General features: G+C 37.7%; 1 protein-coding gene across 1 annotated transcript; it reads left to right on the forward strand.

The window, feature by feature from the left end:
• Positions 1 to 79,108: 79,108 nt before the first annotated feature.
• Positions 79,109 to 370,077, forward strand: side-II (sidestep II). The gene is made up of 21 exons (XM_067769114.1): positions 79,109 to 79,113; positions 82,932 to 83,596; positions 94,789 to 95,037; positions 218,388 to 218,514; positions 240,123 to 240,240; positions 253,744 to 253,837; positions 258,172 to 258,285; positions 258,714 to 258,917; positions 263,362 to 263,507; positions 271,938 to 272,082; positions 275,314 to 275,444; positions 286,596 to 286,755; positions 300,174 to 300,276; positions 306,056 to 306,167; positions 309,175 to 309,256; positions 309,397 to 309,538; positions 345,455 to 345,636; positions 348,498 to 348,685; positions 357,482 to 357,590; positions 363,802 to 363,950; positions 369,115 to 370,077. Exons 1-21 carry the CDS (start codon positions 79,109 to 79,111, stop codon positions 370,075 to 370,077), a joined length of 4,188 nt encoding a protein of 1,395 aa, XP_067625215.1.
• The last annotated feature ends 206,639 nt before the right edge of the window (positions 370,078 to 576,716 follow it).

The raw sequence follows: 576,716 nt of genomic DNA on the forward strand, positions 1-576,716 counted from the left end.
CAGAGTAAGTTTAATTTGTTTTGCTCTCACAAATTATTCGCTCTAAATTTTACGCATACATTCAATACCCACAACTTTCGTCTCAATTTTTGCACACACTTTGCTCAGAAGTATTCAGTTCACCATTTGTAACACTAAATGTTTTGCTCTCACTCTCAATTTTTAATTAACTTGTTCGTCAATACCGTTATGTTGTACTTTACAATAAATTCATGCACTTGTTCTCTCATTTCTTCTAGTCAGCGCTCCATTCTCAGTTAACAAATTCTATTATTTCAGAGTTCGCACTTATTCAACGAATGCAAGCAAACACCTTAGCCGAATGCTAAGGCGTTCGCGTATTTTGACATCGCTTCTACTGCTAAACATCACGATGTCCTTAAATTTCAGTTACTTTAGTGTTTTTTCCAATCAAAATTTAGTTTGTGCTCATCCGTCGGAGTGTTTTGGTGTTCGGTGATGACGCGACCGCATCAAATCGTGTTTTCATTATAATTCGAAACAGCTTCTATAGCGACAGATGGTATGAATGTCGTCTAAATACGTGCGCGTTTTGTAGCAACAAAAAGTTTTCGTGCAAAATAAAGTTAAAAAGACAACCCCTTGGTGTTAAAATATGTGATTGAAGACTTGGGAAAAATTTTGACAATTTTAATCACACCATGTGTGAGCGCATAGATAATACGAGCAAATATGAAAGGCTTACTTAGAACAATAAAGAAAGTAAATATCTCAATTAAAAGAAGATTGATGTGATATGTGTGTAACCTTGTCAGTGTGTGTATACAATTTAATGAAAAGTGTGTTGAATGAAATTTAATTAAATAAAACATGAGTGTATTTGTGTTGTGTCTAAAAAAAATGATTGGCATATATTGTGCGTTTATATAACATAAAAGTATAACAACAAAAACAGGCATAAAGGATATAGATATATGTACAAACAAATATGCTAAGGCTATATGAGTGTTCTTGCTATGCCATCCAGCAAATTAATGAATCAAGTTATCGAAAGTGTCGAAAATTTATTAAAGCAGCAGCTATTAAAACCATTGTAAGCACCATAACGTTAAGGTTAATATATATATTAAAAAAGTTGTATATTCTATATGCGCTTATATTTTTGTGTATTAATTGTTGTTGTCATGAGCAGTTCGTAAGCATATAAACATTTACATATATATTAGTTATTTAATATGCGTATGTAGAATTTTTTTTAAAGTTTTGAAAAGGTTGACAGCTCGATATGACATTGTTGCTTTTCATTCTATGATACAATGACCTGCTGATATTTTGGTATGTATGTGTATAGGCGAAATGGCAAGCTAATATAATAGTTGCAATCTTCCATGGATACCATTTGTGTTTGTTATTTTATGTTTTGGAAGTAGTACCATTTTTTAACGGTTTTATTTAGCTTGATTCTATGTAGCGTTGCTTACAAATTTTATAATTGAAATTTAAGTAGTTTACCGTTAAGCTACAAGCTTGAAGCTTGGAATATAGTTCAGAACCCGATGACAATGCAATAAACAGAAAAAAACTGGCCTATTTTGTTTTGTTGATTTTCCGACAGGGTGGATGTATATTTGAAGGATTTTCCGTCATCACTTGTCAAATTTGATTTCGAGACAAAAAAGTTTGGGCGTTGTGCCACCATCAGTGTCGATTTTCGAAGTCAGAAAAGAACTCCGTTAGGTGGCGCATGTATCGATATATACCGATCTGGCTGTTATTTGGAACAAATATTACATAGAGAAAAAGAAATCGTTTTGTACCAAAAAAAAAAAATTACCGCTAGGTGCCGCAAGGATGGAGATATTCAAAAATCTCGTATTTCTGGTCCGATTTTGCTCATGTTTTGAACAAATATTATATTCTCTCCGGTAGAAATGACATCAAAATACTTTGGCGCACATAAACGTTTTTCGGCAAAATTCAATTAAACTTTGCAAATTTTCTCTAATATAAAAAACAAAAATTAAAAAAATTGAATTACAACAACTATGGCATGACGTGGCTGGATGCGTTTGTAACACTTCAACCATAGTAGGAGTGCGGGTTCAAATCCCACTTTCGGGAGAAAAGGCTTTGAAGAGATTTACAAGGTATAATCGAAATAGCTGTCGCCTTGTCCGTCCTGATGTCACGTTGTTTACATTTTTCCCAAATTTTTAAATAAATCATAAATTAAAAAATGCTTCAAATAAATGTTTTCATACATTTATATCAATAAGGGTAATGTAATCCCCGCTTAAAAAAAACTCATGAAAATAAAATATTTAAAAACCAATTTTTAAGTTAAAAGGTTTTATTGAAAACAATATTTACATTAAGTAACAACAACATTAAAAGCTAGAAAATAATTAGGTAGGTCCTAGGTACTAGTCATCATACTCTTCATCAATCTGGGGCGTTGATCATACAAATAAATGAAAGCGATGAGCGCGTGAAATTTCTAAGAACGTAAGGCAAAGCACAGCCTGATTAAGATTCAGGTGGTCTTACTGATCCATTTAGATCAATAGAAATTTGACGCGGCCCACACTTTTATTTGTTCGTCCGATCAACGCCCTAGATTGATGAGGAGTGTGATAACTAATACCTAGGACCTACCTAATTATTTTCTAGTTTTTAGTATTATTATTACATAATGTTATTGTTTTCAATAAAAGCGTTTAACTTAAACAATTTTTCTTAAATTATTTTATTCTCAAGTTTTTAGTTTTTGCGATTGATATTAGAGAAAATTGCAAAGTTTACATAAGGCGATGGTTGCTAGGACATGTTCCTGAATTTCGCTTCTTCTTCCCCCTAAAAGTTGCTTTCGGGAGGTTTTTACTATTTATATATGTAGATATAGCTGCGGTTAAAATCTTAGTAGTGGGCATACTTAAAAAGTAATGGATTATACATGAATCTGTAATTGAAGTATATTTGAACGATTTTGCGTCATCCCTAGTCAAATTTGATTTCGAGACAAATCAGTTTCGGCGTTGTGCCATCATCAGTGTCGATCTTCGTTCTGATCTGTTGTTGTCGTATGTCTTGTATTTATAGTTCGTAGGTTCGCGAGCAGGTATTGTCAAAATGGATGCTTGTGTATATTCATGTGTATGTGCTTTGATTCATTAATTTCCATCCATATGATTCGCGAGGTTTGGATTCCGCTTTTCTTGTCGTAATCTCTAATGTTTTCTATGAAACTCGTTCTTATTTGCCGTCCTGTTTATGCCATGTAACTCTGTTGGCATCTGTAGGTAGCTTGTATACGCCATTCCTGCTAAACGGATCCTCTGAGTTAGTCTTAGTTCTTAGTTTGCACACAAGATTGTTCAATGTTTTGAACGCTGTGTTAATGTTCTATTCTTTAAAGAAGTTTGCCAATTTATATGTTGCTTTTCCAGTATATGTCATAGTCGTCCAGGTATTATTATTTTCCTTCTCATTATTTCTTTCTGGTTTTCCATGCGTCTTTCTGAGCTTATCTACTAGTGCTTTCTTATATCCATTATTTGCAGCAATGTTATATATTACTTCAAGCTCTCTCTTACAATCTTCTTTTTTAAGAGGTGTTCTTTCAAGTCTAAGGACCAAATGGCTTTGTGCTGCATTTTTATTCTGTTGGGGGTGATTTGTGTTATTATGTATTATTGTGTTGGCTCTCTATATATGTCGTAGTTAAATCTTTTTGGCAAATTTATCAATATTAATCGTGAGGTCTAGAGAGTTGATTTCTCCGTCCTTTTCGGTTTCCATTTTGATTTTTATATTCCCATGCTGCTTGTTGAGATACTCCAGTACATGCTCTTCGTTATTAGTAGTAAAAACCTTGCTTCTAAACAATTCGTTAAACAATTTCAACACTTATTTTATTTTAATAAGATAAACCAATATTTAAAAAATTGCAGCGAATTTCGCCTGGTCAAAAATTTAGTAGTGTGAGAAATTGTAAGTAAAATGTTGTATATAATGGTGATTTTATTTGTTAACATTGGGTGTTGGCTAATATTTAAATTAATACTTAGTTTTTGGCAACTTTAAACCGAAATCGGCTTCCTTGTGCTTTTTACAGCTTCTTATAGTTTCGTATTCGATGCTGGCTTTCGTTGAACTACTGCGTTCTCGACATCAATCCACAAATATTCAATCGGATTAATCTGGATTTCCACAAACCATCGTTTTGCTACTCTGCACGCATATATTGGGTAGCTGCCTTCCTGGAATATCCAAATAAGTAGCATTTCATCTCTGGCATATGGCAACTTGATGCCCTTGAGTATATCAATATATGAAGCGCCAGTAATAATTCCCTAATCCAATGAATGAGTACCACGCCTAGCCAAGAAAAACATACCCAGACTAGCTTTATGGTTTTTGTTGTATACTTCGGATGGTATTCGGTTATAGGTGGCCATCTAATATACTGGTGTGGTCCCTTTCAACCATACATGCCAATATTCGATTCGTCCGACCTCCAGCGGGTTAGGGGCTTAGAATATACCCGATGCATGTATGCCTGTTGTAAGCGGCTACTATAATACCAAACTGATTCATGGTGTTGTGTAGCGCAATCATTTCAAGGGGTTGCCAACGCAATTTAGAGCTCCTCCAACCCAATTTTCAACCCCACTTAGCCGTAGCGAATTCGGTTTCTTTAACAGCCGAGGCTCTGGTGACCCCTTTCCATATTGCAAATTCAATTTTTAAATAGCCCAAAATATTTTCTAACAAAAATAATAATAAAAATTTCTAAAAAAAAAATATTTCCTAACAGAATTAGGGAGGCTCGAAATTCATTTCAGACCTATGGTCCCATGGACAATATTACTCAGTATGACCCATAGATTCAGAAATTAGATGTGCACTTTGCTGGACGGCATGTTGCTCATCACTAAACTCATGTTCAATGGCTACGCAGAGGATTCATCGCCGCAAGCGACCGGCAGCTCACTACTGCTTGAACCGCATGTAAAAGAATCGTTGTTGTCATTCCATGGTGAATGGCGGTCAAAAGGTTTTCGTCACTGGCTTTCATTTCTACACGTGGCTCCACCCTACATACATACATCAGTGCATTAAAAATATGCGCGATTAGAGTTCAAAGGTTTTAAAATTAATTTTATTTAGTAAATTAATAATTCGCATAAGTATTTACTTTTTGAGTAATTATTGTGCTAATTTCATCGAAAGGTTCGCTCAACCGTATAATCTGTGAAAATAAAATAATAACTACAATACTTGCTTCATTAAACCGATTTGAACTTCATTACCACTTTAGTTATTATTAGCTAGTATCTTTATATGTAAATAAATCTACACATTTCCCAGGTGCTTACGAGTCTTTATTTAACTCAACAAATTAGTGCACAAAGCAGAATGTATGCGGTTATTAGAGATGCAAAAATCATACTCAGAGTTTTTGTATGAGATTCAAAGGGTTACTAGGCGGAATTCAGAGCTTCCGCAACATAATTGTAAACCGAGGCGAATATTGTTGCAAATATGACTTTATCATAAACATATTTGGCAGGCGAGGCTCTGGCGACCCAAGTTCCTATGGGCTAGTGGGTTCAATGCGGTCATATTAAATCTTTCCCGAGATGGTCGGGCTGGAACCTAAATTGTTGAAAATGCCGAATATATATACGGCAAAGGACCATCAACGTCGATAACACTCCCCAAAACCTTCGGGGTGTGTCTTTATCGCAATAACAACAACAATAGTATTTATAAAAAGCTAGACAAAAGTCCTCTGCTGTTGTGTAAATCTCACGATGATGACACATTTTCGTACATTTTGACGGAATGTATACGCCTTACTCTTAGAGCAAGTAATGAGAGATTGAAAGAGGATGCATGTAAATTAGTCCCAGCACAAATTTTAATGGTTCTTTTGGAAAAAGTAATTTTGTTTTTTAATTTTTCCTAAATTATTAGGTTAATCCCATTGTCATTATTAGCTAGTCGTTCTCACTGTATTTGTAACCAAAAATAGATTTTTGATGGTTCTTTTGAGGTCAACATTTAATAAAGAACTTTTATTATAAGAGTTAGGAACTGGTACAAAAAGTTCTGCAAACTAAAAATACTCATAAAAATCCGACAGTTATATTGTACTTTTTTTAAACGGTTTTATTTAGCTTGAGTTGACAGGCAGGCCGCACGGCCGTTGTGAACGAATCTTGTAATTGCAATTTAAGTAACTTCCCGATAAGCTACAAGCTTGAAACTTGGAATATAGTTCAGAACCCGATGACAATACAATAATAAGAAAAAAATCGCCGCTAGGTGGCGCAAGGATCGAGATATTCGCAAAATACGGATTTGTGGTCCGATTTGGCTCATATTTGGAACACATAATACACGCAAGAATAGAAATCGACCTGTGAAAAAAAAATCGGCGCTAGGTGGCGCAAGGATCGAGATATTCGCAAAATACGCATTTGTGGTCCGATTTGGCTCATATTTGGAACACATGATACATGCAAGAACAGAAATCGACTTGTAAAAAATCGCCACTAGGTGGTGTATGGATCGAGATATTCACAAAAATCGTATTTGTGGTCCGATTTGGCTCATATTTGGAACACATAATACATGCAAGAATAAAAAGCGACTTATGAAAAAAAATCGCCGCTAGGTGGCGCAAGGATCGAGATATTCACAAAAATCGTATTTGTGGTCCGACTTGGCTCATGCTTGGAACACATAATACATACAAAAATAGAAAGCGACCTATCAAAAAAAAAAAATCGCCGCTAGGTGGCGCAAGGATCGAGATATTCACAAAAATCGTATTTATGGTCCGATTTGATTTGGTCCATATTTGGAACACATAATACATACATGAATAAAAAGCGACCTATGATGCCCGATTTGGCTCATATTTGAAACAAATATTGCATACAGTCCAGTAGAAGTGACATCAAAATATTTTGGAGTTGGAGGAGGGACAAGCATACGTGGCACAGAGTCGAGTAAAGTCTTTGGAAGGATTACGTATTGAGGACTTAGGTTGTAACGAATTGTCAGGAAAGGGTCCTTGTAATAATGAGTCACTAAATGAACTAAATAGAATGAGAAATAATAGGCAATTAAATAAAGACTAAAAACTTGAAAATAAAATAATTAAAAAAAATTTTTTAAGTTAAACGGTTTTATTGAAAATAATACTTACATGAAATAATAATTATACGAAAAGCTAGAAAATAATTAGGTAGGTCCTAGGTACTAGCCATTACACTCCTCATCAATCTAGGGCGTTGATCAGACAATTAAATAAAAGCGTTGGACGCGTCATATTTCTATTTATAGTCATAAGTAAAACCAACTGAACCTTAATCAGGTTATACTACGCCTCACATTTTTAGAAATTTCAATTTGTGTCAATTGAAAGTGAAGACATTTTATCCGTTTCTGTCCGCATGACCGAACTGTTCTGGGTAGATCCGACACCTGCGGTTTGGTCCACTATTACTATCCGCCACTTACCTTTGACTTTTGTAAAGGATTTTGTTGGTTTCCCTATTTTTAAAAGCTTCGCTTTCATCAAAGCCCAATATCTCTAAATTGGGTTTCACTCAGACACGTTGGATGGATTCCATTTTTTTCTAACGTAACTTGAAGTTGCTGAAGTTATTGTGTTAATGGATGAACCGACAGCAGACGAACGGATGGACATGGCAAACCAGTCCATATCTATATCGATCCATTTGTACATGTACAACCAACCGTTATGTTATCAAAGTTAATATAATTTGTGTGCAAAGCACGTTGATTTTTCCAAGCGGGGTCGCCCCTCGGCAGTGTTTTGCAAGCACTCCGAGTGTATTTCTGCCATAAAAAGCTCTCAGTGAAACCTCATCGGCCTTGCAGATTCCGTTCGTAGTCGGCATAAAATAAGTAGATCCCGTCCCGCAAATTTGTAGGAAAAATAAAAAAAAGGAGCACGCCGCAAATTGAAAGAGAAGCTCGGGCTAAAATCTCTTTATCGCGCCTTACATTATTTATTTATGTTTGAACATTGCTTTGTGCCATTCAATATGCTCGACTAACAAATTGTCATCAAGTCCTGTAACGGGAGTTAATTAGGGCTTATCATAAATTGGGCAAATAGGCTCTTCAGATTCTTATGCGTGTCATTTTATAATTTTTAATGTTATAATTATCACTGACAGTTCTTTTGGACACCTTTGTTCTTTGAAATGAATGTATGTTTATTAGGGTTGTCTTTAGTAATAAAAAAAGCGGTCAGATCCTTGAAACGGTAATAACAAAAACGAAAATTACCTACTTACTGACTTAATTGGTGCTTAACTGTTTATAGCCGTCCAACAAGGCTTCTTCGCTCTGCCAATTGTCGCCAATTGGTCACACTAAGGGAGTTTAAATCTTTTAAATCGATTAAAAACTTTCTTAGCCGTAGTGTCATTTTTCATTCGCATAAGATTGGTCTAGTCATCGTAGCCGCTGCGTTTCATTCGCTTTACTATGGTGATGTCTGCGTATAGCTCGTACAGCTCATTATTAAATCATCTTTGGTACTCGCCATCGCCAATGCGTACAACCCAGAGCGAACCCAGAGCCGCTTCGTCTTATGTTGTCCTGGTCCATGCTTCTGCACCCTATAGCAGGACAGGTACGATAAGAGACTTGTAGAATATGGTTTTCATTTGCCGAAAGAGGACTTTACTTTTCAATTACTTACCAAGTCTGAAGTAGCATTTATTTGTAAGAAAACAAAAATATTGCCCATAAATTCAAGTACATATTTTTACATACTGCTTCTTCGAAGTGTGTGCTGATATTGAACTACTGTGAAATACGCCTTAACCGAATCCAATCGGAACCAATTTTTGTATGTGACCAACTGTCATAGTTCCACGATTTTATTAACTCAAAGCGTAAGTCTAACGGATTTCCATCTGCTATGAATTACAACGACCTGACATCAACAACTGCATTGCTGAGGTATTTTCGAACATTTTAAAACAAATTACTATGGTGCCGCCGATTCGTCTGCGGTAGCGCTCAGCTATACATTCCTACTGCTTATGCTCGCCTTTATGCCAATTTCATCCATATCCACTAATGACTTATTAACTCATCTGCTGATATTTTAGAAAAGTGCGTCAAACTTTTTCCAAGTTCCATGTGCTGTAAACTTCAACTATATTGCGATCGAGGGTGGTCTGGGAGTGCCTGACTTCTCTTGCCATTGCATCGAACTATTTTATAATTAAGATTATCTGGCTCATGGGATATAGTGATATCTCGGGTAACTATTGTTGTTGTTGTTGTTGTTGTTGGAGCAGTGCTTCGCCCCACCTAATAGGTGCGACCGATCACAGATTGTCATCAATATCCTCTAACGGGAGTCCAAGGAAACTTGCAGTTTCAACAGGGGTGGACCATAATGAGAGGGGTGTTAGAGGCGTTGGTTCCACATTACAATTAAAAAAGAGATGGTTGGTGTCATGTGGGGACACATTGCAAGCGGGGCATACATTTTGTATGTCGGGGTTGATTCTGGATAGGTAAAAGGTTACAGTGTCCAGAACGAAGTTGAGCTAGAGTGACTCGCGTTTCCCTGGGGAGTATGCGTTCCTCTTTCGATTGAATCGAACTATTTTATAATTAAGATTATCTGACTCCCGAGATATAGTGAAATCCCGGGTAACTGTTGTTGTTGTTGTTGTAGCAGTGCTTCGCCCTACCTAATAGGTGCGACCGATCACAGATTGTCATCAATATCCTCTAACGGGAGTCCAAGGAAACTTTCAGTTTCAACAGGGGTTAACCATAATGAGAGGGGTGTTAGAGGCGTTGGTTCCACATTACAATTAAGGAGATGGTTTGTGTCATGTGGAGACACATTGCAAGCGGGGCATACATTTTGTAGGTCGGGGATGATTTTGGATAGGTAAAAGTTTAGCATGTTACAGTATCCAGAACAAATTTGAGCTAGAGTAACTCGCGTTTCCCTCGGGAGTATGCGTTCCTCTTCCGCAAGTTTTGGGTACTGTTCGTTGAGTACTGGATTCACCGGGCAATTCTTGGCATTAAGGTCCGACGCCTGCTTGTGGAGTTCGCTGAGAACCTGCTTGTGTTTTTTTGCTTCATACGGCTGAGTTCTCAAAATGATCGACATTTGGACGTGTGTAACCCCATTTGTAACCCCGGGTAACTGTCAAGCAGATCTCTTAGCCCGCAGCGGTACAACTGAACCCGATGAAAATGGCTGTAGGGATTTCGGGATTCCACTGGCCACCTGTGATTTGCTCCTCCATAGCTGGGCCTCGAATCAGCTCAGCAATCGTTGGGCGGACACCACCTCTTGCTGGGTAGAAAAATCTTTCTGGTCGAAAGTGGGTGGCAGGAGGTCTTCCGAAATAATTGGGTTCACTAAGGCTCACCTGTCAATGGTCATTGCGGTTTAGAGGTCCGACACCTGTTTGTGGATATCACCGATGATCTGCAAGTGCTTTTTTCCTTCATACGGCTGTTTTCTCAGGTGCCGTATTTCATCATAATGCTTCCGGAGATGACCCCTTAGGCCCCTGGGCAGTGTAGCCTCATCAACCAGATGTCTGTGGGGATACCCAAGTTTATGGGTATTCAACAGAAACTGCTTGGCTAGCATTTCATTTCTCTGCCTAATGGGAGGAATAAGCATTACCCTAATGTGTTTATATTGGTGTAAGTAACATAATAATGCTCGCATGTCATTTTGGTCACTTGGAACTTTTATTTTTAACGTGTCACTACACATCTTAATTCATTTTGTAAGTTAAAGCTCTTAACGTAACATTTAGCTACTTTACAGGTATTAAATTGTCAACTTGACATTCATCGCTTTATAATAAATGTGCGAGCCAGCCATAATGTTCTAATTTACACGCAACATTAGATTGGAAGGAGAAATGACGACATAAATACGTGTACAAATAGTAACAAAACAAAAATTTGTGGAGTGAGTGTGAACATTAATGAAGGTCTCACATTGCGTTAGGCAGTTTGCCCAACTAAAGGCGTAGGCTTGTCATTTATTTATATACAAAAAGATTTCAAAAATATTCAATTGAGAACTAAGCCTATTGACCTATGAAAATCGATATTACAGATTACTGAATATGGAAATCAAAGCATATACGACCTCAATATGAAGTTTTTTTAGTAAATGTCCATTGGCATTCTCAAAATCCATAAACAATGTGGCCAAAGATTAGTGGTGCTCAAATGAAAACTTTTGGTAACAAAAGGGGAAATAAATTTCGGTTGAACTTAGTACATAATAAATATTTTCAGTCAGACAAATTAAAATGTCACATAACTATACGTTTGAAAATTTAATCATAATTTTTAAACCATTCATCGAGATAGGCAATTAATTTAATTTTTTTTTTACTAAATTGAAAACCGTCTCAATTGACTGGCAAATTTTTAAATTTTTTTTGGTTTAAGTTTCAGATATCTTTAAGCAATAAGTTTGGAATCTTAAAATGGGTTTCAATCAAAACCTAAAAAGTTTCAAAAATCGAAATTTAAAAAAAAAGCCGGTTTTAGAACAAAACCAAATGGTTTAAAAATTCTGTGTACTCTTCTGGGTTAAAAAAAAAGACCAAAAGTTTTAAACCGGCTTACTTAAAATTTAAAAATTGCATATTTCGTTTGTGAAAACTGCTGCAAGTCATAAACTCTTTTTCAAAATATCTTGCTATATGTATGTACAATAGTGTGGCCCTTTTTTTCAAAGTATTTCAATGGTCGATCTCACCCCCCTAGAAATATTGCAATAGTTTGAAAATTTGTATGTGCACAATTTAAGGTTAATCAAAAAAGATACAGAGGTTGCGAAAGGAGCTTGAGATCGTAAAAAGGGTAAATTTTTACATATCTTTGCTCCACCCTAATTTATATAATGTGTTAGCGGATTTGTTTTTTACTCGCCCATTTTCAGTATCAATCTATTCTAGGTCCATATTTGCCCGTAAACCGAATTTGGTGAAGATATCTCAATATTTGATGAAGATATCTCAATATCTGGTGAAGATATCTCAAGTTGTCGTGTTAAGGGATATACGGATGGTCGGACGGAAATACCTTATCATTTTTTTCGATACTGATGATTTTGATATATGGAAGTCTTATCGATCTCGATTATAGCTGTACAATCAACCAATCAAAGTTATAATACCCTATGTACAAGTACAGCTGGGTATAAAAAAGACGAACTTTAAGTTTAGTGTCTGTTAAAATGAAGCATATTGAAGAAATTCATCACTGAAAGAAATGGTTTAGCTGCCGGGATATATACGGCTTGAGTATTGATTTATCACTTAGACATGATATTGATATTATTGACGGGACAGGATTATCAATTTTTATTTTATGTATTATCCGTAGATGTGGATGATCCCATCACAGATTTTCTTCAGTGCAGTTATCTGAACAATAAGTTGTATGGGTGATATCGCGAACTACAATCCTCCTAGCCAATCCGGTATACTTTTTTATTAACGTATACCTCCTCCTTCTGGTATTCAAAAACCATCTCATCAAATGAATATATGTAAAATTTAATATTCATCTAAGGTAAACAAATCCTTGACACTTATATTGAATCATTATCTAAATATTTAATTAAGTATTGAACTGATTTTAATTACTGAGTGTAAATTTCATTTGTTAAATGTTTATCTAAATGAATATCCAAGAAATGTACTGAAAATCCGATTTAAATTGTTTTCTAATTACTTCCAGCTTTTTGAAAACTTTGAAATGGTGATATATTTATTTACATAAAAAAATCTAATTTAATATTTTCCCACGAAATTCCAACTTAAATGCATAAGCGGATTTGACGTTTAACTAAACGTATAAGACAATTGATGGTTGAAATTCAAACAATCAAAAGGCCTTAAAGCTAACACACCAACTCTGACCAAATTATTATTTCTAGTTCAGATTTGTTGAATTTGGTATTCTTTCCATACAATTTCGTGTTCGCCTTTTATACCTTCCATGGTATATTAAATTTCACACAAATGTCACCCAACAATAGGTATACCGAATTGATCAAGATGACGATCTGAGTTGACTAAACCATGTCCGTCTGTTTATCTGCCTGTTTGTCAGTATGTTGAATTGGCATGTCAATGAAGACCTTACATAGCCTTGTACCAGAATTTGTTTCACGACCTAACCAAGAACCCCAATCAGGTGCCAAAACTTATGTTAGAGAATAACTCCGTCCTCTTTGCAAATACTATGAGTCTTCTAGGACCTAGCTCAAGATCTGGTAACTCTGCCCCCTTAAAGCAGGTGACTGGACCTGGCCAGCGCAGAACATAAACACAGAACGTGCCCAACCATTTCTTCTCATCTGTTGTCATTGACGAAGTCTAACTTGTAAGCATGTGAACGTGAAAAAATCAGAAACTAGAAGGCAGTGTTCTGTTAGTATGCTCATCGTGAGCCTTAAGTCTTCTCTCCTCAGAGATGTGAGCCGCTTTATGAGTCTGGTATCGTCGAATTTGCACATGATCTTCGAAATTTTGCAGCACCGCGTTTCTTTTCACGCCTTTCCTGCTTGATGGATTACATGCAACTCCTTTCTTCTTTTGATTTCTCCCAAACGGAATGAGAAGTCTACCGTCCACTAAGCTGCATATTCCTTTGCCTATACATCGGCCATTTCGTAACCTTCTATATTTTTATGACCGGGAGCCTAGTATAGATGTATGGTCCAGCCTGCGCGAAGTTTTTTCATTCCTTCTTTGCATTGCAGGACACTTCTTGATGATGAATGCTGCTATCGGGATAGTTTTTGGAGCGCCCGTTATGCTAATCACTGATATTGATAATCTGCATACTCCCTATACATTTTTGATATATGTATGTACTTTTTTGTGTGGCTGTCCAAGGACCCCATAGCAAAGCAAGAGTTTGACAATTGCCATAAATACCCAATGTGAAAGTTTTGGTGATACGCCCCACGTGTATCTTAGCATACTCTTGCATATATACCGTGCCGCGGGTGCTTTCTTCGATCTCTCTTCCACATGGAGCTGTAGTTTCGCACAGCCAAGCCCAATGAAGGCTGTGAAGTTGTTTTTAAAGGTTTCATTCGAATTTTTGCAGCGTTAAGTAAAGTCGCCTCCTGAGTTAATTTCATGTTCTTTACATCAAACCTTTGTATGAATATATGGTAATATGTATGTATAGGAAAATGTTTTGTAAAAATATTACTTTCAAAATTTGTCCCTTTTTTTGTTATGTTCTACTTAAATTGAAAACGTTATATTAAAGGTAACTTTTTTCATACTTCGGGGTAGCAAATGTGTCAACTCATAGTGGCCTAAATCAAACTCATCAACGTAAACAACAACAACACAAGCTTGCTTCTCATTATTATGTTCGTAGCTACTATGACGCGAAAGATCGGAAGTCAGCGCGTAAAAAAATGATTTTCAACAAATACCTACACATACATACATACCTACATACACCCTAAAACAGGCACATAAATTATGTATGTATGTCTATACGTATCTAAAGAAGCAGCATCTTTATTACTACGTTTTATTTTGTTTTTTATTCTTCAAAGCATATTTTCTAAAAAGATGAAAATCATTTAGGGCAGAAATAAAGAAAGCGTAAGTACTCGAATATACCGTTAGGTAGAACAGTGTGAAAGCATACGAAGAAGCAGAAGATAGGAAAAAGTTTTTCACATTTTTCCATCAACAACAAAATTTATATGTTTGTTGCTTGCACCATAACCCGAATTATAATAAGAACAACAACAATGAAAATAACACACATAAATAACAACAGCCAAAAGTACAAGTATAATAAGAAATGAAAATGCGAAAGCTAAACAAAAATAAATTTCAATTTAACCTTCTTCAACCAAAAACTTATTTATATTTATAAATTCAAAATAAGATACACAAAATAAGATGAAATACACGCCAAAACCGTTTGAACAAGTTTGTTTGTGCTGATAAGAGAAGGACTTAGGTGTTGGGATAATATGTATGTATGTAGTAGTGGCGTCATATATTTAGCTGACAGGCGTTACCAGTTAGAACGTTATTATTTTCGGGAATTTCCACTTTTGCTTGTTGTTATTGTATTTTCAATTGAAGGCGACTAATAAAACTTATGGCCACGAGCCTAAACATTAGTTTGAATTTTTGCGTGGGTGGCAATAAAAAATGCGCTAAACAAATACAAACAAGTAACCTGAGATAAGGAAAATCGGTTAAATAAGCGCAAAAAAAAAACATGTAAGGAAGGCTAAGTTCGGGTGTAATCGAACATTACATACTCAGTTGAGAGCCTTGGAGACAAAATAAGGGAAAATTACCATGTAGGAAAATGAACCTAGGGTAACCCTTGAATGGGTTTTGTATGAGATGGGTATCAAATGGAAGGTATTAAAGAGTATTTTAAAAGGGAGTCGGCCATAGTTCTATGGATGGACACCATAAAGGTGGACCAGGGCTGACTCTAGAATTTGTTTGTACGATAGAGGTATCAAATGAAAGGCGTTAATGAGTATTTTAAAAATGTGTGTGCCTTAGTTGTATATGTGAAGGCGTTTTCGAGATATCGCCATAAAGGTGGACCAGGGGTGACTCTAGAATGTGTTTGTAAGATATGGGTATCAAATGAAAGGTGTTACTGAGCATTTTAAGAGGGAGTGGGCCTTAGGTCTATAGGTGAACGCCTTTTCGAGATATCGCCATAAAGGTGGACCTGGGGTGACTAGAATATGTTTGTACGATATGGGTATCAAATGAAAGGTGTTAATGGGTATTTTAAAAGGGAGTGATCCTTAGTTGCATAGGTGGACGCCGTTTCCAGATATCGCCATAAAGGTGGACCAGGGGTGACTCTAGAATGTGTTTGTACGATATAGGAATCAAATGAAAGGTGTTGAAGAAAATTTTAAAAGCGAGTAGGCCTTCGGTGTATAGGTGGACGCCTTTTCGAGATATCGCCATAAAGGTGGACCAAGGGTGACTCTAGAATGTTTGTACGATATGAGTATCAAACGAAAGGTGTTACTGAGCATTTTAAGAGGGAGTGGGCCTTAGGTCTATAGGTGGACGCGTTTTAGAGATATCGCCATTAAGGTGGGCCAGGGGTGACTCTAGAATATGTTTGTACGATATGGGTATGAAATGAATGGTGTTAATGAGTATTTTAAAAGCGAGTGGCCCTTAGATATATATGTGAAGGCGTTTTCGCGATATCGACCAAAATGTGGACCAGGGTGATCCAGAGAATCATCTGTCGGGCACTGCTAATTTATTTATATATGCAATACCACGAACAGTATTCCTGCCAAGATTCCAATGGCTGTTGATTTCGCCCTGCATAACTTTTTCATTTTCTTCTACTTAATATGGTAGGTGTCACACCCATTTTACCAAGTTTTTTCTAAAGTTATATTTTGCCTCAATAAAGCAATCAAATTACCATGTTTCATCCTTTTTTTTCGTATATGGCATAGAATTATGGCATTTTTTTCATTTTTTCCTAATTTTCGATATCGAAAAACTGGGCGTGGTCATAGTCGGATTTCGGCCATTTTTTACACCAATACAAAGTGAGTTCAGATAAGTACGTGAAATGAGTTTATTTAAGATTAATCGATTTTTGCTCAAGTTGTCGTGTTAACGGCCGAGCGGAAGGACAGACGGTCGACTGTGTATAAAAACTGGGCGTGGATTCAACCGATTTCGCCCTTTTTCACAGAAAACAGTTATAGTCCTAGAATCTAAGCTTCTACCAAATTTCACAAGGATTGGTAAATTTTTGTTCGACTTATGGCATTAAAAGTATCCTAGACAAATTAAATGAAAAAGGGCGGAGGCACGCCCATTTTGATATTTTATTTTATTTTTGTATTTTGTTGCAACATATCATTACTGGAGTTGAATGTTGACATAATTTACTTATGTACTGTAAATATATTAACTTTTCTTTTAAAATTTGAATTAAAAAAAATTTTTTTTAAAAAGTGGGCGTGGTCGTTCTCCGATTTTGCTAATTTTTATTAAGCAGACATATAGTAATAAGAGTAACGTTCCTGCCAAATTTCATCATGATATCTTCAACGACTGCCAAATTACAGCTTGCAAAACTTCTAAATTACCTTCTTTTAAAAGTGGGCGGTGGCACGCCCATTGTCCAAAATTTTACTAGTTTTCCATTCTGTGTCATAATTTCAACTCACCTACCACGTCGCTTAATCCGTATTTGGTAATTTATTATCGCACTTTTTCGATTTTTCGAAATTTTCGATATCGAAAAAGTGGGCGTGGTTATTGTCCGATATCGTTCATTTTAAATAGCGATCTGAGATGAGCGCCCAGGAACCTACATACCAAATTTCATCAAGATACCTTAAAATTTACTCAAGTTATCGTGTTAACGGACAGACGGACGGACGGACGGACGGACGGACGGAAGGACGGACATGGCTCAATCGAATTTTTTTTCGATACTGATGATTTTGATATATGGAAGTCTATATCTATCTCGTTTCCTTTATATCTGTACAACCAACCGTTATCCAATCAAAGTTAATATACTCTGTGAGCTCTGCTCAACTGAGTATAAAAATTGCGCCGACAAGCCAGATATATATGTAACAAGATCAGTTAGCTTTCCACTTTTCTGTCGTCTTTCAGCCCGATTTGCACCATCGTTTTTCGTCCATTTCATCCATGATACTTGCATATCGAGATCAGCTTCACTCACCAGGGCAGTCAATTTCGGTACTGTTATACCAGTACATTTAACGCACTCGCCATACCAGCAGTCCATTGAAGGTATATCACACAAGAACTGCAATACAAAACCATTTTCATAATCTGATACGTGGGTAACAAATTTTTGTAAAGCAGAGACGGCATCTATGAAATTAGCATGGTATGAGCATAAGCACATGTTGTGTGGCAATTCTTTTATAAGCTTGACATGATCCGGTCGATGCCTTAGGAAAAAAGTAATTCCACAGGTATCTATATGGAAGGGGAAAGAAATTTTAAACCTAGTTTTTCCTTAACAAAGTGGAGTGGTCTTAAACAGTAAATAAAAATCACAGTACTTACCTTTCCCCGAGTTGCCTTGTTCTTCATTAAATAGTGCACATGCTTCTCTGCAGCTTAGTACCATATGCCTAGTGGGCAACAAGATTTTCTCGCCACTTTCGGACAGATATTCCTTCACATCTCGAATTCTGGGTGAGACTCGCGAAATATCATCACGCTCATAGAAAGATATAATAGCTTTTTTGAGCATTAAGATATTTTGGTGGATCTTTTTTTGGGGCGGTGGTGGTAGAATACTAGTCTCCATGTCCATTTTGTTAGCTTCACGCACGTTACTAAAAATTTTGGTCAGGACAGCTTTCCGCTTAGTTGGTGATTGGGGTCGAATGTTTGTGAACAGTTATACCCTGTTAATTGAGTGTCACTCAAAACTGATCTGCTCCGTTTTTCCCCAGTACGCTTTTAATTCACGAAACTTCTGTATCCTTTGCCGAATGTCCTCACGTCGTTTTTCGAGCACACTACTTATTGTTGTTTGCGGCATTTCATTTTCTTCATTTTTCTTTTTCGCCGGTAAAGTTTCGTACTTGCAGCTCTTTTCTTTTTATACTCCTCAAATTTTCCAGTGCTGTTAAACTTAGCTATGTAATTTTTATTATGCTGAGCTTTACTTACACGAAACTGCGGTTATATAATTAGTATGTTAGAATATACATAGTTAAATTATTAAAAAAATCACTGCCACGTTACACATGATTGGCACATTTTATTCGATGCTACCTAATTTTATTAATGTGATTTCTAATGAGACCGAAAGATCGCGGATTATACTAAGAACACATACCAGTGAATATTAAAAACAGCGGTCAATTTCGGCACAAAAAAAAAATAGTTTTTTGCACTGCGACGTTACATATAATTTGCGACCTAAATATTTTAAGTCAAAAATGCATACCGGAGGTATTTTTTCAATTCGGAGATTAATTTTAAAAGAGTGAGAAATGTCAAATACAGACAATTTTAATTTCTTGAAATATAGTGTTACTAGATATTTTACGAAACAATCTTTCGTATCAAGTAACATTTCATACAGTATTTGTAAAATAAAAAAAAAAAAATCCGGTTTCACTTTTCGCGATTCTGGCCATATGTATTAGACCGCGCAGAGAAAATGAATTTCTTTCTTTCAAAGCAAATGACGCTTTAGGTGTGCTTCTTGTTGTTGTAGTAATGCCTTGAACCATAAAATAGGTGCGATTACTCACAAATTATCATCAATACTCTCTAACGGTAGTCAAAGGAAACTTGCAGATTGAACATGGTTGGTCGAGAAAGAGTGAGAAAGGTGTTAGAGGCGTTGGTGCCACATTTCAATTGAAAAGGTGGTTGGTGTCATGTGTAGGCACGTTGCAAGTAGAACATACATTCCGTACATTTGGGTTGATTGTGGATAGGTCCGAGTTTGACCTGCTACATTATTCAGATCGAAGTTGAGCTGGAGTGACACGCGTTTCGCTAGAGAGATTGCGTTCGCCGGGCAATACCTGGCATAGAGAACCGACGGGTTTTTGTGTATATCACTAAGGACCTTTTTGTGGTTTTCTTCTACATACAATTGAGTTTTAAGGTGCTGTATTTCCTGTTGTTGTTGTTGTAGCGATAAGAACACTTCCCGAAGGCCTTGAAGAGCGTGCCACAATTCCCAAAATAATGGAGATTTCCTGGCGTGAATGTATTACTGCTGCCAAATAGTAACACATTAACGCGATGTAGGGACTGAAATTCGCGAAGGCCTATATAAATAATTTGTGTGCGACATTTTAAAAATACTGGTCCTTCTTTTGTTATTTCAAAAGGAATTTTCGTCCAGAAAAAAGATGTGGTGTGGCAACCGTGATCATGAAATAGTGACCAAGGCTGCCAAATTTCAGCGAAAAGTTGGCAATTCTTTTCTCAAATACCAGAATGGTAAATTTTTTCTGCTGATTTTACCCACAGCGAAACAAATGGAAATTGGAAATGAATATATAGCTAAACTATTCATTTCATAAAATATTTCAACCGAAGTATTATAAATTTCAGATCTTGGGTTGGGGAGGGGGGCGGGTGGAGGCGATTAGGACGATCTTATAGATTATACATACATTTAAGCTAAACATTTTAAAATTTTATATGTAATTAAAACAAACTTTTATAATTTTCATAAGTTCTAAATCAGAGCGGAGGGGGGGGGGGGCGATCGCCCTCCTGAATCCGCCACTGTCGTTGCAATTAATAAAATCTTTGAGTTTTTCAATACGCTCTTTAAAAAATGGAAATATCATTACATTCAAAAAGTAATTGCAATGATTGTATTTCAGGATTTGTGCCATTGCGTGTATTATAAAATCCTGAAATGCTAAGATGCCATTGAGGCCACTGCTTGTGTGTACGAAATTATTATAAAAACGAACCAAAGCTGATGTGTCAGTAAATGGTGTCGCCAAGTTTGTAGAAGAGTAATGCAAAAATATGATCTTGCTAATTTTCACCAACTGGAAGTACATGTAGAAGTGGCATATTTAAAGACTTTAAATGCTGCGCAGGTCCCACGCCGGAAAGTAGTAACAATTTTCGCGTTTCAAGCGCACCAGCAGTGAGTATCAAGTCCTTGCCAACTGTAACGGTTAGCTCAGCTTGATCGCGCAACACAAAAGTAGCTGATTCCAAGTGTTTATTAGTTTTATGAAAATTCAGTTTTTTTACGTTTGCATACTTAATTACATGCAGATTCTTTCTATGCAAAGCCTTCCCAAAATATGTCGTTGCTGTACATTCGCGTCACCCATTATGAATCGCACGCAGCAAACTGGTATATCCTATCCATGTGCCATGTGTGGTATTCCCAATTCTGCAGCTGCCGCTGTAATCGTGCCTATATATTTTTCTTCGGTGCCGTTTATAAAATGGCTAACCTTTAGCAAAACTTTGGGATATATAAGCCGCTCAAAATAGGGCTTTACATCTTGCCAACCCCAATCGGTATTGTCTTGCGCCATCCATATCGTAATCTATTTGTGCGCCTGGTATGTGCAATAAGATGTTTATGTCGTTCGAACCACCAATCATTTTTCCGCGTGCCAATAGCAACTTTTATTTTTTTGCGCTAAACCGGCTTGAGACGTGTCTTCGGTTTAATAGTTCCAGCTAAAATTTTTATGTTGTAGTGCTAGCGCGAGCTCAGGTATCTGTGAATATGAAAGTAAAAAGAATGAGGCATTAAATTCCTGGTAAACAAAAATTCAACTTACAGCTGCCTCCTGCGGTGGATCACCACCCGTTTCTATGAGTAAAATTTTCCACTTAGGATTCTCGCTTACACGTGTAGCTATAACAGAACCTGCAGTACCAGCGCCAACCACAACAAAGTTATAAGTATCCAGACCCTTGCGCAGTGCTGTGTCAGCATAGTCTTCAGGTCAATCATCTTTTGAATAGAGTGAGCACTGTGCCGCAAGCAAAGTTTGTAGTAGAGTATTGACAATTAGGTTGGTCGTACCTACACTCGATGCAGCACACGCCGGATATCCTCCTATATTGATGCACATTTTATTTATTAAAGATATAACACGGAGCTAATAAATTATATATATGACAGTTGTGGAGTATTTCTGTATTTGACTGCATTTTTTTGCGTTCATTAATTTTATAGCTTGTTTGCCTACCAAGTTTAATATTATCTATTTGCGCCATTTCTCCCCATACGAGTTAGCTACACACAAAAAATTTGTTTGTTTATAAAACCAAAATAATGTGAATTTCATCCCGAAGAAGTAACAATCTAAGCAAAACCGAATAAAAAGAAAGAGTTTCGCTGTTGCTTCGGTCGGAAGTTGAACCCCGGATGTCGGTGTAAAAGGCGGATCACGCTACCACAATTGAGCCGGTGAGGTTAATGCCAGGGCGCAGAAATGGCAGAAAATACTATACATGTATATGCGGATGGTTTCCAAGTTAATTAAAAAGGTCGGATCTGCTGTTTACAGCGGCAATCCAGAAATAAGTAGATCCTACAGACTGCCAGAAGCGGAAAAGATGGGTTTGAGGTTGAATGAGAACAAAAAAGTACCTGCTCTCATCAAAGAGTCAGCAAAGAGTCAGCGCATTTGTGCTTTGGAAACCACGCTACTGTTGGCAGCCATAATTTCGAAATAGTAAAATACTTCGTTTGTTTGGGAACCAGCATTAACACAACCAACAACATTAGCTCTGAAATCCAGCGAAAAATCACTCTTGCCAATAAATGCTACTTTGGCCCTCTCTAGGCAAATGAAAACCATGCTCTAGAAGTTACTTAGCGTACCCGCTCTAAATTTGCTATATGATGCAAAAACTTGGACCAATACAACATCAGATATGCTCGTCCTGGGAGTGTTCGAGAGAAAAGTCCAACTAAGGCATGACGTAGCTGAATGCGTTTATAACCATTTCAACTATCGTAGGAGTGCGAGTTCGACTCCCACTCTCGGGAGAAAAGGCTTTGAAGAGATTTACAAGGTATAATCGAAACAGCTGTCGCCTTGTCCGTCCTGATGTCACGTTGTTTACATTTTTCCCAAATTATTTAATAAGTTCTACGAAAGATTTACGGATCTTTACGCGTTTGCTAGAACCGAAGAAGATTTAATAATGAGCTGTACGAGCTTTACGCAAACATCAACATAGTGTAGCGAATTAAAACGGAGCGGCCACGCTGGCGAGGCCATGTTATCCGCCTTTAAGGCGGAAATTATAGGAGCGAATAAAGTAGCAAAAATTCTGGAGAAAGCATGCTAAACTGCAGTCGCGTCAATATAGTTATACATTGATAGTCAGGCGGCAATTAAGGCAATAATCTCACACAGTACTTCATCGAGAAGTGTTCTGGAAAGAATCATTGGAGAAACTTCGCACAGGCTGGACGATACATATTTACTGGGTTCCTGGTCACAAAGAGATAGAAGGTATAGAAAAGGAAAATGAGTTGCCAAATGAGGGTACAACATTCGCTGAAACGACAGAAGACGTCCCAATTGGTTTGGGAGAAGTTAAAGGAAGGCAACAGCTGCATATGATCCATAAATCATGAAAAGCGTGAAAAAGCGCATGGCTGCAAAATTTCTAAGATCATGTGCAAAGCCAACGATATTAGACTCACAAAATGGCTCATGTCTCTGAAGAGAGAACACTTAAGGCTCACGATGGGCACACTTACTGAACACTGCCTTCAGGCGTCACATGCTTTTAAACTTGGTCTAGTCAGTAACAGCAGCTGTAGAAAGTGCGAGCTGCAGAAAGTTTGGTTGAGTTCGTTCTGTGCTCGTGTCCTGCTCCAGCCAGGTCAAGGCTTCGGTTATTAGGAGCCACAGAGTTGCCAGATCTCGAGGCAGCAATTAAGCTTTGTCCTAAAAAAATAATGTTAATACTGCACTTAAATTTTTTTTGTGTATATTATTATACTCAGTTGTTGAGCAGAGCTCATAGAGTATATTAACTTTGATTGGATAACGGTTGGTTGTACAGGTATAAAGGAATCGAGATAGATATAGACTTCCATATATCAAAATTATCAGTATCGAAAAAAAATTTGATTGAGCCATGTCCGTCCGTCCGTCCGTCCTTTCATCTGTCTGCCCGTTAACACGATAACTTGAGTAATTTTTGAATTTAGAAAAATAAAAAAAATCACAATAATTATCATTAGAATTTTGGTCTGGCCTTGAGCTCGAATCGAATATTGAATCATTTATCAATAGGCCGATAAAAACAAAAACAATTGTTAATAAACCATGAGCACTTGGAAATGTCAAACAAAGTAATTGACAATAAACAAAAATTCAGCATTATCAGTGATTTGCACCAGATGGCGCAACACTGAATAAATATAGTTGGTAAAAAGGAATAGAAATAGCAAATTTGCCAGTCAAACAAACCACCGCTGTATAGGTAAATGGTTAGCGCAGCGTGCCAAAAGCGTACTGATGATGAAGGCTTAGCACCCTTCGAAATGGATCTATCTGCGCAGCTATGGCAGGTTGTCTGAAAAAATTTCTACTTACTATTCCAAAAACAAAATAAAAATTTTCAAATTTAGAAAAATTAAGAAATAACAATAATTATCATTAGAAAAAAATTATTGTGCTGGCCTTGAGCTCGAATCGAACCTTGAATTTGGAGGTATCTTGATGAAGTTTGGTATGTACATAGGTTCCCGGGTACTCATCTCAGATCGTATTTAAAATGAACGATATCGGACTATAACCACGCCCACTTTTTCGATATCGAAAATTTCGAAAAACCGAAAAAGTGCGATAATTCATTACCAAAGACGGATAAAGCGATGAAACTTGGTAGGTGAGTTGAACTTATGACGCAGAATGAAAAATTAGTAAAATTTTGGACAATGGGCGTGGAGCCGTCCACTTTTAAAAGAAGGTAATTTAAAAGTTTTGCAAGCTGTAATTTGGCAGTCCTTGAAGATGTCATGATAAAATTTGGCAGGAACGTTACTCCTATTACTATATGTATGCTTAATAAAAATCAGCAAAATCGGAGAATGACCACGCCCACTTAAAAAAAATTTTTTTAAGTCAAATTTTAAAACAAAATTTAATATCTTTACAGTATATAAGTAAATTATGTCAACATTCAACTCCAGTAATGATATGGTGCAATGAAATAGAAAAATAAAAGAAAATTTCAAAATGGGCGCGGCTCCGGCCTTTTTCATTTAACTTGTCTAGGACACTTTTAAAAAAAGTGAAAAAAAGTGAAAAAGGGCGAAATCGGTTGAAGCCACGCCCAGTTGTTATACACAGTCGACCGCCTGTCTTTCCGCTCGGCCGTTAACACGATAACTTGAGCAAAAATAGATATATCTTTACTAAACTCAGTTCACGTACTTACCTGAACTCACTTTGTATTTGTGTAAAAAATGGCCGAAATCCGACTATGACCACGCCCACCTTTTCGATGTCGAAAATTACGAAAAATTAAAAAAATGCCATAATTCTATACCAAATACGAAAAAATGGATGAAACATGGTAATTGGATTGGTTTATTGACGGAAAATATAACTTTAGAAAAAAAATTTGTAAAATGGGTGTGCCACCTACCATATTAAGTAGAAGAAAATGAAAAAGTTCTACAAGGCGAAATCAACAGCCCTTGGAATCTTGGCAGGAATACTGTTAGTGGTATTGCATATATTGCATATATAAATAAATTAGCAGTACCCGACAGATGATTTTCTGGATCACCTGGTCCACATTTTGGTCGATATCGCGAGAACGCCTTCACATATATATCTAAGGGCCACTCGCTTTTAAAACCCTCATTAATACCTTTAATTTGATATCCATATCGTACAAACACATTCTAGAGTCACCCCTGGCCCACCCTAATGGCGATATCTCGAAAAGGCGTCCACCTATAGACCTAATGCCCACTCTCTCTTAAAATGCTCAGTAACACCTTTCGTTATTTACCCATATCGTACAAACATTCTAGAGTCACCCCTGGCCCACCCTAATGGCGATATCTCAAAAAGGCGTCCACCTATAGACCTAATGCCCACTCCCTCTTAAAATACTCAGTAACACCTTTCGTTTGATACCCATATCGTACAAACATTCTAGAGTCACCCCTGGCCCACCCTAATTGTGATATCTCGAAAAGGCGTCCACCTATAGACCTAATGCCCACTCCCTCCTAAAATGCCCAGTAACAACTTTCGTTTGATACTCATATCGTACAAACATTCTAGAGTCACCCCTGGCCCACCCTAATGGCGATATCTGGAAAAGGTGTCCACCTATAGACCTAATGCCCACTCCCTCTTAAAATGCTCAGTAACACCTTTCGTTTGATACCCATATCGTACAAACAATCTAGAGTCACCCCTGGCCCACCCTAATGGCGATATCTCGAAAAGGTGTCCACCTATAGACCTAATGCCCACTCCCTCTTAAAATGCTCAGTAACACCTTTCGTTTGATACCCATATCGTACAAACATTCTAGAGTCACCCCTGGCCCACGCTAATGGCGACATCTCAAAAAGGCGTCCACCTATAGAACTAAGGCCCACTCCCTTTTAAAATACTCATTAGCACCTTTCATTTAATACGCATAACGTACAAACAAATTCTAGAGTCACCCCTGGTCCACCTTTATAACGGTATCTCGAAGAGCCGTCCACCTATAGAACTAAGTCTACGCCGTTTTCAAATACTCATTAACACCTTTCATTGGATACCCATATCGTACAAACAAATTCCAGAGTCAGCCCTGGCCCACCTTTATGGCGATATCCGTAAATGGCGTCCACCTATAGAAATATGGCCCACTCCCTCTTAAAATACTCTTTAATACCTTCATACACATGTCATACAAAGACATTTCAGGGTTACCCTGGGATAATTTTCTTACATATGGTTGCCAGACGTTCCCACTTTCGGGGATTTGTCCCCGATTTCGACGATTTGTCCCAGCGTCCCCGCTTATACTCTAAATGTCCCTGCTTTTACGATTTACCAGCACTCATGTAATTTAACAAATAAATGATGTGCTTTTGTTGCTGACAGCACGACTGCGAATTTCGGAGGTGTCAATCGCAATGGAAAAAATAAACATTTTTCGCAGACCGCAAATATTATAAAAAATTCGGCACATCATGGATTGGAGCAGTTTGTTCTATTTGATATCATTTGTATTAAAATGTACAAATTGTACGAATACTTCTCTATTTACACTGTTCGAACAACGGAATTGAAACCCTTTTGCGAATTCGTTGAGAAAGATTATAAAAATGTGCTCAATTATTGTAAAACGCGCTGGTTAAGCATTTTCCTGCAGTACAGACGATTTTGAAAATGTTTGAGGCCTTGAAATCTTATTTTTTATCTCAAAACAAACCACCTGCAATGATTGAGCGTTTTTTAATAATGACCTCAGCGGAAGTTATCTATTATTCGTGCCGTCATTTATGGCTTTGTTCCATTCCAAAATCGCTTCTATTGAAAAAAAAAAAAACAATAGCATTTTAGATATAATTTCAGTTTATGATGATCTCCTATCAAAAGTGGACGAACGACAAAAATCGAATTATCTTCCATTCCTGTGAGGACGAATTTGGCACTGTGAAGAAAAGATGGAAAGGACCATGCCTGCGACGAATTTTTCGCAAAAATCGATATTGTTTATTGTGAAACATTAGAATATCTGAACCTTAGACGTCAGGATTTTTGGAATTCAGAGTTTTCAAAAGGTTGGATTTCAAAACAGATCAAAACTAGCAATATAGTGAAGTAGAACCATGCCTCTTTTATTTGCTTGAAAAAAAAGTTACCATCAAATGATTCTTTGTTACATAATCAAATAGTAAATTTGAGAAAAAATTTTAAAAACCAAGGCCTATGACCACGATTTTTTTGCACAAAAAATTGTAGGCGCCAAAATGGCTACATTTTGTTCAGCTAATAAAGATCTCGAAGGATATTCGGAAGTGCTCAAAATTGCTTAATTTTTCTATTCGATACCATGTCACAGTGCGAACTGCGAAAGAATTTTCTCCTTAATGAGCTCGCAATGGACAAAAGAAAGATCTCATTTTACTGTTGAAAATGGTAGGCACATCCTTCGAGTGAAATTTAATTTTTCAGATTTTACATGTCTCGAATTCCAAAAAATATTAACCCTTTCTGAGAATGCTGCCCTTTTGAAAAAAATCAGCAATTCCCAGAAATACATATGTCGGGAAGTGCTGACAGAAAAATAGCACCAGATTCTTGAAATTAGAAGTAAGAAAAAAGAATGTGTAAATAATTATCTGTAATAAACAACATGTTTGTGTGAATTGTTAAATTATTTTCAATATTCCCCTAGCCTTTGTAAATTTTTTTTGCAGTTGTATGGGTGCAATTGCCCGTCTTCGACTGCGTTTAAAAGGTTAAACTTGGTCAAACTTTTTGCTATTGAAATTTGATTACCTTTTTTGTTGGAAGTGTCCCCGATTCATATCCCGGGCATCTGGTAACCCTATCTTACATGGTGATTTACCCTTATTTTGTCTCCATAATTCTCAGCTGAGTATGTAATGTTCGGTTACACCCGAGCTTAGCCTTCCTTACTTGTTTTTTATTGATTTTAACTTTGTTTATTTAATGCATTTAAATGAATAAGCAAAGAACAAGATTAAAAGTGATTTGAACAGCTGTTGATACGATATTGTCATACTTACAAAATTAATGTCATTCCCCCTCAGTTAGAGAACAATTTTGCTTGGTCACGTCGACAAAATTACTTTACTAAAATTGAGCTTACGTCATTTTTCAAAACTCATTATATTCTGCATAATTTTTGTTGAGACGAAAAATCCCCTAAATGATTCATTTAGTTGTCAAGAGCATATAAAGAAAGAGATGAAAAGGCCTGATTACATTCACGACGGCGGCTACAAAGCGACGTTTGTTAAATTATCAGATTAACGGCTGAATTAAATAATTCGATCTCATCTCTCTAAGTTTGAGATCCTCCATCAGATTGGCCAATTTGCGAAAAGTCGGAAAAGTTGTCATGGCTTATTATAGATCAACCGAAGTCGCCTAGGTGGTTTAATGAATGGTTATAGGTCATCTGTTTTATATTGTAATATACAAGATTATACAAATATATTTCCCTGCAAAAAATGACCCGAAGGCTATTTTCATAAAAAACGGAGATAATGATATCAGAGTATATTAATGCAATAAACCCACAACATATTAATAATTTATTATACAATACTTAAATACTAAAGTGAAATTGGAAAGATACTCGCAATAAAATGCAAATGCATGTACAGTAGGGTGGGCTTATTTTTATTAAGCGATTTTTTCAACATTTTTCTATAATAAAATCCAGTAGAGCATGGCTGTATAGAAAACTCTAGCCCTATGCAAATTTGAAAGAAATTTGTTGCTGTGCCGCCGGGATACCAAAGACCCGAGCTGAAGTAGCGAACGGCGAGACAATTTGATGCACATTCTCGTGAAACCATTTGCTGCTGTTTTAGTATGGCTAGTCGGCGCTCTGTTCAAACCGATTGGTATGGACGATAAACCTGCTGATATCTTTTACAGAGCATTTAGCTACTTTCTTAAGTTCCGGCAGTATATAGCATCCCATAATTAGAAATTTAATACGTGATAGAGCTACGTTTCTTTGCTGCCCTCCTCGACGCATCTCTTACAAGTGCTGTTAAGAGGGATCCTTATTTATTCAGCATATAGGCTAAGCGGCCAGCGTCCCGTGTTATTGCAGTGTTCTTTCCTTGAACTATTTAGTACGTTATGTGTTCCCCTACTATCGTAATTCGGCAACATTTTCTTGGCTATATTGCAGATGTCCGAGGAGTACCAGTTGGAGACCGCTAACTCCTCGAATCCGCTATGTATGTTTCTTTCGATTGATGTAAATGGGTAATGCCTCTCGACCGCCTCCGCAGCATCCAGCCGTGCCTCTGCCTCTGCAAATTAGTTTACCTTCTTGTTGACCTCAATGATTATGTGACTCGGTACCCATACAAGAGTAAAGTGTTTGCGAAGTTAGCTGCAGTTTGAAGCGAACTCTTGCAGCAGATGACTGCCTCATACGAAATGTTGGGTGAATTAAGCGTCATGAGCGCTGCTGGGATATCTCAGTAAATGCGCACTTGGCGCCCCCTCACTGAGTCCTCTGAGTAGAGCGTACACGCCCTCTATATATGAAAAAAGGGACAAATAAACTGATAAACAACTGATTTTAGAATAAAATTTTAGCCACCCTAATGAACTCATTTATTTGTATGCATAGAATTTCACTTTTTAAACTATGAAAGAGCCATTTGTACGAGTTAATGTGTACATATGTAGTACATATTAATAATATTATAAGTTAGGATAATTCCATACCCAGGTAACATTTCCAAATATAAGTCAACGAAAAATGAGCAGATCTTCCGTCCATTGCATTGATATAAATACTGACTCAACAGAAAATAAGAAATAAGTAGCTATTGGTCATTCGGTAAACTTAAGAACGTCATCCTGGAGTTATGAAGCGTATGTGGTCCAGATTCCAACTCGGTGGAGAAAGTGCTATGTAGAGAAGGAGCTAGCATCGCGACATAGAGAGCACTGCATGTCGACTGACTAACGTTGAGTAAAAAAAACTTCTAACAGTTGGGACTGATCGAGAGAGTAGCTGCCGATCAGCTGCCGACTGTAGATGAGAAAAGTCTCAGCGTTAGTATTGTGCGGAACATAAGTTACAGGTGGCTTACAAAATCAATTCAATTGCAAAGCGATCGACACCAACAGTGCAATTTGAATCGATGGAAAGTTTGCCAAAATCATAGCAGATATGAGGAGGAAGCCGATATTGGGTGATAATAGTTGTTATTGTTGTTACGATAAGGACACTCCCCGAAGGGTTTTTGGGAGTGTTATCGATGTTGATGGTGTTTTTCGGGTGCAGATCCGGTACGTTACGGTAGCAAGCACCATTAAGATAGTAGCCCGACCATCTCGGAAACGATTTTGTATGACCGCATGAAACCTTCTCGCCATACTGCCCGTCCACCCCCTAGATCCATGGGGAACTTTGGGTCGCCAGAGCTTCGGCTGTTAAAGAAACAGGATTCGCTACGGTCAGGTGAGGTTGACAATTGGGATGTAGAGGCTATAAATTGCGCTGGCAGCCCCTTGAATCAGGGGTGATAAAAGTGATAAAGGCAGATAAAATTTTAAGCGCTGGGACACTGCTAGAGGGAGCGGTGGCGGTTGAGGTGTATCACTTAAACCAATCAAAAGAGACATATATAGCAGTCTCCAACTGGTACTCCTCGGACACGCAAGATAACCAACTAAACCTGGGCGAATAACGAGAGTAGAAGAACAGGGGCCCAAATGAACAATTCAAGGAAAGAAATCGTTGGCATCACACCCACACTGACTGTTTGGCTTGCATACAGAGGGAATGGGGATCCCTTTTAACAGAATTTACTAGAGCTGCGAAGAGTAGGGTAGCAAAGAAGCAGTCGCAAACTGCCCATTGTGTAGTTGAAGTAGAGGGGTTGGGGGGTTGCTCACATAATCTTCTTAAAATGGCGCTTAACCGTCTAACCTTTACATGAGACTGGAACCCCAAAACTCTGCTTGTTGTTGCTGTTGCTGTATTAACGACAAAGCCACTCCGCGATGATTTTAGGGAATGTTATCGATGTTGATGGTCCTTTGTCGGATATAGATCCGTCACGTTCCGGTAACAAAGCACCATTAAGGTACTAGCCCGACCAACCCGGGAACGATTAACATGACCACATTACACCCTCTTTGCCATCCCGGGCACCACACCTTAGTTCCGTGAGGAACTTGGGGTCGCTAGCGGGTCGCCTGCTGAATATGTGTATGATGCATTGTAACAGGATTCCCCTCGCGTAGGTGAGGTTGCGGAAGCTTTGAAGCTATAAAGCTTTCTGTTGCGCTTATCAACCCCTTCAATCCTCAAAACTTTGCTATAATATAAAGATAGTAAGCTATGTAATTATTTCTTATGGAAAATTGTAAATGTTTTCAGAGTGCTAGAAACGTTTCAAACTTAAAAAATATATAAAAATTAAATACATACAAACATACGTTTCTCGTCGTTTTGTAATAAGCTACGCCAGCTATCGTTGTATCGCGATGACTTACGCCAATTGAGAGCACCAAAGGAGATCAGGTCTTCCTCCACCTACCTCCCCCAACTCATTGGATGTTTCTCCCTTACTCTGCTTCCAAACAAAGATGTCCACTGAAATACTTTCTCTCCGGCTATTCTTATAACGTGACATTGCCAGCGAATCCTTTGGGTTTTTATTCGTTGCACTATCGTCATATCTGCTTGAAGGCCATATAGCTCATCATTATAACTCCTCGACACACACGACGTTGGCATCACTTGGTGTTTTAACTTGGCTCCGTTGTACCAAATCACTATCATGAGCTTTGCTGAGTTCTGCCAAAATCGCATGTGCTATATTTAACGCCAAACAAGAAAAAGTAAGGAAGTAAGAAGGAGTAGACAATTCTAATTTGTTTCTCTCTCCTAGTGCCAACGAAATGCCACATTCCTTCGGTGACTACTAAAGCCCTCACCTGAAAGCACACCTTTTTTAGCATTTAATTTACTGGGGAGCAATTCTGAATATTAATTTTCATTCTATCACTTCTGGCACTAACTGCCACTCAGCTCTCAAAAAGGAAAGTCAAATATGCGCACTACTGGTTTATGCAGACATATTAGGGTGGGTCGATTTCTATTGACGAAAATTAACCGATATCCTTAGCGGAAATTTTTGGGTCGGAGAGGGTATACATGAAAATTTTGCAATCAAATGAAAATTTTTTTAGTAGGTCATGAAAAGAACTTTAAAAATCAAAGTCGAAAAAAGTCATAGTGGAACCTTTTTTCCTGAGCCCAAATCCTATCGAAAAATCGATGGCGCGATATTGGTTAATAAATCGACCCAGTCTAATACATATACATAAGCACAATTTTCTGTATGTAATTCTGTATACGTTATCCACCAAATGACTGATCCGCAGGCAAAAATTCACAAAGGCTAATAAAGCCATTACTAATGAAAATGCATTTTTTATATGACCGATGTATGTATGTGTGAATATCGCAATAATTCATTGATGGTGAGAAAGAGCTTCTGTGACTTTTGGAATATATTATTATGCTCACCTGAATGCGGTTACTGTTATATAATAGAGATATTTAATTGTATCTATATATGGTTTTGTACGCACACATGAAAATATGAAAATATATGTGTGAAATTGAGAACACTAAAAGGCGAATGATAACCACAAAATCAACCGCAAAAATTTAGAGTGCATACCAAAAGATACACAAATTTATTAAGGTGTGGGTGAGAGTTTACACATACATACACATATACATATGATGCAGTCGAACAGTAAATTAGTCATAAAATATAGATACAGGTTTACATATAATTGGCTTCCCTGACGGATATCCAAATAGGAAAAAGAACAAATGTTTACCAAGAAAAATAGCGAGATAAGCTTAGGTTGAAGTGGTCGGTCAAGAAAAACCTCACATAGAGTGCATGTGTTCATGGTGTTACCCGAAGGTGTTTGACAACCAAACGGACTTTTGTTACAGAATAACTCCGTTCTTTTGGCAAATACTAGAAGTTTTCTAGGATCAAGCTTAATTGCTGCCACCAGATCTAGCAACTATGCGGCCCAAGTGACTGTAGCCTTGACTTCGGGCATGAACACAGAACGTTCTCTTGTAACCGTGTGACGACAGAAGGCAGTCTACAGTTAGTATGCCCATCGTGAGCTTTAAATCATCTCTCTTTAGAGATATGAGCAATTTTATGAATTTAACGTCAAAGTCTATCGTAGTGACTGGACATTGCGCTCTGGCGTCCCTTGTGTTTAAATTAGGGATGGTCAGTGATAACAGATGCAGAAAGTGCGGGTTGGAAGAGCTAAGGATTGAGCACGTTTTGTGCTAGTGCCTTGTGTTTGTCAGGCTAAGTTTATGATCGAGCGTAATCACATCGCGCGATGCGACGAGAATCGCTGTTAGCGATAAATTATATTACTGCATATGGAGATGTTTATGACAAAGCGATTTAGCGTAAAGCGAATTGAGCGATTACAAGCGACAAAAGCGACGAAAATTTGCAACCAAAATATTTTGATTCAGTTTTAGAAATTAGCGAAACAATATGGATACTTTTATTGAAAGGATACGTGACAAGCAGTGCTTGTGGAATTTGCGCCATGCAGATTACCACAATCGCAATATAATTAAAAGAGCGTACATGTAAAAAGGCGTATATGTAAATTATGGAATTCACCACAATATTTTATTTCCTTGTCGGTTGGATGCACTTGGTATTTTTTTTCTTATGTATACTTTTGAAATATTTTTTTCGTAATAAATGCTATTTTCTAATAATAAAATTTTACGAGTTCATGTACGCATATTGCTTTCTCTGCACCGACACAACGTGAATAAAAAGATGTTGAGTTATATTGTTGAGCATTCCATCGCTTGCGATTTCGCTCTACTATAAACACTCAGTCGACAGCGATAACGCTAGCGAAAATGTAACAAGCGATGGAGCGTTTCTCGTCGCATCGCGCGATGCGATTACGCTCGATTAAAAACATATCCTAAGGCTCCAGCAATAAGGAGTGCTAAGGCTGTACAATCTAGAAGCAGCAAACGGCATAGGTCATAGAAAGCTTCTAATATTTGCCAAGAGGACGGAGTTTATTTATAACATAGGTCCTGGTTTTTTGATTGGGGTTTTTTAGTTTAGTCGTTAAGCGAACTTCTGGTAACACTAATGAATCATTCAGTCTCTGTGGGGTCCTCATGAATCAGCCAGTAAAACCTAACCTAAACACACGTCGTAGGATTTGCACATGAGCTTAGAAATTTTCGAGCATTCCACGCTGATTTCCCCCCAATGGTTCGCTTCGTCTACCGTCGAAACAAAGTATTGTAGTAAGCTGAAATGCAAGAACTAAGTACGTATTAGTTCAAGTTTTCTTGTTAAACCCACTAAGGCTGAAATTCACATTTCCAACACAAACTCCACCGTGAAACTATCTCCACTATAGTTAAGCGATCATTGAACTGTAATGATGCAGCTTCGAACAAGGCGGACTCTCTACTTTGTATTAATCGTTCAAATGAAATAGCCTATAGATCTACTCCATAGATAACTCTTCTTTTCAATTTGTTGCTATAAAGACGCTGCCCGAAGGATGTGGAGGGTGTTATCGATGTCAGTAGCCATTTGTCGGATATAGATGCGGCACGTTTTGGTAACAAAGCACCATTAAGGTACACGGCCGACTAACTCAAGAACGATTTAATATGACCACGTTAAACCCTCTAGGTCATAACGATCGCTACAGAATACATTTTTATGGATCAGTGATATGTGTATACATAAGTATGTAATGATCTATAGATGTGAGGCCAATCTTCTGATTTCTTAGTTTGTTGATTTTGCGACAGGATGATTAGTTAACGTACATATATTGGAACAATTTTAGGCATGACGAGTTTGGAATTGTGCCATTATCAGCGCCATTCTAGGGTTTTGTGCAACGTCAGGGAACCTGATGACTCGGAGCCTCAAACTAATAGCGTCCGCGTCAGTGCGACTAGCATCGGAGTCTACCGGAGTTATATCCGCTTAAGTTTTGTCCATGCCCATAATACAACCCTGTACTAATAACAAGGATAGCCCAACGTAGTCTATCAAAAGCTATGCAACTTCTTGCCGGGGTTATGTTACACATCTAATATATAAAATTCTTCTGTCACGGTTTTAGAGGCTGAACTCCTCCGAAACGGCTGAACCGATTCTCATGAAATTTTGTGAGCATATTGGGTAGGTGTGAGAATCGGCCAACGTCTACCTTTTTTTCGCTACGTGTCTGGGGTACCCCTAGAATGTGTTTATACAATATGGATATCAAACGAAAGCTGTTGATGAGTGCTATAGTACAGGATAATTTTCATACCCCTGGGTGACTATGGTCTCGAGATATATGCCAAAACGTGGACCCGGATACATCTAGAATGTGTTTATACAATATGGATGTCAAATGAAAGCTGATTATGAGTGCTATAGTACAGGATAATTTTCATACAACTGGGAGGCTATGGTCTCGATATATAGCCCAAAACGTGGACCCGGGTACCCCTAGAATGTGTTTATACAATAGGGATATCAAATGAAAACTGTTGATGAGTGCTATAGTACAGGATAATTTTCATACAACTGGGAGGCTAGGGTCTCGAGATATAGCCCAAAACGTGGACCCGGGTACCCCTAGAATGTGTTTATACAATATGGATATCAAATTGGAGCTGTTGATGAGTGCTATAGTACATGCTAATTTTCATACAACTGGGAGGCTAGGGTCTCGAGATATAGCCCAAAAAGTGGACCCGGGTACCCCTAGAATGTGCTTATACAATATGGATATCAAATGAAAGCTGTTTATGGGTGCTATAGTACAGGAAAATTTTCATACAACTGGGAGGCTAGGGTCTCGAGATATAGCCCAAAAGGTGGACCCGGGTACCCCTAGAATGTGTTTATACAATATGGATATCAAATGAAAGCTGTTGATGAGTGCTATAGTACAGGATAATTTTCATACAACTGGGAGGATAGGGTCTCGAGATATAGCCCAAAACGTGGACCCGGATACATCTAGAATGTGTTTTTACATTATGGGTATCAAACTGATGTTGTTGATGTGTGCTATAATACAGAGTAGATTTTACACCGCTGAGTAACTAAGCTCTCGAAATATAGGCCAAAACATGGACCCAGATACCGCTAGAATGTGTGTGTATTATGGATATCAAATGAAAGCTGTTGCTGAGAGCTCTGAAGTTCATTGTGATATTCGATTTAGTCGCATCAACCTGGCAAAACTGATAAATATGCATGAGAAGCCGAAATAAATACATGAATTAATAATACCCACATACGTATTTGCATACGTCCTATTCGATTTGCCTGAAATTTCGTATATAAATTTGCCTATATTAATATTTACGATGCTTTTTTCCGGGAAGTATAATAGAGACGGACTGGGACTGGGATTAGGACTAGGACTGGGACTGAGACTGATACTCGGAGTGGGACTGGGACTGAGACTCGCAATGGGACTGGAACAAAATACATACCACCCTCTGGGACTGGCAATATGAGATGAAGAAGAAGGAGAAAAACTTGAGAGAAGAGAAAATAGAGAAGGAGACTGAGAAAGAGATAAAATGAGACGAAGATGGAGATGAACCGAAAAAGACGGAGGGAGGAGTGAATAAAGAGATTAGGAAAATGTGTAGAGGGGTAGGGCAGAGATAGACGGAAAAAGCTTATTAAAATGCATGCAGATAGGCCAAATTTAGGGCAGAACAACGTCTTCCGGGTCTGCTAGTACATATATACATATATGCATTTTGCGTTAAGTTTCGAGCAGTTTTTTATGGCAAAGAAATAATAGATGAATTTATCATATATTTATTAACCAAAGCATGAAAATAATTCAGTTACGTATACATAGGCATTCACATATATAAATGTATTTTAATATTCTATATAAGACCCAGGCTAAAGTGGAAAATATTATATATGGAATACATTCATTATTCATTTTCCTGCGGTTTTATTTCAAAGATAAAAATATATGTTTGTGTGTGAGTTTGTTTCCATACATCATTATTTGTATGTGTATTGGGGTGGTCCTTATTTTTTTCCTTTTCAAAAATTAGCGGCGTACCACGTAAAATCATTCTTCACTCAAAAATACTGATTGCTCATATTTTTTTATTTTTATTTATATTTTTATTTTTATTTTTAAAGAGGTCGCTATGAAGGTTACACTTAAATAAAAATTGTTTTAATAACCCTACCCCAACGTTTTGACTCTGCTCATTTTACAATGAAATAGAATACGAAAAACTAGTGCAGTAGAGGCACCATTCCCTCACTTCTTTTACTTTCTAGCTTCTAGCGAAACCAAAAGGCTGACTTGCTAATTCGGACTACGCACAAAAAAAAAAAAAGTGAACACGAAAACCAGCTTTAAGAGTTTTACGGCTGAATTCTGTATCATCTCAAGTAAGGCGAATTCAGCACCAGGTGTTGTTATCCCAACAGCTGACTGCTTCTTCTTGATAATTTTCCATACCACCCCTTGTACTGCAACACGTCAATGGGTTGTGAACTATATTCCAAATTTCAAGCTTGTAGCTTATCGGGAAGTTACTTAAATTTCAATTACAAAATTCGTGCCGGCCAGCCAGCCAGCCAACCAGCCTGTCAAGTCAAGCTAAATAAAACCGTTTAGAAAACAAAAATTCACTCTACCATTTACAAGTCAAGAAAAACCTAGGTGGCAAGTTTTCGAGCCGACGTGGTCCGAATGACATTAGTGTGCATTAGCCACTGAGTTATCAAATCTGTATAACAAAACATTTAGTAACAGCTTGTATGTATCTTATATATTATTCCTAATTGCTATTTTTAAGGGCAGGTCCCATTTTATTTAGCTTTTATTTGGAATCCAAATCTATAAATAAGGTTTTGGTTGTAAAGATGTGGATTCGTGCTATTCGCGTGGTTTGGGCATTGGAAGTGCTTTTGTTTGCCTATACTTACTTACTTAATTGGCGCTTAACCGTCTAAACGGTTGTTTGCCTATATTTTATTAAAATAATTTGTTAGAAATAAACGATTGTGAGCACACAAAGAAATATATTTGTACTATGGCACTAATGTGAATATTTGATTAGAACTAACACTGCATTACCGGCAGTTGCTAACATTCGCCAGATGGCAGCGCAAGCGCATGTAAGTTTTTATTGTAGAGGATTGATTGATAGAACAGCTGATTTCTGTTGATATATGATATGAGACTTTTATATTTGTTGCGCAAGATGCGCATGGTCCGGCTAGTATCAAAATATTTCGAAAAAGAAACTATGACTTGAAGCATCTTTAATATATGAAATCTTATGTTTTAAATTTTCAGTCACAAGTTAAAACTTATAGGTTTTATTTTAAACCTAGAAGAGTATATATATTTCTACTATGAAATTTTAGAATATTTTTTGGTTTTTTTTAAAACAATTTTGAGATTTTAGATTTAGAAGCAAATTATGTATAAAACTACGAGTTATTTTTTCTCATGTGAACCAAAATTCCTATCATATAAGAGCACTCATTCACTTCAATGTGTGACAGTAAACCTCAATGCCTTTCAAAACTTTTGGTATTACATAGTAGCTGTTATTGTTCAAATCAGTTTAAAATTAAAACCGAATAATATTAAAAAAACACAGTAGTAAACTGAGAGATTTCGAATTTGGTTTTATGTGTACCGGCTCGAGGTCAATATATTTAGTAATAAAAACACCAGTTTTTATTTTATATTCCGATATATTTCGGTTACACATCGGTAAACGTCTTCAAGGGACTATACAAAACAATGTAAAAACAAATTTTCATACATGTAATATGTCATATTTTATAAACATACATACATTTTTGAGTTAAACGTCCGTTCGCGTTGGCGTGGAGTTTTGTACTGTCGATTTTGTTGTAAGTGTCTGTACAAGTGAGCGACGTTGATCGTGTCTGTTTTGAAGTTTAGGCGTATGTCTGGTGGTGTGTGTATTATGTGTAACATTTCCAGTGTTAATCTCTTTCTATAGTGATTTTGTTGTTGTAATACCGACGCTTTCTCAAAGTTCGGACAGTGGCCACTAGATGCACAGTGGGCTGTTAGTGCAGTTTTTTGGTTATTTAAATTATGGCAATGTTTCATGTCCGATTTGTGCTGTGCTATTCTCGTTTTAACTTCGATTTGGTGGTGCCTACGTAAATACTTCTGCATACTTCGTAGTTATTGCCATTGCACGGAATTTTGTAAATGACGTTGCTTTTTTCCATAGGAGGTATTATGGACTTGGTTTTATTGAACATGCTTTTGAGTGTGTTACAGGGTTTATGGGCTATTCTAAATTGTTTATTATTGTAACAGTTGGACTTGATTAGACGCTCTGATAGTTGAGGTACGTAGATTACCGATTTAAACGTTTTTGGTGTTGCGGATTTTTCTAGATTACCTGTACACATCGATCTTCTTATTAATGTTTATATATTTTCAGGAAAATCATCTAGTTTGAGTAGCGAAAAAATTTCTTGTCTAATTTCTTGATGATAGACATCGTCTGATATCTGTAGCATGCGTCGTATACAGCTTATTGCTGTATTCATAATCATACTCTTCGGGTGTTTAGAGTAAAAATTTATTAGTTGCCCTGACGCAGTTGGTTTCTTATACCATATAAGTTTTAACTGGCTATCTCTTTTTATAACCATAGAGTCTAAATAAGGTAGTTTTCCTTCTTCTTCCTGTTCTATGGTGAACTTTATGCTTTTATGAAAAGTGTTCAGTGCGTTCAGGGTATTCTGTATTTCATCATGTTTTACAATTGCGAATAAATCATCCACATATTTTGTCATAATTCTTGGTTTATGCACTAATTTTTCAATCGTATTTTTCAAAAGTTCTTCCATTATAATGTCCGCGATAACTGAAGATGCCGGCGATCCCATGGGCATACCTCTTAATTGTGTATAAACCGTGTCATTGAATTTAATGTATCTGTTTTCTTCGATACAAAACTTTAATATGTCCATAAATAGTTGTTTGGGCATATTAGTGTGTTCTTTTATAATCGTCCATTTATTACGTATGATGGCAAGTGCCATTTGTGTTGGTATACTTGGAAACAATGAAACCATGTCAAAGGAGATGAGTCTTTCATCTTTGCAAATGAAGGTATTATTGATTCTATCTTTAAATTCAAGGGTGTTCTTAACGTTGTATTTGGAGTCAGCCGTGATATTTTTTAAAATATTTATTAGAAATTGGCATAGACCATATGATGGAGAGTTAAAAGCTGAGTAAACCGGCCTGAGAGGAAGTCCTTTCTTGTGGATTTTCAGTAGCCCATAAATCCTGGGCAGTAGTGCCGTCATTGTCGAGAGTTTGCCTTTTTCCGCCTCCGTGATGCATCCCATTCTGTATAGTTTTTCCACTAAATTGTTGTTCTTCGTTTGTAGCCTTGAGGTGGGATCTTTTCTATTCACTCTGTAAGTCGTCAAGTCATTGAGAATCTCGCTCATTTTATTGTTGTAATCGTCTATCTCCATGGCTACGGTTTTGTTTCCTTTGTCAGATGATAAAATTCGTATGTGGTTATTTTTACTAAGAAATTTCCGCGTCCGCTCTACAGTATCTAATATTGCACGGTCTATTGCACTTTCCCTTTTAGCTGCTACATGATTTTTTACCAGTAACGAGAATTTGTGCGCGTTTCTTCTTGCTTTTCTTTGTCAGTAAGAGTTTGTATTAATTCCTCTCCATCAGCAATATATTGGAAAAGAGGGAATCGTTGGCTCTAAATCGGCAGCCCAAACTTCGGTCCCTTTGCTAATAGCGCTTGTATATCTTGCGGAATATCTACCTTTGTCTTGTTGACAAACCAATTCTCGTGGTTGTTGTTGGTAAGTATTTTGTTTCATTTATTTCGAAGCTTTTTATGTCTTAGTTGTTGCCGTTGTTTTAGAGATATTATCAGTTTACCTGCTACATTATCTTCCTTTTCCACAAATTCTTTGAAGTCTTCTGCGCTTAGCCGTTTCTCTATTTGTTTTCGTATTCCTTGAATTTGTTTATCTTTCCTCTTTAATATGTTGTGTTTGTGTTTGATGAGTAGATTTAAGATTTTGATATGGTAAAGATAAGTATGTCTGTCTAAAGTTCTGTCTATGTTTGGATGTATGTCTCGGTCAAATACAAATAATTTATTACACTTAGATGAATTTTTAATAAAATTTGGGATGATTTTTGATTTTCTGCATTTTAACAAGAACTTAATGCTAGACCTAAGTTTTTCCAGTTTTTTTGAAATAGCTTGAAATTTGTTGATCATCGTTTTTGTGTTTATGCTGTTATCCTTTATTTTTGCATACCCCATGTTTGTTGTTGTATGTGTACGGCGTGCCTTACGTTTTTCAAATAATATTCTTTTTTGGCGACCTTTATATTTAAAGAAATTGGTTTTATGTGTACCTGCTCGAGGTTAATATATTTAGTAATAAAAACACCAGTTTTTATTTTATATTCCGATATATTTCGGTTACACATCGGTAACCGTCTTCAAGGGACTATAAAAATCAATGTAAAAACAAATTTTCATACATGTAATATGTAATTTTTTATAAACATACATACATTTTTGAGTTAAACGCCCGTTCGCGTTGGCGTGGAGTTTTGTACTGTCGATTTTGTTGTGAGTAATACATACACCACCAGGCATACGACTAAACTTCAAAACATACACGATCAACGTCGCTCACTTGTACAGACACTTACTCACAACAAAATCGACAGTACAAAACTCCACGCCACAGATGACATGATATGAAACTTCTCGCTCTCTGAGAGCGCGTGAAAATGTGCATTTTTTATAATATTAGCCATAGATACCATCATGCTCAAAATCAAATTTGGGCATTTCAGAATAACTTTGGGGTATTTTACATGGTAAAGGTTTAATTTATAATTTTCACTGAAAACTTACTCAAGATTGTCAAATGGGATATCAAAAAATTCGAATTTTTGTCAGAATTACAAATCCGAAGAAAAAATAACTATTTTTCAACCGTGGAAAATTTATCAGTGACAACACCTTTCATCGAAGGGCTGCACACGAAACGGGTTTTGATAGCAGCTTTCGATTGGAGAAAAAGTCAGCTTCTTAGTCTTCGCATTGATGTAAATGGATGCATAAAGGCCAGGTTTTTGTGGAGCGTTGCAACATTCCACTTTTGACAGCTGAGATAAATTGTAGGTATACGTATAGGTTAACGCAACATGTATAATTAACAGCCTTTTGCGGACGACAACGCAGATACTTCACCAAGTGATCTGATTTCGTAACTTCTTATAAATTTTTTGCGTTTTTTATTGTATGTGGATATACATATGTATGTAAATAAACATTTTGGTCGCATCAAAGTGAAAAAGGGGCTAGCCGTTCATTGTTATCTTATGGCGGTGACAGCGCAACAAAGCAAAGCAACGCAATCGAAATATATTATCTCATATTTTTTCACTTATCTACCACAAAATAATTCTACAAAACTTTGCCTTTTTTATAAATTCTAATAAGTTTTTATCACCTTACTTGCTGATTTTTTTAAAATAATGAAACCGTACGGATTTCTTGGAGTTTTTTTTTTTGGGTAGTTTAGGAAACTCTATAGCCATCTGATGTTCAAGACCCATTCTTGGAAACGAACGAACTTTTGTTTACAATCGAATGAACTTTAAGACCCATTCCTGGAAACGAATTGAGAGAGAATAAAAGTTTCGTATCATGTCATCAGTGCTCCACGCCAACGCGAACGGACGTTTAACTCAAAAATGTATGTATGTTTATAAAAAATGACATATTACATGTATGAAAATTTGTTTTTACATTGTTTTGTATAGTCCCTTGAAGACGGTTACCGATGTGTAACCGAAATATATCGGAATATAAAATAAAAACTGGTGTTTTTATTAATAAATATATTGACCTCGAGCCGGTACACATAAAACCAATTTCTTTAAATATAAAGGTCGCCAAAAAAGAATATTATTTCGAATTTAGTTCGAGAAAGTTGGAAAAAGTGCTTAAATTTTAGCTCAAATTTCTAGCTGTCGTTATAGTTAGTTGCATGCAAATATGAATTTTATGTCTTGTAATATATAAAAAACAAGAAATCAAAGTAACTTTTAAATTCTATAAAAAATGTGAAGAAAAATCAGGTACAATTTTTTCATCCCACTTTACAACATAACTGAACTGATCATTGTAGAGGTTTACAAGTAAGATATTTATTAGCTGTTCGTTCACAGCTGCACTCACCTGACCAAAGTGGTTGTTCTATTTCCTTTTTGGTGGAGGCTTTTCCGCAGAATTGTACTACTTTGGTCTAAAATAGTGTAGTAGTGTGCGGAGAAGCCGTAGTACTGTTTTTCGCTGAAAACCTTTGAACAGATGGAAAAACTTTGCTTCCGTGTTTGGGTTCTTAGCGTTGATATAACTATGTACTATATATTTTATACTAAGTTCGTCTAAAAAAATAATACCATCCCAGCAACCCATATTTGAAATTTCGCTGCTTTTTCGCAAATAAATGCATGCCTGCATCGATTCCGATGGCAGCAACCACGTTAGTTTTGACACTTCGGTCAGTGTCAAACGCTCGTTCCACCAGGATTCACACTGTTTTGACACTTCGGTCAGTGCCAAATGGTAGTGTGTTAGAAAGAGAAGGAAACAAACATATCTTATTTGTAAACCTATACAATGGAATGGTTAAAACAGGCAAAAAACGGAAAATAAACATTTTATGAAGGTTTTCCAAGATGTCTACTTATAACCTTAAATATTATCTAAGTTATTTTGGGACAAAACAATTGTGAAAAGTAACTAGAAGAGGTAAAATAGTACCGTAAATAGACCATGCGCCACACATGGCCATGACCAGTTGAAATTAAATTTTTGGTAGCGACCGCTTAATATACTTCAAAAAATTGAGAAAAATACTGGAATAGTTTCTTAGGATAGAGTACCAATTAAAATTACGCCCAGCCAAAAAATAAAAGATTAACATTTGAACCAGTATAAGGACCACCCTATCTAGTCTATGATATATATTGGCGTATGTACGTGTTTTAGTGTCTTTTATTATTGTCATTTTATTGGCTTTTGCGTTCGTTGTTAAGTTCTCTCTTTTATTTAATACAACAACTTATATTAAAAATTCGCTTTCATTTTTCAGAGCAGAAATTTTATGAAATCCAATTGTTTTCCACAAAATGCTCACTTACCTTTTTTACTCATTTTCACTGCCAAATTCAATTGTGTGAAGTGAGTATGTGTGTGTGCGTGTATGCGATAAATCGCAAAATGATCAAAAAGCCACAATCAGAAAGCCTGAACTGGCGAGCAAATATGCAATTTTGCTGATATTAGACCCACAAAAAAAAAAAAAAAAAAAAAAATCGCGGAGGTTTTTAATTTTAGAAGCTCTAAAATTTCTAGCGTAGTTAGGTTTTTATTACTGGCATATGCTGATGACATTGATATCATCGGCCTAAACACCCGCGCTGTTAGTTCTGCTTACTCCAAGCTGGAAAAAGAAGCGGTAAAGATGGGTTTGATGGTGAATGAGGACAAAACGAAGTACCTGCTGTCATCGAGCAAAGAGTCAGCGCATATGCGCCTTGGCAACCACGCTACTGTTGGCAGCCATAATTTCGAAATAGTAAAAGACTTCGTTTATTTGGGAACCAGCATCAACACTAGCAACAACATCAGCACTGAAATCCAGCGAAGAATCAATCTTGCCAATAAATGCTATTTTGGACTAGGTAGGCAATTGAAAAGTAAAGTCCTCTCTCGGCGAACAAAAATCATACTCTACAAGTCACTTATCGTACCCGTCCTGCTATATGGGGCAGAAGCATGGACCATGACAACAGCAGATGAAGCGGCTTTGGGAGTGTTCGAGAGAAAAGTTCTTCGAAAGATTTATGGACCTCTACGCGTTGGCGATGGCGAGTACCGAAGAAGATTTAATGATGAGCTGTACGAGCTATACGCAGACATCAACATAGTCCAGCGAATTAAAACGCAGCGGCTGCGCTGGCTAGGCCATGTTATGCGAATGAAAGATGATGCTCCGGCCAAGAAAGTGTTTCTATCGGAACCCGCCTATGGAAGCAGAGGTAGAGGGCGGCGCCCACTCCGTTGGAAGGACCAGGTGGAAAACGATTTAAACTCCCTTGGACCAATTGGCGCCGCTTGGCGGAGCGAAGGAGTGACTGGCGCGCCTTGTTGGACGGCCATAACCGTTTAGACGGTTAAGCGCCCATTAAGTAAGTAAGTAAGTTAGGTTTTTAATGTTTTGGGAAGGTCTTCCTACATAATGTGAAGCCGTAGGGAGCATACCTTCCGCAAAATCTTGTATTTCGAAGTGCTTTTATATAAATTGAGTCTACCGCAGAATTTGCGGTTTTGTGAAAATTGGCCCTGTGCGGTATAATAACCAATTAATTAGTTTGTAGACTTCCGCCTTTCCTTAAATGCAATATCATGCAGGCTAGTTCCGCGGATATTGTCATTCTCAATTCGTCAAAGATGAGTTGTGAAACGTATATTACGTTTACAGGGATAAGGATACCGTGTTCATCTTCATATTAGCTATCGAGCATAGTGAAATATTGCTTCCTCAGAAACCTAAACAACGTATGATGTGAGCTCACTGCGCGGTGGTATTTCAGGACGAGGAATCGATTGAGCAGATTTCATGAAAAGCTTCCTGTCGGCAATCTTTCCTTGGGACACTAAGAGCTATTTTTTTGCTGCGCAAAAGCATGTGCGTATTATGGTGGCCAAAAGGTATTAGTTTGAGACGATATTTCAGTGTGAATATTCAGGATTCTTGTGCATTGGGAGCCGTGCTGACCACGACTTGAGGTATTTGAAATCGTGTTCGTCGATGAGGAGGCGTTACAGTCACCATCATCATTGTTCTGATTTTCGTCTCCCTTCTTATGGTCACTGTAATGAACGTCGCGAGGAGCTAATGTCCTTCTGACTGGCACCTTCATTCGATTTTCGTGTATACGAGATCTTTAGCAGAAAGGCAGATTTTATCCGACGGTCCTTTTCCTATTATATATCCGTTACGTTCCGGTAACAAGCATTATTGAAATACTAGCCACCCCATTGTTGCCATGAGAAAATAGGAATCGCCAAAGCCTCGTCTTCTTAGTATGTAAAAGAAACAAAACATATATTTGGAATAGGACTCAATGAAAGCAGTGAAGCTATAAAGCTCTGCATTGCGCTTAACATTCTTTTGGATCCATCTGAAGGCATACTTTTCGGAGGGCTTCCTTATTTAACAACATTTGGAAGATAAAATAACCCTTTTTCTAAAACGGTTTAACATAAGCATACGTAGGTGCATAAAATTTCACTTTTCCGTAACCAAATGTTCACTTAAGTTTTATTTTGACACACTTAAGTGTATTAAAGTGACATAACAAGTCACGCAGTGGCGTCACATGCTTCCAACTTTAAGTCATGTGGCACAGCAGCATATGGATATACATACATATGTACAGGATACATATACAAAGTAAAACTCTTAACAGATTCTCCCCTCTTTTGGCTCCTAGAATGTCAACGAAGACAATGCGTGAATTGCGTACTTTTAATTCTGAATTATTTTCCTTTCTTCAACTTTTCTTGACTTGGTTTGTCATGTTATGATGGATAAGCTGATATGTATTGCGTCATATTGTTGTAAAAAGTTTGTATCTTTATTTAGATATTTTTTTTTCGTTAGATTGGCTTTTTGTTAGCTGTTGTTTCTTTATCTGATATATTTGATTTGCTCATGTCCATTGTATATATGTTTATATATATACAATTAATATATATTATACATATATTTAATTTCTACAATTGCGAATATTAGAATTCTAAATAAGTAATAAATTTGATGTACATAGGAATTCTCGGAGTTTTCTGATAATTATGCACCTTCTACTAACGTTCGGATCGCTGAACTGTCGAATAAATAACTCCTATATTCAGTATTGCAATTTTGTCTTTATTTAGACTATTTTAGGAGTACTTCCCAATTATACTTCACAACTAATAGCGCGTTTAAATCACTGGTTCGTCGTTCCTCAGCTTGCACTACTTTTATACTCTCTGTTGCATCGTCCGCATATTTCTCCTAAGGTCTAGACGTTTCACCTTCTAGAACTGTTGAATCTCCTTCTTGGTAATTTAGCAATATGCGTGTGTATGTGTGAGTAGCAACTTCTGCACTTAGCTGATGACTATATATATGTACATAAGTGTGGCTGCCTGCTGTTTTTGTTGTTGCTATTATTTACTAACAGCTGAGTGATGTCAACATTCGCCACAATATGTATGTACTTATGTGTGCGCAACTTGGTAGTGATTTTCCGGCGGGAGCCTATCTTGGATCATGACTTCGCTATATAAATTGTAACGAATTACCACTGTTGACCCTTAGCCGCTGTGTAAGATATTGTGATTGACACTCTGTTGCTGTTGTTCTACCGTAGCTGGCGCGCTGCCATTGTTTGGGTTGCCACAGTTGGTCGTGTGTGGCCTCGCAGTTCACTGTGATGGCCTAAAGCGTCCAATGGACGGAGCAAACCAACAGCACCCCAATACTGCTCAATTAACGTCTACTCTGAAAAGTGATGTTTCGTATTCAAACCTTTGTATGAACTTTCATCCTTCAGCTTAGATTTGGTTGTTACCACACTTATTTGGTGATCGGAATTGGCTTGGTTGCTAGTTCGTTTGTGTTCCGTCTGCCTGCGCTTGAGTTAGGTCAGTTTTTCAGCGAGAGCGTCGTCTGGCTGCGCTTGAGTTAGCTCAGTTTTTCAGCGAGAGTGTCGCCGTCACCCTATCAATAAGTTAACTCGCTTTAATATTGTACGGTTCATGGTAGAATGTGGCGGAAAGGCGACGCACGACCTTCAGCGTACGACGGAAGGAGAAAACCAATAGTACCCAAGTACTCTACTCTGAATGGTGATGTCTAGCGTTGGTTAAAACCAATGTGAGAGAAATCCCCCTTTAGCTTAGATCCGTTTGCTACCACAGCTCCAAGTTGACTATCTGTTGTCTTGATGTTACGCTGGTGTTATAGCGGATGTGTCTGACGTTACTAGCTAGTATGGTGGTCTTGCTTAGGTTTTTCGTATTGGTTAGGTGTATTCATGTTCGAGTGGGCTGATGTGTGAGGGTAGTGTGTGTATGATGGTGGTGCTACGTTCTCTTGTTTAGCTTGATGTTTTGAGCTATAGCGGCAATGTTGCTATTATTTTTATGCTATTTACAATTATTTATACTGTAGGTGGGTGTTGTGTTAGTGGTGTTTAATATTTGATCCTCACGAAATATGTGGTTTTTTATAAGCACGTATCCGGAATAAGCGATACGCTAAGGTAAGTACCCAGAACAGAACATTTGGAACAGAAAAATAGGGTGACTTTCACTAAGTTTTGTTAGATAGGTGAAGGAGCCATGCATAGTTACACATGGACGATTAGATTGACGAGTTTCGATCAATCTTTGATGGGGATGGAATCGTATCGTAAGTTTTTGCACCATTTTCGGACTACTACGGCACATTTTCGTTAAAAGTTTGGGATGATTTGAAATGCATTTCAAGACTATTTCTGGACCTACTCAGCAGAGTTTAAGGATAACTTCGGGGTTATGTTAGGTATCACTTCGGCAACAACATCACAAAGTTTCATAGATATATTATGTAATAAACTGTTATCATAATAGCTTATAAAAATCAAATGAAAGCGGTTTAAAAGCCGATTTTAAATTTTATGAACAGAAGGAATGAAAGGAAGATAAGAATGCTCCTTTTTAATCTCGAAATAGTCTGAAAATGATTTCAAAGTTAGTCCCGAATCGTGCCGCATAGCATATTTACAAATATCTCAAAACTGGTCCGAAGAGCTGGTGTTGAAGAGCTCCCTAAACGACCAAAAAATGTACGTTACAATTCCATCCCTTTCAAAATTTTATCGAAGTGGGCCAATCTTTTACGCATGGAGAAAGGTGGCACCTAGCTTCACATTCGTTAATATCGCACATCTATATCAAAAGGGAGAAGCTTGGTCTAAAACACTTCGGAGGTTGTCTCGCCTTACATTTATTTTTCATATATCAAAGGGAGCTAAATCAAAAATCTGATGTTTCGAAATTATGAGTACCACCGGGATTCCCAATTCAGCACCTACGGAACTGTTTATTCGATATGTTAATTTTTCCACTTATTTGCGAAAACAGGCTTTTTGAAAAATTTAAATTACGATTTTTGAGTTCATTGCTGTTTTCACCTTGGTGTACTATATATACGCGCAGTTTTATATTCCAACACATTTTATCGGTCAAAGCTAACCCAAGTTATATTTTCTTGTCACGTTCCCGTTTTGTTGTCTAGGAAACATATACATACTTATAATTGTTTTAAAACTATCGTTAGTGACCAAAAACTATCGATAGTGCTTACAATATAAAATTATAGATTGTATAAATATTCAGTCGACTGTCATTCAAATTGCCTCAAGCCTTGGTTGTAATGCAAAAGTTCAATTCCAGTGAAGCTGAGGGGAACCATAAAGCTATTTTGTACGATTTACAGATAAACATTCTTTGATATGTATGTATATTTGTAATAGAAATTTAAGATATTATCTAATTGAATTTTGATAAAAGTGTGTAATAAAAATGGATATCTACTCGATGTTGCGCAATTGTGAATTATCAGCTTTTTTCTAACTCGTCTTAGTGAAGGTTGATGTTTTCATGTTTACTCAGAATTGGAGTTGGGTAACTTTCAGAAATATCCACAAAAATAATTGTAATATATATCCGTTTAACCGCAAAATTGTAGGAAAAAGGTATTTGTTTTTAGGCAGAAAATTGTACAAAAATTGCTCCACCATCTGATGTGGAAAAGCCTGAAATAATAAGATAGCCAAGAAAAAGCAATTTCCTGTTAACGTAAGCAGTAAATGCATATATTAATATGTTTGTATAAAAAGTGCGTATAATATTAAATTAAGCTGAGACTAGCAGATATTGAAATCCCATTATGTAAAGATTAAGACCAAACAAAACGGTTTATGCACTCCAATCACACTCCCCACAATAATATTTATAAGATACACAAATATTTGGTTAGAATCAGGATTGTTTGCTTTGTTTTGATGTTTTTGAGGAGCTGAAATATATGTATGTACTTAGGTAGCACAAAATATGTAGCAACAACGAATGAAAGCTTAAAAAATGAAGAAAAAAAGCAATTTTCTAGCATCCCTAAGGAAAACTGAACCACAAAACAAAAGTATGAGGATTTCCGAATAAAAGGGAAGCATAGATAGCATGGATTAGAAAATGTAATCATAAATATAGCAAAACTGCCAAGGCGACTGCTGTTCGACTGTACCGTAAGTTTAGTTCCAACCCACGTTTTTGACCTGACGTCCTCTTGGCTCTGCGCCATATGTTAGGTTAGGTTAGGTTGAATTGGCCGCCCCAGCTGTCCAAGCGCATACTCACGTATACCATTGTGGCTGGTTGCGATACAACGATGGAGCCCTTGTTTCCCTTCAATCGAACTTGGTTCATACACCGACGAAGCAAAATCAGCACGTTTGCCTAATGTAGCGCAGAATTACGTTTATATTTGCGGATTCTAGCTCCGCGAGGCACCCAAAGAAGTGTCTGTGGAGACATCGGTACCTGGTTTTCGATAAGGCGGGACAATGGCATATATAATATTCTACGCTTTTTATCTCTTCATCGCCCCTGTAGTTGCGGCAGACCTATATGAACATGATGAGCGCCCATAATACCTCTTTATACACCCGCTAATGCACTAATAGAGATACCGATTGCCATCTCTTACCGCTAAGCTTAAACCATATTTGCCTGAACAACTTATATACTGGCTCCATGGCCCATTTCGCGTTAGCTTATTGCATTAACTGGGATCGCAGCCAGTTCTTGCAAGTATTTAGAGAAGGATGCAGCCAGCTAACAGAGGTGATTGGCTAGCTAGCTTAATTGGCGTTTATATGTTTAAACGGTTATGGCCTTCAAACAAGGCGCGCCAGTCTCTTATTCTCTCTGCCAACCGGCGCCAGTTGGTCACACCAAGGAAGTTTAAATCGTTTTCCACCTGGTCCTTCCAGCGGAGTGTAGGAAGCTCTTTACCCCTGCTTTCATAGGCGGGTTCCGATAGGAACACTTTCTTGGCCGGAGCGTCATCTTTCATTCGCATAACATAGCCTATCCAGCACAGCCACTGCATTTTAATTCACTGGACTATGTTGATGTCTGTGTAGAGCTCGTACAGCGCATGTTAAATCTTCTTCGGGACTCGCCGTCGCCAACGCGTAGAGGTCCATAAATCTTTCGAAGAACTTTTTTCTCGAACTCTCACAGAGAAGCTTCATCTGATGTTGTCATGGTCCATGCTTCTGCACCATATAGCAGTACGGGTACGATAAGTGACTTGTAGGGTATGATATTCGTTTGCCGAGAGAGGACTTTACTTTTCAATGGGCTCATGGTGCCTTCCCTTGCTACCTCATAAGCAGCGCAGTTTCCCGAGATGTAACTGTGGCCTGGGACGCATATAATAGTCAGGTTACACTTATCAGCTATCTTTTTTAAAGCTTCCTTGCACTTGAGTGCCACTAGATGTAATACTTAATTGCAGAGATTTTATGGTAGCTTAGCGGTCGGAAAAAATGGAAATAGAGTTAGCCACCGGCAGGTTAATAAGATAGAGAACAGCGTCCCAAATAGCTATAAGCTTAGCATGGAAAACAACAAAGAGCAATTCAAAATGTATATTTCTTTGATTTTCGGCCACGTGAATCCAGCCACTGTCGGCGCCATATCTTTCTGCAATAGAAATTCTACTGATATCCAACTTGAGTCTTTGCGAGCTGAATCAACCAGTCAGCCTTGCTCCTGCTTATTTCTGTACAGTTCAGAGAGTATCGCTATGTCAAATCCTACTACAAATATTGTTTGGGATAAGCGATCTTGAGCCGTTTCACAGTGGTTTAAATTGAGTTGCAACAATCTTATAGGACAACCTAGTTGCTTCCTTCCTGTTGTGGGCATATAACACTGCCAGCCTGGGTTTCATATTCATGTTTTGAATCCATCTCAGGACATGTGGGCTACAGCATACGATTATAGACTTTGTGGCCCTAGTTGAGATGGTGACAAATGTGTTGCTTCAATAGGAGCGTGTTGTCAAAGGTGAATCCCAAGTACTTATAACATATATTGATTAAAAAAAATGTTTTATGCATGTAGTTGTGTGCACAACAAAAAGAGAAAAACTCTAAATATGAAAACTGACCGCAAAAAAATTAACCTTAAATATCACCAAATTACTACCAGCAAAACAAAAATCTTTTATACGACCACTATAACAACAATCAGGCGATATAATTTACTATCGTGCGTGTACTAAATGATCGCCTCAACGACCACAATGGCCATTAGAAACACTGGAGGACCAAAGCTGAATGCACAAACAATAGCCAAATCTGGCCAGAACTAACAATTTTAAGTGGATGAGGTGGAACTGCAGAGAAGTAAATTAGAAAAGAAAAAATTGCTTCCAATATCAAATAACGAAATAGGAATGCGAATGAAGTAAAAATAGCACTGTGATACAGATAATAATAAGTGGATAGAAAAGCTAAAAGAAAATACACCATAGATTGATGTGGATTGATATATACAACTAAGGGATAACGTTCTCCAACGACTGATGCTTATATAGGTGTGTTTGTGTATACATTTGTCTACCATGAAGTGAGTTCATAATAGAAATGGGAATAGTCGTCACAATACATTCAATGTAAGCCAAGCGCTTGAGAAGTAAGTAAGTTAAGATTGAATTGAAAGTGTTGGAAGATACATTGTAATACGTTATGTAGTGACCTACAGTACATCTATATGTATACACCAAAAAAAAAAATAACAAAAACATACAAAAGTCGCGTTGGGAGTTTAGTATTTGATACACCACTACATACGAAAAAATAAATAAAAATAAACACAATTTTGCTTTGATAAATTTAATAGAGTGGGTCAGTTACGGTGCTCAGAATGGTATAGAAAGTAAGTCAATATTTATTTATTGTTAAAGAGTTAAGGTCAAATCGGACGGTTAGTTGCCCAAGATAGCTGTTTTTTTTAATATTAGGTCTTGAATTCGCTGGAAACGCACTAAAACTGTTAAGATAAAAAATTTCCAGAAAATTTAGTAAATTTCGCAATATAAGGCGAAAACTTGTTGCAAATTCCAAAACACGTACATAAATAAAGCACGTGGGGTCCATCACCCAAATTATCTCATTGGCTATTTATGACAATTGTTGAACCCATACATTACTATGAGGTCCTTGTTTGGTGGACAGCCACACAAAAAAGAACGGATACCAAAAAAATTTTTCAGAACAGTTCTAAATATTCTCGCGGAATTTTGTTCTCGCAGATTTTTGTATTCCCGGGGAAAAATTCCTCCAATTATTTTCTCCTAGGGAGAAGAATAATTGGGGAATAGGAATTTCGAATTTTCGAAGTCAGCTGTTTTGTCAATTGAAATTTCGTTGCGCATTTCTTATTTTGTTTAAAAAATTGTAAAGTTTAATTATTGTTGCCAATTTGTTTGAAATTAAGAAATAAGGTATAAACAATGCACATTATTGCATTTCATGTGGTATTTACTGAAATGAGTAATGAATTGGTGCCACAGCAACATCAACAGAGGAGCATAAGAAGAAGATCGGCGGGATAACACAAATCCGCCGGAGTTGCCTGCATTCATTCTGCAAAGCAATTTTCTGGCGGCCAAGTCGAGTTGAGTTCGCCTTTCGCCATATGCTTAGATCTATTTAAGCCTTCTTAAAAACTCCTTGCGCAATTTCTGGATGGCTGCATCAAATATGCGAAGAGCTCTTCCGTTGCTTATGGTATACTTTTGGACTTAAAATAAAGAATATTGTGGTTGTTGTTGTTGTTGTATTAACAGTGAGAATATTGTGGTAGAACGTAAATACATATTTTGGCACAAATTTGTAGAAGTAAGTATTCTTTCTTAAAATAACCAATTTCCTTTAACTATTCTGATGCATTCCCTTTAATTTAACTAGTGAAAAAACTCCTATGAAATGGCAGAGAAATCTCCCTCTCCCTAACATTCATAATACCTACTTTTCTCCCATAACCGGTTTCCGCTTTTTCGAACATTGTTCAGAATAGGAGGAAAGGGAGAAGGGAAAAAACTCGCACGGAATTTCCGTTTAGAATTGGGCTGATTATCAATAATAAGCATAATGGGAGCCCTAAAAACTACCCGAACAGCAGCATTGCATGCAATTCAACACATCCCGCCTGCAAACCTAGTGGCCGCATATATCGCATTAGCGCCTGCAACGAGGCTTAAGACCTCAAGGAAGCTTGTATAGCGCCATCTTATATAGGGCGAACGGAATATATGGTTCCATGCATGAACTTCAAAAGGTATATTGGGACCACAATTGAGCCAGAGAGTTAGTGGCAGGGTGCAGAAATGGCAGAACATACTATTCACGTGTATACCGATGGTTATTAATCAACGGAAGGGATCAGGTCTGCTGTTTATTGTGTCTATCCAGAAATAAGCAGATTTTTCAGGCTGCCAGATTATTGCAGCGTCTTTCAGGCCGAAATTATATTCGTGTAGAAAGCAGAGGAAATTTTGGAGGAACCGTGCTTAAGCTGCAGTTGCGTCAATATATACAGCGATAATCAGACGGCGATTAAGGCAATAATCTCACGCAGTACTTCATCAAAAAATCTTGTGGAATGCAAAGGAGCATAGGAAAAACTCGCTCAGCCCGGACCATACATCTGTACTGGATTCCTGGTCATGAAGTGATAGAAGGTAACAAAGAGGCCGATGTCTTGGCAAAGGAAGAAATTGAATTGACGAATAACAATTATGTCGATGAGTCATCGATATCAAATCGATAACACGCTTTTAACAAATTGATTGAGGTATAAGCAAACAGAGGAAATCTGTAATATTGCAATGTAAAATCGGTAACCTTTTTATAATAAATCGATAACTTTTCGATAAAGAATTGATTAACTTTCGACAGAAAACTGAAAACAATAATGACTTGGTAACGCGCCAAACACAACCGGTAACTTTGCGTTCAATAATCGAAAAATTTTAGTTAGCACATCGATAACTTATAAAAATATGCAACAGCTTTTCGAAAAAAAATCGATATAGCGCCGGTGATTAATTGATAACACTAACAAATCTATAACAAAGGTTTTCTGAAGTTGTATGGATGATGATGGTCCTTTGGCGGATAGTGATCCAGGATATTCGTGAAATTAGCAAAACGTACTAGTTCGACCACTTCGGGAACAAAGTGATCTGACCATATCAAAACAAATAAACCTGCGAATTTAACTCACCTCCTTCGACAGGCATGCCTTCCGCGTGGGGACTTTTTATGGGTCGTATGTATTTACTGACCATATTGAAGGTTGCATAATTTTCGCAAATTTCGCATTTGAGTATAGTAAAAGAGCAAAAAAGAACATTTTAACCCATATTCGCAATTGGCCTTCATATCTATTTCCAGTAGAAAAAGTGCTTATATTTGGTTGGCAATAAATGGCAATTACAAACAATTTCTAAAAGCTTTCAAAGAAGATTAAACAAATCTTGAAGCTACTACACACATCAATTACTGTACGAGAATTGACTTCTGAGGAAAATGTGTACCGCGATAACTTAAATGGATCAAATAAACCTAGATAAATAGAAATGTATAAAGATCTGCAAAAAATTTTTTTTACCAAATATCCGGGAAAAGCAAATTATAAGAAATCCTCCTGCTGCGCTATATATATATATTAATACGCATGAATTTTGTGTAAATACGAGTTATTTTGATGAAAGTAATAAATACGAACGAAAGGCAATAACGAGCATGTGTGCAATAAACTAGTACTCAGCCAACTAGAAATGTATACAACAGCTGTCCAATGGTCATATATCCATCTGAGTTGTACAGGCCGACAGTTGCCTTCACAGACAGTTATTTATACAGGCAGAGGAATTGGTAAACTGAAAAACTTTAACTTGTATGTGCGTGTGTGTGTATTTGGGTGGGTTTACCCATTAAAAAATGTAAATCGTACTTATTTCATTTTAACTAAAAATTCTAAAATTAAAGAGACTGCAAAAATGATTTGTATATTTTGTGACAAAAACTATATCCCTTTTTATATTAAAACCCTATGTGTATGTTTAAGTAGTCTGCTCAACATAATAAAATTTTATTATATACCGGTCTGGTAATTTTTGCAAAATTTCTTCGTATTGTAATGAGTTTCAGGAAATTCTTGTTTGTCTGCGCCTTCTGTTATCATTCAAATGCCTGAACTGTATACAGTATAGCCAATTAATCTTTATTTACAATACTACTATGGCAGCAGTATTTGACAATTAGATTACTCGCGTACTTCACTTACAACGGTTTAAAATCAAACAGACCGACCTTGACTTGGAATACGTTGATTTTATACTCTCAGTTTGCCTCGTTCTCCTATTTTTCCAAGGCTCTAGACTTTTCATTTGCTTATTTATTTTTTGTTTCTGTATATCATATTGGGTTCGTCTATATACATGTACTAGCAGACCCGTCCGACGTTCTTCTGCCTTAAATTTGGTCTTCACTTTTTCTTAATCCTTTTATTCTCTCCTCCCTCCGTCTTTTTCGCTTCATCTATCTCTCTTCGTCTCACTCTCTTCTCAGTCTCCTTCTCCTTCCCTCTTTTCTCTTGTATAAAGTTTTTCCCATTCTTCTTCATCCCTCATTGCCAGTCCCAGAGGGTGGTGTGTATTTTGTTCCAGTCTTATTCCGAGTTCCAGTCCCACTCCGAGTCTCAGTCCTAGTCCTAGTCCTAATCCCAGTCCCAGCCCGTCTCTGGTCTACTTCCCCGATAAAAGGGATCGTAAATATTAACATAGGCAAATTTATATACCAAATTTCAGGCAAATCGAATAGGACGTATATAAATAGGTATGTGGGTATTATTAATTCATGTCTTTATTTCGGCTTCGCATGCATATTTATAAGTTTTGCCAGGTTGATGCGACTAAATCGAATATCACAATGAAAATTACTTTAAAGCTTTCAGTAACAGCTTTCATTTGATATCCATATTACAGACAAATTCTAGGGGTATCCGGGTCCTGGTTTTGGCCTATATCTCGAGACCCTAGTCACCCAGGGGTATAAAGATTACTCTGTACTAAACATCAACAGCTTCAATTTCATACCCATAATGTAAAACCACATCCTAGTGTTTCCCTGGTCCACGGTTTGGCCTATTTCTCGAGACCCTAGTCACAAATACATAGGTATGAAAATTATCATGTACTAAAGCACTCATAAACAGCTTTCTTTTGTTATCCATATTCTATAAACACATTCTAGGGGTACCCGCGTCCACGTTTTGGCCTATATCTCGAAACCCTAGTCACCCACGGGTACTAAAAATACCCCGTATCAAAGTACTCATAAACAGCTTCCATTTGATACCCATATTTGACAAACATATCCCAGGATTACCCAGGTCCACTTTTTGATCTCAAGGCCCTAGCCAGAACGGGATAAAAAGTATCCTATGTCTGTCTCCTGGTTCTAAGCCACCAATTTTCAGCCAAATCTGTTCATCCGTTCTTAAGTTATAAGTAGTGTAACTAACACCAATTTCTTTTACATATATACATCACATTAGAAACTTCAAAAATAACAGCATTTCTCCACTATTTAATGGATTTTATTATACATATAAACCTTCCTCTTCAATCACTCTATCTACTAAAAAAAGCGCATCAAAATCCGTTGCGTAGTTTTAAAGGTTTGAGCGTTCAAAGGGACATAGGGACAAAAAAAGCGACTCTGTTTTATACTACGTAGTTATAGTAATACATCCAAAAATACTAAAAAATAAAACTTTTGTTTAAGAATTTTAAGGAAATGTTCAATATTTTTAACGAAAGAGTATTTTTCCAGAGATGTATGCATTCTTAAACATTTATTATTATTTGTGTATGTACATACATATGTATGTCAAGCTGATATGAAAACACATACATACCTATAAACCTACGGCCGAAGTTAAATAACGCAGCGAATGCTATGTATATACGTATGTGTCGCATCATGCCTCACTCAAAAATAATTTGCTCGCACAGTTGACACCGAACAATCACACACACCAAGTTTTTGGTAAAAATGTTTCTTTTGTTTAAGCAATTAGGCTGATATAAGAAAGGAATCAAGTTTCTTGTTTTGATGCAGAACGAAGGTAAATATTTCAAGGTTTTACATAAAAGTAGAATTTTTCAAATCCATCCTTCCGATTATAAGATATAGCTGTGTAAACAAAAATTTTATGATTTTTTACTACATTTTGGCAATTTGCCACACCCCTATAATATATACCTTCAAATGATATCAACTGTACCATCTCACGTAGCTAGGCTTTCAAATGCAAAAAATCGTTTTAAAATCGGAGCATTCTGTGTGAAGTTATGTGCATACATGGCATTTAGCGACTTAGCGAACAGATTTATAGATATAGATATCAGAAGTTTATGAAAGACCATATGCCCTTTTTGCTGCTGCGTACGTTTGTGTGACATACTCTCTGTAGCCTTTTGATTATGTATGTGTGTGTATATGCCTTGTTGTTAATGTTGTGCAAGATTTATTACTAGCGGCATAAAGACGTATCTAAGTGGGGTCGCTCCTCGACAGTGATTTGACAAACACTTCTAGTGTATATCTTTATTTTATTATATTTTATTTAAATTTATTTTATTTTATTTTATTTTATTTTTACTTTATTTTATTTAATTTAATTTTTTTTTAATTTTATGTTATGTTTTGCTTAATTTAATTTTATTATATTAAGTTAAATTAGTTTCTATTATTTTATTTAATTTAATAAAATTTTATTTTATTTTACTTTTGTGTTATTTTATTTTATTTCATTTCATTTTATTTTATTTTATTTTAGTTTATTTTATTTAATTTTTACTTTCTTTTTGAATTTAATTTAATGTAATTTTGTTTTGTTTTATTTTATTTTATTTTGCTTATTTTATTTTGGTTTAATTTTATTTTATTTTATATTATTCTATTTTACTTTATTTAATGTATTTTTTATTTTATTTCATTTTATTTTGTTTTATTTTATTTTATTTTATTTTGTTTTATTTTATTTCATTTCATTTTATTTTATTTTATTTTATTTTAGTTTATTTTATTTTTACTTTATTTTTGAATTTAATTTAATGTAATTTTGTTTTGTTTTATTTTATTTTGCTTATTTTATTTTGGTTTAATTTTATTTTATTTTATATTATTCTATTTTACTTTATTTAATGTATTTTTTATTTTATTTCATTTTATTTTGTTTTATTTTATTTTATTTTATTTTGTTTTATTTTATTTTATTTTATTTTATTTTATTTATTCTGTCATTATGTATTATTATTTTACTTTTATTTTATTATATTTTATTTTACTCGCATACACTACGCTAATGTTTAAATTCTCTCTCTTTCCATACAGCATACCAAATCCAACATACCAGGCCTGCATTTACATTCTGAATATATCCCATATATAGCATACCACTTACAAAGGCCACTTTGAAACTTACATCCTTAGATTTTACCAATCAAGAAGATCGTAATACGTTACATAGACCACTTTTCTGTTTATTTATTCCTTGTAAAACCCGCTCTAGTCTTAGGTCTACCGCGAAAAAACTTCACTTTTACAATGCATTCGTTCCTTCCTTTTACGCAGCCTCTTGCCTAGCCGTGGTAGCCTTCCTATTAGGCTGAATAACACTCCTATGCTTGCTAAGATTTGCTTCGATAATCGAGGTTAATGTAGAAGTTGAGTCTTTAATTACATGGTAATTTTACGAAGCTGGACTCAAAGCTGGCGCGGAGAGTCAATGATCAGAATACTCCTACACTTTAATCGAGTCGCTCGAGCTCAACGAGGCGATAGAAAACTATACCGCGCTCTCATTTTATAATTTATCGAAACCAACATCATCAACAGTTGATGATTGAACAGAAGAAATCCCCTCCTTGGTGGAGCAGCGAAAACAGGCATAACATCCAGAGCTCAAAAGTAATACAAAGAGTGCTACAAATTGGCACTCAAGAGCTTGACACCATACCCTGTCATTTCAAAACTGCCGCCAGTGAACATCTCGCTAACGTGATATCTTCCAAGGCCCCACTGAACACCCCAATGAAAACTGATTTCCCTGCTTGATATAACCCCAACCTTGTTCCCCGAAGATTTTGGGGAGTTTTATCGATGTCGATGGTCCTTTGACGGGTAAAGATCCGGTATGTTCCTGTAACAAAGTGCTATTAAGGTACTAGCCCGACCAACTCCGGAACGATTAATATCACCACATTAAAACCTCTAGGCCATACCGCAATCTACCCCTTAATTCCATGAGTAACTTGGGGTCGCCAGAACCAAATAAATATATGTATGATACAGTCATATTTGTAACAGGATTTCCCTCGCGTAGGTGAGGTTGACAATTGTGTTGCGGAAGTTTTGAAGCTATAAAGCTTTGTATTGCGCTTATCAACACCCTCAGTGGTAAGTTCTGGACATCACTGGCTTAAATACCATTTTTTGTTGGGAGAAAACATGGAAACACTTAGCTCTCTCACATTTCTGTTTAGCTTTTATTTCACTGATATGCCATTTAAACAAATAGTTACAAGCATACATATGTATGTATGTACATATGTACGTCTCTATCGTTCCATGTTCTGTCAGTTAGCTGCGGAATGTGTGTCAGGAATTCATTCACTCGTTCTGTTATTCAGTCAGTAAAACGTCCATTTAATTTGCATTGCACATTTTCACGAAAGAATTTACGTAGAATGAATGCTAGCAGGGATTTTTTGTAATATAATGGAAATTTCAAGATTTCATAAGCTAATAACAAGCAGTTGTTTTTGTTTAATATTAACAGAAATTTCTGGATTTTCTTGTCAGTGAAGACAAGCGAGCAAGTCATATGACCCTAAATTACCAAATGTTAAAATAAATACATAACAACTGATCTTTCAGAAAAGCTTGGTGTATTATTTATGGCAAAACTACTAAAGGGGTCGAGTTCAAGTCCATTTTTTTTGAACGAAGTGAATTTTGGTGTTCCCTCTCGAACCACGGGACACTACAAACATTACAAACCTCTTTTTCTGAAAAAATATAGAATGAACTTTGAACTCAATGAACCTTTTCGGTGTCTACGCCACGATTGTAACTCTTACTCAAACACATTTGATATCCCGGACTCCCTTCTTTCTATAAAAAAGCCTGTTCTTACCTCACTTCATAATTAATGCAGTATTTACATGTTTCTAATGTTTCTTCTCTATTTATCAAAGTATTACACTCAGCTGATGATATCTCTTCTGTATGTTAGGTTAGGTTAAAGTGGCTGCCTCCGCTGTCCGACCGGAGACTCACGTAGGCCGTCGTGGCCCGTTGTGCTACCACGCGGGGGGCCCCTATTTCCTGTTACCCTACTTTCGAAGAAGAAGAAAGTTTAGACCCCAGTGAAGCTAAACCAGCGCGTTTGCCTAATGACACGCAAGATGTTGTTTGTGTTTATATATTCAAGCTCCGTAAGGCACCCAAAGAAGTGTCTGTGGAGGCATTGGTACCTGGTTTTTGACAGTGCGGGACAGTGGCACGCTTTCTATCTCCTCCTCTTCCCTACAGCAGCGGCAGAAGTCATTTGTCTGCAGGCCCATATAGGCACCGTGAGTGCCCATGAGACAGTGACCTGTAAGAAGGCCCATAGTGGGCTTATAGAGATACGGTTTAACAATGTCAGCGATTGCGATCTCTTTTCATGCAGCTTAGGCCAGATTTGCTTGGATATACTACAAGTATGTTCCTTGGCCCATCTGGCGTTTGCCTGCTCCGTGAAAAGAGATCACAGGCAGTGTTTGCAAGTGTTTAGAGGAGGGTTGGCCCAACCCGCGGAGGTTATTGTTTGCAGGTTGGTGCCTTCCCTAGCTAGCTCATCCGCGGCGCTGTTTCCTGAGATGTCACAGTGGCCAGTTTGTTGAGGGTTTCTCTGCATTTCAATGCCACTAGTGACGAAGTGTTACTGCATTGCAGGGATTTTATGGCAGCTTGGCTGTCAGAGAAAATTGAAATAGAATTGGTCACCTGCAGGATAGCAAGATGGGCTGCTTCCCAGATAACTATGAGTTCAGCCTGAAAAACACTGCAGTGTTCGGGTAAGCGAAAGCTCTCGCTTAGATTGAGCTTCTCCGACAATATTCCGCTGCCGACCGTTGTTTAGTTTAGAGCCATCTGTAAAAACGGAGATTTCGTGAGATCCCAGCTCCACGCCGTTTGCTCACTCGCTCCTTTCTGGGATTCTTGTGGAAAATTTGTTGTCCCAGCAAGGGGACGATGTTGTATGGTCCAATTTCAAGAAGGTTTCGGGGACCTGCTTCAGGATCCGGGTGTGACCAAACCTGCAGTCACTCCATGATACGATAGCGTTGAGCCTTGCCGCGTTGCAGGAGGCACAGTATCTGCCATATAGATCAGTTGGGTGAAGGAATAATATGGTTTCAAGAGCTTTGGTGGGAATGGAGGGAAGGGCACCGCTGGTAAGCATTGCCGCCATCCTCTGCACTCTCGTTACTTTGCTCTTGTTAGATTCGATATCGAGTGCCGTCCACCATACGGTGACGGCGTAGAAGAGTATGGGTCTCACCACTGCCGTGTAGATCGAATGGACTATGCGTGGCTGGAGACCCCACCTTTTACCGATTGCCGACTTACAAGCGTAAAGAGCCATTGCGGCTTTCCTCCTTGTGGATCGTTCCTCCACATTTCGCTTCCAGTCAAGCTTCCTATCTAGAATAACTCCGAGATATTTAACCTAGGTAGAGAGTTTGATTTCCCTCCCATTTAGGGACGGGAGGGTAAATTCCGGTATAATGCGTTTGCGGGTAAAAAGTACCATCTCAGTTTTTTCACTGCTGATGCTGAGTCCGCATTCCCTAGACCAAGGGTTTGTTAGATTAAGAGCATTTTGCAAGAGTTCGCCAAGCACCAGAAGGTGTTTGCCGGTAACTGTCAAGGCTATGTCGTCAGCATATGCAATGACTTGGCATCCGGTGTGCTGTAGTATAGATAACAGAGCGTTCACCGTCAGGTTCCATAGTAGAGGAGAAAGAACGCCCCCCTGGGGGGTTCCTCTGTTGGTATACATTATTAACGATGAGCTGCCCAGCTCAGAGATAATGCTTCTCTTGCTTAGAAGGAGCTCGACGAATTTCACAAGAGGCTCTTCCAGCCCTAGTGAACGTAGAGATTTTGTGACCGCTGCTGGGAGATCGTTGCTGAAGGCTCCTTCCTTGTCGAGAAAGATACCCAGCGTATATTCTTTAAAGGCAAGACCCTTCTCTATCTTAGTAGTGATAGCATGTAGAGCTGTCTCTACGGATTTGCCCTTAGAGTAGGCGTGTTGGTTGTTGGAGATTAGTGCGTTATTTGCCGATCGTCTAATATAGGCGTCCAGCAATCGTTCTAGAACTTTTAGGAGGAAGGAGGTCAGACTTATTGGTCTGAAATCCTTTGTACTCTTGCCCGATATCCTGCCTCCTTTGGGTATGAAGACTACCTTTGCCTTGGTCCATTCCGTGGGGATATATACCAGGTTGAGGCAAGCCTTGTAGATTTTAGCTAGCAGCGGGCTTATAAGATCGCTTGCAGCTTGCAACTCAGCGGGAAATATTCCATCCATTCCCAGAGATTTGAAGGGTTTAAAGGACTTGATTGCCCATATAACTCCTTTTTCGCTAACTATGTGGTCCAGGGGTCGAAACGGCCCTGGAAAGTGAGTGCTGACCAGGGTATCTAGAATTTCCGTACTAGAAGTGGCCCATTCTCCGTTCGCTGTGGGAATGCAGCTGGGAGGTATGGGGTTTTTGGAGAGGACCTTTCGTAGGCGATTGGCCTCTGAGACTTCTTCGATGTCATTGGTGAAGTTCTTCCAGGGGTCCCTTTTGGCCTTCTGGATTGACTTCTTGAAAGATTTTAAAGCGTCCTTATAATGGGACCAGATTCCAGTGCGCTTAGCCTCGTTAAACAGTTTTCTGCTGTTTTTCCTCTGCTCGGAGATTTCTTGGTTCCACCAATAGGGTTTCTTTTTGCCCCTTACCTTAATCTCCGGGCAGGCTGCTGTGAAGGCAGCGTTACAAGATTTGGTGATAAGATCTACTGCTTCTTCTATTTTGGACGATGAGTCTAGCTCACCGAGAGAAGCAGATGTTGTGTCTAAAGGAGGCACTTCATCAGTTCTTAGCGGTAGGCTCGAACTACTGTGAGAAGTGTTTCTTAGGAGAGTAGAGGATGAGACTTTTTATATAGGTTCCAGTCCGTACGTCTCCTATTCCTGTAAGCCACCCTAGGCGGTGTACGCAAAAGTATAGTAAAAGTGATATACATATGATCAGAGCAGGAGTTTTCGTTGGAAAATCTCCAATTTTTGAGAAGGTCAGAGAATGGCCCTGAAACTAGAGTAATATCTAGAACCTCCTTTCTATTTGAGGTGATAAAAGTTGGTTTGTCTCCAGAGTTGCATATACTTAGATTGATGTTAATAAAAGAATCAAAAAGAGACTCACCCCTAGTGTTAATGTCGGTAGAGCCCCAAGCGGTGTGATGTGCATTGGCATCGGCTCCGATTATTATCGGGAACCCTTTGGTGTGGGCCTCCCGTACCGCTTTGCACAGCTGGTCCTGCACAGAAGTTGGGCGATCGTGCGCCAGATAGGCGGACATCAGCCAGAGCGTTCGGTCCTGTAGCTCGAGGCTAATGCAGGTAAAGTCCTCGTAGCTAAAAAGAGATAGCAGAATAAATACTAGAGGTTTCTTTATTAGAATACAAGATCTGATTCTACCTGCCACGGGCGGTGTCACCAGCTGGTAGTCCTTAGAATAGAGCCCACAGACCTTGCTGCCAGCGACCCAAGGCTCCTGGACTAGAATGACGTCCTCATCTCTTATGCTGAGGCGTAAGATTAAGGCAGCCGGGGCTGCCTTAGAGTGGTGCAGGTTTATTTGAAGTACCTGCGCGCCCGTTAAAGGTCGGCTTCAGCATCGACGTCCATCCTCTGCTGATCCGCTACGTCGGACGCCTCCTCTATGATAGTATCGTCGAATTCGGCATCCGACAGGTCGGATTCCAGCAGAAGCTGCTCCTCCACGCCAGTAAAGCACTGGCCCGCAAACTTAGATATCGAGAGTGTATCGCTCTCGGCATCCGGAGTGCTGCGTGCCAGTTTGATATCGGCCCCATGTTAACTCAAGGTGCTGCATGGGTCCCCGAGATTCGTTGTGGCGGTTGCGGATTCGCTCGAGGCGTTATCCCTACACACCTGATCTTCCGGCGCGGAGGTGGCTCCTTCATCAGGGCCAGGGGCAGCAGATCCACTCGGGGTGTTTCCATCTAACTCCTCGCCCTGAGCTACAGGCTCACCTTCGTCCGGTGATTCTTCTTTAGTACCATCCCTTCGAATCTTCAACGTGATGGAGTAGAATCCGTAACTTAAAACTCCTCCACATTCGTCAAGCCAAGAGAGAGAAGCTTCGTTTATGATGAAACCAACATAACGCTGCTTCGCCCTTGTCTCGCAGGCCCGGACTACCCTCCAATCACTCGAAGGTAGCCCATTATTTGATTCTGCGATGGTTGCTAAAATCTCACCAGGATCCGCTATGTCGTCTGGGACCCAGGCCCAAGCTCTCGGTCTGTTCAGAATTTCTTCCAAACCGACCGCATGCAAGCTGGCCCCAGGCCACAGCTGTCCTAGCGAAGCTATGGCGAGTTTGTAGAGCTTGCATGAGCGCTCATCGGCGTAGGAAACAAGCTTGACCATGCCCTGGTGCTAGCCGGCATCACGAATAGTAGGAGCCGGCCCGGATACTTGGTCATGATGTCCTTAAAGATCTTGAGAAGGCCGTTAAGGACATCCTTCCAGTTACCCGGGGTCATGTTCCCATTGGGGTGACCGCGGTTCAAAACCGCCAGCGTCAAGTTGGCTTCTGTAGCTGAGCAGTTATAGATCTCGGTGCACATCAACGACTCCTCAAAAAAAAAAAAAAAAAAAACAAAAAAATTAAAAAAAAGAAAAAAGTTAAAATTATTAATAAATATACATATATAACAATTTCAAAAAAATTGGGCCACTTGAGGGCGGTGCGCTGTCACAGCGTCTACTAAAAACAAAAATAAACAAGTAAAGGTGTCTAAGTTCGGGTGTAATGGAACATTATATACTCAGCGTGAGCTTCAATTGCACATTTCATTTCAGATAAATTACTTTTATACATAACACGTGGCACCGCCTGTCTAAAATAAATGTCTCCACATTTTCTCTTACAATAGAACTTGATAAGTGAAATATCATTGATTCAAAACAATTTTTTGCTAAGTTGTAGCTTATTATTCTAGTCTACGACCCTTTTAGATTTGTTTTATATCTAAGTTGCCGTAGTTTTTTACCGATCCTGTCCATTTTTACTAGACATATTTCCTGTTATAAGGATCCGCTAATATTTCTTCGATTTATGGCTCACGAAACATAGAAAATTGCTTAGTCATAAAAGGTGCGGTGCCACGCCCATTTTTTTAAATTGGAAATTTTTCCTATTTACTGTTTTAAATCCACTTGGGAAATGAAATACCATTGATATAAAGCTCTTTTTTTTTTGCAAAGATACGGCTTCTTTTATTCGTCCACGACCCTTTTAAAAATCTTTTATATAAAAGTTAGCGTGGTCCTTAACCGATTTCATTAGTTTTTCTTCAAAGCATTCTTTATAGTAAAGGCAATCTCTCTGCCAAATTTTGTTACGATAGGTTTAACGATTTTTGATTTATGATTAATAATATTTGTAAAATTGATTTTGTCATAAGTGGGCGGTGCCTCGCCCATTTTAAAAAACATGTTTCCAAATTTTTATCAAGAGTGTCAATATCAGCCCACATGTCAAATTTCAACATTCTAGGAATAGTAGGAGCCGGCCCGGATACTTGGTCATGATGTCCTTAAAGATCTTGAGAAGGCCGTTAAGGACATCCTTCCAGTTACCCGGGGTCATGTTCCCATTGGGGTGACCGCGGTTCAAAACCGCCAGCGTCAAGTTGGCTTCTGTAGCTGAGCAGTTATAGATCTCGGTGCCCATCAACGACTCCTCAAAAAAAAAAAAAAAAAACAAAAAAATAAAAAAATTAAAAAAAAGAAAAAAGTTACTAAATAATCAGTTTTTTGTGTTTTCCAAAATGTTGTATATATAAAAAGTGGGCATGGTTATCATCCGATTTCGCTCATTTTCAATACCAATCTATTATTCTGGGTCCAGATAAGATCGTGTACCAAATTTGGTGAAGATATCTGAATATTTACTCAAGTTATCGTGTTAACGGGCAGACGGACCGACGGACGGACAGACGAACGGACATGGATCAATCAAATTTTTTTTGCGATACTGATTATTTTGAAATATGGAAGTCTATATCTATCTCGATTCCTTTATACCTGTACAACCAACCGTTACGCAATCATAGTTAATATACTCTTTGTGCAAAGCACGCTGATTATAAAAAGAGAAAATGTAGTAGAACGATATTAAAAACAGTTTGCATTTGATTGATCGCGGAATGAGCGACCTGCGATAAGGGAAGTCTGTGCCGCAAACATTTTGCGTGAACTGATGTTATCCCCTTATCTTGTACAGGCCTGCCACGTTTTATAAGTAGGTGACCTCGTCCGCCCACTACTTTTGGTGTGCCATGCGATGGGGCATGAAGGAATCTAGTTTCTACCCCTTTCTCCCTCCTCTCAGACACATGTGTCCAACGCACTGGACCTATGGGCCAGGACATCATATAAATAACTTGGTTATGCATCCACCGATGTAGAGTGAGTGTGAACGGAAATGCGTGCATACATATTTTTCGTGGCTTGTTAATCAACAATTTAACCACCACCACTACGATGATTTTACACTTACTAACACAGCGACTCTACTCAAACTAGTAATACAAATTATTCGTACTTAGCTGAACGTACTGGATCTATATCCGGTAAAGAGCCCAAACATCGCTAAAACTCCCCCATACCTTTGGGGAGTGCTTTTAATGCTACAGCAACATCAACAACAACAACATTAACTGGGCTGTTCTTTTGTCACTCATCAGTATGTTGTTTATGCAAGCAGTTGTATCTATACAAACATTATGTTTTTATGTACCTCGAATTTTTTTTGTATTTAAAGCCGTAATCTGGCAATGTATCCCAGTTAAATATTTTAAATATTTTTTATGAATACCATCACCAACTCTTCTGCATAGTATACTTTTTTATTACAAGTTATTATTAAACTTTTATTTTATTGACACATGTATACAAACGATTTTACATAAAAGTGTACTTCGTGAACCTTTGAGTTTGGTGCCCAGTCACATGCTTACTTCAATTTAAGCACTTTGCAGGCAGCTGAGCAGAACTTTGCTGATCTTTTTCGTTTGTGCATGAAGAAGGCGAGTGTTCTTTCAATTCTCGCCACAATTATGCCATCATTATTTATATTCGAAAATGAAAAAATGAAAATAAAAAAATTAAGGACGGGACTGTCTTCGGCTGTGCCGAAAACTTCATACCTTCCATGAATGGGGCTGAACAATAATCTTGTCCCATTCGTAATATCCTCATAATCGGCGGTATAAGGTATGAAATATATAGTCAAAAGATGTATATCCTAAGCGGTTTTTAAGATAAATATAAAATAAACAAGTAAGGAAGTCTAAGTTCGGTGAAACCGAACATTACAAACCCAGATGTACACTTGAAATGCTGTTGTTGTTTGTTTGTCTGTTTAATAGTATTACCAGGCTGCGCAATAATACACATACATATGATTCTATTACGAACTAATTTTTCTTCGAGTTATGGCTCCCGAAACATAGAAAATTGCTTAGTCATAAAAGGAGCGGTGCCACGCTCATTTTTAAAAATTTGAAGATTTTCCTATTTATTGTTATAAATCCACTTGGGAAATGAAATACCATTGATATAAAGCTCTTTTTTGCAAAGATATATCTTATTTTATTCGGCCAATACCCTTTTAAAAATCTTTTATATAAAAGTGGGCGTGGTCCTTAACCGATTTTGTTAATTTTTCTTCAAAGAATAGCTTATAGTAAAGTCAACGCCTCTGCCGAATTTTGTGACGATAGGTTTAATGATTCTTGATTTATGACTAATATTATTTTTAAAATTGATTTTGACACAAGTGGGCGGTGCCACGCCCATTTAAAGTTTTTTTTTTAATTTTTATCAAGAGTCTCAATATCAATCCACACGTCAAATTTTAACATTTTAGGTGTATTATTTACTAAATAATCAGGTTTTTTTTGTTTTCCAAAATGTTATATAAATAAAAAGTGGGCGTGGTTATCATCCGATTTCAATACCAATCTCTTCTGGGCCCAGATAAGATCGCGTACCAAATTAGGTGAGGATATCTGAATATTTAGTCAAGTTATCGTGTTAACGGGCAGACGGACGGACGGACGGACATGGCTCAATCGAATTTTTTTTTCGATACTGATGATTTTGATATATGGAAGTCTATACCTATCTCGATTCCTTTATACCTGTACAATAGAGCGGGTCAAATTGTATGGATGGATTTTTCCCCATCAGGAGTATAGCAAAAACGTAATCTACAGATAATTCTAACAAAAATTGCTGAAGACACCACAGCTCTAAGTACGATTTCGAGTCCCCGCCTTTTGAAAAATAGACATTTTGCCATATGAATGCAGGGTTTGAATTTTAGTAGAGATATCAGGCTTAAATTATGAGAAATTAGGCTAAAATGAACTTTTAACTATTATGTTATCATTTTTAACATATTTCTTATGGAAACTTTTTTTTCCTTCACAGCTAAAATAAGTTCAGAACATTTCCGACAACTTTCATTTAGACAGTTTTTCTATTTTCGAATTAGTTTTAGTAGAAACAAATTTAAAAAAAACGAGGAAGGAAGGCTAAGTTCGGGTGTAACCGAACATTAAATAATCAGCTGAGAGCTTTGAAGACAAAATAAGGGGAAATCACTATGAAGGAAAATGAACCTAGGGTAACCCTGGATATATTGTGCAAGACCTTTCAGCCCAATTTTGTATCTGGAGGCTCTTGTTGTATCTAAGTACCTCTTCAGGCTTTTTCCTCCATATCACATAGGGATTAAGAGTCCCACCACCTAGGTGGAATAGTCTCTGCCTAGCTAGAGCGACGCATTCGCAGAGAATGTGAACCGGCGTTTCATCATCCAGCTCACATAAACGACAAATTTGGGTATCAGAACAGTATTCCTGACAAGATCCCAAGGGCTTTTGACTTCGTCCTGCAGAATTTTTTCATTTATTTTACTTAATATGGTAGGTGTCACACCCATTTTACAAAGTTTTCTCTAAGGTAACATTTTGCGTCAATAAACCAATCACAGAAAACAGTTATCGTCCTAGAATCTATGCACCTATCAAATTTCTCAAGGATTGGTAAATTTTTGTCCAACTTATGGTATTAAAAGTATTCTAGACAAATTAAATGAAAAAGGGCGGAGCCACACCCATTTTGAATTTTATTTTTATTTTTGTATTTTGTTGCACCATATCATTACTGAAGTTGAATGTTGACATAATTTACTTATATACTGTAAAGATATTAAATTTTTTTTTAAAATTTGAAGTTAAAAAACTTTTTTTTGGAAAAGTGGGAATGTTCTTCTTCCGATTTTGCTAATCTTTATTATCACATATATAGTAATGATAGTAACGTTCCTGCCAAATTTCATCATGATATCTTCAACGACTGTCAAATTACAGCTTGAAAAACATTTAAATTACCTTCTTTTAAAAGTGGGCGGTGCTAGGCGCATTGTCCAAAATTTACTAGCTTTCTATTCTGCGTTATAAAGTTAACCCACCTACCAAGTTTCATCGCTTTATCCGTATTTGGTAATGTATTATCGCATTTTATCCGTTTTTCGAAATATTCGATATCGAAAAAGTGGGCGTGGTTATAGTCTGATATCGTTAATTTTAAATAGCAATCTGAGATGAGTGCCCAAGAACCTGTGTACCAAATTTCATCAAGATCCTCAAAATTTACTCAAGTTATCGTGTTAACGGGCAGACGGGCGGACGATTCCTTTACACCTGTACAACCAAGCGTTATCCAATCAAAGTTAATACACTCTGTGTGCAAAGCACGCTGAGTATAAAAACCTATATTTTCAAGTAATAAGCAAAAAAACACAATTTTTATAATTTTAATGTAATTTATTTAAAAAAAATATTTTTTTACTTAGAATTCACCATTTTAACGTATTTTTCAAAATAAAAGTAAGGTTACGTTATTATTTTTTTAAATCTTTTTTGCTCTCCATTCGTATTTGTTTTTCACGACTTTCTGCTGTAACAGCCATAACACATTCACGTTTTTTTCTATAACACGTTTGGAAACAGATTTTAACAGCTGTACAAATTTTTCTGTTCCTTGTATGTGCTTGGAATATTAGGATCACCTAGTGTTGGCTCATCATAATCTAAGAATTTTACCAAGTGATCTTATGGAATATTTCTAGTGAATGTCGGTTCAGATAGTAAATTATCGTCATTCTGATCAATAATATCAGCATAATCTGAAGCATTAAAATTGATATTAAATTTTTAATATTTTAAAATCCTACATTCATATGGCAAAATGTCTATTTTGGTAAAGGCGGGGACCTGAGATCGGACTTAAAGCTATGGTGTCTTCAGTAATTTTTCTTGGAATCATCTGTAGATTATGTTTTTGCTATACCCCTTGATGGAAAAAAATTTGGCCCGCTCTACTGTACAATAAACCGTTATCCAGTCAAAGTTATAATACCCTGTGTATAAGTACAGCTGGGTATAAAAATAGGAAGGTACTTATCTGAAGAATCGGTAGTATGGGGGATATATGCTATGGTGGTTCGATCTGGCCGGTTCCGACAAATGTCTAATCGGACATCTAAGTATACACGATCTCCAAATTTTATCAAGATATCTCAAAAATTGAGGGACTAATTTGCATACAAACATACAGACGGACATGGCTAAATCAACTCAGCTCTGCATCCTGATCATTTTGTTATACTTATTGGTCGTCCTATCTATTTTCCTTTAAGGACTTACAATTTTGAGATTCGTGACAATGTTAGTATACCATTTCAATTTCATGAAAGGTATAAAAACGGCTCAACACCAAAAAACAGCAGCAGTGAAAATATTTAAAGCAATTTATCCACTTTTCCTGCTGTTCCGTTATTTCTTAGAGAATTTTTAAAATTGATTTTTTTTTTGTATGCACCGCTGTAAAGCAATATTTGAACTGCTACCGCATAATTTCAATAATTCACATTTTTTGGCTGCTTTGTATTTGCTTCTTCATTTTCGGGGTCATCTTCTTTTGCAATTTTGTTTTGATTTCTTTGTGAGCTCTGACTTTATAGATAAAAAAGTTTTGTGTAATAAAATTTGTTGTAATATGTGCTTGTGAATAGGGAATTTAGGTATAAATATAATTCAAAATTTATATAACCGCTTCATTTTTCATTTATTTTGCAGGAAAAAGTGAGCATCATGCTGTAAGAGATTAGATTAATGTGAATAGAGACATTGTACAAGAAACATCTCATAATATTGTGTGCTATTTAAAGTTCTTTATAAAGGCTTTTTGAAATGTAAATGAGCTACAAAATTAAATGCGTTAAGCACTACTCAAACCTTTGGAAAATTTTCTATAGCGCACCCAAAACTTTGAGGTTGCCTCTGGTGGTATTTTGCTTGTTGAAAAAATGAATCGGATTGGCGCGCTGCAAAAAATTTACACAAGAAACAATTTCTTCAAGACGATGAGCAAAGTTCTTACAGAGATTGAAAGTGAAAAATCTGTGGAACATGTCGACGTTTATTTTGACAACAGAAATAAAAATTTAAGCATATTATATAGCACATAAAAGGGTATCATTCAGCTGATACTAAACTTTTTGTGGTTTGCCCAAACTTTGGTCCATCTGCATAACTTTTAAAAAGTTTTTATCTCTTACTCTCCCTCCACCTCTCTCCCCCTTTCCCTTATCCTTTTATACACTCCTTCCTCTACTTTTCTCTCTCTCTCTCTGCGTCTCTTTCTCTCTGTCCTGAATTTCCTCACTTATTTTTTCTCTAGCTAGGGTTTCCCGTTCTCCCTCACCCGCTCTATCTATCCCTATCTCTTTATCTTTGTCTAATTCTATTTCTTTCTGCTTACCTGTCTATGGAACTCTATACCATCAAGTACTAGGACTAAACAAAGGCCACTATAAACAATTACTTTACGCACATTTTGGAAATCAAACTGCAGAGATATAAAAATAATGGCCAGCTACTACTAAAGCTAATACTATTACTATTATCTTCTCTTTGTTTTCCATTTCCTGCTTTCAGTTCTAACTATAGTCTCATATTTTTTTATTCATCAATTTATTTTATTCTTTAATTATGCGCTCCTCTAAATTCGACTATTTTATCCATTTCATACATACATTTGTACTGTATACCTTGCTGTTTTGTCATTGTTTTTTCTCTTTTAATTTAATTATTATAATTAGATTAAGTATTTCTTGACATGCAATTAATTAATTATGTTTACTACCTTTTTAATAATTATTGTTGTACTAGAAATGATCTCAACATCTTATTGTACTAATATATTTTTTAACAAATACAAATACAAATGCAAATACAAATACAAATACCTCTTTTTATACCCAGCTGTAATTGTACACAGGGTACTATAATTTTGATTGGATAGCGGTTGGTTGTACAGGTATAACGAAATCGAGATACATATAGACTTTCATATATCAAAATCATCAGCATCGTTAAAAAAATTGATTAAGCCATGTCCGTCCGCTAACACGATAACTTGAGAAAATATTGAGATATCTTAAACAAATTCGGTATACGGACTTATCTAGAATAGATTGGTATAGAAATTGAGCGAAATCGGACTATAACCACGCCCACTTTTTCGATATCGAAAATTTGGAAAAATGAGATAATTCAAAAACGAGTTGGCTATATGGCAAAAAACGTACATTTCAAAAAATTTTGGAATTTAGGCGTGGCTCCACCCACATTTAGAAGAAGAAAGTTTGGAAGTTTAACAAGCAGTAAACCAAAAGCCGTTTAAGGCATGAAATTTGGCAGTGACACTTACCAAGTTCTGTAGACTGAGTGAAAATTATCAAAATCGGTTTAAGAACACGCCCATTTTCCTTAAAGATCTAATTTTAACAAATTTTGCAATAACTCTATGGTATTTAACTTAATTTGACTGATATTCTACCTCAGTAGTGGCATCGTTGTGATAAGAACAAAACTTAAACAAGTTTTCAAAATGGGCTTGACCCGCCCCTTTTATTTACTTCTCTTTCCAAAATAGTTTTAATGATATAAGTTGAACAAAAACCTCCCAATCCGAACGAAGTTTGGCATAAATATTTTTTTCATATCTACAAATGTTAAACTGCGTTATTACCCCCTGAAGTTCATTAGTGGGAGCCTCTGTATCCTTTTTGCTTCTTTTGAAAGAAAATGAGTTCAGAATAGAACCATATCGTCGCCCGCTTGCGAGAAGCATGAATATGCAAAAATGTAAATTTTGGGAAATCGAGCTTAAAGTTTATTGCTTCCTCAAAATTAGAAGAATTAGTTTCTTGTGTAAAAATATACTTTTATATTATACTAACACTATGCTCATTCAACTGAGATAATTGTTTTGCTAGGATCCCTTCTATTCTCCGAGATTTAGCACATTCATTTTTCTGGCACAACAAAAATTTAAAAATCTGATTTAATTTTTTGTTAACACATCTATACAAGACATTAATAGCAGCGGGATCTGGTAAATTGGCTCATACTTTCTATGCATTTTGATGAGGTGAATCCAAATACGCTATAAGAATTGGCCCAAGTGGTCACGGTATGGCCTTAACCTCAAACACGTAAAAATGTCACTGCAGATTAATTTTTAAATAATGCCAAGCCAAGACCTGCTAGGCCAATTCTGTTGGGGGATTGCGATTCGGAGCATCACAGTACTTGGGAAAACATCCGCGGCTGTGATTTATCGAAAGTAGGTATGTAAATGAAAAAAATAAAAATAAACACATTCAATTCAATTTCAATTATTGGAAACTTAGAACTAGTTCTTATTTTCACCAGACTAAGAATCTTCTGAAATGTTGGGTTCCGGTAAAGCCTTGCCCTTTGGATTTTTATAATAAGAATGACATTCTTGGTATAAAAAGTTTTGCATACATTTTGTCTTTTAGTTTCGGCAAGAGGCAACGGCTTCGAATAAATTGCTTGGCCTTCAATTAAACAACGACCTTTTTTCGAATATTCAGCTTTTAAAAATTCTTCATCGGTATACTTTTTTTGAAAAATACATTATACAGCTCACCTTTTGTGTATCTCAACTAACAGATATATCGCATGGGTAGTTTTATAGTTCCCTGCGTAAAATAATTGTAAATAAAATAAGTAAGGTGTATAAGTTCGGGTGTAACCGAACATTATATACTCAGCGTGAGCTTCAATTGCACATTTAATTTCAGATAAATTACTTTTCTACATAACAATTGACACCGCCCGTTTAAAACAAAATGTCTCCCCATTTCCTCTAACAATAAAACTTGATAATTGAAATATTATTGATTCAAAACTATTTTATGCTAAGTTATAGCTTATTATTGCATTGTATGCCATTTGCACATTCCACCTGTAGACCAGGTAGCAAAGAACAAAGCATTAACGACCGCAACCAGGCTCGGTGCTTCGGGGCAGCTTGAGCGCCGACCATATGACCATACTAGTATAGCGTCATCAATCACAAGACAAACATACTACCTGATTCCCCATCTGCGCTACGAGGGAGATCTTAAGGCCACAATAGAGGTGGACGGTTGGCGCAAGGGTGCGCAAATGGCGGACGAGGCGATAAATGTGTACACGGATGGTTCCAAAGTAGTGGAAGGAGTAGGGTTTGCGGTATACTGCGCTGATCCGGAAATAAGCAGATCCTACAGGCTGCCGGATTACTGTAGCGTTTTCCAAGCGGAAATATTAGCCTTAACCAAAGCAGTAGAAACCCTGGAAGAGAATAGCTTAAGCTACAACCGTGTTAACTTTTATATTGACAGTCAAGCAGCAATTAAGGCAATAATCTCGCAGAGCACAGCATCTAAATGCGTGTTAGAGTGTGAGCAGTCTGTGGAGAGAATCGAAACAGGGAGAAGCATACATCTATATTGGGTCACAGGGCATATGGGAATAGATGGGAATGAAAATGCGGACGAACAAGCTAAAAAGGGCGCATCCCTTGAATCTTGCTCCGTAGACGTCCAAATTAGATTGGGCGAGATTAAGCGAAGGCGATAGGTGCACATAATAGACCAAGCGGGAAAGGCGTAGGTTCAAGCGCGGGGGTGTAAAGTGTCGAAGATTATGTGTAGGTCTTACAACCTTAGACTAACGCAGTTGCTTCTATCATTAAAAAGAGAGGACCGTAAACTCATGACGGGCATTCTGACTGGACAATGCCTTCTGGCGTCACATGCCTTTAAATTAGGCTTGGTCAGTGATAGCAGATGTAGGAAGTGCGGGTTGGAGGAGGAAACGATCGAGCACGTTCTGTGCTCGTGCCCTGCACTTGCCAGGCTAAGACTCCAGCTATTAGGAGTGATACAGCTGTCAGATCTAGAAGCAGCAAGTGGCTTAAGTCCTAGGAAGCTTCTAGTATTTGCCAAGAGGACGGAGTTATTTTATAACATAGGTCCTGGTTTTTGATAGCGTTTTTAAGTTTGGTCGTTAAACCAAATTTCTGGTAACACTACGGACTCAATCACTCTATGTGAGGGCCTCATGGACCGGCCAGTTCCACCTAACCTAACCTAGCTTATTATTCTAATCTACGACCCTTTTAAATTTGTTTTATATCTAAGTTGCCGTGATCTTTAAATGATCCCGTCCATATTTTCTAAAAATATTTTCTACTATAGGGAAAATTTGTGTACCCAATTTTATTACGATCAGTTAATTTTTCTTCCAAGTTATGGCTCCCGAAACATAGAAAATTGCTTAGTCATAAAAGATGCGGTGCCACGGCCATTTTTTTAAAATTTGAAATCTTTCCTATTTATTCTTATAAATCCACTTGGAAAATGAAATACCATTGATATACAGCTCTTTTTTGCAAAGATATTGCTTATTCTATTCGTTCACGACCCTTTTAAAAGTCTTTTATATAAGAGTGGGCGTATTCCTTAACCGGTTTCGTAAATTTTTCTTCAACGCATTCCTTATAGGAAACGCAACCTCTCTGCCGAATTTTGTTACGATAGGTTTAACGATGTTTGATTTATGATTAATAATATTTGTAAAATTGATTTTGTCACAAGTGGGCGGTGCCATGCCCATTTAAAAATTTTTTTCAAATTTTTATCAAGGGTCTCAATATCAGTCCACTTGTCAAATTTCAACATTCTAGGTGTATTATTTACTAAATTATCAGCTTTTTTGTGTTTTGTGTTTTGGTTAAAAGATATTTGGGTTCACCCTAAGTATATTTTTCAAATTCCTTAACGTTTTTGTTTTTTATAAGTTATCACTGTTGCCTACAAAACTGTTCAGCACGCTAAGCTTCTTGCCAATAATAGGCTACAATTTAAAAATTATATGTATCAAATCCGCTTACATTATTGGTTGCTGGAGGTGGAAAGCTTTCAAAAATTGCTCCTGCCACCTGGTATTAATATTACACGTTGCAAATAATCCACGTATTTCGGTTTTGTACTTCTTTGAAGTTACTGAGCTTCAAAACAAAAAAACAAAAATATATATATAGCAATTGTCATACATTTTGAGTAATGTGAAGTGTGGGGGTATACAATTGTAAGAAATATAGGAGGTGGGGGATTATTTCATTTAATTGAGCTATGATGTATGAAACAAAAGCTTTGATCAATTTCCCTACGATACTGCTGTTTAATATAGTCAAAGAATATGTAATTTATTGTAACATTCTATGTCTAATGGGATTCAACCGGTCATAGCAAATTGAAAGAATTTCAGGCAAAACTTCTTTCGCCTTATAAAAAATAATTTTTGAGATCCCTTACTTTACCCAAAATTTCCCAACTTCAGGCTTATAGCGAGCCTTGGTTTAACTAAGGAACAAACTATAACGAAGAGTTTCTAGGAATTCAAATCCAATGGTTACAAATTCATAAACAGGCTAATAAACAAAAAGCAGCGGTTTAGAATGGTATCAGGCTTGAAAGGTTTCTCAAAATTATGATGAGATGGTTTTAGAGGCATGGGTTTGCAGGTAAAGATTTCAGGAGATGGTGATAAAACCGTAACATATTATTATCGACATGGGGTAAGTTTAGTACTCTATGCACGATCACATGAGTCAAATCCAGCAGAATTAACGATAAACCAAACGCTTCGTCCTCATTTTGGTAGCCATGCCACTGTTGACGGACATAAATTCGAGACTCTGAAGGACTTTGTTTGCTTGCGCACCAGTGCAAATCGGGAATACAATGATGAGCTAGAAATGCAATGAAGAAACACTCTTTCAAAACAAATCTTTTTTGCACTGATAGATAATTGGAAAGTAAAGACCTCTTATCTTGATGTTGTGAAAGGTTGGTTTTTGGAGTACTAGAAAAAAATGTGCTCTATAGGACTTATAGTGATCAGATACGCATATTTCATTTCATTGCATTTCATTTATTTAACAAATTTGTACAACTAAGAACTTAAAGTCTTTTATATGTACATCAACTGACATTAAAAACTTATACTAATACACTTTATGTAAATGGGAAGTTCAATAACAATAAAAAAAAAAACAATATAAAATTTAAAGAAAACTAAAATTTACGTACTGACATAAAAGTATGCGTTTATATATGCATTTACTTAAATTAATCTTATAACTATTACAAATTAATCTAGACATATGAATAGCAGAGGTACAGAAACAATGAAAGGAGAAACAAGGAAATTAGGTGACACAAAGTTAATTTTAGAAATAGTATTTTAGTCAAAATATAGAAGAAATATCAACATTAGCGAAGTATTTCAGTATAATGCTTTTGAAGTTGCTATTATTCAGCCCTACTTTAATTGATTCGGGAATTGAGTTCTAAAGTCTAACAGCGCTAATAATAAACAATCTGCTAGACGTTAAGTATTTGAACATTGGAACCACCAATTTACGGTTTCAGTTTGCAGTTTGTCATAAAGATACTTGGGGCCTTACATTCTAATAGTTTAAACATGAACATGCAGTTTCTGGCAGCCAAGTAATTAAATATGTTGCATCCCAAAATTTTATCTCTCCAGGGAGATATGTGATCGTATCGACCTACCCCATACACATACCTGGTAACATTATTGAAGGTTACATTGATCTTGTTGGCGGACTCCGAGTCAAGTTTAGTATACACAAGTTCAAAGTATGTGAAGTGGGGCACAACTAGCTGCATTGCAAGCTTGTGACGAGTTTCCTGTGGTGTGAACAGTGCCGATATGCGTAAGGTTCGCAGTATTACATAAACATTGCGGACTACTTTATTAACTTGGTCGAAAGAAGTTAATTTGTTATTTAATACAAAGCCTAAATTTTTAACTTTGTTATTGGTACTAAGGGCCTGCGATCCGATCTTTAAAGATGGAATACTTTCAGGGTCGATTTCATTTTTGGATATCGGCATAACGTACGATTTTGCAGCGTTCATAAGTCTTGAACGAGGCCAACACGATTAGAAAGGTACAGCTGAATATCATCAGCATATGCGTGGACGTTAACATACTTACACACGGAAAACACATCATTGACAATACACTTAAACTCAAGCGTATTAATAAAAGTATTGACAACTTCAGGCATCCTCTCAGGAAAGACAGAGATGGAGTTGTTGCTGGAACCGATGAAAAAATTATTTAGTATGTCAGGGTCAATACTGCATTCCACCTTATTTCTCCCATGGACCTTTAGGGTTTTAAGATTACGCCATAGCGCTTTTGATGGTCGATTTATTAAACGATATCGCCGAATAGATTTTTGGGTTGGTTGTAAAAACGTTGGCAATAACAGTTTTTAAAAAAAAAAAAAAGAAAAAAATAACAATTCTTTTTTCGAACCTTGAAAAATAAAAATATTTTTTGGGTTTTGGGGAGTGTTTTGGGAGAAAAATTTACCCTTTAGCCATTTTTTTTTCGCAGGCTCGAAAATTATTTTTTTGGGTATGCGTAGTGGAACTTATTTTCCTGAATCCAAATCCTATCGAATCGATGGCGCGATATCGGTTAACTTTCGTCCATACAAATCGACCCAGGTTAACGCACATAGTGTTATGTAAATTGATAAAAGAGTTCGGGCCATGATTTTTGTAGCATAGAAAGAGGGAGATCTCAACTGAGTTAAAGGAAAACTGCTGTAGAAAAATTTGATCTCCCTTGGTGCTCTGAACTGCCGTAAGTTATCGTGAAACAAGAATGGCTGACGTGACTTGCTACAATTACCAACATAAAAGAAGAATCTGTTTTGTGAACTGTTCTCAGATATGCTTTTGCCTATTAATTAGGCCTAGTTCAATTAGGGAACTGCGGTTAGCCATATTTGCAGGTAAAATTTGGATAAATAGGAATGTGCTGAACAAATCTACTGAAGGTTTGCAATAGAAATGAAGCGAAGTCGAGAGATGGACATGATCGACCAAGCGGAAAAGGCGTGGGTTTAGGCGCGGGGCTGTAAAGTGTCAAAGAGTATGTGTTGGTCTTACAAGCTTAGACTAACAAAAATGCTTCTATCATTAAAAAGAGAGGACTGTAGACTCATGACGGGTATTCTGACTGGACACTGCCTTCTGGCGTCACATGCCCTTGAATAAGGCTTGTCCAGTGTTATCATATATAGGAGTTGCAGGTTGGAGCAGGAAACGATCGAGCACGTTCTGTGCTCGTGCCCTGCGCTTGCCAGGATAAGACGCCAGCTATTAGGAGTGATAGAGCTGTCAGATCTAGAGGAAGCAAGTAGCTTAAGTCCTACGAAGCTTCTAGTATTTGCCAAGAGACGGAGTTATTTTATAACATAGTTCCTGGTTTTTGATAGGGCTTTTCAGTTTGGTCATTAAAACAAACTTCTGGTAACACTACGGATTGATTAAGTCTATTTGAGGTCCTCATGGACCGGCCAGTTCAACCTAACCTAACCTTGCAATAGAAAACAAAAAGGTAATTATTCTATTTTAGGTGGAATGACCCAATATCTGTGTATTCATTGAACTAAGCCGCGTATTGGCTTTTGTTTGATTCTTTAAATGAACATCTTTGCAATCAACTTTATAATAAAACAATACAAAACAAAAACAAGTAAGGAAGGCTAAATAAGGGAAAATCACCATGTAGGAAAATAAACCTAGGTTAACCTTGGAATGTGTTTTTATGACATGGGTATCAAATGGAAGGTATTAATGATTATTTAAAACGTAGTGGGCCATAGTTCTATAGGTGGACGCTGTTTCGGGATATTGCCATAAACGTGGACCAGCGGTGACTCTAGAATATGTTTGTACGATATGGGTATCAAATGAAATGTGGTAATGAGTATTTTAAAAGGGAGTGGGCACTAGCTCTATAGGTGTACGCCTTTTAGAGATATCGCCATAACGGTGGACCAGGGGTGACTCTAGAACGTGTTTGCAAGATATGGGTATCAAATGAAAGGTGTTAATGAGTATTTTAAAAGGGAGTGGGTCTTAGTTCTATAGGTGGACACCTTTTCGAGATATCGCCATAAAGGTGGACGACGGGTGACTCTAGAATGTGTTTGCAAGATATGGGTATGCGTTGCTGTTCGTAACAAGTGGGTACATTTGTCTTCGTTTGCGCCTAGTGTTACAGCTGATAATATTAAAAGTTATGTAGCAAAACATGCCAACATCGACACTAATGCTATCCATTGTTTTGCGCTGCTCAAAAAAGGTGACCCAGTAGGCAAGCATAGGCGTGTGAATTTTAAATTGGGTATTCCCTCAATTAACCTCCAAAGTATCCTACAACCATCTCTTTGGCCGGCTAATGTGAAAGTGAAGCCGTTTCATTCTTTTCGGAAACAAGCCGTTCAAAACCACGAAACGTGAGGCTAGATAAGAGTGTTTCTCGTGATTTTAACAATGCCCTCAGTATCTACTTTCATAATATATCTGGTTTACGTACTAAGTCCAACACAATTTATCAATTCAGTACAGAAGAGTTGTTCGATATAATTGTCATAGTTGGAACATGGCTAAACTCTGATTTCTACGACAGTGAGTTTTTCGATACGCAACTTTACGACGTGTTTCGTAAAGACCGTAACGCTGTCAAGACGGGTTGCTTAAGAGGTGGAGGTGTTCTAATTGCGGTGAGAAGAGTATTTCGCGCATATTCCAATAATGACTCACTGCTTGATCAATTATGTGTATGCATTAACGGAGCTGAGACAAACGGTTGCTTGTTTCTGATTGCCTCGTATATACCACCAGGGAGTAACGTGGATTTATATAAAGCGCATGTGGATAATGTGACTAGTCTAGCTTTAGATAATTTGGGCGACAACCACTTATGCGTTTTGGGCGATTTTAATCTTAGCAATATTATCTGGAATGGTGATTCTGCAAATTCAAACCTTTTAGCTAACAATATAACTACTCACCACGAATCATATTTTATTGATAGTATTCTGAGTATAAATTTGAAGCAAATTAATGGGATTTTTAATCAACTTAATAAACTCTTAGATCATATCTTTGTTTCCGAGAATGTGAATTCTGTCGTATCTAAGTGCATGTCTCCTATATCGGATGAAAGTATTCATCATGCCGCTCTTGAAATTAAGATACTTTTTACGAATTTTTACCGTTATCTCATACTGACACAGTAGCTTTTAATTTCACCTCGTGTGATTATCTAAATTTAAACAATTCTCTTCTAGAATTCGACTGGGCGGAGCTACTCTCTGGTCTTGACGTTAACAATTCTTTCTCTAAGTTCAAACTAATAATGAATGAATTTTGTCTCAATAATATATCTTTAAAGAGGAAGCGATGTTACAAATCACCACGGGGTAACACGCACCTGAAATGATTAAAAAATCTCAAAAACAAGTTTCTTATGACATATAAGGCATTTCGTATATCAGCATATTTTGTTAAATACCGCCATTTTCAGAAGAAATTCAAGTCTCTGAATAACAAGCTGTATAAAATCTATTTGGGTAGTATGGAGAGAAATATTAAATCTAATCCGAAGAAATTTTGGAACTTCGTGAAATACAAAAAGGCGGCCTCAAGTATTCCCACGTCGGTTGAGTACGATAATAATTTCGCTACTACCCCATATGAAGCAGCAAATCTGTTTGCTGACTTTTTTAAGTCAAATTACGTGTCTGATGTTGGAGAGTCTCCTGATTTCTCTGGCGATATTCCGTCATTTCTTAATTTTGGTGCGCTTCAAATTACCGCTAACGATATTACGGAGGGTTTAGTTTGTCTAAAGTTTTCTTCTCAGACAGATTGTGATGGACTATCAGCAATGCTCCTCAAAAGCTGTCCAGCATTAGTTACTCCATTGGAGATTATATTCCATAAATTCCTTTCTTCAGGGACGTTTCTGAACGATTGGAAACTAGCTACAATAACACCTCTTTTCAAAAGTGGAAGAAAAAGCGACGTTCGGAACTACCGGCCCATATCCAAGCCCTCAAGCATCTCGAAGTTGCTTCAATGGATTGTTAAAGAAAAAATATATTTTACTGACAAGGCTATGATAAATCCCAATCAACATGGATTTGTGCAGGGTCGTTCAACGGCCTCTAATTTAGCGGTCTTTACCGAATTCTCTATTTCTTCGTTTTCGTCAGGACTCCAGGTTGATTGTATTTACACGGATTTTTCAAAGGCGTTTGACAAAGTATCTCATACGATTCTATTACATAAATTGGTATGCCTTGGATTCCATTCATCTTTTTTATTATGGCTCAAATCATACCTAACCGGTAGAAGTTGCGTAGTTACCATTGATGGTGCACTCTCGAACCCTTTTGTTGCCATTTCAAGGAAGCATTCTAGGTCCGCTCCTTTTTATAATTTTTATTAATGACATCAGTCAATGCTTTTCGCACTCAAAATTTTTGCTCTATGCTCCCCTTAACATAAAGAAATTTTTCCATTTGACATATTGCAGGCGTCTAAGCATCCTCGATACATCGTATCGGATTGCTAATGATGTGCTGCAAAATGTAACAGAGTTTAAGGACTTGGGCGTGGTATTTGATGTTAAGCTTACTTTCAACGGCCACATGAACTTAATACTCTCAAAATCGTATTCCGTTCTCGGTTTCGTTCGTCGCAACTCCACGGAGTTTTCTGATCCCTATACGTTTAAGCAACTATTTACCTCTCTTGCTCGATCACATTTAGAGTATGCTGTTTTCTTTTAGAGACCATATGATCAACTCTCGATAAGTAGAATTGAAAGAGTTCAAAAGGTCTTTCTAAAACACGCTCTACGTTGCTTAAGGTTTGAGGAGCCTGTCCCGCCCTACGATTCTCGGCGTTTGCTAATTAATTTGGATTCGCTGGAAAACCGAAGGAAAATTCTCTCGCTTTCTTTTGCTTTCAATGTTATTAATGGCATTATCGATTGCCCAATGTTACTTGAGCGGATTAGTTTTAATATTCCTCAGAGAAATCTTCGTAAGTTCTACCCTTTTTATTTGGAAAACTTTAGAACAACATATGCTAGCAATGCGCCTATTGCTCGGGCACTAAGAGAATTAAATGCTCTGTTCTCTTCATCAACTAAGCTTGAATTTGCACTATAAAAATCGGATTTTGTAAGAATTCTAAATTCAATTTGTCTATAAGTTATAACAATCAATTACAATACATACTTCTTCTCATTTGCGCGAGATTATTTTACATTATTCTAGTCTGTAAGGTATCCTGTACTGTAGACTTAATTTAAATAAATAAATAAATAAATACAAAATGAATGGTGTTAATGAGTATTTTAAAAGGCAGTGAGCCTTAGGTCTATAGGTGGACGCCTTTTGGAGATATCGCCATAAAGGTGGACGAGGGGTGACTCTAGAATGTGTTTGTACGATATGGGTATGAAATGAATGGTGTTAACGAGTATTTTAAAAGGGAGTGGGCCTTAGTTCTATAGGTGGACGCCTCTTCCAGATATCGCCATAAAGGTGGACGAGGGGTGACTCTAGAATGTGTTTGTACGATATGGGTATGAAATGAATGGTGTTAACGAGTATTTTAAAAAGGAGTGGGCCTTAGTTCTATATGTGGATGCCTTTTCGAGATATCGCCATAAAGGTGGACGAGGGGTGACTCTAAAATACGTTTGTATGATATGGGTATCAAATGAAAGGTGTTAATGAGTATTTTAAAAGGGAGTGGGCCTTAGGTCTATAGGTGGACGCCTTTTGGAGATATCGCCATAACGGTGGACCAGGGGTGACTCTAGAATGTGTTTGCAAGATATGGGTATAAAATGAAAGGTGTTAATGAGTATTTTAAAAGGCAGTGGGCCTTAGGTCTATAGGTGGACGCCCTTTCGAGATATCGCCATAACGGTGGACCAGGATTGACTCTAGAATGTGTTTGCAAGATATGGATATCAAATGAAAGGTGTTAATGAGTATTTTAAAAGGGAGTGGGCCCTAGTTCTATAGGTGGACGGCTCTTCCAGATATCGCCATAAAGGTGGACCAGGGGTGACTCTAGAATGTGTTTGCAAGATATGGGTATCAAATGAAAGGCGTTAATGAGTATTTTAAAAGGGAGTGGGTCTTAGTTCTATACGTGGACGCCTTTTCGAGATATCGCCATAAAGGTGGACCAGGGGTGACTCTAGAATGTGTTTGCAAGATATGGGTATCAAATGAAAGGTGTTAATGATTATTTTAAAAGGGAGTGGGCCTTAGTTCTATAGGTGGACGCCTCTTCCAGATATCGCCATAAAGGTGGACGAGGGGTGACTCTAGAATGTGTTTGTACGATATGGGTATGAAATGAATGGTGTTAACGAGTATTTTAAAAAGGAGTGGGCCTTAGTTCTATATGTGGACGCCTTTTCGAGATATCGCCATAAAGGTGGACGAGGGGTGACTCTAGAATGCGTTTGTATGATATGGGTATCAAATTAAAGGTATTAATGGGGGTTTTAAAAGGGAGTGGCCCTTAGTTGTATATGTGAAGGCGTTTTCGAGATATCGAACAAATATGGACCAGGGTGACCCAGAACATCATCTGTCGGGTACCGCTAATTTATTTATATATGTAATACCAGGAACAGTATTCCTGCCAAGATTCCAAGGGCTATTGAGTAAAGTGAGTTCAAGTAAGTACGTGGACTAAGTTTAGCAAAGATATATCGGTTTTTGCTCAAGTTATCGTGTTAACGGCCGAGCAAAAGGACAGACGGTCGACTGTGTATAAAAACTGGGCTTGGCTTCACCCGATTTCGCCCATTTTCACAGAAAATAGTTACCGTCATAGAGTCTATGCCCCTACCAAATTTCACAAGGATTGGTAAATTTGTTCGACTTATGATATTAAAAGTATTCTAGATAAACTAAATGAAAAAGGGCAGAGCCACGCCCATTTTGAAAATTTATTTTAGTTTTGTATTTTGTTGCACCATATCATTACTGGAGTTGAATTTTGACATAATTTACTTATATGCTGTAAAGATATTGAATTATATAAAATTTGACTTAAACATTTTTTTTTAAAGTGGGCGTGTTCGTTATCCGATTTTGCTAATTTTTATTTAGGACACATATAGTAATTGGAGTAGCGTCCCTGCCGAATTTCATCATAATATCTTCAACGAATGCCAAATTACAGCTTGCAAAACTTTTAAATTACCTTCTTTTAAAAGTGGGCGGTGCCCCGCCCATTGTCCAAAATTTTACTAGTTTTCTATTCCTCGTCGGAAGGTCAAACCACCTACCAAGTTTTACCGCTTTATCCGTCTTTGGTAATGAATTATCGCATTTTTTCTGTTTTTCGATTTCTTCGATATCGAAAAAGTGGGCGGGGTTATAGTCCGATATCGTTCATTTCAAATAGCGATCTGAGATGAGTGGCCAGGAACCTACATACCAAATTTCATCAAGATACCTCAAAATTTACACAAGTTAACGTGTTAACGGACAGACGGACGGACATGGCTCTATCAAATTTTTTTTCGATACTGATGATTTTGATATATGGAAGTCTATATCTATCTCGATTCCTTTATACCTGTACAACCAACCGTTTTCCAACAAGGTTAATATACTCTGTATACAAAGCACGCTGAGTATAAATATAACTTTATTTTACTGATATACACAACACAAAAAGAATTAAGGTCCAGCCTGTCTTCGGATTTTTTTTCATAGGTCACTTTCTATTCTTGTATGTATTATGTGTTCCAAATATGAGCCAAATCGGACTACAAATACGATTTTTTTTGAATATCTCGATCCTTGTAATGGGGAATTGATTCCTTAAGTACTCACTACTACCCAGCACTGCTAGGATAGCAATTATTTTTCAATATTTTATAAATTTGTAACCGTGGTTATATAATAAATTTATAAGTCAATATATTTCATTTCATCAATATTTGCTAAGGCTTGGTTTCCTCGAAAAGCGGTGTCGTTTAATTACGTCCGCTAAAGAATGGTCGTTATACTGTTGTTGTTGTTGTTGTAGCAATGCTCGCCCCACCTAATAGCCGCGACCGATCACAAATTGTCATCAATATCCTCTAACGGGAGTACAAGGAAACTTGCCGTTTCAACAGGGGTGGACAATAAGGAAAGGGGTGTTAAAGGCGTTGGTTCCACATTACAATTAAAGAGATGGTTGGTGTCATGTGGGGACACAATGCAAGCGGGGCATACATTTTGTATGTCGGGGTTGATTCTGGATAGGTAAGAGTTTAACCTGTTACAGTATCCAGAACGAAGTTGAGCAAGAGTGACACGCGTTTCCCTGGGGAGTATGCGTTCCTCTTCCGCGAGTTCTGGATATTTTTCTTCAAGTACTGGATTCACCGGGCAATTCCCGACATAAAGGTCCGACGCCTGTCTATGGAGTTCACCAAGGACCTGCTTGTGTTTTTTCGCTTCATACGGCTGTGTTTTTTCGCTTCAAAATGCTTACGGAGATGACTCCTTAGGCCCCTAGGCGGTGCTAGTTCGTCAATCAGATGTCTGTTGGGATGCTCAGGTTTCTGGATATTCAACAGAAACTGTTTGGTCAGCATCTCATTTCTCTCCCTGATGGGGAGTATTCTCGCCTCATTATGCAGATGGTGTTCTGGGGACATAAGAAGACAGCCCGTGGCGTTTCGGCATGGATATACCGTCTGGGCCCACTGCTTTGGATGGTTTAGCGCGACCAATGGCGTCCTCAACCTCTCTAGCGTGGCAGGCCTGTAGTTTCTTCCAGTGCGTAGTTTTTAGGCTTGGCGACCATATGGGTGACGCGACGCACGTAATCGGCTGGCTAATTGCTTTGTATGTGGTCATGAGCGTTTCTTTATCTTTTCCCCAGGTACTGCCAGCAAGGGATTTGAGGATTTTATTACGGCTCTGAATTCTCGGAACAATTGCGGTTGCGTGCGCACCAAAATGTAGATCCTGATCAAACGTCACACCCAAGATTTTGGGGTGTAGGACAGTCGGTAGCGTAGTGCCATCGACGTGGATGTTCAATATGGTCGACATTTGGGGCGTCCATGTTGTAAATAAGGTCGCGGAAGATTTAGTCGGTGACAATGCCAGGTTTCGCGAGGCGAAAAAACTGGAGAAATCGGGGAGGTAGCCGTTTATTTTATTGCATAGCTCATCGATCTCTGGGCCTGGGCCTGTGGCCATTATTGTGCAGTCATCGGCGTAGGAAACGATTGTGACTCCTTCCGGTGGTGAAGGCAGCTTGGATATGTAGAAATTAAACAAAAGCGGGGATAGGACACCACCATGTGGCACCCCTTGTTTAATTCTCCTTGGTTTTGATGTTTCGTTTCTGAATTGCACCGATGCCTGCCGACCACCCAGATAATTTGCGGTCCACCTTTTAAGACACGGGGGAAGGGTAGACCCTTCCAAGTCTTGCAGTAACGAGCCATGGTTGACCGTATCAAAGGCTTTTGATAGGTCTAGCGCTACGAGTACTGTTCTATGGTGGGGGTATTGATTCAAACCGCAATTTATCTGGGTGCCAATGACATTTAGCGCGGAGGTAGTGCTATGGAGTTTTTTGAAGCCATGCTGATGAGGGACTAGCTGCAAATGTGCTTGGAAATAAGGGAGCAAAATTGCTTCAAGCGTCTTTGCCACTGGCGATAGGAGAGATATCGGACGATATGACTCACCTATGTTAGCTGGTTTCCCAGGCTTTAGTAGCGGGACCACCTTGGCCATTTTCCATTTCTCGGGTATGACAAACGTGGAAGGAGACAGGTTGAAGACATGCGCTAAATATTTGAAACCCTATTTCCCTAGGTTTTTAAGCATCGGCATGGATATGCCGTCTGGGCCCACTGCTTTGGATGGTTTAGCGCGACCAATGGCGTCCCCAACCTTTCTAGTGGTGATGGTGATTGGTGACGCGCTGAATTTGTGTTTATGTGCGTGTCTATTTGCTCTCCGTCTATCTTTGTCAACCGTAGGATGCATTATATATTGTCGGCAGAAAGCGCTAGCGCATTTTGTCGCATCCGACAGCACCTTATCGCCAAATGCGATGGAAACTTTGTCTTTGTGCTTAGTCGGATTCGATAGGGGCTTTACGGTGGACCAAAGTTTACCTACACCGGTAGAGAGGTTACAACCTCTTAGGTGCTCTTCCCATTTCGCCCGCTTGTGTTCGTCCACAAGCAATCTGATGCGTTGGTATATATCCCTTATTTGGGGGTCGCCTGGATCAAGCTGTCTTATAAGGTCGCGTTCCCTCGCTAAGCTCGCGGCCTCCGCTGGGAAATGGGGCCGGATTTCGGGAATTCTCCTGGCGGGAATGAAATGTGCCGAGGCCGATTCAATGACCTTACGGAAGGCACGCTCCCCTTGGCGGGCATCAGTCGGGATAGGGAGGGCAGCAAAGCTGCTGTCTGTTGCAGATTTATATTCTTCCCACTTTCCTTTTTTGAAGTTTATGAAAGTGCGTTTTTCGGTGAAGATGAAGTCGGCGGTACGCTCGAACGAAATAAGTATGGGCAGGTGGTCGGATGCCAATGTTACCATCGGCTGCCAGTTGACGCAGTTTACGAGTTCTGCGCTCACGATTGAGATATCTGGCGAGCTATGACAGCTTCCTACCATACGTGTGGGGGCGTCTCCGTTTATTGTGCAGAACGTCGTTTCTTCTATTTGATCCGCCAACATCTCACCCCTACTGTCCGCCCGCAAGTTTGAATGCCATAGGTCGTGATGGGCATTGAAATCGCCTAAGATAATGCGATTGTTGCCAGTGAGTAAGGCCTCGATATTAGGGCGGTATCCACTGGGGCAACAGGTGACAGGAGGGATGTAGATGTTGATGATTTCTAGATTTGCATCGCCTGACCGAACAGATAGGCCTTGACGTTCTAAGACATTGTCCCTGCGGTCGATGCCAGGATCAAATATACAATATTGCACAGAGTGGTGTAAAATAAACGCGAGGCCGCCTCCATTTCCGCTCTCGCGGTCTTTCCTGTGGACATTATACCCAGGGCAGGTCTGCAATGCAGATCTTGCTGTGAGTTTAGTCTCTTGAATCGCAGCAATGCGGATGTTGTGCCGCTTCATGAAATCGACTATCTCCGTAATCTTCCCAGTTAGTCCATTTCAGTTTAACTGCAGAATTCTGAAGTGCATGAGGGGTGACGCCGCCACTCTAGGAGTAAGTGACGGGTGACTACGCCTAGGTTGTGGAAGGCCAGGACGCAATTGCTGTTGTGTCCTTGGGACTGGGCGCCCTTGGGCAAGCATTGGGGTACCCGGATAATTTGGGTTTGCGACCTGGCAACATGGCGCGATGAAACCCGTCTAGGGGTTGCCGTCGCGGAGACCAGAACATCTAGGAAAGTGGCACCACCCAAGGCAGGATCTGCATTGAGCGGATGTCGCAAACCTATATATTCTGTGCTGGCAGACGGTGCAAACGGAGGTAGGGACTAAGAGTCTATTTCCCTGACCTGCACGATTGCTGCCAGAAAATAGGGGTGAGAAGAAGACGGGGGCAGGGGCTGATGCTCAGCATTAATACCAGCTCTACAACGAAGGTAGTAGTTATGAGTGGTATCAGCTATTTGAGTTGTTGGCGCCGTGGGGCGCGAGCAGCAGTGCGTACTTGTTGTGGCTTGCTGAGCAGCGAGGCTGCTGGAAGGTAGTGGGGGGGGGGGGGCGCTTAGGCGTAGACTACGGGACGCCCTTGGGCGTGAGCAGCAAGGAGCCACAAAAGATTTATAAAAGTTACGTGGACGTCAGGTTTTGGCATCAAGCCCAGAACAACCTGTCCGATGCAACCATCCCTTGCACGAGACACACTGAACAGAGTATGACCGTCCTAAAAAGATTCTTTTCTGGCAAATGCAGCGAAACCATTTCTCAGGACCGGGGTCAGGAGACGGACCCGGATTGGGTTCGATACCTTCCCGGAGTAAGAGAATATGTAGCAGTCCTGCTGCAAGGAGCTGCTGGGAGGATGACAATTTGTGGGAGGGACGAAACAAATTAAATGGGGTCACACTGAGATGACAGTCCTTGGTCGGGAAAAATCCCGAGTCGCTCCGGTACATAGAACCGACTGCCTTGGGAAGCGTGGTCGTTATACTCACCGCCATTAGCCGCACCGCTTTTTTGTAAAGCTGAAAGCCGACTTCATTGATGACATGTTGAAACTTTCATTGAAAAACCGGATATAAAACAAACATGTGTTATACATATAAAGTAAAAAGGTTTACAGTCACACTTGGAAGTGATCGTGATACTCTTAAATTTGTTTCAGTTCCTTAAAATTCATTGAAATATTCATCTGCTTTGTTGATTTGTCGCTGAGAGTCGGGAGAAAAACATATGCTCTTCTAATATATAATAACAAATTTAATCAGAAGATCTCCCAAAAACCCTTGACAGTCGAACTAATGTTGTATTACTAATGTTACCAAGTATTTATTTACCAAAAGATATCAGGCGATAGACTAGCCCAGCGGCAGTAGGCCTAGAACCAGAAGATTCTGATCAGAAGCGAGCTGGATTAATATATTCTAAATTACAATCCTTAAGTGTAACATTCCTCTCATTTTAGTGGTCTGATTTTTAAAGCAAAAAGCAACAGTGAGTTTGAATTTTTTTGTATATTTAAAAAACCACTGTTCAGGCAAAGTTTTTTCAAAACAAGATATAATATGATAATTTTTGTGTTCTTATAAGAAAGAGAAAAACATTCTTGGAAAGTCTTCGGTAGCACTGTACAGGGGCAGATTCTTTATTGAATATGACGTGAATGCAAATAGTGTATTTTAACAAAGACCGGTTTCAATTATCTTGGGAACAAATTAAACATATATAATGATAATTTCAAAAACATGGACGTATTAGTTTAGCACGGCCTTACTTATGGCCAATGACATCCAAATGATGAGTTTCTGTAATTAAATCCAGTAGAGTTCCATCAATATGAATTTAATAGTTTATGTGAAAAAAGTACTAAAAGTGGCATATTTTACTCCTGAAAAATGCAAAAAGCACACTTTTTCGGGACAGTGTTGGTGAAAATTTTTCAAATAGCCGGATGACATAACAAAGAGAAATTTAGAGCGAGACAATTGACGGCTTACTTCAGCTGGTTACGCCACCATGAGATTTTTAAAAATAAAATCGAGGTCTGCATTTTTTGTTTGTTTTTCAGACATTTGAAAAATGTTCACCACTTTCAGTATATAGGTGAGAAAAAACGTTCATGAACGAGTTTCTGGCGTCATTATTGCGCTGCCGCCATATTACGTCACCGTCTTCTTAGTTTCCACATAATTACTTTTACAATGTATGTTTTTGACATCGTACTCTACCGCTATGTAACGGCCGCTATATAGGAATACCGCTTTCGAGAAAACCAAGCCTTTAGTGAGCTTAGTAGTTTTTGATATCGAAAATTTTGACGTGGTTGTAATCCGATTTTTCGCACTTCAAAACCAATCTATTCTGGATCAAAACAGGTTCGTGTACGAAAAATGTTAAATATCTCTTAGGGCCATATTATGTATGACGCCATGACACTTTGCGTCGCAGTCACTCATATTCACAGTCACCACTACATAATACCAAAAATTTCATAAAGGCATTTTACTGTCACTCACTGAAGTGAATAACTGCTCTTATATGATAGGAATTCCGGTTCATACGAAAAATAATGACTCGATCCGTTATACATAATTTTTGTTGACGCCCATAGGCACACACACACATACACCTGGGTATAAAAATAAATACATAAATCGTTATGATGAATTCCCTTGCGCTATCAAACAGCACTTGGGCCATGGCGTATACGTAATCTCCATGGTAATAGACATAGATAGATGAAATTAATTCTGATGCTTAGCAGCAGCATCAAAATGTTAGAATTTAAGAAGAATTTTGTTATACTGTAATTCAATACAAAAAAAAAAGCTTCTTAAGTACATTTTAAGTAACAACCATAATCATTTTTATTCTTCTCTTGCAGGATAATGTGCAGAATACACAAGTCAAATAAATTTCATATATAAACAAGCTAACGAAACACGAAATTAATCAAAGGTGCTTTAATACTAATTAATAAAATAAAATCAAAACAATTTCTTGCGCCAACACTTGCGATATTTAACACATTTGTGAAGGTATTACAACTTTAGCTGATAAAGTTTTCTTGCGACGCACACTTCCACTAAAATTAGCTGCCGTCATCAAGCGTGTCATTGCGCTTATATTGCAGCTGTGATTATTTTTGTTGTCATTATATAGCTGTGGCGCTAAAGTGTCATCATCCTCAAAAAAGTGTAATCATAATGTTCACAATGTGGAAAATTTTTATTGCATTTACTTTGGTGTCGTTGCCGACTGCAACTTTTGTATTGGCGCGTCTACATTCTTCCAGCAGTTTAGCAATGCATAGCAAAGGCAATGGAGGTGGTGGTGGAGCTGGTGTTATTGGTGGTAGCGGTCTCATTGGTGGTCTTGTTGGTGGCTCGTTATCAAACAAGGAAGCACACGGTAAGTTTAAAACAATTTTCAAATTCAATTAAATATGTTTTTTTTTTCATATTACTACGCGCTCTTACTTAAGTTTGGAAACTTTCAATTATTTATATGGTAGCTTTTTAAAGTGCTCACAAAGCGAAGTATTGTTTCTACTCATTTCAGTGCTTAAATAATGACGGTCCATTTGCTTTTATATGCTTTTGTAATAGAATTTTTATACTATACCGTATTCAGCTCACAATGTCTTGAATACAAGCGTGAGCAATTCAGAGATTAGCCTTAAAAGTTAAGCCACTCTCAGGAAATTTCACAGAGACCTTCAGAAATTCTACGTTAAAATGCGTTTTCTGCTGTTACTCTGCTATATATGAGTGTAAGGTGTATGTGTGTACTTACATTCAGTCTTTTCTGATTGATACACCAGCTGGACCGGGAGAGGACATGATGAATAACGCCCATATTAACAAAAAGTAATACTTTAAGCAGGGAAATTGAGAAACTACCCAATAAGATATTCTATATGTACTTAGTCCAAAACAGAAGACAATGTGAATCATACATACAACTTCTTCTACCTTGTACTCGTCTCTGAAAGTGCTGCAGAACTCATTCGTTTAGCTAACCAGCTATCAACTTAATGATAATATACAATCATACTGTTAATACTACGCTACCATCTCCAGCTCAGCCCCCAAGTTGCAGCCGCTGAAGAGTACTGAAGATAGAGTGACTAACTAGCTTATATCTAGCGATATCTATCGGGTAGAAATTCAGTTCTGCGTTATGCGCAAATGTGGCTATTCTGCGAAAGGCCCCATTTATTCTAACCATCGCCGTTCACTGCACTGTTTTCAACCTTTTGACCGGAGTGGAAGTTTCTAGTGCTGACCACCAGGCGAGCACCTAATAGAAAATAATTCGCTTGACCACTATTTAATCCAGCCAATGTATTTACGTTCCTTGATAGGAGCCCACAGCATTCAAGGGATTGATAAGCGCAGTACTAAGTGTTATAGCTTCACAGCTACCTTATAATTGAGAAGCTGTGATACTACAACCTACCCGAAATTAGAATATATCATAAACATGTTTAGCAGGGGATGTTCCTGCCACCTCGTGTTCCTTATGTAACTAGTGGGTAGGAGTAGAAGGCAGAATGAGAAAGAAGGTATAATTTGGTCATGCTTAATCCATGCTACCGAGACAATCAACTCGATAACACTCCTCATGGCCCTCGGGGAGTGTCCTTATTGCTCCAACAACAATAACAACAACAACAAAAAGAATAAGCTCCACTTTGCTCTGGCTGACAGGTAGTCCCCCTTTATATATACCACTTGGTCACGAAACAGAGATTCGCTTGAAAGAGGACCTTCGTTATATTCAGAAACTTTCCTCAGACAAGGATTATTGCCCTCCCACGTTATCTTCTAAGCCTTAGGCAGGTTGTTCACAGCCACCAGTGTAGAAGAGAAAATAAACCTTCATCTTGCGAACCCCTCAAACTTTTCTCTGAGCCGTCGCCGATGTAAAGAAAGGCGCCCAGCGCTACACCTTTGCTTTTGTTTTATTACCTCTATCAGGCCTATTAGAATAATCGTATTGAGATGTTAAACCCCATTCTCGAAGAATCCGCACTACGCACAAAAAAGCAAATATCAAGCGGCGGCACATTCGTCCAACCTTGTTACTTCTTGTGGCCCTTGACGAAGCATCTCTGCTAGACTGTCGAAAAATCGTGCGTTAAAAAAAATGAGTCATCTTGTTTGTAGTCCTCGATCAGCTTCTTTTCTATCCAAACATTACCGTAAGAACATTAAGATCTCGCATTCAACCCGGTTCAATTTCCTCAGGCAGTAAACCAATGGCGGTAGTGCGAAACTTTTTGCTTCCATCGTTGTGTGTATATTAGAACCTTTCTTTGCGATCTAATCTGCAAGTTCATTCCCCGCAACATTGGTGTGTCCAGGGTACCAAACAAATGAGACAAAGGGATGCTTTATGGATGCCAGCAAGGCTCGACATCTCTACACATTATTCGACTTTGCCACGCTGGATTCTTATCCTTTTAAGGTGACCTGGCTATTGAAAAAAATGGATGCATTGCTGTTTGGGACTTTATTATCCTGGAGCCGTCGGTCTGTTCTTTATATGATATAAACTTCACTTGGCGGACACTGCATGAATCAGGAAACCGGCACGATTGATTTGCCTGCAGGTGATTTGAGCATTTTCCAACTCTAGCTCCTTTTTCATTTGTGTAGATTGGTTTAGGGCCACCTTTCATTCCTTCTCTGAGGGATATCTTATGCTCTAGCCTGGAAGTCAAAAACCGTAAATGAAACGGCCTATTATTTGAATGAAATGAGTTCTGTACAGAGAAAACCTGATTTTTAGTGTTATGAGGAAATATTAGTCAGCGGTATTAAATTCCATATAGCCAGTTGGCTATATAGTTCGGAATTTCGCACGCACTTAGTCATTTATAATTCTTCTGTAATATTTTTGTTTTGTTTTTTTTTTTGTTTTATTTAATGCTTTTTGCAAATCAGAAGTTTGTCCAACGATGTGGCGCATAACATCCATTAGCATTAGTTAGTCGATGGTGCATGACAGCCGTTGCACGATGTGAAACAGAAAGCCAGCGCATATGCTATATACAAGCATTGGTCTGCCGGGTCATAAGTCTGAATGGACATTAATGGCTACCTGAATTCCGGTTCAGTGCGATTTTTGCTGATTGTATGTACGTTGTGCTACGTTTATACAGAGCATTAAGGAAAGCGGCAGATTATGCTCGTAGCAGCTCGTTTGGCGCTCGTCATGACTGGCTAAGGTGTCTTAGCGGTGACAAGTGTAAAAAATTCGTGCTGATATTTAATTTAAGTACGGCTGTGATAGCAATTCTAAGTGAATGGATAAAGTTTCATGGAATTTTTAATTTACAATCCATAAAATATTTTCAAATATAATATCATTAAAATTTAAGTTTGTAGCTTTATCAACACGGAAATTATTATTGAGATATACATTTATGTTTTATATAAATTTTCATGTGTATAAATTTAAAATTGCAATTGCAATATATCCGCATATGTGCTGACATTGCAGTTTATGGCCATACAGCTGAAGCTATTGAAATAAGTACTTTTTAATTGCAGACCATTAGATACAATTAAAAGAAGTAAGTAATACTGTAAATAAAGTTTCAAATTCATTTTTAGTGGACTGTTCAAACGACAATTCGATTTACGAGTGCATATTTGAAAAATAAAATATATTTTAATATTCATAGTTGACAAGTAAGATAGTCTAAGTTCTAGTGAAAACGAACATTAAATACCAAGCTGTGCACTTGAAATGCTATTGCTGTTTGCTTTGTGGGGTTAATAGGGCTTTAAGGCTGCTCAATGATACATTCATATCAGGTTCCCTGTCCCATGTATCTATATGATTCTTGTTAGCAATTTTGTACCGTTTTCGATACGCTCGTGTATCATATCTGAGCAACCTTAGATAAACCTTATACTATGGAAATTACTTTAACGTGGTGAGCTGTTTCTATTTTTCGTATGGGACGTAGCTGTTTAGACTTTGTAAACTGTAAACTAAATTAAAACTAAAAAAAAGAAAATTAGGTGATTTTCAAGTACCTCGTAAAAATTCGTTAAAATTCGTAAACTCTTGTTTTATTGTTTTTGTATATATTTTTTTTACTATTATCTTATACCTTAAACATTTGTTCCAACGTAATTACGAATCTTGAAAAAAATCGTTGAGCGTGGAGCACTTCACGGATATTGTTATATGGGACAAGGAACCTGATATAGTTGCATCCTAAACTTATTTTCGCCCAAACGAATCAAAAAGGATACAAAAGCTACCACTATTGAACATGAGGGGGTAAAAATGCAACTTATCATTTGTAGCAATGAAAAAAATGTTTATGCCAAATATCGTTCCGATTGGAAGATTTTTGTTCGACTTATGGCATTAAAAGTAGTTTGGAAAGAGTAAGAAAACAGGGGCGGGTCACGCCCATTTAAACATTTTTTTTTAATTTTTTCTTAACTCAACCATACCACTACTGAGTTATTATATCTGTCAAATGTAGTTAAATACCATAGAGTTATTGCAAACTTGGTTAAGGCTAGGCCTTTGGGAAAAGTGGCCGTGGTATTTAACAAATTGTCTCTGTCAAATTCCAATGTAATATCTTTAATACTATTCATTTACGGCTTGTTAAATTCTAACTTTTCTTCTTCTATACGTGGATGTTGCGACGCCCTTGTTCCGACATTTTTTTTCAATTCATGTTTCGCGTCATAAAACCAATCCTCCTATCATATTTCGTTAACTTAGCGGCATTCGTTTTTGAATAATCTCATTATTTCCATTTTTCTAAATATTCGATATCGAAAAAGTGGGCGTGGTTATCCCCAGATTTTGCTAATTTAAATACCAATCTCTTCTGGGTCAAGATAAGCCCATATTTTTTTCGATACTGTTGATTTTGATATATGGAAGTCTATATCTATCTCGATTCCTTTATACCTGTACAACCAACCGTTATCCAATCAAAGTTAAAATATCCTGTGTGCAAGTACAGCTGGGTATAAATAACTAACATGTCGTTCTGTTGTAAGTGGGCCCAAGTGTTTTGATTTTTGAGTAATTTTCGCTATCAAAAAGTGGCTTTGGTTGTAATCCGATTTTTATAAATTTTGTATGCCCTAAAACAAGCCTGAGTACGAAAACGGTAAAGTGTTAAGGAGTAGACGATGGACATGTTTTAGTCGAATTTGTTTTAAACGCTAATATACGATTGTAGCTATAATACCAATACAGTTGTCTTATCAAATACTGCTTGTGCCATGGCGTATACGTAATCTCTATGGCAGTAGACGGCGTTTTATTGGAGAAAATGAGGAAGTTTATTCCGATGCCTAGCAGCAACATCGCAGGATTGTTCTATGTTTTATTGGAAAGCGTTTTCACGAGGCAAATCTCGAGGCTGGCGCAAAACCCACGAACGGGATTTGGATTTAAGTCGCCTTTTACGACAGGCATACATACCGCGGGTGTATTCTAAGCCCCATAACATTGATTGTGCATGTTATGTAGTAGTTAACCCCAGTATCTCTCTGAACGATTCCATTGGGCCTGCAAATTTCATATATAATTGGAAGTGACATTATCAAAGGTAATATCTTTGACCAAAAAATGCCCAGGATGATTTTTTTCATTTTAATGGCCGCACCAATTTGATGCACTGCAGTTTTATAAATCCATATAACAAGAATTTTTGATCTGAAAGTCATGCTTATGCGGAAACAGGGCGTGTAATGGAAATGCCTCTATGTGGATACCACTAAATCACGGCGACCGCCATGAAAAATAAATTAAATAAGTACAAATGCATACTTATCAATATAAAAATAGCAATAACAAGCTGCTGCATACAGTGCTGGCCATCTTTGTACGACCAGCTAAAAAGCTAATGTAAGTGATGCTTTGGAAAAGTTTGTCCGCGTCATCATAATTTACTCATAATTCTCTTGGGATATAATATGACCACAAAATTGGTAAAACCTTGTTTTTGTTGTGTGGGAATTCAATGTGTACCCATTGCCTGATTTGCTGGAAGGGATTCGGGATCCGTTTGACTTATTAAACCATTCAAGCCTAGCTGATTAGTCTGACTCCAGACTTAGAGGTTAAATATCTAAAGATTTAAATTAGATCCTCTTGCAACATATTTTATAATAAAATAGCATTTCAGTTTAAGACCAATTTTAGCGCCATAAACTAAACAATTTTATTCTCTTTCAACCAACCCATTAGTACTTAAGTCGAAAAAAAGATTCACTGGTTTAAGAATATCTTTTTTTTTCATTCTACTTCCTTGAATTCAAATATGCTTTACTTAAGTGTGAATTTTTATATGGCCGTAAATATTTTGCTTAACCCTCCAATTGGCGATGAAAAAATTCAACACGTCTTAGTGTTGTCGTCTAGCCAGACGAAATTTTACACTTTGAACTTTATCGACAAATATTTGAATTTTTATTTAAATTTTGAGAAAACTCGTGGCACACTGTGACTACCCAGAAATAAGTTTGCATTTTTATTGATAAATTTTGAAATGAATACGGACTATGAGGTCTTATAGGCCATGTTCGTCTAGCCAGACGACAACGCTAAAATGTGACATAAACAACTTTGGTACAAAAAAACAGATAAAATAAAAAGAAAACAAGTAAAGGTGTCTAAGTTCGGGTGTAACCGAATATTATATACTCAGCGTGAGTTTCAATTGTACATTTCATTTCAGATAAATTACTTTTATACATAACACGTGGTAACGCCCGTCTAAAAAAAAATGTCTCCCCATTTCCTCTTACAATAAAACTTGATAAGTGAAATATCATGATTCAAAACTATTTTTTGCTAAGTTATGGCTTATTATTCTAGTCTACGAGCCTTTTAAATTTGTTTTATACCTAAGTTGCCGTGGTCTTTAACTGATCCCGTCAATTTTTACTAGAAATATTTTATGCTATAAGGAAAATATATGTACACAATTTCATTACGATATGTTAATTTTTCTTCGAGTCTCCCGAAACATAGAAAATTGCTTTGTCATAAAAGGGGCGGTGCCACACTCATTTTCAAAAATTTTAGTGTTTTCCAATTTAATGTTATAATTCAATTTAGAAAGTAAAATTGTATTGATACAAAGCTCTTTTTCGCTAAGATATAGCTTATTATTTTCGTCCACTACCCTTTTAAAAATCTTTTATATAAAAGTGTACGCGGTTCTTAACCGATTTCGTTAATTTTTCTTCAAAGCATTCCTTATAGTAAAGGCAACCTCTCTGCCGAATTTTGGTACGATATATTTAACGATTTTTGATTTATGATTAATAATATTTGTAAAATTGATTTTATCACAAGCGGGCGGTGCCACGCCCATTTTAAACTTTTTTTTTAATTTTTATCAAGAGTCTCAATATCAGTCCACACGTCAAATTTCAACATTCTAGGTGTATTATTTCCTAAATAATCAGGTTTTTTGTGTATTCCAAAATGTTATATATATAAAAAGTGGGCGTGGTTATCATCCGATTTCGCTCATTTTCAACACCAATCTCTTCTGGGTCCAGATAAGCCAGTGTACGAAATTTGAAGAACATATATCAATATTTACTCAAGTTATCGTGCTAACGGACGGACGGACGGACATGGCTCAATCAAATTTTCTTTCGATACTGATAATTTTGATATATGGAAGTTTATATTTATCTCGATTCCTTTATACCTGTACAACCAACCATTATCCAAATAAAGTTAATATACTCTGTGTGCAAAGCACTCTGAGTATAAAAATATCGATTTCGGAATTATTATAAAGAACGCCTCTCAACTTAAAAACTCACTAAAACTTTTCATGATCGGGTGTGTAGCAGTAAAGTTATTCAAGAAAATAAAGCCTTCTCGTCTGGCCAGACGCCACAATCTATCGGAGGGTTAAACTTATAGAACTAGGACTCACAAGTCACAACATTCCAATATGTTGTTGAGTCCTGTTGCATACGTTAGTTCTCACAGAATTGTCTGCATTAATCAAAGGAAATGCGCGTGCGAATCTTTACATTCATGTCCATTGCGATTTGGTTGAGATGGTAAAGAAACCATGACATAAGAATACATACATGAATAAGAAAATATGTATGTTTATACATATGTGCGATTGTATATTTCATTTGTCGTGTTCACTGCCATGTTGCGAGTATGTGATAAAACTTGTATTTCTCAAGTATTAAAATATTCATTACTCATAAGCACAAACACTTTATCTTGCGGAAATACATGAAAATATGTAAAAATTTCTGTACTTATGCACTGAGCAGGTAAATTTCGTGTACATCTGTATGCATGTACATATGTATGTATGACGTGCATACCCCTAACCATAAAGATTTTATGACTGTTGGGGTTGAAAAATGTTTAAAACAGAAAACAGACATATGAGTGCGCTATACATATATACACTCACAAGCATATAAAACATGCACCTTAAATTACTTAAAATTTAAGATCTTGCAGTAGCAATAAACATTTAAAACTGGATATGTGGTATACGGTACAAATCTGAGCTCGGCGAAGCAACTTGACAGGAGCAGCACAGTACAAAATACTCCAGAAGATGGCAGTAACGAGGGCGAAGATAGCTTCCGCAGTACTGTATACATGCAAAAGGATGGGAGGAGGGGTATTTACGGCAATTGTCAATCATCAGGGTCTTTCTTTGGTAGGCAGTAACAAAATTTTTTTCCATATTGTAACGAATTTAGTGCTATTCCCCTTATTTGCAATCTTCTCTGCTAAAGTTTGAATCGCTAAACTATTGAATAAATAACTCCACTTTTCAATAATGCAAAATGGCCTTTATTAAAGTACTTCACAATAACGTACTTCACAATAACACTGCTATTGCTCGCCAGGTGGCTTCTTAAATCAAACTGATTGTCGCGCCTCTACTGTTGCTTCCTTTTATACTCAGTGATTTCCTCGTTGAATCTTCTAGGCCATTCCAGAATTTACTTAGTTACTGCTACAAAATTATAACTACAGATGCACGTGTATAGCTTCTCATATGCGCGTGTATTTGTGAGCGACACTTCCACAATTATAATTGCATACTTTTGTGCGTCTCTTCTCCCGTGCGTGTACGTACATATGTGTAGACATAATGATTGATCTATTGATGTGCATACAAGTCACTGCTTATCATCGCTTAGAGATGACAGTACCCCTTAGTGTTGCTAATATTCGTAACACTGCCCTCCACCTAAGTCTGATCGTCCCGATCAGACAAATCTCTCGATCTAACCGCTGCTAGCCTCTCCAAATGAACCACCCTTCTATTTCGTGGTTTCCTAATTGTTTGTGTGCGGTAGATGACATCACTGATCCTCTTCACAACTCTGTACGGGCCTTCCCAACTGCACAGATATTTGGATGGTACACCTTTCCGCCGGTGAGGGTTGTATAGCAGTACCAAATTTCCCTCCAAGAAACCTTCCGAATTCAAGTTCTTGTCATGCCATTGTTTCATCTTACTACTCATTATCCTGGGCCGTTCCTCACACTATGTTCTTTGGCCGATGAAGAACTACTTCGCAGAGCTTGATCTTGATGGATTGACTTTGTATCATCAGTATCGCGTTGACGTTTCACAACAGTAGTGCGCCCCGGCTTGAAAATATCCTCGCATTCTTCCTGGAAAATTCGTTCCTTCGCTTTTGTGCGTCCATTTGTTTTTGTCAATGCCAGCGTTTCTCTCGCAGGTACTTTTGATTTCGCTTTATTTGGTCCATTCGATCCATCAGCCTTTGCCTTTGACTTTCGTGGTCTTTGTCGAGTGTTCTCCACCAGTACTCGATTACTACTGAACCCTTTCGCCAAACTGAAGTTAAATGGTACACCCTGGTTCTTGTAACGCATAATCCTTCCCTGCCTGTCGATCCTGATATCATGGTCAACTAAGAAGTCCACTCCCAATATGACTTCATCAATAATCTAAAACGAATTTGTGTAGGACCATAACCTCCCCAATTAAGACTTCACATACTACTTCTCCCTGGACTTGGTTACACTCGCCAGTAATCGTACGCAATCTTGCTCCAGGTAATGGCTTTACTCTCCTGTTGACCAAATAAATTCGGATCAAGGAATGAGATGCGCCCATATCGACAGTCAGTACACGTTCTTTGCCATCCACATTTCCTCTGATGTTAAGACTATTCAATTTTTTTCCAATCAGCGAGACAGATATCATAGGACATTCAACAGCTGGAGCTAGCTCTCGATTTTTACCTCTGGCCCGCTGTTGCTCATCTCCTCCCGCTTTGCCTTTACGGCCACCCAAGTTGGAACTACCAGGACCGGTGCTGCAATGACGTGCAATGTGACTTGGGTTACCACACTTGAAACACTTCATAACTCCGGCATTTTTCTGTTGTAACCCCTTCAGTGCTTCCAAAATTGTGCCTACCCAGTCTGCTCTTTCCACTACCAATTGATGAGCTTTGTACGCTGGCCTACTCAAAAGTGAGACTGTTTCCTGAGTCAGTGCATGCGATACCGTTTTAGCAAATGTTAGTTTTGGATTCGCATATGTAGCTCGTTTCGCTTCCGCATCTCGTATGCAATTTATAAAGCTCTGGGTTTTTTCCCTCTCGGTGTATTACACGGGTGCGTCCGCATTTGCTAGATGGGCCAGTCTTTCGACATCCGACGCAAACTCCTGCAAAGTCTCATTCGCTTTTTGGTAGCGATTTTGCAACTCAATTTGATATATCTGTTTCGGGTACTCGCATCCGTTACGTCTCTCTAGAGCGCTCACGTTTCATAGTTGTTCCGTACGTACTCTGTAATTGTCTGTAAGATTTCAGCTGTAGGCCCTTTCAATGCCACGAACAGTGCAGCCACTTTATCTTCAGCATTCCAGTTGTTCACTGCTGACGTCTTCTCAAACTGAAGCTTCAATACCTGGAAAGGAACAGAACCGTCAAAATGGAGTTTTTACCTTCGGATTGCTCGCTGGAACAGCTGGGCGATTTAGTTGTAACTGTTGCATAAGACCTTTCAACGCTGCTATCTCGGCACAAATTTTGTCCTCGAGATGTAAAATTGTTGCATCCTGCTCTTCCAGTTTTGCAAAGAGGTGCGATGATACCTGTTCCGAAATTTGTGTCGACATTCCAGATATACGTGCCTCTTGCGAATCCAGTTGAGATGAAATATATGTTCTTCCAATTGAGATGACATTTGCGACGCAATTTCTGAAATGCGTTCCTCCTGTGACTCCAGCTGAGATGCCATTGTCGATGTTTGTGCAGATATTGTGCTCGTCACTGTCTGCGGTGTTTCGTTTTTTTCATCCATTTTTGTTGTTGTTTTTGCGCTATCAAAATGAAAAGCATACTCCTCAGCATTGATTCCTTCAAATACAATAGCTACACTTAGTCGTCTTTGTAGCTGGGATTTATGGCCAAAAGTAGCCAATCCACAGACTTCCAACTCCTCTTTCAGTTGCTGGATCGTCAATTCACTCAACTTTGCTATGCCCAAGTTGTATTCCCAATCTTCGGAATTTATTCAACAATTCCTCTTCTGACACCAATTGTAACGAATTTAGTGCAATACCCCTTATTTGCGATCTCCTTTGCTAACGTTCGAATCGCTAAACTGTTGAATAAATAACTCCACTTTTCAATAATGCAAAATGGCCTTTATTAAAGTACTTCACAATAACACTGCTATTGCTCGCCAGGTGGCTTCTTAAATTAAACTGATTGTCGCGCCTCTACTGTTGCTGCCCTTTATACTCTGTGATTTCCTCGTTGCATCTTCTAGGCACTTCCAGAATTTACTTAGTTACTGCTATAAAATTATAACTACAGACGCACGTGTATAGCTTCTCATATGCGCGTGTATTTGTGAGCGACACTTCCACAATTATAATTGCTTACTTTTGGGGGCATCTCAGATAAGATATCTGCATGTGTTTGTGCGTTTCTTCTCCGCTGCGTGTACGCAAATATGTGTAGATATAATGATTGATCTGTTGATGTGCATACAAGTCACTGCTTAGCATCGCTTAGAGATGACAGTACCCCCTAGTGTTGCTAATATTCGTAACAATATTAAAAATGTCAAAATATAGCGCGGGGGATAGCCTAGAAGGTTAAATGTGGTCATTTGAAATCATTACCGAGATAGTCTGACTTGCACATTAATGGCTAACAGCAAAGAACCAGCACTCTCCAAAAGCTTCGAAGATAATCTTTATCTTTGCAACAACAGCAAAAATATGGGGTGAATAAAATCCTACCCGTGTCTGAGCTGAGAGTGTGGAAATGGCCATATATAGATTGTTTATGGTTCTTAACTAACGAAAGGTGTTGGGTCTGCTGTTAATGTGTCGATGCGTTAATAAGAAGGCGCTATATGCTGTCATATCGCTTTAGTGTCTTTCAGGTGGTTGGTTATTTTTGCTCTGAAGAAAGCAGCAGAAATTTTAAGGTAACAACAGATGTACAAATATGCATAAAAGCGAAGCGTCCAGACCCTGATAGAAATAATGACAAGGTAACTCAAGCGCATATAAGCGGTGCAGTTTAAGCGATAGACAATCAGTTAATTTTAACACGTTTGTTAGAGGAGTACGCGAACACATTAAAGAGCGAAGCTCTGTTTTGGTGTATATGGAGCTTGTTTTTGGAAGGAGTTTTTGAGTGTTTTGACAACCAGTCCAAATAGTTTAAAGTTTATTCATTTTTTAATAATCTGATCTCAGGGTGCTGCAGTAGCATTTTTCGTCCAGAGCCCTTCTGTGAACTCACAAAGGCACACCCTAGGGAACCAATACTGCATTAAATGCCGAGGACAAAGGCAAGCAAAACTGCTCATGCTCCCTGTTACAAGAGCATAAGTCTCCAGTAGGTTTAGAGGCTCACAATATACCCGCGCCGGGTGTTCCTGTCGCAACAGGCGACTACAACACACAATGGTTCAAAGGATTGTATAGCCCAACCCTTTAAAGGTGTTACCAGCATTATTTAAAGCTTCTATCACCCAATTTTCAACCTCACCTACCCGTGATAAATCTTGTTTCTTTAACACCCGAAGTTATGGCGACCCCAAGTTCCTCATGGAACTAGGGAGCAGAGGCGCGATGACTTTGAAAGTTTGATGTGACCATATCAAATACTTCTCGAGAAGGTCGAGCTTGTACATTAATGGTGCTTGTTATCGGAACGTACCGCACTTATATTTGGCAAAGCACCATTAAGATTGAAATCATTCCGCAAAACTTTCGGCGAGTGTCTTGATCGCTACAATAACAACTTCAACAACAACAACAGAGTCCTTTCCAAACTCATAAATGTAAGCAGAGAGGACCTACGAACTATAACTTAGTACTATACTCAACCATGTAGCCTATAATGTCAACTTAGTAAGTTAGGTCAATAAATCAAGGTAACGTAAAGGCCGACGATTTGAAATAGACGGGTGCAGACTCCATGAATCTATGGTAAGCGTCCTAATACGCTTGATAGAAATCAAAAGCAGACAGCAGTTGGATATAAAGCATCAAGCAGGAAAGGCATGGATAGATGCGCGGGGCTGTAAAATTTATAAGTCATGCGCAAATCTTACGATATTACATTCAGAATGTTAATCATATATCTAAAGAGAGAAGGTTTAAGGATCATTATGGGTTTAATATTGACACACTGCCACGTCACATGCTTACAAATTTCATTTCGTCAAGTGCAGTAGATGAAGGAAATGCGCACTGCAGGAATAATTGGTTGAGCACGTGTCGTATTTGGTCTATAAATGACCTTCTCCGTGTTGGCGTCCAACCCGATATTAGATACGAATATATATTTGTATGTCCGGAAGCACGCGATCCTTCAAAGAGCTAAATGTTGTGTTTATCAAACAGGAGACAGTCTAGAAATGTGGTGCATATTGCTACGCTGGAATCTGGTACTGCAGATGAGTAACTTTTTCAAGAAATTTTTTCGACTGTAGGAGCAAGGAAACCTTCGTTACCAAAATTGTGGTTAAAGTTGATTTTTTTTATCATTACGGGTCCCTCCCGCCGGTTAAAGGCTTAGAATATACACAGGAAAGATACGCCGGCCGTATAAGTCGGTCATGGCGATAAAGCCAGCAAAGCTTTGATGCGTGTACCTATTGCGCGGCCACCATGGTCGATAAGAACTGGTTCCATATGCAGCAAGAGCCCAAAAGAAAACTGTATGTATATGTTTACAGGTTTCGGTCTTTTGTATATTGGGATCAGCCTTTTTAGGGAGATTCGCGCTGGTTTTGGTTGCTTCATATGCGAGGGAGTAACGTAATGAAGTAAGCAGGCGAATAAGGTTGCTAAATGTTAAGCAAAGTTGTTTGAGTGGAAACAATGTAGTGTACAAATTATTATTGGTCGTTTACATACTTTAATTGTGATAGATAAATACATATCGCACAGTGCTTACTAATTTAATCAGATAGTGTGGTAATATAAATCAATAAGAGAGATAGCGGGACAAGCTGTTGTTGTTGTTGTTGTAGCGGTACAATTTCAAAGCTTCCGGTGGGTTTGCCAAGCAACCAGGTGTTATTATCCATAAAACGGGAAAGGTTTTCCGACTTGAACACCGATTACACTACTCAACAAATTTTGATCAACTTTTGTCTCCAAGAATAAAAAGGCCTTTCCTAAAGTGAAATTTTCTCCTGACTCCGAATATGACTTCCATTTTCCTGTGGCAGATCTAGTTTCCGAGATATCGGAGATGGTCGAAGCCTTGTTGAAAAACTACAGTGCTATGAAATGCAACATGTCCCTCAAAATGCATTTTTTGCATCCACATTTGGATATTTTTCCCGCAAACCTAGGTGCTGAAAGTGATGAACAGGGTGAAAGGTTTCACCAAGACCTCATGATTTTTGAAAAGCGTTACCAAGGTTTTTGGAATGAAAAAATGATGGGAGATTATTGCTGGACAATAATACGGGAGACAAACCCAGAAAATTATAAACGGGCAGTTAAACGTACCCACGTCCCTCGCTATTGACCACCACGATAAAATCCCTCAATTTGACTTTTTTAGATGTAGATATGTATGTATTTAATGTTGTTGTCGTTGTTGTTTTTTACTGAATTGCTGATTTATACTCATATTACTCAATTGAATACAGTTTAACGTGCAAACATATGTCTATAATAAAACGTTATAAAAAAATAAAACGTAGTTTGAATTAAAATTGTCTCTATAAAAAATTGTAGGATAGACGCTTGCAAGTTAACGAGGCTATAGTCTCAACGGCACGTCCGATTGTTGTACTGGTATGCTTAAAATTTTCGTAGTTAAATTAGCTACAACATAGGAGTGCTAACTTTTTTTTGTTCATAGAATTTTTCCGATTTTAAAGTGGTTAAATCTGAAATTTTTTAAAAAATTTCTTTTTTACTCAAAATTTTTTCAACGTTTTTTGGCATAGTGGCCAAACTACTGAAGATACTGAAAGGCGGTGAAGACAAGAAATTTTTATATAATTCAGCAGTTTAAAACTACAAATTTTTGCCCAACCTATATGAAGTAGTGTTCTGCAAAAATGGGAATTTTCATATTTTCGCCGATATCTCGGAAACTAGATCTGCCACAGCAAAATGGAAGTCACATTCGGAGAAAATTTTACTTTATGAAAGGCCTATTTTATTTTTGGAGATTTTTTTTGTCGAGTAGTGTTATCGATCCAACAATGTTGCGCTGGTGACAAAAAAACTACAACTAACTCCACAGCGTTCACAGCCGCGAAGTACAGTTGTTGAAGGCGAATTTTCTTTAACACCACAAAACCTACACGATTCCTCTGAGTTCTGTTTATTTTCTCACGATCACTGCAGTCAGCCTCACTATATCCTATTGTCGTTCCGCTTTTGCACTTGCGGTGATGTTAGGTTTTGCCTTCGTGTTGTCATCAATCTGCTGGGCATCTTTACATTGCATCATAAGGGTTCAGACATTCCAGAAAATTCAGAAAATTCCCTCAAATCGCTATTGCGTGAGTACTATGTGCTCCTGAAGCTCCTTGTGTAAACATGAAGGTATAGGTATTGAAAAATTATGTCTTTAAATTTACTGGAGCTCCCCGGGGGTTGAAGTTAAACAGAGGCAACGTAACCAGAAAAAAATAAATTTGGTAACAACCGATATGTGCAAGTAATTCGTATTATTATCTCCGAACTATCGATTTGTTATTACTTCGTTATAGCCGAGCCATATACTTCTTTTCGGTTTATTACTGGTTTGGTTACTGAATGGTTCACAGAAACTTCATCGATTCTATCGATATCTATCATAAACATCCGATGAATCGTTGTTAGTAAATCGGTATCACGAAAATAACAAATTGGTAACACTCCGAAAAGAAATCGAAAATTTTCGATTAAAATTGACTGATGATGAAGGCTTAGCCACCTTCGAGATGGATCTATCTGCGCAGCTATGGCAGGTGTCTGAAAAACATTTCTACCTTCTATTCCAAAATAAAAAAATTATTAAAAAAAAAAAGAAAAATTAAAAAAAAAAAACAGTTATCAAAAAAATTATTGTTATAATCCTTGAACTCGAATGGAACCTGGAGTCCCTTATCAATAGGCCGATAATGCAAAAACAAAAGATAAAAATTTAATAAAAAAGCAGCAACTTTCCGATAACCAATTGCTAACACACATATTACAAATCGATACATTTTTGAAAGCAAATCGATAGCTTGTCGATAACAAATCGACAACCTTTTGAGAAAAAAAAAATGGACAACTTTTTGAAAGAAAATCGACTTTTCCATTATAAATCGATAAAAAATCAATAACACGCTGATATCAATATGATTAAATGCCGATAAAAAACCGATAATTTTTCGACAGAAATTCGAAAACATGCTCATAATAAATTGGTAATACATCAATAACAAATTGATAGCGTTTCAATCACAACTCGATAACCTTCCGATAAAAATTGATACATACATATTTGATAACATACCGAAGATTTTTCGTTAAACAGCCGGAAAATTTTCGAAAATAAATCGGTAACACATCAATCGGTAATACATCAATAACAAATTGATAGCGTTTCAATCACAACTCGATAACCTTCCGATAAAAATTGATACATACATATTTGATAACATACCGAAGATTTTTCGTTAAACAGCCGGAAAATTTTCGAAAATAAATCGGTAACATTTTGATAACAAACCGACAACTTTGTAACAACATATCGTAATTTTTTTAATTAGCTTTTGATAAGATATCGATAACTTTTTGAAAAATAATCGATTACTTTTTGATAACATATCGATTGCTCATCGACAACTTCGATAGCTTCTTATGCGTGGCTCATAACACGGTTTTGAAAAACTCCAGCTAAGGACACATTGATTTACACAACACTACTTGCATGTATTCTGTATGAACCCATTCACACCAAGCAGCACTACGCGGCGAGGACATGAGCGGCAATAATGATCAAATAGGCAAAAAGGGGTAGCGCTGCGGCCGCTTCATGCCGCGCAGCTTAGTGTACACTCACTTTTACCTTGCCTTGCATTGTTCCTACATTTAGTTTGCAAGAGTGTAGTGACTCAACTCAACTTAAAATTTTCTACTCCCTCATAGAGATCAAGGGTTGATAAGGGTAATGCAAAGCTTTATAGCTTCAGAGCTTCCGCGAAGGGAATCCTGTTACGAATATAAATGAAGTATACACATACTTAGTAGGCGCGGTTCTGGCGATCTCAGTTTCCTCATGGAACAAGAGAGTGGGGATGGCCAGAGGGTTTAATTTGGTTATATTAATTATTCCCACGATGGTCGGTCTACTTAATTGTGCTTGTTACCGGAACGTACCGGATATATATCCAGCTAAGAACTATCAACATCGATAATACTACCCCCAATCTTTTGGAGTGTCTTTATCCTGAATTCAATAACAACACCCCCATACAGCATACCAATACCACAATCTGTGCCTACATATTACTCTATACTACATAATGTATTTCACCATATAGCATACCACTTCCCAAGACACCGCTTACGCTTACACTACGCTTACACACACTTTATGGATTTCTCCATACAGTGAGAAATATCTTTGGAGGCTTAAGTGGTGACGGTTTTAAGGTAGTGCTTCTCATTTGTATTTTGGATTCGTTTCACGACACATCTGCCTTCCCGCTGGTATGTATATTCTTAGCCTCAATTATCTGCTGGGGTAAGAGAATTGTAATATTATATTCAACATCAACCAATCCACTGTTACGTTTTCGTATAGTTCATATAAGTTAAAATTTTTGCAATAACTACGCTTCCTTTTAATCAAATATTTTTCTTTGGCTTCCTTTTTGAAAACTATAAAAAAAGATTTTCTTGTCCTTTTGCTTAGCAGCATGCTTACATAGCTTACAATTTTTACTTTACTTACTTGTACAACTAAGTTTCTTATTCATAGACTTGTAGAGCTTTCTTACAACCTGTTCACCTTTTTTAATAAACTTTTTCTTTATAAAAAGATGAAAGTACTAGCTGTGTGTGAAGGAAAATGATGATATTTTTTGCTTTGTTTACATTTTCAGTTTTATTTACTTTTACTCAACCCATACACGTGTATATATGATGTGTACGAGTATGTGTATGTGTAAGCAATAGTTAGATATGAACCCCTTCTTATTGCTGTTCTCATTCTTGTACCTTTCATTACTCTTGTCGGCGGCTGGTTTTTTATTCATGTGAGCACTGGCATACACATTTTTTATAGTAGAACTATTGTATCAAAACGAAAGACGTGGTACATCGACGAAATCACGGATTGTAGGGAAATGCTCTGCTCGATTTATTGCAGTGTACCGTAGCGTTACAATAGTACGACCCCCACTGTAACCCTTTTTCTCCTACGTCTGAGAGAATACATACATAGTACATTAACAGGTAGCCAACGGCAGAAGCTACATACCAATGCATGCGAATAGCATTTGGCGATAACAATAATATGCACACAGTACGCCAACTCACAGTAAATGGCAAACTGAAGTACCCAATTAGCGGTTCATTTCTCACTCGCATAATAGCAGAAGCAATATAAAAGAGATTGAATTTGCTGTTGTCACTTCATTCCTCGCAGGTTAGTCAGATGAAGTGGTTGCTTTATTAAGCAACCCAGTCACTCCTCCTGACTAGCTGAGTTGAAGGGGTGCTGCCTTGGCACTGGTCACCCTTTGCTTGGGGGGACAACGGGTTGTCGCCTTTATGGTTTTCTCGCCCTGTGTCCCAGCTAAGTAAGGGGGGCCCGCCGCCTTAGGGCTACCCCGCCCCTTCCTATCAGCTAAGGCTCCAGCCGACCCGGTTCGGCAGCTGCGTAGCGTGGTGCCTTCGGGCCCAGTTTCTCCTCGCAGCCTACGAACCGGCAAGGACAGAGCTGGTGCACCGCCCCCGGCACCTTACCTTAGTGTCCAACCACGGGGTGAGCGATGTCCAGCGAACGAGCCAATCCCACCTCCAGAGGGAAAGGGGTTGCCGCCACGGTTCTGGTCACCCCTTGCTTGCGGGGACAACGGGTTGTCGCCTTTATGGTTTTCTCGCTCGTGTCCCAGCTAAGTAAGGGGGGGGGGGCTCGCCGCCGTTCGGCCAACAGATTCCTTCCCCTCAGTCCTGGCTCAGGCAGTAGAGCGACCCGTCGGCTAAAGGGGCTACCGCTGTTCCGTCAAGGCGCACTTCCCCTCAGCCCACGGATCGACCTACAAAGTTCCGGCTGGTACAACTCCGCGTCCACCCCTGCCATCGTGCAAGCATGGAGGCGGTGGTGTCCAGCTAGCGAGCCAGCACTAAAAGCTAGTGAGCCAACCACACCACGGAGTGGAAAGGGGCGCTGTCAGGGAACGGGTCACCCCTACTTGCGGGGACAACGGGTTGTCGCCTTTATGGTTTTCTCGCCCGTGTCCCAGCTAAGTGTGGGGGGGGGGGGTCTCGCCGCCTTATGACCATCGGGCCCTTTTCACCTCCGCCCCGGCTCCGGCCGTAGACCGGTCCAGCAGCTAAAGGGGCTACCGCTGTGTCGAAAGGTGCACTTCCCCTCAGCCCACGGATCGGCCTACGGAGTTCCGGCGGGTAGAACTCCGCGTCCAGCTCTGCCATCGTGCGGGCATGGAGTCAGTGGCGTCCAGCTGGGGGACCGGCACTAACCACAATTCTTTTAATTCCTCGCAGGTCCCCCCGCCGCCGCCACTGGGAGAGCGTCATCACGGGAAGCCGCTACCCGCAACCGCCGCTAATGGTAACCCCCCGAAAAGGTAACCAAGTAGAACGTTTGCACCGCCACCTCGCCTTGGCCACGCCACTGGTACGCGCTCCGTCGCCCTGTTGTTGCCGTCGCTATCTTACCGCCGTTGCGCCGCTGCTACCACGACCGTAAGCCACTGCTACCTCACCACCGTCCAACCAGCCCGCTGGTACCGTCACGTCCTCCATACCACTACATCCATCCGTCCGCTAATACTGTCCGCCGTCCAGCCGCCGTGCTAATCCCGCCACTGCATACCGCTATACCAATCTGTCCGCTAATACTGTCCGCCGTCCGGCTCCCGTGCTGATCCCGTCGTACCGACCCCTCTGCTATTACAATGACCGTTAGCCGCCGCTCGCCTCCCTCCCCCGCCGTCTTTGCACGGAAAGCTGCTGCCCACGGAAAGCTCACTACCCGTCAAGCCGTGTGTGTGCGTGTATTCGTCATTAGCACATAACAACTGTGTTCTTATTAAGTGGGGGTTTGTGGGACCTCTACTTGACCTTGGATTGACTGAGTACTACCTCAGCCTTCGACAAAACCCACCTCACAGCAGGTTGCTTCCGGGAATTTGAACGCGTTTCCAATGCATTGAATATAATTTTGTAGTGTTGAAATTATTGTGATTTTTGTTTGAATTTTGTTCTCAAAGCTGAAAATTATTGTATAATTTTTTTAAATATTATTAAAGTGAAAGGACTAAGCTCTTTTATGTCTGTCCACAATGTTCTGGGCAAATTACCATACATTTATCGACTCTGTATCAAAAGATTATGGATAGGTTGTCGATAAGTTAGTGAAAATGATCGATATGTTTACAAAAAGCTATGGACTTGGTATCGGTTCATTATCGAAAAGTTACCGGGCCTTTATCAAAAAGTCATAGATATGTTCTCAAGAATCCATCGATTTTTTATCTAAAAGTTAAAGGTTTGCTATCGAATAGTTAATGATTTGTTAACGATGTGCTACAAGTTCTTTATCCGCATGTTATTTATTTTTTATCGCAAAGTTATAATTTGGTTATTAGCGGAGTATCGATTTGAAATCCCAAAATAATCGATACGTGTTCAAAAAGTTGTCGATTTGTCATCCAAACGTTATCGAGTTAATACCAAAATTTATCGAGTTGTTATCGAAATGTTATCAATATATTAGTGTGTTACCAATTTACTAACAACTTGACATGGAACCAATAAGAAGTCGATGACTTGGTGGTAACAAGCTGATAACAAGCCGATAAATCGATGATAATCATTCTCTTTGGATAATACACCAATAATAGAAGAATAGCTTTAAAGGTATCGGTCTCATGGAAACTTTTTTTTCGAGCATCGGGTGTAACAGCGTGTTTGAGGAAGGTTCTAGCTAGAGGAAATAAAATCCAGGAACTACTTAAATAAGAGAATAGAAAAATTTCGCGTAGTAGCGAATAGTTTCTTGAGGCGCTTTTTGACACACATTCCACTTAGAGAGATATTGCAGAAGATCTTGGGTGAGCTTCGAACATGGAGAGTCTAGTAGCGGGCTTGGTGATTAATACTACTATCGAATGTGACGTAAAAATTGTGTTCTAGCTTAAATCCTTGCCATGATAGAAAAGTTGAGTAGAGCGATCATGGAACGACTTACAATGATATGTGACATGTAGTGAAAACTGAGTCATGTAACCCACTCTTGGAAAATTGCTCGTGTCGTTTTCCCACCAAAGGCGGGGAAGATCAGTCATTTGCATTCCAAACAAAACGAGACCATTGGCTGAACAATTTTCTCCTCAATACAAAATACGTACAACGAAGGCAAATCGGAAGACGCGGCATTGCATAGATGGTGGGGCTTAAAATTATTGTAGTATGTCCGCTCTTAACGAAATGGATCAAATGCATGCTTAGCCGCAGAGAATTAACGTCGCAATGAAATCTTTACGAGGGCACAAAGTCTGTAAACACAGGGCTGGGCGGAGTATAATCACGTATACTGTGGACATTGGTTATCAACCAACTGCTCAGCAGGTTTGACGAGGGAACCGCCAGACTCACGACGTATGCAAATTATATTGAAATTTTCATAAGTAGAAAACACCTTACAACAATCAGATCTTTCATGATTAGAACGCTTGGAAATATACATTCCTGGACATCAAATGTCGGGTTGATCGCCAATGCAGCGAAGGCAGATATGGTCTTGTATACAAAGAGGTATAAGTTCCCGAATTGAATTAGACCTAAGCTACGAGGAATGACCCTGCATGAGAAAACTGATACAAAGTAAATATGAATCATTCTAGACAGTAATATAATATCACTGGCCTAAGTGTGCCCTCGGGCAGCCACCTAAACCTAACCTAACCTAAGTTGTCATGATAGGCCTCGGCGGAACTTAATGTATGTAAACGAATGTTAGGACTGACGTGGAGCCTAACACTCTCTCGCTCTTCTTCTGTATTAACAGATATTGTTAAGCCCATTTTATACCATGGGGTACTTGGTCTGTGTAGAGTGGTGGTGGAAAAACATTGTTGTTTACGCACATAGATTTTAATATATTTTTTTGGGGAAAACATCAATGCATCAATCTTTTAATTGTCGAATTTTTCAGAGCTTTTCTAGCATCAAAACCACGAAAATGTAAAGAATCTCGGCTCGAGCCCTGTCGTGAAGAATGACACTTATCAACCAGAGATCAATCAATCGACCTCACTCGCTACAGTTGGCTTCATTAAACAGGCAAAGAACTAGAAGGCTAGGGTACCGAATCGTAGACTAAATAGTCAGATTTGGACCAGCAAATCGACTTTTTCTCAACCTCTTGTTGCGAATATTAAGAGGGTACTCTTTAGTAGGGATATTTCAATAACAAATGACTTCTGACCTTAAATCCTATATCAATACAGCCAATAAATTCGCTAGCATTTGGAATATTTCTTATGTTTGTAAATACACCAAGTAAGGAAGGCTAAGTTTGGGTATAACCGAACATTACATACTCAGTTGAGAGCTTTGGAGACAAAACAAGGGAAAACCACCATGTAGGAAAATGAACAAAGGGTAACCCTGGAATGTGTTTGTATGGCATGTGTATCAAATGTAAGGCATTAAAGAGTAATTTATGAGGGTGTGGGCCATAGCTCTATAGGTGGACGCCATTTAGGGATATCGCCATAAAGGTGGATCAGGGTTGATTCTAGAATTAGATTGTACGATATGGGTATCAAATGAAAGGTGTTAATGAATATTTTAAAAGGGAGTGGGCCCTAGTTCTATAGGTGGACGCCTCTTCCAGATATCGCCACAAAGGTGGACCAGAGGTGACTCTGGAATGTGTTTGTACGATATGGGTATCAAAAAAAAAACCTGTTAAAAGGGAGAGGGCCTTAGTTCTATAGGTGGACGCCTTTTCGAGATAACGTCGTAAAGGTGGACCAGGGGTGACTCTATAATATGTTTGTACAATACATGGGTATCAAATTAAAGGTATTAATAAGGGGTTTAAAAGGGAGTGGCCCTTAGTTGTATATGTGAAGGCGTTTTCGAGATATCGAACCAAATGTGGACCAGGGTGACCCAGAACATTATCTCTCGGTTACCGCTAATTTGGTAATACCACGAACAGTATTCCTGCCAAGATTTCAAGGGCTTTTGATTTCACCCTGTAGAACTTTTTCATTTTCTTCTACTTAATATGGGAAGTATCACACCCATTTTACAAAGTTTTTTCTAAAGTTATATTTTGCGTCAATGAACCGATCCAATTACCATGTTTGATCCCTTTTTTCATGTTTGGTATAGAATTATGGAATTTTTTTCATTTTTCGTAATTTTCGATATCGAAAAAGTGGGCGTGGTCATAATCGGATTTCAGCCTTTTTTATACCAATTCAAAGTGAGTTCGGATAAGTACGTGAACTGAGTTTAGTAAAGATATATCGATTTTTGCTCAAGTTATCGTGTTAACGGCCGAGCGGAAGGACAGACCGTCGACTGTGTATAAAAACTGGGCGTGGCTTCAACCGATTTCGCCCGTTTTCACAGAAAAGAGTTATCGTCCTAGAATATAAGCCCCTACCAAATTTCACAAGGATTGGTAAATTTTTATTCGACTTATGACATTAAAAGTATCCTAGACAAATTAAATGAAAAAGGGTGGAGCCACGCCCATTTTGAAATTTTCTTTTATTTTTGTATTTTGTTGCACCACATCATTACTGGAGTGGAATGTTGACATAATTTACTTATATGCTGTAAAGATATTAAATTTTTTGTTAAAATTTTACTTAAAAAAATTTTTTTTTAAAGTGGGCGTGGTCGTTCTCCGATCTTGCTAATTTTTATTAAGCATACATATAGTAACAGGAGTAAAGTTCCTGCCAAATTTCATCATGATATCTTCTACGACTGCCAAATGACAGCTTGCAAAACTTTTAAATTACCTTCTTTTAAAAGTGGGCGGTGCCACGCCCATTGTCCAAAATTTTACTAATTTTCCGTTCTGCGTCATAAGTTCAACACACCTACCAAGTTCCATCGCTTTATCCGCCTTTCTTTTCGATATCGAAAAAGTACGCGTGGTTATAGTCCGATATCGTTCATTTTAAATAGCGATATGAGATGAGTGCACTTTTCTATACGATTGCCAAATCGATCACGGAACTAACGAATCGAGCCCAATAATTTCACTTGAATAAGTGTCGAAAGAGATTTACTGTGCTTTTGTATTTATGATTATTAAAATATTAGTGAACAAAATTTTCTCGACCCCTTTTTACGGTTTTTGGTACAGGAAACCGATCACCGGGTACTGAACAAATAACACTGGTGATCAAAACTAAAACTAAAGCAGAATATCGAAAATAGATTATAATCAAAGTTAATGGCAAGGTTATTGCACCTTCTAGAAACTCAGCCTTCAAAGTGTTTAAAAATTTGGTTTTTGGAGTTTTGTTATTCCAATCTTAAATTATTGGAATTTCTTCAATTTATATTTATCTTCATGACATAAAATTTGCTGTTGTGTCAAAGCTAAGAAAAAGTTAGTGGTTTACCAAGCACAACTTCTTCGTGCTTATAGTAAACGTTTGACCAGTACTTTATTATTATCTTTGCCTGTCTTAATTTTAACACGTTAAAATTGTTCTTAGTTTTAACTTACTTGTTTACAATTTTTCTTGGATTCTTTATTTTAAACTTTTCCTTGAATCATTAAACGAGTAAAGCCATACGAAAAAGTTTTTAAAGTTAGGAAACTTAAAAAAACAAATATATGTGTATTTGCAAGTGGCCATTACTATGGGCAGCGTATATGTCTACATATATATTTTTGCATACATTGTTTGTTTGTAATTTAACGTTGAAACTTTCCACTTTCTTCTATTAAACTTAAAAACAAAACTGCAAAGCTACTCTTAAAATATTTACAAAGACATGAAACGTGCGACTGGAAATTTAGATTGGAAGAGGTAAAAGAAAAGGTGAACAGAACTACATACATTTTTATAAATACATACGAGGGGGGATCCAATAATATCTAAAATTGGTTATTTCTACTACTCTCATAAATCTAAACGAATTGACCTTCACTTGCTTAGGTATCCATGACTTCACGAAAATAAATTTCATAAAATAGCACAACTCCCGAGACCAATATGCATTGCAATACGGAAGCCCTAAAAGTGAATTTCGTGATACGTTAAAAAAAATCACGTATCCCTGGTCTCGCCCCATTCAATGGCTGCGACCACTCACAAATTATCATCAAAGTCTTCTTACGCGAGTCCAAGGAAACTAGCAGTGTCAAGCAACAGGCGGCGACCATAGGCATGTTGGTGTTAGGGGCGAAGATTCCAAACTTCAATTGATATGATGGTTACTGTGAGGACACATCGCATGCAGAACGTTCATACTGTACGTATAATAGGGTTTGCCGAGTGCATCGTGACAAAAGCGTTAACCGATTCTGAGTGGATTTGGCCTAGGGACTTCTCATGCTCTTCTGGATCAAACAGCTGTGTTGGCAGGTGACGGATCATATCATAGATATTTGGTTAACCCTCTTGAAGGCGGGGCTTTTCTTGTTGGTTAACCATTAGTAGTTCGTAAGGATATGCGTAGGAGCTGGGGAGTTATCTATTTTAACCGTAGCTTACCCACTGAATGATTTTGTATGTAGGCACAAATTGGATAAAAAACGAAATAATTTACTTCCTTCACCATCATGTCAAGTGCTGTCAGATGCAGTAAATTAACTAATAAAGGGTTCACCGCCTTTCCAGTTTCAAGCTCCCATCTTATTCTTTTTTCATGGGTTCTTTAGTATTTCATTGAATAGAATAAATTGTGTAACTGGAGGGCCCCACACTAACGATTGTGTATGATGCCCACTGTGTAAAGTCATAGCATAAGCTTTGGCTTTAAGCCCCAGTTCCTGATATCTATGCTCCTGAACGAACACTATGCACTGAACATATGCCTTCTCTGCTTTTGTTTATCAATATTGACATTCTAACTTAGCTTGTTGTCTACTACGATGCAAATTTGCAAATGTGGGTATTAACTGTGGCTCTTTTGAGGGATTTGAAAATAGCGTTGATTTAAATGTTGTCCAAAGCTCCCTCTTTACTTAAGAAAGCACAAGGGTATTCTATTTGATTTGAAGTCATAGACTGATCACTTTTTGAACCAATGAGTTCATTAAGGGCAATTTCAGTTGACCTACACTTCATGTAAGCGTGCTGCGTCTTTGAAATGCTGGGTGCTCTGTGAGTCATGATAGTTCGTTAACAGAACAAAGATGTACTCAAGAGATTATACATCCTTGCGTAACCTCTATGAACCGATCCACTGACCGTATTTCCGTCTATGCTTGTATTAGTATTTTTATGAGTAAGTTGTTTTGTGATGACTGCCCCTACTCATTTGTCGAAAGGAAGTATTGTGGCGGTAGAGGGAAAAACAATAACAAATACTTTTAAACTGGGTTTTTTTTTAGCGCGACTGCTCCTCGGCAGTAGTTTGGTAGACAATACTAATATATTTGTGTCATTGTAAGGAAAGCGCGGCATCTGATGATATTCTAATGCACAACACTGTAATAATACGCATATGTTAAAGTATTTGTATGTAATGGCCGAGACACAATGAATTTGATCATTAATATGGATGTGCTCAACGCAAATTTATGCATGCCAGTAAAATCGCCACAATCACCTAAGATGTTGCGTTTGTAAATATGAAGGAACTTCAGACTTGGAAATTGAAGTTTATTTCGTCTTGCCCATGCACATACAAAATTTCGTGAAGCACTCCTATATTTTTACACTATACAAGAAAAATACTTGTTAACATATTTTGTATTTTATTCATTTATCAAATTGCAGTTTTTAACTGTGAAAATGTTAGAAAAGTACCAACAAGTGGGAAAAGTAATTTGACCTGCAAAATGTGCCAATCAAATATCAAATTCTTCTTCTTATGCTTTGCTTGCAACAAAAGTTGAAAAATTTCTACTTTTTCATGTCAGATGGCGCCAGTGTCACTTAATCTACCGTTATTTATAAAAATACGTGCAATCTACTCATAATGCATAAGATTCAGTTAAACGCATCTACATGAAAAACTGCTTATGTAACGGGGCTTTAAGTATGAATAGCACTAGTGAGTGAATGAGTATCGCGTCCTTCCGTATAACGCTTTTCGTGCTCAGAATTTTTTTAGTCTTGTACGCTCCATAGCTAAAGTTAGTTGCGGCTTTTCGTTGCTTTACACATTGACTGAATATTGTCCTCCAACATGTTGCCACGTTTGCACATTGCCACGGCACGTTGCTATCCAAGTTGCGTGCAGTTCCTTCATTTATTGCCATAGAACACTGCATGTCGTCAGCGCTGCGCGCACACTCCTCTCGCCTATGCAATGATACTTATGCTCGCAAATTGCAACAATTGCTGTGAAAATTTTATTTTTTTTCGTTTCTTCGTTATATTGCTGTAGGCGGATATGCTCGGCTATCGGAGCGACAATTGCATTAACACACATTTTCTGATGCTGCTGCTGCTGCTACTACTGTTTCTTGCCGCCACTATTGCTCCTACTTCAACCTCAGCGCAGCAGGGCACTTCCACCGCACCGCGCATTCACTTTCTGCAACGATAAAAATAAAAAATTTTTTTTGGTAGTTAGCTCAATAGCTGAAATATTTTCTTTGATAAGCTCAAAAAAACAAATAAAAAAAAAAAAATACATAAAAAAGGACAAATGAAAGAGTGTAAAGCAAACTAGAAACAAGAAAATAATAATATATCTTAAGCGAATGCAATTCAACGCTTGTGGAAATAAAGTCAAACCAACAACGAGCACTCGTATCCTTGAATCCTTGAAAACGTACACTCGGAAGTTTGCGCATGTAATTAGTGCTTTAATTGTGACAGTCATTTTGCGTGAGATAAAAAAGAGAAGATTTTTAAATGAAGAAGGATGTTTAAAACAAAATTAGTAAATTTTGAAGCATCGTTGCGATGTTACCAGAATTTAATTGCGCAAGAATTGTAGAATGCTGTAGATTTTCGTGCGCATTTGTCTTAGCAGCTATGTAGAGAATGTCGTAAAAGTGGTATAAGTATTTAATTTTTAAGACGCTTATATACATACGTACATATGTAATAACTGCTCTGGAAACAAATTGCAGAAATTTTATGTCTATGAGACTATTTCAATAAATTAAAGCAGCATGATGTTTGCAAAATTTTGTAGTTGTATTTTTATGGCTCAAATATTTTGACCCCAATTGGGAACAATTTTTTCTTATCTTTAATTCATAACATTTATAGATCTGATGGGAAAGTTCATGAAATTTATTAGAAAGTTTTTAATTTTTTTTGAAGTGAATTTAGAATATTTTTCAATGCGCAGAATTATAAGCCATACAATTTTGTTTAAAACTACAAGGTAGTGTGAATGTATGGAGATTTCGGCAGCTGGCACCAACAGTTATAAAAAAAAAAAAAAGAAGGTACGAGGACCAAAAATATCAAGATGGAGTGCACACTGCCGAACTTAGGTAAAGATTATATCGAAAGCCTATATATTGCACTCAACCTTCATATTTTTGTTACTCATAAAAATTTTTTGTTATAGTGGTTATGTTAAAATCTAAATATCAAACTCCAACAAGATTATCTCTTTGTTTAAAGGACATTTCTCATTTCTTTTGGTTCATTTATGTAAAGGATGTCCTTAAAACTTTGCATCTTTTCTTTATTTTCTATTTTTGTCGCATTGTCAATGTGACCTGAACTATGCGTAAGGTTTCATTTTTGTAGCTGAGTGAAAAGTTACTTGAAATTTGAACGCAAGATTCCAGAATTTTAAATGTACTGTTTATACCTTTAATTTTTGATCCCTATCCAATCTAGAAAAATTTTTATCAATATCTATATCTATATTTATATCTATCTATAACTATTTTCTATATCTATATCTATATCTTTTTTTTTCACCATAATTGCTGCCGTCGCAGCAACCGTGTGTCCGTAGACTAAAAAACAGCCCCGTTCTGGAACTGTCGCCCACCCCGGCGCCACTTTCGCATTACTTCAGGGTGCCGTTCCATATTTCTCATTTTTTAAGAGCCTACTGTTGTCCCTGCGTCCGGGTTCCCGCTATTTGCTCTGAGTGTTCATTTAATCGCCACTGCTTCGCATGCACATTTCTCTGCGCTCCCTCTCAGCATCCATCAGGCGTGTCATTACTATAACTGCCATCTTGCTCACTGCAGTCCAGCACTCTTTACTGTTGCACATATGTGAAACTAAATTTCTCGTGGTAGGTTCCTCCCTAAGGACTCCATGCAAGGTGAGTCTTTCTTCGTGGAAACGGGGGCAGTAGAACATGACGTGTTCTGCGTTTTCGAACTCTGTGGTACACATTGGGCAATGAGGATCTTCCTCTATCCTACGCTTCCATAAATACGCTTTGAAACCGCCATGTCCACTCATTATCTGCGTGATATGGTAGTTCAGTTCGCCGTGCTTCCGCTCATTCCATTGAGCTACGTTCCAAACTAGTGTGAAAGTCCAACGCCCTTTACTCGAGGCCTCCCACCGTTCTTGCCACGTAGCTATTGTTTGTGTCCTTGCTCTTTTCTTTTCTTCTTCAGATGCTCGCTCGATATTAGAGTTATGCAGATCGGCCATTTCGCTTGCCAGTAAGTCCACTGGGATTTTACGGGTTAGAACCAGGATCGCGTCGTCGGACACCGTCCGATAAGCACTTGCTATTCTTAAAGAAGCAAGTCGGTACGCTGCTAATATATATTTTTGATGGGTCTGTTTAGATCCATACCACACTGGTGCTGCGTATAGTATTATTGAGCTGGTTACTGTGGACATTAGCTGACGTATAGCTTCGCTCGGACCACCAATGTTAGGCATTATTCGCATAAGCGATCCATTAACTTTGGTAATTTTCTCCCCCACCGCTCGGAAGTGCTCTTTGAAAGTTAACTTAGAGTCAATGTGCACTCCAAAGTATTTTAAGGAATCCTTTAAGGTGATTTGATGATCCCCGAGAGTTAAGACTAACTCGTTCGCCGACCGTTTGGAGCTTACTAATACCACTTCCGTCTTTTGGCTAGCCAACTCCAGTCCTGTATTGGCAGGCATTCCTTTATTCTTGCTACGGCGTCATTACATAATGCTTGAAGCAGGTCCAGTTTCTTGGCCACTACTACCACTGCAGCATATCCCACAATTTGCGTGTTTTCTGGTAGATCAATCTTTAGCACCCCGTCATACATTATATTCCAAAGCGTTGGACCGAGAACAGATCCCTGTGGGACGCCTCCTGTGATTTTGTACTCTTTTGCTCCTTGATCCGTGTCAAAAAGAAGTACTCTGTCTTTAAGATAGCTACCTATAATTCTGCGTAAGTAAGCTGGAGTGCCGAAGCTTTGCAGCGCTGCCATTATCTGCATCCAGTTCGCAGTGTTAAAAGCATTCTTGATGTCCAACATAATCAGTGCACAGAACTTCCTTTTATTTTGGCCTCCAGAGATAGCTTCTCTAGCTATATTGACGACTGTTTGTATTGCATCTACGGTGGATCTTGATTTGCGAAATCCATATTGACTATTCGATAAGCCACCTGGTCTTTCTAGAGTCAGCTGTAGGCGCTCACTAATTATACGCTCGAAAATCTTCCCTAGGGTATCCAGCATACAAAGTGGCCTATATGAGGATGGTTGGTCCGGCTGTTTACCACGGTTCAGCAATAGGACAAGTCTTTGTCGTTTCCACGGGCGAGGGAACACGCCTTCTTGCAGGTAAATAATGTAGCCCTAGTTGTAATCGCGGCTTTAAGGGCTATGTTTGGTACTTCGTCGGGTCCTGGGGATTTGTTATCAGCAACTCCTTTTGCAGCGTCCAGCACCTCTTGCTCTGTAATTTGCGGAATTTCCGTACTTTCTAGATCCTCGCTTGGATAAGTCCAGCGATCTTGCGCTGGGAAAAGTGTTTCAACAATAATTGATGTGATATCGATCCTTTAACTTTGGCCATCACAGTTCTGTAGGCTGATCCCCAAGGATCTAGGTCGACATTATCCAGCAGTTCCCTAAAGCATAACTTCTTGCTCTTTTTTATGACATTTTTAAGTGCCTTTCTTTGTGCGACATAGGTGCTGTGCAGCTCTGCATATCGTGGTGATGAGCGTGCCCTCTGCGCTATTGCTCGTGCTTTGTGACATTTTCTACACTCTTCCGCAATTTCGTCATTCCACCAATATACCGGAGTGCGCTGTGCTTTTCCGCGACTTCTGGGCATGGCAGCATCACATGCCATACATAGCAACGTAGTGATTTGAACCGACCGGTCTTCCGCGTGCGATTCTCGTACTATGGCGTCCTTCCAGATAATGTCAAATATTTGTGGGTCGAAAAGGTGCTGTTTCCATTTCCTACTTTGTCGATGTCTTGCTGCTACCGTTCGTGGAGTTTCGAGCAGCTCTACGCTAATAGATTTATGGTCGCTGTGTATGTAGACTTTGCTTATCGACCATTTTGCTCGTCTTGCTATTTCGCTGCTAGCGAAGGTGAGATCTATAATGGATCGTCTGGTACCTGTATCGAAGGTATATATCCCTGGTTCATTTAGGAGTTCTAGCCTCAAAGAAGTAAGGCTTTCGAGGAGAACTCTCCCTCCTCGTGCTTCAATGGTGATCCCGTATATCATGTCTTCGAACTCGGCGATGGTCATGCTCGGAGGGGCATAGCAACTGAAGACGTATATACCGTTGATTTTTGCCCACGTGAATCCTGCTACCGTTGGCGTCATAATTTCCTGTGGGAGAAATTTCCCTGGTGCCCAAATTGAGGCTTTCCCTGCTGAATCTGAGAGCCAACCCTGCTCCTGGCGATTTTTGTATTGTTCAGAGAGTACCACTATGTCATATCCTCCTTCATAGACTGTTTGGGATAATAGCTCTTGGGCTGCCTCGCAATGGCTTAAATTGAGCTGCAATACCCTCATGAGACAGTCATTTTGCTGCCCTCCCGTTGTGGGCATTTAAAACTGCCTGCTGAATGTTGTCCCCCACATAGCGCGCATTTCGGTGCATTTTCGCAACTTGCAGCCTTATGACCTTCCTGGCCGCATTTCCTGTATAGGCTAGACCTATCTACAGTCTCCTTACATTTCTGAGCTATATGCCCGTAGCCCCAGCACCTATAACAGCGTTTTTCTTGCTTGAGCTCTCTAATTCGGCAGGAAACCCATTCTACCCGGAATCTTTGCGTATTAAGAACCGCCTTGGCATCATCCGCTGCAAGGTTTATAAATGCCGACTTCATGCCACTCTGGAAGTTTGATGTTGCATTGCTGGTGGAGGGCGTTGCAAATCTCCTCGGGCGTAGTAATCTCATCGAGATCTCTGCACTGTAGCGTGACCATTTGGGACTTTGTTATAACTTTAGCCGAGTCCTTTAGTACCGCTTCAATTTCTGCTTGGTACGCGCTTGTTTTCCCATCTTGCGATTTTTTCAGCTCTAGTAACAGCTCTTCTTTCGCCGTTCTTCTAAACGTTTTGACGTCATCACCCAGGGATTTTAATTCGTCGCATCCTCCGCCTTGGAAATGATGATTGCATCCGGCCTAGCCTTAAGTGATTTTTTCTTGCTCTTCTTTTTGGCTAACTGCCACTCTCCCGTCTTTTGGGTTGCAGTTTCCTCTTTCCGCTCCGTCTTCTCTTGCGTTTCTTGCCGTCGTTTGTGACCACCCACGTGCCCTGGTAAGACATCTTTTAGTGTAGTAGTGGGTTTTACCACGTTGTTCTCCTTGGTTGAGTACGAATTATTCCTCGGTCGCTTTCCTGGAAGCGATGGACTTCTATCCTTGGCGCATTGACTTGCACGCAATTTATGTTCTAAATTCTTTACCTCTAGGGCCGACCCGATGTACAGCACTTTTATTACGGAGGCCAAGCGCTTGATTTCCGCGTGTATATTATTACGCCCTATGAAGAACTGCATCAAGTCCTCAATCGCCTTGCCTAGCTTGGTCATCTTTTTTTCTCCAGGGGGGTTTTGCTGATTTAACGCAGCTGACGCCTGCTTAATTAGCTCACTTAATAATGGTGTGCCCGTTTGAGCCTTGTTGTCGGAGTTCTTTTTGCAAAGCTTCGGTGTAGCACCCGGCGACAACGCTCCTTGCTTGCTTTCGGCCTCCGCTCCTTTGGGTTTCGTTACCACTTGCGACGAAATGTTAAGGCCCCCAGCCGATGGGCCACGCCCTTCTGGAGAGCGAGCTAACTTCCTTCCTACAAATGGATTGAACGCCATTTCATTCTCCTGTGTTTGGTTTTTATACTCTGTTGAGCAGAGCTCACAGAGTATATTAAGTTTGATTGGATAACGGTTGGTTGTACATATATAAAGGAATCGAGATAGATATAGAATTCCATATATCAAAATAATCAGGATCGAAAAAAAATTTGATTGAGCCATGTCCGTCCGTCCGTCCGTCCGTTAACACGATAACTTGAGTAAATTTTGAGGTATCTTGATGAAATTTGGTATGTATGCACTCATCTCAGATCGCTATTTAAAATGAACGATATCGGATTATAACCACGCTCACTTTTTAGATATCGAAAATTTCGAAAAACCGAAAAAGTGCGATAATTCATTACAAAAGACAGATAAAGCGACGAAACTTGGTAGATGAGTTGAACTTACGACGCAGAATAGAAAATTAGTAAAATTTTGGACAATGGGCGTGGCACCGCCCACTTTTAAAAGAAGGTAATTTAAAACTTTTGCAAGCTGTAATTTGGCAGTCGTTGAAGATATCATGATGAAATTTGGCAAGAACGTTACTCCTATTACTGTATGTACGCTTAATAAAAATTAGCAAAATCGGAGAAGGACCACGCCCACTTTTAAAAAAAAAATTTTTTCAAAGTAAAATTTGAACAAAAAATTTAATATCTTTACAATATATAAGTAAATTATGTCAACATTCAACTCCAGTAATGATGTGGTGCAACAAAATACAAAAATAAAAGAAAATTTCAAAATGGGCGTCGCTCCGCCCTTTTTCATTTAATTTCTCTAGGATACTTTTAACGCCATAAGTCGAACAAAAATTAACCAATCCTTTTGAAATTTGGTAGGGGCATAGATTTTATGACGTTAACTGTTTTCTGTGAAAATGGGCGGAATCGGTTGATGCCACGCCCAGGTTTTATACACAGTCGTCCGTCTGTCCTTCCGCATGGCCGTTAACACGATAACTTGAGCAAAAATCGACATATCTTTAATGAACTTAGCTCACGTCCTTACTTGAACTCACTTTATCTTGGTGTGAAAAATGAACGAAATCCGACTATGACCACGCCCACTTTTTCGATATCGAAAATTACGAAAATGAAAAAAATGCCATAATTCTATACCAAATACGAAAAAAAGGATGAAACATGGTAAGGTAATTGGATTGTTTTATTGACGCGAAATATAACTTTAGAAAAAACTTTATAAAATGGTTGTGACACCTACCATATTATGTAGAAGAAAATGAAAAAGTTCTTCTGGGCGAAATAAAAAACCCTTAAAATCTTGGCAGGTATTACATATATAAATAAATTAGCGGTATCCAACAGATAATGTTCTGGGTCACCCTGGTCCACATTTTGGTCGATATCTGGAAAACGCCTTCACATATACAACTACCACCACTCCCTTTTAAAACTCCATTAATGCCTTTAATTTGATACCCATATCGTACAAACTCATTCTAGAGTCACCCCTGGTCCACCTTTATGGCGATATCTCGAAACGGCGTCCACCTATGGAACTAAGGATTACTCCCTTTTAAAATACTCATTAACACCTTTCTTTTGATACCCATATTGTACAAACAAATTCTAGGGCACCCCTGGTCCACCTTTATGGCGATATCTCGAAAATGCGACCACCTATACAACAACCACCACTCCCTTTTAAAACCCTCATTAATACCTTTAATTTGATTCCCATATCATACAAACACATTCTAGAGTCACCCCTGGTCCACCTTTGTGGCGATATTTCGAAACGGCGTCCACCTATAGAACTAAGGCCCACTCCCTTTTAAAATACTCATTAACACCTTTCGTTTGATGCCCATATTGTACAAACATATTCTAGGGTCACCCCTGGTCCACCTTTATGGCGATATCTCGAAACGGCGTCCACCTATGGAACTAAGGATTACTCCCTTTTAAAATACTCATTAACACCTTTCTTTTGATACCCATATTGTACAAACAAATTCTAGGTTCACCCCTGGTCCACCTTTATGGCGATATCTCGAAACGGCATCCACCTATGGAACCAAGGATTACTCCCTTTTAAAATACTCATTAACACCTTTCATTTGATACCCATATCGTACAAACGCATTCTAGAGTCACCCCTGGCCACCTTTATGGCGATATCTCGAAAAGGCGACCACCTATACAACAACCACCACTCCCTTTTAAAACCCTCATTAATACCTTTAATTTGATACCCACATCGTACAAGCACATTCTAGAGTCACCCCTGGTCCACTTTTATGGCGATATTTCGAAACGGCATCCACCTATGGAACTAAGGATTACTCCCTTTTAAAATACTCATTAACACCTTTCATTTGATACCCATATCGTACAAACAAATTCTAGAGTCAACCCTTATCCACCTTTATGGCTATATCCCTAAATGGCGTCCACCTATAGAACTATGGCCCGCTCCCTCATAAAATACTCTTTAATGCCTTTCATTTGATACGCATGTCATGCAAACACATTCCAGGGTTTCCCTCGGTTCATTTTCCTACATGATGATTTTCCCTTGTGTTGTCACCATAGCTCTCAACTGAGTATGTAATGTTCGGTTACACCCGAACTTTACCTTCCTTACTTGTTTATTTTAGTATTGTTGATGCTCATCATTTATTTAATTGGGTCCCCACTTGAGGCCGCTATCTTGGTCCGGGTGTGCAGTTACCTATATAGATATGCGAAGGCAGGGAGGTGAAGGTTGACGCAGTCCCTCATGAAGACCGCGTTCAGAGCCAGGTCAGTATTAATCGGGAGGATCTTAACCGAACCTGCACCACCAACTTAATGATGACGGACTTTGAACGTACCCCAAGGCCTGCCATATCTATATCTATATCTATATCTATATCTATATCTATATCTATATCTATATCTATATCTATATCTATATCTATATCTATATCTATATCTATATCTATATCTATATCTATATCTATATCTATATCTATATCTATATCTATATCTATATCTATATCTATATCCATATCTGTATCTATATCTATATCTATCTATATATATATCTATATCTATACTAATATATATTTTGAAAGCCGTTTTTTTCTGGACCGCAAAGCTCGAGAACGGCTGAACCGATTGAGATGCAATTTTGAGCATAGATTTGGTGGTGGCTCGAGATGGTTATGGGCTAAAAAAACTGCAAAGATTTATAAACCTTTTTGAGATATCGACCGCAATGTGGACCGAGGTAACCCTAAAATGTGGTCATGCGATATGGGTATAAAACGATAGGTATCGACGAGGGTTTTAATGTAGAGTTGATTTCATTTCAATATCCAACTTAGTTTGCGAGATATCAACCAAAATGTTTACCAGAATAACTCTATAATATGCATATAAAGGAAAGTGGTGTTAGTTACACTATTTATAACACAACAACGGATGAACCGATTTGTCTGAAAATTGGTGGAAAGGTAGCTTAGAACCAGAAAACGGACATAGGATACTTTTTATCCCTTGTTGAGATCAAAACGTTGACCTGGGTAATCCTGGGATGTGTTGGTTTAATATGGGTATCAAATGTAAGCTGTTTATGAGTACTTTAATACGGGGTATTTTTCGTACCCCTGGTTGACTATGGTCTCGATATATAGGCCAAAACATGGGCCCAGGTACCCCTTGAATAGGTTTATAGAATATCGATAAGAAATGAAAGCCTTTGATGAGTGCTTTAGTAGAGGGTAATTTTCATACCCCTGGGTGACCATGGTCACGAGATATAGTCCAAAACGTGGGCCCGTGTATCCCTAGACAGAGTTTATAAAATGTGGATAATGAGTGCTTTATTACAGGGTAATGTTCATACCTATTTATATTTATATTTATATTTATTTGTGACTAGAGTCTGGAGATATAGGCCAAAACATGGATCCGGGTAACACTAGGATGTGTTTTTACATTGTGGGTATCAGATTGAAGCTGTTGATGAGTGCTTTAGTACAGGATAGTTTTCATACCTATTGGTGGCTAGGGTCTTGATAAATAGCCCAAAACGTGGATCAGAGTAACACTAGGATGTGTTTTTATATTATGGGTATTAAATTGAGACTGTTGATGTGTGCTTTAGTACAGTGTAGATTTTTATACCGGCGGGTGACTAGGGTCTCGAGATATAGGCCAAAACGTGGACCCGGATACCCCTAGAATGTGTGTGTAATATGAATATCAAGTGCAAGCTGTCGCTTTTATTTATTTTTATTTACATACCTATTTACATACGTTTTCCGGGAAAAAGACAAGAGACGGACTGGGAATGGGATTAGGACTAGTTCTGGGATTGAGACTCGTAGTGGGAGTGGGACCCGGAATGGGACTGGAACAAAATATATACCACCCTCTGGGACTGGCAATAAGGGATGAAGAAGAATGCGAACTTGAGAGAAGAGAAGGGAGGGGAGGAGAAGGAGACTGAGAAAGAGATAGAGTGAGAAGATAGAGATATATGAAGCGAAAAGAACGGAGGGAGGAGTGAATAAAAGGATTAAGAAAAAGTTAAGAGGGGTAGGGCAGAGTTAGACGGAAAAAGCTTATTTAAATGTAGGCAGATAGACCAAATTTAGGGCAGCACAACGTCTGCCGGGTATGCTAGTCCTAAATATATAGCAACTTTATCAAGCTCGAAGTTTCGTCCGAAGTTTCAGATCTCTGAGTTATTGGGAAGTTCCTTACAACTGGAAAGCAAAATTTCCAAGTTCGGAATATCTTTTAAATTTTCACAATACCTGGACCACCTGCGGGAATTTATTCAAATAGCGGTCGGAAGTTTCCAGTTGTAAATAGACTATTTTATTCTAAATATTATAACCTAATAGAGCTCGACGCTTCTTTAAATTTGTCTTAAACTTGGCTTCTTTAAAACTAGAAAGCAAAATTTCCAAGTTCGAACGATTTTTTGAATTTTCCCGATCCCTCGACTACCTGGCTCATTTTTTTTGCCTAATGTTGCATTGTCATATGGTTCTGATTTGTGGTTTTAGTTTCAAGCAATTAGCCTCTACGGAAGCTACTCAAACAGCGATTGAAAGATTCCGCATGTTGCAAATATACTTTCAAAATATCCCTAAATATCTCGATCCTTGTCCAACCTTGAAAACTTGTTTATCCTAAGTACTACAACCCAATAGAATTCAAAGCTATGTTCAAAGTTTCAGGTTACTGGGTTATCGCGAAGTTCCGTACAACTCGAGCGCAAAATGTCCAATCTCCGAAGGTTTTTGGATTTTCACGATTCCTGGACCACCTAGCAAAAAATTTATTTCCTTATGTTGCATTGTCGTCGTGTTCTAAAGTAAGTTTTTAGTTTCAAGAAAATAGCTCTACGAGAACTTACTCAAGTAGCGGCCGCAAAATTCCACATTTTGTAAGTGGACTTTCTAAATTTCTCGATACCTGTCTAATCTAGAAAATATTTTTGTGCCAAATATTATAATCTTTTGAAGCCCAAATCTTCATTCAAAATTTCAGATCTCTGAGTTCCTTAAAAATCGAATGCACAATTTACAAGTTCGGATGTTTTTAAGAACTTTCACGATGCCTGAACCACCTAGCAAATTGTTTTTTCCCTCACGCTAGACTGTCACTGAACTCCGACGGGTGCTCCATGTGTAAGACTCTAGCCCTCCGATAAGTCACTCAAAAACTGATTGCAAGAGTCTCCAATTTTGTATGGAAATGGGCGGAAAAACATCAAACGAAACTAATATAATGAAAGCAAAGAGGCTAGTGATAGTGGAGCTACCACTTCTTCTTGTACAGCGCCCCATAAAATAGCTGCGATCACTTACACATTGTCGTCGATATCCATCTGCAGCTTCAATAGAGTTGAACCAATGAGACATGGGTGTTAGAGGTGTTGCTCCACATTGAATTTGAAAAGATGGTTAGTATCTTGTAGAGGCACATTACATGCAGGACATAGATTGCTTATTTCGGGGTTGGTTCTGTATAGGTAAGAGTTGAACCTTTTAGAGTATTCAAATCGAAGTTGTATCAGAGTAACGCTTGTCTGCCTGGAAAGTCTGTTTTCGTCAACAGCGAGTTTCAAGTGTTGAACTTTGGTATTAATCGGCATAAGACTTTGCCAACTCTTTGTCTATGAAATTGAGGGCCTAATTATGCTCATTTGGTTAAAGCGGCTGAAGTATTATGTACCGAATTTCTTCAGAGTATCGATGAGTCTTGTCTTTGTTCCAAGGTCTGCCAGCGACGGGCTTGAGCATTTTGTTACGGCCATGCATTTTAGGTGCAATTTCGGCTGCATTCTTGCCCAAATGCCAGTCATTATCGAACGTCATATCCCAGATGAATCCTTAAAAAACGTCTGTTGTTGGCATGTTTTCTTGTGTGAAGGTTGATTGGCAAACCTTCTCTTGGCCTGAAGGTGATAGGGAGAGCTCTTTTATGCAGGTTAAAAAGTGATTTGGGTATGTCGAAATTCCAGGTTGAATGAATGATGGACAATGATAGTAATAAGGGCAGAGTGAATGTTTCACGTTTCTTTTTATTTTCATTTTTATTTTGCTAGGCCGCGCGCACAGAGAAGGTGTATACTAAAATGGAAGTAACTTTGGCTGCGAAAGTCTGACCAAAGACTTTAAAGTTGGTACCACGCACATAAAATAAGCTGTCGTAGCTTGGTTTAGTTTTGCTTGTTTTAGATTGGCCTTTCGGGAGCAACGTTGTGGCTCTGGTTGATATTCAAATGTAGAAGATTTGTTTAACTAAAACGTTGGAATTGCATTGCAATAGGGTGCCATTACCCATAGATTGAAAGAGGTGTGAGATAGGCCTCAAACCCGACCAAGGTAATAGTATGTCTTGGGCGCTGAGCAAACTTTGGTTTGACCCATGTGCAATGCTGTATCGTGAGGTTGGACGAAGCTTTCTAATGGAAAATCTTTTTCTTAAATGTTGATGTTATTTACCCTGGAACTTGAAGGAAAGGCCTTCCGTATGATGGATGGAGTACGCTTCCATCAAACCATTGCAGTCACGGTCCTTTTAGCATCTTTGAACTTACACTTCATTGGATTCTAACCATTTAAACGGTTATGGCTCTCCAACAAGGTCTGCTTGTCGCTTTTTTGTTGCACTAACCGGCGCTAATTGGTAACACTAGGGAAATTTAAATCAATTTCTTGATCTTTACAGTGAAGTGGAGGTCGCCCTCTTCCTGTGCTTACATAGGCGGGATCCGATTTGAATACTTTTTTTAAACGGAGCATCATCTATCACTCGCAAAACATAGCATAGCCGGTGTAGCCGCTGTCTTCCAGTTCACTGGACTATATTGGTGTCAGCATAAAAAGGCCTAGCTGCCCTGCCAATTTGCGCCTTGCTCCTTTTAATGTTTACTACAAATTGGCAGGACAGGACCTACTTGTTTTATGCCGACTCTGAACGGTATCTGCAAGGCAGATGTGTTTTCACTGAAAGCTTTTCATGTCAAAAAATACTCGGAGTGTTTGTAAAAACTCTGCCACGGTGTCAGCATAAAGGTTATTGCCCAGATCCGTCTCACCTGATGTTGTCACGGTCCATGTTTTTGCACCACAGAGCTTTACGGGTACGATAAGTGTATTGTGGAGCATAATTTTCGTTAGCCGGGAGAGGGGTTTACTTTTAAATTGCCCAGCCAGATCAAAGTGGCATTTGTTGGCAAGTGTGATTCTACGCTTGATTTCTAGACTGACGTTGTTGTTTGCGTAATTGCTGGCTCCTGAATAAAGGAAGTCCTTTACTAATTCGAAATTGTGGCCACCAACAGCCACGTGGTTGGTAAGATGATACTGATGACAGCAGGTTTTTAATTTCGTTTTGTTTTTATTGGTATTTTGTGTTAACATGAGCAACGGGTATATTAAGAAATGAGGGCACCTTCATCCACCTTTTTTGATCGTAGTGATGAAATATGCATATTCACCACCCTTCAAATGCTGGAAAACTTTTCCTGGCTTTGGCCATAGCCACAACTATCTCCAAACTCCCCAAATAATCGTACCCTGCATATAGGCTACTCAGAAGACACAAACTCCTTAAAAACTGCTCTCCGAAGTATCGAAGTTTAAATTAGTGTTCACGTATTTCAATTTTTACTACCCTTTATGCAATTCCAACATACTTAGGATTTGATATAAAAGCTTTTATTTGACTTACCTCGGGTATATGCTGTCCGGAGGATCTGATTTGTATTCCCCAGCGGGATTGGGGGTTAGAATATACCCGCGGTAGGTATGCCTGTCGTAAGAGGCGACTAAAATAGCAAATAGATTCAAGGGGTTATGTAGCGCAATCCTTTCAGGTTGCCAGCGCAATATATGTATATCTTCCTCAAACCCAATTGTCAACCTCACCTATCCATGGCAAATCTTGCTTCATCAACAGCAGAGGATCTGGCGACCCCGAACACCTCATGGATGTAGGGGTAGGGGGCGGGATGGCCTAGAAAGTCCCATGTGGTTATAACAAATCGTTCCCGAGATGGAAGGGCTTGGTACCGCAACGTACCGGATCTACATCCCGCAAAAGACCATCAACATCGATAACACTCCCCAAGGCCTTCGGGGAGTGACCTTATCGCTACAACGACAACTACAACAACATCTGCTTCTTATGTAGGACTGGTAGGGTAATGGAGCTCAGAGCTATTTTACTTACTTACTAGGTGACCTCAGTTTTCAATTCTCTGCTTCTTTTGGGCATATCTTTTTCACACACAAAAAATTAAGCTATTCTGATTTAGAGCAATCGCTCAGAACTAATTTAAATGTACCTTAGCCTAACCTATAACAAATTGAGCCGGCTTAATAACTTCCATAAAATTTTATTTTGTGGATAAAGCTGCATTAATGTATGTACGTATGCATGCATGTATATGTATATATTTCATGCTTTTGTCAAATGTAGAGTGCGGCAAGTGCACAAATCTGCTGCAGGCTGAGGTCTGACGACTTGCTGCATAGATGGAATGGAATTTTAAATATGCCTTGACTTGACTCAATAGGTCACATGAGGGCAGTGTGTTACCATAACGTCCAAAATATAAATCTATTGAATTCTACAATCGACCTACATTGAAAAATACTGCTTTAGTCTACCATTTTACTGCACACATACTTACATACATAGCTATATATTGTTCAAGCACAATTAGTTTCTACAAATAAAATTGTAGTGGCATAACCAACTGTGGTATTCCCATTGGCTGCTCTCTTCCCTTTGCCAATGCTATTGACAAAATTTTGTGTGCAAATATTTTGTACTTCCCCTCCTACCAATTGCAAAGTGTAGTAAACCAAAGATTTGTATGCGTATGTGTGCTGCGCAATTGAATGTGCATTTCCATTTATATATATGTATGCCATTCTTTTGTGATTCTAACAATAAGCAGAGATCTACTGATAATGCATCACATATTTAGCACAGATTCCAAAATTCCATTCAATGTATTGTCCTCAAAAATGACACGGATTCCACAATAACTAAGAGAGACCACATAAAGAGAACTCGGTGATACTACAAAGAAATTGCCTTCTAGTTTAATCGTGTCATGTACGCTTGAGAATGCTTAAATAGACACACTAATATACGTAAAAATACATATATGCAGTATACATGTATGCAAGTGTATATGTTTAGCTACCCAGCAAAAAATCTGAATCTGACAAAAGGCATATTTCATATGGTATCAGGCCTTAATCCCATACTATAACTACGAGGCGTAATTTCCCCTAAGCTCAGAATATCACGGAAAGTTGAAGTGTCCATTGTTGACAGAACCCACTGGGAAACAGGGAATCCTTATAATGATCCTGAATCAGAGGTCTGGTTCACGGATGGATCGAAATTCGATGACGGAAGAACGGGAGCTGGCATGTAACGGCCGAACTTCAAGAAATTGATACCAATGGAATGCTACCCCACCATATTTCAAGCAGAAATCCATGCATAGAAGTTTGGGGTACAGAATGAGAGGCTGAGAGAGAGGCTCATCCTCGAAGAGCATCTACGTTATGTCGGATAGTTAGGCGGCCCTACGTACCTTGTAATCCTACGCAATTACATCTACTACATCAGCATTTTATGGTCAAGAGCCCTCCTATGGACTGACAAAAGCACATGCTAGGGAAATCATAAGTAACTGAGAAACAAAACACTTCAGTCTGCCACACACTGTTTATACTCTCGACAACGAAAGTATCAGCCAAACTCATTAATCTAAGCAGGAAGCACCTACAAACTCTCACTGTGTACTATACTGGACGTTGTAGTCTACGATTCATCTAAGTAAGTTAAATCTATCCAATACTCAAATTTTTCATTTCTGTGAGCTGAAGGATGAAAAATCGGTTCACATTCTCTGCGAAGGCGTTGCTCTGGCAAGGCAGATACTCTTCCATCTATGTGGCGTGACTCTTAATCAATATGTGATATGGAGTAAAAAGCCTTAAGAGGTACTTAAACAGGTACCGGAACGTGCCGGATCTGCATCCGGCTAAAGACCACGAACATCGATAACACTCTCCAAGGCCTTCGGGGAGTGTGCTTATCGCTACAACAACAGGTACTTAAATACAATAAAAGCCTCCACATACAAAATAAGGCTGCAAGGTAATGCACAATAGATCTACACAAAGATCGCAGTGCTTTCAGACCTGATAATAAGTAAATAAAGACGTCAGGCCTCAGTTCTAAAAGGAATGTTAGTTGTATGGCGTATTCCTTATAATACTCCTTATTTTTCTGTAGTTATATCACATCAGGCATAGTTATTATCTGAAAGATAACGTTGGGTATAACGCTTTTAGACTATACAAATTAAGGCCTATAACATTTATGGCATAAGGCCTACATAAGGAATTGTTAAAAGCCTTTAGAAAGAATATAATAAAGTTATTAAAAAGCTTATGGATCAAATTAAATAAGACTTATATTAAGCCTAACTTTAAGCTACTGCTTGCTGTATTAGAACCTTTTATAAACGACTTTTAACTCCCTAAAAATCGGTCTTACATAAGGCGGTATAAGGTAGCATAAGGAATAAAAAAATAAAAGAAAACCTAGTTTCTTTAGCCCTAGTTCGGCCGACGATTTTTATACTCAGTTGAGCAGAGCTCACAGAGTATATAAACTTTGATTGGATAATGGTTGGTTGTACAGGTATAAAAGAATCGAGATAGATATAGACTTCCATATATCAAAATCATCAGTATCGAAAAAAAATTTGATTGAGCCATGTCCGTCCGTCCGTCCGTCCGTCTGTCCGTTAACACGATAACTTGAGTAAATTTTGAGGTATCTTTATGAAATTTGGTATGTAGATTCCTGGGCACTCATCTCAGATCGCTATTTAAAATGAACGATATCGGACTATAACCACGCCCATTATTTCGATATCGAAAATTTCGAAAAACCGAAAAAATGCGATAATTCATTACCTAAGGCGGATAAAGTGATGAAACTTGGTAGATGGGTTGACGTTGTGACGCAGAATAGAAAATTAGTAAGATTTTGGACAATAGGCGTGGCACGGCCCACTTTTACAAGAAGGTAATTTAAAAGTTTTGCAAGCTGTAATTTGGCAGTCGTTGAAGATATCATGATGAAATTTGGCAGGAACGTTACTACTATTACTGTATATGTGCTAAATAAAAATTAGCAAAATTGGATGAAGAACACGCCCACTTTTTAAAAAAAATTTTTTTTAAATTCAAATTTTAACAAAAAATTTAATATCTTTACTGTATATAAGTAAATTAAGTCAAAATTCAACTCCAGTAATGATATGATGCAAAAAAATACAAAAATAAAAGAAAATTTCAAAATGGGCGTGGCTCTGCCCATTTTCATTTAGTTTGTATAGAATACTTTTAATGCCATAAGTAGAACAAAAATTTACCAATCCTTCTTAAATTTGGTAGGGGCATAGATTCTATGACGGTAACTGTTTTCTGTGAAAATGGGCGAAATCGGTAGAAGGCACGCCCAGTTTATATACACAGTCCACCGTCTGGCCTTCCGCTCGGCCGTTAACACAATAACTTGAGCAAAAACCAACATATCTTTACTAAACTTAGTCCACGTACTTATCTGAACTCACTTTATCTTGGTATAAAAAATGGCCGAAATCCGACCATAACCACGCCCACTTTATCGATATCGAAAATTACGAAAAATGAAAAAAATGTCATAATTCTATACCAAATACGAAAAAATGGATGAAACATGGTAACTGGATTGGCTTATTGACGCAAAATATAACTTTGGAAAAAACTTTGTAAAATGGGTGTGACACCTACCATATTAAGAATAAAATGAAAAAGTTCTACAGGGCGAAATCAACAGCCCTTGGAATCTTGGCAGGAATACTGTTCGTGGTATTGCATATATAACTAAATTAGCAGTACCCGACAGATGATTTTCTGGATCACCTGGTCCACATTTTGGTCGATATCGCGAAAACGCCTTCACATATACATCTAAGGGCCACTCGCTTTTAAAACCCTCATTAATACCTTTAATTTGATATCCATATCGTACAAACACATTCTAGAGTCACCCCTGGCCCACTCTAATGGTGATATCTCGAAAAGGCGTCCACCTATAGACCTAATGCCCACTCCCTCCTAAAATGCCCAGTAACACCTTTCGTTTGATAACCATATCGTACAAACATTCTAGAGTCACCCCTGGCCCACCCTAATGGCGATATCTCGAAAAGGTGTCCACCTATAGACCTAATGCCCACTCCCTCTTAAAATGCTTAGTAACACCTTTCGTTATTTACCCATATCGTACAAACATTGTAGAGTCACCCCTGGCCCACCCTAATAGCGATATCTCAAAAAGGCGTCCACCTAGAGACCAATGCCCACTCCCTCTTAAAATGCTCAGTAACACCTTTCGTTTGATACCCATATCGTACAAACATTCTAGAGTCACCCCTGGCCCACTCTAATGGTGATATCTCGAAAAGGCGTCCACCTATAGACCCAATGCCCACTCCCTCCTAAAATGCCCAGTAACACCTTTCGTTTGATACCCATATCGTACAAACATTCTAGAGCCACCCCTGGCCCACCCTAATGGCGATATCTCGAAAAGGTGTCCACCTATAGACCTAATGCCCACTCCCTCTTAAAATGCTTAGTAACACCTTTCGTTTGATACCCATATCGTACAAACATTCTAGAGTCACCCCTGGCCCACTCTAATGGTGATATCTCGAAAAGGCGTCCACCTATAGACCCAATGCCCACTCCCTCCTAAAATGCCCAGTAACACCTTTCGTTTGATACCCATATCGTACAAACATTCTAGAGCCACCCCTGGCCCACCCTAATGGCGATATCTCGAAAAGGTGTCCACCTATAGACCTAATGCCCACTCCCTCTTAAAATGCTTAGTAACACCTTTCGTTTGATACCCATATCGTACAAACATTCTAGAGTCACCCTTGGTCCACCTTTATGGCGATATCTCGAAAAGGCTTCCACCTATAGAACTAAGGATTACTCCCTTTTAAAATGCTCAGTAACACCTTTCGTTTGATACCCATATCGTACAAACATTCTAGAGTCACCCCTGGCCCACTCTAATGGTGATATCTCGAAAAGGCGTCCACCTATAGACCCAATGCCCACTCCCTCCTAAAATGCCCAGTAACACCTTTCGTTTGATACCCATATCGTACAAACATTCTAGAGCCACCCCTGGCCCACCCTAATGGCGATATCTCGAAAAGGTGTCCACCTATAGACCTAATGCCCACTCCCTCTTAAATGCTCAGTAACACCTTTCGTTTGATATCCATATCGTACAAACATTCTAGAGTCACCCTTGGTCCACCTTTATGGCGATATCTCGAAAAGGCGTCCACCTATAGAACTAAGGATTACTCCCTTTTAAAATACTCATTACCACCTTTCATCTGATACCCATATCGTACAAACACATTCTAGAGTCACCCTGGCCCACCTTAATGGCGATATCTCGAAAAGGCGTCCACCTATAGACCTAATGCCCACTCCCTCTTAAAATGCTCAGTAACACCTTTCATTTGATTCCCATATCGTACAAACAAATTATAGAGTCAGCCCTGGTCCACCTTTATGGCGATATCCCTAAATGGCGTCCATCCATAGAACTATGGCCTACTCTCTCTTAAAATACTCTTTAACACCTTCCATTTGATACACATGTCATACAACCACATTCCAGGGTTACCCTAGGTTCATTTTCCTACGTGGTGGTTTTCCTTATTTTGTCTCCATAACTCTCAACTGAGTATGTAATGTTGGGTTACACCCGAACTTAGCCTTCCTTACTTGTTGCACCTAGTTTTAGCCGACGCAGTCACCCCGGTGACTGCCATAAAAGAATAAAAGTGTTCAAACCGTTACAGTTGTCTATGACTAAAGTTATAAAACCGTATTTTGTATTTTTTCTACATAAAATTCGTAAAATTAAGAGGTTATGGAAAATGAGTTAAAAAGTTTATTAAAAATGTGTTTTTTGAGGGGAGAATATGAAAAAGTCACCCCGTTGACTCGTCGGCCGAACTAGGGTTAAAAATATAACGAAAATGTATCGACTATAGCTTTTATTTATCATGTACGGTTTAGGCAACATTTTTTTTTGCTGTTTCCTTTACCAGATGTCTGGTACACGGATGGATCGAAATTCCATGACGGAAGAACGAGAGCTGGCACCTATGGGCCGAACTTCAAGAAATCGATACCAATGAGATGCTACCCCACCATATTTCGGAAAGCCAGGCGGCCCTGCGTGCCTTGCAATCCTACACAGTTACATCTAGGCTAGCGGATGAATGCACTGAAATCCTTAATGCCCTGGGAGCCAAAAACAAGGTTTTGTTAGGATGGATTCCTGGACATCAGGGACATGAAGGTAATGAACATGAAGATTATCTAGCAAAGCAGGGTTCCACAGCAGCATTCTATGGTCCAAAGCACTTTTGTGGACTTACAAAAGCACACACCAGGGAAACTGTAAGTAACTGGGAAACTAAACAATTCAGACGTTACTGCCCAGGGCAAAGGCAGGCCAAATTGTTTATACTTCCGTCAACGAATGTATCAGCCAAACTCATTAATCTAAGCAGAGAGTACCAAAGAACTCTCACTCGGTACTCTACGGGACACTGTGGTCTATGATATCCCCTAAGTAAATTAAATCTATCCGATACCGAAATTTGTTGTTTCTGTGAGCTGGATGATTAAACGCCGGTTCACATTCTCTGCGAATGCATCGCTGTAGCTAGGCAGAGACTATCCCATCTAGGTGGTGGGGCTCTTAATCCCTATGTGATATGGAGTAAAAAACTGAAGGGGAACTTAGATACATCAAAAGCCTCCAGATACAAAATTGGGATGTAAGGTCTTGCACAAAAGATCTGAATAAAGTTCCCAGTGCTTCCAGACTTATAAATAATAATGATACTATTTGGATAAGGCTTATTTATAGCCTAAATAAGCCTAAAATAAGGGGCGTGGGATGCACTCTTTTAACCATATTGTCAGGTTTATCTGTCAGAAGTGATACCAGTATTCCTTATTGCTCACCACCGCCTATGTCAAATTTTTCTGGCATATATGCAATATATCTGTGTAGGTATGTGTGTTTTTTTAAGTTTTAAACCTTTTGTTGACATGATTTTCATGCAGTTCTTCTGTTGAATATTTGCTATATTAGCAGTGCTGCTTTTTCGTTTCCCTTTTGCGTGAAAACTCGTGTATATGTGTAGGTATAACAAACAACCGTTGAGCTGTTTTTGTTTGCCTGACACTCAATATGAACCGATGGCTTTTGATGTACATTCCAATGCAATTCCAGCAATTGCATTTGCCAATTGAGGCAAACAGCTGCAATTCATTGACCAGCTGCCCATTGTAAGTAGCAAATCTAAAATTGCACTTAGCTTCAAGTAGAATTCTATGAATAACAAAGAAACATTTTTAAAGTGACAAAGGTACGAGTGTTAAAATATACACATATATGTTTGTTGCAGTAAAATTGAACCTTATATATGTATATGTGATACTTACATAAATACATATTTCATATACAGAGTTCAGCACAAAAGGGCACCTAATAGAATTGAGCAAACTATGTAAACAGAAAATGGCAAAGGACATTCGGTGGTCCTTAATAAGTTGAGCAAATCTATGTTGGCCAAACTGAAAAGCATACCCGATTACACGCCGACTACACCTATATTATATGTAAAATGGCCCTGCAACAAAAAACTCTTTTAACTTACATAATATACATATCTACGTTCTTTAAAAATTCGTATTTTATTAAACTAGATGCAGGAACGTTTTAGATACAAGTTTCAGAAACGGTTTTGGCATTATTTGGTCCACATATTTGTTAGGAAAAATGGATGGAAATCTAAAACTGAATGTCTTAGTTGGTATAAGCGTAATTAGATAAACGATAAAACACTCAGTGAGTTAATATAAACCAAACAGTTATTTATTTACTTAATTGGCGCTTACCCATTTAAACGGTTATGGCCGTCCAACAAGGCGAGCCAGTCGCTTCTTCTCTTTGCTAACTGGCGCCAATTGGTCAGATCAAGTAAATTTAAGACGTTTTCCAACTGGTTATTACAGCGGAGTGAGAGTCACCCTCTTCATTTGCTTCCAAAGGCGGGTTCCGTTAAAAATACTTTCTTGGCCGGAGCATCATATTTCATTCGCATGGCCAAGCCAGCATTGCCGCTGCTTTTAAATTCGCTGAACTCTTTTGATATCTGCGTAAAGATCGCACAGCTAATCATTACATCTTATTCGATAATCGTCGTCGCCAGTGCGTAGAGGTTCGTATATCTTTCGGCTACACCTGCGGTCGGCTACCGTAAAAGTAATCTTCGAAGCCGTCCCTTAGCAATGCATATGAAGAAGATCGGAGTCAGAAGCTATCAACACAACTGAGATTGCTGAGCCCTTTCAGGTCAATAAATCGAACATGACTCAGATGCTTTTGATTAAGTTTTCGTTAATTTTGTTTTCAATTATTTAAAGTTTTTTAAACAACTATGAATAGTTTTAGTATATGCACGATCAAGCATTCAGTTATTTCGAAAGAATTTTGAGGCGCGGAAACTGCTTTTTAATTGCTGGCTGGGAGCGTTTTCCACCTGTCTAGATTTCTGTGTCCATCACATACCAATAAGCAAGCAAAAAGTCGTGCGAGTAATCTTTAAAGAGCTTCTTTGCAATTAGTCTTTTCAATCTATATTGGGGTTTAATTGATCTCTCAGTCCCTTTTGTTTGCAGCTGGGATAAACAGCTGGAAATTGATCCCAAGAATACGCATAGCATTTTCATGGTGAATGATGCACCCTTTTTACTTTTTTCAAAAAAATCCACTAATAAAAGTTAAATTGGGTTTATTATTTCTAAAGGACAAAATATAATTCCGGCCCATAACTAACGAAGCTCATCTTAGTCAAATTAGTTTTTTGCCAGTAAATTTTTCTTAATATCTGGATTTGAAATCTCTAGGGACACTATAAGATTTTTGTTTCCTATGCCAGAAATTTGTCATCGAAAAATTTTAACCCACTCTTATAGTACCACACTTATGCTTCTCCATAATGATGAGCCGTTCTAGTTGTAGTTATTTTCAAAAAATAAAAGTCTGGATTAAGTAATGTCTATGGGACTAAAAAATTAAAAGTCTGGAAATAACTTTTTCTGAAGGACCTTTATTAAAAAAGAAATAACAGTTTGGGTCATGTTAACAACAGTACTCTTAAGGGAGTGGGAACTTTTCCTATACGACAGTACTTGTAGGGTTATGAAGAGGGTCAATCCCATACTGCCCATTAAGGCACAAAAGAGTACAATTGGTTTCTCAATAAGACATGCTTAAACAAAAGATATCACTCCAACCAATATAAAGAGATAAAAGCTGGCTACAGTCACATACTCCTTTGCAACCTATCTCAGGCTCAGCCTTGAGCAATCGCATTTTTGCAAGGTAAGAACTCTAGGAGTGTGGGTATCTATAGGTGTATTTGCTCTTAGCGCATAAATAATGTGTTTTCTTTTAAGTGTTTGTTGTTGGGTCTTCCATTTGACCCTGTATTGAAAGAGTGCAGCATCAGCTCTACTCGGTTTTTTAAGTCCTTTTACCAGAAGCACAATGTCTTCAGGTACAATCATTTTTGAGTTTATTTATAACCCCAATTTTATATAGCGACATTTTGCTAAGTCATGCCAGTTTTTGTTTAGTGGGTTGTATTCGTACTAAGTTTTTATTTATTTTACAGCTTGTTCGAAATACGCCCCTTACTTGGCATATTATTGCAAGACGATTGCTTGAAGCGCATTCCTCTACTGCCAACATAAAGAATTCTATGTGTAGTAACAATGCAAGAAAATGAGTTTGTTTCATGCAGGCGCTCACAAACTTGCACACTCATACAAGAAGAACAAATGTTCTGATGCTGTAATAGTTTGTACGCTGTGTGCTTGAATATGTCATTTTATAACAGGAAAATAGAGAAAACAATCAAAAATGCATTAAAAAGAAAGCAAATAAAATCAATGTATACTACAAATGTGCGTGTTTTCCTAGCGTCTTAAAGTAGATTCGTGCTTTCACATATACTTACGTTAACGCTATATAAAGAAAACATAAATGCTTTCACTGCATATTCTCTGCTTTCATCATATCATGCTTTTACGTCATTTGCCATTGCTTGTGCAGCTAAAGAAAAAATATTATTTTTATTACAATACAAAGAAAGCTTAAGCAAATGTTGCGTATACGCCCCGTATGTACACATAGCATCTGCCATTCAAATGCAACTGCTGCATGTTGGCATCACTGAACGTAATGTTGATATGCACACCACACATGCAAACAAACATACAACATATGTACATGCATACAGAGGTAGAGTATCAAGTTTAGAGCAAAAGAAATTCATTTAATTTTATATTTTTTTTGTTTTGCAAAAATAAAACCTAAAAACTTATTCATAAGCATAACAATACGTTCATCAACTCTTTCCACTTTCACCTGACTGCTGGCAGTTTCTTTACGCTTACTCACCTGCAGCGTTATAATTATGCAACTGCGCATGCACTAAATGTTTCACTATATTTTATTTTTTTTTAAGAAAACTATGCAGTTTGTATTTGTACAACAATAACAAGTGTTCACAAAGCGCGTAAAGAATAAATCTCATTTGGAGTGGAAAATGCGTAAATTCAAAACGAACATAGCGACGAAATTAATTTTTGGTTATATAAATATGGCAATAGCGCATAACAAAAGATAAAATATATACTCATATGTGGAAAATTAAAGGCAACTTTTGCAAAAGTAAGTCTGTAGAACCCTGCAAAAAATTATATGACTACGTAACAAAAACTGCCAAAAAACTTTACTCCTGACAGATGAACCTCAGAATACGGTTGAAAAAGTATGTTGTAGTCCTTCTAGTTATGCTTATTTTGGACTTATTTAAGCTACTAATGAGTTTTATCCCTAAGGTAAACCAAACAAATTAAGACGGGACTGTCCTCGGCTGTGCCGAAGACTTCATACCTTTCAAGAATGGAGCTGAGCAATAATCCCATCCCATTCGTAATATCTGAATAATCAGCTGTATAACTTATATAGTATATAGAGAACAGATGTACATACTTAAGCGTAATTTTCGATCAACATAATATAAACAAGTAAGGACGGGACCGATGTCTATGATTTTTTCAGACAACAATATATGCTATATACGTAAGCACATGGTGAAATTTGAAGCTTCTAGCTGATAAAATTAGGCAGAAATTGCGAAAAGCTTCTTATCCGAACAATGGGGGGACATATGCTATATATACGACCGATCTCATCCATTTTTTCAGACAATTATATATGCAATATACGAAAATATGTGGTAAAGTTTGAAGCTTCAATCTGATAAATTAAAGAAAATATGATCAAAATCCTCTTTCCTGATAAATCGGTTATATGGGGGATATATGCTATAGTGGTCCGATCTGGTCAGTTCTGACAAATGTCTATTAGGACACCGCTCGCCAAATTTTATCAAGATATCTCCAAAACTGAGGGACTAGTTTGCATACGAACAGACAGACGGACAAACGGACATGGCTAAATCAACTCAGCTCTTCATCCTGATAATTTTGGTGTACGTAATGGTGGGTTTATCTATTTTCCTTTCAGGACTTACAATTTTGAGATTCATGACGTATTTAATATACCATTTCATTTTCATGAAAGATATAAAAATAGATCGGTACTTTGTGTGAGTCCCAACGGTAAGCGTCTCTAGAGGAAAAATAATTTGTTGGCCAGTGGCAATATAAAAACCTCTAAGCTGGTATTACGAAACCAATAATTGGACAAGGAATAAATGGCTATTATTCCTATTCTCTTATGAAGGTAACACAATAAATTTTACACAGTTAAGGTTCGCGTTATGTAGTATATCACAAAATTACTGAAGGATTGGATCACACTTGCGTTAAGATAGCTGTGAAGGATTGTCCGTATGTAAGAAAAACCATAGGAGTTGCTCTAGCGTCTACATTGGCTGCATTAAAGATCGCCTTTCACCAAATATACGGGGGATAATCCAGCACAGTAATCTCGTCTATCGGCGAAAGAATGAGATTATATTTTTCATGTTTATACTCTCTCTCAATTCTGCAGAAGTTTTTGGGGCAGTTTGAATGTATTCAGAAGAACTATCTTGACGCTATACCAATCAACGCGTTTAGTATCCTTTTTTTATGTATTTCGTGGAAGGAGGAAATGCTTTATGCACTGACCGGGCTATATAAGCCTCAATGCGAGACTCTCCGAGTGTAGCACACCCTTCTTCCAGGGCTACCCACTAAAACCTAACCCTCGGCCCGCGCAAATGCCCGTACCTGGGACGGCATTTAGCATTATTTCGGGTACGGGTGCGCGCTACGTGAGCTTTATGGCTACTCTCGGGCTAATGGGCTAGGCATCCATCTTCTTGTTTACTGATAAGTATATGCCTCCCATATGTGCTGACCGTATCCCAACTGTCTCTTCGGCAGGTCATATTATTGATGACACTGCCCGGGGATATGTCGCCAAGTACCTCTTCTACCCTCCTTCGCTGATCGGATAAGTGTCCGCATTCCAAGAAGCGTACATCTTCTATTTTCCCACAGTACAGGCAGCTCGGGTTATCAACCTGACCCATTCTGTGTAGGTATTTGCAGAAGTAACCGTGTCCAGTTAGAAAGTGGGTCAGGTAAAAATCTACCTCTCCCTGTGGTCGCTTCAACTGTGGATTCAGTTCAGGGATTATTTCCCTAGTCCACTGTCCTACGAAGCTATTGCTCCACTCTTCTTGTCAGCATCGAATCGATTCTTCTCGCGCCTGTATGGGAACAGCAGCTCTACTCGCTTGCGGTCACAGGCTCCTCGCATGTGATCCGAGAAGGTGGGTTTGCTGTCTAACCTCTCTCCGAGATATTTCGTTGAAGTGAATGTTTCTATTGGCTGGTCCGCAACCGTTATATTCCCGGTAGTGGGAATCCGTCTCTTTGTGAGGATGACAATCTCCGTTTTTGCTGTTGCTAGCTAGAGACCGTGCTCAGCCATCCACCTATTTACATTACACATGACCTTGTTTAATTTTAGCTGTACCAGCTCGAAACTTGGTGCTGTTATCACAGCGGTCACGTCGTCTGAAAAAGCAACGAGGAAGGCGCTTTCTGGCATGTGGCTGTCTACTTCAATAACCCGGGGATAAAGACACCTATTCAATATATTTCGTCCAGAATCTTCTTGGGTATAATTCATTGTAATGTACTCCACCTACGGATAGACATTTTTGTTCTTTTTTCTTCTTTCTTAATTTTATGTAATATATGAAGGTGCTTTAACGAAAACTGCTGGGGACTTTCTAACTTTCTCCTCTTAAGTTACCACCCAATCAGTTAAAGAATTATCAATGTTAATCACAACAACTAAAAAATTTTGTTTCTTAGCTGTAGTGAGGGTAGAAGGGCCGTAATAGCGAAATAATTTTCGTCGGTCTTTCTTTTTACCGTATGTGTATATATCTAAGTTTAATCTAATCTCTTGCATATTTCATATATCCAATTACTATTTTTGAGAATGGTCACAAAACACTCATTTTTCGCACACATTTTTTCTGGCGTTCAATTTATTCGTTCTAGATTTCCCTCGCGTAATATTAAAATGTATATTAGTAAGTGTTTACTTATACATCATTAAGTATAATGTTTTCTTTTCAATATTTTTTTCCTCCATTTGCACTATAAATTCACTATTATAAGTAAATAAATATATATTTTCATTAAGACTTACAGACCGACGTAGTTTTTTGTGCCCCCTTAATTACCTTTTTAATTAAAAATATAGCGATTTCTACAAAGGTATTTTTATTTTCCAACTTACTCCACTGTGTAGTATGCGGGGGTGAGGGAGTAAATGTATAAGCACGCGCTACTTCAATTTATGACTTTTCTCATCTTTTTTGTTGATTTACTTTCATAAATATTTTATACATAAACTACTTAATATGCAAATATTACGCCATTTAATTTATTTCGTTTTAGATATTCATGAAAACTCGCACATATATTTATTGTGAACTTTTTGCTTTTCTTTCTTTTATAAAAAGTAATCACACCCTCATTTGGGGTTTTGCGCGAAGCGTCAACTTAAAATGACATAATTAATTTATTTTCAAAAATGAAGTAAATATTTGCTTTTGGAAATGAGTAAAATCTAGTTACATACATACATGTAGATATACCTACAAAGTTATTTGTACTCTCTTGCTGATGCTGTGTTTTAAAGGCTGATGGTGGGGGCGGAATGGCCTAGATGGTTCAATGTGCTCATATCAAATCGTTCCCGAAATGGTCGGGCAAACCTTAATAGTGCGTGTTACCTAGGACCTACCTAATTTTTATCTAGCTATTAGTATTATTATTACTTAATGTAAGTAATTGTTTTCGGCGGCCACCGTGGTGTGATGGTAGCGTGCTACGCCTACCACACGGAATGCCCTGGGTTCACACCCCGGGCAAAGCAATATCAAAATTTTAGAAATAAGGTTTTTCAATTAGAAGTAAATTTTTCTAAGCGGGGTCGCCCATCGGCAGTGTTTGGCAAGCGCTCCGGGTGTATTTCTGCCATGAAAAGCTCTCAGTGAAAACTCATCTGCCTCGCAGATGCCGTTCGGAGTCTGCATAAAACAAGTAGGTCCCATCCCGCCAATTTGTAGGAAAATTTAAAAAAGGAGCACGACGCAAATTGGAAGAGAAGCTCGGCCTAAAATTTGTTCGAAGGTTATCGCGCCTTACATTTATTTTTTATATTAATTTTTTTCGACAAAACCGTCTATCTTAATTTTTTTAAAATTAATTTATTTACTTGAATTTCACTAACAGAATTTGAAAGTATTTTGACGTCACTTCTTCCGGACTGTATGTAATCTTTGTTCAATGAGCCAAATTGATCTCGATTCTTGCGCCACCTGGCGGCGATTTTTTTTTCGTATGTCGCTTTCTATTCATGTATGTAATATGTGTTCGAAATATGAACCTGACCGGAGCACAAATAAGATTTTTTGAAATATCTCGATCCATGCGCCACCTAGCTGAGGTTTCTTCTATAGCATTCTTTTTATAGCATTGTCATCGGGTTCTAAACTATATTCCAAGTTTCAACCTTGTAGCTTATCGGGAAGTAAACAACGCTACACAGAGTCAAGCTAAATAAAACTGTATAAAATTAACAACAACATCTCATGCATGAGTACCCAGTAAATATTTTGAAGCTTGATGTGTAAAACTGTTTTTGTATAGCCGTGATAGGAGCCTCAATCATATTAGTAACTAAGACGCTAAATGTAACCGTAACCTTAAATGCAACCGTTAATGTAACAGCTACAGAGGCCATAGCCTAATATTTACAGCGAACGCTACCGCGAAATTAACTGTAATGGTTCCCCTATGGAGTGTTGAAGGCTGGGGTAGAACTCAGCCAATCATGTGTCGAGGAGGGGTCCCACTCACCCCCACTTGCGCTAAGAACAAATGCACACATACACACATAGCTTGAAGGCGAAGGATGACGGTAGATTTCCATACCAAGACAGTGTTTATAGAAAAAGGGATGGCCTGACATAGCAGAATGCGACGAACGGAGTAGGTGAGGATGGCCGTGTCGATTTTAACACAGTCAACCACGGTAGGCTATTCCAAGACGTAGAAGGCTCACAACTTCCCCCTTCTCTAAAACGATGTACTGTAAACTATCTGAATGGTCGGCAAGCGTCGGTTGAATTTAGGAACGAAATCTCAAAGCCTAGGAGAAGTAAACAGGTACTTCCACAAGCTTGCGTCCTATCCACGCCTCTGTTTGATTTCTACATATCAAAGGACCCTTCCCTACCAGAAGCAGTTACAATCATTAATTAATCCGACAACTGCACGGTTTTGGCAACCGGACCTGGCCCTTCGATAGGTGAATTTATTTCTAAAATAAACAGCTATCTCCACGGTGTTTCTAGTTTCTTTACATGGCGCAACTTGGCATTATCACGGACAAAATCCACTACCACTCTGTTTACGACGTGGAAGGAACAGACGACGCAAATATTAGACGACCACGTCGATGGTGTCATCCTACCGACTGCCAGTTACCCAATGATCGTAGGGGAACATTCGATAGTAATCTCACGTACGGCGCATGCCACTGAAATTGTATCTAAAGTACAAAGATGCTTCAAAATCCCAGAGTCACTTGCCGGCAGCAGCACCTGGGGAAAAGATAACAAATGTTGCTAACCACATGCAAAGCAATCGGCCGCTCATGTGCTACGCGCCACCAGTTTGGTCGTCTGATCTTAAAAACACATACTGAAAATGGCTAAGGGCATGTCAAAGTGCTCGAATAAGAACTGTCAAAGGATGTCACGTTATGACTCCTGAACATCACTTATATAGTGAGACCAAAGGGCTCAACATTAAAGAAGACAATGAAATGCTGAACAGGCAGTTTTCGAAAACGAGGATACAATAGTAAACAACTGCTTGATCTAACGCCTCCGCGGGGGTTGAAATAACATCTCCATAAGCACTATCATGAGATCCTGCACCTGCATACAAAGCCATTTAAGACAGACAAGCATAATGAAGCCCTAAGTAAAATCTAAATGGAATCAGTAAACGCCTTTTCCAGGATGCGCCCGGTAAACCCTGTTATCGATATACAATTCCAACTTCGTTGTGGACACTGTAACAGGTTAAACTGTTACCTATCCACAATCAGCCCCAACATACGTAATCTATATCCTGCATGTGATGAGTCGTCACATGATACCAGACATATTTTCAACTGTAATGTGGAACCTACGCCTCTAACACCGCTCTCACTATGGTCCCCCCTATTGAAACTGCCAGTTTCTTTGGGGTCCCATTAGAGGACTTTGATGACAACACCTTGAGTCATGATTTGTGCTCGGCTCTCATTTTCGCCTTGATACCATCTATATCCTCGTTATCATCATTTGCATAAGCACACCCATCTCTCCCCATTTTTATCTTCTATCTAAAATTTTTGTTTCCCGTTTTTCTATTTTGCTACAGATTAAGATTTAGCTGGTGAAAAGTCCGAAAGTTTGTTAGTTCGTTTTACGTCTTAAAATAAAGATTTTAGAAAAAATAGATTACTCGATAAATAGCATATACCCTAAAACACATGCACACATCATAACGCACCTTAAAATAAATAGCGTTTATCTAATATTTATGCGCTACCAAATTAGCTATCATGTAGAACTTAATTGTTGTAATTGTTTTTTCTCTTTAGGTCCTACTTTCTTATTAATACAGAATAAAAAAATCGAAAAAAGTGAAAATCTTCCAATTGCCATTTAACAGGCTCATGATTTGAGGCAGTTAATTACGTTATAATGGTGGCCAGGCACGAAATTCCTACGTTTATACTGAATTAGTTCTGTGTATGAGTTTGTTGCTTTATAATAAGAAAGCCTTTTCGTTTATGCCTTTATTTAGTTGAGTCTTTTCCAAAGAGAGTGTATTGAAAAATTAGCTTAAATGATGTAATAAAATTTCAAAAGTATGCTTATTAGTGTGACACACTTTTACGCCACTTAAGTGGTTATTGAGATTCGAAGGATAAGTGCAAACGATTGAAAGTCATAATTTCGCACAAAACCTGAGCCCGCAAAGTGATATCCACTTAATATCTTTAACATTTGATAGCTATACAGACAAACACTCATAAACACAAAAGCTTGTATATACATATTTCTCTGATTGTCTAAATGCTCTTATAAAAAAACTGCACTGAGTGAAAGGTGAAGGTCTAAAAAATGCGTGAATACCAAGCACTCTTGAAGTTCGATGTATAAACACACAGATAATGAACGTCTTTAAGTTAGATGAGGTTACTTTATAAGAAGCGGCTTCTTATTGTTAAGTTATAAGCTTCTTATTAGTTTCTTAACGTCTTGTTGAAGGTCAGGTTGCGGATGTGCTGTCGTTTTCATATTGATGTTTAATCGGTTTCTGTTTCGTTACAAACCGGTGAGTAGTCGATAATAACATAATAGCACGCCGATAAGAAATTGTTAAAGCTACGACAAGAAATCAATAATTCTTCAATATCAAATCGATAACTTTCCGCTAACAAACCGATAAATATCTGATCTATATCGATCACATTTCAATAGCAAATCGATATTGTTCAGGCAAAGATTCGATAACTTTTTGATAGGTTAGGTTATGTTAAATTGGCTTCCCAAAGCAGTTTGAGGCGCACTCTAAGGCCGTCTGTCCCATTGTGATATAACTATGTGGGCTATAGCCGTTCCTCCTTTAGATGTATAAGAATTTGAACCAATTTGTAGTTCTGATGTAGCGTAGAATGTTTTCGATTTCCGCCAGCCAAGTTCTGCTAGGCCGTCGATGAAATGCTTATTCACGCATTTGTACCTACCAGAGCAGGGCATCTACAGACATTTCCCGACGCTTTCTATCTCCTTTTTATCCCTGAATGGTTGGTTCGAACTACCATGCGTTCACCCTGTATTCTCAACAGGCAGTGGCCTGTTAGTATCCCGATCAGTGGACCAAGTTCTTTTATGGTCTGTCCGAATTCTATTTTTATTGTTTCGATGAAGTGTTATTGCCTTGGAGGGCTTTTATTGTAGCTTGACTGTCAGAGTAAATTGCCACGAATGTGGGATTCTTAGATAACAGCCAATGGGCGGCCTCCATTATTGCAGTTAATTCTGATGCTACAGAGGCTAGGAAGCACTATGCTTTGGGAAAGTGAATGATCCCCTTAATATATTCCATTACCTCCGTTACCATTTAGCTCGGAGCCATCCGTGAATATGATCGTGCAATGTGGGCCTAGGTTAGTGGCGTTATCCTATAATTTTTGATAACATATCGTGACTTTTTGATAACAAATTGTTAAAATATGGATAACATATTAATAAATTTTCAATAACTTTTCGATAAAAATACGATAACTCGTCTTTAATAAAACCTTCATTAGCGATAGCAAATTCATAACACTTCTTCAATAAATCGATAAAAATCGGTATCTCTGCCTCTAGGGTAACAAACCTAGTATACCAAATCGATAACTTGTCTTTAGCATTCGATTTGAAATTTTTGTTCGTTTGTAAATTGAATTTCGCTATTCGAATATTCGATTTATTTTGATTATTCGAATAATCGTAACTCAACTTTGCACACAGAGTATATTAACTTTTATTGGATAACGGTTGGTTGTATAGGTATAAAGGCATCGAGATAGATATAGACTTCCATATATCGAAATCATCAGTATCGAAAAAAAATTTGATTGAGCCATGTCCGTCCGTCTGTCCGTTAAATCGATAACTTGAGTAAATTTTGAGGTATCTTGATGAAATCGGTATGTGGGTCCCTGGGCACCCTTCTCAGATCGCTATTTAAAATTAACGATATCGGACTATAGCCACGCCCACTTTTTCGATATCGAAAATTTTGAAACACCGAAAAAGTGCCATAATTCATTACCAGAGACGGATAAAGCGATGAAACTTGGTAGGTGGGTTGAACTTATGACGCAGAAGAGAAAATTATTAAAATTTTGGACAATGGGGGTGGCACCGCCCACTTTTAAAATAAGGTAATTAATAAGTTATGTAATTGTAAGCTGTAATTTGGCAGTCGTTGAAGATATCATGATGAAATTTTGCAGGAACGTTACTCCTATTACTATATGTAATAAAAATTAGGAAAATAGGATGAAGATCAAGCCCACTTTAAAAAAAAAAATATTTTTAAAGTCAAATTTTAACAAAAAATTGAATATCTTTACAGTATATAAGTAAATTGTGTCAACATTCAACTCCAGTATTGATATGGTGCAACAAAATACAAAAAAAAAAAAAAAAAAATGGGCGTGGTTCGCCCTTTTTCATTTAATTTGTCTAGAATAATTGTAATGCCATAAGTCGAACAAAAATTTACCTATCCTTGTGAAATTTGGTAGGGGCATAGATCCTATGACGATAACTGTTTTCTGCAAAAATGGGCGAAATCGGTTGAAGCCACACCCAGTTCTTATACACAGTCGACCGTCTATCCTTCCGCTCGGCTCTTAACACGATAACTTGAGCAAAAACCGATATATCTTTACTAAACTTAGTCCACGTACTTATTTCAACTGACTTCATCTTGGTATAAAAAATGGCCGAAATCCGACTATAACCACGCCCACTTTTTCGATATCAAATTTACAAAAAATTAAAAAAGATTTCATAATTCTATACCAAATACGAAAAAAAAGGATGAAACATGGTAATTTTTTGGTTTATTGACGCAAAATATAACTATAGAAAAAACTTTGTAACATGGGTGTGACACTTACAATATTAAGTAGCAGCAAATGAGAAAGTTCTGCAGGGTGAAATCAAAAGCCCTTGGAATTTTGGCGGGAATACTGTTCGTGGTATTACATATATAAATAAATTAGCGGTACCCGAAAGATGCTGTTCTGGGTCACCTGATCCATATTTTGGTCGATATCTCGTAAACGCCTTCAAATATACAACTAAGGGCCACTCCCTTTTAAAACCCTCATTAATATCTTTCATTTGATACCCATATCGTACAAACACATTCTAGAGTCACCCCTGGTCCACCTTTATGGTGATATCCCGAAATGGCGTCCACCTGTAGAACTATTGTCCTCTCCCTTTTAAAATACTCTTTAATACCTTCCATTTGATACCCATGTCATACAAACACATTCAAGGTTTACCCTAGGTTCATTTTCCTACATGGTGATTTTCCCCTATTTTGTCTCCAAAGCTCTCAGGTGAGTATGTAATGTTCGGTTATACCTGAACTTACCCTTCCTTACTTGTTAAATCAAGGTTTGATTTAACACAGAAATAATATTGCTGTAGAATAGAGTTTATACATATTTACTTTGAACAGAGCGACATACATACCTCAACATAGATAGCGAAACATTTAATTAATTTATATTAATTTATTTTTCTATTCACTTAATGTACGAAAGTAAGCATATAACACCTCCTTGGATTGCGTTCACTGATGCCACTGTGGATTTGTGGAGGCGTTTAAAGGAGGCGTCTGTACTTCTCCAATGTTTCGTACCTCTCGTACATACCAACGGCGTTTTTTACCAGATATTTTCGGCAATATTTGGGACTTTTGTTGCGATATTAATTATAAAAATTTTGAAACTATTTCATCTCCACTAATCCCTAAATTTTTTTTTATTACGAAACAACCAAAAATATATTCCGAATTGACCCGGGAAGAGCCTCGAAGTAGTATTAAAACCATCTTAAAATTATGGGGAAACTAGCCTTGCAGTTACTCTGAAATGGTCTCCAAGATTATTATGCAATGATCACAAATTGCTTCCGAAATGACCTTAGAAGAGCGGCAAAATATTCTCCAAAACCATTTCGTAGTAAATTAGGAGCGATCTCTTAATGACCTCGGGAAAATCCTGAAAGAGTCCCTAAGGACTCTGTCCCTCACTGGAGTAGGCAGCTTGTCGCTGGTGTGAGGGTTTAGCCGATCTCCATAGCGCCTGGCTATGTTTCGGAGCTGTTTAGGACTGGCATCTACGCCGTTTCGACTCATAGGAGGGCGGCGGGATGTGCCCCCCCCCCCTCCCCGTTAATCCAGGGTGTTATGCGGACCGTGGCTATTGGACGATTTGCAGACAGGGAATACATTCGGCTGTATTCGAACGGAGCCTTCCCGATACCGTGCCACTTCGGGAAGTATTGATGGCCTTACCACAGTCCGGCGGAAGGCAACAAGCCTACTTTCAAGAGGCAGAAAGGACACATTCCTAGAGCCGCGAGGCAGGGCAATCGCATAGACAAGACAAGTAGGCCCGAAGCTTTAACACAGTTGGGACCCAATAGCGACGTAGCAACTACCTCGAAAGCTGCGAGTCAGAGGGAAGTTCCAACTACGGAAGTAGGAGATAAGCCAAAGGGAGATAACGCTAAGACCCCCGCTTTCTCGGAGGTACTAAAGGGAGTTAAACTAAGACTCCGGCTTTCTCGGACGTGCCAAAAGGAGTTATAAATTGTAGGAAGATTACATCGCAATTGGGATTGTACGAGGCCACGAAATCAGTGGACAGGTGAACGCCGCAGGGAGGGGTGCTATCACCTTTACTGTGGACGCTGGTCATCAAAAGGAGTTATAAATTGTAGGAAGATTACATCACAATTGGGATTGTACGAGGCCACGAAATCAGTGGACAGGTGAACGCCGCAGGGAGGGGTGCTATCACCTCTACTGTGGACGCTGGTCATCAACCATCTGCTCAGGTGATTTGATGAGGGACCCGTAAAACTTACGGCTTACGCGGATGATGTTGCAATTGTCATAATTGGAAAGTGCTTTGCAACGATTAGCTCTTTGATGGATCGGGCGCTTTATGATATTCATACCTGGACACCAAATGTCGTTGAAAATCAACGCGGATAAGACGGATATGGTCTTGTTTACAAAGAGGTACAATGTCCCAAATCGAATCAGACCTAAGTTAGGAGGGGTGACCCTACAGGAGAAACCTTGCACAAAGTATCTAGGAATCATCCTAGACAGTAAGCTCTCATGGAAGCTCAACGTGGAGGAGAGGGTGAAGAAGGCTTCAACGGTACTTTATGCATGTAAAAGAATGCTGGGGTGTACGTGGAGCTTATCGCCCTCTCTTTCTCATTGGGTTTTTACAACGATTGTAAGCCCCATCCTATACTATGGAGTTCTTGTTTGGTGGAAAGCCACGCAAAAAGTAACCTACCTCAAAAAAGTAGAGGGGGTATGCAGACTATCAATGCTTAGCATTACGGGAGCCCTGAAAATTACCCCGACAGCTGCACTGTATGCCATTCTGCACATTCCACCTTTAGATCTGGTAGCAAAGAACATAGCGTTAACAACTGCAACCAGGTTCGGTGCCTTGGGGCAGCTTGAGCGCCGACCATACGGCCATAGTATTATATCGTCATCAATCACAGAATCTTTAATGGTAATGTGGAACCAGCGCCTTTAACACCCCTTTCATTATGGTCCACCCCTGTTGAAACAGCAAATTTCCTTGGACTCCCGTTAGAGGATATTGAAGACAATTTGTGATCGGTCGAAGCTTTTAGGTGGGGTGAAGCACTGCTACAACAACAACAACAAAAACAACCTAATTATTTTCTATCTTTTAGTATTATTGCCGCGATTTTTTTTTCATAGGTCGCTTTCTATTCATGTGTGTATTATGTGTTCCAAATATGAGCTAAATCGGACCACAAATACGATCTTTGTGAATATATCCATTTATGCGCCACATAGCGGCGATTTTTTCTTATTATTGCATTGTCATCGGGTACTGAACTATATACCAAGTTTCAAGCTTGTAGCTTATCGGGAAGTTACTTAAATTTTAATTACACAATTCGTGCTGGCCGGCCAGCAGTGCAGCCTGTCAAGTCAACCTAAATAAAACCGTTTAAAAAGGGCGATTCATTTGTTCACGTGGAAAACTAGCACGACTCAAAATTTACTCCTCAAATATTGCAGGTAGATCTTCTACTTGGTAGCAATATAAACCAATGACTCCTGCTTGTTTTTCTCAAATATTAGAGATCGCTGTGTTTTGAAAAAGTTTATATATTTCGTTTGCTCGAGTTTGAGTTTTTTATACTAATTTAATTTCCCTCTAGAAAATCTAGTCGTAACTAATATTTTATTGAGTACGTTAGAGTTTCGCTGCAGGGCATTTATGTATACAACAATATATGTACGGATGTTTCAGATTTTTGCTATTTATGTAATTTCCTCATTCAAGCGGCAAAAGTTTTAATATCTCCAAGTTTGTTGCCGTAGCAACGCTCCAGTTTCTAGTTGCCGTTGGCACTCGAGCAATAATGCTAAGCTTAGCCTGTAGCGGAATGTGTACTTTGGGCATTTCCTAAGCTTGTTGTAATGTTCATGGCTAAGTTTGTCGGTGTGAGAAATTGACGCATTTTGGCAATTTAAAGCTGGTGAAAATATTTGAATTTTATGTTGACTTTTATTGCATTATAATAGCTGTTGATGGTAATGATGTTGGTTGTAGCAAACTAAAGCTAAAGTTCTTGAATAGTAAATCAAAGTGTAGAAAAGTTAGGCCAAGGTGTTAAGGCTTTCGTTAATGAAGCGTCCAATGTGTTACAATGTTACACACTAAAATATTTTGCAATATTTAATATTGTTGTTATGAACGTTGTTGTTGTGTTTGGAGATAGAGGTGTTGTTTACTAAAGCTGCTGTTGGTATTGATGCTAAAGTTGATCATGCCACAAGCGTATGCAATTATTTCATGGCTTTTTAAGCACTTAACAAAATATTGAAGTTTTTTAATTATGTTTATATATGTACATAGAGCAAATTAGAAGTGAATTTTTAGGAAGAGCATAAGCTGAAATTTCAACTCGTTAAGAAACATTAAAATTAAAATTTTCCTTTAGTAGCAAATAAGGAGAATTGCAAATGGGGTCATAAGGTACGCTATTGTGCACTTGAATGTTTTTATGTGTGAGTATGTTCATGGGCATATGTTTGTATGTATCTGCCCTTGCCAGCAATTGTTGTGGCTTCTACGCTTGGTTCTGTTTTATATATAAATACAAAAAACAAGTAAAGGTGTCTAAGTTGGGGTGTAACCGAACATTATATACTCAGCGTGAGCTTCAATTGTACATTTAATTTCAGATAAATTACTTTTCTATATAACACGTGGCCTGCCCGTTTAAAAAGAAAATGTCTCCCCATTTCCTCATACAATAAAACTTGATAAGTGAAATATCATTGATTCAAAACTATTTTTTGCTAAGCTATAGCTTATTGTTGTAGCCTACGACCCTTTTAAACTTGTTTTATATCTAAGTTTCCGTGGTCTTTAACCGATCCCGTCCATTTTTACTAGAAATATTTTCGGCTATAATGAAAAGTACCTGGGCGACCTAGCTTCGGCAACGTTTCGTTGTGCTGGCAACGTTTCTTTTTTTTAATTTCGAATAGGTGGTAACCTTAAATCGCAACCCTACTCAAAAATGTCCCTATTGTAATGCGGAGTGAAATACCTACCGTTTGATACACATATCGGCATATCTTATGCAAGTTTTTATACTCAGTTGAGCAGAGCTCACAGAGTATATTATGTTTGATTGGACAACGGTTGGTTGTACAGGTATAAAGGAATCGAGATAGATATAGATTTCAATATATCAAAATCATCAGGATCGAAAAAAAATTTTATTGACTTGAATAAATTTTAAGGTATCTTGATGAAATTTGGTATGTAGGTTCCTGAGCACTCATCTCAGATCGCCATTTAAAATGAACGATATCGGACTATAACCACGCCCACTTTTTCGATATCGAAAATTTCGAAAAACCGAAAAAGTGCAATAATTCATTACCAAAGACAGATAAAATGATGAAACTCGGTAGGTCAGTTGAGCTTATGACGAAGAATAGAAAATTAGTAAAATTTTGGACAATGGGCGTGGCACCGCCCACTTTTAAAAGAAGTTAATTTAAAAGTTTTGCAAGCTGTAATTTGGCAGTCGTTGAAGATATCATGATGAAATTTTGCAAGAACGTTACTCCTATTACTATATGTACGCTTAATAAAAATTAGCAAAATCGGAGAAGGACCACGCCCACTTTAAAATTTTATTTTTTTTAAAGTAAAATTTTAACAAAAAATTTAATATCTTTAGAGAATATAAGTAAATGATGTCAACATTCAAGTCTAGTAATGATATGGTGCAACAAAATACAAAAAATAAAGAAAATTTCAAAATGGGTGTGGCTCCGCCCTTTTTCATTTAGTTTGTCTAGGATACTTTTAATGCCATAAGTCGAACAAAAATTTCCCAATCCTTTTGAAATTTGGTGGGGGCATAGATTCTATGACGGTGACTGTTTTCTGTGAAGATGGGCGAAATCGGTTGAAGCCACGCCCAGTTTTTATAAACAGTCGTCCGTCTGTCCTCCCGCATGGCCATTAACACGATAACTTGAGCAAAAATCGACATATCTTTACTGAACTTTATCCACGTACTTATCTGAACTCACTTTATCTTGGTATAAAAAATGAACCTAATCCGACTATGACCACGCCCACTTTTTCGATATCGAAAATTACGAAAAATTAAAAAAAATGCCATAATTCTATACCAAATACGAAAAAAGGGATGAAACATGGTAATTGGATTGGCTTATTGACGCGAAATATAACTTTAGAAAAAACTTTGTAAAATGGGTGTGACATCTACCATAATAAGTAGAAGAAAATGAAAAAGTTCTGCAGGGCGAAATAAAACACCCTTGAAATCTTGGCAGGTATTACATATATAAATAAATTAGCGGTATCCAACAGATGATGTTCTGGGTCACCCTGGTCCACATTTTGGTCGATATCTGGAAAACGACTTCACATATACAACTACCACCACTCCCTTTTAAAACTCTCATTAATACCTTTAATTTGATACCATTATCGTACAAACACATTCTAGAGCCACCCCTGGTCCACCTTTATGGCGATATCTCAAAAAGGCGATCACCTATACAACTACCACCACTCCCTTTTAAAACCCTCATTAATACCTTAATTTTGATACCCATATCGTACAAACACATTCTAGGGTCACCCCTTGGCCACCTTTATGGAGATATCTCGAAACGGCGTCCACCTATGGAACTAAGGATTACTCCCTTTTAAAATACTCATTAACACCTTTCATTTGATACCCATATCGTACAAACAAATTCTCGAGTCAACCCTGATCCACCTTTATGGCGATATCCCGAAATGGCGTCCACCTATAGAACTATGGCCCACTCCCTCATAAAATACTCTTTAATGCCTTTCATTTGATACACATATCATACAAACACATTCCAGGGTTTCCCTCAGTTCATTTTCCTACATGGTTATTTTCCCTTATGTTGTCACCATAGCACTCAACTGAGTATGTAATGTTCGGTTACACCCGAACTTAACCTTCCTTACTTGTTTTAATTTCGAATAAGTGGTAACCCCAAAAACAACCCTAATCAAAAGTATCCCTATTGAAATGCGGAGTGAAATGCCTTTCATTTGATACCCATATCGACATATCCCATGCAATTTTTTTTTAAATTTCGAATTGGTGGCAACCCTATATGGCAACCCTACTCAAAAATGTCCCTATTGTAATGCGGAGTGATACCCACATCGGCACATCTCATGCAATTTTTTTAAATTTCGAATAGGTGGCAACCTTGTGAAACATTCTGAGTTGCAACACCTAGGTAGAAAATCTTAGAAGGTGATACATTACCTCTGTGCCAAATTTCATTTAAATCGGTTGAGCCGTTCCCGAGATCGTTCGGCTATACAAACAAACAAGAATTGCTCGTTTAAAGTTACAAGATATGTGCAGGGTCACGGAGAGAGGGGGGGGGGGCAGCCAGGGCAATTGCCTTTGGGGCCCGGACGGTTTTTGGGGGCCCGCATTGGGGGCAAGGGAAAGCAGTATAGACAGTACTCTAACTAGGATTTCATAGATACATACATATTTTGTTGCTACAAAAAATTGTTTTAAAATTGAAAATGACAACTAAAATCTTAAGCATCCGATCAAATACTATGGGACATAGTCATAGTCAAAATAAAATGTGATTTTAAGTTAGATAAACGTTTTTGGCACAATTTTATAAGCGCTATCTGTCAAAAATGCTTCGACTAACTTAAAATCACATTTTATTTCGACTTCCCAACGACTTAAGTGGTCGCCATTTCCTTCATTACTCTAAAAAAAACGGAGAAAAGGTAAAGCGTGATTGGCTCGTTAGGAGTGCAAGAAAAGAAGCCCTTTTTTGTTTTCCATGCCGGCTTTTCAGCAAAATTTCCGAAAATACCCGATCAGCTTTGACAAAATATTCAGGTTATTCTAAAGAAAAAGGTTGGAAGAGGTTACACGACAAAATTGCTGAACATGAAAATAGTCAAAATCATAAAACTTGCTATAAAGAGTGGCGCCAATATGAAATGAGAATTCGAAATGCAAGTTCAATGGATTTTCTCTTAGCGGAAACCCTTAAAAATGAAGCAGCTCGCTAAAGATAGATACTTCGCAGAACTCTTGATGTTGTTTTATTTCTTGTAGAAAAAGGATTGGCATTTAGAGGGGATAATTCATTGATCGGAAATCCAAAAAATGGAAACGTTCTTGGTATTTTGGAACTGATAAACAATTATCACCCCCTATTGCATGAACATTTGGAGAAGGTGAGGGAATCTCAAACGAAAAAGAATCGTCTCCAAGCACATTATTTGCCTGATGGAATACAAAATGAGTTCATAGAAATCTGTGCAAGTCAAGTAATTAGAAAAATAGAAGGCGAGAGAAAGTCCGTCAAGTATTACACAGTAATAGTGGATGCAAACCTGATTCGGCGCATATTGAGCAGACTGGTTTTATATTGCGTTATGTTTTATTATACAGGGACTCTGGAAAATGGAAAATCCAAGAACGCTTTTTAGAGTTTTTCGATTGTAACACAAAAACAGGAGAAGCTATCGTTGAGCTGAGTCACAGCACTATAAAAAGTATAACATTCCACTGGATGACGTGGGCAAGGGTATGATAATGGCAGTAATATGAGCGGTCATTACAAAGGAGCGTATACTGAGAGATAACTCCCTGGCAATATTTGCACCTCGTGCTTGTCATAGTTTAAATTTATGTGGAGTGCAAGCTGCTGAATGTCGTGCAGAGGTCATAACAATTTTCGGTATTATGCAGAAATTGTATAATATATTTAGAGCAAACCCTCAGAGATGGGAAATTCTCTAGGAAAAAACTAATTGCTCCTTACATAGCATGTCACAAACACGATGATCTGCTCGTGTGGATAGAGTGAAACCTTTCGCAACTCACATTCCCCAAATATTGAAAGCTATTGATGAAATCAAGCGTTTGAATCTGAGTTCAGAAACAGTAACGGATTTGAAAGGTATTGAAGCATATATGGGGAAATTTGAGTGTATTATCTTAGCCTCCATTTGGCTCAAAGTGTTGACGGTAATCAACCATCGAAATCTGGTACTGCAACCTAGAAATGCCGCACTGGACGTGGAAACAGAAAATATACGTAGCCTGATTGATGAGTTGAAGAAGTCTAGAGATCAATGGTCGATCATACTTCAAGAATGTAAGGTTCTGGCAGGGAGTATAGCAGTTGTGAATACCTTCGCAGAGAAAAGAAGGAAGATAAGAAAGCGTCAGTTCGATAAATTACGTGGAGAATCACCTGAATGTGATTCCGAAACTCAATTCAAACAGCAAGGTTTTTACGTTCTTTTGGACTGCTTGATTGTTAACATGACAAGACGTTTCGATGCCGTAAATTACATTGCGATTAGATTTAGTTTTTTGTGGAAGTATCAGGATATGACGGAAGAAGAGCTCAGAGAAAAGCAGCGGCATTCTGCCCGATTTATGGTATCGATATTTCTACGGACCTAATACATGAAATCATTCACCTCAAAGCCATCCACTTAGCAAATTTGGGATGTGATTCGCTGCCACCATTTCAACTTCTGAACAAATTTCATGACTTGAAGATGGAAGTATTATTTCCGAACATCTGCATAGCATTAAGAATATTTTGCACACTTCCAGTCAGTGTGGCTGAAGGGGAGCGTTTTTTTAGTCTTTTGTCTCGCGTGAAAAATTTGTTACGTTCTACTATGAGCCAAAATCGCTTGACAAGCCTTGGAACATTGGCGTTGGAGTCCAGCCTTGCTCGCAGCATTAGTTTTGAATCGGTAATTTCCATATTCGCAGACCAAAAAGCACGGAAGGTTTTCCTTGGCTAATTCAAGCTCTTAAAATGTACATATTTAGAAAAAGTTAATGTAAGCAAATCAAACAATGAAATCTAACATTTCATTTTTGTAAGTGCTACAGTAAATCTTATTTTATATGAAATAAACGTGAATTGAAAAATTTATGTTTGTTATGTTATTTTTTTTACTGGATTGAGTTTATTTTTTAGGGGGCCCGCAAACGCGAACTCTCCCAGGGGCCCGGCTCGGCTATCTGCGGCCCTGGATATGTGTACACAACTTCATTACGATATGTTACTTTTCCTTCGAGTTATGGCTCCCGAAACATAGAAAATTGCTTACTCATAAAAAAGGCGGCTCAGTGCCCATTTTTTAAAATTTTTGTGTTTTCGAATTTAATGTTAAAATTCAATTTAGAAAGTAAAATTCTGTTGATACAAAGCCCTTTTTCGCTAAGATATAGCTTAGTTTATTCGTCCACGACTCTTTTAAAAATCTTTTATATAAAAGTGGGAGTGGTCCTTAACCAGTTTCGTTAATTTTTCTTCAAAGCATTCCTTATATTAAAGGCAACCCCTCTGCCGAATTTTGTTATGATATATTTAACGATTTTTGATTTATGATTAATAATATTTGTAATTTAAATTTTTCCTAATTTTTATCAAGTCTCAGTGTCAGTCCACGTATCAAATTTCAATATTCTAGGTGTTTTATTTACTAAATTATCAGGTTTTTTGTGTTTTCCAAAATTTTATATATATAAAAAGTGAGCGTAGTTATCATCCGATTTCGCTCATTTTCAATACCAATCTCTTCTGGGTCCAGATAAGCCAGTGTACAAAATTTGTTGAAGATATCTTAATATTTACTGAAGTTATCGTGCTAACGGACGGACGGACGGACATGGCTCAATAAAATTTTTTTTCGATATTGATAATTTTGATATATGGAAGTCTATATCTATCTCGATTCCTTTATACCTGTACAACCAACCGTTATCCAATCAAAGTTAATATACTCTGTGTACAAAGCACGCTGAGTATAAAAAAAAAAATACAGAAATTATTGCTAACTACACCATAAATTACCCAACGGCTTTGTCGCAATTAACTGTTGCCTAGTTTTAAGGTCAGCAGGCGTTTAGGCTGAACTCGAGCAAACTGCTGCGCATTCTAAATTGCCTCAAGCTACTCATTCTCATGTTTGATGGGCCAATTTATACAAATTGCCAAATTCCTAAGCAAAATGTAGAGCCAAATTTTAGGAAAACTGCTAAACTTTTTTTTGTATCATTGCCTTGAGGCCTAACGGGTATTACATATACAGCAGCGGTTCCATACCTTTATAACTACAATCCATATTTTTATAATGAGATATAATTCCGGCATTAAAAAAATCCATCAAATTATTAGCAGAAAATTTAATTAGACATCGCTTTAGGCAAATGCTGCTCTAGAGCAACGTAAAGTTTCACTTCAAGTGCAAAGTCAAATTGTACTCCAAAAAATATGCAATAACTTTCTGCGTGTTTAGATATGCATGTTTTTTTCTAGGAGCTTAACATTTTTTATACCCAGATGTACGGTGTATTATAACGGTTGGTTGTACGGGTATAAAGAAGTCGAGCTAGATATAGACTTCCATTTATCAAAATCATCAGTATCGAAACAAAATTGATCAAGCCATGTCCGTTCGTCTGTCCGTCGGCCCGTCTGAACGCCTGTCCGTCCGTTAACACGATAACTTGAGCAATTATTGAGATATCTTCACCGGTATACATGCTCACCTAGACCCAGAATAGATTTATTGAAAATGAGCGCAATCGGACGATAACCACGCCCACTTTTTCGATATTGAAAATTTCTAAAAATGAAAAAAAAAAAATGAGATAATTCGAAAAGGAATACAGCTAAGCTAATGAAAGTTGGTAGGTGGATTGGTTTTGTGGTGCTCACAACCCACATTTAGAGAAGAAAACTTTTGACAAGCCGTAAATCCAAAGCCGTTGAAGGTATTACATTGAAATTTGGCAGAGACACTATTCTTGCCAAATTATATAAACTGAGTGAAGATAATCAAAATCGGTTAAAGACCACGCCCACTTTTCCCAAGGGTCCATCCTTAACAAAGTGAGCAACAACTCTATTGTTATACTCAGTATATTAACTTTGATTGGATAACGGTTGGCTGTACAGGTATAAAGGAATCGAGATAGATATAGACTTCCATATATCAAAATCATCAGTATCGAAAAAAAAAATTGATTTAGCCATGTCCGCCCGTCTGTCCATTAACTTGAGTAAATTTTGAGATATCTTGATGAAATTTGGTGCGTAGATTCCTGGGCACTCATCTCAGATCGACATTTAAAATGAACGATATCGGACTATAACCACGCCCACTTTTTCGATATCGAAAATTTCGAAAAATCGAAAAAATGTGATAATTCATTGCCAAAGGGGGATAAAGCGATGAAACTTGGTAGATGGGTTGAACTTAGTACCCAGAATAGAAAATTAGTAAGCTTTTGGACAATGGGCGTGGCACCGCCCACTTTTAAAAGAAGGTAATTAAAAAGTTTTGCAAGCTGTAATTTGGCAGTCGTTGAAGATATCATGATGAAATTTGGCAGGAACGTTACTACTATTACTATATATGTGCTAAATAAAAATTAACAAAATCGGATGAAGAACACGCCCACTTTTAAATAAAAATTTTTTTTAAAGTCAAATTTTAACAAAAAATTTAATATCTTTGCTGTATATAAGTAAATTAAGTCAGAATTCAACTCCAGTTATGATATGATGCAAAAAAATACAAAAATAAAAGAAAATTTCAAAATGGGCATGGCTCCGCCTGTTTTCATTTAGTTTGTCTAGAATACTTTTAATGCCATAAGTCGAACAAAAATTTACCAATCCTTCTCAAATTTGGTAGGGGCACAGATTCTATGACGGTGACTGTTTTCTGTGAAAATGGGCGGAATCGGTTGAAATTACGCCCAGTTTTTATACACAGTCCACCGTCTGTCCTTCTGCTCGGCCGTTAACACGATAACATGAGGAAAAAACCGATGTAACTTTACTAAACTTAGTCCACGTACTTATCTGAGCTCACTTTATCTTGGTATAAAAAATGGCCGAAATCCGACTATAACCACGCCCTCTTTTTCGATATCGAAAATTACGAAAAATGAAAAAATTGCCATAATTCTATACCAAATATGAAAAAAGGGATGAAACATGGTAATTTGATTGGTTTATTGACGCAAAATATAACTTTAGAAAAAACTTTGTAAAATGGGTGTGACACCTACCATATTAAGTAGAATAAAATGAAAAAGTTCTACAGGGCGAAGTCAACAGCCCTTGGAATCTTGGCAGGAATACTGTTCGTGGTATTGCATATATAAATAAATTAGCGGTACCCGACAGACGATTTTATGGATCACCCTGGTCCATGTTTTGGTCGATATCGCGAAAACGCCTTCACATATACATCTAAGGGCCTCTCGCTTTTAAAACCCTCATTAACACCTTTAATTTGATACCCATATCGTACAAACACATTCGAGAGTCACCCCTGGTCCACGTTTATGGCGATATCTCGAAAAGGTGTCCACATATAGAACTAAGGCCCACTCCTTTTTAAAATACTAATTAACACCTTTCATTTGATACCCATATAGTAAAAACAAATTCTAGAGTCACCCCTGGTCCACGTTTATGGCGATATCTCGAAAAGGCGTCCACCTATAGAACTAAGGATTACTCCATTTTAAAATACTCATTACCACCTTTCATTTGATACCCATATCGTACAAACACATTCTAGAGTCACCCCTGGCCCACCCCTGGCCCACCTTAATGGCGATATCTCGAAAAGGCGTCCACCTATTGAACTAGGGCCCACTCCCTCTTAAAATGCTCAGCAACACCTTTCATTTGAAAATCATATCGTACAAACATTCTAGAGTCACCCATGGTCCACCTTTACGGCGATATCTCGAAAAGGCATCCACCTATGGAACTATGGATCACTCCCTATTAAAATACTCATTAACACCTTTCATTTGATCCCCATATCGTAAAAACATATTCTAGAGTCACCCCTGGTCCACCTTTATGGCGATATCTCGAAAAGGCGTTCACCTATAGAACTAAAGCCCATTCCCTTTTAAAATACTCATTAACACCTTTCATTTGATACCGATATCGTACAAGCACATTCTAGAGTCACCTCTGGCCCACCTTTATGGCGATATCTTGAAACGGCGTCCACCTATGGAACTATGGATCACTCCCTATTAAAATACTCATTAACACCTTTCATTTGATCCCCATATCGTAAAAACATATTCTAGAGTCACCCCTGGTCCACCTTTATGGCGATATCTCGAAAAGGCGTTCACCTATAGAACTAAAGCCCATTCCCTTTTAAAATACTCATTAACACCTTTCATTTGATACCGATATCGTACAAGCACATTCTAGAGTCACCTCTGGCCCACCTTTATGGCGATATCTCGAAAAGGCGTTCACTTATAGACCTAAGGCCCACTCCCTCTTAAAATGCTCAGTAACACCTTTCATTTGATTCCCTTATCGTACAAACAAATCTCAGAGTCAGCCCTGGTCCACCTTTATGGCGATATCCCTAAATGGCGTCCATCCATAGAACTATGGCCTACTCTCTCTTAAAATACTCTTTAATACCTTCCATTTGATACACATGTCATACAAACACATTCCAGGGTTACCCTAGGTTCTTTTCCTACATGGTGATTTTCCCTTATTTTGTCTCCATATCTCTCAACTGAGTATATAATGTTCGGTTACACCCGAACTTAGCCTTCCTTACTTGTTTTTAGCTACATTCGATTGATATTCTACCTCATTAGTGGTATAGTTTAGGTAAGAAAATTTGAATTTTGAATTTGAGCGTGATCCGCCGCTTTTTTATTACACTTTCCAAAATACTTTTAATGCCATAAGTCGAACAACAGTGTTTCAAGTGCATAGCTGGGTAAGTAATGTTGGGTTTCTTATTTTTACATCATGTTAACTGCCACAGCATCATAAAAAGGGCTATCTGCATATATACCAAATATCACGCAAATCGAATAGAGAATAGAATTTCATCGAATAGAGGTACCGACCTGGCCCAGATTACGAAAAGAAAGGAAGTCCTTCAAAGAGGTACTACTGTACTTATTTTAAATCCAAGAAAAGTTTCTTAAATAAAGTGGTAGTCGCGGGAGTATCCCTTTACCAAATTTCAATAAAATCGCATAATACATTATTTTTTTTTAGAATAGGTCTGCCCCTGGTCCCCTTCCCTGAATGATATAATCTTTGTTAAAGTGATACCCATGTACGAAATTTAAAGCGAATCGCATCATAAATAAGATAATATGGAATTGGTCGGCCTTGATCCAATTCCCGCACCAAACTGTGAATCTAAAGCATACTCGAACACACACACAAAATTTTATCGAAATCGGTCCTGCCGTTTAGGAGGAGTTCAGGTACAAACACACGTACAGAAGAAATATATATACGACTAGCAGACCCGGTAGAGGTTGTTCTGCCATAAATTGGGTCTAACTGCCTACATTTTAATAAGCTTTTTTCCGTCTTGCACGGAGTTTATGCGTTTGAACTCGGACATTTCGTTTCAGACGTATCTACATAGGTATTATCAATTTATGTCTATATTTCCGGTTTGCATACATATATGTCCGTTTTGTCAGGTTGATGTAACTAAACCGAATATCACTATAAAAATTACCTTACTCTAAAGCTCTCAACAATAGCTTTCATTTGATATCCATAGTGTACAAACACATTCTAGGGTTACCCGGGTCTATGTTTTTTGGTCTATATATCAAGAACTTAGCAAAACAAAAGTATGCTTAGGGACTTTCGTGGGGGAAGCTACATAAGCATTTTCTTCTAATTGAATAACTTGTTTCTAAAATTTTGATGTTGCTTCTCCCGGGGCGTGAGCCCAGGATCTTCGGTTTGGAAGGCGGAGCACGCTACCATCACACAACGGCGGCCGGCAATTCATATTTATAGATATATATATATATATAGATAGATTAAATCTCTTTAGTGCAAAAACATTAGTATATATATGTACATAAAACATACATAGATGTACTATTTTTATTTTGCTGGTAGCCTTTCTTCGAATACATACACACATTCATATTACTACATCCCACTCAAAGCAAGTTTGCTCTTACAATTCAAAGCGAACATACATGCGAACTGCACTTTAAACCTGTGACTTTTGTGCAACATTTTTTAAAATTTCACTCCCATCAGCTTTTCATAGCGCGCCTAAAGAAGTATTACTTTAAAAATCTTTACCTGGCAGAATATATAGTGACAATCAAGGATAATCTAATGAAAGTCCACCTCAATGGTTCAATAAATAGGCATATGTTTGTATATCTGCGAGAGTGAATAAAATAATCTGCTACACAATGTTGAGTCAGCAGACGGTTTGTAAGTGTTTCTCTACTGTTCTTTTTACATGTTTTTACTCAAATATTCAATGCAAGAATGCGAAAATAACGGACAACCGAATTTCCCAAAGTGACGTCCTAGAGAATTGTATTGATAAGTGGTGGATGGAAACCTCAAGGAAACAAAAGGTGTGCGAACATTGTAAAACAGTTCACAAACACATTTTAAAGAGTACTTACTTACTTAATAAATTGGCCCTTAGTCGTTAAAATGGTTATGGCCGTCCAACAAGTCGCGCCAGTCGCTTCTTCTCTCTGCCAACCGGCGCCAATTGGTCCAACCAAGGGAGTTTAAATCGTTTTCCAACTGGTCCTTTCAGCGGAGTGGGGGCCGCCCTCTTCCTCTGCTTCCATAGGCAGGTTCCGACAGAAACACTTTCTTGGCCGGACCGTCATCTCTCATTCGCTCTGAAAGAGTACCACGATTTCACGCGCCCGACGCTTTTATTTATTTGTCTGATCAAAGCCCTAGATTGATAAGGAGTGTGATGACTAGTAACTGGAACCTACCTAATTATTTTCTAGCGCTTAGTAGTATTACTAATTAATGTAAGTATTCTTTTCAATAAAACCGTTTAACTTAAACATTTTTTTAATTATTTTATTTTCAAATTTAATTGCCTATTATTTCTCATTCTATTTAGTTCATTTAGTGCTTCATTTTTTCTAATTTTCCAGTCAAACAAAGCACCGCTGTATAGGTAAATGGTTAGCGCAGCGTGCCTAAAGCGAACTGATGATGAAAGCTTAGAACCCTTCGAAATGGATCTATCTGCGCAGCTATGGCAGGTTGTCTGACAAATTTTCTACTTACTATTCCAAAAATTTCATACAATTTTTCAAATTTAGAAAAATTTAAGAATAACAATAATTATCATTAGAGAAAAAATTATTGTTCTGGCCTTGAGCTCGAATCGAACCTTGAATCATTTTTAGTTTTTTATTTAATTGCCTATTATTTCTCATTCTATTTAGTTCATTTAGTGCTACATTATTACAAGGACTCTTTCCTGACAATTTGTTACAATCTAAGTCTTCAATACATAATCCTTCCAAAGACTTTACTCGACTCCGCGCCTTGTCTCTCTCTAACTCCAAAGTATTTTAATGCCACTTCTACCGGACTGTATGTATTATTTGTTCCAAATATGAGCCATATTGAACCTAAAATAAGATTGTTTTAAGTATGTCGATCCATGCGCCACCTAGCGGAGTTTTTTCTCCTTTTTATTGCATTGTCATCGGATTCTGAACTATATTTCAAGTTTAAAGCTTGTAGCTTAACGGGAAGTTAAATTTCAATTACAAAATTCGTAAACAACTCGATTGCCTACTGAAAGCATTCAAATGAATTAGAGTAAATTTTTTTCGGGCCCACTTCTTATGTGCAAGGATAAAAACATTTCTTCTTTTACTAAAATTAAAATAATTTATTTTCCAAGATACCCTTGAGGCTGCAATAAAAGTTTGCCAATTCAATCGCAAAAAATATAATGACTTTTTAATTTGCTTATCATTCATTTTGTGGCGTTTGTTTACGCCTAATTCAAACATACGTTTGAAAAGCTATAATTGGGTACGTATTAAATGCGAATTAACATTCAACTAAAATTTGCTGACATCAAACGAAACGCATACAGAAAATATACGAAAACGAAATGTGACTTAGCAATTTCACACTTCAGCCATTTTGTTTAACTAATTGAATGGTTAACCCGGCAATCGACCCCCAACTCTACAAAACTATCTTTCCAACTGCTTAACTAGCTATTTGTTTGTAAAAAAACTAACTGTAAGTAACTATTTTAATAACCGGTGAGCTGTTGACCGACCAAATAACCAACGAGCAATGGTCACTAACCGTAAGTTCACTTTTGTTCCATCTTAACTTTTATGCAACGTCATTCATCCTGCAAGTACGTGCATCTGTGTCGTATAACATCTGACCATATTTTGCTTATATAATTTTTTTTTCATAATAACTATTGTTAGTGTGTGGCATTAATATTAAAAAAGTTTATACGAAAAAACTTTTATTTCAGATGTGTCCTCTTTTATGTTGGTCTACACTCACACGCACACAAACCCAAATTTGGTCGGCAGTTAACACTTGGTCTCAGAATTCTCACATTTTGAGTTGAGTTTGTATCGTAGCATTGTTTCTCTGTTGCTTGGCGTTGCTAACTTAGTTGGCTTGATAGTTTTTATTTTAACAGCCGAGCTCATGAAATGCTGGTCAAGTGTTTTGCTTGTTTTTGAACAATTAAAGTTCGGTTTGACCATTGTCTGGAAACTGTTTCAAATTTTATGTAATATGCCATATGGATCAAAATATTTATCTGCGTATATGTCTATGAATTTCGAGTACTATACATTTATATAACGGCGTCCTAAATGTATTGAACTATCATAACAAAATTTAAGACATCTAATAGATAGTCCAGAGCTAAAACAATTTCAGTCCAGATCCAAGTCTTACTCCCAATTACACTCCAATACCCTTTCCCAAGCCCAGTCCACTCCAACTGCCTCTCCCGTTCATACTCCCAGTACAGACCTACTCTAACTCCCAGTTCTACTCCAATTTCGTTTCCAAATTGCAATCTTACTTCATCTCCCCATACCATTCCAATTGCCACTTCGAGTCCACTCCCACTCCCACCACATTGCCTTACCCAATTCCACTCCCATTCCCACTCCTATTTCAAATCAACCTCCAACTCCCAATTCTACTCTCACTCCAACTCCCACCCCCTTTACAGTCTTCACTCACTATACCATTATCTTATATTTTATCTGCCAATTTGCTTCTAATTTTTCGCAAGACTTTTTTCCATTTATCTCCGTCCGACCCCAAAACTTCTTTACCTTTACACTCCCGCTACCACGCCCCCTCTCACTCCCTCTCTCACACCGAATTCCACTCCCACTCCCTCTCTATATTGAATACCTGTTTCAAATAATTGCGGGGATGAAGAAAATTTGAATTCTTTCTTAATAGAGGGCGTGGCACGTAAAATTTTGTATCCCGAGCCGTCCGTTTACCAAAACGAATGAAACAAAAAAATTATCGGAGTCGGCCAAGCCGTTTTTGGGATTTAGCGAGACTAACGCTCCGCAATATAATTAAGTCCGCCAAAGCCAAAGTTCGAGCAACGATAATTCTGCCGCTACCTATGCTAATCGCTGTATCAGAACCATTGCCCTCGGCTTTGAGTGAAGTGCTAGAAGAGGCACTTGGAAGGCTTCACGCCTGGAAAGCCAGAAGCAGACTCAACGTAAATCTTAATAAAACGAAGCTTTAAACTGCGCTCTCTAAATGGTTCTGGCCTTACACTCTTCAGTATAGTCTAGTATCTATATCAGCGTCGAGATAGACAGGAGGGTTAGATGAAAATGAAAATTGAGTTTTGAGTCGAAAAGATTAACATAGCCTTCTACATGTGAAAAAGAATCGTAAGCAGAAAACTTGGGTCTAAGGCCCAAAGTCATGATGTGGCTGTCTAATAGACAGTGTCTATATAAATGCCGACGTCAGACCCATTCTAACATGATGGCTAGTCAATAAAATATTTAAAGGATATATAGAATATAGGGAGCAGTTTTCCGTTGTGACTCTTTCATCAGATTGTTACACGGTTACACCATCGCTACATTTTGACAAGTGTCATAAAGTCACGTTCCCTTCATGGGAGGATAGGAAAGGGTACGTTGTGGAAGCAATTTAGTTTTACACGATCGGGTCAGAAATGGACTGCATCGTTTGACCTGGTGCTCCCTCTGACCAATACGGAGTGTTTCCATTACCTTGTATTCCCGGCTAGTATTCAAAGCGAAAGTTCTGGGTACACAGAAGGTGTTCACGCTCCTGTCGTACGACTGGCTGAGAATTACTCTGTGTCGCATATAAGCAGGAATAGCGGCTGGCTGGGACGGAGAAGCTTGGTTTAACACTGCTTCTATCCACAGCCATTTGAAATTTTATATACACATGTATGTAGTAGAGGTTTATGCAGGTGCTTCGAGGGAAAAGCTTAAAAAGTCGGGCAATTGTACAGCACTGCAATACGTGGCCACTATCTCTACAGCGGCGCAAGTAGCAAGCAAACTTAAAAAAATATCGATAATTGTACTCATTTAAAAAAATCAAATGAAATCATGGGTCCATATCGTATTATACGATCACGTATCAAAAACCAGTTTCACTCAAATGATAAATATAAATCTGTCAAGCTTTTCGTAAAAATGATAACACATTATGGATCTATTAATTACTTGTAGCCCATATTGCACGTATAAACTGATTCCCAATCACCATTTCAGTGCTATTGCGATTTAAAAAGTTCAAATCGAAAACGATCGTATAATACGATTCAGGCTTTGGTTTTTTCTAATGATATCGTATACTTTAAATTGAGTGATAAATAAGAAAGGAAGTTTTAGGGTATGCCTCAATATGCTGGAAATTCCACCCTGCTGAAGCTGTTTGGAAGATGATGAGGTGGAATCATGGAGTGACGTTATGCTTGAGTGCTCAGCTTTTGGCAAGCCTAGGCGGTCTCGACTCACTTAGATCTTCGGTGGATTAATTCAATGTTGAGATAGGGTTTGTTCGAAATTATATCATTGCTACACAATGACTACCTGAGTAGCTACAGCTTACGTCACCGTTATTTTATGTGATATCACAACGGACCTTCATGCTATCCAAATGAGCTTCCCCTACCATGGTAGCTCCACCTAAAGTATTCTAACCTAACGTAAAGAAATATAAGTTTGGTCGACACCAAAAATTATATCCAGCTGTGAGCACTCATATATGGGGCTTTATACGTGTTTCCACTCGATAAACTTGATATCTATAAAATTGATAAAAGTTAGTGAAAATATTGTCATTGTAGGGTACATTTCCTGTGTGTGAAAGAAGTGAAGGAAATATGAAAGAATTGTGGTGACAGAGGATGTTGAAAATTACCTTTTCTTTTCTTCCTTTTTGTTTTTTTCAATGAATATTTAAGAGCATATTATGTGTAACGCAATGATTCGTATTTTCCCATATGAAACAGAATTCGTTAGATGTAAGAATATTCATTCTCCTCAGTGAGTGAAAGTAAACCTCATTACCTTTGTGAAATATTTGGTATTATATAGTAAGGCCTAGTGATTGTGATGCAAATTGTCACGGCGTTATACATAATATGGCCCTAATGCTATTAAATTTCAATGTACAAAAAATGTTGGTGATTGTTGCAGAATTTTTTCCGATGTCAAAATATATTGAATTATGGAATGGAAAAATTTTACCTTTTATTTAGTAACTTTGCTTTTGAAGTTGTTGTAACAGTTTTTCAACCTGTTGACTAAAGATTTCATATCAAAATTCTTTAAAAAATTTCTAAGGGAGCCAGCAGTTTGACCAGGGTTGGGGTATAGAGAACAGTGGTTAAAATATCTTGATCGAAACTCATTGTATGTACCGGAGGGAGGCGGTTTTTTGTTTGGAACAAACGATTGTCAATTCAGTATAATCCTAGTAGCGCTTAATAAAAGTTTCCATCTTCTTCTATAAGTTCATAATACAATTTCAACTGAAAAATGGCTGCTTTAATTAATGTTATAATATTTGTTTTATCTACAACTATGTAAATATGTTCATATTTTATATACAGCTTGTTGATTTACTTACTTGGAAAGGTGTTGCTCTGCATACTTTTAGGCTTCTTGACTTGTATTTTCGTTTTACTTGTCAACGGTTGAAAAGAAATGAGTAAAAGACTCAATCTCTTGAAGCAGCGCTAAAAATATCCAGTTGTTTGTCGCAGAAATGCATACATATACATATACATATGTACATAAAAATGTACAATAGGTTGTTCCCTAAAACTAAAACGAATGATTTTTTCTAGTATTTCCCCTAATACCACGTCTAAAGATATTGCATTTGCTGTCGATTGGAGACGGTAAAGTCTTTTTATGAAGGGTGGGTAAAAATTCCAAATACCTTATAAATATACACTGCTACCGTCTTAATACCTTCGGCTTTAGTAATTTTGAATTCAGTTATTTGAATAAAAACCAGTAGTTCAATGTATTTAATTCTTCAAAGGGTAGCCTTAATTTCAACTCCTAAGTGACATACCTCAGCGTGATGTATTTTATTTAATTTATTTATTTACTATAATACTATAAATTTTTTGTATCAGATAAAAAACAATAGAGTTTTTTTTTAACCCTTTGGGGATGTTTGACATCTGTTCGGTATGTCTCAACCTTCTCCAGTCGGGGGCAAAATTTTTACTTTACATCTTTAACAGCGTTGTTTGAAGGGCAAGAATACCACATGTCACTCATTTTATGTTTTAGTACCTGGTGTGGCACAAAAGCCTTTTTTAATGCCCTTCGATAAAATGAAAGGTACGATTTTAAATTTGGAATATTAAATTTATTTATTACTAAAAGTCGCGGTTATATACGTGTAACCATATCAAGAGTTGGACTGTAATTGTACAAAAGGTAAAGAATGTGAGTAGGAAGAAGAAATTAGTTGTTTGTACACTTGTGAGTATGTACATATGCATGTATATATGTAGAAACGTAGCCAGCTATAACTTTCAAGTTGACCTAGCGGGACATTATTAGTAAATGTAAGTGATTGCTGTTGGGCCCGAATGGCATGATTTTTATTTTTTTATGTGGTGGCGAGGTGGATGTCACCCGCAAGAGTGTGTTGTGGGTGCATTTGACGGTGGCGATGAAAGAGTGCGATTGGAACTCCATTCCAAGAGAGTGAGTGCGAGATAATAACGAATATGCGAGAATTTGTAGGTGATGGTGTAGATGGTCGACCAACGATGAAAATGGGTGTGACAATAGCGACGACATTAAAGTGTGAAAATTGTAGCGATTATACCATGTGGCAAATTATATTATTTTATTACGAAAAACCTTGCGCTCGAACAGTACCACCCTTATGTACACACACACTTGTATATTCTTTATAAAAACGCTTTTCAAAACTGACATCCAAAATCAAAATACATACAAAAACATGTTGTGTTTACTTTGCTGTAAAAATACGAGAAAAAAAATTAGTTTATTTTGTATTTACCTTTCTCTGCATTTGAGGGGAGTCCTCTCTCTTCATACTTTGAGTTTTTATCATAATATTTCTTCAGGTTTATCAGTGAATTATACGAGGTCCTATTTGATGAATGAGTTTTTGTTGCTCGTACACATATATACCTGCGTATATATATATATGTATATTAAGAAGTTTGGGAGGGAATAAATTTGTTTACAAGCGGCTAAATACCTTTTGGGTAAAATAATATGCAGCTTTCAAGAAAGTTTGAGCATCAAATGGTTTTCTGAAGAATAAATTATAAAAAATTTATTTAAAGTTTTTTGCTTTTATTTACTTATTCTATTATAACTTAATTTAAGAAGGAAATTTGCCTTAAAGGCTACCGTATTTTCTCTATTTTCTCTATGTTGAGGTTTTCACTTTTAGCAATTAAATTGTATCTTACAATGTGGCAACTACATTTCGTTTCCTGTATGTCATAATTAAAAATATGGCGGATTCTGTAATTCTTCTTCCGTTTTTGTTATCTCTCTCTCTAAAAGATCTCGTTAAGGTGAACACGTTTCTTTTTGATACGTCTTGTATATTTCATAAATTGTAATCAATACTCATCTATTAACTACTTGAATTAAATCATTTGCCACATAGCACAAACCTTTGTCGTTATTACTTGGTCTGTTCTACGTTATTATTTTGGGTGATCCTGGAAAAATCTTCATTATCTTAAAAGGTTATGGGCCCAGGATCCTAACTGCACAAAACGCATAACATTTTCATATGGAAAGTAAAGAACCATCTTCCCATATAGATTCTGCGATTGGAACGGAGCTTACAGAGAGTTTAACCGACGGTGATAGGTCTATTCAAGCCGAGGGTGAAGACATTACTGAGACAAAGATGAGTGAATCGAAGGTGTATCACATACATCGTTTTAATGGGCAGAACTACCAACTATGGCGTAGACAAATGGAAATATACATGGCTGAAAATAAGCTAAAGAAACATATCCTGGGAGCGGGAAAGCGAACGTACTCAAATGCCACAAAATGGGACGAAAAGGATGCAGAAGCGCAAGCCTTCATCATGAGAGGTATCGAGCTTGAACAATTAAAATATCTTACAGAATGCTCTACAGCAGCCGAAATGTGGTCTAAATTAAAAGCTGTCCATGCCGAAAAACGCAAACAATCAGCACAGGTTCTCTTAGAAAAATTTATGAGTGCTAAAATGAGCGATGAGCAGCCAATTGTCGATTACGTCGCAGATATTACATCCGTAGCACAACGACTTAAAGATATGGAGTTAGAGCAGAAGGAGCCTATGGTAATTGCAAAAATCTTAAGCAGTTTGCCAACTAGATTTGATCATGTACGCACAGCCTGGTATGCAGTTCCACGTGAAAGCCAAAATATTGAGCGGTTAACAGAGCATCTAGTAAACGAAGAAAGTCTCATGAATTCCCGATCAAATGTAGACACCAACAATGTGAGCAATTCGGTTTACTCAGCAAGTAAATTTAGAGGCAACAACAACAACTATTCAGGAAACAAAGGTAAGAACAACAATAATGCAAAGCGAAAAGGCAATTGCAACTATTGTCATAAGCCTGGCCATTGGGTTCGCGAATGTCGAAAACGTCAAAAACATCAACAAAACGTAATAGAGAAGAAAAATGAGTCTCAAAATCTATTACTTGAAAGTAAAACAAATGACAGGTAGGTAGGTAGGTTGAACTGGCCGGTCCATGAGGACCTCACATAGACTGATTGAGTCCGTAGTGTTACCAGAAGTTTGTTTTAACGACCAAACTGAAAAACCCTATCAAAAACCTGGACCTATGTTATAAAATAACTCCGTCCTCTTGGCAAATACTAGAAGCTTCCTAGGACTTAAGCCACTTGCTGCTTCTAGATCTGACAGCTGTATCACTCCTAATAGCTGGAGTCTTAGCCTGGCAAGTGCAGGGCACGAGCACAGAACGTGCTCGATCGTTTCCTCCTCCAACCCGCACTTCCTACACCTGCTATCACTGACCAAGCCTAATTTAAAGGCATGTGACGCCAGAGGGCAGTGTCCAGTCAGAATACCCGTCATGAGTCTACAGTCCTCTCTTTTTAATGATAGAAGCAACTGTGTTAGTCTAAGGTTGTAAGACCTACACATAATCTTCGACACTTTACAGCCCCGCGCTTGAACCCACACCTTTTCTGCTTGGTCGATCATGTGCACCTCTCGCCTTCGCTTAATCTCGCCCAATCTAATTGGGACGTCTACGGAGCAAGCTTCAAGGGATGCGCCCTTTTTAGCTAATTCGTCCGCTTTTTCATTCCCATCTATTCCAAATGACAGGAAAGGGCAAACAAAAGAAACAGCTGAACGTCAAAGCTCATATTTATTTATTTTGAGCGCATCAAAAAATGCAAATAAAGTTGAGAATGTTTTCTATGCAGATTCTGGTGCAACAGATCACATGTCATTTCAGAAAGAACTCTTAACGAATTTTAATAACAAAGTGAGCAACGTATATGTAAAAGTTGGCGACGGCAGGCGTCTCAAAGCTGAAGGTAAAGGCGATATCGAGGTACGTAGCTACATGAACTGCTTGCACATAATCAAGGACGTTTTACTAGTTCCAGATTTAGACAAAAATTTCATTTTAATATCTAAAGCAACCAGAGGTGGTGCAAGTGTAGTATTCGAATCTGGTGGTAAACACGTTTACTTTATGAATGAAAGTAATGTAATTGAGAGCGGCTTGTATCGTATGGACTTGAAACCAGAGGTGGCATCAGCTGCAAATATTCTAACATCTGAGACTGCAATGGTATGGCATGAGAGATTGGGTCACGTGAACTTTAATACACTTCAAAAAATGTGTGAGAGGAGTGTGGTAGATGGGCTGAATCTAACCGATATACAAACAACCAATGTATTTTGTGAAGGCTGCGCATACGGAAAACAGCACAGACAATCTTTACCAAAAAGCGGTGCGAAACGTGCCCAAGTACCCGGAGAAGTTTTTCACATGGACCTATGTGGAAAGATGAGTATTCCATCGGCTGGTGGGTCCAATTATTTTCTTCTTTTGAAAGATGACTACTCGCGTTATTGTTTTGTTTATTTTTTGAAAAATAAAACAGATGTTTATAAAAAACTTTTGCAGTTCTTGGTAGACGTTCGAGCAGACGGACATTCTGTACAGGGCTACGTTCAGATGGTGGTTTAGAGTTTTGTAATGAACACATTAATCAATTGGTCCTGAAAAACAGCATAAAACACGAAGTTACTACCCCAAGAGCGCCCTAACAAAATGGTTTTATTGAAAGGCAACACAGAGCCATAGTTGAAAGTGCAAAATCAGTGCTTCACAGTAGGCAGCTACCTTTGCATTTGTGGGCTGATGCTACACATGCAGTAGTTTATTTAAAAAATAGAACAGCTTCGAGCGTTATTGGTTGGCGTACCCCATATGAATTGTGGTTTGGTGAGAAACCGTCAGTGACACATCTTCGGGTTTTTGGTGTGACGTGTATGTTCACATACCGAAAGAACTGCGTACAAAATGGGAGAGAAATGCTTTTAAGGGTATTTTAGTTGGCTACAATGAAGAGAGCAAAGCATATAGAGTATATGATCCTGAGACCAGAAGGGTCCTAATCCGGCGCGATTTTATTTTTAATGAAATACCTACAACAAGCAACGAGGTATGTGAAAAGAAAATGGATGATAGTACAGTGTCAGAGGGAGTGGGCACAAAACCCACAGTATCATCCACATCACTTGAACGAAGAAACTCGCTAGAAAACGAAAAGCAACAAACATTAATGAGAAGTCCATATAATACGAGAAGTGTAACAAAGACTAAAAAGCAAACTGCTAACACAGTGGTTGCTGAATTATGCATAGCATCTATATAACCTTCATCATTAGAAGAGGCTTTGTCAAGTGAAGACTGCGACAAATGGACTGAAGCGATCCAAAGTGAAATTCAATTTTTGAGAGCAAATAATACATGGATTTTGGTACCACGTACGAGTGATATGCACGTTATTACAAATCGTTGGGGTTTTAAAAAAAAGTTTAAAAGCAATGGAGAGATAGACAAGTTTAAGGCTCGATTAGTGGTAAGAGGATGCTCTCAAAAATATGGCGTCGACTATGAAGAGGTTTTTGCTCCCGTTGTCAGACATACGTCAGTGAGAATGGTTATAGCCGTTGCAGCAGCTCGTGGTTTGGATATGGTTCAATTCGACGTCAAAACTGCTTTTCTACATGGGAATTTAGACGAAGGCATATACATGGAACAACCGTGTGGTTTTGTCACAGATGATCGAGTTTGCTTATTAAAAAAAAGCTTGTATGGCCTCAAGCAAGCTTCAAGGCAATGGAACAAATGCATTGCAAAGTTTTTACTGAAGTTTGGGTTTAATCAGTCATGGGTTGATCCATGTGTATTCATCTACCAAACCGAAAAGGACATCATGTTCCTATTACTCTACGTTGACGACGGGCTAATATGTGGCAGAGATAAAGAAATAATGGAGAAGTTGTTACATAAACTACATCTTGAGTTCGAGATAACATACAACGAGGCAGATTTTTTTGGTACTGGAAAAAGAAAAGGTACTGGAATGTTTTAATCATATGCAATGTTATCCTGTGTCAACACCAGCTGAAGTTGGAAGATATTTTTCAAAGGATAATGCAACTGAACAGAACCCTAAAATACCATACCGTGAAGCCATCGGGTCACTAATGTACTTAATGGCGTGTACCAGACCAGACATTGCTTACAGCGTGGGTGTGTTAAGCAGATATCTCGAGAGGCCTTCCGAAACGCATTGGCAAGGCGTAAAAAGATTTTTAAAATATTTGAAAGACCATGGCATATGTTTTAATTTGTATTCTGAGCATTTGCAGTTGACGATGTATTCTGACGCTGATTGGGGGGTGACTTAGACACAAGGCGATCTATTTCTGGATGGGCTGCTTTCTTAAATGGTGGTCCAATTGCATGGAGCTCACGAAAACAAACAAACAAACACTGCTACGTCAACTACAGAGGCCGAGTTCGTTTCTTTATGTGCAGCAGCAAAAGCATCGAAGTGGCTTAGGGAGCTTATGTATGAGTGTGGGCATGAACAGCAATCACCTACAATATTGTATTCAGACAATCAACATGCTATAACTTTGGTTAAAAGTCCCTCGTCGGCAAGGCGAACAAAACACATTGACATTCAATATTTTTATACATGTGACATGCAAGTTCAGGGCGAAATCGATGTTCAGTATATGGAAACAAAGGAACAACTAGCCGACATATTCACCAAGCCACTAAGCAAAGAAAAATTTCTTCATCTTGTCAATAAGTTTGTTCTATCCTAACATACGTTTAATTGTAAAAGCGAGAGGGAGTGTTGAGGTTTTCACTTTTAGCAATTAAATTGTATCTTACAATGTGGCAACTACATTTCGTTTCCTGTATGTCATAATTAAAAATATGGCGGATTCTTTAATTCTTCTTCCGTTTTTGTTATCTCTCTCTCTAAAAGATCTCGCTAAGGTGAACACGTTTCTTTTTGATACGTCTTGTATATTTCATAAATTGTAATCAATACTCATCTATTAACTACTTGAATTAAATCATTTACCACATAGCACAAACCTTTGTCGTTATTATTTGGTCTGTTCTACGTTTTTATTTTGGATTATATCTTAAAAGTAAATATGTTAATGCTGCAGACTTGTTTAATGCAGCTCTTTTAATGTTTATGACGTTCTTCGGCCAAATTCAAAGAGTAATTTTGCCATTTTTATACTCAGCTGAGCAGAGCTCACAGAGTATATTAACTTTGTTCGCATAACGGTAATCCGTAACGGCATAAACTAATCGAGATAGATAAAGACTTCTATATATCAAAATGATCTGGGTGAAAAATGAAATTCTTTTAGCCATGTCCGTCCGTCCGTCCGTCCGTCTGTCCGCCCGTCTGTAAACACGATAACTTGAGTAAATTTTGAGGTGTCGTGATAAAATTTGGTATGTAGGTTCCTGGGCGCTCATCTCAGATCGCTATTTAAAATGAACGGAATCAGACTACAACCACGCCCACTTTTTCGATATCGAAAATTTCGAAAAACCGAAAAACATTAACGAAAGACAAGAGTAAAATGGAAATGTTTGAATAAATATTAAAGCTTAAATTAGCAAACTTTTTTTCCCCCAAGGAATCAGCAATAAATTTTTATTTTCCCTTGAATTACCTCTCTCAAATCGAAATGGCCTGGTGGACAAAGATAGCACACGGCATAATGATAGCATTGGCCGGTTATGAATTAGGGAAAGAAAACTCAGAAAATTCAGGAACAGAGAATAGAATTGCAAAATATGAGCCACCAGACCAACTAGACACAAAAATTACCCCAAAAATTCCAGATGTTTGGCTAGGCGCAATGATTTGCGTAGTCGGGCTATTAGTCATCGTAATAGCCACTATAATAAAAAACTGTATGAACATTAAATTTAGGCAGTTGAAAAATGCTCAAGCACGCATTTAATATTCAAAGTACTTTAAACTTTCTACCCTAAATCCCTTTTAAAACCTAACCCAAAGCTGAGGAAGAGCAACAAATAAGTAAAATAATAACTCTGAAGATTTCCCAATCAACAGTAAAGGCAGACTCATTAACCCTGCCAAAATTTAATAGCAAATAAAAATTTGCATAATTCGTTTGAATGTTCATGAAGCAATAAGAACTGCTAGGACAGTGGAAATAAGCAAAATCTAATAACAAAAAACAAAAAAAATACAAAAATTTTTCAAGCAACCAATATCAACAGCAAAAATGAAGAAAAGTCACAAAGAGAATATATATATATGTTAAAGCGCTATGTAAATTTTCAGCAATAAGACATGTCACGCTCCTAAAAATGGTAGCGTAGGAAATCCAAGAAACCTGATTGTAGATGATAAAATTGACTTAGGACAATTACTTATCAGGCTGTACACACGTTGTACAAATGCCGCCAATACAGGACTTGGTATTTATAAGGAAAACACAGTTGTCCTGAGGGACAAATTGGTGGAAAATGATTGATTATTTACTCGAGTAGGCGAATCTATACTATAATAAATCTCTAGAAAATCGTGTCTGTACATCCAAGATTTCTAAAAAAAAAATGAGTGTACTTGACGTTTGGAAAATCGTAGATTCCACCGGCACCACTTTTTTCTGTTTGTCTGTTTGTCTGTATGATATTGATAATCTCGGAAACTAGCGAATGGATTTTTATGAGAATTTCACAGATGGAAAGCCTGTAATCCATAAGGGAATCTAGAACTTATTTCATTAAAATCGCGTGAGAAACAAAAAGATATAGTTGTTTAAGCTATAATTAAGCTACTTTTAAGGATTTTTTTTTGAAAAACGAAGGAAAATGCACTTAGTTTCCAAACAAATATCAAAGAATGCCTTTGCAAAGTTTTTTTCAATTTCATATAAATTAAAAATCAAATTCATGAATAGATACAGTGGCGTACCAAAAAAAATTATTTTACGCTGCCATATTACGATAATCGGTTAAAATGAGGTTACCTATAACTTCTAAATATGCGTACAATATGGGCATCACACAATAGAGGAAGATCACAGGTTTCATTTGAATTTTGTGATATTTCGATAAACGAATCGATAACTGAGTTATCGGTCAAAATGTATTTGCTCCAAAATCTACAAATTTACCTACAATATATCTATCTATCTTCTATCTATCTATACTATAATAAATCTCTAGAAAATCGTGTCTGTATATCCAAGATTTCTAAAAAAAAATGATTGTACTTGACGTTTGGAATGTCGTAGAATCCATCGGCACCTCCTTTTTCTGTTTGTCTGTACTTTTAGCTAAGATTCAGGGACTCAAACCTTTTGGTGCAATTCGGTTTATCTATTCGCTGACAGGTGGCGCAAAATTTTCGTGTGTACTGCGATGCTTTGGTAGGTGTGCGATTGGTTGTCGTACACATACACTAAATAAAATAAAAAAAAAAAAAATAAGGGCCACTTTAATATAAATACTCATCCCGAACAACGTCGGGTACCCTGCTAGTTTAAAATAATAATTGATAGTTCTCTAAGGTCAAATAATTGCATTAACCAAAGAGGTTGTGCAAGTGACAATCCCGGTATAAAAATAAAAAAAAAATTCTTCATAAAAGTCATGACGATTATGTCTTGGTGGCCGCCGCAGAAATCGCATGACAAATAAGATCAAAGATGTTGCTGGAAAATAGAAAAATAGGGAAAATAAGAAAAATAAATCAAAATATATCAGAATTTTTGCATCCACTGTACCTTACTTTTACCCTCCTACCAATACATAGCTACCCCGCTTTTCCGTCAGCAACCCCTCATTTGTATATGTAATTAGTTACAGATTTAACTAAATAATATGAAAATAAAATAAATACAAACATTTATTGGCCCGGGTTCACCCAGGAAAACCTCGCTTATTAAAGAGGTCATAATTTTATATAATAGGAAAAACATTTTTTCTTTAACCCCCGGTGGAATAGAAAATATTAGTAGGAAAATATTTTTACTCTAACCCTGGGTAGAATAGGAGACTTAACTAATACAGGAAATAATAGTCCATAAGAATAGGCTTAAACATATTTAAGATATCTCTTGATAACTTAAAGGAAATAATCTTAAAATAAACATTCCAATTTACTCGGTTATTTAATAATAATATGTATCTAAGCAAATTGAAAACATGACATAAATTACAACTGAATGCAAAAAATTTTTTTTATTTGGTAACACCAAGCAAGTTGACTGGGTCATTCAACGAAAATGAAATAACATGGCAGACTTATCACAGTGACATTGGAGTGACCGTCTATAATCAAGCATAAAATTATATACGCTCACTTAAAAGGCCGATGGTGTAGTATCGCGTGGAATTCACCCCATTTCAAACACGCTTAACATTACAAACGCTCTTTCATAGACCCAGGTAACTACAATAAGTTCATTGGCTTTCACTAAGTCACCTAATGCATTAATACGTCATACCCAAATTGCTCAAGTAGGAATCATATTGACAATATGTAGGTCAATATAATAATTCGCTGATAAAGCATTTTTTACTATTGAGTCATGCACCTCTTGTATGTAATTATTAATGTAAGAATGTATATATGTATAGGCTAAGAACTTTTGTATAAAATAGGAAGTATTCACAAATAAACGGAATTCTGTTGTCTGCGCTGAGCATTAGTGCTACTGAACTTATACTTTTGTTTAACTTTACTATCAACTTATTACAATGAGTACCCAGGAACCTACATACCAAATTTCATCAAGATACCTCAAAATTTACTCAAGTTTTCATGTTAACGGACGGACGGACTTGGCTCAATCAAATTTTATTTGATACTGATGATTTGGTATATCGTTAGATTAGTGTGAAAATGTGCTAAGTCACTTTTTACGAATTTAACATTAGACGAAAAAAACTGAATAATTTTTGAAATAACCTTTTTTTTCAAAACAGTGAATGAGGATAACTTATATGCAATACTTTTGAGTATAGAAGCTTTGAAAAAGATAAATAAAAATCACGTATGCTAACCCAGAAGCTATTTTATGACTTAGCACAATTTCCTCACTCAAAACAAATTTTTTCTCCTGACTAAGCACTTTTTACTCAATATGTTTCCCTATCACTCCTCCTCTTTAATGATTGAAATATAACACTAAAACTATATATTTCACAAAAAATACTATTTATTTGTCAAACTATTTCTAACTATTGGCGACCACCGTGGAGTGATGGTAGCGTCCCCCGCCTACCACACCGAATGCCCTGGGTTCACACCCCGGGCAAAGCAACATCAAAATTTTAGAAATACGGTTTTTCAATTAGAATAAAATTTTTGTAAGCGGGATCGCCCCTCGGCAGTGTTTGGCAAGCACTCCGAGTGTATTTCTGCTATGAAAAGCTCTCGGTGAAAACTGATCTGCCCCGCAGACACCGTTCGGAGTCGGCATAAAATAAGTAAGTTCCGTCCCGCCAATTTGTAGGAAAAATTAAAAAAAGGAACACGACGTAAATTGAAAGAGAAGCTCGGCCTAAAATCTCTTCGGAGGTTGTCTCGCCTTACACTTATTTATTTATTTTATTTCTAACGTTTCTGATCTGGACTCTTTTGCCGGATGGTGCGCAGACAATAACTTATTTTTAAATTCAAACAAATGCTGTGTTGTGTCTTATTCCATAAAGGCAACTGCCACATACTTTGTTTACAAACTAAATGCTAAATATCTTCATCGTTGTCAAGAGAGTAAAGACTTGAGTGTAATTTTTAACTCCAAACTCTCTCTAGTACCATTGACTTCGTTGTTTAAAAATTTGTTGGAATGGTTGTGTTCAGTAGACTTAACACCAGTGATTTTAAGGACCCTATAACGTGAGGGCACTTTATATCTCCTTGGTCAGAAGTCGCCTTGAATATTGTTCAATAATATGGAATCCTTTTTATGAATCTAACTCCTATAAAATTGAGAGAGTTCAAAAAATGTTTACAAAAATTGCTTTACGTATGCTTCACTGGCCAGACGGCCTCCCATCATATACCAGAAGGCACAAATTGCTTGGTCTTCAGGCTTTGCATGACAGAAGAACTTTAGTCTCACTCATGCTTGACTTTAGCACGAATTACTCTGATTTCTTTATCTAAATAACTAATAAAACTAATTATGCTATGAATGAACCTATAACTAGGACTATACATCTAGCAAATCGATTCAGTAGTGTTCTTCATTTTAATAACAGCTTATATAAGTTTAAGCTTGAATTGTTTTCTATTTTTAACTAGTCTGTAAGCAAGTATGTAGTTATCGACATGTAAGAATTGAACTAGATTATGGTCAGCGCAAAGCATTTATCAAACACCAAAGTTATGTCTCAATTGGGTGTATCCAATTTCAAGGGGTTTTGTAGGCAACCCCCCAAAGGGTTGCTAGCGCAATATATAGCTTGTCGAACCCAATTGCCAACCTCGCCTACACGTGGACAATTCTGTTTCATTGACAGCCGAGACTCTGGCAACCCAAAGTTCTTCTTGGGACTAGGGGGTGTGGAGGACGGGATGGCCTAGAAGGTTTAATGTGGTCATATAAATTGTTCCCGAGATGGTCGGATTAGTAGTTTAATAATGCTTTGTTACCGGAATGTACCGGATCTATATGCGGCAAAGGACCATCAACATCGGCCCAAAGCCTTCGGGGCGTGTCTTTATCGTTAATACAACAACAACAACAAAGTATGTACTTTTAGACTGAATGAATTAAATAAATAAATAAAATGAGCGCACAAGAAATGACCAGTTATTCAGATTGATATTATTGACAGGTTGAACTAGCACATTTTTTTTAACGGCTGACGACTTAGCACATTTACACATCATTGCAAACAGCACGTTAAAATTAAAATATTTTTTTCTTGTGATCGATGTATTTTGAATTCAGTTTTAAAACTGCATTAAAACCAGGGATGCACCTTAACGTTAAGCTAATCGTTTATCAAAAAATTTCCACCGTTTCCGTTGAAACACTTCGAAATATTATCGATAAAGAAATTATCAAGATAAATTGTATCTCGTTTTTAACCGAAACGAAAAGCTTTCGTTAACGTTAAAAACGTTAACGAAAACGTGATACTTTATGTTTGAATTATGCTGGCAATGCTATAGCCATGGTGAAGCTGTAAGGTGGCAACAACGAGCGCACATACACACACAAACTCTATGTAATTTGTTTGTGTAATTCGTTGGTGGTAATGTCAAAAATACTCTGAGAAATGTTCGTACTGTCAAAATTCATGAGAAAAGTTGCAATCAGCTTGGATAATGCTTTCACCTTTATTGACTCCGCCATCAATCAGCTTTGCCAGCATAGTTTGAAATTAATAATCAACATAAACGATTTGATTTCGTTTTGATATGGCAGAAAACGAAACGAAATCATTTCGTTAATTTGACGATCTTAACGTTAATAAACGAAACGAAATGACTTCGTTTCGTTTATTAACGTTGATTATCGTAACGAAATGATATCGTTTCGTTGGTTAAGCATGCCTGATTAAAACACAATTTTGAAAAAAAAGTGACTTAGCACATTTTCACATTAAGCTAACGTTATGCTTGTCTCTCCTCCAACTCCAAAATATTTTGATGTCACTTCTACCGAACTGTATGTAATAGTTGTTCCAAATATGGACGAAATCGGACCACAAATACGATTCTTTTGAATATCTCGATATTTGCGCCACCTAGCGGCGATTTTGTTCATACGTCGCTTTCTATTCTTGTATGTATTATGTGTTCCAAATATGAGCCAAATCGGACCACAAATACGATTTTTGTGAATATCTCGATCCTTGCGCCACCTAGCCACGATTTTTTCGTATTATTGCATTGTCATCGGGTTCTGAACTATATTCCTAGTTTCAAGCTTGTAGCTTATCGGGAAGTTACTTAAATTTTAATTACAAAATTCGTTCACAACGGCCGGCCGTGCAGACGTGCAGCCTGTCAAGTCAACCTATTTAAACCGTTTAAAAAGGTGCGAGCTGCAGGAAGAAATGGTTTTGCAAGTTTTGTATTCGTATTCTGTGCTCGCGAGCAATTGAGCTAGGTCCTAGAAAGGTTGTGGTATTTGCCAAGAAAACGGAGTTATTTTACACATAAATCCTGTTACCTTATTGGGGGTTTCCGCTTGTTTGTACCAAATTTTTGATAACACTGTGTTCACAATCAGTCGAACTGTAATTTTTATTCGCCTGCTAATTCAAGCAGGCCCAATCTACTTTACTTCAAATAACAATTCCGGCCTTGAAAACTTAATTTATTGTTCGTCATTTAAAATTAATTATGAAACACCTTAATATATATACATATTGTTTTGTTGTGCGTGTGTATCATTAATTTTGTTTACTTGTTATTTTGTGTCTCCTTCCATTCGCTTTGATTCATTTATTTTATGTTCCTGCAGTTGTTTTCATGAGCCGCCTTTTCCACGGGTGTCGAAACACAAATACGTCAAATATTTCAGATTTTAGGTTCACTACCAATACAAATGAATTACGAAGCCCAAATTCCTTTCACTCCACAACATTACATGTTTTCAGTGTTTTTCCTTTAGGCAAAAATTAATCAGCACCCAACGTGTGGAAGAAGACCAGGAGTTGCAATAGCGGAAGAATGCTAATAAAGTATGCAAATAGAATATGAATATTATATATATACAAACGTATCTAAGTAGATATTCGGATCGATATGCCGGTTTTGCTTTCTTCTATTTTACTTGAAATATGTTTACACGTCTTATGACACTAATGAGGCAATACTTTTATACATTTTATTTATTTACCTGCAGTTGTTGACTCTTTTGTTTTCCACTTTGTGTAATTCTATTTGCCAACCTAAAAAGTAATGATTTTTCCTTTCATAAATAATAAAGGCTCATTTCAATATTAAGGGAAGACATATATACAGTACAGTCGGAAAATATTATAATAATAATATTAGAACAAGATAAAAAAAATGTTGTTGTCAGTTTAGTCTCAGAATTGTATTTTTCCAGATTGAAAATGGTCAAGCGAACGGAAATATCTGTCGAAATTTGCAAAAAACAGAGAAAAGCAAGCTATCGAGAAATAGCCAAACTTTTGAAAATATCTCTGTGTTCAGTTCATACGGCCCTTGGGAGATATCCGGAAACTGGACAAAATCCATAGGGCTTAATATGTTCGAGAAACGTCAATGAAAGATTCAAATCAGATTGCTTTGTGCCACCTGCGAAACAAGGCGGTGGCGCAGTGATGGCTTGGGGCTGTTTGGCGTTGGTCAACTAAAAAAATTGAAGGAATTATGAAAAAAGAGCAGTATCACAGTATACTCTAACGCCATGCAATACCATCTGACATTAATTTGATTGGCAATGGATTAACAACAAGATAACGATCCGAGGCATACATCAAAAATGTGTACTTCTTATTTAGAACGAAAAAAAGTCACAGGTGGCCTTGATACAATGGATTGGCCACCACAATCCCCCGATGTAAATCCCATCGAGCTATTGTGGGAAGAATTGGATCGACGTGTGAGAGATCTAAAGCCAACAAGCCTTCTTGACCTCTGGGATTGTTTGAGAGAAGCGTGGAGTAATATCCCACACAACATCAAACACTTAAAAAAATCATCGAAAGAATGCGGAAATTGTGCGCTGCAGTCACCAAACCAAAATGTGGCCATTTTCAAGAAAATCGCTTAAAGTAACATACTCATCGTTTTCTTATAAATTTTGTTGGAAGTTTCAGAAAAATTCATTGAAAATGTCTTCGGATCATAAAACTACGTCGAATGTACTGTAACAGAACTACTGCGAATATGTAAATAATATTTTAATAAATAATGCGATAAACTGACAAAAACCAATTTTTTCATCTTGTTCCAATATTTTCCGACTGTACTGTACATATACCTGTTTACTTGATTATTGCTAAAGAAAATTGCACATTTTTCTTAAGAAAGCAAATTTTCCGTAGTGTTAATTTACTAATTTTACGTTGCTGATTTTAGTCATATTGCCATAATTCATTAAGCGAATTTGATTAAGTATACAAATTTTTCTTTTACGGTTTAGTGGATACGTGGGCAGGCTGGAAATTAAGCAAGAAAGGTTTTTCATATATTTTTCACATACATATACATACTTGTATACAAAGAGTCTTATCATGACCTGCTGTCTGAAAAACTTATATATTTATTAGACGGGTTGGTCCCCATAACAAAGATAAAAGTTGTGAAAGTACGAGAGGGTTTCGGAATTTTTTTTCTTAATGACGTATTTATATCAAAAATCGGATAACCAAGTTACAATAAAGAAACAATTTCGGCTGTATTTAGAATGATCAAAAAATTTTTTTCCGAAACTTTCTCTATATAAACTTTAAATTTAGCGGCGCACTTTTAGAACTTCTTTTGCGCCCCAGTCTAATCTTATATATTATTTCTAATTGCTGTTTTTATGTACAGATATCTTTTTCGCTCTTTTTTGGAATCCAAATCTATAAATAAAGTTTTGGATGTAAAGATGGGGATTCGTGCTATTAGCGAGCTTTGGGCATTATTTGTCGTAGTGCTTTTGTTTAGCTATATTTTATTAAAATAATTTGTTAAAAATAAACGATTGTGAGAACACAAAGAAATCTATTTGTATTAGGCATTATTGTGAATATTTGATTAGAACTAGCACTGCATTGCTGGCAGTTGTTAACATTCGCCAGATGGTAGCGCAAGCGCATATAAGTTTAAAGATGTTTGATTGATAGCACAGCTGATTTCTGTTGATATTTGATATGAGACTACTATAATAGTTGCGAAAGATGCGCACTGGTCCGGCTCGTATATGTGTATTTATTTTTATATTAAATACCCGGAAGGCCTTGTTCTGCAAGAAAATTGGCTTACCTATTGTTGTTTGTACTTGTTTTTTATATACTTGTAATTTTATGTTATAGCAATCACATATCAGTTTGTTAAATATGTCAGACATTTTGTGAAAATTAAATTAATTCTTTTCTGAACTTTGTATCGAACACAATTATAACTAAATAAATTTCACTGCGATTATATATAATTACAAAACCTATATTTAAAAAATGAGCCTCGCTCATATGTGAAACTATCTTTTCCTTTTTCTTCTATTTTTGTCAATACTTTAATCCATTTATCACCCTTCCACTCATAAACATATTCACAGTGCCACTCACATAGGCATTCCCATTCTCACCCCCACTCCCCTACTTCTACGACTACGATTCTACCGACAACTCTCATGTTTATTCCCACTCCCATTACAAATCCCACTTCCACTTCCATTTCTACTTTTACACTCACTTATACTCCCGCTAAACTTCCCATTCCCATTCTTACTCTTCCACTACCATTCTCCCATTTCTATACCAAATTTCGAATACCTGAAAAAACGGTTCACCTTAACGACCGATTTCAGTATCGGTTTTTCTATAAACCACTATGAAACCATAAAGGTAGCTGATTTCCCCGCAAACCAGTTTCTATTGTTTTAGCAATAACAACACTCGCCGAATGTTTTGAGGAGTGTTATCGAAGTTGGTGGTACGTTCTTTTAATAAGTACCATTGACGTGCAAGCCCGACGATCTCGAGATCGATTTAATATGACCGCACTAAACCTTCCAGGCCATCCCGCCCCTGAGAGGGCACTAGACCATGCGTACACACCAACATTTTTTTTTGTTCATATACCCCCATTTTGTCCCCCTTCACTCTCACCTTCACACTGAACTACCACGATATCTTGCTGTCTAGAACAGTTCCTAGATATTTTTGGCAAGGCTTTTGCTGTCGATTAACCCATGCTAGCTTAGACCTGGACCTTGAATGTCTTAGTAAACAAGACCATATCAGTCCTCTTTTCATTGGCGTTAAATCCGACATTAGATGTCGAGGCACGTATTCCCCGAAGCGCCAGATCCATGAAAGGGCTAGTTTTTTGTGCCCCCTTGTCCGCTGATTTCGTGACCTCATACAATCCCCATTGTGAAGTAATCTTCCTTCAATTTTACATGTTTCCGATCTATCTTGATCAATGTCTAAGAAGACACCTAACTCTTTTGTAGTGACCGATGTCTTCCGACATGTCCTTTGGCGTAAGCATATCGTGTTGTGTAGAACAGCTTTTGATCCAGGTTCGACTTAATGTCCACATATAGCAATTCAAAGATGGAACCATAATCGTGATCAAGGAACTTATTTTGAAATGAATGCTCCAGTTTTTAAAATCCAATTCACTTTACCTAGTAAGATTGTATTTTTAAACAAACAAGTAAGAAAGTCTAAGTTAGGGTTAAACCGAACATAACATATACAGTTAGGCACTTGAAAACACTGTTGTTGTTTGCTTTGTGTGGCTAAAAGTGTTAAAAGGCTTCTATTCTAAACTTATTTCCTTTCAAAAAAAGAAAAAAACATAATGAGGCTACCACTAACGAACTTTAGCGAATAGCGAGTGCAGTTTAACAGTTGTAGCTATGAAAAAAATGTTTATGCCAAATTTCCTTCGGCTTGGAAAGTTTTCGTTCGACTTATGACATTAAAATTATTTTGGACAGAGTAACAAAAAAGGGCGGATTACACCCATTTTCAAAATTTGCTTAAGTTTTGTTCTTAGCTCAACCATACCTCTACTGAGGTAAAATGTCCAATGTACCATAGAGTTATTGCAAACTTTTTTAAGCTTAGACCTTTGGGATATCTCAATGAAATTTGGCACAGGGATGCGTTTTTGTATTATATTAGACATTTTTCGGATCCGGTAGGATCGGACCACTATAACATATATCTCCCATACATCCGATCGTTCAGATAGAAAGATTTTTGGCCACTTCTCCCTTAATTTAGAAAGTATATATAAACGTGAAACTCGGTGGTATATATATTAATATATCATAGAAGATTTTCTGAAAAAATCACTTTGATCGGAGCTGTATATAGTATATATCCCATACAACCGATCGTTCAGATAGAAAGATTTTTGGCAATTTCTCCCTTAATTTCCAGTATATAAAAACGTTAAACTTGGTGATATTTATTCTAATATATCATAGAAGATTTCATGAACAAATCATTTCGTTCGGAGCTATATATAATATATATCCCATACAACCGATCGTTCAGATAGAAAAATTTTTGGCCATTTCTCCCTAAGTTTCCAATAAAAAAACGTGAAACTTGGTGATATATATTCTAATATACCATAGAAGATTTCCTGTAAAAATCATTTCGATCCCATACAACCGATCCTTCCGATAAGGAGTTTTTTTGCCATTTTTTTATATTTATCTTAAAATCGTTTAGGTATATATATCTGTTAACTATATATTTCTTATCTTATACAGCGCGTTATTTGGAGATTACGAATAGGATAAGATTATTGTCCAGCCCCATTCATGAAAGGTATGAAGTCTTCGGCAGAGTCCCGCCCTTACTTGTTTTAATTTACATTTTTTGTCATAAAACCAATTAACCTACCAAATTTCATTAACTTGGCGCTATTCGTTTTTGAATTATCTAATTTTTTCCATTTTTCAAAATTTTAGATATAGAAAAAGTGGACGTGGTTAACGTCCGATTTCGCTCATTTTCAATACCAATCTAATTTAAGTCCAGATAAGCCCGTATACCGAATTCGGTGAAGGTATCTCAATACCTGCTCAAGTTTTCATGTTAACTGACGGACAGATACTGACGATTTTGATATATTGAAGTCTATATCTATCGCGATTCTTTTATACCTGTACAACCAACCATTATCAAAAGTTATAATACCCTTTGTACAAGTACAGCTGGGTACAAAAACAAAGTAATTTATAATTTATTAAATAATTCGGGAAAAATTTAAACAACGTGACATCAGGACGGACAAAGTAATTTATAATTGATATTAGAGTAAAATTGTAAGTTTACAAACGGCGATGGTTACTAGGACATGTTTCTGAATTTCACTTCTTCATCAGCTAGCTTTTCGGGAGCTGAGCGTTGAACTCGAATCTCCAACATTCATATCAGTGCAAAGGTAGATGCCTTTAGCTGCTGAGTTCAACGCTCAGCTCACGAAAAGTTAGCTGATGAAGAAGTGAAATTCAGAAACTGTCCTAGTAACCATCGCCGTTTGTAAACTTACAATTTTTCTCTAATATCAATTACAACAAGTAAGAACGGGACTGTCTTCGGCTGTGCCGAAGACTTCATACCTTTCATGAATGGGGCTGAACAATAATCTTATCCCGTTCGTAATCTCCGAAAAATCGGATGTATAAGATAAGAAATATATAGTGAACAGATCTACATACCTTAACGATTTTTAAGATAAATATAAAATAAAAAACGGGTAGGTACTTTGTGTGAGGATGCAAAGTTTCAGGTTTTTTGTGGTCTGCGTGTAAAAACTATGACTACGAATCACGTATTTCAAAAATATATGACGAAAACGTAACTATTTGATGAAATTTGATGAATTTTGAAGATTCTAGCCGTAAAAAAGGGGTCAAAATGACAGTTTATATGAAGTATATAATATATATACGACCGATCTCTATGATTTTTTCAGACAACAATATATGCTATATACGTAAGCATTTTGTGAAATTTGAAGCTTCTAACTGTTAAAACGGGGCAGAAATTGCGCAAAGTTTCTTATCTGAACAATCGGTTGTATGAGATATATATTATGTGTACCACCGATCTCAATGATTTTTTAAACATCAATATATGCTGTACACGTAAGCAGTTGGTGAAATTTGAAGCTTCTAGCTGTTAAAATGGGGCCGAAATCGTAAAAAAAATATATATATACTATATATATATACTATATATACCATCATATATATATTATATATATCACCGATCTCTATGATTTTTTGACACAACAATACATACTATATACGTAAGCAATCGGTGAAATTTGAAGCTTATAACTGTTAAAATGGGGAAGAAATTGCGCAAAGTTTCTTATCTGAACAATCGGTTGTATGGGATATATACTATATATACCACCGGTATCTATGATTTTCTCAGACAACAATATATGCTATACACGTAAGCATTTGGTGAAATTTGAACATATCTAAACGATTTTTAAGATAAATATAAAATAAAAAATAGGTAGGTAATCTGTGTGAGGATGCAAAGCTTCACGTTTTTTGTGGTCTGCATGTAAAAACTATGGCTACGAATCACGTATTTCAAAAATATATGACGTAAACGTAACTTTTTGATGAAATTTGATGAATCTTGAAGCTTCTAGCCGTAAAAAAGGGGTCAATATGACAGTTTATATGAAGTATATAATATATATACCACCGATCTCTATGATTTTTTCAGACAACAATATATGCTATATACGAAAGCATTTTGTGAAATTTGAAGCTTCTAACTGTTAAAACGGGGCAGAAATTGCACAAAGTTTCTTATCTGAACAATCGGTTGTATGAGATATATACTATGTATATCACCGATCTCAATGATTTTTTCAGACAACAATATATGCTATATACGTAAGCAATCAGTGAAATTTGAAGCTTATAGCTGTTAAAATGGGGTAGAAATTGCGAAAAGTTTCTTATCTGAACAATCGGTTGTATGAGATATATACTATATATACAACCGATCTCTATGATTTTTTCAGACAACAATATATGCTATATACGTAAGCAATCGGTGAAATTTGAAGCTTATAGCTGTTAAAATGGGGTAGAAATTGCGAAAAGTTTCTTATCTGAACAATCGGTTGTATGAGATATATACTATATATACAACCGATCTCTATGATTTTTTCAGACAACAATATATGCTATATAAGTAAATACTCGGTGAAATTTGAAGCTTCTAGCTGTTAAAATGGGGCTAAAATTTGCGAAAATATATATATATATACTATATATATATACTATATATACCACCATATATATACTATATATACCACCGATCTTTATGATTTTTTCAGACAACAATATATGCTATATACGTAAGCATTCGCTGAAATTTGAAGCCTCTAGCTCTTAAAATAGGGCAGTAATTACGAAAAGTTCCTTATCTGAACAATCGGTTGTGGGGGATATATACTATATATACGACCGATCTCATAAATTTTTTCAGGCAACAATATGTTCAATATACGAAAGTATATGGTAAAGTTTGAAGCTTCAATCTGTTAAATTGGGTAAGATATTACAAAAATCCTCTTTTTCTGAAAAATCGGTTGTATGGAGGATATATGCTATAGTGGTCCGATCCGGTCGGTTCCGACAAATGTCTAATCGGACACCCAAATACACCTGCTCACCAAATTTTATCAAGATATCTCAAAAATTGAGGGACTAGTTTGCATACAAACAGACAGACGGACAGACGGACAGACGGACAGACGGACAGACGGACATGGCTAAAACAACTCAGCTCTTCAACCTGATTATTTCGGTATACTTAATGGTGGGTCTATCTATTTTCCTTTAAGGACTTACAATTTTCGGTTTCGTGACGAAATTAATATACCATTTCATTTTCATGAAAGGTATAAAAATAGGTAGGTAATCTGTGTGAGGATGCAAAGCTTCACGTTTTTTGTGGTCTGCATGTAAAAACTATGGCTACGAATCACGTATTTCAAAAATATATGACGTAAACGTAACTTTTTGATGAAATTTGATGAATCTTGAAGCTTCTAGCCGTAAAAAAGGGGTCAATATGACAGTTTATATGAAGTATATAATATATATACCACCGATCTCTATGATTTTTTCAGACAACAATATATGCTATATACGAAAGCATTTTGTGAAATTTGAAGCTTCTAACTGTTAAAACGGGGCAGAAATTGCGCAAAGTTTCTTATCTGAACAATCGGTTGTATGAGATATATACTATGTATATCACCGATCTCAATGATTTTTTCAGACATCAATATATGCTATACACGTAAGCAGTTGGTGAAATTTGAAGCTTCTAGCTGTTGAAATGGGGTAGAAATTGCGAAAAGTTTCTTATCTGAACAATCGGTTGTATGAGATATATACTATATATAGAACCGATCTCTATAATTTTTTCAGACAACAATATATGCTATATACGTAAGCAATCAGTGAAATTTGAAGCTTATAGCTGTTAAAATGGGGTAGAAATTGCGAAAAGTTTCTTATCTGAACAATCGGTTGTATGAGATATATACTATATATACAACCGATCTCTATGATTTTTTCAGACAACAATATATGCTATATACGTAAGCAATCGGTGAAATTTGAAGCTTATAGCTGTTAAAATGGGGTAGAAATTGCGAAAAGTTTCTTATCTGAACAATCGGTTGTATGAGATATATACTATATATACAACCGATCTCTATGATTTTTTCAGACAACAATATATGCTATATAAGTAAATATTCGGTGAAATTTGAAGCTTCTAGCTGTTAAAATGGGGCTAAAATTTGCGAAAATATATATATATATACTATATATATATACTATATATACCACCATATATATACTATATATACCACCGATCTTTATGATTTTTTCAGACAACAATATATGCTATATACGTAAGCATTCGCTGAAATTTGAAGCCTCTAGCTCTTAAAATAGGGCAGTAATTACGAAAAGTTCCTTATCTGAACAATCGGTTGTGGGGGATATATACTATATATACGACCGATCTCATAAATTTTTTCAGGCAACAATATGTTCAATATACGAAAGTATATGGTGAAGTTTGAAGCTTCAATCTGTTAAATTGGGTAAGATATTACAAAAATCCTCTTTTTCTGAAAAATCGGTTGTATGGAGGATATATGCTATAGTGGTCCGATCCGGTCGGTTCCGACAAATGTCTAATCGGACACCCAAATACACCTGCTCACCAAATTTTATCAAGATATCTCAAAAATTGAGGGACTAGTTTGCATACAAACAGACAGACGGACAGACGGACAGACGGACAGACGGACAGACGGACATGGCTAAAACAACTCAGCTCTTCAACCTGATTATTTCGGTATACTTAATGGTGGGTCTATCTATTTTCCTTTAAGGACTTACAATTTTCGGTTTCGTGACGAAATTAATATACCATTTCATTTTCATGAAAGGTATAAAAACCATTGTATAAAGCAATATGTGCAAAGCTCGCTAATTAAATACAAGTAATTTATAGTTTGCAAAAATAAATATATATTTTTTCACTTAGCTGTGTAATAATGACAAGACTCTGACAAGCTTGGGGTTGCTGTTAGCATTCCTACTAGCACTTGCTCATGTAAATCAGCTCAACTCGTCAGACGCTGTAATTACCCAAACTGTAGTAAGATTAGCCTTAATAGTTTTATTAACCTTCGTATGACTAGAATTAGTACAAGAAATAATTATGCTGACAAAAATAATTTAACCCACACACGCACACTCAAAATCTTTAGTGGAATATTCCTGAAAGTGTTACTGAAATGTGATTAGGGTGGACATAAAAAAATATTTATCACATAATTAAACCGATGCGCTGCAGCAATGCCATGGCCAATGACAGAAAGGATCATTAATGTATACATATATACTTATGTGAATGTATGTAGTTGGTACGAATATGCATAAAATTTATACATAGTATATTAGGGTGTCCCAAGACATAAGGAATTTTTTTACAAGTGAAATTAAATACGCATACCCTCTATTTTTTCTATTTGATCTCAAAAGCTCACATAATAAATTGTTTTGTATACGGATATGGATAACCCGTGCCGACTTGACTCGAAACATAAGATATAAAAATTTGGGATCTTTTAGTATAAAGTAGTTAGTATAAATTAGTAAATATGTCCAACTAACAATTTTTTTATTTAAGTTTTTTTTTTTTTTATATATTATTTGTAAATTTTCTTTTCAAGGTTTGCTTTTTACAGCCGGTGTAAATCTTGCGATGCTCCTGTACACAACGTAATAAAAATTGTTTCTGTTCCTCCTGAACCGTGATCAAACCATCAAAACCTTGCATTAGCTTGACCGCTCTTTTTGCTGAATCGTTAACCGCCCTAATCATTGAAACTTTCTTTTTGGCATCTTGAAATGGGGAATTATTTGGCCACTTAGTAGGAGATTCGTGGAGAAAACTTGCATCAATCTTAAAACGTTCGAAAAAGGACATGCTTTTGACCGATATAAAGTCCGATATGTGTTTTTCTGGAACAAAAAAGAAAAGTTAGTGAAAAAATTGTAATATCTACTGAAAATGAAAGAAAAACTTCTATATTTACTCATTAAACTCACCGTATAAAGGCCCACAAAGTTCTTCTTGCGATGGAAAGTAACGTTTGCCATAGGATGATACACTTTCATTGTTTAAATTTGCAGCCATTTTTGCTTTGGTTAGTAGGTCCACAGCATCGTCAAACAATGCCAAGATTGGTATTTCATCAGTCAAATAGCATAAATGCAGGCTGAACTTCTGTAGAGCTACCTTTGAGATGCTTTTATCAGTGTTCTCGCAAGTCTTTATTGACTTTAAAAAGCATAAATCTTGCTAAGGTGCTTTTATTGCCAAAACGCATTTATTCAAAGGCTTGACGTAGGACGTCACCATAAACAGTGACACGCTTTGCAGTGCGGATTTATCCTTGCTGGTAATTTTGAATTGGTCACTAAATAATACCATTTTCAGGGAACAAATTGCTCTTGCCATGCATGGTGCATTGCATCTGGAGGTCGAACTTTTAATTTTCTTTCTGGATCTCCTCCTAGAAATTTCACTGGAAGCTCAACCAGCTCCCGGTAGTCACCTCTGGTAACTACTCTAGTAATTTCTATTGTATAAAAGTCAATTAAGTTACCAATTTCGGAAACGGTGAGACCCGAATGAGGTTCTTTTCTATAGCACTGTATTTTATCAGGGTCGACACTTTTCCAATTATCTCGCAGCTTTTTGAAGAACGGACCATCGGAACTGGTGGCAGGTGACTGAACTTCGCTTCGAATACACTTTTTAAGACCAATTCATAGACATGATGACGGCAAGCATAAACTAACACCTCTTTATTATGTTTTTGCTCAAGAAGCACACAGGCACAATTGATACGACCTGTATTTGAAGCTGTGGCGTTACAGCAAAGAACTTGCGTTTTGTCTTCGAGGTGTCAGTACACAATCGCGTTCCAAACAGCTTGTGCCTGTTCACTTCCCGAAAAGTTTTCTAACCTCGGAACTGCAATAGCCTGCTTTTTATATCCATAAGAAATTACTATAAGAAGACGTTCTTCTTTCGAACTTCGGGTATCTAAAGAAGGTAACAGTTTTACGTCCCAGTGAACTGTTACAACATCTGGTACGTCGTTTTGAAAATCGACTTTTATAGCTTCAGCACGTTCTTTTCTCTTTTCGACACGAATCCTTTGAATTGAGGACTTACTAACTGGAAGTTCATCGGTGTTATGTCGAAGTGCCTCAATAACAGCTTCCAGAATAAACACAGACTTTCTTCTACTTAACTGACACCTATCAAGTGCTGCTACTAGTTTTTTTGTAGTAATGAAATTCGTTCGATGCACTTTACTTGTTCCCGGTTGAGTGTCTTCGCTCAGTGTAGGCAAACCTGTTTCCATATCTATATCTGAAATTGAATCAGAAAATGTATCATTTTGAAGTGGTTCAGATGGTAGTGCCAAAGCAATTTTCGTGCTGATATATTTCGACTGTCTTTTTTTCTCCTCAACAGCTCTAAGGCCCACGGTTTCTTCTTTATCAGAGAGTTTTTTGCCCACTCCAGCTAGGTGACCAGGTCAACCTTTCTCTCTTTGGCGTTCCAAAAATGCTCTATCTTCCCTTATTTCAATTAACCGAAGCGCGTCAGCGTGAGAAATATCAAAAAATTATCTAAACTATTTACGAACTCTTGCCGGCGCTGTTCAAATACGTTTGGCTTCTATTGAGTATTTTTTTGCAAGTCCCTCCAAACTTGATATAAATTCACAAGTTTTTATATACAATTCGGCAAAGATTTTGTAGGTATTCGCGTATATTTTTCCCAAAATATGATGCACTCGCGAATAGTGAGGTATGCACTCTCGCTAACAGCTAAGTTTACTTCACGAATATAATAAAATAGAACCGACAGAACTTGTCCATTTGAAGAAAGTTTTGAACCCGTTGTTTGATGCATTACATCTCCTATTAAATAAACATTTTTTTAGAGTTGCGCAATACCACTGACATGCCGACTAATGGATAACAATGTTCTAACTGAAAAAATAGCAAGAATTTGCAAGCACACTAGCATGTCAGCATTCGCTTTAAATTGCAAGTACTGTTATGTTTCGCTGGAAGTCGGCACGGCTTGCCGTTGCTCTATGTGGATGAAATTAAATCTAGAGCTCTATTGCAATCGTACAAAAAAATTAAGAGGGTATGCATTCCAAAAAATAGACATTGATATTTTTGGGACACCCTATAGTATACTTATATGCATATTATTAATTATTTTTCTTCTATGTGCCCTGTAAGAAAAGTTCATAGTTGTTTTTGTTGTTGTAGCGATAAGGTTGCTCCCCGAAGGCTTTGGGGAGTGTTGTCGATGTGATGGTCCTTTGCCGGATACAGATCCGTTACGCTCCGATAACAAAGCACCATTAAGGTGCTATTTATGTGGCCACATTAAACCTTCAGGACACCCCTCCCTTCGCACCAAAAATTCAATGAGTAGCTTGAGGTCACCAAAGCCTCGTCTGCTAGTGAAATGGGATTCGCCACGGATAGGTGAGGTTGACAATTGGGTTTGGAGAAGCTATATATTGCGCTGACAACCTTAATCTGGTATTTTAGTCGCATCTTACGACAGGCATACATACCGCGGGTATATTCTAACCCCTAATCCGCTGGGGGAAAATTGCACAGTCTAAATCTCTGTTGAAGTTTATGATTTCCGGCATATTAAAAAATTGCTGCGTTTAGTTATGTCGAGTGTGAGAAGTTATATTATTTTGGCATTAAGAAATTGTTTTTAATTGCATGCAAATAGCTAAATACAATAAATTAATAGAAGGACTAGAAAAATGTAGCCAACAAAATCAATAAAGTTCAAAATTTGACTTGATCGAAAAGATCTGTCCCTGATTCACTTCCCATAAGTAACTTCACAGGAATCCAGAGAGTGCCTGCACAATAAATACGATTTATTACAAAAGATCAGATTTACTTTCCGAAGAGAAAGGAAGTGCCCTGTACTTCTTCCTTTCTTTTCGGAAAGTAAATCTGATCTTTTGTTAAAGGAAGTATCCCTGTACTTCCCTATATTTCGAACGAATCGCAGTATAACCTGTTTCATGAACAAAAGCTTGAGCCCTGGTTCACTTCCCCGAATGGAAAGTTTCTCAAATATTATCTTTATTAAGGAGGTACCCCTATAATGAATTTAAGGCGAATGGTACCATATGCTACTTTGTTTATAATAGGTCGGCCCCTGTTCCACTTCCCGGAATGAAAAGTTTGTCAAATCTTATATTTGTCAAAGTGGTAACCTTGTACCGAGTTTCCATCGAATCGCACCATAAATAAGATTATTTGAAATATGCCGCTTGGTCCACTTCCCGAACCAAATTGTAAATTTAAAGCATCCTCAAACCCCCTAGAACACACACAAAAAACTTAATCAAAATGGGTCCAGTCGTTTAGAAGGTGTTCAGTGCAAACACATGTACAGAAGAAATATATATTGTGAATGTTGACAGTTTCAATGCGTCACTATAATAAATAAGGTCGAGCTTCTCTTCCAATTTGCGTTGTGCTCCCCTTGATTTTCCCTACAAATTGGCCGGACGGACCTACATGTTTTATGCCGACTCCGAACGGCATCTGCAAGGCAGATGACTTTTCAGTGAGAGCTTTTCATGGCAGAAATACACCCGGAGCGCTTGCAAAAGACTGCAGGGGCGACCCCGCTTAGAAAAATTTTCTCTAATTAAAAAACCTTATTTCCAAAATTTTTGATGTACCTTGCCCGTGTTGTGAACGCAGTGCATACGGTGTGGTAGGCGGAGCACGCTACCATCACACCACGGTGGCCGCCGATGCGTCACTATGCTGCTATTAAATAGACGCCATATACACACATACATAGAACGAAGAATATTTCGCATAAATAACTAGCAGCTTGAAGCGAAGAGATTATTTCACACACATATAACCAGCATCTAATAGCGGAGAGAATATTCCACACACATAGACGGCAATAAAGCATGTGACCTTACATAAGCTACAGATATACATGTTTATAGCTAAATAACCAACTATGATATACAAATGTTCCAGAAGGCATGTTCGTGAAAAGTCGAGACCTGAGCAGAAATGAGCGAACGGGTAACCGAAAGTATAAAAGCAGCGCAAACTGAGGAATCAGGATTCAGTTTGATTTTAGCACGCTATACGTAAAGAACGCTTTAATTGTAATTGTGAAGTACTAAATAAAAACCATTTTGCCATACTAAATATTGGAATTATTTATTCGATAGTTCAGAGATTCGAACTATACAAGAAAGTACAGAATAATCAGGAGTTTCCCAAAATTCGTTACAAGATATATAAAATATATTAAATCTCCTTATAACATATATGCATACATACAAACCAAAAATTGAGGCGCAAAGACCCCCACTCAAAGCAAATTTGCTCGAACAACTCACAGCTAACATACACACGAACTACATTTTCAACCTGTGACTTTTGTGTCACATTTTTTTAAATTAGCTCTCACCAGTTTTTTATAATGCGCCTAAAGAAGTATAACTTCAAAAAATGAAGACGAAAATAACATACATAGGTATGGTTGTGTTATAGAATTAGTTTGTATAGTTTATTTGCCTTTATCTTATTGCACAATATTTGTTATTAATCCAGTGACAATTATGTCATATGATAGCATCAGTTGCCAACTATACAATTGACTTAGTAGCCAAAGTTTTCCATGAAGGCATTCTATCACATATACACTCACATACATATATTAGCACATACATGGCTTTATACCAACTTGCGTTATGTCAGTCACATCATCATCGTCGTTCTCACCATCATCACCGTTTTTTAGCAACGTAGAGGACTTACTTGTCCCATGCTTATTATTCATTTTATACTCATTAGTGTCGTAAATAACGGCGTCAGCTAAAAAGTTGGCCAAACAGCAAGGGGAGTGCAATGACAAGCTGACATGATAGTCAACCAAATATGAAGCTATTCCAGCCTTCTAACAAATACGAAGAAGATATATGAATGTGTATGCATGTAGATATATGTATGTATGTGAATAGAAATGCGCTTCAAGTAAAGAAAGTTAATGAGGCATGCGCCATTAAGTATGCGCGACAAGCGATTCTTCTTGCATAAACAATCTTACACAGCTGAATATAAGCACACATCCTTTAATCACATAGTAAATCATATATGCACACACACACACACACACACATACGAGTATACGTATATCAAAGTATACATCCCGTTAAACATTTCTGGAGCATTTCTTATAGAAGAGTCTGAATTGAGTCTGAAATATGTGAAAAATAGATATAAGATCATATAGGAGCCTTTTATGACTCGGATATGATGAAAAATTGGAGCCTTATGCTAAGAGTGCTTCGTAAACAAAGCAACTTTGTAAAACGCTTTTTCTTTCATGGACACTTTGCCTAATAATTTATCAGTTATCAGCATATTAACAATGTTTTTAGTATTTTGGACTTTTTTGATTGCAACAACAAATTCAATCCACGGTGTACCTTGGTTGGTGTGTAGAACTTTCGTATGTCTTAGATAAGCACAGACGTCGGTATGCTCTACATTTGGGGGGTTATATTTCAAATATCCTACATACCAACAAGGACGTTCCAATATTCTACCCGTTTTTTAATGCATAACATCAACAAAAGTGTTGAATGGGGCAATCCCGGACACTTATACACTGCATAAAAACTACTCAGCAAAGTGTCATATAAAAAGTAAGTTATAAGCATAATTGGAGTCTGATTGAACTCCAATTTAAGCCCACATAATGTGCGAAATAAGGCTCATATCAGAAGACTCCGAAAAGAATCATATAAGAACGAAATTATGAGCTATTTATGAGCACAGGAGGACTCTGTTTGGACTCTTATTTAGGCTCGCATGCTGCATGGTAACAGGCTGTTATCGGAAGAACATTGTAAGCAGGGAAATACATTCATTTGGAGCTCTTCAGTGAGCTCATAATGAGTATTAACGCTCCGATTTAGCCGTCTTTCGTGACCCGTTTGGACTTTAAATGTTTGCTGGGATATATTTACAAAAATTGCTTGTAGCTAATATAATGCACATGGAGAGGAGGAGCGTTAATGTATATGTATATGACTTAATATTTTGTCATATGGCTCATCTATTGTTGTTGCAAAATATACATTCACTGCACAATTTTTGGGTGATGTACCTTTTCAATTGGAAAATTAGTATTTCTCACGTTTCAGCATGAATATTATTTTTAAATGGTTCGTTAGTTGTAAACGACGTGAATTTATATATACTGAAATTGTGAAATGACATTAAAAAAATTGATTGATAGCCAATGACTTTATATTGTTATTGAACGATTATTATTGATAGAAGATTATTTTCACTGCAATAATAGACTTTATAATCTGCGCACTAAAATATTAATGACGCTGCCTACAGGGCTACGTTAAAAGCGAGCGCGACAAGAGGAGTGTGTGAACGCTATCGTGAGTTGAAAAGGGAAGCGAGACGCCTTTTCAGGAAGAAAAAAGCAGAAGCAGAAAGGCGTGAGTGCGAGGAGCTTGAGCTGCTAGCCACCAGGAATAACGCCCGAAAATTCTACCAAAAAATACGGCGACAGACGGAAGGTTTTAAGACCGGGGCAAACTCCTGTAGGAATGAAAACGGCGACCTTGTAACTGATGTCCAGAGAGTGCTTAGATTATGGAGGGAACACTTCTCTGCTCTCCTAAATGGAGGCAGCAATTCACCGCGCAGAGATGAAGAACCCGATCCCGCAATCGATGATGATGGAATATATGTCCCCCCGCCCGATTATGACGAAGTTAGAATAGCAATAACCAGATTGAAAAACAACAAGGCCGTGGGCGCTGATGGATTGCCTGCGGAGCTATTCAAGTTCGGCGGCGAGGAGTTGGTAAGGCGCATGCAGCAGCTTCTTAGCAAAATATGGGCGGACGAAAGCATGCCCGACGGTTGGAATCTAAGTGTTCTTTGCCCAGTCCACAAGAAGGGGGATACTGCAAAATGCACCAACTATCGTGGAATCAGCCTTCTTAATATCGCATATAAGGTCCTTTCAAGTGTATTGTGCGAAAGATTGAAGCCCACCGTGAACCGGCTGATTGGACCTTATCAGTGCGGCTTCAGACCTGGTAAATCTACCATCGACCAGATTTTCACAATGCGCCAAATCTTGGAAAAAACCCGTGAAAAGAGAATCGACACACATCACCTCTTCGTCGACTTTAAAGCCGCCTTCGACAGCACGAAAAGGAGCTGCCTATATGCCGCTATGTCTGAATTTGGTTTCCCCGCAAAACTTATACGGCTGTGCAAAATGACGTTGAGCAACACCATCAGCTCAGTCAGAATTGGGAAGGACCTCTCCGAGCCGTTCGAAACTAAACGAGGTTTCAGACAGGGTGACCCCCTATCGTGCGATTTCTTTAATTTGATGCTGGAGAAAATTATACTAGCTGCAGAACTTAACCGCACGCAGCGGCTGCGCTGGCTAGGCCATGTTATGCGAATGAAAGATGATGCTCCGGCCAAGAAAGTGTTTCTATCGGAACCCGCCTATGGAAGCAGAGGTAGAGGGCGGCCCCCACTCCGTTGGAAGGACCAGGTGGAAAACGATTTAAACTCCCTTGGTGTGACCAATTGGCGCCGGTTGGCGGAGCGAAGGAGCGACTGGCGCGCCTTGTTGGACGGCCATAACCGTTTAGACGGTTAAGCGCCAATTAAGTAAGTAAGTAAAATATTAATGAAGTTCTTATTCAGACCTATAACGTTCTGATGCATTAAAGGGGCTTAACATTTAAGAAAGAAACGTCCCCTGTTTATGCCCACATTCTTAGGTGTATACATTTGCTTCCTTCAGAATTTCAGCTGTTTTATTCACGGCCTGAAAGACACTGTAGTGATCTGGTCGCCTGTACTTATTTTTGGATCGAAATAGTGAGCAGCAGACACCACCCCATCCGATAAACGCCGCCGCCTCCGCCGACTAGGGTCGTTTTTCGCACGCGCCGCCGAATGTCAAAAATATCGGCGCGGCGGCGTCCGGCGCGTTACTATATTTTCTACTCGTTTAAGACTGTTTAGGCCATTTATTGTTCATGTCGGATATGGTCGAAAGTGGTATCAACAGATGCGCCTCACTGCCAGTTATAAGAAACTAATTGCGAAATTAAACTCTTTCTAACTGTTCAAAAGTTATTTAAAAAAACAAGCGTTTTCGATGTCAGCTTAACACGGACTTTGCATCACCCATTTCACCAAGTTATTAAAACAAAATACTAAAAGAAAAGTTATATAATAAACTAGCAGAGTACCCAACGTCGTTCGGGTATAAATAAAAGCAGCACTATATAGACTAATATATTAAACTAATCCCAACCCCCATTTGTATGGGAGATGCCACGCCCCTTTTCGCTATCCCCAATTTTTCCCCAGGGGGTAGGGATTAGTCTTATATACCTCCTCACCTTATTTCAGTCGTCTGGCTTTAATACTTTCATATATATTGACAACGAAAAATTCCAGTTGTATGGGAGGTGCTACGCCCCTTTTTCGTTATACCCAGTTTTTCTGGAGGGGGTAGGGATTGGTCTCATATAACCACTCACCTAATTTCAGTCGTCTAGCCTTAATACTTTCAGATATATTGACTACGAAAAATTTCAGTTGTATGGGAGGTGCAACGCCCTCTTCCGAAAACTTTTTTTATATAGCCTACCATAGATTGACGCACTTAGGGGATGTCATGGCAAAATTTCGTTCGATTCCATTCTGCGGTTTAGGCTGCAAGTTCAAACATACATACAGACATACTTTCACAAATATATAGTAGAGAGTTGTATGCCCACTTTGCATATTTTTTTTTCAAAAAATTAAAAATGAACAATGAATTCAAATAAAATGACCAAAGGCGTTTCAAATTGTTTTCAAATTGCCCTCAGGTTGTTAAAAAAGCAAAAAAGGTGCCGATTTTAAAAAAAAATTGTATATTGCGATTGGCTGAAAGAATAAGCCAAATCAGTGATGAAAAATTCTTTAGTAGGTTCTAGGGGCATAAACACTCCTTTGAACTGATTCTTACCTCATACTTAAGTTGAGGATACATGTACGAATGAGAAGGTTTTGAAAAATCATTTGGGTTTACATTCAAAAATCTATCGTATATTTGCGAAACTATACAATAGCGGCTGAAATGCTAATTTTTATTTTCACACTTCATCCTTCAACACCCAGTTTGATATACAGTTGGCGGCCCTATCCACTCCTAGTCCCTTGGAGTGAATCACATTGATTATAGCCTATCAACCAAGTTTAAATATCACCTACACGTTACGGCTCCTTTTACAAATGTGTCGAACTAGTCTGAAAACTGAAGCTTCGCGGTCATCCATAATGAGCTCTTATATCATAAGGCCGGAAAACAGCAGTAAACATCTTTCAACTTAAATTCGGTCGACTTTCATTCTAAAATATCGTTTTGATTTAACGAAGACTATTGAAATAAATGATGTGAACACAAACGTCTGCAAACATTTGTCTACATTTTAAAAATTTTATCCAGGGTCCTTGTAAAATTTTAATTATGTAAATGCGCCGAGTGTTTTACGATTTTCACCGATTACGCAATGACTTCTACATAGATTGCTTATGATTTCGAAGGCGGCGTCCTTGGCCGAATAGTCACTCCCCAATGTTTCAAGGTGTTTCTCTGGTGTAGCTCGGCAGCATAGCGCTATAAAAGCATCCGTTGGAAAGTCTTCGGAGCTACACTTAGAGCTTCTAGGAAAGTGACGTCGACGAAGGTATGAATTCGAAGTCGCAGTCCTATAGCTGGCATATGATGTGTGGGTCAGGAGGCGTGGTAGCGACTGGTGGTCGGGATTGCTCTTGTTCGCACATCGGGAATTGTAGCTCTTAAAAACAGCCGAAAAACCGGGTGCGCCCTATGTCACGGGAGTCATGAGTATTAATAGACCATTAATAGCAACCGTCTTTGTGCGTGACCGCAAAGGAGCCAGAAATGATTTTAAGAAATATTGTTCGGGACGATTATTAGGAGTTAACCCTAGGCGAAACTACGCTTTGCACGAGATATGCAAACAAATTGTGGCTATTTTATGTATCTCTATTTCTTTTTAGCAGACGCAGCACTACCAATTCGAAAGACCGGGGTTAGGTTCGAAGCCTCTCTGGAGTAAGTGAAGGAGCGCAATCCCTCCGCAAGGAGCTACTCCTGAAAATTTTTGAACGGTCTGCGAGATCTTGAGGCAAAAACCCCGGATCTTTCCGAAATGGCCAACACGTTGATTTCATTAAATACATACAAACAAAACCTTTCCTAAATACTATTTTTTTAAATAGAAAAATCAAGCTTTTTAAAGTAAGAATACCGGCGTACGCCGGCGCGCCGTCCACGCCGCCGCCGCCGGTATATAATAGAGCCTACGCCGCCGCCGCCGATAAAGTGAACGGCGTAAACCTCTAGTACACATGTGGGGGCTGTATAGCATAAAAGGTTCAACGGAGTCGTATTTAATAGTTCCCGAGATGGCCGGGCAAGTGCCTTAATGGTGCTTGTTACCGTATCTATATCTCTCAAAGGACTATTAACATCGAAAACACTCCCCAAAAACTTTGGGAAGTGTCCTTATCGCTACAACCAAAAAAACATCTAGAAAGATAAACAAAAAATATGGGTCTGATGGCTAATGAGGACAAAACGAAATACCTGCTGTCATTGAGTCAGCATTGGCAGCAAAGTAGGAAACTGAAGAGGAAATTTGTCTCTCGGAAATGAAAATTATTTTTTTCAAGTCACTTATTGTACCAATTCTGCTATTTGGTACAGAAGCAAGATCGCAAGCAATATATACGGCTCTAGGAGCTATCAAGAGAAAAGCTTTTCAATAAAGTAAATTACCTCTACGCTTTGTCAACGTATAAAATTTTGAAAAATTAATCTATCCATTATTTAAACCGTTAATAAGCATTGTTATCATTTTTATATATCTGACTCCCTCGTCCTAGTTAAAAAGTATATTCTTATTGCTTTACGTAATTAAAAACTATTCTTGGGTTTAGTGTCTTTTGCACCAACCGTCCACCTCTATCGTGGTCTTAAGATCGCCCTCGAAGCGCAGATAGGAAATCAGGTAGTCTGTTCGTCTTGTGATTGATGACGCTATACTACTGTATCCGTATGGTCGGCGCTGAAGCTGCCTCGAGGCACCGAGCCTGGTTGCAGTTGTTAACGCAATGTTCTTTGCTACCAGGCCTACAGCTGGAATGTGCAGAACGGCATACAGTAGAGCTGTCGGGGTTATTTTCAGGGCTCCCGTAATGCTAAGCATTGATAGTCTGCATACTCCCTCTAATTTTTTGAGGTAGGTTGCTTTTTGTGTGGCTTTCCACCAAACAAGAACTCCATAGTATAAGATAGGGCTTACAATCGCTGTAAAAACCCAATGAGAAAGACAGGGCGATAAGCCCCACGTACACCCTAGCATTCTTTTACATACATAAAGTGCCGTTGAAGCCTTCTTCATCCTCTCCTCCACGTTGAGCATTCATGACAGCTTGCTGTCTAGGATGATTCCTAGATACTTTGTGCAAAGTTTCTCCTGTAGGGTCACCCCTCCTAACTTCGGCCTGATCAAATTTGGGACCTTGTACCTCATTGTAAACAAGAGCTTATCCGTCTTATCCGCGTTGGCTTTCAACCCGACATTTCATGCCCAAGTATGAATATCCCGAAACGCCCGATCCATCAAAGAGCTAATCGTTGTAAGGCGCTTTCCACTTATGACAATTGCAACGTCATCCGCGTAAGCCGTAAGTTTTACGGGTCCCTCATCAAATCGCCTGAGCAGTTGGTTGATGACCAGCGTTCACAGCAGATATGATAGCACCCCTCCCTGCGGCGTTCCCCTGCCCCTGATTTCGTGGCCACGTACAATCCCCATTGTGATGTAATTTTCCTGCAATTTAACATGCAGCCTATCCATCTGGTTAAGGCTGGATGTACTTTAATGTAATTAAGACCATCCATAATCGCCCATTTAGAGACATTATTGAAAGCCACGGCAATATCTAAGAAGACTCCTAGAGCATATTCCTTATATTCCAGGGCTTTCTCTACGCTTATTACCACCCTATGCAATGCGGTGTCTACCGACTTGCCTTTGGTGTACGCATGTTGTGTTGTGGAGAGCAGCTTTTCATCCACGTTGGATTTTATGTACACATCTATCAGCCTCTCAAAGGTTTTGAGCAGAAATGATGTTAAGCTAATGGGTTTATAATCTTTGGCGTACACGTGACCGATCTTTCTGAACAATAATCTTATCCCATTCGTAATATCCAAATAATCGGCTGTATAAGATATGAAATATATAGTGAACAGATGTACATACCTAAGCGATTTTTAAGATAAATATAAAATAAACTAGTTTGCATACAAATAGAGACACAGACAAACGAACATGGCTCAATCAACTCTGCTCTTCATCCTGATCTTTCCGGTATACTCATTGGTGGGTCTATCTATTTTCGTCTAAGGTATAAAAGTATATAATAATGAATTTATCTTTTTTTGGTGTCTTTGCCAGGCTTCAAGCATTTTGTTAGACTTGGATTGAATCATATGAAGGGCCAGTAAAAATAGTAAAAAATTTTAAAAACAATTACAATGCTAATAATTTTACACTTCGAAGTATTTTCTTATAAGTTCTCGTATATTGACTTTTTTAAATTTTTATTAATTTATGTGATATTTAATTTATGTGTCAATTCTTAGGGTATATGACGAAATATTAATACATTGTTTGTCCCTTAATTTAATATCTAAAATTTCAGTATTTATTATCAAACCTAAAATGTCAATTACTGCTAATTTATCTTCTATTGGTGATACATGTATTGGAGACACATATATATTTTTTTTCTGCAATTAAATTTTGTTACGTTTTCACCCAAATATCACTGTTAATTTATAATGATAATTTATGAAATATTCTTCTACAAATATAAAATTTCAGTTTACTTGCCATGTTGATATATTGCACAAACTTAATTGAACATACTTACTAACATGTTTTTCATATTTTCTCTTTCTACTTCTCTTTGCATGCACAACGCCATAACGATGAAACCATGAATAACCGCACGCCACTAATCCGTAATGATTAACAACGAAATGGACATTTGGTATTTTAAATCAAAATATACGACAAAAACAACAACAAATGCTATTGTCAATAATGAAATGAAACTTTTCCACTGCACACTTGTCATCTCCACTTTCACCTTTTCAACGTGCAATACCGCGCTCACGAACACCATGTCGTATACGTAACAATTTTTCTTTTCTTATGCATTGCTTCAAAAACACCCGCACATGTTCGTATGTGTATGTGTGTGTGCCTGCAATTGATTGACATTTCATGGCAACCACTACCGTTTTATATTGCGTATTATCGACAATGCAAACATTATTAATTATAACAACAACAATAAATACACCAAATCTGGCTATATAATAGTGAAAACAAAAGACATTGATGCCGTTGAAGGCAAATCCGTTTCATTGCCCTGCCCGATCAGTGCACCGTTGAGTGACGTTTATATGGTTTTATGGTTTCGCGATAATGCTGGTATACCATTATACAGGTAAGCTAAAGAAAATTACTTGCTCTGTACGGAATATGAATAACACGTTTTCTTTTTGTTATTTCTATGTAATTTCCTTTGCTTTTAATTCCTTTTGTTTGCACCTACATTTATAAGGCGTGAAAGGGTTATCACCTACAACTCACTACCTTTGCGACTTTTGGAGTTCCTTTGCTGTGCATTTACAGCTTTTGTTGTTAATTATGATTTAGCTTTCTTTGGCCCTGTCAAAGATTTAATTGCGGTTTGGCTATTATATACTAAACTACAAAAATATTTGTTGTTTAATAATGCGTATTTACAGCAAAAGTGAGAAAGTTTGTACACGCAAGGCTAATGTCATACCAATTTTACTTTGTTCAGTAGGGTGGGTTGAGATAACTATTATATGAACTAAAATTTTGCATGTTCAGGGAAATGTCGTAGCTGAGAGCAGTACTTATTTTGGTTTAAAAAATTCTTCGGTTCACAAGATAGTGGAAGTCAACTTTAAGCTATGTGGAAGTTAAGTATAAGCTAATCTAAATAATGTGTAACATATAGTTTCTAAAATTTAGGAAATCTAATCCGTAATATACAAATTTTTTTTCCACTGTAAAGAAAATCTTTCGATAGTCAGGCAGGTAAGTAGGTGCGGCCACTTCTCCCATCAGCGAAGGAGGGTAAAAGAGGTATTTCGCGGCCTATCCCCGGGCAGTGTCATCAATAACATGACCTGCCGAAGGGACAAATGGGATACGGTCAGCACCTATGTGAGGCATATAATTATCAGTAAACGAGAACATGGATGCCTAGCCCATTAGCGTGAGAGAAGCCATAGAGCTTAAGTAGCGCGCACCCGTACTTGGGGTAATGCTAAACGCGGCCTCGGGTATGGGGATTTGCGCGTGCCGTGGGAGGTTAGGTTTTAGTGTGTAGCCCTTCATGGAAGTAAGCAGTCCTACACATGGAAAGTCTCGCAAAAAAAGTAAGTAGGTATAATGGCTGCACCCATAAATTTTATCCACCTACCTCTTTTAACTCAGTGGAAGCCTTCTCCTTCATCTGCTTCTGCGGTGTCAATCAAGATACTTTCTTAGCTGTAGCGGTTTCATTCATAATATGAGAGATTCGAGGGGTTGGTAAGCGCATTACAAAGCTTTCTAGCCTCAAAGCTTTCGCAACCCAATTGTCAACCTCACATACGCGAGGGGAATCCTGTTACAAATATGAATGTGTCATACACATATTTAGTAGCCGAGGCTCTGGCGATCAAGTTCCTCATTGATCTAGGGGGTGGGGAACGTGATGGCCTAGAAAGTTTAATATGATCATACAAATCGTTACCGAGATGGTGGAGCTAGTAACTTAATGGTGCTTTGTTACTGGAACGTACCGGATCTATATCAGGCAAAGGACCAGCAACATCGATAGTACTCCCCAAAACCTTTGGAGAGTGTCTTTGTTCCTAAAACAAAAACAACAACAGAATAATCTGATCTGCCTGGCAAAGTCTTTCATTCGCTGCTCTATCTTCCGTAGAGTAAGGCTCATATAACTCATCCTTAAACATCTTTTGGCATTCACTGTCGGCATTACGGATGGGACTATAAACTTCGGGAGAACTTTTCCGAACACTCCGCAAGCCATATCATCTTCTTTATTATGTTATTTCGGCCAATTTATAAATGATTGGTTTGCTGAAATGAGCATTTGTGGCCATAAATTGAAACAGAGTATATTTGTTGTTCCCGACGCGTTTCGACGTTTACCTTACGTCTAGTAGACAAATGCTCATTTTAGCAAACATATCATCTTCTTTCGACACCATGATTCCGAACACGATGCGGTTGCCAAAGCGCGAATGGGTTTTATTTATTGGATGACAGCAAGTAAATCGTCTTATCCTCATTTATCGCCAGACCCTCATTTTTGCTTTTTACGTAGTCCGGAAAAGGCGGAACTTACGGCGCATTTGTTAAAACCAATGCTTTAAGCATCATCAGCATATGACAGCTAATATGCATGCTTACAAAAAATTTTGCCATCACGGTTCTTCAGCATTAGGTTAAATAATTATTATGAATGTGATATGCCTTGTCCAAAGGCTTGTTTGATTTCAAAGGGCTCGGCATGGTGCTTCCCAATTCTTACGGAGTAATTTGCGTTTCTCAAGATCGGAGTAATTTGTGTTTCTCAAGCCTCATTTAAACGTAGCAGCATACATGTTGATGCCACTAAGATACATAGTCTAGCATTTCATAAAATCTAGTGGAGCGTAAATTGCGTATGTTATAAGCCGCACTGAGTAGGTCCAATCAGTTTTTGAATTTAGGTTTCACTCTTTCGCACTGTATTGTTAATGAAACCTTATGTGCGATATTAGGCTGATCATGCGGGAACGCCTTTCTTATGGATTGGGCAGGGCATACCAAAATTTTAATATATAGTCATTAGGCCGGGTCGATTTGTGGGGAGGCAAAAAAATCGCCCATTGCTCTGTGAAAATCATATTCTAGGGATCAAAATAAGAAACTTTTCCGAAGGAACCATATCTCTAAAACGAATTCTGATGTTTAAATTAATTTAACTTAGTAATAGAAAAGAAATTTAAAAAAATTATTAGAAATTTGCGTTATTAGAAATTGCGTTTTTTTTTAAGCCACCACAAGACACAGCAGGTAGAATTGAAATTGCCCCTACCCAAAAGTACGACCCAATGGGGGGGGGGGGGGGGGGGGACATCAGAATTCGCTTTAGAGGTATGGTTCCTTCGGCAAAGTTTCTTATTTTGATCCCTAGAATACGATTTTCAAAGAGCAATGAGCGATTTTTAAATCGACCCGCCCTAGTAGTCATACACTCGTTCGAACATATTTTGCCTAGGAGTTGATGCATGCTCTTTACCAACTCTGTGTCTCCGTATTTGCGCTTTATTATTCTTCAGGCGGGATATTGTCATTATTACATCGCTATAGTGGAGTGCTGAAACGTGCTCCCCGTCATTGGCAATTAGGATATCGTGTTTATATTCCCCCTCGCTTGCTTACAAAGTTCTCCCATACAACACACAATCTGTATGCTAATTACCAGGTCGCCATTCTGGTTATGGTATGCATGATATCTTTTTTATACCTAACTGTTGTGGTAGAATTTTTTGGGCATTACTCCTTAATTTTAAGTCCTGGAGTAAATAGCAACAACTTATTAAAAATTTGTAAAGTTTGTTTGATTTTTTGGCACAAAAAAAGAGCCAAGTTAAAAATCTGACGCGATTTTCAGACCAAGCCAAAAACCTTCAGGAAAGTATAGACGAATTTCTGGATCTAAAATTGTTTGTTCTGTGTAATTTGGGAACCAGTCAAACAACTCCACCCGTTGTCGATTATCGATTTATCGTTCTCCGCTTCGTTCCACTAGTGATTTGAGTACCCAATAGCGGTTCATTATTCATTATGTGAACTGGTAGTTTTCGCACTCTGCACAGAACTTGGCATTACTTAATTGTTCCTCATCACCTGAAACCGTAAACTTGCTAGTCCATCTGCCATCTGGCTCTAACCGCACTGCGTTTACACGGAACTTGAAGATCTTTATATCCAATCGTTCTGATATACTGGTAATATTTCACCTAGGGCTGAAATTAACTTTGAAAGAATATAATGTTCAAACCACCCTAATATTTTTTGGCATTGCACTCCTTATTGTGTCGAATTTCGTTGCTTTAATAATATTTACACGGCAGCGTGTTGTTGCTATAAAGTTCATATATATTTTTTTTTGTCCAGCAGGTGATTTATTGCCTGACTTACAACCAACTAAAAGTCTTTTTTCCATAAGTAAAATTTCTTAATGCTTGTTTGACTATTACATACACATACACACGCATATACTAAACACTTTAAATTTGTACAGTTGTGTTGCTAGCCTATATGTGTTATTTATACACGCAATTCATGCTTATTTCTTGTTGTTGTTGTACCGCAACACTCTGCATGTGGCATGCCACAAATTTTGTCGTATTTTTTGTTTTTTCTGTACATCAACTAAGTTGAAATCAAGAAAATATTTATTATATCGTCACATTACTGCGGAAGATGCCAAGGAAATTGCACTTCGCCAGTTGTAGATGAGTGGAAATGTTAACGCCCTGAGGTAGTGAGGGCGTCAAGCAGTGTGTACAACAACGAATTAAGCGATGCAACATTTGAAGTGCAGCAGCAGCACTCAGCCATGTCTGCATGCATGAATGGCACACTATGAAATACATGGAGAGAAATTTCGTAATTCGATTAATTTAAATGTACAAACATTTGGAAATGTATTATGAATCCGATACACCACAAATCAATGCGCATGACTCTTTTAATATCAGGAAGGTGAACAGAAGGTTTGTTGGTGAGGACTGGGAGTAGGTAAGGTAACGGCTGTCGTGATATACTGTGTTTGACATTTGACTTCTATACCGAAGGTCTGTGGGGTGTCTTCGCGTTGCTGCTTACATTAAAAGAGAAAGGTTTTTATAACTCTTTGCATACTCACCCAGGACCATTAAAGCTTTAGGGGAATATTATCGATGTTGATGGTCCTTTGCCGGATGCATATCCGGTACGTTCCGGTAACAAGCACCATAAGGGTACTAGGTCGACCATCTCGGGAACTATTTGGTATGCCCGCATGCAACCTTCTAGGCCATCCCGACCTCCAACTCCCTAGATCAACCAGGAGTTCAGGGTGGCCAGAGCCTTGGCTGTTAATTAAACATGATTCGTCACGGGTAGGTGAGGTTGTCAATTGGGTTGGAGAAGCTATATATGGCGCTGGCAACACCTTGAGATGGGTCGGACGATTGCGTGCGCGGCTCTTGGAATCTATGCATTATTTGTCGAGTCCACAATAAAAGGGATCCTGGAAACGGGGCAACTATTTAAGAATCAGCCTCCTTGTTATCACATATAAGGTTCTGTCAAGTGCATTGCGCGAAGGTTGAAGCCTCCCTTGAATCGGCTGATTGGGTATTATCAAAGCGGCTTCAGACCTGGTAAATCTACAGTCGAACAAATGTTTATAATGTGCCAAATCTTGTTTGGTTTGACCAAGTGGCGCCAGTTGGCAAAGCGAAGAAGCGACTTGCGCGCCTTGTTGGACGGCCATGAGCATTCAAAACGTTAGGCGTCAATTTAGTAAGTAAGTACGTAAGATCAAACATGGAATAAAAATTGTATGCCCCATTACTGTGTGCTATCTTGCAATTTTGTTCACGGTAGATTTTTAGTTTCTTGCTACGCGTGGGAGAAAAATGGAACCTAACTACTGCTCGATATGCGCAAGAGAAATTCAGAGAACAGCAGCGTCTGCATATTGGAAAATTCTTTGACAATAACTCCAATAGATATTTATACAAAGTGGACGCGCAGACGAATGCAGATAAGTATTTAAGCCTGAAGCTTAGTTCAGGAGCGCAGTGAGATTGTTAATGTTAAACAAATTTCGTTGTCTATATGGAAAATATTGAGAATATTTTTACTAGGACTGAGGTGCTTCCAAAGTGATTGAACGCCTAACGTGGTGGAGCCTGCGAATGTGCATTATTACGATTATCTTCGAAAACATGCAGATGTGACTACTTCATCTAGTACGTTTGTTTACTTAAAGATATTTGTTACAGAATTGAACACGTTAGACTTAAAGTGTAAGTGGGACAGCGAACTTCTAAACCAAGAACGTTAAATAAAGAGAATTACCGGCTTACATCTATGTTTAAAACATATGGATTTCTTATGAGCTGACGGAAATTCCATATTAGGGCAACCAGTGGTAGAGAGAAGAAAACCCGCAATATATTACAGCGAAAAAACTTAACAATAAAATGCGCTCCAGCTGGTTAGAGAGATTAGATTATACCCGCGGTAGGTATGCCTGTCGTAAGAGGCGACTAAAGTACCAAATTGATGCAAAGTTTGTGTAGCGCAACTCTTTCAAGGGGTAGCCAGCGAAATATAACCTTACCTATCCGTGGTGGCCACCGTGGTGTGATGGTAGCGTGCTCCGCCTACCATACCGACAATCCTGGGTTCACGCCCCGGGCAAAGCAACATCAAAATCTTAGAAAAAATTTTTTCAATTAAAAGAATATTTTTTTAAGCCGGATCGCCCCTCGGCAGTGTTTAGCAAGCACTCCGAGTGTATTTGTGCTATGAAAAGCTCTCAGTGAAAACTCATCTGCCTTGCAGATGCCGCTCGGAGTCGGCATAAAACAAGTAGGTCCCGTGCGGCCAATTTGTAGGAAAAATTAAAAGAAGAACGGCGCAAATTGGAAGCGAAGTGCGGCCTAAGATCTCTTCGGAGGATCTAGATAATAGGAGGGCGAGATGGACTAGCGGGTATCATGTGGTTATACCAGGTCATTCCCGAGATGGTCGGGCTAGTACCTTAATGGTGCTTGTTACCGCAACTTACCGGATCTGCATACGGAAAAGGACCATCAACATCGATAACACTCCCCAATGCCTTCGGGGAGCTTCCTTATCGGTACAACAACAACAGCTACAACAACGATAAGATGCCAGCATAAATACCGGGAGACGACCGATTCACTATACGTAAAACATGTGAGAAAAAGCTAAACAAATTGCATTATTGACACAAAAAGCAGCAGTAAAATGACAGAGAGCTTAACATTGGTATGCCGTTGGTAGGAGTAAAATGAAGATAGCAATGTAAAAGAGTGGGTGACTACCAACGGTATTGCGGGGATCACTTCTGCAGTGATAGCCGCATATACAGAAACTGATAGCATTGATTGACTTTGAAGCGGCTATGTATAGGTGAAAGAGATTTTGATCTTGAAGTCGTTTGGTATTGGTGGGCTACAATTTTTTGTTGGCGTAACTTATAAGAGTTACATCGGACGTAGCATTATTTTCATCTATTATTACTTCTCGAATTTTCAATTATTTGGGGTTCTAATACTAAATACGGAATTCTTCGATATGCGCAATAAAGCTTCTGTAGTATCTCTGTCGTAAATAATATTGGCTTATAGCTGCTGTGTATTAATTTTTATTGTTTTCATTAGCCAGTGCACCGTGATTATACTCACTCTATCGATGCACAGATTTTCCAGTTCGTCCATTATCTCATTGTCGTCAAAGACTCTGGGGACAGGAGTTCACGTCAGCATGATAGTCGCTTTGGCTGACAGCTATATGATAAGGGTGAGCGGAGCTAAACAGACGGGCTATATGCATACTTCGCGTTTTCCAAAACCATCTTACAATCGACATATATCTAAAGACGCTCTAGATTCCTAATACTTTAGCAAGAAAAACGCCAATAGCATCAGTAAAACGACCTAAGGTTGAAACTGTAGTACAATTGCACCAAACTTTGGTATGAAATGATTCCTTCAACCTTCTGGTAGTTTCTGAAGGAAAATCTCAATTCAAGTAAAAGTTCTCATTGGCTTTGAACCAGACGGACAGATTTTAAAAACGAGCCTCTTCTCGAAACGAAATTTAATATATTGTTCATTTATTATTTATTTATCTGGGTCTATTGATTTAAAAATCGTATACCGATTTCGCACAGAGGGCCAGTGAACTATTCATTGAATTCGATATCTTTTACAAAATAAAAGAAATTCTTGCATATTTCATTACTACTTCAATTAGTGCCCAATCGAGTCAAGAAGCTTGATTCTACGGATTTTATGGTCAATGTTTTATCGAGCGTTTTCCTTTAAAATAGTTTCCAGCGCAATTTATAGCTTCATAATCCCAACTGGAAACCCCATCTAAGTGACGCAATCTGTTTAGCAAGACCCAAAGCTCCTTCAAGAGTGTGTTGGTAGCAAGAACTAGAAGTTTCAATATGGTGACATGAAATGGTTCCCGAGATTGTCAAACCATTGTGCGAAACATAAAAATAAAACGCAAGGCGCACTAACCTTCGTAGAGATTTAAGGTTGAGCTTATCTTCTAGTTTTCGTGGTGTTTCTTTTAACTTTTCGTACAAATTGAAGGGACGTGACCTTCATATTTTATGCCGACTCCAAAAGGCATCTACACTCAAAAAAAATTATCATCAAGGCGATGCCATCTAGGCATCAATGTGCAATTTTTGCTTATCTTATTTTCGTCATCAATGATCTTATGTAATCGATATTTTCGAAATATTCGTTTGATACTTGTATTTGTCAAGTTAATAGACTACATACAAATGTAATGCGTTTTATAATCAATCTAGTATTAAATGTTATCATAATGAAACTAGGAAATTTATATAGGTATCATTTTGATATATTTTAAGGGCGAAACAAATATTTTCCATGGGCAAATCAATAGTCAAGATGCAAAATTGATACTTTTAATTATATTTTTATAATATTTATCGTTGCATTGATACCACGAATAAAACTTGTTTCTAAATTTTTAATATTTCTTTGGCCGCGAGTTGAATCCAGGACCTTCGGTGTAGTAGGTGGACCACGCTACCATCATACCACGGCGGCCACCGGTTTCGATAAAACACATGCAATAAATTTCATTTGTTAATAGAATTTTCAACTCTATGAAATTATATTTCCTTTTTTGTTCAATTAACCCAATACAAACCACTACGGAGCATACATCATCTCATTTCATATGTAGCATAAGCTACTGCCGTGCACAATTTTCGGTAAATTTTGTCCTTAGTCGCCTACTAACTTCGCAAGTCTAAACCATTGCCACGTTTTAGGACTCCAGCTGCAAAATTTCATATCAGATTTGCATTAAAAATGTGCATTCATTCACCGTGTACAAGTAGTAACGACTTTGGCACGACTCACTCGAAAATCTTACGGCTCTCTGAGTTCGGTGGCGCTTCACTGCCTGCTTAAGCGCCATAAACTATGCAATGCTGGCTGACTTGATGGCTCACTGCCGTAATGTTTTAGCGTAGCTAAAGAACGAACATATGCAAATGCTTGTGTGTATGTGGCGATGAACATTTAACGGGCCGAAAAACGAATGGCTTAAGGCCCTTCGAGGTTGACCGGCAGGCGAAAACAGTAGACGAATGCGTGGAAAACAGGGAAATAATCAATTCAGTTTAGTGCAACATACATCGGAATATAACTCAACCAAGCATGCAGTCATTGAAGCAACAATGTGTATAAAATCGTTCAAGTGAATGGCGGGCAAATACGAAATATGTTTGTGCTTATGTACGGGTTAAGAACAGAGCATAGGCTTTTGGTTTAAGGCGATGCACAGTGGGGCGAGAGCAAAACAAGTTAAAACTAAGTAAATATTAAAAATGGGTTTATCTTAGCTTTTCTTTCGGAAAAATTGCAGAAGTTTTTCTATTAATGGTAGTATAAACTTCTTTCTAAATGGTGCTAATTAAATTTAATTTAAGATTTGTTAAAAAAAGACGGCCGAAAAAGTGCACTTAGGCTTATTTTAGGCTTTTTGTGATGTAATGAATGATTTTTAGCCTTTACTGTATCAGTAAAGGTGGATTGAGCCACTTATTCGATAAATAAATTCATCTGTCATCCTTATTTCGACGTGTTTGCAGTGGAAAGTGTTTTAGTGCGTCTTGTATCACAGCAAAGCCAAACCAGCCTTGATGACTCGCGCTTGAGCACAATTACCCTGTTTAAAGTGTTAGTTTCGGCATTTTACTTATCGGATCATTTTCTTGAAGGGGTGGGTGGTCGTACCCCTTCTAGCTAGCTCATCAGCTTCAGAGAATAGGCAAACTACCTAGCAAAGCAGAGTGTTATAGCAGCATTCAGTAGTCCAGATCCCTTCTCAAGACTCAAAAAATCACAAACTTGGGGAAAAAATAAGTAATAAGAAAATAAAGCAGCTCTGATAACACTGACTTAAATTACCAGGGCAAAGTTAGATTGAACTATTTGTACTCTTAGCAAGGAGGGTATCATCAGAACTCATTTATATGAGCAGATAGGCTACGAACTCCTCCTGGGTACTATAACGGACACTGTAGTCTACAATATCACTCAAATAAGTTAAACCTGTCCGATACACAAATATGTCGCCTTTGTAACCTGGATGAAACGCCTTTTTACTTTCCCAGCATATGCGTCGTTCTGGTGGGGCAGAGTCTCTCACATCCAGGTGGATTCTTAATCCCTTCGTGATATCGACCAAAAACTTTATGAGGTACTTTAATATATCGAAAGTTTCCTTATACCGTAATAGACCAAAACGTCAAGCATAATATATCCAAATAAATCTCACAGCGCCTCAAGGCTTAATATAAGTAACTATCCGCTACAGAGTTAACTTCAATATTCCTAATCCCAGAAAACCATGTAAGGCTGATATCGAAATAATGTGCCATCTCATTGAAAGATCTGCGAAGATCGACTTTTTTTCGAAGAGAGAAAGGGAGCACTTATTCCCATCTTTGGGCACAGGCGCAAAACAATTCACATTTGTGCTTGATATATTTTATTGTGAAAGGAGATCTCTAGCCTCAAGTTCGCTGAAAAAATATTACCCTCAACCATTCCATCTAGCTTTGAGCCATCGGTAAACATTTCGACGGTACCCTGATTAATTTTCTGGCTAACAGAGAAGGAATATATGTCTTACGAAGACATTGCAGTTGAGTTATTTAAAAGCCATTACAACTTCCATCGAAACTATTCATGAGTCGAAGTCAGACATGAGCTAAGATATAGGAAGAGATGTACATAGTGTGATCTTTGTTTGCTCTTCTGAAAAAGCTGCGCAAGCAAGCAAGCAAGAGTAAATCTTCATTGAATATCTAGGCAAAAATTGCTTTCGCCGGCACACTGGTTGTCTAGAAGAGAGTTAGTTCAGAGTTTCAAGATCAATATCATCGGCATAACCTAGAAAATGCATCCTATTATATTATTTTATACTTTCGAAGATTAAATCTGGCTGAATTATGTTCTCTTACATAACTTGGTGCTGCTCAACTTCACTTAGCGTAGCCTGTAAGGTTTTCAAGCAACGTAATTAAGGAACAAAATCAGGTCCTTTTCGCAATGGCAAACGCTGCTCGATCAACAATAAGATGAAAAGTGCTGATTTCAGGGTCACCTTTGGGGTTTTACAGGGTTTTCGCGTATAATAAAAAGCTTTCAGGTTTTAACAATACCAAGGTCTTTGTCGTTGGCAATAAGAAATATTTAATTTGTTGAAGCTCCTCTCTACCGCAACAAGGGAGAGATGTTTCGGAAGTGCACTAATAGAAATTCCTGTAGTCTGGAATGCTAGACCATAATTGCATTTGTTCTACAGACGCTAGTTCCACATTACAAATTAAAATATGGTTGGAGTTATGTGAGACGTATTACAAGAAGGGCAGGCACGATCCTAGATAAGTAAGTGTGCTTTATTTACTGCAGGAATTGGGCCTCTAACTGAAAGAATGGGGAACGATTGTGTGTGTGTACGGGACCTCCTAATGATCTCCTCTCACTTACTAGGATACGACTCCAGCTATTAAGAGTGATGCAGTTATCAGATCTAGATGCATGGGCTCTAGAGAGCTTATAGTGTTTACAAAGAGGACGGAGATATTTTACAATATAGATGCTGGTTTTTGATAGGTTTTAGGTTTGGTCGTTAAATAAATTAGTTCAACTTAGCTTAACTTCTCAAAGTAGTTCCGAGGTGTTCCTGAAATGAATAAGAAATGGTCACTCATTTGTTCCTTGTTTTGCTAACGCCGGTCCCTGGCATAATTTTATCAGGCTGCTTACATCCCTGCAAAAAATCGTGCGATTAATCCCTAAAGTGATTCGTCTCCGATTGATCTCTTTTGTCTACATTTGGGCATAATTGATCTTCTTAGAAATATGAAAAAAAAACGGCAACGAAGTGAGTAAAATAAAAAAGATTAGAGGTGATTGAATCGAATTATTTAAGAAAAGCGTGGAACCCTATACCCAACCTAAATTACTAGGACTTAACGACTACGCCGGAGTTAGGGTTAAATTTTGGATGCTATTTTTATTACTTTTTGACAAACAACTTTCAGCTTATAGACTTGGTGGCTTGACAAACCCTTCAGTTGTGTTTCTTCTATGAACAATGCGACCTCTATCTATTTGAGTCCTTATTGAACCGAAAAGGGAGTGGTCTTCCTATGTTCTATCCATATGCGAACATTGGTCCTATCGATCCCTTTCGTGTATAAATGGGTATTAGTGTCTTTACAGGACATGCTCAAACAAACGGGGTCAGAACAACTCATACAAAGAGATCAAAACTGGCATTGGTCGCATTCTCCTTTGCTACTCATCCCGGATTCATCTTATAACAGAAATTTGGCATCAGTGATTTTTAACAATGCTTTTACATTTTGAGCCACTGTGCGCGTCTGCTACGGATAAAATAGTCTGTATATTTGCTTGTAGATTGCTGCATATGTGCGCATGTGTGTGTGGGCGTAACGCCTATAGCATGATCGTAATATTGCATTTTGGTATTGTTGTGCTTAGGCTGTTGCTATTCGCGCTACTTCTCGTTGCAGTCAGGCATTTGTTTGCACCGTTTGCTATTGTGTGTTGTTGTTTGTTGACGTTGTTGTTACAATTAATGTTGCTATTGCTTTTGCTGTTGAATTTTGCGTTGAGTGTGTAACAACTTAATTGCATGTAAATCCTAAGTTGTTAACCCAATTCGCTACTTCCACCCGGCCTATGAAAGCGTTTGTTGCCTTTTGTTGCAACAATAATAAGAAAATAAAAGTTGATAAAATAACAACAAAAAAATAGTTGTATACATGCAAGGGCAACAATAACAATAGTCACAAGTTTAATAAAAACAAACAACAAAAACAAACATTTTACATTAACTTAATAATAGTTCTTAGAAGACAAAGTCGTTTGCCTCCAATGCCGGCCTTAAGTTCAAATTGTTGAGCATAAATATTTGTTTGGTTGTTTGTATGCATGTAGTTTTGTATGTACACAGTATATACGTGCATTATAACATTTCGGTTTGCTTTCTAATCCATCGGATTTGTGCCAAGGCATTTTCATAACACTGCCTACCAATGCAGCTCATAAATGTATATAGAAGGGCCTAGGAATGCGTAGATTGAATGAAGAAAAAATTCTAAGTACGAGATAGATATGTAAATATTGTGGTGGATTGGTTCTTAAATTCGACTTTTTTTCAAAGAAAATTTTGATACTTTGATGCGTTTTAAAATAAAAATAAGGGTGATACATACAGTACACGGTATCTCCAAAAATAAATAAAACGATATATGTACCCGATAAACTCCGAAACTTCTCTACCCAATTTGATCAAATTGTTTGTGCTTGTATATTTTTCCACCTTAAGGGAATACCCTTCTCAATAATAGCTCTCAGCCGGTCAGATATAGGTGAACGGGTTTTTACAGTATTTGCAATTGCTACTCCAGGCTAGCAATAGCAGCAGAAAATATGTATTGCTACAGCTCCGGCTCTGAACATGAACAGAGGATAGAGCAGAGCTGTAGCATAAAAAAGTGAAAGCATTTCTTATGCTCGACTACGAAGTACATCGTGTTTTAGAGCGGAGTGAATAACAGAATGAAAACTTAAAAGGAAATTTGTAATGGAGCGAGACCAAAAAAACATAATTTAATGGTATTTGCTCTGTTAGGAATTGTTGTGCAGAACTTTATCTTTGCTCCTGTTTTTGTTGTTGGATCTGATGTAGCTTTGTGATTTTGTTGTTTTGATCATTGTGGTTTTATGCGACGATCCTTAATTTGTTGTTGTTTCTTTTTTTCGTTACTATCGTTATTATATAGAGACACTCACCTCTGTCTCCATGTTGCATTCTAAGTTGTTGTGGATAAGTAGTAACACGAGAAAAGTCAAAGTTCTGATAAAAATACGCAAGTGAGCAAATTACAAAAAATATTACTTTTTGCTCCCCCTGCTAAAAATAGCATTTCGTTTCGAGTTTCTATTCAGCTATTTGCTCCGATTTAAATCAGGACGTAGCTCATAGCCGGCTCGGTCCACTATAGCATATATCCCCCATACAACCGTTTTTTCAGAAAAGAGGATTTTTGTCATATTTTTTATAAGATTGAATCTTCAAACTTCACCATATGGATGAGATTGTTCGTATATATAGCATATATACCGGGTATTGAAATAAGAAGCTTTTCGTAATTACTGTCCCATTTTAACAACTAGAAGCTTCAAATTTCATAAAATGCTTATGTATATAGCATATATTTTTGTCTGAAATAAAATAATAAAAACAATTTTTTAAGTTAAACAGTTTTATTGAAAACAATGCTTACATGAAGTAATAATAATACTAAAAGCTAGAAAATAATTAGGTAGGTCCTAGGTACTAGTCACCACACTCCTCACCAATCTAGGGCGTTCATCAGACAATTAAATAAAAGCGTTGGGCGCGTGAAGTTTTTAATAATGTGAGGCGTGGCATAACCTGATTAAGGTTCAGTTGGTCTTATATATGACTATCAATAGAAATTTTACGCGTCCAACGCTTTTATTTAATTGCCTGATCAACGCCCTAGATTGATGAGGGGTATGGTGATTAGTACCTAGGATCTATCTAATTATTTTCTAGCTTTTAGTATTATTATTACTTCATGTAAGTATTGTTTTCAATAAAACCGTTTAACTTAACATTTTTTAAATTTATTTTATTTTCAAGTTTTTATCTTTATTTAATAGTCTATTATTTCTCGTTCTATTTAGTTCATTTAGTGACTCATTATTACAAGGACTCTTTCCTGACAATTTGTTACAATCTACATAAGTTCTCAATACATAATCCTTACAAAGACTTTACTCGACTATGCGCCACGTATGCTTGTCCTTCCTCGAACTCCAAAATATTTTGATGTCACTTCTATCGGACTGTATGTAATATTTGTTCCAATTATGAGCCAAATCGACGTCATGGTCGCTTTCTATTCATGTATGTATTATGTGTTCCAAATATGAGCCAAATCGGACCACAAATACGAATTTTTGAAATATCTCGATCCTTGCGCCACCTAGCGGCGATTTTTTATAGGTCTCTTTCTATCTTAATATATAAAAAACACGTGTCACAGGTTTGAGGCCAATGGACTCCTAAACTACTAAACCGATTTTGAATTTGTTTTGTACCCCGTGTATAGTTTGATCTAACTTGAAATATAGGATAAGTTATATCTCAGTTTATTGTCGCAATATTATTTTATTGGAATTTTTTTATTTGTTTATACGTAATATTAAAATGTTACGTATACGCAGTGGCACTCATATTTTCAGGTGGTGCGGATATACTTCCGTGTAATTGCTTGGCGTTTAATTAAACAACCTGCTTATCAATGTGCAATTTTTACGCCGAATTTCAAAAGCAACGAATATCTGCATTTCGTTTTAATATTATAGTGAAGTGTGAAAAATAAAAATCTATATATTGTTACGAATATTAGCAAAACTAAGGGGTGCTGCCATCTCTAGGCCTATGCTAAGCAGTGACGTGATTGCACATCAATAATTCAATCATTATGTATCTACATAAACGAAACAATAATTGCGTCTACACATATGTACGATGTACGTATACGAGCAGCGGAGAATCAATGCACAAACACATGCATATATCTGAAATACTCCTGAAAGTATGCAATGAGAGAAGCTATAAAATCGTGCATTTGTAGTTACAGCTGAGAAGTTTGAGAGCTGATGGTAACTAGTAGATTCTGGAAATGGAAGCTCCTAGAAGATGCGAACGTTGAAATCTGACAATATAAAAGGCAGCAAATGTAGAGGCGTTGAAATTCAGTTTGATTTGAGATATCAAGCAGTTTCGATTAAGACGCTATCTAGCGAGCCATAGCAGTATTATTTTGAAAGTCAGTTTCATTTAAGCTGTCAGTTTGGATATTAAGCCAGCTAGTTGCAAAGTATAAGTGTTATTGTGAAGTACTTTAATAAAGGCCATTTTTCCATTATTCAATATTAAAGTTATTTATTCAACAGTTTAGTGATACGAATTTAGCAAAAGGGCAAATAAGAGGATTTTCAAGTAAACTCAAAGGCCAAAATGTGTGTTAGTTGCTCGCCAGTGTTTGAAGAGATGCGTCGGTCGATTTTGTTCAAACTTTCAGAAAAGTTGCGTGAACCTCATGCGGTGGTTACTACAGGTACAGGGTCTCCAGATATAGGCCAAAATGTGAGCCAGTGAATGCCTAGACAGTGTTTATACAATATGGATATCAAATGAAAGCTGTTGATGAGTGCTTTGGTGTAGAGTAATATATTATCCAGAGACGGACTGGGACTGAGACTCGGAGTGGGACTGGGACTGAGACTCGGAGTGGGACTGGACTGGGACTGAAATAAAATACATACCACCCTCTGGGACAGGCAATAAGGGATGCAGAAGAATGAGAAGGAATTGAGGGAAAGGAAAATAGAGAAGGAGATTGAGAAAGAGATAGAATGAGACGAAGATGGTGATAGATGAAGGGAAAAAGACGGAGGGAGGAGTGAATAAAAGGATTAGGAAAAGTGATGAGGTGGGGAGGGCAGAGTCAGACGGAAAAAGCTTATTAAAATGTAGTCCACGTAAGTGGGGAAAGCTTCTGACCGCCATTCACCTGGGAATGGCCAGAGCGATTCTTTTGCTTGCGGTTCAAGCAGCTCACTACTGCCGGTCGCTTGCGGCCAAGTATCCTCTGGATAGCCGCTAAACACCCGTTTAGCGGTGAGCTAATGTGAGAAGGCGACAACCTGGCTAGGCCACTCTGACATAATCGGTTTAAGGGCTAGCCGGGGGAGATCTCATCGGCAGCGTCTGTACACTTCTAGGTGCAGCTGCAAGCGGGCGTCTGTCTTGGAGCAAGCGGCTCGCTATATAAACGTGCCAAGTAATATTTTCACCCCCGCTGAGCGGGTTGTGCGTTGGGCTTGGGATCCGCCACGTAAAACCATACTCCAATGAAATATAACAACAAGCCTCGGATAAATACACTCTCTATTGATGATGACCATGGCAAACGTTTGAAGGACAATGAATTGAGGGCATGCACCTGGAACGTCCGCTCCCTGAATGGGATTGGTGCAGATGCCCGGCTGGTTGATGTCCTCGTCAAAGCAAAATCTGACATCACCGCCATCCAAGAAATGCGTTGGACGAAGCAAGGAAGAAAGAAGATCAAAAATTGTGACATCTATCGGAGTGGCCATGCGAATAAGCGCAGTTTCGGCGTCGGATTCGTGGTGGGAGAGAGACTTTGTCGCCAAGTGCTGGCGTTCACGCCTGTGGACGAGCGTCTCGCCGCTATCCGAATAAAAGCAAATTTGTTTAATATATCATTCATCTGCGACCATGCGCCGGCAGAGGAGAAAGACGATGAGGTGAAAGACACTTTTTATGAACAATTAGAACGCACATACGAGCGCTGCCCCCGTCATGATATAAAAGTCGTGCTTGGCGACTTTAACGCCAGGGTGGGCAAAGAAGGTGTTTTTGGCCCTACAGTCGGAAAGTTCAGCCTACACAATGAAACTTCTCCTAACGGACTGAGTCTGATTGACTTTGCCGGTGCTCGAAACATGGTCATATCCAGCACGAGGTTCATCCATAAAAAGATACATCAAGCTACATGGCGGTCTCCTGATCGAAATACTCGCAATCAGATCGATCACGTTGTGATAGACGGACGGCATGCCTCCAGTGTTTTAGATGTGCGCACGATCCGAGGACCTAAGATCGATTCGGACCATTATCTCGTTGTAGCCAAAATACGCACCCGCCTCAACGCGGCTAAAAACAAGGAACAAAAAAGACAAGGAAAGCTAGACGTCGAAAAGCTTCAATCACAACAGACTGCCAATGATTTCGCAACTGGACTCTCACACCTGCTCTCTGAGGGCACAACTCATCCTGAAGGAATACAGGCGCAGTGGGAGCATATCTCCAAAGCACTTCGTACTGCCACCGAGGGAAAAATTGGTTACCGGCGGCCACGAAAACACAACTGGTACGATGAAGAATGCCGCGTTGCAACCGGAAGAAAAGACGCTGCCTACAGGGCTACGTTAAAAGCGAGCGCGACAAGAGGAGTGTGTGAACGCTATCGTGGGTTGAAAAGGGAAGCCAGACGCCTTTTCAGGAAGAAAAAAGCAGAAGCAGAAAGGCGTGAGTGCGAGGAGCTTGAGCTGCTAGCCACCATGAATAACGCCCGAAAATTCTAGCAAAAAATACGGCGACAGACGGAAGGTTTTAAGACCTGGGCAAACTCCTGTAGGAATGAAAACGGCGACCTTATAACTGATGTCCAGAGAGTGCTTAGATTATGGAGCGAATACTTCTCTGCTCTCCTAAATGGAGGCAGCAATTCACCGCGCAGAGATGAAGAACCCGATCCCGCAATCGATGATGATGGAATATATGTCCCCCCGCTGGATTATGACGAAGTTAGAATAGCAATAACCAGATTGAAAAACAACAAGGCCGTGGGCGCTGATGGATTGCCTGCGGAGCTATTCAAGTTCGGCGGCGAGGAGTTGGTAAGGCGCATGCAGCAGCTTCTTAGCAAAATATGGGCGGACGAAAGCATGCCCGACGGTTGGAATCTAAGTGTTCTTTGCCCAGTCAACAAGAAGGGGGATACTGCAAAATGCACCAACTATCGTGGAATCGGCTTTCTTAATATCGCATATAAGGTCCTTTCAAGTATATTGTGCGAAAGATTGAAGCCCACCGTGAACCGGCTGATTGGACCTTATCAGTGCGGCTTCAGACGTGGTAAATCTACCATCGACCAGATTTTCACAATGCGCCAAATCTTGGAAAAAACCCGTGAAAAGACAATTGACACACATCACCTCTTCGTCGACTTTAAAGCCGCCTTCGACAGAACGAAAAGGAGCTGCCTATATGCCGCTATGTCTGAATTTGGTTTCCCCGCAAAACTTATACGGCTGTGCAAAATGACGTTGAGCAACACCATAAGCTCAGTCAGAATTGGGAAGGACCTCTCCGAGCCGTTCGAAACAAAACGAGTTTTCAGAGAGGGTGACGCCCTATCGTGCGATTTCTTTAATTTGATACTGGAGATAATTATACTAGCTGCAGAACTTAACCGCACTGGAACAATATACTATAAAAGCGTGCAATTACTGGCATATGCTGATGACATTGATATCATCGGCCTAAACATCCGCGCTGTTAGCTCTGCTTACTCCAAACTGAAAAAAGAAGCGGTAAAAATGGGTTTGATGGTAAATGAGGACAAAACGAAATACTTGCTGTCATCCAGCAAAGATTCAGCGCATACGCGCCTCGGCAACCACGCTACTGTTGGCAGCCATAATTTCGAAATAGTAAAAGACTTCGTTTATTTGGGAACCAGCATCAACACTAGCAACAACATCAGCACTGAAATCCAGCGAAGAATCAATCTTGCCAATAAATGCTACTTTGGACTAGGTAGGCAATTGAAAAATAAAGTCCTCTCTCGGCGAACGAAAATCATACTCTACAAGTCACTTATCGTACCCATCCTGCTATATGGGGCAGAAGCATGGACCATGACAACAGCAGATGAAGCGGCTTTGGGAGTATTTGAGAGAAAAGTTCTTCGAAAGATTTATGGACCTCTGCGCGTTGGCGATGGCGAGTACCGAAGAAGATTTAATGATGAGCTGTACGAGCTATACGCAGACATCAACATAGTCCAGCGAATTAAAACGCAGCGGCTGCGCTGGCTAGGCCATGTTATGCGAATGAAGGATGATGCTCCGGCCAAGAAAGTGTTTCTATCGGAACCCGCCTATAGAAGCAGAGGTAGAGGGCGTCCCCCACTCCGTTGGAAGGACCAGGTGGAAAACGATTTAAACTCACTTGGTGTGACCAATTGGCGCCGTTTGGCGGAGCGTAGGAGCGACTGGCGCGCCTTGCTGGACGGCCATAACCGTTTAGACGGTTAAGCGCCAATTAAGTAAGTAAGTAAGATAGGCCAAATTTAGGGCAGGACAACGTCTGCCGGGTCTTCTAGTTACTGTATATATTGTGTGCTCCAAATATGAGCCAAATCGGACCACCAATACGAATTTTTGAAATATCTCGATCCATGCGCCATCTAGCGGCGACTTTTTCCATAGGTCGCTTTCTATTCTTGTATGTATTATGTGTTCCAAATATGAACCAAATCGGACCACAAATACGATTTTTTTAAATACTTCGATCCATGCGCTACCTATCGTAGTTTTTGTCTTATTATTGCATTGTCATCGGGTTCCAAACTATATTCCAAGTGTCAAGCGTGTAGCTTATCGGGAAGATACTTGAATTTCAATTACAAAAAAGTGCTGTCCAATCCGCCTGTCAAGTCAACCTAAATAAAACCGTTTAATAATAAAAATCATAGAGACCGGTCGTATACATGGTATGTATTTCATACAACCGACTGTTCAGATAAGAAAATTTTCGTGATTTCTGCCCCATTTTAACGTCCAGGAGCTTCAAATTTTACCAAATACTTACGAATATAGCAAATATTGTTGTCTGAATCGAAGAGATCGGTCGTATAAATAGCATATGTCGCCTACAACCTATTGTTCAGATAAGAATGTTTTCGCAATTTCTACACCATTTTAACAGCTAGAAGCTTAAAATTTCACCAAATGCTTAGATATATAGCATATATTGTTGTCTGAAAAAATTCTAGAGATCGGTGGTATATGTAGTATATACCGACTTCTGCCCCTTTTTTAACGGCTGGAAGCTTAAAATTTCATGAAATACTTACGCCTATGTCATAAATTGTTAAGTCTACCTATTTGTCTTATTTTTCTTAAAACTCGCTTAGGTATGTACGTACATCAGTTCACTATATATTTTCTTTCTTATACAGCCGATTATTTGGATATTACGAATGGGATACGATTATTGTTCAGCCCCATTCATAAAAGGTATGAAGTCTTCGGAACAGCAGAAGACAATCCCGTCCTTACTTGTTATAATAGCGGTCGTCACAGGCAGCGGTTTGGAAAACACTTTTGTAGCACTGAAAAGCTTCTCCCCAAACTCTGTATATGTCTGGCAGCTGTCAGCTAGTGATAGTCCATCTACTTTGTATTTGGGGGCTTGAAACTCTTGCACAGGAACTTATTGTTTCTTCTTGTGAATTGCCTTAGTAGAATCATGTTTTACTCCAAAATATAGTGTCAATAAAAATATTATTGATTTAAACTGGTAACCCTGAGAAGTTAGTATGAAGTAAATTTTTTTTGGTATTACTAGTTTGTCATAAATATTTCTGTAGCTAACCTCTAAAGAGAATTACGTTTCTCAACGCATTAATATTTTATTATTTATGAAAAAGGTAAAAGCGTAAAATTTGACAAATTTTATTTTCAAATGGTATATTTGGGTTTGTGAAGGGAATCACGTTTTAACTATTGCGCGCATCCCTGGTGTGTAGTAAAAGTAAATACTCATTCGCCACTTCCTTTTAGTCTGGAATTTTTTTTTTTCATAAATCGCAAACACTTTATTTTTTTCATTTCATCTTACACACCAACACTGCATATTCCCCACATTTCGTTATTTATTTTTATTAATGCTCTGTTTGTATTTTTACTTTATTTGCAGCTTTGATGTACGCGGTAAAGTGAATAACGACCAACCGCGGCATTGGTCAGCGCCGGAGGTGTTCGGTTCTCGTGCCAAATTTAACTTCGATTCACAGCCGGCGACATTGGAGATTAAGGTAGGTTGGTTGGTTGTTTGGTGTTGGACGCTAGTTTAGTTTGCCGCATATATCAATGGCTTGTCACTTTTTAAATAAATGAGTGATAATAAATATTTTGCGAAGCCGAATGCTGAATTTGTGCTGAATGTGCGAAAGCCTATCTACATACATACTTATTTATGTACACACAAACGTACAAACGAAACCGATGACAGAAGACAAAAGGAACGAGAATCCGCATAGAGACCAGTAGAGCTGAGTTGGCTGTGAACGAGTTACTGGATTTATTTTGGTTTTTTTTTTGTTGTTGTACGAGTAAAGGTTGTAAGACTAAGCGTTTTACACTGTACAATTTGGGTTGTTTGGTTGGAGTAGTGCAAGTGAAATATGTTCGGTAATTTTTTGTTTATGGGGTTAATTTTGAATGTCGTAATAAAACGCCTGCCCCAATGGGGATTAAGTATTCCATGCTTAAAGTATTTGTTGTAGTGCGGTGTGAGAGAGTGATTAAAATACGCCTATACTCGAAAATGCTTACAAATTGCTTTGGCCTGTGCGGAAAATGAATTCAACTGCTGGCGCGGCGTTCAGTGAAGTATGCGCGACGTGTTCAAATAATTCCTCTAAATCTTGTTTATTTATTAGGCGTTGAATTAAAGCTGAAAAGGTTGAGCATATAAACTGCTTTAAGATTAAATATGTTTTTATTTACAGCAAATGATTTAAAAGCAAGCGACTTAAATAAAGCTTTGTAAAATTAATCTGTAATAGGTTACTTTGGCAAATACTACACGTTTTTAGAACCTAGCTTAATTTTTGCCTCGAGACTTGGGAACTTTGTCGCTCCGTATAACTGGAGCCTAGACCTAGCGAGCGCAGGGCACAAACACAGAACGTGCATCTCTCACTTCTTACACCTGCTGTAACTAATGAGACCTAAATTATATGCATGTAACGACAGAAGGCAATGTCCAGTTAGTATGTCCATCGTGAGCCTTAAGTCTTCTCTCTTCAGAGATATGAGCCACTTTTTTGAGTCTAATATCGTAGAATTTGCACATGATGCTGGAAAGTTGGCAGCCCCGCGCTTCTGTCCACGCCTTTTCTGCTTGATGCATCCTATGCAACTCCTGTCTCCTTCAAAATTCTATCAAACAGATTGAGACGGTTGCTGTCGATACGGCGAGTGCTACAAACTATCTTGCCAATTCATCGGCATTTTCGTTACCTTCTATCCCTTTATGACCGGAAATCCAGTACTGATATATGGTTCAGCATGAGTGAAGTTTTCCAATGCTTCTTAGTATTCCAGTACACTTCTTGATGAAGTACTCTGTGTGAGATTATTGCCTTAGTCGCCGCCTGACTATCAAAATATATATTGACGCAACTGCAGCTTCCCAGAAAATTATCTTGGAATGGCCCACCAATGACCGGAAGTGACTCCCAAATGACCCTATGAGGACGCCTGGAGAGACCCCAAAACTATCCCGAAATAGTCCCCGAAATTATCCCAAAATATCCCCAAAGTGATGCCCTAATGACCCGGAGAGTCCCCTAAGTCATTCCAAAATTACCTCTAAACTTACCCCGGGAGATCTCGAAGAGTTCGAAAATCACCCCCGAATGACCCCGGGAGGACCGCAAGAGAGTCCCCAAAAGCATCCCGATATGACGTACAAATGACCGCGGGAGAGCCCCAAAATTCTCGCAAAAGGTTCCACAAACGACCTCGGCAGGGACCGGAGGGAGTCCAAAAGTCATCCTGAAATGACTTGGGGAAGGTTCCAAGAGAGGTCCCAAAATCATTCCAAAATTAGCCCCAAATAACCCCAGGAGGACAACGAGGAAGTCACCAAAACTCCAAACGACCTTGGGAAGACCATGGAGGTGTAAGCAAGGAAGTAAGCATGTAGGTGTGAATTATAAAATGTACATTTTTTCTTCATATAATGTACATTTTAAAACTCGAACTTACCATGTACAGCCCCTGGATAGTCCCCAAAATCATCTTAAAATGGGCCCCAAGTGAGCCTCAAATAAACGCAGGAGCACCCTGGCTTATCACCGGGTCGGGTGGGAACAGAATCGCACAGTCGTATTCACAAGGCAACCCGTGCTACACCGTCCACAGTACTGCATAAAGATTATTATATGGCAGTCACCGTGAGGTGGACATATCAGCTAACAAAAATTACACATTTACTCTTATTTCCTGATTCTCGCGTTATACCCGGACACAAGGTCCATTGATCTTATGACCACTTCAAATAGCCATAGAATAATTTGAAAGTTTTTGGTATGTATAAAGAACCGATAACAACAAATTAATTTGATGGTGAGATGGCTTAAACTCAACGGATATAAGGTCAATTAACCTCATGAATATCTCTAATGGCATTAAGGTCAGTCGAAACTTTAAACATATAACAAGGACCAATGAAAGTGCAATAATTTAGTGCCGGAGTGATATTAGGGGAACGGGCATAAGATCACTTGCCCTTATTACCACTTAAAAATGCCACAAGGTCAAATGAACGTTTGCACAGGTATCAAGGATCGAGCAATAATTTGACGGTGGGGTCAATGGCACATAAGGCCAATAAAGCTTATGGGTATATGAATTGGTCATAAGGTCAATTGGCCATTTAAAGTGGCCTTAAGGTCAACTGACTTTGTGACATGTCAAAATTTGGTGAATTGGCCATTTAGAAATTTTTTTTTGTACATGTGTCTATTTCGGGGAAAAGGCTATAACCATATTTTTAATAATTTTCGAAATACGCTTGAAACAATAATGATTTGAATATTTAAATTCAGGAAGCTTTTTAAATTCTGAGTAAAAAGCGTGGGGTTCGTTTTACTTTATCATGTTATACGATTCGTGATTGAAATTAATTTTCTAAATCGCAATAACTTCGAAATGGTTAATCGGATTAAGGAAATAAATGAAGTAGAGGGTCGTAGAGCTCATGAGTTGCATAGTTAATTATAATTTTTACGAACAGTTTGAAGAGGAAAATATTGCTGAAACTTGCAGAGTGTATTGACTTTATGATGTAGCATGGAAGATTATTAAAATTATGGAAAATGGGCATGGCGCCGTCCGCTTTTTGAATAAGAAAATTTTAAAGTTTTACAAGCCATAGAAAGTTTGTCCTTACTACTGTTTACACACTTAGTGAAAACTCTCAAAATTGGTTGACGACACGCCCATTTTAAAATTTTCTAATGAAACCTCCAAATTTTGGAAAAAAGCTCTTAACTTCCATTTTGCTTTAGTTTTTCTCTAGAACACACCAGTTTGGATGGGTTCCTCTACTCTAAATTGTTTCGCTCTTTTATAAAAAACAAAAATTCCAAAGATCGTTTGCATAAACAAAATGCTATAAATAAATTTAAACTGAAAGCATTACTTTAACTGATCGGTTTGGTTAAGTTAAGACATTAATTCCATCACTTAGTCCTGATTAAACCAAAAGGGCTTAACTTCAAATAAAAAATGAGTATCATTAAAATATGCTACTATGCTTTTCTTTGAACTTTTTTCACAATTTAACAATTTAACAACTTCCGAAAAGTTGTTTTCTCCTTGCCCTCCAAGCATCAATTGGGCTATGGTATGCGGTTGGGTTGCGGCTTGGAGAATTTCTGTGTATTTATACGCTTTCTTGGGTTAACGTTGTTAATTTCGTAACATGTGCACTCGTGTGTATGTGTGTGTGTGTGTATATGTGTGTGTGTGTGTGTGTGTGTGTGAATTTGTTTATATCTATGAACTAAAGTGTGTTCACATCATAATAAACAAATGAAAACAACAATAATACATTTTTGGAAATAAACTTGTTAAATTGTTTAACTCACGCGAAAACTAGATTAGCCGCACTCCAAAAGGAACGAGAAATGGTAAAGTGAGTTTGTGCTTTGTTTGTGTTTCTGGATTTAGGAATGCCATGGCTAAATTTGGCACAATGCCTCCGAGACAAAAATACACCCTGCAGTTAAAACGGTTGACAGTCCGGCAAAGCATCAGTTTCGCACTGCAGATTTAAGGACTGTTTTCGAACTGATGGAAAACGGATGCAGAGTAGGACAGTTGGCAGCCGCACTTCTACGAACAGCGCTTAAATCTGAGTTATATATATTTAAGTTAATTAAGCAAAGGCTGCGATTCTCTTCCGCAACTCAACACAGTACCACCAAAAAAGATAACACTCCCGACAACTTTCGAGGAGCATCTTTATTTCTACAATAACAACAACAACACAATCGCAGAACTACCTAAGACCGGACCAGTTGAGAACGGGTTAATTCGGTCCGCAAAGAGGGACAATCGTAGGACATCACCATAGTCAGAACTAGTACTGTATCTTAATGAAATAATTTTGTGTTAGTTCGGAAATAGTCCGATAGCTATTTTTATCGATATGAAAGGATGTATTTCAGTAAAATTTAAACGATATTTTAAATTATCCTATAATAAACCAAGGTAAATAATTTGAGATGTTGGTTCATGGAAACAGTGCCCGGTATAAAATAAAATAGCTGTACTAATAAATCCTGTGGTCGATTGCTTTAAGGAATTGGGAGTACTGGTATTGATACACAATAATAAAGCGCCTGGAAATATCCATCCAAATACCAACAATCCTGTCAAGAAAAAGATGTTGTTGTGGAGGGGGGGGAAAGGAAGGAAGAAAATAAAGGTAGTTGGAGCGGCAAAAATGTCTAGGTTTTTGTTTGTAATTGTTGTGATTTGAAAATACGGTCTTCAAACATGGACCATATAGCACGATTTTTTAGCATGTTTTCCATAAAATCATTGTCACTTTACATTTTTATACCATACAGCTGATTGCATTTCTAATCGAGCAGCTTTCCTTTCTGAACGAATGCAGTACCCTGGTTAATGACGCAAACGCTTGACCTACATAAGTAATTATTATGCCTTTGGATCGTACACCATTAATCTGAAATTGGTCCAAATCACCAGTCATGTAATATTGTTGTTGTTGTTTTAACTGAAAGCTTAGGGAGTATTATATAAATGGGCATCTCTTTGCCGAACTGAATGCGCTCCGATACTGTCATCTTATAGTAATAGCTAGACTGCCCCTGTAGTAGTTCTTTGACCACAAAGACCTTCGGGTGTGTTGATCTGCGTTGCCCGCCACGACTGTACACACCAAGTCAAAGGGTCAAGTAAATTCCTGACGATTGAAATCTTAGTATCTTTTGACCAGTCCCCAAAAGGTGACCCTGGAAACTGCGCACAATGGTCTTACCTAAGATATTATAAGAAAGATTAGAGCTCACCCTTAATCAGCTGATTGGCCCTCAACAGAGCGTTTTTTAAACCTGATAAATTTACCATCGATTAGATTTTTACTATCCGGTACATCGTGAAAAAAATTGCGAAAAAATAATGGACCTGTATCACCTCCTTATTGGTTTTAAAGCAGCGTTCGGCAGCACGGAGCTACTTATATGACGTTTATCTGAACTTGATTTCCTCAAACTATGGTAGTTATAAGGTGTGGTTGATTATAAATTGGGACGAAACTTAGTACTTTTTTCACCAAGCAAGGAGTCCGCGTACTTGCTTATTGGTAACTACGCCACGGAGCAGGTGAAAATCTATTAAAATTCCCTGATGCTGTCAGCTGGCGACAGTTAGCACACCGATACATCGACTGGCGCTACTTGTTGGACGGCCAAAACCATTTGTACGGTTGAGCGTCAATTAGGGAAGTTAGTGGACCAGTGGGAAAGAAGTATTAAAGTGATATCATGGAATTGCCATAACTTTTATTATTGCTTAGCGGCCGCAGCGCAAGTACTTATTTCCCATTTATCCCATATTGCAAGACCGAAGTACTTAGGGCCAAGGAAGTAAGAATACTTCAAAGACTATCGATTTTTTTTGAAATTTTTCTACCACAAATTTAGAGCTCGCGTCGTTAGCATTTTATCCGACCACGTTTCTTTGCCTGGCTTGCCATTTTTCATCTTGCAGCGTCTTGTCTTCAAAGATACCATTGCTCCTGTGACTTTCCACTAAGAAATTTTCATAGCGCCTGACTAGCATGTTTTCGAAATCACACGTACCTACAAAATGCCACGCAATCTCTGGCATTCGCCAACAACAAAAGTCGATTAAATATTTGATTTTTGGCTAACATTCGACTCAACTGTTGTCTGTGAGGCTGATTTGGGCGTTTCGTGACTGTTTGTTATCCAAATTTATGTGGCGTAGAGAAAGGAGGCTTTGAGAATTTGATGAGTGAATCGATAAGTAGCAAAGAGTTATTACAACTGACTATGGTCAGAGTCCAAAAGCAAATAAATGCGCTCAAAATGCGATACTTACTTACAAGTTAAAATAATAGATTTCGTGTCCGTGATGCGTGTTTGTGGCGCAAATTCTTGGAATGTTTACTTTTACTAGTTGAGTAAAAGATTTGGCTGAATCTTTTTTTCTTTTTTTGGCATGCTAAAACTTTGGTGTCTCTATCGGCTTTTTTCAGCGACCTTGCGTTGTCTATGTGTGCGTGCATGGCTATTTATGGCTATTGTCCTTTGCCTCAGTTTTGTTAATAAATTTATCTATTAATGTTTGTAACGAATACTTACATAGTTATGTGCGTGCTGTTTTTGTTGCCCACATTCGCATGCAATTCGAGAGATTTCTATGATTTTATGGGATAATAATAACGTTTGTGACGGTCATTAGTTAACTTAATGCATTGTACGTGCTTACCTGCTTTAACTTATCTTTCACATAAGTTTTTCTCTCTTTAGCTGATTACTCTGCTTATCATCTACATATAAGCAGTGTATAATTGGTGCCCATAATAAAATATTAATTAGATGTATAACTAATATTGACTATATTTAACTGAATGAATTAAGCAACATGAAGCTTTGGTTATAATATATTGCTCATCGACTTACGTGCCTTCTACTGAGAACTAATTACCTTGATAACACAAGTTCGGGAGTATTTGGTTTCCGTTTGGCAATGTATAATTGTATACATACTTACACGTATTAGACATGGTCGGTTACCTTGTGATGAAAAAAAGTTGGAAACGTCATTACCAGTAAGTGAAAACTACCATGAGTTGAATGGCAATACGAAAACAAGCGTGAATATCTACGTTGAACTTTGAGAAGAAATTTAAGATGAGGATAACCTGCAGTACAGATTATTAAGCCGACATGTTACATAAGGAAGGTGGATCTCATCATTCACTGAAGGTTCAAGTGAACGCGGTGTTGGTGCAGGGGTATTCTACTAATAGCTAGAAGTCGCACTCTCAATCCGTTTTCCAAACGCAGCAAGTATCTTGCAAGCAGCGCTACTAAGGATAGGGAAGGCCTGCTGCTTTTTATACTCAGCGCGCTTTGCACACAGGGTATATTTACTTTGATTGGATAACGGTTGGTTGTACAGGTTTAAAGGAATCGAGATAGATATAGACTTCCATATATCAAAATCATCAGTATCGAAAAAAAATTTGATTGTGCCATGTCTGTCCGTCTGTCCGGTAACACGATAAATTGAGTAATTATTGATATATCTTCACCAAATTTGGTACACGATCTTATCTGGACCCAGAATAGATTGGTATTGAAAATGAACGAAATCGGATGATAACCACGCCCACTTTTTATGTATATAACATTTTGGAAACACAAAAAACCTGATTATTTAGTGATTAATACACCTAGAATGTTGAAATTTGACACGTGGACTGATAATGAGACTCTTGATAAAAATTTGAAAACATTTTTTAAAACGGGCGTGGCACCGCTCACTTGTGATAAAATGAATTTTGCAAATATTATTAATCATAAATCAAAAATCGTTAAACCTATCGTAACAAAGTTCGGCAGAGAGGTTGCCTTTAATATAAGCAATGCTTTGAAGAAGAATTAACGAAATCGGTTAGGGACCACGCCCGCTTTTATATGAAGGATTTTTAAAAGGGTCGTGGACGAATAAAATAAGGTATATCTTTGCAAAAAAGAGCTTTATATCAATGGTATTTCATTTCCCAAGTGGATTTATAACAATAAATAGGAAAGACTTCAAATTTAAAAAAATGGGCGTAGAACCGCCACTTTTATGACTAAGCAATTTTCTATATTTCGTGAGCCATAACTCGAAGAAAAATTTACATATCGTACACATATATTTCTTATGGCACGAAATATTTCTAGAAGAAATGGAAGAGATCGGTTGAGGATCACGCCCACTTTTATATAAAAGATTTTTAAAAGGCTTGTAGACGAAAATAATAAGCTATATTTTAGCAATAAAGAGCTTTGTATCAATAGAATTTTACTTTCTAAATAAATTATAACATTAACTGCAAATTAGATATAAAAAAAAAAAAACAAGTTTAAAAGGGTCGTAGACTAGAATAATAAGTTATAGCTTAGAAAAAAAATAGTTTTAAATCAATGAAAGGGGAGACATTTTTTTTTTAAACGGGCGGTGCGACGTGTTATGTAGAAAAGTAATTTATCTTAAATGAAATGTACGATTGAAGCTCACGCTGAGTATATAATGTTCGGTTACAGAACTTAGACACCTTTACTTGTTTTGCATAACTCTGTAAAAGGTCGTGAGGTTTAAATATTCTCAGGTAGCCAAGCAGCGCTCATCGCGCTGAAATCACCACTTATGTCCTATTAGGATATCTATATCTGTAGGAAGGTGCTTTGCAATGTAGATCACTCAGTGACCATTACCCTCACATAGGCATCAGATCAGAGGAATATAGACCGCATTAAGAAAGCGGATGTACTGTCAAAGGCCGGTTCATCGTTGGACATCGCTGTATAACCAACGCTTACGTCAATAAAAATATAAATCCTTATCCATTTCCAGCAAACCGATACTAAAAATTGCTATTATAGGGACTCATGCGGTATCACAAAAAGAATTTGGATGAACAAGCAAAAAAAAAAAAGAAATAGGAATAGAATAAGTCACAATTATAGGACACTGCCCTTTTGGCCCATAAACAGCAAGAATGGGAACCCCTTTCAAAGATATATGCTGGAGGTGTAACCTTGTAGGTTGTAAGGAAATGGTCAAGCATTACATCTGCGAGTGTTCAGCCGTACAAAAAATTAATTACCGAACTCTTGGCGGTTTCGTGCTGTTCGATCTAAGTCAGGTATCAAAATGCTCTATAAATGACATCAACAGGATTACTAAACTAAAAAAATGGTTCGAGTAAAAACAAGCTCACTGAATAGTAATTTAATATAGCTAATTGGTTCCAGGAGAAAGTGCATAAAAATAGCGCCTAAAGCGCTAGAGCAACCAACCAAACAACCAAGTATTAGTAAACTTTGATGTATGAAAATACGGGTATACGTCTATTTTTTTATTTTGACACATTTTTTTAAGATCGAATCTTAGATAAGCAATGCCCATCATATATATTCAGTATATTGTAACGTATTTTGTGGAATTCCTGATTACTAAGCATCTTGTGATACGTTCAAATTGCTGTCGAATAAATAACTCAAGTATTCAGTATAGCAAAATGTTATTTATTTACAACAATCTGGTAGTAATACTTCAAAATTCAAATACTCGCGTACTAACTAATCACTAATAGCGTGTTCAAATCAAACTGATTGATCATTCGTGAGCTTGCGCTGCTTTTATACTCTCTGTTGCCTCGTTTGCAACGAAAAACCTTCTCGAACAGCTGCTTATTTATTTCCCCTCTATGTTCACTATTGTCTTGTAGTTATATGCGTGTGTATGTGTGAGTAATAACTTCTGCTCTTAGGTGATGACTACATGTGTGTATATGAAATAATCTCTTCGCTCTTAGGTTCTTTGTTTGTATGCATGTGTGGCTGCTTGCTTCGATGTTTACTTACACATATGTGTGGCTGCTTACTTTGCTGTTGTTGTCTATTTATTTACTAGCAGCACAGTGACTCATCGAAATCGCTAACATTCGCCACAATATTATCAAGTTTCAGCAACTTTCTATTCGATCCACTCTAATGTATTTACATGACGCACTTTAGTGTACATATATCTTTGGAAACGGACTTGCATTTATTAAAATGCTGCTTTCTCTTGCTGTACTTTTAGAAGTTTTTGTTTTCGTGCATTTATTAAAATACGATTAGATTGTATTACGTCGAAATATTGCAAGTTCTTCGTAGTATTTATTATAAGACTACTTATTCAATAAGTTTTGTGAAACCAGCAAGATTTACTAATCCAAATTAGCTTACAAATTATTATAGCTCCAATAGGCCAGAGGTGGATTGGAACGGCATTTATAACTGTATTTGATTTAAGTTTTCTATACACAATTTTCGGGTGGATTAACGAATCGAATGAGCCATGACTCAACAGTCAATTGCCCTGTCAGCAGACATTGAAAGATGTTGGCTCAGTAATTTTGAAAATGAGTGGCTTCAGACAATAACTGCACATTGTTCAAATTTTTGAAAAATTAAAAAAAAAAAAAACGAATGACTCATTAATCAATATCCACTAACTGACGTTTTTGGTTGACTCTAAGTTTAAAGTGTTGTATATATTAACTTCAAGCAAGTGTTTTTTGTGAAAAAAAGGACTCGCTTATATCATACGACAACAAGTCTTAGAGAGCACCCCATTGGAAAGTTCAAGCATGAGCCAGTAATAAGCGTCAAAGTATTTGAAAAGAATGTAAAAAAAAACGATGCAAAATGAATTGGAGTCAACGGGTTGATAAGCGCAGTTCATTGCTTTCGAAGCCCAATTCTCAAACTCACCTAAGCGAGGTGAATCCTGTTACAAATATGCATGTATCATACACATATTTAGCAAAGGAGGCTCTGGGGACTCCAAGTTCCCCATGGAAGAGGGTTGTGGGGGTCGAAAGGGCCTAAAAGGTTAAATATGGTCATACTAAATCATTCCCGAGATGGTCGGGCTAGTACTTTATTGATGCTTGCTATCAGGACGTACTGGATCTATATGCAGCAAAGGACCATCAACATCGATAGCACCCACAAAACCTTCGGGGAGTATCCTTATCGCTACAACAACTCAAGAAATGATGAGAAACACTTGTCTTATTGTATCGTGAGCGAACTGAGAGGATATAAAGGAATATCGTTGAAGTACTGTTACATTTTCCTTTCCTCTGGATTTATCTCAAGCGGTTTGGGACAAGTACCGTTGATTAATCGAAAGCTGCTCACTATCTTGCCAACTTATCAACCTTTTCTTTGTCTTTATCTCTTTATGACCGGATGCCCACTGTGTATGTATGGTCTAGCCTGAGCGAAGTCTATCCAAAGATTTTTTGCATTCCAGGACACTTCTTGATGATGTTTGATTGTTGTGATCGCCTTCTGATTATAAATATATAAATTGACGCGAATGCAGCTTAACACGCTTCTTCCAGAACTTCTGCTGCTTTCTTCACGGCTTCAGTTTCCATTTAAAAGACACTGCATTGACCTGGCAGACTTCAGGATCTGCTTATTATTGGATCGACTTAGATAATAGCAGACCCTACCTCTTCCGTGAGATTGAAACAATAGTCTATATTATGTTCTGCCACTTCCCCACACCTTCGCCTAATCTCAGGCTCTACAGGCTACAGCCCGATATTTATTTCGAAGCTCAGGCACGGAACCACGTTGTCCGTTATATTTGATGCTGCTATACTACTATGGCTATACGACCTGCACTGAAGCTTCCCCGAGGACTTAAGCCTTGCTGCATTTGCTAGCACCATATTTTTCCATTAGGTCTTGGGAACGGCATGCAATTTTTGTAACTCCCGTTATGCTAAATTGATTATTTGCATATCACCTCAAGTTTTTTGGTGTACGTACTTTTGTATGGCTGTCCACCAAAATAGGATCCCATACTAAAGTATGGGCCTGACAATTGCAGTTAATTCCCAAATGAGAGAGTTAGGGCGATAGACTCTATGTGGATCCTACTATCATTTTTGCATGCATGCGTGTTCCTACGTGGCTTTCTTTGCTCTCCCTTCCAAACGGAGTTTCCACGACAACTTTCTTGTGTAATTCATACATATCTTGTGCTGTGCTTTTCTTGATTTGTGAAACGTCATCTAATATGCTAAGAATTTTGCTGGTCCTCTGTCAAACCGCCAAGGAAATTGTTTGATGAACCATACCCACAGCATTGGTGATATTACCTCACCCTACCCTATTCTTATTGCTGATTTGTTCAGCTTGAGAAGGAAGCTAATTGCTTTCATATCCAAACATGGCCATAAGGGCCTTAAGACCTCGCTTATCTCAAAACCATCATAAGTTGGCGCTTAATCACTTAAGCGGTTTGGCCGTTTCGTAACAAGTCTTTCCAGCTTTCCCTGTTTCGCAATAGCTGGAGCTAATTGGAAGCACCAATTTAGGACAAGTCTTCTTCCACATGCCTCTGTCAACTAGGAGGAGGGGTTCCTCTTCCTCTGCTTCTAAACAACGGTCTCGACTAAAATACTTTCATGGCGCGTTTCCGTTCATTCGCACAACATGACCTAGCTATCAGCCAAAACCCGTATCTCATATTTCTCGATTTTCGTCAGGGGTGGGTTGGTTGTACGGAGCCTTCCACCTCACTTATGTTAATTTTTGCACCTTTCCTCGCCGTCTTATCGGCATATTTGATCCTTTCAATATGGCCGTGCTCTAGGACCCAGAAAAAGAAGGCTCGACACCTCCGCACGATATTCGACTTTATCACGTTGGATACTTATGCCTTAAAGGAGCCTGGCTGTCTACAAATATCGTTACAGTGATGTTTATCCTTGAGCAGTCAGGCTGCTCTCTTTATGACATGGACCTTTGCCTGGAAGACACTGCACGAGTCAGGTATATGGTACGATTGATTTAACTGCATATGATTTGAGAACATTTCAGCTCCAGTTCCATTGTCCGGGCCTTCCAACAATTCCTTCCTTGAAGGATATCTTATGTTTTGCACCGTTTAATCATCCCCTTGTCATGTCATCCAATATCGTCGCGTTATCGTATTCGGTTGATTTCCACTTGTTGGACTCTCCTAGTCGTATAACCCCTTCCGCGACCAATCGCTGCTCGAACACTTGTATAGGCATCAAGTGAAAGATTACGTTTAACCTTTCCTGAGGTGCACTGCTTACTACACCTGACATACCCAGGCATGCTAGCCTTTGCACCTTCCCAATCTCATGTAGATTGCTCTTCTTGTCTAAGATGAAAGTCTCAAGTTCCTCTCGAAAAGTCTTTTGTAATTCTAGTATGCTGCTAGAACTTTCTTTGATGTCACCTCAAGGTTCCTTTCCCTTTTGAACTCATGTAAGTTTAAATGACATTTTGGAGACTTTTTCAGTTGTGATTTACTTACTGTGCAAATGCAAGAGACTATGAGACTATACCGTATATAGACACTCAATAAACGTCCACATAAACAGTGAAATAATTCGTACTATATAATAAATAAAAAACCGTTTTTTTTATTTGCAGGATATCAAACGCCATGATCAAGGTGTCTACCGCTGTCGAATCGACTTCCGTACTAGTCAAACACAAAGCTTCCGCTTTAACCTCACTGTCATAAGTAAGTTTAGAAAATCATTATTTGCAATTAATTTAGACAGACAGTTTGTCATCTCTTATTGTACATATTTAAGGTTATGAGGGTTGCAAATAATATGAGGGCTACTATTTAACGCGAATAAACTAAATTTGTCAATGTCGTTATAAAGTTTTCTATTTCGAAATTTTTTATTATTTGACATGAAGGTTAATACAATTTCTAACCCACAAACAAAATGTGGCTTTCTGCTTCTTCGAACTCAATGGCTAACACATTTCGTTATAAAAAATAAATAAATGTAAGGCGCGATATACTCCGAAGAGATTTTAGGCCGAGCTTCTCTTCCAATTTGCGTCGTGCTCCTTTTTTAATTTTTCTTACAAATTGGCGGGACGGAGCCTATTTGTTTTATGCCGACTCCGAACAGCATCTGCAAGGCAGGTGAGTTTTCGCTGCGAGCTTTTTATGGCAGAAGCACACTGCCGAGGCAGACCCCGTTAAAAAACAAAACGAGGCACCAAGTAATAAACGAAAAGTTGATTTATTTGATGGCATTAAAATAACAAAATTTATAATTGCACAAATTTCAAAGTCACAAAAAAAAAGAAAAACAAAGCATTTTATTTTTAACTCAAGCTCAGTGCAAAGGCAAGAGGGGACAACGACCTTTCATATATTTAGATATGCTGTAACCTAAAAAACCACATCCTTAAGTATAAAGATCTGCCACTATTCAGTTAACTCGGGTGTAAAATCACAAGGTCGTATGGTCATACCATTGTAAGATACATGTTATATCTTAACCCTTTTCCCCTTTATGGATAATGACATACGAACGAAGAGACCGAATTACCTCAAAAAGGATGTTTTATTTTTAACTTAAGCGGAGAAGACACTGTAAGCCTCCAGTGAGTATGCTTTCTTGTCAACTTCCTCAAAAGTTAACTCCCTCGTATGCAAGGTGAAACCACTGTGCGCACGCTACGTCCACTATGGCTACCTCCACAAAGGCAGGTACTGAGACTAGTACACAAGTGTCTTTTTTTTCCTGCACGTTAGGGCAGCACACTGCCCTCAAGTGGCACAATAAAACCAGGCTTATCCTGCTCATGTGCCCTGGCATAACATCACGGGAAAGGCGATTTAGTCGCCACTGCTTCTCATGTGCATACCTCTGCACTCACTTTCGGCATGCATCAATCGCGTCATCTCTAGAAACGCCATTTTATTCACCGCAGTCCATCATTATATGTCTCTGCACATTAGCGGAACCTAATGGAAGGCTCCTCTCAACAAAACTCTGTGTACAGAGAGTTTTTCGTGGTGAAAACGAGGGCAATGAAACATAACGTGTTCTACGTTTTCCAATTTGGTGGGACAGTGTGGACAGAAAGGATCCTCCTCTATATTACGCTTATGCATATACTCCTTGAAAGCGCCGTGCCCACTCAATATCTGCGTGAGGTGGTATTTTAGTTCGCCGTGCTTCCGCTAGTACCATTATAGTATATCCAGAACTAGCATAAAGGTTCAGCGATTCTTCCCACCTTGCCACCTAACTAATGTTCGTGATCTTGCGCTATTCTTGGCATCTTTAGATGGTCGGCCGATTACAATGCCATACATATTGGTAATTTCACGTGACAGTAAATCTTCTGGAACTTTCGAGATAAAACCAGGATGGCGTCGTCGGGCACCGTCCAATAAACAGATACTATTCTTTGGTGGATCACTTTAGATCCGTGCCTTACTAGTGCTTCATTTAATAAAAAGTGTCTAAGACACAGTATTTGTAGATCACAACCGCATTCCTTTGCTCCCATCGGGTACCGTTTTTAATAACGATAGCAAAAGTGATACACACTACTCATGGATTGAGTAACCTTTAACGACAGGTATGACCGGACTGCGGCATATTCTAAGCAATTTACCCGCAGGGGAATTAATTTGAAGGCAGTCAATTTATGACTGGAGTAATCTGAATATAATTTGACCAAGACTGTCACTCGCACATAAATATGCTTAGTCAGTCAGCTGCATCTGCCACCCTACCTTACATGAACAGCTCTTGTCTTAGAACCAACTCGCCTTATTGTGGGGTAGTCGCAACCCTCTAAGTATATTCAACACAGGAAGTTATGGAAGTTATAAGATTGTGTGAACTTCCTTCCCTCCTCTTGACGGAGATCTTCCCGCATGTTGCTACATTTGTCGAGCCAACTTTATAAGTATGTAACGAAGAGGAAAAATGTTTAAAACTGTGCGAAGCAATCTGAGAATTAGCTTTGTCTCCTGGATTGCGAAAAAGAAATACCTTGAAAGCTCATGACGTTGGGTATCAAAAATGCTATTGATAGCCACTGACATTCGTTTAGTGGTGAACTAATGTAAAAAGGCGAAAATATGGCTGCGCCACTCCGACATAAACGGTTTAGAGGCTAGCTGGGTGATTTCGTCGGCAGCGTCTGACCAATATAAGGTGCGGTTGCAAATGGGCGTCTGCCTCGGTTCAAGCGGATCACTATATTAAGATGCAAGTAATACTTTCATTCCCGCTGAGCGCATTGTGCTCTGGTCTTGGGACCCGTCACCTAGTACCACACTCCGTTGAAAACATAAAAACCCCTTACAGATTACGACTATTGCAAACTTCTAAATGACTATGATTTGAGGACATGGACCAGGAATATCTGTTACTTTAAATGAATTGGTGCAGATGCACGGCTTATTCGTCGTGAAGATAAAAGCTGACATCATCACTATCCGGGAAATGCAATGTATCAAACATGGCAAGAAAAACCATCAAAAAATGTGACATTTATCTGCATAAAAGTGATTTTTTTTAATATTTCATCAATCTGCGCATAGATGGAAGAGAAGGACGATAATGTGGAACACGCTTTGTATGAACGCTTAGAATGCACATTAGGGCGGGTCGATTTAAAAATCGCTCATTGCTCTGTGAAAATCGTATTCTAGGGATCAAAATAAGAAACTTTGCCGAAGGAACCATACCTCTAAAACGAAGTGGGGGTCGGTCATACATTTGGACTCGATTGGAGCACTCTAAATGGGTCAAAGTGGGATTTTTCAAAATTTGCCCCTACCCGAAAGTTCGACCCAAATTGGGGGACATCAGAGTTCGTTTTAGAGGTATGATTCCTTCGGCAAAGTTTCTTATTTTGATCCCTAGAATATGATTTTCACAGAGCAATGGGCGATTTTTTTGCCTCCCCACAAATCGACCCGACCTAATGCACATACAAGCGCTCCCGCCATGATTTATTAGTGGGGCTTAGTGACTTTAAAGCGAGGGTAGGCAAAGAAAGTTCTTTTGGCCATTCGATCGGAAATGAGGTCTCTTCTAATGGACTGAGGCTGATCGAGTTCACCGTTGCTTGAAACATGTTCTTATCCGAAGTACATGCAAAAATATTCATCAAGCTACATGGCTGTCCTCCGATCAAAACACGCGATTAAATAGACCATGTTAACATAAACGGACAGAATGACTTCAGTGTTTTAGAGGTGCGCATGATTCGATGGCCTAACATCGACTCATATCATTATTTCAAAAAGCACAAGGGATGCTAGACGTCGAAAGGCTATAATCGCAACAGACTGCCAATGATTTTGTAACTACTCTCACACCTGCACTCTGAGAGCACAAGTCGACCCAACGGACTGCAGGAGCGGTGGAAGCATATCTCCAAAGCATTTTGTAGCGCCGCCGAGGGAAAAATTGGTAACTGACTACCACGGAAAAATAACGGCGAAAGCTTTCGATAGCGCGAAAATTATGTGCCTATGTGCTGCTATGTGTAAATTTGGTTTCTCTTCAAAACTTGCTAATGTTTGCAAAATTATTTTGACCGTCAGCTCAGTCAGAATTGGGAAGCATCCCTCCATCTTGCGATTTCTTTAATTCGATGCGGGGAAAAATGGCAAAAACTGCAGAAATTGACCGCTCTGGAAAAATATCCTATATAAGCATGCAATAGCTGGCGTATGCTGGCGATGTTGACAGCATTGGCCTGAATAGCAACGCCGTAAGTTCTTATGGGTTTGGTGGTGAATGAGGAAAAGAAGAATTAGCGAAGGTGGCTTTCGTGAGAATGAGCTTTTTTAATGTCTATGTGCGGCTGTATGTAAGAAAGCTCAAAAAAGCTTTGACACGCGTGTAATAGTTTGCTCATCTATATTTCATATCATCAACTTCTTTACGTGACCTCTGTCCAAAATTTCTATCACAGCTTACAAATTTTGCTATATTTTTTTTTTTTCAATTTCACATCAAACTAACAATATTTTTTAAACTCTAAAAGCTGATTATTTTTATATTTACTTATTTACAGTTCTTCCTGAGCAACCAATTATATTGGATCGTTGGGGGCGACAACTAAATGGTACTTTGCTTGGACCAAAGCAGGAGGGTGATGATATCGTCATCACGTGTCGCGTTGTGGGAGGTGAGTGGATGCAAATTTTCGAAAAAAGAATTGATTTTACTGCAGCTGTTTATCGCTTTAATTTGCAATTTTTTTAATCTTATTACATTTTAAATCAAAATTCAATTTCCTGTACTTTTTTAAGAAACAAGGAGATTAGCTTTTACTGAGAAAAACTATGTGCAAAAGCAAAATATTTTTTCCCTCACCAAGCTAATTTATTTGGGCTTGTTTTCGTGCGTACCAATATCAATTTCATGTTTGCTTTGTCTTTTTCTACTTTTCATGTCTAATAAAATTTCGACTGCTGCAACCAAAACGTAACAATGATCTACAATAAAAAAAAAAATAAATAACAAAAAAATACTACGGCTAATGCTACTATTATAACAAAAAAAAAAAAAAAAATCACATCCTTGCTTGCCCACTTTATTCGCAACCCTCTGCAGGACGCCCACAACCACAAGTACGCTGGCTCGTAAATGGACTACTTGTCGACAATCAATATGAACACAATTCCGGCGATGTTATCGAGAATAGGCTACTTTGGCCGTCGGTTCAACGGACTGATTTAAATTCCGTTTTCACTTGTCAAGCATTGAATACACAATTAGATAAGCCTAAGGAGAAAAGCTTTTTGCTTGATATGCATTGTAAGTATATTTGTTTTTTTTTTTATTTTTTTAGTTTGTACGAATACATAAAGTGACTTAGAAAAAACCGAAAAAACAAAAAATACTAAAAAACAAACAAAAAGTACAAACCCAAATCTAAGACAGCTTGCCACTAAACTAACTAGCAACATAGGGCTGTAGTCGAAGCATAAAAGCTTCCCAGAGGCCAACGAATGTCCATGGAATGAAACGATTTTTATTTTTTTTTGAAAGAGCAGCTCAAACTGTGTGGGATGGTTACGTATGCTAGTCTATACCCTACCGAATTAGAATATACAAACGAATGCACACATACACTTATAAATTGTACGCCACAAAAGCACGTTCTATGTACACCTAAAAGTATGTTAACATATTTTGATGTTCTAATTAGGCAAATGTACATACGTGGCTAACTACGTAGCATATGCAGATATTTATTTGTAACATAGCTCAAAAATAACTCCTCTCCAATACCAATTTAGGGCCGTTTTCAACTAACTTCAGTTAATGCTAAATGCTACTTTGTTTGACCGAAGTCATTTGATGATCTGTCAGATAAAAGCCAATAAGCGTGAACTGGATATGATGAAAACGGCCCTTAGAGTGCTTCATAGCAATCAGAAAATAACTGTTAAAATTTACAAAAACTGTTTTCGGTTTCCTTGATTTCGGAACTCGTATTTTTTAAACAGAGAGATATGAAGGAGGGGTAAAAATCTTATGTAATAATAATGTGGCGAATATTACCAAATTCGATTTCGCACTATGCCGTTTGTTATAAATGCTACACCACGGCAGAAAAAAGTCAAGCAGATGAAATAAAAACATCTAAATAGTAGCTAAGAGCGCATACGGCATAGAGTCATATGTATTAGACAGGGTGGATTTATTAACCGATATGCCGCCAACGATTTTTCGATAGGATTTGGGATCAGAAAAAAAAAAGTTCCACTACGCATACAAAAAACTAATTTTCGAGCCTGCGATTTTTTTTTTTTGTTTTTTTTTTTTTTTTGGTTTTTGATTATTTAGGTATACATGAAAATTTTTTTAGTAGGTCATGTCAAAAACCTCAAAAATCAAAAACAAAAAAAAAAAAAAAAAAAAAACAAAAAAAAAAACCATAAAGAATAAAATAAATAAAAATTCGCATGCTGGAAAATTATTTTTTTGGATATGCATAACGAAACTTTTTTTCCTGAGCCCAAATTCTATCGAAAAATCGATGGCGCGATATCGGTTAACTTCCGTCCATACAAACCAAGGTTAATATGTATACAGCAATAAAGAGCGCATATTTCCTTAATCAAATACAGATATATTACATACATGTATACAGTACATTAGACTGGGTCGAAAAAAACAGTTGCTAATCTCCGCCCCTAAATTTAAAGATTATGTAGGGTTTGGGAAAAGCTTTTTAATTTTTTTTTGATCCTTCAAAATACAGCCGAAAAGGTTTTTTCGTTGTAACTTGGTTATTTGACGTCCGATTTTTAAAATTGATATGTCATCATTTTGGCCTTCAGAAGATTCACATTTCCGTTTAATGTCCTTTTAAGGTATGAGGTCGTTTTCACATGACCCCCCCCATAATGTATCGCTTTTTCCTTACCAAACGAAAGTACTTAAAAATTCAAGAAAATATTGCTTTGAAATCATATTACTAAAATAATAAACAAAGAAGTTATAGCATTTTCAATATTTATTGCAACTGTTATTTTACCTGATTCTTATTATACTTAGACCTGAAACTCAAGATATTTTTGGAGGAAAAATTATTATTAGGGTTTACATTGAAAAGTTAATAAAGATATGCCAAACATCATGAATAGGGAAAGTCAAAGTAAATGAGTCAAACCTGTTGTTTCGTATTTATAATAATAACACCATGCCACAAAATCAACTTTTTTTCTGGGTATTGGACAAAACCCACTTTTTTTAGAGATTGAGGCTTAAGTAAACAAAGTACTATCTCCGATTTTCGAACTTAGTCTCCAAAAAATAGATATCGGCTTTCGAAGTTCGAAATTCTACATTTCGAAATTTTATTTTTTTTGTAAACGCGTTCAGAAGTCAGAGTCTGAATTTTTACCTCGTATAACAGTTCTTATACCAAATTTCTCAAAAAAAGAATTCCCTCCTTCAAATAACGGAAAAGAGCGGACCACGACCACATTTTTATTTTTTCAATTTCTGAACGCGTTAACAAAAAAAAAAAAATTTTTCGATATGTAGAAATTCGAACTTCGAACTTCGTAAGCCGATATCTGTTTTTTGGAGGTTAAGTTGGAAAGACGCATATATTACTTTGTTTATTTAAGCCTCAGTCTCTACAAAAAGTGGGTTTTGTCCAATACCCAGAAACAAAGTTGATTTTGTCGCACAGTCGAATTATTATAAATACGAAACAACAGGTTTGAATCACTTATTTACTTTGTATTCCCCTATTCATGATATTTGGCATATCTTTATTAACTTTTCAGTTATTAACTTTTTAAATGCTTTCATTTGGTAAGGAAAAAAGATACATTAGGGGGGTACAACTTTTTAGCTAACCTAAACATGTGAAAACGACGAATAGCTTAAAAAGACATTAAACGGAAATGTGAAGCTTCTGAAGGCCAAAATAATGACATATTAATTTTAAAAATCGGACGTCAAATAACCGAGTTAGAACGAAAAAACCTTTTCGGCTGTATTTCGAAGGATAAAAAAAAAAAAAATAAAAATAAATATATCCGAAACCCTCTCAACATAATCTTTAAATTTAGGGGCGGATATTAGCAACTTTTTTTTTTTTTTGTATGAGGACCAACCCAGTCTACAGTACATATGAGACACAGCAAATGAGAGAAGTAAATAAACAACAATTCGAGAAGGCTGTTTGCGAAAAGTTTACACTCTGGGAGAAATAGGCGAACTGGTAAACTGAGAGTATACGAGTGACGCAGTCTTAGTGATAGGGAATCAATTTGAATTTAAAGTGCTATAAGTGAAATACGGAATATATTTAATTGCGAAGATATACTACCATGTAAGTGCTGAGCATTTGCGTTTATTTAGGTCCACATGCAGAACGGCAAGTTAACATTTTAACTCAGATTTAACCTAATATGAAGGGTTAAACTCATAAATGAAAAAAAAGTTTTTAAGTTAACTCTGCGTTAAAAAGACAACTTGCCGTTCTGCAAATGGGTCTTATTCGACTGCTCAGTGATTCGAAAGGTAATAGAAGGCTCACGGTTATCGAGAATAAATAGTAGATATAAGTAGAGCAATCATAACCTTTTCTGTGAATGTCTGCTTGTCATTGGGTTGTCATCTACAGCGTGTGGAACAGGCCACTGCAGCGGAAGGCAAAAAAGAAGCCTTTAGAGCAGAAAAAATGCACTTGCTTATCTACAATCTGTATAATTTAATATGTTTTAGTCGTACTCATCCAGACTGAGTCTTTATATATGGCCCGAATGTTGAAAGTCCCTGCGAACATGAAACAAGAATTTCATATATGAAGTGAAAAAATTGAGTTTGATACCGTGCTTTATTGAGAACTTCCGCTAGATTCTCTCTTTGATAGATCCCCTATAAGTGAATGGCTCATTGTATCTTAAAATGACAGAACGGCAGACAACACTTTGAATAATTTTATTTTGTGGTTATAACACAGTATATTATCCTGGACATTGAGCTGATCAAAGTTTCCAATATATAGGGTCCATCAAGTTCTTTCAAAATACCTTAAAAAGCCAGGTACTGGAAAGTAGAGGGATTGTAAACCAAATTTCTATTCAAAATACCCAAAATACAAGATCCGTCTGATTTTCTGTTTTCATTGCGAAACAATTAGCGCGCCGCCATGGTGTGATGGTAGCGTGCTCCTCCTACCACACCAAAGGTCCTGGGTTCAACTTGCTTCCGAGAAAAGTAAAATCCAAATTAGAAAAAATTTGATTTGGAAAACACTCCAAGTGTATTTCGGTCATGAAAATCTTCTCAGTGAAAACTCGTCTGCCTTGCAGATGCCGTTCGGAGTAAATTACAGAGAAAAAGTGTTACAGATTAAATAATAAAAACACCTGTTTTGTTGAAACTACATGTATGTGTTCGTGTGTATGTGACGTACGGTACAACGCTGCACCATTTAAAAGGTTTTCAGGCCACATGACCTTATTTCCTGCAGCACTCCTCAGCCTTTGTACACGTTTTGGCTTCCGCCTTACGAATTACTGCATATTTGTATACCGTTTGCTGTTATCATATCAAATTTGCGTTTGTATTTGGTTAGCTAGTTAGTGTTGTGCCATGCTATGTTAACTATGCTACATAGCTCAATAAACAACACCGACAATCGTATAACTTTTTGGAACTATCTCGTATCCTACTATTTTTGTTTCTGCAATGATGTCTTTGTTTGTTTCCTTTTTGTCTTTTTTCACAGTGAAACCGCTGACGGTGAAAATAATTGAACCACCAAATTCGATGGTTGCAGACCGTCGTTACGAAGTTATATGTGAATCAACTGGTTCACGTCCGAATGCCATCATCACGTGGTACAAAGGAAAGCGGCAGTTGCGACGCACAAAGGTGTGTATATGAGTTTAATTTAAAAGTCATACTACGAAAAATTCATTTACTTTGCACAGTTGTAGTTTGATGTACGTTTTGTAGGTTATAGCGAACAACGGGACATTCATAAGACTTAGCAGCTAAAGGCATCTTTGCACTGATATGAATGTTGGAGATTCGAGTTCAACGCTCAGCTCCCGAAAAGCTAGCTGATGAAGAAGTGAAATTCAGAAACATGTCCTAGTAACCATCGCCGTTTGTAAACTTACAATTTTTCTCTAATATCAATTACTAAATCACTAAGGTTTATTGCAAATAGAAAGTTACCTTTTTAACTAAGAGTTAGATCCAAGCCCTACTATACAGTTAATGAAATGCTTGTTCATGTATTCCACAAGTATTCTGCCCAAAACAGGAAATCTGCAAAGGAAGTGTTCAACACTTTCAATCTTTTCCTCATCTCTACAGCTCAACAGAAAACAATGGTTGGTATTTTCATACGCCAACGTCTTCTCTCATGAAACGTTGCGCTCTTAGTATCTCAATAAGTCGAAAGAAGAGGCCATTAAAAACAAGTACCTAGTTCATTTCGTTTGAAGTGACCATCTGGAATAAGCTTTCTAAATGAAATCCAGAACGAGTCAATATTTACTTAAAGAAAGAGGAAGAGCGATGTTAATTAACTGGTCTGAGTTGACTTATTTAAACGCGACTACAGGTTAGAGTAGTCAAAATGAAATCTTTCCTGAGGTAGTCCAGCTAGGAACATAATGTGCTAGTATTCTTCCACATCCGTAACGCTCCTACGCTTTTATGGTTACAAAAACAACAACAAAAGAATTTTTTTCCGCGCGTAACTTGACGCTTGCATAGACCACGTCTTCGGCGAACTTATTTATGACATGAGCGAAGCAAATTTCAGTACTATTCGACATTCACGTCGATGGTATTACGCTACCGACTGTGAGATTCCCAAAATGTCTGTGTGGGATATTCCATAGTGATCCACACTTTCATGTAAATGCAGCCGCAATTGCATTTAAGTTACAGAGCCGCCTTAAAATCTTTAAGTCTGTCGCATTCAGCTATTGTGACAAAGGCAAAGAAAAGCTGTTTGCTTCTTTAAAGAAATTAGTCAGCCGCTTATATTTTACGTGTCTAGCGCATGGCGTTAGACCTTACAAAAACTGGAGTAGGCAGCCTGTAAATACAACGCACGCAGAACATGAGAGCATAAAAAGTCCCTTAGGTGCATCTTAGCTCGGTCAATATAGTCTTATGCTGATAAATGCTCGTCGAATAACGTTCTCTGAGTCCAATACTCAAGATTGGCAGTAGAGTAAATCATACTTCTCAGGGAACGAACGTCCCCCTCGCACAATTTAAATCTGGCAATTGCAACAGGTTAAACTCTTATTTATCCAGAATCAACCGCAACATACGCAATATATGTCCTGCATGTATGATATTAATGACAACGACCTTTTTATCATTTGTAATGGGGAAATAACGATCTTACTAACCTATAATTCGTTCGTTCAACACTATTGAAATTTCAAGTTTCCGAGGACTTTCGTTATAGGTGTTCGATTTCATTCGTGGGTGATCACACATACTGGATGTGGTGAAGCACTGCTACAAGAACAAGATGAAGTAACCATCAAGCAGCCTTCTTAATGGCTACTAGTTCCCCTCGAAAGGCAGTGAGAAGGCTTAGCAAATATAAACTTAAAAAGGCAAAGTCATTGACATTGCGTTCGCAGCCATTCCTGAACACGGTTGTTGACTCTGACCTTAGAATACAGATACCGTGCATTTATACCTATCTGTGATACTAATGAAGCACTTTGATCTTTGGAAACACGTTCGGGGTAATATAGTCTAGTTGGTTGATGGATTGCGGTGTTGCCAGGCCGGCGAACCTAAGCAATGCTATTTTGACTCACTTTCTTCTGGAACCAATAAATTGTCATGTATATTAGCCACTGTACTCGAATAATTTTGTCGGTTCAATAAACCTCTTGAAGTGTGTTGAATGCTCACATTCAGGGAACTGTGTATTCATGAGTGTGTTCAAAGAGTCCAGTGCCGAGTCCATCCATACCCAGTCCTAATTTCTTACGAAGTGGTCATTGTTATACATTATTTCTCTCAGTCTCGAGGACTCTCGAGTATGATATCATACTCACCACTGTTGTTTAAGAAATGTGTCATGTCTGGAGGCGAGACCATCATTTCATGAACCATGTAGGCCGAGATCACGAAATGGCTTGATTAGGTTCGCCTTTACCACTGTTCTGTGCTGTAATTTGAACGTAAAAGAGCATTTACACTTTTTTTTTTGTTAAAATGCACGCTCTTGGTTTACCCACATCTGCTTTGTCAAACAGATTGTGTGTATTGTTGTTTACCCGCATAATCTTTTCATTTTTGAACCAGAGACCTTCGACAAAACTGGTGTAGAAATCCTCCTCGCAGAGTAAGATATTATGGTTATTTGTATGACTTCGAGAGTACTGCAGATTAATCACTTGCACTTTCTGGGTCATCCCGCCCCTACTCCCTAGTTCCATGAGGAACTTGGGATAACGAGAGCATCGCCTGTTAAAGAAAAAGTATTCGCCATGGGTAGGTGAGGTTGACAATTGGGTTGGAGAAGCTATAAATTGCACTGGCAATCCCTTGAAGGGTTGTGCTATAAAATATTTCGAATCATTTTCATTTTACGACAGGCATACCTGCCGCGGATATTTTAAAGCCCCCTTACCCGCTGGGGGATAAGATTCGTCGTCATCTGGGGCTAGTTATGTCACTGCGAAAGACGTTATATTATCCAGCGCCTCCAACGAATCTTCGAATAGAGTTTATTTGACATACATTTTCGAGAATGGTTCCCAAGAGGGAGAGAGAGAAATGTCTGAAAGAAATCAGATGAAAAGTAAAGGAACAGAAGTGTAAGGGCAAGAGTCCGCAGCAAAATATATTGTAGATAGAGGGAGAGATAGAGACAATCAAAGGAAAATACATTGCAATGAGTTTGATTACTTTTCAATTACTTATATAGTGGAAAACAGTGTTACACTAAGGCCCAGTTTTGCACTAGTTGGTTAAGCTAAGCTTAAACTAAGTTTGCTTAAACTCCAGTCAAACTAGTGAGCAATTTTCCAGTCACAGTTTAAGGCCGCCTTTGGAGTAGGCTTTATTGTACGGCAACATTAGTTTTTTATTATCTAGATAATTTATAGATACGACAACAGCTGGATTTTGCTTACCCAACAAACATTTAAAAGATAATTGTGCAGCAAAATATTAATCCGGAGGTGATATCCAACATCATTTTCTAGTTATTCTTAAACAGATAGTTCTCAAGTTGATATACAACTTCATTCTCCAACCATTATCCAGCCTTTGAGAAATTTTGTAAAATTTATAGTTGAGGTGAAGTTGAAAAAAAGCTCCAAGATGGTACCACCAAAGCGAACAGCTATTTATTGTGAGAAATAAACACCTGATTGATAGCAGTAATGAAGCGTAATTAATAAAAAATAAATTATACATATTTTATTTTATTTTCGTGAAAACACTGAAATATTGGGATCTCACACTTGATTCCAGTTAAAGAACCACATGTTGAGAGCTAACATTTTTCAACTTAAGTAGTAGCATTTTTCGCTGTATAAAAAATTCCCTCTTATGCTGAGTACGCTATAATTCTCGAGTTGAGCCACTGTTTCGAAACAACTCTTGAGATTTTAGAAGTATGCCTAGTTATCAACATTAGCTCTAACGGTACTCAAGCCCAAATGCTTGTTGCGTATATTCGACGCCATTTCGAACTAACGCAAATAACTGATAGGTTAACTAGAGTTCAACTCTGCCAGATCGGCCGGTTAAGCTCAGCTTAAACTTCAGTTAAAGTGGACTGAAAAACTGCATAATAAGGTTAAGCGTAGGTTAACTGTCAAACTGAGTTGAACTTGTACTGAAAAACCGGGCGTAAAGCAATGCATTGTGGGCTAATGAAGATACATACATACATATGAAATTTAAAGTGGATACATTACGGCGCGTAATTTTATTCATTGGACTTAAATACAGTTAGATTACAAATTAGCTTTCAGACCTCGTATACCCTATTCATACCCTATAGATACAGAATACACCCACTAACTTTATTATTCTTATTCAACATTCAACATTGAGTATTGTTCTCGCATGCATTGTATCGATGTACTGAATATATTATGTGTGTATGAGAAAGACACGAACACGACAAAACTGCGGCATGACCATCTTCAACAATTTTGTTTTCATTGTGCTATTAATCCCATGCAATACTAAATGCATTTTGTTGTTTATGCTGCCATGTTTTTGGTTCAACTCCGCCATTGATTGTTGTCCCGTGCTGTGACGCCCTGCATATGCATACATATGTACACACATATTTAGTATATATGCTTTTGAGTGTTTTTTTTTTTAAAGTAATCCATGTGTATTGGGTGGGTCGGTTGAAATGAGTTGGTACGCGTGAATGTATTGCTTGTATTTCTTGTGTGATAATATTAGCGTACTTGCTATGTAATTTGAAATAAGTAATTTAAAAACGGAAATGAAAATTTCACTACAAAATGTATTGCACAATATTTGATTAAGTGCTTGAATAAATAAAGAGATGTACACTGGGTCGGATTATTTATAAGGTAGTTTAGAGGCGCCGTATTCGATAACACCCCGGTGCTGAACACACATTTTAAAGCATCTTGTGTCTTATTAACCCTTCTGTTACATTAAGGTCATTTCGTGAACTTTTTTGCTTTATTTTTCTGATATCTCTTGATAGGAGAAAAATTTCGGTATTTCCTTTGATGATTTTGTGTGTTAAGCAAAATTTATCCTAAAAAGCAAGACTTAGCTTAATCCAATAACTGACAATAAGTCATTCCGTGACCAGAGCTATTGTTCTCAGCATAAAAAGAAGTCGTCGCATAAAAAAAAAAAATACGAGTGATAATAACTGGATACCACAAATCTTTTAGAACATTTGGGCGACTTTTTATTTTTTCAATTAGTGATACGAGGCTACTATTTTCCTAAAGATTTATGGATACCTACATTTTCTATGCCGATTTCAAATGATAACCGCTTAAAGAGTGGTATTATATTTTGGGAAGCTTTTCATCACAGAATACACTCCTGAGGTATCACAGATCACTTCGGAGAGTTGACCCGCTTAAAAACCGTTTTTGTAATGTTTTGATCTTAATTCTTCCATTAGCGGAACTAAGGACCTTCGATTTGGTAGACCAGCAACGTATAAACCACGTCTACCATATCGCAAAAAAACCTATACATAATCAATTAAACCAATAAATCTTAACAGCTGCATCAGATATTAACAAACATTTTACCGATAAGCTTAACAAATAACAACAAGTGACCTTAACAACACATGTGTAAGTTTTTATTAACATAACAGAGGGATTAAACCAGTGATTGATATTAACATAAGAGATGTGTAAGTAAATTTTCTGCGGATGCACTTAGTGTCATAGTGGGAATACCCTTCTTCCTTACACTAATAGGGAACTAAATTACACTTAGAACTGACTGACCTTTAGAGGAATCCATCATAGACTAATTCATTGGTTTAGTACACGGAAGGCTACAAAAAGATGCTCTAAACTGTTATCTATAAACCGAACTTCAAGAAAGTGACACCAATAGAAAGCTACCACTTTATCTCGGGTGGAGCTCTATGTATCCCTGTGCATAATGTAGGGAATGCCTTAAAAGAAGACTAGTATTGAGGCAGATCTATGTAAAATTTGTTTGAAGGTTGGGTTAGGTAAGGTTGAGCTGGCCGATTCTTGTGGACTGAATGAGTACATAGCGTTACCAGAAGTTTTCTATTGTTGTTGTAGCGATAAGGACACTCTCCGAAGGCCTTGGGAATACAGAATCCGGTACGTTACGGTAACAAGCACCATTAAGATACTAGTCCGACCATTTCGGGAACTATTTTGTACGACCGTATGAAACTTTCTATGCCATTTGCCGCCTACCATCCCCTAGATCCATGAGAAGTCTGGGGCCGCCAGACCCTCGGCAGTCAAAGAAACAGGATCCGCCACGGATAGGTGAGGTTGACAATTGGGTTTTAAAAGCTATAAATTGCGCTAGAAAGCCCTTGAAAGGGTTGTGCTACAAAACCCCTTGAATTCCTCAATGACCAAATTGAAAAACGCTTTTAGAAATCAGGACGCATGAGATAAACATCAACTTCCTCTTAGCAAAAACTATACGCTTTATAGAATCTTTGCTAGTAGCTGCTTCAAAATCTGGTAAATAAATAAAAAATAAATAACCATAGTCTTAGCCTGGCTCGACACGGCACAAAATGTGCTCGGTCGTTTGCTCCTCCAACCCGCATTTCCCACATATGCTGTCACTGACTAGGCCTAATTTAAAAACGTGTGGCGTCAGAAGGCAGTATCCATTATTATTAAAATTTGCAGCCTCGCGCATGCTTTCACTCCTTTATTGTTTGATCTTTCATTTGCTACTCTCCCACCCTTTTATTCTCGCTCAGTCTGAGTGGGACGTCCAGGGTACAAACTTTGCAGGATGCACTCTATTTAGCTAGCCTAAAATAGATAAATCCCTTTCCCTATCCCGATTCTTGCAGGGATTGAGTACACTCCCACACAATTTTGTTGTGATATTGATGTTGATGTTGTTGATTAAAGCGCCCTTGCCCCAACTTTCCTTCGCTATTGTTGCTCTAACATCCTCGACGAAGCTAAGAGAATCTGTTCGTTTTGCTGTACCACTCGACGCCTGCATGGTACTCTCTTCGCGCTGTGAAACTAGCGAGGAGAGTATGTTTGTAGATAACAATTTAAGCGTGCTCTGCCCAAACGATCGGTAATATCCAAAAGAAATATTTGACCTCAAAATAAGAAACTGCTTCTCTCGTCTGATTTGAGTTTCCTTGAAAGGCCTACTCGGATTTCACTTTGAACAACAACATATAAATTTGAAAGGATCTCTCCATGTCAATCAAAACAAAGGAAGCCTCAAAAACCTCGTTCGCTACCGTTATAAGCGACAAAAATGCTCAGCTCATAAATCGAAATACGAATCACTCTTGACCTGAATAGGCGATTGAAATGTAAAGTCTAATCTCGACGTAAAATAATTACGCTTCACAAGTCTCTCTCATAGCTGTCCTAAAAAATTTCATGGAACCATGAAATGTTTCGAGCGCAAGTGAAACGCCGTTATGAGTAGGCGAGAGAGAAGTACTCCGTAAGTTTTATGGTCTCCTTCGTGACGCCGGCGACATGTTAGAAGGAAGTTTAATGGTGAGCTATATGCAGATATGAACAAAGTATAACGAAAAGCTTCGACGGCTAAGTCATATTGTGTGAATGGATGAAAATGCTCAGTCCCAGAAAGTATTAGTCTCTACATCCACAATTTGTAGCAGGGAGGTAAGAGAGAAACTTTCGGGAATTGGGGGGGAAGCTAGTTGGTTGGATGTTATCCCGATCGGCCGGCTAAAGTCTACGTTTTAACACACTTCCCCCTGAAAACAATTACATTGATGTACCTTGAACGTCCTTCTACTGAAACCATTTAATTAAATTAATACACCTGCCAGTGCCTTTCATGTAACATATTGATACTGCCCCTAGTTCTGTGCATTAAAAGAGAAAACGAGTGTCTGTTTCCTTACATCCCTCTTGGGTACAGCTGCCATACTTGTCGGTAAAGAGATTCCCACCCTTTCCGTACGTAGGCCTAATGGCCTGTGTACTTTTATTGTGACTTTCTAATTTTTAACTTCGGTTTTATTGAGAATGGTCTATCTCCTTTGTTGGAGGAAGACTAAATCTCCCTTGGTGCTCGGAATCAGCGTCTCTTGTCGCCGAACTGGCACAACTGATATAAATACTTAATTTTTTAAATTGTGGTTTTCAGTAACTTTTCCTTAGTTGAGTTGTAATAGTAACAAGGCACTACAGAAGATGCAAAAGCGTGAGCGCCTTAAATTACTCATTGCTAATCCGCACCTGTGTGTATGTATGTACATTTTACCGACTGTTCCTAGAAGGTAGCGCATACATTTCTATCTAATAATAAAAAATACATCCCTGTGTAAGTAAACAAGTAGAACTTGTACATAGGCAATATGTAGTAATAAATATATTTTCCACAAGCCTCCTGCAAAATGTTATGGGTGTGTTTTGCTTACGTTCACCACTATTGAAACATAAATTTGCTGCCAAAGTGTTGAAATATATAAATCAAATGCCGTTAAATAACATGTCTAACTTGTTTGTCGGTAAATTACAGTAAAAAGCAGTACAAAACAAAACTTACCCCATTCTACGGCCTTTTCAATTTAAATTTGCATTTTACTTTTTTGTTATCTTTTCTTGCCAGGATGATATTTCAAAGAATGTAACACGCTCAGAGTTGAGTTTTGTGCCCACCACAGATGATGATGGCAAATCAATAACATGCCGCGCTGAGAATCCTAACGTTAATGGACTCTACTTGGAAACAATGTGGAAATTAAATGTCGTATGTAAGTAAAGTCATAAATAATTAAATGCTTATGTTCCTCAGAACAAAAGTTGTATAGTTTGTTTTGGGCACTCTATCCAACCTCCGAATTAGCACAAAAACTACCAAAACGTAAAGCCGTGGTGAATAGCTGAATTGTAATGAGTTGTGTAGCTTTGAATTATGTTAAAATCTCACTGAAATGAGTGGATCCAGAAAACTATCAGGATCACAACATTGTTTTTGCATTTGTATTTAAAGCAGAGCCGGCCAAAAGTTGCACATTGTGCAATTTGAGTTCGAATTTAACACAGACACTAACGATGTGCGATCACGATCGTTTGCTTTCGCTTTTCACTCACTAAAATCAACAGTGAATGCAAAAGGAAAAGTCCATGCTACTTTTTGGGCACATAATAAAAACAATATGCTGCAAGGTTAAAGTGACTTTTAATACGTTTTAGTTAGTAATATTAAGTTCCTTTGAACATATATATTAATATTGACAATTTAGATATTAATAATTAATCATAATTAATTAATTATTAATAAATATTGACAATTTAATATAAGTAAGTTTTTATACGTTCTACTTAGTTTTATTATTTTTTATACAGTTTTTGTTATTGAATAACTTTATGTTTTGAAAATATACATTTCTATCTTTACATTTACTTTGTTTTATAGTTCTTTCTTAATGAAAAAGTGATTTTAAGTAAATTTTGCATTGAAGAAACACCATACCTTCTTTTATAAAAAGTTGTATCTGGCTAGCTCGACCTCCGCGTTCTTAGTTATATGAATATAAGTAAATATTGTTAGGATTAGCTTGAAATCGAATAACCAGAGTCCTTTTTAATTTCGACATTCACAGTCCACATTTTCTTTTAGCACACTGTGGGGAGTTGTCACTCAATTTTTACACACACTTATGCAATTGTTTTAGTATTTGTGTGGCCGGCTCTGATTTAAGGTTTCTTTTGGGATATGGTTCAGTGTTCATTGGAACTCAGCTAATATCAAAATTAGGTAGTAGCTTTCTTAAATTGATATATTACTTGAAAACAAACAGATGAAGTTAAATCGTGCTTTTTGCTACATAGAAAATGCTTTACGGTCTCTTTTGCAGTTAGGTCCTTATAACTTCTGCAGCGGTCGATATGCGGAATATCCATTTTTCCGCATTGTGCCCAAAGCCCACTGAACGGCGAAGACCGCTTTAAGTAAAAAGTTGTCGTTGTTGCTGTTGTTGTATTAACGACAAAGACACTCCCTGAAGTTTTGGGGAGTGTTATCGATGTTCATAGTCCTTCGCTGGACATAGATCCGGTACGTTTCGGTAACAAAGCTCCATTAAGGTACTAGCCCGACCATATCGGGAACGATTAATATGACCATATTAAAACTTCTAGGCCATACCCTCCCCCATCCCCTAGTTCCATTAGTAACTTGGGTCACCAGAGCCTCGCCTGCTAAATATGTGTATGATACATTCTATTTGTAACAGGATTCCCCTCGCGTAGGTGAGTTGACAATTAGGTTGCAGAAGCTTTGAAGCTATAAAGCTTCGTATTGCGCTTGATCTACCCAGTGCACTTCCTGACCTCCTTTCATTTTATTCTAGCAATTTCATTTTTACTGAGCGTAAAAACTCCGAGTTTGTCTACGTTCTTTCCATGATTTCATTCATCCTAAAGAGATAGTCGCCAAATCGTTAGCGTACGCCAAATGCTATAAAGCTTCGTATTGCGCTTGATCTACCCAGTGCACTTCCTGACCTCCTTTCATTTTATTCTAGCAATTTCATTTTTACTGAGCGTAAAAACTCCGAGTTTGTCTACGTTCTTTCCATGATTTCATTCATCCTAAAGAGAGAGTCGCCAAATCGTTAGCGTACGCCAAATGCTAGGATATCCTTTGTAGTAATGAGGCACGAAAGAGGTGAGAGCGCTCCACCTTATGATGTGTTGCTACATATCTGCTTACTAATTCTCGCTCCCCCATGCTCAGCTGTTATATCGCAGTTAAAGAGAAGTAACGATATCCAATTCCTCACTGGTTCTTCCAAGCCTGTCCTACCGAGGGCTGATTTTATAGAGTCAGCTTTTGTGTTGTTATAAGCAACTTCCAAATCAGCAAACTCAACCAGAGTAAGTTTTTTATGCATAAACGGTTTCTGCACTGTACGCATAATCTCGTGAAGCGCTGTTTCTATGGATTTTCCCTCAGGTACGCATATGGTGCCGTGGTTCCCTTATGTGTATATAAAGCAATCTCTCTCCGGTATTTTTAGCACAAAAGATGTAGTATTTATTGGTCTGAAATCTTTGGTCAGCTCTTGTCCCTTTCTTCCCGACTTTGATATGAGAACCACCCTTGTTTCCCTACAAGTTCAAGATAGGTATGTATATGAGGTCATTAAATTTGTGTTGTTAAACCACCGACTTCACTTGGCTGGTTTACTGGGTTTACTGCATGATGGACATAAAATACTTTTCCTCATATAAAAAGAGAGAAAATTTGAAGAAGATTTTGGACAAGGAATTTTTTAAAAATTCAAGAAGACTTTAAACTTCTGGGCTAAAATGTAATGGGCTTCAAAACTGTTTTACCGGGTTTTTGTTTATTTTGAAAAATTTCGAAACGTTTTTGAACTTATACATATATAATGGACACGTAGCTAATAATTTAGCTTTATATTACTCGTCTTCGTGGGTGGGACCAGTCAGTGATTGAGAATGCTATATTACCCTGGAGTTTTTTTTTGCTATTGCTCTGGCTCTAAACATGAACAGAGCATAGAGCAGAGCCGTAGCTTAGAAAACTTATATAATTCCTTATGCTCTGCTAAGAGCTCTAACAAAAACAAGAGAAATAACAAAGCTCTACATAAATATGCGCAATAGCGGAAAAAGCAATAGATCTTGTTTTTTTTTTTTCGTTGGGAGTTTCTATGCTGCTATTTGCTCCGCTCCAAAACACGACGTAGCTCGTAGCAGAGCATAAGAATGCTATCACTTTTTTACGCTCTGCTCTATGCTCTGTTCATTTTCAGAGTCTTGGCAGTGGCAGATCAGATTTTTTGCTGCTACTCTGGAGTAGAAAATGCAAACACTGCGACTAATTTAAGAATCTGCATATGTATTTACAATAATTTTTATTTCCTTAATATGTAACTTTGTATAAAAATTACTTATATATTTTTTTTTGTTTTTTGTAACAATTTTCTCTTCCATCATTTAACGATGCTAAGATCCACCATTGGTAACGCTGCGACTCGGTTCTACGCTCACACCGGATGATATTAAAGAAGGTGACGATGTATATTTCGAGTGTCACGTACAATCGAATCCTCAATGGCGGAAGCTCTTGTGGTTACATAATGTAAGTAATTTGTTATATGAGCGCCGTAAATCTTGTGGTATATGTGGGTTAGAATATCTAGTATGTAGTATGTATGCACTTAAGCGCACAATTAAACTACTGTCGGTATGTATTTGTCTAAAATACTAACAAATACATTAGGGCGGGTCGATTTAAAAAGCGCTCATTTCTCTGTCAAAATCGTATTCTAGGGATCAAAATAAGAAACTTTGCCGAAGGAACCATACCTCTAAAACGAATTCTGATGTCCCCCAATTTGGGTCGAACTTTTGGGTAGGGGAAAATTTTGAAAAATCCCACTTTGACCCATTTAGAGTGCTCCAATCGAGTCCAAATGTATGACCGACCCCCAATAACTTTGGAGGACCGACCCACCGATGCCAGTGGCACACCTCCTGGAACCCCCCTGGGGGTTCACCGTACAAACATTTCAAAAAATCGCCGGTTTTGCACTTTACATGAAAAAATCAGCGAAATGCCTATGTTTTTTCTTTTTGGAGTTTATTTTTCTCTTTAGAAATTTATTTAGTCAGAACATATGTAAATTAAAAAATGAATTTAACTTAGTAATAGAAAAGAAGTTAAAAAAAATTATTAGAAATTAGCGTTTTTACAACCCTTTTAAAACCAAGGCATTACTTTGATGCATTTGCATGTCGTAAAATTGCTTGTGTTGTTTTTTTAAGCCACCACAAGACACAGCAGGTAGAACTGAAATTACCATTTCATTCTTATTACCTCGTCTCTTAGACCATATATAACGCAACAGTTTTTCTGAATGCATTAAGTCGTTGTGAAGAACTCAAAGTGTGAAGTGCAAATTTTAGATAAAAAAATATTTCAAAAAAAAATAATAACTACATCAACAACTATCGAAAACCGAATGAGTCATATACCCAAGCATGATGTTACTGTTTTTGGTGTGTCTACTGATTTAACTGATCTTAATTTACCAGCCCATCTAGATATCTTGAGATATTATTTTTACTTAAGCGAATGTGCTAACAGAACAAAAAAAGTTTTCCCATAAATCATTCACTATTCAAGTACAAAATAAGTTGATTCGAATTTGGGAAAAACTTGGTATGGAAATAATGTTGAAAAAAGTGTATTTAATAAATTGAATAAATTGCCTGACAAGTATCAAGAGCAAATCAAGGGAAGAAACAACACCCAACAATTTACAGAGTATGTAAAATCTCTGGAAACAATTTTTTACATTGAAACATGTAAATGTGATTGGAAGGCAGCTCCATGTGCATGCGGCTGGGTTCCCGAACGCATCAAAGAGTTCATGCACGATCAACATAATCAGAGAAGACTAACAATGGATGCATTCGTTCGCGAAGCATTCCGTACGATACATTGAAAGAATATTTAAATCAAGATGATCCACCGTTTAATGATCCAAAAATTCCATCACACATTCAAGGAACGGAACGACATGTTCAATTGCTAGCTATCATTTCCAAACTGGTTATACCGGAAAATGTAGAGGCTGTTATGGCGACGACATTAGAGAGCCGTGCGAAATTGCCCAGACTTGAAAGTAAAAAATACTTCAAACAATATTTTTTTTAGTTTGTTTTCTATAACTCACTTAAATTAATTTTTTCATTTACATATGTTCTGACTAAATAAATTTCTTAAGAGAAAAAATAGATATTATTATAATAAATAATAAATATTATTATAAATAAATAAATAAAAATTAAGAAAAAACTCAAAATTACTGCGTTCTTCCTTGTCCAGTTGTTTTGTATAGGAAGAACGCAGTAATTTTGAGCCCTGAAGAAGACCAAAATAAAAGGTCGAAACGTTGACGAGAAAATAAAAAAGGCGTTTTTCTGATTTATTGGACTGTAAACCCGAAACCAAAAAACAAATTTACAATAAATAAAGAAAACAGTCGGTAGTACAAAAAATATAAAGAAAAAACATAGCCATTTAGCTGATTTTTTCATGTAAGGTGCAAAACCGGCGATTTTTTGAAATGTTTGTATGGTGAACCCCCAGGGGGTTCCAGGGGTGTGCCACTGGCATCGGTGGGTCGGGCCTCCAAAGTTAGTGGGGGTCGGTGATTCATTTGGACTCGATTGGAGCACTCTAAATGGGTCAAAGTGGGATTTTTCAAAATTTGCCCCTACCCAAAAGTTCGACCCAAATTGGGGGACATCAGAATTCGTTTTAGAGGTATGGTTCCTTCGGCAAAGTTTCTTATTTTGATCCCTAGAATATGATTTTCACAGAGCAATGGGCAAATCGACCCGGCCTAATATACATACATACGTAAGTAACGTAGTTATGGAAATAGAACAGTTGCTGAGAGACAGTGTAGTTAACGGTTATATCAGACCTTAGCCAAAGTTGGTTTCAGCTTTTGATGAAATTTTGAAGGGCTGGAATGGTAAAGGGGGTAGGTGAACTACCGCAAGACTTGAGGGGCGACTTGCATGTTGTTGCATGCATTTACACTACTCATATACTTATGTTAAACTATGTAGGTATTTAGCAATACGACAAGCGTACTTTCTGCATTGCTTTGCACTGTATAACGATGTGTATGTATGTATGGCAACTGGTGTAGTACATTGTGTGTACATGAGTTACCGGATGTCGGTTTGCTGCAATCGGGAAAATACTCAAACCACTAAACATTTCTGCAAATATTACGCTTAGTAAAGCACTTTTAGTAAATGAAAATTTTCCGTAGATATCAGCAAATAACTCAAATACATAAATACATAGACTATGTACGTTGTAATTATCAGGTGCGGTAAAAAGTTGTTCATTATTTGGTGTGAATTGAAAAGTTTATTTATTTAGTATTGCTAAATTGATTGAGTTAGGTTTTATATATAATCTTTAATGGTTTCAAATGATTGCAACTGCTGGTTGCTTCAAGTATCCCCCTATCTTTCTTCAACTATTGACAGCACAGTTATACAAGGCAGTACTTTCACACTTCTTAAGCGGCATTTGTGTATCTTCTCGCTTTAAATTCAGTATTCACGCCGATGTTATTTACACTGATTTTAGGAAAACATTTGATTAAGTTTCCCACTCCTTGCTTATCCACAAGATGTATGCGGAACTTAATTACAACCTTCATATTATGACTACTGTCAATAAGGCTACAGGTCGATGGTCTAAAGAATTTAGTGACCCATATGTAACTAAAGCCCTTTTTACTATATTAGTTAGACCGATACTAGAATACGGATCAATAGTCTTGAGTCCGCGATATCAAGTTCATGCAGATAGACTAAAGTCAATACAGAAGCAATTTATACTTTTCTCTTTAAGGAATTTTCATTGGGACTCTGCGTTAATCTTCCACCTTATACTAGTCGGTTATAGCTTATCAATCTTCTAACTCTCGCAAGTCGTAGAAAAATGCTAGGCGTGTTATTTATGGCTAAACTACTGAATGGACTGATTTCTAGCCCCTATCTTTTGAAGGAAGTGAACTTCAATGTCCTATCACGAGCGTCAAGACATTACAAACCTCTTCTTTTGAAGCAGTCCAGAAATAATTTCGAATTAAATGAACCTTCAATTAAATTCCTTTTAGATTTTTCACTTCCATGTAACGGTACGGTTTTTACACGAGTAAGCCATAAAAGAAAATCAAAGCAAGTGGCTTTCGAAACTTTTAAAAGCTGTATTCCTGAGTGTGGAAAGAGTTTAAACAAAATGAACAGTAGAAAGTAGTTTTTTTAATTAGAACAAGTAAGGAAGGTTAAGTTCGGGTGTAACAGAACATTACATAACATAAGGGAAAATACCCATGTAGAAAATGAACAGAGGGTAACCCTGGAATGTGTTTGTATGACATGTATATCAAACGAAAGGTATTAAAGAGTATTTTATGAGGGAGTGGGCCATAGTTCTAAAGGTGGAGGCCATTTAGGGATATCGCCATAAAGGTGGATCAGGGTTGACTCTAGAATTTGTTTGTACGATATGGGTATCAAATGAAAGGTGTTAATGAGTATTATAAAAGGGGTGATCCTTAGTTCCATAGGTGGACACCGTTTCGAGATATCGCCATAAAGGTAGACCAGGGGTGACCCTAGAATTTGTTTGTACGATATGGGTATCAAACGAAAGGTTAATGAGTATTTCAAAAGGGCGTGTGTTTTAGTTCCTTAGGTGGACGCCTTTTCGAGATATCGCCATTAAGGTGGACCAGGGGTGACTCTAGAATGTGTTTGTACGATATGGGTATCAAACTAAAGGTATTAATGAGGCTTTTAAAAGGGAGTGGTGGTAGTTGTATATGTGAAGGCGTTTCCAGATATCGATGAAAATGTGGACCAGGGTGACCCAGAACATCATCTGTTGGATACCGCTAATTTATTTATATATATAATACCACGAACAGTATTCCTGGTTTTTTATTTCATTTCATACTACTTAATATGGTAGGTGTCACACCCATTTTACAAAGTTTTTTTCTAAAGTTATATTTAGCGTCAATAAACCAATCCAAATACCATGTTTCATCCCTTTTTTAGTACTTGGTATAGAATTATGGCAATTTTTTCGTTTTTGGTAATTTTCGATATCGAAAAAGTGGGCGTGGTCATAGTCGGATTTCGGTCATTTTTTATACCAATACAAAGTTAGTTCAGATAAGTACGTGAACTGAGTTTAGTAAAGATATATCGATTTTTGCTCAAGTTATCGTGTTAACGGCCGAGCGGAAGGACAGACGGTCGACTGTGTATAAAAACTGGGCGTGGCTTCAACCGATTTGGCCCTTATTCACAGAAATAAGTTATCGTCCCAGAATTTAAGCCCCTACCAAATTTCACAATGATTGGTAAATTTTTGTTCGACTTATGGCATTAAAAGTATCCTAGACAAATAAAATGAAAAAGGGTAGAGCCACGTCCATTTTGAAATTTTCTTTTATTTTTGCATTTTGTTGCACCACATCATTACTGAAGTTGAATGCTGACATAATTTACTTATATACTGTAAAGATATTAAATTTTTTGTTAAAATTTGACTTAAAAAAAAAATTTTATTAAAAGTGGGCGTGGTCGTTCTCCGATTTTGCTAATTTTTATTAAGCATACATATAGTAATAGGAGTAACGTTCCTGCCAAATTTCATCATGATGTCTTGAACGACTGCCAAATTAAGGATTGCAAAACTTCTAAATTACCTTCTTTTAAAAGTGGGCGGTGCCACGCCCTTTGTCCAAAATTTTACTAATTTTCTATTCTGCGTCATCAGTTCAACTCATTTACCAAGTTTCATCGCTTTATCCGTATTTGGTAATGAATTATTGCACTTTTTCGGTTTTTCGAAATTTTCGATATCGAAAAAGTGGGCGTGGTTATAGTCCGATATTGTTCATTTTAAATAGAGATCTGAGATGAGTGCTCATAAACCTACATACCAAATTTCATCAAGACACCTCAAAATTTACTCAAGTTATCGTGTTAACGGACTAACGGACGGACGGACGGACGGACGGACGGACGGACATGGCTCAATCAAATTTTTTTTTGATCCTGATAATTTTGATATATGGTAGTCTATATCTATCTCGATTCCTTTATACCTGTACAACCAACCGTTATCCAATCAAAGTTAATATACTCTATGAGCTCTGCTCAACTGAGTATAAAAAAAGTTTTTTCTAATCAGTGTCTTCCCTCGAAAGTGATTGACATACACTGCGAGTGTATTTCTGCAATGAAAAGCCTCTGAGTGAAAACTCATCTGCCTTGCAGAAGCCGTTTGGATATTGGCATAAAACATGTAGGTCCCGTCTCGCCAATTTGTAGGGAAAATTAAAACAAGCACGACGCAAGTTGGAGCTAAATCTCGCCAAGTATTTTTTTGTTCCATGTGATAATGGTAATGTGATATAACATCATCTCAACATGGGTCCAAACGTTACCGACCTGAGCTCGAAATGCAAGTTTTATTTGTCCCAAAGGATCCTAAATAGGCTAAATTTTTTGTAGAATAGACCCTTTTTGCGAGCTACTAACCTACACATTTTATGAAAGCTCACATACTTGAACCCAAGATGTCTCTAACACCAATATTAAAAGGAACAATTTTGGAGCTATCTTGGTCACATTTCTGTTTATATCTTCCAAACACATATAAGATATTAAATTTCATGTAGCACGTCATGGTGATTCTAAAGGAAGTTTAAGATGAACCACTATATCATAGAAAACGCTTTATACCATATGGTAAAACGTGACGTGCTGTGCCAGGTTATTTCCTTACTTGCTGCTTGGCTGTCAATATAAATGATGAGGCTGCTGCAGTTTCAGTTAATTTTTTCAATGTTTCTACTGCTTTGGTTACGGCTACTACTGCCACCTGAAAAACGCTTCAGTGATCTGGCAGATTGAATCTAAGTCAAAATTGAAAAATTGTAAGCATTTTCATTTATATAAATGGCCAAAACTCAGCGAAAAATATTCTTATTAAACTTTGATTTTTTTAATTTTGACATAGAAATTGTAAAAATATTGAGAGAAATAAAAATAGAACAAGTAAGAACGGGACTGTCTTCGGCTGTGCCGAAGACTTCATACCTTTCATGAATGGGGCTGAACAATAATCTTATCCCGTTCGTAATCTCCGAATAATCGGATGTATAAGATAAGAAATATATAGTGAACAGATCTACATACCTTAACGATTTTTAAGATAAATATAAAATAAAAAACAGGTAGGTACTTTGTGTGAGGATGCAAAGTTTCAGGTTTTTTGTGCTCTGCGTGTAAAAACTGTGACTACGAATCACGTATTTCAACAATATATGACGTAAACGTAACTATTTGGTGAAATTTGATGAATTTTGAAGCTTGTAGCCGTAAAAAGGGGGCAAAAATTAGAGTTTATATGGGATATATAATATATATACCACCGATCTCTATGATTTTTTCAGACAATAATATATGCTATATACGTAAGGATATGGTGAAATTTGAAGCGTCTAGCTGTTAAAATGGGGAAGAAATTGCGCAAAGTTTCTTATCTGAACAATCGGTTGTATGAGATATATACTATATATACCACCGGTATCTATGATTTTCTCAGACAACAATATATGCTATACACGTAAGCATTTAGTGAAATTTGAACATATCTAAACGATTTTTAAGATAAATATAAAATAAAAAATAGGTAAGTAATCTGTGTGAGGATGCAAAGCTTCACGTTTTTTGTGGTCTGTATGTAAAAAATATGACTACGAATCACGTATTTCAAAAATATATGACGTAGACGTAACTATTTGATGAAATTTGATGAATTTTGAAGCTTCTAGCCGTAAAAAAGGGGCAAAAATGACAGTTTATATGAAGTATATAATATATATACCACCGATCTCAATGATTTTTTCAGACATCAGTATATGCTATACACGTAAGCATTTGGTGAAATTTGAAGCTTATAGCTGTTAAAATGGGGTAGAAATTGCGAAAAGTTTCTTATCCGAACAATCGGTTGTATGAGATATATACTATATATACAACCGATCTCTATGATTTTTTCAGACAACAATATATGCTATATACGTAAGCAATCCGTGAAATTTGAAGCTTATAGCTGTTAAAATGGGGTAGAAATTGCGAAAAGTTTCTTATCTGAACAATCGGTTGTATGAGATATATACTATATATACAACCGATCTCTATGATTTTTTCAGACAACAATATATGCTATATACGTAAGCAATCGGTGAGACTTGAAGCTTATAGCTGTTAAAATGGGGTAGAAATTGCGAAAAGTTTCTTATCTGAACAATCGGTTGTATGAGATATATACACTATATACAACCGATCTCTATGATTTTTTCAGACAACAATATATGCTATATACGTAAGAAATTGGTGAAATTTGAAGCTTATAGCTGTTAAAATGGGGCAGAAATTGCGAAAAGTTTCTTATCTGAACAATTGGTTGTATGAGATATATTCTATATATACAACCGATCTCTATGATTTTTTCAGATAACAATATATGCTATATACGTAAGTATTCGGTGAAACTTGAAGCTTCTAGCTGTTAAAATGGGGCTAAAATTTGCGAAAATATATATATATATATATATACTATATATATATATACTATATATACCACCATATATATACTATATATACCACCGATCTTTATGATTTTTTCAGACAACAATATATGCTATATACGTAAGCATTCGTTGAAATTTGAAGCCTCTAGCTCTTAAAATAGGGCAGTAACTACGAAAAGTTCCTTATCTGAACAATCGGTTGTGGGGGATATATACTATATATACGACCGATCTCATCAATTTTTTCAGGCAAAAATATGTGCAATATACGAAAGTACATGGTGCAGTTTGAAGCTTCAATCCGTTAAATTGGGTAAGATATTACAAAAATCCTCTTTTTCTGAAAAATCGGTTGTATGGAGGATATATGCTATAGTGGTCCGATCCGGTCGGTTCCGACAAATGTCTAATCGGACACCCAAATACACCCGCTCACCAAATTTTATCAAGATATCTCAAAAATTGAGGGACTAGTTTGCATACAAACAGACAGACGGACAGACGGACAGACGGACATGGCTAAATCAACTCAGCTCTTCAACCTGATTATTTCGGTATACTTAATGGTGGGTCTATCTATTTTCCTTTAAGGACTTACAATTTTCGGTTTCGTGACGAAATTAATATACCATTTCATTTTCATGAAAGGTATAAAAATGGACCGCACATTACCTGGATTGGAAAGTTGGCAGAAAAGTAGTCAATTAATTGGCTCCACCTTTATATGTTTCTTTCTCATAAATATTTGCACAATTTCTATGTCAAAATTTTAAAATCAAAATTCAGCAAGAATGTGTCTTTACATAGGGGCACATTTTTCTCTAATTTTTGACCATTTATATAAAGGAAACGCTTAAAGTTTTTGTATTTTTTTTTTATTTTTTCCTTTTGTTCCTTTGTCACGGTGTCTTAACCTATCTGTGAAGTTTCACGTTTGTAGCTCAATGAGAAGGTACTTAAAAATCGATTGCAAGATTTGTACTGAAAATGCGGACAAACATTCAACTGACCTAATATAAAGGAAATAAAATAACATACGATTATTAAAAAAATGATTAATATCATATTCATACTACACCAAATACGTCATTTCGGCCGAAAAATTCGATATGCGGCGCATTTCCTCATAAAAATCACATTTCCGAAATTACTAATTTGAGTGCACTTTTTCGCATTCGGTCTGCAAATGCAATCCACACAATCGATCCACACACTCTCTTGACATTGAACAGTAATGGTTAAAGGACGTGTCATGATCTTAGTGCAGTACTAGAGTAATAAATAACATTAGCCACTAGATTTTTAAAGCCTAACTTTCTACCGGATACAGCTTTTTTTTATCGTAATATTGTTTAATCAATTACGTCAGTGCATTTACTTGCTAAGTATTTGTGTCCTCTCCGTTGACTCTTGCAGGGAAGGTTAAGCAAGATGCGAATGAGGCTAATGTAAATGCTTTCAAATGACTCATTTGAAAAAACGAATTTGAGATCTGTGTTAATGTAAGATAATTTAACGAATTTAGTGCAGTACCGCTTATTTGCTACCTTCTACTAACGTTCGAATCACTAAACTGTTGAATAAATAACTACAATATTCAATAATGCAAATTGGCCTTTATTCAAGTACTTCACAATACTATTACTTCTCGACAGATAGCGTGCTTAAATCAAACTCATTCTCTGATTGGTCAGATTGCGCTCTTTATTCTCTTCGATTTCCTCGTTCCATACTTCTAGACGTTTCCAGAATTTACTTAGTTACCAGCTATAAAATTATAACTACAGATGCACGTGTATAGCTTCTCATATGCGCGTGTATATGTGAATGATACTTGCACAAATAATTGCCTACTTTTGGGAGTATCTCAGATATATGCATGTGTTTGTGCGTTGCTCTCCGCTGCTTGTATGGACATATGTGTAGACATAATGATTTATTTGTTGATTTGCATACAAGTCACTGCTTAGTATTGGCTTACAGATGATATTATCCCTTAGCGTTGCTAATATTCGTCACAATAAGTTTCATTTTTGTGCTATTTTTTTGAGGTCGTAAACAAAGTGTTAAAACTTAAAAACGTTAGGTAAAACTAAATTAAATTATAAAGTTAATGGAAGGCAAACAAAATTTTTTATAAAAATAAGCGTTAGAAGGTTTACTTCGAGTTTAGCAAGGGTAAGCAGTTTTGCTTCTTTGGATACTCTGTAACAATATCATGGTCAGTTGAAATGAAGTCAGCATAATTTTCGTTCGAAATTGTCGCAGATGTACAATCTCGAGTAGTTCCTGAACAATCGAATTTTACTGCCTCAAAATCACTGCCATTTTTATTTTCCTTGAGTCATTTTGCTATTATTTTTATTGCAGTATGCTCATAGGGTTCACATTTTCACATTTCCTACGTTCAGCAGACATATTCCAACAACACCATAGTTTAGTAAAAAAAATTTATAAAATTTTGCAACGATGAGTCCCCGGGACTCATACTCATCATATTCTTATCATTTCAAGATTCTCCTGCTAATATGCGCTCTCCACTCGGCTGTATTAAGATATACGAGCGTGTGGTGATTAAGGTGAAAAAATGTATTTGTTATAAAACGTTAAAATATTGAGTGATTCGAGGGTAGTTAGGGTATGCAATTACGGGCTTTTATTTAAATGGTAACAATGCACCCCCCCCAGTGGTAATCCTACTTAAAAATATTTCGATTGCAATACAAAGTCAAACCGCTTTCGTTTCAAAACCATATCGGCAAATATCGTGTAGTTCTAAAAATTTTCAAAAAAGTGACCAAGTTATAAATGTCCTCTTTAGTGGAAACTCGGACAAGTTTCTAAAAATAAAAATAAATACTTAAATAAAAAATTTCAGCAAAATTACTTCAGTAGTTTAAGCGTTATGCTCTTGCATGCATTCTAACAAACTTTCACATTTGTTATATAAGTAAGATATCTGTATAAGTCAAGTACATACATATATACATACATATACCTATCTAGTTCAACATTTTCAAATGTAAAGAGAATAATTAATTTTATATTAACTTAAATTCATTTTTATTGATTTTCAGAATATTCACCTCGAGCACAACACTTCCGCGCGCGTAATACGCTCAAATCAAAGTTTGGTTTTACAAAAAATCACCAAACACTATGCGGGAAATTATGCTTGCAGCGCCATCAACGATGAGGGTGAAACTGTCAGCAACCAACTACCGTTACGTGTTAAATGTAAGTGTTGCGTATTTATATATGTAAATATACTTATTAATAGCATAGAAATGCTAAAGGCGCAACGCCTCCCATCCATAACTTTCCAAATCGAAAATAAAACAAGTGTTTACAAAGATTTAATTTTCCTGACTGCAGTCAACAGCAAAGGAACTTGTTGCTTGAAATATTTATTTACCATTTTCTTTTAATAAAACTCTTGTAATAATTTTGTATGCTTATATGCATACTAAGGTTGTGACATAGCTTCGATTCCAATTCTGATACGTCGGAAGTTCCGCCTAATTTATACTTCCGATTCCGATGCATAATGGAATTCGATCGGTCAAAGCATTTAATTTGCAAGCATCAGAAAGATCGAGAATAGTTTAGTAATTTTCTTTTTTTATTATTTTTAGTTAATTGTTTTACTAAGTGAAAAGCTACCGATTGGCATGCGCTAGGCTGTTTTGAATTGACCCTTCTTTAAGCAGCTTACAGAATTTGATCATTTATTTCTCTATCACTGACGAAGCTGAATTCATTAGAATGTGATGCCAGTAGGCAGTGCCCTATAAACAGCTTATATTTCTCTCATTTTATTGATAAGACTCATCAGTCTCTCTGGTGACATCGTTGACGAAGGTTGTTTCGCTCTCTGCTACCGTTTCGTTTAATTCAACGCGCTTTAATATAAGCTTACATTAAAATAAACTGTATGCGCGAGTGCATACCAAGTTAAAAGTACAATTTATTCTATACCTATACATAGTAAAAAAATTCCCAAACGCGGTGTCGATTCGTGTGATGAAGACCACGGGTCTTCATCGAAAACGCGGAAAGCCATGGCGAAAGATACACCTAGACATAACTACTGGGCTCCTCTACAAATGATAGATGATGAAGGTCAAGATATTGAACTGGATTCACAAGCTGAAAACATCATTGAAAAGAAAAGAGTATTCGTGCCACCAATAAAAGTGTTAACTCAAAATAGTGCATCAGTTCTTAAACTGCTTGAAGAAAAAATAATTACGAACTATGTTGTTAAGAAAATCTCGTTGGGACTAAAAATCATCTGCGAATCAATTGAAGTATATAACCTGACCAGGGATAAGCTTAAAGAAGGAGAATTCCAATTTTTTTCCCATGATCAAAAAGAAAAGCGCCCCTTTAAAGTAATTCTCAGTGGTCTCGACTGCAGAACAAATGACGATATTAAATTCGAACTCATTGCACGTGGTCTTAAATGTCAAGAAGTAAAGGCCGTCACAAGAGTTTACAACAATTACACTGATACTATTTATGTTATTAGTTTCGAGAATGGTTCCGTTAAGCTCAACGAGCTTCGGACAAAAGCCAAATCTCTCTTTCGTACAATAGTTAAGTGGGAATTTCAGAGAAAACTGAAGAATAAACCAGTTCAATACCGAAACTGTCAAATGTTTGGCCACGGAGAGAAGAACTGTAATGTTAAATCAAACTGTTCGAACTGCGCTGGAAAGCATAAAACGTCTGAATGTCTCACTCCAAATATTGTACGCTGCGCAAACTGCAATGGCAGCCATAAATCGACTGACGTATCTTGTCCAAATCGTGATGCTTATCTCAAAATAAGAGAAAGAGCAAATCCCAAAAACAATCGAAAAGGGAGCACTCACAAAACAAATCATACACATGTTTTCAATGCTCAGTCGTTCCCACTGCTTACGACACACGTTAACAAACATTCAACACCTAAAGAGAGAGATCCAGTACCTCCAATATGGTCGCATCGTACATTATCTGAGAAGCAATCACAAAGCGGCTTGTTTACAGAGGAAGAGATAACTAGCCTTACTTTAGATATACTCTCTAAATTAAAGTTATGTAAATCTAAAGAGGACCAATTTCATGTTATTACACAGTTAGCTGTGAAATATCTGTATAAAAATTCTGTTTAATGGTTGTTGTTTCACCTCTAAATGTTATAACGTGGAACTGTAGAAGTATCCGAAATAAAATAACCGAGTTTTTTGATTTTCTTGTAAGGAACAAAATTGACATTTGCTTACTGTCCGAAACCTGGCTGAAAAGTAATGATAAACTTTATCACTCCCATTATTACTGCTTGCGTAACGACCGGGAAAAAAGATGGTGGTGGCGTAGCCATTATAATACATAAATCTGTTAAGTGTACTTTGTTACCGAAAATACAAACTACAGTGATCGAAAATATTGGTATAGAAATTTCATTTACAAATAATACAAAGGTATGTTTTTTTAGTGTGTATTTTCCTGGGGGATCAAGAGCAAGTGATGTCGGTCGCAGATTTAAAGCAGATTTGAGAAAATTGTTTAACCAGAATACAAAATTTGTTGTCTGCGGCGATTTTAATAGTAGACACCGTGACTGGGGTTGTTTGAGGGCAAATTCTTGGGGAAATATCCTACACGAAATGAGCATAACTCTACCTATTTCCATTTTATACACACAAGAGCCCACATACATTCCTGCTGCTGCAAGATCAAATCCGTCAACTCTTGATCTTGTGGTCTCAAATATACCCCATATCATAACTGCACCTACAGCGGTAAACAGCTTAAGCTCTGATCATCTTCCGGTTATGTTTAAGATAAATGATTCCACGAGCCCGTCTCCTCCCATACAATTTGATTTTAAAAACGCAAATTGGAAGCTATACACTAAAGTACTACATAAATCGCTGCGAGATGTGTCATTAGATCTAGATTCCATTAACGACAAATCCCAAATCGATAACAATGTCGCTTTTTTGTCAGACAAAATTTTAAATGCGGTCAGATTGGCAGTTCCCAAAGTGCCATGTAAAAAACATCATGTCAGCTTACCACCACATATATTACAACTTATTAGGACAAGAAATTATTACCGCCGTCAATGGGGTCGATACAGAGTTCCAATCGACCTTGAAATGATGAAAAGATACACCCGTTTAGTCAACTTAGAAATTTTGTATCACAGAAATAACTCATGGTCAGAAAAATTGAGTGAACTTGAACATGGATCTAAACCCTTCTGGAATTTAACAAAGGTCCTAAGGAAAAAGTCCGTAGGAATTCCACAACTAGTCTCTGAAAGCGAAATTATTTATACAAATGAGAGAAAAGCGGCATTGTTCTCTGATAACTTTTGCGAGTATCACAAAATTGCGGAAAACTTAGGTACGCAAAGCAATGCTAATTTGGTCACCTCTGCTATAAGTGACTTCGATCGTCTTGTCATAAATACCCCTACTTCTAACTATGTAGATTTTAAAACGGTATTATATATCATTGGTCAGCTGCATACAAGAAAGGCATCTGGAATTGATGACATCAAAAACGTGATGATTAAGTACTTTTCTAAAAGTACAATCGATTATTTAACCTTTTTAATTAATTCGTGCCTTAAAATACAATACTTTCCTGACACTTGGAAAGTCGCAAACGTTATTCCTATTCACAAAGCAGGTAAACCAAAAAATCTTGTTACTAGCTATCGACCAATCAGCCTATTAAGTAGCCTCAGCAAGATACTAGAACAGGTCTTGAAATGTAAAATTTGGGAGGTTCTATCTTCCAACGACATCCTACCAGACGAACAGTTTGGTTTTCGACAATTTCATAGTACTACTCATCAACTTAAAAGACTATGGAAGCATATAAAACTAAACTTTAATGCAAAAAAATCAACTGCCCTCGTATCCTTAGATATTGAGAAGGCCTTTGATACTATGTGGCATGATGGTTTAATTTATAAGTTAGTTAACTACGGTTTTCCGCCGCATTTGATCGCAACTATTAGAAGCTTTTTAACTAATCGATATTTTTGTGTACAAGTTGGCAATGAGTTTAGTGACCTTAAACTAATTCCTGCTGGCGTTCCTCAAGGATCAGTTATTGGCCCCATCCTCTATATTATCTATTGCTCAGATATACCAGCATTACCTGATTGTAACTACGCAATGTATGCAGATGACATTGCTATTTTTAATTCCCATGAGTTTGGTCAAAAGTCTGTAGAAATACTACAGTATTCTCTAAACATTATCATCGACTATTTGTGTAAATGGAGAGTTAAAGTCAACGTTAACAAATCTCAAGCCCTCTTTTTCACAAGAAAAAGAAGTTCTTGTTACTATCCCAATTCTAAACCAAATATATGCAATACTGAGGTGCAGTGGTCGACCAATATCAAATATCTTGGAATTGTACTTGACCCAAAATTACGCTTTAGAGATCACACCCAATATAATCAAACTAAATTTAGTATAGCTCTAAAACTTCTGTATCCGTTAATAAACCGAAAATCTAAGCTCAGTAATGAAAATAAGGCCACAATTGCTAAAGTTATTTTTCAATCTATAATTTTATACGGGTGCCCAGTCTGGGGTAAATGTGCCAAAACGCACATTGAAAAAATACAAGTTAAACAAAATAAGTTGTTGAAAATTATGTTTGATTTGCCGTGGCATTTTTCAACTACAAAGTTGCACACACAAAACAAAATCAGTCTCGTTTCGGACCGTATTGAAAAAATAACTGACAAATTTGAACGCCTCTGTGATATATCTACAAATCCACTAATTTACAATCTAAATTACTCTTAGTTTATCATATAATTAAACTGCGTACTATATTTATGAATAGTGTTTATAGGTAGTATTAACTTTAATGCAAAATATAATTTCCAATGTTTTTTTCTAAGCTAAATCCTAACTCTCCTAAGCTAGATTTTTTCCCTTATATCAACTTTAAGTTTTAGTAATCGATATATTTTAAACTCACTTATAATACTATAGTTGTAAGGTTTATTTAAGAAGCCATATCATCTAAAACCGTGTATTTAAAAAGTTTAAATAAATTGAATTGAATTGAATTGAATATTGATAAGACTAACACTTTAAGTCTAATATCGTAAGATCTTCGATAATTTGCAGATAGGGCTGGCTGTAAAATTTTTTATCTCGTTAAATCTGATTAGGATTTTCTTGAAGGGCTACGAGCTCCTTTGCTAGCATATAAGCTCTTTAATTGGGATTGTATATATTTATTAGGGATGTTCGCCTTGATAGCCACCTGAGTTCATGTTCTTCGTCGCTTTCCATCAAACAAGGACTTCATGGTAAAGAATAGGCTTCATAATCGCTCCAATTACCCGATGCGATTAAGGATGCCGTGGATGAAATGCTATCCAGTGGTATTACGATTAGGGAATTTAACATCTACAAGGATAGTCCATCGGCCGTCAAAGATTTGTTTTCAACTATAGTGTGATCGAGGGAGGTCTCGGAGTGCCTGACCTCGCTTGCGATTGCATCGAACTATTTTAGGATTAACATTATCTTGGGTCCTGGTCATAGTGATATCCCGGGACACTGTCAAGGGGACAATTGATTCGGGTGAAGATGGCTGTAGAGATTCCAAGGTTGCCACTTATGGTCTGCTCCTGCATAAATGGGCCTCAAGTCAGCTCAGCAAGCGTTGGTCGGATACCACATTTTGCAAGAACGCTAGTTACTTTTGGCCCTAAGTGGATGACAATAGGCCTGGCGAAAGGATTGGGATCACTAAGGCTCACATCTATCAATGGTAGTTGGGGTTTTGAAAGGACACTCTCCAATGGGATTTTGTATGGTACGTCTCAATATACTGGAAACCCCCATCCTGCTGCAGCTGTATGAAGGATGATGAGCTGAGATCATTTAATTACTTTATGCTTTATTGCGCTACTTTCGTCAGAGCAAGGCAAAAGTATTTCGGTCGCAACTCACTTGGCTCTCCGGACGATCTATTCAAGGTTGAGATCGGTATCATTAAAAACTGTATCGTTGCTAAGTAGTTATACGTCACCGTTATTTTATGTGGTATTACAATGGACCTTCATGCGGTCCATGTGAGCTTCTCTAACCAGGGCAACTACCAAACCCGATAACAGAGAGAGGGGACTGCCAAAACACTGCCCCCAGGACCGCTACGGGTTGTCTTATGTCCCATTAGGGAGAGAAATAAAATTCCGAACAAATGGTTTCTGTTGAATATCCAGAAACCCGGGCAACCCAACAGACATCTGATTGATGAAACCACACCTCCCAGGGGACTAAGGGGTCATCTCCGTAAGCATTATGAGGAATTACGGCACCTGAGAACACAGCCGTTTGAAGGAAAAAATCACAAACAGGTCCTCAGTGATATCCACAAATAGGCGTCGGACTTCTATGTCAGGAATTGCCCGTCGAATCAATTTCTTTAAGAAAAATACCCTGAACTCGCAGAAGGGGAACGCACTCTCCCTAGGGAAAGCACGTTGCTCTAGCTTAACACCCCTCTCACTATGGTCCACCCCTGTTGAAACTGTAAGTTTCATTGGATTTCCGTTAGAGGAAATTTATGAAAATTTGTGATCGGTCACACCTATTGGATGGGGCGAAGCATTGCTACAACAATAACAAACACAGAGAGGGGGATAGACTTGACATAAACCCCAGCGTTCTCTTGCAAACACACAATGCCGTTTCTTCTCTCTTTCCTCCACATGAGCTTACACTGTCTCTCCCCTGTAGTTTTGCCAATTCGCAACTCTATACATCCAATGAAACAATGGTTCACGGTTTCTTCGCATTGGCGCCAATCCGATACCGGATATCAAGGCATGTAAATCCGGCAGTGCCTAATCCATCAGAGTGCTTATTATTAGTAGGCATTCGCCATTTAGCATCGTTTTAGCACTGCAAAGGTGATAGAAACTTACCTTGTGTCCGTGGTAACTGATATCGTTGATTTATATAGTGATATTTGAGCATTGAAAGAGAGCAATAACAGCGAAAATCTGCAAGATGTGCGGTGGTGTATCGAATGGAGTTTGCAACGTTTTTCGCTTCAACCATTCATATTTCATTCATGTTTTATATATATTTTTTGAAAATGTTATCCTTTACAATTAAAAAGATATCAGTTTTTTGGTACTCCACCGCACTTTCGATTCTGGCTCTGATTTCTATTACGGTTTCAGTAAAGAAAACTTGCACCGTCCGATTTTGATTTCGGTTGCGGTAAATCTACATCCGTTACATGCCTAATGATTACACCCATAATATAAATATTTGAACATACATACAAAGTATTTATTTCTTACACTTTTCTTGGTTGGCTTTTGTTTGTAATATTCTATTAATGTTAGCTGTGGGCCGCCTACTGTGCATCTGGTAGATATTCTTAATCAAGATCTGTCCGAAACTTTGTTGCGTAGATTGAAAACATCAGAAACAACGCAAGCAATTTTTCCAACGCCCAACATCATTTAATTTCCTTTTGCTATTACTCTTAACTTTGTTTCCTTGCATTAGTTTTAAATCAATTATTTACATATTGGCCAGAGTTGTTTAGTACGCGTGCCACGTATTTTGCTTATTATTTTAAGTGAAACAAAAAAATGAAAAAATCCTTTTTTATATAAGTTTTAATAGGTGCTGAGACATTGTTGTAAATGTATTGAGAGTTTTGTAAGTTTATCTTATTTTCTTGCATAATTTAGTAAAGACATGTGTTGTATAGCAAATTAAGTAAGTTTGATAAAATGTTTAGTTGTTGTAAAAAGGTTAAGTGGACACAAAAAGCTTTCCAAGTTGATCGTATTTGATTTCTTTCTTAATTTATCTTCACGAAAATTGTCCAACTTTGTGAAACATTAACGTCACATTATGTTTTAGATGAGATAATTTAATTTATCTGTTTTTTCTTATGTGCTGTTTGAGACTTTCAAGAAGCTGTTTGAACACCCAGCATGATGAGCTATTTATGCAATTGAAAAGTGCTACTTATTTATAGGCAGATATCTTTGCTGAAGGTTTAGGAAAAGCTAAATCAAAGTACTTAAAAGAAGGCGTGAGTACTGATAGAACGATACGAGTCCTGTGTGAGTAGCATAGATACTTTTCCAAAAAAATTTCGAGTATTGCGTACCCGATGCTTCTATCCAAGTATTGAGTAAAATATCGATACTTTACCTCGATATTTTCACCGATACTTTGCCAAGTGCCGATGGTCTACATCATTAAGATCAAAAAACTTCAGTCCATTAATACCATAACTTGAGCATAAACTGAGATCATCGACGATGCGATAAGAGCTCTGCACTTAGCTTAAACCGACTTTATGATAATGGTGGAAGGCGAGACGATTTCTACATGTGGAGGTAAAAGAAAAGTATGTGTTTATAGTCTAGAACCACCAACTCCAACAATATTAGGAAAAGCTGCTTACTCCACAAAATGTCAACCCATTTTAACTTGTCATGCAATAGAGCTTTTTCATTCTACTGTGAAATTTTGGTGGATAGAGTTAGCAGCTTTACAGCATCGTTGACGAAAATGGTCGAAAATTTTGCAAGCCGTAAACCAAAAGCCGTTAATATCACTTTGCAATTTGACGGAAGTATGGTCCTTGATATTTATACATATTTTATTTCATTTATTCAAGGTTTTACAATTAGTACAATAAGATATCAGAATCTTTTATGGCACAACAAACAATTACTGCATCTGAAATTATAATATATATTGGGGCGAATGTTAGCATAACTATGCTGCTACTAGATAAATGCACAAAAAAAATGAAGCAAGCAGCCACACTTCTGTACATGAACACATCATCAACACACAGCCACTTACACATATAATAGAAGGCGACGAAGAATATTTCACACACATAACCAGCAGCTTAAAGCAAAGAAATTATCTCACATACACATATGTAGTCATTAGCTAAGAGACGAAGTTGTTACTCATTCATACACACGCATATAGCTAAATAACCAAGCTTGCGATGCAACTGTTCCATGTTCGTGAAAAGTCTAGACTTTAGGAGAAATATGCGAACGAAGCAACAGAGAGTATAAAAGCACGGCAAACTGAGGAATAATTAAGCAGTTTGATTTAAACACGCATTTGTGAAGTACGTGATAGCGCAGTATAATTGTACTACTTCCAAGTAGTCTAAAAATAGACCATTTTGCAATACTGAATATTGGAGTTATTTATTCGACAGTTCAGCGATTCGAATGTCAGCAGAAGGTGCATAATAACCCATTAGTGCATAAAGTTTATCCATATACTTATAATAAGTTTCAGTGAAAATTACGGGTTGTGGAGATCACATTTATCAAGTAGTGAGAGAAAAGTTACACATTTGTCTGTAATTTGTTGTAAACGACCCGTCCGATTTATCGAACGCTATGCACTCCGGCACCTTGAGCTACCTCATGAGAAATAAAAAAGTGTTAAGGCTTCTAGCAAAATTTATTTAAAATATTACTGAAAATAAGGAAATATAAGTACAAGAATGTTATATAAACATATATTTATTTATTATGATACTCCATAAGACACTTCGGATGGAGATCTACTTCACATCTGAGGCACTTGTATTTCGACTTCCCTTCACACTTATTTGCAAGCCGGCGTTCTGAATATATTGAAACAATCCAATAGTTCAAGCAATCAAACCGTGTAGTGGATAATGGTGTAGCTGGTTTTCGTCCTTGATGTGGTGGAATTCCGTGCGTGACGAGCAGAGTTTGAGCTAAATGCCTCCTAAATGCAAACAGGGAATCCGTGTATTTATTGCAGCCAACTTTTTTCGCAAGTAATACTTCGTCGGCCGCCCTGTAATCGGTGTAGCCTCGGTCTTCTCCTTTAAACATTTTTACATATTTCAGAGGACAATTTTCTGTGCGATTAGCTCGTAAAGTACCAGTTGCATAAAATCCTATTTCTCGGAGGTGCTTCATCAAACTTAGAGATGTAAAGAAATTGTCAAAGTATATTTTTATCCCATTATTAGATGGTAACTTTATTTCTCAGCACTTCTTCCAGTGTACAAATTAAAGGCAACCATATATCCAGTGCTTGCAAACAAAGCCCAATTTTTAAATCCAAATCTAATGGAATTTCCCCTTATAAATTGTTTAGCGTAGTGCTTTCCGTAATACGGAATAATGCTTTCATCGAAACTGTAATGTTCGTCTATGCCGTGGTGCTTTTGGAAAGAATTCCCTAGGCTATCTAGTAATGGACGCAATTTATACAGTCTGTCAGAAGATGAGCCTATTTGGCTATTATCATTGAGGTGCATGTTTTGGAGTATTGATTCGAACCTGTTACATCTTATATTTTCGGAAAGCAGTTTTGGAACATCGTTGTCTCTGGAAAAATAAAGTCGTTTATTTGGTAACTTGGCGTATCCTGATAGTAGCCTTCCTCCCAAAATGACATAAATTTCATCTTCAGTAACCATTAACTGTTTATTCCTCTGCCCAGCGTAAATATTGGTTTTCTCCACAATTTGTTTGATCAAATCTTAATTAAAAATAATTTAGAAAATCTACAGGAGTTTTACAATTACAAGCCTCTTCTGATGATGTTTGTGGGCTCAATTCTGTACAAGTAAAATTTGGAATTTCTCTCTTCCATAAGTCAACCCTTCTTTTCTTTGCTGGCTGTAGCCGTGTCTTCAAGGTCGAGAGTCGTTCATCCTCCTCGCATTCCCTGCTCGAGGAGGCCTCGTGCAAACGATAATCTTGATTAGATCCTTTATTTGTACGAAAACGACGGAGTTCGTACTTAGTTCGCATAAATTATTGCGTTTTCCCAAGTGGTTCAAATTACCATTGTGCTCTTCATCCGATTTGTCACTGTCTTCGTCCGTAGCTTGACCTTCAAGTTTGATTGGTGGCTCTACATAAATAATGTTTCCATTGTCAGTATTTTCATTATCACGCTCCAAAAGGCTCAAAATTTCATCTACTGTCAATCTAAAAAAAGCAACAAACCAATAAACTTATAGCCTGCTATGCATAACGTTCGATATATCGGACATCACAACTAAATACTACAGAAAATGTTTCCTAATAACGCAAACTTCGTAATTTTTCATGTTTTGCTTAGTAACACACCCATACACTAATAAGCACTTGTCATTAAAAAAATTTTCTGAAAATATGCCAAAAAATATAACAAAATATTTTAACCTTTGCGTGAAAAAGTCTGCTTGCAATCCGCCATTCTGAAAAATGTAAAATAACGGGAACTTTTTATGACAGATCGATAAACGAAGGTTTGCCATTGTTGAAGAAATAGTTTCTTTTCGACTACACCGTTTAAGCCTCCACACATCACAAATTTGATGCATACAAATTTAATTTTATTAATGTCCGATATATCGAACGTTATGCTGTAATGGGTTAATCGGAACTCCCCAAAATTCGGTACAATATAATAATGGAAGGATATATTTAAACAGACTACTATAAATAATTTTAGGAAAAAATACAAAATAGATGAGGTAAAGGATAAAGAAAAAGATAAAAAAAGTTAACATAAAAGTAGTTATGATATTATATTTAATGGTCAGTCCAGTTTTACAAATTAGAAAATTGCTAAAAATAAGACGCCTTAGTTATATAGATCCGATCAAAAGCGAACAAAGACCACACCTAGTTTAAAAGACACGGTTATAGTTTTAATCTTAACAAAGTTTCCAATATATACATATATGGTACGTAACAATGCTACCAGTAGAGACAGAAGAGATATGGTAGAGCAAAGTACAAAAGCTATAAAAAAGAAAGTCGTTCTGATCCCCCTCTATTTAGTTAATCTCTCCACAAAACGTTTAATGGCATAAAATATACTTGACTTGAATTACCTCCGCCGAGTTTGGACCGAGTTCTCTTCCAATTTGCGTCGTTCTATTTTAAATTTAAAAGTTTCTTGACTTTTGGTAAAAACTCCGAAATACTCACTTGGATCGAGTATACTCGATACCTTTTACTGAGTATGAGTACTAGCATCGATACTTTGATCCGGGTAATTTATATGAGTACCGGTATCGATACTTTTTCTAAAAGTTCTATCACTAGGTATTAGTGCAAAGTACTTCTGATGTATGTGGTACAAGAGCGAGTCTAGAAAACTACAACAAATAAACTAGAGCTCGCACAGTGGTTGAAGTTAAACCATTACAGTAGTTAGTGTGTCTGAACTAAATATCCAGATTCAAAGAATGTGAAGCAAATCATTTGTTCAGTTTTGTAGAATTTATGAAAAAAAAAAATCTTCACATCGATGTTATTTATACTGCTTTCAGTAAAGTAATTGACAAAGTATCCCACTCCATACTTATTTACAAGCTGGATCGGATTGGCTTCCAACCTGGTATTAATGAATGATATCTGTACCAATATAAAACATTCCAAAATCTTAATGTACGCTGATGATGTAAAACTTTTTAGGTCTTATGTGTCTATCGGAGAACGTCCTTTCCTTTAAGCGGATTTAAACTACCTAATTACTTGGTACAACGTAAATTCAATGCCGCTGAACCTCAATAAATGCAAATTCGTATGCTCTCTCGGAGATCTTTGCCAGCAGCTTCTTACGTAATCGATAGATTATAAATTTAGTTTCAGCCTTCATATTAATGCTACTGTCAATAAGGCTGGAGGTGTTCTTTCATTCGTGAAACGATGGTCCAAATAATTTAGTGACACTTCTATAACTATAGCCCTTTTTACCATATTAGTATGATCGATACTAGAATCAGGCGCGGATCTACGGGGGAGGAAATATTGGGCAACAAGAAACGCCAATTTCGTCTTCGCTGTGTTAACTGGCGCGAATTAGTCACTTCAAGGGAATTTTCGTTTTCGTTCGTTTTCCCCTTTGGTTCTTCCAGCGGAGTGCGGACTGCCCTCTTACTCTGCATCCATTGGTGGGTTCCGATAAAAACACTTTCTTAGCCGAAGAATAATACTTCATAGGCATAGCCTGCGTTTTAATTTGCTGAGCTATGCTGATGTCTGCGTAAAGCTCATCATTAAACCTTCTTCGGTATTCGCCATCGCCAACGCGTAGAGGACCGTAAATCTTTCGAAGAACTTTTATCTCGAACACTCCAAGAGCCGTCTTATTTCCTGATGTCATAGTCCATACTTCTGCATCATATACCAATAATTTGTAGAGCATGGTTTTCGTTTGCCTGGGCAGGACCTCACAGTTCACAGAAGCATATCATAAGTTATCATTACTTTCCAGAAAATTATTGAAAATTCATCGATTCAATTGACGCGATTTGCTTCTATACGAAAACTGTGTTATCGCTAATCAATACTTTTCAAGGCCTTCAATATTCTAATTATCCTAAATTATATTTACATTTAAAATTTAGCTATTTTCAAGACTACCAAAAAGTTCTTATCTTCTCCAAAATTGTTAAAATTTTCTTTTAATACAACTTAATTACAAATATTTGTTGAGCAGCTCAGCAATCTTAAATTCTGAAACATTCTCCAACTAAATAATTACATATAAACACAAGACATCGCTAATTGAGTTTAACTTTTGTTTAACTTTTTTTCTTTGATTTCCTTATTACCACCTTAGATACACCCGTTTGTAAGCATATGGATCGTGTCATACTAATTGGAGCCTCAAAGGATGAAACTGTCGAAGTCACGTGCGAAATACAAGCTGATCCACCCCCTAGGTAAGTATAAATATCATACAGACAGACAATGCTATAATCAAGTACATAATGTGTAACTCGTTCATCAATGTCGGTTTAGCTAAACTTTGAGTTAAATGATATAACAGGTACCAATAGAAGAGAAGAAGAAGAGTGAACCAAATAGTTAGGCAGAACAATCATGGAAATTAGCAAAAACTTTATGCGTGCACAAATGTAGTGTCTTTCAAATGCCTTACAGGTAAATAATTACAAAACCCGGCAGTGAATTACACTTGTCCGGAATAACCGCAGCACTAACGTTTAAAATATGGCACTGGTCTATTACTTTTCTCTCGCAGTGCTTCCAAATAAACCTTTTAACATTGCTTTGTGCTACGAAATAGAATTTATCCCCTTTGCCGTAATATCGAACGCGTTTAGACTTGTTCAGTCGTAGGTGGCTCTGAGGCAGTCATTGTTGTGATTGCTTCATTTAGGCCCGGTTTTTCAGTAGTTGGTTAAGCTAAGCTTAAACAAAGTTTGCTTAAACTCTAGTCAAATTTAAACTCCAGTTAAACTACTGAGCAGTTTTTCAGTCACAGTTTAAGGCCGCCTTTGTAGATACGGCAACAGCTGGATTTTGTTTACCCAACAAACATGGAAAATATTTTTCCAGCGAAATATATATCTAGTTCCGGAGGTGATATACAACATCATTATTTAATTATTCTTAGACCATATAGTCCTCGAGTTGATATCCAACTTCATTCTCCAATAACTCTCCAACCTTTGAGAAGTTTTGTAAAATTTAGAGTTCTCGAGTTTATTATCATTATCAAATTATTATACAACCTTTGAGAAATTTTGGTATATCGAGTTGAGGTGGAGTTGAAAAAAAAATCCCCAAGGTGGTACCACCAAAACCAGCAGCTGTTTATTGTGAGAATTAAACACCTGGTTGATAGCAGTAATGAAGCATAATTAATAAAAAATATATAAAACATATTTTATTATATTTTCGTGAAAATACTGCAGAATGGAATCTTACATTTGAGTGCAGTTAGAGAACCACAAGGTGGGAATTAAATTTTTTTAACTTACCCTTTTTGCTGAGTAAGCTATAATTCTCGAGCTGAGCCACTGCTTCGAAACAACTCTTGAGATTTTAGAAGTATACCTAGTAGGGCGGGTCGATTTAAAAATCGCTCATTACTCTAAGAAAATCGTAATCTAGGGATCAAAATAAGAAACTTTGCCGAAGGAACCATACCTCTAAAACGAATTCTGATGTCCCCCCCTTTGGGTCTAACTTTTGGGTAGGGGTAATTTCAATTCTACCTGCTGTGTCTTGTGGTGGCTTAAAAAAAACAACACAAGCAATTTTATGATCTGCAATTGTGTCACAGTGATACCTTCATTTTTTAAAACGGTTGAATAAAAAACCCACACAACTATGTTTACGAAATGCAAATGCATCACAGTGATGCCTTGGTTTTAAAAGGGGGTTGTAAAAACGCTAATTTCTAATAATTTTTTTAATTTCTTTTCTGTTTCTAAGTTAAATTCATTTTCTCATTTACATATGTTCTGACTAAATAAATTTCTAAAAAGAAAAATAAACTCCAAAAAGAAAAAACATAGGCATTTCAAAGTGGGATTTTTCAAAATTTGCCCCTACGACGCAAAGGGGGGGGACATCAGAATTCGTTTTAGAGGTATGGTTCCGTCGGCAAAGTTTCTTATTTTGATCCCTAGAATATGATTTTCACAGAGCAATGGGCGATTTTTTTGCCTCCCCACAAATCGACCCGGCCTAATGCCTAGTTATCAACATGAGCTCTAATGTTACTCAAGCCCAAATGTTTGTTGGGTATATTCGAAGTCATTTCGAACGAACGCAAATAACTGATAGGTTAATTTGAGGTTAACCCTGCCAGATCGGCCACTTAAGCTTAGATTAAACTTCCAGTTAAAGTAGACTGAAAAACTGCAGAATAAGTTTTTAACTAACAAACTGAGTTGAACTTATATTGAAAACCCGGGCCTTAAATACATAAATATAGCTCTGGTCTAAGCGATTTTGATACAAGTGTGGTTGCCTTACAAGCGTCTTGATGCACATGCGATTAGCATCAGTTCAGAAGTAGTCAAAGAGCCTGTACTGCAAAATTGTCGCTTTGCTTGACTTTCAACTATTTACTCTGCAGGGAAGTTACAAGAGTGGTGAGGGAGGAGTTATAGTGACAACGGAAGATGTAGCAATCACACCTGAGTTTATTGTGTTGAGTGTAAAACTTTTACTTCCTGTTTGTAACTATAACAAAACAACGAACAACTTTGGCTCATTAACGACGTCACATCTGTATACACAATATATGTATGTACATAAGTGTATACAGCTACAAAAAAGAAGTTACATACTTATAACACAATGGGTATATGAGCATATCCTGGCATCTGATATGCTCCGGGTTGTTATCACAAATGCATAAAGCCTGGGAGATGTAATAGCCGGAGGCAAATAGTAATTAATTTTCACTGTCCAATTTCTAAACCGCACACAAATAAAAGTGGTAACCTGGTGAATGCACCAACCCAATATATAACTAATGCGTACAAACCCAGTAGAGAGTTTCAAGAAACGAGCTTGAAACTTGTGCAGTTAGTTGAGACTTTTAATCATTGAAGAATATGGGAAAGCTGAAAGCTTGTAAACAGATATTTAGTATTACGTAACTTTTCACTTTTTTTCTAGCTGGCTTGAGGTCTGAGTTGAAATAAAAACACAAGGGTTTTTTTTTTTTTTTTTATATATATTACCAATATATTTCGATTACACACGGTAATCGTCTTCAGGGTGAACAATTTTTTACACGTGTGTATCACTTGACGTGGAGTTTATCACTGACCCTTTGGCATTGGCCTTAACACCCGCGCCGATAGTTTTGCTTACTCCAAATAGGAAAAAGAAGCGGTAAAGGTGGGTTTGAGGGTGAATGAGGACACAACAAAGTACCTGCTGTCATCGAACAAAGAGTAGGCGCATATGCGCCTTGGCAACCACGCTACTGTTGGCAGCCATAATTTCGAAGTAGTAAAATACTTCGTTTATTTGGGAACCAGCATCAACACTAGCAACAACATCAGCTCTGAAATCCAGCGAAGAATAACTCTTGCCAATAGGTGCTACTTTGGACTAAGTAGGCAATTGAAAATTAAAGTCCTCTCTCGGCAAACGAAAATCATAACTTACAAGTCACGTATCGTTCCCGTCCTGCTATATGAGGCAGAAGCATGGACCATGACAACAGCAGATGAAGCGGCTTCGGGAGTGTTCGAGAGAAAAGTTGTTCGAAAGATTTATGGACCTCTACGCGTTGGCGATGGCGAGTACCGAAGAAGATTTAATGATGAGCTGTACGAGCTATACGCAGACATAAACATAGTCCAGCGAATTAAAACGCAGCGGCTGCGCTGGCTAGGCGATGTTATGCGAATGAAAGATAAAGCTCCGGCCAAGAAAGTGTTTCTATCGGAACCCGCCTTTGGAAGCAGAGGTAGAGGGCGGCCCCCACTCCGTCGGAAGGACCAGGTGGAAAACGATTTAAACTCCCTTGGTGTGACCAATTGTCGCCGGTTGGCGAAGCGAAGGAGCGACTGGCGCGCCTTGTTGGACGGCCATAACCGTTTAGACAGTTAAGCGCCAATTAAGTAAGTAAGTAATATGACCCTCGAGAGTTGGGAGCACCAAAGGAGGTCAAGCTTTCCTCCTCCTGCCTTCCCCTTCCTTTGCTTCAAAACTGCGGTGTCGACTGAAATATTATATTTCCATAATATAACTCGCCGTCGGTATCACGGACAGGATCATAAATCTTACGGAGGGCTTTTCTCTGGAACACTACTTACTTACTAATTTAATTGGCACTTAACCGTTTAAACGGTTATGGCCGTAAAACAAGGCACGCCAGTCGTCAACCGGTGCCAATTGGTCACACCAAGGGAGTTTAAATCGTTTTCAACCTGGTCCTTCCAGCGGAGTGGGGGCCACCCTCTACCTCTGCTTCCATAGGCGGGTTCCGGTAGAAACACATTCTTGGCCGGATCGTCATCTTTCATTCGCATAACATGCCCTAGCGAGCGCATCCGTGCGTTTTAAATCGCTGGACTTTGATGTATAAAGCGTATAGCTCGAACAGCTCATCGTTAAATCTTCTGATGTTGTCATGGTCCATGCTTCTGCACCATATAGCAGGACGGGAACGATACGTGACTTGTAAGTTATGATTTTCGTTTGCCGAGAGAGGACTTTAATTTTCAATTGCCTACTTAGTCCAAAGTAGCACCTATTGGCAAGAGTTATTCTTCGCTGGATTTCAGAGTTGTTGTTGTTGCTAGTGTTGATGCTGGTTCCCAAATAAACGAAGTCTTTTACTATTTCGAAATTATGGCTGCCAACAGTAGCGTGGTTGCCAAGGTGCATATGCGCTGACTCTTCGCTCGATGACAGCAGGTACTTCGTTTTGTCCTCATTCACCATCAAACCCATCTTTACCGCTTCTTTTTCCAGTTTGGAGTAAGCAGAACTAACAGCGCGGGTGTTTAGGCCAATGATATCAATGCCATCAGTATATGCCAGTAATTGCACACTTTTATAGAATATTGTTCCAGAGCGGTCAAGTTCTGCAGCTAGTATAATTTTCTCCATCATCAAATTAAAGAACACTACAAGAGCCCTCTCATCTTCTCTCGACACCGTCCATGATTACAAATGATAAGAGACTTGTAGAGCGTGATTTTTGTTCATTGAGAGAGCACTATACTTTTCGGTTGCCTACTCAGTCCAAAGTAGCACTTGTCGGCATTGTTCATGCTGTTAATGCTGGTTGTCAAATAGACGAAATCCTTCACAGTCTCCAATTTATATTCGTCAAAAGTGACGCGACTACCAAGACGCGAATGCGCCGATTCGTTCTTAGACGACAGCAAGTACTTTGTCTTGGCGTCATTTACTACAAGACTCCTTTTTTGCTTTTTTATCTAATCCAATGTTACTACTGAGTTCACTTTTTTCACCCAGATCTCCAGTATTCCTTCTTTTACCCACTGGGTGTAAGTAGTTGCACACATACTAAAATAGTTCAGTTGTTATTAAAGCAGTCTTGTTGCGTGCTAGTGGCAACAAGGATAAGGAAGTTGTAGAATTCATTCATCATTTGTAATTGGGTGCAAAGACTCAATACGGTTTGTTGGTGTGTATGTGTGTAAGTTTGTATCCTCAACAGCAAAATGTAATAAATGATACTTTACTTATATTTGTACTTGAGGTAATTCGTCAAAATTTCCATTGAGCGTAAAAGGTATTTAAATGTGGGAGTAGATGGGCCAAAATATGTAGTGGTTGTAATAAAGGAGTATCAAGGCATATTGTAGTTATATTTCATCACACTCAGTTACTTATAAGTAGATGCATACAAACTGCTAACTTAGGTGGAATATGTAACTCATGAAAGCTTTTTTCATGCCTATTTAGGAATAATAATTAATAGCAAACAATCCATTGCTTTCTAGTGGTTTATAAATTAACGTTAGTTATATTTAGCTTATGTCATAAATTAATTAGTGGAAGTGTTACTGTGACATTGAGTGGAAGTTGTACGGTCCTTAAAAAAACAACTTGAAAAACTACATGTAGCCATCAATTTAAATTGTTAGGATTTTTTGTTAGGAATATTAATCACGCAATAAATATGTCAAATTTTACATAATGAAGTAACGGTGTGTTTAATATTAACCTTGTATATTTTTTTATTTCTGGTAGAACATTTCGTTGGAAATTCAATAATTCTGGCGAGACTTTAGATGTTGGTAGTGAACGCTTTAGCGTGAATGACAGCAGAAGTATTCTCAAATATACGCCGGTATCGGATCAGGTGAGTTATAGAAGCAAATATTTGCATTATATTAATACTGGGAGAGACCTTATTTACCGAATAAGCAAGTTGCTATATTTAAAACCAACCAGTTACAAGCACACATCTTCTTACCAGCTGTAAACACTGGTACCGCTGCGTAAACGTAACCTTTTTTTCTTACTTGGTATAGGAGCGGGTTACATACATTTGAGATATACGCCGCCGATACACGTCGCCGCCTCCGCCGATTTTTGTCCTATTTCGCATACCGCCGCCGAATATCAAAAATATCGGCACGGCGGCGACCGGTGTCTAGGCTCATATGGTCGAAAGGGGAACACTACCAGTTGTAAGAATCCAAATGCGAAACTTAACTTTTTATAACCATTCAAAATTTATTTAAAAAGACAGGCGCTTTCAATGCCAGCTTGATATGAATAATTAAACAATGGGTACCATCCTATCCCCACTTCTGTTTAAGTTCTACATATCGAAGCTACCTTCACCAACAGAAGGAGTCATTATCGTTTCATACGCCGCAAAATAGTGCCCACAAACCCAGGCCCACATATCGATGAGATTTGTAATAAAACAAACAGCTATCTTCTTGATATCTCCAGTTTTATCGCCTCGCGAAATCTGACATTGTCATCGACCAAATCATCGGCGACCTTATTTACAACATATTGAACATCCACGTCGATGGCATTATGCTACCGACTCTCTTACACCCAAAAATCTTGGGTGTGACGTTCGATCAGAATCTAAATTTTGGAGAGGATGCAACCTCAATTGTTCCTAAAATCCAGGGCCGTAATAAAATCCTCTAATCACTTGTAGGCAGTATTTGGGGTAAAGACAAAGATACGCTCATTACCACTTACAAAGCAATTGGCCGGCCGATTGCATGCTATGCGTCCCCGATTGCATGCTATGCGTCCCCGATATGGTCGCCAAGCCTAAAGGTTACTCACTGGAAAAAAATACAGGCCTGCTGAAATACTGCCCTCAGAACCGCAACGGGCTGTCTTGTGTTCTCAGAATACCACCTACACAATGAGGTACAGAAACCTGGACATCCCAACAGACATCTGATTGATGAGGCTATACCTCCAAGGGGCTTAAGGAGTCATCTCCGTAAGCATTATGAGGAAATAGGGCACCTGAGAACACATCCGTATGAAGCAAAAAAGCACAAACTGGTCCTCAGCGGTATCCACAAACAGGCGTCGGATATCTATGGCGGGAATTGCCCGTCGAATCCAGTTCTTAAAAACAAAACAGAACTCGCAGAAGAGGAACGCACTCTCCCTAGGGAAAAGCACGCCACTCTAGCTCAACTTCGATGTAGGTACTGTAATAGGCTAAACTCTTACCTATCCAGAATCAACCCCGACATACAAAATGTATATCCTGCTTGCAATATGTCTCCACATGATACCAACCATCTCTTCAATTTTAATGTGGAACCAACGTCCACCCCTGTTGAAACTGCAAGTTACCTTGGACTCCCGTTAGAGGACATTGATGACAATTTGTGATCGATCGCATCTATTGGATGGTGCGAAGCACTGCTACAACAACAACAACCACAACGAATTTTGCATCACCGAGTTCAATAAGTATCCGAGTCGGACATGTTTTAAAATGGTCTTTAAGTTAATTAAAATAAGCGAAATCGGTGATGCAAAATCCTTCAGTAGGTTCCAGATGTTTAAATACTCCTGAAATGATTCTCACCTCATACTTAAGTTGAAGATATACATACGTACGTATGAGAAGGCTTTTAAAAATCACTAGGCTTTATATTCAAACCTCACACTTCACCATTCAACTCCCTTGGAGTGGATCACATTAATTATATCCTATTAACCGATTTTTAATATCACCTACACGCTACGGCTCCTATTACAAATGTGAATACATGAACACACAAGTATATTTACTAGGTGGGGCCTTATCTTTCCCAGGAAGACCAAAAATGGTAAAGCAAAGGCTTTCCTAAAACAATTGAACAAATGACAACTGAACAAGTCTGAAAACTGAATGCTTGTATCAAAAGGCCGAAAAATGAACATTTTGGACTGAACACATACAACATTAACATCTTTCAATTTAAAATCGGTCGACTTTCATTCTAAAATGCCGTTTTTTTTCAACTTTCGAACACAAACGGTTTAAATTTTGGCCTAAATCCAGTGCCCTTGTAAAATTTGAATCATCATGTAGAATTGCATGGAATGTTGCTTTGGGGTTAGTTTTTAGGGCTCCCGTTTTACTTATCATTGATAATCTGCATATCCCTTTTAGTCTTTTGGTTTACGTAATTTTTTTTGTGGCTCTCCATCCAACAAGGACCCAATAGTAAAGTATGGGTTTGACAATATGGCCGTCCAAGCTTAGGCTTTGTTCAAATGGGAGTTTTATATTTCCTAGTAAATAATACTAGATAGGTTGTTTCCGCTTTGGCGGTTAACCCAACTTCAAATGCCCAAGCATGTTCATCTGGAAGTGCCTGATCCATCAGAGAGCTGATTGTTGTTAGGCATCTGCAGTTTATGATGACTGAAACGTTATCTGCGTATTCCGCAAATTTGACAGGTCCTTATTCGAGCCGCTTAAGCAATTGATTGATAACCAGCGTCCACAGCACCGGTGGTAAAACCCGACCCAGCTATGTATGTTAAGGGAGCAGTATTCTTCTATGATACCAAAGTTGTAATTCTTGCAAATCTCTTACAACTTTACGGAATACACCTTATCATCCCTTAATATTTCAATGCGAATAAAAAATAGCTTAAAAGTGCTGGAGTCAAAATGAGCTATACAAAGTCTGTTTTTATGAAGTATATCATGGTTAGTCTATTGCAAGAAGTTCAAATTGTATGTGCTGTATTATTGCGCTTTGACCATAGAGCCAGTACATAGATTGTTGGTTGCTTATTCAGTGTTTTTAAAATAACAATGTTAAAAATCTCGCGAAACTGTACCTACACTTAACTGTAATATGAACTTTCGTTTTTAGGATTATGGCACACTATCGTGTTGGGCAGCAAATGAAGTTGGAACTCAAAGTCAGCCATGTCTTTTTCAAGTTGTATTAGCTGGTGAGTAAATAATATGAAAAAGGAATCGATCAAATAGTTCATAATATTAAGACATATATTTTTTTAAACTATTTTAAAGTATAAACGGATAAAGTAATAACATGTGCGTAACCCTTACATTGCTTAACTTTCCTTTTCAGCTCTTCCTAATGCCGTCACAAATTGCTCTATTGTTAATCGTACAGACGTGAGTGTTGATATTCAGTGCATACCCGGCTATGATGGTGGACTACCACAGATTTTCGTACTTGAAATGTTTTCGGCACGTACTGGACTCACAAGGTAATTTAAATATTATTTTATTGAAAATTATTTGCAATTGAATAAAAATTCAATTAAACGAACATATTTGTCAGTCTCTCACACATGAAAATGCACAGAAAGTGTGAGAAGTTATTGGGTTTTTTATGGAGACCTACCTAGATCAGTCGTCGAACGGCAATACCCCCTTTCTGTCTTAGTTCGAGCTACTTATGAGGGTTAAGCTCATAAAACTATGAAAAATTTAAACATGAATTCTGTGCTTAAAATTTTTGCAAGTGGGCTTTAGAGAGCCTAACTTTTATTTTTCTAATGCGACTTTTTTTTTAAATAGCCTTATAGGTCCAAAAAAGAAGTTCTTATCATAAGTTAGGATCCTTTCGATTTCAAGGGTATTTTTTCTGTAAATCCTTATACAATTACTATCTGTCAACATGACATGACAAGTACACGTACTATGACGTATTCTCTTTCACTGTAAGACCCTCTTTTTCACCTCTTCCTGTCAGCAAAGGCAGAACTTAAGTTGCGTTTTTATGACAAATGATAGCATCATCACATGATAGTAATTTAACATGCTTGTAATTGTACCTTATTATCATCTTCAGCATCATGTTTCGAATGAAAAGCTTTTCTCAATTATAACAAAGTCAGACTTGTTAATGAAAGCCGTATAAGCCTCTTAGCTTTACAGGAAACTTTTATCGTTTGTTACTTAGAAAAATGTTGCACCGTTGCAGTGGCGTAGCTGGGGGTAACAAGGACTGCCATCTTGCCCCTTTTTATTATAACTGATTTTTTGAAAATTTTTTTCCAATTTGATGCCAGTGTAATATTGTAGCGAATTTTAGGAATTCTTGAAAACCCTGCATCTTCTATTACAAACATGAAAAAGATAATATCATTAGTTCACCGCTACTTGAGGTAAAACACTCGTCCCCCCTCTAACCTGGTACTGCAAAAAAAAACTGGCATCGGAACGACTGGTCATATTCTCTGATTGGCGCAAAATAAATATATTCAATTAAGACTTGAAATGCGTGGTAAGCCCCAAAAATTCGAAAATATGGATTCACAGCCACGTTCAGATTAGTGTGCTCAATTAGCACCCCAATACTTGGTGAAAGACCATCTTTAATGCAGCCAATGTGGGCGGTGGAGTGAGCGTAAATCTCCGTTATCAAAATCTAAGCAACTCACACGGTTTTTATAGCGTGCCACACTATTACATGCGGAGAATCTATCACAGTTACCTTAACGCAGTTGTGACTCAATCTTCCTGTTTTTTTGGAACATACTACGCATCGCGAAGCTTAACTGAGTAAAATTTATTTTGCTCTCTCTCTAAGAGAATATGAACAAAAACCATTTGTTTTCTGTCCAATTGATGTATTCGTAATACCAGCTTATTGTGCGTGATCGCCGTTTTTTGGTAAGAGGCGGTTTTTTTCTTGCCATGTGCTTTCAAATTATTTTCCTCAAGAGACGCTGTACCGTTGGGTCTATTAATTTCATGTTTTTAATGTTTATACTATCCTTCAACTCCATGGCGATTTCTGCAGCGGTTTTAAATGTGTTCAGAAGAGCTATTTTGATGATATCCTTATCATCGCGTTCCGTGACCTTTCGTTCTCACCTGCTTTCAGAACGAGGAGATTTAGTCAGCGATTCCATATATTTTATCCAGAATATCCAAAGAGATGATTCATTGCAACGTACGTCGTTTGTAGACAATTATGTTAATTTTTTCCTTAAAGATATCACCATTACTTTTAGTAAATGCGGTTGCCTTTACGAAAACTGCTAACTAACTTTTTCGTTCTAACATACCATCCAATGAGGGATTACCAATGTTCACCACAAGAACTAAAAACTTTCGTAATTGATATATATGCCTCTGCCTTTATCTACACATAGGGCTTTTAAACATCCAGGTTGGTATAGAGCGAATGATACTTTAAAATGCTTGGAGCTTGAAGTTGACACGGAGTTAGCAATTTAATCCTTCAAAAATGCTGGGTTGAATATTTAACTATTCAACTATGGTTTAACTGCTAACTCATAGGTATGCAAGACAATTTATTTAACATTTTAACTCCCAATGAAAGGTTAACTCAGAGTAAAAAAGATAACTCGCCGCTCTGGAAGTGGGCCTTGTAACGTGTACTCACATGACACTAAACATCTTTTCAATTGCAATGTTGAACCAACGTCTTTCACACCCTTATCTCTTTGGCTCAACTCTGGTGACACAGCGAGTATCCTCGGGCTCCCGTTAAACCATATTGATGAAAATTTTTAAGAGGTCACACGCATTAGATGGGGCGAAGCACTGGTACAACAACAACAAGTGAACGGATAAGGATGTAAGGGTCATATGGCCGACGCTTTTTAGAAATAAATCCTACTTACATATGTAAAAATTTTGAAATTATTACTTTTCGTATGGCACGTCGATATTTTGTAGGTGATATATAATTTATTTTATCTGCCACTAATCTCGCCACAAAATTTAAAGGAATTGTAATATGTTCGCGTAACAGTTTGAAGTCTCACTGAATGGTTGAATATTATTGTGTGCTTTATACATTTATATGAAAAATTCTCTTAGCTTATTTATTTTTATTGCAATAAAATCAACCTATCTTATATGTTATTTAGGTTTTGCGTATTTTTGGTTTTGTTGTGTATATGAATGTGGAATTTCATTTTAAAGATGTTGTTGTTTTATCTATGCGCATATTTGACTTAGGCATTTTATAGGAGTCATACAAGTGAAATCATAAAAATCCTCCAACCACAATAAAACGTAGAAAACAATGTTATAAAATTTTATGTTTTTTTTTAGATCAGAGTTGATCGCTGTGGCAAAAGGGTTTGCATTCTTTCCCCTAAAATTTGTATATTTATTCAGGCTAAGCAAAGTGCTTTTTCCGTAGTTGATATGTACATATGAAGGGAGGGGACTTAAGTGCAAAGAATTTCATGTTTGCGTATAAATTTGAATTTCTCACCCTTCATTGCAAAATTTTTTTGTTTGTACTTCGAAGAAACTTAATTTATTGTAGATTAAGCCTTAAGCATAGATATATGTATATATATAAAATAAATGTAAATGGTAACATTTGCTAGACCTTCATATATGAAAAAAACCTAAATAATTTGAATTTTATTTTAAAACAGCATCTCTGAGAGATATTATCTTGCTCGAAAATCTAAAATATTCGAGGATGAATAAGAGGTCAGCAAAGGAAATAGGAAGAGAGTAACGAAACGGGAAAGGCTACCAAAATATTGTAACGAATTTAAGGAAACTCTGGTTATTATGCACCTTCTGCGAACGTTTGTATCACTGAACTGTCGAATAAATGACTCCAATAATCAGTATAAAATATGGTCTTTATTTAGTCTACTTTGGGAGTAGTACAGTTATACTTCAATAACACGTACTTCACAAAAGTGTGTTTAAATCAAACTGATTACTGATTCCTCAGCTTGCGCTGCTTTTTTTAATCTCAGTTATGCCCATTTCACTTAAAGTATAGTCATTTCGCGAACAATTCGAGAACAATTGTATGTCGTGCTTGGTTACCAGCTATATACATGTATATTTATAGTTTATGCCTTTCTACTAGCCATATGCATGTGTATGTGTGAGTAAAAATTTCGGCTAATGACATGTGTGTATGTGAGATATCTCTTCACTTCGAGCTGCTAGTTAAGTGTATGCATGTACATAAGTTTGACTGCTTACTGTATTTGTTGTTGTGATTATTTACTAACAGCATAGTGATGCTAATATTCGCCACAATATATAATCTTTGGTCGGCCTTTGCTCTTAATTTCTTCCAGCATCTTTCCTTTGCTGGCTTCTTAGTCATCCTCGTACATTTTCGTTCTATTGCATCTGTTGTGAACCTCTCTGATCTAATGGAGGTTCTGAAGTTCTGAGGTTCTGGATAAAGACTGTGGTTTTCTGGTTTCTTTTTGTGATGAATTTTAGCTCAAAGATCTGCATTTTGCCAAAATCACGAAGTTTAGGGATACGCACGAACTTTCTCAGTCTTCCGCATCACTCGATGATTGATTGCGTCTGCTCAAAATGCTACTATTTTACAATTTTCTAATATAAGAAAGCCGTAAGTAGTGCAACAAGTTATGAGGTGGGTTTTGTCAAAGGCTGAGGTATGCTCAAGTCAATCCAGAGTCGGATGGAGGTCCCACTTCCCCCCACCAATATAAATACACAGTAAATTTGTGTTGTGATTTCGAGCACACACACCCGCGGCTCTCAGGCTAGAATATCCACAACCTTGAATTCAGTAGGGAGAGAGAGAGAGAGATGTTTTCTAGTTGGTGTCACTGAGGATATTACGATCCAAGGACGGCGGTTCTCCGCAGAGAGAGAGAGTACTAGCTAGCGGTGGCTCAGATGGTGAAGACGACGGTGAATGACGGTGGCTCTCGCCAAGGGGTGATAACGGCGGTAGTTATGATCACGCCCGAAGAGAGAGAGTATTGAATGACGGTGGCTCTCGCCAAGGGGTGATAACGGCGATATTGATGATCACGGCCGAAGAGGGAGTATTGAATAACGGTATTTCCTACCAAATAGCTATGACGACGGTGGTGGCTAGACTCCGGGATGGGATGTCAAGGATCGGGATGGCGATGACGGTTGTACCTAAGGCGAAGTGTATTTATTAGTAAGAGTCTACTGTCTAGTTTGACTAACTACAATATATTGGCTCGGGTATTCGGATAGGGTAGTAGGGGAGTTAGTCCCACCGCAGGCGTTGGGACGTGTTCCCCTCTTACCTGAGCCGAGCCGTATATCCGTGCATTACCCTCCCTCTGAGTAATAGGGGGGTTAAATCCCATCATACTCAGAAGAGGTGATGACCAAAATATTAGGGCTTCCGATAGACAGGGGGAGCGTACTGTCGGCGGAAACGACCTTGTAACCACCCCCTCTGAACCAAAGGGTACCCCATGCCGACTGCCCATGGCAGCCGGCATGCACTATACTCAGCTAAAGCGAAGTGTGCCTGGTGTGATTTGAAAAAGAATTTTATTCATAAGTGTCTATGAACACACTGGGATGACGTCAGTCTTTTGACGTCTATCTTGAGAAAACCATTTGCTTCATCGAAAGGCATATTTGCTGAGCTGTGCTACAGTGGAATGAGTGCGGAAAGGTACAATAAACCAGAATTTTACAGTTAACTAAAATTTTGGAGGCGTTTGAAAAATTTCTTACCCCGATAGGGTTTTTTTTACACGAAGTCTACCAGAAAAGAGCATAACTAAATAAAAACAAGTAAGGAAGTCTAAGTTCGGGTGAAACCGAATATTACATACCCAGCTGTCCACTTAAAACGCTGTTGTTGTTTGTTTTGTGTGCTTAATAGTGTTACAAGGCTGCGCAAAAATACATGTACATATGGTCCTATTCTGAACTAACTTTCTTTTAAAAGACGCAAAAAGTATACAGATGCTAACATCAATGACCTTGAGCGGGTAAAAATGCAGTTTTCCTTCAGATATGGGGATTTCCCTACTGTTTATTTTAAAATGAAGGTATAACGGAACAATAAACATAAACACACAAGTGCCATTGTACTAAAAACTGTTATTACAAAAAAAAGGGCAGGGTTATTAACGAAATTTTCCAACTTTTACTAGAAATAGCTTATTACCTGCATCTACGCACTTTTACAACATCTTTTCATGTCTTTCTTTTATATAAACGCGATTTAACCAATTTAGTCCATTTTTACTGAAAATATTTCCTGTTAAACACCAAATTGTTCATCGAGTTATGGCTCCAAAAACGTTGGGAAATGCATTGTAAGAAAGGGGCAGTGCCACGCCCATTTTTCAAGATTTGAATTTTTTATCATTTCTTGTTATAACGGCACAAAATACGATTGGTACAAAACTATTTTTCGCTAAGATCTAACTTATTATTTTTGCCTACGACCCTTTTTAAAGTCATTTGTATAAAAGTGGGCGTTGTCTTCAACCAACCTTATCCATTTATTTCCTGCTATAAGGAAAATATGTGTACCCAATTTTGTTAATATATGTAAGTTTTTCTTCGAGTTATGGTTCCCGAAATATTGAAAATTGCTTAGACAAAAAAGGGGCGGTGCCACACCCATTTTCAAAAATTTTAGTGTTTTCCAATTTAATGTTACTAGTATCGCCTGAGGTCGAAATTCGACCAACGTGTTTTTTTTTCAACTCAATCTATGCATCAAGTGTTGGAAATATAGCAAACTGGTCTAACTTACTTAAATTTTTCATTAAAATTTTGAATTTGATCTAAAACGTTGTACTTTTTGATTGTATTTTCTTAAACTTTCTACAAACTTTTCACATGTAATTATAACGTTTTGGTATGGTGCTCCTTAAAAAAAAATATGAAAATTATGTAAAATCAAATTAAATTGGCATAGAATTATGGTGAATTTACTTGAAATTGAATTGAAAAAAAAAAAGAAAAGATTTTCACGAAGTTAGTTTCGGGTGCTCGGTTCCCCAGTAGGCCTACATCACCCATATACATATATCGCGCATTTACTTCAATAGTGTCATAATTCAAAAAACACGAACTTTTAGTTAAAAACGAAGAAATGTGCTAAAGGAAATTAGCCTATTTCGCGCCACCCGTTTAATTTTGAATAAATACATATGTAATATGTAAGTGTGACAAAACAAAAATTTCGAGCAGAATAGAGGATACCTTCATAAAAAATAATATAAAAATATAAAAAAACAAGTAAGGAAGGTTAAGTTCGGGCGTAACCGAACATTACATACTCAGTTGAGAGCTATGGTGACAACATAAAGGAAAATAACCATGTAGGAAAATGAACCGAGGGTAACCCTGGAATGTGTTTGTATTGCATGAAAAAGGGATTAAAGAGTATTTTATGAGAGAGTGGGCCATAGTTCTATAGGTGGGCGCCATTTAGGGATATCGCCATAAAGGTGGATCGGGGTTGCCTCTAGCATTTGTTTGTACGATATGGGTATCAAATGAAAGGTGTTAATGAGTATTTCAAAAGGGAGTGATCCTCAGGTCCGTTGGTGGACGCCGTTTCGAGATATCGCCATAAAGGTGGACCAGGGGTGACTCTAGACTTTGTTTGTACGATATGGGCATCAAATGAAAGGTGTTAATGAGTATTTTAAAAGGGCGTGGGGCTTAGTTCTATAGGTGGATGCCTTTTCGAGATATCGCCATAAAGGTTGACCAGGGGTGACTCTAGAATGTGTTTGTACGATATGGGTATCAAATTAAAGGTATTAATGAGGGTTTTAAAATGGGGCGGTGGTAGTTGTATAGGTGCTTGCCTTTTCGAGATATCGCCATAAAGGTGGACCAGGGGTGACTCTAGACTTTGTTTGTACGATATGGGCATCAAATGAAAGGTGTTAATGAGTATTTTAAAAGGGCGTGGGGCTTAGTTCTACAGGTGGATGCCTTTTCGAGATATCGCCATAAAGGTGGACCAGGGGTGACTTTAGAATGTGTTTGTACGATATGGGTATCAAATTAAAGGTATTAATGAGGGTTTTAAAAGGGAGTGGTGGTAGTTGTATATGTGAAGGCGTTTTCCGGATATCGAACAAAATGTGGACCAGGGTGACCCAGAACTTCATATGGTGGATACCGCTAACTTATTTATATATATAATACCACGAACAGTATTCCTGCCAAGATTCCAAGGGCTTTTGATTTCGCCCTGCAGAACTTTTTCATTTTCTTCTTCTTAATATGGTAGGTGTCACACCCATTTTACAAAGTTTTGTTCTAAAGTTATATTTTGCGTCAATAAACCAATCCAATTACCATGTTTCATCCCTTTTTTCGTATTTGGTATAGAATTATGGCAATTTTTTTCATTTTTCGTAATTTTCGATATCGAAAAAGTGGGCGTGGTCATAGTCGGATTTCAGCCATTTTTTATGCCAACTCAAAGTGAGTTCGGATAAGTACATGAACTGAGTTTAGTAAAGATACATCGATTTTTGCTCAAGTTATCGTGTTAACGGCCGATCGGAAGGACAGACGGTCGACTGTGTATAAAAACTGGGCATGGCTTCAACCGATTTCGCCCTTTTTCACAGAAATAAGTTATCGTCCTAGAGTCTAAGCTTCTACCAAATTTCACAAGGATTGGTAAATTTTTGTTAGACTTACAGCATTAAAAGTATCCAAGATAAATTAAATGAAAATGGGCGGGGCCACGCCCATTTTGAAATTTTCTTTTATTTTTGTATTTTGTTGCACCATAGCATTACTGGAGTTGAATGTTGACATTATTTACTTATATACTGTAAATATATTATATTTTTTGTTAAAATTTTACTTAAAAATTTTTTTTTTCAAAAATGGGCCTGGTCGTTCTACGACTTTGCTAATTTTTATTAAGCATACATATAGTAATAGGAGTAACGTTCCTGCCAAATTTCATCATATCTTCAACGACTGCAAAATACAGCTTGCAAAATTTTAGATTATCTTCTTTTAAAAGTAGGCGGCGCCACGCCCATTGTCCAAAATTTTACTAATTTTCTATTCTGCATCATAAGTTCAACTACCAGGTTTCATCGCTTTATCCGTCTTTGGTAATGAATTATCGCACTTTTTCGGTTTTTCGAAATTTTCGATATCGAAAAAGTGGGCGTAGTTATAGTCCGATATCGTTCATTTCAAATAGCGATCTGAGATGAGTGCTCAGGAACCTACACACCAAATTTCATCAATTTACCTCAAAATTTACTCAAGTTATCGTGTTAACGGACGGACGGACATGGCTCAATCAAATATTTTTTCGATCCTGATGATTTTGATATATGGAAGTCTATATCTATCTCGATTCCTTTATACCTGTACTGGTTGGTTGTACAGTCGAGTTGTACAATCAAAGTTAATATACCCTGTGAGCTCTGCTCAACTGAGTATAAAATTTATGTAATAAGAAAGAAGGGATAGTTTACTAAAAAAATGTTTAATGAGAGAAAAAAAAATAAAGTACTTAAATTGCGAAAAAAATAAGTGAAATGAATAAACAGTTCCATATAAAAACGCAATGAGTGCACTTAGACTTTTTTCCGGGTTTTAATGTGATCATTGTGGAAATATGAAGATTCTACTATTCGGATATTTAATGTTGGGATTCCCATTGAGATCTATGTACGGAATTAATTTGTATAAAATTTGCAAACACTCCATTTCATGAATATATGACCATATCTACCATAAAACATCGTCTGCGAACGATATAACAAAGCAGAATAAATTAGAAAGAAAAGAAAAACAAACAAAAACATTGAAATTATTCACGTAAACATACTTACCAAAATGAAATTAATTTCATAACTTTAAGCGACATAAACAAATTAGGGTTATGGGATCTAAGCATCCGATTAATGGATATATAATATAATTAAATATAGTGGGTAATAGACTGCCTACGAAATACGGCCGCCATGATGCCGGTTGTCGTTTTCACCTACAACCAAGGGACGTTTTTTTTTTTTTTTGTTTATCAAGTTGCATTTAAATAATAATAAACCAATTTAAAATTTTTATTTTTTTTTTTCAATAAAATAAGAAATAAAATAATTTAGCATAAAAGGCAATATAAAAAATTTAATGTTATATTTTTGTAACTTTTTTTTTTTGTTCAGTATAAGACGTACTTTATCTAAAATGATGTTTAAATCTGAAAATTCAAAAACATTTTCGGGAAAATTTGCCATTAATTGTTATAAAAAAATTTAGTTAGTTTCAACAAAAGTTAACTCATTATTTGTGATTCCATGTGTTTTTGAAAACAACTAAAATAAAAAAACAAAGAATCTGGTAAATAAAGACCTATGTATTTACGTGTAAGTGAAATTTGCCACAAAAAATGGGCCGGCCAAAAATTAATTATATTTAAGTTTTTTGGTACGCTACAAATTATTTTGGAACAAGTTTTTAGGATTTTTTTAGAGGCTATTATGGGTAAGTGGCAACAATGGGAAACCATGTTTTAATCTTTCACCGTCTAGCGCTTATGCTTATGTAGGTTTGTGTCTTGGAGCACTTACATAATTGGTCCACAGATGGCGCGCTTTTGTGCAGGAAAGGAAATATCGATATTTGGAGATATTGTTGAATTTACAAAAAACTTTTTCTATTAATTATAAACAAATATAGTAATCTTTGTTAACAAAAATAGGCCTATGCACTGCGGCTGATCCATTCGAATCGATTCATATAACTTTTATATGATTTTACGTATGCTAGCTATGCGAAACAGCCTGTGAATTTATTGTATGGAAATTTTGTTAGCGTAGTAATATATAGATAATACAATTTAGAAAGTAAAATTTTATTGATACAAAACCCTTTTCGCTAAGATATACTTATTACTTTCATCTACGACCCTTTTAAAAATCTTTTATATAAAAGTGGGCGTGGTCTTTAACCGATCTCGTCCATTTTCTCTAGAAATATTTCCTGCTATGGGGAAACTTTGTGTACCCAATTTCATTACGATCCGTCAAATTTTCTTCGAGTTATGACTCCCGAAACATAGAAAATTGCTTAGTCTTAAAAGGGGCGGTATCACGCCCATTTTTTTTAATTTGAAGTTTCTCCTATTTATTGTTATAAATCCACTTGCGAAATGCAATACCATTGATATAAAGCTCTTTTTTGCAAAGATATAGCTTATTTTATTCGTCAACCACCCTTTTAAAAATTTAAAGTGGGCGTGGCCCTTAATCGATTTCATTAAATTTTTTTCAAAGCATTCCTTATAGTAAGGGAAACCTCTCTGCCGAATTTTGTTACGATAGGTTTAACCATTTTTCATTTATGATTAATAATATTTGTAAAATTTACATTTGGCGGCCACCGTGGTGTGATGGTAGCGTGCTCCGCCTATCACACCGTATGCCCTGGGTTCAACTCCCGGGCAAAGCAACATCAAAATTTTAGAAATAAGATTTTTCAATTGGAAGAAAATTTTTCTAAGCGGGGTCGCCCCTCGGCAGTGTCTGGCAAGCGCTCCGATTGTATTTCTGCCATGAAAAGCTCTCAGTGAAAAACTCATCTGCCTTGCAGATGCCGTTCGGAGTCGGCATAAAACATGTAGGTCCCGTCCGGCCAATTTGTAGGGAAAAATCAAGAGGAGCACGACGCAAATTGGAAGAGAAGCTCGGCCTTAGATCTCTTCGGAGGTTATCGCGCCTTACATTTATTTTTTATTTTTTAAAATTTACATCACACCGTGGTGTGATGGTAGCGTGCCCCGCCTATCACACCGTATGCCCTGGGTTCAACTCCCGGGCAAAGCAACATCCAAATTTTAGAAATAAAGTATTTCAAATAGAAGAAAATTTTTCTATGCGGGGTCGCCCCTCGGCAGTGACTGGCAAGCGCTCCGAGTGTCCATATTTCTGCCATGAAAAGCTCTCAGTGAAAACTCATCTGCCTTGCAGATGCCGTTCGGAATCGGCATACAATATGTAGGTCCCGTCCGGCCAATTTTTGGGGAAAATCAAGAGGAGCACGACGCAAATTGGAAGAGAAGCTCGGCCTTAGATCTCTTCGAAGGTTATCGCGCCTTACCTTTATTTTTATTTTTTTAAATTTATTTTATCAGAAGTGGGAGGTGACACGCCCATTTTAAAAAATATTTCAAATTTTTATCAAGAGTCTCAATATCAGTCCACATGTCAAATGTCAACGTTCTAGGTGTATTATTTACTAAATAATTAGGTTTTTTGTGTTTTCCAAAAATTTATATATATAAAAAGTGGGTGTGGTTATCATTCGATTTCGCAAATTTTCAATACCAATGTATTCTGTGTCCAGATAAGCACGTGTACGCAATTTGGTGAAGATATTTCTATATTTACTCAAGTTATCGTGTTAACAGGCAGACGGACGGACGGGCGGACATGGCTCAAACATATTTAGCTTCTCTTTCAATTTGATTCCTGCTTTTTTTTCTGTGTAATGCCGACTTTGGATGTCATCAACTTTGGACGTCAAATGAATTTTCATTGAACAGTTTTTAATGGCAGGAATATACTCGGAATATTTGCCAAACCACTGCCGAGGGCCGACAAGATTCAAAACGAATTTTTCTAAATATTTTGATGTTGTTTTTCCCTTGAACCTTGGTACTTCGTTGTGGTGGCCGAGCACGATACCACCACAACCACCACGGCGACCGACAGTCACACCCTAAGCCTGTTGGGGTGAATTTAATACTTGCAGGTTGTCTTTTTTCAAAGATAAATATATTGTAACGAATTTTGGGGATTTCCTGATAATTATGCACTTTCTACTAACGTTCAAATCGCAGAATTGTCGAATAAATAACTCCAATATTCAGTAGTGCAAAATGGTCTTTATTTAGACTACTTTGGGAGTCGTACTTCACAATTATACTTCACAACTAATAACATGTTGAACTAAAGCTGATAAGTTATTCCTCAGCTTGCGCTGCTTTTATACTCTCAGTTGTTTGATTCGCATATTTCTCCTAAGGTCTAGCCTTTCACGAACATGAAACTGTTTTATCGTGTACTTCGTTATTTAGCTATATGCGTGTGTATGTACGTGTAAAAACTCTAGCTCTTAGCTGGTGACTACTGGTTATGTGTGTGAAATATTCTTCGTCGCCTTCTGTGTAAGTGATGCTGCTTTCTTTAATGTGGACATGTACATAAGTGTGGCTGCTTGCTATTTTTGTTGTTGTGATTATTCACTAACAGCATAGTGATGCTAATATTCGCCACAATATCTAGCCTTTTCTCTAATGTGCCCTTTCAAAGAAGCTTTCCAAGACCTATGCCACTTCCTGCTTCTAGATGTGACACTGGCTATCTTAATAACGGGAGTGTTAGCATTGGAAATGCAGTGCATGAGCACAGAACGTACTCGATCGTTGTCGCCTCCAACTCACACTTTGTACATCTAAAATAACTGGCCAGACCTTATTTAAAACATGTGATGCCAGAAGACAGTGTCCAGTCAGAATATTACTCATTAGTCTACAGTCCTCTCAATTTAATGATAGGAGTAAGTAACTTTGTTAGGCTTAGGTTGTTAGACCTACACACGATCTTCGAAACTTTAAAGCCGCGCGCTTGCGTCCATGGCTGTATTTGAGTACAATGGGTGAAGAATTGAACTGAAACTACTTATATTTACCTAAATTGGTTTTCGATACCTTTTTATTTGGTTATGACTGTTGCCTTGCGGTTGTGAGCATTTAAGCTTTTGATACTTACACGAGCAGTCAAACCCACTAACACACCTTTGTATTTCTTTGCATTTAAATTACAGTTAATTCGGTTTAAATTTATGTATATGAGTCACTTGTATAAGAAAATGTTTAAATCTGTTGTTTTTGTTTACTTCCATTGAAATTGCGTTGATGGTAGAACATACACTTAAGATAAGATAAGCTTTTCTCTAGAAAGATATCATGGTTGATTAACTCGCTATTTGTATGATAGGTTTTTCATTCGAACTTATTGAAAGCTGTTTTCACTTATGTTTTTTTTGTTTGTTTGTAAAATATGGGTTATGACCGAGTGATGCGAGAAATACGAAATTTGATAGATGTTTAAGAATGACAGCTTTAAGTAGGCCTCCAATGTAACTCCTTCTTGTGCTTGAAGTGGAAAAGAACTACTCTTCTCAGTAGTAAGGCTGAGCTAACGTGAATTGAGACGTAAGCACTACAGTTCCTTTTAAATTTTCCGAGTAAATTCTTACTACGACTTTATTTTCGTGATAATTCAATGCAGAGTAATCTGAATACACTAATTAATGAAAAAACAAGTAAAGAAATCCAGGTTCGGGCGACCGCAAATTAAGATGTAAAGATGGTAACAAAATTATATGATACTAGCAGACCCGGCAGACGTTGTTCTGCTCTAAATTTGGCCTATCTGCATACATTTTAATAAGCTTTTTCCGTCTAACCCTGCCCTACCCCTCTACACTTTTTCCTAATCTTTTTAATCACTCCTCCCTCCGTCATCTCCATCTTCGTCTCATTCTATCTTTTTTCAGTCTCCTTCTCTGTTTTCTCTTCTCTCAAGTTTTTCAACTTCTTCTTCATCTCTTATTGCCAGTCCCAGAGGGTGGTATGTATTTTGTTCCAGTCCCATTCCGAGTCTCAGTCCCAGTCCCACCCCAAGTCTCAGTCTCAGTCCCAGTCCTAGTCCTAATCCCACTCCCAGTCCGTCTCTGGTATACTTCCCGGAAAAAAGCATTGTAAATACTAATATAGGCAAATTTATATACGAAATTTCAGGCAAATCGAATAGGACGTATGTAGATAGGTATGTGGGTATTATTAATTCTTGTCTTTATTTCGGCTTCGCATGCATATTTATCTGTTTTGCCTGGTTGATGCAACTAAATCGAATATCACAATGAACTTCAGAGCTCTCAGCAACAGCTTTCATTTGATATCCATAATACACACACATTCTAGGGGTATTAGATATCCATATTGTTTTGGCCTATATCTCGAGACCCTAGTCACCCAGCGGCGTAAAACTTACTCTGTATTATAGCACACATCAACAGCTTCAATTTGATACGCATAATATAAAAACACATTCTAGGTGTATCCGGGTCCATGTGTTGGCCTTTATCTCGATACCCTAGTCCCCCAGCGGCATATAACTTACTCTGTATTATAGCACACATCAACAGCTTCAATTTGATACCCATAATTTAAAAACACATTCTAGGTGTATCCGGGTCCATGTCTTGGCCTATATCTCGATACCGTAGTCACCCAGCGGTGTAAAACTTACTCTGTACTAAAGCATATATCAACAGCTTCAATTTGATACCCATAATGTAAAAACACATTCTAGTTGTATCTGTGTTTTGGGCTATATCTCGAGACCCTCGCCTCCTAGTTGTATGAAAATTATCCTGTATTATAGCACTCATCAACAGCTTTAATTTGATATCCATATTGTATAAGCACATTCTAGAGGCACCCGGGTCCACCTTTTGGGCTATATCTCGAGATCCTAGCCTCCCAGTTGTATGAAAATTATCCTGTACTATAGCACTCATCAACAGATTTCATTTGATATCTATATTGTATAAACACATTCTAGGGGCACCCGGGTCCACGTTTTGGGCTATATCTCGAGAGCCTAGCCTCCCAGTTGTATGAAAATTATCCTGTACTATAGCACTCATCAACAGATTTCATTTGATATCCATATTGTATAAACACATTCTAGGGGCACCCGAGTCCACGTTTTGGGCTATATCTCGAGAGCCTAGCCTCCCAGTTGTATGAAAATTATCCTGTACTATAGCACTCATCAACAGCTTTCAGTTGATATCCACATTCTAGGGGTACCCGGGTCCACATTTTTGGTTATATCTCGAGACCCTAGCCTCCCAGTTGTATGGAAATTATCCTGTACTATAGCACTCATCAACAGCTTTCATTTGTTATCCATATTGTATAAACACATTCTAGGGGTACCCGGCTCTACGTTTTGGCCCATATCTCGAGACCCTAGTCACCCAGGGGTATGAAAATTATCCTGTGCTATAGCACTCATCAACAGCTTTAATTTGATATCCATATTGCATAAACACATTCTAGAGGTACCCGGGTCCACGTTTTGGCCTATATCTCGAGACCGTAGTCACCCAGGGGTATGAAAATTAGCCTGTACTATAGCACTCATCAACAGGTTTAATTTGATGTCCATATCGTATAAACACATTCTAGGGGTACCCGGGTCCACGTTTTGATCTCAAGACCCTAGGCACGTAGCGAAAAAAAGGTAGACGTTGGCCGATTCTCAGACCTACCCAATATGCTCACAATATTTTATGAGAATCCGCTTAGCCGTTTCGGAGGAGTTCAGCGTCTAAAACCGTGACAGAAAAATTTTATATATTAGACTAGCAGACCCGGCAGACGTTGTCCTGTCCTAAATTTGGCCTATCTGCATATATTATAATAAGGTTTTTCTGCCTAACTCTGCCCTACCCCTTTTTCCTAATCTTTTTATTCACTCCTCCCTCCGTCTTTTTCGCTTCATCTCCATCTTCGTCTCATACTATCTCTTTCTCAGTCTCCTTCTCTCTTTTCTCTTCTCTCCAGTTTTTCTCCTTCTCCTTCATCTCTTATTGCCAGTGCCGGAGGGTGGTATGTATTTTGTTCCAGTCCCATTCCGAGTCTCAGTCCCAGTCCCACTCCCAGTCTCAGTCTCAGTCCCAGTTCTAATCCCAGTCCATGTCCGTCTCTGGTATACTTTCCGGCAAAAAGCATAGTAAATACTAATATAGGCAAATTTATATAGGAAATTTCAGGCAAATCGAATAGGACGTATGTAAAGAGGTATGTGGGTATTATTAATTCTTGTTTTTATTTCGGCTTCGCATGCATATTTATCAGCTTTGCCAGGTTGATGCGACTAAATCGAATATCACAATGCACTTTAGAGCTCTCAGCAACAGCTTTGATTTGATATCCATAATACACACACATTCTAGGGGTATCCGGGTCCACGTTTTGGCCTACATATATCTCGAGACCCTAGTTACTCAGCGGTGTAAAACTTACCCTGTATTATAGCACACATCAACAGCTTCAATTTGATACCCATAATATAAAAACAAATTCTAGGTGTACTCGGGTCCACGTTTTGGGCTATATCTCGAGACCCTAGCCTCCCAGTTGTATGAAAATTATCCTGTACTATATCACTCATCAACAGTTTTCATTTAATATCCATATTATATAAACACATTCCAGGGGTGCCCGGGTCCACGTTTTGGGCTATATCTCGAGACCCTAGCCTCCCAGTGGTATGCAAATTATCCTGTACTATAGCACTCATCAACAGCTTTCATTTGCTATCCATATTGTAAAAACACATTGTAGGGGTACCCGGATCCACGTTTGGGGTATATCTCGAGAGCCTAGCCTCCCAGTTGCAGGAAAATTATCCTGTACTATAGCACTCATCAACAGCTTTCATTTGATATCCATATTGTATAAACACATTCTAGGGGTCCCGGGTCCACGTTTTGGACTATATCTCGAGACCCTAGCCTCCAACTTGTATGAAAATTATCCTGTACTATAGCACTCATCAACAGCTTTCATTTGATATCCATATTGTGTAAACACATTCTAGGGGTGCCCAGGTCCACGTTTTTGGCTATACCTCGAGACCCTAGCCTCCCAGTTGTATGAAAACTATCGTGTACTATAGCACTCATCAACAGCTTTCATTTGATATCCATATTGTATTGATATCCATAGGTTTATCCGGGTCCACGTTTTGGGCTATATCTCGAGACCCTAGCCTCCCAGTTGTATGAAAATTATCTTGTACTATAGCACTCATCAACGGCTTTCATTCGATATCCATATTGTATAAACACATTCTAGGTGTATCCGGGTCCACGTTTTGGGCTATATCTCGAGACCCTAGCCTCCCAGTTGTATGAAAATTATCCTGTACTATAACACTTATCAACAGCTTTCATTTGATATCCATATTGTATAAATACATTCTAGGGGTGCCGGGTCCAACTTTTGGCCTATATCTCGAGACCATAGCCTCCCAGTTGTATGAAAATTACCCTGTACTATAGCATTCATCAACAGCTTTCATTTGATATCTACATTGTTTAAACACATTCTAGGGGTATCCGGGCCCAAGTTTTGACATATATCTCGAGACCCTAGTCGGGTCCACGTTTTGGGCTATATCTCGAGACCATAGCCTCCCAGTTGTATGAAAATTATCCTGTACTATAGCACTCATCAACAGCTTTCATTTGATATCCATATTGTATAAACACATTCTATGGTACCCGGGTCCACGTTTTGATCTCAAGACCCTAGACACGTAGCGAAAAAAAGGGTAGACGTTGGCCGATTCTCAGACCTACCCAATATGCTCACAAAATTTCATGAGAATCGGTTTAGCCGTTTCGGAGGAGTTCATCCTCTAAAACCGTGACAGAAGAATTTTATATATTAGATATGGAGTATTCCATCCCATTTCGACCAATTTTGAACCCGACCCCTTTAGAATTGGCTGAAAGTTTTTCTTATTTTTCTAGCTTACGAAAGTCGTTTTTCAGAATTTTTTCAAATTTTTTCATCCAACTCAAAAAAAGTTATGAATTTAAAAAAAAAACACGGTTTTGGTTTTCAGAATGTTATAACTTTTTCAAAAATTTACCGTTTGGGATCTTTTTTTTTAAATTTGTTTTTAAATGTACTTTTCGGAAGAAATACAAAAAAATGTTAAAAGTTGTTTTTTTTGTAATTTTTCAGTTTTTCGAGATTTTTCGAATTTCGCCATTTTTTTCTCATAAAAAACTTCAATCAATTCTGCAATCATCCCCACTAATCCCGGAGTGGGCCGATTATTATTTTTTATACTCAGTTGAGCAGAGCTCACAGAGTATATTAAGTTTGATTGGATAACGGTTGGTTGTACATATATAAAGGAATCGAGATAGATATAGACTTCCATATATCAAAATAATCAGGATCGAAAAAAAATTTGATTGAGCCATGTCCGTCCGTCCGTCCGTCCGTCCGTCCGTCCGTTAACACGATAACTTGAGTAAATTTTGAGGTATCTTGATGAAATTTGGTATGTAGATTCCTGGGCACTCATCTCAGATCGCTATTTAAAATGAACGATATCGGACTATAACCACGCCCACTTTTTCGATATCGAAAATTTCGAAAAACCGAAAAAATGCGATAATTCATTGCCAAAGGCGGTTAAAGCGATGAAACTTGGCAGATGGGTTAACGTTATGACACAGAATAGAAAATTAGTAAGATTTTGGACAATGGGCGTGGCACCGCCCACTTTTACAAGAAGGTAATTTAAAAGTTTTGCAAGCTGTAATTTGGCAGTCGTTGAAGATATCATGATGAATTTTGGCAAGAACGCTACTACTATTACTATATATGTGCTAAATAAAAATTAGCAAAATTGGATGAAGAACACGCCCACTTTTTAAAAAAAATTTTTTTTAAATTCAAATTTTAACAAAAAATTTAATATCTTTACTGTATATAAGTAAATTAAGTCAAAATTCAACTCCTGTAATGATATGATGCAACAAAATACAAAAATAAAAGAAAATTTCAAAATGGGCGTGGCTCCGCCCAGTTTCATTTAGTTTGTCTAGAATACTTTTAATGCCATAAGTCGAACAAAAATTTACCAATCCTTCTCAAATTTGGTAGGGACATAGACTCTATGACGGTAACTGTTCTCTGTGAAAATGGGCGAAATCGGTGGAAGCCACGCCCAGTTTTTATACACAGTCCACCGTATGTCCTTCCGCTCGGCCATTGTCACAATAACAACGATATATTTTTAATAAACTTAGCCCACCTACTTACCTGAACTCACTTTATCTTGGTATAAAAAATGGCCGAAATCCGACCATAACCACGCCCACTTTATCGATATCGAAAATTACGAAAAATGAAAAAAATGCCATAATTCTATACCAAATACGAAAAAAGGGATGAAAAATGGTAACTGGATTGGTTTATTGACGCAAAATATAACTTTGGAAAAAACTTTGTAAAATGGGTGTGACACCTACCATATTAAGTAGAAGAAAATGAAAAAGTTCTACAAGGCGAAATCAAAAGCCCTTGGAATCTTGGCAGGAATACTGTTAGTGGTATTGCATATATAAATAAATTAGCAGTACCCGACAGATGATTTTCTGGATCACCTGGTCCACATTTTGGTCGATATCGCGAGAACACCTTCACATATACATCTAAGGGCCACTCGCTTTTAAAACCCTCATTAATACCTTTAATTTGATATCCATATCGTAAAAACACATTCTAGAGTCACCCCTGGCCCACCCTAATGGCGATATCTCGAAAAGGCGTCCACCTATAGACCTAATGCCCACTCCCTCTTAAAATGCTCAGTAACACCTTTCGTTTGATACCAATATCGTACAAACATTCTAGAGTCACCTCTGGCCCACCCTAATGGCAATATCTCGAAAAGGCGTCCACCTATAGACCTAATGTCCACTCCCTCTTAAAATGCTCAGTAACACCTTTCGTTTGATACCCATATCGTACAAACATTCTGGAGTCACCCCTGGCCCACCCTATTGGCGATGTCTCGAAAAGGCCTCCACCTTAAGACCTAATGCCCACTCCCTCTTAAAATGCTCAGTAACACATTTCGTTTGATACCCATATCGTACAAATATTCTAGAGTCACCCCTGGCCCACCCTAATGGCTATATCTCGAAAAGGCGTCCACCTATAGACCTAATGCCCACTCCCTCTTAAAATGCTCAGTAACACCTTTCGTTTGATACCCATATCGTACAAACATTCTAGAGTCACCCTTGGTCCACCTTTATGGCGATATCTCGAAAAGGCGTCCACCTATAGAACTAAGGATTACTCCCTTTTAAAATACTCATTACCACCTTTCATTTAATACCCATATCGTACAAACACATTCTAGAGTCACCCTGGCCCACCCTAATGGCGATATCTCTAAAAGGCGTCCACCTATAGACCTAATGCCCACTCCCTCTTAAAATGCTCAGTAACACCTTTCGTTTGATACCCATATCGTACAAACATTCTAGAGTCACCCTTGGTCCACCTTTATGGCGATATCTCGAAATGGCGTCCACATATAGAACTAAGGATTACTCCCTTTTAAAATACTCATTACCACCTTTCATTTGATACCCATATCGTACAAACACATTCTAGAGTCACCCCTGGCCCACCCTAATGGCGATATCTCGAAAAGGCGTCCACCTATAGACCTAATGCCCACTCACTCTTAAAATGCTCAGTAACACCTTTCGTTTGATACCCATATCGTACAAACACATTCTAGATTCACCCCTGGCCCACCCTAATGACGATATCTCGAAAAGGCGTCCACTTATAGACCTAATGCCCACTCCCTCTTAAAATGCTCAGTAACACCTTTCGTTTGATACCCATATCGTACAAACACATTCTAGAGTCACCCCTGGCCCACCCTAATGACGATATCTCGAAAAGGCGTCCACTTATAGACCTAATGCCCACTCCCTCTTAAAATGCTCAGTAACACCTTTCGTTTGATACCCATATCGTACAAACATTCTAGAGTCACCCTTGGTCCACCTTTATGGCGATATCTCGAAAAGGCGTCCACCTATAGAACTAAGGATTACTCCCTTTTAAAATACTCATTACCATCTTTCATTTAATACCCATATCGTACAAACACATTCTAGAGTCACCCCTGGCCCACCCTAATGACGATATCTCGAAAAGGCGTCCACTTATAGACCTAATGCCCACTCCCTCTTAAAATGCTCAGTAACACCTTTCGTTTGATACCCATATCGTACAAACACATTCTAGATTCACCCCTGGCCCACCCTAATGACGATATCTCGAAAAGGCGTCCACTTATAGACCTATTGCCCACTCCCTCTTAAAATGCTCAGTAACACTTTTCGTTTGATACCCATATCGTACAAACAAATTCTAGAGTCAGCCCTGGTCCACCTTTATGGCGATATCCCTAAATGGCGTCCATCCATAGAACTATGGCCTACTCTCTCTTAGAATACTCTTTAATACCTTCCATTTGATACACATGTCATACAACCACATTCCAGGGTTCCCTAGGTTCATTTTCCTACATGGTGATTTTCCTTATTTTGTCTCCATAGCTCTCAACTGAGTATGTAATGTTCGGTTGCACCCGAACTTAGCCTTCCCTACTTGTTTATTTATTTAATTGAAAAAAAAAACTTTAAACATTTTTTTGTATTTTTTCCGAAAAGTACATTTAAAAACAAATTTAAAAAAAAAAGATCCCAAACGGTAAATTTTTGAAAAAGTTATAGCATTTTGAAAACAAAAACGGTGTTTTTTTTTTTAAATTCATAACTTTTTTTGAGTTGGATGAAAAAATTCTGAAAAACGACATTCGTAAGCTAGAAAAAGAAGAAAAACATTCAGCCAATTCTAAAGGGGTCGGGTTCAAAATTGGTCGAAATGGGATGGAACACTCCATATATATATATATATATATATATATATATATATATATATATATATATATATATATATATATATATATATGACGCAGGATGCGAAGTCATTATCAAAAGTCTAAGAGGAATTGACGCGCTCGCACTTCCAATCAATAATAATTTTACTCTGCCTCATATTTTTTTACTACTCAAATATTTTCATTAATGTTTTTCTCGCCTACTAATTTTTAGTATGTAAACTTACAACAAGTGTTTTATGAAACAGTGCGCGTCACTTCATCAAAGTATGTCCCAATACTCTAAACCTATTGACAGATCCGACACGGCCATACTGACAAGTCACACGTCCCCGTGTGATATACTTCAAAGAGTTTACCACTCGGCCATTACTGACTCAAAGTCTTACCTTCAGTTTTTCTTTTATTCATTTTATAATAACTACAATTTACCTTCAACATAAATAAACAAATTTAAATTTATTACAAATATCGCTCCGCTAAGCCATGTTATCATTTTCCTCCACTTACACCAGTGGTTATATCTCCAATCTTACCACTTACAGTGTACCTATCTCCATCCAAAACTTCAATAATTTTAAAAGGTCCTTTATATTTAAGATCAAGCTTTGTCTGGTTGCGTTCTTCATTTTGCAGCAAAACAAAATCTCCTACCGAGAACCTATTTACAGGAGCTTTATTCTTATCAAACCTCCTTTTATTGTATTTAGCATTTTTGTCAATATTTTCCAAGGCGTTTTGCCTCACATTATCGATGTCAATGTTCAATTCGGTTTCATCAAAACGAATCAGTTCAAGTGGTCTTGTAATAATTCCGGAGGGCTGTATTTAGTCGCTTTGCTAACCGTACAATTTAAAGCCCACTGTACATCGGGAAGGGCATCTTGCCACGAACGACCCTTGCTTGTCTCTACAGGAGTAAACATATTCTTAAGAGAACTCATTATTCGTTCTACCTGACCATTCCCTTGCGAGCTGCCAGTAGCAATAAGATGCAATTGAATGCCATTAGATTTGCAAAAATCTCGAAACTCAGAACTAGAAAAACATTTACCCTGATCAGCAATTATGCGTTTAGGAGCACCAAAAAGTGATAAACTAAATTTTACTGCCTGAATACTATTCTCTGAATCAGTATTTAAGGTAGCACCATACAATTACAAATTTTGTGAATGCGTCTATTACTACAAAAACATATTCCTTTTGGTCACACTTACCGCTAAGCTTACCGGTTGCATCAATATGCACTGTGTGCCACGGAGTCGAGATCTTTGGAATGGAATGTAGCTCTGCCTGAACTTTACCAGAATGAGATTTAGAAACTTTTCATGTAATACATTTGTCTATAAATTTCTTGACATACTTTGCCATATTCTCAAACCAGTACATATCATAAAGTTTTTCGAGAGTCTTTTCCCATCCGAGATGAGTTAAAGATTCATGAACGCAATTTATAACCGACCATCTTAGGGTGCGAGGAAGGATTGGCAAACACTTCGTTCGGCCGTTGCGTTGTATAATGCGATATAGTACACCTGACCGCAGCTCATAAGTTTTGGATAAATTGTCGCTAAGTTTACCATTTTTTAAATCAGAAACTATTTTCTGAATTTCCTCATCGCGACGCTGTTCAGCAATTAGCCAGTTTCCGGAAATATCCGCAATGTTAACTTCTTTTCTTTCTACTTTATCTACGTGATTGTTTAAAGTGCGTTGTGGGTTTCTTGAAAAAAAATCAACGTGGGCCATACGATCGCCACTCCTATGTATAATATCAAAATTAAATGACTGCAGAAATGCCCACCATCTGTGTACCCTAGGTGTCAAGTCCAGCTTGCTACGTGCTGATTTCAGGGAATTACAGTCTGTAATTACAATAAATTTGCGACCATATACAAAATGCCTAAGGTGCTTCACAGCATTTACAACTGCGAGAATATCCAGTTCATAAGAATGGTACTTTGCTTCTACAGGTGTGGTGCTCTTACTAAAATATGCCACAACACGAAGATTTTAGTCACTTCTCTGCATAACGATTGCACCATATCCTAAAGCGCTTGCATCAGTATGCAATTCAGTAGGAAAATTTGGATCAAATATAGTAAGAACAATATAGCAATTCAGTAGGAAAATTTGGATCAAATATAGTAAGAACAGGAGATTCGGTTAACACTGCTATAATTTTTTGTCTAATATTTTCATGTAATGTCCTCCAAATAAGATTTCCTTTACTTATACTCGTTAGGGCATATAAGGGCGACATTACTTGGGAACATTTTGGAACGAATTGCCGAAAATGAAGATAAACCAATGAATTGGCGTAGTTGAGTCACCATTTTGGTGGAGGAAGAGTTACCAAAGCTTCTATTTTTTTTTTTTTTTTTGGATTGGGTCTAATTTGACCATCACTCACTTCATACCCAAGGTATTCTACCTTTAGCTTCAAAAATATACACTTCTTAATATTAAGCGAAAATCTAGCGTCGGCAAGTATTTGTAAAACAATGCCAATCCTGTTTATACTTTGCTCAACATCTTCTGTTCCTAATACCAAAATGTCATCCATGTAAACTACCACATAAGAATGAACTAGCTCCCCAAGAACTTTCATAACAGCCCGTTGAAAGACTGCTGAAGCGTTTCGCAATCCAAAGGCATGGCCAGGTACTCAAAGTGATATTCTGGTGTTATGAAAGCCATTTTTTCTACAGAATCTGAATGCACCGGTATTTAATGATAACTGCTAACCATATCCAAAGTAGTAAAATAATAGCTTCCACGAAGTCTATTAATTTGGTCTGATATTAAAGGCAAAGGAAATCTATCAGGAATAGTATTATCATTTAATTGGCGATAATCTACACAAATGCGATCTGAACCATCTTTCTTTTTGACCCATAAAATGGGGCTAGCAAAAGGAGAGCAGCTGGGCCGAATTACTCCCACCCTTAATAGTTCATTAATATTTTCGCGAACAATACCCTGTTCTTCAAAACTTAGTCTATAAGGCCGTCTACAAACAGTCTTATTCGGATATTTAAGGCATATTTGCATAGGAGTAACAGCAGTAGAGGTACAAGGCGTGGCTTCCGTAAAACTTTCTTTGAACCTGTTCAAAATATTCACCAATTTCGATTCAAATTGCAATGGAATATCAATATTAAGATCTTTAATACTGAAGATTTTTATTTGCTTCTTACAATTATTTACTGAAATTTCGACTTTACTAAAAACTAATTCCTTACAACTCATTTTGACGCACACGCCTGGTTTAAAATCTCACGACCTCTCATGATATTGTATGACAAATATTCATCTGCACATTGTTAAAACGCTTACCGCAAAACTTTGAACCTATAGATTCTTTCATAAGTGAACACTCCGCTCCAGAATCGTAAAAAAAAGTGTATTGCTCACCTGACTCTCGTAAAATTTCGGTTGCATTTGGACATCGGGAGGCGTAATGCCCCAAACCCTGACAACGATAACACTTGACTGATGCCTTGTTTGGATTAAAAGAACTTCTATTTGGTAATTCCTTCTTGGGTGTTAATTGTGTGGCTTTATCTAATTTATATTTGCACATCATCGCTTTATGTCCCGGTTTACCACAGATGAAACATTTGACAGCATATTTAAGTGGGGAATGCTTCTGACGTTTGGTATCAATTCGTTCACATCCACTGCTCATTGATGAAATTTTCCTCTTGATAAACGACATCGAATTTAGTTCTTGCTGTAAAAGCTTTCTTGTTCCGACGTTTGATGTGAAAGCCAATCGATGAATACGAGGGTCGAACTGAGCCACATGTGCCAGCACTGTTGAAATGACTATCTCTTCCGTGGACAAATTTTTCGATTTGGTCGATAATGACGTCATTATTGTTGCTGCATAAGATGCAAGGCACTCATCTTCTTTTGGTTTTTTATTGCTTAAATTGATAAGGAAAGCAGTATTTGTCTCCGAAAAGTCGAATCTTGAAACGAAAACATCTCTGAACTCATTCCAAGTCATATCGAGGTACGAAATGTCTGTTAGCCAATTTGCAGCTTGTCCTTTTAAAGCACGACTAAGAACCAACATTAAAGGTGCACCCTTTAAGGGCTTCTCTGCCATGTACATATCTGCGGTGGCTATCCAGGCTCGTGCACTTACATTAAATCTATCTGGATCAAATTCCGGTAGCTGCACATCACTATTTGGACTGGGAGTCGAACCAAGTGTTTTTAACAGCGAAAAAAACTCTTTATTTTGTTGTTCGTATAATTTTTTCCATACACTATTTTCACTATTTAACTCTTCTGGCTCATTGCCTACTTCTGATGACGCAGGATGCGAAGTCATTATCAAAAGTCTAAGAGGAATTGACGCGCACGCACTTCCAATCAATAATAATTTTACTCTGCCTCATATTTTTTTACTACTCAAATATTTTCATTAATGTTTTTCTCGCCTACTAATTTTTAGTATGTAAACTTACAACAAGTGTTTTATGAAACAGTGCGCGTCACTTCATCAAAGTATGTCCCAATACTCTAAACTTATTAACAGATCCGACATATAAGTCTTTAAAAAGAAGCAGCAGACTAGAATGGAAATTGAATATTGATAGAAGAATAGAGATGGCGTACATTGCCTACTACTCGTGTAAAAGAATAGTTAGCAGAAACTGAGGCCTAAGAACAAAACCCACCATGCGGCTGTACACAGATGTCATAAGACCCATTCTTTCGTACGGAGCGATAGTGTGATGGCCTGCCATTGGCAAGCAATATAACATTAAAAACCCAAAAAGAATACAACGTGCAGTTTATGCAGGGGTAAAAGGAGCATTTAGGTCATTTGTTAACGTTAACCAGCTACTAGTCGACCTACACGTACGACTTAAAGCGACTACCCTTGCCATAAGAATCACGTAGTCTTGCTACTAAAATAAGAAGCTGTATGGCCACAGGGGCATCCTAAAATGGGTACCCGATGTAGGTTCGGCAACAAACAATCTTTCGCCTAAATTGAAAATTGAAATGAAATTTGATGTGAGGATTTCCTCGAGAACGGTTCGGTCAGCCGGTGTGGTATGGTGTCACCTCATTATTTACTGACGGGTCCAGAATCGATTGCGGTGTTGATGCAGGAGACTTCTCCGAACTGTTAGAAGTTTTACTCCCAATCTGCCATCCAAACCCAGCTATTACCTTTCAAGCAGAACTACTAGGAACAGGAATGCTTCCTGTTGGAGAACTCATTATTCGGTTGAGTGGTATGCATATTCTAAGATAACCAAGCAGCTCTCTTCGTGTTGGGCTCATCACTTACACCGTCGATAATTGTTAGAAGGTGCTGTGCATCAAAAACAGCGACCATTTCTCTAACATGGGTACCAGGTCACAGGTATATAGACGGCAATGTATAAGCAGATGAACTTACAAAGGCCAGTGCATCGTTAGGCAGGTGTTTACTGTGAGTATCTTAAGGTGTCGCCGTTTGTTCGTTTTCCCAAATTTGTTTGGATTTTGCAAGCGGAAGTCCTGGGACAAGAGAGAGCGTGCACATTCCTGTCGGATGACTCGGTGAGCCGACGGGAGGTGTGCTTTTACCAATATTGCTAAGTATGCCTCATCGCACTTAACTCCCCTGTCACTTCTCTCACAGCTGCAGCTTACTTAGCAAACATAACCTTTGTATGGATTCTTGAACACACTACCTAAAAAACAAGGAGATGGCAGGTGAACTTTTAAACACAAGGGCCCTACTGAATCTTGCAGAGGCGATCGTGACGGGTCACCCACTTACATAAATAAAAACGATTCAAGGCAGATTTAAGTAGTTAGAGGTCTCCAACTGGCACTCCTCGAATACATAATAGATAACCAAGCAAACCTGACCGATTTCAGATGGACGAAGAACAGAGGACCTACTAAATAGGTCAAAGAATCAAATCTTTAGCATCATACGAATACATTCAAAGCGTTCGATTTCGGTAATAGGCTGAAATGTCACGCACAATAGATCTAAATAAAGGTCGCATTGCACCTAGACCTAGAAATAATAAAAATATTATAAGAACCATCCTAATATATCGCACACCTAGATCAAAATAGAGACCAACTCAAAAAATATAGTTATTAGTTTTCATTTTATTGCCTATTATTTCTCATTCTATTTAGTTCATTTAGTGCCTCATTATTACAAGGACTCCTTCCTGACTATTTGTTGCAATCTAACTCCTCAATATATAATCCTTCCAAAGACTTCACAAGACCCAGCGTCTCATATGCTTGTCCCTCCAAACAATTTTGAGCCTAAAAACACAACGGCGTGGTTAACCGTGTTGTCTTGCATTTTGTGGAGAGTGGAAGCAGTCAGCCGTCCCATAATTGAATTACGCCGGAAACTGTATGGCCTTAGGGTGAATAATATGTAAGTCGTCTCCTCCAAAGTCGATCTGAGCTGACGATTCATCTGTTTGATGCATTTGTGTTCGACGAAACTAAGGCCAAACAATTTCAGTTACAAAATTTAAGCTTTTGTGCTCCAAAGTATTTTGAAGTCATTTCTACCGGGACTTGAATTTTTTACTGAAATTTCTCTTACAAAATTTGAACTTATGTGCTCTTTTGATGCCACTTCTATCGGACTCTATTTAATATTTGTTCCAAATATGATTGAAATTGGACCACGAATATGAGTTTTTTGAAATTTTTCGATACTTGCGGTACCTAGTGGGATTTTTTTTTCATAAAGCGATTTCTATTTCTGTATGCCAGCGGTCGTCACCCCATAAGCGCTCACACGCAATTGTTTCTATAATTCTTTAATTCCTTAATTTTGAAAGCTACCAAGTCCGACTTGGTATGTGTACGTGCCAGCGCCGTCTCTGCTAGCTGATTTGTTGTCGTTATTTTTTTGAGAAATCAAAATGAAGAATAGAAATGCATGGACAAAAATTTAATAGAATACAATAAATAATATAATAAAGCTTGCTTAAGCGTTGATTGCTTTATCGTATTTTTTATTAGTGCGTAAATGCGCAGAACGTAAACTATTTCGTCCCTCTGTTGGCCAAATGCTGTAACGTACATGCGCAGACCGCATTTTTTGAATTTTGAAGTAATGAAATAAACATTGAATATTTCTAAAAAATAAAATATATTTTAAAATTTTTTTACAGTGTACTTTTTACTAGGTCGGTCGCCATTTTTTTTATTTTTGGATATCAATATTGTTTCAAAGTAGGTGTGGTCACGCTTCCATTAGAAGTTTCTGGCGATCGCTGCTGTATGCAGTATGTAGTCCAGATATTAGCTAAATCGGGCTAAAATACGTTTTTTTAATATCTCGATCCTTGCGCCACCTGTCGGAAAATTTTCTTCATAGGTCGATTTCTATTCTTATACGTAATATGTGATCCAAATAGCCAAATCGGACGACAAATAGATACGATTTTTTTAATATCTCAATACTTGCGCCACCTAACGGCGATTATAAGCCAAATCGGACCAGAAATACGATTTTTTGAATATCTCGATCCTTGCGCCACCTGGTGGCAATTTTTGTCCTATTATTGCATTTTCATCGGGATCTGATCTATATTCCCAGTTTCAAGCTAATGTCTTATCGGGAAGTTACTTAAATTTCAATTACAAAATTCGTAAACAACGCTACACAGAGTCAAGCTAAATAAACCCTTTTAAACGTCATGTTCAGAAAAATCTTCTCCCGTATGCGGCAATGCAATCTTAATTTTTTCAAACTTCTTTTCTCGCTGGTTAATGGAGGTATTAGTAAATCGAGTATACAGTTCGGTAGCTATCAAATTGGAAAGCTCGGAGACACCCTAAACATCAAAATTTTACATTTTTGAGTAAGCTCCCTATTGATATAGGTGTCCCATTTGTACATAGATATATACATCTATATGCTTTTGAAATTGTTTGGATTTCCCCTTAATGCATAGCAGAGGAAATCTGATTCGTTTTAGAAATAAGTTCATTTGAATAGTCACATATACATCTACAAATACACAGCTGTATATGTGCATGTGTTCGTTATAACAAAAATGGCAAACATTGAAAATTTTAGGAAAAAAGGGCGCAATTTTATAGAAACTACCAAAATTGAATTGGAAAGCTACAAAACGTTTAAGGCAAAATGTCGATGCGAAAACAAACATTTAATGCGTCATAAATGTGGGTCTCTAAACAGGAGCACGAAAAAAGGAATATGCATAAACCTGTCTGGGCAAATTTACTGAAAGAATTTTGAAGAGGTTTTAGTTGTTAATATATAAAAAAACATACTTAAACTAACAAAGGTCAATGTGTATGTGTTTGTACATCTCTATGCTCTTACTGATCTGGTACGCTTATTTTTTAGGCAATTCAAGTGACATTTATTCAAATGACTTTCTAACATTTCAAAAATGTGCCACAAAAAAAAGTGCGAAATAATGGAAATGTGTATAAAAGGAATTCAATGGGCTTATATATATATGTATGTGTGTGTATGTGCATTATATAGCAGGAAACTATCCCATAGTTTGACGTCAACCTAGTCGACCCAACAAGATCGAAAAATGACTACACGCTTACTAACTAAAAAAAAACGATGACTATAAAGCTATAACGGCATGAACAGGAACAACATATTTTCTTATGCAAAAAGATTAAGCGCTCTTGCGGTTTCGATGTATAAACATTGTTGGAGGAATATGGAAGTGGTATGTTACTTGCTTAACTGGCACTTAACCTATTAAACCGTTTTAGCCTTCAAACAATGCGCGCCAAAACGCTTCCTCTAATGCGATGTGTTCCCACAAAACACCAACCATCTTTTCAATTGTAATGTGGAACCTACGCCTCTAACACCAATCTCCCTATGGTCCGATCCAACCAGTTTCCTTGGACTCCCGTTAGAGGACTTTGATAACAATTTGTGATCAGCGCGCCTATTGGATGGGGCGACTGCTACAATAAAAACAACATTAGGTTAGGTGATAGCTACTTTGGTAAGGGAAGCTCACTTGGATAACATGACGGACCGCTGTGATGCCAAATAAAATAAGTTTACCGTAATGTAGCTTGAGTTACATAGAGACTCGTTGCGTAGCACGGATATAATTGCGATCGAGGCCGATCTCAACCTTGAATATTTTTCTGCAGATCCAAGTGAGTCACGACCAGAATACTTTCGCCTAGTTCTGGCGAAACATACAGCTCCATCAGAATGGGGTTTCCAGTATATTGAATCGTACTGCATGGGTTCCCATTGGACAGGGCTTTGTCAAAACCCCAATGATAGATGAGCCTTAGTGAACCCGATTACTTCGACAGACCTCCTACCATCCACTTCCGAGCAGAAAGATCTTGCTACCCTGCAAGATGTGGCGTCCGACCAATGCTTGCTAAGCTGGCTCGAGGCCCATCTATGCAGGAGGAAACCTAAAGTCGCCATCGGAATCCCGAAACTTCTACATCCATCTACATCCACAGTCAACCCGACCAAAGGTGGTGTTTGTCGGAAATCGGTAGAAATCAGTCCAAAATGGAATCCTAAAACAACTCATCACGTTTACACCCTCACTAGGGATCTAATTTTTATACTTGTAGGAGTAATAACTGGCCACTGCATTATAGGTGGGCATACAGAAACGTTAGGAGCGCCTCATCATCTTTGCTGTATGAGTTGTAAAGAGCAAAAAGAGGCGGGAACGGTACCTCAGCCGGTTAATGGGCTTAGATATACGCGCGGCAGGCATGCCTGGCGTAAGAGACGACTAAAATACCAAGTTGATTCGAGGGGTTCTGTAGAGCGACACTTTCAAGGGATTTCCAGCGCAATAAATAGCTACCCCATCCAAATTGTCAACCTCATCTACCGGTGGAGAATCCTGTTTCTTTAACAGCAGAGGCTCTTGCGACCACAAGTGCTTTATGGAACTAGGGAACGGTGTTTACCTCATTTGGAACTTCTCTGCGTTAAGTGGCGCACAGAAACGCTTTCTTGGTGCTTCATTTCTAGATAATCTGCACCAGATCACAGAGAATGATATCAAAAACTTTCTAGCCTTTATCGGGTCCTCAAGATGGTTCGAAGAGGAATGATAATGGTGTATTTTCGTTGTATCACAAAGGGCCTAATGTCACTGGTCTAAGTTTGCCTCGCGCAGCCAATTAAACCTAACCTAACCTTATATGGCGACCGATAACTGCCAATGTAGTAGTAGTAGTGATTTATTTATTTTCTTTCGACTAGTAGTTACAAAAGTAAAGTAAAGTGAATTAAATTATAAATATATGAAAGTAAAAATAAATAAAGATTCCAGACAATAACAATAAAAGTTGTGTGTCTTAATACCACTTATAACTAAACAACTCATTTAGGAAAATTCGTTGACAATAAGTTCTCTATACTTAAGGCACTTTCTTATATAAACAAAGAGTGAATTTTAGTTATAACCCGTAAGGATATTTACCATCTTCTGCAGATCTAAAAATTTCTCACCAAAACAATTAAACCGTATGTATTTATATATAGGACATATTTCAATGAAGTGATAGTTGTCTTCAGCTACACATAAATTGCACATAGAACAGTTTTTGGAAAAAAACAATTTTAAAACATCGAGCATTAAGATTTAGCAAGCCACCCCTTGCTCGGAAAATCAGACTTATGGCGTACGCAGAATACTCATCGTTAAAATAGGTAGAGGACATAGGGAGCAAGTCGGAGTAAAGATCATGTGACGACTGAAAATAACTATCAGCATTGCCTGCAAACTCTTTTTGAATCAATTTCTCTAGTAAAATTGGTATGCTCGTATTAAGCGATGCGGATGAAAAGTCAGACAGAGGCATCATGTCGACACTTTCATAAACGTTTCTCCACTTTTTGACCCAGTACGACCCTTGTCTCCTCTGCTACAACTCGGGGCAGTCTATTTGCTGGCAAACTTAAACAGCGCGCAATATAAAGCATGTGAATACGTAAGGTGTGACTGAATAGCGACGATAAACCTGATTCAAGGTGTAACATATAGTTTGGTGTATTAGCTCGTAAAAAATTAACTTTTTTAAAAAGAAGCGAAGAAGTTTCTCTACGCATTCAAAACTTATCAACACCCCAGAATTGCGCAACATAAAACATAATGGACCTGAATGCTGCCTCGAAAATTTTCATCTTATTTGAGGTACAAATGCGAGGGTTATTTATGTATTTTGACCAGGTAGCATATATCGCTGTTTTAATCTATGCTAGTTTTGCCTCGAGGTGCTTTGTAAAGAATAGTTTGTAATTCAAGAGAACTCCCAGATACTTGTAGTCACTTATAATCTCAATAATCTTGCAACCATAAGACCGACGAAAAGAAGGAAATCTACTGCATTCTCTGAACAGTAATATTTTAGATTTGGAAAGGTTAACTCTCAAATCCCACTGCGTACACGTAAAGCTCATTTGTCATTTTCTGTAAGACAGTGGCAGAGTCGGCTAAAAGAACGATATCGTCGGCGTACATAAGTACTTTTACTGTTGTGTCAGCAACCTTTACACCGCCGGAGAGACTGCCACTTAAATCGCTGATGTATAATGAGAACAGAGTTGGACTCAGCAAACAACTTTGCCGTACACCGTGATTAACAGTAAACGGATCTGAAAGCACTCCATCCATCCATACCTGACTGGCTGTTTCTTCATAAATGGAGCGCAAATCCTCTGTAATGTGCCTGGAGAGGCCGAGCTGGGCTAACTTATAGAAAGGTATATTCCGTGGAACTGTGTCAAAAGCACATGAAAAATCTACAAAAAAGGCGAAAGTTTTCTTCTTCGCACCAAAGTTTAACTGCACTATATTAGTTAAATTAAATAAATTGTTTATTGTAGAATAGCCTTTATGGAAACCCGCCTGGAATTCAGAAATTATATTGTTACAATCAAGCCAAGCATTGATACGGCTCAGAAGCAAACCAAATTTTGTATATTGAATCAAGCAATGATAGCCCCCTTGTAATTGGATGGAAGATCGGGATCCTCTTTTTTGAAAAGGGCAACTATGATAGAGTTACGAAACGATTGAGGGATTTGCTTCTTTAAAAATACATATTATGCTGAACAAAGCAAGAAGTTAAGAGACACTCTGGTGCGTACTTGTAAAACTCATAACAGATACGATCTTGACCGGGAGCCTTGTTGTCTTTTAAACCTTTGAGAACCAGCTGCAGCTCACGGGGCTCAAAAAGAGCATCGAGAAAAGGGTCGACCACCGAAGACAACGCCCAAGTGCATGCAAGGAACTTTATTTGTATCCGACAACAGTATCTGAAAATAGTTGTAAAAATTGCTCAACGCCAAATTGCCAGTCACACTTAGAGGACGGTTTTTTAACGAGTTAGCAACCCGAGTTTCTGACTGTATTTAATAAGTCAATTTCCTTACATTTATATGATAACTTTTTCTTAGCGCAGAGCTTGAAGTAATTAGAACGTAGTGCAATATATAACTCACGAGTCTCTTCAGTACCACTTTACCAAAGTTCATCTAAGTGCTTCAAAATCTTTTTGCGTGCCTTAAAACATTGGCTGTCAAACCATACCTGCTCCGGAATAAATTTGGATTTCAACACAACAATCTGCTGCAGCAGTTTTCTTGTTAAAGTATTTACCATAACGTCAATTTCATCATCTGTATTAGCAAAATCACTGCCAATATAATCGTATTCAGTTTTATATTTTAACGAATTTACTTGCAATTCCTCTTATTTCAAATACTTAAAAATCATTTTCTTACATTTTTTTGTTAAATAAATAAAATTGATAAAAGAAATTTTATTTTTGAAAATTTTTTCTTCCATTAAATAAAAAAAAATATAAAAAAAATCGGCCCACTCCGGGATTAGTGGGGATAATTGCAGAATTGATTGAAGTTTTTTATGAGAAAAAAAAAAAATGGCGAAATTCGAAAAATTTCGAAAAACCGAAAAATTTAAAAAAAAAACCTTAAAATTTTTTTTTGTATTTTTTCCGAAAAGTACATTTAAAAACAAATTTTTTTGAAAAAAAAAGATCCCAAACGGTCAATTTTTGAAAAAGTTATAGCATTTTGAAAACAAAAACGGTGTTTTTTTTTTAAATTCATAACTTTTTTTGAGTTGGATGAAAAAATTTGAAAAAATTCTGAAAAGCGCCTTTCTTAAGCTAGAAAAAGAAGAAAAACTTTCAGCCAATTCTAAAGGGGTCGGGTTCAAAATTGGTCGAAAAGGGATGGAATACCCCATTTACATATCAAAATACATGGCTAATATATGACTACTTCGAGTTTAGCATCTACTTTAGGATATGTCCTCCTATCCATGTGCTTTCTAATAAATGTGTGCGAGTAACTTTATTTGCTAAATCGTGTCTGCGTACTGGTATATTTTGTTTCGATACTTCCAATCAACGATATACTTCAAAATATTTTCTATTCACATCCTTATTGCGCATTCATCTAAGTTGTGAGTTATTTTGCAGCTAGTTGGTTTGACTGCAGGGTTGAAGAATATGGATTTGTTGAGCTTTCGTATAAATTGCGATTAGCTGTTGAGCCAGCCGTAAGCATTTAGTTAACAATAGTTCTTTGTACTTTCCATTTTCATACGCAGGCGTTTTTCTTTAAATACGGTTGTATGTATGCATATTTCATCCAAATCAGAAACCTTATCCAAATCTTAATGTTTATTTAAAAAGGATATTTACATATTTATATATTTACGTGCATATCCAAAAAGTATATCTGATTATATTTTTTTTCTCAATTTTTTTTAGATTCAATTTAACAAACGTTGAGGAGCCACAATTTTCTTTAGAGAATCTCAATACACTGACATCTCTAATGACACAGGAGAACAACTCATTGAAGTTACGTATTTATGCATACAATCAGAAAGGTCGAAGTTCTTCGTATCTTTTGCCAGAAGTTATTATTGGATCATCAGCATATAAAACAGGTTAGTAAGAAACATGAATACATTTACATTCAAATAATTACATTATACAAACACATATACATTTGTGTATAAGTGTAATAGACGTGCTTAGTATCGAAGAACTTAAAATTGTGGAAAGCTACCTACATTCAGTTACGGATTGCTTTCAAGAAAGCTCTCAAAAGGCAATTTGATCCCTCATTAGGCGCAAATATTGCAACTCAAACCTAATTTATTACTCGGAAACTTAAGCAAAAGTAAACACAAGGTGCCATAACCTTCAAAGAGATTTTAGGCCTAGCTTATTTTCCGATTTGCGTCGTGCTCCTTTCCATTTTTCCTAGAAAATGGCCGGACGGGACCTACATGTTCTACGCCGACTCCGAACGGCATCTGCAAGGCAGGTGAGCTTTCACTGAGAAGCTTTTCATTGTAGAAATACACTCGCAGCGTTTGCCGAATCACTGCCGAGAAGCGGCTCCTGTTGAAAATAATTTTTTCTAATTGAAAAAACTTGTTTCTAAATTTTTGATGTTGCTTTGTCCGGAAATTGAATTCAGAGTCTTCGGTGTGGTAGGCAGTGCACGGCACCACTATTTCACGGCGTTTCGAAACTTTAGTGGAGCTTAAAACTATTGTTATGCAAAACGTGAAGTAATTGGGCAGGGTACGTAAATTTGAAGGGACGTAGCGTACCGACAAATGACTGACCAACATTCCCGGAAATTATCGGGTATAATTTTTTTCGGCTAGAATAGACAACGGAAACTTTAGCCACAGAATTTCTCTGCGGACTCGAGTTATTCAATGGTCTACTTCGTAATTGCATTCGGACTGTTTTGCATATTCGCCATCAAACTTTTCGTGTTGTGTTAACAGTCCTTCGCCCCATTCAAAATATACGAACATTCACAAATTTCCATCAAAGTCCTCATAGAGGAGTCCAACGAAATGAGCAGATTTAGCAGTGGTATACCATAGCGGAGTTGGTGATAAAGGCGTAGGTGTAATTGAAAAGATGGTTGGTGTCATGTGGGGACACATCGCATGTAGGACAGATAGTCCGTAAGTCGGGGTTGATTCTGTACTATTTTTGACAATTTTGCAAACACTTGTATGTTCAGCTTTTCGTTATGCTCCTTAACGTTGAGGTTGTTTCTACTTCATACGGCTGTGTTCTTAGGTGTCGTACTTACTTATAATGTTTACGGAGATGATATCTTAAGTCCCTGGGAGGTGTGGTCTCATCAATCAGATGTCTGTTGGGATAACCAGGTTTCTGGGTATTCAACAGAAACTTTTTTCTCAGCATTTCATTTCTCTCCCTTATGGGGAGTTCTCTCGCCTCTATGTGGAGGTGGTGTTCTGGGGACATAAGAAGACAGCCCGTAGCGGTTCTGAGGGCAGTGTTTTGGCAGGCCTGTATTTTCTTTCAGTGATTAACCCTTAGGCTTGGCGACCATATCGGGGACGCGTAGCATGCAATCGGCCGGTCAATTGCCTTGTAAGTGGTAATGAGCGCTTCTTTGCCTTTATCCCAAGTGCTGCCGGCAAGAGACTTGATGATTTTATTACCGCTCTGGGTTTTTGGGTACAATTAAGGTTGCATGCTCTCCAAAATATAGATCCTGATCGAACGTCACACCCAAGATTTTTTGGTGTAAGACATTCGGTAGGGTAATGCCATCGACGTGGATGTCCAAAATGGTCGACATTTGACGTGTCCATGTTGTAAATAAGGTCGCCGATGATTTGATCGGTGACAATGTCAGGTTTCGCGAGGCGAAAAACTGGGGAGAACCGGGAGATAGCTGTTTATTTTATTACAAAACTCATCTATGTGTAGGCCTGGGCCTGTAGCTATTATTGCGCAGTCATCGGCGTATGAAACGATAGTGACTACTTCGGGTGGTGAATGCAGCTTCGATATGTAGAAGTTAAACAGAAGTGGTGATAGCACACCACCCTGTGGTGCCCCTTGTTTAATTCTTTTTGTAACCACCGAACTCGCCAACGGCTGCCATTCGACTCAGTTTATGAGCGCAGCGCTAACGATGGAAATATGTGCCGATCTGTGACAGTCTCCTGCGATTGTCAAGGTCGATAGTAAAATTTTTCCTATAGCTGAATTTTTTTGATTGCTACAACGTGTATATATATATTCCAATTTGTAAAATGTATATAATAAACACTTGAAATAATAAATCAATTTTAATATTCATGTTGCATTTTCCATTTAATTTTTTTCATGCTTCCTCTTCTTTCACCTGTGTTTAAATCAACGATGTAATAAAAAATTCATAAATATATCAACTGGATTTCCGTGAATTTCTGCAAAATGTACGTGACATGCTTGACGCATTAATAACCATAACATTACCATAATATGAATTATTTTTTCTGTCAAAAAAAAAAAACCGTAAACAAATTAAAAAATATTTAATGACTAACCAAAAAAAAATAATCATTTTAATACAAATGATTCAAAACATAACAAAAATTTCAAACTTGTATTCATTGTGTTTATTTTGAAATATCCGCAAAACGTGCAATACAAAATATTTAAAACTACTTATAAATATAAAAATGTATGAACAAAACAAAAAACAAAAAAATCAATTTCGTTTCACTATTTATTTGTTATTCGATTCCGCACCTTTATTGCATGCAAAAACAAATAAATAAATAAATTTGAATGTTGACAAAATGTAAATCCAATAATATTTGAAAAACTATACCAATCACTATGCACAAAAAATATAACAAAAAAATCAACAATAACTACGACAAATCCAAATCGCTGGGGTGCATGCAAACATAAACTACGAAAATCTTCATCTCTCAACGCATTGCCAACGCCAATGACATTTTCTGCATTCTAGACGATGAAGTATCTATTACGCTTTCACCGGTGTTGGTTGGTAGTGGTCTTACAGTTGTCATCATTAGTTTGGCCATTATTGTGCGCATATTCATTGTAACATTTTTGCATAATTTGCGGCGAAATCAGCAGCATGGCAGCAAACCATTGACGACCGGTGTAGTAGCACAAGCTAACGATGTATTGAAGGTAAGTGTGGGAAGAGAAGTTTCAATTTTGCATACAAACTTCCGCAGTTATTTGTGTATACAGTGATGTTCAACAACATAGAGCCAGGTACTTTAAAAAGTATATAGGTACGTTAATTGGACCCCTTAAGTTTAAACCGAAAGAAAATGTCCTCTTGAACCCTTTTGAGGACCTGATAAAGCCTACGAGGTGCTTAACATCATGCCCCATGACCTGGCGTAGATTATCGGGAAATGCAGCACCCAGGAAGGGCCACCGCGCGCCACTTAGCGCCGGACAATTGCAGATGAGGTGAACCACCTCTTCATTCACTTCAAAATGCCTGCAGCATCGACGATAAGGCGCTACTAGCCTTTTTGCATTCCTACCTATAAGACACGGCCCAATTGGTGCCTCTACAAGTATGGAAATTGTATCCCTACTGAGGTTGTAAATATGACGGGATCTTCAAGGACACCATTTTGCCTAGGTTTTCTTCGATGTCCGACACCCTGGTGTTTAAAGCCATCCTTCGTCGGATTGACGGTGCATGTGCTATTTTAGCATTAACTTGCATGTCGCATGGGGCATACGTAAGCGTTTTTGTTTTCTGGCTGGTCATACCCTGCCTTGCTGATAGACTTTTCCTCCAACTTTGACGTTTAGCTTAGAACCGTCGTTGTATATGGAAATGCTGCCATCAACAGTAAGATACCTATCCGACCTCCGCCCAATCTTTCCTACTAGGAATGTTTACCTTAAAGTTTATTTCCGTCAGGCATGCTTTCCGTAAATGCTGTGGTCGCACAACGATCCGTGCTAGGAGGAGAAAACTGTATTCGTTTAGTATACTAGAATGTCCTATGGTTTTACTGTATTCGTTTAGTATACTCGAATGTCCTATGGTTTTATTGTTTCCGCTGGACAACTCCTATAAGCGCAGGTCGCCGCCGCTCGATAACCACAAAGATCCAATGGAAAAATGTCAAAACTGAAGATCATCGCAAGGTGTTGTCCTAAGAACACCACGTTTTCTAATCATTATAGATCTATGGACTTTACACAAAAAGTTAAGGTTTGATGCTTTGCTAAAGGCTGACCACCATACGACTTTTCCATACAGTAGTATGAGTCGGATAATTGAAGTCCATTAAATCTAATCCCAAGTGTAATTAATTGCGTCTCTCTCGTTACCGAGCAACGTTTTCAAAGTTTGTTTGGGAACGTTCATGTCGGGCGGGACCCTTTTACGAAACTAGCACTCAGTCGGCTTTGGGGGGATTCTTTCTACTAATAACTATTACAAATATTTAATATGAGGGTCCCTAAATTACCCTTTTGTCAGGAATAAAACCAAGAAAAAAGGAAAACGAGTAACTACAAAATTTAAGTTGAGAGCAAGCAAAATGTACAGCATGGTCATTTGAAAGTCGGAAAAGAGAGTATCTCCGGATGTGGGGCAGATAAAAGGTGCGAAATCTTAACCCTCCCTACCTTTGATTTTTGGGGGCACCCTCTTTTACCCAAAAATCCCTAGCGCAACTCTATGACCCGACTTACCACATTACCTCAGGAAATAACGTGAGCTTTTACAATTCCATAGAAGTTCCTTTAATTCATGTAAAAATTAAAATTTTCTTAACGCTGAGTACATCAAATGCGAAAACTTGCATTTCTTAAACCCGCTACATAGGTTAAGCTACTTTAATTATAGTGATCTTGAGCTCACATTATTATTTCTCTTTTTCTTTTTCTTTTTTTTTTTCCAATTCAAATACAAAAATCTTAATTTAACTAGGCATTTTCAAACTTAAATGCTAGATAAATATATAAGTATGTGTGTATATGAAAGGAATATTTAGAGCAGGGATCGCCACAAGCTTCTTATGGAAGCGTGACCACAACTACTTTGAAATCCAAAAATAAAAAAATGGCGACGCAGCTAGTAAAAAGTACATAGTAAAAGCATCGAAAATTCTTAAAATGATATTATTTTAGAAAGACAATTATACATTTTGTAATCCTGATAGAAGGTAAATTCATTAGATATTTATATTTTTTTATATTTTTAGGCTTTTTTTGTTTTGTCTTGTTTTTTAGAAACAAAATAATATAAATAATAATAATTTTGTAAAACAGATAAAAAAGAAATTCATTCATTTATTTTATTTCATCTTTTATATTTTTTTGTTTTTATTTTTTGTATATTTTTTTTTCATTTTTTTTTGTTTTGTTTTAAATTTTTTTTATTTAATAGTATTTCGGAAAGAAGGATTAAAGTAAGATGAAACTGGAGATATTAACCTACTATAAATTGTCCGCAACTAATTTTTCTATATCTATTTTGATGTTTGTGGTTGATATTTCAGAAGCGCTTCTAAATGCTGATTTGTAACTCTATTTCTGTTATTTGTTTTTATTTGCTTAAGGAATGAAAAGGAGCTTTCACAAATGTACGTACAACCAAATATTGAATACAATTTTAAAATTTCTTGACGCAGTAAGGGTATTTCTCCTTACTTACAACTTTCCAAAAATCAATGCCTTTTAAATCTAGTAACTGTAGTTCAGAGTCGCATTGTAAGTCGCATAGCTCCATTTGGAGTTCTGGGCTCTGCTCAGTTGCATCGCATGTCATGGGTACAAAAAAAATTGGTAACATTTTCCTGATAAATTCAAAGTCTTGGAATCTTTTAGAAAAGTTATTTTTCAAGTCAGCGAGACAAGTTATAAAAAAGTGAAATTGTATGTTGAAATATTATACTCATTTAGAACCAACTTTAATGAAGGAAAATGATAAAGTTTTTCTATGTTCGGATCAGTTAAAAGCACTCCAATTTTTTTACAAACCATTCAAAAATCGTTTTATTAAATTCTTGTGACTTAATTTCTTTTAAAATATCATCAAAGCCTTTCACTTCAGTTTCTATAAATACAGCAATTTCTTTCCTCAATTCAAAAAATCGTTGCAGACATTTTCCCCTAAAAAATAAATATGTATATTAACATTCTAAAAATTTGTTTAAATAACTGCCAATAAAATTTTCATTTTGAAACAACAAAATCTAATAAATAAAATTCTTCTGTCACGGTTTTAGAGGCTGAACTCCTCCGAAACGGCTGAACCGATTCTCATGAAATTTTTTGAACATATTGGGTAGGTCTGAGAATCGGCCAACGTCTACCTTTTTTTCGCTACGTGTCTAGGGTCTTGAGATCAAAACGTGGACCCGGGTACCCCTAGAATGTGTTTATACAATATGGATATCAAATGAAAGCTGTTGATGAGTGCTATAGTACAGGATAATTTTCATACCCCTGGGTGAATGTGGTCTCGAGATATAGGCCAAAACGTGGACCCGGGTACACCTAGAATGTGTTTATACAATATGGATATCAAATGAAAACTGTTGATGAGTGCTATAGTACAGGATAATTTTCATACAACTAGGAGGCTAGGTTCTCGAGATATAGCCCAAAACGTGGACCCGGGTACCCCTGGAATGTGTTTATACAATATGGATATCAAATGAAAGCTGTTGATGAGTGCTGTAGTACAGGATAATTTGCATACCCCTGTGTGACTAGGGTCTCGAGATATAGGCCAAAACGTGGACCCGGGTACCCCTAGAATGTGTTTATACAATATGGATATCAAATGAAAACTGTTGATGAGTGCTATAGTACAGAATAATTTCCGTACCCCTGGGTGACTAGGGTCTCGAGATATAGGCCAAAACATGCACCCGGATACACCTAGAACAAAATACATACAACCCTCTGGGACTGGCAATAAGGGATGAAGAAGAAGGAGAAAAACTTGAGAGAAGAGAAAAGAGATAAGGAGACTGAGAAAGAGATAAAATGAGACGAAGATGGAGATGAAGCGAAAAAGACCGAGGGAGGAGTGAATAAAAAGATTAGGAAAAGGTGTAGAGGGGTAGGGCACAGCTAGACGGAAAAAGCTTATTAAAATGTATGCAGGTAGGCCAAATTTAGAGCAGAACAACGTCTGCCGGGTCTGCTAGTAATATAATATAATAAAGTAAAATAATTCAAAAATAATTTTCAAAAATAAAGTAGGTATGTATATTTAACTCAAGTAGATAACCCTACAACAATAATAAGAAACAAGTAAGGAAGGTTAAGTTCGGGTGTAACCGAACATTACATACTCAGTTGAGAGCTATGGTGACAACATAAGGGAAAATAACCATGTAGGAAAATGAACCGAGGGAAACCCTGGAATGTGTTTGTATGACATGTCTATCAAATGAAAGGCACTAAAGAGTATTTTATGAGGGAGTGGGCCATAGTTCTATAGGTGGACGCCTTTCGAGATATCGCCATAAAGGTGGATCAGGGTTGACTCTAGAATTTGTTTGTACGATATGGGTATCAAATGAAAGGTGTTAATGAGTATTTTAAAAGGTCGTCGGCCTTAGTTCTACAGGTGGACGCCTTTTCGAGATATAGCCATAAAGGTGGACAAGGGGTGACGCTAGAATTTGTTTGTACGATATGGGTATCAAATGAAAGGTGTTAATGAGTATTTTAAAAGGGCGTGGGCCTTAGTTCTATATGTGGAGGCCTTTTCGAGATATCGTAATAAAGGTGGACCAGCGGTGACTCTAGAATTTGTTTGTACAATATGGGTATCAAATGAAAGGTGTTAATGAGTATTTTAAAAGGGCGTGGGGCTTAGTTCTATAGGTGGACGCCTTTCGAGATATCGCCATAAAGGTGGACCAGGGGTGACTTTAGAATATGTTGGTACGATATGGGTATCAAATGAAAGGTGTTAATGAGTATTTTAAAAGAGAGGGGCCTTAGTTCCATAGGTGGACGCCGTTTCGAGATATCGCCATAAAGGTGGACCAGGAGTAACCCTAGGATTTGTTTGTACGATACTGGTATCAAATTAAAGGTATTAATGAGAGTTTTAAAAGGGAGTGGTGGTAGTTGTATATGTGAAGGCGATTTCCAGATATCGACCAAAATGTGGACCAGGGTGACCCAGAACACCATCTGTTGGATACCGCTAATTTATTTTTATATGTAATACCTGCCAAAATTTGAAGGGTTTTTTATTTCGCCCTGCAGAACTTTTTCATTTTCTTCTACTTAATATGGTAGGTGTCACAACCATTTTACAAAGTTTTTTCCAAAATTATATTTCGCGTCAATAAGCCAATCCAATTACCACGTTTCATCCCTTTTTTCGTATTTGGTATAGAATTATGGCATTTTTTTAATTTTTTGTAATTTTCAATATCGATAAAGTGGGCGTGGTCATAGTCGGATTTCGTTCATTTTTTATACCAAGATAAAGTGCGTTCTGATAAGTACGTGAACTAAGTTCGGTAAAGATATGTCGATTTTTGCTCTAGTTATCGTGTTAAAGGCTATGCGGAAGGACAGACGGATGACTGTGTATAAAAACCGGGCGTGGCTTCAAACGATTCCGCCCATTTTCACAGAAAACAGTTAACGCCATAAAATCTATGCCCCTACCAAATTTTAAAAGGATTGGTAAATTGTTGTTCGACTTATGGCATTAGAAGTATCCTAGACAAATTAAATGAAAAAGATCGGAGCCACGCCCATTTTGAAATTTTCTTTTATTTTTGTATTTTGTTGTACCATGTCATTACTAGAGTTGAATGTTGACATAATTTACTTATATACTGTAAGGATATTAAAATTATTGTTAAAATTTTACTTTAAAAAAAAATTTTTTTTTAAAGTGGGCGTGGTCCTTCTCCGATTTTGCTAATTTTTATTAAGCGTACATATAGTAATAGGAGTACCGTTCCTGCCAAATTTCATCATGATATCTTCAACGACTTCCAAATTACAACTTGCATAAATTTTAAATTACCTTCTTTTAAAAGTGGGCGCTACCGCGCCCGTTGTCCAAAATTTTACAAATTTTCTATTCTGCGTCAAAAGTTCAACTCACCTACCAAGATTCATCGCTTTATCCGTCTTTTGTAATGAATTATCGCACTTTTTCGGTTTTTCGAAATTTTCGATATCGAAAAAATGGGCGTGGTTATAGTCCGATATCGTTCATTTTAAATAGCGATCTGAGATTAGTGCTCAGGAACCTACACACCAAATTTCATCAAGATACCTCAAAATTTACTCAAGTTATCGTGTTAACGAACGGACGGACGGACGGACATGGCTCAATAAAATTTTTTTTCGAAACTGATGATTTTGATATATGGAAGTCTACATCTATCTCGATTCCTTTATACCTGTACAACCAACAATTATCCAATCAAAGTTAATATACTCTGTGAGCTCTGCTCAACTGAGTATAAAAAGAATGTATGCAAAAACAATTAAAAGCACTTTTTAGTTTTCGTCTCGATCGATGACGTCAGGCGCCTGGTGACATGGTCGTGGACGAAGAGGTTGTTTATCTCTCTTAAGCTGTTGAAAATAAATATCACATTCTTTTTGTGTTTTGTTTTTTTCTCACTAAAACAAATACTTGAACCCACTCCTACGATGTACATTTATATGTACTATTTTACGTTATTCCAATTAGATTTTACTCTGTATACCGGTTGGTTTTACGCTGCCAGTGGCGTAGTGAAATTTATATATAAGGGGGAAGCATTGGATATTTGTAAAAAGGAAAGATGTACAAATATCTAAAAGCTTTTGCACTATGTGGATTCTTACTAGTAGGTACAGCATTTTCTAATTGTCTTGGTGAACCGATTAGGCGCCGACTGCTACCGGGTTTATTGGGGGCTTCCATAAAATATTTAATTTCTTCAGATGTATTGATAGGGAGACTTTGCAAATTTACTTCCTTCATCTCGTTACTAATTGCTCTACCTGTCGCTTTTTTTCCCTTCTGCATTTTCTATTAGCAAAATATTTTTTTTTATTTCTCAGCAGTTTTGTTTCATGTGCCAGTGTTTTGTATAGCCTGATCGATTTCATTTTGTATGCGCTCCACTTCAATATCATTCCTTAACAAACGAATTTTGTTCTTGCACTGCAACAATTCAGTTTCACAATTGGACACTTTAGAACGTAATAAAGCAATTTCTGATTTTAAAGTTTTCTCTTGTTGTTTTACCAACTCATTTTCTTCTTCTACATACTGCACGACTGTGGCTGCTCACTGCCTTGTCGAAAAACCTGATCTGCTTTGGTTATTTCTGGAGATATAGTTTCAAACTCTTGCGCTAGATCATGTTCCTTACTTTCTAGATAACTATTTACGCATCGTACTTATTTAACCCTATCTGCGGCGCTGAAATTTTCTCCCTTTGAAATTTTATTAATGTCAACAAATCAATATAGTGGATTGCCTGAAATATGCATTTTCGCTTTTTTTGTTTTTGCTTCTTGGTTATATGTATGTTAAATTACGATAAGATAGTTTTTGTGTCACTTGCATTTCCTACCGCTTTACACTGCGTTAATTAGTTTTTCACAAACCGATCCGCTTCCACGCTAACTTAAAAAGCAAAGGACTCTCGCCAGCGGAAGTGTGAGGTTGCACTTTTTTGTGCAGGTGGTTTGACATCTCTCCACTGTCAAATTGACAAAATTCACAATTAATGCAGTATCTTTATTAGAGTTGACATCAAATGCATAGAATAATACTAAGATTTAGAGTAGACTTTTACGGTTTCATAAGCTGCGCTCAAAAATTAGGTCTGTCTGTAAGTATTACACAGAAGGACCTGAGAAAGGCGATGAGTTTAGCAAGGCTATATATCGTTTGCCTGGAATGTGCCAATCACCTTCCTCTACCATGCTAATATTTCCAATTCAACTCATATGAGTCTTATTGACTCCCTAAATCTACTGTTACACAACTTACCTTAAATTGGTTGCATACCGGTCTGTGAGAGCCACTCAACCCTCTAGTCGAAAATTTTTTTTTATAGAATACCCGTCTAAGACCGAAAATATTTTAAGTAACTTTGTGGTGACACGTCTTTCAGAACCTCACATAGACTAAACTTGTTGATAATGTAACTAAAATTTTCTTGGGCGACCAAAATGAAAAATCTTATTCAAAACTGGGATTAATATGAATCTGCCATCTTGGAAAATACAGGGAGCTTCTAGAAGCGCTCCTTATTGTTGCTGAGAACTCTGAGAGCTATGTTTTGTATCTGTCTGGAACTTTAATTTAGCGAGCGCAATCCGAATACAGGGCCCGCATTGTATTATACGAACGTGCTCAATCGCTCCGCCTATCGCTGAAGAGTCTGAAATCATAAAAATGTACCGCTTGTAGGCAGTGCCTTAGGTTTCGACTAGGGGCGCATTCCTGCAGCAACTAGAGGAATATGGGATTTTTTTTATAGCTCAGCAGTCAGCAATAATAATGAACACCCAACCAAGTATTGCGCCCAAATAAAGTGCCTTACATCAACATCTATTCGCAGTTCAGTGGACACGACTAAAGGTAAGAGACTTTTCTTCTGGATCTATTTTAGTGTCACAACCATAATAAGACAGTGCAACTGAAGGAATGACTTTTGACTTTATGAATTGTTTTGATGTATCAATGTGAAGCTTAAAAATATATCTTTTCTACCTATAAATAAAAAGTCTTGTAATCCACAAGTTCATTATTTATACGATTTTGAAAATGTGTGGCTCTATTTCATGGAACATTACTGTATCTATATATTGCACAGTTACCGATGGTGCTTTACTTTTAATGATATTCAATTCACTTATATTTTTTTGACTCGTTCCATTTATGTATTTGGTCTAAAGTATTTTCTTGTTTTTTTTTTTTTGTTCTTTCGCAAATATTTCAATATGAAGTGCGGTGGCATAGAAAAACCACGTTGGCAGCATACGGACATTAAAACGAAATCATCTGAAGATCTAGTTGAGGATGAACGAGATCCGGATGTTATACCTTCTCAATATGGTAAGTGAAAATTAAAGGGAAATAAAATTACAGTAAATCTATAAAAACTAAATAAATAATACAAAGTTCAAAAAAGTTCACGTAAAAAAATACTTGAAAAAACATGCAGCCATAATCTTAGCATAAAAGGAACACATTTTGAAATAGGCTTCAGTTTCAATTCAAGCTTGCTTTAAATTGGGCCTACCTTTAACGAACGGAAGGAGGTTGAAGTAGTTGAATTAAAGCTGTTCTAAATCAAATCATCTACTTAGTAGCATTTTAAATGTGTAAGTATTGGTGAGAACGAGATCGTGAGTATCCGTGGGAAATATCGACCAAAATTTCAACTTATTTGGCTGGAATAAAAGATTTTAAAGTTGTTTGACTTTCAGTTAATAGTCCCTCACTAGGGTGGACACCTTGACGTTGGTGTGTGAACTACATAGCGCCCGAATATGGAGACCTTTCACATACCGGCTACGTCTGATGCATGGGGTCCAGCTGTTGCGAACGGGTTTTTATCCCCACATTTAACATTAGACTGCTAAGCCCTCCTTGGATAGAAGGTGGTCGTACGATCGATATGAACTCATAAATTTCAACACCAAGGAAGTATGACAAAAAGCGATGGCGTCACAAGCCCGGCGGAGGAAAACACCATTACCGATGATTCGAACGCACTCGGAAATGGATCGTTCTGCCAACTCGGAGAAGGGAACCACGAAAGAGAGCGTTTGGTATGGGTTTGTGAGACAGTAAGCAAATGGCAAAGATAGTTCACTGACGAAGACTTTGGCACAAGCAGTCCTCAATTTTTCAACCACATCTAATTTCGCTCTCCGTGTCCGATGCATCGCTCTCAGCGGTTTTGTCCTTCCTCGCTTGCAACGCTACTTCCGCCTCCCCTCTTTTTATCAACAAAAAATATCGGGAAGGTTGATTTAAATACAGACGGGTATATTCCCTTTGGCAAATCATACGATGACACAGTTTTTGGTCATTGAAACTCCACCGCCTTCAAATAAGTTAGAACGGCGTTGTTGGAATAACCCTTAGGCTCTCCCTCAGACACATAGCCGGGAGCTATTGAGTTCGGATAAGCCATCACAACATCGTCAAGGCTTTCCCTAGCGAAAGCCTTGAATAAGCTGGTAACAACAATTAAATGTTGGACAATCTGAATTCAACAATATGATAAAACTTTTCATATATTTTATATAACGTCTACAAATTAAGACTATCTGAGGGATACTGTTTATTTAAATAAGTTCGGGAGGTCAGTTAAATAATCATTTGACGTGGCGCTGATCCCGGAGCCGTGGCTCTCATCTAGAGGAAAGTTCTCTGGGCTAAGAGTGCGAAGATTTACAATGCGCAATCGGAAGAAAAGGTTTGAGCTGCAGTCATGGTAAGGATACAGCTGAATTCATATATATTTCTTAATAATACTACTGGGGACCTAGCGGTGGTAGCAGTCAAGCAGCAGTTATTCTACTTAATGGCCCATACTGCGGAGGCATTTACAAAAATTACCAAAAAATGCATCCACCGAGGAAGTGGAATGGACTAGTATCTACAAGAGGAAGCGCGCAAAGGGCGGTTGGTCTTAAGCGCGAATGTAAATGCACACCACCCTGCGTGGGGAGGAGAAGATAAGAATGATAGAGGCAAGTCTCTATGTTGTTACATATTGCAAACCAATTTACAGACAGCCAAAAGGGAAAGGGTCGCTACATAAGCTGGATGAACTTTCAGCAATGTTCTTGATATTAAATGCATGATTCGATGGTCTTGCTAAACCACCGTTCTCCAACTATGCATATATCAGCTTCAGCATCCCCTATTAAAAGGGTAGAGAAGTAAGAAACTTTTAGAAACCTTGGATTAAAGTACTGGGTGGAATTCCAGAAATTTGTAAAAACAAAACTGATACAACCCAAAGGGGTTGCCAATGTGGAGGAACTGGAGGAGTCCTAAAATTTCCCAACATAGACGCGTAAGCAGAGTTTGTCTTATAAGGAGATTCGGATGATAAGCAAAGCCGCCATGGTGGATCAATAAGCTAAGTCTTCTTAGAAGACAGCTAAAAGAAGTGTTGAAACTGGCAAAGGTCGCGGAAAGTGAAGCGTACGGGACGAGTACAGGGATCGATTGAGAATCTACAAGCGTGAAACTTTCAGGGCGAGGAGTGCCTCATGAAAAAATAGATCGCGATTTAAAGTAACTCTTAAATGTTGGTAAAATGAATGCAATATAGGTAAAGTTAACTGGTCGGTCAATAAATACCTCACATTTACTGAATGTGTCCATAGGTTAGGTTAGGTTGGGTGGTAGCTTCCCTGATAGGGGAAGCTCACTTGGACAACATGACGGTCCGTTGTGATACCACATATAATAAACTAAACTAACGGTGACGTAGATATAACTACTTAGAGAATCGTTGGGTAACAACGATAAAGTTCCGAATGATCCCGATCTCAACATGGATAGCTCCTCGTGAGATCCAAGTGAGTCACGACCGAAATACTTTCGCCTAGTTCTGGCAAAAACTGGGCAGTCAAGCGTAAAGTGATTTGGCTATTCCACCTCATCATCCTCCATACAGCTGCAGCAGGATGGAGTTTCCAATATATTGAGACGTACCGCATGGATACCTATGGGAAAGTGCCGTGTCAAAACCCAAATGATCATTGATAGGTGAGCCTTAGTGAACCCAATTATTTCAGCAGACCTTGCTACCCCGCAAGACGTGGTGTTCACCCAATGTTTGCTGAGCTGACTCGAGGCCCAGCTATGGAGGAGCAATCCACAGGTGGCCAGTGGAATCCCGAAATCCTTACAGCCATCTTCATCCGGTTCAGTTGTACCGACGTGGGCTAAGAGATCCGCTTGACAGTTACCCGGGATATCACTATGGCCCTGGACCCAGATAATCTTAATTGTAAAATAATTCGATGCAATCGCAAGCGAGGTCAAGCACTCCCAGACCACCCCCGATCGCACTGTAGTTGAGCTCAATGTCTTGATGGCTGCTTGGCTATCAGAGTAGATGTTAAATTGCCTAACCGTAGTTGCACTGGATAGCATTCCATCCACCGCTTCCTTAATCGCAGCAACTTCCGCTTGGAATACACTGCAGTGATCAGCCAACTTAAACTTGCGGCTTACATTTAGCTCTTGACAATTCAGCTCCGTCCTTAATCCAGAAATTTTTCCGCCGTTACTACTCAGCCACGGCTCTTGGACAAGGACTATATCCACTCCGCCTTTCTCAAGACAGAGCAACAAGTTTGCGGAAGCCGCCTTAGAATGCTGAAGATTGATTTGACGGATTTCCATCAACACCACCCTTCTTCTTCTGCACCCCATCCTTGGCGGCTTAGCCCTCGGAGACTAGGAGATCATATAGGCCGCTGATATGGCGCTGGCGACCCACGGCCACTCCTCTCGGGAGATGGCACCATCCTCCCTACTCCCAGGACCCCGAGGGTGATGGAGCCCGCTCGTTTAGCGATTTCGCTAAACGAAATTGCGTCCCCACCTCCTCGGGCCCTTTTTGTCGTTGAGGCATTCCGCTCATCCAACGTCTGCCGCTTCATAGCCCCCAAACCCTGCTGCTCACCCGCATCGTTCGACACCGTGTGTGGTCGTCGCAAGCCACGACGCTCCAGGCCCACTCCAGCGTCCGGGAATGCTTCTCAGAAATCTGAGCTGCATCCTTTCCGCCGTAGCGCTCCAAGATCTTCTCAGCTAGGCGCCGATCACCCAGAGCTTTCCTACGCGGCGTCGATTGCCTACCTTTCCCGGCAGGCTTCGACCCCAGGGCTCCCGTTGGGAAATCTCCTCGCGACAGGGCTTCCTTACTAGTACTGGGCTGGTCCGTCGCATTCGCCGGACCTCTACCTTTCCCTGCCACAGCCCCATATGGGCCTGCATTGGGTGTCGGTTTCGACACCCCTCCACTACCCGAACTACCCATACCTAGGTGGTTTGAAGCCAAACCCCTGCGCCGATCCGTCTGATCAGCCCTTTTGACCCGCCGGGAGATGTCCCGGCTGGCAGCGACCTGCTTCGGAGCGCTCTCCGCACCTGTCGCGTCCCTCGAACCATGACGACCTTCGCCGTCACTCCAACCCTCCTTTTTGTTAGTTTTCGTGTCCATTCTAAGAAGTCCCCCCTCAAGGCCGCTATCCGGAGCCGATTGTGTAGTGCCCTTCAACGGTCCCGTGGTTATCTATGCTGCGCAGGGAGGCCACGCGAGGGTTGACTCATTACCTTATGGGTAATGCGTTCAGAGCCAAACCGGACGCAAAGCGGGAACATCTTCAACCGCACTTACACCACCAACTTAACGGCGACGGAGCCGGAACGTACCTTGAGGCCCGCCACGGTTTTAACGGGACGTGGCCAGGTGCAGCATTAGCCTACCAGCCATTTCGATAGGGTTTCACCCCGACCTACTAAGGTGGCAGAATACTGCACCTACCAGCCCAAAGTCACCAATTCCTAAACATAGTCAAAATAAAGTCCCTAACAATCCAGTTCGTCACCGTTGAGTACCGATCTTGGCCCTTAACAGGGTCCTCCCTCCCCTGAGCTCGGCACAATGACTCAGGGGTGCGGGTTTTATCGAGTTGTCCTCTCTAGATCCGCCATTATCAGTAGAAGCAGGGGCATCCCGTGCAGGACGTGACAACCAATCACGTGTGACAATTCGTCACTATGGCCGGTCTAAGACTGATACCAGTCCCTGATCCAGAGCCTGGAACCACGTATGATATCCAAGCCAAGTATCTTAACCCCAAATGAATGTGTCCATAGTTTTACCAGAATTTGTTTGACCACCGAACGGACGAACCGCAATCAAGTACCAGGACTTATGTTATAGAATAGCACCGTCCCCTTGCCAAATACTAGATGTTTTCTTGGATCTAGCTCAATTTCCGCCTCGCGATGTGGCAACTATGCCGGCGTTAATGGGTTGAGCCTTGAACTGGCGAGCGCAGGACACGAACACAGAACGTGCTCAACCGTTTCTTCTTGCAGCTCGCACTTCCGTCACCTGCTGTTATTGACGAGGTCCTATGCAATATAACTCTTGGTTGGATTTTATTAAAATTCTATGTCATGCGAAATGTTCTAAAATAATTAAAAATTTTCGTATCAAAAAAGAACTTTTACAATAATAGAATCACTCGTGCATTATATGTATATAAATACTAGGACGGGTCGATTTAAAAATCGCTCATTGCTCTGTGAAAATCGTATTCTATGGATCAAAATAAGAAACTTTGCCTAAGGAACCAGACCTCTAAAACGAATTCTGATGTCCCCCCTTTTGGGTAGAACTTTTGGGTTGGGGCAATTTCAATTCCACCTGCTGTGTCTTGTGGTGGCTTAAAAAAAAACAACACAAGCAATTTTACGATCTGCAATTATGTATGTCACAGTGATACCTTCATTTTTTAAAACGGTTGAATAAAAAACCCTCACAACTATGTTTACGACATTCAAATGCATCACAGTGATGCCTTGGTTTTAAAAGGGGGTTGTAAAAACGCTAATTTCTAATAATTTTTTTTAATTTCTTTTCTTTGACTAAGTTAAATTCATTTTTTCATTTACATATGTTCTGACTAAATAAATTTCTAAAGAGAAAAATAAACTCCAAAAAGAAAAAAACATAGGCACTTCAAAGTGGGATTTTTCAAAATTTGCCCGTACGACCCAAAAGGGGGACATCAGAATTCGTTTTACAGGTATGGTTCCTTCGGCAAAGTTTCTTATTTTGATCCCTAGAATCTGATTTTCACAGAGCAATGGGCGATTTTTTTGCCTCCCCACAAATCGACCCGGCCTTATTTATTTATTTATTAAATACTCTAGTATGTACAATTGCATATAACATGAAACTCTCCTTGAAATTTCATTTAAAACTAATAATTTATTTTTCTATTTTTTTCTTCTCTTTATTTCAACCCTTTGATGCTTAATAAATTGCAATGACAAAAACTACAAATAAATTGCAATATTCAACACACAACCAAATGTTTGGAATGGCAAACAATCCACAAAACCAACGGGCGAACAACTCTCAAACTAACAAACGGTTACGAACGCCACTTTATTCTCAATGACCACCCGCCTAACCAACTGGCCACTTCGTTCGTTCAAAATAACGACCAACAACAAATAAATGAATAAATGTCAATAAATTGCCATCAAATAGTCACAGCTGGCAATAGCAATAGCATTGGTGGTGGTGGCAGTAACGGTGGTTGTGTTAATGGTGGAGGTGGGAGCGGAAGTGGCAACGCTGGCGGTTCAGAGCTTCACTTCACACCAATAGCAGCCACAAAGTGGTCACCAAATTCCAAAGTGAGTAAGAAATTAAAAAAATATATATGTATGCTATATTTGTATTAATACATATCTACACACATATATACACAGACAAAGTTTTTTGCTAGGTAGATAGAACATACCCCGTAGGAATATCGCTTGCCAAGAATTTACTTATGTACATACATATGTAAAAATTAGCTAAGCACTAAAAAATATTGGTAGTTAGTTTGGTTGAATTTTTAAGTGCACACTTACTCCATTGGCGCTCTACCGTTCAAACCGTTATGACCGTACAAAAAGGTGCGCCAGTCGTTTCTTCGTTGTGTTAACTGGCGCCAATTGCTCTTACCAAGGGAACTTAAATCGATTTCCACGTGGTGCTTCCAGCGCAGTTTTTAGCTCTACTCATCCTCTGTTTCCGGAGGTGGCTTACGATGAAAATGCTTTCTAGCCGGAGCGTCATCTTTCATTCGCTTAAGATGGCCTAGCCAGCGTACCTGCTGTGTTTCAGTGCGCTAGACTATGCTGATGTCTGCGCTCGAAGGGCGCATCATTAAATCTTTTTCGTCACTCGCCGTCGCCAATGCGTAGAGGTTCGTAAATCCTTTGAAAAACTTTTATCTTGCACACTTCCTGAACCGCCTCATCTGATGATGTCATGGTCCATGCTTCTGCACTAAAGCGTACCTTGCTTTTCGATTGCTTACCTTGTTTAAAGTTGCATTTATTGGCAAAAGTGATTCTTCGCTGGATTTCAAAGCTAATGTTGTTGTTTGTGTTAATGCTGATTCGCAAATAAACGAAATTCTTTACTTACTTACTTACTTATTTAATTGGCGCTTAACCGTTTAAGCGGTTATGGCCGTCCAATAAGGAGCGCCAGTCGCTTCTTCTCTCTGCAAACCGGCGCCAATTGGTCACACCAAGGGAGTTCAAATCGTTTTCTACCTGGTCCTTCCAGCGGAGCGTCATCTTTTGTTCGCATAACATGGCCTAGCCAGCGCAGCCGCTGCGTTTTAGTTCGCTAGACTTTGTTAATGTCTACGTAGAGCTCGTACAGCTCATCGTTAAATGTTCTTCGGTACTCGCCATCGCCAACGCGTAGAGGTCCATAAATCTTTCGAAGAACTTTTCTCTTGAACACTCCCAGAGCCGCTTCATCTGATGTTGTCATGGCCCATGCTTGTGCACCATATAGCAGCACGGGTACGAAAAGATCAAACTCATCTTTTCCGCTTCTTTTTCCAGTTTGGAGTAATCAGAACTTACCGACGATATCAAGGTCGTGAGCCTACGCCAAAAATGTTACACTTTAAAGAACATTTTTCCAAAGGGATTAGGTTCTGGAACTTGTTTTATTTTCGCTCGCATAAAATTAAAGGAATCGCACTACAGAAGGTCGCCCTGTCTGAAACCTCGTTAAGTTTCAAATGACTCGGATAGGTTCTTTCCAACTCTGACTGAGCTTATGGTGTTGCTCAAGATCCTTTTGCATAGCCGTATACATTTTGGGGAAAAACCAATTTCATTTCTAGCAGCATATAGGAAGCTTATTTTCATGCTGTCGAAGGCGTCTTTAAAATCGACGAAGAGGTGATATATTTCAATACTTTTTCGCATATTTTTTTCAAGATTTTGAAAACCTGGTCGAAAGCAGATTTACTACTTCTGAACCCGCACTGATAAGGTCAAATCAGCGCATTAACGGTGTGCTTTAATTGTTCGCATAAAGGTCTCAAAGGAACTTATACGCGATGCATGATAACCTTTCTTGTGAATTGGCCAAAAGGACACTAAGACTCCAATCATTCGGCATACGCTCATGCACTCGTTTGACCATATTTTACATAGTCGTTAATGCATTTGCATTAAAATCTCTTCGATTCCGTGTTTGAAAAACTTTCTAGGCAATCTATCAGCGTCCGCAGCCTTGTTGTTTATTAATCTGCTTACAGCTATTATCTCTTCATAGTAGAGTGGAGAAACATTTTTAAATGGTTTTATTTACCTTGACTTGACAGGCTGGTTGGTTGGCTGGTTGGCTGGCTGGCAAGAATTTTGTAATTGAAATTTAAGTAACTTCCCGATAAGCTACAAGCTTGAAACTTGGAATATAGTTCAGAACCCGATGACAATGCAATAATAAGAAAAAAAACTGCGATAGGTGGCGCATGGATCGAAATATTTGAAAAAATCGTATTTGTGGTCCAAGTTGGTTCATATTTGGAACACATAATACATACATGAATAGAAAGCGACCTATGATGACCGATTTGGCTCATATTTGGAACAAATATTACATATAGTCCGGTAGAAGTGACCTAAAAATATTTTGGTGTTCGTGGAGGGACAAGCATACGTGGCGCAGATTCGAGTAAAGTCTTTGGAAGGATTATGTATTGAGGACTTAGCTTGTACCAAATTGGGACTTAGATTGTAACAATTGGAGTCAGTGTAATAATGAGTCATTAAATGAACTAAATAGAATGAGAAATAATAGGCAATTAAATAAAGACTAAAAACTTGAAAATAAAATAATTAAAAAAAAAAAATTTTAGTTAAACGGTTTTATTGAAAACAATACTTATGTACATGAAGTAATAATAATACTAAAAGCTAGAAACTAATTAGGTAGGTCCTATCTACTAGTCAGCACACTCCGCATCAATCTAGGGCGTTGATCAGACAATTAAATAAAAGCGTTGGACGCACAAAACTTTGTATATGAATATGTTTTTAGATATAAATTCATTATTACTGCTTGAGTACACACATGTATGAGCTTTAATATTTTGTTCAAGCCACAGAATTATTAGGGGAAATTAGGTTGGAAATACGACCACAAATCAACGTGTATTGTCTGATAATTCAAAACCCCAGAAAAGCCAAACATTACTTATTTCGTTATATATAAAATGTGTCACAAAGTGTAGTACGAAAGGTTAATATGAAGGTATGTATACCTGCTATGTGGGCCAGTGAGTCAGTTTATCGGTAATAAGGTCAAAGGTCGTTAAATCCAATGTTTGGCAAATATCGTCCTATCTAAGGTTGAAGACCATGATTTTTTTAACTAATCTTGTCCACTACAATTCATTTGGCCGTATGATCACTTTAAATAACATACAACACCGTTGCTTTATAGCCATTTTATATTCAGCGTGTACTTGTTCTCAAGTGTATTAACATTGATTGGATAAAAGTAGTACGGAATGGCATAAAGTAATCGAGATATATATATTATTCCTTATATAAAAATAATCTGCATTGAAAACAATTTTTGACTGAGCCATGTCCGTCGGTCCGATAACAGAATAACTTCAGTAAAAATTGAGATATCTTTGCTGCCTTATGTGGTTCCAAAAGTTAAATGGTCAAACGATCACTCGATATCAAATATTTTGTGGTGCTAACCTTTCTCCGCAAGCCGAGATGCAGTAAGTACCTTCTTGTCCTGTGTCGGTTTATTCAAGCACTGACTTTGCCGAAGTTGCAGCATATCCTCCGACTTCATCACACATGATATACGTACTTTAACTTTTGGTACCATAGGGATTGGTGCAATATATTCCAACACAAACCAGGCGTTTGTGCTTTGTCTTTAAAGGTTTGGAATAACTTCCTCCAGCCACCTCAAGCTCGCGATATTGTAGCACACTATTATCCTCGTGCACCTCGATTTTGGGGACCATCAGTCTTACAAGTTTAGACCCACTTATGTTCTCTTTACGTAGCGGCATTGGGACTTGGTCGTTTTTGCATCTTTAAAACAGTCTTGTCGCGCTCCGTGGAATGTTGTCTCGTCATTCTGCCTTTCAAGAATATTTCCCCCTCACACCTGTTGCAGTGTCGAGGACTTCTCACAGCAAACCTTTTGATTTGACTTCTACCGCCTCACGGGCTCACTCCAAGCGCTTGCCTTCCAGTTATGTTGGGTGGACTACTGTTTCCAACCGTTCGACAGTGCTTACTGCTGCATGGTACTGCCTGGGAGCTCTCTTACTTCCTCTGATCCGTTTTCTTCTGCACTCTACTTCTCCGTTTACATTTGTATGCCTTTAGGTCACGGAGATCGTTGACTCTAAACTACTTTCGCTCCCACTCCGTTCTCCCTCTCTCATCCTCCTTATTAAAATAACATCTTTAGTAGCTCATCTCGATCGCACGACCACCTGCGCAAAAAGGGGATTTCAGTGGTCGCCTCCTCCGTGATACATGACACTTATTTATTAGGAAGTCTCACAAATGTCCATTCTTAAACTTGTACAGACGGGAGAGGTCATGGTTTTTAAAAGGTTTTTTGAGTTTGATTGAACAATAACACTATAGCCATTTGCCATGTTGTCCTTCTTTCGAACCAATCAGTTCAAGGCATTGTCTTTCCTTTAACACTATTTAAGCCATTTCGGAAGAATACTCTAAATATTTGTATATTGAAATGAGCTCTTTTAAGTATAACTACGTAAAAAACATGACATGAATGTCAAGAAAAAGTAAAATTAGATCAAAGCAAGAGGTTGGAAAGTGCCATTATTTGCGTCGAGTAGAATGATTGTCGGCTAATATTAAACACTTTGTACTTTTTCACAGACAAACAATTAGCTATGATCTATTGTCGATTTGATTGAATTTAAGTGGCCCCATTCAACTTTGCTTACTAAACACATTTTCCATTTCTTCTCTTTTCTTCTCCCTTTTTTCATTTTATTGCATTTGGGTGTTGCTGTTGCCGCTTTCGATGGATGCTGCTTGTTGGATGATTAAATGACAATCTATTTGCTGCTTGAAATCTACTCACGTTGAACGTATTGCATTGTTCAAAAACAAATTTACGTATACATAACGACTAACTGATGCCCATTTCCGCTATCGTGTAAATCAAACGCATACATAAACACACACATATACACCTTAATATACGAATTTTCATGTATATATTTACACTTACGCTGAAATAATTTCCTGTCTACTTCCACTATTTCATTGAAACATTTGACGTACAAACTCACGCACGCACGCACACACACACACATACAAATGCAAATCTATCAATTTATCTCTACGAATATACGGCACTATCCATTTGCCTACGGCTGCTAACTACTTTGCCTCATGCGTCCTGCATTTGTTATCTACGCCGTTTTTGTTCTTTGTTACGTATGCTGCTTCGTTCTTGTTGTCTTGCCTATCATAGCAGCATCTTCCAACAACAGCCGCGTGTGACAATATTACGCAACTCGTCGCTACTAATCAAATCAGCTCACGTACTCATCTACTATCGGGCACGACAACAACAGACTTCAACGGTTGCACCGGCAGCAGCAGCAGTACGAACATATTGAATGCAGTGGACACCAGCTTACTGAATCATCATCGCAACAACAATGCGGGTAATACAAAAGCAACAGCAGTAGATAATGTGACAATAACATCGTCAACGAATGACCTAAGCGAATCAGTTATAGGTTCGCCTACATCTTTACTCAATGCAACGGTAGTCCATTTGCAGCAACAACTACATGGTACTGGTAGCGCTAGCGATAGGGGAGGTGGTAGTACGTTACCTCCCGGTTTGGGTAGTGGTAGTGGGTATATACTCAACAGTCTCATCAACAACAGTAATGAGAGTTGCAATACAAATGGCAGCAGCAGCATAAGCGGCAGCAGCAGTTGTGGATTACATCAGCAAAATGTTGGTGGTATTATCGGCCGTGCTGCATTGCTGCAACAGCAACAACCACAACAACAGCAACATCAACATCATGCGCTACCACCACCCCTGTCACATCCACTAGCATACAATACACTTGCCAGCACAACGGTGCTGGGTGGTGGCGTAAATGTAGGTGGACGTCATCATCATCATCATCATCATCACCACAACACTGCTACAATGCCATCGATGTTACTCACCTCACAGACCTCAGCATCGCTAAGTGGGATAGGTCTGCTACTGAATGCTAGTAATAATAATAGTAGTAGCAGTGGTGGTGCAAGCGGCCTGGGACTGAGTATGACCACTGGGGGTGCGACAACAGCATCTGCAGCCTCAACAGCATCAACGTCCTGCAATTCGTCTACGGACTTGGATGACAACATAAATATCAATGCCATAAAGGATTGCTTAATGACACAGCGTGTGCCCGAGAGTTGCGTTTGAGCTGGTAATTTATGCACTCTGAGTACTATAAAGACAAGGGCGGCAAGCAAGTCAAAGTATGAAGCAAATATATTCGTAGTACGGGTACTTATAGCGAAATGGAAGTTAAGTAAAGTGCTGTGTTGTAAAATGGTATATTTGTATGTATGTATTATAAAAAAGAAGAGTAGCAGCAAGAAATATGTAGTAGGTATGTGGGAGAGTGCAATAAAACCTTTTGTGATGTGCAGTAGAGTAGATTGTAAAGAGGTAGTGAATGAAGATTATAAAAAAACTGAGATATGTATGTATGTACATACACCCAGTGACAAAACTATAGCTTCAGGCTTTAAACAAAATTTAGGTTTAATTAACTCATGTTTTGTTACATCGTATAGTTATTAGTAGAGCTATAAAAATTTACAATAATTTTGTTTAACAATCTACTGCTTATTTGATTTGAATTAAATTTGATTGCCTTTTTTGATTGTAAAATTTACAATCTACAATCAACTAATGCAATAAAGTTTGCAAGCTTTTTTTGACTGTAAAACTTACAATCTGCAATCTACTTGCTTAAAAGCGCTTCGTTTGCAATCGACCTGATTGCAATGATCTCAAAGATGCAATCAAATGCTATGATTGCAATCATCCAACATGTAATAATTTGGAATTTGGATACATCTTCTGCACATTAGTTAGTTTGTATGTATTTCTTTGGAAGCTAACGATTATTTAAGCTTAAAATACGACTTGATATGCGTTTACTTGTTTATATTACAAAATTGTTATAACTGAAGGCCAATAGCTGTTTGCAAGTAAGCCTGTGATTCAGGGTGCTCTTACAGCTATTCTGTTACCGTATTAATTAAAATAAGTTTTACAAAAATTAGTAGAATGATTGTTTTTTGAAACTGATTGCATCAAGAATTGTTATACAATCAGTGATTGTAGCTGAGACATACTTGATTTTTGAAAAATCACGTTCATAAAAATGATTGTGGATTGTAACTTTCATACAACTAATAACTGTACAGTCAACGGTTGTAATATGTGATTGCAATCAGACACCCAGAAGTGATTGTAAATTGTAGTTTTTAAAATCATAAAAAATATAAACTAGTGTTATTACAAAATTTATTTTTGCTTTGCGTTTGCAATCAAATTTTATTGCAATATTTTACAGGTCTGAGTACTGTATATATGAAAGAGTAACAAAATTTGTCAAATGTTTAAAATGCAAACAAAAATCTTGTTAGTCGATTGTAGGTTGTGGTTTTTACAATCATAAAAAATAAAGCTAATGTGATTGCAAAATTTATTTTTACTTTGTGATTGCAATCAAATTTGAATGCAATACTTTACAGCTCGGAGTACTGGATATATGGAAGAGTAACAAAATTTGTCAAATGTTACAAATATGAACAAAAATCTTGTAAACGTCGGGATTTTAGAATATGTAACTTAATGGTACACAAATTCTGTTAGGGTGCTCCCAAAGCTTTCGTTTTTTGGTTTGGTACCTCAACTGAGAAGTTCGGGACACTCCCAGTAAATTGTGCATGTTTATGCCAGATATTTTTTGATGATTCATATATTGTGCTTGGGAGCTAAACTGCTTTTCAAGGAGGGCGAATCATATGCTGAAAGTTTTATAAAAGTTGATAAGCTACGCCTTATACTAAATGAATATCTCCAAGGTTTGTGCAATTTTCGTGTGATGTTTGCTGAAGTCACAAGCTTCCCAATAAATATTCATTTCCAATTATAAACTCGTAAACATTCTAAGTCAAATGAATGCGTTCCCTGGCACAATAACTTTTAGGTTCTAAAAAAAAAACGGCCTTTTTTCACATTCCAGTGCACAGGTAAGGGTTAAGGGGCCTTAAGCATCCCTATTGAGATATGAAAGTTTTTAGGTGTGCTGTTGATGTTAAAAGCCCATTTCCGGGTACAGATCTAGAAAGCACTGCTACAAACACGAAAAATTGTAATGCATAGTTTTTGGTAATGCAATTTTTTTTACTGTGATGCACCTGTGGCCATGCATCGTCTCCGCCCCCATAAAATGCATAGTATAACCACCGCCCTAAACGTAATAAGGTCTGAGATGAGCTCAGAATAAGCGCCATCTCCACGAACAAGTGTCGGAATTATCTTGGCATTTCATTCTTATAAGTCTTTTGACACAGTCAGGCTGAAATTCTTGAACAATCCGAACGTCAACCAAATTAGAATCGAGATCAGTGTGATTTTTGATCTTTGAAATTTTCTCTTCCAGCGGTAGGAGTCACCATAATGTAACACATAGATGATGGCTCAACTTAAAATTTATTAGCACGTTTTGGCTCCACATGAAAAGTTGTAATAGATTGCTACTTTCCCGAACAAGACATTTCTTTTGAACAATTGTGGTACCTTTCTCGACCACAAAGCATCAAACTTCTTGGTATCATCTCTTTTCGGCACTTGAAATTATAAAAGTAACGAAAGAGAGTAACGGTTTTTAATGCAGTTTTTAAATTTAATGCAATATTAATTGCGTCTAAATTCATTTAAATTTAATAAAAATGCTAATCAAAAATCCATTTGCATAACTTTTTTTTGAAATTTAAAGCTATGAAGTTTTACATTAACAGAAAGGCAGTTCAGAGTTTTGTGCATTTGATATTAGAAACTTTGCAATAGCAAATATAAGCTACGAACTGTGAACAACTTTTTTCATTTAAAAATTTTTCTTTTCACATTTTGTTTTTCTTGGACAATTGTTGATTTAAAATAAACTTTTTTGCCATTACGTAGCAAATGCATAGCGGACTAGTTTGTTAGTGTATTGTGTAAATATGCTACACATGTTTGCAAATGCAATGATGCTAGACCAATTGCACAAAATCCTGAACTCCCCTACTAGGGGAGTAAGTTTTCCAAATTTGTGCATTGAATTTTTTCTTTTACATTAATTCTGGAAATACAGAGCATTCGTTTTTAAACGATTTTATTTAGCTTGACTTGACAGGCCGGCCGACACGAATTTTGTAATTAAAATTTGAGTAGCTTCCCGATAAGCTACAAGCTTGAAACTTGGAATATCGTTCAGAACCCGATGACAATGCATGGTGCATGGATCGAAATATTTCAAAAAATCGTATTTGTGGTCCGATTTGGCTCATATTTGGAACACACAGTACAAACAGGAATAGAAAGCGACATATGAAAAAATTCTCCGCTAGCTGGGGCAAGGATCGATATATTTGGAAAAAGTATTACATGCAGTCCGGTAGAAATGACATCAAAATACTTTGAAGTTCGATGACTTAGAATGTAACAAATTGTCAGGAAAGAGTCCCTGTAATAATGAGTCATTAATTGAACTAAAAAGAATGAGAAATAAAGGCAATTAAGACCAAAAACTTGAAAATGAAATAATAAAAAAAAAAAAAAAATTAAGTTAAACGGTTTTGTTGAAAACAATACTGACATTAAATAATAGTAATACGAAAAGCTAGAAAGTAATTAGATATGTACTAGGTACTAGTCATCACACTCGTCATCAATCTAGGGCGTTGATCAGACAATTAAATAAAAGCATTGGACGCGTCACTAGTGCCGTTCGGCGCGTTACAATCTTTTCTACTCTTTTAAGACTGTCTAGGCCATTTATTGTTCATCTCGAAAATTGGTCCGATATGGTCGAGAGGGGTATCAAAGGATGCGCATCACTGCCAGTTATAAAAATCCAATTGCGAAATTTAACACTTTCTAACCGTTCAAAAGTTATTTGAGAAAACAGGCGCTTTCAAAGCCAGCTTAACACGGATTTTGCATCACCGAATTCACCAAGTTATTAAAATAAAACACTAAAAGAACAGTTATATATTAAGATTTAAATGCTCACTTCGCATATTTTTTTTTCAAAAAATTAATAAAGCGCAATGAATTTAAATAAAGTGACCCCAGTCGAAAATGTTTTCAAATTGTCCTCAAGTTGTTAAAAAAAAAGCAAATCACCCGAAAAAGGTGGCGCTTTTTAATAAAAATTTACGTTGCGATTGGCTGAAGGAATAAGAGAAATCAGTGATGCAAAAGCCTTTAGTAGGTTCTAGGGGCATAAACACTCCTTTGAAATGATTCTTACCTCATACTTAAGTTGCATGTATCGTATCTTCAGCCTTATTTGCTGAACTATAAAATAGCGTCTGAAATCTTAATTTTGATTTTCACACTTCATCATTCAACACCCAAGTCTCCCGGTTTGACATTTCATAAAGTTGGCGGCCCTATCCCCAACTAGTCCCTTGGAGTGAATCACATTGAATATAGCCTATCAAGCATATTTAAATATGACCAACACGCGACGGCTCCTGTTACAAATGTGAATACGTAGGCACATTTATAACCAGGTTAGGATTTGTCCTTCGCAAGAACCTTCAAGGTGGTGAAGCAAAAGCTTTTTCAAGACAGTCGAACAAGATAGTCTCAGGATAGACGAACTAGTCTGAAAACTGAAGGCGGTCAAAATTTGAGTCGCCCTTTGGCGTGATCAACAGTAAGCCAGCATTGATGCTAATCGTTAAAACTGTGCCACGAGAGTCATGACTATTAGTAAATAATTGGTAGCAACCGTAAATCGCACTTGTGCGTGACCAGCATGTAGCCACAAATGATTTAAAGGAATCGTGCCGACGACGGATATTAGAGTTAGCCCAGAACATCTCCTTCGGTGAAACTACGCTAAAAAGTGTGACCATTTAAAGTATTTCTCCCTCTATTTTGAGGCAAACCCGCGGATCTTTCCGAAATGGCCTAATGTCGATTTACTTAAATACATATAAACAAAATCTTTCCCAATATTATTTTTTAAAATTTTCGCTTTACAAGCCTCCCAGATCTTCATCTACAAGTTAATGATATTGTTCTAGATCGTCAAATATACCATTGACGTCAGCAGTATGTTTCCATATTCATTAGTTGTGGACAATGTGATATTTTGAAGTCCAGCGATTCAATTCAGAGGTTTACTCCGATCACTTTGTCGGCGCGCCGGCCACGCCGCCGCTGCTGATTAAGTGACTGGCGTAAACCTCTAGTACCTAGGACCTACCTAATTATTTTCTAGCTTTTCGTATTACTATTACTTAATGTAAGTATTGTTTTTAATAAAACCGTTTAACTTAAAATATTTTTTTAATTATTTTATTTAGATTAGCATTAAAATGAAAATGCAATAAAAACTTAATACACTGAATCTTAGGTCTATGTGAGGTAGTGAATTAAAATTTATTTAGACAGCCAAATTCCTATTAACTGCAAGCAATGTTGCAAATATACTATAGTATTATAAACTTCTGTATTTTTTCAAAATTTCGTAAACTGTGCCATAATATTGAAAGTTTCCTTTATACTTTGGATATTGTGTAGCTATTATGTTGTCGCTGAGTGTATGCTGTGCGTAGCAATGTACTAGAATGTATGCTGTACTCCGTTGTAAACAAAATGACTTACACTAGATATACTATATATGTAAATATATATACCCTTGTATGTATGTATACAGTATCACAGTTAGCTAAGTGATGCATGACTGCGTTTCAACTCGGTACATCCTTTTACAAATTGTGTTAGCATTAAGTGCAGTTAGATTGATGATCGCAAAAATCTCTTTTAGTGTAATTAGCGCAAGTGCTCGGTCATGATGCTCATTCATATTCAGAGAGTTGCAGGTATTTGAGTATCTGCTCATAAAATTAGTCAAACTTTCATGTCATAATGGTGACACTTTTGTTGCTACAGATTTTTGCTTTCAAGGCTGAATGGCAGTGTAGTAATTAATGCAATATTTTATTCACTTTAAAGGCTTTAATTTTTTTAAAAAATATTACCAAAATAAATTTTTATAAAGTTAAATAAAGAAAAGTTGTCTTTCTCTATAAAGACTTCGGTGAAGACTCATACTCACATTGAAAATGCTCTTTGAATACAAAACTTGCCGTTTTACTGTAAAAAAGCTATCAATTGATCACAACTTAAAGCCTGTGCCTATGATCATATCGCATGTCTAGATCTGAACGACGATTCACTAAAGGAACATCCCTGGAGGCAAAGTCTGTAGATAAAAACTGGTACGTTTGGTATATAGAAAGGCAAAATACCTCAGCACGAAAGAGCATAACGAAATGCTAAACAGATAGTTTTTGCTTAACTGTCACAAATCTGGACGATCTAGCAAACAACTGCTTGAACTAGCACCGCCTCCAAAAGTAATAAGGGAACATCTCCGTAAGCATAATGAGGATATCCGGGATCTGCCACAACAGCCGTTTTAATCAGACAATCATAAGAAGGCCACCGTGGTGTGATGTTAGCGTGCTCCGCCTACCACACCGAAAATCCTAGGTTCACGTCCCACGCAAAGCAACATCAATATATTAGAAACAAGATTTTTCAATTAGAAGAATTTGTTTCTAAGCGGGCCGTCCCTCGGCAGTGTTTGCCATGAAAAGCTTCTCAGATAAAATTCGTCTACCTTGCAGATGCTGATCGGAGTCGGCATAAAACGAGTAGGTTCCTTCCCGCCAATTTCTAAGAAAAATTTGAATACAAAAATTGCCGTTTTACTCTAAAAAAGCTATTAATTGATCAAAATTTAAAGCCTTTGCCTATGGTCATATCGCATGTCTAGATCTGAACAGCGATTCAATAAAGGATCATCCCTGTAGGCGAAGTCTGTAGATCAAAACTGGTACGTTTCTTGGTACGCATTCGGTACAACTACCCCCTCTCTTTTACATGTCGAATTCAACATGACATTTTCCTAGGCGCTTGCAATTATTCCCCACTAAATTATCTTTTCTTGAGTGTCGAGCTATTCGATTTTTAAACTAATAAATATCTAACAACTATCGAACTTGTTCTTATTTCGTGCTTAAGGTCTAGTTTTGAAACAGAAATCTTTATCTCTATTTACTGAAATTTTGACAGGGATATTCTTATCAAATCTTCTATCGATCAACAAAAACAGCGAATATGCTTTCGATTGTACAGATCGGTCGGTAATACGTTAAGGATCCCAAACATATAAGGAACTACTATCATTTCCTAAGCCGACAACTGCACGATATTGGCAACGGGACCTGACCCTACAATACTTGACTTAGTTTATAGATTAAACAGCTATCTCCACAGTCTTTATAGTTTTTTCACCTTGCGTTACCTGGTACTATCACCGACCAAATCCACGGCTACTCTGTTTTTACGAAGGGGGGAAGAGATAAAGAAACATTGGTAATCGCTTTCAACGCAATTGGCCGGCTGCTCATGTGTTACGCGTCCCCAGTTTGTTCGCCTGGTTTAAAGAACAAACACTGGAAGAATGCCAAAATGTTGTGCTCAGAACTGCCACAGGATGTCTTCTTCAGATCCCTGCACAACATCTACATAGTAAGGCAAAATACCTCAGCACGAAAGAGCATAACGAAATGCTGAACAGATAGTTTTTGCTTAACTGTCACAAATCTGGACGAATATTTTAGAAACAAGATTTTTCAATTAGAAATAATTGTTACTATACGGGGCGTCCCTCGGCAGTGTTTGTCATGAAAACCTTCTCAGATAGAATTCATCTGCCTTGCAGATGCCGTTCGGAGACGGCATAAAACGAATAGGTCCCGTCCCGCCGATTTGTAGGAAAAATTGAAAAGGAGCACGACGCATATAGGTAAAGAAGCTCGGCCTAAAATCTCTTCGGAAGTTGTCGCGCCTTACATTTATTTTTATTTATTTATAAGGAGGCAAACCAAAATTCTCCCTGAATCGGTAAACGCCTTTGCTAGCTCGCGCCTGGTAAACCGAATTATTAATAAACACTCCCCTAGCCTTGCAGAAAAAGAAGGCATTTTACCAAGGAAACATAAGTCAAACTGGCCAAACTTCATTTTGGATAGGGTAACAGACTACTTGTCCAGAAGCAAACCCAACATGCGAAATTAATGTTCTGACTACGATGTGTCTCCACATGACACCCTCACTTCAATTGCACTGTGGAAACTTTGCCCCTAACAGCAACATTGAAATATTACAGAACATATAGTCGGTCCAATGGAAGGCTAACACGTTTCATCAATCGCGTGGAAACATAGCACAGTTAGGCTTTTGTGTTTCTGAAAATAATGTCGACCTTTCAGTTTTTCTGAACTCTCTCGTAAGTTTGTATGTTCCCTTCACTGATTAAGAAAACTGAGCAATTTTTCATAGCGCCAGGTAAACTAGATCGTAAACATGGGGGTAAACTTTTTTACAGAGTACAAAATTTCGTAAGTGATTTGATTGGAACACTAGCATAGTCTTGGTCGTGGTAGCGCACTCCGCCCACCTCACCGAAGGTCTTGGGTTCAACTCCCGGGCAAAGTAACATCAGAAAAGGAACCTATACGCAGACCCTCAGTAAGAGGCTTCATACACCAGCAGATCAAAATATTATGATGAAGACAATGTATCTGAACGTCATGCTGAACATATACCCAGTAGATATTGCGGGAAAGGTGACCGTGGCAAGGTTGTTGGTCAGGCTTCGTGATATGGGATATGGACTTTCTGATCGCGGACACTCTATCCTTCTTACCAGTTTCGACTTTATCCCGGAAAGAACGAACTATTGTATGCCGATAACTGCTTCCTATACAAGCTTCACTCCAGTCATTCCATAGAGAGAGGAGTGGGGAGGAGGAATTATCTGGGGCATGGGACCGGTTAACTTCTTCACGGATGGGTCGAAGCTGTATGGAAAGGTTGGTGGGGGGTCTTTTATCAAGAGCTAAATTTAAACCGCAAGTTTAAGTTGGCTGATCACTGCAGTGTATTCCAAGAGGAAGTTTCTGCGATTAAGGATGCGGTGGATGGAATGCTATCCAGTGCTACTACGGTTAGGGAATTTAACATCTACTCTGATAGCCAAGCGGCTATCAAGGCCTTGAGCTCAACTACAGTGCGATCGAGGGTGGTCTGGGAGTGCTTGACCTCGCTTGCGATTGCATCGAATTATTTTACAATTAAGATTATCTGGGTCCCGGGCCATAGTGATATCCCGGGTAACTGTCAAGCGGATCTCTTAGCCAGCATCGGTACAACTGAACCGGATGAAGATGGCTGTAGGGATTTCGGGATTCCGCTGGCCACCTGTGGATTGCTCCTCCATAGCTGGGCCGCGAGTCAGCTAAGCAAACGTTGGGCGGACACTACGTCTTGCAGGGTAGCAAGATCTTTCTGGTCGAAAGTGGATGACAGGAGATCTGCTGAAATAATTGGGTTCACTAAGACTCACCTATCAATGGTCATTGGGGTTTTGACACGGCACTGTCCCATGGGTATCCATGCGGTACGTCTCAATACACTGGAAACCCCATCCTGCTGCAGCTGTATGGAGGATGATGAGGTGGAATCACCAAATCACTTTATGCTTGATTGCCCAGCTTTTGCCAGAACTAGACGAAAGTACTTCGGTCGCGACACACTTGGATCTTCCGAGGATTTATCCAAAGTTGAGATCGGTATCATTCGGAGCATTATCGTTGCTACCCAACGATTCCCTAAGTAGCTAGATCTAAGTCACCGTTCTTTTTGGTGTATGTGGTATCACAACGGACCTTCGGGTTGTCCAAGTGAGCTATCCTTATCAGGGCAGCTACCACCTAACCTATCCTATCCTAAGGTATCTGATCACTATGGGTCAAAATTTGCAATATACTTGCAGGCAGATACAGATATTCCGAAAGATTACGAACAATTTAATTTCTGGGGTATATTCAAATTACGTCAGGTAGAGACACTGCCCTGTCTGATGTATAGGCTTAAACTACTAATTCTATGCTATTAAGTAAATGCATTAGAACAATCATCGGAATACGTTGGATTCTCGCGAAAGAGGGACAGAACGGTAATAAGCAATTAGACCACATGATGTTACAGGAAGAATTTGTAGTTCAGAAGCTTAATATCTCAACTAAATTGTATTGACTGCCTTTGGTAAAGATAAGCCACATACATAAATTGGCTTCCTTGTAAAAGAGTATCAATGAAAGCCATTAATGCAGCAAAAGTGAACTCAGAGTTTCGCTGGATACCAAATAAGTAATTGACCTCATTTTATCCAACACGCATCGATTTAGCGAGACGAAGACCGTGTTTTTTAATCCGTTCATGGTAATATGTAAAAAGCTTGAAAACAGGCTTAAACGCAAGAGAAGAAACCCAAACTAATAAATAGCTTCCGGAAACAGTACTTAGCTGAACCGTAAACCACGATAAACTTAACTTTGGAATATTGTTTACTGCGTGTTATATGTAAAAACACTTATCATAAAATATGTATTCATATCATAATCTTCAAATTTATGACCTCTGGTTCATATGATAAACTCTTAACCTTCTGTATATTGGTTAGCAGACACATTTTGATGTTTTTGTTTAAAGTCAAATTATCCAAGTTTTTAAAGAACTGTGACAGAGACATATCTATAACAATTTATATTTATTTAATTTTGTAAATGGACTTACATATCTGAAACGATTTGACTGCTTTACGCAAGTATGTGTATGAACATATCTTCTTATTTTTTTATAACCATAAAATATGTATCTGCGGTCAAATGACTTGTGTTAAATTTAAATAACTAAAACCTGATGCAAAACCAATTTGATTGCATTTATGAAAAGAAAATAAACTTTAATAAACATCTTGCATTTTCAAGTCTAATTTGCGTTATACAATCTCATGGCATACTTGTGGTTTTATGCAAACAAAAAAATTAAAATATTTATAACAAAGTCGTACGTTCTAAAACATGGCAGAAATTATTTGGGGAAGTCCACGTATATAGATAGCAAGATAGTTCTTGAGGAGGGCAGTGAAACTATTCGTCTATTTTGCACGCATCTGCTTCATAGCACCTCATCCAAGCCGACTACCAAAATGAAGCCCTGGCTTAAGGATTTGTATGTGGAAATACTCAGGCCATGGGGAGCCCGAAAATTTAGCCATACATCTTGAGATTCTGTTGTATTCCAAAAGGATATTTGCCGCCGCCCCCGCTGAACGATCACAAAATCAGCTGTTGTCATTCGATTGTATGGCCAATTTCTGCATATGGCCATTGGCTCTAAAATGTCCTGTAAGAATAGGTGTTATTTTTCAAAAAGCCAGTGAATACCCAATAGTGATTAGTACTACAACCTCCTTACCGTAACTAAGATTGTCTTAAACTTGGCGCATTGCGCCAGTCCCTTATCCTTCTTTCTTTCTAATCTAACAATAAATTTCCTATAATTTGCTATGTTCAAACTGGCAGAATCAGATTCGGACCAATGGAATGTGCAGTAGCTAACTGCCTTTGCAAGGATGTTCGTCAGATCATTATCCTCCATTCATATGTGGCTTGGACCCATTGTGTGTTCCTAGTTGGCCTAGCTTTTTCTAGCACTAATGTTGACTTTATTTCGTACACCGATATTGCCTTGTGTACGGCTTGACTGTCACTGAATATGGCAATTATTACGTTGAAGTATCCGCCTTTAAGGTTCAGCTCAGCAAATTGACATAGCGCGTTTATTTCCGCTGGATATGCTCCTGTGCACTCCCAGAGGCACTGATATTTTGGCTCTGGGTCCAAACACTCCAGCTCTAATCGGCTCTGGTGTTTTCGAGCCATCTGTGTACTATACAATCTTGTTCAGGCATTGAATCCTCTCTGTGTAATCTTGTCTCCTTATTTCAATTTATATCTTTTCTAAAAGCCTACTTATAACTTAATAAATAAATGGAAGGCGCGATAACCTCCGAAGAGATTTTAGGCCGAGCTTCTTTTCCAATTTGCGTCGTGCTCCTTTTAATTTTTCCTACAAATTTGCGGGACAGGACCTACTTGTTTTATGCCGACTCCGAACGACATCTGTAATGCAGATGAATTTTCACTGGAAAGCTTTCATGGCAGAAATACAACACACTGCTGCTGGGCGACGTGCTTAGAAAAATTTCCTTCTAATTGAAAAAACTTGTTTCTAAAATTTTGATGTTGCTTTGTTCGGGGCGTGAACCCACGATCTTCGGTGTGGTAGGCGGAGCACGCTATCACACACGGCGGCCGCCTAAGTATATCACTTCTAGGGGAGTAGACAGATTATATATAGAGACACATTCAGTGTATGTGAAGTCTTTATAAACCGGGCAGTTCAATCTAATCCAAACTAGCAAGTGAGGCACAAGTTCTTCACGGAAGAATGGGGTTGGGTGAAGTAGTGGGGTTCAAAGTGGCCATATCAACCCGTTCCCGAGATGGTCGACCTAGTATCATAATGGTGCAATTTTCCGGAACGTTCCCGATTTGTATTCGGCAAAGAACCGCCAACATAGATAAAACTCATCAAACCTGCGGGGAATTCACTTATGGCTACAAGAAGAAGAAGCAAATGCGTGCTTCATCATAACATTTTTCTTCTTTGTGATAATAACAAAGTTTCGTGGATTTACCCAAATATATATACAAACATTTCTTAAAGCTTCACTTTGCTAATTGATACTCTATCAGTTATGAAAATTTAAATATATTCTATACAAATTTTAACTCTACCAATCTACATTCATATTTCAACCGAGTAAATATTTGATTAATCGTGTTTTGCTTTTAGTTTTTCAACTTAATAAACACACAACATATTTACAGGCATATAAAGAGCTTCACACATACACATACATATACATACATGCATACATACATACTCACATAGAACCTCTTAAAAGACTTGAAAATAATGTAGGCTAAAATTTCTTTACCGCAGATTAATCTATGTAAAATAAATAATAAACAAAATAAAAATACAAACATTTTACTTTAAAGCTCTAATATAAATATTTAACCACTTTTTATAGCAAAGGTGAATATGTTCATACAAAAAAAAAAACACAAAATATATCTACTATATCGCGTGTTAAGCATGTTATTAATGTAAAACATGCAAAGTTCATGGCGTGAAATATCTATGCAAATATTTGGACGAAAATTTTATATTTTACAAATAAAAGCAACGACAATTGAATGAATTGCTAAAATAACGGAAATATTACGAAAGTAAACAAAAAAATTTTAAATTTCGAAACAAGTTATAATAGCGTATAACTGAATGATGAACATGTAAGCTGAAAAAAAATTAAGTAGAATAAATAAAGTAGCTAAATTATAAACAAATATAGATAAAAAAATATTGTATTTTAAACATGCTACTTATTAAATATAAAAAAAAAAATAGCAAAAAAATAGAACGAAAACATGTAAACAAACCAGACTTAATAAGATTATCCAAAATAAACACATACCTTGTATATTGAAATATATGTACAGTGATGTTCCAAGAAAAAGAGCCACCCACGCACAATAAAAATCGTAATAGAAAAACTAAGGAATGACTCAAATTTTTTTTACTAATAGGTAATAAATGTATGTCTGTAGGCTTTACATCAAGTGTCGGCAAAAATGTTGTGTGGATGTATTAGTGAGAGCGCTTTGATCGCACGAACCAATTGATTCACTGATCATTCGCTTGTAAAACTGCAACGGCTAAGCACGCAATAAATAATAAATTATTGATGCGCACAATGGCAAGCGAATATTTTATTTTGAACAACGCCTTTGGACAAATTCAATGGGGTTTATGCTACAAAACATTTTCAGCGACGTATGTAAATAACATCAAACGACATTTTGAAAGTTCGCATAAAAACTTAAATAAGTTGAATGCAACAAAAAAATTAAAACTTTTTGAGGAGAGTTGCATTTTTTCATATTAAATTAGTTAAATTAATTCATATTAATAAAATGTATTTACGTAAATACGTGCATACATTTTTCGCTGCACAACTAGCGATACCAACACTCGATGTCGGCACGCCAACTGCTCATTGCAGACTGAACCATTCACTAAACAAAGAGTGCAGGTTATCTGTGTGAGCTGCTCACCATCTTAAGATGTATGAAACGCCGATGCCTGCTTTACATTACCGCAATTCAACTCATAAGATCTAAAGGCTCCATTACTGATACTTAGCATAGACTTGACTTGACTTGGCGTAAACTTGGCAACTTAGCCACGATTATACTCCACTTGGTGCATAAAATCTGGCATCATAATCAGCGTTGAAATTTATTTTTAAATAAATGTCAATTTGTATGACAAAATGTCAAAATGAAATGGAAACAAACAAATGGCATCTCAAAATGTAAACGTCACTTAGAACTTACATAGAAAATCAAAATTCAACAGACTTCTAAGTCAAGTTAAGTTTTGAGTAATCAGTAACATGCAATGTTAATTTAACAGAACTATAAGTGACAGTTCGCAAGCCAAGTCAAGTCTATGCTAAGTATCAGTAATGGAGCCTTAAGCCATTGCCACAGAAATAAAAAAAAATTTGCAGTTTCCTAAATTAGTGTGGCTTAAAATAGAGCCAGCAGATTTGTCTTAGCTAGAGTCGTGTCCATTTATGTGACTGCTTGAAACTGTGAATGGAAATTGATTTAAGGCACTTGCTTTGAGCGCAATAATTGGTAAGGTGGCAATCCCCTAACTGCTGACAGGAATTGGCGGGGATGCTTTTAATTGCGCAAATATCTAAATGTGAAAGTGACTTTTATAACTACACATCCATTTAATATAAAATTGAGGTCTGGAAACTGTGGCGATCAGCTCAAACATGTTATTATTTTTTTTAGTTCATTGCTCGTTTTTCTTGTTTGCTCTTGAGTTTGATCTAGTTATCCAGCTGATACATTCATAGAAGGCGGCCACCGCTTACCACACCGAATGCCCTGGGTTCACACCGCGGGCAAAGCAACATAAAAATGTTAGAAATAAGGTGTTTCAATTAGAAGAAAATTTTTTTAAGGGGGGTCGCCCATCGGCAGTGTTTGGCAAGCACTCCGAGTGTATTACTGCCATGAAAAGTTCTCAGTGTAAACTCAGCTGCCTCGCAGATGCCGTTCGGAGTCAGTATAAAAGCAAGTAGGTCCCGTCCCGCCAATTTGTAGGAAAAATTAAAAAAAGGAGCACGACGCAAATTGGAAGAGAAGCTCGGCCTAAAATCTCTTCGGAGGTTATCGTGCCTTAAATTTTATTTTTTTTACATTCATAGAAGCGCCATGGTTAATTTTGAATATCAAAGCGTGGTTCCACCATTATGTATCTATCGCTAAGTCTGGTTATTTTTAAAATATTGTTACAAATCTTGCGAAATTCTTGTCTATATTGCACCTTCTGTTATCATTCGAATCGCTTAATCGTCGAATAAAAAAAAACAAAAATACTCAGTATAGCATAATGTCCTTTATTTATAACTTACGTAGTAGAGTAATACATGAAAATACGATTACTCGCGTACTACAATTACAAATTTTTAAAACCAAACTGATCGCCCATCACTTGGGTTGCGCTGGTTATATTTACCCATTTCTATACTTTTCACGAGCAGCCTTCTCAAAAATTTGCTTATTTATTATTCGCTTCTGTATCTCATATTGAATAATACCTTCTATATATATGCGCTCTTTATTGTTGTGTTTATCTCTGCTTCTCATATGCACTATTGCCTTCTATGTGTGTATATGTCTGAGTAATATCCCTGCAAAAAATCAAGCGAGTAATCCCTAAAGAGATTGATCTCTTTTGTCTACATTTCGGCATAAATGATCCTCTTTAGTACCTTTCGAGTAAGTTGGAATTAGTTAGTTTGAAATATATGTAGCCCATTTTAAGAAATATTAAAAAATTGGAACGAAGTGAGTAAAATAAAAAATATTGCAGATGAATGAATCGAATTATTTAAGAAAAATGCCAAGCCCTATACCAAACCTAAATTACTAGAACTAAACAACTACGACGGAGTTAGGGTTAAATTTTTGGAGAATATTTGTTATTCGTTTTTGAAAAGCGGGCGAACAACTTATATGAAATAGATTTAGTGGCTTGGAAAATCCTTCGATTCTGTTTCTGCTATAAAAAACGCGACTGTGCCCTATTTGAATCATTATTGAACGGAAAAGGGCCTAGTCCTCATATGTTCCCAAATGAATACAAAGGGGATTGGCCCTATGGGCCATTTATACGGGTATAAATGGGTACAATTATGGGGTTTTTTTCCGAAATAAATTGCTGCCAAAGTAAATGGTAAAGCTTTAATAGAGTTACTCCTACTCCAGAAAATTTTGAACATTTATAGTGCATGCAAAGAACATAAATTATATTTTTGCTTCTAATAAATATTTTTGCAATTTCTATACCAAAATTTAAAAATCAAAGTTTAGCAAGAATATTTCTTTATATAAGGAGACATTTTCCGCTGATTTTTGTCCATTTATATAAAGGAAGTGCTTAAAATTTTTTATTTTTTTTATTTTCTTTCTCATCTGCTTGACTTGCTGTTGTTGTTGTATAACATGTATTGCAAGCGGCATAGGACGTATCAAACTACTAATATTTGCCACAGTATACTTAAGAAAGAGTACCGAATTGGAGGAGCTCCGCTTTGATTTCGTCTCACCAAAAATAACGATTCGCTTGATTACTGGTCAATCAGTTAGATTCAGAAATGTAACCCTGTACTTATAAAAATTATTATGGAATATTCCTTTTAGAGGTTTTGCGGAATACTTTGCAACGCAATAGGCCTTTGAGTGAAACTATACTGTGTTTCGCGAAGGAAGTTGCTTCAAATAAATTAATAAGAGTAACCTGAAAAGGAAAAAAACTACGCTTCCTTGACAAAACCTACCTAAAATTGTGGATTGGTGGTCTATGCATTGATCCGAAGTGAGCAAAAATAACGGATAATCGAATATGCACCATTATATTTCATCTATTGCTGATGAGATTTTCATGAAAACTCAAAGACTTATGTCACACGGCACGACTTGGGTTAAGATATTGCACACCGATCTTTCTTATCTCCTAGCGACATCAATGAGTTTTGAAATCTGACGATGACGGTTCAAGCTTTATGTATTCAATTTACGTATCAGTATTGAACCCATAAATATGCCTTGCCCAGGTGTAAATAAGAAAAAATTTATCTAACGCTTGCTGAGATTTTTTCATTTAGATTGTATTTAAAGTACATGCCTCTATTTCATTGAATATCACTGTATCTACATAATAATGCGATAATTTATAAGTAAACCATAATGGAGCACAGTGCACTAAATTTTCAGTGCAGTAAGTATAAAAAGTGGTTGAAAGATATTTCCTAATTTGTTTTCTATTCTTCACTTAAACATTTAGTGACAGTGGTAAATTTTTTCATGGAAATATAAATTTAGTGCACTGTTCCGAGCTTTGAGTGACATAATAAAGAAACCAAAATTTACCTCACTATTATCTTTGCAATGACCACCGTGCGTCTTTACTTACTTACTTACTTAATTGGCGCTTAACCGTCTAAACGGTTATGGCCGTCCAACAAGGCGCGTCAGTCGCTCCTTCGCTCCGCCAACCGGCGCCAGTTGGTCACACCAAGGGAGCTTAAATCATTTTCCACCTGGTCCTTCCAACGGAGTGGGGACCGCCCTCTACCTCTGCTTCCATAGGCGGGTTCCGATAGAAACACTTTCTTGGCCGGAGCATCATCATTCATTCGCATAACATTGCCTAGCCAGCGCAGCCGCTGCGTTTAATTCGCTGGACTATGTTGATGTCGTGCGTCTTTAATTAGTATTAAACGCAATGGCTAATGTGATACACGGTAAAAAGTTGGCTATAAGTAATCTTAAACTTTGTTAACAATTTGTCATAACAAGGTCATTTCGTTGACTTTGGTCTTTACCCCTAGCAGGCTGATTTCGTGGTAATTAGCGCCTTTCCTTAGAAATTGAGATTTTTCTATGTTACCTAGAAATGAGGTCACGATCGTTGAAGAAGCGTGTTTTTGAGTGAAGTTTTTAAAAAATACATATTCATACTTGATAAAAAAATCTTGAATAAGTTCTTTACAGTTTTGACAAAAGATGAAGGGAACATTGTTTCAATATACAAAGTCTCAATGGTTTCCTGAGATAAGGCAGATTTTAAAAGCATCGACAGGATGTCTAATTGATTTTTAATTTTTTTCCTCAAAGGTAAAATGTTCTCTGATGAAGTAGCGAAACAGCATAAAAACGCGTGTAAGATAAAAAATTACTTTTTCTTTACACAAAAACCTATCGTTAAGCTTAATGAATATACCGTTACCGTCTTCTTATATTAATCGCACATGACAACAAAGGTTAGTTTGAAAAATTGCATTTTTCTTCCCATTACGAAAACCTGTGAAATTAATTCAAGTTTTGTTCCCTCACAGTGCCCTAAACTCAACTTTAGCGATGTTCAGAAATAGCAAGTGCACTCCTTTGCAGACATTTTGAACGCGTTCTTAACCGGGTTTTTCTTTGGCTGTTCTTAAAAAGACTTAGACTTTGATTAATTCATTTGAATCAGAGATAAGCAACTCCTTACACGAATGTGAGAGCTTTATTGAGCTTTCTCACATACTGCTTCACAGAGACATTAGAAAAGCTCGTTTGCACACTTTATACGCTTATTCGAATAATATTTCAGTTGAAGTTCAGCATCCGAGACAGAACGTTGGTTGCTGCTGGTTGAATCGCTGAAGAGTTTGATTGTGTGAGCGCTGCCTTCTAATAGGGACACCTTTCTCTGTACTGTTTTCGACTAGAGCATAATCTTTCATATGCATTACATTGCCTACCCAGTATTGCCGCTGTGTTTTAATTTCCGGCACTATGTTGATGTTTGCATAGAGCTCGTACAGCTTATAATTCAAGCTTCTCAGCCGTCGCCGACGCATAGTTTGCCAAACAATTTGATTTTCCTAAAATTTAGCTACTGAAAACCACAACAATTTCCCCTGTGGTGTCATTGTATATGTAGGAGTAGGGTTGCAATTAGGAACTTGTGTGAAAGTACTGATAAAAAAATTAATAGTTTGCCGTGCATAATAATGTAGATATAAACAATAGAATTAACTTAAAGCATAGCATAGTATAGTTTAAAAAACTCTTAGACATAGACTCTAATTACTATAGATGATAAAAATATTATGAATTTTATTAAGTTTTAGCGCCAATGCAAAATAAATAAAAAATAAATATTTTTATTGATATCTCTTTGGTTTTTGTAAATAAGCATTTTATGTAAATTATGAAAATAAAAAAGATCTGGCAAAATAACTGAAAAAGTATAGATATGTCAAGCGAGATAAAAACTGTTAGCGTAATAAAGAGGTTACAATAAAATTACCTAAATAAACAAAATGCTAATATTAAAAATTAACATAAACAAAATTGTTATATTTCTTTTTGGTAGCAAAAAAAATTTGGTAAGTAAATTAAATATACATATTTATGTCGCATTTACATTCATATATTATCAAAAAATGTTTATATTTCAAGAAAAATAAAAATAAATTAAAAGATTATGGTGATTCAAACCTGATTTATTTATATTAGCCCCTTCCTCGTCAAAACTAGATTCTTTCTTTACAAACCTTGATATATTTGATTTATTCAAATGGCATCGTAAACTACTTTTTTTAAATGACATAAGTAGTAATGGGCTAAAAGACATTGAACAGCTTTTCCTGTTTTGAGATAACTGATGTCAAGCAAAATCCAGTCTTTCTCTACCTGCCTCCCCCAGCATAGTGAAAATTTCCTTTTTTTGCTTTTATATGAGGTGTCAATAGAAATACTTTTTTGGCCGTAGCGCCTTCGTCCTTTTCCAACAAATCACCTAGCTAACGATGCATTTGGTCTATGACTCGTTACACTATCTTTATGTCAGCATAAAGCTCATCATTATATCACCTTCGGTACTCATCGTCGACTTTTCCCTCCAGATGGCAATGTCATCTTCTCTGTACGCCAGCGATAACCATAATTGAAACTGTGACTGTTTTTGTGTTGGTATCATCATCGTAGGGGTAGTGGTTTAGTTGTTCATTAACGAGCAACAAGGCAATACATATACACGAATATTTGTAACTCTCAACACAAACAAACAATATCCTCCCACCATCGTAATGTGACCTTATTGCAGTGGTCGGCAAAAATTAAAATGTAAGTAATTAGTGAAAGCGAGAGCATGAGCATCCCAGTAAGAAATCAGAAATTACAACATGCAGAAGATGCAGTTATAACAAAAATTTTGGAAAGTTTCAACTTTGATTCCGAAATAGTTGGAAATATTCTGAAGTCCTTCAAATATCACAAAAATAGAGGTAATCACTCGCTTACAAAATCATACCTTCGAAACTCATACATTTGCCACAACCGAAGGAATACAAATTGTTTAAAATATATGTAGCTGACTGAAAAAATGCAAGCCTAAAGATACATTCATATCAATTTTTCTACTATTTCGCTAAGTTTTTTAAACATTCTATAGTAGTTTTTTGAGGTGTTACTACTTTTATTTAAATTTAAAAAACTCATATTTTAGTGAAAAGTTATTTAATATATCATACTCAAAAAGGTAAAAACCCAAAACTAAACATGTTTGGAAGATGAGCTACATATGGAAAGGCTGTCATGCCCGCTGCGTTTCCCCATCGTGATATTTCTCACAAGTAACCTTGACATTTTTTCGACAGCAGTGCGCAGTGATTATTCGTTGCTGTCTCTCTAACAACCGATGATGCAGAGTAAGAATAAGTCTGGCTCAACTGAGCTATGGGCGCCGACTACTGGCCTTATTGTGTGATTTGTGTTCTTCGAAATAAGTTTTTGCTATTAATGCCGGAAGAATAAGAAATACATATTTGACGATCCCCATACAAACACATGCAGTCAACTCATCTGTCAGCGAATGATGCTGCAGTTGACTGCATGTGTTTGTATGGGGATCGTCAAATAGGTTATTATTATGTGCTCGGGCCTTTAGGGTTTTAATTGCTATGCATTAAGGGCCCATTACTGATACTTAGCATAGATTTGACTTGGCGCAAACTTGGCAACTTAGCCATGATTATACTCCACTTAGTGCATACAATATGGCATCATAATCAATAAATGTCAATTTTTATGACAAAATGTCAAAATGAAATGGAAACAGACATATGGCATCTCAAAATGTAAACGTCACTTAGAACTTACATAGAATATCTAAATTCAACAGACTTCTAAGTCAAGTTAAGTGTTGCTAAGTTTTGAGTAATCAGTAACATGCAATGTCCATTTAACAGAACTGTAACTTACAGTTCTCAAGCCAAGTCAAGTCTATGCTAAGTATCAGTAATGGGCCCTTTAGTGCTCATTGGTAAAATGTTTTTTTTAGATTACAACTTTTAGTGTTGGACTGCTATGTATTTTCCAAGTTGCGTGTACGCTGAACTTATCTCCTTTCTACACTCATCTGAGTTCTTTCACTTCTTTATTCTGATCCTCTTTTTGCCCTCTTTTCAGATAAATGAACCAGATTAAAGAAAAATTTTGCAAAATTTAGTTTCAAAATTAATTACTTTCGAAAAATCCATAGAGTTTTTCTAACTAACCTTATTAAGACCGACAAAGGTATGATATTCTATTACATTTGGAACTCGAGATTTTAATATATTTTTGAATATTTAATGGCTGATCCAGTGATCTCAGAACCGACAAAAACGCATATTTATGCTTACGATAAGTGAGCCAAGGTGATTTAATCGTCTGTGACTGAGATATCTGTCATGAGTTTTTTCTTATTTAACGATGGCTAAAAGAATTTCCTGCTTAATTTGAATATACTTTTGGCTACGGTGGGTTCATTCTTATTTGTGCCGCCTGGACATCAGAGGTAAGCCCAAGTTGTGCACGAGGCGCTATTTTGATGCAAAGTTCTCTTGGGACCAATCGCTGATGTTTTATTATGCCTAGCCGGTACTAGTCGTCCTACGTGCGGACGATGAACCTGCTGATATCTTTTACAGAGCATTTAGCTACATTCTTAAGTTCTGGTAGCATATAACTGCATACAGTTAGTTAGAAATGTAGGGTGCGCTGGGCATTTACGAGAGATAGTGCGCAACTGTTTTGGCTGCCCTCTTCGCCGCAGCTCCTGCAAGTGCTGTTAGAAGAAATCCTCATTCTCCAACCCAATTGTCAACCTCACCTACCCATGGCGAATCCTGTTTCTTTAACAGCAGAGGCTCTAGTGACCCCAAGTTCCTTATACATCTAGGGGGTGGGAGGACGGTATAGCCTAGAAGGTTTCATGTGGTCATACCAAATCGTAAATCGAGATGGTCGGCTAGTACCTTAATGGTGCTTGCTACCGGAAGGTATCGGATCTGAATCCGGCAAAAGACCATCAGCATCGATAACACTTCCCAAGGCCTCGGGTAGTGTACCCATCGCTTCAACAACAACAGCAACAACAACAAAAATCTACCCATTCTCTCGGCATGCAGGCCAAGAGGTCCTTTGTTATCCTACTATTGTAATTCGGCCAGGTTTGCTTAGTTATCTTGCAGGTGTCCGATAATTACTAGTTGGAGACTGCTAACTTCTTGAAATCGGCTTTGTATATTTCATTTCATTAATATAAGATAATGCTTCTGCCATGCTGCCTTACCAGTTCTACTGCCTTCTCGCTGCCTTCGACTCCCTGTGACTAGGTACTTACATAAGCTATGTGTTTGCGAAGTTAGCTACAGCTGCTGACGGCCGTAGACGAAGTGATGGCTGAGTTTAGTGCCATAGTCAATACTTGGCTATCTGATTACACGCACACTTTGAACCCCCTCCTCCCACTGACAACGGATTACATATTGTTTTCTAGCAACCTATTATTTAAATATGCTGGTAATTGTTGGCTACTGACTTTTCATTTCTTTAGTGGTATTAAAAAACGATAAATATACTTTAGCTAATTCACATTAGAGAAGAGGCCTGAAATAATATATCTTATATCGCCATTTTTTATGCGGCTACCATCCTTACAACTTTAAATAAGTAGATGACATAAAGCCAAACATGCAATCCTTGTCGAACTGTCGAAAACCTCGGAAGTGACCGTTAGATGATGGTGAAAGATGTCACTCGTCCCTTTGGTCTGTAAGTAAGTAAGTAAGTCTGTAAGTAACGCTAGTAATTCGTTTGCTAATTTTTCATCTCAGGCCCAGACGATGCAGTTTTTTGCGCCAAAGTTATATGCATAGCGGCTTCGATCTTATTATTGTAATACGCCTGCAGCAAATATGGCAGACAGTCACGCAAAGTAAAAGTTTTGCGCTACAGGCTTATTGAGAACGTCCCGATCAATGTTGCCAGAACTATTTCAGAAAAAAAGCAAAATGACCACGAAAAAGCTAAAAAAAACCCAAAAAACATTTTCTTAGTTGAAAAAAGCTTAAAGTTTGTGGCGAATATTTCAATATCACATCGTAAACAATTTTAGTTTATTTTCTTAACCTAACAAAGCTTACTGCTGATATTAAGCATTTTTATACTACTTTTGAAACCGCTAAATAGTTTTGAGCAACTTCTAATATATTTTTTGGTTTTAGTTTTAGTCCAGACACTTGAAAAAAATATATATGTTTCCATGAAAAGTTTAAAATTGAAACCAAAAATGTTTACCCTTACCGCGTTTTTAAACTTTTTTCGTCTACATTATAAACTATGAGAAGACAACCCCAATTTTTAATATTTATCTGAACTAAAATTTAAACCAAATTATTTCTATACAAAACCAGCCTTATGAGTTAGTTTCGTTTTAAACTTTGCAAGGTCTGTGTTTGAAACAAAAAAAATTTAGTTATGTATGTAGACCAAAAAGTTTAAGAATTAAACCAAACTTCTGAACCGTACACGGTGTTCTTTATCATCTGATGAGTCGCAATAGATATTTGAGCTGTTATTTGGTTCAAGGAGATCGTTTGTTGCAATAAAGTCATGGCAGTACTTCAATTCCTTCTTTAGTCTGTATCTTTTACATATAAAATTAAATTTCACATATTTGAATGAATTATGCTTCTTTTTACATTGTTTTGCGTATTTAGCTTAGTTCACAAAGGCCCTTAGCACGTTGTTTTATTAAAAACCAACCAATTCCACCTTAGCGTATCCCCGTAACATCTGAAGGCTGCCGGTGCGTATACGTGACATTTTCTTTTTTTAGTGTTTGAAACAGTTAGTTAAAGTTTGAAACAACAGATTAAAATGTATTTTGGCTGGGAGTGTGGAACCTCCCTCTTTATTTATTTTAATCTTAAATATATATAGCCTATCATGTACCCTGTGACCGGTCGCCTTAATTGTACGCCCATAAATCGCACCTACACAAACATATAAAGTGAGTATAAGTCTCCAAAATTGTAATTCTTTTACTCTAAGAGGTAGATAGTACAAAACAATTTAATACTTTCGATACCGAAAGGGAAAAAAACATCTCGACATGGTTCGAGGTAGTTTCAAAAATGTCCCAAAATAATTCCGAAAAGGCTCCGAGGTAGACTCGCGATGACCTCGCAGATATCCAAACGAATCCCTATTTAGTGTCATCATTATAAGAAATAGGTTGAGAATTTCTTACAGAAAGCAGAAAAAAAAGTTTCAAAAAAATACCAATTAATTGAAAAACAAGTAAGGACGTCTACGCTCGGGTGAAACTGAACATTACATACCTATCTGTACAAATGAAATGCTGTTTTGTGTTTAGTGTACTTAATAGTGTTAAAAGGCTGCGCAATAATACACATACATATGGTCCTATTCTGAACTAATTTGTCTAAGAGTTATGGCTCCCGAAACATAGAAAATGCCTTTTAATAAAAGGGGCGGTGCCACGCCCATTTTTTTATTTTGAGGTTTTTCCTATTTATTGCTATAAATTCACTTGGGAAATGAAATACCATTGATAAAAAGCTCTTTTTTGCAAAATATTCGTCCACAACCTTTTAAAAATCTTTTATATAAAAGTGGGCGTGATCCTTAACCGATTTCGTTAATTTTTCTTCAAAGTATTCCTTATAGTAAAGGCTACCTCTCTACCTAATTTTGTTAGGATAGGTTTAACGATTTTTGATTTATGATTAGCAATATTTGCAAAATTGATTTTATAATAAGTGGTCGGTGCCACGCCCATTTTAGAAAAATTTTAAAATTTTTATCAAGAGTCTCAGTATCAGTCCACACGTAAAATTTCAACATTCTAGGTGTATTATTTACTAACTAATCAGTTTTTTGTGTTTTCCAAAATGCTATATATACAAGTAAGGAAGGCTAAGTTCGGGTGTAACCGAACATTACATACTCAGTTGAGAGCTATGGAGACAAAATAAGGAAAATCACCATGTAGGAAAATGAACCTAGGGTAACCCTGGAATGTGGTTGTATGACATGTGTATCAAATGGAAGGTATTAAAGAGTATTTTAAGAGAGAGTAGGCCATAGTTCTATGGATGGACGCCATTTAGGGATATCATAAAGGTGGACCAGGGCTGACTCTAGAATTTGTTTGTACGATATGGGTATCAAATGAAAGGTGTTACTGTGCATTTTAAGAGGGAGTGGGCCTTAGATCTATCGGTGGACGCCTTTTCGAGATATCGCCATTAGGGTGGGCCAGGGGTGACTCTAGAATGTTTGTACGATATGGGTATCAAATGAAAGCTGTTAATGAGTATTTTGAAAAGGAGTGATCCTTAGTTCCATAGGTGGACGCCGTTTCGAGATATCGCCATAAAGGTGGGCCAGGGGTGAATCTAGAATGTGTTTGTACGATATGAGAATCAAATGAAAGGTGTTACTGGGCATTTTAAGAGGGAGTGGGCATTAGGTCTATAGGTGGACGCCTTTTCGAGATATCGCCATTAGGGTGGGCCAAGGGTGACTCTAGAATGTGTTTGTACGATATGGGTATCAAATGAAAGCTGTTAATGAGTATTTTGAAAAGGAGTGATCCTTAGTTCCATAGGTGGACGCCGTTTCGAGATATCGCCATAAAGGTGGACCAGGGGTGTCTCTAGAATGTGTTTGTACGATATGAGAATCAAATGAAAGGTGTTACTGGGCATTTTAAGAGGGAGTGGGCATTAGGTCTATAGGTGGACGCCTTTTCGAGATATCGCCATTAGGGTGGGCCAACGGTGACTCTAGAATGTTTGTACGATATGGGTATCAAACGAAAAGTGTTACTGAGCATATTAAGAGGGAGTGGGCATTAGGTCTATAGGTGGATGCCTTTTCGAAATGTCGACATTAGGGTGGGCCAGGGGTGACTCTAGAATGTGTTTGCATGATATGGGTATCAAATGAAAGATGGTAATGAGTATTTTAAAAGGGAATGGGCTTTAGTTCTATAGGTGAACGCCTTTTCGAGAAATCGCCATTAGGGTGGGCCAGGGGTGACTCTAGAATGTTTGTACGATATGGGTATCAAACGAAAGGTGTTACTGAGCATTTTAAGAGGGAGTGGGCATTAGGTCTATAGGTGGATGCCTTTTCGAAATGTCGACATTAGGGTGGGCCAGGGGTGACTCTAGAATGTGTTTGTATGATATGGGTATCAAATGAAAGATGGTAATGAGTATTTTAAAAGGGAATGGGCTTTAGTTCTATAGGTGAACGCCTTTTCGAGAAATCGCCATTAGGGTGGGCCAGGGGTGACTCTAGAATGTGTTTGTATGATATGGGTATCAAATGAAAGATGGTAATGAGTATTTTAAAAGGGAATGGGCTTTAGTTCTATAGGTGGACGCCTTTTCGAGATATCGCCATTAGGGTGGGCCAGGGGTGACTCTAGAATGTTTGTACGATATGGGTATCAAATGAAAGATGGTAATGAGTATTTTAAAAGGGAATGGGCTTTAGTTCTATAGGTGGACGCCTTTTCGAGATATCGCCATTAGGGTGGGCCAGGGGTGACTCTAGAATGTTTGTACGATATGGGTATCAAATGAAAGCTGTTAATGAGTATTTTGAAAAGGAGTGATCCTTAGTTCCATAGGTGGACGCCGTTTCGAGATATCGCCATAAAGGTGGGCCAGGGGTGACTATAGAATGTGTTTGTACGATATGGATATCAAATGAAAGATGGTAATGAGGGTTTTAAAAGCGAGTAATCCTTAGTTCTATAGGTGGACGCCTTTTCGAGATATCGCCATAAAGGTGGACCAAGGGTGACTCTAGAATGTTTGTACGATGTGGGTATCAAAAGAAAGGTGTTACTGAGCATTTTAAGAGGGAGTGGGCATTAGGTCTATAGGTGGACGCCTTTTCGAGATATCGCCATTAGGGTGGGCCAGGGGTGACTCTAGAATGTTTGTACGATGTGGGTATCAAAAGAAAGGTGTTACTGAGCATTTTAAGAGGGAGTGGGCATTAGGTCTATAGGTGGACGCCTTTTCGAGATATCGCCATTAGGGTGGGCCAGGGGTGACTCTAGAATGTTTGTACGATATGGGTATCAAACGAAAGGTGTTACTGAGCCTTTTAAGAGGGAGTGGGCTAAAGGTCTATAGGTGGACGCCTTTTCGAGATATCGCCATTAGGGTGGGCCAGGGGTGACTCTAGAATGTTTGTACGATATGGGTATCAAACGAAAGGTGTTACTGAGCATTTTAAGAGGGAGTGGACGTTAGGTCTATAGGTGGACGCCTTTTCGAGATATCGCCATTAGGGTGGGCCAGGTGTGATTCTAGAATGTTTGTACGATATGGGTATCAAACGAAAGGTGTTACTGAGCATTTTAAGAGGGAGTGGGCATTAGGTCTATAGGTGGACGCCTTTTCGAGATATCGCCATTAGGGTGGGCCAGGGAGACTCTAGAATGTGTTTGTACGATATGGATATCAAATTAAAGGTATTAATGAGGGTTTTAAAAGCGAGTGGCCCTTAGATGTATATGTGAAGGCGTTCTTGCGGTATCGACCAAAATGTGGACCAGGTGATCCAGAAAATCATCTGTCGGGTACTGCTAATTTATTTATATATGCAATACCACTAACAGTATTCCTGCCAAGATTCCAAGGGCTGTTGATTTCGCCTTGTAGAATTTTTCATTTTCTTCTACTTAATATGGTAGGTGTCACACCCATTTTACAAATTTTTCCAAAGTTATATTTTGCGTTTGTTTCATTCCTTTTTTCGTATTTGGTATAGAATTATGGCATTTTTTTCATTTTTCGTAATATTCGATATCGATAAAGTGGGCGTGGTTATGGTCGGATTTCGGCCATTTTTTATACCAAGATAAAGTGAGTTCAGATAAGTACGTGGGCTAAGTTTAGTAAAGATATATCGGTTTTTGCTCAAGTTATTATGTTAACGGCCGAGCGGAAGGACAGACGGTGGACTGTGTATAAAAACTGGGCGTAGCTTCCACCGATTTCGCCCATTTTCACAGAGAACAGTTACCGTCATAGAATCTATGCCCCTACCAAATTTGAGAAGGATTGGTAAATTTTTGTTCGACTTATGGCATTAAAAGTATTCTAGACAAACTAAATGAAAATGGGCGGAGCCACGCCCATTTTGAAATTTTCTTTTATTTTTGTATTTTGTTGCATCATATCATTACTGGAATTGAATTTTGACTTAATTTACTTATATACAGTAAAGATATTAAATTTTTTGTTAAAATTTGAATTAAAAAAATTTTTTTTTAAAAAGTGGGCGCCTTCTTCTTCCAATTTTGCTAATTTTTATGCAGCACATATATAGTAATAGTAGTAACGTTCCTGCAAAATTTCATAATGATATCTTCAACTACTGCCAAATTACAGCTTGCAAAACTTTTAAATTACCTTCTTATAAAAGTGGGCGGTGCCACGCCCATTGTCCAAAATCTTACTAATTTTCCATTCTGCGTCATAACTACAACCCATCTACCAAGTTTCATAGCTTTAACCGCCTTTGGCAATGAATTATCGCATTTTTTCGGTTTTTAGAAATTTTCGATTCGAAAAAGTGGGCGTGGTTATAGTCCGATATCGTTCATTTTAAATAGCGACCTGAAATGAGTGCCCAGGAATCTACATACCAAATTTCATCAAGATACCTCAAAATTTACTCAAGTTATCGTGTTAACGGGCAGACGGACGGACGGACGGACATGGCTCAATCAAATTTTTTTTCGATACTGATGATATTGATATATGGAAGTCTATATCTATCTCGATTCCTTTATACCTGTACAACCAACCGTTATCCAATCAAAGTTAATATAGGCTGTGAGCTCTGCTCAACTGAGTATAATAAAGAGTGGCCGTGCTTATCATCCGATTTTGCTTATTTTCAACACAAATCTATTCTGGGTCCAGATAAGCTCGTTTACCAAATTTGGTGAAGATATCTCAATATCCACTCAATTTATCGTGTTAACGGACAGACGGACGGACGGACCGACGGACGGACATGGCTCAACCAAATTTTATTTTTGATACTGATGATTTTGATATATGGAAGTATATATCTATCTCCATTCCTTTATATCTGTACAACCGGTACAGCCGATGGTGTTTGAAAGCATTTATAGAGCCACTTTAGAGGGGGAAGTGCTTTAAGACTGGCGATCCTTAAAATATCGTCTTTCTAATAGGCCTACAAAAAGCAGCTACATACATAGATGGTCGATACTAAACACTACAGCGTAAATATCTGCATAGACCCCTACCTGCTTAGAAATTTCTCATCAAACTTGGTGCAAAAGAAGTATGTAACAATCTATGCCAATACTACGAAATAAGCAGCGCAAAAAGTCTGTTTGCTGGTGGATAGAAGAAAAAACAGAGAGAAGGGGAAAGTTCCCACACCCAAGGCGAGTAAGGAGGGGGATCAGACGCCAGACGATAAGCAGTGGCTAAGAAAAATGAGAAAAGGTAGGGGCCCTAAAAATATGTGGGCTAGGACGTTGACAACTGTGATAGACAAAGCCCCAATGCAAATCATAGTAAACATTCTTTACACAACTAATGAAATAAAAAAAGAAAACTGAACGGAAAATCTCTCCAGATAAGCTCGTGTACCAAATTTGGTGAAGTTATCTCAATATTTTCTTTTGGGCTAGAGCTCAAGTGCAGCAGAGTGCTGGAATAAAGTCATTTGGATGAATTCATGTGCCACTTGTACATAGGTCCTGATGGATCTAGGGGATGGGAGGGCGGTAATGGACCAGGAAGTTTCATCTGGTCATACCAAATCCTTCCCGAGATGGTCGGGCTTGTACCATTATGGTGGTTGCTACCGGAACGTACCGGATCTGCATCCGGCAAAGGATCATCATTATCGCTAAAACAACTACAACAGAGTTGCATGAAGTAATTAGAAAGCTCACTAAAATTGCCTGAGCTCAGAGCTATAAAAATAATGCGATGTTCATATTTTACATACTCAAAATACTTTTGTGCTTGCGCTAGCTACAGTTTTTTAAAACAATTCATAACAGGCAAATTTGTTAAAAATTTTTATGGAAAAAATTTGTTTAACTCATTTAAGTTCAACATTATTTAAAACAAAATGAATAATATTAAGTCGGTTTGAGGTTTTTCCTAGGCCTGCTGGCTATCTACACTTAATTTGCATTTTTTGCTTTTCCTTATTGCAAGCGCGCGTCATAAATTTTCCATTCGATGTCAAATTAAAAGGCAATCGGCAGGTGGGAGACCAAAATGCACAGCTTACACACACACACACACACAGATGTCGTTATCTTTTTGCTTGGGCCTATCCAAATATTGTTTATGACCATTTCGAACTACTTTGGGCATACGCACACACTCCAACATACATAGTCAGCACTAGCTCAAATACAATTATTTTCCAATTCAACGCGTGGCCTTTGAAGTTGTCGTTTATACTTAAATACGCACCCGCATACAACGAAATTTGTACAAATATTCAATATCTATGAGAAACCATACGTAGAGCAAAATTACTGAAGCCAAAACATCCTTATTGGCCACTGGAGATCAACAAAGGTATTAGAATAATATTGTTTTTGTGTGTTGGGTCTTTGTTTACATGGGCGCAGACAGAATTTGCCTGCGAATGTCGTGAGGTTTTGTCTTTTGAAATGACCACGAATATGTTAAAATAGTCTCTCATTTTAGCTTCGATTACTTTGAAAATAAGTTAACGCATGGGCGGCCGCGATACCCCTTCTTCCCATAGAATCCATATGTCTTTAGGAAAGATGGACCTTGGCGTTCCGTTTGTTTGCATCAGGCCACTATTTTTTCCTTGTGACATTGAGTACCATAACGCACAATCATTGCCCTACTCAAGGTGAGAAACAGCAAATATTTATTGCTTCTTCAATCTAATTGTCAACCTCACCTACCCTTGACGAATCCCGCTTCTGTAGGCAAGGCTCTGGTGACCCAAGTTTCCTTATCGAGCTAGGCAGTGGGCGCAGGAAGACTTGAAAGTTCAATAAGCTCAGATCAAATCGTTCCGGAGATGGTTGGGCTTGCGCCTTAATGGCGCTTGTTGTCTGAACGTACCGGAAAAGATCCAGAATCCAGAAAAGAACCTTCAACATCACCAAAATCTTAAAGGAATGTCTATCGCTATAACGAGAGCAACAATAATACACTACAAAGCTTACATGACGGCCATCGTGGTGGTAGTGTGCTTCGACTATCTCACCGAAGATCCTGGGTTCAAGTTCCTAACAAAGATACATCAAAAATTAAAGAAAGAGTTCTTTTACAAACAAGTATCTAAGAACGGGACTGTCTTTGGCGTAGTTGCCAAGGCGCAAATATGCTGACTCTTTGCTTAATGGCAGCAGGTACCTCGTTTTGTCGTCACTAAATATCAGTTTCATTAGTTCCGCTTCTTTTTCCTAGTTCAAAGTAAGCAGAACTTATAGCGCGGGTGTTTAACCCGATAATATGTGTGTCGGTAGAATACTCCCGAAATCGCACTAAGGGCGGTTGGGGGGGGATCATCTTGTCTGAAACCTCGTTTAGTTAAAAACGGCACGGAGAATTCGAATTCTGACATAGCCGAAGTTGTTACTAAAGCCGCATAAGTTTTGCGGGGAGACCAAACTCAGACAAAGCGGCATACAGGCAGCTCCTGTTCGTACTGTCGAAGGTTGCTATAAAATCCACGAAGAGGTGATGTGCGTCAATTGTTTTTTTCGGATTTTTTCCCAAGCTTTGGCGCATAATGAAAATATGGTCGATGGTAGGTTAACCAAGTCTGAAGCCATATTATAAGGTACAATTAGCCGATTCACTGGGAGCTTCAATAATTGGCACAATACGCTTGACGGAACCTTATATGCGATACTAGAAAGACTAATTCCATGATAGTTGGTAGCGCCATTTGCAGGATCCTTCTCCGTGTGAACTGGAAAAGAACAGATCGTTCCAAATAATTATGCTAAATCCAGTGCGCGCCGCTACGTTTATGTGCATCCACTATGTGACCGGTACCTACATCCCCCACTCTACCTGCGCCTTTTGTATGCTTGCGTATATTTGCATAGGCCGTATTTTGTTTGCATGAAAATATGTACAGACATATAAATATATAAATTCCCCACTGTTGTGCAATTAGGACAGTACTGTTATCATCTATGAATATTATTTATGCATTTTTATTTTTACGTACACGAAAGTGAGTTCATGTGTTTATCTCAAATATTTAGCATTTGCCGTTTACAGTTGATCATATAATAAATTCATAAACGCATTTGTATTAGCAATCGAAGTAAAATATGCTGCGACGTTTTGGACAGTTCAACAGACACGCAATGCCTTACGGTAAATTGCTTATGTTTGCATGTTTGTTTACTTACAAACAAACGTTTGTTTATACGACTGCATGCTTTAGTTTTAATATACGCAAATACATACATACGTTGATTCGTAAATAATTTACTTAGTTTAAAAGCGTTATTGCATAAAACCAACAAAACGCTTTTGATGCTCCCTAATAAGTGGTTGTTGTTGTTGTAGCGATAAGGTTGTTCCCCGAAGGCTTTGGGGAGTGTTATCGATGTGATGGTCCTTTGACGGATACAGATCCGGTACGCTTCGGTACCACAGCACCATTAAGGTGCTAGCCCGACCATCTCGGGAACGATTTATGTGGCCACACTAAACCTTCAGGCCATTTCCTCCCTCCCCAACCCCAAGTTCCATGAGGAGCTTGGGGTCGCCAGAGCCTCGTCTGTTAGTGAAACAGGATTCGCCACGGATAGGTGAGGTTGACAATTGGGTTTGGAGAAGCTGTATATTGCGTTGGCAACCTGAAGGGTTGCGCTACACAGCCCCTTGAATCTGGTATTTTAGTCGCCTTACGACAGCCATACCTACCGCGGGTATAATCTGACCCCCTTACCCGCTGGGGACCTAATAAGTGGTCGTTGGTGCGTATGAGCAATTCAAATTGATTGATGGTATTAAAATTACGTTTGCCTATGAATTAAAAGAATTATTACTTATCTGAATAACCCTCTACAACCAATCCATATAAAGGTTATTTTGTTTGTTAATATTAAATAGCGTCTGCTTCTTCTCTCTATTCTTAGTATACACAATATTGTGGTGAATGTTGACATCACTATTCTGTTATTAAATAATCGCAACAACAAAACACAGCATGCAGCGCCACTTATGTACAAGGCAACGAAGAAATATCTCATACACACACATGTAGTCATCAGCCGAAGTAGTTACTCACACATAAACACGCATATGGCTAATAGAAAACATAAATATACATACATGTAGCTGGTAACCAAGCATGAGATACAACTTCTCGCGAAATTTCTAGACCTTGAGAGAAATGGGTGAACGAGAAAATCGATAGTATAAAAGCAGCGCAAGCTGAGGAACGACTAATCAGTTTGATTTAAACGCGCATTAGTTGTGAAGTACGTGATATTGAAGTATAATTGTACTACTCCCAAAGTAGACTAAATAAAGACCATATTACAATACTGAATATTAGAGTTATTGATTCGACAGTTCAGCGATAAGAACGTTAGAAGAAGGTGCAAAATAACCAGGATTTCCCCAGAACTCGTTACAATAGCTATATAGTATATACCCTCCACCAGAAGATATAAGAAATGATAGACAGTGACAGTGAAATCGGCACTGTGTTGTCCTAAAGAGAAATGTTTGATCTATCTTTGAAGTGTGGCATCTTTCCTTCAATGTGGAAAGAATCTTTTCTCATTCCTCTTCATAAGAACAGGAGGAGGTCTCTCATTGCAAACTACCCCGCCATAGCTAGGCTCTCCGATTTTCAAAAATTATTCGAATCTATTGTTACCAGCCAGCTCAAATTTCCGATCTCTGCGTCAATTGCCAGTTACCAACACGGATATTGGCAGGGAAAATCCACAATTACCAACTTGCTTGAATTCACAACTCATTGCTCAAATGGGTTTCGAGAATACATGCACACGGTGTTGTATACACAGATTTAGTAAAGCGTTTGACATAGTCACTCGCTACTTATTCATATACTGGATATTCTGGGCTTTCAACCAGGTCTCACGCAATGGATAGAACTCAAAGAGTGATCTTTAAAAATGCTTTGTACGTTGTCATTGATGTAACTTCTGGGGTTCCTCAGGGAAGTCATCTTGGCGCAATACTGTTATTGCTATTTATAGACGATATTTCTGCAACTATAAAATTTTCTAATATTTTGATGTACGTTGATGATGTAAATATTTTTTTATCCTATGCGTCAAGCGAAGAAAGGTCTCTTTTACAATCAGATCTGGACACTTGCTCAATTGTTGCACCATCAACTATATGCCACTTAATCTTAAACAAATGCAAATTTATTTGCTTTTCTCGTAGGTTACTTCAGCCAGCTTCCTACACTCTTAACAATTATAATCTTGCACAGGTATACAGTTGTATAGACCTTGGTGTTAATATGGAAAGTAAAATTGACTTCAACCTTATTACTGCAACTGTTAATAAGGCTAGAGGTATTCTGGCGTTTGTAAAGCGATGGGTAAAGAATTTAGCGACCCGTGCGTTACTAAATCTCTTTATACAACATTAGTCAGGCCGATATTGGAATACGGTGCAATAATTTGGAAACCGAGCTACCTTTCTCCTTAAGAGATTTCCGTTGGGATTCTGCGAATAATCTGTCACTTTATACTAATTGCCTGAAACTTATTAATCTTCTCACCCTTGCTAGTCGTAGGAAAATTCTTGAAATTGTATTTATGATTAAATTACTAAATGGTTCGGTCTGTAGTTCATTTCTGTTGAGCGAAGTAAACTTTATTGCCTTTTCCCGGCCTTCAAGACATTTTCAACCTCTCTGCCTAAAACATTTTAGAACAAATTTTGAATTGAATGAGCCCTTCCGCTGTTTATGTCAGAATTACAACTCCCACTCTAGCACATTTGATGTTTCAAACTCGCTTTTTTGCATTAAAAAATCTGTTCTTTCCTCTCTTAATAGAAACTAACTGTATCCATTAACACATTGGATTCAACTTCTACTAATTCTATCCACTATATGTATATATATTAATTACTAATATTTATTTTACTTAGCTGACGACTTTAAATGAAAGTAATTTAAAAGTTTTGCAAGCTGTAATTTGGCAGCTGAGTATGTAATGTTCGGTTACACCCGAATTTAGCCTTCCTTACTTGTTATGTTCTACAAATTAGCATGCCTATATTTTTTATGACGACTCCGAGATTTTTAGGAAGAAATTTGAAAAAAAGGGCTGGCTCCTCCCACAGCCGACATTCAAAAAGAAAAAAAAATTTTACATTAGTTGTATTGGATTCTTAGCAGAAAAACTTTTTTGCGATATTAAATATTACTTTTTTGAAGAGTATTGCTATTAGTTTTTTCGCAATATATACTAATTCAACATAGTTGATTTCATATTGGTCAAGTCCACCAAAAATTACACCACCGATAAAAAACTTGAATAAAATTATCATCTTTTAATGCGTGAAAAAAGTAAGGCAGATATACGATTTTGTGTATATATATCGAAGCAGTTAACTTAAATCACGCATTATATACTTCGCTCAGGCCGGAATATACGTTTTTACTAAGTTCCCGTTCTTAAAGGAATGGAAGGTAACGAAAAGGCCGATAAGTTATAAAAGCAGGGTGTAGCACTCGATGAGTCAATGGTAGACGTCGCAATCCATATGGGAGAAATCAGAAGGTGACAGGAGTTAGATAAGATCTATCAAAGCAAGACTAATGGCTCAAGATGGGCATACTAACTGGACACTGCTCTCTGGTGTTACATGTTTATAAGTTAGGTCTCATTGGCAACAGCAAATGTAGAAAGTGTGTGCTGCAGGAAGAAACAGATGAGCACGATTTGTGTTCGGCTCCTGTGCTCACGAAGTCAAAGCTGCAGCTAATATGAGCGGCATAGTTTCTAGATCTCGATGCAGCAATTAAACTTGGTTCTTGAAAACTTCTAGTATTTTAGTTATTCAATAACATGGCTGGCGCAAATCATTGGGCTGAACCCTCCCAGAGGGTGCCGGCTGGTAATATGCACAACAGTTTCCCCTTCCAGGGGAGTGCTAGCTAAGTTTAGGAATCATCTCCATTTGTGCCCCAGCTCGTTAATAGCTTAGGCATATGGAAATGGTTTTTAAACGTGGCCTCAAGGTGGGAACTGGACCACGCCCAGTTGAAAAGGTGGTCCACCCCTAATCCAGGGTGTTATGCGATTCCGTGCCCATTGGATGGTTTGCAGTCAGGGGCATCCGACATCCGACTGTATTCTTACGGAGCCTCCCGGATACCGGTCCACCTCCGGGAGTAACGGCGACTTGCTGCGGTATGGGGCTCTACCGCAGTCGACCGCATTGTTTCCCCTATCCCTTTAACTTCAGGCTGCCGAAAGATCTCACCTTAGTAGGCAGATAAAGAACAAGATTTGAATGAGTAACAAAAACCTGGCCTCGGATCCCTGAACGGGTATAGATGCCGCCCTTGGACTAGGCATTAAAAAAGTCCACAATTCGTCGTGAACCGCACTGACGGCGCCGACCAGGCCTTCACGGCAACAGAAAAATCTTCGGCAACCTGTGCAAGCTAGCGGAAGAACTAAACCCCTTGAGGGCAAGTCCAATACCGCAGCAGCCGGCAAAGCTAGCCCCAAGGAGGTAAAGCAACGTCCGACTGAGCAAGCACAGGAGGCCAGTCCCACGCCCGTACCGGGCACCTCTTGTCAGCAGGTGGCTGGTAACAGCACTAAATCCTCCACGGACAAAAGTACTGCCTCCACCGCTGCAAAGTTACCTCGCAAGCCGGCTGAACCTCTTGAGGGTTCCAAGGCAAATAAGCGAATCCCGACTTCGGTCCGCAACCAGCGGAACATTCGCAATGCCGTCAAAATCGTTGAGAAACTTGGCAACTCTCCCAGCGACAAGTTGACGGCAGAGCAAAAGAGTTCTCTGGCCTGGGCCAGGAAGATTATTGCTGCCAAGAAGAGCAGCAACAACAACCCCACCCCTTCCTCTTCTGCCACCAAACTAACTTCTGACCCGAAGATGCCGGCCCTTAAGAGACAAAGGTCTATGGGAAATGCCTCGAGCGATCCCAAAAGGCACCGGCCTTCGGCCTCTACTCCCCCTGCCCTGACCAAAACCTTCAGCGAGGCGGCTAAGGCCAACTTTACGCTGGCGGTTTTGAACCGCGGTCACCCGGAACATGACCCCGGATAACTGGAAGGATGTCCTTAATGGCCTTCTCAAGATTTTCATGACCAAGCATCCGGGGCCGGCTCCCACTATCCGTGATGCCGGCTGGTACCAGGGTAGGGTCAAGCTTGTTTCCTGAGCCGATGAGCGCTCGTGCAAGCTCTACAAACTCGCCATAGCTTCGTTAGGACAGCTGTGGCCTGGGGCCAGGTTGGATGCGGTCGGTGTGGAAGTAATTACGAACAGACCGAGAGCCTGGGCCTGGGTCCCAGACGGCATAGCGGATTCTGGCGAGATCCTTGATACCATCGCGGAGTCGAATCCGGGGCTACCTTTGAGCGATTGGAGGATAGTCCGGGTCGGCGAGACAAGGGCGAAGCAGCGTTATGTTGGTTTCATCATAAACGAGGCCTCTTTCCTTTGGCTTGACGAATGTGGTGGAGTATTAAGCTACGGCTTCTACTCCAACACGTTGAAAATTCGACGGGATGGTGCGAAGGAGGAAACACCGGACGGGGGTGAGCCTGTACCGCAGGGCGAGGAGTCAGACAGAAACTCCCCGAGTGGATCTGCTGCCCATGGCACTGGGGAAGGGACCGCCACCACGCCGGAGTATCTGGTGATCGGGGATACCGCCTCGAGCGAATCCGCAACCACCACAATCAATCTCACGGACCCATGCAACACCTTGAGTGGACATGGGGCCGGTATCGAACTGGCACGCAGCACTCCGGATGCCGAGAGCGATACACTCTCGGTATCTGAGTTTGCGGGCCAGTTCTTTACGGGCATGGACGAGCAGCTTTTGCTGGAATCCGACCCGTCGTATGCCGAATTCGACGATACTATCGTAGAGGCGGCATCCGACGATGCGGATCAGCAGAGGATGGACGTCGACGCCACAAACGAATCGTAACGGGCGCGCAGGTACTACAGATAAACCTGCACCATTCTAAGGCAGCCTCGCCTGCCCTAATATTACGCCTCAGCACTACGTATGAGGACGTCGTTCTAGTCCAGGAGCCTTGGGTCGTTGGCAGCAAGGTCTGTGGACTCTTTTAGAAGAATCAGATCTTGTATTCTAGTAAAGAAAAATCTAGTATTTATTTTACTATCTCTTTTTAGCGACGAGGACTTTACCTGTATTAGCCTCGAGCTACAGGGGCAAACAATCTGGATGATGTCCGCACATCTATCGCACGATCGCCCAACTTCTGTGCAGGACCGGCTCTGCAAAGCGGTACGGGAGGCCCACAGTAAAGGGTTCCCGATAATAATTGGGGCCGATGCCAATGCACATCACACTGCTTGGGGCTCTACCGACATAAACAGTAGGGGTGAGTCTATTTTTGATTCTATTATAAGTAACAATCTAAGTATATGCAAATCTGGAGACAAACCAACTTTCATCACCTCAAATAGGAAGGAGGTTCTAGATGTTACTCTAGTTTCTGGGGCATTCTCTGACCTTGTCAAAAATTGGAGAGTTTCCAACGAAAACTCCTACTCTGATCATATGTATATCATTTTCACTCTGCTCTTGCGTACACCGCCTAGGGTGGCTTAGAGGAATAGGAGACGTACGGACTGTAACCTTTATAAAAAAGTCCTATCCTCTACTCTCCTAAAGAACGCTTCTCACGGTAGGCCGAGCCTACCGCTAACAACTGATGAAGCGCCTCCTTCAGACACAACATTTGCTGCTCTCGGTGAGCTAGACTCATCGTCAAAAATAGAAGAAGCAGCAGATCTTATCACCAAATCTTGTAACGCTGCCTTCAAAGTAGCCTGCAGAAGAAAACTCTTTAACGAGGCTAAGCGCGCGGGAATCTGGTCCCATTATAGGGACGCCTTAAAATCTTTTAAGAAGTTAATCCAGAAGGCCAAAAGGGACTCCTGGAAGAACTTCACTAATGACATCGAAGAAGTCTCAGAGGCCAATCGCCTACGAAAGGTCCTCTCCAAAAACCCCATATCTCCAAGCTGCATTTGCACAACGACCGGAGAATGGGCCACTTCTAGCACGGAAATTCTCGAAACCCTGATCAGCACTCACTTTCCGGGCTGCAGTTCTCAACCATACATCTTAAACACGCAATCTAACCCAGGGCCATTTCAACCCCTGGACCACATTATAAGTGAAAAACGAGTTATCTGGGCAATCAAGTATTTTAAACCCTTCAAATCTCCGGGAACGGATGGAATATTTCCCGCTGAATTGCAAGCTGCAAGCGATCTTGTAAGCCCGCTGCTAGCTAAAATCTACAAGGCTTGCCTCAACCTGGTCTATATCCCCGCGGAATGGACCAAGGCAAAGGTAGTCTTCATACCCAAAGGAGGCAGGATATCGGGCAACAGTCCAAAGGATTTCAGACCAATAAGTCTGACCTCCTTCCTCCTAAAAGTTCTAGAACGATTGCTGGATGCCTACATTAGACGATCGGCAAATAAGGCACTCATCTCCAACAACCAACACTCCTACTCTAAGGGCAAATCCGTAGAGACAGCTCTACATGCTATTACTACTAAGATAGAGAAGGGTCTTGCCTTTAAAGAATTTACGCTGGATATCTTTCTCGACATAGAAGGAGCCTTCAACAACGTTCTCCCAGCAGCGGTCACAAAATCTCTACGTTCTTTAGGGGTGGAAGAGACTCTTGTGAAATGCGTCGAGCTCCTTCTAAACAGGAGAATCATTATCTCTGAGCTGGGTAGCTCATCGTTAATAAGGTATACCAACAGAGGAACCCCCCAGGGGGGTGTTCTTTCTCCTCTACTATGGAACCTGACGGTGAACGCTCTGTTATCTATACTACAGCCCACCGGATGCCAAGTCATTGCATATGCCGACGACATAGCCTTGAAAGTTACCGGCAAACACCTTCCGGTGCTTGGCGAACTCCTGCAAAATGCCCTTACAACAAACACATGGTCTATGGAATGCGGACTCAGCATCAGCAGTAAAAAAAACTGAGATGGTGCTTTTTACCCGCAAACGCAGTATACCGGAATTTACCCTCCCATCCCTAAACGGGAAGGAAATCAAACTCTCTACCGAGGTTAAATATCTCGGAGTTATTCTAGACAGAAAGCTTGACTGGAAGCGAAATGTGGAGGAACGATCCAGGAAAGCCACAATGGCTCTCTACGATTGCAAGTCGGCAATCGGAAAAAGGTGGGGTCTCCAGCCACGCATAGTCCATTGGATCTATACGGCAGGAGTAAAGTAACGAGAGTGCAGAGGATGGCGGCAACGCTCACCAGCGGTGCCCTTCCCTCCACTCCCACCAAAGCTCTTGAAACCATATTATTCCTTCTCCCAACTGATCTATATGGTAGATACTGTGCCTCCTGCAACGCGGCGAGGCTCAACGCTATCGAACCATGGAGGGATTGCAGGTTTGGCCACACCCGGATCCTGAAGCAAGTCCCTGAAACCTTCTTGAAATTGGACCATACAACATCGCCCCCTTGCTGGGACAACAAATTTTCCACAAGAATCCCAGAGAGGAACGAGTGGGCAAACGGCGTGGAGCCGGGATCACTCGAAATCTCCGTTTTTACAGATGGCTCTAAACTAAACAACAGAGTCGGCAGCGGGATATTCTCGGAGAAGCTCAATCTAAGCGAGAGCTTTCGCCTACCTGATCACTGCAGTGTTTTTCAGGCTGAACTCATAGCTATCTGGGAAGCAGCCCGCTATCTTGCTAACCTGCAGATAACCAATTCTATTTCAATTTTCTCTGACAGCCAAGCTGCCATAAAATCCCTGCAATGCAGTAACACCTCGTCACTAGTGGCATTGAAGTGCAGAGAAACCCTCAACAAACTAGCTGAAAATTGCAACCTAAGCATAATATGGGTTCCTGGCCACTGTGACATCTCAGGAAACTGCGCTGCGTATGAGCTAGCTATGGAAGGCACCAACTTGAAAACAACAACCTCCGCTGATTTGGCCAGCCCTCCTCTAAACACTTGCAAATACCACCTGCGATCGCTTTTCACAGATCAGGCAAACGCCAGATGGGCGAGGGAACCTACATGTAGTATATCCAAGCAAATCTGGCCTAAGCTGGATGAAAAGAGATCGCGATCGGTGATATTGTTAAACCGTATCTCTATAAGCCCACTAGTGGGCCTTCTTACAGGTCACTGTCTCATGGGCACTCACGGTGCCTATATGGGCCTGCAGACAAATGACTTCTGCCGCAGCTGTAGGGACGAGGAGGAGATAGAAAGCGTTGAGCACTTTCTGTGCCACTGTCCCGCACTGTCAAAAACCAGGTACCAATGCCTCCACAGACACTCTTTTGGGTGCCTTGCGGAGCTTGAATCTATAAACCCAAACGATATCTTGCGTTTCATTAGGCAAACGCGCTGGTTTAGCCTCACTGGGTCTAAACTCTCCTCTTCTTCGAAAGTAGGGTAATAGGAAATAGGGGCCCCCGCGTGGTAGCACAACGGGCCACAACGGCCTACGTGAGTCTCCGCTCGGACAGCGGAAGCAGCCACTCTAACCTAACCTAACCTATTCAATAACATAAGTATTGGTGCCTAATTGGGGTTTTCTCTTTGGTAGGTAAGCAAACTTTGGTAACACTTTGGACACATGCACTCAATGTAAGGTCTTTATTGATCGGCCAGTTCAACCTTACCTACCATGTGCTCCCAATTAAACTTGTCCCACCCGTCACAAACTGAATTAAGTTTCTATTATTTCTTTGTTAAGCACACAAACGATGTTAAGGTACAAATTGGTTCTTAGTTTATCCTGCAAACATACGATAGAGCCAATTTCGAAAAGATTGTAAACGACTGTCTGAAATTGGAAGGTGAATTCATACACTTACTTAGGCGAGGGATTTCGTTGTCTCAGCAATCACTTCTATAAACTGGTAATTTGTATGTATAAATTACATATCCAAGCTTCCTATTTCATTAGCTCCTTATAAAATGAGTATTCGTTTTGGAGAGAACTTCTAAAGATAAAATGTTTAAAGTTTGACTCAACAGCCATTCAAAATGTCCCACCCATCAGTTTGGAATGCCTCTATTCTGCTTTGTTTTAAATTTCTCTCAAGTCCGTGTGCACAAAATAATTGGATTTACTCAGGTGTCACTGAATATAAAATGAAATTGTACGTTTCCGTAGAAGTGGGAACGTCAACGGCTTTACACGTGGCTATGAAATATGAAGTGCTTATTATTTCTATGAACGACGTTGCCATCTGCGGATAATTTTTTTGCACGCAACAATTCCCAGTTTTAATTATATTTTAATTACTTAGAACAAAATGCATAATTATTTTTACGAATTTTTTTTATGATTTTAAAGGCAAACAGGTCATGAAAAGTCTACGCACAATCTTATACATCAAAGTGAATGTGTGTTTGTCTGGAACCTATGGGTATCTGCAGTCAAGTCAACTAGTTGTATGCTAGAACAAGCAAAGAAGGGTAAGTTCGGGTGTAACCGAACATTACATACTCAGCTGCTAAATTGCAGTTTGCAAAAATGTTAAATTACCTTCTTTTAAAGGTGGGCTGTCCCACGCCCATTGTCCAAAATTTTACTAATTTTCTATTCTGCGTCATAACGTCAACCCACTTTCTAAGTTTCATCTCTTTATCCGTCTTTGGTATCGAATTAACGCAGTTTTTCAGTTTTTCGAAATTTAGAAGACTATATCTATCTCGATTAGTTTCCGTTACCCGTTATGCGAGCAAAATTAATATACCCTGTGAGCTCTGCTCATCTGAGTATAAAAATACTACATTGCCAAAATTCCCAACCAATGGGTTCTCTCCATATCAGCAGTTGATATTTTTAACCCGGCGATGTCGTACAAAATATCAATTGTCAGCCTCTACATTATTATCATACCATTTGACAAACTAGTTATTACATACATTTGAATTGTACCAGATGCCATACTAGTCAGTATATCCATCATGTTCATACCAATTGACAAACTTATCAGACTCTGCTACAGCATTACGCCAGATGGCATATACCCGCGGCAGGTGTGGCTGTCATAAGAAGTGACTAAAAAACCAGACTGTTTTAAGTTGTGTAGCGCAACCCTTTCAAGGGATTTCCAGCCCAATTTATAGCTTATCTAACCCTATGTTGTTGGCGGCCACCGTGGTGTGATGGTAGCGTGCTCCGCCTACCACACCGGATGCCCTGGGTTCAAACCCCGGGCAAAGCAACATCAAAAATTTTAGAAATAAGGTTTTTCAATTAGAATAAAATTTTTCTAAGCGGGGTCGCCCCTCGGCAGTGTTTGGCAAGCGCTCCGGGTGTATTTCTGCCATGAAAAGCTCTCAGTGAAAACTCATCTGCCTTGCAGATGCCGTTCGGAGTCGGCATAAAATCCTGTAGGTCCCGTCCGGCCAATTTGTAGGGAAAATCAAGAGGAGCACGACGCAAATTGGAAGAGAAGCTCGGCCTTAGATCTCTTCGGAGGTTATCGCGCCTTATATTTATTTTTTTTTTAACCCTATGTTAACCTCACCTAACCGTGACGAATACTCTTTCTTAAGCAGCTGAGGCTCTGGCAACCCCAAGTTCCTCATTGATCTAGGTGGTGAGACAGCGCTATGGCCAAAAAAGTTCGTTCCCGAGATGGTCGGGCTAGTAACTTAATGGTTCTTGTGACCGGAAAGTACCTCTATATCCGGCAAAGGATCATCAAGATCGTTAATTCTAAATAGAACCATCGGAGAGTGTCCTTACCGCTATAAAAACAACAATCAGGTGGCATACTAGTTTTTTAACTTACATTTTACGCCCCTATTTCGATCAAGCAATACACAAAATTTCTAGAGCCTAAAAAATCGCTTGTATCAAAATTGGAAAAAGTAGGTTATCTGAAATGAACTGTACAAGCTCACGCTGAATATATAATGCTCGATTACACCCAAGCTTAGAAATTCTTACTTCCTTTTGCTGGTTTCTCATCCATGTTTTCAAAGCTTATGTAGTTCGACTGGAAGTTCTTTCAAATCGAAAGCGTTTTTCCACAATTTCACACTTAAATTTATACCTCTTTACATGAAATCGACCTCATATATATGTTAATGTGGTAAACATGTACTAAATTTTTAATATGTTACTATTCAGTTTTTTTTTATCATTTCAAATATGTTCATGTATGAATACTCGCTGATGCAACATTAATGGAAAAATCACGTTTTCTGTCAGCACTTTTGGTTTTTAGGGTAAAACCGCATTATAGCGCTTTACAACCAACACACTTACGCATACATACAAGCGAATATAAACTAACAAACTTGGCCTCCCTTTCCCTTTGAAATTTAATAAATAAATCATTTCAGTTGGAAGCCACAAAAAACCGATTCAAATCAGATGCCGCAACACTTAACGTGTATTTATGCAAAATATACAAAAATCTAAAATAGCATAACATTACCAGAACAAATACAATGAACACAAACAAACATACATATTCGTATGTACATACGTTGAATTATGGGAAAATTTCGAAAAACAGTTTAATTACCACAAATTTGATATGAAAATTCAATGTGTATTTTATTGGTTTCAAATGCTATTTCGAGCAGCGGCTGCCGCCTGGTGAATCTTTGTTTGCAACTAATCGCATGGGAAGCTTTGTAGTTAATTGAGTTGTCACTGTTTGACATAACGGATGCAACTGTGAAACTTCACTATCTCCATTTTAACTGCTTGCACTTATTTATTATGAGTTCTTTGAAAATGGCAACAAATTGTATGTACAATCAGCAATAATTATACCCGCATATAAAAAGTATGATGCATGTAAGTAGGAACATTATGGAGTATGAATTTATATGAATCGTTTTTTTCTTGTCATCGTTGCGAGCTAGGAATCAGCTAGCATAGGTATCCGGCGTTGCTCGGATTTGGTAGATATTAATCAAAATAAGAAGATGCATTTTAACGCATTCCTTCCCGTTACTCAAAGTTAAGCAATCGGTATATACGATTTTATTTATCTCATTCTTACCCTTTACAATTTCCTTATCTCTGCCTCTTCTTTTGTTACACCCTCTACCCCTCTCCTTATTTTTTCTTAGATCCATCATTCCTCTAATTTATCATTCTTTGCTTTATTTTTCAAATTTGATTTTTTCACACACAATTCATACTCAAAATCTCATAACTTAATCAAAATATTTTAGCTGCACAATTTTTGTCTATCATCTCATATACACAGCTATTTTAAAAATGGAATGCTTAAATTTAATAAAAACTTTTAAATCACTCAATGCAATCGCTTTAACTTTTTGTGAATTCAATGCTATGATGAAACAAAAGTTCTGCACTTTAGTACGTAAATGGCGTATGAGTAACTTTTGCTGGCATACAAAATTTGTCGCACCACCCAGTAGCGCACGTGAAATTGAAAAAAAAAAAAATTTAAAGAGCTTAAAGGCCGTGGTTAAATAAAAGACAATGTTTAAAATTTCATTGGTTTTTTTAACCGATTTCCAGAATGTTACTATATTGGACATAGAGAAACAATATAATAAGCGCTTCACCATGGAAATGCTCCACATTATGAACACGCCTAATGATAAGAGAATTAATTTTAAAAGTGACACAGACCAATGCGCATCTGCATATCGCAATTTATTGCTTAAGCAACAACACAAAATGCAAGTCTCACGGCGAACATGAAAGAAATCAGCGTACAGAAATTATTCCGCTAGCAGCATATTTGGGATCAACAAATCATAATGTTGGATGACGACATATTCGTTGTTCTATTGTTTGTATCCCTATATATTTGTTTGTGCATATTTTAGTTTACACTTACTTTACTTTAAAATTGTGTACATTTTTGATGTTTATTTTACTTTTGTTTTCCGAACATATGATCAGTCGATAAAGAATAACCACAAGTGTAAGTTGTGTCTCGTTTATATGTATACCTAGTTGCATAACGTAAATGACCATATATCTGAAATGACTGTCCCCTTTTTATACATTTGTGTTTACTTACAGTCCTGAAGATGGCTTCAGACTGAAGCCGAAATATTGACAAATTAAAAACACCAATGAAATTTTAAACATTGTGTTTTATTTAACCACGGCCTTTAAGGTCATTATTATTAACATAACGTAAACGCATAAGGCTATAAAAATTACCAAAAAGAATTTAAATTTAAAATTCTTATTTCTGAAATATGAATTGATCGCCTCTAAATTGGTGGTGATTGAAGCATTGGAAATACGTTTCCATATGGAACACACACAGGATTTGATTTTTATATATATAGATTGTGATATACGTACCTATTAGAATATTGAGGTCAAGCTTCTAACATTTTGTATTTTTCCAAGGCTGTACAGCTAAATATTGGTGGTATGTTTTTCAAAGACTGCAGTCCCAATTAGCTTAATATAATTTCTGCTCAAAACCTTAAAATTTGTTTGAGTATCATAAAGTGACAGTAAACCTGAAAGCTTTTGTGTGATTTTTAGAACTATATAGCTGTGAATCGGAACGTGAGTGACAAACGCAAAGTGTCACGGCGTCATACATAATCTGTTCTATAAAGTCCGACATGGATGAAAAGCTGTTCTCCACAAAAAGTCGAAAGAAATGGTACTGCATAAAGTGTATATTAAAATAGAGAAAGTCTTGAAATATAAAGAATACTCCTTAGAAATATTCTTGGACATTACCGGTACTTTCAGCAATGTTTCAAAACGGACGATCATGGAAGGCCTTAGTATATTGAAGTACAGCCATTACTTCGAGTGTGTGCTGGAAGAAGCACAAATGCTGTGAACGCTGGTCATCAAGCAACTGCTCAGACAATCCGATGTGCTGTCGTCAAACTCAGCTATTTTATGGATCGGAATATCCATATCTGCGCATCCGGCATTGAAGAGAGCGTGAACGGTTAGAAGACGGATGTGGCCTTGTTCATTAGGAGGTATACGGTTTGGTTACTAGAAGGAATTGGTCGTAGCACCCTACAGGAGAAACCTTACATAAAATATGTGGGAATAATGTTTGACAATAAGTTTTCGTAGAAGCTCAATGTGCCGGAGAGAGTGAAAAAGACCTAAACGGAAATTTTTGCATACATAAGATTGATGCAGTGCACGTGAGGACTATTACCTCTATATCTCTTACTGGATATTTTTAGCGATTTGTAACCTCATCCCGTACTAGGGAGTCTTTGTTTTTTCGACGTCAATTCAAATTAGGACGTACCTCAAAAAATTATGTAAGTTATCAGTACGTAGCATAACGGGAACACTAAAAAAACTCTGACGGCTGCACTGTGAGCTATTTTGCATATTCTACTTTTAGAACGGGAGTAAAATTCCTTAAATTGCCGCCGCTTCAGTTGACATTAACAGCAAAAGCAGGAATTAAGGCATTCATATCTTAAAGCGCAACATCTTAAAGTGTGTAAGAGTGCAAGCAAAGAAAGAAAGAATTTGGTAGGGAGAAATATTCAACTATAGTGGCTCCTTGGACATACGGGAAAAGATGGATATGAAAAAAACGAATGAACTAGCTAATGTGCCCTGTATTGCTTGAAGCTTATACCTTAGACGTTCCAATGGAATTGGGTGAGAACTAGAGAAGGCGAGAGCTGCACATGATTAACCAAGCCGGAAGAGCGTTGAGTTGTAAAGTGTCGAAGAGCGAGTGCTTGTCATAGATTAAGAAAGTTACTATGATAATTGAAAAGAGGGAACTTTAGGCTCATGATGCGCATTCTGACTAAACCTTGCCTTCTGGCGTCATATGATTTTAAATTTGGCGATGTATGCGATAACAGATGTAGGAAGTGTGGGTTGGAGGATGATAAGATCCAGAAAGTTTTGTGCTAGTGTCCTGTGTTAGAGAGGTTATAACTACAGCTATAATAATGGCTAAGCGATCGGATCAGGAAGCAAAAAGTAGAATAGGTCCTAGAAAGCTTAAAGTATTTGCCAAGAGGACGGTGTCATCTTGTAAAATAATTCACTGTTTCTGAAACGGTTTTTCAGTGTGATCGTTGGACAAATGTTTGAATTAATTGTGTGTATGTGGGGTCTTCACGGATCAGCCCGTTCTAGCTACCTTAACCCATGAAAAGTACGCCCCTTTCGGGAATATGCTAAGCCCTTGACCCAATCCCTTTTAACGTGTGAAAACATCTGAAAAAAATCCTACCCTTAAGCTCATATCTAAATATACATATGCAAATATATACGTTATAAGAAATTAAATTCACTTTCCGTTGCGCAAGTTATAAATATCCATTATATATACAAAATATTTAACACACACATTAAACGCATACTTGTAACAATTTGCAATAAATAAAACGCTGTTATCGTACACGATTTGTGTACCTTTCATGAAAAGCAAATGGTATATAAATTTTGATATGAACCTGAAAATTGTAAGGCCTTAAAGGAGAAGAAATAGACCCACCCTTAAATATACCGAAATGACCAGGATGATGAACTGAGTTGATTTAGCCATGCCCCTGTGTCTATTTGAATGCAAACTAGTCTCTCAAGTTTTGCGATATCCGATAAGACATTTATCGGATCTGACTGGATCTGGCCTTTAGATCACGTATCCCCAACACAACCAGTTTTGCAGAAAAGAGGATTTTTGTCATATCTTTCTCCATTTATCAGATTGAAGCTTTAAACTTCACCAAATGCTTTCATACTTATATTGCACATATTAATTATTGTATGGAAAAATCGTTGAGATCGGTCGTTTATAGCATCTATCCAATACGACCGATTGTTCCCATTAGGAGCTTTCAGTAATTTCTGCCCCATTTCAATAGCTAAGAGTTACTGTCAGTATTTGTTATTGTATTGTACCATTTTTCAAGACTTTGGCGTGATTATTACTGTTGTTGAAATTTTTCAGTACAACTATGTTTTTGAATTCAGATAAGCCCGTGCACTGAATTTGGTGAAGATATAAAAAATTGTTTTCTCATCGTTTTACCAGAAAACGGGAGTAAAAACCTACGGTATTAGAACCAGGCAGAATTGAAAACCTATTTCGTACATTTTTACAAGAATTAGATTTTACCATAAAAACAGTCCTTATACCAAAAATTTTAGACATTTGTCAGAATTTGCAGAAAAAAAAGGATTTTTGTCATATCTTCCTCAGTTTATCAGATTGCAGCTGCAAATTTCACCGCCTTCGTATAAAGCACATATTCTTCTCTGAAAAGTTGAACAGATTGGTCGTTTCTATAGCATATATCCCCTACAACCGATTGTTCAGATAAGAAGCTTTTTGTTATTTCTGCCCCATTTTGTTGTTGTATGAATCTCTCCTCAAAAAGCCCAAAACTAATTGATTCTGGTAAAGTTACCTCTGTGGTGGTTTTACTTCAACCCTTGGGCGAGATCTACTGAATTTGGGGAAATAAATTTTCGAAAATAAATACACAAATGAAAGAATATTCTCCTAATAAGAGTCCGTGACTGCCAGACCTTCGTCATTTAATAAAAATTGAAATTTCGTCAGTGCATACTTCCAAATGAAGCAGAATCGTTGGTCTATTATAAAACTTGAGTCATAGTGGATTTAAATGATGTCATGCAAAAATTTTGCAGAAAAATATACCTTTCTTTCGTCATTTTATAAAGACTGATTTGCATATATGGTCATCGTCATGATATAAGAAGCCACTAGTCTCATTGCCAGACAATTTCCATAGTGGCTTTGGTTAGCCAGACACTTTTAATCCTTCTAAACTTCAAAGAACGTCGAAGCAATTTTATACTGAAATCCGAATAAAAAATCTTAAAAAAAAACTTTTGAAATTTTGTTTGCGGTCAAAAACTTTCAGCTTATGAAAAAGTATTTAGCTTTATGAAAAAGTACAGTTTTGCATTATAAAAAGTGTCTGGCTGGACAAAGCCACTATGGAAAGTTACTGGAAATGAGGCTAGTGGATTCTTATATCGTGACGAAGACCATATATGAAAATCTGTCTTTATAAAATGACGAAAGAAAGGTCTATTTTTCTGCAAAATTTTTGCACGACATCTGTTAAAGCCACTATGACTTAAGTTTTATAATAGGCCAACGATTCTGCTTCAGTTGCAAGTAGGCGAAATTTCAACTTTAATAAAATGACGAAAGTCTTGCAGTCGTGGGCTCTTAGACTTAAATATTTAATGATTAAAAAACACTACTACTCGGTTTTCAAATGTACCCCTTAATGAATTCCTGATGGATTTTTTGGAGGATACGAAAGCCATATAATATCGAAAAAATACAAGCGACCTTACTTTTATTACGGAAGTCAGCCGAAAAGAAATGATTTTCTTAAATATTTTGTGATTTTAAAAATTATTCCGGTGGCCTCTATTGGTGGTCTTACCACTCAACGGTGTTACACCCGCTAATACCCTCCTTCCATTTGGTACCTTTCTCGTAAGAAACACTTTCGGCGGGTGCCATGATATACATTTTAGCCTATATCTCGGAAACCGTTTGAGATAACTCAAAAATTTAAAAAACTTTCGAAGCACACCTCAGCTACTTTCATCTGTGAAGCGATACGTAAAGCCATAGAAGATTAAAATTTATTCTGAACGGTAAGTTAAATCAACAGTGAATGTTTAACTCAATTCTATGTAGTGGTTTCTGAGTGATGCGGGTACAAATATACAGAAAGACGGACAGTTCTTCCAAAAACTGTTGATTTGGTTTCAGGGGGTCTAATAAGGACCACTTCTATCATATTTTCTTAAATATCTTCAATGTAACGACATCGGCCTGTTATTTATATTATATGTATAGATGATTTCACTCGACATTCATCAATCAAAAACTCATTTGTATTTTATTTGAGATGCTGAGCTATGCCTGTTGTTGTACAGCAATGTGTTGTGAGGCTGGCATTCAAAAGAAACAATAAAATAAAATAAAATAAAATGAAAAAAACATATACATTAGTATACTTATATTTAAGTCCTTAAGGGCTGCCAAATTTCCCTTTGCTTCCTACCATCTTCCAAATGTTTTCTTTAAGGTAAATGCACAGATTTTTTTGCTGCAAAAAGTGCTTGGCGGCAAATGTGCATCCAACCAAATATTTTCAAATTAAAGAGCTTAAAAATTGATCTGTGTAGTAGATACAATACTTTGCAAAACTTGGAATTATCACCAGCCAAATCCTTGGCGAGCTTATTCACAACGTGGAAATAGCAAATTTCGGCCACATTGGATATGCACATTGATGGCATTAGCCTATCGACTGTCGCATGTCCAAAAAAGTGGATGCAACGGCCGATCAGGACCAACATTCTGCCAGGTAAGCAGCCGCAGGTGTACCTTGAGTTCAGAGCCGTCAAGAGTCCCCAAATCTACGGGATGTCTTTTTCTGTTTCTAGAATATCATCGACGGAGTGAGTTGAGAGTGCTCGCCGAAAAGTAGAGAAAGGAAATGCTGAACGAACAGTTCTGATCACCGCGAAACCTGTGTATCCCAACAAACATATGACTGAACAGACCCGGTACTTAAGAAGGCAGCCTTATGAAGAAAAGGAGCACGAAAAAGACTGCAAAGACAGCCACAAAAGTTGTCGGACTATTGTGCCAACAATTTTTCGGTGAACCCCGTTGTTAAAGACAGTTATCCCAATCTCGGAGTTGAGGAAAGCAACCCTCCGCAGGAAGACACGTGTCACTGTAACTCAATGCCGATCTGGATATATTAATAGGCTAAACCCTTGCTTATCAGCTTATCAAGAATCAAGGTCGACATACTTTATGCACGTTCTGCTTGTTACGTGCCCCCAATTGATCCAAACCGAAATGGTCGAGCTTGTACCTTAATGGTGCTTGTTACCAGAATGTGCTGGATCTGCATCCGAAAATGGACCACCAACATCAATAACACTCCTCAAAACTTTCGGAGAGTGTCGTTATCGCTACCCCAGCAACAACACAAACCATATTTTTAATTGCAATGTGGAGCTAGTTCCTCTAACACCCCCATCTCTCTGGTCCAACCTTGATGAAATAGCAAATTCAATCGGCCTCCCGTTTGAGGATATTGATGACGAGTGATCGCACCAACTAGTGCGTGCACTGCTATAACAACAATAACGCAATACCACAACTTTAACGCTTTTCCTTTTGCGCGGCAAAGTACTATTTAAAAGAGAAAAAATATAGTAATTTTACTGCAGAAAATAAAAAATTCCCTTCTAATCTTTTTTTAAATCATATTATAAGTAACATAAAGAACTAAAGTATCATCTGAGTATTTTAACACCCTAGTTTTTGTACGCAAAATCTAACACAAAAAATGCACCAACTCTGGGTGGTTTGACTGAATATGAGTTTCATTAAAATTTATATCACAAATCAGAAATGCTATCACCGCCATCAACAACAAACGTTGATCACGACCACAATAGCACGATTTGCAGGAAAGGCGTATGGGATTACATATACACACACACGTATGTACATGTATATATTGTCGACCACATTCCAATGTGTTCAATCAAAAATTTTGAAGTCTTATTTTGAAACAAGCAATAGTTGGCAACATAGCATTTTAAATAAGGCGGTGAGGAGATATAGTTTTAGTTGAACGCAAACATTATATACCCAAATGTAAAATGAACAAATTTTATTTATAAACTATACATTTGTGTCATAAATAAATATCGATTTTTTAATCAACATATTAAGTAAGTTACTAAAAGCACATTAACATTAAATAGTAATAGAAAACAACTTTGAATACCTATAAATGAACAAGGTATCACAAGCTACTTTTTTCGCATGTAACTTTGAATTTTGGTATTGGGTTTTTTAAACCAATTATGTATGCATTACAGACCTGCTAAATAGTAACTAAAAATTTTTATGATTATAAATTATATTGATTAACCTTGAACCAATTGTTTAATGACTAACTTCCAGCAGATATGCCTTAATTAATGTCAAACAAAAATTAATTAATTATTTCTTTTAAATTTCATAATATATTTTATTATATGATTATTTTAATTAATTTTTATTACTTTTAAATACAAAGAACTTGTATTTGATTAAAGCTAATTAGTTGTGATTATTTATTTTTTTTAGTGATTATTTTTAATAATAACTGAAAGTCTCCTAATACCGTAACATATTTAACCCATTTGTTTATGAACAGATTTGGCACGCTAGAAAAGTACGGACTTCCTTTTTATTTTTAAAGCGATAGCCACGAATAGAATGTCAAAAATTTTAGAAGGATTTTTGACCATTTGTTAATATTCTTACCAAAATACAGATTGTTTTTTTTTTTAGCGGAAACGGAAAGTTAAGAAAATTTTACTTTACGTCGCCATTTCTGAGACATACCATTCTATAATTTCAATATATAACAAATATTAATACATGGCGTATACGTAATTATGCTCAGCGGTCTTTGCATACAAAGTATATTAATTTTGATTCGACAGGTATAAAGTAATCGAGATAGATATAGACTTCCATATATCAAAAGCAACAGTATCGAAAAAAAATTTTATTAAGCCATGTCCGTCCGGTAATACGATAACTTGAGCAAATATTGAGATATATTCACCAAATTCTGTATACGGGCTTATATGGACATAGAACCGATTGCAATTGAGAATGAGTGAAATCGGACGATAACCACGCCCACTTTTTATATATATAACATTTTGAAAATCACAATAAAACTGATTATGAAGTAAATAATACACCTAGAATGTTGAACTTTTATGATTTTACTGATATAAAGACGCTTGATAAAAATTTGAAAAACTTTTTGAAAATGGGTGTGGCACCGCCTACATTTGATAAAATCAATTTTACAAATATTATTCATCATAAATATAAAACTGCTAAACCTTTCGTAACACAATTTGTAATAGAGTTTGCCTTTACTATAAAGAATGCTTCGAAGAAAAATTAACGAAATCTGGGCAGAAATACGCCCACTTTTATATAAAATATTTTTAAAAGGGTCGTGGAAGAATAAAATAAGCTATATCTTTGCAAACAAGAGCATTATGTCAAGGGTGTTTCAATTCCCAAATGAAATTATAACAAGAAAGAATTCAAATTTTTGAAAACGGGTGTGGCACCGCCTCCTTTTTGACTAAGAAATTATCTATGTTTAGGAAGCCATAACTCGAAGAAATATTAACGGATCGTAATAAGAATGGGCGAATATATTTCCTATTATTATCCTGCTATAAAGAGGAAATATTTCTAGTATAAATGGACGGGATGGGTTAAAGACCACCACCAATTTTATATACATAGAAAGAATGTTTGAAAGGGTCATAGGCTAGAATAATAAGCTCTATCTTATCGACAAATAGTTTTGTATCAATGATATTTCACTTACCATATTTTATTGTAAGAGCAAATCGGGAGACCTTTTTGTTTAATGGGCGGTATCACGCCGCTATTCCGATCAAAAATTCGATTAATAAACAAAAATCTTAAGCCGAATAGTCGATTTATTCAGATATATAGATAACACGACTCTACAAAAAAATTTGCTCTTTATCCTAACGTTTATTTCATGATTTTCTGTTTTATTATAAACGAAAACGAAAAGAATATAAATTTTTTCGGTATAAAGTTTGCTTTCGTAATAGTTATATTAACAATACTCATGGCGCTAGAGTGATAACTAAACAACGATCAGGTGTTTTGTACAAATCTAGAATAACCTAAAATGTCGTCGCGAAAGTGTGAATATGAAGCTGGTCCTTTTTGTTATATATGTGAGCAATTTATTAAAGTTCGAGATATAAAATATGAATTAAATACATCCCTCGAAGTGCCACCGTGGTGTGATGGTAGCATGCTCCGCCTACCACACCGAATGCCCTGGGTTCACACCCCGGGCAAAGCAACATCAAAATTTTAGAGGTTTTTCAATTAGAAGACAATTTTTCTAAGCGGAGTTGTCCCTCGGCAGTGTTTGGCAAGCACTCCGAGCGTATTTCTGCCATGAAAAGCTCTCAATGAAAACTCATCTGCCTCGGAGATGCCTTTCGGGGTCGGCATAAAACAAGTAGGTCCCGTCCCGCCAATTTGTAGGAAAAATTAAAAAGAAGTACGACGGAAATTGGAAGAGAAGCTCGGCCCTAGATCCCTTCGGAGGTTATCGCGCCTTACATTTTTTATTTATTTAAATATATCTCTCATATTCTGTGAAGCCTACGAAGCATATTTTGGCTGTCCTGTTTGGAATCAAGACAAGACATGGGCTTCACATGTTGCTTGTATTTATTGTAAAAGATGTTTGGAAGGTAAGCAAATTTTATTTAAATAGTAAATTAAATAAAGTAGACATATTGATTTCTCTTTCTATATTTTAGGTTATTATCGAGGTGAGAAAAGATCTGTGAAATTTGCAACACCAAGAATATGGCAAGAACCAAAAATCACATTAAAGACTGCTACTTTTGCATTTTGAATCCGAGTAAAAGACATAGAGGTAAAAATGCAAAACCTATCGAATATCCTTATCTTGAATCTTCTTCTGCTCCAGTCGAACACGATCTGACACGACCAGTACCAGAGCCACCGAAAAAATTAACACAGAGAAATGGCTCACCTTATAAAAGCAATGCCGATAAGGAGTTTTGGCGACCCCAGAACAACCAAAATATCATCTCATCACTACATAAGATTTTAATGACTTGTTAGAGATTTAAATTTACCAAAAAGTAAAGTAAAGCTTTTAGGCTCTTCTTCGAACAACGTTATTAACGCCAATATAATGAAAACATATTGGGAGACTATATTTAGGGTTTATTGGGGGATAGTACCCATGAACGTAAAAGAAAAAGTAAAAGTGTACACTTACAAATCTTTTTTCCCTTTTTTGAATTGCTTCATTTTCAAGTAAAAATAAAGACCACAGATTTTGAAAAATTTCGTTTAAGCGGTCTCCTAAATAGGAAAGTCAATTTTTTTTCGTCAATTTACTAACTAAGGAATTGAAATCTAATGCTTTGAAGTCAAAGTAAGATTTTATGTTACACGGTTCAGCCATCAATCACCAAGTATGAGCTGTACGAGCTATACGCAGACATCAACATAGTCCAGCGAATTAAAACGCAGCGGCTGCGCTGGCTAGGCCATGTTATGCGAATGAAAGATGATGCTCCGGCCAAGAAAGTGTTTCTATCGGAACCCGCCTATGGAAGCAGAGGTAGAGGGCGGCCCTCACTCCTTTGGAAGGACCAGGTGGAAAACGATTTAAACTCCCTTGGTGTGACCAATTGGCGCCGGTTGGCGGAGCGAAGGAGCGACTGGCGCGCCTTGTTGGACGGCCATAACCGTTTAGACGGTTAAGCGCCAATTAAGTAAGTAAGTAAGGTTCAGCCATCCATAAAATGCTCGAAATCTTGCAGACTACCTAACTATAGTTTAGTTTAAAACTTCACTAAGTCGTCGTTTGAATTTAGACTTATTAGGAGCAAAATCTATATCCAAAGAATTTGAGAACAAATTAAACTCACGCATTTTGAGGAGGCAAAGCAGCAGGTAATATTATTAGTAAAGAGAACAAAAACAAGGGATCCCAAGACGCTGCATTGAGGGACGCCTGAGGAGGCAATGGAAGTAACGGACGCACAATCATCAACAACAAAACACACACTAACGGAGCGAAAGATAGGATTTAGCTCAGGACAACAAGCTGAGTGAAAGCAAATACTGACCAACTTGCTTATTAGAATTGAATGGCTTACTTTGTCAAAGGCTTTTGAAAATTCTTTTTTTACTGTGTCAACCTTAAGCCGATCATTGACATACAGTAATCAGAGAAGACCGCCAGGTTAGAGGCAGTGGATCATCCGAACACAAAACCATGTTGGTTGTATAAGAAAAGTTAGCCGCATTTGCTTTATTACCCGACTAAACGAATTATTTGAATATTTTTAGAGCCCTGGTACGAAGATAGTTCACAGTTCTTCGCGAAAGCTCTTTTACAGGAAAAATACACTAGCGTCGACGTATTTGAACTCACTTCTGTTATCGTCTCCACCTTAGGTATACATAGAATTTTAAAGCAGATGCTTGGTTTGGAAGGGAATATAACTTTGTTTGCCGTACGCTTTCGGAAAACTGTTTGGTAAGATGTTGGGCTTGGCGCTTTGTCAGGAGTTATATTTAGTAGTTTCATCACAGAAAAAAAGGGTATACCCAAGGTACTTGCACAGCTGGGTATAATTACCAGAAAGCGCAATGATAAAATAAAAGTGTAGGTAGGAGAGAAACTTTCACATTTAACCAAAAATATCACCTGAATAATAATAACTACAAAAGTGTATGCTGGTGTCCTTTTCATTGTCATACATTTTGCGGTTCCCGGTAAATACAACACTTTGGTCGAGTCGGTGGCTTGTATACACATGTATGTGTAAGGGTATGTGCAAACTTTTATCGCTGAGCGCTGTTTTTTAATTAATATGTAATTTTTGTTTCGCGTAACGCAAACATAAATTAATTACTACCAATATAAGCTTGGCGCCAATCAAAATTTATTGCTACATACAGAATGTATGAGTAACTTGGGCAACGATGGGTTCCATTAAAATTGGCCATCATTTAGTTTGTTTAATTGATCAATAGACCATTTAACAGTCAAGATAATTTTTCGTACTTTTAACAATTATGATATATTCTCTCTTTATTGTTGTGTTCTGTTTTGATAAATTTCTTTGCAAAACTTCGTAAGACTATTACGTTGTCTTTCAGTTACCTTTTTTTTTTTGTCGCAACTCGTAAAATCACAAATGTTTAAAGTATGACTGCGGCACAAGCAGTGAATCCTTGTGAGTACACAGTTAGGTTGTTACATATACATTCGCAGCCAGGGCTCCAAAATAAAAGTGGAAAAACACTTCGAACGAATTTTTTAAAGAAGATGTTGCCCTTACGCAGTTATTGAACCGCCCTCAGAGTGCATTTCTACAACAACAAGTTTCTCAATTATGTGCTTCAGCAGATATAGCAAGGAGCCGAATCAAGGCTTATATCCTGACAAATTGTCCGGAGATTAAAATAGGCACGCCGCCAATTGAGATGACCGCGACAGAATACATTTGGCTATGCTCTGATCAGAGAGCATGTAGCCAAATTGGCACAGAATACTTTCCTTTGCCTTGCGATTCTACAAGGCTGCAAAAAATAGTATTATGCCACATAGAAATTTTTATACTCAGCTGAGTAGAGCTCACAGAGTATTTTAATTTTGTTCGCATAACGGTACCCCGTAACGGCATAAACTAATCGAGATAGATATGGACTTCGATATATCAAAATGATCTGAACGAAAAAAGAAATTCATTTAGCCATGTCCGTCCGTCCGTCCGTCTGCCCGTAAACACGATAATTTGAGTAAATTTTGAGGTATATTAATGAAATTTGGTATGTATGTTTCTGGGCACTTATCTCAGATCAATATTTAAAATGAACGAAATCGGACTATAACCACGCCCACTTTTTCGATATCTAAAATTTCGGAAAACCGAAAAAATGCGATAATTCATTACCAAAGACCGATACACTGATGAAACTTGGTAAGTGGGTTGACCTTAATGCGCAGAATAGAAAATTAGTAAAATTTTGGACAATGGTTGTGGCACCGCCCACTTTTAAAAGAAGGTAATTTAAAAGTTTTGGAAGCTATAGTTTGGCAGCTGTTTATGTAATGTTCGGTTACACCCGAACTTATCCTTCCTTACTTCTTTTGGCGAGAATCTGCTCATAATTGATGACAAACAGAAAGGTGGCGTTTTTTACTCGTAACCAACACCTGCTTACTGAGAGAAATCTTGTATATAATAATGTTACTATAAATATAAATATATATCCGGGGTATCATAGGCTTTCGTGGATGCCATAAGAATTTTAGGATGAAAAGTGCTGCGTCGCAATGCTCAATAAGGTTGCAGCAACGCTAAATGTATGTGATTATTATGGCAACACGAGGGAAGCCTACTTAAAAGAAGATAAAAGGGAAATGGAACTGTTCGAGCACGAGGATCTTCGGAAAGGTTTCATGACCTGGGAATATTAATACCGACCTAGTAAGCGACGTTTTGAGCGTACATAAGCTGGGTATGGGTTACCAGAAGTATTCCCAACTACCAAATCCCAACGCCTGCTGACGAAAAATTCGTTCCGCCATTCGACTGTGACAAACAAAGCAATATCTTGGCCTACATATTGAAGGCAAAAAGTGCTCTACCTGATCCCAATATAGCTGATACCACAAACCGCTCGTACAGCTTATCATGACAAATCCATCGATATTTGTCGTCTGCATCACGGACAGGACCATACGTCTTCCCGACAGCCTTTCTCTAAAATATTCCAAGAGCCATTTCACCTTTTCTCCACACATTTCATGATTCCGAGGTACATATTAAGACAGAAATGTTATTCGACTTGTGATTTTTGTTCGTCGAGAAAGGACATTTCTTTTCAATTGCCTACTTTATACAAAGTATCACTTGTTGGCTAGAGTAGTCCCGCGTTTGATGTCTGAGCTGAATTTTTTTCACTGTTAATGCTATTTTCCAGAGGGACGAAGTCTTTCGCAGCCTCGAAAATATGTCCGTCAACAATCAAGTGGCTGACACGGCACAAAAGATCAGATTCACGCTTTCAGCTTCTCAAACTCAATTTTCAATCTCACCCACCCGCGCGAATCCTGTTTTTTTTAACAGCCGAAACTCTATGCTTCTCGCCGGAGGAGAGGTTTTAATGTCCCAGTAGGTTCAACGTCATTATATGAAATCGTTCTCTAGATGAACGTGCTAGTAATTTAATGGTGATTTTTACCGAAACGTGCCCATTAATTGGAAGAGGTGCTCGGCCTTGGTACGCCAAGTGTTTTTGTCTTTACTTTTTACATCCTAAACCTTCGGAGTATCTCCTTATGGCTACAAGAAGAGGAGGAGGTCCAGGCGTTCGTGATATACAGGATATTTGAAACTAGGTACGATGGGAATCCACAAACACCATATTTTCTCCATCAAATTAATATGTACTGCATTTTTATTTAGTCTGGATTGGAACTAAAAAATCTAGATTTTTTGTGAATATTATCACAGCCTTCAGAAATTTATAGTTACTTGTCGGTGAGCAGAGGTGGCAAAGGGACGTGAATTTTGCAACAAAATCAAAGTGGGAATTTTATACCTCAATAAAATATATTTTGTGTTATTTTGTGTTAAATAAATACATTAAATACATTAATGTCTACTTTAGCGAATGAAAATGAAATGTAATCAAATGTAACGGTATTTATAGTTTATTGGCTTATTTGCATATGTACCATATATGGTACTTCATGCATATAAGCCAAATAAAAAATTGCACTTTGTAAGTACTTTTATTTCAGTCAAGAATGAACGTATAATTGGAGGAAAGAGGTAAAATGCAGATGAAGTGGCAAATATGCTATGTGATGATTTCGCAGATCAGTTAGGATCAGATATACCCAAAAATGGAAATGTGCCTTTTGATGAAGATGGGCACGAAGATGCATTCCATGATCTAATGGATGAAACACCAGGACCAAAGCGAATTAGAAATCAAGCCGAAACCGACTATGAATTGTTGGATGAAGATTCGATTAGTGATTCATTAAAAAAAAAAAATGAACGATGACGATGTGAACGTCATTTTATGAAGCAATATCTCCCCAACAAACCCAAGAAATGGGGGTTCAAGCTCATTGGCCCTTGTGACGTATCTGCTTTTATATACAAATTTGAAATTTATACTCGCTAAGCTCATTGTTTACTATCTGGAGAACCAGATTTGAAGGCCTCGTCTAATATTCTTGTGCGCATGACTCGTGGGGTTCCCCGTTTCCAAAATTATATCATTTACATGGATAATTATTATACCTCCATACCGTTATTGATTTATTTACGAACCCAAGGTATACACAGTATTGGGACCATCAACCGAAATAGGATCAAAAATTGCAAACTTCCAGAGACAGAGAATAAGATGAAAATGAATCGAGGAGTATCAGCAGAGTTTTTAAACACAATACATGGTATACCAATAATATCTATATCAGGGAAGGATAATCGGGTAGTTAACCTTGTTTCCACTATCGTTGGGATGAAACCGGTGTTAAATCCCCATACTGATAATGTTGTAGAACAGACTGTTTAGTGGTGGGATAAGAAAGAGAAGAAAGTGATTAATATCTCTTGCCCCATATAATTAAAGAGTATAATATGCATATGGGAGGTGTGAATCTTATGGATTCCCACCTTGGTCGCTTAAAAATTGTGTTGAAAGCCGAAAAGGGTATCTTAGAATATTTTATCACCTATTGGATATATGCATGGTAAATGCTTGGCTAATTTTTAAAAGACCAAATCCTAGTACTCCAATGACTCAAAAGGCGTTATGTCTGGAAATATCTTACATGCTGACGAATATGGGAACAAACCAAAGTCTCTCGTGCGCAAGATGAACGGGGACCCCCAAAAAATTTACGTTTCGACGGCATCCATCATTATCCCGTAGTTGAAGATGCACAAACTAGACGTGTAATATTGGTGATAAGAACGTGAATAATAGATCAATATTCAAATGTGAAAAGTGTAACGTACATCTCTGGCTGAATGATAAACGTAAATGTTTTGTTGCTTATCATAAAAAATAAAAAAAAAATAACTATACGAATTATATTTAAAAGTATTTTCACTAATTGACTTTATTTATGTAAATACGTACACATATTTAATTTGATTTGAATACACTGAAATATAATTTGCCTATACAAAATATTCACCATTTTTCACTCACAATGCATAGCATACCATATAAGGTACAAATAACAAAAAGCACATTTTCCGCTTTTTCTGGAAAACGGCTCATTCATTTTTAAAATAGTGATCCATTTCGTGTCAGCTTCAGACATTGTGAGTCTCTACCACGCCGTCTCCTTAACTTGTCGAGGGAAATGGTATTGCTAGCTGCATATTTAAATGTAAAGACCGACGTGACAAAAAATTCCTATTATGAAGGGCAGACAAAAAACCGATTTAGTATACATAAACTTGCAAGCCTTTCTGAAAATCAGTAGAACAAAAGGAGTGTATGAGTTCCCAGTTGCAATTTCTTACGTATATTTTAGAAGAATTTTTATTTTTATCGCACTGAAGTATTATCTTCTCCGTCAGAAACCTTCATTTTGAGAGAAAAAAATTCCCAATATCATTAATCTTAAACTTGTTTTAAAAACTTCAAGAACTATATTTTGAGCAAAATTGATCACACGTTCACAGTATGTCATTGGACAGAGATGAAGACAGTTATCCAGTAGCTCTGTCTACAAAAGAGGCAGCAATAACCGCCTTTCTAACATTTTCGTGGTTTCGGATATCCTGCTACTTTGTAAGTATCAATGTTTTGAAAATAGCTTCTTCTTTGCGCGAAAATTTATTTCGCTTTATTTTCGAAACACGTACGTCCGTCATAAAATACAACTCATATCTCGTACGCGATGTGTGGCTAACTGCGAATAAACGTTAACTTGTACTTGCACATATACACACGAGCATAAAATAAGTAAAAATTTAAACAAATGTACATTACACATAGGCAATTTCACAAAAAAGGGTTAAAGTAGAGAGAGAGAGAAGAAAAGAGAGGGTATTTGGTAGTCAGAATCAAACTCTTATGCCACCATTAACGCGAAGCCCTGGACCTTTAGACCACCACTACGCCATATTCGAAAATCGATCGAATACAAACCGCGGCAAAAATTCGTCTACTAATTGCACTTCCTTACCGACATTTTCCAGTGATTTGGGTTTTTATATATGTAAGCAGCACTTTAGGCGAACTCGCACTCAGCGAGATTAAGCGCCAATCATTAATTTCATCAATGTCGGTTTGTTATCCATTTGTTATCGGCGAGGTATATACGAGTTACTTATTTATTATCTAACAGTTATAAATTTGATATCGATAGCAAATGATATCGATGACTTATTGGTTTGTTGTCGAAAATTTATCTAAAAAATAATAAAATTATCCTAAAAACCGAAAGGCTTCGCTGGCTATGTCATGCTATGTGAATGGATGAAAATGCTCCGGCCAAGAAAGAATTTCAGTCAACACGCAGTTTGGAAGCAGAGAAAAGGGGAGACCTTTACTAAGTTGAGAGAGGCAGGTGAAGGAAGACCTGAGTGTGGTGGTACGTCTTTTATTTTACCACTTATATATATGTTATATAAAAAATAAATTATGTTCAATATATTTTCTTTAAATTTCAGTTCAGCTAAAAAAACTCAATCAACATAAATAGATCTTAAAATTCAGCATAAATAGAAAAGGCCACACTAATCTCCCTTGGTGGCATCAGTTATCGCGAAACAGGGATAGCTGTGGTGACTTGATACGAAACGATCAAAATTGCTTAAGGGATTAAAGGCTAATTAATTAATGAATCTAAAAAATATCGGTTTAAAAAAAAATCAATTTGTTGACAAAAAAATATCGATTGGTTTTCGAGAAGTTATCGATTTGTTATCGAAAAAATGTTGTTTTTTATAGAAAATTTATCGATTTAATCGTCCTATTGCTCATAGATGTATAATCAATTAAAGTTTTATCGGTTTCTGTTTTGTAACAAATCGATGAATCATCGATCAAATATCGATAACACGACGATTGAAAATTAAGTATAATCCGATTAAAAATCGTTATTTTTCAAAAACAAACTTCTCCTCCAACTTGCGTCGTGCCCCTTCTAATTTTCCCCACAAATTGGCGGGACGATACCTCTATGTTTTATGCCGACTCTGAGTGGCATCTCCAAGGCAAATGAATTCTCACTGAGAATCTTTTCAGAAATACACCCGGAGTGTTTGCGAATCATTTTGGAGGGGCGACCACGATTAGAAGATTTTTTTATTGAAACAACTTTTCTTAATTTTGATTTTTCTTTGTCTGGGAGTTGAATCCAAGACCCTCAATGCGGTAGGCGAAGCACGCTACCACCACATCACGGTGGCCGCCAGTAGCACATCGATATTTCACCAATAATATACCGATAACGCTTGGTCAAAAGTGCTTATCGATAACAATAATAATAGCCGGATAACTTTTCGTGTTTGTAAATGAATTTTTGCGAACCCTGCTATATGATTCCAAAATAGTCCCAAAATGATATCGAAATTACTGCTGAATAGTCTCAAGGTGATTCCATAACGATCTCAAAATAGCCCCAACAGTTATTATCACAAAAATTTTTGTCATACGCTTTGAGCTCGAATTCGAACTTGGAGTTCCAACATAATCGGGAAATAATCCCGAAATAGACGTGCAAATAATCCCGAAATGTTCCTTATCAACTTCCCAAAACATATCTCGAAATACTACATGAATCAACTTCGAAAATTTAAAAATTAGATTATTTCGAAGCAGTCCCGGGATAATGCAATTATTACCTACTAAAAAAAATGCTCGATATGATACTAAAATTATCTTCGAATTATCCAGCAATTATTTCAAACTGGTCCTGGAAATAGTCCCTGCATGGCCCCAAAAATATACTTTCGGGACATAGTAAAATTTTTTTGGTTTAAATATTGAGGAATAAGAATTATGTGGAGGCCTTAACAATATCATAATGTTTAGTTTACATGTGTTAATTCTAACAGGGCAGGCGAAACATCTCTTTCGATCGCAAAATAACTGTTTAGAAAAAAAACCGTATGCCATAATACATACTAAGCTTTCTCGGTGATAGTGGGAAACCATTTGAAAATACAAATTAATCACTGCAAAGACCAAAAAATTAAAAAGCACTGAGAAAGCCCTTTTTTGTTCTATCCTCGGCTGTTAACCGTTACAAACCGAATTGCTTTATTTTGGTTAACCGTTAAAGTCAATCTATGCAATTGAGCGATTAGTAGTGATGGTGCGCCACTGCGTATGAGTAACTTTTAATCTTATATATTAGCCATCATCCGGTGGCAAAAGCCTGAGCCAGATAAATAATTTTGCATGTAAATGCAACAACAACGATTTGAGCCAGATAAATCCAGATAGAAGTCTGGTTCAATTTGTGAGCCAGATAATTTGTTATTTACTTGTCTTTAGTTTGGCAACGCTGCCTTTAATAAACCTACTTTTTCAAAAATAGATGTCGCTGCTTAGCCTTTCGCCGTATAAGTTAAATGAAAAACAGCGACGACATCTGCTTATCACATTTCACGTGTGCGAAAATATCACGACATCTGCTTCTCAAATCTCTCAATGATCCAGAGCATTCCAGTGAGAATTGAGCGTGAGCCGGAGCTGTAAAACTCACTGGAAGACGGCAATTATTTCTACTTCTGTGGACGTTTGAAAGAACTACTTAAGTCTAAAACTCAAATTTTACAGAACGAAAAACACCTTTAGCTGCGTACAGAATCGTTGTTAAAAAATGAATAAATTTAAGGTGCGATAACCTCCGAAGAGATCAAAAGCCGAGCTTCTCTTCAAATTTGCGTCGTGCTCCTCTTGATTTTCCCTACAAATTGGCCGGACGGGATCTACATGTTTTATGCCGACTCCGAACGGCATCTGCAAGGCAGATGAGTTTTCACTGAGAGCTTTTCATGGCAGAAATACACACTTGACAAACACTACCGAGGGGCGACCCCGCTTAGAAAAATTGTATTCTAATTGAAAAACCTTATTTATAAAATGTTGATGATACTTTGCCCAGGGTGGAACCCAGGGCATACGGTGAGGTAGGCGGAGCACGCTACCATCACACCACGGTGGCCAAAAGCGTTGTTGGTAGTTATAAAAAAGAAATAAAGCCATTATATAATGAAAACATGATCTGCCGTACCTCTTTTAGTTAAATTTCTTCTCTATACGTAACGGTTTCTTTTTAAACAAATTTCAAAAAAATTAAGTTCTTTCGCCAAATTGATTTTAGAAAAAAAATATCAACTTAAGTCACATAAGAGGTTTTACCAAAATCACTTCTTATAATTTTTGTTTTTTAATTTGGTTACGTCAGATGACTTAGGTTACTTTTGCAAACAGAATATTGGAAGAAAATCGACTTAAGTGAAGAATCTAAAATTCATTTTTAGTAGTAGTAGACAAAATAAACCAAAAAAAAAAAATCAAAAAACGCATATATGACGTATAATAGGAAAGAAAATAAAATGATTTAATCCAATAATCTTGAAATATACATGAATATAATAATACATTGATAATTGTTTTAATTTCCATTGATTCAACTGTAAGTTGTTTTCTTCAAATTCATCCAAATCTGAATCTATTTCAACTTCGTGTTGTCCTTCTACTTTAATATTTTGGTAAAAACTATGCAGCTCTGGTTTGACCAATGGCAACATATCAAGTATATCGCGCTTCTTGTTTACAGAAATCGGAAGAGGACCTGCATAACATTTTAGGAGTTCGGTGTTTTGCTTTCTTTTGCATCGTGCACTTATGTTCAACTCCCTGAATGAATCGTCCATGTCAAGAGAATATTTGTACCGTATCAGTCCAGGTTCCTTTTTTGCATACCGCAGCCACCCTAACAGCTTCCACTCAAACTTATCGCCTAAAAATACAAATAATGATTATATAAATACAAGTATAAAATAGTATAAAATACAAACCATTGGTTGCTTCTTCAGGTATATTTGTCTTTCATCAATGCATGAAAATTGTAGAAATCCTCCTGTTTCATGTCCTGAGTAATATACATTTTGTTTGTGTCAGCAATTAAATAAGACCAGTCATGGGCATGCTGAACAGAAACATAAGTTCCTTTTCTTCTTTTCTATTTGTGTGTGAACTGTATCACACTCTAGATGAGTATGACCAACAACAAGAAATGTGTGATCAATCATTTCAATTGTAGGATGATCTTCCAATACCTTTCCGAATATAGCACAAATAAATGAGTTACGGTTCTGAACAGTACTGGAATCGCTGTACAAAATGACATGCTTTGTATTATTGGGTAAGCCTAGAAGACATTTATAAATGCACAGCTTTATCTTGAAGGGAAAGTTCTCTGTCCATTTTCTTAATCTCAACTTTTCCCTCTATATTCTATGTGTTTTTAAATTTTTCTTTTAATATCTCGCATTGAGTACATAAGTCAAGCTGGGGCTTTTTAAATTTAATATCTAGAGTTTTATATATCTTTTGAAATTTAGTTTCTGATACCGGATTAGAAATCTTTTTTTATATAATCTATAAAGTGATGCCAGATTAAGGCCTCGTTGGAAATAGAGCTTGGTAGTTTGACATCAGCTGTAACGACTTTCATATTTTGGAATTCTGTTTATGAAGTTTAAAACTTCATTGTGCTTCTCAATTGTTAGTTTGTTGATAGAGACACGCTGTCCCCAGCGGTCATCGGAAATGACTCCACCATATTTCTTTTGTACTTTGTATTTATAAACAGTTTTGATTTTCTGTTCAGTTTCACCATACAATAGAAGAAAGCGTTTTTGCAAACTTTTGTTTTTTCGCCGTTAATTTCAAAATGACAAATATAAACGTACTCCCGTTTATTAGGATTTTTTAGGGTTGCTGTTTTTTATGTTGAACTTTAATTAAGTTTTAAAATATTTGCCGACGTGAACTATAGTCGCCTATACTATAATAACTTCTTAAAAGGCTGGCTTGTTGTTCGACGCTAATTTTGTTTTACATTTCATTCTACATTCCCCCAGTGCGCGTACATTTATGTCAGTGACGCAGTTACTTATAAATTTTTTGTACTCCTTGTTAATATTTCTACCAGGTGTTTTACTTCGTTTTACTAATCAGTTCGAATAGAAAAAATGGCCTCATTCAAACCGGGTGAGTCGAAATTATTAATGTTTGACTCTAATGCTTTTCCCATAATCTGTATGCTTTCAGTGGTGAGGTTTTGCCCCGAAACACCACGTGAAGGGATAAAATCTGAATCAAAAAAATCAGTTTCATGAAAGGCGTGCTCTTCCAACTCGGTTTCACTTATAAATCCATCAGAAACCTTAGATTGTATAGGTTCAGATGGAGACAGTGAAGCTGTTCTTACTGCAAACCCACATGACGTGCTAGCTTCAAAACAAAGGGGTGCTAAATACGAGAGTGTACCTTGACTTGGCTGATCTTGCAACAAACTACTTTATTAGAAGCTCCTAAGCGTTTTTACTCAAAAAATGTTCAGAGCATACTCTTACGTCTTGCTGTAAGTTGTGTTGACACGACGAGAGTTGATTTATTAATAATTTTGAAATGAACCAAACTCCTTTTATGTTTGTATTATTTCATATTCTGCACGCGGAAAAGCCCTTACACGGGATCAGGTTGCTTTTCCAAAAGCGAATTAAACAAAACAAGTAAGGAAGGCTAAGTTCGGGTGTAACCGAACATTACATACTCCGTTGAGAGCTGTGGAGACAAAGTAAGGGAAAATTACCATGTTGTAAAAAGAACCTAAGGCAACCCTGGAATGTGTTTATATGACATGTGTATCAAATGGAAGGTATTAAAGAGTATTTTAAGAGGGCGTGGACCTTAGTTCTATATGTGGATGCCTTTTCGAGATATCGCCATAAAGGTGGACCAGGGGTTACTCTAGAATTTGTTTGTACTATATGGGTATCAAATGAAATGTGTTAATGAGTATTTTAAAACGGAGTGGGCCTTAGTTCTATAGGTGGACGCCTTTTCAGAATATCGTTATAAAAGTTTTTCGTAATTTTCGATATCGAAAAACTGGGCGTGGTCATAGTCGGATTTCGGCCAATACAAAGTGAGTTCCGATAAGTACGTGAACTGAGTTTAGTAAAGATATATCGATTTTTGCTCAAGTTATAGTGTTAACGGCCGAGCGGAAGGACAGACGGCCGACTGTGTATAAAAACTGGGAGTGGCTTCAACCGATTTCGCCCTTTTTCACAGAAAACAGTTACCGTCCTAGAATCTAAGCCTCTACCAAATTTCACAAGGATTGGTATATTTTTGTTCGACTTATGGCATTAAAAGTATCCTAGACAAATTAAATGGAAAAGGGCGGAGCCACGCCCATTTTGAAATTTTATTTTATTTTTGTATTTTGTTGCACCATATCATTACTGGAGTTGAATGTTGACATAATTTACTTATATACTGTAAAGATATTAACTTTTATTTTAAAATTTGAATTTAAAAAAAAAATTTTTTTTAAAGTGGTGTTCGTTCTCCGATTTTGCTAATTTTTACTAAGCAGACATATAGTACTAAAAGTAACGTTCCTGCCGAATTTCATCATGATATCCTCAAAGTCTGCCAAATTACAGCTTGCAAAACTTCTAAATTACCTTCTTTTAAAAGTGGGCGGTGCCACGCCCATTTTCCAAAATTTTACTAGTTTTCTATTCTGCGTCATAAGTTCAACTCACCTACCCAGCTTCATCGCTTAATCCGTATTTGGTAATGAATTATCACACTTTATCGATTTTTCGAAATTTTCGATATCGAAAAAGTGGGCGTGGTTATTGCCCGATATCGTTCATTTTAAATAGCGATCTGAGATGAGTGCCGAGGAACCTACATACAAAATTTCATCAAGATGCCTCAAAATTTACTCAAGCTATTGTGTTAACGGATAGACGGACGGACGGACATGGCTCAATCGAATTTTTTTTCGATACTGATGATTTTGATATATGGAAGTCTATATCTATCTCGATTCCTTTATACCTGTACAACCAACCGTTATCCAATTAAAGTTAATATACTCTGTGAGCTCTGCTCAACTAAAAAGGGAGCAACCTGAATTTAGTTAAATTGCTTTACCCAGCGGTAGTTAGAAACTTATTTCGAATATTTTTTACCTTTTCTATCTTATGTGACTTAAGTTGTTTTAGCAAATGCATTTGTGACAAATATTGAGTTAAGATGCTTTTACAGATTTCATGTCTCCGTAAGTAGCCATGATATTATTACGGCGATTAGACAGAAATGACCGTCCTAAAAGAGTTTATTTATTATTAAAAAACTGGGAAATTTACTTACCTCGACTTAGGTTGTTCTTTCAAATGTCCACAGAATTGCTGTTTTTATGTGCCGGTCCCTTTTTCGCTGTTATTTGGAATCCTCATCTATAAATAAGTTTTGGTTGTAAAGACGGAGATTCGTGCTATGGGCATTATTGGTCATAGTGCTTTTGTTTAGCTATATTTTGTTAAAATAATTTGTTAAAAACAAACAATTGTGAGCACACAAAGAAATCTATTTGTACTACGGCACTATTGTAACACTACATTACCGGCAGTTGCTAACATTCGCCAGATGGCAGCGCAAGCACATGTAAGTTTTTGTTGATAGATGATTGATTGATAGAACAGCTGATTTCTGTTGATATTTGATATGAGATTTTTATATTTTTTGCGCAAGATGCGCACAAGTCCGCTTAGTATGTCTATACTTTTATACTCAGATGAGCAGAGCTCACAGGGTATATTAACTTTGATTGGATAACGGTTGGTTGTACAGGTAGAAAGGATAACACGATGACTTGAGTAAATTTTGAGGTATCTTGATGAAATTTGTTATGTAGATCCTGGGTACTCATCTCAGATCGTTATATAAAATGATAGATAACCACGGCCACTTTTTCGAAATCGAAAATTTCGAAAAAACCGAAAAATTGCGATAATTCATTACCAAGGACGGATAAAGTGATGAAACTTGGTAGGTGAGTTGAACTTATGACGCAGAATAGAAAATTAGTAAAATTTTGGATAATGGGCGTTTCACCGCCCTCCAAATTAAGGTAATTTACAAGTTAAGTTTAAGATATCATGATGAAATTTGGCAGGAAAGTTACTTCTATTACTATATGTATGCTGAATAAAAACTAGCAAAATCGGAGAACGATCACGCCCACTTTAAAAAAAAAATTTTAAAGTTAAATTTTAACAAAAAATTTAATATATTTACAGTATATATGAAGGGATGAAACATGGTAGGTGGATTGGGTTATTGACGCAAAATATAATTTAAGAAAAAAACTTTGTAAAATGGGTGTGGCACCTACCATATTAAGCAGAAGAAAATGAAAAAGTTCTGCAGGGAGAAATAAAAAGCCCTTGAAATCTTGGCAGGAATACTGTTCGTGATATTACATATATAAATAAATTAACGGTACCCGACAGATGATGTTCTGAGTCACCCTGGTCCACATTTTGGTCGATATCTCGAAAACGCCCTCACATATACAACTACCACCACCCCTTTTAAAACCCTTATTAATACCTTTAATTTGATACCCATATCGTACAAGTACAATATAGAGTCACCCCTGGTCCACCTATATGGCGATATCTGGAAAAGGCGTCCACCTATAGAACTAAGGCCAAATCCCTTTTAAAATACTCATTAACGAAAGGTGACATTTGGTACCCATATTGTACAAACGCTTTCTAGAATCAGCCCTGGTCCACCTTAATAACGATATCTCGAAACGGCATCCACCTATGGAACCAAGGCCCACTCCCTTTTAAAAGATTCATTAACACCTTTCATTTGATACCCATATCGTACAAACAAATTCTAGAGTCATCCCTGGTCCACCTTTATGACGATATCCTGAAATTGCGTCGACCTATAGAACTAAGGCCCACCCCTTTTAATCTACTCTTTAATACCTTCCATTTGCAACCTATGTCATACAAACACATTCCAGGGTTACCCTAGGTTCATTTTGCTAAATGGTGATTTGCCCTCATTTTGTCTCCATAGCTCTCAGCTGAGTATGTATTGTTCGGTTACACCCGAACTTAGCCTTCCTTACTTGTTGTATATAAGTAGTTCCTAAAATTTATTCAGTTCGAATCTTTATAAAACTACTGCCTTATCTTCTAGTCACTGCAAAGTCAAATCAACTCTTTTATTTTGGAACATCTCGTATTTTTAACGTGTTTACAAGCTCATGAAGTATGTCCTTGGCTGAGTTCTTACCGCAAAGAGCATTTGGTCTGCATGCAACTTTTGTGTTCATTATGAGTAAAAATTTGCTCAGAATACATGCATATTTCTGTATGTATACAATATTACTGCGTATACGATATGATGTGAATATATGTGAAAATAAGTAATACAATTTGGGGTCTGTGTGCCTAAAAATGAGCACATACAACTGAAAGCATCAGACGTGTTGCACCAATTTGCGTATTTAAGAATACAATCGCATATTAAAATTCAGAGATAAGCTTGAGTCGTCTTTGCTTTTAAGTAGCTCTTAGAATTTTTGTTAAATTTGGCTTTTGTGGCATTGTAGCACTAACAAAGATTTCTTACATTTTGTTTAAAACTTTTGATAGCAATAAGACCTTCTCACCCTTGAAGCTTGCTACGTAGCCGTCTCGATTAGACTGGGCGAGATTAAGCGAAGGCGAGAGGTGCACATGATCGACCAAACGGGAAAGGCGTGGGTTCAAGTGCGGGGCTTTAAAGTGTCGAAGGTTATGTGTAGGTCTTACAACCTTAGACTGACAAAGTTGCGTCTATCATTAAAAAGAGCGGACTGTATACTCATGACGGGTATTCTGACTGGAAAATACCTTCGGGCGTCACATTCCTTTAAATTTGGCTTGGTCAGTGATAGCAGATGTAGGTAGTGTGGGTTGAAGGAGGAAACGGTCGATCACCTTCTGTGCTCGTGCCCTGCACTTGCCAGGCTAAGACTTCAGCTGTTAGGAGTGGCACAACTATCAGATCTGGAAGCAGCAAGCGGCTTAAGTCCTAGGAAGCTTCTAGTATTTGCCAAGAGGACGGATTAATTTTATAACATAGGTCCTGGTTTTTGATAGGGTTTTTCAGTTTGGTAGTTAAAACAAACTTCTGGTAACACTACGAACTCAATCAGTATACGTGAGGTCCTCATGGACCGGCCAGTTCAACCTAATCTAACCTAAGACCTTCTCACATCTCAATATACTGGAAACGCCATTCTGCTGCAGCCGTATGTAGGATGATGGGGTGGAATCATTGAGTCACTTTATGCTTTTGACAAAACTAGGCCTAGTTATTTCGGTTCGTACTCACTAGGTTCTCCAGAGGATTTATCCAAGGTTGAGGTTGACCTCATTTGAAACTATATGGTTGCCATGAAATGTCTCCCTAAGGAGCTTTAGCTTACGTATCTTTATATTTATTTATTTATTTATTTATATAGTAAAGAATGGTTGTATCGTTAAGACATAGTCTTTTATAGTACATCAACTTATAGGTAAATACAGGAATTATAAAAAATAATAACTTAAAAATATTTATATATAACTAATTGCGTATGTTTATATTAGAATGTATGAGAATTAAATATGGTATTTGTTGGAGAAAATAAGATTTTACGTCAAAGAAGTAAGGACTTAGAATAGCACACTGAGATAGAAATAGAAATAGGATGGAGCTGAACCGCAGTTACATTTACCCATTAGTTCCAAAGTAATTCTGTATAACGATCTTATAGTTACCTCGATTTATGATTGCCTTAATAGATTCAGGAATGGAGTTCCATAGTCTCACAGCATGAACAAAGAACAACCGCGAAGAAGAGAAGTAGGAGTACTTAGGGAGAATTAAATTATGATGCCTATTAGATCTTGGGAATTTTAGCTTCTTGTAAAGATAGCTAGGAGTTTTGAATTCAATAAGCTTATACAGGAATATACAGTTCCTAGCTGCAAGATAATCTAAGATACTGTATCCCAGAAGTTTATTCTTCCACAAGGAGATGTGGTCATATCGCTTTAAGCCGTAGACGTAGCGGGTAACATTATTGAACAGCACTAGAATTTTATGAGAAGAGACAGAGTCCAGCTTACTATATACAAGATCGGAATAAGTAATATGAGGTAGAATTAATTGCACAGCTAATTTTTTTCTTATGTCTAACGGTGTAAACGAGGCTGACATACTTAGCCTGCGCAAAACAGTGTACACGTTGCTTACAACTTTGTTTATATGGTTCGAACAGCTCAGCGAAGAATTCATAATAAAACCCAAATTTTTTATCTTGTCAGTAAACATGAGACAGTTATTACCAACAAAAAGCTTGGGAATATCTTCAACATGGACAGTACTATTACTGATGGGTGACACATACGACTTGGACGCGTTTAGACGGAGACAATTTTTCCGGGCCCATTCGGAAATGGCTAGCAGATCACAGTTTATTTTAAAGCACAAATCCTCGACAAGACCAATTCGACCTGACAAATACAACTGAATGTCATCAGCATAGGCATGCACACTGACATACTGGCACATAGAGAACACATCATTATCAAAAAGACTAAACAAGAGCGGACCAAGTATAGACCCCTGTGGAACTCCGGATCCAACACCACTTGACAACGAAGACCCAGCTCTACCCTTTACCCTTTGAGATCTTCCTGTAAGATAGCTGGCCATAAGTTTAACGGCACTATTTGAAAATGCAAAGTAGTATTTCAGCTTTTTACAAAGTAGATCATGGCTTACCAAGTCAAATGCCTTAGAAAAATCCAAAAGGCAAAGAAGGGTCAGATCTCCATCATCAAATTTTATACGAATGTCGTCCATTATTTTCATCATAGCTGTAGCACAGCTATGCTTAGGTCTAAAACCTGACTGTAAAGGAGACAAAGATTATGTCTTTGTATGAACGACAATATTTGAGAGGCCATTAAAGACTCACACACTTTGGGAAAGGTCAGAAAAATACTTATCGGCCTGTAATCAGAAGGGTTAGTGGGAGTATTCTTCTTCACAACAGGGATTATGATAGCCATTTTCCATGCAGAAGGAAAAGATGAGACAGTGAAAATATGATTAATTACATGTGTTAGCGTTCCCAGGATGAAAGGCAATACCAGCTTGACGAATTTTAAGGAAATTCCGTCCTCTCCAACTGCATTGGACTTAATGGCCATGACTGAAGTAACAACTTCTGTCTCAGTGACACCAATATGGTATGAATTATCACAACAAGAGAGCTTCGCTTACCAGAACAGCTATCAATCAACATAACTTAGACCTACATCTTCTTTATATTCTTCGCAAGCGCGAAAGTCGTAGTCCCTTCTCTATCGACGCTTTAAATTGCTGAACTGTCAGTACTGTAGCATCGGCTTGCTTTGAAGTCCCCAAAATATGGTGGGTTCATTATCTTATCTTGGGATATCTTTCTGCTGTCGAAGTTGTTTTAAATAGAGCCCTCAAACCTCGAAAACGAATATGTGCAGTTTTTTCAGTTATGAATTTGGTACGCAACTTCTTACCCTATTAGACATCGAGTTGTAAGGCATGTGTCCTATCTATGATATGCGTGTCCTGAAAATATGGTTGACTGTATTTTTATTAAGTTATAAATTCATTGACACTGATCTTCCTTCAGTGTTTTGCACAGAAAAGTACACTGATATGCTATTCAGAAGACTTTTTGTATGACAGCAGGGTGAATCGCGAGATAGACAATGTACGTTTCACAGTGATGCTATTCAGTCCCTCGTTACTTTGTTGTAACTATACAACTCTCAACCCGTGCGTTGCTTGTCGGTATACAGCCCGTTGAAACCCCAAAATGTTCGCAGTTATGGTAATGAAATGTGCATACATTAACCCAGTTGAAACACTGTGTCGAATATTGCTTCCAATGATCAGATGTGAGAGCCTAGAGAAAAATGATGGGCTGCCTGTTTCGTGAGCTTTAAGCTCAGCAGGAAGATCATTTCACAATGGGGGTTGGATGAGCCCACGAAATCAGTGCAGAGTTCCATGCCACAGGGAGGGGGGGGGGGGGGGCACGTGAAGTAGAGAGTGAAGAAAGCCCCCATGGCACTTTATGCATGTAAAAGAAAGCTGGGGTTAGATAGGGTCTATCACCCTCTCCCTCATTTTGTTTTAACAGTTAAGCCTATGTAGTCACTGTTTGGTGGACAGCTACACAAGAAAGAACCTACCTCAAAAAAATAAGGGATATATTTGGGCTACTACCAATGCTTAGCATTACGGAAGCCCTGACTGTTTTACTGTATACCGTTCTACACATTCCACCTGTAGATTTGGTGGTAAAGAACATAAAGCAACTTTAGCGTGGACCGTAGTAGTACAACACCATCAGCTACAGAACAAACAGACTACCTGATTCGTTATCTGCACTAAAAGGTGTTCTCAGAGCCACAATGGAGGTGGATGGTTGCCACAAGAGTGCCCAAATGGCCAACGAGGCGATAATGGAAAAGGAGTACGGTTGGTGGCGGTACACATTAGAAGCATATCCTACAAGCTGTTAGATCACTGCAGTGTTTTACAGGCTGATGTAGTAGCCGAAGCCAAAGCAGTAGAAACACTGGAAGAAACTTGCTTAAAATGCAGCTGCGTCAACTTCTATATTGACAGCAAAGCTGCAAACAAGGCAATAATCTAGCACTTAACGAAATATGTGTTAGAGTGTTAGTGTCCTGGAAAGAATCGCGATGAGGAAAACCGTATTCCAGGGCATATGGGAATAGATAGCCAATGCTTTTTAGACTACCCAATTAGATGGGACGAGATGGAGAAAATTGCGCATTATCGACCAAGCGGGAAATGCGTGGACCCAAGGGCGGTATTGATAAGTGTCGAAGATAATGTGTAGGTCTTACAACCTTAGACTAACAAAGTTACCCACGACGAGCATTCGGAATGAACACTTTGGCGTCACATGTCTTTAAATTCGTCAGTGATAGCAGATGAAACGATCGGGCGCATTTTGTGCTCGTGCTCTGTGCTTGCCAGGCTAAGATTTCAAATTTAGGAGTGATACAGCTATCAGATATAGAAGCAGTAAGTGGCTTAGGTCCAAGAAAGGTTCTAGTATTTGCAAGAGGAGGGAGTTGTTTAATAACTTAGGACCTGGTTTTTGATATTGTTTTTCCGTTTGGTCGTTAAACAAACTTCTGATAACAATTTGGACTCCTTCCGTTTATGTAAGGTCTTCATGGACCGGCCAGTTTAACATAGCCTTACCTTAGTTCAGCTTTATTCGTGATATGCATAAGGCCTTCCATTAGGGGAAGGGGAGGAAAAATATTTATATTTCGATTTAAAATAATTATTTGCAATTTCTTTCGCACGGATGTTTATTAGCATTTCAAAATCATTCATGTACATGAAAAATCATGTAAATTACGTACATATGAGTTATATAAACATTAGAGCGGGTCAAAATTTTTGCCCATCAGGAGTATAGCAAAAACGTAATCTACAGGTGATTCTAAGAAAAGTTGCTGAATAATACTCTAATAAGTCCGACTTCGAGGTCCCCACTTTTGCAAAATAGATATTTTGCATTTGAATGTAGGGTTTGGCCAAAAAATCTTCATAGCTTCTGATATAATTATAGGAAAAATATCATATTAGGCTTACTTTAAAGGTATTTTGCGTACATTTCAAAATCTGTATTAATATCTATATTGTGATTTTGAATTTTAGTAGAGATATCAGGCTTAAATTATGAGAAATTAGTCCAAAATGAACTTTTAACTATTATATTATCATTTTTAACAAATTTCTTATGGAAATTTTTTTCTTTACAGCTAAAATAAGTTCAGAACATTTCCAACAACTTTCATGCAGACAGTTTTTCTTTTTTCGAATTCGTTTTAGTAGAAAAAAAAATTTGCTTATTACTTGAATATATAGGTTTTTTTGAAATTTTTTTTCTACTAAAACGAATTCGAAAAAAGAAAAACTGTCTGAATGAAAGCTGTTGGAAATGTTCTCAATTTATTTCAGCTGTGAAGAAAAAAAAAGTATCCATAAGAAATTTGTTCAAAATGATAATATAATAGTTAAAGGTTCATTTTAGGCTAATTTCTCATAATTTAAGCCTGCTATCTCTGCTAAAAGTCAAAAACACTATTGAGATTAATACAGATTCTGAAATGTACTTAAAATACCTTTATACTAGGCCAAATGTGATATTTTTCCTATAATTCTATCAGAAGCTATGAAGATTTTTTGGCCAAACCCTACATTCAAATGCAAAATCATTCAAGGTTCGAATCGAGCTCAAGGCCAGAAAAATAATTTTTTTCTAATGATAATTATTGTTATTTTTTAATTTTTCTAAATTTGAAAAATTGTATTTTGTTTTTGGAATAGTAAGTAGAAAATTTTTCAGACAACCTGCCATAGCTGCGCAGATAGATCCATTTCGAAGGGTGCTAAGGCTTCATCATCAGTACGCTTTAGGCATGCTGCGCTAACCATTTAGCTATACAGCCGTGGTTTGTTTGACTGGCAAATTTGCTACTTCTATTCCTTTTTACCAACTATATTAATTCAGTGTTGCGCCATCTGGTGCAAATCACTGATAATGCTGGATTTTTGTTTATTGTCAATTACTTTGTTTGACATTCCCAAGTGCTCATGGTTTATTAACAATTGTTTTTGTTTTTAGCGGCCTATTAATAAATCATTCAAGGTTCGAATCGAGCTCAAGGCCAGAACAATAATTTTTTTCTAATGATAATTATTGTTATTTTTTAATTTTTCTAAATTTGAAAAATTGTATTTTGTTTTTGGAATAGTAAGTAGAAAATTTTTTCAGACAACCTGCCATAGCTGCGCAGATAGATCCATTTCGAAGGGTGCTAAGCCTTCATCATCAATACGCTTTAGGTATGCTGCGCTAACCATTTAGCTATACAGCCGTGGTTTGTTTGACTGGCCAATTTGCTACTTCTATTCCTTTTTACCAACTATATTTATTCAGTGTTGCGCCATCTGGTGCAAATCACTGATAATGCTGGATTTTTGTTTATTGTCAATTACTTTGTTTGACATTCCCAAGTGCTCATGGTTTATTAACAATTGTTTTTGTTTTTATCGGCCTATTAATAAATCATTCAAGATTCGAATCGAGCTCAAGGCCAGAACAATAATTTTTTTCTAATGATAATTATTGTTATTTTTTAATTTTTCTAAATTTGAAAAATTGTATTTTGTTTTTGGAATAGTAAGTAGAAAATTTTTCAGACAACTTGTCATAGCTGCGCAGATATATCCATTTCGAAGGGTGCTAAGCCTTCATCATCAGTACGCTTTAGGCATGCTGCGCTAACCATTTAGCTATACAGCGGTGGTTTGTTTAACTGGCAAATTTGCTACTTCTATTCCTTTTTACCAACTATATTTATTTAGTGTTGCGCCATCTGGTGCAAATCACTGATAATGCTAGATTTCGAAATGGATCTATCTAGCAGGTTGTCTGAAAAATTTTCTACTTACTATTCCAAAAACAAAATACAATTTTTCAAATTTAGAAAAATTAAAAAATAACAATTATTATCATTAGAAAAAAATTATTGTTCTGGCCTTGAGCTCGATTCGAACCTTGAATGATTTATCAATAGGCCGATAAAAAAAAACAATTCTTAATAAACCATGAGCACTTGGGAATGTCAAACAAAGGAATTGACAATAAACAAAAATCCAGCATTATCAGTGATTTGCACCAGATGGCGCAACACTGAATAAATATAGTTGGTAAAAAGGAATAGAAGTAGCAAATTTGCCAGTTAAACAAACCACGGCTGTATAGCTAAATGGTTAGCGCAGCATGCCTAAAGCGTACTGATGATGAAGGCTTAGCACCCTTCGAAATCAATCTATCTGCGCAGCTATGGCAGGTTGTCTGAAAAATTTTCTACTTACTATTCCAAAAACAAAATACAATTTTTCAAATTTAGAAAAATTATTATTCTGGCCTTGAGCTCGATTCGAACCTTGAATGATTTATCAATAGGCCGATAAAAACAAAAACAATTGTTAATAAACCATGAGCACTTGGGAATGTCAAACAAAGTAATTGACAATAAACAAAAATCCAGCATTATCAGTGATTTGCACCAGATGGCGCAACACTGAATAAATATAGTTGGTAAAAAGGAATAGAAGTAGCAAATTTGCCAGTTAAACAAACCACGGCTGTATAGCTAAATGGTTAGCGCAGCATGCCTAAAGCGTACTGATGATGAAGGCTTAGCACCCTTCGAAATGGATCTATCTGCGCAGCTATGGCAGGTTGTCTGAAAAATTAGCAAATTTGCCAGTCAAACAAACCACCGCTGTATAGCTAAATGGTTAGCGCAGCATGCCTAAAGCGTACTGATTATGAAGGCTTAGCACCGTTCGAAATGGATCTATCTGCGCAGCTATGGCAGGTTGTCTGAAAAATTTTCTACTTACTATTCCAAAAACAAAATACAATTTTTCAAATTTAGAAAAATTAAAAAATAACAATAATTATCATTAGAAAAAAATTATTGTTCTGGCCTTGAGCTCGATTCGAACCTTGAATGATTTATCAATAGGCCGATAAAAACAAAAACAATTGCAAATGCAAAATATCCAAAGTATGTTTGAGCTCTAGGCCAATATATACATATGTTTATTAAAATACAGCAAATGTGTTTAAACAATGTATATTTATTTGTCGAATGGTTTGTCTTGCCAATACTTCGACTTCAATCTGAAGTCATCTTCAGGACTGAAAAAAAAAAAAAAAAAAAAAAGAAAAACATTTATAGAGACATTGGTACATACATACATAATTATACAATTGTCGCAAGTGCCAACTTACACTTATGACTGCACCTGGTCAACTAACTTTATATTTTATATTTTAACAAACAAGGGTAAAAGAACATTAAAAAACATAAACAATAAAATACAGTAATCGTAAACAAATTTTTATACAAACAACAATACATTAATTCTCCAACCGTAAGTGACGCTCACATCAGCAGCAGGTGAACAATTGTGCAAACGAAGTCACACTCTTATTATAAGCCTTTTTTGTTGTTGTTGATAAGTTCTCTATAGGCGTGGGCGCAATGGTCTGTGTCTGATTTGAAATTTATGCGTTTGTCACTTGGTGTATTTATTATGTGTAACATTTCAAGTATATAGCGTTTATTGCTGTTTCTCTCATGCTGCATTATTGTTACATTTTCCAAGTCGGGAGAGTGTCCAGTGGTTCTACAGTGCTGAGTTAAAGCTGTCTTATTGTCATTAGGGTTGTCACGATTTTTGATATTTGATTTATGTCCGGAAATCCTCGTCTTCAAATTCGATTTAGTTGTCCCCACATATACTTTGTCGCATACGTGGGACCCGTCGCCATTACAATTAATTTTATATATAACGTCCGATTTATCAAATTTCTCTATTCTGCTTTTCGTATTGCTAAAAATCCTCCGTTGCAACGTATTGTTGTATGTGAAAGCTAATTTAAATTTCTCTCTGTCATATATGTTTGAATATTTTATTCTATTAGACAGACCAGATACAAATGTGGTCGATTTATACATTTTCTTTGTATCATTAGTTGGTTTATTTGTATTTAATTTTACGAAATAATCTTTTATATAGCTCTGTATTATATGTGTTGGAAACTCATTATTCTCTAATATGTTTTTTATTGCTTTTATATTCTCCTCGTGGTAGACTTCATCACTAATGGAGAGAACTCTTCTGACAAAATTCTTGGCTGTGTTGACTATCGTTGCCTTGTCATGATTCGAGTTATAATTGATTAGCCTACCCGATGCAGTGGGCTTCTTGTACCAATCAAATGAAAGTAGGTTATTCCTTCTTATTATTAAGGTATCTAAAAATGACAGCTGTCCATCAGTTTCGACTTCAACAGTAAACTTGATGCTCCTATTGTATCCATTCAAAATATTAAGCATATCTTCCACGGCATCCGTTTTTACGATGGCGAACAAATCGTCCACATATTTCGTTAATAAACGTGGCTTGTGATGTGAATCTTCTTCGAATTTCTGTAACAAGTCTTCCATCACAATATCCGCTATTACAGGAGATGCTGGTGACCCCATAGGCATTCCTGACCGTTGCTCATAAATTTTATTGTTGAAACTAAAATATCTATTATCTCTTATGCAGAACCGAACCATATTCATAAAAAGTTCCTTCGTGAGATTTGTATGGTTCTTTATATCATCCCACTTGGAAGCTATAATTTCCAAGGCATGATCTACCGGGATGCTTGGAAATAATGAGACAACATCAAAGGAAACGAGACTCTCGTCGTCAAAGATGTAGGTATCTTTAATTTTGTTCTTAAAGGCGATAGTGTCTTTTACGTTATATTTAGATGTTTTAGTTATATTTTCAAGGACATTGACAACATATTTACATAACTTGTATGATGGGGAATTGACAGACGAACAAATGGGTCTCAATGGTAATCCTTCTTTATGGATTTTAGGTAAGCCATACAGTCTTGGCGCGATGGCCGTTTTGGTTATTAATTGGTATTTCCCTTTCGTATCGATCATTTTATGTTTAAATAGTTTCTCTACAATTTCATTATTTTTTTTCTTGAAGCTTATTAGTGGGGTCTCGTTTTAGTAATCTGTAAGTGGAAATGTCGTTAACCATCTGTTGTAACTTCTTTTCATACTCATCCTTATACATTAAAACCGTAACATTGCCTTTATCGGCATTCAGAACAAGTACATTTTTTTTGTATGTACCAATGTCTCTATAAATGTTTTTCGTTTTTTTTTTTTTTTTTTTTTTTTTTTTTTCAGTCCTGAAGATGACTTCAGATTGAAGTCGAAATATTGGCAAGACAAACCATTCGACAAATAAATATACATTGTTTAAACACATTTGCTGTATTTTAATAAACATATGTATATATTGGCCTAGAGCTCAAACATACTTTGAATATATTAACTAAAAGGCCGGAATACAAGAAATTAATAATGCAAAATATCTATTTTGCAAATGTGGGGACCTCGAAATCGGACTTAAAGCTGTAATGTCTTCAGCAATTTTTCCTAGAATCATCTGTAGATTACGTTTTTCCTATACTCCTAATGGGAAAAAATCCATCCATACAATTTGACCCGGTCTAATATATATAAAAAGTTAAATTAATGTGGCATTCTTGTAAATTTTTTCGCACCTCTTTAACATAACGTTTTTAAATTTATATTTTCATTTATTAGTTAATATTAAAGAGAATTAAAAATAAATTTACCATTGCAATTGAGTCGGGCTTTGATTGTAATAAAAATTAAAAAAATTGCGGTCCTTATGTGCATTATTAAAAATAAATAATTGTAATCCTATTAATGAAAGTTGTTGCTACAATTGTAATATTTAAAATTCTTTTATTGTACTTTTTCTTGGCTTATGTTTATGATTTTGTTTTTGTTTTTGAAACATTCGTACACTTATTATTATTGTCGCCACAAAGGACATCATTGATGTGCTTCAAACTCTAACTTAATTTACTTTGTTTCCATAAAAAATAAATTAATAACAGTTGCAATAATAACAGGTAATACTGAAAATTTGACCACAACAGACAAATGTAATTGAATAAAGGTGAACTGAACACTAATGAAGCAAAGCAATTATCACATTTTTAGCAACTTTTGTCTACTAAATGTAAGTAAATGAAGCAGAGTTTTTAGAAACACCAAAGTTCTTGCGCTAAGGAGCTTTTCTTTGAAAATTTATTTCGTTTAGAAAAAAAGAAATATAGCTACTGATTTTAGCGCTTAAATCATAGTGCTGCACAAGCTGTTGGTTGCTAGGCTGCCTTTTCTAGTTACCAATTTTTCAGCAGCTAGGTTTTTGAATACCGCAAAGCGTACTTGAATACCTTTATCAATCGCAACAGCCACCAGACGCTTCATCCAATCAGCTGCGCCTAGTTAATTTATTTTTCTAACATATAAACGCTGTTGATTTTACGCGCTATTGAAACACACAAAACAGGGATTCAGGATTTAGCACATCTTTAAAACCCAGTCAGTTATAGATTTACTAATATGGAAATATCATTGCTAAAACCCTGCTTTAGTATAGCACACTAAACCAGATTGAGACTCATAAATGTATTGAACAGCTGATCTTTCTGTAATTTTCATAATCGGCCTAACCAGGTTTCTTGTGGTTTGGACAGAGCACAACTAAATTCTAAACTGCTGGCAAACGCTCGCCCTAACATATTGTAGCGAATATTGGCATCACTATGCTGTTAGTAAATAATCACAACAACTAAAAAGCAAGCAACCACTCTTATGTATATGCACACATTAAGGCAAGCAACACTTACTTACATAGAAGGCGACGAGGAATATCTCACATACACATATGTAGTCATCAGCTAAGAGAAGAAGTTAATACTCACATATACATACGCATATGGCTAGTAGAAAAGCATAATCTACAAATATACATGTATATAGGTGGTAACCAAGCATGAGATACAATTGTTATCTCACACACACCTATGTATTCATCAGCTAAGAGCAGAAGTTGATACTCACACATACATACGCATATGGCTAGTAGAAAAGCATAAACTACAAATATACAAGTATATAGTTGGTAACAAAGCATGAGATACAATTGTTTTCGAATATATTTTCCATAAGTGACTAGAACTTAGGAGATATGGGTGAACGAGAGTATAAAAGCAGCGCAAGCTGAGGAATCAGTAATCAGTTTTCATAAGAATACGCTTTTGTGTAGTACGCGATATTGAAGTATAATTGTACTACTCCCAAATGCTCTAATAAAGACCATTTTGCAATACTGAATATTGGAGTTATTTATTCGACAATTCAGCGATTCGAGCCCTAGCAAAAGGTGCATAATAACCAGGATTCCCCTAAATTCTTTACAATATTTTACATAAGTGTTGATGCATGATTTCTGCTTTTTGCGTCCGCAGCTTGATCAGTAGGGCAGCGATATCCGGAGCCTTACAATTTTTTAATCAGGATAATGCTATTCTCTTTTCAGGGGTTGTCGTTCCAGACTCATCTTCTTCCTTGATATTTAGAAAGCAACTAAATTGCAGCTTTGTTTTTACTTAAATTAAATATGTCCTCCATAAATGACTGCGGAGCTCAAAAAGTGACTGGAAAAAGATGAGACAACAAAAGAATTTATTGGCATGTAGACACCCGTTTCATTAAACTTAGAATTGTCAGTATTGATAAAAGCTTTGGAACACTCTAGTCTGTACATATCCTCCCTCTTAGTAATATACGTCGTAAAATAGCTTTCCCAAAAACTCATTAATACATAAGATCTTCAGTTATAGGCCAAAAGTTTAACTTTTTTGGATTACTTAGATCCCGATAGAGTTAGTGTCTTTTTAGCTGAACAGTGGAAATTACTGTTATACCTTGTAACCTCTTCAAAGCTTTTTCTCCCTTCGAGATTGAACACACCCGCCCAAAGCCACACCATGTATGATGGTTGTTGGTTCTCAGCGATGAATGCCCTTTATTGCTTAACTTATGAAAACATTTTTGAAGTATGAAAGTATAATTATATTGACGATAAGGCAATTGAGAAAAATTTGTAGAAACAGATCGACCGTCACAGGAATGAGGATTAAGTTTTCACTCCTTTGGGAAAAGATTTCAAGGTATAATTGAAAGAGTGATCGCCTTGTTCGTGTACTGATATCGCGTTGTTTAAGTTTTTCCAAAATATCGTAAAAATTTTAATAAAAAAATTGTTAAAACAGGGTTCGGAACGGTTATAACCTTTAAAATAAAACTCAAAATTTTAATTTTATTATAAAAGTCAAACATAACAGATAAAAGTTAACTTTTATTATTATTCAAAAATAAATGTTCCATGTTCACGTTTATCATAAAAGTCAAAAATAAGTAATACGATTTTTTACTTTTTCTTTAGTTGGAACAACTGAATCAAGAGACATAACCCGTTATATTTCACGCCTATGACCTCCACTATGCCCACTTACAAAAAAAAATGTTGTGAAAGTCCGTCCCTAAATTTGAAGCTAATATCGAAAATACTTCCAAGTTCATCATATTGATGCTTTTGAGCCGTTTCCCTTAGTTAGCAAACAAAGAAGTTACAGCGCTTTTACGCCCCTATTCTAGTGTGGTAATAACATTCTTCACCACGGTAATGAAATCATGTGGCAACTTTTACACCCTTTTGGTATTCTACCCGCGAAAATAGCCGGATAATTTTTTACACACAAAAGTAGGTGGTTACATCGGAATAACCACACAACAGCTGTTGTTTAGAAAAAGGCAAAACTGAAAAATAAAGAATTGTAAGCGCAAAAAAGTAAAGATAATAGTAAACAAGTAAGGAAGGTTAAGTTCGGGTGTAACCGAACATTACATACTCAGTTGAGAGCTATGGTGACAAGATAAGGGAAAATAACCATGTAGGAAAATGAACCGAGGGAAACCCTGGAATGTGTTTGTATGACATGTGTATCAAATGAAAGGCATTAAAGAGTATTTTATGAGGGAGTGGGCCATAGTTCTATAGGTGGACGCCATTTAGGGATATAGCCATAAAGGTGGATCAGGGTTGACTCTAGAATGCGTTTGTATGTTATGGGTATCAAATGAAAGGTGTTAATGAGTATTTTAAAAGGGAGTAATCCTTAGTTCCATAGGTGGACGCCGTTTCGAGATATCGCCACAAAGGTGGACCAGGGGTGACCCTAGAATTTGTTTGTACAATATGGGCATCAAACGAATGGTGTTAATGAGTATTTTAAAAGGGAGTGGGCCTTAGTTCTATAGGTGGATGCCGTTTCGAAATATCGCCATAAAGGTGGACCAGTGGTGACTCTAGAATGTGTTTGTACGATATGGGTATCAAATTAAAGATATTAATGAGGGTTTTAAAAGGGAGTTGTTGTATAGGTGGTCGCATTTTCGAGATATCGCCATAAAGGTGGACCATAGGTGACCCTAGAATTTGTTTGTATAATATGGGTATCAAAAGAAAGGTGTTAATGAGTGTTTTAAAAGGGAGTAATCCTTAGTTCCATAGGTGGACGCCGTTTCGAGATATCGCCATAAAGGTGGAGCAGGGGTGGCCCTAGAATTTGTTTGTACAATATGAGTATCAAAATAAAGGTGTTAATGAGTATTTTAAAAGGGAGTAATCCATAGTTCAATAGGTGGACGCCGTTTCGAGATGGGCCAGGGGTGACTCTAGAATTCGTTTGTGCAATATGGGTATCAAACGAAATGAGTTAATGAGTATTTTAAAAGGGAGTGGGCCTTAGTTCTATAGGTGGACGCCTTTTCGAGGTATCGCAATAGAGGTGGACCAGGGGTGACTCTAGACTTTGTTTGTACGATAGGGGTATCAAATGAAAGGTGCTAATGAGTATTTTTAAAAGGGAGTGGGCCTTCATTCTATAGGTGTTCGCCTTTTCGAGATATCGCCATAAAGGTGGACCAGGGGTGACTCTAGAATATGTTTGTACGATATGGGTATCAAATGAAAGGTGTTAATGAGTATTTTAAAAGGGCGTGGGGCTTAGTTCTATAGGTGGCCGCCTTTTCGAGATATCGCCATAAAGGTGGACCAGGGGTGACTCTAGAATGTGTTTGTACGATATGGGTATCAAATTAAAGGTATCAATGAGAGTTTTAAAAGGGAGTGGTGGGAAGGCGTTTTCCAGAAATCGACCAAAATGTGGACCAGGGTGACCCAGAACATCATCTGTTGGATACCGCTAATTTATTTATATATGTAATACCTGCCAAGATTTTAAGGGTTTTTTATTTCGCCCTGCAGAAATTTTTCATTTTCTTCTACTTAATATGGTAGGTGTTACAACCATTTTATAAAGTTTTTTCTAAAGTTATATTTCGCTTCAATAAAACAATCCAATTGCCTTACCATGTTTCATCCCTTTTTTCGTATTTAGTATAGAATTATGGAATTTTTTTCATTTTTCGTAATTTTCGATATCGAAAAAGTGGGCGTGGTGATAGTCGGATTTCGTTCGTTTTTCATACCAAGATAAAGTGAGTTCAAGTAAGCACGTGAACTAAGTTCATTAAAGATATGTCGATTTTTGCTCAAGTTATCGTGTTGGCGGCCATGTTCCGCATGGACAGACGGACGACTGTGTATAAAAACTGGGCGTGGCATCAACCGATTTCGCCCATTTTCACAGAAAACAGTTAACGTCATAAAATCTATGCCCCTACCAAATTTCAAAAGGATTGGTTAATGTTTGTTCGACTTATGGCGTTAAAAGTATCCTAGACAAATTAAATGAAAAAGAGCGGAGCCACGCCCATTTTGAAAATTTCTTTTATTTTTGTATTTTGTTGCACCATATCATTACTGGAGTTGAATGTTGACATAATTTACTTATATACTGTAAAGATATAAAATTTTTTGTTAAAATTTGACTTTCAAAAAAATTTTTTTTTAAAAGTGGGCGTGGTCCTTCTCCGATTTTGCTACAGCTTGCAGAACTTCTAAATTACCTTCTTTTAAAAGTGGGCGGTGCCACGCCCATTGTCCAAAATTTTACTAATTTTCTTTTCTGCGTCATAAGTTCAACTCATCTACCAAGTTTCGTCGCTTTAGCTGTCTTTTGTAATGAATTATCGCACTTTTTCGGTTTTTCGAAATTTTCGATATCGAAAAATTGGGCGTGGTTATAGTCCGATATCGTTCATTTTTAATAGCGATCTGAGATGAGTGCTCAGGAACCTACATACCAAATTTCATCAAGATACCTCAAAATTTACTCAAGTTATCGTGTTAACGGACGGACGGACGGACATGGCTCAATCAAATTTTTTTTCGATCCTGATTATTTTGATATATGGAAGTCTATATCTATCTCGATTCCTTTATATATGTACAACCAACCGTTATCCAATCAAACTTAATATACTCTGTGAGCTCTGCTCAACTGAGTATAAAAAGTGTTGCCTCTTGCTATACATATTTGTTTACATTATGTACTTTCACAGATTAAATTACAATATACCTATGTAAAAACTTATCATGCATAATATGCATATACACATCGTCCCGTTTATTCGTTAACCTCGTATCTACAAGTGAGACATTTTCGGTAAAACGAACACGGTTGCCACACCATGTTTTCATTTGGGACCAAAATTCATCGAAAAAGAACCAAATTTTTGTTTTATTTTATTATTATAAAATACAAAATTTTAGGATGTTTCCATATAAAATTTTACTAAACATATTGAAGACTTTCATTTAGTTCAGCTGAACAAACAAATATATATGCGTGGAACCAAAAATGGTACTATATTTTGACACAGGATAAGTCTATGTCTTTCACCAACCAAGCGTTGTGAACCTAGTCACAAAGCTCTTGGTTCTAGTTCAAAATTTGCGCTCTGGTGTTGCCGAATTATGTATGTGGAAAACTCAGTAGATCATAAATGAAACTAGGCAATTTTGTTAGTGCTATTTTTAGAGACGCTTACTTTTTCCCTTAACGTTTAAACTTCATATCAGAGCCTAGATTAAGTAAGATTGAGTTTTGATCCCAGGCCTCAGGTTTTCTGCTAGCACCTACGGGAATAATTTTATACAAAACATTTCTTCCGAAATCAAATCACTTTTACATTTGCTTCCTTCTGTCTTCGAGGTAAAATATTTCTTGCGTCAATATACTTAGTTTTCAATTACCTTGCTTGGTTTAACACCACAATAGTCCTGGAATTCCTTGAACACATTGAGCTGGATGAGAAATATCAACGTGCCAAAGGAGAAGTAATGCATAGAATTTCTTTGTATAAGTTTTGAAAGTGTTAGACTCACGGCAGAGTGCTCGCTATGAGCTATGCAAGGCGAGAAGCAATTTTTATTTGCAGATATTTTACATAGTGTTGTATAACCGATCGAAATATCTAGCCGTTATTAATATTACTATAAAAATAAAGTTTTTTTTTGATTAGTCGGCTATTTCATCAACAACTAAAGACAATGTGTTTGTCAACACTTTTCTTTTTAATGCCTGGCATAAATTATATCCTAGGTGAAATGTTATTGTTTTGGTACATTTTATTGACTGAGCAATTTTTTATGGTGAGAGTTCCATTGAAGTAAATTCAAAATTATATGGGGGCTAACGAAAATGTGGCGAATTTTCGGGCAATATTGTGAATTTTTTCCTGAGTGAAAAAGAAAGAATAGTACCAATCGTGGCTACTGCCTAAAAAGGACTAAAATTGAAGAAAAGGGAGCAGCGGACCAAATGGGGTTGGAAGGGACCATTTTCGGTCCAAATGGACCAAAGTGGCAACCATGAAAGCGAAAAAAACTACCTTTCAAATTTCCCCACAGACACTGCAGAGTTTTTCGGTGATGACAGCGTTACCACTTGGACCAGAATCGTGGATAAAAGAACTGGTAACAATATTCGGTTACATAATGTTCCGAGTACTATTTTACCGGTAACGCTCAGAATCGGGGCGTTAATGTTACTTATAACTACTGATCAGCCTGACACTTATTACATGCTATTCAGTATTTAAAAATAATATAATAAATAAAAAAACGTATTATGCATTTACATGTATTTTTGAGATATTCTTGTATGTATATGGCTCATTTGCAGCATCGACAAATCCAAAAGATTACTTATACGACTAGTAGGTGATCTTCAACTTCGCAGGATCAAAATAAATTGGAAAATTTCTTCATATTTAGGGGCGGACTTTTACAACTTTTTTTTTGCGACCCGGTCAATTTAATCCACCCAATGATCGGGATCTGAAAGGGTTATATTATGTAATAAAAGTATATTCGCCCTTTGAGCAAACAAGATTACAAGGTATAATTGCAACAACTTCAAAATGATCTCGAAAAAATCCTATCCTAGAATGGTCCTGCAGTAATTTCGAAATAAAAACCCGAAATGACCCCTAAAAAATCCCGAAATTATTCGAAAATAATACTGCATCAATATGGAAATAATTCTGAAAACAATCTGGGACCTGGGGGTCAATTCACGTTCTATGAAGTTGTGAAGAGAAAACATTTTTCACCACCTCAGCTGATACGCGATTCAGTTTGAAAAAAAAGTGATATTTACTGTCGAATTTTTTTCATTTAACGAATATTTTTTCACCGTTGAATTTGCCCGTGAAAAATCTATATATATAAAGAAAGTGGTTTTATAACTCAAGAACGGATAGACCGATTTGGCTGAAAATTGGTGCGAGAGCTAGCTTAGAACCAGGAGAGGGACATAGGATACTTTTAATCCCGTATGGATGGTTTTCGGGATCCGTCCGGGATCCCGTCGGGGTCATTTCGGGACTTTTTCGGGATCATTTTGGGACTTACCCGGGATCAACTCTGTATAGTTTTCGGGATCCGTCCGGGATCCCGTCGGGGTTATTTTGGGGCTTTTTCGGGACTATGTCAGGGTCATTTGGGGATCCTTCTGGGACCCCTTCGGGATCATTTCTGAATGGTTTTCGGGACTCATCAGCGATACCGTCGGGGTTACTTCGGGACATTCTCGGTATCCTTCCGGGATCATTTCTGGAAAACGTCAGGTAATTTCGAGACTATTTCGGGATCACTTGGGGACCCTTCCAGCATCATTTGTGGATAGTTTTCGGGATCCCGCGAGGGTTATTTCGGGACTTTTTCGAGGGTATTCCGGGATCATTTCTGGATGGTTTTCGGGATCCCGTCGGGGTCATTTCATGACTTTTTCTGGACTATTTCAAGATCATTTGGAGACCCTGCTGAGATCATTTCAGAATCCGTTCGGGATCCCGTCATGGTCATTTCGGAAAATTTTGGCACTATTTCGGGATCATTTGCGGACTCTTCTGGCATCATTTCTGGATGGTTTTTGGCGATCCTTCCGGGATCCGGTAAGGGTAATTTCGGGCCGGAACTGCATTGTATCAGATGTCCAGTATGGATTGTGTTCGGGATCCCATCGGGGTCATTTCGGGACTTTTTCGGGATCATTTTGTGACTTATCCGGGACCAACTCTGCATAGTTTTCGGGATCCCGTCGGGGTTATTTTGGGGTTTTTTCGGGACTATGTAAGGGACATTTGGGGATCCTTCCGGGACCCCTCCGGGATCATTTCTGAATGGTTTTCGGGACTCATCGGCGATACCATCTGGGTTATTTCGGTATCCTTCCGGTATCATTTCTGGCACCCGTCAGGGTCATTTCGAGACTATTTCGGGATCACTTGGGGACCCTTCCGGCATCATTTCTGGATAGTTTTTGGGATCCCGTGAGGGTTATTTCGGCACTTTTTATGCAGTATTCTGGGATACCTCCGGGATCATTTATGGATGGTTTTCGGGATCCCGTCCTGGTCATTTCGTGACTTTTTCTGGACTATTTCAAGATCATTTGGATACCCTTCAGAGATCGTTTCAGGATCCTTTCGGGATCCCGTCAGGGTCATTTCGGAACATTTTGGGACTATTTCGGGATCATTTGCGGAATCTTCTAGCATCATTTCTGGATGGTTTTCGCGATCCTTCCGGGATCCGGTCAGGGTCATTTCGGGACAGAAACTGCATTGTATCAGCTGTCAACAGAAATCCAAAGTGCGTTTGAATGCGAGGAGCTTGCGCTATGCGCATTTTTGAACATAGATTGGGCATTCGTCAACACGGCCCACGAGAGTGTGAATGGGGCACTCGAGAGAAGGGAGATACAACGTTCGATCCGTATGTGGATAAACGCCCTACTGCGTACGAGGATTAACGAAACTTCGAGTGGGGACGGTACAGTAGAGATAAAGACAATGAAGGGATGTCCACAAGGGGGCGTCCTGTCACCCCTGCTGTGGAGCCTGGTAGTAGATGAACTTCTACAGAGGCTCTGACAAAACGGAATCCGATTTTAGGGGTACGCGGATGATATTGTTATGATAGTAAGAGGCAGATTTGAGAGCACCCCTTCCGACGTGATGCAAAGGGCATTGCGAACATGCCCGACTGCGGCAATAGAGGTGCTGCTTATGTCAACGCCTCTACACATAATAATTGAGCAGTCAGCCAGGAGTACTTTAGTAAACATAGGTAAAGAGGGATACGGAAGAGGCAAAGTGATACAGTCACGGAACATGGAGAAGCTGAAGGAGCAGATTATACTCATCCAACTTCCCAGTGATGACACGAAGAAGCTAATTAAGTTTGAGAAGCGCTTCAAAATAGAGCTGGGGATAAAGTGTACGTGGAACATCTCCAGAAGTGAAGCGCTTCACCAAGAACGCACTATAATATGGTACACCGATGGCTCGAAGACACCGAAGGGCATAGGAGTGGGGATCTTCGGCCCCCGAACCAAAATTGTGCTACCACTCGGAAAATATCCGAGCATCTTCCAAGCCGAAGTTTTCCCCATAAGTCGGTGTGCAGAGATAAATTTACAAACGAGGGAATCGTTATACTAATCGACAGTAAGGCTGCGCTCAAGGCACGCTCTTCAGTTGAGGTTAAATAATCAACAAACCTTGAGTGCGTAGAGAGGTTAAACAGTCTAGGGGCCGATAACACCATCCGTTTAGCCTGAGTACCTGGACACAGAGGAGTGCATGGTAGCGAGCTTGGTAGGCTGGCGGCGGATGAAAAGCCAATACGACCCGAGCCCATCGTGCCGATAGGGTCACACACAATAAGGGAAGAATTCAGGCAAAATAAATGTGCCTCAGAGAACAACAATATCGCGAAAGTCCAGGATAGGAGGGTACAACTCAAAGCGTTATAAAGCTATGATTAACCTCACAAAAAGCAGCCTTAGAATTTTAAAAGGCATACCCATAGGTCACTGCAGGTTAAAGAGCCACATGCATAAACTAGGTATATCGTGTAGTAGCCTCTGTCGGGAATGCGATGCAATCGCGAGAGGAAGACTTAGGATCCTAGGGTCACCAAAATTAGAAAGTAGTCACATACCCTCTTTGAAGCATAGAACCATTCTGGATTTTCTCAGAGAATTCGGTTTGGAAGAGGTGTTGTGGAGAGAAGGAGGGCACAATAAACCAATAGGTCGCAGTACTTAACCTCATAACATATTGTTATGAATATTAGCAACACTAATGGGTACTGCCATCTCTAAGCCCATGCTAAGCAGTGACTGTATGCACATCCATAAATCAATCATGTATCTACATAAACGAATCAATCATTATGTCTACAGATATGTACGTACACGCAGCGGAGAAGAGATGCACAAAAACATGCAGACATCTTATCTGAGATGCTCCCAAAAGTATGCAACTGTAATTGTGGAAGTGTCGCTCAAAAACACGCGCATATGATAGCTATAGACGTACGTCAGCAGTTATAATTACAACAGATAACCACCTAGTAAATTCTAGAAATGGAAGCGCCTAGAAGATGCAACGAGGAAATCGAAGAGTATAAAAGGCAACCACGGTAGAGGCGCTGGAAGCAGTTTCGATTAAGTACGCTATCTGTCGGGCAATAGTAGAGTTATTTATTGTGAAGTACTTGAATAAAGGCCATTTTGCATTATTAAATATTGGAGTTATTTATTCAACTGTTTAGTGACTCGAACTTAGCAGAAGGTTGCAAATAAGAGGAATTGCAGTAAATTCGTTACGATTGGTGTCAGAAGAGGAATTGTTGAATAAATTCCGACGATTGCGAATACAACTTGGACATGGCAAAGTGGCGTGAATTGAAGATCCAGCAACTGAAGAAGGAGTTGGACAGTCGTGGATTGAATACAACCGGCAATAAACTCGAACTTCAGGCACGACTACGAGAGGCAATAGAATTAGAGGGAATTAACGTGGAAGAGTATGTCTTTCATCTTGATGGCTAGGAGACAACAAAAATTTAAGAGAAAAACGAAACATCGCAGACAGTTACCAGCACAGACTTGAACATGATATTGGCTGCAATATCTGCACAAACATCGACAATAACATCAAGGTCGTCGCAAATGTCATCTCAACTGGAAGGACAGAAGACATATATGGCATCTCAACTAGAATCCCAGGAGGACCGTATAACATCCAAGATGGAATCCCAAGCGACACAGATTACATCTAAGTTGGAAACACAGTTAGAAGAACAGAAGACATATATGGCTGAGCAGTTGAAAGTACAAGAAACTCGCATATCGTCGCAACTGTCAGAACAGGAAGCAAGGGTATCATCAAACTGGAAGCGCAGGATGCAAAAATCGCTCAATTTCAGACAGAAGTCGATTGTTTGAAGGGTCGTATGGAGCAGTTACAACTAAATCACCCAGCTGTTTCACCGAGTAATCCAAAGGTAAAAACACCATCCTTTTACAGTTCTGTTCCTTTCCAGGTGTTTAAGATTCAGTTTGAGAAGGCCGCAACAGTGAACAACTGGAGTGCTGAAGATAAAATTGCTGCACTATTCGTGGCATTGAAAGGATCTGCTGCTAAATTCCTACAGACTATTCCCGAGGGAGAGCGGAACAACTACAAAACATTGATGAGCACTCTAGAGAGGCGATACGGAAGCGAACACAGGAAGCAGATACACCAAATAGAGTTGCAAAACCGCTACCAAAAAGCTAATGAGACTTTGCAGGAGTTTGCGTCAGAGGTCGAAAGGCTTGCACATTTGGCGAATGCCCACGCATCCGTGGAATACACTGAAGGAGTAAAAATTCAGAGCTTTATAAATGTCATACGGGACGTCGAAACGAAGCGAGTCATATACGCAAACCCAAAGCCAACATTTGCAGAAACGGTATAACATGCATTGACTCAGGAAACTGCCTCACTATTGAGTAAACCAGCATACAAAGCTCATCGTGTGGAAGTGGAAAGACAAGATGGGTAGACGAAATATAGGAGGCGCTGAAAGGATCGCAAAGGCGGAGTGAGAGAGTTATCAAATGCTTCAAATGCGGGAAGCCCGGTCACATTGCACGTCATTGCGATCTTGATCCTTGTGGTTGCAACAGCATGAGTGGTCTTAATAACAAAGCTGGAGAGGATGAGCAAGAGCGAGTAAGATGTAGAGATCGAGAATGCCCTGTGATATCTGTGTCGCAGATTGGTAGAAAATCGAGCAGTCTTACCGTCAGAGGGAATGTGGATGGTAAAGAACGTGTACTGACTGTAGATGCGGGCGCATCTCATTCTTTGATTCGATCTGATTTGTTCAACAGGAGAGTAAAGTCATTACCTGGAGCAAGGTTGCGTACGGTCACTGGCGAGTATAACCAAGTCCGGGGAGAAGTGGTCTGTGAAGTCTTAATTGGGAAGGTCCTGGTTTTACACAAATTCGTTGTGGCGGAGATTGTTGATGAAGTTATATTGGGAGTGGATTTCTTGGTTGACCATGATCGATATGCAGAGAAGGATTATGCAGTATATCAACCAAGATGTGCCACTTAACTTCAGTTTGGAAAAAGGGTTCATCCGTAAGCTAGTGCTGGTGGAGGAGATTCGACAGAGACCACGAAAGTCAAGGAAAGTAGATCGAGCAAAGGTTGATGGAACAAATGGGACAAACAAATCAAAACCGAAGGTACCTGTGAGAGAAACACTGACATTGAAAAGCCCTAACGGACGCACTAAAACGAAGGAAAGAATTTCGCAGAAAGAATGCGAGGGTGGTTTCAAGCCAGGACACACTACTGTTGTGAAGCGTCGGAACGATACTGATTATGCAAAGCAAATCCGTCAAGCGCAAGCTCAACGAAGTACTTCATTGGCCAAAAAACATAGTGTGAAGGAACGAACCAGGGTAATGAGTAGTACGATGAAACACAGGTACGATGAGAACAATAATTCGGAAGGTTTCTTGGCGGGAGATTTGGTACTGTTATACAACCCTCACCGGCACAAAGGTGTTACATCCAAATATCGGTGCAGTTGGGAAGGCCCGTACAGAGTTGTGAAGAGGAACAGTGACGTCATCTACCACATACAAACAATTGGAAAACCACGAAGTAGAAGAGTGGTACATTTGGAGATGCTAGCGGCGTTTAGATCGAGATATTTGTCTGATCGGGACGATCAGATTTAGGTGGAGGGCAGTGTTACGAATATTAGCAACAATAATGGGTACTGCCATCTCTAAGCCGATGCTGCGCAGTGACTCTATGTACATCCATAAATCACTCATGTATCTACATAAACGAATCAATCATTATGTCCACATGTACACGCAGCGGAGAAGAGATGAACAAACACATGCAGATATCTTATCTGAGATGCTCCCAAAAGTATGCAATAGTAATTGTGGAAGTGTCGCTCACAAACACACGCGCATACGATAGCTATACACGTACATGGTAAGCACGATATCTGTCGGGCAATAGTAGAGTTATTTATTGTGAAGTACTTGAATAAAGGTCATTTTGCATTATTAAATATTGGAGTTATTTATTCAACAGTTTAGTGATTTGAATTTAGCAGGAGGTTGCAAATAAGAGGATTTGCAGTAAATTCGTTACAATATCTATGTATCTATCTTCGGAAGTGTCTTCTCCCTCTTCTCTTCTCTCTATTTTCCTTCCCCTGTTCGTTTTCTTCTCCTTTTCCTTCTTTTCCACTCCTCTCTATCCTCTTTCCTCCCACTATTGTACATTTAAATAATAAGTTGCAATAAATGCACTTATCTTTGATATTCTGAATGAGAATTCAAAGAAATCAAAAGGCGAATATTGGGCATTTTCTTTTTTTCTTATTTAAAAGTTGAAAACATTTACTACTTTTATTAATTAATTTTTTTTTTAAACAGAAAATATCATTTTTTTTTCTCACCACAGTGCTCATTATTAGATTTTCACAACGAGTATTTCAAAGAACACGAATCACCTAACATGAAAAAGTGATGTGATAAAATGAAAAAATAAATTTCACAGCGAGCATGAATTTTTTTTGCACTTCATCACTTAATCGAACGTTAATTGAACCCCTGGAATGAACACAAAATAGTTCTAATAAGTAAGGAAATCTATGTTCGGGTGAAACCGAACATTACATACCCAGCTGTACACTTGAAATGCTGTTGTTGTTTGTTTTGTGTGCTTAATAGTGTTACAAGGATGCGCAATAATACATATACATATGGTTCTATTCTGAACTAAGTTTTCTTCGAGTTATGGCTCCCGAAACATAGAAAATAGCTTAGACATAAAAGGGGCGGTGCCACACCCATTTTCAAAAATTTTAGTGTTTTCCAATTTATTGTTATAATTCACGCCCATTTTTTAAAATTTGAACTTTTTCCTATTTATTGTTGAAAACTTGAGCTGGCGGATTCCAGACTAGTTTCTCTCGATGGAGGTAAGGAAGGAAAGGCAGTGATTAATATTAAAATTTCAATAGACTTTATTTCATAAAATACGAAGTGGAAATTAACAGAGAGAGAGTTTAAAGGAGCAAGCATGCAATTGCTACAATGTTACCTTTAATATATTCAGGAACTCTACTTTCTGGCGGTGTGACGTTTGATGTGTCTAAAACTTGCGGCTTCAAGACGTTCGAGCGTACGTAAACTGCTGCGGTTTTAATCTAAGTGACCGAATTCCATTCCACGCATTCCGTTTACCCCCCAAAACTAACAGGCCTTTGGCGGGGTAACTTAACGAAACGTCAATTTTGCTTTTAGTATATGTGCTAACGGCCGTAATAAATAAGCGGTTCTGTATTAAATTGCATTAGGGTGGCCGGCCCTTGATTTTCCTTTGGGGTTAGCCTGCTGGCCTAAACATGCCGGCCCCTTGCGGTACACAACCTCGCCTTGCCCTGCTGCTAGAATAGACAATATCTAGAGGGAGAAGGTTGAGAAATTTGTGGATGGACAGACTGTACGCATGAGTTCAAAGTATAACATATTCTTTATTACAAAATTCATAATTTAAAGGCAAATTCAAAATTCAATTTTTTTTGGATATTTATCTGCGACCCTTTAGGCTCTGGATACTCCAGAGAGCATGAAGCCGAATATCGTGCTTTGCGCCAAGAGCGGGCCGAATGACGCTGGCAGAACTTGATTTAGCATAATGTCGGCATATACGTCTGCCCCGAGAACTAGGCGTACTGGCGACGCGACGTAGAATTTGGATCGGCGAGACAGATGTGTGTATACATAGCGGCGATGGCTGGATCCAGGCTGTGACTATGCGCCACTCGGTGGAAATGTGGTGTGACGACGGCATGGGTCGCAATGCGTTTGTTGTCGCCGTGCTTCCCCCGCAGACACACCACACAGCCTGTCTGGCTACCCACTCGAGTTTCGTCCAGCCGCAGATCCCGGACCAAGTCGGCCGATATGACGGTTAACGGCGAACAAACATCGATTAGCGCTCGAACCAGGTGAAGTCGTCAAGGGCCATGATCCACTTGGGAATTGAAAAACCATTGATATAAAGCTCTTTTTTTGCAAAGATACAGCTTCTTTTATTTGTCCACGACCCTTTTAAAAATCTTTTATATAAAAGTGGGCGTGGTCCTTAAGCGATTTCGTTGATTTTTCTTCAAAGCATTCCTTATAGTAAAGGTAACCTCTCTGCCGAATCTTGTTACGATAGGTTTAACGATTTTTGAATTATGATTAATATATGTATTTGTAAAATTGATTTTATCACAAGTGGGCGGTGCCACGCCCAAATAAACATTTTTTTTCAAATTTTTATCAATAGTCTTAATATCAGTCCACACATCAAATTTCAACATTCTTGGTGTATAATTTACTAAATAATCAGGTTTTTTGTGTTTTCCAAAATTTTATATATTGTAACGAATTTATTGCAAATTCTCTAATTTGCAACCTTCTGCTAAGTTCGTATCGCTAAACTGTTGAATAGATAACACCACTATTTAGTAATGCAAAATGGTCTTTATTAAAGTAGTTCACAATAAATAACTCTACTATTGCTCGCTAGATAGCGTGCTTAATCAAAACTGAAAACCTCTACCGTGTTTGCCTTTTATACTCTTTGATTTCCTCGTTGCATCTTCTAGGCGCTTCCATTTCTAGAATTTACTAGTTGGTTATCTGTTATAATTATAATTACAGATGTACGTGTATAGCTCTCATATGCGCGTGTGTTTGTGAGCGACACTTCCACAATTATAATTGCATATCTCAGATAAGATATCTGCATGTGTTTGTACGTTGCTTCTCTGCTGCGTGTACGTACAATGTGTAGACATAATGATTGATTCGTTTATGTAGATACATAATGATTGATTTATGGATGTGCATACAAGGCGCTGCTTAGCATCGGCTTAGAGATGGCGGTACCCCTTAGTGTTGCTAATATTCGTACCAATATATAAAAAGTGGCCGTGGTTATCATCCGATTTCTCTCATTTTCAATGGCAATCTATTCTGGGTCCAGATAAGCTCGTTTCCAAATTTGGTGAAGATATCTCAATATTTACTCAAGTTATCGTGTTAACAGACGAACGGACGGACGGGCATGACTGAATACAATTTTTTTTCGATACTGATGATTTTGATATTTGGAAGTCTATATCTATCTCGATTCCTTTATACCTGTACAACCAACCATTATCCAATCAAAGTTATAATACCCAGTGTACAAGACCAGCTGCTTATAAAAAAGTTCCTGAATAGTTGTGGCATGACTCCAAAATAGTGCCGAAATGAACCTGGAAACATTCTCGAAACAGTTCTGGAATGACCTCGAAATAGTACGGAAAACAATACCAGCATGGTCTTGAGGTGATACAGAAATATTGTCAAAGTCATCATAATTCGCTCACGAATTGATTCTAAAATAGCCCTGAATCGCTGCTGAAATGGTCATGAATTGATCTTAAGACAGTCCCAAAATGAGTCTTAAAATATTGCAAAATAGTCCCTTACCGATTAAGAAAAAAATTTCGAATATGATATAGATAAATCTGGAAGTGGTCCCGAAATCATCTGAAAATTATCGCAAAATTACTCAAATATGGTACCAAGTACAATCTGGAAATTATCACTAAATAACCCTGTAGTAATCACAAAATAGTTCTGGAATAACTCTAAAATAAACTCGAGACTTTCCATAAATGATGCTTAAACTAATCGCAAAATGAACCCCAAACAGTTGCGAAAACAATTCCAAATAGATAGCAAAATGAAAATGTCTGGTTAAAATTTCTTCATACATTTAGAAATAAAGGGCATCTCCAGCTCAGCAACAAAAAATTAAATGCATGATTAGTTATTGTGCTTCCAAAAATAGAAGATCGATGTATTGTAATTCTACTTGTACGAGTTTTTTTCCAGGTGTGTCAAAATTAAACGTTCAAGATTTATTCGCATGTATTTTACTAATACTCACTTTTCCTTACAAATTAGCAAAATCGCCTTTTCCAGGACAAATTATATCAAAGACTTCCAAGCTGTTAAAAAAAAACCTTCAAAGTAATAATTCAGCTGAACGGTTAGCTCATCATTGACATATCAATTGATTTCATTTCTAAGTTAAACATTCAATTTCAAAAGCAAACAGACAAATTACACTCCTTAATGAACGGCAAGTGAATGCGAAAATGGGGAGTATTTGTACTAATTAATTTGATATAAAAATCAATGAGTTAAAACGCTAGAAAATGGCATACAAACTAAAGCCTAAACTGTCGATAGACATGCAATTTTATTTCATTGTAGAATCACTAAAGGGACTCAATAAATTGAAACGTTTGACCACAATCGCTTCACCTGAGCAAATGTAATTCCTGCTTTGGTTGCTTTTTGTTTTTTTTTGCTCACCATCAACAATGACTGATTGGCCGTACAAATATCGGTGCTTTAGCTGATAATTATAATAAAATTGTTGTAATCAATTTTTACAACTTAATAAAGTATCTGCAGGCATACATTGTAGACAGTGGAAAAATATAATATACTATACATATATGTACTATAGTTAGGGTGTGCCTTATTTGTATGGAATAAATTTTTGTTGTGTTAAATATCAGGGCAATGAGATGGCGGCCACCGTGGTGTGATGGTAGCGTGCTCCGCCTATCACGCCGTATGCCGTGGGTTCAACTCCCGTGCAAAGCAACATCAAAATTTTAGAAATAAGATTTTTCAATTAGAAGAAAATTTTTCTAAGCGGGGTCGCCCCTCGGCAGTGTCTGGCAAGCGCTCCGATTGTATTTCTGCCATGAAAAGCTCTCAGTGAAAACTCATCTGCCTTGCAGATGCCGTTCGGAGTCGGCATAAAACATGTAGGTCCCGTCCGGCCAATTTGTAGGGAAAAATCAAGAGGAGCACGACGCAAATTGGAAGAGAAGCTCGGCCTTAGATCTCTTCGGAGGTTATCGCGCCTTACATTTATTTTTTTTTTTTTTTAATGAGATCTCTACCTATAAGGTATAGCCTTTCATGAAAATGAGTTAAGTTTGTGACGAGCTTCAAAGTTGTAAGTACTTAAAGGAGAAACATAGAATCACCAATTAGTATTCCAAAATGATCAGGATGACGAACTGAGTTGATTTGGCCATATCCCTCTGTCTGTTTGAACGCAAACTAGTCCGTAAATTTTTGAGATATCTTGATGAAATTTCATCATCGGGTATATTTTGGTATCTGATTAAACAGGTGTCGGAACTGAACGTATCGAGACCATTACAGTGTATATCTTCCAAAGAACCGATTTTTCATACAGGAGGATTTTTCCGTCTTATCTTCCTCAGTTTACCAAATAGAAGCTTCACACTTCACCAAATGCTTTCTCGTATGATATATTCCATACAACCGATTGTTGAGATAAGAAGCTTTCAGTAATTACTGCCCCATTTCAACAGCTAAACCCGTCTGCCCGTAATTGTTAATGTATTGTCACATTTTTCAAAACATTGGATATTTTAAAAGTAGGCATGTTTATTATCTGTTTTCGTAAAATGTCAATACAAAAATATTTTTGAGTTCAGATAAGCCCGTGCACTGAACTTGGTGATGATATCAAATTTTTATTCCCATCGTTTTACCAGACAAACGGAAGGAAAAACGTACGATATCAAAACCAGCCGGAACTTACAACCGATTTTGCCCATTTTTACAAAAATTCGATTTTACCATAAAAACAGTCCTTACCCCAAAAATTTTGAAAATTTCGGAATTTGCTTCGCCAGAAGGTTACTAAGATGAAATAGCAGCACAATTTAGAAATATAAGGCAAGCATGTTGAGTTTTTTGTTACCATTTAATTGGAGTGGTTGCCAAATCACTCCCGAGGGGAAAAACTTTCTTTTTATTGAAAACGTTTTTTCTAAAGTTTTGATGTTGCTTTGTCCGGGGATAAGCCCATGATCTTCCGTGTGGCAGGCGAAGCACCATACCATCACACCGCGGCGGTTGCTTTATATTACCATTGGAGTCTAAAAATATGATTTTTTAAATTGGGCATGGCAAAACTGATTTGATAAAGGCCAACCAGTTCATTAACTTTATGCTGTAGCCTTAGACACAAATTATTGGCTTTCAGGGTAGACAGGATAAAACAATTCCAGTAAATTTGCATTACTGTCTTGGATATTAACGGCGTATATGGCACGAGGTATAATATTGAGCCTCATGAGCCTCTGCCAGACCTGGATATAACGCAGCGAGTAAAATCCCAATGGCTTCGCTTTCGAGGTGCGGAGAAAGACGTTGTGTTCACTTACTACAGCGAATTGTATAAGTACTGAACTAGCGCATAACTATCGCATTGCAGACGGTACAAGTTCTAATTCTGTCGCCTCTTAGTGCTTTCAACTGACACTCTTTACAATGTGAAGCCCTACGAAATAGTTGGCCCACATTTGGATATCTCTTGACAGATTTCCGCGCTGTTGATAAAAATGTGCATAACTTCTGGCCTTCTCTAAACCCTATTACTTTTAAGGAGTCTTGCCTTAAATCAACCAGCTCAAAATAATATACACCCTAATATATATGTATGTTTACGTAGATGGCGTGGCTCGTAAGCCTCTATTATCTCAGAAACCAATAGCGATATATGTGCATGTATGCATACATATTTGTCGATGTACATATATTAATATAATTTTACAGCAGTGGTCATAAAATTGAAAATAGAGAAAAATATGGAAAACCCTGAAATACGACGCTTTTTATCAAAACTATGAATACGGTTTTCTGCTAGAGTATGTATTGGCTCTTCGGTAGGAAATTTGTTTGATGCCCTATTTGTACATATAAGAAAAATTTTATAGTTGAAAATAAACACATCTATTTTAGCATATTTTTCAAACCAAAAAAGTATCTTTATATTCTGCATTAATAACATTTGGAAACAAAAATTTTAATTTCAAAAATTTCCAAAATAAATTGGGGACGGTAGTTATTATATTTTTACGAATATTAGCAAAACTAAGGGTTGCTGCTATCTCTAAGCCGGTGCTAAGCAGTGACGTGAATTCACATCAATAATTCAATCATTATGTATCTACATAAACGAATCAATAATTGCGTCTACACATATGTACCATGTACGTATACGAGCAGCGGAAAACCAATGCACAAACACATGCATATATCTTATCTGAGTTGTCACAAGAGAGGCCAATAATTTGTGCAGGTATTACTCAAATGAAACGTAGTTGTGGCTGGCGGTTTTGTAGCTGAAACAAACTAGTAAGTTCTGGAATAGAAAAGCCTGGAAGTATGCAATGAGAAATCAAAAGTATAAAAGGCGCGACAGTAGAGGCGAAGAGAAGTTTCATTTGAGCTATCAATCAGTTTGGTTATTAAGCAAGCTATTCGTTGAGTGTTATTGTGAAGTACTTTAATAAAGGCCATTTTGCATTATTAAATATTGGAGTTATTTATTCAACAGTTTAGTGATTCGAACTCAGCAGAAGATTGCAAATAAGGGGAATTGCAAGTAATTTCGTTACAATATTTTTATATCAAAATAAATATAACATTTAAATTGCGGTTTGCCATACCCAAAGTATTGTATTTATTGGACAACTAGTGCACCCGGCATACTTTGTCCTGCCCGAAAATTGGTTTGCCCGAAAACTAATGGACCTCGCTTCCTTTTTCTCTCATACTACCATTCGCCACTGCTTTATCTCCTGTTTTTCTTATTATTCTTCTCCTTTTCTTATTCCGTTTAGCTCCGTTCCACTGCTAGCACAATTCTCATACCCACTTCCATTCCCACTCTCACTCCCATTCCCACTTCAACTTCCACATACGCTTTCACTCCATACCCACCCCCACTCCCACTCTCACTTCCACGTCCACTCAACCTCTCACTCCCACTCAACCTCTTACTCCCTACTGCCACATTCACTCCAAAATTCAATTCTACTCCCACTCCCAATCGTACACTTACTCTAACTTTCACTCCCACCTCCCCCTTACTCCTAATCTCAATCTCACTAGCGAATTCGCTCCCACTTCAAGTCTGACTACCACTCTCATATTAACTCTCACTCCCACGTCCACTTCCACTCACACCCTTTCTCACACTCTCTTTCCCACTCCAACTCTTACTTGCACTTTCACTCCACTCATACATATATGGAACTTCTATAGTAAATTTGGGATACCTTCTTCAATTAGTTTCGATGATAAAGCGAATTTTTTTATGAAGGGCGCTGGCGACGGCGAGTACCGAAGAAATAATAATGGTGAGCTTACGACTTTTTCGCAGACATCGACGTAGTCCAGCGAATAAAACGCAGTGGCTACGCTGGGTAGGCCCTGTTATAGAAACGAAAGCTGATACTGTAGCTAAAAAAGTATTTATATTGTAACTTATTTAAGCAGAGAAAGAGGACGACCCAGACTCCTCTGGAAGGACCAGATGGAGAGTGATTTGAGCGCCCTTGGTGTGACCAATTGGCGCAAGTTAACGCAGAGGAAAAGTAACTGGCGTGCCTTTTTGACAGCCATAACCGCTTAAACGGCTAAGCGCTAGTGACGTAAGTAAGGAAGGATGTAGCACTGCCTACTTAAAACAAAAAAAATGTTTAACCATCCTTGTACCGTAACGAAAGGAAGTGATAGACTTTCGATAAATTTGGAGAAGCAGGTGGAACAAGACTTGATCTTCCTTGATGCTCTCTACTGTCGTCAGTTATAAAGAAACAGGGAAAGCCAACATCACATAGGCGGTTAAGTGTCAATTAGTGATGTTGATGTTATTATTACAAAGTTTCTGCTGAAATGTCGCTTAAACGCTTAAAATAGCTCTTACATTGTTGTTGTTGTAGCGATAAGGACACTCCGCGGTGACCTTGGGGAGTGTTATCGATGTTGATGGTCCTTTGCCGGACGCAGATCCGGTACGTTCCATTGCCAAGACCGACCATCTCGGGAACGATTTGATATGACCACATGCGATCTTCTAGGCCATTCCGACCTCCAACCCCCTACATCAAAGAGGAGTTCGGGGTCGCCAGAGCCTCGGCTGTTAATGAAAAAGATTCGCCACGGATAGGTGAGGTTGACAATAGCGTTGGAGAAGCTATATATTGCGCAGGCAACCCCTTGATAGGGTTGCGCTACACAACCCCTTGAATCTATTTGGTATTTCATTCTGCTCTTGCGGCAGGCATACCTACCGCGGGTATATTCTAACCCCATAACCCGCTGAGGGAAACCGGTTTTAGTGAAAATTATCGTTATGAAGCTGCAGAGATGTAAGAGCTATTTTAACAACAACAACAACAACTAAGACGGATTAAGCGATACCCCAAATAAAATCGAGTAAAAAATGAACACCAATCTAATAAAGCTTTATTTCCAACACCTTAGCAGCCACTGTACTTCTTCCCCTGCTATTATAGCAACCGATAGATCTGTTTTAATGTACTCACGCAGCAAGGCAGTAAATTTCTTGCTACTTTCAATACAAATCGTTTTTATAAGATTTTATACTGAGCAGATTGCGTGGGCTCGCATGCCCACCAGAAAGTATTGCCACACTTTCCAATATTAATTTGTTCATGTTTTTTAAGGTACTTTGTAAGGTAATCTATTATGTTGTTGATTAGGTGAATTGTAGTGCTGCGTCCGCAATTTCTATGTCTACGCCGTTTGACAAATTACACCGGAAACTGTTTTGTTATGCTGTATGTATTTATTAAAGTATGCGTGCATATTTGCAATTATATTAGTGAAAGCAAACATAAAATTTGGTGTAATTAATTTTTTTTTCACCTGTACAGTTTTGTAAGCACGTATTTGTATAGGGAAAGACGAGGTGTACACATAGTAAATAAAACAAGTAAGGAAGTCTAAGTTCGAGTGAAACCGAACATTACTTACCCAGCTGTGCACTTGAAATGCTCTTAATACATATACATATTGTTCTATTCTGCAATAACTTTTTCTCCGAGTTATGGCTCCCGAAACATAGAAAATTGCTTAGTCATAAAAGGGGCGGTGCCATGCCCTTTTTTATACTCAGTTGAGCAGAGCTCACAGAGTATATTAAGTTTGATTGGATAACGGTTGGTTGTACATATATAAAGGAATCGAGATAGATATAGACTTCCATATATCAAAATAATCAGGATCGAAAAAAAATTTGATTGAGCCATGTCCGTCCGTCCGTCCGTCCGTCCGTCCGTTAACACGATAACTTGAGTAAATTTTGAGGTATCTTGATGAAATTTGGTATGTAGGTTCCTGAGCACTCATCTCAGATCGCTATTTAAAATGAACGATATCGGACTATAACCACGCTCACTTTTTCGATATCGAAAATTTCGAAAAACCGAAAAAGTGCGATAATTCATTACAAAAGACCGATAAAGCGACGAAACTTGCACCGCCCACTTTTAAAAGAAGGTAATTTAAAATTTTGCAAGCTGTAATTTGGCAGTCGTTGAAGATATCATGATGAAATTTGGCAGGAACGTTACTCTTATTACTATATGTACGCTTAATAAAAATTAGCAAAATCGGAGAAGGACCACGCCCACTTTTAAAAAAAAATTTTTTTTAAAGTAAAATTTTAACAAAAAATTTAATATCTTTACAGTATATAAGTAAATTATGTCAAGATTCAACTCCAGAAATGATATGGTGCAACAAAATACAAAAATAAAAGAAAATTTAAAAATGGGCGTGGCTCCGCCCTTTTTCATTTAATTTGTCTAGGATACTTTTAACGCCATAAGTCGAACAAAAATTAACCAATCCTTTTGAAATTTGGTAGGGGCATAGATTTTATGGCGTTAACTGTTTTCTGTGAAAATGGGCGAAATCGGTTGATGTCACGCCCAGTTTTTATACACAGTCTTCCGTCTGTCCTTCCGCATGGCCGTTAACACGATAACTTGAGCAAAAATCGATATATCTTTACTAAACTCAGTTCACGTACTTATCTGAACTCACTTTATCTTGGTATGAAAAATGAACGAAATCCGACTATGACCACGCCCACTTTTTCGATATCGAAAATTACGAAAAATGAAAAAAATGCCATAATTCTATACCAAATACGAAAAAAGGGATGAAATATGGTAAGGTAATTAGATTGTTTTATTGACGCGAAATATAACTTTAGAAAAAACTTTATAAAATGGTTGTGACACCTACCATATTAAGTAGAAGAAAATGAAAAAGTTCTGCAGGACGAAATAAAAAATCCTTAAAATCTTGGCAGGTATTACATATATAAATAAAGTAGCGGTATCCAACAGATGATGTTCTGGGTCACCCTGGTCCACATTTTGGTCGATATCTGGAAAACGCCTTCACATATACAACTACCACCACTCCCTTTTAAAACTCTCATTAATACCTTTAATTTGATACCCATATCGTACAAACTCATTCTAGAGTCACCCCTGGTCCACCTTTATGGCGAAATTTCGAAAAGGCGAACACTATAGAACGAAGGCCCACTCCCTTTTAAAAATACTCATTAACACCTTTCTCTTGATACCCATATCGTACAAAAAAATCTAGAGTCACCCCTGGTCCAGAAAGGCCCACTCCCTCTTAAAATATTCATTAACTCCTTTCGTTTGATACCCATATTGCACAAACAAATTCTAAAGTCACCCCTGGCCCACCTTTATGGCGATATCTCGAAACGGCGTCCACCTATGGAACTAAGGATTACTCCCTTTTAAAATGCTCATTAACACCTTTCATTTGATACCCATATCGTACAAACGCATTCTAGAGTCACACCTGGTCCATCTTTATGGCGATATCTCGAAAAGGGGTCCACCTATAGAACTAAGCCCCAGGCCCTTTTAAAATAATCATTAACACCTTTCATTTGATACCCATATCATACAAACAAATTCTATAGACACCCCTGGTCCACCTTTATGGCGATATCTCGAAAAGGCGAACACCTATAAAACGAAGGCCCACTCCCTTTTAAAAATACTCATTAACACCTTTGATTTGATACCCATATCGTACAAACAAAGTTTAGAGTCACCCCTGGTCCACCTTTATTGCGATACCTCGAAAATGCGTCCACCTATAGAACTAAGGCCCACTCCCTTTTAAAATACTCATTAACACCTTTCGTTTGATGCCCATATTGTGCAAACAAATTCTAGGATCACCCCTGGCCCACCTTTATGGCGATATCTTGAAACGGCGTCCACCTATGGAACAAAGGATTACTCCCTTTTAAAATGTTCACTAACACCTTTCATTTGATACCCATATCGTACAAACGCATTCTAGAGTCACCCCTGGTCCATCTTTACGGCGATATATCGAAAAGGCGTCCATCTAAAGAACTTAGGTCCACGCCCTTTTAAAATACTCATTAATACCTTTCATTTGATACCCATATCGTACAAACGCATTCTAGAGTCAACCCTGATCCACCTTTATGGCTATATCCCTAAATGGCGTCCACCTATAGAACTATGGCCCACTCCCTCATAAAATACTCTTTAATGCCTTTCATTTGATACACATGTCATACAAACACATTCCAGGGTTTCCCTCGGTTCATTTTCCTACATGGTTATTTTCCCTTATTTTGTCACCATAGCTCTCAACTGAGTATGTAATGTTCGGTTACAACCGAACTTAACCTTCCTTACTTGTTAATTTTAAGTTTTTCCTATTTATTGTTATAAATCCACTTGGGAAATGAAATACCGTTGTTAGAAAGCTCTTTTTTGCAAAGATATAGCTTATTTTATTCGTCCACGACCCTTTTAAAAATATCTTATATAAAAGTGGGCATGGTCCTTAACCGATTTCGTTAATTTTTCTTCAAAGCATTCCTTATAGTAAAGGCAACCTCTCTGCCGAATTTTGTTACGATAGGTTTAACGATTTTTGATTTAAGATTAATAATATTTATAAAATTGATTTTAACACAAGTGGGCGGTGCCACGCCCGTTTAAAAAAAGTTTTTAAATTTTTTATCAAGAGTCTCAATATCATTCCACACGTCAAATTTCAACATTCTAGGTGTATTATTTACGAAATAATCTGGTTTTTTGTGTTGTCCAAAATGCTGTATATATAAAAAGTGGGCGTAGTTATCTATCCTGGGTCCAGATAAGCTCGTGTAGCAAATTTGGTGAATATATCTCAATATTTACTCAAGTTATCGTGTTAACGGACAGACGGACATGGCTCAATCAAATTTTTTTCAAAACTGATGAATTTGATATATGGAAGTCTATATCTTAGATTCCTTTATACCTGTAACACCAACCGTTATCCAATCAAAGTTATAATACATTGTGTACAAGTACAGCTGGGTATAAAAACTTCATGGTGAACAAGAAAGGATGGGACTATCTTCGGCTGTAGCGAAGACCTCATACCTTTACTGAAAGGAGCGAAACAATGTGTTGAAATTTCAAAAACATACCGTACATATACGACCGATCTTAACGATTTTGTTAAACAACAATGTATGTCTTATATTAAAACATTCTGTGTATATGGATAAGGAGTTACGTTAAACCTTTTATCTGAACAATGGGTTGTATGGGATTTTTTATATGACCGACCTTAACCATTTTTTCAGACAAAAAGGTTTGCTTTATATGTAATCGTGGAAGGTATAGGCATAGTAAAATTATTTTTCATAAATATGTATATTTGAAACCATACCGTAACTTTTGTAATCTTAATAGTATTTTACTTCGATTAATATAAATAATACTTTTTTACAAAAAAAATACCAGAGGCCAATATACTCAAGTGAAACTGTACTTAATGGTGAAAATGAGAGCAATAGGAGAGCAGGAGAGAACGATTTATAACAAAAGAGTCTAGCACCAGGGTAAAGTGAAGATGCGTAAGGAACCGGTTCAGGAAGAAGTAGTGAGAGAAGCGAAAAAGCAGTTAAAACCTTTTAAATGTCGTTTAAAGATATGCAGTTCGGACTGATTGGTACGTGGGATATATTGGCTTTGTAAATAGAGCTCAGTCTGTAACTCGAAATTAAAGAAAGACCCAGACAGGGTGACGCCTTGTCGTGCATTTTTTTTTTTTTTATTTGATGACGATGATAGTTACAAGATAGTAAAGGACTTCGTTTATTTGGGAGCCAGTATTTACACAAACATTAACGTCAACCGAAGAAATACCACGAAGAACTACTTTTGCCAAAAAGTGTTACTTTGGAATCAGTAAGCCATTGCCCGACTTATGGTGCAGAGAAAATAGGAAAATACTTATATGCCTCTACCCGTTGACGAGGGCGAGTATCAAATAAAATTCAATGATGAGCTGTACGAGCTTTTGACAGACATTAATATAGTTCAGCGAGTTCATACGGAGCGGTTCCGCTGTCTAGGTAAGGTTATGCAAATTGAAAAAATGCTCCGGTCCAGAAGGAATTCTTTAAGTTCCCTTTGTGATTCCGATTAGTGCCACTAAGCTCAGAGAGAAAACGACTGATGCAATTTTTTGTACAGCAAGACTTTTTATACGTTTAAGCGCCAACTTAAGGATTCCTGATATGCAGAAATGCTATGTAAATATTTAAAAGTATCCAGGTCGAAGTTCTTTAGAAATAAACTGATTTTCTCTCATTATTTTTGGCTCAGATGTTTATTTATTCATTAAGTATGCGGCGTGTGGAAGTTGACTGAGAAAGTTTGTGACTTTTTGGCTATGGCTCAGGCGTGTTTCAGGTGCACCATCTACTTTACGGCTCTTTTTTTGTTTATTCATTTATTTCATCCTTCTGCCCAGGAGCATGCCTTATTCTTCGCCTGCCGAATTATTTGTGCCATAAAGTACATCAGTTTAAGTTCCGCTAGGTTCAGAAGCCATCTTCCCTTTGCTTTCTAAAGTTGGTACGAAATACATAATACCTTGGTGGCTTCTCGTTATAACCTCTAGGGCAATAGGTTTTAAGAGATCTTATGTGCAACATTACGGGTATAAACTTCCCGGCTGCTAACTTGGTTCGCATTATTTCTGTAAAATTAAGCCATATTTTGAAATACTCAGTGCTCCTTTGCTCTTGAACCGGGTAAGTTGTACACCACTTCGTTATATTCGGATGGTGGTATATTTACTACACAGTACAGTAGCGTTCCCTGCCCACCACACCGAAGATCCTGGGTTCAACTGCCGGGAAAAGCAACATCAAAAATTTTGAAATAAGTTCCTTCAGTTACAAAAAAAGTTTTTCTAAGCGGTTTTGCAAACACTTCGAGTGCATTTCTGTTTTTTATGCCTCTCAGTCAAAACTCACTCGCCTTGTAGACGCCGTTCGGAGTCAGCGCAAAACATGTGTGTCCACCGATTCGCAAAGGTTTGGAAGAGAAGATCAGCCAGAATTCTCTTTGGAGGTATATCGGACTTTGTATTTATTTTCATCTATCTTTTTACCTCTTTAAGTTATTGTAGTATTATTGCAGATATTTCAGTCAGATTAAAAACCTTCTGTCAATCGTAAAACAACAAGTATATTTCTTCCATTTTCCATCTTCCTCTTTCAGATAAAATTCTATTTAACCCTAAACTATGGTACGAAATGAGAAATGAGTTCCATGGATGAGATGCCAGCCTATTTCCTGACGGTCAATGAAATATTGTGGCGAATGTTGACATCACTAGGCTGTTAGTAAATAATCACGCAACAACAAAACCATGAAGCAGCCACTCTTATGTACAAGACCACGAATAGATATCTCACACACATAAATGTAATTATCAGCCGAAGTTGTCACTCGCACATGCACACGCATATAACTAAATTACCAAGCAGGAGATACCACAGTTCTAGAAGTTGAAACGTCTAGACCTTTGAAGAAATATGTGGACGAGGCAACAGAGAGTACAAAAGCAGCGCAAGCTGAGTAGTAACTGCTCAGTTTTTATTTAAGCACGCTGTTGGTTGTGAAGTATAATTGTGAAGTACTACTCCCAAAGTAATCTAAATAAAGACCAATTTGCAATGCTGAATATTGGAGTGATTTATTAAACAGTTTAGCGATTCGAAAGTTAGCAGAAGGTGCATAGATATCAGAAATCCTCAGAATTCGTTACAATATGCTTACATAGAGACTCAGAAAATAATACGCTGAGCTCAACCGTTTCTGGAGCATTTTAAAGTTCCTTTTAAAGTTTTGCAACTTTGTGTTTACTACACACAATTTCCTTCACAGCTTCGTTTTTAACACGCTTTTTTTAGCTTGGCCTGTATGTAACGGAATCTTTGAGCTTAATTTTCACCGGCTTCTAGAAGTCTGATTAATTTGAAACTTTGGCAACGTATCAAGGACCGATGAAAATACATTAATGTGATGGTGTGGTGACATAAGGTCAACGGCCATAAGGTCAATTGTCCTTATTACCATTTTGAATGGCCATAAGTTTGATTGAAACTTTGCACACGTATCACGGCTCGATGACAATGCATTATTGTGATGGTGTGGTGACATAAGGCCAACGGCCATAAGGTCAATTGGCCTTATTACCACTTTGAATGGCCATCAGTTTGATTGAAACTTTGCACACGTATCAAGGGTCGATGACAATGCATTAATGTGATGGTGTGCTGACATAAGGCCAACGGCCATAAGGTCAATTGGCCTTATTACCACTTTGAATGGCCATAAGTTTGATTGAAACTTTGCACACGTATCAAGGGTCGATGACAATGCATTAATGTGATGGTGTGGTGACATAAGGTCAACGGCCGTAAGGTCAATTGGCCTTATTACCACTTTGAATGGCCATAAGTTTGATTGAAACTTTGCACACGTATCAAGGCTCGATGACAATGCAATAATGTGATGGTGGGGTCATATAAGGTTAACGACCATAAGCTCAATTGAACTCGTGACCAACCCAAATGGCCATAGATTTCAAACCTTGCACATAATGCGAAAAACGCATTCCTTTATTAATGATAGAAGTGGATGCATGGCACATCTACGAAAGAGCACACTAGAGCCCTTTTTAACACGCTTTTATTAGCTTCGCCTGTATCTATCTATGTATCTATGTATCCACGTATATATGTAACGGAATCTGGAGTGGAGCCGAGAGCCCCAGTAATGCAGAGCTCCGAACTCCGTTGCACCTTTTGAAGCATTTTAGGATAGGTACTTTTAGCTAGTGCAGGCCACCAGACCAAGGCACCATAAAGAAGAATCAGGCGCACAATATCTGTGTAAATACAGTAGATCACCTTAGGGGAGAATCCACAGGAGGTGCCAATTGCCCTCTTGCAGGTGAACAGCTCTGCTGCTGCCTTCTTGGATCGCTCCACTATATGGTCACTCCATAATAGCTTCCTATCCAGAATGACTCCCAAATACTTGACTTGATCGCTAAACGCTAAGAACGTACCGCCAATTCTTGGCGGTGTAAGATTTGGTACATTGTACCTCCTCGTTAAGAGAACAAGCTCGGTTTTATCCGGGTTGACTTCCAAACCTGTGGCGGGTTGTACTCCTGGAGCAGTTCCAGGATGTCAGTTGGGTCCGTTGGCGTCACTAGAACCCAGGCTCTAGCCCTTGGTCGTGAGGGGATATCACGCGCCTACACTAGCTTGAGATGCGGGCCCGGATATACCACCCATATCAACGTGACGGCGGCCCTATAGAGGTTGACCGACCTGGCGTCGTCACAGGCAATTAGCTTGATATTGCCCTGGAACCACCCTGTATCGGTGTAAGATGGCGGTGGACCATGGTTGTCTTTTTAATCTTAACGGCCACTGTAGCGTGCGCGGCCTCGATCCACTTCCACTGTTTCGGGATCCTGCCATCGTCGCTGCTCTCATCTATAATGCCAATGATCTGCCGGCCCTTGGAAATTTCGGCGAAAGACCGCGTCCAGCCTCCATGCGTCTTGGCCCTTTTCGGTGCCGTGGGGTTGGATTCATCCATGGACCGCTGGCGTTTCCAGGTTTCATCACTCTCGACTAAAACTTTTAAAATTACTTGAACTAAAAAATTAAAAATAAATAATAGTTTAAAAAAACTAAAAAAACACGCTTTTATAGCAAACCGAAATAAAAAATAGAAAATAAATTTCAATTAAAAAGAGTTTTTATAACAGTAATAGAAGGTCAAACAATCGTTTATAATTAATCACCTCAAAATAAAATTATAATAAAATTTTAGTTATTAACAGAATAATTTAATTCAAAGTAAAAAGCGTGGGGTGCTTGATATTGAATGTTACAATCATTCTATTGGCAACTATCTGAGAGGAAAGATATGAAATGTAGTCAACGCTTTTTACTGTGAATTAAATTATTCTGTTAATAACTTAAATTTTACTATAATTTTATTTTGAGGTGATTAAATATAAACGATTGTTTGACCTTCTACTACTGTTATATAAACTATTTTTAATTGAAAATTATTTTCTATTTTTTAGTTCGGTTTGCTATAAAAGCGTATTTTTTTAGTTTTTTTAAACTATTATTTATTTTTTATAAAATACCTGTCGCTTCCTACTTCCATTTACCATCTTCCTCTCTCCACCAGATATCCCCTTGAATCTTCAACTTTAATACGGATTTGTTAAAAATGTATTCAATAATTAAAATGCTAGCCTAGCCCGCGCTTTTACTTTTAATGTTCTGAGTTCAACAGTGCGGACTTCACGGTATTTCTTATATTAGGGCAGCCCTCAGGTGTGTCTTTTAATTCAAATGAAAATATTTGTAAAAGCATCGTTGCGCATAGCAAAGGTTATGATTTGGTCCCATCAACTGTTGGAAAGTGGCGCCATCCTTCTGGCTGGTTGATGACACCAAGTTGCCAGCTGAACTTGATGTGTAAAATTTTAGTTTAAACAGTGCAATATTCAGTGGGAATATCTCATTTTTTTCTGTATCTGAAGTAGCGAGGAAGTTTGAATTATGCGGTCACTAAACAATTTGTCACCACAATCTATATAGAACCCTGGTTTAATTGCATCTAAAAAAGTGTCCGGGCTGGAGGTACGTCTTAAAACAATACCGTTTCTATGCAACTTTTCGCTTACTGATCGAAGGGATAAGGAAACATCTCCGTAAGCACTCTGATGAGATCCGGCACCTGCTAATAAAGCCATCCTTCTGGCTGGTTGATGACACCAAGTTGCCAGCTGAACTTGATGTGTAAAATTTTAGTTTAAACAGTGCAATATTCAGTGGGAATATCTCATTTTTTTCTGTATCTGAAGTAGCGAGGAAGTTTGAATTATGCGGTCACTAAACAATTTGTCACCACAATCTATATAGAACCCTGGTTTAATTGCATCTAAAAAAGTGTCCGGGCTGGAGGTACGTCTTAAAACAATACCGTTTCTATGCAACTTTTCGCTTACTGATCGAAGGGATAAGGAAACATCTCCGTAAGCACTCTGATGAGATCCGGCACCTGCTAATAAAGCCGTTTTATCCAGACAAGCCCTAGGCAAAACCGAATAGAATCGGTTAACGCCTTTGCTAGGTCACGACCAGTGAACCCAAGTATCAATATACACTATCCTACCCTTGCAGAAGAAGGAAGTATATTACTTAGGAGACACGAGCCACTCTGGTCCAACTGCGTTCTGGATCCTGTTACAGATTAAACTTTTACTTATTCAGAATCAACCCCAATTTTCAATTTTAGTGTAGAACCTACGCTTTTAAAGCAACTTCCCTCTTGTCTACCCCTGCTAAAACTGCTAGTTTCCCTGGGCTCCCGTTAGAGGACTTTGTTGACTATTAACGAGTGGATGCTTCCATTATATAGCCCTGTTAACACAACAAAAACAACAAAAACTGGCAGTTGTCACCCAATCTTACTTTATCTTTCATTAGGTACTAATACAACGATATCTTTCAATAAGTCCAGTCGTCACGTTCTAGCTTTTAATACCATTTTGCACAATCCAACAAAAGATCGTCCTAAATTAACATTTAAAAAAGAGCAGATAAAGTTCCGATTTATAAACGCCAACATATTGATAATTCTAATCACTATTTGACAGTTCATTAATTTTTCTTACCACTTATTGTGAACCCAAGAAAAATTTCATGGAGAACATAGAACAAACAACAAAAAAAAAAAAAATGCTAACGACAACCCCAACTAACTTCGACACTGAAGCGAACCAATTAGCTCAGCATATTTGCACACAATAGAAAAGCCAATGTGGCAATGAACAGCAAAAAAAAAAAAAAAACAAAAAACAAGTGCAACAACAACTTGTAATCAGCCACGAATAAGTTGCAACAATCACCGGAACGACCACATTGTTGCAATCTCGATGCTGCACTAATCTCTATGCGACCGACCGGCAACAACTTTTGCATTTTGTCGCAAGTTGTCGAGCTAACTGTAATATGCCACAAAATGCGCACATACTTTTAAACATACATACATACCCATATATATCTACAATTAAACATTTGCTATTAAGTTCTGGATAATTTTGCATAGTGTTGGAAGAGGATGAGTAGGAATTAGAGATATAACGAATATTCGGTATTTTTGTGAATATGGCGCGACGAAAGGTAAATATAATGGAACCTGTAAACATTTTAGTTTGTACAGGTACATGATTCAAAACTATATTTCCGTCCTAAAACGCACCTCTCTTGCACGTTCCTGTCATCTCTCCTTTGGACGAAACATTGATTATTGATTTTATTTGGCCAACTTTTTGAAATAAAGTCCGCTAGTACGTACATGGTAAGTTTAAAGTTCTTTCGATCAAAACTCGTATTCTAACATGCTGAGACTGACAGCGAGTGTAGGGTTTTACGTGAGTACCAGTCAACCCCACAATTCCCTATATCACACAAGTCAAAGAAACGTTTGACCAGAGCCCAAAGCTAGATTAGTTTGGTCCCAAATGATGGTGTGAGTGGACACACCATGACCTTGCGGGATCGAAGGCCTATCTAATACTTATTAAATTCTATGGGTCATGGCAACCAGCTCGCCCTTGGTATCATCTTGAGAGTCTTGGTCGGACTTTCGTAGCCGAAGCTACTAATGGATGGGTTTACACTTCCTTCGGACCTGCGGCCTATAAAAATAAAGATAAAAATGAAAATAGAAGAAAAAATGGCATGGGGTAAGCACCAGCAACTATCACACTGCTTGTCTTCCCTCTAAATACAAACCAAATCAAAGCAAACCTTATTAACAATTCGATGTACCGGCTAGTGGAGAGGGCCTAAAGTACATCATACCCATTATGCCTTAAACCTATACCCCAACTTCTTAAATCCTTTACGTCCAAGAGCTCCGGACAACCACACAAAACATGCAAAAAATCCTCATAGAAACACCCATACACTCGTTTCACTCAAAGTCCTCTTATGCAAATAGGCATTAAGAGAACCATGACGTGTTAGTAGAAAACCCATTCTCAGACTAAATCAGAAGTCTGAATCTTCTGGCGCAACGAAACACTCCGAATGTACTCGAATTAAACCTTCCCCTTGGTACTAATTTCCCAACGACCCCATTTGGAAACGCCATGGGAGGTTAGGTCTTCCTCCACCTGCCTCTCTTAATTCAGTGGAGGTCTCTTCCTTGCTCTGCTTTCAAAACTGCAGTCTCGACCAAAATACTTTCAAGGCCGAAACGTCTTCGGTCGATTCTTCCTTGGATGACAGCAAGCACTTCGTTTTGTCCTCGTTTACCGCAAGACCCACTTTTTTGTTTCTTTATTCAATCCAGAGAAGGCTGAACTCACAGCGCGTTTGTATAGGTCTATAATAAAAATATTATCAGCATACGCCAGTAATTTTACGCTCTTATAAAAGGCTGTACCATCAAGGTTTACTTCTGCTCTAGTTTTATGTTAAAAAAAATGCAGGAAAAGGAAGTCGCCTTGTGTGAAGTCTCATTGGTTTCTTATTACTCGGAGAGGTCCTTCCCAATCCTTACAGAGCTGGTGGTGTTGCTCAAAGTCATATGGCATAGCCTTATTAGCCTTACAGGGAACTTAAACTCAGACAGAGCAGCATACTTGCAACTTCCTAGCGAGCTCTCAAAGGCTTTGAAATCAACAAAAACAGGGTGAGTTGCGAAGTGTCATAGAACGATTTTGGGTTAGATGACAGTTGATATTTTATCTTTGTAAATATTAGAACACTTTTTATTTAATGTGCTGCATCTATTGCATGAAAAGAAATTGCAAAAAGGTGTGTACTCCAAAATAAACATAAATTCAAAAATATCGATTAAGTCTCGTCTTTCGGTGCATTTGTACCAAAGAAATATTCGCGTGTGTCTAAAATTCCACATTCGACACATTACCGTTATAAATAGTCGTTAAAAGAAGCTGTGAAAGGGCGGGATATGGCACGCGTACTTTATCCGCAATGAATGACTTTTATTTGAAGAAGAAGAAGCATAAGTGAGGCTCTTTTATATGCGTGCAGTGCTGTGACGGCATTAAGGGGAGATGGAGCTAAGATATGAGTTTGGATAGCTTTTATTGCTGTTACCCTAAGTTCGAAGGAAAGGGCACAGATTTACATTGATACGGGTGTATGGTATTTACTACATAAATACGTATATGCGAATCAATATTTATGTATGTATATATGTATTTGTGTGCAAAGATGAGCGTAGATTTGGTGTGTGTATTGGTTTGGGCGTTTTCGCTTACGCTGTTAAAGCGCTTACGCTGTTAAACGATTACCATTTACAGTAATTAATTAATGACCTCTCCGTTTCACCAATTTGAATTTGAATTTGAATTGGTATTTCATTTTGACATTTTGTTGTTTTTGTTCTTATTGAATTTGAAGTCGCTCAAGGCGTTTGTACGCTGTGGCCTTATTGTCCACTTGGGTTTGCGGTTTTTATCGAGTGTTGATATTTTTTTTCATGACATTTGTGCAGTTTTTGTATGCGCACAGCTCTATTGCGATTGTTTTTGTTGTAGCGCTATTGACTACTTAATTGTCGCTATTATAATAAGCTAATTTAAATTCCAATTTATATTTGAGTACACTAGTAAAAAAAAATAAAAAAGAGAAAACACCGCATGCCACTTCAGACTTGACTCACGTAATACTCATACTACTTGCTTTAAATCGAGTTTGCTTTTGAATTAGATTGTGTATGTGTATATGTGGGGTGTCCCTTGGCGTGCGTGCTGCACTGTCGTATTGTGCAAAAACAATATATTTTCTAATTGTCAGTCGCTAAAGCGAAAGTAAATGGTGACCTAGTGAATTTAAATTTTAAGCGATTTTTATACTCAGCTGACAGAGCTCACAGAGTATATTAATTTTGTTCGCATAACGGTATGGCATAAACTAATCGAGATAGATATAGACTTCTATATATCAAAATGATCTGGGCGAAAAAAGAAACTCATTTAGCCATGTCCGTCCGTCCGTCCGTCCGTCTGTCCGTAAACACGATAACTTGAGATATCTTAATAAAATTTGGTATATAAGTTTCTGGGCACTCATCTCAGATCGCTATTTAAAACGAACGAGATCGGAATATAACCACATCCACTTTTTCGATATCGAAAATTTCGAAAAACCGAAAAAGTGCGATAATTCATTACCAAAGACGGATAAAGCGAAGAAACTTGGTAGGTTGGTTGAGCTTAGACGCAGAATAGAAAATTAGTAAAATTTTGGACAATGAGCGTGGCAGCACCCACTTTTAAAATAAGGTAATTTAGAAGTTTTGCAAGCTGTAATTTGGCAGCTGAGTATGTTCGGTTACACCCGAACTAAGCCTTCCTTACTTGTTACTCACTATATTTGAATAGATGCACTCATAAAAAGGCAACTCATTCGCTTGATATTTGCTCTGTTTACTTTAAAACTTTAAAACTTTATTTGATGTCACACGGACTTTTTACAAAATTGCTTAATTTTTCAGGCAGTTCGAGAGTGGACCAGTCAAAGTCAGGCGAGTGCACGCGAAATTTCAGTCATCATAAGCAGAAGATGTCTACCAACAATCAGCTCTCTGATGGTTCAGGCACTCCGGGATGTACATGGCTGCGTATCTGAAGCTGGGTTAACCGGCAACGCAGAAAAAAAAACGATCTAGTATTATTTACTGGGATATATAAAATCCCCTATTAGATTAAGCCTATGCCTGAAGGGGTAACCCTACAATAAAAGTACAGCACAAAATATCTAGGAATTATAGAAGAGATAGTAATTTGTGGTGGTGTTAAAAACAAAGTCTCCAAGGCACTGTATGTATGCAAGAGCCTACACTTGAGCCTCTCGCATAAACTCTCTCATTGGGTATTTACGGCAATTGTCAAAACTATTCTTGACTATGTGGACCTTTTTTGTTGGACAGCAATACAAAACAAGTAAGGAAGGCTAAGTTCGGGTGTAACCGAACATAACATACTCAGTTGAGAGCTATGGAGGTAAAATAAGGAAAATCAATCTGGGGTAACCCTGGAATGTGGTTGTATAACATGTGTATCAAATGAAAGGTATTAAAGAGTATTTTAAGAGAGAGTAGGCCATAGTTCTATGGATGAACGCCATTTAGGGATATCGCCATAAAGGTAGACCAGGGCTGACTCTAGAATTTGTTTGTACGATATGGGTATCAAATGAAAGGTGTTACTGAGCATTTTAAGAGGGAGTGGGCCTTAGGTCTATAGGTGGACGCCTTTTCGAGATGTCCCCATTAAGGTGGACCAGGGGTGATTCTATAATGTGTTTGTACGATATGGGTATCAAATGAAAGCTGTTAATGAGTATTTTGAAAAGGAGTGATCCTTAGTTCCATAGGTGGACGCCGTTTCGAGATATCGCCATAAAGGTGGACCAGGGGTGTCTCTAGAATGTGTTTGTACGATATGGGAATCAAATGAAAGGTGTTACTGAGCATTTTAAGAGGGAGTGGGAATTAGGTCTATAGGTGGACGCCTTTTCGAGATATCGCCATTAGGGTGGGCCAGGGGTGACTCTAGAATGTTTGTACGGTATGGGTATCAAACGAAAGGTGTTACTGAGCATTTTAAGAGGGAGTGGGCATGAGGTATATAGGTGGACGCCTTTTCGAGATATCGTCATTAGGGTGGGCCAGGGGTGACTCTAGAATGTGTTTGTACGATATGTGCATCAAACGAAAGGTGTTACTGAGCATTTTAAGAGGGAGTGGGCATTAGGTCTATAGGTGGACGCCCTTTCGAGATATCGCCATTAGGGTGGGCCAGGGGTGACTCTAGAATGTTTGTACGATATGGGTATCAAACGAAAGGTGTTACTGAGCATTTTAAGAGGGAGTGGGCATTAGGTCTATAGGTGGACGCCTTTTCGAGATATCGCCATTAGGGTGGGCCAGGGGTGACTCTAGAATGTGTTTGTACGATATGGGTATCAAATGAAAGGTGGTAAGGAGTATTTTAAAAGGGAGTAATCCTTAGTTCTATAGGTGGACGCCTTTTCGAGATATCGCCATAAAGGTGGACCAAGGGTGACTCTAGAATCTTTGTACGATATGGGTATCAAACGAAAGGTGTTACTGAGCATTTTAAGAGGGAGTGGGCATTAGGTCTATAGGTGGACGCCTTTTCGAGATATCGCCATTAGGGTGGGCCAGGGTGACTCTAGAATGTGTTTGTACGATATGGGTATCAAATGAAAGGGGGTAATGAGTATTTTAAAAGGGAGTAATCCTTAGTTCTATAGGTGGACGCCTTTTCGAGATATCGCCATAAAGCTGGACCAAGGGTGACTCTAGAATGTTTGTACGGTATGGGTATCAAACGAAAGGTGTTACTGAGCATTTTAAGAGGGAGTGGGCATTAGGTCTATAGGTGGACGCCTTTTCGAGATATCGCCATTAGGGTGGGCCAGGGTGACTCTAGAATGTGTTTGTACGATATGGGTATCAAATGAAAGGTGGTAATGAGTATTTTAAAAGGGAGTAATCCTTAGTTCTATAGGTGGACGCCTTTTCGAGATATCGCCATTAGGGTGGGCCAGGTGTGACTCTAGAATGTTTGTACGATATGGGTATCAAACGAAAGGTGTTACTGAGCATTTTAAGAGGGAGTGGGCATTAGGTCTATAGGTGGACGCCTTTTCGAGATATCGCCATTAGGGTGGGACAGGGGTGACTCTAGAATGTTTGTACGATATGGGTATCAAACGAAAGGTGTTACTGAGCATTTTAAGAGGGAGTGGACATTAGGTCTATAGGTGGACGCCTTTTCGAGATATCGCCATTAGGGTGGGCCAGGGGTGACTCTAGAATGTTTGTACGATATGGGTATCAAACGAAAGGTGTTACTGAGCATTTTAAGAGGGAGTGGACATTAGGTCTATAGGTGGACGCCTTTTCGAGATATCGCCATTAGGGTGGGCCAGGGTGACTCTAGAATGTGTTTGTACGATATGGGTATCAAATGAAAGGTGGTAATGTGTATTTTAAAAGGGAGTAATCCTTAGTTCTATAGGTGGACGCCTTTTCGAAATACCGCCATTAGGGTGGGCCAGGTGTGACTCTAGAATGTTTGTACGATATGGGTGTCAAACGAAAGCTGTTACTGAGCATTTTAAGAGGGAGTGGGCATTAGGTCTATAGGTGGACGCCTTTTCGAGATATCGCCATTAGGGTGGGCCAGGGGTGACTCTAGAATGTTTGTACGATATGGGTATCAAACGAAAGGTGTTACTGAGCATTTTAAGAGGGAGTGGACACTAGGTCTATAGGTGGACGCCTTTTCGAGATATCGCCATTAGGGTGGGCCAGGGGTGACTCTAGAATGTTTGTACGATATGGGTATCAAACGAAAGGTGTTACTGAGCATTTTAAGAGGGAGGGGGCATTAGGTCTATAGGTGGACGCCTTTTCGAGATATCGCCATTAGGGTGGGACAGGGGTGACTCTGGTATGTTTTTGTACGATATGGATATCAAATTAAGGGTATTAATGAGGGTTTTAAAAGCGTGTGGCCCTTAGATGTATATGTGAAGGCGTTCTCGCGATATCGACCAAAATGTGGACCAGGTGATCCAGAAAATCATCTGTCGGGTACTGCTAATTTATTTATATATGCAATACCACTAACAGTATTCCTGCCAAGATTCCAAGGGCTGTTGATTTCGCCTTGTAGAACTTTTTCATTTTCTTCTACTTAATATGGTAGGTGTCACACCCATTTTACAAAGTTTTTCCAAAGTTATATTTTGCGTCAATAAACCAATCCAGTTACCATGTTTCATCACTTTTTTCGTATTTGGTATAGAATTATGGCATTTTTTTCATTTTTCGTAATTTTCGATATCGATAAAGTGGGCGTGGTTATGGTCAGATTTCGCCCATTTTTTATGCCAAGAAAAAGTGAGCCCAGGTAAGTACATGGGCTAAGTTTAGTAAAGATATATCGGATTTTGCTCAAGTTATTGTGTTAATGGCCGAGCGGAAGGACAGACGGTGGACTGTGTATAAAAACTGGGCGTGGCTTCCACCGATTTCGCCCATTTTCACAGAGAACAGTTACCGTCATAGAATCTATGCTCCTACCAAATTTGAGAAGGATTGGTAAATTTTTGTTCGACTTATGGCAATAAAAGTATTCTAGACAAACTAAATGAAAATGGGCGGAGCCACGCCCATTTTGAAATTTTCTTTTATTTTTGTATTTTGTTGCATCATATCATTACTGGAGTTGAATTTTGACTTAATTTACTTATATACAGTAAAGATATTAAATTTTATGTTAAAATTTGAATTAAAAAAATTTTTTTTTTAAAAAGTGGGCGTGTTCTTCATCCAATTTTGCTAATTTTTATTTAGCACATATAGAGTAATAGTAGTAACGTTCCTGCCAAATTTCATCATGATATCTTCAACGACTGCCAAACTACAGCTTGCAAAACTTTTAAATTACCTTCTTGTAAAAGTGGGCGGTGCCACGCCCATTGTCCAAAATCTTACTAATTTTCTATTCTGCGTTATAGCGTCAACCCATCTACCAAGTTTCGTCGCTTTATCTGTCTTTTGTAATGAGTTATCGCACTTTTTCGGTTTTTCGAAATTTTCGATATCGAAAAAGTGGGCGTGGTTATAGTCCGATATCGTTCATTTTAAATAGCGATCTGAGATGAGTGCTCAGGAACCTACATACCAAATTTCATCAAGATACCTCAAAATTTACTCAAGTTATCGTGTTAACGGACGGACGGACGGACGGACGGACGGACGGACGGACGGACGGACGGACGGACGGACGGACATGGCTCAATCAAATTTTTTTTCGATCCTGATTATTTTGATATATGGAAGTCTATATCTATCTCGATTCCTTTATATATGTACAACCAACCGTTATCCAATCAAACTTAATATACTCTGTGAGCTCTGCTCAACTGAGTATAAAAATATGTTTACAAAAACAGTTGAGGAGGTATAAAAGTTATCATGATTTCCACACGGAACTGAAAGCTACCCCGACAGCGGCATTTGATATCATTCATGCAGACCTAATAGCCAAAAATATAGCGCTAGTAACTGCAAGAAGGCTTAAGGTATCGTTACTGCAAAAAAAACTGTGAAAGACCCCCAGGGGGTAAGGGGCTTAGAATATATCCGCAGTAGGTATGCCTGTAGTAAAAGTACATAGCCTAGAGTAAAGTTCCCTCCACCGAAGATTTTGTGTACCATGTTTAAACTCCTATATTTTGTTTCAAATCATAACTTTAAAAAATTTTTCGATTTTTTTATATTTTAGATTTTGTTTAGATGGTTAAGCGCCAATTAAGTAAGTAAGTAAGGTTTTGTTTTAAATCATTTTGAGATTTTAGACTCATAACTCGGTTAAATTTAAACCGGTTAAAATTAGAAAACAGAGCACTTAATTGAACTTAAAAAAAAAAAAATTAGTTAAAGCTAGGCGCGATTTACCACCGAACAGATTCAGACCGTGCTTCTCTTCTAATTTTCGTAGTTCGGATTTTTAATTTTTCCTACAAATTGGTGAAACGGGGCCAATCCCGAATAGCATCTGCATGGCAGATGAATTTTCATTGAGAAGCTTTTCATGTCAGAAATACACTGGAAGTGTTTACTAAATCAGTTCCGAGGGGCGACCCCGCTTGAAAAGAAGTAAGGAAGGCTAAGTTCGGGTGTAACCGAATATTACATACTCAGCTGCCAAATTACAGCTTACAAAACTTTTAAATTACCTTCTTTTAAAAGTGGGCGGTGCCACGCCCATTGTCCAAAATTTTACTAATTTTCTAGTTTGCGTCATGAGGTTAACGCACCTACCAAGTTTCATCGCTTTATCCGTCTTTGGTAATGAATTATCGGGCTTTTTCGGTTTTTCGAAATTTTCGATATCGGCAAAGTGGGGGTGGTTATAGTCCGATTTCGTACATTTTAAATAGCGATCTGAGGTGAGTGCCCAGCTACCTACATACGTGTAGTAACAAGTAAGGAAGGCTAAGTTCGGGTGTAACCGAACATACTCAGCTGCCAAATTACAGCTTGCAAAACTTCTAAATTACCTTATTTTAAAAGTGGGCGGTGCCACGCCCATTGTCCAAAATTTTACTAATTTTCTAGTTTGCGTCATGAGGTTAACGCACCTACCAAGTTTCATCGCTTTATCCGTCTTTGGTAATGAATTATCGGGCTTTTTCGGTTTTTCGAAATTTTCGATATCGGCAAAGTGGGGGTGGTTATAGTCCGATTTCGTACATTTTAAATAGCGATCTGAGGTCAGTGCCCAGGAACCTACATACCAAATTTCATTAAGATACCTCGAAATTTACTCAAGTTATCGTGTTTACGGACAGACGGACGGACGGACATGCCTAAATGAATTTCTTTTTTTGACCAGATCATTTTGATATATAAGAAGTCTATATTTATCTCGATTAGTTTATGACGTTACTGGGTACCGATATGCGAACAAAATTAATCTTAATATATAAAAAACATGTGTCACACAATTGAGGCCAATGGACTCCTAAACTACTGAACCGATTTTGAATTTGTTTTGCACCCCGTGTGTGGTTTGATCTAACTTGAAATATAGGATAGGTGACTGGGTGACTAGGGTCTCGAGATATATATGTCAAAACGTGGACCCGAGTACCCCTTTTTTTGTGTTTTTTTTTTTTTTTTTGTGGTGAGGCTGAAAAATGCCTAATGTACCATAATTGCAGCTGTCGCAGCAACCGTGTGTCCGCAGACTAAAAAACAGCCCCGTTCTGGAACCATCGCCCACCCCGGCATCACTTTCGCATTACTTCAGGGTGGCGTTCCATATTTCTCATTTTTTAAGAGCCTACTGTTGTCCCTGCGTCCAGGTTCCCGCTATTTGCCCTGAGTGTCCATTTAATCGCCACTGCTTCGCATGCGCATTTCTCTGTGCTCCCTCTCAGCATCCATCAGGCGTGTCATTACTATAAATGCCATTTTGCTCACTGCAGTCCAGCACTCTTTCCTGTTGCACATATGTTATACTAAATTTGTCGTGGTAGGTTCCTCCCCAAAGACTCCATGCAAGGTGAGTCTTTCTTCGTGGAATCGGGGGCAGTGGAACATGATGTGTTCTGCGTTTTCTAACTCCGTGGTACACATTGTGCAATGAGGATCTTCCTCTATCCTACGCTTCTATAAATACTCTTTGAAACCGCCATGTCCACTCATTATCTGCTTGAGATGGTAGTTCAGTTCGCCGTGCTTCCGCTCATTCCATTGAGCTACGTTCCAAACTAGTGTGAAAGTCCAACGCCCTTTACTCGAGGCCTCCCACCGTTCTTGCCACTTAGCTATTGTTTGTGTCCTTGCCTTTTCTTATCTTCTTCAGATGGTCGCTCGATATTAGTGTTATACAGATCGGCCATTTCGCTTGCCAGTAAGTCCACTGGGATTTTCCGGGTTAGAACCAGGATCGCGTCGTCGGACACCGTCCGATAAGCGCTTGCTATTCTTAAAGAAGCAAGTCGGTACGCTGCTAATATATATTTTTAATGGGTCTGTTTAGATCCATACCACACTTGTGCTGCCTATAATATTATTGAGCTGGTTACTGTGGACAATAGCTGACGTGTAGCTTCGCTTGGGCCACCAATGTTAGGCATTAAGTGATCCATTAACTTTGGTAATTTTCTCCCCCACCGCTCTGAAGTGCTCTTTGAAAGTTAACTTAGAGTCAATGTGCACTCCTAAGTATTTTAAGGAATCCTTTGAGGTGATTTGATGATCCCCGACATTTAAGACTAACTCGTTCGCCGACCGTTTGGAGCTTTCTAATACCACTTCCGTCTTTTGGCTAGCCAACTCCAGTCCCGTATTGGTCAGCCATTCCTTTATTCTTGCTACGGCGTCATTACATAATGCTTGAAGCAGGTCCAGTTTCTTGGCCACTACTACCACTGCAATATCATCAGCATATCCCAAAATTTGCGTGTTTTCTGGTAGATGAATCTTTAGCACCCCGTCATACATTACATTCCAAAGCGTTGGACTGAGAACAGATCCCTGTGGGACACCTCCTGTGATTTTGTACTCTTTTGCTCCTTGTCAAAAAGAAGTACTCTGTCTTTAAGATAGCTATCTATTATTCTGCGTAAGTAAGCTGGAGTGCCGAAGCTTTGCAGCGCTGCCATTATCTGCATTCAGTTCGCAGTGTTAAAAGCATTCTTGATGTCCAACATAATCAGTGCACAGAACTTCCTTTTATTTTGGCCTCCAGAGATGGCTTCTCTAGCTATATTGACGACTGTTTGTATTGCATCTACGGTGGATCTTGATTTGCGAAATCCATATTGACTATTCGATAAGCCACCTGGTTTTTCTAGAGTCAGCTGTAGGCGCTCACTAATTATACGCTCGAAAATCTTCCCTAGGGAATCCAGCATACAAAGTGGCCTATATGAGGATCGTTGGTCCGGGTTTTTACCAAGTTTCAGCAATAGGACAAGTCTTTGTCCTAGTACCCCTAGAATGTGTTTATTGAACGTGGATATCAAATGAAAGCTGTTTGATGAGTGCTTTATTAGAGGGTAATTTTCATACCCCTGGGTGACTAGGGTCTCGAGATATAGGCCAAAACGTGGACCGGGTACCCCTAGAATGTGTTTATAGAATATGGATATCAAATGAAAGCTGGGTGACTAGGGTCTCGAGATATAGGCAAAACGTGGACCCGGGTACCCTAGAGTGGGTTTTAGAATATCGATATCAAATGAAAGCTGTTGATGAGTGCTTTAGTAGAGGGTAATTTTCATACCCCTGGGTGACTAGGGTCTCGAGATATAGGCCAAAACGTGGACCGGGGTACCCCTAGAGCGTGTTTATAGAATATGGACATCAAATGAAAGCTGTTGATGAGAACTTTAGTAGAGGGTAATTTTCATACTCCTGGGTGACTAGGGTCTCGAGATATAGGCCAAAACGTTGACCCGGGTACCCCTAGAATGTGTTTATAGAATATGGATATCAAATGAAAGCTGTTAATGGGTGCTTTAGTAGAGGCTAATTTTCATACACCTGGGTGACTAGGGTCTCGAGATATAGGCCAAAAAGTGGACCCGGGTACCCCTAGAGTGTGTTTTAGAATATGGATATCAAATGAAAGCTGTTGATGAGTGCTTTAGTATAGGGTAATTTTCATACCCCTGGGTGACTAGGGTCTCGAGATATAGGCCAAAAAGTGGACCCGGGTACCCCTACAGTGTGTTTTAGAATATGGATATCAAATGAAAGCTGTTGATGAGTGCTTTAGTATAGGGTAATTTTCATACCCCTGGGTGACTAGGGTCTCGAGATATAGGCCAAGAAGTGGACCCGGGTACCCTAGAATGTGGTTATACAATATGGATATCAAGTGAAAGCTGTTGATGAGTGCTTTAGTAGAGGGTAATTTTCATACCCCTGGGTGACTAGGGTCTCGAGATATAGGCCAAAAAGTGGACCCGGGTACCCTAGAATGTGGTTATACAATATGGATATCAAATGAAAGCTGTTGATGAGTGCTTTAGTACAGAGTAATATATTATCCAGAGACGGACTGGGACCGGGATTAGGACTAGGACTGGGACTAAAACTCGGAGTGGGACTGGGACTGGGACTGGAATAGAATACATACCACCTTCTGGGACAGGCAATAAGGGATGCATAAGAATGAGAAGAAATTGAGAGAAGAGAAAAGAGAGAAGGAGATTGAGAAAGAGATAGAATGAGACGAAGATGGAGATAGATGAAGCGAAAAAGACCGTGGGGGGAGTGAATAAAAGGATTAGGAAAAATTGAAGAGGGGGGAGGGCAGATTCAGACGGAAAAGGCTTATTAAAATGTATGCAGATTGGCCAAATTTAGAGCAGGACAACGTCTGCCGGGTCTTCTAGTATATATATATATAAAAACTTTTGTGATTGAAAAAATTATATATTTTCATGGTTGCTTTTCCCGGAACTGGAAACCAGGGCTTTCGGCGGTGGCAGCCGTTGAATGATTTTAAAGATAGCCAAAAGCGCAAGTTGAACTTGCACTTCATACAAAACATGTTTTACATTGGGCAAAATAGTCGAATAAAACAAACTAAATGTTGCGCTATTTAAACAGTTCAGTTAACTTTTTTTTTTTATCTGCTTATCTTAAATGATTTCTGTCGCGGGTGCTTTAGAACACCCACTCACAAGCATAGATTAACAAGACACAAACTTGCACTTAAATAGCTATTTAAATTCGCTTTCATTTGTTGTTGGTATACTACACAAATTTCAGTTCGGCGGCCATCGTGTTTTGAGATTGGCGTGGTCGCCCACCTCACCAAAGGTCCTGTGTTCGAGTCCAGGGAAATCCAACGGCAATATACTTTCGAAAACAAATCTTTTATGTATAAATATTTTTCATCATAGTTGGGTGGAATTCTGAATATGGACGCAAGGTGTAAGCGTAAGTTCAAAGTGTAAGGTATAAGCGTAAGGTGTAAGCGTAAGGAGTAAGCCTAAGGAGTAAGCGTAAGCATAATCGTAGTCTTTGTAAGGGGCATGATGGATAGGGTATATATGGAGAATGTTAATTCAGGCGTAGTGCTATATTGTATGGAGTTCTTGAGAATGTGTGCGTGTGGTATTGGTATGCTGTATGGGGATAATAGAGAATGTGAGCATACGTTAAGTCACTACACTTAAGCGTTATCACACAGCAACTCAAGCAAACAAGTTCTACTTACTGATTTAATGGGCGCTTAACCGTTTACGCGGTTATGACCGTCGAATAATAGTAATAGTTGCTTCTTCGCTCCGCCAATTGGTCAGACTAAAGGGAGTTTAAATCGTGTTCCACCTGGTCCTTTCAGCGGAGTGGTGGCCGCCCTCTTCACCTGCTTCAATTGGCGGGTTACGCTAAAAATACTTTTTTAGCCACAGCATCATCTTTCTTCCACATAACATGGCCTTGCCAGCTTAGCCGCTGCATTTTACTTCTCTGGACTATGTTGATGTCTGCGTAAATGCGTGATTTATCGGTTTTTATGACACGAATACTCATAAAGCTTCAATATAAACACGATCATACATGTGCAACTTCACAATAATTTGCTATCATTAAAAAACCGATAATAAAGCATTAACTTGCCGGTACCGACGAATGCCGTCTCAAAAATACCAAAGCTCTTTGTTTGTGGTAAAGCTATTTCTGTTGAGGTTTACCCTCAACCTCTAAGCGAGCTCTAGTTAACTTAAAAACACTTTTTCCCAAACGTGCATCTGTAGGTTTACATATCGTACTACGGGAGTACATGGTACTAACGCCTTTTTTCTTAAGTGCTACAGCTCCTCGAAAACAAAAAAAAAAAACACCCTGAGTGTATTTCTGCCACGCAAAGTTTCTCACCGACATTATCATTATCATTTAACACCGCGAACTGGATGCAGATAATGACAGCGCTACGAAACTTTGGCACACCTGCTTACCTGCTCAGAATAAGCGACAGAGGGCTCCTTTTTGAAACAGATCGGGAACCTCTTCTAGGTCCAACGCTATGGAATGCGATGTATGACGGTGTGCTACAAATCGACCTTCCCGGCGGCACGGAAATCGTCGGCTATGCAGATGATATTGTCGTAGTAGCAGTGGCCAAGGAACTTGATCTGCTCCAAACATTATGTAATGACGCTATGTGAGGAATAATAAAATGGCTGACGAACATGGGGCTGGAGATGGCTAGCAATAAGATAGAAGTGGTTTTAGTGAGCTCAAAGCGTACTGTGGTTGAGTTAGTTATAACCGTAGGAGATTATTAAATAAATTCAAAACCTTTCTTGAAATATCTAGGAGTAAACATTGACTAAAACTAACTTTTAAGGAGCACTTTAGGGCGGTGGGGAAAAGTTTCTAGAGTTAGTGGAGCCGTAACGCCAATAATGCCCAACGTCAGCGGCCCAGGCGAAGCTGCCCGTCAGCTATTATCCAACGTAACCGGCTCGATAATATTAAAAGCAGCACCAGTATGGCACAGATATAAAAGTGTCTACCAAAAAGATATACTAGCAGCCTACCGTATTACTGCTATACGAATATAATGTGCTTAACGGACGGTGTCCGACGACGCGATCCATGTTTTATCCAGGAAAATCCCAGTAGATCTACTCTCAGGTAAAATGGCCGATCTGTATGTCATTGCAACCAGCCGACCATCTGCAGATGCTAAGAAAAGCGCAGGGTCACGAACAATAGTTAGGCGGGAAGGGAACTTCATGCTAGTTCGTTATATAGTGGAATGGTACGAGCAAAGCAAGGCAAACTAAATTACCACCTCACACAGATATTCAGCGGGCACGGCGGCTTCAAGAAATATCTACATAAGCGTGGAATAGAGAAGGATCCCTTCTGTCCACACTGTCCCTTCGAAGTGGAAAGCGCAGAACATGTAATGTTTCACTTCCCTCGTTTCCATGGATACTCTCAGACTCTCTGTACACAGAGTTTTTAGAGAGGAGCCTTCTGTTAGGAATTTAGTTCCCCGAATATGCAGACAAACAGATCGTTGGACTGCTGTGAGCAAGATAGCCTTTATAGTTATGAGGAACTTGATGCATGCGGAAAGGAGAGCAGAAAAATGCGCATGCGAAGTAGTGGCGATTAAATCGCCTTTCTCCCCCCAGCCGTTATGGCTAACGGCGGTTCCACGAGGTGCGGACACATAAACAGGATTAGCCTGGTTTCTTTATGCTACTTGAGGGAAATGCGTCACTCCAACGTCCAATAAAAAAAGTTCATCTGCCTTACAGATGCCGTTCGGAAACGATACAAAATATGAAGTTCACGCCCCGTCAAATTGTAAAAAAATTAGTTAGTAGCACGACCAAAATTGTAAAAGAAGCTCGGCCCACATTTTTGTAACAGCACTATTCAACCAACTACACTGATAACAACAACAATGCATATCATATATATATATATATAACCGGCCATAAAATGTATTTAACTATTAAGTTGTGCTACCACTTTAGGGGCATAAAATTTGCATAAACGAAACCGACGAGCGTCAATCGTCTTTTGCCCATTCCACGAAAGTAAAATTACTAAAGCGCTACAAATACATTCATATATGTAGATGATACTAGCATGGACATATCTTGAACTTTCTATAAAATGGAATGCTTCATTTTGTGGAAACTGAGTTCGTTGGTCAATGCGTAAAAATTCATTGGGGAGCGGCGATTAGGTTAATGTTTGTAACGTTTCATGATGGTATTTGAGCAAATCGTTAGTTTTCACTTTTGTTAAATTCGTATGATATGTAATTTAGTAAAGAACATTTCATTTACGTCTTGGATTATTTTAATTCAACCATTTGGAATGGCTGCACCCAAAACAGTAACTTTAAATTAAGCCCAGCGTTTTTGACCTATCTCATTGGCAAGTTTGATAAAGTAATTTAAATAGAATATGGGCGGCCTTAAGTTTCTTCGCCTATTAGGTTTCTCAGGCTCAAGGAGAAATTCGTTGGAAGATGACTAATTGTTTTCATAATTTGCCAAAATGAATGTAGTGTTAATAGTTGTCCACAAATTGCTCAAACTAAAAGAAAGGCCATGTGACTGAAAGTATTTCTTCAATTTAGTCCTTCAATGGCAGTTGTTGCGGTATGGCTGTGGTGTACCCACCAAGCACAACAAAGGTCCGCCAGCGTGTTAGGCGGCTTAGAATATACCCGCGGCTGGTATGCCTTCCGTTAGAGACGACAAAAATACCCAAATGATTCAAGGGGTTGTGTTCCGAAACTCTTTCGAGGGGTTGTCAGGATTATAGCTTCTCCAAATCAATTGTCAACCTCACTATCCCGTTTCGACTCGTGTTTCTTAAGCAGCCCAGGCCCTGACGACCCCATGTTCCTCATGTAAATAGGAGACGGAGGGTGAGATGGCCTAGAATGTTCAGTGCTGTCATATTAAATCGTTTCGAGAAGGTCGGGCTTGTACCTTAAGGTTGCTTGTTATCAGAACGTACCTGATTCATATCCAGAAAAACCAGCAACATCGATAATACTCCTCAAAACCTTCAAAACAAACTTTTTTCCTAGGCGGCGGTACATACATTTATGTGTAGTACAAAAAAGTTACTAATTTAGGATAAAATTTAGGATTTGAATTGTGTACATGGCCTGTAAGCTTCCAGATAACTATTATACCTGATAACATCAATACAAAAACAAAAGGTGTAGACTTAATAATTTTGAGCTTCGAGGTGTTGTTAGTCTATTGCGCACTGGTTTCGGTGGAGGCTGCACCCTACCATCGCTTCCGCTAGCGTGTGTTGGACGTGTCGTGAAACCGGATACGCTTGCTTTTCAGCACGAACTATCTCGTGGGATGTGGGGGGTTTCGTTTTCCACAGTCGACGCAACAACCGCAATAAAGAAAACAAGTAAGGAGGGTTAAGTTCGGTTGTAACCGAACATTACATACTCAGTTAAGAGCTATGGTGACAACATAAGGGAAAATAATTATGTAGGAAAATGAACCGAAGGAAACCCTGGAATGTGTTTGTATGGCATGTGTATCAAATTAAACGTATTAATGAGAGTTTTAAAAGGTAGTGGTGGTAGTTGTATATGTGAAGGCATTTTCCAGATATCGGCCAAAATGTGGACAAGGGTGACCCAGAACATCATCTGTTGGATACCGCTAATTTATTTATATATGCAATACCTGCCAAGATTTCAAGGGTTTTTTATTTCGCCCTGCAGAACTTTTTTATTTTCTTCTACTTAATGTGGTAGATGTCACAACCATTTTACAGAGTTTTTTCTAAAGTTATATTTCGCGTCAATAAACCAATCCAATTACCATGTTTCATCCCTTTTTTCGTATTTGGTATAGAATTATGGCATTTTTTTCATTTTTCGTAATTTTCAATATCGAAAAAGTGGGCGTGGTCATAGTCGGATTTCGTTCATTTTTTATACCAATACAAAGTGCGTTCAGATAAGTACGTGAACTAAGTTCAATAAAGATTTGTCGATTTTTGTTCTAGTTATCGTGTTAATGGCCATGCGGAAGGACAGACGGACGACTGTGTATAAAAACTGGGCATGGCTTCAACCGATTTCGCCCATTTTCACAGAAAACAGTTAACGTCATAAAATCTATGCCCCTACTAAATTTCAAAAAAGTTGGTAAATTTTTGTTCGACTTATGGCATTAAAAGTATCCTAGAAAAATTAAATGAAACAGGGTGGAGCCACGCCCATTTTGAAATTTTCTTTTATTTTTGTATTTTGTTGCAACATATCATTACTGGGGTTGAATGTTGACATAATTTACTTATATACTGTTAAGATATTATTTTTTTTGTTAAAATTTTACTTTAAAAAAATTTTTTTCGATTTTGCTAATTTTTATTAAGCGTGCATATAGTAATAGGAGTAAGGTTCCTGCCAAATTTCATCATGATATCTTCAAAGACTGCCAAATTACAGCTTGCAAAATTTTAAATTACCTTCTTTTAAAAGTGGGCGCTGCCACGCCCATTGTCCAACATTTTACTAATTTTCTATTCTGCGTCATAAGTTTAACTCACCTACCAAATTTCATCGCTTTATCTGTCTTTTGTAATGAATTATTGCACTTTTTCGATTTTTCGAAATTTTCGATATCGAAAAAGTGGGCGTGGTTATAGTCCGATCTCATTTTTTTTAAATAGTGATCTGAGATGAGTGCTCAGGAACCTACATACCAAATTTCATCAAGATACCTCAAAATTTATTCAAGTTATCGTGTTAACGGACGGACGGACGGACATGGCTCAATCAAATTTTTTTTCGATCCTGATGATTTTGATATATGGAAGTCTATATCTATCTCGATTCTTTTATACCTGTACAACCAACCGTTATCCAATCAAACTTAATATACTCTGTGAGCTCTGCTCAACCAACCTAGTCCCTTGTGGCTTGCCCCTAAAATGTGTCAGACTTACATTCATGAGTCGTTGCCGTACTTACGCTTCTTTACCCCCTCCCCATGTCATCCCGGCCATTTCCGTCTAGGCCCCGTCCATAAATTCACTCATCACACCATTTCAATTTTAACGTTTTATTCATTTAGCCGAGGTTGAAAGGAATCGTTTCAAAGAAAAACAAGAAGCCAAAAACATATAGGCCTATCCTAGGACATTCCAGTATATGACTCTGGCGTACAGACTAATGCAGGTGTTCATGTTCAGTCTCGAACCTATATGCGGCCACCATGGATAGCACCCGCCTTGCACCGTCTTGCATTTCTTATTAGGAACTTATATCACACTTATGTATATATGTACAAAATTTGGTTTATTGGTGTCTTTTCTCCTGGGAATTTATATCTCATTACATATATGTATATATATCATAATTTACTTTGTTTGGTTGTGTGACTATTCCTACTGGGAATTCATGCTCTCCTTACATGTATAAAGAAAAAACGAAAAAGAACTTAACCTGGCTGTCTCATGTGAAGAGGAGGAGTATCCGACCAAAACAACCTGACATGACCGAAGATTATATTTAGCGATGAAAGATCGCGTTACTGGCACTCAGTTCAAGTTAATGCGCGAGTTTGTTGCCTTAGGTTAAACTCATGTCAGATTGCCCCAAACGAATCCTACCTCACCCTTACTATACTGATTTTAAATTATCAATATGTGTGTCGCATAATTTATAAATAGTGTGTGTGTAAAATGCGGTGAATTGTCGTGTGCCTCCAAATGTATTGACTAGACGCACTCTTGATTCACAACTCCGTTGCGCATGCGTTTTACTTCACCACCTCCAAATCTCGTGTATGCTCAAATGACCTTAATGCACCGCAATTAACTACGCGTGGATGGACAAGATTGCACAAATCAACACACTTTATTTTTCTACTAAATCACAATGGGTACAGATATTTTGCTCGCTTTTGTACGTCTGGAACAACCCGATAGAAAAAAAAACTGAAGAGAGGCGATCTTCCGCATGAATATGACACTTCACCGATCCAGTAACTCGCGTTCAGGGTTCAGGAAACATACATTTACTTTTCTTCGTTAGAATCGTGGCTCTACGAGCATGCACCTCATACGATGTCTTCCAAAAATACAAGTAATCCTTCCAATTCGCGCCACGGTATGCTCATGTATTAAGCGCACGACTTTATGCTTCGTCACGTGTGTGCCGGCGCAGCGTAATGGAGTCGAATAGATACAAGGAACTACTAAATTTGCAGTTTTACTTCCTGGTAGAACAATTGGCTGCTTTCGGCTGTGTTGTGCAATCTGAACGCCTTGAATTTGTTGGATGGTGGTGGAGCTGAGCGAACGATCCTGTTTCCGAGACAGACAATTAGAATGCATAGTAATTAACATTTTTACTAAATATACTCTCAAATTGCGTTCAGAGTCTCCCTTCCTGTTTACTTCGCCACTCAAATTGATTCCCCCGCATCACAAAACGTTAATTGGTTGTCGCCTCGGAATTCCATTCCCTGGGACTGGATAGGATGTCCAAGATTTTTAGGGACACAATTTTCACAACTGGCGTGATCGCTGTTTTCACCAGAAAGAACTTTTTCGTACAGCCGTTAGCTTAGCTGTAGCTCAATGCTGTGGGTTCCCACAATATTGAGCTTTTATTCACTCTCATTCTCACTCATGGACATGTTCAAACAACTGGTCAAGCATTGTCGTGGGTGCTTGTGTAATTGGATACATCCAAATCGGTAAACTTTATGCTGAGCATTAGTGGCGGAATATCATGGTTTATATAGGTACTACAACTATATGATCCTATACGCACTGTTAGAACCATTCGACGCAACCCATACCCTGAGCGCTTACAGATACCCAATTTTCATTTAGGGGGAACGTCCAAATGTATTGGAACAACTTTGGATATACATTTGGCGAACATGACATCAAAATGTAGGTAGACACCCGTTCAGTACCAATTTTAGCAGTAAAACCAACTTAATGGCAATGCTTAGCTTTTGTTCACTAGCACCTTGGAATGTTTGGTTACTCTTCAAAGTATAAACCGCACCAACATATGCAGTTGAGTTGGATACGACGTTTTTATCGCGCCGATAGTTGACCATAACTAAGCGGTCCTAACAAGCCTTATAATCGAAATTTAATAAACCGATATAAGGTATACATTCTTTGGTGGGTATTTATGCATGTATGTAAGTATGTTTGTCGGTCGAAGGCCAAACGATAATATTAAAGGTGCAGAATTTGAGAATTAATAAAAAGAAAGAAAGAGGAAAGACAAACTGACTTTTTATAACACAAACTGATGTTCAATATCGATGAAACAAGTACGATGGAGGCAATTAGAGTGAGCTGCTACATAAAGTGAACAACACGTAGACAACGCGTTCAAGGATAACGGCATACTGCTGTTGGCTTGTGATTAAACTTCAGCTTCAATTATTCCACTAAAGTACCCAACAAACTGATAAAAAGTGTTGTAAATACAACGAAGTAACATAATGATTATTTTACTTGTGCTTCACTACCACAACCGTTGGACCGGTAACTAGAACTGCCCCACCCAGTCGATTATGTTTGAAAAGCTCGTACTGCCAGCACAGCGCAGAACAATGAACAAACGGACGACCAGTCAAACGAACAGATAGATAGGCTGACTGCCCAGGTCGTTTGGTTATATTGAATACTGAAAAGTCATATTGAGGCATCAGCAGGAATATTTTAATTTGTACATGCCATTTTTTATACTCAGTTGAGCAGAGCTCACAGAGTATATTAAGTTTGATTGGATAACGGTTGGTTGTACATATATAAAGGAATCGAGATAGATATAGACTTCCATATATCAAAATAATCAGGATCGAAAAAAAATTTGATTGAGCCATGTCCGTCCGTCCGTCCGTCCGTCCGTCCGTCCGTCCGTCCGTCCGTCCGTTAACACGATAACTTGAGTAAATTTTGAGGTATCTTGATGAAATTTGGTATGTAGGTTCCTGAGCACTCATCTCAGATCGCTATTTAAAATGAACGATATCGGACTATAACCACGCCCACTTTTTCGATATCGAAAATTTCGAAAAACCGAAAAAGTGCGATAACTCATTACAAAAGACAGATAAAGCGACGAAACTTGGTAGATGGGTTGACGCTATAACGCAGAATAGAAAATTAGTAAGATTTTGGACAATGGGCGTGGCACCGCCCACTTTTACAAGAAGGTAATTTAAAAGTTTTGCAAGCTGTAGTTTGGCAGTCGTTGAAGATATCATGATGAAATTTGGCAGGAACGTTACTACTATTACTCTATATGTGCTAAATAAAAATTAGCAAAATTGGATGAAGAACACGCCCACTTTTTAAAAAAAAAATTTTTTTAATTCAAATTTTAACATAAAATTTAATATCTTTACTGTATATAAGTAAATTAAGTCAAAATTCAACTCCAGTAATGATATGATGCAACAAAATACAAAAATAAAAGAAAATTTCAAAATGGGCGTGGCTCCGCCCATTTTCATTTAGTTTGTCTAGAATACTTTTATTGCCATAAGTCGAACAAAAATTTACCAATCCTTCTCAAATTTGGTAGGAGCATAGATTCTATGACGGTAACTGTTCTCTGTGAAAATGGGCGAAATCGGTGGAAGCCACGCCCAGTTTTTATACACAGTCCACCGTCTGTCCTTCCGCTCGGCCATTAACACAATAACTTGAGCAAAATCCGATATATCTTTACTAAACTTAGCCCATGTACTTACCTGGGCTCACTTTTTCTTGGCATAAAAAATGGGCGAAATCTGACCATAACCACGCCCACTTTATCGATATCGAAAATTACGAAAAATGAAAAAAATGCCATAATTCTATACCAAATACGAAAAAAGTGATGAAACATGGTAACTGGATTGGTTTATTGACGCAAAATATAACTTTGGAAAAACTTTGTAAAATGGGTGTGACACCTACCATATTAAGTAGAAGAAAATGAAAAAGTTCTACAAGGCGAAATCAACAGCCCTTGGAATCTTGGCAGGAATACTGTTAGTGGTATTGCATATATAAATAAATTAGCAGTACCCGACAGATGATTTTCTGGATCACCTGGTCCACATTTTGGTCGATATCGCGAGAACGCCTTCACATATACATCTAAGGGCCACACGCTTTTAAAACCCTCATTAATACCCTTAATTTGATATCCATATCGTACAAAAACATACCAGAGTCACCCCTGTCCCACCCTAATGGCGATATCTCGAAAAGGCGTCCACCTATAGACCTAATGCCCCCTCCCTCTTAAAATGCTCAGTAACACCTTTCGTTTGATACCCATATCGTACAAACATTCTAGAGTCACCCCTGGCCCACCCTAATGGCGATATCTCGAAAAGGCGTCCACCTATAGACCTAGTGTCCACTCCCTCTTAAAATGCTCAGTAACACCTTTCGTTTGATACCCATATCGTACAAACATTCTAGAGTCACCCCTGGCCCACCCTAATGGCGATATCTCGAAAAGGCGTCCACCTATAGACCTAATGCCCACTCCCTCTTAAAATGCTCAGTAACAGCTTTCGTTTGACACCCATATCGTACAAACATTCTAGAGTCACACCTGGCCCACCCTAATGGCGGTATTTCGAAAAGGCGTCCACCTATAGAACTAAGGATTACTCCCTTTTAAAATACACATTACCACCTTTCATTTGATACCCATATCGTACAAACACATTCTAGAGTCACCCTGGCCCACCCTAATGGCGATATCTCGAAAAGGCGTCCACCTATAGACCTAATGTCCACTCCCTCTTAAAATGCTCAGTAACACCTTTCGTTTGATACCCATATCGTACAAACATTCTAGAGTCACCCCTGGCCCACCCTAATGGCGATATCTCGAAAAGGCGTCCACCTATAGACCTAATGTCCACTCCCTCTTAAAATGCTCAGTAACACCTTTCGTTTGATACCCATATCGTACAAACATTCTAGAGTCACCCCTGTCCCACCCTAATGGCGATATCTCGAAAAGGCGTCCACCTATAGACCTAATGCCCACTCCCTCTTAAAATGCTCAGTAACACCTTTCGTTTGATACCCATATCGTACAAACATTCTAGAGTCACACCTGGCCCACCCTAATGGCGATATCTCGAAAAGGCGTCCACCTATAGAACTAAGGATTACTCCCTTTTAAAATACTCATTACCACCTTTCATTTGATACCCATATCGTACAAACACATTCTAGAGTCACCCTGGCCCACCCTAATGGCGATATCTCGAAAAGGCGTCCACCTATAGACCTAATGCCCACTCCCTCTTAAAATGCTCAGTAACACCTTTCGTTTGATACCCATACCGTACAAACATTCTAGAGTCACCCTTGGTCCAGCTTTATGGCGATATCTCGAAAAGGCGTCCACCTATAGAACTAAGGATTACTCCCTTTTAAAATACTCATTACCCCCTTTCATTTGATACCCATATCGTACAAACACATTCTAGAGTCACCCTGGCCCACCCTAATGGCGATATCTCGAAAAGGCGTCCACCTATAGACCTAATGCCCACTCCCTCTTAAAATGCTCAGTAACACCTTTCGTTTGATACCCATATCGTACAAAGATTCTAGAGTCACCCTTGGTCCACCTTTATGGCGATATCTCGAAAAGGCGTCCACCTATAGAACTAAGGATTACTCCCTTTTAAAATACTCCTTACCACCTTTCATTTGATACCCATATCGTACAAACACATTCTAGAGTCACCCCTGGCCCACCCTAATGGCGATATCTCGAAAAGGCGTCCACCTATAGACCTAATGCCCACTCCCTCTTAAAATGCTCAGTAACACCTTTCGTTTGATACCCATATCGTACAAACATTCTAGAGTCACCCCTGGCCCACCCTAATGGCGATATCTCGAAAGGGCGTCCACCTATAGACCTAATGCCCACTCCCTCTTAAAATGCTCAGTAACACCTTTCGTTTGATGCACATATCGTACAAACACATTCTAGAGTCACCCCTGGCCCACCCTAATGACGATATCTCGAAAAGGCGTCCACCTATATACCTCATGCCCACTCCCTCTTAAAATGCTCAGTAACACCTTTCGTTTGATACCCATACCGTACAAACATTCTAGAGTCACCCCTGGCCCACCCTAATGGCGATATCTCGAAAAGGCGTCCACCTATAGACCTAATTCCCACTCCCTCTTAAAATGCTCAGTAACACCTTTCATTTGATTCCCATATCGTACAAACACATTCTAGAGACACCCCTGGTCCACCTTTATGGCGATATCTCGAAACGGCGTCCACCTATGGAACTAAGGATCACTCCTTTTCAAAATACTCATTAACAGCTTTCATTTGATACCCATATCGTACAAACACATTATAGAATCACCCCTGGTCCACCTTAATGGGGACATCTCGAAAAGGCGTCCACCTATAGACCTAAGGCCCACTCCCTCTTAAAATGCTCAGTAACACCTTTCATTTGATACCCATATCGTACAAACAAATTCTAGAGTCAGCCCTGGTCTACCTTTATGGCGATATCCCTAAATGGCGTTCATCCATAGAACTATGGCCTACTCTCTCTTAAAATACTCTTTAATACCTTTCATTTGATACACATGTTATACAACCACATTCCAGGGTTACCCCAGATTGATTTTCCTTATTTTACCTCCATAGCTCTCAACTGAGTATGTTATGTTCGGTTACACCCGAACTTAGCCTTCCTTACTTGTTTTTTTTTGTTTTTGTTGTTTTCGCCAATTTCACTGATGACGATGATCGTGCTGGATGGCTGTACGTACATATGTAGGTTGTACTTTCTTTTTATGTCTTTTCACTATTTGTTGTAATACAATCATTATTTTTGTTCATGTTTTTTTCATTATGTATACACATAAATTTTTTTTTATTTAATAACAAATTCTTTTGTTGTTGAGTTGTTGGAATGTGTTGCTGTCATCACAAGCAGGTTGCGCGCGCACGTTTCACGTGTTGTGAATGTCATGCGAATTTCTGCAACCCAAAATGGTAAATCACAGATGGCTTCGTTGCATCTTTCTATCTGTATTGCATTGTATGCCTGTGTGTTAGGGTGCATTACATTAATCTGTAAGAATTTCTTTCGTTTACAAAGTATAGAGGCCGGAAGCCCAAAAAGGGTTTCGACAGTCAAAACTTTTGCAAGGAAAAAGGCTATCTGTCAAGGTCGGTCTGTTTGTCTTATTTTCTGTAAAAGTGATGAATCATCTTCTCTTTCTTACCACCTTGAAGACTTCTGCAGAACAAGCCTCTTGGTATGCACCCTGTTGGAGCATCGATTCAATAGCGCAATGAAATGTGACGACAATCGTAAGTACGCTCAATGCATTTGAGAGTGAACCGCGGGCCGTCTTTGTACGTGAACAGCAGGGAGCCACAAAGGTTTTATAGAAATTTCGGGGGCGATGAACGCAGGGTTCTAACCCAGAATAGCCCGAACGATGCAACCATATTTTACACTTGACACACTGACAAGAGTATGACCGTCTAAGATAAATCCTTTTCCGACATTTGCAGCAGAACCACAGCCAGGGACCGGGGTTAAGTTCAATACCTTCCCTGAACAGGAGGGTATGGAGCAGTCTGCAGGGAGTCGTCCGAAGACGACAATTTGGGGAGGGACGCAATAAATTAAATGGGGTTACACTGAAATAAAAGCCCTTGGTCGGGAAAACAAATGCCCAGTCGCTCCGGTACGAAGAACCGGCTGCCGCGGGAAACACGGGTTACCCTGGCCTAACTTCGGTCTGGATACTGTAATAGGTTAAACTCTTACTTATCCAGAATAAGCCCCGACATACGTAACGTATGTCCTGCATGTGATGTGACCTCACATGGCACCAACCATCTTTTCAATTGTAATGTGGAACCTACGCCTCTAACACCCATCTCCCTATGGTCCGCCCCTGTTGAAACAGCTAATTTTCTTGGACTCCCGTTAGAAGATTTTGATGACAATTTGTGAGTGGTCGTGCCCATTGAATGTGGCAAAGCACTGTTAATACAACAACAACAACAACGCTCAATGCATATTTTTTTCACTTTAGAATCAAGCATTTTGCTTCGCTTTCCAAATATGGTCATAGAAACGTTTGGATCTCGCAATCATCCTGGTTGGTCCACAGCAAGTCTGTTTTCCTAATCTCATACTCCTCAATTTTCCTCAGATTATAACCCAGCTGTGGTTATACGGAGTTGTCCGGCACGCTCATGCCCATTTCTTAACCATTTTTGGCCATCTCATCTGCAAATTCATACTCTGCAATATTGATGGGCCTATCTTTATTGCATACACCTCAGCCTGGATGAGACTGAGTGTGACAGGATGAGTACATATGATGTAAGTGCCTTCCAGCTCCGTTTTCGTTTTCCATTTTTGAGCCACCTGTGTAGATTGTAATGCCTCATTTACTTTCAAGGCTTTCCGTAATCGTAAAGATCTGGTCGAGATTTGCTAAGTCTGAAACCACACTGATAAGATCCAATTGGTTTGTTGACTACGGGGGGTTAGTCCTTTGTACTGTAGATAGGATCTTCTTCTTGTGGATTGGGCTTATACTCCTAACTTGCAATCTGGAATCATGCGCTCATCCGACCATATTTTTCATAGCAGTTGATGCATACTTGGCATATTGGCGGCCATCGTGGTGTGATGGTAGCGTGCTCCGCCTACCACACCGTATGCCCCAGGTTCACACCCCGGGCAAAGCAACATCAAAATTTTAGAAATAAGGTTTTTAAATTAGAAGACAATTTTTCTAAGCGGGGTCGCCCTCGGCAGTATTTGGCAAGCGCTCCGGGTGTATTTCTGCCATGAAAAGCTCTCACTGAAAACTCATCTGCCTTGCAGATGCCGTTCGGAGTCGGAATAAAACATGTAGGTCCCGTCCGGCCAATTTGTAGGAAAAATCAAGAGAAGCACGACGCAAATTGGAAGAGAAGCTCGGCCTTAGATATCTTTGGAGGTTATCGCACCTTTAATTTTTTTTTAATTTAGTTGATGCATACTTGTTACCAACTCTTCGTCTCCATGTTCGAACTGCTCGGTGTGAATTAAGTCGTTATCTGGCACCTTGTGATTTTTTAGCTGGAATTTTGCCATTCTCAGTTGGGTACCGAAACGTATTTCATTGGCAATTGGGGCCTCGGGCTTGTCTCTTCCCTCGCTTGCTGGCAATAAGAAGCCCCGTTCCCTCCACAATTTAAGCACACTCTGTACGCCAGTTATCGGGTCATCATTATCGTTCCTGCAAGAATCTGCCCCTGTCTTGAAACCTTCCGGCGTCCGCTGCATTTTTTTTGTAGAATTTTGGGTACTCTTCTTATCAGCCAGCTTCTCAAGTTTCTTGCACGTTCCTTCTACTACAAATAAATTTATGACTCTTTACGAATCTATGGGTCGGGCTTGCAGAGCTTAACACCACAGAATGAGACAAAATGAAATTTGTGATTAAGACCTCCTAACTGAACTAAAGGCTGCACCAGTATTTTGTTTTAAGAACTCGCTCCACGTAATCTTGTATTTTTATTGGGGAACGTGCTGGTCATGCCCTAAGCAGTTCTAAGCAGCAATGAACAAGACTAGTGAATGACTAGTTTTGTTTTAAATTATGCAGTGTGCAGAATCTGAAACCGCTTTTCCATTGGACTTTTGTTTTTTTTTTTAAACTAAATTAAACTAGAGCTTGTTTGCAGCAATTATCGGAAGGTTAAAGAATTATTTTGGGACACCCTTATGTAATAGGTACATATGTATGTACATATATAAATGCATTCCTAGATATACACACACAAAGGTGCTTGTTGTTGTCATTGGCATTTCAACATAAAATATTGTAATTAACAGACGTAAGTGACGTTCGAAGTTAATTGATGGAATGTTGGAACAAATTTACATTTTTACACCCACACAAATATTGAAATCGCACACATGTGCGTTATATATTAGTACATTTTAATAGCAATGCGTTGGTGAATTTTTCATTGTAAAAATTATATTTTTTTATGGTTGGTCATTTTGGTGACTTATTTAACCCGGCAATATACCTTTTTTTGCATTCATAGTTCGTATTCGTAAAATAAAATAAATTACGACTACAATAGCAGTGTAGCAAGGACAATACGTTAACACGTATATATACATACATACTTATGTACATGCCACATACCGCACGTTGTGCATAATTAATTGACAATTAAACTGGAACATTTTTATTCATTTCATATTACGCCTTTAATGACGTTTCACGAAATTCGATTGCTAGTTTAATCCGCATTCATACTAAGTACATGCATACGTTTACATACATATATAATATACATACTGACTTACTTATGTACGAATCTATATATAATCATGTTTACTTACATTTACTTGTAAGTGCATTAATGAGAATTAACAAACATGCAGAACCGATGATTGCATTTTACCCATACATACATATTTATGTACATACCTACTTAATTTGATTTAATTTGCGATGCATAAATAAAATAATCACAGTTAAAAAGATAAAATATGCTCATATTGAAATATTTATTAGGGTAATTCGATTTCATACCATATTACGTACGTTAACTTTCACGGGATATTGAGACCAAGTAACTGCAACAAAAAGAGTCTCATGTCATGAAAGAATGATGTTGGTGGCAACAATATTGAATAACTTTTGGCATAAACTAGCCACTACTTGAAATACTGTAATATAAAAAAAAAAAAACATATCTAAAAAGTACTCATGAAGTTCGATGTGTGACCATACAAACGTCTGGAAGCCAGGTCTTTTTAATTAACTACACCTTTTCCAGTTTAAGTTCAGAAATTTGTAACTCAAGTTCAGAATTTCCAACTCAAGTTCAGAAAATTTCAATTCAAATTGAGAAAATTCCAATTCAAGCTCAGAAGTTCCAATGTAAATTCAGAAAATTGCTATTCAAATTCAGGAAATTACAATTCAAGTCCAGAATTTTCATTTCAAGTTCAGAAAATTATAATTCAATTTCAGAAAATTCTGATTTAAATTCAGAAATTTATAATTAGGATGTTATTTTTCAAATGTTATTCCAATTTATACTAGGTAATGTAATACTTATATGTTATTTGTGGAAGTGTTGATGCTTCGTTGAAAATGGTGGTTTGGATATACCGTACCCCAAGTTTCCTCCAAGGCGTGTACATCTCGCTTAGAAATCCCACGGCGGACAACTCTTTGAAACAAGTGCATGAGGACGCTCTGGCCATGAAAGTACGCCAGTCGATACCACAGTTTGGAGCCAATTGAAGGTGGAGAACTCCACAGAGTTGCGAGAGGCAGGGGAAGAAGACTTGATCTGTGCACACAGTACTTATACATTACTTACGGGATTGTGGACGCTCCGTTGACGGCGTAAGTGGTCATATCTTCGTCATCACTGCTGTCATACTGAATGCAGATCAATGCTTGTTACACTAAGAATATAGCTTGATGTCCTTGTAATTTACCTCTTATGAGAGGAGGAGAGAGAAGGGAAGAAAGGGTTTTTTTTCGCTATCTCCCTCATGTTAGCAAAATTGATTTAAGTGAGTTAAAAAGCCCAATACTTCCTTAACAGATAATAGGCCTTCATATCCATGTATCAAATTATTAGCGCTAACATTTACGATCTTATATACTTTTATTTCCACTGGAAGAAGGAAAAAAAACTTGACAACTTTTCTGAATTAGAGTTGTAATTTTCTGAACTTGAATTGTAAATTTCTGAATTTGAATTACAAATTTCTGAGTTTAGATTGGAACTTCTGAATTGTAATCTTCAGAACTTGGATCGTAATTTTCTAAACTTGAAATGTAATTTTCTGAACTTGAATTTTAATTTTCTGGATTTGAATTGTAAATTTCTGAATTTAAAATAGCATTTTTAAAATTGAATTGGAAACTCTTAATTTGAATTATAAATTTCTGAGCTTGAGTTGCAATTTTCTGAACTTAATCTGGAAAATGTGTAGAGCTCATCTAGGGGTTTAAATTGAACCAAAATAGAGGTAAGCTTACTAGAAACAAAAAGTTACGGGATTTCATACTACTTTTGTCGGCTTTTTATCGGAAACAAACGATACAGACAAGATTCGGTATTTCGATTTATTATTGGTTTGTTAACAGTCATCGATTTTATAGTCAAACTTTGAAGGTACCGGGTGGCTGATGAAAGCCGCTACCAAAAAAAAAATTAAATAACTTTTTTTCTATTTAATGAATCTGGTTAATTTTTTTTATTTTGCAGATTGACTTTTACATTTAACAAAAATGGATAACTGGTACACTGAAACAAGAATTTGGATTGCCCGCCGCTATCACGCACTGGAGTCCGTAGTTTCGGTTCAAAAAAAAAGTATAGGCGCACGTTTGGCGGCAATCCTCCGAGCAGATGGACCATAATGAGACTTGTAAACAATTTTGCCGAGCATGGGGCAGTCAACAGAAGACCTTACCATCGAAACCCTTCAGTTCGAACGGAGGAAACAATCGCTGCTGTAGCTGCTGCCTTACAAAACAATCCACGTGTTTCGACAAGAAGTTTATCTGCTCAATTGGGTGTAAGCAGACAGTCCATACAGTCAATTATGCACAAAGATTTGGACTTATTCCCATATAAAATTCAAATGGCCAACAAACTGAACGCTGCAGACTTGCCGATTCGCTTGGAATTTTGCCAGAAAATGCTTCAAATGGTGGAAGAGGATGGAAACATGTTGAACTGTCTTTTCATGTCTGACGAGGCCCATTTCGATTTAAACGGCAACATAAACAAACAAAATTGTCGAATATGGAGTGCTTCCAACCCACAGATACTCCATGAGATGGAATTGCATCCACTTCGTGTCACAGTGTGGAGTGCAGTTTCATCACGCTGCATTATCGGGCCCTACTTCTTCGAAGAAAACGGTCACACCGTTACGGTTACTGGAGACCGTTACTTGAGCATGTTGAGAGAGTTTTTCTATCTAGAATTACGCCGAATGAGAATTTCTTTCAACTCTGTGTGGTTTCAGCAAGATGTTGCAGCTCCTCACATATCCCGACCTGTTATGACAGAATTGCGACGAAAATTTCCCAATAAGCTGATATCCAGAAACTCCACATTCCGTTGGCCACCCAGGTCGCCTGACCTTACTGCACCTGACTTTTTCTTGTGAGGTTATTGCAAACAGGAAGTCTACAAAGCAAAACCAACAAATTTGAATGAACTAAGGAATTCCATTCGAGAAACAATTGCGGCTATTCCTGTCTCAACTCTCCCAGCAGTAATGAACAACTTTTTGGTAAGATACCGCATATGCATCAACGAGCAGGGGGGGGGGGGGGCTCATTTAAAGTCCATTATGTTTAAAACTAATTAAGCTATATTTAATAAAATTGAATGAGCTTTAACATAAATAAAAGAAACATGAATTCCATACACTGAAAAAAAAAAAAATTATTTGAGTTTCTTAATGTAGCAAAATTCATCAGCCACCCTGTATGTGTTTCATAACAAAACAATTAGTCGAGATTCAAAATTCAATAACATGCCGATACAAATTGGGAACACTTCGATACAAAATCGAAAACTTTTCCATGTCATATCGATACGCTGTTTATAACAAAATCGATAACTTTTCAATAACTATTAGTTTCCGAAAAATTATTAGGGTATCAATTCAATTACAAATGCATTAAAAAATGAATTAATTAAATTAAAGAATTGTTTCAAATATTTTCCAAGTTTTTTTCAAACGCAGAAACTGCCCCGATTCTGCACCAAAACTGCGCCGATATTGCAAGGTCATATCACTCCCTTTCCCACCCCCTTCTACTTTGTGTTCTATATCTTAATAATTTTCCTACCTTCCTTTCCCTAACGACATCTCAACATAACTCACACCCCCGTTATCACTCATCATCGCGCCCTTCCACGTACATTCCAATTTATCATCCCATCCAATCTCACTCCCATTACTGATCACTCTTATTTCATTCACTTTTCTCTCTCCCACTCCAACAAACACCCCCCTCCAACTTCCAAACTTACTTCCGCTCCAACTCTCACCACCACTCCCATTCATCATGCCAATCACAAATCCCGCTCCGTCTCCCAATTACACTTCCACTATCACTACCATTCAAACTTTAAGACCTACTTCCACTCCAACTCTCACGCCCACTCCCACTTAAGGTTCCACTACCACTACTACTCCCACTCTTTCTCCCAGTCCGACCCTTGCTTCCATTCTCACTCCCTTTCCCATTCCAAAACTTTATTCTACCTCAGATCTTATATATGTATGTGTGACAACTGATTAATTTAATTGCGGATATATAGCGAATTTAATCATATCTTAATAGGGGTACGATTCTTCCAGCTTTCTCAACATTTTTACAGTAAGCACATGTATTTAGCCAAGGAAATATATATATCCCGCGAACGTGAACCTTTTCACTTTTAAAACTGTTAAATATGTGCCCTTAATAGTATCGAGTGAATACGAGAACCTACTGCGAAACTTTCTTGAATATCGGTTGAGTACTGTGGACAACTATATCAGCGTGTAATTCTTTTATTTATAATTTTAATTGGATAACGGTTGAAAGTAAAAGCATAAAGGAACAAATATAGATATAGAACTACCAGGATCGAAAAAGATTTTAACAGAGCCATGTGCGTTCCTCCGTCTCATAACGCGACAACTCGAGCAAAAATTTAGATATCTTTATAAAATTTGGTATAACGGCTTACTGGACACACAATATTATGGTATAGACTATGGACGAAATCGAACGACAACTGCGCCGACTTCTTCGATACCGATAATTTCTAAAGATAGAAATAATACGATATTTCATTGCTAAAGACCGATAAAGTGATCAAAGTTGGTACGTTGACCTTGCGACTCCAAAAAAAAAAAACTTATTTGCAAAAAGTATGCCTAAAAGACAATCGAAACCTGCTACCTACTTTAACCATACACCCAAGGACCATCAACATCGATAACACTCCTCAAAACTTCCGGCGAGTGTCTTAATGCTACAACAACAACCACCTTTATTTTTTAAAGTCGCATTTACGTGACGTTGTCCAACGACGTACTTAACAATCGGCGTATACTCGTATCTTGGAACTATTATTTTTTTCGAATATCAAAGTTTCCTATTAATTCATAGAACAATACTAGAATCCATACTTTTGGAGAAAATATTCAAGTTATTTGTACTTGATACTTTCTACCAAGTACTGAGTAAAGTATCGATACCCAACCTCAATACTTTACTTTTACTTTTTTCAAATATGGTTGTATGATTTTAATAAATTTGCTATAACTGTATTATTTTTGAACAGTTTCATACATTTCTTGTTGTCCTGGTACTATATATACTACATAAATCGAAAAAATTGAAAAATGTTTTATAAGTGTTAAAAAAATATAAATCTGATAAGAACTCCCCAACGAATTGAAAAAGGACTTATACGACAGTGCCCAAAACGGTACAAAGAGGATTTGTCCGATAGTACCCGTAGCAAGGAAAGAGAACCTGTCCGGCTCCATCCATAGGAGGTACAAAGAGGAGGTATAGAACAGCAGCGGTAAGGGTACAACGGAGGATAGGAAAGGGATTCGTCCGTCAGGACTCGTAAGTGTATAAAGAGGACCCGTCCGACATTATCCATATAGGCATAAACATGCACAATTGGAATCTTCATGGAAGTGTTCAAACAAACGAAATATAATTATATCATCTTATGAACAAAAATACTAAATCTCTTTTCTTTTTGTAAAAGTTTCAAAGCACTCACTTGGATCGAGTATGCACGACGCCTTTTTTGAGTATGAGTATTGGTATCGCTACTTTTATGCGAGTATTTTTCTAAAGTGCCGGCATCAGTATTTTTTCTAAAAGTTCTCGCACTAGTCCTGACGATTTCGCTTAAAAAAGTACAAATAGAAATCATTGGTTAATTTAGAACAAAGCAAACCAGTTCTCACATTGAATCGCCAAAAAAAAGTGATCTGTTGAAGCGCGCTTTTAAATATTCCACACAATTGAAATAAAAGAAAAAAAACATATAGTATACAAATTTAAGAAATTGTGTGAAGGAAACTTACAAAGCGGGCAGCGGAACATTCATACGGCTAAGTGGATCGAGGTATTGGCCTTAACAACAGTACGAAGTATGAGTGTTGGAGTCTCATTACTGTCCGGAAAAAAAACTTGAAGAGCTTTTCAAGATATAAGAGAAAAAGTTGTCTCCAAAATTATTAAAAAATAGCCATAATTATCACAAAAATTATTGTTAAGGGTCTTGAACTTGAATTCAAAACGAGAAACCCTCATCAAGAAGCCGATAAAAACAAAAACAATCATTAAATACTTATCTTTCGCTTCATCGTGTCAAATTAATTTAGAGTTGATAATCTTGCCCAGAATATTATGCCGAACATTTTTGTACATATTTTTAAATCTTACACCAATACCAATAAAATATTCATTTGACAATTTAAAGGCGAACTTCTGTTCAGCGCTTTTAGTGCGGGTTGAAACTGACTAACCATTACGCAATAACACATAGATAGCCCAAGTACCAACAATATATATTAGCATGAAAATTGTTAAAATAAAACCAATGGCAGATACGAGAACTTACAACGCGTAGTGGCTTTTTTTAATAACGTATGTTATTAAATTTATTTCAATTTGCATAAATTTGCAGTTAATTCCAATGCAAATGTAGCATTTTTCATTCGAACATAGTTATAGAAAAAATTCCAAAAATTCGATTCAAGCCCACACTTTTATTTTAAAGGTGGTTTGCTGCATTAATTTAATGCGCCAATAGTTATTGGTCTGCAGATACATACATTGTTAAAATTGCCCGAGAGTAATGTGTACGACCAGTAAATAAAGCGACTATTTTAGAACGTCTCGATAGTGGGATACATTACTCAGCCATATACACATATACATAGAAGGCAGCAGACAATATATGATACAGAAATGAGAAATCAATAAGTAGATATTCGAGAAGGCTCTTCACAAAAAGAACACACCCTGGTAGAAAGAAGGGAACGAGGCAAACAGAGAGTATAAAAGCGTCGCAGTCCAAGTGATGGTCAATAAATTTAATTTTAGCACGCTGTAAGCAAAATACGCGAAAATTTTTAATTTTAAAAATATACTACCATAGTAGTTCGTAATAAAAATCATTTAATTTACAAACATTTGCGTTGAGTGATTCGAATCTTTCATTGTTTTAGGCCGAGAAAATACTTCACTTTTGAGTTGACTACTCCGTCCAATTGTCCAGAATGATCTGAAACTTTGTCCGAAGCCTCAGTTTGTTTCTTATGGCTTGGAGAATTCCTTCGTAACTTTTTGAGGAGCTAATGGTCTTTCTCAACCTCATTTGTCGAAGCAGTATAGGCTTAACAAGAAACAAAATTTAGATATAGTAGCATGCAGATAACTTCCAACCTCCCGATGTGAGAAATTTAATAGATTTCGCTGTTAATAATAGTTTAAGTAAAAAAATATATTCCTACCTAGCTATTTAATTAAAATGCCGACGTGGTGCGCGCCTACCGCACTTAACCCTCCGATGAGTGAGAAGGTTCCTAGGGACCTGTTTGCCTTTTCAAACTGAAATTACTCCTACTTCGGCCACGACCGATCAATCCCTTTAAAGTACAACTGTGGTTGCATGCTGTCATGCTTGGTATATTTTTGTCTCTCCTATCCGGAATTCGCGTTCTCCACGAAGTAACAGTATTGACTTGGCCCTCATTTGATGGCAGTCATGATACGCACAAATCCTCTTTTGGCAAATAAAATGAGCACGATTCTGGAAAAATAATATTATAATTTCAACGTTCGACAATACGATGCCAACGAGTAGTTGTAGGCTATTTTGTTATTCATTTCTGGCACCCTATGGAGGCAATGAGCCAAGAGAGCCGGTAATACAAGAAATCTAACTATAACGATAAAAAAAGTCTCCTCATGAAAGTAGAGGCTACCCTAGCGGGATGGCTTTGAAGGTTCAACGTGGTCATATTAGATCGTTCCCGAGATGGTCGGGCTAGTGCCTTAATGGTGCTTGTTACCGGAACGTACCAGATCTAAATCCGGCAAAGGACCACCATCAACAACGATAAATTAAAATAAATGCAAGGCGCATTAACGTCGAAAAAAATTTAAGGCCGAGCTTCTCCTCCAATTTGCATCATGCTCCTTTTAATTTTTTCTAAAAATTGGCGGGACGGGAGCTGCATGTTTTACACCGACTCCCAACGGCATCTGCAAGCAGATGAGTTTTCTCTGAGAAGCTGTTTATGGCACGTTAACCTCCGAAGAGATTTTAGGCCGAGCTTCTCCTCCAATTCGCGTCCTGTCTTTTCTTAATTTTTCCAAAAATATGCGGGACAGGAGCTTTGCTTTATGCCCACACCAAATGGTATCTGCAGGGCAGATGAGTTTTCACTGAGAAGCTTTTCATGGCAGAAAACTACTGGTAGTGCTTGCCAAATCACCGCTGATGGGCGAACCAGGTTAGAAAGACTTCCGTCTAGTTAAAAAAACTTGTTTCTAAAATTTTTGATGTTGCTTTTCCCGGTACGTCAACCCAGGATCTTCGGTGTGCTAGGTGTAGCACGCTAACACCACACCAGGGCGGCCACCTCTCATAGCCGACTGGCTCTCACCTCGGTCCAACACAAAGGGGCGCTGCGAATAGCTTCGGCTTACCGCAAGGTCTCGGCTGAAAAATCCATCGGTCGTCGCGAAAATCATACCTATATACCTTCTCGCTGAGGATAGAAAGTTATATACCACAGCGTATCGGCAGCCTGTACTTTATGATATACGCTACACCTTCTTCGCATGGGGGCATTACGTCGCACAGCTAGGGAGAGTAGAAGAGATACTTGGTGACCTATCCCCGGGCAGCGTCATCTATAACGCGACCTATCGAAACGACAGCTGAAATACGATCCGCTCACATGTATGTGGGATAAACTTTTCGGTAAGATGGATGCCTAGCCCATTAGCGTGAATGTGGCAATAGAGCTCACGTAGCGCGCACCCGTACATAAAGTAATGCTAAACGGGTTCCCAGGTACGGGTAATTTGGCGGGCAGTGTGAGGTGTGGTTAAAGGGGGTGGCCCTTCGTGGAAGAAGAGAGTCTAGCAGTGTGGCTTTAATACCGTTTGACCGTATTACGTGTTACGATCCGTGATCGAAACTCATTTTTTAAATCACAACAGTTATGAAATGGTGGTTAAGATTAATGGTATATGCGAGCTTCCGACAAATAGAACTCGTTAGATACATAACTTATTTTAATTTTTAGGAATAGTTTGATATTGGCATAGTTATAGCTTGCCTGGAAATGGTTTTCAGTCACTGTTCCTAACATGTAACATTGGCCCTGTCCAGTGAATAAAGCCATTCAACCTTTCAGGAAACTCAAACAAAAAAGTCTACATAGTTCTAATTTGTTTGGAATTTTGTTTGAAGGTGCTCAGCAATTTAACAACAACGACTCACAAATAGGTCAGGTTAATCCACTCTTAAATCAGTTGGCATAAGTTATGGCTCAGAAAAGAAGAGTTGCACGTACTTTAGTACGAGGTAACCTGGAGAATAGGTGGCGAAACTGCTAATAAGGACAAAGTTTACCACTAAGTCTATTGCAACAGTTTTGGTAACACACGAAAAGTTGCATTAGCCGCATAGTCCAACACGATTAGTAGCTTCATGAACTACTTAATAGTGTAACGAATTTACTGAAATTCCTCTTATTTGAAACCTTCTACTAACGTTCGTATCGCTAAACTGTTAAATAAATAACTCCAATATTCAATAATGCAAAAATGGTATTTATTAGACTACTTTGAAAGTACACTAACACTTAACTTCGCAACCAATAGCGTATTTAAATCAAAACTGATTGCCCATGTTTCTGCTGTTGCTGCTTTTATACTCTTCGGTTTCCTCGTCGGCATACTTTTAGGCATTTCTTCTTCTAGTATTTACTACTTGTTTACCAGCTATAAACTACAGATTCACGTTTATAGCTTCTCATATGCGCTTGTATATGTGTTTGTGCACATCTCTCCGCTTCTAGTATCTACATATGTGTAGACATAATGATTGATTTGTTTATGTAGATACAAGTGACTGCTTAGTATCGGCTTAGAGATGATAGTATGCCTTAGTATTGCTAATATTCGTCACAGTAGCTTTTTTGCATGGATGGATAATGGTAAAGCTATTTAAAGGCACATATGCACATAAAAACATATACAGTGAATGGAAAATTTGCTTATTATAAAAAATTAAACTTTCCTTTGAGTTTGTTTTTTTCTACTAATATTGTTAACATTATTGTAAAATGTTGTGTTTTTATCGGCAGTAATTCTATTTTGTAGCATTTTTGTTTTAACACACACATACACAAATACCATAAACACCCAAAAACATACATTGTTAGCTTTTGTTATTCAATCTAATATTCAATGAATGTCCCTTCGTTATAAACCAAACTAATTCGTAAACATAAAATGTTTCAAATTCATGCATAACAATTGCGCATACTTACTCATATCTATTTATTTTTACATATTGTATTTCTAATTTATTGCATAAAATTTAATACATGAAAATGTGTTAAAAAAAATTATAACAATAAAACCACTTTTGCACGCTTTTTGGGGTTTTAACAATTTTATGGTTTTGTTGTTATTTAGATTTCCGTTGAAGTATTTATATTGATAAGGATATAATTAAACTTTTATGTAATTATTTATTGTATGTAAATTATAAAAACTGTATAGTGATTATTTTACACCTAAATAGTCACATAGTGAGAATAAATTGTATTGTTTTTATACTCAGCGTGCTTTGCACACAGAGTATATTAACCTTGATTGGATAACGGTTGGTTGCACAGCTATAAAGGAATCGAGATAAATATAGACTTCCATATATCAAAATCATCAGTATCGAAAAAAATTTGATTGAGCCATGTCCGTCCGTCCGCCCGCTAACACGATAACTTGAGTAAATATTGAGATATCATCACCAAATTTGGTACATAATAGATTGGTATTGAAAATAAGCGAAATCGGATGATAACCACGGCCACTTTTTATATATATACTAGAAGACCCGGCAGCCGTTATCCTGCCCTAAATTTGGCCTATCTGCATACATTTTAATAAGCTTTATCCGTCTGACTCTGCCCTCCCCCCTCTTCACTTTTTCCTAATCCTTTTATTCACTCCTCCCTCCGTTTTTTCGCTTCATCTATCTCCATCTTCGTCGCATTCAATCTCTTTCTCAATCTCCTTCTCTCTTTTATCTTCTCTCAATTTCTTCTCATTATTCTGCATCTCTTAATGCCTGTCCCAGAGGGTGGTATGTATTTTATTCCAGTCCCAGTCCCACTCCGAGTCACAGGCCCAGTCTTAGTCTTAATCCCAGTATAAAGACTGTCTAGGCATTCACTGGCCCACGTTTTGGCCTATATCTCGAGACGCTAGTCACACAGGGGTATGAAAATTAACCTCTACACAACTAAAGACTCTCCTGAATTAAAAAAAATGTCATAGTACCTCTAAATCGCGGTGCAAAACAAATTCAAAATCGTTTCAGTAGTTTAGGAGTCCATCGCGGCCAAAAATGTTGTGACAAGTGTTTTTTTTATATATTAAGATAACATTTTGGAAAACACAAAAAACCGGATTATTTAGTAAATAATACAACCAGAATGCTGAAATTTGACATGTGGACTGACATTGAGACTCCTGAAAAAAATTTGATAAATTTGATAAAATCAGTTTTACAAATATTATTAATCATAAATCAAAAACCCTTAAACCTATTGTAACAAAATTCGGCAGAGAGGTTGCCTTTACTATAGGGAATGCTTTGAAGAAAACTTAACGAAATCGGTTAAGGACCACGCCCGCTTTTATATTAAAGATTTTTAAAAGGGACTTGGACGAATAAAATAACCTATATCTTTGCAAAAATGAGCTTTATATCAGTGGTATTTCATTTCCCAAATGGATTTAAAACAATAAAGAGGAAAAACTTCAAATTTTAAAAAATGGGCGTGGCACCGCCCTTTTATGACTAAGCAATTTTCTATATTTTGGGAGCCATAACTCGAAGAAAAATTAACGGATCGTAATAAAATTGGGTACACAAATTTTCCATATAGCTCGAAATAAATGAAAAAAATGAACGAGATCGGTTAAGGACCAAGCCCATTTTTATATAAAAGATTTTTAAAAGGGTCGTAGACGAAAATAATAAGCTATAACTTAGCAAAAAATAGTTTTGAACCAATGATATTTCACTTATCAAGTTTTATTGTTAGAGGAAATGGGGAGACATTTTTTTAAATGGGCGGTGCCACGTGTTATGTAAAAAAGATTTTTATCTGTACAATGGAAGCTCACGCTGAGTATATAATGTTCGGTTACAACCGAACTTAGACACCTTTACTTGTTTTTTTTTTTATTATTTTTTACGAGAGTAAAAGCCTCAAAGTCAATGTGAGACCTTAACCCTAACTAAACCTGTACCATTCACTTTCGGTACTACCGTCAAGTATTCCGTCGGGAGGTGGTTTGAGCACTAGGCTATACGTCTGTTGTGATAACCTTGCAGTTCTATACAAGGAGCATACCATACTGTGGCGAACATTAGCATCACTATGCTGTTAGTAAATAATCACAACAACAAAAACAGCAAGCAGCCACACTTATGTACATGTACACATTATGGCAAGCAACACTTACGTTCATAGAAGGCGACGAAGAATATCTCACATACATATATGTAGTCATCAGCTAAGAGAAGAAGTAGTTACTCACACATACACACGCATATGGCTAGAAGAAAAGCAGAAATATATATGTATATAGCTGGATAACCAAGCATGAGGTGCAGCTATTCTAGAACACATGATCGTGAAACGACTAGACCTTAGGAGAATTAGCGCACGAGATAACAGAGAGTATAAAAGCAGCGCAAGCTTAGGAATCAGTAGTCAGTTTGATTAAAACACGCTTTTGTGAAGTACGTTATATTGACGTATAATTGTACTACTCCCAAAGTAGTCTAAATACATACCACTTTGCAATACTGAATATTGGAGTTATTTATTTGACAGTTTAGCGATTCGAACGTTAGCATAAGGTGCATAATTATGAGAAATCCCCATAATTCGTTACAATGCATATGATAATTAATGTATCTATGGTAATCCTCTTTAAATTTAGTAATGAAACTATTAATCTGAATGCTTGTTTACATACTGTATTTGCCGTTTAATTATTTCGCCTTTGGCCAGGTGTGTATCGCTCCGGTATCCGAAAGAGGCTCGTTTTGAACACTAAAAGAGGACAATTCTTGAGATAGTTTCTTCAAAGCGGAAGTTCTGGGTATAGAGAGGGTGTAAACTCCTGTCGCAGGGCATTTACTCAGATTGCCAAGCAGCGCTTAGCGCTTATCTCCCCATCACTGCGGATGATATTCAAATTTTACTAACAAATTGAAAACAAAAAAATATCTTGTAAATATTGTAGCACTGAGAAAAATTTTAATTCATAATATATTCATTAAGTGTACCATCAAAATTCTCCGCGATCTTTAAATATTTAAAATAATTTTTTCTTTTCTCAATTTAAAAAAATTTCAGCGTACATATAATTTTGTATATGTATTGTGATTTCCACTTCAATATAAAAACTCTTGACCAGCCCTGCTTATATGTGTTTCTGGTCACAGGAGCCAGCAGCATTTGATGTTGTATTACGAAGGAAACATGCGGAAAACCTTTCGCTTCAAATATCTAAGCCACTTATATTCCTGTGACCCGGTACCCATGTCAGAGTAATGGTGTTATAATTTTACTTATATATCCATTAAAAATATCAGTTTAAATTTGTTTGATCACATTATTCTTACTATCTTTTCATATTTTAACTACGCAAGTAGAGTTTCTGTATTCTCTTACATTTTGCATTTTCAAACAATAGATTACGCCCCCATCAACGATTTTTCCTCTTTCAGTTTAATTTTTTGACTACGAGCGCTTTTGTTTGCTTGTAAATATTTACAACATGAATTATAGTTATTAATCACCGCCTGACAGCAACATAAAAACATAAAACAGCATAGATTAAAACAACACAGTTTGTATGTATTCGTAATGTTAAAGGCAGGAGAAATAGCCTAAGTAATAAATGCGCATTTTTATTTGTTCGGTTCGTGGAAACACCTTACTCAGCCTACTAATCAATGTTTTTTTAGAGTTTCGCGATTTGTTTGTTGCTTGTTTGAGTGCCCCGTAAGAAAATTTCATATAATGACGATTGTAAAAACGTACGCAATATTTGATTCAAAATGTTCCTATAGTTTATAAAGTTCCAATGAGAATAAATCTATCAAGGGCAATCGTCAAGCTCATACTTCACTATGGGAAAAGACCCCATTACACAATAACACAAAAAAGTACGTATACCAAAAAACTATGGGGGTATGCAGACCATCAATGCTAAGGATAACGGTAGCCCAAAAACTACTCCGACAAAAGCATTGCACCGCCTGCAGACCAAATGGCCAAAAACATAGCGTTACAAGGCGCGCCTTCTTATAAAGGGGAAAAAGACATCTGAGGGCAACTATAGAGGCGGAGGGTTGGCGCAAGGATGCGAAAATGGCGAAATATACTAGCAAGTATATACCGATTGTATGGCAGCGCATTTCAGAATGTAAAGAAAAGTCGAACCATATTTGAACTGCTAAAAGTAGAAGCGGGACCCATTTTTGTAGCTGCAATAGGCGGTGAAAAGTTGACAGCTCATTGAAATGCCAAAACCTTTATAAGGAGTTTTCTTTTTACCTTAAGTTGTTTATATTTCTGCCTAACTGGAAATTTTTACACTAGCTCCGAACTACAGAAATAGCACCAACATATAGACTAGATCCATACTAACGATTATTTTAACTAACTGGGATCTATCGAGAAAGTGCCAATAAAGCAATTTATTCTAAATTTAAAATTTTAAGCTAGATCGGAACTACAGAAAGGCGATGCGGCGGGGACAATTTCTACAGCCTAAGACATCGCTATCTTAATCTGGCCAATTGAAAGTATGTCAAAAAGATAGAATGCGAACTGGTAGTGGTTCCGAATGCACTCGACGTGCATCAGCTTCAAACTAGAGGTTTTCCCCACAATGAAGATCTAAACACCGACTTATGGTTCAACTAAATTGCATGAATATCGGACACTTCGATCAAAATAGCGATTAGCTATAAAAACTGTAATGTTAAGAAGACATAAAAAACTCACTGCCTCCATATACATCAAAACATTCTTATTTTTCTCCCTGATTAGTGTAGTTATTAACAAGTCTAGTATATATTTTGAATTGCTAAGTGCTGTTCGAAACTTCAGATTTTTGAGGTAGGTATGTAGTTTCTTTTAATCCTGTGCGATAAAATGCATACCTAAGTATATTACCAGTTTCGATACGTCACTATGCATAAGAAGAAAGACAAAACAGACACACAGACATGTGAGTTGTGCTCACTAAAATAATATTCCGTCCCTTAGGTCACTATCCGTTTCATAACTGACTTTCGGTCACCTAACCAGTTGCGTGACATGCGCTCATACAACCCTGCAAGTGAAGTAGAATGGAGTTGCTATCCATTACTTCCAACCTACACTCATTGGAGTTGCCTTCCAATGACGTGATCTTCTATATATACAAGTGCAATCCGTCATTTCACTCTCTTCTTATTCGCTATTATTAACTAGTTGGATGGACATATCGTACATCGTTACTGTAACCAATCATCAGTCAGACAGCGATAATCAACACATATTACTCAGCCATATACACACATATGCATAGAAAGCAAAAGTGAGAGCGTATAAGAGCTCAGACTTTATCACACATACATGTAAACAGCAGATAAAAGCGCAGAAGTTATTACTCACACATTTAAACGAATATTGCTGTAAAACAAACGATAAAGAAATGAGAAATAAACAAGCAACTGTTCGAAGAGGCTGCCCGTGAAAAGTCTAGGAGAGATAGGCGAACGATGCAGTTGAGTGTATAAATGTAGAACAAGCTGAAGAATTATAAGTCAATTTGATTTTAACGCACCATAAGTGAAGTACGCGATTAAATTAAGTGTGAAATACTGCTATCATAGTAGTGTTGTAAGCAAAAAAACATTTTGCCAAATATTTCAGTTATTTATTTAGTTTAGCAAAGAAGGCAGAATTATCAGGAGTTTCAAAAAACTCACAGTCCACATAGCCAATTTCACCACATACTTATTGTATGGAGCCTTTTTTATTTAATTCAAACAAAATGCGGGTAATGAGTTGTGTTATTGCTATTAATACCCACTAAGAGTGATTTCTCTGCAGGATTATTATTTTCCTGCCTCCATTCAACAATATTTTTGCAAGTCTTTATAAATGATGTAAAATATAAGTATATGCAAGCATACAATCCAATCTGTTACATACTTACTATATACATTATCGACATATATACAAATATTTTTGTAATACAAATATTTTGTTTATTTTTGGCCTGCTGTTTTGATTTTTGCACCTGCGGCATTTACATCGACCAGCAATGACAACAATGACCAACAATGGTTCGATGCGGCACAATTTGCCCCACATCCAGCTATCGGCCAAATTGGACTAAAGCTTCCAAATTACAAAGGTAAACATTTTCATTTTATTTGTAACTTTTTGTTATTATTTGCTGTATAGCTGGTTAAATGGGTTAGCATGGCCCCTTGCAAATCCAACGGGAAGCTCCAAATATAGGTAATGTCATTGCCTGCAGATTCCACATATATGTATAGGAGTGTAGAACACCATATTGCTATATAAGTGTGTGGAAATATACAAATGCCATATTTAGCAATTAAAATAACGACGTCGCTGCCGTTATAGAGTTCCTGCTTTTATTCATAACTGTTTAGGGCTCTGCCATTATGACTAATTTTTAAATAATCAGCACTATACAGCAGATGCTCCTTCTACATTTATACATATTAACATTTATTTTATTTGTTTAAGGAGTTTTCGTCTCTACTATCCCACACTATGTTTTCGCTATTTCCTCTCTCCCTATTTCTCCCTATACGTCTTTTTCTCTCCGTTCCATTTCTTCTCTCTGTCACCGCCTCTCACTTACTCTTTCCCTCTCTACTCTATTTATCTCTACCTCTATATCCTCGTCTATTTCTTTCTTCTTCTCTCGATGTTTATTTCTCTTGTTTCTTCTACACAAATTTCTAGAACTAAACCATGCAAAATACCTTACAAAAAATCGCAACACAAAAAGGCTGTTTTAGCCCAGATCAGTACCTAGTCCAATTCTTCAAAAAATAGTGTCCTAAGCAACTTATTATCTAAGCGAGATGATATCAGGATTCTACACCAGACATCCTGAATACGATTTTTAAGAATTGATCGGTCTTTGATCCAGCATACAAAGAAACTTAACAGGACCCTATGCAGCAATCTTCAAATTTAAACAAAATCAGCTGAGTGTAGGTGGGGGAAATATATTTATTTTGCCTTTGCCAGTCTTTAAACGTTTTTTTGTATAAATGTGACGCCGAAATAAAAGCGATTTGTATTGAAAATACATACATACTTACAAGAAAGCAAATATCTGAAAGTTTGGTTGCTAGTAAGAGATCAATTAATTGAGTGATGAGTTGTCTGATATCTAAAAATAATAATTTGCTACATAGGTACAATAAAGGGTACTAGTCCTAAGGAGTAGGCTGCAGAGCAGTCTTCCTGATCATATCAATTACTGATGGCGCCCTTTGGCTACGAGATACAGGCCGTCCATCTAAATGAGGAGACATTACCGTGTCAGAGTGATGGGTTTCACTACACTCAAAAAAAAGTTATCATCAAGGCGATACCATCTAGGCATCAAAGTGCAATTTTCGCTTATCTTTTTTCGTCATCAATGATCTTATGTTATTGACATTTTCGAAATATTACTTTGATACTTGTATTTGTCAAATTAATAGACTACATACAAATGTAATACGTTTTATAATCAATCTAGTATTAAATGTTATCATAATGAAACTAGGAAATTTATACAGGTATCATTTTGATACATTTGCCGATGCAATTGCTTCGAGTTTCGTCGAAATATTATAAAGGTTGATTCCAATAATATTTTACTTCCCCTGTTTGAAAGAAAATAAATAAAAAATTAATACATTCATGACGCGATTTACTTCCGAGGATATTTAGCCACCTACATTGCGGGACGGGACCTACAGGATTGATGCCGACTCCAAATTTCAGCTGGGAGGAAGATGACGTTTCACTCATTAGTTTTCATGCAGATATGCACTCGAGGTATTTCTCAAACCTCTACCGACAACCCCGCTTAGAAAAACTTGTTTCAAATTTAAAATATTTTTTTATACCCAGCTGCCAGCTGTACTTGTACGCAGGGTACTATAACATTGATTAGATAACGGTTGGTTGTACAGGTATAAAGGAATCAAAATTATCAGAATCGAAAAATTTGATTTGATCTTCACCAAATTCGGTATACGGGCGTATCTGTACTCACAATAGATTTGTATTGAAAATGAGCGAAGACGATAACCACGCACAATTTTTCGATATCGCAAATTCAGAAAAATGGAAAAAAATGTGATAATTCAAAAACGAATACCGCTTATGATGCAAAACATAAATTCCAAAAAATTTTGGAATATGGGCGTGGCACCACCCACATATAGAATAAGAAAATTTGGAAGTTTAACCAGCCGTAAATCAAAAGCCGTTAAAAATATTACGTTGAAATTTGGCAGAGACACTATCCTGGCCAAAGTATATAGACTGAGTTAAAATTTGAGACTAAAATTTGATTGTAACGACCTTTTTACTTTGACTTTATCAAACTGTGATTTTTGCCGGCTCAAGGTCCAATGTAATAAAACACTTTTTTAAATATTTCCCTGAGTTAAGATAATCAGAAAAAGGCTAAAAGGCCAGCCCAATTTTTCCGAAAGGTCTAACCTTATCAAAGTTTGCAATAACTCTTTGGCATCTAACTAAATTTGACAGATATTCTACCTCAGTAGTGGTATTATTGAGCTTTGAACAGTTTTTGAAAATGGGCGTGAATTGCCCCTTTCTTTGCTACTCTTTCCAAAATTCTTTTAATGCCATAAGTCGAACAAAAACTTCCCAATCTGAACGAAATTTGGCATAAATATTTTTCTCATAGCTGCAACTCTTAAACTGCATTTTTAACTGCTCCAGATCATTAGTTCTAGCCTCTGTATCCTCTTTTGAACGAAAATTAGTTCAGAATAGAACCATATATGTATTATTGCGCAGTCTTGTAACACTGTTAACCACACAGAGCAGACATCCAAAGCGTTTCAAGCGCGCAGCTGGGTAGGTAATGTTCGGTTTCACCCGAACCTTAACTTTCCTATTTGTTTTTTCTAAATTTTGATGTTGCTTTGCCCGGAACTTAAAACCAAGGCCTTCGGTGCGGCCGGCAAAATTCATATCTTTTATATATTGAATACTGGCTTTAATTTGGTTATCTATTACATTTCTAAGCATATAATAAAAAAGCGGCTGACAGAAGTTGGAGCTTGCCGACATTAGCATTAAAAAAGTAAGGAACGCTGAGTTCGGGTGTACCCCAACGTTACATACTCAGCTGAGAGCTTTGGAGACAAAGTAAGGGAAAATCACCATTTAGGAAAATAAACCTAGGGTAACCCTGGAATGTGTTTGTATGACATGGATATCAAATGGAAAGTATTAAAGAGTATTTTAAAAGGGAGTGGGGCATATTTCTGTAGGTGGATGCCTTTTCGAGATATCGCCATAAAGGTGGACCGGGGGTGATTCTAGAATATGTTTGTACGATATGGGTATAAACTGAAAGGTGGTAATGAGTATTTTAAAAGGGAGTGCGCCTTAGCTCTGTAGGTGGACGAGATATCGCCATAAAAGTTGACCGGGGGACGTTTGTACGATAAGGGTATCAAATAAAAGGTGTTAGAAAGTGTTTTAAAAGGGAGTGGGCCTTAGTTCTATAGGTAGACGCCTTTTCGGGATATCGCCATAAAGGTGAACCAGGGGTGACTCTAGAATGCGTTTGTACGATATGGGTATCAAATGAAAGGTGTTAAGATTATTTAAAAGGGAGTGGGCCTTAGTTCTATAGGTGGACGCCTTTTCGAGATATTGCCATAAAGGTGGACCAGGGGTGATTCGATAATGTGTTTGTACGATATGGGTATCAAATTAAAGGTATTAATGAGGGTCTTAAAAAGGATTGGCCCTTAGTTGTATATGTGAAGGCGTTTTGGAGATACCGAACAAAATGTGGACCAGGGTGACCCAGTACATCATCTGTCGGGTACCGCTAATTTATTTATACATGTAATACCACGAACAGTACTCATGTCAAGATTCCAAGGGCTTTTGATTTCGCCCTGCAGAACTTTTTCGTTTTCTTCTACTTAATATGGTAGGTGTCGCACCCATTTTACAAAGTTTTTTCTAAAGTTATATTTTGCGTCAAAAAACCAATCCAATCACCATGTTTCATCCTTTTTTTATATTATTATGCCTTTATATTAAGTCGCTTTCATGTTTGTCCCCTCATTTCCATACGAAATTTGACCCACGGAAAAGTCTTTTTCAGTAACTTCCCGTTGAGCTAGACACTTGATACTTAGAGCATAGTTCAGATCTGGGAGACACTACAATTCAAGTGAAAAAAAATCCGCTAAGTGGCGCACGGTACGAGATATATAGAAAATTAATTTTAAAATGGAAATTTTGCGATCACCTTTTAACTAACTTCTCGGTGATCCAGAGACTTGAAACTTAGCACATAGTTTGCGAATCGATGGCACTACAATTCGTGGAAAACAAAATTCCGCAAGGTGGCAGACGAATTGAGATAAACGAAAATCCCTGAAAAAATGCAGAGGATCTTGCGATCGATTTTTAAGTAACTTCCCGGTGAGCTGGAGACTTGAAACTTGGGCCACGAGTCAGAACCCCATGACAATGCAATATTTGATCAAAAAAGTTTTGCTAGGTGGCGCATGTTTCGAGATATTAAGAAAATTAGTTTTGATTTGGGAATTTTTCAATCCACACAGTTCGAGGCTTGGTGACAAAATAAATTATATAAAACAAGATTCCGCTAGGTGGCGCGCTGAGTGAGATAACTACAAATATTTGAAAAACGAGGGGAATCTTGCAATCGATTTTTTAGTAACTTCCGAGTGAGCTGGAGACCTGAAACTTGGGCTGTGAGTCAGAACCAGGTGACGATGCAATATTGTATCAAAAAAAAAAATCGCTTGGTGGCGCATGGATCGAGATGTTAAGAAAATTAGTTCTGATTTGGAAATTTTTCAATCCATTTTTAACTAACTTCCCGGTTACCTAGAAACTTGTAATATAGCACATAGTTTGCGAGTCGATGGCACTACAATTCGTGGAAAACAAAATGCCGCCAGGTGGCAGACGAATTGAGATAAACGAAAATCCCTGAAAAAATGCAGGGAATCTTGCGATCGATTTTTAAGTAACTTCCCGATGAGCTAGAGACCTGAAACTTGGGCCGTGGGTCAGACCCCGGTGACAATGCAATATTTGATCAAAAAAATTTCGCTAGGTGGCGCATGGATCGAGATATTTAGAAAATTAATTTTGATTTTAGAATATTTCAATCCATTTTTAACTAACTACCCGGTGGCCTAGAGACTTGAAACTTTGCACACAGTTCGAGGCTTGGTGACAATACTATTTATAGAAAACAAAGTTCCGCTAGGAGAAGCGATAGTCATGATAACTGCAAATCCTTTAAAAACGGGAGAATCTTGCGATCTATTTTCGAATAACTTTCCGATGAGCTACAGATATGCAACTCGGCCGTAAGTCAGAATCCGGTGACAATGCAATAATTTATCAAAAAAATTCCGCTAAGTTGCGCACGGATCGAGATATTAGGATAATTAATTTTAATTTGGGAATCTTTCAATCCATTTTTAACTAACTTCACGGTTACCTAGAAACTTGTAACGTAGCACATAGCTCGAGACCCAGTGACAATACAACTTATAGAAAACAAAGTTCCGCTAAGTGGCGTGCTAATTGAGATAACTACAAATCCCTGAAAAACGAGGGGGATCTTGCGATCGATTTTTGAGTAACTTGCCGGTAAGCTTGAGACTTAAAACTTGGGCCGTGGGTCAGAACCCGGTGACAGTGCAATATTTTATCAAAAAAATTCCGCTAAGTGGGGCATGGATCGAGATATTGAGAAAACTATTTTTAAATTGAGAATCTTGCAATACATTTTTAACTAACTACCTGGATATCTAGAGACTTGAAACCTGAAATATAGTTTAAAACTCGGTGACAGTGCAATGCTTGATCAAAAAATTTGAGCTACGTTACGCACAAGTCGATCTATTTAGAAATTTAGGCCATACAATCCCAAAATTCTTTTACAAAAGCTATTGTTAAAGTTTTTTAGTAAAAATTCAACAAGATTATGTGTGTATTAAAGGAAAAATGTCCTTCTATTTTTGGTCCATTTATATAAAGGTAGTCCTTAAAATTTTTTTATCATCTTTTTATTTCGTATTTGGTATAGAATTGTGGCATTTTTTCATTTTTCACAATTTTTGATATCGAAAATTGGGCGTGGTCATATTTGGATTTCGCCCATTTTTAATACCAAGATAAAGTGAGTTCAGATAAGTACGTGAACTAAGTTTAGTAAAGATATATCGATTGTTGCTTAAGTTATCGCGTTAACGGCCGATCGGAAGGACAGACGGCCGACTGTGTATAAAAACTGGGCGTAGCTTCAACCGATTTCGCCCATTTTCACAGAAAACAGTTGTCGTCATAGAATCTACGCCCTTACCAAATTTCACAAGGAATGGTAAATTTTTGTTCGACTTATGGCATCAAAAGTATTCTAGCCAAATTAAACGAAAAAGGGCGGAGCTACTCCCATTTTGAAATTTTCTTTTATTTTTGTATTTTGTTGCACCATATCATTACTAGCGTTGAATGTTGACATAATTTACTTATACTTACTTACTTACTTAAATTGGCGCTTAACCGTCTAAACGGTTATGACCGTCCAACAAGGCGTGCCAGTCGCTCCCTCGCTCCGCCAACCAGGGAGTTTAAATCGTTTTCCACCTGGTCCTTCCAACGGAGTGGGACCGCCCTCTACCTCTGCTTCCATAGGCTGGTTCCGATAGAAACACTTTCTTGGCCGGAGCATCATCATTCATTCGCATAACATGGCCTAGCCAGCGCAGCCGCTGCGTTTTAATTCGCTGGACTATGTTGATGTCTGCGTAAAGCTCGTACAGCTCATCATTAAATCTTCTTCGGTACTCGCCATCGCCAACGCGTAGAGGTCCATAAATTTTTCGAAGAACTTTTCTCTCGAACACTCCCAAAGCCGCTTCATCTGCTGTTGTCATGGTCCATGATTCTGCCCCAAATAGCAGGACGGGTACGATAAGTGACTTGTAGAGTATGATTTTCGTTCTCCGGGAGAGGACTTTACTTTTCAATTGTCTACCTAGTCCACAGTAGCATATATTGGCAAGATTGATTCTTCGCTGGATTTCAGTGCTGATGTTGTTGCTAGTGTTGATGCTGGTTCTCAAATAAACGAAGTCTTTTACTATTTCGAAATTATGGCTGCCAACAGTAGCGTGGTTGCCAAGGCGCATATGCGCTGACTCTTTGCTCGATGACAGCAGGTATTTCGTTTTGTCCTCATTCACCATCAAACCCATTTATACCGCTTCTTTTTCCAGTTTGGAGTAAGCAGAACTAACAGCGCGGGTGTTTAGGCCGATGATATCAATGTCATCAGCATATGCCAGTAATTGCACGCTTTTATAATATATTGTTCCAGTGCGGTTAAGTTCTGCAGCTAGTATAATTTTCTCCAGCATCAAATTAAAGAAATCGCACGATAGGGGGTCACCCTGTCTGAAACCTCGTTTAGATTCGAACGGCTCGGAGAGGTCCTTCCCAATTCTGACTGAGCTGATGGTGTTGCTCAACGTCATTTTGCACAGCCGTATAAGTTTTGCGGGGAAACCAAATTCAGACATAGCGGCATATAGGCAGCTCCTTTTCGTGTTGTCGAAGGTGGCTTTAAAGTCGACCAAGAGGTGATGTGTGTCGATTCCTTTTCATGGGTTTTTTCCAAGATTTGGCGCATTGTGAATATCTGGTCGATGGTAGATTTACAAGGTCTGAAGCCGCACTGATAAAGTCTAATCAGCCGGTTCACGGTGGGCTTCAATCTTTCCAACAATACACTTGAAAGGACCTTACATGCGATATTAAGAAGACTGATTCCACGAAAGTTGGTGCATTTTGCAGTATCCCCCTTCGGGCATGCTTTCGTCCGCCCATATTTTGCTAAGAAGCTGCTGCATGCGCCTTACCAACTCCTCGCCGGCGAACTTGAATAGCTCCGCAGGCAATCCATCAGCGCCCACGGCCTTGTTGTTGTTCAATCTGGTTATTGCTATTCTAACTTCGTCACAATCGGGCGGGGGGACATATATTCCATCATCATCGATTGCGGGATCGGGTTCTTCATCTCTGCGCGGTGAATTGCCGCCTCCATTTGGGAGAGCAGAGAAGTATTCCCTCCATAATCTAAGCACTCTCTGGACATCAGTTACAAGGTCGCCGTTTTCATTCCTACAGGAGTTTGCCCCGGTCTTAAAAATTTCCGTCTGTCGCCGTATTTTTTGGTAGAATTTTCGGGCGTTATTCCTGGTGGCTAGCAGCTCAAGCTCCTCGCACTCACGCCTTTCTGCTTCTGCTTTTTTCTTCCTGAAAAGGCGTCTCGCTTCCCTTTTCAACTCACGATAGCGTTCACACACTCCTCTTGTCGCGCTCGCTTTTAACTGTAGGCAGCGTCTTTTCTTCCGGTTGCAACGCGGCATTCTTCATCGTACCAGTTGTTTTTTCGTGGCCGCCGGTAACCAATTTTTTCCTCGGCGGCAGTACGGTGTGCTTTGGAGATATGCTCCCACTACTCCTGTATTCTTTCAGGATGAGTTGTGCTCTCAGAGAGCAGGTGTGAGAGTCGAGTTACGAAATCATTGGCAGTCTGTTGTGATTGAAGCTTTCCGACGTCTAGCTTTCCTTGTGTTTTTGTTCCTTGGTTTTAGCCGCGTTGAGGCGCGTGCGTATTTTGGCTGCAACGAGATAATGGTCCGAGTCGATGTTAGGTCCTCGGATCGTGTGTACATCTAAAACACTGGAGGCATGCCGTCCATCTATCACGACGTGATCGATATGATTGCGAGTATTTCGATCAGGAGACAGCCATGTAGCTTGATGTATCTTTTTATGCATGAACCTCGTGCTGAATACGACCATGTTTCGAGCACCAGCAAAGTCAATCAGCCTCAGTCCGTTAGGAGAAGTTTCATTGTGTAGGCTGAACTTTCCGACTGTGAGGCCTAAAACACCTTCTTTGCCCACCCTGGCGTTAAAGTCGCCAAGCACGACTTTTATATCATGACGGGAACAGCGCTCGTATGTGCGTTCTAATTGTTCATAAAAATTGTCTTTCACCTCATCGTCTTTCTCCTCTGTCGGCGCATGGGCGCAGATGAATGATATATTAAACAAATTTTCTTTTATTCGGATAGCGGCGAGACGCTCGTCCACAGGCGTGAACGCCAGCACTTGGCAACAAATTCACTCACCCACCACGAACCCGACGCCGAAACTGCGCTTTTTCGTATGGCCACTCCAATAGATGTCACAATTTACTTATACACTGTAAACATATTGAATTTTTGTTAAAATTTGACTTAAAAAAATTTGTACACTCAGCTGAGCAGAGCTCACATATCGTACAACACTCATTCCAGAGTCACCCCTGGTCCACCTTTACGGCGATATCCTGAAATTGCGTCCACCTGTAGAACTATGGCACACTCCCTTTTAAAATACTATTTAATACCTTTCATTTGAAACCCATGTCATACAAACACATTCCAGGGTTACCCTAGGTTCATTTTGCTAAATGGTGATTTTCCCTTATTTTGTCTCCAAAGCTCTCAGCTGAGTATGTAATATTCGGTTACGCCGGAACTTAACCTTCCTTGCTTTTATTTTAAAGAGTGGGCATGGTCGTCATCCGATTTTGCTAATTTTTATTTAGCACATATATGGTAATAGGAGTAACTTTCCTGTCATGATATCTTCAATGACTGCCAAATTACAGCTGGCAAAACTTTTAAATTACCGTCTTTTAAAAGTGGGCGTTGTCACGCCTATTGTCCAAAATTTTGCTAATTTTCTATTCTGCGTCATAAGGTCAACCCACCTACCAAGTTTTATCGCTTTATCCGTCTTTGGTAATGAAGTATCGCATTTTTTTGGTTTTTCGAAATCGAAAATTTCGAAAAAGTGTGCTTGGTTATATTCCGATTTAGTTCATTTTAAACAGCGATCTGAGAAGAGTGCCCTGGACATGGTTAAATGAATTTCTGTTTTCGCCCATATCATTTTGATATATAGAAATTTATATCTATCTCGATTTGTTTATGCCGTTACAGGGTACCGTTATGCGAACAAAATTGATGTACTCTTTGAGCTCTGCTAAGCTGAGTATAAAAATAATTTTAGACTAGAGCTTTTTGGAGTGATGTTTTTTAAACGTCAAAAAACGGCAACGAAAGTATACTAGAGTAGATAATGTCCATTAAACGGTTCTTGCGGCTCTTTACGGCTCACTACAAGGTAATTTTGGCTCCATATGACTCCCAAAAATAACTTGATTGATTTCGGTTCCACAACAGGGAAAATTATGTTCTATGATTTCCTTCTTCTTATTATACTTTTTCTTCTTCATGTACCGATTATTACACTCCTCGAGGATTTGAGGAGCTCTTTAGCGATTTTTTTGTTCCTTGAGGGGAGATTGATCCATCGATATTGTTTTTGTTTTGTTTATGTTTTTGTAAATTTTCAAAACCTTGCTGTTGTGTGGTTCCGGCACAAAATTTCTCATGTACCTTTATTTAAGAGCACTTTTTGATCCCCCTTTTTTGGGGCATGTAAAAGTGCCGTTTGAGTCTGCGCAAGGGGCCACAATAAGGCGGGAGGATTGACGCAGAATGCGGAAATGGCAGAACATAATATACACGTGTACAGCAATGATTCAAAATTATCGAAAGGGGTCAAGTCCGCTGTTTACTGTTTCGGTAGGGGAAAAGGTAGACTCCACAGGCTGCCAGATCACTGCAATGTCCTTCAGGTGTACATTGTAGCCTCGAAAGCACCAGCAATTTTGGAGAATATCAAGGTAATAATATCATACAGTACTTCATCAATAAATAACTTGAAATGGAAACAACACAGCCCCACGTCTCAAAAACTCGAAAAACGGGATTTTTTTGAGTTTAGAAAAAAAAACAAGAGTAACTTTTGAATTCTGACAACGGATTCGTGTTCAGCTTCCAAAAATCCATAAGAATTGACCTGTCTCCTCCGTGGAACATCCCACTTTTTTTTCTGTGGTGCTGTGTAATCATTGGAGAGACTTTACTCAGACCAAATCATGCAAATATACTGGGCTAGTGATAAAAGATCACGAAAAGACCGACGAGTTGGCATGGGAGGGTGCAGCACTTCTAGAATCGAGTAATCCGTCAAGCAGGAAAGGCGTGGATGGAAGTACCGGACAGTAAAACGTTCAACGTCATGGAAAAATCTTATGGATGTTATACTGATAAAGTGCTCATATCTATAAAGAGATAAAACTTAAGGTCCACGATGAGCATACGAACTTGACATGGCAGGTGTAGGAAGTACAAACTGCAGGTACAATTCGCTCAGCACGTTCTGGTTAGTGCCCTGCGGTCGCTAGGTCAAGGCTCCAGCTACTAAGGCGGCAAAGTAGCCATGTATCGCGGCAGCAATTAAACTAGGTCCTAGAAAATTTCTATTATTTGGAAAGTGGACGGAGTTGTACGATAACATTAGTCCTAGTACCCGATTGGAGGTTTTACGTTTATTTCAAACAAGTTTTGGTAATACTATGGACACACTCAGTCTATGTGAAGTCTTTATAGAAGGGCTAATTTAACTTAATCTGGCGCTTAAAACATTTTCTATTCTTATGGTGAAGTGGGTGAATCTGGAAGTTTGAGTTGGAAAAACTTATTTGTGTAAGCGACTTTGACTTTCTTTATATTTTGGGAGTTTTTTGGCCACAAAACACAAAATGTTATAGCCTTTTCAATTTATGTTTGAAGTTTTGTTTTATCGAAACCCACGTAGCTGCAAAGCCTTGCATAGAACTTACCAACAGAGTCAAATTAAACAACAAAAGCAAAAATTATGGACAGAGGCGTATTCAGTTCATATGTATGTATATGCGTCCATATTTACATATATACAAGTGCAGCAAAACACTAACAAATTTAAAGCAACAGCCCAACGAATATCAAAAACTAACAGGATGAACGTTTTTCTTTTGGTGTTTTCCAGCAGGCAGCACCTGAAAACATAAACGCACACTATCCCCATATTTGGTAGACTTCAGTAGGTGTATACAACATTAAGATGACCTTAAAAGAATTGTTGTTTTTATACCTTTCATGAAAATGAAATGGTATATTAATTGCGCCACATAACCCAAAATTGTAAGTCACTAAAGGAAAATAGATAGACCACCATTAAGTATACCGAAATAATAACGATGAATAGCTGAGTTGATTTAGCCATGTCCATCTGTCCGTCTGTCCGTCTGTCTGTTTGTATGCAAACTAGTCCCTCAATTTTTGAGATATCTTGATAAAATTTGGTGAGCGAAAATGAGGATTTTTGTCATATCTTACTCAATTTATCAGACGAAAGCTTCAAACTGCACCATATAATTTCGTATATTGCACATATTGTTGCCTAAAAAAATTGATGAGATCGGTCGTATATATAGTATATATCCCCCACAACCGATTGTTCAGATAAGAAACTTTTCGTAATTGCTGCCCTATTTTAAGAGCTAGAGGCTTCAAATTTCAACGAATGCTTACGTATATAGCATATATTGTTGTCTGAAAAAATCATAAAGATCGGTGGTATATATATGGTGGTATATATAGTATATATATATAGTATATATATATATATATTTTCGCAATTTTAGCACCATTTTAACAGCTAGAAGCTTCAAATTTCACCGATTGCTTACGAATATAGTATATATTGTTGTGTCAAAAAATCATAGAGATCGGTGATATATATAATATATATATGATGGTATATATTGTATATATATAGTATATATATTTTTTTGGTGATTTCGGCCCCATTTTAACAGCTATAAGCTTCAAATTTCACCAACTGCTTACGTGTTTAGCATATATTGTTGTCTGAAAAAATCATTGAGATCGGTGGTATATATAGTATATATCTCATACAACCGATTGTTCAGATAAGAAACTTTGCGCAATTTCTACCCCATTTTAACAGCTATAAGCTTCAAATTTCACCGAATGCTTACGCATATAGCATATATTGTTCTCTGAAAAAATCATAGAGATAGGTTTTATATATAGTATATATCTCATATAACCGATTGTTCAGATAAGAAACTTTTCGCAATTTTTACCCCATTTTAACAGCTATAAGCTTCAAATTTCACCGATTGCTTACGAATATAGTATATATTGTTGTGTCAAAAAATCATAGAGATCGGTGATATATATAATATATATATGATGGTATATATTGTATATATATAGTATATATATTTTTTTGGTGATTTCGGCCCCATTTTAACAGCTATAAGCTTCAAATTTCACCAACTGCTTACGTGTTTAGCATATATTGTTCTCTGAAAAAATCATAGAGATAGGTTTTATATATAGTATATATCTCATATAACCGATTGTTCAGATAAGAAACTTTTCGCAATTTTTACCCCATTTTAACAGCTATAAGCTTCAAATTTCACCGATTGCTTACGAATATAGTATATATTGTTGTGTCAAAAAATCATAGAGATCGGTGATATATATAATATATATATGATGGTATATATTGTATATATATAGTATATATATTTTTTTGGTGATTTCGGCCCCATTTTAACAGCTATAAGCTTCAAATTTCACCAACTGCTTACGTGTTTAGCATATATTGTTCTCTGGAAAAATCATAGAGATAGGTTTTATATATAGTATATATCTCATATAACCGATTGTTCAGATAAGAAACTTTTCGCAATTTTTACCCCATTTTAACAGCTATAAGCTTCAAATTTCACCGATTGCTTACGAATATAGTATATATTGTTGTGTCAAAAAATCATAGAGATCGGTGATATATATAATATATATATGATGGTATATATTGTATATATATAGTATATATATTTTTTTGGTGATTTCGGCCCCATTTTAACAGCTATAAGCTTCAAATTTCACCAACTGCTTACGTGTTTAGCATATATTGTTGTCTGAAAAAATCATTGAGATCGGTGGTATATATAGTATATATCTCATACAACCGATTGTTCAGATAAGAAACTTTGCGCAATTTCTACCCCATTTTAACAGCTATAAGCTTCAAATTTCACCGAATGCTTACGCATATAGCATATATTGTTCTCTGAAAAAATCATAGAGATAGGTTTTATATATAGTATATATCTCATATAACCGATTGTTCAGATAAGAAACTTTTCGCAATTTTTACCCCATTTTAACAGCTATAAGCTTCAAATTTCACCGATTGCTTACGAATATAGTATATATTGTTGTGTCAAAAAATCATAGAGATCGGTGATATATATAATATATATATGATGGTATATATTGTATATATATAGTATATATATTTTTTTGGTGATTTCGGCCCCATTTTAACAGCTATAAGCTTCAAATTTCACCAACTGCTTAAGTATATAGCATATATTGTTGTCTGAAAAAATCATAGAGATCGGTGGTATATATATTATATACCCCATATAAACTCTAATTTTTGCCCCTTTTTTACGGCTAAAAGCTTCAAAATTCATCGAATTTCATCAAATAGTTACGCTTACGTCATATATTTTTAAAATACGTGATTCGTAGTCATAGTTTTACACGCAGACCACAAAAAACCTGAAACTTTGCATCCTCACCCAAATTACCTACCTGAAAGTACCTAAAAATCGTTTAGGTATGTAGATCTGTTCACTATATATTTTTTATCTTATTCATCCGATTATTCGGAGATTACGAACGGGATAAGATTATTGTTCAGCCCATTCATGAAAGGTATGAAGTTTTCGGCACAGCCGAAGACAGTCCCGTTCTTACTTGTTACTTTTGCTGTAGTGAAAGTATTTTCATACTGGTAGTCGGTAAGAGTGCCAGTTGTAAATTTTAATATTGAAAAATTACCCCTTTTTTCATCCAAATCTACAAAAATAAGTTATGGAGATATATTTGATGTGATATCTCTGTAATTCATTTGGTATGCATCTTCGCTGTCCACGCCCACTTTTATCCCGCATACGTATTTGGTATTTTATAGGTGCAAAAAACATTTAAGGACGAGCCTTCTGCAAAAAGCTGAGGGAAAGATGGAAGAGCATTACTGACTCTATTCCTTCGATATAGACTATACATTTTTTGGTTTGGCTAAAATGGTGGATACTACAGAGGCAATAGAAAATTAAAAAAAAAAAAATTCATGGAGCCGAATTGATTCCGAAAACAATATCGAATTTATCAGAGCATGATTTCGAAGAAATTCCGGAAGTATTTCAAAGCTGACAAGAGAGACGATATGAACGAACATTTCGCCGCTATCTGAATAAAAGTAAATATTTTTAATACACCATTAATCTGTGACCATGCACCGACTGAAAGAAAGACGACGGGGTGAAAGACGCTTTCTATGAGCGCTTAGAACACGTACGCACATAAATGTCGTGTTTGGCTACCCTAACGAATTGGTTGGCAAAGAAGGTGATATTCAAGATCGGAAATGTCAGCCTACTCAATGAAACCTAATGGACTAAGGCTGATCGATTTCATCAGTGGTTGAAACAAGTCATACCCAGCACAAGGTGCACACATAAAAATATACAAGCTACATGGCTGCCTCCCGATCGAAATACACGCAATCAGCTTGTGCCTCCAGTGTTTTAGATATGCCAAGATTCCGGGGACCTAAAATCGACTCGGAATACAATCTCTTCAAAACACGCGCCCGCCTCTGCGTGGATAAAATCAAGTGACAACAAGTAAGGAAAGCTAAGCTCGGGTGTAACCGAATATTACATACTCAGCTGAGGGCTTTGGAGACAAAATAAGGGAAAATCACCATTTAGCAAAATTAACCTAGGGTAACCCTGGAATGTGTTTGTATGACATGTGTATCAAATGAAAGGTGTTAGTGATTATTTAAATCGTAGTGGGCCTTAGTTCTATAGGTATACGCCTTTTCGAGATATCGCAATAAGAGTTGACCAGGGGTGACTCTAGAATTTGTTTGTACGATATGGGTATCAAATTAAAAGTATTAATGAGGGTTTTAAAAGGGAGTAGCCCTTCGTTGTATATGTGAAGCCGTTTTCGAGATATTGAGCAAAATGTGGACCAGGCTGACCTAGAACATCTTCTGTCGGGTGCCGCTAATTTATTTATATATGTCATACCACGAACAGTATTCCTGCCAAGATTCCAAGGGCTTTTGATTTCGCCCTGCAGAACTTTTTCATTTTCTTCTACTTAATATGGTAGGTGCCACACCCATTTTACAAAGTCGTTTTCTAAAGTTATATTTTCCGTCAATAACCCAATCCAATTGCCATGTTTTATCCCTTTTTTCATATTTGGTATAGAATTACGGCATTTTTTTTAATTTTTCGTCGTTTTCGATATCGAAAAAGTGGGCGTGGTCATAGGCGGATTTCGGCAATTTTTTATACAAAGATAAAGTGAGTTCAGATAAATACGTGAGCTAAGTTTAGTAAAGATATATCGATTTTTGCTCAAGTTATCGTGTTAACGGCCGAGCGGAAGGACAGACGGTCGACTGTGTATAAAAACTGGGCGTGGCTTCAACCGATTTCGCCCATTTTCACAGTTACCGTCATAGAATCTATGTACCTACCAAATTTCACAAGGATTGGTAAATTTTTGTTCGATTTATGGCATTAAAAGTATTCTAGGCGAATTAAACGAAAAAAGGCGGAGTTACGCCCATTTTGAAATTTTCTTTTATCTTTGTATTTTGCTGCACCATATCATTACTGGAGTCGAATGTTGACATAATTTACTTTTATACTGTAAAGATATTAAATTTTTTGTTAAAATTTGTCTTAAAAAATTTTTTTTTTTAAAAGTGGGCGTGTTCGTCATCCGATTTTTATTTAGCACACATATAGTAATAGGAGTAACGTGAATACCAAATTTCATCATGATATCTTCAACGACTGCGAAATTACAGCTTGCAAAACTTTTAAATTACCTTTTTTTTTTAAAGTGCGCGGTGCCACGCCCATTGTCCAAAATCTTACTAATTTTCTATTCTGCGTCATAGCGTTAACTAATCTGCCAAGTTTCATCGCTTTAACCGCCTTTGGCAATGAATTATCGCATTTTTTCTGTGTTTCGAAATTTTCGATATCGAAAAAGTGGGCGTGGTTATAGTCCGATATCGTTCATTTTAAATAGCGATCTGAGATGAGCGTCCAGGAACCTGCATACGAAATTTCATGAAGATACCTCAAAATTTACTCAAGTTATCGTGCTTAAAGACGGACGGACAGACGGACGGACGGACATGGCTAAATGAATTTCTTTTTTCACCCAGATCATTTTGATATATAGAAGTCTATATCTATCTCGATTAGTTTATGCCGTTACGGATTACCGTTTTATGCGAACAAAGTTAATATACTCTGTGAGCTCTGCTCAGCTGAGTATAAAAAACACAAGGTAAGCTAGGCGTCGAATGGCTGCAATGCAATCGACTCACACACCTGCTCTACACATCTCTAAAGCACTGGTTACTAGTGACCATGGAAGAACAACTGTTAAAGGCGTTGCCTGCAGAGCTACATTAAAAACGAGCGCAACAAGAAGAGTGTGTGAACGCTACCGTGAGTTGAAACGGATGACTGGACGTATTTACAGGAAGAAATAACAGAGGCTGAAGGGCGTGAGTGCTAGGAGCTTGAGCTGCTAGCCACCAAGAAACACGCCCGCAAATCCTACCAAAACCTTCGGCGACATACGGAAGGTTTACAGTCCGGGGTAAACTCCTGTAAGAACGGAAACGGCGACCTTGCAACCGAAGTCCATAATGTGCTAAGATTATGCGGGGTATACTTTCCTGTTCTCTTTAAATGAAGACAGCTATGTACCGTACAGGGACGGCAAACCCGATCATGCAATTAATGGAATTTCTGTAGATTTTGATTTATGACGAACTATTTATAATTAAGACGAAGTCATAATAGCAATAACCAGATGTAAAAACAACAAGACCGCGAGCGGTGATGGATTGCTTACAGAGCTATGCAAATACGGAGGTGAGGAGATGGTAACGCGCATACATCACCTTCTTTGCAAAATATTTTCGGACAAGTGTGAATCAACCTTCTTAATATCGCAAGTAATGTCTCGTCAAGCCTACTATGGGAAAGATTGAAGCAAACACTGAATCGGGTTGCAGAACCTCATCAGTGTGGCTTCAGAGCTGAAAAATCTTCCACCGACCAGATTTTTACCATGCGCCAAATCTTTCGAAAAACCCGGGGAAAAAAATCTACACACATCAGCTCCTTGTCAACTTCCAAGGAAGAAAAGAAGCTACCTATATGCCGCTATGCCTGAATTAGGTTTTCACCTTATACGGTTGTGCAAAGTGATGTTGAATAGCACCATCAGGTCATTCAGAATTGGGAAGGACCTCTATGAGCCGACCGAAACTAAACAAATTTTAAGACAGGTTGAGCCCCTATCATACTATTTCTTTAAATTGATGCTGGAAAAAGCAATAAAAGCTGCAAAACTTAACCGCTCTGGAACAATATTCTTCAAAAGCATGCAATTGTTGGCGTATCCTGAAATTGCTCGAAAGAAAAGTCTTTTGAAAGATTGACGGACCTCTACGCATTGGCGACGGCGAGTATTGAAGATGATTTAATGATGAGATGACTCTTTCAGCAGACATCAATATAATCCAGCAAATGACAGATGATGCTAAAAATATTTGTACCGGAACCGGCATATGGAAGCAGGGAAAGAGAGCGACCCCCACTCCGCTGGAAGGACCAGTTGGAAAACGATTTGAATTCCCTTGAAGTGACAAATTACTTACTTACTTGCTTACTTAATTGGCGCTTAACCGTCTAAACGGTTATGGCCGTCCAACAAGGCGCGCCAGTCGCTCCGCCAACCGGCGCCAATTGGTCACACCAATGGAGTTTAAATCGTTTTCCACCTGGACCTTCCAACGGGGTGGGGGCCGCCCTCTGCCTCTGCTTCCATAGGCGGGTTCCGATAGAAACACTTTCTTGGCCGGGGCATCATCTTTCATTCGAATAACATGGCCTAGCCAGCGCAGCCGCTGCGTTTTAATTCGCTATACTATGTTGATGTCTGCGTATAGCTCGTACAGCTCATCATTAAATCTTCTTCGGTACTCGCCATCGCCAACGCGTAAAGGTCCATAAATCTTTCAAAGAACTTTTCTCTCGAACACTCCCATAGCCGCTTCATCTGCTGTTGTCATGGTCCATGCTTCTGCCCCATATAGTAGGACGGGTACGATAAGTGACTTGTAGAGTATGATTTTCGTTCGCCGAGAGAGGATTTTACTTTTAAATTGCCTACCTAGTCCAAAGTAGCATTTATTGGCAAGATTGATTCTTCGCTGGATTTCAGTGCTGATGTTGTTGCTAGTTTTGATGCTGGTTCTCAAATAAACGAAGTCTTTTACTATTTCGAAATTATGGCTGCCAACAGTAGCGTGGTTGCCAAGGCGCATATGCGCTGACTCTTTGCTCGATGACAGCAGGTACTTCGTTTTGTCTTCATTCACCATCAAACCCATTTTTACCGCTTCTTTTTCCAGTTTGGTGTAAGCAGAACTAACAGCGCGGGTGTTTAGGCCGATGATATCAATGTCATCAGCATATGCCAGTAATTGCACGCTTTTATAATATATTGTTCCAGTGAGGTTAAGTTCTGCAGCTAGTATAATTTTCTCCAGCATCAAATTAAAGAAATCGCACGATAGGGGGTCACCCTGTCTGAAACCTCGTTTAGTTTCGAACGGCTCGAAGAGGTTCTACCCAATTCTGACTGAGCTGATGGTGTTGATCAACGTCATTTTGCACAGCCGTATAAGTTTTGCGGGGAAACCAAATTCAGACATAGCGTCATATAGGCAGCTCCTTTTCGTGCTGTCGAAGGCGGCTTTAAAGTCGACGAAGAGGTGATGTGTGTCGATTCTCTTTTCACGGGTTTTTTCCAAGATTTGGCGCATTGTGAAAATCTGGTCGATGGTAGATTTACCAGGTCTGAAGCCGCACTGATAAGGTTCAACCAGCCGGTTCACGGTGGGCTTCAATCTTTCGCACAATACACTTGAAAGGACCTTATATGTGATATTAAGAAGGCTGATTCCACGATAGTTGTTGCATTTTGCAGTATCCCCCTTCTTGTGGACTGGGCAAAGGAAACTTAGATTCCAACCGTCGGGCATGCTTTCGTCCGCCCATATTTTGCTAAGAAGCTGCTGCATGCGCCTTACCAACTCCTCACCGCCGAACTTGAATAGCTCCGCAGGCAATCCATCAGCGCCCACGGCCTTGTTGTTTTTCAATCTGGTTATTGCTATTCTAACTTCGTCATAATCGGGCGGGGGGATATATATTCCATCATCATCGATTGCGGGATCGGGTTCTTCATCTCTTCGCGGTGAATTGCTGCCTCCATTTAGGAGAGCAGAGAAGTATTCCCTCCATAATCTAAGCACTCTCTGGACATCAGGTACAAGGTCGCCATTTTCATTCCTACAGGAGTTTGCCCCGGTCTTAAAACCTTCCGTCTGTCGCCGTATTTTTTGGTAGAAGTGACAAATTAATACCAGTTAATCCAGCGTAGAAGGGACTGGCGTGCCTTGTTGGAGGGCCCTAACCGTTTAAACGGTTAAGCATTAATTATGTCAATAAGTAAATTTTATAGAATCCTAGCATACTTGAAATTAAAATTTAAATTTGTAGTGCGTTACAACTCAAAATTTGTTCACGTCATGTTTTAAAAAGGTTCAGTTGGAACATACTCTCGACGTAAAAACTGCGCCTCAATTGGAACTTTTACACCACCAAATTCTACCCTCTACAAATCTGGACCAAAATTGACACGCGATATATATCTCTTTAATTAGGGAATTATCGATTTTGTGTATTACATAAAGAGATGTTATTTATATTTATTAAGTCCCGATGTCAAATACTAACATTTTATACCCGTGCGAGACGTCTGTACTGTCTCCAATCACTACCAAAGATTTTCTGTAATGCTTTTGATCGTGGTATTACCGTTTAAATAATTATATTGAAAAAGGTTTTTTTTTTATTTTGAAGGTGCATGCTAATGTAGATATATGCCCATATCTGGTTTGAAGTAAAAAAAAAAATCTTATTCAATAATTTATAGTTTTTCCATTGCTTGGGTAACAGGAAATTGCCAATGTTGTGTAACGAATATTCTTGCAACAATGTTATAATAATATTAATAACAAATATTTACACAATTTCCATAGAAAATTTAAAACATATAAATTTTTTTGTTGCACCTACTACAGACGAGAAAGGAAAGTTAAATGGTTTTGCAGGAGAACGATATGACAGCAGAATGAAAAATAGCCATGTTGTTGTTGTGGTTGTTGTGATAAAAAGCTGTGTAGTATATACCGTTAGCTTAATTTACAAAAGCACTAACCAACAAATTTAAAACTGTAAAAATTAGTAAAATACATTTCGTTTTAACATTCAGATATAGCGCACAAAATTAGGGAATATTGCAATTGATTTTTGAATAACTACCCGTCAAGCCAGAGCCTGGAAACTTGGAACGTATTTCGTAAGCCGATGAGAATGCAACATGACATAAAAAATTGCACTAGATGGCTCATGACATTTAAAAAATCTTCTATATTTTGAAACAATGCGATGATGTTTCAAGTAGCTTTCCGATAACCTAGGGACCTGAAACTTTCCATTCAGATATCATCAGAGCATCCATTCAGAGCATGTGATATCTTGCGATCGATTTTAAAAGAACTACACACAGAGCTAGAAATATAAAATTTTGCACTTAGTTCAGGACACCGAGTGAATGCAAAACAAGGTAAAGCAATTTTCTTCAAGACCACGTTAGTGGGGAAAGTTTCTGATTACCTTTCCCCAGTAGTGCTCCAGGCGATTCATTTGAATGCGACTCAAGCAGCTCACTTCTATCGGTCGCTTGCGGCCAATTAATCTCTGGGTATCCACTGAACATCTGTTTGGTGATGAGATAATGTGAGATGGCGACAACCAATAATCGGTTTAAGGGCTAGCTGTGAGCTAATAAGCAGCGTCTGAACACCATAAGGTGCGGCCGCAAGTAGACTACTGCCTTGGATCAAGCGGTTCGCAATATAAATTGCAAGAATGCGTTCACCCTCGCAGAGCAGATTGTGCAATGGGCTTTGGATCCGCAACATAACAAACTTATAACAATAACATAAAAATTAAAATGAAAACAAGGCCTTGGATAAGATGGTACCCCTTCATTGATGACAACCCTTGCAAACGATTAAAGGACTCTGATTTGAGGTGCATGCCCTGGAATATACGTTCCCTCAGTGGATGTTTTGCAGATGTTCGGTTGGTTGATGTCCTCGTGAAAGCACAATCCAATGTGACCGCCATACTCTTGTAATGCAAACGGTTAAGCCAAATACTGACGTTCACGCCTGTGGACGAACGTCTCGATGATATTCGCTTAAATAAAAACTTGTTAATATATTAATTTTCTGCGCCCACATTTCGACAGAGGAGAAAGGCACTGAAATGGAAGACGCATTTTATGAACGCTGTGAATGCACATACGAGCGCTACCCCTGCCATGATCGTGAGTCGTGCCTGGAAGGTGTTTTTGGCCCCACGGTCAGAAAGTTTAGCCTCCATAATGAAACATCTCCTATTGAACTGAGGCAGATCGATTTCGCCAGTGCTCGAAACATGGCCATATCTATAGCGAAATACATGCCTAAAATATCACCAAACTACATGGGTGTCCCCCGATCAATTGACTACTTTGTGATAGACGGACGGCATGCCTTCAGTGATTTAGCTGTGGGCACGATCCGAAGACGTGACAACGACTCGTGTCATTATCTCGTCACAGCCAAAATATGCACCCGCCACTGCGCAGCTAAATTACATATATAGATAAATTAGCGGTATCCAACAGATGATGTCCTGGGTCACCCTGGTCCACATTTTGGTCGATATCTGGAAAACGCCTTCACATATAAAACTACCACCACTCCCTTTTAAAACTCTCATTAATACCTTTAATTTGATACCCATATCGTACAAACTCATTCTAGAGTCACCCCTGGTCCACCTTTATGGCGATATCTCGAAAAGGCGTCCACCTATAGAACTAAGCCACACGCCCTTTTAAAATACTCATTAACACCTTTCATTTGATACCCATATTGTACAAAGAAATTCTAGGGTCACCCCTGGTCCACTTTTATGGCGATATCTCGAAACGGCGTCTACCTATGGAACTAAGGATTACTCCCTTTTAAAATACTCATTAACACCTTTCTTTTGATACCCATATTGTACAAAGAAATTCTAGGGTCACCCCTGGTCCACCTTTATGGCGATATCTCGAAACGGCGTCCACTTATGGAACTAAGGCTTACTCCCTTTTAAAATACTCATTAACACCTTTCATTTGATTCCCATATCGTACAAACGCATTCTAGAGTCACCCCTGGCCCACCTTTATGGCGGTATCTCGAAAAGGCGACCACCTACACAACAACCACCACTCCCTTTTAAAACCCTCATTAATACCTTTAATTTGATACCCATATCGTATAAGCACATTCTAGAGTCACCCCTGGTCCTGCTTTATGGCGATATTTCGAAACGGCACCCACCTATAGAACTAAGGCCCACTCCCTTTTAAAATACTCATTAACACCATTCGTTTTATGCCCATATTGTACAAACAAATTCTAGGGTCACCCCTGGTCCACCTTTGTGGCGATATCTCAAAATGGCGTCCACCTATGGAACTAAGGATTACTCCCTTTTAAAATACTCATTAACACCTTTCTTTTGATACTCATGTCATACAAACACATTCCAGGGTTTCCCTCGGTTCATTTTCCTACATGGTTATTTTCCCTTATGTTGTCACCATAGCTCTCAACTGAGATGTAATGTTCGGTTACACCCGAACTTAACCTTCCTTACTTGTTTTATCATGTGATGTTTACAATACAGTTTTTTTTAGGAAAATTAAGTTACTATGATCGACAGTACACTTCTATAAAAAGTGAATTATTTTCCATGAAAAGTACATTATTTGCTTTTATTTAAATGTTATACTTACCACAAAACACAGTTACTTAAACACTTCACAAACTATTTGTACTAAGTAGGTTTACATTTTATCATTTTCTATGTTCTTAAGTACAATGCAAGTTTGCATTCTGAAAGCATTTTCGTAAGTTTGTATGCCAGAATGTGTGTAAGCATATACGTATGTACATACATAAGAATATACGATTTTTTCCAATCCATTTAATTTGTTGTGCATTTATCTTAAACCAAAACCAAAGTAAATCCATGTAAAACGGATTTTGTTTATGCACAAATTTGTATCATGTATACTTATTTACGTACGTGTGTGCATATAAGGACAACCGAATCGAATGACAATGTGGCAAATAAAGGAAAAAATAAACTAAATGGAAAAGTAACAGCAAAAAAGGAGTAAAAAGATATAAAAAAAGATGTACAATCAATATCTATTTAAGTGGCTAAGGGAGCCGTCTAAAGGACAATTGGCATGCAGTGAGTGCAAACTAAGTAGAAAAAGAAAAAACTATTTAAATTGTCAAGCTTTTATACGACTATGTAAGTATATAAGAATGTAACTGAACAGAAACCTACGTGATAATGTGAAGAATGAAATCCCAGTAATTGAGGTCACTGTGTCAAATAAAAAACTGACGAAGGACTGGTTTCTCTATACCTTTTCCAAATGTAGTTCAAAAAAAAAAATTTATTTCAAACAAATTATTGTACTTCAGAAGTGGTAAAGTATTTTTCAGAATAGTCACTTTTACCCCAGAAACGGTAAATTGTACTTCGAAAACCTTAAAATTGATTTCAGAATAAACAACTGTACTTCAGAAGCTGTAAAATGTATTTCAGACTGGTCAATTGTACTTTAAAAAACCATAAAATTTATATCAGAACAAACTTCTGAACTTCATACATTGTAAAGTATATTTCAGAATAGTCAGTTGTAGCTTAGAAACGGGAAATTTTACTTCAGATACCGTAAAAGTAATTTCCAGAATAAAGAGTTGTACTTCAGAAGCTGTAAAATCGACTTCAGAATGGTCAGTTATACTTTAAAAAATAGCAAAATTTATTTCAGAACAAAATTCTGTAATTCAGACATTTTAAAGCATTTTTCAGAATTGTCCATTGTAGCTTAGAAACCGTAAAAGTAATTTCCAGAATAAATAGTTGTACTTCAGAAGCTGTAAAATGTACTTCAGAGTGGTCAGTTGTATTTCAGAAACCATAAAATTTGTTTCCGAATAAGCTATTGTATTTCAGAAATTGTAAAGTATTTTTCAGAATAGTCAATTATACCTCAGAAACGGAAAAATTTACTTCAAAACCCGTAAATTGTACTTCAAAAAACATAAAATTGATTTCCTAATAAACAATTGTACTTCAGAACCTGTAAAATGTACTTCAGAGTGGATAGTTGTACTTCAGAAGCTGTAAAATCTACTTCAGAGTGGTCTGTTGTACTTTAAAACAAGTAAGGAAGGTTAAGTTCGGGTGTAACCGAATATTACATACGCAGTTGAGAGCTATGGTGACAACATAATGGGAAAATAACCATATAGGAAAATGAACCGAGGGTAACCCTGGAATGTGTTTTATGACATGTGCATCAAATGAAAGGTATTAAAGAGTATTTTATGAGGGAGTGGGCCATAGTTTTAGAGGTGGACGCCATTTAGGGATATCGCCATAAAGGTGGACTAGGGCTGACTCTAGAATTTGTTTGTACGATATGGGTATTAAATGAAAGGTGATAATGGGTATTTTAAAGGGGAGTGATCCTTAGTTCCATAGATGGACGCCGTTTCGGGATCACGCCATAAAGGTGGGGGTGACTCTAGAATATGTTTGTACGATATGGGTATCAAATGAAAGGTGTTAATTAGTATTTTAAAAGGGCGTGGGGCTTAGTTCTATAGGTGGACGCCTTTTTGAGATATCGCCATAAAGGTGTACCAGGGGTGACTCTAGAATGTGTTTGTACGATATGGGTATCAAATTAAAGGTATTAATGAGGGGTTTAAAAGGGAGTGGTGGTAGTTGTATATGTGAAGGCGTTTTCCGGATATCGACCAAATGTGGACCAGGGTGACCCAGAACATCATCTGTTGGTTGGATACCACCATTTAATTAATTTCAAAGGTTTTTTATTTCGCCCTGCAGAACTTTTTCATTCTCTTCTACTTAATATGGTAGGTGTCACATCCATTTTACAAAGTCTTTTTCTAAAGTTATATTTTGCGTCATTAAACCAATCCAATTACCATGTTTCATCCCTTATTTCGTACTTGGTATAGAATAATGGCATTTTTTTCATTTTTCGTAATTTTCAATATCGAAAAATTGGGCGTGGTCATAGTCGGATTTTGGCCATTTTTTTATATTAATACAAAGTGAGTTCAGATAAGTACGTGAACTGAGTTTAGTAAAGATATATTGATTTTTGCTCAAGTTATCGTGTTGACGGACGAACAGAAGAACAGACGGTCGACTGTGTATAAAAACTGGGCGTGGCTTCAACCGATTTTGCCCTTTTTTAAAGAAATAAGTTATCGTCCTAAGCCCTACCAAATTTCACAAGGATTGGTAAATTTTTGTTCGACTTATGGCATTAAAAGTATCCTAGACTAATTAAATGAAAAATGGCGGAACCACGCCCATTTTGAAATTTTCTTTTATTTTTGTATTTTGTTGCACCATATCAAGTTGAATGTTGACATAATTTACTTATATACTGTGAAGATATTAAATTTTTTGGTTAAATTTGACTTTAAAAAAATTTTTTTTTAAAGTGGGCGTGGTCGTTCTGCGATTTTTCTAATTTTTATTAAACATACATATAGTAATAGGAGTAACGTTCCTGCCAAATTTCATTATGATATCTTCAACAAGTGCCAAATTACAGCTTCCAAAAATTTGAAATTACCTTCGTTTAAAAGTGGGCGATGCCACGCCCATTGTCCAAAATTTTACTAATTTTCTATTCTGCGTCATAAGTTCAACTCACCTACCAAGTTTCATAGCTTTGTCCGTCTTTGTTAATGAATTATCACACTTTTTCGGATCTACGAAATTGTCGATATCGAAAAAGTGGGCGTGGTATTAGTCCTATATCGTTCATTTTAAATAGTGATCTGAGATGATTGCTCAGGAACATATATACCAAATTTCATCAAGATACCTCAAAATTTACTCAAGTTATCGTGTTAACGGTCGGACGGACATGGCTCAATCAAATTTTTTTTCGATACTGATGATTTTGATATATGGAAGTCTATATCTATCTCGATTCCTTTATACCTGTACAGCCAACCGTTATCCAATCAAAGTTAATATACTCAGTGAGCCCTGCTCAACCGAGTATAAAAACGCAAAATTTATTTCAGAACAAACTATTGCACTTCAGACATTGTAAAGCATTTTTCAGAATAGTCAATTGTAGCTTAGAAATGGGAAATTGTACATCAGACACCAAAAACTTTACTTCAAAAAAGGTAAAACTAATTTCAGAATAAACTATTGTACTTCAGAAGCTGGCTTCTCTATATCCGTTCCAGGTGTACTTCAAAAAACAAAATTAATTTCAGAACAAATTATTGTACTCCAGAAATTGTAAAGTATTTTTCAGAATAGTCAATAGTACCTCAGAAACGGTAAATTGTTCTTCAAAACCCATTAAGTTGATTTAAGAATAAACAATTGTACTTCAGAGGCGGTAAAATGTACTTCAGAGTGGTCAGTTGTATTTCAGAAACCACAAAATTAGCTTCCGAATAAGCTGTTGCATTTTAGAAATTGTAAAGTATTTTTCAGAATAGTCAATTTTACCTCATAAACGGGACAGTTTACTTCAAAAACCGTAAATTGTTCTTCAGAAGCCGTAAAATGTATTTCAGCGTGGTCAGTTGTACTTCAGAAACCGTAAAATTAAGTTCAAGGATAAACAATTGTACTTCAGAAGCTATAAAATCTATTTCAGTGTGGTCAGTTGTACTTTTAAAACCGTAAAATTTTTCAGAATTACTTCAGACATTGTAAAGTGTTTTTCTGAATAGTCTGTTGTAGTTTAGAAACGGAAATTGTACTTCAGAAATCAAAAATTTTACTTCGAAGCCCGTAAAATTAATTTCAGAGTAAACAATAGTACTTCAGAAGCTGTAAAATATATTTCAGAGTGGTCAGTTGTACTTTAAAAAACTGTGAAATTTATTTCAGAACAAACTCTTGTACTTCAGACATTGTAAAGCATTTTTCAGAATAGTCAATTGTAGCTCAGAAATGGGAAATTCTACTTCAAAACCATAAATTGTACTTCAAAACCGTAAAATTTATTTCAGAATTAACAACTGTACTTCAGAAGCTGTAAAATGTACTTCAGAGTGGTCAATTGTACTACAGAAACCGTAGAATTCATTTCCAAAATAAAGATTTGTTGCTATAAAATCTACTTCAGAGTGGTCTGTTGTACTTTAAAAAGCATCAAATTTATTTCAGAACAAACTGCAGTAATTAAGATATTGTGAATAGTCAATGGTACCTCAGAAATGAGAAATTGTACATCAGAAACCAAACACTTTATTTCAAAAAAAGTTAAGTTGACTTCAGAATTAATCAGTGTACTTCAGAAGCTGTAAAATATACTTCACAGTAGTCAGTTGAAGAAACCGTAAAATTAGTTTCTGAATAAGCTATTGTATTTCAGAAATTGTAGAATTTTTTTCAGAATGGTCAATTGTACCTCAGAAACGGGAATTTGTGCTTCAGAAATATTTTTCAGAACCGTCAATTGTACTTCAGAAATGATAAATTGTACTTCACAAGCCGTATATTCTTCTGCAAAAACCATAATATAAGTTTTAGAATGAACATTGAGCTCATCACAAAATTGGTTTAACGTTCACTTTATTTTGGCATCTGAACACAATCTTCTGACACTTAAGTACAGTATGAGACTTCTAAAGTGTAACTAAAGCGCATTTCTTAAGTGTTTTCTTAAGTAAAATTTAAGGTTTCTGAAGTTCTATTGAGTATTTTGAAATACAATTTACGGTTTCTGAAGTACGCTTGACTATTATGATGTCTAATTTATTGTTTGAAAATTACAAAATTATTATTATGAAGTACATTTGACCGTTTCTGCTCAACATTTTATGGTTTCTGAAGTAAACTTATAAAAGGTATAGATATTACACGGTTCCCACCATGGAATTGTTCAACTAGTAGTGGGTGCCCTCAAATATCTCTATTGAACTTAGTTAGAATTTGACATACTACGTGAAAACCCGTTCCCACAACTTCAAGTCGTTTTTTACTGTAAAGAAATTACGATTCGCTCCTTGCCCATTGATGACGGCTTTTTGTATTTTAGCTTGAAGGCGATTGGTTCAGTTTGTAGAAATTTTGGTATATTTTATGATGTAAGTATAAGAACCGCCGCGGGCACCGTGGTATGATGGCAGCATGCTGCGCCTAGCAAACCGCAGATCCTAGGCTCACGCGCCGGGAAAAGAAACACCTTCAATTAGAATACAATTTTTCTAAGCAGGGTCGCCCCCGCGGCAGGAAACCATTATAATGACCAATTTAAAAGCACTGCTCTGCTGTTGTTCAGTAGCAAGACAGTTTTAGGTGATGTTTTAGTAGGACCACAGCTACAGTGATTTTGAAATATCAAAGATTTACTTACTTCAAACGATTAAGGTCGTCCTATAAGGCGCGCCAGTTGCTGCGAACACCAAAGGAATTTGAATAGTTTTCCTCTAGTCCTTGCAGCAAAATTGGCCGCCCTCTTTCTTAGATCGCGTAGGTCGCTTCCGATAAGAGTACCTTCTTGGTCAGAGCTTGATATTTCATTCCCTAAACATGGCCTAGCCAGCGTAGCCGCTGTACTTTAATTCGCTGAGCTATGCTGATGTGTGCGTATAGCTCATATAGCCTATAATTAAATCTTCTTCTGTACTCAATTGAGGAACTAGTTTGCGTTTAAAGACATAGACGGACGGATGGACAGACATACAGACGGATATGACTAAATCAACTCAGCTCGTCATCTTGATCTTTTCGGTATACTTATGGGTGGGTCTATCTAGATTCCTGACAAATACCATTTCATTTTCATAAAGTTATAAAATGAATATTAATGAAAGATTATGTCTTCATTCACATCTTTGAAAACACAATAAAATAGCTCAACACCACCGAAATTCTAGCGCAACAAGGCGGTGCTGAAATCACGAGTACAGTGCGCTACTTAAAGTAGATAAATTGGCTCAAGTTCTCTTACATACAAACGGCTCAAGGCCATTCTAGTAGTATCACAATTAGCCATATGTCTTTCCTCCAGCTATGATATAGAATATTCGCAATGATAAAGAAAATTATAGAACTATATGCTTGCCTGCTGGGTAAAAAAATATTGACTCACCATTTCAAGTACCCAAATCCAAGTTTCATAGTACGCTAAAACCATTGTTATCGATTGATTTTGGTTGTAGTTAATTTAAGTAAAACTTATTCAGTTACACATTCGTCTTAAGCACATGCGCAAACAAAGAAACACTAAGTATTTATTTTGTTGTTGGGTTTTTAAAGTCGATGTAACGAAGTTTGCGAAATTGTTACGAAGTTCATAAAGTTACTCGTACAAAATATTACACCAAATGCTTTGCAAATTAAAAATTTTACTTTAAATTTTTTGGATTAAAAAATGCATATACTTGGTACGATATATTGTCGGTCCCATGGAAAACCAGCACGTTTCTAATGCCCATGGAAGACTAGCACCATTTGCGTTCGTGTCGAAGACTAGCATGGAAAACTAATATATTTCGGCTTCTCGCGTGAAAGATGAGGAGCTTTGGGCCATCTTTTATTCTAATTTGCGTATTGCTACCTTTTAATTTTTCCAAAAAAGTGGACAAGGTAAAGCTGTTCATACCGACTCCGAACGGTTGATTAATATACATTTAGAGTGCAGAGGTTGCCGTGGTGTAATGGTAGCGTGCTCCACCCACCACACCGAAGATCAAATTGGAAAAGAATTTCGGCCTAAAATTTCTTCGGAGGTTATCACGCCTAACATTTATTTATTTATATATAGCTTATAATTTGTAAGATTAAAGTTTATAGAGCTATAAGATAGCATGTTTCGAAAAAATTCAGAGAACTCAAATAAAAAATTAGAAATTAATTATATTAACTCAAGTCCTAAACTTTTTGAAATAACAAAACCAAAAGAAGATCTGTTTGACTGAAGAAACTTGACTAAAATTAGCACTGCTATTTTTCTCTTCACTGCTGTAGTTTCCACATGAAATTTTATAATTGCATTCAAATCTACCTAAAAGCACAACCAATAAATCTCTGTACGTTTAAACTTAAAAATTTAAATTGCTCAAAGCATACCAGGCAATTGGTTAGCGTGGATAGAAATATTTTATTCTGCCTTATTTACATCAAAAAGTTCACATCTATATGTAAATTCCTTATTTTCTAAACAGTCGTACACATATGTACATACATCAGGTTTTTACTCAGCCCAATTTATTCTATCTTTATTTCTATATCAAATAGAAAAAATTGCATTTACAAATTGGATTATATACGTGTAAATCAGAAAAATTGTCTATGCAAATTCACAAAGGTAGGTGTATGTTAAATTAACTTATGTACACACACACATGTATATATTTGTATGCATAACTTGCAGCTAAAATAGTTTTTCAATGCATTTTTTATGAGTTCTAGTGTTGAAGTTGTACATAATGATATTCAAATTGAATATGTGTATGTGTGCATGCATATCAACTTATTCTAATATAACTTTCCAGTTAAGTATGAATAGAAAATATCGAATAGAAATTAGTATATTTAATGTTAATGTTGGCAACAGAAAATCTTCCTATTGTTGTTTAAAGTGGACAACCAGATAATGGATGTGTTGGAACCTGGTACCACAGACAACAGTTCATATCTTTGGAGGGTTATACCTTAGTTCTTATGAAAGATTTACTCCTTCCATAATAAATGAATACAAGTCACGATATAAATAAAAAATAAATGTAAGGCGCGATAACCTCCGAAGAGATCTAAGGCCGAGCTTCTTTTCCAATTTGCGTCGTGCTCCTCTTGATTTTCCCTACAAATTGGCCGGACGGGACCTACATGATTTTATGCCGACTCCGAACGGCATCTGCAAGGCAGATGAGTTTTCACTGAGAGCTTTTCATGGCAGAAATACACCCGGAGCGCTTGCCAAACACTGCCGAGGGGCGACCCCGCTTAGAAAAATTTTCTTCTAATTGAAAAACCTTATTTCTAAAATTTTTGATGTTGCTTTGCCCGGGGTTTGAACCCAGGGCATCCGGTGTGGTAGGCGGAGCACGCTACCATCACACCACGGTGGCCGCCAAATCGTTACGATATACCTGAAATAAATTAAAGGTGAGGTTCTTTTCTTCTTCATCGTGCTACACTTCCTACAAATTGGCTGAACAATAGTGCTTTTTGCATACTTCGAATGGCAGCTAAATTTTCGCTGAAAAACAACATAAAGTAAACTAGATTAAAAAAAAAAACAAACAAAAAAAAGAAAGTGAAATAAAAGAAAATAAGAAAAAAATGGAATAAAATAAAATAAATTAAAATAATATAAAATTAAATATAATAAAAAAGTAAAAGCTAAACAAATTTTAAATGGATTAAGAAAACACAATAAATAAAATAAAATAAATTTCAAATAAAATAAAATAAAAAGTGAAATAAAATAAAATAAAATAAAATAAGTTAAAATAAAATTAAATTAAAATAATTAAGATAAAATAAAACAAAATACAATACAATAAAGTAAAACAAAATAAAATAATGTCAAATAAAATAAAAACCAACGAATGTATAAAATAAGGATAAAACGAGATAAAAATTACCTAACTAATTAAGATAAAAAATAAAATAAAATAAAATAAAATTTAATTAAATAAAATTAAAAAAAGTTAAATAAAATAAAATGAAATAAAACAAAATTAAAAAATAAATTAAGATAAAGTAAAGCAAACTAAAATAAGATAAATTGGAATAAAATTAAAACAAAACAAGTAAGGAAGGCTAAGTTCGGGTGTAACCGAACATTACATACTCAGTTGAGAGCTGTGGAGACAAAATAAGGAAAATCACCATGTAGGAAAATGAACCTAGGGTAACCCTGGAATGTGGTTTTATGACATGTGTATCAAATGGAAGGTATTAAAGAGTATTTTAAGAGAGAGTAGGACATAGTTCTATGGATGGACGCCATTTAGTGATATCGCCATAAAGGTGGACCAGGGCTGACTCTAGAATGTGTTTGTACGATATGGGTATCAAATGAAAGGTGATAATGAGTATTTTAAAAGGGAATGGGCTTTAGTTCTATAGGTGAACGCCTTTTCGAGAAATCGCCATAAAGGTGGACCAGGGGTGACTCTAGAATATGTTTGTACGATATGGGTATCAAATGAAAGCTGTTAATGAGTATTTTGAAAAGGAGTGATCCTTAGTTCCATAGGTGGACGCCGTTTCGAGATATCGCCATAAAGGTGGACCAGGGGTGTCTCTAGTTGTACGATATGGGAATCAAATGAAAGGTGTTACTGAGCATTTTAAGAGGGAGTGGGCATTAGGTCTATAGGTGGACGCCTTTTCGAGATATGGCCATTAGGGTGGGCCAGGGGTGACTCTAGAATGTTTGTACGATATGGGTATCAAACGAAAGGTGTTACTGAGCATTTTAAGAGGGAGTGGGCATTAGGTCTATAGGTGGACGCCTTTTCGAGATATCGCCATTAGGATGGGCCAGGGTGACTCTAGAATGTGTTTGTACGATATGGGTATCAAATGAAAGGTGGTAATGAGTATTTTAAAAGGGAGTAATCCTTAGTTCTATAGGTGGAAGCCTTTTCGAGATATCGCCATAAAGGTGGACCAAGGGTGACTCTAGAATGTTTGTACGATATGGGTATCAAACGAAAGGTGTTACTGAGCATTTTAAGATGGAGTGGGCATTAGGTCTATAGGTGGACGCCTTTTCGAGATATCGCCATTAGGGTGGGCCAGGGGTGACTCTAGAATGTTTGTACGATATGGGTATCAAACGAAAGGTGTTACTGAGCATTTTAAGAGGGAGTGGGCATTAGGTCTATAGGTGGACGCCTTTTCGAGATATGGCCATTAGGGTGGGCCAGGGGTGACTCTAGAATGTTTGTACGATATGGGTATCAAACGAAAGGTGTTACTGAGCATTTTAAGAGGGAGTGGATATTAGGTATATAGGTGGACGCCTTTTCGAGTTATCGCCATTAGGGTGGGCCAGGGGTGACTCTAGAATGTTTGTACGATATGGGTATCAAACGAAAGGTGTTACTGAGCATTTTAAGAGGGAGTGGGCATTAGGTCTATAGGTGGACGCCTTTTCGAGATATCGGCATTAGGGTGGGCCAGGGTGACTCTAGAATGTGTTTGTACGATATGGATATCAAATTAAAAGTATTAATGAGGGTTTTAAAAGCGAGTGGCCCTTAGATGTATATGTGAAGGCGTGGTGGACCAGGTGATCCAGAAAATCATCTGTCGGGTACTGCTAATTTATTTATATATGCAATACCACTAACAGTATTCCTGCCAATATTCAAAGGGCTGTTGATTTCGCCTTTTAGAACTTTTTCATTTACTTCTACTTAATATGGTAGGTGTCACACCCATTTTACAAAGTTTTTTCCAAAGTTATATTTTGCGTCAATAAACCAATCCAGTTACCATGTTTCATCCGTTTTTTCTTAGTTGGTATAGAATTATGGCATTTTTTTCATTTTTCGTAATTTTCGATATCGATAAAGTGGGCGTGGTTATGGTCGGATTTCGGCCATTTTTTATACCAAGATAAAGTGAGTTCAGATAAGTACGTGGGCTAAGTTTAGTTAAGATATATCGGTTTTTGCTCAAGTTATTGTGTTAACGGCCGAGCGGAAGGACAGACGGTGGACTGTGTATAAAAACTGGGCGTGGCTTCCACCGATTTCGCCCATTTTCACAGAGAACAGTTACCGTCACAGAATCTATGCTCCTACCAAATTTGAGAAGGATTGTTAAATTTTTGTTCGACTTATGGCATTAAAAGTTTTCTAGACAAACTAAATGAAAATGGGCGGAGCCACGCCCATTTTGAAATTTTCTTTTATTTTTGTATTTTGTTGCATCATATCATTACTGGAGTTGAATTTTGACTTAATTTACTTATATACAGTAAATATATTAAATTTTTTGTTAAAATTAGAATTAAAAAATTTTTTTTTTTAAAAAGTGGGCGTGTTCTTCATCCAATTTTGCTAATTTTTATTTAGCACATATATAGTAATAGTAGTAACGTTCATGCCAAATTTCATCATGATATCTTCAACGACTGCCAAATTACAGCTTGCAAAACTTTTAAATTACCTTCTTGTAAAAGTGGGCGGTGCCACGCCCATTGTCCAAAATCTTACAAATTTTCTATTCTGCGTCATAACATCAACCCATCTACCAAGTTTCATCGCTTTAACCGCCTTTGGCAATGAATTATCGCATTTTTTCGGTTTTTCGAAATTTTCGATATCGAAAAAGTGGGCGTGGTTATAGTCCGATATCGTTCATTTTAAATAGCGATCTGAGATGAGTGTACAGGAACCTACATACCAAATTTCATCAAAATACCTCAAAATTTACTCAAGTTATCGTGTTAACGGACGGACGGACGGACGGACGGACAAACATGTCTCAATCAAATTTTTTTTCGATCCTGATTATTTTGATATATGGAAGCCTATATCTATCTCGATTCCTTTATATATGTACAACCAACCGTTATCCAATCAAACTTAATATACTCTGTGAGCTCTGCTCAACTGAGTATAAAAATAGAATCAAATAAAGAATTAAATAAGTTAAAAGAAATAAAATAAAATAAAATAAGATAATATAAAATAAATATAATAAAATAAACAAATTGGTAAAATATAATAAAATAAATATATATAATAATTAAATTAAGTAAAACTAATTTAAAACAATAAATAAAATACAGTGAAATGAAATAAAATAAAATAAAGTAAAATAACGAAAAACAAAATAGAATATTATAAACTAAAATAAAATTAAAAAATAAAATAAAATAATTAAACTAGTATAAAATAAAATAAATTTAAAAAAAATAAATAAAAAAAAATATTACAAAGCAAAAAATATATGAAATAGCGTAACACAAAGTAAAAGTAAATTTAAATTGAAATATATTAAATTGAGTTAAATTAAATTAAATTAAATGAAATTAAATTAATTCGATTTTGAATCGAAAAGTCTTGGAAATGTGATCTAATTCTTATAAATATGTTATAGATTTGTGAACGGGATTTTACCAAATTCTTATAGGAATATTTTTAGAAAAATATATCGATATCAATATAAAATCGAAGACAAAAGTGTGACCCTTCTATAAAAAATGGTAAAAAAGCAATAAGAAGATTAACAAGCTGATAACAAATCGATAACAGTCTGATAGTAAATCCAACACTACGATAATAGTTTGCTATTAATAGTAAACCGATAGTAAAACGATAACTAGTAGCTATCGGCTGTTACCGATAAGAAGCTGAAAAAGCTCTCTCAAAGAGCCTAAGCTATTTGTTTCTATTAATGCTAACGCTTTTGTGGTTTACCTTCAACCCCTGGACGAACTCTTTGTAGTTAGCTTAAAAGATGTAGCTTCCCGACGTACACCTTTATGTTTAAACATTGAACTTCACGAGTACTTGATACTCACCTTTTTATACTCAGTTGAGCAGAGCTCACAGAGTATATTAAGTTTGATATATAAAGGAATCGAGATAGATATAGACTTCCATATATCAAAATAATCAGGATCGAAAAAAAATTTGATTAAGCCATGTCCGTCCGTCCGTCCGTCTGTCCGTCCGTCCGTTAACACGATAACTTGAGTAAATTTTGAGATATCTTGATGAAATTTTGTATGTAAGTTCCTGAGCACTCATCTCAGATCGCTATTTAAAATGCACGATATCGGACTATAACCACGCCCACTTTTTCGATATCGAAAATTTCGAAAAACCGAAAAAGTGCGATAATTCATTACAAAAGACAGATAAAGCGACGAAACTTGGTAGATGAGTTGAACTTATAACGCAGAATAGAAAATTGGTAAAATTTTGGACAATGGGCGTGGCCCCGCCCACTTTTAAAAGAAGGTAATTTAAAATTTTGCAAGCTGTAATTTCGCAGTCGTTGAAGATATCATGATGAAATTTGGCAGGGACGTTACACCTATTACTATATGTACGCTTAATAAAAATTAGCAAAATCGGAGAAGGACCACGCCCACTTTTAAAAAAAAAATTTTTTTAAAGTAAAATTTTAACAAAAAATTTTATATCTTTACAGTATAATTAAATTATATCAACATTCAACTCCAGTAATGATATGGTGCATTAAAATACAAAAATAAAAGAAAATTTCAAAATGGGCGTGGCTCCGCCCTTTTTCATTTAATTTGTCTAGGATACTTTTAACGCCATAAGTCGAACAAAAATTAACCAATCCTTTTGAAATTTGGTAGGCGCATAGATTTTATGACGTTAACTATTTTCCGTGAAAATGGGCGAAATCGGTTGATGCCCCGCCCAGTTTTTATACACAGTCGTCCGTCTGTCCTTCCGCATGGCCGTTAACACGATAACTTCAGCAAAACTCGACATATCTTTAATGAACTTAGTTCACGTGCTTACTTGAACTCACTTTATCTTGGTATGAAAAATGAACGAAATCCGACTATGACCACGCCCACTTTTTCGATATCGAAAATTACGAAAAATGAAAAAAATGCCATAATTCTATACCAAATACGAAAAAAGGGATAAAGCATGGTAAGGTAATTGGATTGTTTTATTGACGCGAAATACAACTTTAGAAAAAACTTTATAAAATGGTTGTGACACCTACCATCTTAAGTAGAAGAAAATGAAAAAGTTCTGCAGGGCGAAATAAAAAACCCTTAAAATCTTGGCAGGTATTACATATATAAATAAATTAGCGGTATCCAACAGATGATGTTCTGGGTCACCCTGGTCCACATTTTGGTCGATATCTGGAAAACGCCTTCACATATACAACTACCACCACTCCCTTTTAAAACTCTCGTTAATACCTTTAATTTGATACCCATATCGTACAAACAAAGTCTAGAGTCACCCCTGGTCCACCTTTATTGCGATACCTCGAAAAGGCGTCCACCTATAGAACTTAGGCCCACTCACTTTTAAAATACCCATATTGCACAAACGAATTCTAGAGTCACCCCTGGCCCACCTTTATGGCGATATCTCGAAACGGCGTCCATGTATGGAACTAAGGATTACTCCCTTTTAAAATACTCATTAACACCTTTCTTTTGATACCCATATTGTACAAACAAATTCTAGGGTCACCCCTACTCCACCTTTATGGCGATATCTCGAAACGGCGTCCACCTATGGAACTAAGGCTTACTCCCTTTTAAAATACTCATTAACACCTTTCTTTTGATACCCATATTGTACAAACAAATTCTAGGGTCACCCCTGGCCCACCTTTATGGCGATATCTCGAATATGCGACCACCTATACAACAACCACCACTCCCTTTTAAAACCCTCATTAATACCTTTAATTTGATACCCATATCGTACAAAGACATTCTAGAGTCAACCCTGGTCCACCTTTATGGCGATATTTCGAAACGGCGTCCACCTCTAGAACTAAAGCCCCCTCCCTTTTCCAATACTCATTAACACCTTTCGTTTGATGCCCATATTGTACAAACAAATTCTAGTGTCACCCCTGGTCCACCTTTATGGCGATATCTCGAAAATGCGACCACCTATACAACATTCACCACTCCCTTTTAAAACCTTCATTAATACCTTTAATTTGATACCCATATCGTACAAACACATTCTAGAGTCACCCCTGGTCTACCTTTATGGCGATATTTCGAAACGGCATCCACCTATAGAACTAAGGCCCACTCCCTTTTAAAATACCCAATAACACCATTCGTTTCATGTCCATATTGTACAAACAAATTCTGGGTCACCCCTGGTCCACCTTTGTGGCGATATCTCGAAACGGCGTCCACCTATGGAACTAAGGATTACTCCCTTTTAAAATACTCATTAACACCTTTCATTTGATACCCATATCATACAAACGCATTCTAGAGTCAACCCTGATCCACCTTTATGGCTATATCCCTAAATGGCGTCCACCTATAGAACTATGGCCCACTCCCTCATAAAATACTATTTAATGCCTTTCATTTGATACACATGTCATACAAACACATTCCAGGGTTTCCCTCGGTTAATTTTCCTACATGGTTATTTTCCCTTATGTTGTCAACATAGCTCTCAACTGAGTATGTAATGTTCGGTTGCACCCGAACTTAACCTTCCTTACTTGTTTTTTATTATATTTCAAATTTATTAAAATATATTTTTTTACTTATTAAACTACGGCTCGGTACATAGGAAGTTTAAAATTTTGATGTCTTTTGCAAAATAACTTCTGTGTTTTATACTGACTTATTCAAAACGTAACTTCTGCTCCCAGGCATGAATATGTAGAATATCCAAACGACAAAGAAGTAGACAACGCTTTTTCTCTGGCATAAAATGCATCTTCCGGTTTGCATTTATTATTTTAAATCGCTTCTTTTTTGCCATCCCTCAACGGTGGTGAGAACTGGGTGCGCCTTTCTTTGTTTTTGTTGTTTTTTTTTTGTTTTTTGTTTTGTATGGTCCTTCATGTGACACTCGTAGCGTTTTTGCTGGAACGGTAATGTTGCATACAGTGCACTTAACATGCGTAACATTTAAATGGGTGGGCGTGAGAGCAGCACAGTCGTTGTGGTGATCTTTTGCGTGTTGTTCTTGTTGTTTTTGCATGCTGTCACATTTAATCTTAATTTAATATTCTGACTCAGCGCACTCGTGGCGGTATTTAAAAATGCATTTAACACATTTAAATATTTTTTATTTTTTTCTTTTGAATTTTTTTCCTTTTGTAGTTCGCACATTTGCACGCTTAAGCAGAAAGAAAAACCAAAACGAATTGAAAGAAAAATTGCAGATATTTTGCTATGTGCACCAGAGAAATGCAATTCTTCTGCATACCACTTTTTAAAATACTTAAATTTTTTTTTGTTATTTCCATTTTTTTTAACATAAATTAATTACTAATAATGACTTTGCTGCCAACTCAGCTCACCTGCGAGGTCGTTCCTGTGGAGCGAAAATTTATGTTAAAAATACAAACGCATATGCAAGGACATCCAACGCATACTGGGACACTAACTATGGCAAATACATGTAGACATAGTTCATAAATGTATGTGTATGTGGAATTTTAATAGTAAAAGGGCGTTTCAAATTGTTGCAGTTTCAGGTCAAATCAGAATTCTTCAAATCGAGTTAAGCTTCGTTAGGCCAAACTAGGCCATTCTTCTTTAGTTGTAAGTTGGCAGTGTCTACGATCAAGCAGCTCAGTCTAAAAATGTAATCTGTCGCAACTGTTAGAAAAATGTTCCAGTTACAAGACCAAACTTCTATGACTGGAAAGTTGATTGCAAGGTTTATAACTTAGCATAGTCTACCTAGTTACATAAATGGCGATTGACCGCCTAACCGATTTTGCAAATTCTGGCAATAACTGATGCCAATTTGGAGCAAAAACCAAGATCAATTATTCTCTTTTCTCCACATCAGTGGACGTCTAGCCTTTCTCTGATGCTTTTTCTGAACAGAAATTTCCTTAAACAATTTGCGCGATGGCGGCCGACGTGGTGTGATGGTAGCGTGCGCCGCCTATCACACCGAAGATCCTGGGGTTATGCCCCGGGCAAAGCAACATTAAAAATTTTAGTAACAAGGTTTTTCAATTAGAAGAACATTTTTTTAAGCGGCCAGTTTGTAGGAAAAATTAAAAGGAACACGACGAAATTTGGAAGAGAAGCTCGGCCTAAAGAAAGTATCTTCTCCTTAATTTTTTTATTTTATTTGCGAGGTGAGGATGTAAGGTTTTTACTCTGCAACATATAAAAGGAAAAGTTCGACAAGTGAATGATAGAACCTGATTTTCTTTTGCCGAGAGAGGACTTTAATTTTCGCTTGCCTTCCTTGCCCAAATTAGTATTTATTGACAAGAGTGGTTCTTCGCTGAATTTCAAAGCTGACGTTGTTGCTTGTGTTATTGCTGGTTCCCAAACAAACAACGTTAGGTAGAACTGGTCAGTCAATAAAGACATCAAATAACCTGAATGTGTCCATAGTGTTACCAGAATTTGTTTGCAGAGCAAACGGAAGAACCCCAATCAGGTACCAGCACTTATGTGATATGTTTCCACTCAGATTTACCAGATCTGAAGCCACACTGATACAGTGTAATCAGCCGATTCACTGTAGGCTTCAATATCTCGCGCAATACGCTTGACAGCACCTTATATGCGATTTTATGAAGGCTGAGTCCACGATAGTTGGCGCAGTTTGCAGGATTCCCCTTCTTGTAGACTCGGCAAACAAAACTTAGGTTTCAATAGCCATGTTTTGTCGTTCGACCATATTTTGCAAATAACCTGATGAATGCGCCCTACCACCTCCTCGACGCCTTATTCAAATAGCTGCAAAGGCAATCAATCAGCACCCACGACCTTGTTGTTTTTTAATCTCGTTATTGCTATTCTGAATTCGTAATAATCTTGTGAGGGGACATTAATTTCCTCATCATGGATTTCGGGAGCGGGTTCATCATACCTGAGTGATACATGGCTGTCTACATTTTCTTTATTTAGGAAAACTTAGTAGTGCTTCCTTCATAATCCAAGTACTCTCTAGACATTGGTTACAGTGTCGCCGTTTTCGCGACAGGAGTTTTCCACGGACTTAAACCTTCCGTGTGTCGCCGAAGATTTTGGTAAAATTTGCGGGCGTTATATCTGGTGGGTAGCAGCTCAAGCTGCCCACACTCACGCCTTTTTTCTTCAGCTTGTTTTTTCTGTATAGGCGCCTCGCTTCTCTTTTCAACTCACGGTAGCGTTCACATATTTACATTTGTTGTGCTCGCCATTAACATAGACCTGTAGGCAGCGTCTCTTCTTTCGGTTGCAACGCGGCATTTTTCATCGTACCAGTAGTTTTTCCGTGATACTCAATTTTTACCTTCGCGGCGGCACGAAAAGCTTTAGAAATATGCTGCAACACCTCCCGTATTCCATCGGGTTGACACGTGCTCTCAGAAAGCTGGCGCATGAGTCGAGTTGCAAGGTCCTTGTGTAGGCGAACTCACTCTGTTGTG

Source organism: Eurosta solidaginis, chromosome 2 (genome assembly GCF_040869045.1).
Source record: "Eurosta solidaginis isolate ZX-2024a chromosome 2, ASM4086904v1, whole genome shotgun sequence".
NCBI classification, from domain to species: domain Eukaryota; kingdom Metazoa; phylum Arthropoda; class Insecta; order Diptera; family Tephritidae; genus Eurosta; species Eurosta solidaginis.

What these genes read in the sequence shown, in the direction of transcription:
- side-II (XM_067769114.1), top strand. An exon ending in CACGTGTCGCGTTGTGGGAG is followed by an intron (nt 258,286 to 258,713) that starts GTGAGTGGATGC and finishes AACCCTCTGCAG; the next exon opens with GACGCCCACAACCACAAGTA. An exon ending in AGTGGTCACCAAATTCCAAA is followed by an intron (nt 363,951 to 369,114) that starts GTGAGTAAGAAA and finishes CTATCATAGCAG; the next exon opens with CATCTTCCAACAACAGCCGC.